The 576716-nt window shown below is 44.2% G+C and overlaps 2 protein-coding genes across 9 annotated transcripts; one reads left to right on the top strand and one right to left on the bottom strand.

Moving 5' to 3' along the window:
* Positions 1-127829: 127829 nt before the first annotated feature.
* ARHGAP12 (Rho GTPase activating protein 12) lies at positions 127830-526968 on the bottom strand. 8 transcript variants are annotated; one of them, XM_078663344.1, is made up of 20 exons: positions 526837-526968; positions 524553-525332; positions 391555-391818; positions 351126-351266; positions 323439-323519; positions 294941-295063; positions 293765-293839; positions 282096-282170; positions 277097-277158; positions 270930-271014; positions 257604-257726; positions 251807-251911; positions 243235-243333; positions 227157-227259; positions 211199-211318; positions 199032-199130; positions 191013-191090; positions 167886-168020; positions 145983-146085; positions 127830-129495 (listed from the first exon to the last, which is right to left on the bottom strand). In XM_078663344.1, the coding sequence occupies exons 2-20, from the start codon at positions 525249-525251 to the stop codon at positions 129321-129323; spliced, it is 2745 nt and encodes a 914-aa protein (XP_078519470.1). In that variant the 5' UTR covers positions 525252-525332; positions 526837-526968; the 3' UTR covers positions 127830-129320. The 8 variants fall into 8 exon arrangements, with proteins under 8 accessions (XP_078519470.1, XP_078519472.1, XP_078519471.1 ...); XM_078663346.1 differs by lacking the exon at positions 257604-257726; XM_078663345.1 differs by lacking the exon at positions 293765-293839.
* Positions 526969-527141: 173 nt separating this feature from the next.
* LOC144785483 (uncharacterized) lies at positions 527142-535966 on the top strand. The gene is made up of 4 exons (XM_078664359.1): positions 527142-527232; positions 531698-531825; positions 533195-533324; positions 534545-535966. Exons 2-4 carry the CDS (start codon positions 531717-531719, stop codon positions 534606-534608), a joined length of 303 nt encoding a protein of 100 aa, XP_078520485.1. The 5' UTR covers positions 527142-527232; positions 531698-531716; the 3' UTR covers positions 534609-535966.
* The last annotated feature ends 40750 nt before the right edge of the window (positions 535967-576716 follow it).

Below are 576716 nucleotides of genomic sequence, written 5' to 3'. Positions count from 1 at the left end.
GCAGTCGGATCCAATCAAGAAAATTAAAGGGGATCCCCATCCGTTCCAGAAGGGCCAAGAGGTAATCCCATTCTAGGGAGTCAAACGCTTTTGTTGCGTCTAGGAAAACGGCAGCTGCCTCGCAGCGAGGGTTAATGTCCTGCAGGACTGCATGAAGGGTGCGCAGGTTGTGTGACGTCGCCCTGTTGGGGTCAAACCCAGCTTGGTCAGGCAAGACCAGACGTTCCATCAGTAAGTTAAGGCGCGTCGCGAGAACTTTCGCCAAGATTTTCACATCAGTATTGAGCAATGACAGAGGCCTATAGGAATCGCAGTGCTCTGGAGGTTTGCCCGGTTTCAGCAGAGATGCTATAAGAGCTTCCCGCATAGTGGTCGGCAAAGTCCCCTCCTCAAGGGCAGAGTAGTAAACGTGTTTCAGTATAGGAGCAAGGAGATGAATATAGGCCTTGTAAAAGTCAATAGGCAGCCCGTCTGACCCAGGTGATTTGCCTGACTTCATAGACATGATGGCGTCTTTTATTTCGTCTAGTTCGAGTTCATGATGCAGAAATTTCTGCTGAGAGGGGCCAATCCATGCAACGGCAGTGTCATCGCGGTAGGACTGCAAGTCAATGGGTGTCAATCTGTGGGAGGCATATAGTGCGGAGTAGTGGTCAGTAAAAATGCGAAGTTGTTCCTGGAGGTCTCTCTGCGGGACCTGGTGCTCGTCCAGTACTGTCGCAACATAGTTATGATATCTCGGGGGTCTGACAGCGAAGGCAAGTGCCCTGCCGGGCCTATCTCCCTCGCCATACAGACGCGCCAAGATTGGTTTCCCAAGGAACCTGCAGTCTTTTTCCGCCACTTCTGCATATTCGTTAAGCTTTTCCCTGAGGAGTGCCTTAGAGGTATGCTCATGTGCGTCGCGAGTCATGTTCCGCTCAAGATCCCGGAGTTCAGTTTCCAGTTTACGCAGCTCGCCGCGAAGGGATTTGAGGACACCCCCCCCTTTGCAATACACCACCCTCTAACAGTAACCTTAAAGGCCTCCCATACCGTTGTGAAATTGGGCACAGACCCAGCATTACGCTAAAAAAAATCCTGTATGTCATGTTCAAGTTCTACCCTGAAGGCCGAGTCAGTGAGGTGTGCGGGATTGAGGCGCCAACTTAGAAATGGGGACACAGCTATGGGTATGCGTAATGTGAGGAGGACTGGTGAGTGATCTGAGAATGTTCTAGCAAGGTGAAGAGCGCCTGTCAGCCAAGGAAGAAGGCCGGCCGATAGGAACACGTAGTCAAGCCACGCCCATTTGGAATGAACAGCAGAGTAATGAGTACCCTGCCTGAGAGAGGGGTGTAGGTGCCTCCATGCATCTATGTAATGGTGGTCTTCGACAAGGGTAGTCAACGTACGTTGGGTATGCGTGCAGTGTAGCGCCTTGGGGTGGGACCTATCTCGGCCCGGTTCCAATGCCGTGTTAAAGTCTCCTCCCAATATGACATGGCGTATGCCCAGTGTTTGAATCTTACCCCACATCGTAAGTAATGCAGTAGTGTCGTCTGTATTGGGGCCATAATAGCAGGCAAATAGGACTGTTTGCGAGTGTAAAGTCCCCCAAACCATGCAATACCTTTCCCCTGAATCAGCCTCGGTCCCAGCTGGTGTAAACCTCACCCCTCTCCGGACAATTATCGTTACACCCCTAGCATAATTTGAATAAGAGGAGAACACCTTGCAGGAGGCCCATCGAGATGCGAACTAGGGGGACCCACCAGGTCTCAAGTGTGTTTCCTGGAGCATTGCAATAGATAACCCCTGCCTGTCGAGATATCCCAAAATTTGCCTCTTTTTCCTCGGGTCGTTCAGCCCACGAACATTCCATGACACCAGCCGAAACTGCTGCGTCGGTTGTGAAGTCGTTAAGTCCCCCATTCCAGCAGTTGGAAACATGTGCAGCATAATAGTAACTCAGTATAGATCATAGCAGAATCAAAATCACAGAAACAAAAAGTCCCTCCCGGCAACCTCCCAGCAGACCAAACCCAATCCCTCATCATCATCCTGACAGTCGTGTCATCAGGGAGTCGGAGTGTCATCCCACCCACATCGGCAACCCCAACAAGCCGTGCACAAGTTCCCCACCCCCCCACCCAATACCAAAACAAAACTAGAACTAAAATCAAAAGTTTGACTACATAAGCCCCTACCCACAGAGGGGGAGAGGAATTAAGGGGTACACCCATTGGGGGTCTGTACTAGGGGCACCGGACCTGCCAACCACCTCCCTTCTTACACCCACAGTCAACCAGGTAACCCCGGTCGGTTGGTGGGACGGAGGTGGGTGATCGAGCACTCAGTAAACACCAGCAAATTTGAAATTAGAGCAAACACCTCACCGGCATATACAGGCATCAGGTCACACAGTAATGCAATCAGGGGTCGTCTGACTCCTAGGGTCCATCCAGCAGTGCATCAGGTTAGTCTTGCTGTGACAACGGAGAATGTGACCTGGAGCGGCGGCGGGCTGATTCTTCCCTGTGCTGTTTCTTCCTACACTGTTTGAGGTAGTCTTCCACCCGTTGCGGAGTTTGAAAGAAGTGTTGCTTGCCGCTATGGGTGATTTTTAGTTTGGCCGGATACAGCATGGCATACGGGATCTCCTGGGTTTGTAGTTTCTTTTTCACCCCTGCGAATTTGCGCCTGGCGTCTTGGACAGAGGGGGTGAAGTCAGGGAAAAAGGATAGCGTTGTATTCTCATAGCGCACATTTCCCAGCTCCCTCGCGCGTCGCAGCACCGCGTCTCGGTCTCTGTAGTTAAGAAATCGCGCTATGATGGGCCTCGGTGGGGCCCCAGGAGGAGGGGGAGCGGCCAAGGACCTGTGGGCTCTCTCAACAATGAGGTGCGGGGAGAAGGATTCCTTACCAAACAGTTCCACTACAAGGGTTTCAACAAATATCTCCATCTTCCCTGTGTTGGTGGACTCCGCAAGGCCCAAAATTCGGACGTTGTTACGGCGAGACCTCGCCTCCAAATCCTCATTCTTGTCCGCTATGATTTTGAGCAGCTTGTCCATTTGAGTGAGGTGCCTATGGGAAGAGGTAGCTCCATCCTCCAACCCCGAAATCCTATCTTCAGCCTCTTTTATACGGGTGTCATGATGTTCCAGCTTGGCCACCACGCTGTCCATGCGAGTATTGATGGTATCGATCTTGGAGTCAATTGTTGAGAGGCTTTGTTTCATGCCCAGCAAAAGTGTTTTCCAGTCCTCCTCCTGAGGGGCCGAGGCCGCAGGGCTGATGCGCCCCCCGGCATCGCCTGGGAAGGTTTCTTGGATTCAAATGGAATTTTCGACTGTCTGGCATCGTTGCGGCCCATGTCTCGCCTCGACGTCCGCGACGCAGCAATGGAGGTGGCCGCTAGCGCACAGGAGGGTACAGGCAGAGGGGGGGAGGTTTTTTTTTGGGCAAAAGCCTGGCAGGAGTGGTAAGGAACACGTTGCAGACTCTTCGATGCCTCCAGGTCCGGACGGGCCGCAGGAGTGTCACCCGTGATGCGTAAGTGGCTGGGCCAGATGGGCACTTAGACTAAACCGGGGGCAAAGGCTCTCTCCCACGTTCCGGAGTCTCCCTCAGCACCCGAGGAGCAAAAGTCTGCGTGCCCCCGGTGGTTCCAGTGCCATAGGCGGATCCAGTGCCTGAGTTGTGACCAGGGCCGCGAACACTGACCTACCGTCCGCAGTCCGAGGGATGGCGGTGCGCCCCAGTAGTGGTCAAGCCCGGTGTGCAGGAATCGGTACGATGGCCACACTGTCGTTGTGGGAAGGGGGGGGGATCAGGCGGCCAAAGAAGGATTAGGCGCGCAGTGGCCGAGGGACGTTATTCGCCGCCTAAATTGCAGCCAAGGCGCCAAGTAGCAGGCCAGGCCTCTCGGCAAGATGGCCGCGTCGACAGCCGTTACAGTGGCCGGAGTTGAGACCGAGCGCACCCCCAGGCTAGAAAGAGCCAGGCGCTGTGCCACAGCGCAGTCCGATCAAAGGGGCAGTGGGTTCTCCAGTGGGGCCCGTAGGAGCAGTGTTATCGCGAATTCCTCCGGTGACAGCCCGGTCCCACCGTCCTATGTGCTCGTCAGGGTACGCTCAGTGTCTTTAGTAAACAGGCGGCGTTCGCCGGGGTCGAGCGAGCGGGGGCACCGGCAACGGCGGTCAGCAGGCTTGGGATGGCGCTCCGCCGGTGGCAGCTCAGTCTCGCCGACCCGCATGCTCGTCAGGGCTCACTCAGTGTCTTTTTTAAATCAAGTGCCGCTTGGCGGGCTCAGGCGAGCGGGGGCACCAGCAACGTCGGTCAGCAGGCTGGGGATGGCGGGCGAGCACTTACTGCAGGCAGGGGGGGGCGATTCGCATCCCTGGCGCGATATGTCCCGGGCAGCAGCGCGACAGCGGAGGAGGCCGCGTGGTTGCACCGTCTGTGGGGGGCGGGGCACTCTCGGCTAGGCCCCGAAGCCGCGGTCTTTCCCAGCCGGCGCACCCCGGGAGCGAGGAGCGGCAGCAGAGCATGAGGCACCGCCCGCGGGATGCGGGGCAATTTTCTGCGAGAGCGCCAGACGGGAGCCGGCAACACCGGAGCGTGTCTCCCTGCCAGGTGAATCCGATTCCGCTGTTTGCAGGGCGGTTTAGCTGGTCAGGATGACCTTCAGGCTCGACCAGCCGAGAGCCTCACTACAGTGCGGCCATCTTGGTCCGGCGCCACCTAGCGCCCCCAACACGTGGCCAGTTATAGCGAAGCTCTTGAACTATCTTGATCGCGACGCAATATTGAACAAGGCCCTGGCCAAGGAACCCCTGCTCTACGACAATGTACACATTCTTATTTTCCCTGACTACACGCGGCAGGTGCAGCAACAGCGACAATCGTTCATGGCGGCGAAGGCCCGACTGAGGGACCTCAAGCTTCCCTATGCCCTCCTGTTTCCTGCCCGCCTACGGGTGGTGTATCACTCCCGCACTCACTTCTTCGACACCCCGTAAGAGGTCTTCAAATGGACAGATGAAACGGTGCGTGTGAGGGCACACACACAGCCTGAAAGAGAGTCGGACTTCTCATCGAGCGAGATGTCCCGGAGAGGCCCCCGGGGGCAGCAGTAGAAGGCAACAGACGGTCACGATCCCGGCGGCGCTCCTTGTCCTGTGGCGCCTCCTCTCGGGGGGGCCCCACTTCTGGGCGACAGACTTTGGAAAACGAATCTATCTGCCTGCAAAGTACTGAAGAGTCCTAGACTGCTGAATGTTCATCGGAGGAGCCCTGATGTGGGCTGGTTTCTCTGTCAGGCTCGTGCTGGCGGGGGACATGCTTAGATGACATGGGCTGTAAGTTGGGGATCCATTGGTCGGGGTGGTCCCCGTCCCCCTGTTGGGGATCGAGGACCAGCCCCGCCGCGGCAGATGCTTCAGTGTTTTTGAGGTATGGGGTGGGGAGTTTGTTGGGTGGGGTTGTTTATGTTCACAGGTCGCACTTCCACTGAGGGTCCGCTGTTCTACACACATACACCGACACATCCTAATGCCTGTTATAGTACTGGATACACTCCCAAATGGCTAGTATGCCCAGTAGAGGACAGGTGACCCCAGGTATTCTCTACATCAGTAGTTCCCAAACTTTTGACTCCTGAGGACCCCCATTGAGTCATCACTGGAAGCCGGGGACACCCAAGCAATTTGTATGAGTTAAATTTCAAATATTAAAACAGTAATTCGAAAAAAATACAAACGTGTGCACACAAAGCAAGTACTCAAAGTACTAAGGATTTTGGGGCCAGATGTACGACCATTTCATTTAGCACCTCGCAATTGGCGACATATTGCGAATGGCAAATTGCGAGTCGCTAAATGAAATGTATAACAGTTTGTGTTTAACACTGTTTGGGATTCCGAATGGGGTCGCAAATTGTGAGGTTCATTAATGTTAATGAGCCTCTTGCAATTTGCGAGCCCATTGGGAATGCCGGGAATGCCAGCCCTCCCAGGGATGGTGGCCTGCTGGGCTCTGCAGGCCACTATGTCTGGGACTGCTTTTAAATAAAGCATTTTTTTTTTTAAATGCAGCCCGTTACCATGCATTTAAAAAAAAAGAAAATTAGTCGTTTTGGTTTCATTATCTAAGGGCAGGCAGATGCCCTTACAAAATAATTTTGCATGCATTTGCAAAGGGGAATGGGTCCCCTGGGGACCCCTTCCCATTTGCGAATGCATTACCATCTACTTGAAGTAGGTGGTAATTGCGACTGTTTTGCGACCGCAAAACATTTGTACATGGTTTTGAGACTCGCTATTTGGAAGGGAATGCCCCTTCCAAATAGCAAGTTGCAAAACCTATTTAGCGAGTCGCAAACAAATTGCGACTCGCGAAATAGGCTATGTACATGGCCCAATAGGTTTTTTCATGCACAAACGGGTTCGCGAACCCGTTCGAGCATATAAAAACGGATCGTACATCTGGCCCTTAGTATTTTATATTGAAGTAATAGCCCCTCTGTCACATTTATTTCTTTTGTTTTATAGCATCTCTCATACCATTGTAGGATGTCAGAGCACTTTACATCACACACATATAGAGACATTGAATCATACATGTAAATCAGTGTGTATATAAAATGTTTAAAGAGTGCTTGGTCTGGAAAAGCACAAACTCAGGATTCAGAACATAACACAGTGACTAGCACTGACTTTAACATTAAAAATGTATTTCCACCCAAATAAATCTTTTTAGCAGCATCAGGATAATGAATGACTGGGAAAAAATACTGCTTTTTAAAATGCATGTTACACGTTCTTTGCAGTAGGCACGTTAACCCTCTGTGCTACATTAGTTAAATCAAAGCTGCCACTGAACAAAACTCTCCTCACGCTCCAGCAGGTACATTAATCACTGGCATTATCTTGACACTTTTATTGTTGCTGGAAAGCTGCTAATTATGCAAGAAACTTTTCTGTACTTTTAAAACTGTTGTCTACTGACCCCCTGGGAATGTGTCATGGACCCCTCGGGGTCCGCGGACCCCAGTTTGGGAAAAACTGCTCTACATGCTTAGTTGGAATGTGCGCGGTGCTCTGGACAAAATCAAATGCGGGCCATACTACATCAGGCCAAACGGGCTGGGGCCGATGTCCTTATGTTACAGGATACACACCTTATGGGTACGAAGGCCCTCTGTTTACAGCAGTATGGGTTTCAATAGGTATTTCACTCTGGCTTTATGAGGGGTTCACGGGGGGTAGTGATCCTGGTGCACCGCAGGGTCCCATACACTCATGTACAACAATGGACTGACACACAGGGGCGCCATTTGTTTATCCAGGGCAAGATTGGGGAAGACCCCCTGGTGTTGGGTAGTATCTATGCTCCCCCTTACTATGTAATCTCGTACCAAGACTTTACCCCGTTGGGCTGATATGCCGGATGTGCTCTCTGTGGTGGGTGGGGACTGGAATGATGTTATGGATCTGGCCAGAGACAGATGGAGGGCTCAGAGAGTAACCGTCCCACGAAACTGAATTCCTTCATGACGGGACTTGACTGGGTTGATGTATGGCGGCGCCTTCACAGTGGAAGCTGGGAATTTACCTACCTCTCGGCGGTCCACGAGTCATTTTCCAGAATTAACTACCTCTTTGTTCCCCGGGCTGCGGTTGGTAGGGTGGTGTCGGTGGAGATTCTGCCCCGAGGCCTTTCGGATCATTCCCCGGTGTCTCTTGAGCGCCATATAGTTAGGTGGAAGCAACCATTTTGGTGACTCCTCTCTGTATGGCATTTACAGAACAATGATTACGGGACACATATAAGTGAAGCCATTGATCACTACTTGACATCTGATGTGGGGTTCTTTTCTAGCGCTAAGATCTTGTGGGAGGCACTGAAACCCACACGGAGGGGTGTAGATATCTCCTGGTGTGCGGCAGTGCATAGGAAGTGCAGAGAGGAACTGACTCAAGCAGAGGCGGACATAGAAGCACTCGAACATGGGAGGCGGGGGCCAGTTTACGAGGCAACTACTGCTGACTCAACAGAATTATGCTGCTATTCTGATGGACGAAGCTCACCAAGCCTGGCTTGCGACGCGTAGAAGGGTCTACCAGTGGGGGGACAAGTCCAGCAAAATGCTGCACCGACTTTGTCAAGGCACCTTCCATTCCCAGGCCCTACCGGGTATTCTGGGCCAGGCGGGGAAGCCGATTACGGATCCCCCGGCCATAGCGGGGAGCTTTGCCGCTTACTATGCGGATCTTTACGCTCCTAAGGAATGCTTGTCCGCTGCCACCATAGGTAAATTCATAGCTGACTGACCACCCAAAACTGTATCAGATGAGGTGAGGGATCAGTTGGAGCTGCCTCTGACAGATGAGGAGTTGGGCACGGCCCTGGGGAAGCTCAGTCCCAGGAAGGCACTGGGACCCAATGGGTTCCCAAGTGAATTCTTCCAGCGCTACTCTGTGCAGTTGGCCCCTCACTATCAGGCGGTTGTGGAGGAGGCTCTGGAGAGGGGCTCGTTCCCCCCAGACTGGAGGCTTGTGGAGGTGGAGGTATTCCATAAGCCCGGCCGACCCCCAGGGCAACATGCCTCGTATCGCCCCATTTCCTTCTTAAATGTGGAGGCGAAAATCCTGCCCAAAGCAGTGGCCAATCACCTTCTACCCCACATCTCTGCCCTTGTACACCCTGATCAGGCTGGGTTCATACCCCAGAGGGTGACCAGACACAACAATAGGCGAGCACACGTGGCGGTGGCAGCTATTTGGCAGTTGGGGCAACCAGCGGCGCTCCTCTTGGCTGACATAGATAGGGCGTTTGACTCCCTGAGCTGGGTATACTTATTTGCATTGCTGTAAAGACTCAACCTTGGCCCGCGCTTTCTCTCCTATCTAACACTCCTATATACAGATCTGACGGCGTCGGTGCAGGTAGCTGGTGCGACCTCATCCACCTTTTCTATCGGTCGGGGCACGCGGCAGGGTTGTCCCCTGTCTCCATATTTGTTCGCCCTAGCCATGGAGCCTTTGGCTGCGTGGGTGCGCATTGATGCGTAGGTCCGGAGTTTTGAGTGGGCTTCGGGCCTGTCCGACAGGATCGCATTATATGCGGATGATGTTCTCTTTTTCCTTACAGCAGTTGACAGGACGGGGCCGCAGCTCCTGCACATCATGCAGATCTTTTGGGAGACATCAAGACTCTATATGAACCCCCACAAATCCACATTATGGGCTCTGGGGATCGGACGAGGATGGACACGTGGATTTCCTCGGTTCAGTTGGCGGTGTGGGGACTGAAATACCTGGGCGGGTTTCTTTCTGACGTGCCTGCAGTCTCCTGGGAGCGTAACTTGGCCCCAGTGCAGGAGCGGATTAGTGCGGACCTCAAGTCCTGGTCCCTTATGCCCATGACATTATATGGTAGATCGGCGATATTCAAGATGTTGGCGCTTCCCCGGCTCCATGCTGCGCTTGGGCAGTTTTTGTGGGATGGGGAAAAGTGCGTGTAGCTCTGCGAACATGCTTCCTGTCCACTTACTGTGGGGGGCTTGCTTCCTCGGACATTCTCTCGTACTACCAGGCCTCGCATCTACTGGTCCTTAATGAGTGGTGGTACGGCGATAGGGGAGACCCGGCATACGCGCTCGAGCAGCAGCTTTTGGGGCACCACTCGCTACATGCAATTCTTTATTCAGCGCCGTTGCAGGCGCACTGCCATCGGCCACACAGGTGGTGTTCCTGATTTGGAGGCAGACATTGCTACAAATGGGATGGTGGAATACCCTGACTCGGGAAACTCCCCTCTGGAATAATGGGCGCCTACCCCAGTTGGCGGCCCTGCAGGATTTCTGGGAATGGGATGACATTGGTATTTCAGTCCTGGGGGATGTTATGAGGGGCCAAACGCTCAAATCTTTCCAAGACCTCCAGAAGGAATTCCTTATGCCACAGTCCCAGTTTTACAGTTATCTTCAATTTCGTCCTGCCCTATCCCCTAGCTTAGATGGTCTGGAGTCTCTCCCCGAATTTAGTCCCAGGAAGCGAAAGTCTTTATAGGGGATCTGAAGGACAGAAAAATGGCCCGGATTTATCAATCCCTGGTTACTCATTGCTCCCCCCACACTTCAGAAGCTTCAGAGGGACTGGGAAGGGGATGTGGGCACGTTGGAGGAGGAGGTCTGGACCGAGGCCTTGGCGGCTCCGCTGGGGGCAGCCATAGCGATGCAACTCCGCTTCGTACAGTTCAAGTATCTACACAGGGTCTATGTTACTCGGATGGGCTTGTGCGGGCGGGGCTGATCGCTTCCCCGGAGTGTTTTCGCTGCAGTTGAGAAGAGGGCACATTCAGTCATACAGTCTGGCAATGCCCTTCCCTGGACTGCTTTTGGAGGGGAGCATTTGCCTGTCTCTCAGAGGTCCTGGGGTGGGAGCTCCACTGTACACCACAGCTGGCCCTGCTTCATGTTATGGAGGGGGTAGGGGGTAATGTCTACAAATGACATCTCATGCAATTGGGTTTCACATTGACGAAAAGGGACATTGCTAAGGCGTGGAAGGCACCACTGGCCCCATCGGTGGCCACATGGAAGAATGGATAAGACGTCTGTATGGGGCTGGAATAACTTATTTTTGTCCCCAGGGGGTGCCCTCGCAAGCACTACAAAATTTGGAAATGGTGGGCGGATTATCGGGGTCTGTGGTTGGACCCGCCAGCTGTAGCAGAGGCTTGTTCATTGGGGTAATTTGCTTGTACATATTTGGTCTGTGGAGATGCTATGTGGGGGGGACCGGGGGTGTATTCTTTCTTTTATACATATATAGGCTGTGGACAGGACTATGCAGACTTTGTGCTATCAAGGGGGAGGGGTGGGGGTGGGAGGGAGTTGGGGGTCTTCTATATTGCCTTTTAATGTTTGTATGTTTCTTTTTGATTTCACCCCAAAAAGTTGACTGCCTTTATATTTGTATGGTTTGATTATGCAGATGTCTCTGGTGTGCAGAGCCCTGCGAGACATGCACAACTTGACAAATAAAATCTGTTTTCCCCCAAAAAATGGCACACCTCCCCAGTTGAGGCGTAACAAGGAGAAATAGCTGTATTTCTCCTAGTTTTTCCCTTTTTCTTTGTGTGCTGCATTCTGCAGCACACATAGAAAGAGGAAAATGCCTCAGGATTGTTTTGTGCAGGAAGGTGCCCCTTCCTGCACTAAAACAATCCTTTCTCCAAAGCAGGCACCCTTTCACCATGGTGCAGTTTGCCTGCGTTGGTGCTAGGCAGCACATTGTGCACCAGTGCAAGGAAAGGACAGGAATGAGCTGATGTGAAAAATAGCTCATTCCTGCCCTTTCACGCAGGTGGCATGCTACAATGCATGAAATATTGCTAAATCTGCCCCAAAGAGCCCAGTTCCTAAAGATTTTACAATGACTTACTCGTGTAGTACTCCTGAATTTGAAAAGTCAGGAGTACTACAAAACTAAGTCACACTCCTCATACACGAATCTTTGCGAATCTAGACCAAATTAATAGCTAATAAATGTCCAATACATGCAACATTTTTTAGATATTTTTTAATAGTATCTCTGTTTGTAATTGACCAACTTTTTCACAAATTTAAATAAGTAAAATATAATTTTTTTTGCCCCTTCATTACTCCGAACACTTATTTGAGAGTTGTGCTTTGAGTGTAATGCACTTTTGGCTTCAAACTAATAGTGTTATTATAAGGGGGACGCTTTGCTAGGGTGCAGAGGTGTACATTCACTATCCTCAAAGAAACAATAAACCCTCAAGAACTGCAAAGATGGCACTTTTTAAGATAATACAAACTCTGTAAGTTATTCCAATTTAAGGGCCTTATTACGAGTTCGGCAGTCCGTGAACTGCCGTACCGGCGATCCAATCGCGGCGAGCTCGGCAGTCCGACCTCCGTATTACGAGATGGTGGATTGCATTTCCAAAGACTGCGGTTGAAGTGCCGACACCAGCAGCCCACCGCCAACCTCTGGAGTCACCGTTAGGGAAAGGCAGCTGCCATAGGGTGGTACTGAGGAGCTCCACCGCCGTCCATATTATGAGTTGGCTTTCTGACAAGCCCACTGCAGTGGTCCGACCGCCAGCTTCGAGTTGGCAGTAACTAAGGATTTGGGATGCATACTCACCCCTCTCCTGTTCTTCCAGGCAGCGTTCGACGTGGATCCCTTTCTTTAGGTCCCCCTTTCACAGCAGCATATTCATCCTGAAGAATCGGACCATGTTTGGGGCGATCTACAGGCAAGTCCTTTTTGTACCTATAACCATTGCTGGACTAGCCACAAATGCGCAGGACTCTGACAACTCTCCCGCTATCCAACGCTTTCCCTACTGTTGCACTCACTGGAGTGGGAATAGTAATTTTTACTCACCCGCAATCCAACAAATTCTTCGAGTGTGAATACTAATGTTATTCCCTTAGCTATGTAATATTTTTAATTTTGTTATATTTAATGTAGTGTAAATTATTAATTAACAAAAAGTATTACTTTAATTATTATATATTATTTATTTTTATATTTAGATAATGTTTATTTATATATATATGCAATATAACAATTAATATTTAATATATATAATTAAGATTAATAATTATTTTATAATATTAATAAGTTATTATTATTATTAAATCGGTTTTGTATAGCGCCAGGTTACCCTGGAGCATCCGTGCGCTTTTGCCAACTACCGAAATCAGAGATAGCAGAAAACGAAGAAAAATTAACAGAAGAGGAGGGTCTTAAGTTGTTTTCGAAAGCGCAGGAGACATGGTTCCGCGCGAAGACCTAGAGGAAGGGCGTTCCAAAGAATGGAAACATTGACCGAAAATCTCCTACCTCCCGATCGGGCCTTTTTTACCCTGGGGACGACCGTCAGATGTTGCTGGTCTGAACGTAACGTTCTGCTCGCTTTGTACGGGATCACCATCTTCTGAAGGACGGGGGGGCCTTTGCCTTGCAAGATTTTGTGTGCGAGGCATAGGGATTTAAATTTCACTCTTTCCCGTATTGGCAACCAGTGTAGTGCCCTCAGTGCTGGTTTAGCAGAGCGGGACATGGGGATGTTGTAGAGCGTTCGTGCTGCCGCATTTTGAACTTGTTGGAGTCTGTTCAAAGTGCTCTCGGGGGCCCCAAGGTAGATCGCGTTGTTAAAGTCCAACCTGGACATAATTAGACCCTGGATCAAGAGCTTTCTCGATAGAAAAGGGATGAGGGGCAGTATCGTACGTACTGATCTAAGGAGACCAAAACAGACACCCGCTAATTTGGATGCCTGGGCTCTGAGGGAGAGATCTCGTTCCATCCAGATGCCCAGGCTCTTGATCTCATCCTTAGGTTCAGGGAGACACCCTAAACAACTAGGCCAGGCTAAGCTGGAAAGGGAGGGGTTTTTAGGTCCCATCACCATGATCTCCGTTTTGGACCCGTTCAGTTTGAGTGCTGAGTCCCCCATCCAGGAGTGGACCTGTGAGAGGCAGGCTTGGAGTATCTGGGAATTCTCCAAGGATTGGGAGAGGGCGAACACCAGTTGGGTGTCGTCGGCATAGCTCACGATCTTGATGTTGAATGGAGCCACCACCTCCTCCAAGGGAGCCATATACACGTTGAATAGTGTAGGACTCAGGGAGGAGCCCTGAGGCACACCGCAATGGAGGTGGGTGGATGCCGATCGTGCGCTTATAAGTAAATATATATATTTAAAAAATGTACATTACATTTATTCTTTTTACATTTTAAGCTTTTTTACATTATTTTAACTGTTTTATTTATTTGTGTTTATTATTTAATTACTTTTATATTATTTTTAATACATTTAAAAAATTCGATATTTTAGTCAACTATATTTTAACTTTCTATATTTTGGAATCAATATTTTAGTACTTACCTGTTTGAAGATAGTCATTCTATATTCTGTCCCTCGATATTTTGGGCAGTCGATATTCGGTCCCTCGATATTTAGTCACTGAACCAATTTTCCACCTTTGCAGCAAGAATTTGGAAACTGTCAGAGCAGTGCACCCACCTTGACGTAAGTTTGACTACAATGGGTCACTCCCAACACCTCGCTATTTCTAGAGACTCAATCTATGAAACACCACCACGAATTGTGTGGTGATAAAGGTATCTCTGCATTACTAGGAATATATTCCACAGATACCAGAGGTAGGATCAGAGGGGACCTCCCTTTTTGGGTTCCGAAGGGTCCTGATGAATGGCGAAGTGACCCGTTTTTATTGGCACGCCTTTAACAGCAGAAACATGTTGACAACTTGGCAGTAAGGAGGGGTGAAGGAATCCTAATTTTCTCCTTTCACTTCCATCCTTCACGTTTTTTAACCTAGCCAGGTGGCCCCGGAATAAAATTGAGAGTGGGTACACATCCGAGCTAATTTTTTTAACTCTCACTGGCTGAACCTTTTCTTTGGTGATCCCAAGAAATGTTATTGTTTGCACTGTCTTCCCCTCCCTTTTGCTCCACCCCAAGCGTTGGTTTTTGCAGAGGTGTTTGTAGCACGCCCTTTGATGAAGCATGTCACAATTTTGTGAGTGAGGGAAGTTTTCTCACAGGGAGCACGTGCCACTGTCTTTATATATCTTTGCATATTTTTTTTTTCCCTACTCCTTTGTGTGCGTTTCATTTTAGCACATGTAGCATGCATATGTGTGCATTCGACACTTGTGCAATCGAAATGTTCACACATGCATTGATAGATATGGAAAACCATTGCCCACTGCCGCAGTCACACTGCGGGCCAAGTGGTTAACTCATAAAGATCACCAGCATTGTGGGCTAATGGCAGCTGAGGATATAATTTTCAGGCAGTTTAATTGCCAAATTCGTAGTCGGACCCTTAGGGGGTCATTAGGATGGTGGGCAATGCCGCCATAGCAATGCCGCCACGGAAAAGCATGTTTCCGCACCCATGATAATATGGCTGGCGGTGTCTGACAGACACTGCCACCGTATTAAACTCTTTTCCGCCCGGTCAACTTGTTGACCGGGCGGAAAAGCGGCGGACGGAAAGACCCCCATAGTAATATGGTGGGGGGAAATATGTGGCGGCGGTGACGGATCTCTGGCGGATCGCCACCGCCATGCGGGCGGTGGCGATCCGCCCGAGATCCTAATGGGCCCCTTAGTCTTTTCTGTGCACATTTTTGTGGATAAAATCTTGACGTGACATTGTCCATACCGACTGGAGCAGGGGCGGCTCCTCCACTAGGGTGGAGGAACGTCGCCCCACTGCACATAAAAGGGTAAAACTACCATTTTATGTTTCTGCTTCTCGCACTCCGAGAAAGCAGAAGTGTTTGGTTGGGGGCGGGTCTGCTCTAGGGCAGGGGAGGAGTGGTTTGCCCACTACTGAGGGCGCTGACGGTTGGGGCCGACCAAACCAGTCATGTGCACTCTGGCCTAAATGGAGAAAATGGCCTCCTCATAGGCGCCTGGCTGGTCGGCTACCCGACCAATTTGGCTTAGGGGAGGGAAGGGAGGCTGCCTGCTTCCTGTTCAGGCAGGACAGCAGGAGAGCAGGTCAGGAGCACGACCCGAGACCTGGAAAGGTAAGTTTATTTTTAAATTAACCCTTCCTGCGTGACACCCACCTCCCCTCCACCACCCTACCCCGCGACTCATGCGGGCCATGACTGGACTGGAAATACACGTCCGTGGGTTGGGGAGTAACAGCAGTTGGAGAGGTTTTTTGCTATTGTACTCTCGGTTAGTATTTTTGCCAGTGTCACAGAGAATACTTTTTCAAGTGTGGTATTTCAGTATGATCACTTTATAGATTCCTACCATGGTCTTTGTGAATGGGCATAAATTTAAGCGTTTTAACAAAGCAATCGTTGTGGTGCCTAAATTTTGAACATCTGAGATAAAACATCAAAAGTATTGCACAGACATACACCAGAAATAAATCTTCCAAGAACAAAAACAATAGATGGCTTAAAGATGAGCTAACTTCAAGAAACAATTCATAGGGAAGCTAATTATTCTGCAACAGATATAAAATACAGAAGACGACTGGTTCCAGATCACCACAACCAACCTTTTTAAAAAGATTGGTTCTTAGTTTTCGCTTTTTCAGACATGTTGTCTCCAAGGTCAGAATTTCTCAATTGCTTTGAACCTCTTAGAGCTTTTCATCAAGTACAGCTGGACGTTAACACCTGTAACTCCTTTTATTTATCTGTGGGGTGAAGGAGAGATCTATAGTAATTTAAGCGCCAAACATGCACATAATTTAGGGGGCACCCGGGGAAATCGATGCAACCCCTGCTTTGCCCCTTGAAACCTTAGCCTCAGATGTGGCAAAGACAGTGGTGCCAAGAGGGAATGTTAACAGTGTTCTGATGAGCCCCATTTTTCACACGTAAAAAACAATCTGTTTAGAAACAAGCTAATAATGTCGCCTTTCGTTCATGGTGGAATGCAGCTTGTTTCCACCACCGACTTGACACTAATTATGTTTCTCCCATTTCCATGGCAATCAAAAGGGATCTCATTTGGCTCCCTATGGCTAATTATTTATCTTTAGTTGCTTCCTCGGCCCCTACCTCTCGCATTAGATCTGATGAGGTACGAAAAACACCTTGATTCCCCCAATGCCTTTCACCATTTTTCTAACCGATTACCATTTATCTTTTATTGGATTATTGTATATTTTCTTTCTTTTCAGATATTGTCTATATTTCCGTTGTTTTTCCTATACGTATGCTTAAATTTTATCTTTTCTGTATTTCATATGCATTTGGCTACTCTTATCACTCCATGTATTTTTTACTGTATAACTGACATGGTTTATCATTTTGACTGTTTTTTCATTTTCTGTTTCCTTTTTGTTCTTTAATAAATTCAAACTTAAAAAAAAAAAAAAAAACAATCTGTTGCCAAGTTTCATTATTGTAACGACATGCAAATGATATGCTTGAACAAATGTATCCCCTCTGTGCTTCTCACTATGTTACAAGGGATCATAAATCAAAATGAGTTAACTAATATTAAGGAATAATTTAAGCCGATAGAATATTCATATTAACATTATGGGAGCCAATTCACAAAAAAATAAAATTACTCCGATTTTAAATCTACAGCCGAGTGTGCTATTACTACTTTTTGCAATTCAGCAATTCCGAGTGGTATTTGCCTGGAAAGCGGCACCTGATGCAGGTTTCTATGCAGACTCCTTCCCAGTTTCCAAGTTTGTAATCTATTGCCACTGTACATCAATCTCCCTGTTAGAGAATCATTCAAAGAGGAAATGGATTCCTTTATGCAGATATACATTTTTTTCCCATGAAGAAACCCTTTCTCTTATACTCCAATTAAATTTGGCAGTGCTCAATTCCCCTTCCCACCCTGGAAAGAGATTTATGCTAGCACTTGGCTGGAGTTAAAATATGACTCTTTACAGGCTGGAAAGGGGAAAGACAGGAGTTTATAAAAACCTGCAAACCTACAATTTTTGGGGCGTTTTCAAACTTCCATGGCAAGCAACACTTTGATATGCCATGGAACACACGGAATTACACCCCTTAGTAGGATTTAAATATCTGCATTGGTAAAATAGCCTATTATTAGGAATAACACACCAGCCTCCTCCCTCACCAGAATTCCACTCATCACCCATCCCGACCTGGCATCCATATGGCTTCAAACTCTGCAACCAAACCCGAATGTTCCCACCAACCACCCCAAATCTGCTGATGTTTCGGTAATCCTCCCAGTGCCTTGCAAATCGGTTCTTTCAGTTTGGCACACCAGTCCATCGCTTATTAACAGGTTGTATTGTTGGGGTTGGGGGTGGGGGGGTCAGGGACGATTCCAGCAGTGTGCAGTTTCCCTCTTGGCCAAAAGCATGGGCACTCCAATGGAATTGCCTAACTCTTCAAGTAAACCCAACAAAGCTGTCCGCTGAGTGAATCCCAGGTTGGTTTAAAGGACCTCAGATTTTTACCACCCTATTTCTTGCCAGTAAGTGATGATACATGGGCAAGATCACACTGTAGGAAAGTGGGTTTCTGTTGCAGTATCCTTGCCCACACACACTTTTTGCCTGAGTTCTGATGCACTTTGACAAAATGTGCACTGGGTTCCTGCTAATCTGGTTCCCAGCACCTGTGTTCATTCACAAAATAGTACCACTGTTTCCACAATTGGCACACCTCTGACACACATAAAAGCCCCTTGAAAAGGTACCAGTGGTACCAAGGGCCTTTTGATCAAAAATGGAGGGTCTCTAATGGCTGCAGCATGCATTGTGCCAACATCAGAGACCCCCTCAACAAACACATACCCACTGCCATTGCAGACTCTGTGTTTTGGTGCAGCTAAAACTAAAGAGTCGACATGGCACACATCCCTGCGTGACATGCCTACAAAACAATGCCTGTGTCATAGGTGAGTCACCCCTCTAGCACTCTAGCAGGCCTTACAGCCATATGGCAGGGTGCACTATACCACAGGCGAGGGCATAGCTGCATGTGCAATAAGTCCCTACAGTGTCTCTATTCCGTTCTCAGACATTGTCACTGCAGTGAAGCCATATTGAGTACATAGGCTGGGAGTTTGTCATTACAAACTCCACAGCTCCATGATGATTTTACTAAATGCTAGAAAGTTTGGTATCAAACATCTCAGCATAATAAACCCACACTGATGTCAGTGTTGGATTTAATATAAAATGCACTCAGATGGTACCTCAGAGGTTCCCCCTGAAAACCTACCCAAACTCTAGTGTGTAGCTTACTGGCCTACACCAGCCTGTTACTCAGACTTTTTTCTGACCGCCGAGGTGGGAACCTTGTGCTTGCGTGGGTCAGAAACAAAGCCTGCTCTGGGTGAAGAAGCTTCTCACCTACCCCCAAGCAGGGACAGCATTCAGGGGGTTGAGCCTCAACAGCTTTCTGCCCTTTGTTATGCTAGCCATGGCCTCTCCAGCTAGTGGAAATGCACGGCCCCTGACCAAGCCCCACTTTTGGTGGCATGGTAGGTGGGTGGGAAAATGAGTCAGCAGGAGAGGTGTGTCCCCTCTCAGCCAGGATCCCCTCTAAGGTGTCCCGAGCTGATGTGACCCCCTCCTTAGAAAATCCTTCATGTTGGAAGTAAGGATTTTAGCCAGTATGATTAGGGGATGCCCCCACCCCCCCAAAGGAATGGGACATGCAAAGGGTGTAGTCACCCTAAAGGTGTGTAGCCCATTTGCTACTACATGCCAGTACCTGTAACACCCCTAAATTAAGTATTTAGGGGCACCCCTGAACTTTGATCCTTGGTTCCCTAGCGATCTAAAGAAGAAGGACTAAAGAGCTGTGCAGCAGAATAGACTCCATACGACAACTGATTTGGCCTCAGCCCTACTGGCCTTTCTTCAGCTTTAAGACCCTGCTCCAAGAAGACAATTCATCCTGAGGGTCCAGCAACATCTAAGGGCCAGATGTGCAAAGCCATTTTCATTTGCGACCTGAAAAAAGCATTTTTAAATGTACACATCCCTATTTGCGATTCAGTAAGCTATTTCCGTATCCCAAATTGGGTTTGCGAGTTGCTATTAGGAAGGGGCATGCCAAGGGCGTTCCTTCCTAATAGCAAGTAACACTTGTATGTAGGAATGTTTTGCGACCTGGAATGCGGTTGCAAAACATTCACAGTTAACATCAACTTCAAGTTGGTGGTAACCCATTAGCAAAGAGTAGGCAGTAGTCCTACAAGCCACTGCCTACTCTAAAAAAAAAAATGAAAAGGAAACTTTTAATTTTTCTTTTTTAAATGCATCTGGGCAGCATTAAAAAAACTGCTGTATTTAAAAAGCAGTCACAGACATGGTAGTCTGCTGACCCCAGCAGGTCACCATCCCTGAGAGTGATAGCTATTCCCAATGGGTCGAAAATTGCGAACTGCCTCATGAATATTGAGGCAGGTCCCTTGTGACCCATTGGGAATCGCAAACAGTGTAAAACACACTGTCATACATAGCTGTTTGGAAGTCTAAGGACATCGGGGCTTAAATCCCTTAGAGGACCGCCTGCTTCCCTGAAGACCAAAAACTCCAGAGGACAGTGGTCTTGTCGACAAAGAAACTAACCCCAAAGATGAATTTGCCCCTTTGGAACCGCGAGTGCTGTCAACTCTGCACTCAACTCCTACAGCCCAAGCGGCCCACTGGTTCAGTAAAGTTTCCACAGTGATCCTGGCCTCCAATCCATTGGTGGCTAACCTCTCCTGGACTCCACGAAGAAGCTAGAAGCCTCAGCAAAAAGGGTCCCCCAGACTGGCTCCGGTGAAGATTTCCTAATGTCTAAAGGCACCCCAGCATTCTCAGCCCTCCAACTTGGGGAGCTAAGCGTACGGAGCCCCATCACTCACCAATATCTCAACTTACCTACCCCATCGTTGGCCACCTTTGTCCAGCCTCCTGGTCCGAGCCTGCAGTCTCTTTGTGAAACTGAGTTCCCCCCATTCACTTGCATTGTGCGCCCGATACTGTATTTGCACCCTGCACCTGTCCTCCCAGATGACGCTGGTGGTGTATGCTTGGTGCTGCCTTGTGGTCCCCTCGGTGCTTGTCTACACCCTCAGGGCTTGTTTCCTGAAACCTCGGGTATTTACCTGCAAACTGCGCCTCTCTAAACACCCATAGTTTCTATAAACTAACATTGGGCCCTCAACACCAACTTTGACCTCTGCACCCGACCGCCACTGGTGGTGCAACCTTAGGGGCTACTTGAACCTTGCCCTGTGTGGGTCCAAACCCTCGAAGTCTTGGGTAGTAAGTTGTGTACTGACCTGTTAATGTGCATAACTGTTTTCCTTCCATAGGATTGCATTGTATTTCTTGCTAATTGCACTAAAGTGTCTATTTTCTACATTACGAAGTTACTATTACTTATTATTGACACCACAGAGTATTTCCAGTACTACTGTAAAGCATTCCTATTTGCTATATGCAGCACATTCCTACTGTACCTGAAAGTATTGCTATTTTTAAACTGGTACAGACCTGTAACTGAGTTCTTCTTGGTTCTAAAATAAAATAAAAGTGTCATTGAGCGTGTGCCTAATTTCTTGACTGTGTGTGCACAACAAGTGCTTAACACTGCTCTATGATACGCATAGCTGCTCGACCACACTACCACAAAAGGGAGCAAGGTATTATCTACTTTAGCCTCTTTAAAGCCTCTGGGGATCCACTGGAATCTGTGCACAATATACTTTACTTTGGATACAGAGCCACTTTCCTACATCACAATATGATAGAACAATGCTGCTAGCTCCCTAAATAGAAAAATGCCCGAACCTGGGAGTGCCCCTACACAGCCGAAGCAGTGGTTAGTATGTGGTGTGGAGGTAGTTAAGTTGTATCAATCAGAGTCTTGCCGAAATGCCCAGGGTTTTAGGCATTATTCAGGCATTCATCCAATCTGCTAAAGCTGAGAATCTATTGGGAGCATTGTGGATCAGTGTCTTATATATTTGTACTGAAGGTATTTATGAAGTTGTGTGTTGGCCAGAGACCATTGATCCTGTAGCTCCTGAAATGACTTTATGGCTCGGCCCGCCCAGATATCACCCAATTGGGAGAAACCAATCCTATCCCATCCCATTAGATGAACCCCTCCAATTGGGCTGTATGGTGGAGACGGGTTCACCTCCAGAGCAAAGTAAGCTGGGTAACCCTCTCACCCACCCCAGCAGCTGATTCGCCAATTATATATTGCGAGGACTACTCTGGTTAGGCCGGCTGGGAGTGACAAATCAGGCCCCCATTTGCATGATGCTATCTAGACTCAGCAGCGTGAGCTCAGTAATGTACGCAGTGTTTCCCCATCCTACAGTGAGACAGTTTTTAATGACTAGCAGCTGGGACGCCCAATAATACATCCCGGGTGAAATTGCAAAAAACACAGTTGATGGACAGAATGTAGAACAATGTCATACATTCACCCCAGTACAAGGATCTGGGCCTAAATCCATTGTTTTTTTGCGCTCCACACCACCCTGGGTTATACACTGGCTATATGCAAATCAGCTCTGACCCTGTGCCTCATGGGAACAGTCCAGTCCGAACTACCAAGCCATGTCTTTCCCAGACCGGAATCAAGCATCCAAGGACCGGTTTCTGGCTATCAGCCTTCATCAGCCTGGATAGCTTGACTCCAGTGGTGTGGAGAGCCTGGGACTCACGTCTGAGCATCCCCAGCACACTCAGGGTGAAATTGCAAAAAAACACAGTTGATGGACAGAATGTAGAACAATGTCATACATTCACCCCAGTACAAGGATCTGGGCCTAAATCCATCTTTTTTTGCACTCCACACCACCCTGGGTTAGACACTGGCTATATGCAAATCAGCTCTGACCCTGTGCCTCATGGGAACAGTCCAGTCCGAACTACCAAGCCATGTCTTTCCCAGACCGGAATGAAGCATCCAAGGACCGGTTTCTGGCTATCAGCCTTCATCAGCCTGGATAGCTTGACTCCAGTGGTGTGGAGAGCCTGGGACTCACGTCTGAGCATCCCCAGCACACTCAGGGTGAAATTGCAAAAAACACAGTTGATGGACAGAATGTAGAACAATGTCATACATTCACCCCAGTACAAGGATCTGGGCCTAAATCCATCGTTTTTTTGCACTCCACACCACCCTGGGTTAGACACTGGCTATATGCAAATCAGCTCTGACCCTGTGCCTCATGGGAACAGTCCAGTCCGAACTACCAAGCCATGTCTTTCCCAGACCGGAATCAAGCATCCAAGGACCGGTTTCTGGCTATCAGCCTTCATCAGCCTGGATAGCTTGACTCCAGTGGTGTGGAGAGCCTGGGAATGGTGATGGATTAAACCCAGATCAGTTGACTGGGGGTGAGTGTTTGATTTGTTCAAACGCTCCGTCCATCATCCCCTTTTGTATCGCTTTGTTCGCCCTAAGTGTGGCAGGGTATACTCAGACGTGAGTCCCTTGTTCACTTGGCCACTGGATTCAAGATAGCCTGGCTGATGAGGATTATGAATCCGAAACCGGTCCCAGGATGCTTGTTTCCAGTCCAGGGAAGACATGGCTTGGCAGTTCGGGCTGGACTGTTCCCATAAGGCACAGGGTCAGACTGATTTGCATATAGCCATGTCTGAACTGGGGTGGCTGAGTGAACTAAAGAATGGTGATGGATTAAACCCAGATCAGTTGACTGGGGGTGAGTGTTTGATTTGTTCAAACGCTCCGTCCATCATCCCCTTTTGTATCGCTTTGTTCGCCCTAAGTGTGGCAGGGTATACTCAGACGTGAGTCCCTTGTTCACTTGGCCACTGGATTCAAGATAGCCTGGCTGATGAGGATTATGAATCCGAAACCGGTCCCAGGATGCTTGTTTCCGGTCCAGGGAAGACATGGCTTGGCAGTTCGGGCTGGACTGTTCCCATAAGGCACAGGGTCAGACTGATTTGCATATAGCCATGTCTGAACTGGGGTGGCTGAGTGAACTAAAGAATGGTGATGGATTAAACCCAGATCAGTTGACTGGGGGTGAGTGTTTGATTTGTTCAAACGCTCCGTCCATCATCCCCTTTTGTATCGCAATAATACATCCCACATGCCAAGACCCCCATCATATGTCGGTTGACAGCACTTATTGAAGGCTATGGGAGGACAGCCCCCTTTCCACAAACAGGAGCGAATCATAGTTATAAGGGATTGGAACCAAACATCCGGGATCTGAAGTAGGAAGTTTTGAAGAGCATATAAGAGGTGGGGGAGGGTCTTCATCTTAAAAATGCCCACCCGGCCATCACCAAGAGTGGGCGCTCAGTCCAGCACCAGGAATCCTCTTTAGTCTTTGCTACCAGTGATTGCAGATTGAGGCTTCAGGCCAGATTCGGCTCCAAGCAAATAAAGGCCCCCAGATATTGGAAGCTGAGCTGTCGCATTGGGATATTTCACCTCAATTGAGCCATCTCGGCACATGGGCTGACTGGCACCATAAGAAACTTCCACCAATTGGGATGCAGACCAGAGCACTCCCCAAAGAGTTCCAGGATGCGTAGTACCCATGGCCTCGACTCTTGTGGTTGTGCTGAGAAGAGTAGCATATCATCAGCATAAAAGGCAATGCAGTCTTCTTCCCAACCGTCCCATTCCCACCCCCAGATCTGGGCATCGCATCGAGCGAGTCTCGCCAGAGGTTCAATAGCCTGCAGCTATTTTGCCCTCAAAACGGAGAGGGGAGCATGGGAAGCCCTGTTTAGTCCCTCTGCCTATAGGGAAGGTGTTAGAAAGCACCCTATTAATGCTAATTTGTACCCTCGGTGCGAAGGACAGCAGCTCTACTAGTCATCGGTAGCAGGGCCTAAAGTCCATCCTGCTCAGCACCGTTTTGAGTTACGACCAATCGACTGTATTGAACACCTTCTCAAAATCTACTAAAAGAAGTGCACTAGACTCCTGTAGTTTGTGCCTGCAAGCCAACGCCAGATGTAGGCACCGAATACAATGCCTGGCACTACGAGTGGGCATAAAACAACTTTAGGCAAGGTGGACGAATGAGGATAGCCTCGCGAGGAGTCGCCGGGCCAGGACCATTACGTAGATCTTAAGCTCTATGTTGATTAAGGAAGTTTGTCTACAGGAGGAACACTGCCCCCACATAGGCCTCTGTACGTTCGGAAAACGGTCAGGGTGGTTCTTCTCATATTAAATTTACATCAATGATTCACCAAAGAAAATTGTTCAAGTTAGTCCATTCAACGTATTTAATTACAGTTTCTAAAGGAATGTTAAACCATGCTCTTTAAATTCAGCGCATACATATTGGTCCATATTTCACCTTCTTTTGAAAACATTCTATTATACAAAGCAAAGAAAAAAGTCCATACTTTTGTTATTCACAGCATTCAATAAGTTCTATTTATGATACATTTTGGTATTTACAGTTCTCTCAGTGATGAGAAAAAAGGGGTATTTATGGGAATGGGAGTGGTTGGATGAGTGGGGGACTGGGTAAAGGTGATGTGACAAACACAGTTTCACAATATATACAATTGAAACTTTACAGCCTAATGTCGGTCGCAAAAGATCCCTATTCTCATAACATATGGGTCATGATTAATCTATTTCTTCTGTCCACATGTGTTCAGGGCATAAGTAGTAGTCTACGTTTCAACCCCAGGAAATGAAGCGTTATTGATTCCTCATGGTAGGGTCTTCATCAGGACAAAAGTTAGTAAAGAGCACCTATGAGATAAGATGAATTGTATTCAGTGTATGCAATATCATAAGGTGAATCAAGGAGTAGGTATCGTCAAATTATACCTACTTGAAAGAGCGGCTGTTGATGGCCGTTCCTGGTGAGCAAAGGGCGTGCTCCTTCAATTTCTGCAATACATTATAATCTATTGTTATATGACGTGACAGGTGTTGTCCTGTGCGAATGATCATAGTAAAGAGGGAACTTACTCGGGCAGGTACCGATAATTCTGTGTATAAACTATTCAGTCTGGGTGTCCTCTGTTTTAATGTTAAAGTTGGTAAACGGTGTCCGTAGATCCTCCGTCATGGGTTGCTGATTAGTCAACCTGAACCAAATGAAGTAAAAAAAGCGATGAGCGAACCTCACCACGGCATCTATAATGGCCCTAGACATTCTTGTCGTATTTAATGTTGTCTACTCATGTTTGCTGTGTGCAAGAGTGGGAACGAGTTTGGGAATGGCAACGTGTTATGCAAAAAGGAATTATTAACAGAAGGAATGAGCTGGCTTCGGCGTGTATTAAAACAGGAAAAGTTATTGGCCCCGTAGTGGTGTATTGGTAACCCTAGGAGCGAATGACCTCACTATGGAAGTAAGGAAGTGGGTCCAGATGTCATAGTATATTTCTTTGTATGAGGTAGAGCTCCCGATTCTATCTCAAGGATGTTAATCGGCCACCAGCGATAAACACTAATGTGAGCGAAGGGCGTTAGAAAGGAGCGTCGATTGGTCACTATTACATAAAAAGGAGGAGAGCGACCTTACCTCCAGCTCCGCTGTCAATCGAATACAGTTCCTTATACAGTTCCTACGATTTTAGTAGGACTGTTTATTAGGTCAACAAAACTTCACAATATAGAGATTGAGTCTGGTCATATCAGTTTATGTTGGTTCGTCTAGCTCACAGTACCGCATCTAAACTCCAAAACCTCTAGAGTTACATATGCTCTCAGGGAAATCATGGAAACAGATCTAACCCTTACATTTGACACTTTTGTTTGCCCAAAGTTTTACAAAGAAGAGAAACTGTAATACCTTTTCAAATGTTTATTGAAAAGATCTAATCCTTGTAAATAAAGTGTGAGCTGCAATTATTAGACAGACAAAACACATCATTGTTATAAGCATTATTAGAATGGTGAAAAACACAAACAATTCAACCATTTAATTGTTTCTAATGTTACTCCTATCTATCAACAATTCTCCTACTCTGAGAGCATAATGAAAGTATCCTTCTGCCAGACACCATACCTTGGTGTAAATTCTCAGGAAGCCGACCTCAGTGCATTAGTGAATGCACGCCTTCTAAATGTGCAAGCCTGCACATATCTCTGCTTGCAAAGCTATTTTTCTTATGTTTGTCAGGGCTTGCGGGGTTCAATCTCATTCATAGCTCGCTGCAGCGTTCATGATAACTCAAGTGCAAAGTGCGTCTCACCAACAATCTTATCGCATGCTGCTGGAGATGTAGAATAACAATTTTGCTTAGTCTGGAAAAGAGTTGTCTCCTACAGGCACATAATAAATCAAGGACATAGTGTTTCAATGTGTGTGTTACTGAAACTAACAGCACAGCCTGCAGAAAAACAATGTCTACCGAAAATGAAGGTGTGCATGACATTGTCTTGTGTTACCAAAAACATATTCAAACCAGCATCTTAAAAAGATGCTAAGTTAGAAGAGAGAACTAAAATGGAGACTAAATGTAATCACTGCAACAGAACCCTCACCCAATCCTGGTGCACTTTAGTCGTGCAAGCCTATGTGGTATTGGTCCTCCATTCAAGTCACTGGTAGGATCTGGGACCACATTGAAATCCCCTGCTATGATCCTAGTCTATGTAGGAATGCAGCCAGTATTGTGTAGAAGGCAGTAAGCGCCTCCGCAGGGGCCTATGGGGGAATATAGACAATGAGGAGGTTGAGCTGCTTTCCTTCTACCCGGCCGTCCACCCAGACATATCTATCCAGAGCATTAGAGTGACCTTTGATAACTATGATGGGGCAAGACCTACGGAGAAGGATGCCCACCCCTTAGAAGGCCCTTGTGAACCCAGAGTGATATACTCAATGGGTGCGGGCCCATTAGGTGGGTTTCCTGTACATTTGTGATCTAACAGACCATTCACATTCCACGAGAGGAGTATGATAGCAGATATGTCGGTCATCAGGTGGATATGTATGATGACAGATACCCAAGAAATAGAGTGGTATCAGGTAGGCAGATGAATGTGTTGCATTTGCCATGTGAGGAACATGTGCGGGCAGGTCTGGCATGTGTACACCCAAATATGCAGGTCTAATAAACCTGAAACATCAACTCAACACTAAACTTGTGTACCAACAACCCACAATTCCCCCACCCCATACTTCCCCCGTAGAAGCATCTGTCACCCATATGGGCCAGTTGAATTATGAACTGTCCTGGGGGAGGCAGCCCCAAGCTCCTCCGACAACTGGTAAAGTACCTTAACTTGCCCTCAGAAGAGGGTCTCCTTGAATGTGGTTACTGAGTGCATTCAATGTGGCTTCCCAAGGGCCCGGAATGTTCTACGGACCCTCCCACCGACCCTCAGTGGCCGGCTACGACCCCTGTCACAATTTACTGGACACGTGCAGGTGGCCAAAAGCTCTCCAGTCCCGTCTCTGTGTCCGAGGTATTCGGGCTTCAGGTACGGTGGCCTGCCACCTCCGGAGCATGTTTCTCTGTTGGGCAGGGTACCCAGTGGCAGTCGTTCAGATGGGGCCCACAATCCCTCCCCGGGGAGCTCCCCTGAGGAGGTCGGCTCAGAACCCTTTTCTCCACCACCCACTCCCATGCCTCCTCTGGGGATTCAACGAGATGTGGCCTGGACTCATGGATCACTTTCAACATCACTGGGAAAATCAGCATTTAGAAAAGATTCATCGCCCACAACTTTTGCGAAGGATCTAAGTTTATCCTGCACCAGCTTGGTATAATCTGGGTCGATCATAATCCTGGACCCCTCGTAAGGCAAGTTCTCAGTCTTACGGGACTCTCAGAGTATTGTGTCCCTGTCTCTGTAGTTCAGAACTCTTGCTATAAGCTGTCTCCGGGAGGTGGCCTAGGGGCCAGCGTTCTATGGGCTCTCTCCAGGACTAACCATTTAGAGCGAGCTTCCGCAGGACTACACAAGCAAATCCAAGAATCCAGGAACTGTACATGATTGTTGCCTTCTACCCCCTTGTGGAACCCCACAAAGCACAGATTGTTGCATCTTCATCTGTTTTTGTGATCTTCCGCCTGTCTCTCAAGGTGTTTAGTGGCCAGCAGAAGCTTGGTAACCGTGGTTTTAAGTGTCAGGACATTGTCTTCCAGGGTTGAGACACATCCCTCAGCCTCTGTGACCCAGAAAGCCATATTGCAGACGTCTTGACAAAGCAGGGTGACATCCATGCGGACCCCCCAATCCGGGTCTTGACCGCCTCTCAGGAGGCTTGGATCGCCTGGAGAATCGCTTTGGAGTCCGGATGGGCAGCCAACCACATGGGCGTCAGTATCGGGCGGGGGTTCCCACAGGGGCATGGGCTGTTGTAGTATATATATATATATATATATCCATCTTGACCTGGGCTCCAGAGCCGTTATGTTTACCCATTGTTTCAACTGGGAAGCTTTATATCCAGGCTGAGACCGATAAATGGAGTCATAACCTCTCCTGGTCTGCTTACCCCATCAATAGTTATAGAGGGGCAGCACAAACAGCCAGCACAATTTTGGGTGCCTTATGGCTAGTCTACGTCACTGGCCCATTTGCTCTGCTTCACTGCGTCTCTACAATGACCTTGTCAGGCCTGTATGGTAATTGGGAGGTCAGCACGAGCAGCTGGACGTGGAGCTAGGGGAATCACTGAGGCTCAGGCCCTTTGTATGAGGACTCCCACCTGACAGACCCCATCGGGGGAAGGGCACTGCCAGACTCCAAGGCTGCAGGGGGCCGCCGATGTGTGTTAGTTCACTCCACCACTAAGCGCAGGGCTCTCGTATAGCACTCACCTCCCGGCAAGCCCCCAGTATCCCTATGCCATGATCAATTAATCAATCATAACATTTGTAAAGCACACAAATCACCCGTGAAGGTCTCAGGGTGCTGGGGGGGAGGAGTGCTGCTACTGCTTGAATAGCCAGGTCTTGAGAAGTCTCCTGAAGGTTAGTAGGTCCTAGGTCTGCCGTAGGAGGATGGGGAGGGTGTTCCAGGTCTTGACGATGAGGTGGGAGAATGATCTGTCGCCGGTGGTTGCTCTTCGGATGCGAGGGACGGTGGTGAGGGCGAGGTCGGCAGAGCGGAGCTGTTGGTTCGGGGTGCAGAAGGCGAGTCGTCTGTTGATGTATGCTGGTCCGGTGTTGTGGAGTGCTTTGCGTGCGTGGGTGAGGAACTTGAAGGTGATCCTCTTGTTGATGGGGAGCCAGTGCAGGTCTCTCAGGTGGGCAGTGATGTGGCTGCGGCAGGGGATGTCAAGGACGAGGCGTGCGGAGGCGCTCTGTATGCGTTAAGAGTCTTTTCTGGAGTTTGGTTGTTGTTCCTTCGAAGAGGGCGTTGCCGTAGTCCATTCTGCTGATGACGAGGGCCTGGGTGACTGTTCTTCTTGTTTCAGTAGAACTTGCGGAGCATGCAGAAGGTGTTGAAGCAGGAGAACGAGACAGTGTTGACTTGCTTGGTCATGGAGAGTGTAGAGTCGAGGATGAATCCCAAGATTTGTGTGTGGTCGGTGGGAGTTGGTGCTGCTCCCAGTGCGGTCGGCCACCAGGAGTCGTCCCAGGCTGAGGGAGTGGAGCAGAGGATGAGGACCTCTGTCTTGTCCAAGTTCAGTTTCAGACGGCTGTTCTTCATCCACTCGGCGACGGCTTTTATTCAGAACTAGGAGGTTCTAGAATCAACACCCACTGGAGCACCAGAGTACTCGAGTTACCTCACCCAGGGAAGCCGGGTGCATAGGTGTCTTCGTGTTGGGTTTCGTCGTCGATTTCAATGGCAATCTGCTGAAAAATGCTGCTGGCGACCAAGTGGAAAGTGTCCGGGTGGATCCAAGGGTGGATCAGAGATGTGAAGAACCTGAAAGCAGAAGGGACTAGTCGGGGTCACTTGCCAGTGACCAGGAGGGCGGTGAGCGGATGCCCGCCGATGTTTGGTGCTTGCAGGTGAAGAAGGTGAAGCGTAACTCTTCAGCCATGAGGACCAGGCGGCGTTGACGACAACCAGATGCTGGATTCAAGCTGTCCCACGAAGGATGTTGAGTGCTGCGGTGTCGGTTTCCGGATTAGACACAACAAGCCTTGGCTACAGCAACCCACGCAGAAAGCAGAGATTGGCTTCGGTGCACACCAGCAAGGTCTGAGGGACTCACCACTTGGTGGGGAGTCAGGGCACGCTGGAGCAACCAGGGAAGCCCAAAGGAAAGTAGAGCTACCTTTGTGGGGACCCACCAGTCGACAGACCAGGGATCGCGAAGGGGCCTCGAGCAGCAATGCTAGAAGCGGGCTCACAGAACACTTGTGGAGTGTAGGCCCACTATCTTCAGTGCAGATGGTGCTCGGGGCTTGGACTACAGGTAGCCCAGTGAACAACTTCGGGAAAGCTCAGGAAGTTGATGAACTTGCAAATGTGCACAGTGTCCAGGAGTTCCGGTTCCACGTCACTTGTGAAGGCTGTGGGAGGCTGTGGGTCTCAGCTTTGCCAGGATCTCGTGTCGCCCTCTGAGAAGTCTGGAAGTCCATGTCCTGAGTCGCAAATCCTTCGGAGTCCGGCGGGAGCTTTGGAAATGCAGACCGGCAAGATGCCTCTTTGGGGCCTGTTTGAACAGGGGAGTCACTCCTTGACCCCAAGGGAGATTCTTCCGTCTTCTAGTCGTGTAGAATGTCGAAGTTCCAGGATATATGTTGCAGAGCTCCTTTCAGGTGTAATCTGAAGTCCTAAGGACTGGGGTCCCTTACTTATACTAAGAAAGGGGGTGGGACATACTCTGGGGACCCACCTATGGAAGGGTTAGGAAAGAGGGGTGGTCACACCCATTTCCTTAGTCCAGTTTCACTCCAGAGCAAGGGCTGAGTGCCTCTCCAACCGGTTTGAACTGGGGTATGCACAGGGACACCAAGTGTGCCCCCAGCACTGTTTGAAAAGCATTTTCTGAATGCACCCACCCAGCCCCAATACACTTAAGCCTGTCTGGGAGGTGGTTACACCTCCCTGTGACAGGAAACCTATTGTCCAGGCCTCCCCTGCCGGAGTTTCGTCCAGCAGCAGGAGGTCAGACTTGTGTCTCTGACTGCAGCACCCATTTTGTGATGCTAGGTTTCTTTCAAACTATTACCGGTTAGGTCAGTGTGTACATGTCTCTCCCTCTAGAAGGGTGAAATTCTACCCCCGCCGCCAGGACTGGTGGGGGGGTAGATTCCAAAGTGTTTGACACCAAACACTACATGTTTCCATGCAGCCATTCCAAAGTAAGCATTTACCGCAATGTTATAATGCACTTAAGAGTACATGGTCTGGCTGCATCACAGAACAGCCTCAGAGAATAGATTCTGAAAGCTGCAGAGGGATCCTGCTCATGCATGGGCACCCTCTCACTCTGCCTTCAGGATTGACAAGGCCTGCCATAAAAGTGACTGATAGGTTTATATGTGTTTGTTATTAAAGGTAGATATAGGTAACCTATATCTTAGTAAGGGGTGAATGCACCACCTTACCCAGGCTGCAGTAGCAGTCCTGTAGTGCCATTTTGGAAGGTTTTCCAGGGGTGGCATAATACATGCTTCAGCCTCTGGTAGGCCTCTGGGGTACCTATGCCCTTAGTACCTAAGGTACCATATACTAGGGACTCACAAGAGTAACCCAGTAACCAATCTGGAGCGTACCTAAAGTACATGCAATCATTTTAGAGCGGATGCAGCTAGGCTGGGGCCCTGAATAGCAGAATCCCAGCCAAACTAAGTCAAAAACCACCAAAACACCAGAAAAAAAGTGGGGGCAACATGCAGTCAGATTCCACCTTCCTACAATGATGCCATTTCCTGGGGTGTCATAGAGGTCAAAGGGTGTGTGTCACTTCTACTACCACTGGCATTTTGATGAATTGCCCTCCATATCGCTAGAGGTTTTGCTTACTGGAAAGAAAGAAAGCTATGGGAGTGGGCCTTCATGCTGTAAGGGTTTCAGTTTCAGACTTGTTAAGGCAGAGGAAATGTTCTTTGACCAATCAGTGTATGTGTATATTTGGATGACTAACCTCGTCACTCTACAGATCAACAAGAATGCGGGTATAGTCTGCATTCATTTCGCTATGGACTTTGTGGTTAACCAATTTGAAATTGTTAATGGTCTGTGAGGAATGATTGTATCAGTGACACCGGCCCATTTTTCAAGTCTTCTGAGGACAGTGTTGAGGTCCACAATGGCATTTGCTACAAAGAGGTCAGGGAGTAGGAGGGGAGTTACTTGTTTGATATCATCAAAAGTGGTAATAATCCTTCTTAAACTGACATGAGTAGATGCTTCTGCTCATTGGCTAATAGAGCCAGGCTGCCTTATCTTTATTGAAACAAGTATAGATTATTTTGCGGGCCCCCTGTGACGATTAGCATAGCGCCTCAGGTCAGCAAAACCACTAGAGATCATTTGCAATCCAGTTTGGTCAGAAGTTTGTCATCGACCATCGTGTTTGTATGTGAGTTCTGACCTCCTGGTCAGGGTAACTGCTCCCCCTCACACAGCTCCACCATTAAGGCACTGCCCCCAGTGCCTTCTGGTGTTCCAGGTATGGTGTTTGAGGTCGCCTCCACCCGCAGGCTCCTGCCTGGACCTCATCCCTGGTGGTCTAGTGGAAGAGCCTGCTCTTCTGCTAATCCACTCTGTGTGTGTCTTTCTCTTTCTGTTTTGCCTATCTCTTGTTATTTGCCTCTTTTGCCTGTTGTGCCTTTCTTTTGCCTTTTTTCTGTCTTTTTCTTTCCCTCTTTGGCTTTGCCTTGTGTCCCCGTGGCTGCTGCCACAGCGGCCCCTCCCCGCCAGCGTGATCCCGCTCCCGCCTGCTCACCTTCTCCCCGACCCCTCCTTAATGCCGGCTGCTGCGCGGCTACGCATTCAAGGCGCACCAAAGGCAAGCCCATCTGCACCCCTCCGCGACCAGCGCCAGGGACTCTGGTCCCCGAGCCCCAGCCTGTATGGCCCTAGCACTTTCCACGCACACAACCTTGGACGCAACAACTGCCAGCTCCCAATGCCGAGCAACTCTCAAGGCCCGTTCTCCTGCCAACACTGCCACCACACCTTCACCCACCTCTGGACCCTGACATCCAACCCCAACCCACCGGAAGCAAATGCACACAAGCCCCTGAGCTGCATCCTCCACAACGTGCGCTCCCTGCACAGACACCCATTAAAAGTTTGGGACCTCCTCAACACTCACACACCTGATGTCACCTTCCTCACAGAGAACTGGACCAATGCCAGCTGCGCACCGGATATAGCAACCGCCATCTCTGACGGATATAAGATCCTGAGGAAAGACTGCCTCAGAGGAGGCCTCACCATCGGTCACAAAATTTCCCTCTGACTAACAACCACCAACTTGGATGACGCCTCACCCCTCATGAAACACATCCACTTCTAGATCCAGCCCAAACTTTATAAATAACCGTAGAACAATGCTCCATGGAACAATCGTCTACAGACTGCCCGACCCCACTCACCAACGCCATCACAGACTACATCGCTCGCCACCTCCATAGACTACTTACTGCTCGGAGACCTGAAGTTCCACCTAGACAACCTCAGCTACCCCAACACCTTCGCCTTCCTAGAGAAACTCACCAACATTGGGCTGAAGCAACTCGTCTCCACCCCCACCCACATGGCAGGAAACAACATTTGCTTCAATCACAATACGGAACCGCTCTGGACGGACCACCACTGCGTCCATTTCTCCTTCTCTAATCCCACCACACACAAGCGCATGCCACACCTCCCCGCAGAAACTGGAACAAAATCACTGAAGAACACGTCACCTCCACCCTCAGCTGCACTCCTCCCCTACCTCAACAGACGCCAACACAGCAGCAAATAGCCTTCAGCAATGGATCGCCAACTGCGCCAACACTCTCGCTCCCCTCCCAAACTCACCAAACGACACAACGCGAATGTCACCTGGCTCACCACGGACCTCCGAGAATCCAAGCACTCTTGCCGATGACTGGAGAAAACATGGTGAAACAGCAAAACCCCAGAAGCATGCTCCGCCTACAAGGCCGCAACCACGACACACCACCAACTCAGCAAATCAACTAAGAGAAACTTCATTCAAGACAGAATCCTCTCCAACACCCACAATTCCAAGGAACTCTTCGCCATCATACAAGAATTCACCAGACCCAACATCGAAACTACTGACGTCCCTGCCTCCCAAGACCTCTGCAACAAACTCAGCTCCTTCTTCCACCACAAAATCAAGACACTCTACGACAACTTCGACAATCAAGACCACGGCACTGACCAACACCCCCCATCAGCTACGCCTTCCAGCCGACCTTCCTCACTTGGACCCTTTCACCACAGAAGACACAGGAAAGACTATGAAAAGCATCCACTCCGGAGCACCCACTGACGCCTGCCCGCCGCACATCTTCCACAGGGCCGCCATCGCACCCGAACTACGACAAACGAACATATGCTCCCTGGAGACAGCCACATTACTGGACAACTGGAAACCTGCTAAAGTCAAACCTCTCCTCAAGAAGCCCTCCGCAGAACCGACAGACCTCAAGAACTTCAGGCCCATCTCTCTTCTACCCTTTGCCACCAAATTCATCGAGAAAGTCGTCAATACCTAGCACGCACACTTCATAGAAACCAACAAGATCCTCGACTCCTCTCAATTCGGATTCCGCAGCAACCACAGCAGTGAGACCGCCCTCATTGCCACCACTGATGACATTGGCACCCTCCTCAACCAAGGCCCCACTGCAGCCCTCCTCCCGCTAGACCTCTCAGCAGCGTTCAACACCACTCTCCCACCACACACTAGCCACCAGACTCCACAACGCTGGCATCCAGGGAACTGCTTTAGACTGGATTCCATCTTTCCTCTCAGGCAGAACACAAATAAGACTCCCGCACTTCTTCTCCAAACCTAGAGAGATCACAGGCAGAGTACCCCAAGGATCCTCCTCAGCCCCATGCTCTTCAACATCTACATGGCCCCTCGCAACCATAGTCAGAAAACACAGACTCAATGTAGTCTCATACACTGACACCCAGCTCATCCTTTCCCTCACCAAAGAATACATCACCAGGCACAGTTTCCACGAATGGATGAAGGACGTTGCATCCTAGATGAGCAGTAGCTGCCTGAAGCTCAACTCAGAGAAATCTGAAGTCCTCATCCTCAGATCCACCCCCTCCGCATGGGACAACACATGTTGGCCTCCTGCCCTCAGAAACCCTCCCCTACAGACCACGCTCACAACCTTGGCATCATACTTGACTCTTCATGCACCATTAACCACCAGATCAATGCTGTGTCCTCCACATACTCTGCAAGACCTTCAAATAGATCCCCCCCAACTCACTCACTCACTCATCACCAGCAGACTTGACTACGGAAACACGCTCTATGCTGGAATCAACAAAACTCTCCTCTGCAAATTCCAGTACGCCGCAGCCAGACTCGTCCTCGACATCCCAAGACATGACCAAATCACCCAACACCTCTGCGACCTCCACTGGCTTCCAGTCGAAAAAAGAATAACCTTCAAACTGCTCACACACACCTACAAAGCCCTCCATAACACCGGACCCCAATACCTCAATGAAAGAATCTCCTTCCACGCCCCCCCAAGAGAAACCTCCTCTCTGCTGACCTAGCCCTAGCCACGGTCCACCGCATTCACAGGGCCGAGCAGGTGGCAGATCCTTCTCCTACATTACGGCCAAGACCTGGAACTAACTCCCCCCTCCGCATCAGACGAAGACCGACACTGCACCTATTCAGAAAGGATCTCAAGACCTGGCTCTTCCAATGACTAGGGTGCTGCTTGAACACCCCCCCCCCCCCCCAGCGCCATGAGACACTCACGGGTGAGTAGCACGCTTCAAGTTTCTTGATTGATTAATTGACATCCCATTAGCTCAAGCTGAAGCATTGTGTCTTGATTTGAGAAGTTTTTGTAAAGATTACAACTTAAGGTAATACAATCGGGTTTATCCTCTTGACAAGTTTCATTCCGCTAGAGGTAAATAATCTGTAAAATCAAAAAAAAAATTGGACATATTTGATTGTAATTTATTGGTTTATAAATTCGTTGTATTTCACATTTACTTGCCAAGTTGCATTTAATGTATTCACAGGAAATAATTCCCTTCTAAAAGATGAATCTGTTGCTCTATATTTGGATTTGTTTTATATATCTTTATATCAATGTGTTATCTAATAACTTATTTTTACAAGTTACTGATTGGAGTTTATATGGTTTTGTTAAGTGAGTCACTATTGCATCAAGTTTAGTAATGCCAGAGATTATTTCATCCTTCTCACAAGGTGAAGCGGATATGTGGCTTAGATGACTGGGATTAATGCTAAGAACCAGATCAAGGAAAGGATAAAATACTGACTTTTAGCTGAGGTGGGCAGAAAACTATGGCACTTTAGCATAACCTCATGTTTATTATAAAGCTGATGTAGCAGGAGGCTACCTGCAGTGTGAGCGTGCGAATAAAGCAGCTGGGTCACTGGTGGCTGCGCAATCGTAAAAAGGGTGAAGGGGACTGGTCCATGTGCTTCTTGATCAGCTTAGACATAGGGCCTGTTGGTGAGGTTACCGAGTTATCCCTAGCAAGATGAGGGTTCACTGATAATATGGGTAGGCAGGGCCTAGTTATTAATGTGCCTGATATGACAGAGAGGCTGGCCATGTTGATAGTGGTGTGGCTGAAGTCTGCCTGTGACAGAATGTTTTGTGAGTTGAAGAGAGACCATTGAGGAGCTGGTGTAAGGTAGTCTCTAGTATTGAAGTCATGCTACACCCACTCTGGTGCTGCCCCGAGGAAGGGCCAACCTGCTGGAGAACTTAGACATGTGTAGAACCTAGACTATTGAAGAAAACGCCTGCGTTACATCCCGCCGGTGCCACTTTTGGGTTAGCATCTTGTGCGAATGAAATGATCTTGAACAGGCAGCAAGATACCACAATCTAATTCACACTCAGGATCTAAGAGAGAGAACCCAGAGGACATTATCACACCCTATCACTGTCTTAAACTCACTACGAGAAACGTTCTCAACTAACAGGAAAAGGGGGTTGTAAGAATTTTTTTTTTCTATTTAAGGACGTGAACCCTCACTCACCCGAAGGTGACATGCTTCATTATGGGGCTCCCTCCTCACACTGGGACCACAAGGTCCCCGGTGTGGGCTACAACTCTCCACCGAAAGAGAAACAGTGGAGAGGAGCTGAGGTGTTTTAAATAGGGAAGCCGATGAAGTGGGTGAATCAGGGGCAGAGTGCAAAAATTAAAAGATAAAGTAATTACAACTGCCTCATGGAACCTAATCATTTTATTCAATGGTGCCCAGGGACAGGATTAAAAAAAAAGAGGACTAGGGGTTGAAAACAAATATACCCGTATTACAAGGTCAACATGTTTCTGCCCTCGGAGTTCATTGGCATTCTTCAGGACCAATCAATAAACAAGTCACTCTGTGATAATGCTAAAACTATTCAGATGATTATACTGGCTGTAAGTTTCATGCCAATAGGCAGGTTATATGTACACCGTCTTCATCTGATAAAGGGATCAAGTTTACCTCTCATCAGCCATAAGGTACCCCACAACAGTCTAGGCTACCATTTGCAGTCTGTGACCTCCTCAGTACGGCGGGGTCCTGGCAAGATACCACAGCCTGGAAAGGAAAACAGGAAGTGGGCCAGACATGCAGGTAGCTATTAGGTTTGTGACCATGATGAGTCTGTCACTGGGTGACTCTTGGCCCTCTTCATAGTTTATCCATAATGGTTTGCACATTTCTATTAGAGACAGTGGCCTGTCTTCTGTCCTATGTTCCTCATTCTACATGAGGGACAGAAAGGTGGCAGGGGAAATATTTATACCTTAATTCTAAAGTTTTCCCACAATAGCTATACGCTACTGAGACTAATAGAAACTGCAACATCAAGGCAGCGGAACAGGAAAGGCAACGGGTATTCTAAAGGCATAACAGTTAAAGCAGCCATTAGATGAGGGACTAATATAGTCTGAGATGCTGGTTGTTGGGACTTAAGTTCCCCCTCAGGACTTAGTAAAGTAGTGCTGTCCAGCTGTGTCTCATCTTTCTGCACTGCCTTGTGTTTTTCTACAGTTTAGCAAAACAATTATGCATGCCCACTGGAGGAGCTTTGTGTCATTTTGTTTTTGTTTCTCATGAGAGACTAGTTCTGATAAAGAAGAGCCAATATGTGCTGTTTTTTGAGTGTGTATGGATTTCGTTCCCTCAGAAAGACTATGTGTTGACTGGTGACGATGGAAGAATGAATCTAGCGCCAAGTAAGGGCCTTTTCATGTGTACACAGTTGAAATGAGTACATTGCCTACTGGCCTTCCTCAGTAAAAAGGTCTTCGCAGTTCAAAAAACGGGGGTCCATTGCTTATTCATGTTTTGGGAAAGGTGAATGAATGTGTATTAAAGAAGTGTGATTCGTCGATGACGTGGTGAATGATGGAGTCTGTTTAGACCCTCACTTGGGTGCAGCACAACACTGTGGTCTTCTTTGCGAGGGATAGCTATGCCCAGCTCAGACACACCAGCCTGCACATGTGCATTTCAGATCCCTGCCCTGAAAATATGCTCCAGGTGGGTGGGGGTGGTCACAAGCCCATTATATATATCCAGTGTGGGCTTAACCTGCCCGAGTGAAATCCACCGATCCCTTTCCCGTTTTGCCCCCATCTCCCAATACAAGGGAACTGATGCTGGGTTGTCTGATCCATCAACTGAAGTCACCTGAACCAGTTCAAAGTGGACAGACTGTGGACATAGAACTTCCGGCCAATAGATCACGGAGGCCTATGTTAACTCTCTCCTCATGGAATTTTTAAATACCAATAACAGGTTTGACCCTTCCCAAATCAGCTTTCGTCCTGACCACAGCACAGTCAGCACTCTTGGCTGTGACTGAACATCTTTGGGAAGCTTTAGACGCCGGCACTAATCCTCCTAGACCTTAGTGCCACGTTTGACACGGTATCTCATGCCATCTTTCTGCGACGCCTGGAGGTGGCAGGAGTTACTGGCTCTGCTTTGCAGTGGCGGCTTCTTTTCTTGCAGATAGGATGTTCCAGGGGATTGCTCGTCCCTTTACCTCCAGCATCCATCCCATAAGTCAGGAGGTACCACAGGGCTTCTCCCTGAGTCCTCTGCTTTTCAATCTCTAGGTTCAACCTTTGGCCGGAGTAGCCAAGAGCAGAGGGCTGAACATGGTCTCCTATGCCGACGACATACAGTTGGTGGTGGCTCTCTCGTGTGACTCTAAGCAGGATGCCCTGAAATTTCAGGGTGATCTTGCGGCAGTCGCCGAGTGGATGACCCCCAACTGTCTCCAGCTGAATGCCAACAAGTTGGATGTATTGTTGGTGTGCAGAGACCACAGTCTATGGAGTGAGCTTTGGTGGCCTAAGAGCCTAGGCACTGCCCCTGTCCCTAAGCAAGCAGTGAAGAATCTAGGGGTCTGGATGGATGCCTCACTTAATTTTCAGACTCAGACAAAAAAAAGTGGCAGATACCTGCTTCGGACTGCTGCGGGGACTCAAACCCATTCTGGGCTTCTTCAATGCCCCTACTAGGCAGATCATCCTCCATGCCCTGATTATGTCACAACTGGACTATGCGAATTCACTGTATTTGGGAGCTAATAGAGAGGCTACAGAGAGTCCAGATGTGGCTGTAAGATCCCTCTTTGGTCTGCGCCGAGTCTGCTCAGTGACAAGCGCCATTCGCTGTTTACACTGGCTACCTGTGGCTAGGCGCATCGAGTTGAAGGCTCTTTGTATAGCCTTTCTATAGCCTTTAAAACTCTGAAACTGCCCTCTCCTAAAATCTTGACTGACCTGCTTTTACCTCATGTCCCCCCTCGCCAGCTCCGTTCTGTGGGACAACATCTGGTGGTGGCTCCTAGAGTTGAGGAGGGTTCGTGCTGGTGGTCGTTCCTTTCAGAGTAGAGCTGCCATCCTCTGTAATTCTTTACCGGCCCATATTCGAGGGTTCACTAACTACCTCGAATTTAGAAAATCTCTAAAAACCTTTCTCCTCCCCACTCCATAGGTCCCGGGCCTTTTATGTTTTGTCACCTCACTGCTGGTTAGCGCCGTGACGCATCTTTGCTGGGGCAGCTGTTGTGCTTAATAAACCTGTTAACATAACATAACACATAACATAACACAGAATCCGGATCCACGATTGGAGGATGACCCTAAACTGTAATATTGCCTGTACTGGAAATCTCAGCCAATACTGGGCTTGTTTACAGTCATTGGGATACGCAGAAGCCTGCACCCAAGTGTAGACAGAGGGCTACCAGACCAGGACTGTAACCTCTGCTTGACTGACATTCTCCATACCTACTGGGGCTTAATGCTGGGAGTCTTCGAGTTGACTTTTAACCTTAACCTGGCCAGAGAGGGAGCACTTACCGGCCTCCATAAGGAGTCAAACTCATCCTGTAAGGAGAAAGCACCTTGCAGTCAAACAGGAACTGTTAGATCTTCACAGCTGAGCTAGCCAGGGAAAAGTAATATCTTGAGACAAGCAGTATAAGGTTGTGAACCTGCAGCTGCGATCTTCACATGGGTGAGCCTGCACCATTTCAAGCCTACAATGTGATGGAAGGGTGCCTTCGAGCTCCACAGAAAGGTACCAGAGGTCTAAGTGGCAGAAGCCCTCGCAGACTAGGCATGTGGAGCAGTGTTACTTGCTGAAGGAATTCAACCCGATTTACCAATCGTTTGAACAATTTTTCTAGCCATATGTTTAAGGAGAGATTTATATTTCAAGATGTGGTCAAATCCAACAATAAGACAATCAGTTGCCTATGTGTGAATGATCCCATCAGGGACTGTAGTGGGTGCCTTAGGTCAACTGTGCACTGTCAACACAGGGAAATCTTCACCAGAACTGGAAGATCCTGAGTTACAACCCACCAGAGAAAAAGGCACACTTTGTGGTACTGAAATTCTGGACCCGTGTCATAAACATCGTCGTATCATGACGATTTTGGTTTCAGCAGACCGAGAATGACGAGTATACTATATACAAGTCTTTTCGTCATATTCGAGTAACGAGATCACCCTGAAATCAAGGATTCCGTTCTGACCCCTCAGGTTCCATTTTGTGTACGGCAGCCATTTTATGGTTGCCCTCACATAGGCCGATGACTAAGGCCGACAGAGTCCCTGGACACGTACACCTTTTGCTGACTCCTGTGTGACCTGGGCAAGCTGACTCCATTGCCTAAAGCCAAACCTGTTCAGCCTGTTTCTTTCCCAGTGGCCAAGCGTGATTAGGGATCAAGCCACAACATGCCATAAACTCTTTATTACACACAACTATGTCTAATCTCACACACCTGCCTCTGCTCCTTTCTTTATGGCCTGCTTTACGATGAGGAGGTGCCCAATTTTATTAGGGGTCCGTCCTATTATCTGATGAAGTGTTGGGCCTTGCCGGGAATTGATTGTGGGCTGGACAAGCTGAAATATGGGCTTGTCATCATGATTCGGCTTTTTCTTTGTCGCGAAAATATGTGAATGGTCAACTGTAAATAAGGAATGTTTGCCTAAAGCATAATATTTGGTATAAAAGGGATGACTAGCTTTGTAAAAGAGAGCAGTCTCCTGAGAACATACACCGTGTTGTACTTCTAGGATGCCTGTTACTGGCTGCAGCCAATAAATCTGATCTTTGACGTCACCAAGAAGTCTCTGCATTTCTGTACTCTGAGACAGGAGAACTCGAAGTCTTTGGGTGTGCTCCCTGGCACCACTGGGTTCTTAAAAACCCAGTACTTCAGTTGGCGCCCAACGTGGGGCGATTTCAGCGGTACCGGTCCAAGCCAGAGGTTCGTGAGGAGCTTCGTGTGAAATTCTGGAGGAAGGCCAACCACTTCATCGACCCCTGTATGTCGTCGTGGTCCGAAAGTCTTTGATGCGAGGTTCCCCGCTTCCCAACGGCTACGAAGGACTGCTGCCGTGACTATCGCCCTGTCTTGGACCCTTTGATGATTTGTAGAGCGAGACGATAGACGAGGCTTCTGGTGACATCATCGATACCTCAGTTAAGTATGAGTGGAGCGTCTCCCAGTCCTTAGTTTTGGTTCTTAGTTTTTGGGTATCCCCTTGGGATCTTTGATTTGGAACTTGCAAGTACCAAAGCCGAGGGACTCGTGTATTCACGAGACTATCGTATTCGATAAATCCTTTGAAGTTTGAAGCTAGACTAGAGAGCGAAGATGCCTGGTCTTAGCAGACTTGGAAATTTGTTTTGTCTTGGTTGTAATAGGGATTCCCGAGTGGAGGGTTCGTGTCCGGCTCCTCCAATTGGAACTCCAACCTATGAGCTCTATGTGAAGCACGGCGTAGGCCCCATCACATATAATGAAGTATGGATCCGATACACCAGGAAAGATGGTGTTCTAAAGTGGCCCCAATATGGTAGTTTTGACACAGGGATATTAGATAATCTAGAGGTTAGACTTTTTAAGAAGAAAGCCCGGCCGGCGATGTTTGACACTTTCCGCCTATGGCGAAAAGAAGCCAAACAGAAAGAAATTAAATTAGCAAGAGGAATAAAAGAGAAAAGGGTATCTCGATAATGCAAGCTGCTATGCAGTATAAAGATAACGAAGAAGAGCAAGCGAGTGAGCAGTTGCACAGGCAACGTAAAATGGTGATTGATAAATGCTACCCAGTTTTGTCACCTCTCCAGCAGGATACAGCAAAGGAACTTGAGAAAGATCCTTTAATGTCGCATTTGTTGAGCTCGCCACCCCCTTATGCGCAGAGTGCTACTGCACCTCCGCAACCTTTAGTTGTGCAAGCTCCGGTTGTTGTGCCTCAGGTTCTTCCACAGCTGCCAGCTCCTCTTCAGTTGGCTCCTACTGCTACGGCACAGCCCCCTCAAGGGCCGCCGACTTTGCTACCTGCTCCGCCTTTACTTCCTACGACTTTACCTACTGTATCGACTACCTCTTCTGATATTCCTTCTGATACTGCCGCTGCGTCTGCCTCTGCGTCTGCCTTGCCTCACTCTGTTTTTCCTCCTGTTCTTTCATCGACTTCTCCTTCTGTTCGTCAGAGAATGACTGATACTGTTGCTAGTCTCCTATCTCCTCTCTTTGGGGCAGCAAGTATGACCCCTGTTTCAACGCGCAAACAGTTGCGTAGTCAACTACCCGACTCTAGAGAGCAGGAAACATTGGATTATTTGGCACATAAATGGGCTACTGACCCCACAAGCTATGAGCTAGAGTCTGTTATGGATGTCTTCCATCAGTGGGAAGCACCAAAGCAGAGATACGTTTGAGAAAATGTGTGCTTTTCTTTGTGAGGATTTGGAGGATAATGATTTGGAGCCCAATCCACCTGAGTTGTGCCGTGTACGATTCGAGTTTGCGAAAGGCACGATTGTGGGTTCCGATGTTGAGAGAGCAGTTGCGACATTGTTGTCCTTTCGGAATGAGGGTATCTCTTGGTCGTTGTTTGAGCCTGATCCCTCTGCTAGGAGAAAAGCGCGACAACATCCAATGAGAGAGGTTCCTCCGGTGTGGAAGGAAGAAGTACCTGCTGGTGCAAATAATAACCCCCCCAGCTATGCCAGCACCTTTTCAGCGTGTTGGGTACATGTTCCATGGAAACGTGCTGAAGTTTTGGCCCTTAAGCAGACTTTACCCGACCCCCGTAAAAATCCTGCAGGGTATTATAAGGAGTTATCACAGACTACAGACTCATGTGTTATGAATTTAGCTGATATAGACATGTTGTTTGGAAATGTTGTTCCACAGCCTTTATGGGGTTTGATTCGTCACATGGATCATGCGCAGGAGTTAGGTGATACCTGGGTTAATATCGCTGCTGCAGATGGTCGACAAATTGGTGGTGCTAAACCTGAGCCTTTAGTTGCAGAACTTCCTGGCAAGATTGTTACTTACATGAAGACTTTAATGCCTGCTATGCGAGTGAATTGGGACAAATTGTCTGCATGTAAGCAGAAGAAAGAGGAAACTGTGTCTGACTTCTTCACTAGGTTTGAGGAAACGTTTATCGACCACAGTGGTCAAGATACGAGTACAGAAGGTGGTCAACGGTTGTTCGTTAACAAGTTAGTACATAATTTGCTTCCTGAGTTGTGTAAGAAATTGAAAGATTCAGAGAGTTCTTGGGCCGTTTCCTCTTCAGCACAGATATTGGCTATGGCGCAGTATTATGAAAATAGAGATAAGGATGAAAAGGATAGAGCAGACAAGAAAACGAAAGAGCTGAAAACGAAGGTTCTTTTACAGCAGGCGTATCCGCCTCGTAGTAACCAGCGTGATTATCAGCAGCCTCAGCAGTTTCAGAGAAACTCGCAAAGGATCGAATATCAACAACGTTTCCCTGTAGGACCCAATCAGTGTTCATATTGTAAGGAAGAGGGTCATTTCAAATACAGTTGCCCTATTTTGTTACAACGTATGAATGGTGCTTCTGGTGCAAGAGGTCGAGGTGTTCAACAAGCACCTAGAGGTAGAGGACGTGGAAATTTCGCCCAGAACGCGCGTTCTTTTCCGCCTCAGAATTCAATGAATAGTTTAGATCAGCAGAATAACGCGTCTGGTAGGACGACTCAGTACTATGCTGATGACTACTATGCAGAAGATGAGAATATGGAAGGTAATGATTGCTAGGACAGCCATAGACAAAGAGAGGGAGTTGTTTCAGTTCCAGTAGATCAGAGTGGACCTTATGTTGAGGTGATTACATCAGGTGTGTCAGAACCTTTTCTGTTGGATACTGGTGCTACAAAGAGTTCTATTATGCACTCTAAACTCCCTGGCACACCTTTGTCTGGCGAGACAAATGTTTCAGTAGGTTTTTCTGGCGCCCCGGTTAGGAACCCGATTTCTAGTCCTATGTCCCTTTCTGTTGGACCTTGTGAATTCGAAGCACCCCTTATTCTGACGACAGGTTGTGGTGAGAACTTGTTAGGATTGGATCTGTTGAAAAGATTGTATGCAACCTTGTATTCTTCTCCTTCAGGAGTACAACTTACACTGGGTAAGAAAGTGGTCTCCCAAATGTATTTGTCGAAGGATAAACTCCCGACAGAATTGTCGTTTCTTCCTGATATTCTTTGGGCTACTGGTCCTAATGATGTGGGTCTTTTGGAAATACCGCCATATGTTGTGACATTGAAAGCCAATGTTAAAATGCCACGCATTCCCCAATACAAGATCTCTAGTGAAGGTGAAAAAGCGTTGCTAGTGATCATTTATGATTTGATTGAAAAAGATGTAATTGAAGAGACAAGAGGCAACGTTTGCAATAGTCCTGTTCTGCCTGTTTTGAAGCGTACTGACCTTTCTCAGCCACCCGTTTACAGATTTGTGATCGATCTTAGAGAGGTGAATAAAATCGTTGTGCCACAATTTCCGGTTGTTCCTGACATCACTGCCCTATTGACTATGATTCCAGCTTCCGCGACTTGGTTCTCGGTGAATGACTTGAAGAATGCTTTCTTCAGCATCCCGATTGCCGAGGAGAGTAGGGATATTTTCGGCTTCAGTTTAGGAGGCCGAAGTTTCCGGTTCAAACGCGCTCCTCAGGGCTACTGTGAAAGTCCATCGATATATATAGTCAGGCTTTAAAAACACAGCTTGATACAATTATTTTACCTGATGGTGCTGCTCTTATTCAGTACGTCGACGATTTACTAGTCGCTGCAGATACTGAGGAGATTTGTAAAGAAGCCACCTTGTCGTTGTTGCGTCATTTGTCTGATCTGCATCATAAAGTGTCCCTTTCTAAATTACAGTACTGTCGACAAGAAGTGACCTACTTAGGTCCTCTCTTATCGAAGGAGGGAAGGAAACTGACCCCAGAAAGAATTCAGGCAATTGTAAAATTGAGTGTGCCAATGACACAGAGAGAAGTGCGTGCTTTCTTGGGTATCACGTCATATTGCAGACAATGGATACCGAATTTTTCTCTGCTGGCCAAACCTTTGGTAGCATTGACTTGTAAAGATACACCGAATCCCCTTCCATGGTCTGAAGATTGTCAGAAAAGTTTTTCCGAATTGCGTGATGCATTGTGTTCGGCTCCTGTGTTGGGTACCCCCGACTACAGTAAGCCTTTTACACTGTATGTCCATACGAAAGAAGGTTGTGCGTTGTCAGTGCTGACAGTCTTTTGGGGACAAGCAGCGTCCATGTGCGTATTTTTCGTCAACTTTAGATCCGGTGGCTAGAGCGTTGTCGAGTTGCTTGAGAGCGACGGCAGCAGCAGCTGTTTCTATTCGACAGTCTGCTCGTTTAGTGATGAATAATATGTTGATTGTAATGGTTCCACATGAAGTGTACACTTTGTTAAACAGGACCAAGACACAGCACTTAACTAGTGCTCGATTGTCAGGTTATGAGTTAACACTGTTAGCGAGTCATGTGCACGTAAAAAGATGCAACACGCTGAATCCAGCTACGTTCTTGCCGATTGTAGCAGAGACAGATGTTTCTGAACAGCATGATTGCTTTCTTAGGACAGAAGAAGAAACGAAAGGGAGAGTAGATCTTAAGGACACTCCTCTTGTGAAGTGTGATGGTACCTTATGGGTGGATGGTTCATGCTTCCGAATGGTGATACGACTGCGGCATATGCTGTTACGACTTTGTATACGATTGTTGAAGCTGCACGTATCCCACATAATTCAGCTCAAGCAGCAGAGTTGATTGCACTTACAAGAGCGTGTGCGTTATCAAAAGGAATGAAAGTGACCATATATACTGACAGCCAGTATGCGTTTGGTGTGGCTCATAGTTTTGGACGATTGTGGAAAGAACGTGGGTTTTTGACTTCGAATGGAGCCAAGATTCAGCATGGTCAGTTGGTGAATGAGCTTCTCGAGTCACTTACTTTGCCGTTGCAAGTTGCGATTGTGAAATGCAGTGCACATAAGAAGGTTGCTGATGATGTTGGTCGCGGCAATGCATTTGCTGATGAAGTCGCGAAAGAAACAGCAAGGGATGTGATGAGTCGAATGTATGTTGCAGGCCCTGCGAGATGGGTTGGTGACATCGGAATGTGTGAAGATACGATTGAGAGTGTGAAGTCTATTCAAGCTGAAGCTACAGATAAAGAGTTGAGTGTGTGGAGAGAGAGTACGGGTAAATTGGATGCAAATGGTTGTTGGGTTGAATTGTCAGAACATCAGCGATGGTTGTTACCCGATGCATATGTGCTTGCAGTGGTTACAATGGCGCATGGAATGGCCCATATCAGTGTGAAAGGAATCTGCAAGTTGTTGGCTCCAGTATGGCAAAATGCTAGAATTCCTAAGTGTGCAGAGAATGTGGTCAAGAATTGCATGGTGTGCTTGAAATACAATCCTGGTAGGGGAACTCCAACTCCAGCTGGTCATTTTGCGCCTCCAACATACCCGTTCAAGGCTTTGCAGCTAGATTTCATCCACATGGAGAGGTGCAACAACTTGAAATACGTACTCGTTGTTTGTGCCTTTTCGAGATGGGTAGAAGCATATCCCCTGAAAGACAATACTGCCCTATCCACAGCTAAAGCCCTTGTCAAAGAGTTTTTCCCTAGGTTTGGCTTGCCGAGAATGGTCTGGAGTGATAATGGGAGTGAATTTGTGGGTCGAGTGATGAAGAGAGTATGTAAAGGGCTAGGCATACGCCAAAGGTTTCACGCTGCAAATCACCCCCAATCAGCTGGACTAGTAGAGTGCTACAATGTCACGTTAAAACTGAAACTGGCCAAAATACAAGCGAGCTCTGGTCTTAAATGGCCTGATGCGTTGCCATTAGCACTTTTATCAACAAGAATGACTGTGCACTCACGAGTGGGACTTAGTCCGTACTAAATTGTGTTCGGCCGCCCGGCCAACATATGGGGAGTGCCTAGGCCGACAAAATTCTGTGAAATTGAACACCCTGTACTGCTTGATTACTTGTATGATTTGACGGCTAAATTGCGTGTTTTACACCAACAGGTTCACGATACTCTGCTTCAGGACTCTGAAGATCCAGGACACGCTATTGATCCTGGTTCGTGGGTGCTGGTCAAAAACTTCCAGCGGACAAAGAATGATCAACCCCGTTGGATCGGCCCCCACCTAGTCCTTTTGTCAACGAGATCAGCCGTGCGAGTGGAAGGGAAGAAGAACTGGATCCACGGCGTATATTGTAAGAGGGTCCCTTTGCCTCTGCCGTACGACCGGTGGGTCCAGGAAGGTATTGCTGACTCTGAGACTGAAACTGTGCCTCGTTTTCTGCCCTTCAGCGATGCACGTGTAAAAGGAACAAATTCTGAACGTGAAAGTGACAATCTTTTGCAAGAAGCCGTGCCACCGTCAATTCGATTGGACACTACCGAGCCTGAACTTTTGTTCCAAGACCAGACATTATCTGGAAAAAGTCGTTATAATCTAAGGCCGAGAACTATGGACAAATAAATATTTTTCTTTGCTATTTTTGAAAGTGCAGCTCTCTCATCTGAGAAACTTTTTTATTTTTGTTTTTCGAACTACCATCCGGGTTCAGCTGTAGGGTTGCGGGCGACACGTCTTTGGAGTGCAAGCCGAAGACACAAGGTCGACGGTTCTGGTTGGTTCTTGGGCGTTTCCCTTGGACTGACAGGCACATTCCTTAGCACGGAACACCCTACCTCCGCGAGCAGCAAGGTTAGAGGATGGAGTTTCATGAGATGGAGAGACCTGCCAAAGAGATGAGCTTTAAAGCCAAAATATGTATAATGATGACCAGGAAACGCTTTTTGATATTATGCATTTTCATGTTGTTTAGTGTAATGATGTTTTTAATAGGATATGTTTTATTCTCTTTTCGAGTGACATTTGCACCAAATGCACAGCCCATGCCTCCTTCTACTGTTTCCTCACATTCTTTTCACTCTTTTCCTGAACATGAATCAGTCAGGAGATTAGAGTTTATCAATAACTCCTTCGTTCAGCTTTTGCACCAACACCAATTAGTAGTGAACACTACTGTTGGGTATGTGGTCTTATGCCTCATACTACTGATAAAGGTATCCCTTATCTGGTCCTGCCTTTCAGCCATAATGGTTCTGTGTGGGCATACAGAGCAATGTTCATCTATGCTCATGAAGCCCACCCCCTACGTTCTGTAAAAGATAATCCAAAGAATAGTGCTCTAGTTAAGGGTATAGTAGATATGATTAGAGAAGCTACTTCCTATGAGACTATCCCGAGAGATGAGACACTAGCGTATATTGGATGGAACGTGACTGGATATGGAGTTACTCTGAGTGAGAACCAGCGAGCAAAGAGATCCTCCCCGATTTGGATTGTACCCCATCAGGGTCACCTATGTCTGCAAGGTAATGGCAAGAATCCCGGAGCTCAGTTAGGGAAGAGTATCTGCACTGAGACATATGTTTTTGCGTCTCAGACTTCCCCTTCGTTCCTAGCAGCTAGGGGTACCTATTTCATCTGTCATGATAGAGCCCACACATGGTTGCCCCCTGACTTCTCGGGCACATGTTTTGTTTCATTCCTGTTGCCTCCCACCTACACAGCTGCGGCAGACTACCACAAGACCAGGGTAGTTAGAGGTGTCTTCAGTAAGGAAGATACTACAGGACAAGAATTGGGAGATTTCGTGAAGGGTTTTCTGCCGTTTTGGGGACCCATGGTTAACAGCAGGAACATAAGGCAATTAACGAGGGTGGTTGAATCCACCGTAGTTGAAACTGCCGGTGCCCTTAGTAACTTGACTGCTGAGCTCCAATCGGATCGTCTTATGACTCTTCAGAACAGAGTTGCGTTAGATGTCATACTTGCAGACCGAGGTGGGGTTTGTAAAGTGATCCGATCAAGTTGCTGTGTTTTCATTCCAGATAATGCTCCAACAGTGTACCAGGCCATTTCCAAACCACATAAGATCTCTGAATCTATTCATGTGGATAACGGAGATTGGTCGTTGATGGGGTGGTTCTGGGAACTGTTATCCGCCTGGGGATGGAAGATTCTGATGGTCATTGGGATGATCTTAGCCATTCTTTTCCTGTTCTGTCTATGCGTACAGTGTGCTTCTGCTATATGTGGCCTCTGTGCTGCATTATGTGTAAGGAACAAAAGGTTAGTGGTGGAGGGTGCACTGCAGAAAGTTGTTAATGGTTGATGGTCAAAGTAGGTAGATTTTAAACAGGTTGGGTGCTCTCGCAGGTGGCGTCTCCGTCTTAGTGGCACCTGTCGAATACTAATAAAGTTGTGCACACAATGGAATGTGTGTGCATCCCTGTAGGTTGAGGCACTCCATGGGGTTCAATGAAGACTTCAAGGTTGGTTGGAAGTTATTTTTATTTTAATTTCTCATTAGGTACTTGCAAATTCGTGATATTGATGGCATATCAGCGCATTATAAACATGGTATTCACATTTGTGGAACTCTGATGCATTTCGGGCTAATCCAGCCCTTTTTCGAGGAGTTACTAAAAAAAGAAGAAGATATGAACGAAACAGTTAGGGAGCTGGGATTACAAGCGATAAAAAAAGTTTTGTTAAAGAGAGCATGCAATGTGCTCGTGATTTAATGAAAACAAGAATCGGGAAGACTGTGCATGACGTGGATTAGTTTGGCGGTGATTAGGAAGTGGTTGGAATGCGATGTGGACGTGGTGAGGGGTGATGATATACGGCGTGAGTCCAGTACTTACGAAGCTCGAAACAGTGTAGCAAGCGGTCGGGCTAAAAGAAAACAATAATATCAAACGCTTAGTAAGAGATTAATCAGACAGTGGATACCTGCAGTAAAACGCGAGGTGGGTCTAGAAAACTTACTTCGTACTGTTAATGTTGGTGCCTTAATGCGGGGTCAATGTTCGGAACTCGAGTTGTGGTAACGTTCTGGAGTGAGAATCACCGCGTTTAGTGAGAGGGATTAGTAATAAAAGATGGACTGAACATGAAAGTCTGTAGAAGGGATACTAAACACAAAGGGTGGACCAAAACGGCAGCCATATTAGTGGGGAAAAGGATGAAATAGAAAGAATGCAGTAGAATTAGAGGGATAAGAAGGATAAAAAGATGCACGGTTGAGCAATACATACGAAGTGTATACAGATGTCCTATCTATAACAATCAAAACATACTAAAGATGTATTTAGAGGTCCTGAGGTTTGGTGATTTTGGTCAGGGTGTCCTGTCTGTTAGTGGCTTCAGTGCGTTTGATCGCATCCTTGAGGATGACTTCAGGATAGCCTCTTTCTACGAATCGATCGTACATTTCAAGTATGATAAATCCAATGTAGCTATCCATTTTCTTGAATTCCATCATACCATCGCCCAATTGAAATTTATTGTTCTAGAAACCATCACTAAAACTGAAGGAAGAGACAATCGCAAATTCCTCTTACAACGAGAAATGGATATATCACCTTCAATCATTGAAGCCGTACGGACTCAACGACCGCACAGAATTTAGCTGTTACCTCTAAATACATCTTTAGTTTCGTTCATATCTTCTTCGTTTTTTAGTAACTCCTCGAAAAAGGGCTGGATTAGCCCGAAATGCATCGGAGTTCCACAAATGTGAATACCATGTTTATAATGCGCTGATATGCCATCAATATCACGAATTTGCAAGCACCTAATGAGAAATTAAAATAAAATAAAAATAACTTCCAACCAACCTTGGAGTCTTCATTGAACCCCATGGAGTGCCTCAACCTACAGGGATGCACACACATTCCATTGTGTGCACAACTTTATTATGTGAAGGAAACCTGTATCGAGAGATGAGCTAAGTAATAGGATGATGCTACAGAAACATCTCAATGATTTTATGAATATAGACCGGGACTCAGATTAGCGTGAGTGTAGGTTAATTGCCTATGTAAGGGCAAAAGGAGGGTCTGTGGTACTGAAATTCTGGACCCGTGTCATAAACATCGGCGTATCATGACGATTTTGGTATCAGCAGACCGAGAATGACGAGTATACTATATACAAGTCTTTTCGTCATATTCGAGTAACGAGATCACCCTGAAATCAAGGATTCCGTTCTGACCCCTCAGGTTCCATTTTGTGTACGGCAGCAATTTTATGGTTGCCCTCACATAGGCCGATGACTAAGGCCGACCGAGTCCCTGGACACGTACACCTTTTGCTGACTCCTGTGTGACCTGGGCAAGCTGACTCCGTTGCCTAAAGCCAAACCTGCTCAGCCTGTTTCTTTCCCAGTGGCCAAGCGAGATTAGGGATCAAGCCACAACATGCCATAAACTCTTTATTACACACAACTATGTCTAATCTCACACACACCTGCCTCTGCTCCTTTCTTTATGGCCTGCTTTACGATGAGGAGGTGCCCAATTTTATTAGGGGTCCGTCCGATTATCTGATGAAAAGTATTGGGCCTTGCCGGGAATTGATTGTGGGCTGGATAAACTGAAATATGGGCTTGTCATCATGATTCGGCTGTTTCTTTGTCGTGAAAATATGTGAATGGTCAACTGTAAATAAGGAATGTTTGCCTAAAGCATAATATTTGGTATAAAAGGGATGACTAGCTTTGTAAAAGAGAGCAGTCTCCTGAGAACATACACCGTGTTGTACTTCTAGGATGCCTGTTACTGGCTGCAGCCAATAAATCTGATCTTTGACATCACCAAGAAGTCTCTGCGTTTCTGTAGTCTGAGACAGGAGAACTCGAAGTTTTTGGGTGTGCTCCCTGGCACCACTGGGTTCTTAAAAACCCAGTACTTCAGTTGGCGCCCAACGTGAGGCGATTTCAGCGGTACCGGTCCAAGCCAGTGGTTCGTGAGGAGCTTCGTGTGAAATTCTGGAGGAAGGCCAACCACTTCATCGACCCCTGTATGTCGGCGTGGTCCGAAAGTCTTTGATGCGAGGTTCCCCGCTTCCCAACGGCTACGAAGGACTGCTGCTGTGACTATCGCCCTGTCTTGGACCCTTTGATGATTTGTAGAGCGAGACGATAGACGAGGCCTCTGGTGACATCATCGATATCTCAGTTAAGTATGAGTGGAGCGTCTCCCAGTCCTTAGTTTTGGTTCTTAGTTTTTGGGTATCCCCTTGGGATCTTTGATTTGGAACTTGCAAGTACCAAAGCCGAGGGACTCGTGTATTCACGAGACTATCGTATTCGATAAATCCTTTGAAGTTTGAAGCTAGACTAGAGAGCGAAGATGCCTGGTCTTAGCAGACTTGGAAATTTGTTTTGTCTTTGTTGTAATAGGGATTCCCGAGTGGAGGACTCGTGTCCGGTTCCTCCAATTGGAACTCCAACCTATGAGCTCTATGTGAAGCACGGCGTAGGGCCCATCACATATAATGAAGTATGGATCCGATACACCAGGAAAGATGGTGTTCTAAAGTGGCCCCAATATGGTAGTTTTGACACAGAGATATTAGATAATCTAGAGGTTACACTTTTTAAGAAGAAAGCCCGGCCGGCGATGTTTGACTCTTTCCGCCTATGGCGAAAAGAAGCCAAACAGAAAGAAATTAAATTAGCAAAGAGGAATAAAAGAGAAAAGGGTATCTCGATAATGCAAGCTGCTATGCAGTATAAAGATAACGAAGAAGAGCAAGCGAGTGAGCAGTTGCACAGGCAACGTAAAATGGTGATTGATAAATGCTACCCAGTTTTGTCACCTCTCCAGCAGGATACAGCAAAGGAACTTGAGAAAGATCCTTTAATGTCGCATTTGTTGAGCTCGCCACCCCCTTATGCGCAGCGTGCTACTGCACCTCCGCAACCTTTAGTTGTGCAAGCTCCGGTTGTTGTGCCTCAGGTTCTTCCACACCTGCCAGCTCCTCTTCAGTTGGCTCCTACTGCTACGGCGCAGCCCCCTCAAGGGCCGCCGACTTTGCTACCTGCTCCGCCTTTACTTCCTACGACTTTACCTACTGTATCGACTACCTCTTCTGATATTCCTTCTGATACTGCCTCTGCGTCTGCCTCTGCGTCTGCCTTGCCTCACTCTGTTTTTCCTCCTGTTCTTTCATCGACTTCTCCTTCTGTTCGTCAGAGAATGACTGATACTGTTGCTAGTCTCCTATCTCCTCTCTTTGGGGCAGCAAGTATGACCCCTGTTTCAACGCGCAAACAGTTGCGTAGTCAACTACCCGACTCTAGAGAGCGGGAAACATTGGATTATTTGGCACATAAATGGGCTACTGACCCCACAAGATATGAGCTAGAGTCTGTTATGGATGTCTTCCATCAGTGGGAAGCACCAAAGCAGAGATACGTTCGAGAAAATGTGTGCTTTTCTTTGTGAGGATTTGGAGGATAATGATTTGGAGCCCAATCCACCTGAGTTGTGCCGTGTACGATTCGAGTTTGCGAAAGGCACGATTGTGGGTTCCGATGTTGAGAGAGCAGTTGCGATATTGTTGTCCTTTCGGAATGAGGGTATCTCTCGGTCGTTGTTTGAGCCTGATCCCTCTGCTAGGAGAAAAGCGCGACAATATCCAATGAGAGAGGTTCCTACGGTGTGGAAGGAAGAAGTACCTGCTGGTGCAAATAATAACCCCCCCAGCTGTGCCAGCACCTTTTCAGCGTGTTTGGGTACATGTTCCATGGAAACGTGCTGAAGTTTTGGCCCTTAAGCAGACATTACCCGACCCCCGTAAAAATCCTGCAAGGTATTATAAGGAGTTATCACAGACTGCAGACTCATGTGTTATGAATTTAGCTGATATAGACATGTTGTTTGGAAATGTTGTTCCACAGCCTTTATGGGGTTTGATTCGTCACACAGATCATGCATAGGAGTTAGGTGATACCTGGGTTAATATCGCTGCTGCAGATGGTCGACAAATTTGTGGTGCTAAACCTGAGCCTTTAGTTGCAGAACTTCCTGGCAAGATTGTTACTTACATGAAGACTTTAATGCCTGCTATGCGAGTGAATTGGGACAAATTGTCTGCATGTAAGCAGACGAAAGAGGAAACCGTGTCTGACTTCTTCACTAGGTTTGAGGAAACGTTAATCGACCACAGTGGTCAAGATATGAGTACAGTAGGTGGTCAACGGTTGCTCGTTGACAAGTTCGTACATAATTTGCTTCCTGAGTTGTGTAAGAAATTGAAAGATTCAGAGAGTCCTTGGGCCATTTCCTCTTCAGCACAGATATTGGCTATGGCGCAGTATTATGAAAATAGAGATAAGGATGAAAAGGATAGAGCAGACAAGAAAACTAAAGAGCTGAAAACGAAGGTTCTTTTACAGCAGGCGTATCCGCCTCGTAGTAACCAGCGTGATTATCAGCAGCCTCAGCAGTTTCAGAGAAACTCGCAAAGGATCGAATATCATCAACAACGTTTCCCTGTAGGACCCAATCAGTGTTCGTATTGTAAGGAAGAGGGTCATTTCAAATACAGTTGCCCTATTTTGTTACAACGTATGAATGGTGCTTCTGGTGCAAGAGGTCGAGGTGTTCAACAAGCACCTAGAGGTAGAGGACGTGGAAATTTCGCCCAGAACGCGCGTTCTTTTCCGCCTCAGAATTCAATGAATAGTTTAGATCAGCAGAATAACGCGTCTGGTAGGACGACTCAGTACTATGCTGATGACTACTATGCAGAAGATGAGAATATGGAAGGTAATGATTGCTAGGACAGCCATAGACAAAGAGAGGGAGATGTTTCAGTTCCAGTAGATCAGAGTGGACCTTATGTTGAGGTGATTACATCAGGTGTGTCAGAACCTTTTCTGTTGGATACTGGTGCTACAAAGAGTTCTATTATGCACTCTAAACTCCCTGGCACACCTTTGTCTGGCGAGAAGAATGTTTCAGTAGGTTTTTCTGGCGCCCCGGTTAGGAACCCGATTTCTAGTCCTATGTCCCTTTCTGTTGGACCTTGTGAATTCGAAGCACCCCTTATTCTGACGACAGGTTGTGGTGAGAACTTGTTAGGATTGGATCTGTTGAAAAGATTGTATGCAACCTTGTATTGTTCTCCTTCAGGAGTACAACTTACACTGGGTAAGAAAGCGGTCTCCCAAATGTATTTGTCGAAGGATAAACTCCCGACAGAATTGTCGTTTCTTCCTGATATTCTTTGGGCTACTGGTCCTAATGATGTGGGTCTTTTGGAAATACCGCCATATGTTGTGACATTGAAAGCCAATGTTAAAATGCCACGCATTCCCCAATACAAGATCTCTAGTGAAGGTGAAAAAGCGTTGCTAGTGATCATTTATGATTTGATTGAAAAAGATGTAATTGAAGAGACAAGAGGCAACGTTTGCAATAGTCCTGTTCTGCCTGTTTTGAAGCATACTGACCTTTCTCAGGCACCCATTTACAGATTTGTGATCGATCTTAGAGAGGTGAATAAAATTGTTGTGCCACAATTTCCGGTTGTTCCTGACATCACTGCCCTATTGACTATGATTCCAGCTTCCGCGACTTGGTTCTCGGTGATTGACTTGAAGAATGCTTTCTTCAGCATCCCGATTGCCGAGGAGAGTAGGGATATTTTCGGCTTCAGTTTAGGAGGCCGAAGTTTCCGGTTCAAACGCGCTCCTCAGGGCTACTGTGAAAGTCCATCGATATATATAGTCAGGCTTTAAAAACACAGCTTGATACAAATTTTTTACCTGATGGTGCTGCTCTTATTCAGTACGTCGACGATTTACTAGTCGCTGCAGATACTGAGGAGATTTGTAAAGAAGCCACCTTGTCGTTGTTGCGTCATTTGTCTGATCTGCATCATAAAGTGTCCCTTTCTAAATTACAGTACTGTCGACAAGAAGTGACCTACTTAGGTCATCTCTTATCGAAGGAGGGAAGGAAACTGACCCCAGAAAGAATTCAGGCAATTGTAAAATTGAGTGTGCCAATGACACAGAGAGATGTGCGTGCTTTCTTGGGTATCACGTCATATTGCAGACAATGGATACCGAATTTTTCTCTGCTGGCCAAACCTTTGGTAGCATTGACTTGTAAAGATACACCAAATCCCCTTCCATGGTCTGAAGATTGTCAGAAAAGTTTTTCCGAATTGCGTGATGCATTGTGTTCGGCTCCTGTGTTGGATACCCCCGACTACAGTAAGCCTTTTACACTGTATGTCCATACGAAAGAAGGTTGTGCGTTGTCAGTGCTGACAGTCTTTTGGGGACAAGCAGCGTCCATGTGCGTATTTTTCGTCAACTTTAGATCCGGTGGCTAGAGCGCTGTCGAGTTGCTTGAGAGCGACGGCAGCAGCAGCTGTTTCTATTCGACAGTCTGCTGGTTTAGTGATGAATAATATGTTGATTGTAATGGTTCCACATGCAGTGGACACTTTGTTAAACAGGACCAAGACACAGCACTTAACTAGTGCTCGATTGTCAGGTTATGAGTTAACACTGTTAGCGAGTCATGTGCACGTAAAAAGATGCAACACGTTGAATCCAGCTACGTTGTTGCCGATTGTAGCAGAGACAGATGTTTCTGAACAGCATGATTGCTTTCTTAGGGCAGAAGAAGAAACGAAAGGGAGAGTAGTTCTTAAGGACACTCCTTTTGTGAAGTGTGATGGTACCTTATGGGTGGATGGTTCATGCTTCCGAATGGTGATACGACTGCGGCATATGCTGTTACGACTTTGTATACGATTGTTGAAGCTGCACGTATCCCACATAATTCAGCTCAAGCAGCAGAGTTGATTGCACTTACAAGAGCGTGTGTGTTATCAAAAGGAATGAAAGTGACCATATATACTGACAGCCAGTATGCGTTTGGTGTGGCTCATAGTTTTGGACGATTGTGGAAAGAACGTGGGTTTTTGACTTCGCATGGAGCCAAGATTCAGCATGGTCAGTTGGTGAATGAGCTTCTCGAGTCACTTACTTTGCCGTTGCAAGTTGCGATTGTGAAATGCAGTGCACATAAGAAGGTTGCTGATGATGTTGGTCGTGGCAATGCATTTGCTGATGAAGTCGCGAAAGAAACAGCAAGGGATGTGATGAGTCGAATGTATGTTGCAGGCCCTGCGAGATGGGTTGGTGACATCGGAATGTGTGAAGATACGATTGAGAGTGTGAAGTCTATTCAAGCTGAAGCTACAGATAAAGAGTTGAGTGTGTGGAGAGAGCGTACGGGTAAATTGGATGCAAATGGTTGTTGGGTTGAATTGTCAGAACATCAGCGATGGTTGTTACCCGATGCATATGTGCTTGCAGTGGTTACAATGGCGCATGGAATGGCCCATATCAGTGTGAAAGGAATCTGCAAGTTGTTGGCTCCAGTATGGCAAAATGCTAGAATTCCTAAGTGTGCAGAGAATGTGGTCAAGAATTGCATGGTGTGCTTGAAATACAATCCTGGTAGGGGAACTCCAACTCCAGCTGGTCATTTTGCGCCTCCAACGTACCCGTTCAAGGCTTTGCAGCTAGATTTCATCCACATGGAGAGGTGCAACAACTTGAAATACGTACTCGTTGTTGTTTGTGCCTTTTCGAGATGGGTAGAAGCATATCCCCTGAAAGACAATACTGCCCTATCCACAGCTAAAGCCCTTGTCAAAGAGTTTTTCCCTAGGTTCGGCTTGCCGAGAATGGTCTGGAGTGATAATGGGAGTGAATTTGTGGGTCGAGTGATGAAGAGAGTATGTAAAGGGCTAGGCATACGCCAAAGGTTTCACGCTGCAAATCACCCCCAATCAGCTGGACTAGTAGAGTGCTACAATGTCACGTTAAAACTGAAACTGGCCAAAATACAAGCGAGCTCTGGTCTTAAATGGCCTGATGCGTTGCCATTAGCACTTTTATCAACAAGAATGACTGTGCACTCACGAGTGGGACTTAGTCCGTACGAAATTGTGTTCGGCCGCCCGGCCAACATATGGGGAGTGCCTAGGCCGACAAAATTCTGTGAAATTGAACACCCTGTACTGCTTGATTACTTGTATGATTTGACGGCTAAATTGCGTGTTTTACACCAACAGGTTCACGATACTCTGCCTCAGGACTCTGAAGATCCAGGACACGCTATTGATCCTGGTTCGTGGGTGCTGGTCAAAAACTTCCAGCGGACAAAGAATGATCAGCCCCCTTGGATCGGCCCCCACCTAGTCCTTTTGTCAACGAGATCAGCCGTGCGAGTGGAAGGGAAGAAGAACTGGATCCACGGCGTATATTGTAAGAGGGTCCCTTTGCCTCTGCCGTACGACCGGTGGGTCCAGGAAGGTATTGCTGACTCTGAGACTGAGACTGTGCCTCGTTTACTGCCCTTCAGCAATGCACGTGTAAAAGGAACAAATTCTGAACGTGAAAGTGACAATCTTTTGCAAGAAGCCGTGCCACCGTCAATTCGATTGGACACTACCGAGCCTGAACTTTTGTTCCAAGACCAGACATTATCTGGAAAAAGTCGTTATAATCTAAGGCCGAGAACTATGGACAAATAAATATTTTTCTTTGCTATTTTTGAAAGTGCAGCTCTCTCATCTGAGAAACTTTTTTATTTTTGTTTTTCGAACTACCATCCGGGTTCAGCTGTAGGGTTGCGGGCGACAAGTCTTTGGAGTGCAAGCCGAAGACACAAGGTCGACGGTTTTGGTTGGTTCTTGGGCGTTTCCCTTGGACTGACAGGCATATTCCTTAGCACGGAACACCCTACCTCCGCGAGCAGCAAGGTTAGAGGATGGAGTTTCATGAGATGGAGAGACCTGCCAAAGAGATGAGCTTTAAAGCCAAAATATGTATAATGATGACCAGGAAACGCTTTTTGATATTATGCATTTTCATGTTGTTTAGTGTAATGATGTTTTAAATAGGATATGTTTTATTCTCTTTTCGAGTGACATTTGCACCAAATGCACAGCCCATGCCTCCTTCTACTGTTTCCTCACATTCTTTTCACTCTTTTCCTGAACATGAATCCGTCAGGAGATTAGAGTTTATCAATAACTCCTTCGTTCAGCTTTTGCACCAACACCAATTAGTAGTGAACACGACTAACTGTTGGGTATGTGGTCTTATGCCTCATACTACTGATAAAGGTATCCCTTATCTGGTCCTGCCTTTCAGCCATAATGGTTCTGTGTGGGCATACAGAGCAATGTTCATCTATGCTCATGAAGCCCACCCCCTACGTTCTGTAAAAGATAATCCAAAGAATAGTGCTCTAGTTAAGGGTATAGTAGATATGATTAGAGAAGCTACTTCCTATGAGACTATCCCGAGAGATGAGACACTAGCGTATATTGGATGGAACGTGACTGGATATGGAGTTACTCTGAGTGAGAACCAGCGAGCAAAGAGATCCTCCCCGATTTGGATTGTACCCCATCAGGGTCACCTATGTCTGCAAGGTAATGGCAAGACTCCCGGAGCTCAGTTAGGGAAGATTATCTGCACTGAGACATATGTTTTTGCGTCTCAGACTTCCCCTTCGTTCCTAGCAGCTAGGGGTACCTATTTCATCTGTCATGATAGAGCCTACACATGGTTGCCCCCTGACTTCTCAGGCACATGTTTTGGTTCGTTCCTGTTGCCTCCCACCTACACAGCTGCGGCAGACTACCACAAGACAAGGGTAGTTAGAGGTGTCTTCAGTAAGGAAGATACTACAGGACAAGAATTGGGAGATTTCGTGAAGGGTTTTCTGCCGTTTTGGGGACCCATGGTTAACAGCAGGAACATAAGGCAATTAACGAGGGTGGTTGAATCCACCGTAGTTGAAACTGCCGGTGCCCTTAGTAACTTGACTGCTGAGCTCCAATCGGATCGTCTTATGACTCTTCAGAACAGAGTTGCGTTAGATGTCATACTTGCAGACCGAGGTGGGGTTTGTAAAGTGATCCGATCAAGTTGCTGTGTTTTCATTCCAGATAATGCTCCAACAGTGTACCAGGCCATTTCCAAACCACATAAGATCTCTGAATCTATTCATGTGGATAACGGAGATTGGTCGTTGATTGGGTGGTTCTGGGAACTGTTATCCGCCTGGGGATGGAAGATTCTGATGGTCATTGGGATGATCTTAGCCATTCTTTTCCTGTTCTGTCTATGCGTACAGTGTGCTCCTGCTATATGTGGCCTCTGTGCTGCATTATGTGTAAGGAACAAAAGGTTAGTGGTGGAGGGTGCACTGCAGAAAGTTGTTAATGGTTGATGGTCAAAGTAGGTAGATTTTAAACAGGTTGGGTGCTCTCGCAGGTGGCGTCTCCGTCTTAGTGGCACCTTTCGAATACTAATAAAGTTGTGCACACAATGGAATGTGTGTGCATCCCTGTAGGTTGAGGCACTCCATGGGGTTCAATGAAGACTCCAAGGTTGGTTGGAAGTTATATTTATTTTATTTTAATTTCTCATTAGGTGCTTGCAAATTCGTGATATTGATGGCATATCAGCGCATTATAAACATGGTATTCACATTTGTGGAACTCCGATGCATTTCGGGCTAATCCAGCCCTTTTTCGAGGAGTTACTAAAAAACGAAGAAGATATGAACGAAACAGTTAGGGAGCTGGGATTACAAGCGATAAAAAAAAGTGTTGTTAAAGAGAGCATGCAATGTGCTCGTGATTTAATGAAAACAAGAAATCGGGAAGACTGTGCATGACGTGGATTAGTTTGGCGGTGATTAGGAAGTGGTTGGAATGCGATGTGGACGTGGTGAGGGGTGATGATATACGGCGTGAGTCCAGTACTTACGAAGCTCGAAACAGTGTAGCAAGTGGTCGGGCTAAAAGAAAACAATAATATCAAACGCTTAGTAAGAGATTAATCAGACAGTGGATACCTGGAGTAAAACGCGAGGTGGGTCTAGAAAACTTACTTCGTACTGTTAATGTTGGTGCCTTAATGCGGGGTCAATGTTCGGAACTCGAGTTGTGGTAACGTTCTGGAGTGAGAATCACCGCGTTTAGTGAGAGGGATTAGTAATAAAAGATGGACTGAACATGAAAGTCTGTAGAAGGGATACTAAACACAAAGGGTGGACCAAAACGGCGGCCATATTAGTGGGGAAAAGGATGAAATAGAAAGAATGCAGTAGAATTAGAGGGATAAGAAGGATAAAAAGATGCACGGTTGAGCAATACATACGAAGTGTATACAGATGTCCTATCTATAACAATCAAAACATACTAAAGATGTATTTAGAGGTCCTGAGGTTTGGTGATTTTGGTCAGGGTGTCCTGTCTGTTAGGGGCTTCAGTGCGTTTGATCGCATCCTTGAGGATGACTTCAGGATAGCCTCTTTCTACGAATCGATCGTACATTTCAAGTATGATAAATCCAATGTAGCTATCCATTTTCTTGAATTCCATCATACCATCGCCCAATTGAAATTTATTGTTCTAGAAACCATCACTAAAACTGAAGGAAGAGACAATCGCAAATTCCTCTTACAACGAGAAATGGAATGGATATATCGCCTTCAATCATTGAAGCCGTACGGACTCAACGACCGCACAGAATTTAGCTGTTACCTCTAAATACATCTTTAGTTTCGTTCATATCTTCTTCGTTTTTTAGTAACTCCTCGAAAAAGGGCTGGATTAGCCCGAAATGCATCGGAGTTCCACAAATGTAAATACCATGTTTATAATGCGCTGATATGCCATCAATATCACGAATTTGCAAGCACCTAATGAGAAATTAAAATAAAATAAAAATAACTTCCAACCAACCTTGGAGTCTTCATTGAACCCCTTGGAGTGCCTCAACCTACAGGGATGCACACACATTCCATTGTGTGCACAACTTTATTATGTGAAGGAAACCTGTATCGAGAGATGAGCTAAGTAATAGGATGATGCTACAGAAACATCTCAATGATTTTATGAATATAGACCGGGACTCAGATTAGCGTGAGTGTAGGTTAATTGCCTATGTAAGGGCAAAAGGAGGGTCTGTGGTACTGAAATTCTGGACCCGTGTCATAAACATCGGCGTATAGTGACGATTTTGGTATCAGCAGACCGAGAATGACGAGTATACTATATACAAGTCTTTTCGTCATATTCGAGTAACGAGATCACCCTGAAATCAAGGATTCCGTTCTGACCCCTCAGGTTCCATTTTGTGTACGGCAGCCATTTTATGGTTGCCCTCACATAGGCCGATGACTAAGGCCGACCGAGTCCCTGGACACGTACACCTTTTGCTGACTCCTGTGTGACCTGGGCAAGCTGACTCCGTTGCCTAAAGCCAAACCTGCTCAGCCTGTTTCTTTCCCAGTGGCCAAGCGAGATTAGGGATCAAGCCACAACATGCCATAAACTCTTTATTACACACAACTATGTCTAATCTCACACACACCTGCCTCTGCTCCTTTCTTTATGGCCTGCTTTACGATGAGGAGGTGCCCAATTTTATTAGGGATCCGTCCGATTATCTGATGAAAAGTGTTGGGCCTTGCCGGGAATTGATTGTGGGCTGGACAAACTGAAATATGGGCTTGTCATCATGATTCGGCTTTTTCTTTGTTGTGAAAATATGTGAATGGTCAACTGTAAATAAGGAATGTCTGCCTAAAGCATAATATTTGGTATAAAAGGGATGACTAGCTTTGTAAAAGAGAGCAGTCTCCTGAGAACATACACCGTGTTGTACTTCTAGGATGCCTGTTACTGGCTGCAGCCAATAAATCTGATCTTTGACGTCACCAAGAAGTCTCTGCGTTTCTGTAGTCTGAGACAGGAGAACTCGAAGTCTTTGGGTGTGCTCCCTGGCACCACTGGGTTCTTAAAAACCCAGTACTTCAGCTTAGGAATAAATGGTGGGACTTAGTATACTTTTTCCAGCTGTCCCATCAAACTGAATAGGGGCCAGTTGGGTCCTCAAAGACCCCCTGACCTCTAGTTGACTGTGTCCAAAATCAGACACCAGTGTCTGGACCTTGGCTTGCGGCTGACCTCAGCATGCCTGGTTTTGGGAGTAGAACTATTTATTTTTCCTTATGTCCACCGATACCCCACGGTTGCCAAGGTGAGAGCTGGGTCCCAGATTCCCTAATCTACATCTCTTGCCCACATTTTATGGCCCTTTCTGGGAGAAAATGTCTTGTAAAATACTAGAGGACTGAGCGCTTCTGACAATCCCCAAGTTGTCCCACCTAAGACCGACAGGATGATATTGGCCACAAGGACAACGTTTTAGGAAATACAACGACTTGAGCTAGGGAGCAAAAATTCTGTTTGGGGTAGTACCAATCCCCAAAGGTGCCATCACATTCTTGTTCCCTTTTGATTGTGTTGTTAACCAGTTATGTTTACCTCTCTATAAATACAACCATTTCCTTTTCAGAGATAAAGCACTGAATGGATATTGATCTTAAGTGTAATTTACTGTGCCATAAAGAACCTCATTTTTTCCCCTCCTTCTCATCTACTACAGTAAACTATGAGCGCTCAACACAGCTGCTTTGAGAGAATACAGAGCCCAAAATGTGCAACTTAATTACATAGATGGAACGCATTAGGACTGTGGCTCTGAGATACACATGGTAAATGAGTACCCTCTCAGGACAGTGCTTAGAAAGTCCTGCCCCGAGGGCGCAACTCAGGGCAAAAACTAGGAATACCACAATGATTGGATCATTAGATTCCAGACCTCAGATAATGGGAAATAAAACTTAATAAGGACAATCGCATTAAAAGAGGGAATCATGTTCCGTTTTTCAGACATGGTATAGAGTAAGTCTGAAATGAAAGCCATGAACATGAAAATTATCTGAAAGGCAAAGGGGCTTAGTCCACATAGCACAAATAAGGACCAGATGGTAGCTGGTATTATAGCTTAACCACTTAGTGGTGAAGAATCTATTGAGTCAGCAACTAGTATTAGCTGAGGTGGGGTCCTAGCCCTGTTCCTCAATAGGGTCTAATTAGAGCGGGCTTGTCAATTGCGGGGCTTTACTGTGGTTACTACCACCCTGCCACAGACCTACCTACAGTGTGTCCATGCCACCAGGCATCCCTGTCCTTAATCAGTCCACCTCTACTTGCCCCGGGGAATTTAGGAAGAAAGAGATGGATTTAGGAGCTAAGGCTCCACTACCGCGAGGGAGTCAACAGCCAAAATAAATACCTTGCTATCCAATTGGAGTGCACCATGGAGGCCCTGAGATACCTGTGGTAAATGGTACCCACAAAGGTTACTGCTCAGTAATCGCCAATTGTGTATTATCTCATTAAAAGTCCTCACAATGGACATTGTGTATTTGATAGCAGGTCCTCGTGCCAGCTCCCTCTGCGACAGTTCTCCTGGCCAGCTTGCCCGCAGTCCACTACCTTTAGCTGCCTGTCCACCTGGTGCCCTCTGTTTGTGCCTCCTCTGCTCACTTCTTCCTCAGTTTTACCTTTTCTGCCCTCTGTTTTGCCTTCTTATGATCGTTTTCTGCCCCATTTTGCTTTTTCTACCTCATTTTTCTGCCCTATTTTACCCTTTTTGCTCGTTTTTCTGCCCTCTATTTGGCATTCTTATTCTGTTTCTCCTTTTCTGATTATTTTTCTGCCCTCTGTTTTGTCTTTTGTGTTTGCTTTTCTGCATTCTGTTCAGCATTTTCCTGCTAGTTTCTTCCTTCTTCCTGCCGAAACCCTCCTCCTGCCACCTAGTGTCCTCCCCTCCCCCAGGATCTAGTTAATGAAGGCCGCAGTGCAACCCCATTTCGTAGGTCCTCGTCACAGCTGCCCCTGTAGTTCTCCTGTCCAGCTTGTCCGCAGTCCCTTTTGCTGCCAGTTTGCCTGCTGCCCTCTGTGACTCCTCTGCTCGTTTCTTGCTCTGTTTTGCCTTTTCAGCTCTATTTTCTGTCCTCTGCTTAAATTTTCTGTCCTCCGTTTACCTTTACTACCCTCTGTTTTGCACTCTTCTGCCCTGTTTTGCCTTTTTCTGCTCTATTTCTGGCCTCCACTTTGTCTTTTCTGCCCTCCATTTTGCCTTTTTCTGCTGTTTTGCCTTTTCTGCCCTCTGTTTTGTCCTCTTCTGCTCTGTTTTCCTGCTCATTTTCTGCTCTCTGCTTGTATTTTCTGCTCAATCGTTTTTCTGCCCTCTCGTTTGCCTTTTTTGGGTAGTTTCTTCCCACGTTTCCCTTCTCCAGTCGTTTCCCGTCTCCTGCCATTTTCCTCCTTCCCGTGCCCTGCCCTCCCCTTAGGACCTACTTAATGGCGGCTGCAGCACAGCCCCATTGAGCAGGTCCAAGTACCAACTTCCCCTGCGACATTTCTCCTTTCTAGCTTGCTGCAGTCCGCTACCCTCTGCTGGCTACCTTCTGTGCTCCGTTTGTGCTTTTTCTGCACATTTTCTGCCTGTTTTGTCTTTTTCTGCCCATACTTCTGCCCTCTGTTTTACCCCTTTTTGTTCTGCTTTGCCTTTTCTGCCCTCTGTTTTGCGTTTTCAGCTTGTTTTTCTGCCCTATTTTAGCCTTTCTCTGTTTATCTGCCTTCTGTTGTGCCCTCTTCTGCTCTGCATTTCCTTTTCCATTTGTTTTTTCTGCATTCTGTCTTGTCTTTTCTGCTAGTTTTTCTGCCCTCTGTTTTGCCCTTTTCTGCTAGTTTCATCCGTCTTCCCACCGTTTCCTCCAGATCGGCTTTTCGACTGAGACCTCGCACCACATCACCCAAAACCCCAGGGGTGACAGTGCCGCAAGTAACAGAGTTCTACAAATCATGATTGATTGAAGTTCTCTGGACACCAATGGAGTCCACAATGGGTGCAGTGGCAAGGGGAGATAGAAGAATCTCCATCTTGGCTGCAGCTGAAGATTCCTGCCTGTCTTGCAGCTTAGGGGCCGAGCAAGGTTTGTGACTATTTTAAAGAGAGATGCTCATCTTTCTAATGAACTCAGTGAGTTCAACAGACAGATCATCATGTACATTACTATTGTTAAGTTCTTCATGCCTGGAACTAGGAGCCAGACAGCACGAAATCCTTGAGACATGCACACCAAGAACTAGAAAGTGCAAAGTGTTGAGCATCATTGCAGAGTCTAGTCTAGTCTGTCAAAGTAGGTTGTTATTTATCTATACTAGTATGAGAGCCTGCATGCCTCTATCGCTCTGGGCCCACTCCCCAAAGTTTGTTCTCCCATTTTTTTTGGGCATAGTGTACCATTTGTCTACTGAGTGAAACTCATCCCCTCCAACTTTTTTCGGTGTTTTTGGCTAATATAGCACATCTAAACTCAAGAGCACTGTAGGAGTAATGCAGATAAAGCAAACAGTTAGTAACAATCTTTAATAGTAATAAAGCAGTAGGTATGAAGAGAAAATTGTATGTAGTGCAGAGAAAAAAGTGTCAACGATAGATAATCAGGTCCCAAAGAAAAACGCAGGTAATATAACCAATGGCAAAGAGAGAAAGAAGCATGTTGCATCCTTCTTGACCCTTCTGTAGCTCAGAAAATAATGGATCTCCAAATCCTACTAACCCGGCTAAAGCTTTAATTGTATTTGATTGTGTTGCCAAAGATCTTGTGGATTGGGTTAGTTTATATCTTGTGTGCCTTCTGACAGGTCTGGGATTTCCCAAAGAAGTATATCCACCCAGAGTTCATATTGGGTCACTGGATATCTGGGTCTTCTTATGCCGCCATATCTAGACTGCATTGGCTCAATCAAAATTCTTATGTGGCGTACTCTAGGGTGAATTGTCAACCCTACTATGATTCAATATGTAGAAATATCATCTATCAACTCCAGAAGTGAGCTGAAAATATTCAGATCCTTGTCCATATGAAGAGGGGGTTGGATAATCAATGCCACATGACCTGCCTGGAACACATAATTTTAAGGATGAAGGAAATTATTCTGTGCCTTAATGGGGAAAAACAGAGGTTGTCATCCTTGGGAGCGATCAAAACAAAAACACTTCACTGTTGTTTGCATCGCAGCCTGCCCAAAACCCATTTCAGAGACCAAAAGTAAATATCCTAGGACTCTTGTTTGATATCAAGATGTTCTTTGCTCACCCACAAAGTATACGAGATAAAAAAAAATCAAATTACCAACTTTTCACGCTTAGAAAAGTTTATCTGCTTCTACAAGCTATCACGTTTTTGAACGTACAAAAGCCGTAATCTAATCAAAACTAGGCTATTCATGCAGGCCTACAAATGTGACATATAGAGAGACTGCAAAGTATCAAGAATCAGGCGGTCAGAATGAGCCTGAATCTAAACCACTGCAAGTACGTCATTCTACCGCTGATGAATTGGCATCCATGCGAGCAAGGGCTCCAGTTCAAAGTACTATGCATCATGCAAAAGGCCTTGCATAAAAGAGGTCTCCGCTAACCCACTACGAGAAATTGAGGTCCGAAAAAGCTGCTTTCCTCTGCCACAGTAATACCAGACAAATTATACATGAAATAAGATCCCTCAAAGCCCTTTGAAAAAATTAGGCCTGCTTCTTACTAAATCAAATGACTACCCTGAGCTCAGGTAAGGAAAAGACTTAGTCTTCAAAAACATATTAAGTACACAAATGAGCCAACAGGATTTACCACCACCCCCACTTTGCAATGTGATCTGGCATCACTCGTTAAAAGAACTGTCATATTGCACCCAAACTTTACATTCAACTGGAATTCTTGATCTGAATTTAATCTTAAATGGTCTGCTTTGTGCACTGAAGTAGAAGCAAAACCACAAAGTTTAGTACTCATGGCACAGGTATCTTTGTATGTCTTCGGGCGAAACTATTAAATAAGCTCCGCCACTGGTTGTATGGACATCTGTTCGTTGACAAGGAGAAATTAAAAGGAGCAATCTTATACATCAAACTCTATGAACAGTAAAGTCATTTTGGGTCTCCACAATAATCAATAAAGAGAGTTGGTGTAAGTTAAAGGGTTTTATTAACAAATACATGGAATTGTTTTATTCAGTAAATATTTATCTTTTAGTTGTAATTATTACAAATTTAAAATAATGCATTAGTCGGCATTTCAAAACAAGATAAAATATCAAGTTAGTTAATATTACAAATAAAACGGATTATACAGTAGGTGTGTTCCATAAAGGAATTTCCCTAATGTAAATTTAGCATAAAAATGTCAATTTCTTAATTTAGTCAAGGGAAAGTTTTGAGTTCTAAAACCTAATAAAGAGTTCTGATGTGAGAATAAAAATTCATAAGCATCAAGCATTTTCACTTAAGCAATAAAGAATTTCTCAAGCTGGAAAGTAGTCTCAGCTATAAATCCACAGACATCTTTAGTAAAGAAAAGGGCTCCATTGGGTATCCCTCCTGAATAGAGATAATCATATGAATCTCAGAATCCAGAGTGGTCCAAACTACTTGAGGAAAACACGCTCATGTAAATTTATTAAAACACATGTTGAAATAATTGGGACATTCCCCTTTCTCAGCATCCAGTCGTATTTCCACAAACCCTTTGGAGCAGATAAACTCCCTAATTTCTCGTAGGCCACAGAAACAAGTCCTTGAAAAGGTACTTTGTCCACATCTTGTGGTTTTGACAGTTCTTTCCATAAGTCATACTTCCTGCAAACACCTCTCCTCCCTGTGAGAACATCACTAGCAGTTGTCTAATACATAACAAATACCTATTTATTAACAGAAGTCTTCTGGAAAGTTACAGCATCTGCAGTGGAAGAAAAATAAATCTTGTGGAAGACAACTATTTAATGTGACAACAGGCCTTTTAACTTTTTGTCATTATTTCATTCATCTAATATACAATAGTCTTTGTGAGGCATTCCTAGCTCTACTCATCTTCTCCTAAGTGTATTAACCCTAATCTACTGCAACCTTGGCCCTAGGGAATTCTTCTTCAGGTCACGAGAAATCTACTCGCTTTTGCGAGTCAGATTTTATCAGGGGGAAGTAATTTTTAGGGCCTACTCACCCGTTCTGGTGAGCTGACAAAGAACAGGTGTTCTGTTCGATCAGAAAGTGAAGAAGCAATACAAATGCCTTTAAATCTTGTTTTAATCTCGTCACATTTACTCTGTGTTCAGAGATAGAGGTCAAAAGTCAGTTTGTCTTCTTACACTTTTCTTTCTCGGACTACAGAGCTCCAGGATTTTGTAATGTGAAATGTCTGATGTGCTGTGCAAAGAGTGTGAAATAAAACCCATTTAAATACATAATATGCGAACTGTACAAATATTTCAAAATATATTTCACAAGTCCTAAAAGCCCATTTTTTGGAATTCTGTGGGATGAAAAAAATATTTTAATAGGACGAAAATCAATAAGAACACTTTACTTGATGTGCAAATGACAAATATGTTTGCTGAAACCCAAATTTCACAGATTATCGTTTATACACTATATAGTTTTATTAGTAACACTGCATGTTAGTGGGAAAGGTTTTAGCCATTGCAATGGGAAATTTGCGGTCTGTGATTGACAGTGGGCTACCACATCATGCTTTAGTAGTTATATTTATGAAAAGTGACTTTTTAAACATGAACTGAGAAATACTTCCGCTCCTGCCCTGATGCGATGCTATTAGTGAACCAAGAGGCAAGTCAGGGATCATATGTACCCAATATATGGGCTAGATTACAATTATACATGGAGCAAATGTGCATGATTAGTAAGCCTTTAATCATACAAAAGACTTTTTTTGTACAGCAGAAATGCCAAATTCACATTTTTAAAGGTGCTCTCAAATATGATAATGAAGAAAAAGGAAGCTCTGTGAAATAAAATATTTGCCTAGGAACACACAATTTGAGACCAAGGTAGAAGTCAATAACATTACAAATAGGTTGAGTAGATTATTCAAGTTACTAGACCTGCAGGTCTAGTAACATTTTTTATGATTTTTAAATCCCTGTTCTTATTTTAGTTGCTGCCTTTTTTAGAAAATAATTGTCTTGTTCATTAGGCAACGTTTTCTGGGTAGGTTGTCCACTCAGGTGCGGAATACCTACGTCTAGGTACTCTTGAGCACTTGGGGCCAGATGTAGGTCGCCAAATACCGGTTGGTAACGGCCGATTTCGGCCGTTACCGACCGGTATTTGGTGTTTGACATGTAGGGGGCCTTATATTTACAGAATCGGTATATTTACCGAGTCGGTAAATTTACCGATTCTGTAAAATACCGAATCGGTAAATCCAGATGTAGGTGGCACTTCAAACAGTGCCACAGGCCATTACCGATTCGTTATTTACCATGTAATACTATTGCAATGTAAATAACGAATTTCTGTGTACATGCACATCTGTGCTTGTACACATGTGCCATGTGGCAACATACATGCCCTAAGGGCATGTATGTGTGTCACATGGCACACAAGCCAGAAACAGGGGTGCAACAGGGTGTCAAAGTGACACCCTGTCCCCCTTGGCAATTCGGTAATTTTACCGATTCGGTAATTACCGAATCAGTAAATACCGAATCCTACAGATTCGGTATTTGTTACCGAATAATTACCTACATTAGATTTACCGAATCATATATACCGAATCGGTAAAATTCGGTATTTATGAATCGGTAAATCCAATTTACCTATATCTAGCCCTTGGATCTTCTTTGTGTTTCTTGATCTTCTTATGTATTACTTATACCACTAGATTCTGCTTCTTTGATGATGGTTTGTGGTATGCGTTCCACTGTCACACTAAATTTCAATTGTCTCTTATTACTTGGCCATTGCTATCTCAATTGTAGGTTTTCCTTCCTCACTCTTGTTGCCTTACCAGGATTGTTCATTTGTTCTAATGGCAACCCAATGGCTCCCTTACCAGTTCACAGGTCTTCGTCTTCAGGACATACTTCCACACCATTTTGTGAAATTTCAGGAACTTGGGCAGGTGAATAATTCTGTTGATTGTCACCCTCTCTGTTGAACATACAGTCAGGGTGTATGGACATAGGAGATCTCGGATTTTGCTCAAATGCACAACTTTATTAAGCGCTCACTCTCCAAGTGTGATTGGCTATCCCAGCACATTTCACAGCAGTGTTGGTGGTTAGAATCACCAGATCGGGTTCCTTCCACCTTGACTCCAAGCAAGATTTTCGAACGTGTGTTTTTTTTAAACAAGTGCCCACTCGCCAGGGTTAAGGTTGTGACACTGCTCCTGGCTCAGAGTGGCAGTGACAGCTCAAATCTGGTGAAAGACAGAAACCAGTAACACAAGAGGGGTACAAAGTTCCCCGGCAAGAGTGTGTGAGACAAGAGTGCGTGCAGCATAGAGGACAAGAGGGAAGGGAAGGGCATTTTCCTTTGTGGAACTAAAACCCTCACACACCTAGCAAGCTAGATGTCATGCTTCATCATATGGGTTCGGCTCCTCGTCAGACTGGCACTGCAATGTCTGACGGGCACCCGTAGCGGGGCTCTTTATCGGAGATCTTTTGTTCCGGCCATATGGTGCGTGTGGGTGAGAGGGCAAGTGAAGGTGTAGTCGTGAAGAAGTGGTGAAAATAAAAAAGGCGGGTCAGTCCATAAGGAATTTTATTAGCGTGGCTGACACCCTTGGTTAAAAAAGTGGGAGGGGAGATATATGCCGAGAAGTGTGCTCAGAAAAATACCTGCGACCCTCTGATCAGGTCAACATGTTTCTTGCTCAGGTTGCAATTCTTCAGGACCTAAGTGCTCAGTACTACACAGTGAATATAAATTAAAAGCTCAATGTACAACCTTGTTCCAGGAGGTCAAAAGGAAGGCAGGCCAACAGGTCCTGCTATTGAGTGGCGACCTATTGGAAAATACAGAAAAATGCGGCGGGAAAATCAATGCATCGTTCTATTTAAAGGTCACAACCGTATAATGCTGGATAAGCACTCTTGTGAGCACACACTCATTGGTTTCAACAATTAAAATCAGAGAAGAGGGCTGGAAGATGGGCGAGAAAGAAAGGAGCTTACCCTAAGTGACTCCCTAAAGCGCCTCGCAGTCTGCTCTCGTGGGACCTGAGCGAATGGTCAGGTACCTGTGGGTATGAAAAAACAAGCAGCGAAGCCGCAGGCTTAGGGACGACTCACAAGTGTATCACTGTGTAGTCGTTGGTTAACAGTGAAGGGTGCTCAGGGGTGTTGGTGACCGTTTTATAATAAGCTGTTTGTCACACCAAGAGTGGCAAAAATTACTGCTGAGTAGCGAGACTGTGGGTACTAGGGGCTGCTCAAAATTCCGATCCCCGCACACACCAAGCGACCTTGTCAAGTCCTTGTCCCCCCAACCGAAAACCCGGCGGGGGTGGAGTCAGGCTCAACCAGTGCCCCATGTACGAATAGGGACCGGCATCCGGCAGTTACCGAGACCCAGGCAATCCACTCTGCAAAATAAGTTAGCACCAACAATCGGCGTGCAAGAGCCAATAAGCCCGGAACAGCCAGCGTCCCCAGCCCGGTACATTGTCAGGCGGAGGAAGGGCTCGAATACAACTAGTAAGACACTTACCGTAAAGATGCACGGTCGCAGCCGTCACAACCTACCCCCACGAGCCTGGTCAGGGCATCAGAGCAGCTGGTAGCCTCCATTGCTCAAACACGCCGTATATGTAATGGTCATGATTCTGCCTCGTCAAGCTCGCGGTGGGAGGGGCAGTGGGCATACGCAACCACGCATGCGTGAGGCGCACACACAGAGTTTCGAACTCGCCCGACCTGTTTGCAATAACCCGTGGTGGACGGTGGCGGCTTTATTGGTAGTGGTTCCAAGGCGGGTTTGGTCTTTAAGAAATATATATATACATGTAGAAGTGATCGCTAATTGTAGCGGGACAGAATGGGGGAGGAACGATTCTGCTAAATCAACGATGATATAGGCAGGTAGGCACTCAATGACCGATAGAGGATATCGAGTTAAGATACAGCTCGAACCCACGGAGCATCCATATTGTAGTGTGTTAGGTCAATACACACGGAGGTGTATGGAGACATGATCAACAGATTCCCCAGTTAATAAAGGATGTGTCATTAGTAGGCTCATAGGGAGGTGCGAGAGATAATCCAGTCTATTGCTGTATGTATAAACAGTGGCCAAGTGATTACAGTTGATTGGCACCCTCAACCTATTATGCACGAATGGGGGCCTTATCTGAGAAGGACTCTAATAAGCCCTATCTGGACAGGTGAGGTAAGTAACTGATCAGATTCATATTTAGCGTGCCAACGACACCCATGGCACTGAATCATTGAGACCCAGGGTGTCCAGTTTGAGACGGTGGACCCATCTTTGTTCGATTCTGAACAAGGCCTGTTGTGAGATGGCAGGGTGGGATTCCAACACAATCCAGCGTATGCTATCCGCATGGTGGCTTTGTTGTGTATAGTGTTCATAGAGTCTGGTGTGTGTCTTAGAGCATCTGATATTGCTTTTGTGCTCCATTATTCTGAGTTTCACTTGTCTCATAGTCATACCGACATAGTACTTATTGCAGGGGCAAATCAGAATGTATATGCATTTTGTGCTGTTGCAATTAGTGTGTGTGTTAAGACGCCACTTGAATGTCTCAGTGAGACTGATCTCTTTGCATGGGTGAGTTTGCGGGCAAAGACAGAAACCCCCACAACTGCATTTGCAGGCAGAGCACTCAGTTGCATAGCATGTCTCGTGAATATCTTGTGGTGATAATCCTGTCCTTCTGTCAGGAGTGCTACAGAGCCTCATCAATACCAATAGCAAAGCATCTGCCCATTTCAGAGCAGTAGATGCAGACTTTGGTCAAATGCGATTTCAATGGCCCATTAGACTGGTCAACTATACCAGAAAGTTCTGGACGGTAGCTACAATGCAGTCTCTGTTGTACTTGAAGTGCAACACACAGCATTCTATGAACTTAGTTGTTAAAATAGTCCCCTCAACCTGACTCCAGAGAAACCGGAAATCGAACCTTGGTATGAGTTCTTGTAACAGCAGTTTGCCTACAGTGAGACTGTCATTTCTCCATGTTGGGTAGGCTTCCACCCATCGGTAAAAAGCTGCACACTATAACCAGAATATATCTCAACCCGTTACAAACAGGCATTTAAATTAAATCCTGCTAAAAGGTCCTCCTATGTGGCTCAACATTACAGGGGTTCTTCTCCCTACATTCATCAGCTGACATGTCACACATCTATTGCAAAAAACACAGTTGATGGACAGAATGTAGAACAATGTCATACATTCACCCCAGTACAAGGATCTGGGCCTAAATCCATCGTTTTTTTGCACTCCACACCAGCCTGGGTTAGACACTGGCTATATGCAAATCAGCTCTGACCCTGTGCCTCATGGGAACAGTCCAGTCCGAACTACCAAGCCATGTCTTTCCCAGACCGGACTCAAGCATCCAAGGACCGGTTTCTGGCTATCAGCCTTCATTCAGCCTGGATAGCTTGACTCCAGTGGTGTGGAGAGCCTGGGACTCACGTCTGAGCATACCCAGCCCACTCGGGGTGAACATTGCAAAAAACACAGTTGATGGACAGAATGTAGAACAATGTCATACATTCACCCCAGTACAAGGATCTGGGCCTAAATCCATCGTTTTTTTGCACTCCACACCACCCTGGGTTAGACACTGGCTATATGCAAATCAGCTCTGACCCTGTGCCTCATGGGAACAGTCCAGTCCGAACTACCAAGCCATGTCTTTCCCAGACCGGAATCAAGCATCCAAGGACCGGTTTCTGGCTATCAGCCTTCATTCAGCCTGGATAGCTTGACTCCAGTGGTGTGGAGAGCCTGGGACTCACGTCTGAGCATACCCAGCCCACTCGGGGTGAAAATTGCAAAAAACACAGATGGACAGAATGTAGAACAATGTCATACATTCACCCCAGTACAATGATCTGGGCCTAAATCCATCGTTTTTTGCACTCCACACCACCCTGGGTTAGACACTGGCTATATGCAAATCAGCTCTGACCCTGTGCCTCATGGGAACAGTCCAGTCCGAAGTACCAAGCCATGTCTTTCCCAGACCGGAATCAAGCATCCAAGGACCAGTTTCTAGCTATCAGCCTTCATTCAGCCTGGATAGCTTGACTCCAGTGGTGTGGAGAGCCTGGGACTCACGTCTGAGCATACCCAGCCCACTCGGGGTGAAAATTGCAAAAAACACAGTTGATGGACAGAATGTAGAACAATGTCATACATTCACCCCAGTACAAGGATCTGGGCCTAAATCCATCGTTTTTTTGCACTCCACACCACCCTGGGTTAGACACTGGCTATATGCAAATCAGCTCTGACCCTGTGCCTCATGGGAACAGTCCAGTCCGAACTACCAAGCCATGTCTTTCCCAGACCGGAATCAAGCATCCAAGGACCGGTTTCTGGCTATCAGCCTTCATCAGCCTGGATAGCTTGACTCCAGTGGTGTGGAGAGCCTGGGACTCACGTCTGTTTTTTATAATCAAGTAATGTGTTTTTAATTTGTGACATTTGTTGCTTTTGTATATTGTAATAGGTGCATTGTATTGATGAATGTCGAATGAATTTTTTTATTGTATTAAGAGAGGAGTACACTCTTTGTCTTTCAGAAAAGGAAAGGGTTTCTGAAATTTAAAATTTGTTTGTGGGTGCCTTATGTTAAGGATAATACCCTGAGTGAGAAATATGATTTTTAATAAAGAACGTATACATACTACATTCTAGTTGGTGAAAAAAATTATTTGTGCATAATATGCTTGTGTCATAGTAAAGTGTCTTATATAATATAAAACTACTCTCCATATAGTTAGTCCAGGGAAATTCCCTCTGACCTTTGTCGATAGTACCCTGTTCCCTGAAACAAGTGGGGTCTTCTCTCTTTTGTTAACTCATGTGTACAGCTTTCTGCTGGAGAGACAGGTTTTAGTGTTAAGTTTTCCTCAAAAACTAACCCACTTGAGTCCAATTTTAATAATGGACCAACTGAAGACCTTTGGCTTCAGTGAAGAACAACTAAATAAAATCCTACGCTCTAATAGGAATGGCAATACCGTAACTGTCATCCCGAATGGGGGAGAAAAGTGGAATCAGTTGGTTAATCTGAAAAAGAAAATTATTCGAACAGAACTTCATGCCGAATTCATGTCACAATATGTAAGAGCTGGCACTATACCAATAGGCCTCCAGATACATAATGAGCCGGGCCTCTTTGTTAATAATGCTAAATTCCTAGAAACATGGACATTCATCTCTAATAGGTGCAGTAGAGATTGGATGCTCTTAATAATAGAAACAGCACAAAGTACCATTCTCATTGAGAGTAGGGAAATTGAGGAATTAGAAAAAACCCTGATAGATACTAATGTAGTGGAAGAAGCCAAAAAAAAAGATAGAAGAAATAAATCAGGACATGAACGGATATTATGAATACCTGAATAATAGGAAAACCCAAAAACTGAGGAAAGATATAAATAAATTCAGCCAAGAGGTAATATATCCCTTTTTAAAAAAAGATTATTATACAGAAAAATCAGAGCAGACATGGGAAAGAGGACCAAGAGTTAGGTTCCAAAATAGGAAACCCAGACATATGAATTTTTCGGGTTCTTCTGAAAGCAGTGGGGGGAGGAAGAAGTACCCCACCGGGAGGATTCTACACACACCCATCCCAATAGAGAGTACGAGGATTTTTTAGATCATCGCCCGCAAAGACCCCAAAGGGGATTCTCAAACAGGGGAAGGGGATCCTATACAAGGAAACCCACTCAGAGAGAACAGGACCAGGATTACCAGAACAACCAGGCTCCTCAAAAATACAAAAGGACAAGAAACAAGGTATATTGGAGCTAGAGACCACACCGATAATCAATTTGTCAGGCAGAAAATTGACTCCAATAGAAGAACAGATACTCAAGATGGGATTTAGTTTTGTCCCCACAGCAGGCATAAATAAATTCCAACTTGAAAAAGATCTGAGATCCTTTTTTAGGAAGATTAGATTACGGAGGTTTTTTGAGAATAGACCTGAAAGAGGACCACCCACGGATTCGGGACTAAGAGCCAAATCCAATTTCACCCCTAGCTTAGGGATGGTTGACAAAAATGTCGATGTCTTTGAGAGTGTCGTAAAAATGGAAATTAGCAAACTATTAGAAAGGAAACAATACCAAGCACATAACATCTCGAAAGAACAAAGAGAAGCACTAGAATCCCTTGCACAAGATACCCTAATCACCATTAACCCAGCAGATAAAGGGGGGGGGGTAGTGGTGTTCAACACCACAGACTATGATGAACGTGTTATGAAACTTTTAGCGAACAAACAACACTATTCCAGGGTCTCCCAAACCAATTTAGACGCCCTGAAGAGAGAGGTAGAACGTGTACTACAGTCCGCCAAAGAGAATGGAGACATTAGTGAGGAAGAATTTAAATTCTTATATAATGACAGTCCGAAAACACCAGCCTTCTATGGACTCCCGAAAGTTCAGAAAAGTATAGAGGATCCACCCTTAAGACCGATTGTGGCCTCGATTGATTCTCTGCTAGAGCCCCTCAGCAAGTATGCCGATAGATTTCTGAAACCTTTAGTCCAGCAACAAAAGTCTTACATAAAAGACACAGCGGATATGATTAGCAAAACAGAAAGATTACATTTTGATGGGGAAAATGAATTTTTAGTGACTCTCGATGTAGAGTCACTATATACTAATATTGCACAAAAAGACACGATTGAAGTAATAAGAAATCTCTTGGAGAACACAGAAATCACTGGTGCTAGTAAAGACTTTATAGTGCAGTGCGTATCCATGGTGTTGTTGAACAATATCTTCCTCTTTAAAAAAGACTTGTACATACAACGTAAAGGAACCAGCATGGGCGCAACTTGCGCTCCAAGTCTGGCATGCATCTATGTTAGCGTTTTTGAAGAGAAGCATATATACAGTAATATGAGTCCTTTCTATGAGAATATCCGAAACTGGACCAGATTCATAGATGATATTTTTTTTATTTGGTCCGGATCAGAAGATACTCTCAAGGAATTTTTACTATGGATAAACCTTGGAGACAATAATTTAAAATTCACAGCTGTATACAACAACAGAAAAGTGGACTTCTTAGATATCAGCATAAAGAATGAAAACAACCAACTTGCAGTAGAACTTTTTAAAAAGGAAACAGACAAAAACACTGTTTTACATTATAATAGCTATCATCCGAACAGGCAGAAGGATAGCATACCTTTTGGGGAATTTCTCCGTCTGAGGAGGAATTGTACCTCGTTGGAAGATTTTTACAAACATGCTGAAATGACAAAACAAAAGTTTAAAGAGAGGGGCTATCACAAAAAACTAATAAATCATTCTCTCAAAAGGGCCCGATACTACAATAGAGATAGTCTACTTGAGAAGAGGGAGAGAGCCCCCATGGGGGAAAAAATTGTCATGATAAGCCAATTCTCAGGCTTGGCAAACCAAATGAAAAATGTGATTAACCGCAATTGGAAGATCTTGAATGATGGATCCGATACTGTCCTGCCTAGACCATTATATGCATATAGAAAAAACAAAAACCTACGATCAACCCTAGTACACACCTACAGGGATGATGTAGTTGAAACACAAAAAACTCTAACAGGAGAAAAAGCAGTTGGAAACCACAAATGTGGGACGTGCAGTGTATGTGATCTTTGTCTAACCACAAAAGAAATCTGCTTAAATTCTGTTAAACATAGCCTGAACACCCTGACAAACTGTTGGAGCAAAAATCTGGTATATTTAATTCTTTGCCCCTGCGGCCTAGGATATATAGGTGAGACAGGCAGGGAGGTAAGGGTGAGAATAGGTGAACACAAATCAGCAGTTAGACTAGGGAAGGAGAATGCCCCGTTAGTGAACCACTGGAAAGAAAAAAATCATAAAGAATCAGATATAAGATGGGTGGTGGTTGAAAAAATTAAAGAACAGACAAGGATGGGGAACACCACAAAGAGAAGGAAACAGCAAGAACAGTGGTTCATGATTAAGTTCAACACCATAAAGTGTGGACTGAATACCAGGGAGGACTGGGATACTTTACTGTAAAAATAATAAAAAATAATAGGATGGTCTAGGCGATTATATAAGGATAAAATCTATACTAGTTGACATAATATATTTCCCTCAGCGGTTTAGACTAAGGAAGGATCTATATGATAGTTTAGAGATCCCAACTTATAGTAGGTAAAACATTGGGCGGGTAACATTCCCTATGAGAAGATCGTTAGTCCCTTATGTGTGTAATTTGACACAACCAGATATAGGTATATGTAAACGGGAAACAATAGTGCTGCAAAAATGCTACCAATACATAACCCGCTGCACTAGATAATCCAGTTACCTCCCATTTATGTGATATATATCAATCTACCCAGACGGGAAAGTTACAGTGTGTGGAAGCTATATGCCCGTTTGGCGGCTGAAAACAACTTAAAGCGAGAGACAATTGTCTAAAACTGCCAAATTTCCTGCACAAAATATATACCATTTATTATAGATGGAAACCGAAGGAGAGTTATTTGCATTTGGATAGTTTAGAGTAGAATAATATACTTAGCTAAAAGCATGAAATAGAGTTAATGACCACCTCAAGATGGCGGCCACGTTTCACTCTAAAACGGACGCAATACGCATGCGCTTTCAGTATACCGGAAAGCGTGAGTAGTGTCTCCTAAACACCCACAGCTGTAATCCATCTAGCATCAGGAAATAGTATATAATGTCCGAGTTGGGGCAAGGAAGAAAGAGAACGAGACGAACCCACGGTGAAGCAAGAGGCGTAATACTCGGAGGTAAGCCCGTAATATGGAGTTTTATCCCCCGGGAGAGGAGACGTAGGTAGTTTAGAAATGAGGTGGTAACCGGAAAACCGTGGGAGTGGGGGCCGTAAAATTCATAAACAGAGGTCTACCACTGGGAAGGAAGTTATATAGGGATTGTACCTAAATAAAGCTAAATAGCAGCTAATGGCCCCTAATGCCTACAAAGAAAAACGGGGTTAATGAGTAATAACGATATCAGGTATATAAAATGATCGACAGTACAAATATCGATCTGCCCACTCGCGGAAAAAATATGTGATTTAAAAATGGGGTGCAACATAATGAGGAAATATTCTGTAATATAGGGTAGTGTATTGAAACCGAAAAGAATAGATCTTAGTTATTTGTTTCAAAGAAATCGTTACAAAATAGTGTATGTTATTCCTCTTACCTAGAACATATCCAGTTCAAAGAAATCCTTGCTGACTAATCGAACAACGTATACCCAAGGTGTCACCGTGGTGACTGCAACGGACACAGGGACCACGGGTAAGGAGATGCGTAACCAGACTCAGGAATAATAAAACAAAATAAATAGCGAGAAACCATTTTAAAACCCACTATTCTTGTCTTGAATTTAGAATCCGGTGTCAAATCACACATGATTACAACGAAGCGTTGAGGGAATCAGTGAGACCCTATGATAAAATCTTGTTTTTAAATAATACGATTTAAAAAAGCGTAAAGGTAAGACGCATATCCTTTGTAATTTCAAGTTCAATGCAAATTACAGTTAAGGAAATTAAAGTATATCTTCTGCCCCTTCCAGTGCCTAAAGGGATACAACTTTTTCATTTGGGGAGATAACCGATTGAGGAGCCCCCATTGGGATAGAATAGGACACATCCCATGATTAAGGATCCTGAAAAAACGAATCATAGTACAGAGGTCAGTAGGGGTCTCCTCCATATTGATCATAATCATGTTAAGAAACTTAAAATTTTAGGGCAATATTGCTAAACTGTTATTGAGCATAGTGAGAGTATGTATATATCAATGACCGATACGTGGAGACAATAGACATTAGATATGTAATAGTATGAAACTGTCATTTGCTGTCACTCATAGAGAGAATATGTAAACTATATTTCGCAGATAGATATTTATATATGCCGATCACTCTAATGCGAGCAATCACAATACAATGGTATTAGGTCACTATTGAACAGTGTAAGAATATGTCTACTTACTATTATCGAACCGAAATATGCTCAATGTACAAGGAAAGCTGTTATCAAATGTATATCGACTAGATTGAAAACAGATGATGAAAAAGTAGAGATTGAATACAATGGACTCCTAGTTAGACTGATTTATAAAAAAAGTATTAGGAAGATGTGCCACTCTAAAAACTATGAAAATGATTAGGAAATACAAAATAATGTACTTACTGATATATATTTTTTTTAATATTTAGAAGGATTCCACCAAATGTGGTGACGATGACCCCAATTATTTATGTCCCGAGGAAGGTGTAACCACATCAAAGGCTAAAACACCGAAACGCGTCGACGCATTTTGTATATAGAATCCAAGCCAAGCCGAGTGGTTTCCATAAATTCGCCAATCTTGGACATTGGAATACTCACACTTATGATAATAAGGCTATTGGATCTGACCATCTGGAACTAATATCGATTGTTCCATTGAAAAGAGGGGTTTTCTGTTTTGTCTGTTTTTTATAATCAAGTAATGTGTTTTTAATTTGTGACATTTGTTGCTTTTGTATATTGTAATAGGTGCATTGTATTGATGAATGTCGAATGAATTTTTTTATTGTATTAAGAGAGGAGTACACTCTTTGTCTTTCAGAAAAGGAAAGGGTTTCTGAAATTTTAAATTTGTTTGTGGGTGCCTTATGTTAAGGATAATACCCTGCTGAGTGAGAAATATGATTTTTAATAAAGAACGTATACATAATACATTCTAGTTAGTGAAAAAAAATCTTTGTGCATAATATGCTTGTGTTATAGTAAAGTCTTATATAACATAAAACTACTCTCCATATAGTTAGTCCTGGGAAATTCTCTCTGACCTTTGTCGATAGTACCCTGTTCCCTGGAACAAGTGGGGTCTTCTCTCTTTTGTTAACACAATTTAAGTTCTTCTCCCTACATTCATCAGCTGACATGTCACACATCTATGACATAGTTCTTCCGCTAAAACTCTGAATCGGGGGATTCAGAACCAGTTCTATCTGAATAATCTCACCATTGCATCGCTTCCGATGTGTGCAGGGTCATAGAAATGTCTTGTCATGGGAAATAACAAGCAATCTGGTAACACAGGTCTTCCATCAGCTGAAACCCAAATGTCACTGGCATCTTTAAGATAGACTGATCTGATCCATCCTTGCTGTTCTGCCTCTGAAACTTCGTCTTGCAGTCCTGATTGCCTCCCATGTTTTAGCTACTGACAAGGTGGTGTCCTCATGAGATTCATTTATATTTTCTCCATTAAATGCACATGCCACAATCACACAATACCAAGCAACTACGTCGGCATATCTGTTTCCAACAGTTACATAATCACTTCTACTCCTGTGGGCTGCACAATTTAATTACTGCAATTTCCTGTGGCAATTGTAATGATTCCAACAATCTCATCTCACATTCCCCATTCCAAATTGGAGATTTGGATGAAGTCCTAATTCTCTCTGTGACCACAACTGTCCAAAATCATGGACCACACCAAAGCCATACTGGCTATCTGATTATATAGTGCCTTGCAATTGTGCTGAAAGATAGCAGGCTCATGTAAGGAAGATCAATTCCGCTACTTGTGCCGCTGTAAAACCTCAAAGCCAGGAGGCTTCCACCACTTCCTGAAATGTACAAACAGCATAAGCTGCTCTTAAAGTCCCCTCAGTGTCTCTCAAACAGTAGTAGTCTACAAAGATTACATAGTCAGGCTCCTCAAGAGGTTCATCCTTAACCCCTTCCCTGCGGGGCTAATTCCCCTGCTGTGCTGGCGGGAGGCGTGGCGCGCGTGCAGTGCTCATGACGAGCTCGACTCGTCATGAAGCACGGTGGCGCTGTGCTCATGACGAGCTCGTCACGACCACGCCCGTTCCAATGGAACGCCCAGCACAGCAGGGGAATTATCCCCGCCTGGGTGCGGCGCAACAGTCATGATGAGCTCAGCTCGTCATGAGCACAGCGCGACTGTGCCTCATGACGAGCTGAGCTCGTCATGAGCACGGAACGGGTTAATATCGGGTTTAGGCTTGGTGCATACATCTGTAACATTGAGAAAGTCATGCACAACCTCTACCCCATCAATTTCATTTTCAGGCAATGGTAACAATGTAGCCAGGTTGAGACTGACATCTTTTTACCACAACTTTCTCTGCAGCAAGAATCAAATGTTCCTATTTTGTACGTCTGCTGTTTGTCAAATATTGGGTCTTAATACGAGTGAGCAAAATCAGAATGAGGGACCATCACTGTAAGAGGATGTCCCATAACTATGCTCTTGCTTCGCTCAATACTGACACCAAGAGTACCCACTTTAAAGCAGCCAGTCAGTCAGTCCTGCGGCAAAAGGGTCAAATGTAGTTGAAAAATATGGCACATATCTTTGAGAGTCTCCATGCAATTGAGTTAGCACAGAGAGCGCAGCCTTCCCTCTCACTGCAAAATAACATGAACATTTTATTGTAATCAGGCATTACCAGTGCTGGGGCACAACAAACTTTCACTTAGCTCTAGGAATGCTTTTGAGCAGTCATTTTCCCATGGTAGTGGATCAGGCACATTCTGGTGCATCGGGCTGGGCCACTAGGGAAACGTTGGGTATTCCCTGTCTACAGTAGCCCACCATTCCCAAAAACATTCTGACCTTTCTCGGTTATTGGGTGACTTCATTTTCAAAATTGCACTGATTCTCTCTTGTGTTACCTTTCTCATTCCCTTTTCAATGGCTTTTCCTAAATACAGGACCACTTTCTGGCAGTAGTATTGAAACTTGCTCATAGACACAGAGGGCCTCATTTATGCGGTTTTGCCATAGGGAAGCGCAGTAGGCCTTCCTGCTGCGCTTCCCTAGGGCAAAAGAAAAGGCAAGGAATGCGCCGTATCTATGAGATACGGCGCATTTCTGTCCTTTTCCCCTGTGCCGGTGCACAATGGGCTGCCTGGGCCAACGTAGGCACCTTTGCACAATGGTGCAAGGGAACCTGCGTTGCAGGAGATGTTTATTTTTGTACAGGAAGGGAAACCTTTCTGTACAGAAATAATCACGAGGCTTTTCCTCTTTCTACGTGTACTGCAGAATGCAGCACACATAGAATAAGGAAAAACAAATGAGAAATAAAGATATTTCTCCCTGTTACGGCTCCCTTAAGCCTCCCCTGGGGAGCCGTAAGCTTTTGGCACTGCCTCAGATTTACGATTTTTCATAAATCTGGGTCAGTGTCAAAAGGCCATGGATGTTGCTGGGAACACCCCCAGCAACACCCATTGCATGCCCCTTTTATGCAGAACACTGCGTAAAAGGGACTGATATTTATTAGGCAGCATTAAGCCCAAAAAAGTGGTTAAGTGCTGCCTGATAAATATCACACAGGCTTCTGCGCTAAGGAACGTCACAAAAAGTGACATTCCGATGGCACAAGAGGCGTAATAAATGAGGCTCTTTGTGTCCATTTTCATCCAAATAATTCAATAGAGCAATCACATCCTATTTACAAGCTTCTTGTTTACTTGATGCCACAAGTAGGTCATCAATGTATTGCACAAGAAACGAGTTACAAGGCATTTGTAAAGTCTTAAGATTCTTTTTCAAGATCGTATTAAAGATCGAAGGGCTCTCTGCATACCCTTGCGAAACCCAGCACCATGCCAAAACTATCTCTGAACACAAAGGAGAGCAGAAATTGACTGTCCTCATGCAATGAAATAGAAAAAAGGGCCTGGCAGAGAGCCACAACAGTAAACTATTCAACATCACTGGGAATTTGAAATACTATTGTAGCTGGATTTGGTACCATGTGACAGCTATACTGTTAATGTTTCGGGGTCCTGTACAATTATATGCTTGCTGCTGGTCTTCTGTAAGGTCATCATCGGGAAACTGCAAGGACTTCCAACTATTTCTCACTAAATTCATTGTTTAGCATTGTTTTAGTTACAGGAGTAAATTCTGCCACGGTTTCAAGCGTAAGATTATATGGTGGTGTTCTCAAACACTGCATTCCGTTATATTGTTATACAGACTGGTTCTACACCTTTGGTTAGGCCAATATTTTTACCTGAAAATCCCATTCTTCTGATTTGTCGGGTTTCTTATAAATCAGGAGGATATCCTCTACCTATTTTACAGGGTACAATCGAACAGTTGTTTATTGCCTTGCCATTTTGAAATTAACATCTTCATCTTGTGTTTGAAACTCAACACCATCCTGTGTACAATATATAGTGCAATTCAATTTGCACAAAATATCTCTTCCTGACAGATCTTGAGTTACACACAACAAATTGGTGATCTTTACATGAGCCTATTTTTAAGGGAACCCTCTCGAAACAGGGTTAGTTATTTGCTTATTTGTAATACCTACAACTTGGATCTTATTTCCCAAGCAGGATAGGTCTTGGACTTCCGCTGTTCTAACAGTGGAACGGGTAGCACCTATATCTACAAGAAACAACACATGACGGTCATTCTCCTCTCCTTCTACAAACAGTCCATCTGGTCTACCTCTAAGGCTACACCAAGTACGTAATCTTCATCCCCCTTCAGGCACTGTCATTATTAATTGTCGGGATCAAAGTTCTTGTTCTCAAACATAGAAAACTGCTGAAATGTGTTCTGACTTTGGAAAGGATTTGAATTTGTTCTTAGTGCTTGATTCATATGAAACTGTGGTACCCATATTTTGTGGGGTCATAGGAGCTTGTGGGACCTGCATCATAGGGACTTTTGACTGAATAGGTGTCTGCATTAGCTGAACTGGTTCTGGAACTGGAACATTTTGCATCTGCAGTATATTCACACCTTGCATTTGTCCATCACCACTTACTAGATTAAGATTCTGGCTGCACTCCCTTTTCAAATCTCTGAGCTTGTTAAAATAGTGACAAGGAGTCCACTTTTTCATTGTTGCAATATCTATCTCTGAATTTGAATCAAACGGAACTCCTCAACCTTTTCTTTGTGAAACACCAACTCTACCTCCGGACATCTGACCTCTATTCTAAAAACCAACCCCTTACTTTCCATCAACATCCCCTACAATCAGCTGATTTTGAAACCTTTTCTGAGCCAGCACGGTTTGCCCCAGGATGAATTTCTCTTTAAGTCCCTTCTGTTTCATCTCTTGTTCATCATTACAGTATTTCGCACATCTCAGGATCTCATCTAGAGGTTTTGTCTGCAAACAAATCACATTCTGCTGTATGTGCATACTGAATTCTGGTCGTAACCCAGGAACAAACTGACACAAAAGTCCCCATATCTCCCTTTTTGGGGTTTTCTTATCCACTCTGCTGTTTGAAAACCTGTAACAGTCATTCATAATAAGCATACACTGACGCTTTAGTTCTTGAGTAGTTCTATTGGTCTTTAACCAATCCATGTCCCAACTTTGCCCTTCAAAAAGGTAATCACCTCATTGTACTATGCCATTACCACATGTGAGGATGCACGAGTACGCACATCTCTTGGGACCTCTGTGCGTGGCCATTGCACATCCATCTTACATTTAGCCCATAAATCACTTGGCACCACAATGTTGAAGAAAATGTTTGGATCTGTTGAAGGAAAGTGCCCTGTTCTGCATGGTTACTCCCACTTTTTGCTTGGCATCAGATGCAACCTGACAATGCGTCCTGGGTCTCTGCCAATCAGGTTACTAGGGCCTGTGATTTTTCCCAAGACTGTACCTTTGTACCCACAATTGGTACATCTCTGGCCACAAGTAAGCTCCATGTAAAAGATACAATGGGCACTGTGACCAGGGAAGTTCTTTAAGGGCTGCAGCACATATTGTGCCACCCTTAGAAGTCCTGTACCTTAACACCCACACTCTGCCATTGCAGGCTGCGTGTTTTGGTGCAGCGAAAAGTGAAGTTGACATGACATGCATCCGTCTGCCATGCCTGCAACCTACTGCCTAAGGCCTAGGTGAGTCCCCCTCTAGCAGGGTGTACTAGCCCTAAGGTGTGGGTGCAGTGGCATGAGCCACGAACCCCTACAGTGCTAAGCCCATTCTTAGACATTGTAAATGTAGTAAAGCCATAAAGATTATGTGGTCTGGGAGGTCATTACGAACTCCACAGCTCCATAATGGCTTTACTAAAAACTGGGAGATTTAGTAGCAAACTTCTCAGCACATTAAACCCACACTGATGCCAATGTGGGATTTAAAGTAAAATGCACTTAGAGGGCCTCTTAGAGATACCCCCTGAAAATCGACCAGCCCTGGTGTGGTTCCTGAATGGCTACCTGTCATTTGCCACCACCAGACAGGTTTCTGGACCCCTGGGTAGAGGGCCTCTGCTCTCTAGGTCCAGAAACAAAGGCCATCCTGGGCAAAGGTGTCATGTCTCCTCCCCCAGAATGGGCTAGGCCTATGAAAGGGTAAGCTTCAAAGGCCTGCCACCTTTGGAAGTTGTCCCTGCCTTTTGCTGCCCCCAGCAACTGGCTCCCACCAGTTCTGGCCCCCACTTCAGGCAAGAGAATCGGCAGGAAAACCAAGGTAGGAAGAGAGGTGTGCCCATCTTTGCCAAGCCCACCCCTCAGGTGGGGAGGCAATGTGAAGCACACATCTCGGTCTCAGTCTAGAAATAGAGAGACAGGCGTTTTCAATAAAAAGTATTTATTGAAGTGTCTTATTTCTTAAGCATAAGAAATGCACTGTTACAATTGAAATGCTAGTTAAGAAGTACAATGCATATAATACGAATAGTATTATAAAATAGTACTGTAAGAGCATGATATGGTTTCTAAGCCATAAACATAGAATACATAAAATGCATAAAATACATACAATGATAAAATAGTGGCTAAAAGTACTCAACTGGTGCTTCTAAAATACGCCTACCCCGGTTTACTTAACCTAAGTCTAGTACGAGGGAGGAGTAAGTGTGGTGTAGCTTAAGTCTAGTAATTTTCTGCCAAGAATCTGTTCTAAGAATTCTCTAAGGGTCTATAATCAGCTCCGTACCTTGGTTTTAGAATGATAGAGGTTTTGTATCCCTCTCTCAGGACTCGATCTCCCAGCAACCCGCAAGGGTAGCCTGGATACACCGGAGCTGGATTTCTCGGCAAGAGAAAAGACAGCGTCTTCTCAGTGCGTCAGTTGGAGGGTCGGCTTCCTTCAGCACTTGCAGCAGCAGGGCGTCGGGCAAGTAGTTAGTCGATCTGCTCCTAAACCACCGTGTGTTTGACTGGGCAAATGTAGGCATATTTATACTTTGAAAGTGCAGAGTTTGACGTAAGATTGGACATAATATCATCACTAGTGCCTCAATTCCATGAAAACTCCAGGAGTTCTTGGATAAATTAGTATTCAAGCAGGGGGGGGAAGTCCCTGACTGCTGAAGGCTGGTTTTTCCAAGAAATCATTGTGGATTCTCGGAGTTTAGTGGAAGTAGCCATGCCGTATTTGGGCTGCACAGGCTAAGACTAAATAAGGAAATGATTCCTATGTCTATATAAGGACTGGGTGAATTATACCTATATATGGGCATGAATCGGGAAAATTACACCAGGGTCCTAGATTCCCACATAACACCCACTCGACGATTATTAAGTTCAATAACACCTAAGCACTGAACATATCTAGAGCAAAGTGTTCACAATCCCACCCCAAAATACAAAAATGCATTTGAATAGGCTTGTTCACATGAAAATGAGTATATACTGTATGCAAAAGTTATAGGCGTCATCTTGAATCAAGCATAAATCATGAGCATATATCCTCTCATTAAATAAAACGAAAGTACATTCATCAAATGATACCTGAAATCTGTCCCATAGCATACGTTTTTAACTGTTGGTTTTCGAGGTTGAAGCCAAATATTGTCCTTTAGGAAGCTCAAACAAAAAATCTTGTTCTCTAAGAATAGTTCTACTTTAAGCAGATTACTCTGTGCCAAAAAGTTCTATTTTGAAAAAAGTTCAACTTAGTGCATTGTTTTGAAAAATGAAGGCCGAATTGCAGAGTTCAGGGAACGCAGTGTGAAACAATCAAAAGTTATTCTCAGGAGTGTCAGGAGAAAACATCAGATTATCTAGGCTCGCAAAGAAACCGTCTACCGTGGTAGGTGAAAGTGGAACCACTTCAGTTAGCAGATCAAAAGTGCAGAAGTGTGGTCATCGCCGTCAGCGTTTGATGCATTAGCAATGTCCGTAGTAGATGGTACCTGTATGCTGTAGTTTCTCGTATCTCACCCTCAGTTAGACTTGCCGGTGAGACCTCAATGAATGCCGTCATCAGAATAGGCAGCCGTTGGGGGCAACACAATGCATGAGCGGTTACTGGACCTAGCAAAGCGCCAAAAACCGATGGCAGTACTGATGGAAGTGTAAGACAAATGTCCAACACGCATTCCTGTCCGCAAAGCAGGCATCGAAGAACAGGTAAGATGCAATCTTGAAGGATTGGTCTGAACAATAGAAACCACGTTGTGTTCAGATCTCTTAAATGAGCTAAGCCAAGAATCTGTGAAATCCTTTCACGATGTCATTGCAAGAAGGCATTGTTCCATGATAGTTTCGGTGTTGCTGGTGACCGGACTTGCCATATCGGAGCAGAAGGAATAAAAATAGAATTCCTGCTACTAGTCCCAAGATGAGAGGCAGGCCGCCGAACACAGAGTGCACGAAATTTGGAAAAATGCCGAGGACTGCTTCAAATGGTGTTAACAGTCCCGAAAAAAATCATCTTAAATACATGTGCGATGCCACTGGTATCAGACATGTTTAAGATTTGACTTAACATTTCTGCAAAATGTACTGGGCAGTTTGTTGATAATAATGCATGTATCTCTGCAGAAGACCTTGCTACTTGCAGATCATACGTTTCTCTAGACGAGGTCAGTGGCACATTTTTTTGTAAAAGAATGGCTTTCATTCTGCATAAAGTATCAATTCGTATAGAAAAGATATTCAGTGAAGGCCATAAAGCCGTCTCCCTTCCTGTCTCACTTTTTGGATACAATACTTGCATACAACAAGTGACCGTGGATGACACAGTTACGAGATAACTTTTCCCTGGCAACATGCCACAACAGCTGTGATCGATGAGCAAAACGTAGCTGCCTGAAAATTGGTACTATCGCTGTGGAGGGGGATCCGTGCAGGTGGCATGAGAGGTTATTTGCAGAACCGTCGCAGGCTCCGTGTAAATTAATACCCTGGCACAGAAGTGTACCACTCAGTGAGTTTTTACAATTCTTACCACTAAGGAATACTTCATGTCCCCTATTCCAACATCTGTGTGTGTATGGTAAAACCCAGGTCGACTTAATGTATTCTTTACCCAACCTTTCATACAGGCCCGCTGGTATATGCTCCAGACAATATTGAAATAGGAAAGACGTCACTGGTATCGTAATGGTGCCATAAATTATCCATTCAATAACAGGCTTCTCAGAAACTGTAATTGTAATCTTTCGAGTTTTTCAATGCTCAGCACCGTATAGTCTGCTCCTCTTTGTGACAAAGAGATTTGTTAATCTGTAAGCTTAAATATAGCAAACAATGACGTGGTATTGATTAGATGCCATGGCACATAGCCTGAACGCAGATTTTGCAACATCCAGCCTAGCAGCATGATAGAACGTAATTGAGACTGGCCATGTTGTAACATTAACAAGTCTTGTTCTATGATGTCAATGGCAGATGACACGATGCTGTCCAAAGAATACATTCTGGAGGACAGAGTCGTTAACCCATTGTCCACTACAGAGAGGCTTTTGTCTAAATTTATACGATCAATTTCTCGTATTCTTTCTGCACTTTCCATTTGCGTCACTTTCCACATTTCGTTGTATGCCGCATATATTCCGGCGTATATGAAAGGTTTTTGCCGTGGTTTGCGAGGCCCCATTAAGCAATCTCGCAAATCATTGCTTTCTTTAAGTAAAGATAAGTGTTGTCTAATTTCCGGAAGTGTAGATTTTTGAAGCCACTCAAGGCACAGCTTCCCTACACTGCAAGTGGTTACTATCCCTGGATGTTGTCTCTGGGAATATCTTGGATCTGGCCTATTCATTTTGAACCCCTGTGTTTTTTCCAGGAATCTATCATGACAGTTATTAGTGTCTGTGGGCCAGATTAACCATTTTTTCCAATCAGGATTAGTTCTGTTCTGTTTTAAAATATATGGTACGTCTACCTCCTCTTCTGTAGCATTATCACTGTCAGATGTGGGTTTAGGTATAGACGGTTTATTTAAATCTTTTATATTAGCTAGGCCAAGACAAGAAGTTTGTTGAACAGTGTCATTTAAAAACATAATTTGTCCTGGTATAATGCAGGCTCTGAACAGGGCTTTTAAACCTTGCACCTGTCAGTCTGTCTTTTGTGCCCCAGACAGTTTTTGTCTCGATGTTGTCTTTCCAAAAGTCATAACCTGATATAAACAGCTGAGCATACAAGTTTGCAGAGTAAATTTGTTTAGTATTGGTCAACATTGTTTTCATGCCTGTCTTATATATATTTTTGAAATAAAACATTTCTGGATTTGTAACATTAAACCCTGTGAAGTATGGAAACTTTTCATAGAACGTCTTTGAGCTGCCTTTAGGCGGCATTGGACAATGTTCCCATTGATTGTAGTGAGACACATTTCTAGGGCTTGCAGATTTATGCAAATAATGGTGACCATAATGATTAAAGCAATACATTTGTTCATAATCTGATGACCCTTCTAAGTAGTCATGTTCTGTAAATGTAGCTGACATTTCGAAATCTTTCATCATATTGTTAACAGTCTCAAAGTCCCAATCATCAGAAAATTTACTGGGTGCGACAAAGTCACTCAAAGAAACCTTAAACTGATGTGAAATCTTCAATAATTGCACCGGACCATAGATGTCATAATCAGTTCTGTCCCATGCTATACCCCCAGGTATAGGAACGGCTGTGATGTTCACTGCTGACAGGCCTCTTCTTTCACAATGAGATGATTTGTAAGGTTTCAGGACAAAGTTGATTTTCTTACTTGCTGTGTCCATAGTACTATATTTTCCATCAATCATCCTTCCCAAGCTTAACACTAGTATGAGCCAGAGCAGGAGGAAAAATATACCCAATCCAATCCAAAATTCAACCCATGGTGAAACCAGATATGTTTTTTCCAGTAGATGAAGGAGGTCTGTTACTTTTTCCCTGAAGTTTTTCTTTGCTGGCTTATCCTCAGGTTCACTGGGAAACTCAGAAAAGTTATCGAAGTTGATAAAGTACCCAGAAGCGGTTCTGTCAATTGTTGGGATTGCATCAGGATTACTTGAAATCTGGAGCCGTTTCTTGTCTCGCCATGTTTGTATAGTCAGATGTCACATCATTGTAGACAGGCGTGTCTTGACGAACTGTTATTTGGGTTTCCAGAGGTACAAGTTCCATTGCTTTGTTGCATTGTCCTTCTTTTCTTACTGCAGGTTTATCAAAAGTGATAAGTCTTTCAGTTTGAACCTCTTGGATTGTAGCAAGATTCGGTCGTCTGCTACTTCTCGGGAGTCCACTGGGCCTACTAATTATCGGCCACATGTTGTTGTTTGACCAGGTCGATGGATACAACTCTGTTCTCCCGTTTACCAGCAAGGGGCGGTAGTACTACTGATCTTGTTCCTTGGATTACCAAGACAAGTACTGCTTTTCTGTAAGAAGGCCCAAATTCCTTCTTCACCGCGATTTTCTCCCTGACAAGATCCCCAATCTTTGGAATCCAGACAGGCCTTGCTGGGACAGGTGCTTTTTCTTCAGTGGGCATTTGCTTCTGTATTGTATTACTCAGACTTCTTCTCGTTTCATTTAAGTCCTGTAAAACAGTCAAACGATCCTTGACATCAAAGGGTTTTTGTTCCACCACTGAAGTCTGACAATCGAGGTCTTCGATTATCATTCTAGTACCAAACATTAGTTCATACGAAGTGACTCCACCCAGAGAATTTCTTGGCAGATTGTTAAGACTACGTTGGACACTTATTAGATGTTTGACCCACCCATCACCCGAACCTTAGCTGTTATGAATTGCTTTATGTCACGGTTTTTTCTTTCCACTACCGCATTACCCTCAGGATGGAAGGGACTAGAAAACCGCAATGAAACGCCCAAGTTAGCCATGGCCTCCTTGTAAGCTCGAGAGCTAAACGCAGGACCCTGGTCAGAATGTAGCGTGCCGATTGCGTATGTGCCGATAAAGACTCGCAAATCCTTTATAACAGTTCTGGCGTCAGCCGAGCGCTGGGGCCACATCCAAATAAATCTTGTCCTAGTAGTTATGGGACTGCATTCGTCCATTATGACGTTTGCAGGTAGATAGTCTAATGCTGTCTAGTAATGGTATCTGAACTGGGCTGGCTACTCTGTAGACAGGTAACTGGGGCTTTCGCTGCTGCGATTTCTGTTGCAGTTAGGGCAATAAGTTGAAAAATTGTACACATCAACTCCCAGTCCCGGCCACCAGTACATCTTTTCTAATTCTATTAGAGATTTCAAGATCCCTTGATGTCTCAGACCCTCTCCCATATGTGCTTCGTGTACCAAAGCAGCTCTCCGATTCCTGTTTGGAATTACTCTGTCCCCCCACTCCAGGGATCAGAGCAAAAGGAACGGAGTTTGCATCAATTATGTATGTATTTGTGAGTGGATAGTTTAGAGGTAACGCTGCATAGCTGCCTTCTATTGAGGCTTTTACTGCTAGTAACGTTTCACCGTCTATTACTCTTTTCGAACGAGTGATTGTAGCTATGGAAGCCGTTTGCACAGCTGCCTTCGCGGCTTCATCAGCCAATGAATTCCCTGCAACGTCAACGCCATCACGCTGATGACTCAGTGTATGAATCACATGACTCTTTTGTAGTTCTTTCTGTAATAGAACTACTTGTTCCCAAAGCGTTTTATGCTTAATTGTGCCACCTTTTGAATTTTTGAAACCGTTTCAAACCCAGTTCTGCAAGTTTTTGTTGTAAGATTCAACGCAGAAATACTAATAGCACACTATTAGTGTGGGGAATTTGCGATCGGTATTTTCAAGAGCCATCTTGAAAGCCTGTAGTTCAGCTCGCTGAGCTGTACAGTCTCCGAGTGATTGAGTTTTAGTGACCATAGGTCTGAATTTACCTTCGCGCCAACGACCTTTAACGATCGCGCACGCAGCACTATAAGCTTGTTTACCCCCAATTGCGGGCTGTGCTGATCCGTCTGTATATATTATACAGCCGTAATGTTCTAGAAGCAGAATTTCGGTCGGCAGAGGACATTCGTACTCGTATTGTAGGAATTCTTGTGTTTTTAAGTAGGGGTCAAACACGTATTCAACGTCTGTTGCAGCAAGAGAGTTAACCCATTGTATCCCTCTTGGATGTAAAGCTTTAGCATTTGGAATGCTCGCTTTCGTCACTGCCTCTAAGGCAGGTACAGGTGTAACGATCATTATGCGTTTACCCTGCGCGAGAGCTCTCTTTTGCTACTGCAGTTTGAACCGCTGTCAGAATTTTTTTCTGTTGAAGTGAACTTCATTTCAGCTTGTGTGTACAAGTGTGATTTAAATGTTATTGGTACCTTTTCTCCTTCATTAAAGGTCAGGTATGTGAATCTGCATTTCCCTGGGATGACACGGATAACGAGATTGCGCGCATTGTTGCGTCTATCTAATTGTGTTTTTGCTAACATGTCTGTTTGTACTGAACGCAAAATTTCTGTATGTTTCGGAGTCCAATTTGTTGGTTTGAAATCAGGTTTGATTAGTTCGTAGAGAGGTTTAACCCTTTCTGCGTAATATAGAACATAAGTTCTTCCGAAATTCAGGAAACCTAGAATTGACTACGTTTTTCAGCGTTTTTGGAGGTTGGAGCAGCGCACATTTCTCAAGAAAGTTTGCTGACAGGCTTTTGCCTTCACTTGACAACTCGTATCCTAAGAATAAGACGTTGAGGTGGGCAATTCGTGATTTCTTAAAATTGTATTTGTACCCTTCAGAAGCGAACCCAAGTATTATGGTGTTCACTCTTTTCAAGTGCACGTCCAAGTCATCATCTGTAAGATAGATGTCATCGACATAAGATAATGCCTCATCGTCGTACATTTGTAGTATTTCAGTTACTCTCGCTGAAAATAACCCTGGACTATTCTTGAATCCCTGGGGGAGACGGCAAAATTGTCGCTGTGTCCCCAAGATTGAGATAGCGGTCAAGTGCCTACTTTCCGGTGCAATATTTTGACAGAAAAATCCATTTGAAATGTCTAATGTGGTTTTATATTTTTTGCGCACAATGTTATTCATCAGTGCTGCACTATGTGAATTTTGTACTGCAAAAGTTTTGCAACAAGAGTTTAGGTGTCTGTAATCCAAAACTAGACGATATGAATTGTCTGGCTTGGAGACAGGAAACAAAGGATTGTTCATAGATGAGGTGCGTGTTTCAATCACCCCTTGATATTCAAGTTGATCTAAGATCTCCCGGACTTGTTTTTTAGCTTCTTGCTTGACTGGATACTACCTCTGAGCAGTAGGTTGATTTTTTAACTGGATTTTGTGGTGAGGAGAATCCTCATCCCATCCTACGTGATTTTTATATAATGCTGGAGCCTGAGCTACTGCCCATTTCCTGGCATATGTATATTTTTTATGAATTGGAATGTGATGTGAGAAGGCTGGCATAATTATCTCTTCGCCGTGTGAGCACTCCCTAACAACTGCAGGTGGCCAGTCGCTTTCAGCCAGAAGTATGTCATAATCCTTGGAAAGCTTGTCCCAAAAGAGACCTTTTATTTTTCTAGTTATGTACCCCTCCATCTGGAGTGTTACTTCCTATAACTTGTGGGGTACACTAACCCTGGTGTCGGCAGTTTCAACTTGAATGCATTCATTCAAGTCCACTGTCTCCAGATGATCCTTCAGGATCTTGCAAACTATGGTTACTTCTGCTGTGCTGTCTAGCATTGTCTGAGCCCATTGCCCGTTCTTGAGTTGTGTCCTCAGAATCCTCTGCATGTCTGATCTTTACACTTGCTACCTTCTTTTTGGAAAATTGAGCTTTTTTACTTTGGTGAACGGGTTCTTTGTCTTTAGACTTGACGTGTTCTTCTTTCTGTTCTGACCGTCCTCTTCTTTCCTGTTTCTGCAGTGAAGTCTGAAAGGTACGAGAGGAACGTGTATCATTATCTTGACATCTATCAGGTTTTCTTAAAGTATCCCTATTTCTGAGGTTGTACCTCTTTTCAGAGGATTCCCGTTGGGGAGACCTACCTCCTTGTTGAGGAGATCTTCCTCTGGACTGGGAATGCTTCTCTCTAGCAAGCGTTTGTTTAGTGTTCTCCCACTTCTTTTTAGGAGTAGTGAGATTATTTTTAATAAAAGTTTTTTCAGGATTCTCTTTTAGTTGTGGTTTTAGTGGTTTCCCACCCAAACTATCTCTACCTAGTTCTTCATAGGATTTTTCAATAATTCTGGCAAGCTCATAAGGTTGCTCAGTAATGTCTGTTTCTTTTAATTTCTGGCGGATTGCCACTGATGCTGCTTCACCTCTAATGTTGGCTAATAGTATAGCCGAGACCTGTTTGAAATCTTTCAGTAATTTCATACCTAGATTTAAAGCCGGTTCTGGACCGTATTAATTTTGAATCTGTTTTAGAACATCCGGAATTACCGCCATGGACGGAACCCCATGTGTTTTTGTGTAGATTGAAGCAAAGACTGTGCCCCAAGTGTCACAATCCTCTACCTGTAGTGCAATCCCCATAGGTAAACAGATTGTCAGAATCTGTGTTTCTCATGAGGCGTACTATCAGGAAATTCTGCCTCTATTTGAGTAATTCTTTGTGCTAACCAGAACGGAATTTGTTCTAGTTTTGCAGGTAGTTTACCAATGACTGACTGTATAGTCTGTGGTGTTATTTTGTTTGTGTTCCCCTGGTGAGGGGTGTGCTGTGGAATTCTTACAGCTGGTTGGACTGTTAATGTCCGCATGACATATTGAACCAATTGTCTATGTATTTTAATTAACTGTTTTAGCTGAGCTAACAATTCTGCATCTGACATCCTTTCAATGTCTTGATGTGGTGTATAGCTGGCTAGTACCGGCCATGTTGCTCCTGGTCTACCTAGTGGACCGAGCCTGGTAATGTGATTTTCATGTTTTAGGGCGCCTTTAAACCAGAGCTGATGCTCTTGGTAAGTTAATGGAATTTCAATGTCCTCGAAAGGAACGTATTCCGCTGGAGGTTCCTCGGCTTTGTAGAAGTGGAACTCACGTGTTCCTGCATTTGCTGCTGGAAACTGAATCCATGAATAGAATACCTCTGTCTGCCGATATTCATGTGCCTCTATGACAAAGATTACTCTGCCACCTCTTGCTGATACTCCATTGTTTATTAGTTTGTAAGTTATACCTTTCCTTATATTTACCGGGAGTAGTATAGCATCCGTATCATTTTCTATGATATTAGCGTCATCTAAGACCGCTTGAGCTGCTGCTGCACCTCTTTCTAATCCTGTATCACTATCCGGCATTTTAGTCGGCTGAGTTTGCAGAACGCGTTTCAAGGAAACAAATATTAGGTGCACAATATTTTTAAACACTGTAGCCTTCAACGTTGAACAAACCAAAAACTAATACATAGGATTTTCGTCCTACTCAGTTTTGGCGGATATTATCCTTTCACCCACTCCAGACGTCTTTTGGAGTTTTTACGGGAAAAAGGGGTCTGTGTGAAAAGCACGACTGAGTTACTCTAGTATCTAGCGTTAAATTATCGCCTTACCAAACGTTGGGCGCCATGTAGTGTAGTTCCTATATTCCCAATAGGCTCTGCGCATTGGAATAATATATCCTGCAGCTTAGACGTAGGTCTTAAGTCGACTAGGTCTATGCTGAATATATTAGACTTAATTGTGAGTGCCAGCTAGCTCAGAGGTCACTAAAAACTTTCTCGAATAAACAAGAAGAGATTAGTCTCCGACAACCATATAACATGACACCTTTGTTTCCCCAGAATGAAACGTATCTCTAGAGTCGCAGAAACAATAGATGGCTATTTCACTCAGTCAGATGTGCATGCTTCGTTTCACCAGAGTTGCTTAGAAATAGAGAGACGGGCGTTTTCAATAAAAAGTATTTATTGAACAGTCTTATTTCTTAAGCATAAGAAATGCACTGCTACAATTGAAATGCTAGTTAAGAAGTACAATGCATATAATACGAATAGTATTATAAAATAGTACTGTAAGAGCATGATATGGTTTCTAAGCCATAAACATAGAATACATAAAATGCATAAAATACATACAGTGATAAAATAGTGGCTAAAAGTACTCAACTGGTGCTTCTAAAATACGCCTACCCCGGTGTACCTAACCTAAGTCTAGTACGAGGGAGGAGTAAGTGTGGTGTAGCTTAAGTCTAGTAATTTTCTGCCAAGAATCTGTTCCAAGAATTCTCTAAGGGTCCAATCAGCTCCGTACCTTGGTTTTAGAATGATAGAGGTCTTGTATCCCTCTCTCAGGACTCGATCTCCCAGCAACCCGCAAGGGTAGCCTGGATACACCGGAGCTGGATTTCTCGGCAAGAGAAAAGACAGCGTCTTCGCAGTGCGTCAGTTGGCGGGTCGGCTTCCTTCGGCACTTGCAGCAGCAGGGCGTCGGGCAAGTAGTTAGTCGATCTGCTCCTAAACCACCGTGTGTTTGACTGGGCAAATGTAGGCATATTTATACTTTGAAATTGCCGCGTTTGATGTAAGATTGGACATAATATCGTCACTAGTGCCTCAATTCCTTGAAAACTCCAGGAGTTCTTGGATAAATTAGTATTCAAGCAGGGGGAATCCCTGACTGCTGAAGGCTGTTTTTTCCAAGAAATCGTGGATTCTCGGAGTTTAGTGGAAGTAGCCATGCCGTATTTGGGTTGCACAGGCTAAGACTAAATAAGGCAATGATTCCTATGCCTATATAAGGACTGGGTGAATTATACCTATATATGGGCATGAATCGGGAAAATTACACCAGGGTCCTAGATTCCCACATAACAAGCTGTGCTGACCCAGGAAGAAGAGGACACCAACTGTTTTGGCCACCCCAGCCCTACCGGCCTGTCCAAACTACAACCTCCTTACAGTAAGAACCCCGGCAAGTCCAGCAGCCAGAAAACCCCAGAGCTCGGAGGACCTGACCTGTAACCCTCTTACAGACTGTCTCCAGTGAGCACCAGATTTGCTCAAGTACAGACTAACCCACAGAATCAAGATTCTGGCGACTCTGCACCACTCTGGATCCGACGTCCACAGCCTTGTGTACAGGCATTCCCCAAGAACCCAACTTACCTCCCCAGCCGGTAATCGTCTTCATTAAGTCTCTCTGCGCAAGACTGCAGCAACTTCGCCCAACCAATGGTCTCCATTGACACGCACAGGGTCCCAGACGGCCTACCTGCACCCTGCACCCGGCCGCCCTGCCCCAGTGTCACTGGTGTTGCAACTTGAGTGCCCATCTAGACCTTGGGAAACCTTGGTCCTAACCCCTACAACTCCCTCTCACAAGTCATGTACACTTTTCTCCCATAGGAACCCATGTTCAGAGATTTTGGGCATAAAATGTTCTGTGTTGAACTGATGCTTGTATAGTGAAAAGAAAACTAAACAGTAAATGTATGAAATGTTTTACGTACCTTGTATTGTGAGATCCTAAGATGTAGTATCTAGGCATACCACCCCCAGTACTCAAAGTAATCCAAAAGTAACTAAACACAAATCTAAGAGTAATTACTGTGTCATTTAAACGGTTCCCAAAGCATATACAAACCTGTAACGATTGCAACTTCAATTACAACTGCATTTCCTTGAACAGTCTTGCATTTGAGTTTATTTTGCCTAACTGTGCCAAATCCTGCTTGCTTCTAAAATGAAGCATAAGTATACCTTTTTTTATACTTTCCTAATTGGTCTGGATTCTCTCTCTGAGTGTGTGTAATCAGTCCTTGATTGAGTGAATACAATAAAAGCTTAAAACCTATGGATAAGCCTAACTGCTCGCCCACACTACCACAAAGAGAGCTGTTAGTACTTACCTAAGCCTCTGCTATACCTCTGGGGACTCTCTTGACTCATTTCACACTATACCTGATTTTGCTACAGTATATACAGAGCCAGCTTCCTACATCTGTCCACAGAACCTTTGGAATTTTTACAAACCTGTCAACTGATTTACACCACTGTGCAGGATTCTCTCTCAATTTTTGCAAGTTGTAAATGTCGCAAGATCTCTTCTGCTCCATGGTAAATGAACATACCTCCCATCCGGTATCTCCCTCATAGAGAAAGTTAAAGTCTCATCTTCATGGGAGGGTACTGGTAGTGGCTTACCATTTACCTCTGTAATGTCTGATTCTTTTTCTTTCCTTGTTTCTTTGCCCACTCTCTGAACTTTCAAAATCGCCCCATTTCCAAACGCACTTCAACAATTCAGCAATGTGTAATCTCATTCCTGAGGATCGCATGGCCACAATTGCTTCATCAATCTGTGCCCTACAGCTTTTCTATAAATGATTAGTGTTAGTGAGGCCTTCCACATATTTACCTGTCAATTCATCATGTGTGGCAGCTGCACGTCTTGTGATTTTCTTACTCGGGTATATCAGCTCATTCTCCTGATAATGATCCTCTTGCAACTGCACCTTCGATTTGGTACATCTAGGGGTCTCGCCCTTTCTTGACTAGTAGAAGGCCCTTTATTGGCAGGAGTTTCCGCAAACCATAGGGGAAAAATTCCATCATCAAATGGTCCTCTACCTGTGCAATGAGGGTTGTAAAGCAATTCCTCTCCCTGCTCTTCATGATTAGACATTCTGTGGTGAGGTGCAGGCAATAATTTGTGAGTTTTTGCGACGTTGGGATTAACCCTGTAGTGGCTACTTCTCCTACAGCTCCTGGAACAACAGAATTCGGGGCAATATGGATTGGTGCAGTTGCAACAGGAATTGCTAATGTGTGAGCTGATACACCTTGTAACAGTGGTGTAGGAACAGTCACAATTGAACTGTAACAGCTGAAGCAAATACAGTAGTAGCTGCTTTAGCCGGTGCAGCTGTAGTCGAGAGTATTGGAGGTGATCCCCCAATATGAATTATATTCAGGTGAACAGGGACTGTAACCGCTGTACCACTAGTGGTTGTTAACCTGATGTTGGAGCCGCATACTGTGAATATGAGAATAACAAAGCATCTAATATGTTGTCACCCGAATCAATATCAGTTTTCCTTGCGGTTTCTTAGTCTTCATTTACCGGCTTTCGTTTTTTTTGTGCTTTTCTGTTATTATTGCTGGGTACATTCTAGCTCCCTCAACTGCACATTTACCTTACTTACTTTTCTTCATCTTTGGTATGAGCTGCTTGCTCCCAAACATTGAATGTTTCATACTGTGTTGGTCTAGGAGGTGGCTTAATCTCATAGTTATCCTTTAAATTGTCATTAACCTTTAAATCAAAGGTACCATATTTTGGAAACCTTACATGTATGAAGCCCTGCATTTGTTGCTCACCTTCAAGGGCAGAGACTAGCACAACACCGCTCATTAAATGTCTAAGGACTTTAAAGCCTTTCATGATTACAGAAATTCAATAATAAATGAACAAATATAGATTCAATTAATTGCAATGTTTTTGTTTAATTCCCTAGCTCAGTACAAATCAATATTCGCTTCCAATCTGAAAACAATTTTCTTTTTCATGAGCCTATCACAATAGAGCACTTGATGATTCACCAACCAACCCCAGCGCGACACTTTGTATCAATTGATCTATCTCAGCGAGATACAGTGCAACATAATTCTCACTCCTCAAGCGCCTTTAGACCCTTCCGGGTGAGTAGCGTGCTATACAAGTGATATGATTGATTGATTGATTGACTCCTCGCAGCAGTTCACCCTCCTTTACAATTTTCTTGTACACTAAATTCCACAACTTTAATCAAGTACAATAAACAAAGATCTCTTGTCTGCTCCACTAAAGAATTCAAAGAAGTTCATTCACACCATAAAAAGTCAGAAATAACTCCTTCTGACTTCCCCACATAGATACACAGATAAAGTCTTGAACAGCAGGAAAGGACCCTGACTAATATAGTTTCTTCTTTGCGCAATAGGTTTCACTATCACCAATCACTATTACTACAATCACAACAATCTGTTATAGTCCCGATCTAAATTGTGCGGTTAATGGTACCTCACAATCCAACACCACAAAACCTCAGCAAACAAATAATACCACAAATTCTTATTTATCTATTTTATCTTACCTTATCTTGCACTACTCTGAGCCGGATAACAACTTTAACTGACTGCTCAACATCAAATGCATAGGCACAACTAAACCATAAACTTTACCAAAACACAAGACACATAACTTCAATACAATAATATAACCTCAACAAAGACAATTGTGATGCACAACCCTACTGATAGACCTCCATCACTGCAACCACCTTCGAATCTGTGATATCCTTCTGTTTTCAAGTTCTGGCTTTGGACTGAATGGACATGGGCAATTCTAAACTTTGGCAATTACTCAATTTCTAGCTCCTTTTCTCCTTCGACTTAAACCATTACTCTGCTACCACTTGATGGCACAGGGATCTTTGTATCTCAGAGTTTGGATGTAATCATTAAATAACCCCGCCACTGTTCGTATGGACCTTTGTTTGTAGACAAGGAGAAAAAAAAAGGAGCAATCTTATACGTGAACAGTTGAGCCAATCTACAATATTTAATAAGCGAGTTGGTGCGATTTAAATGGCTTTTATTAACAATTCTAATAAAATGTACTTGTTAATTTATTCAGTTAATATGAATCTTTTAGTCATCCTTATTACAAATTCAAATAATCCATTAGTCAGTATTTCAAAACAAGATACATTTTCAAGTCAGCAAATATTACAAATAAAATAGAAATAATACAGCAAGCGTGTTCCATAAGGGAATTTCCCTAATCCTACAAGTACAGAATGGCAGTTTCCAAATTCAGTCATAAAAAAGGTGTCCATTCAGAAACTCCAAAGAGTTCTGATGAGGGAATAAAAATACATAAGCCTCAAACCTTTGCATTGGCGCAATAAAGAATTCCTCGAGCTGGAAAGTATTCTCAGCTATAAAGCAGCAGACCTCTTTTGAAAAGAAAAAGGGCTCAATTGGGGATTGCTCTTAAAGAGAGGTAACACTACGAATCTCAGAAAGAGTCCAGAGTGCTCCAAACTACTGTAGTAACATGCTAATCTAAATTTTTTCAATGCCATGTTGAAACAATTGACGCATTTCCCTTTCTCTGCATCCAATCTGATTTCAACAAACTCCTGGGAGCAGGTAAACTCCATACAAACCAGGTGGGGGAGGGTCTATGGGATAGTTTAATGACCCAAACAATACTAGTATCCCTATAACCATAAGCACAAGATAGTAAGGGGTCAAGACAGGAGTTCAATCTGAATTAGATCTCTACAACAATGATTAGAACGGACAAGGAAAAAGGAAAAGGAACAATTAGTGTGTAGACTAGATCACACCCAGGGTCTCCTGTTACTCAAAAAGGATTCCCATCAGTCACCACTCGGATCCGCCCTTCATCATCTGGGATCCATCACCCTCTGAGTTACAGATGTATCGACCCACAGTGGATTGGCGGATGTCAAGAAGCCTAATCCTACTTGTGGCGTACACTAAGAGGGGAGCTTAAAGAGTGTGGTGGTAACCGGAAGCAGTGCTAAACAAGTGCTGAAAAGTGGAGTGCACAGTGAGATAATGAAAAGTAATAGTTATAAAATTAGGTAGAGACGAAAAAGAAATTTATTATGGTTCGTTTCTTTCCTAAATCTTAAAAGAGATAAGTGCGTAGTGGTCTAAACAAATAACCACAGTTGGAAAAAAAGGTCGACATGTTTCTGCAGACTTATAAGATCCACATAGTATCTGGCTGCTTCCTCAGGACCAAGAAGACGCTACTGCTTAAACAAAAAATAAAAAATAAGTGGGAAAATGAAGTACTGAATAGACATCACCTGAAATGTGGCGATACCATCCTTCTCCTTACTGTTTCAGTTCATATGCCAAGAGTAGATCCATTCGTAATAAAATATATGTAGAGAAAAAAACAGAACACACAACGTTTTGAGTGCAACACACAATGTTAATGCACATTATTCAGACACAAATTAATCATGATCATTGCTTGCCAGATGTGGTCGCCTTTATATGCATGTGACACATCTCTATATATAACGTAACAAGTTTATATTTACTCACTTACCTAACTAGCAGGAGAGAAAAGCCCACCTCACCTGGCTACAGCGCAGGTAAAGCGGGGCACCGCTCTAAAGTAGCAAAAAACACAAATGAAATGAAAGGGAAATATTAGGACATAAGACTCATCACGCTATTCCAGCAGTATGCCCTGGACTCAAATTAATGTTTAGTCTTTTCTCAATACATAACAGGTCATGTAGTGATCTCTACAATCACCACCGATAGTTGTTTAGAGATGTTATGCAGTTGTTATGACAGTGGAGGGAAGGATTGCCTCTGATGGTTCTTATTAGCGTTATGTACACTAGACAAACCATAGAGGTTTGTATAGCTGACGACCAATAAGGAATCATACCCCGCGGGTATTCAAATTGACAAAGTACTAGGCAACCATAGAAAGAAAGTGCTGCCCTCAAGCCTTCAAGGAATGACAATGTCAGCCAGCGAGAGATCACACCCCACAGGTATACCGTTTCACAAGGCATGGCACACGAATAGTCAGGGAACAATTACAGACCTCAAAGCTCCCTGAACAGAACGAGTGGACAGATAGTGTCATACCGTCTCTCCATCGTGACTCTAAGTCAGTTTATGGCGGAGACGAAAAAGAAAAAGAAAATAAGAAGCAGAAAAAGACACGCAATACGCGAGCTTACCTGTCCGTCGGTACCCCGGGCGTCCCTCTGGGCTGACGTGGGAGGTACGACGCGGCGCTCGGCGTGTAGATTTTATTTTGGTCGCAGGCAGTGAGCGCTGTATTCCAATGACGTCAGTCTAAGTGCGCTCAGCAAGGACTTATGGGGATTGAAGTTCTCTCTCAATGCGCTCAGCCACTGCAATATGCGTGAGCAGATCGAGTCAATTGCAACATGGACAGCGCGCGTTGCATTTTGATTACGTCAGAAAGCGCACGCTATATAGGGGATACTGGGAAATGCAGTTCTGTCCCAGACGACTCCTGAAATTTGATTGATCGTAAGCAACAGATGCACATAGGACTCAGTCAAAGAGAAATATTTATTAAATATATATTCTCTATTAGGAGTGCTCTGCTTGTTCTTTTGTGCCTAATCTTGATACTGATGATACACCCAGAGAGTGATTTATGTGATTGGAGTGTATCATGTGCTGAAAAAGGGGGGCACATACGGTTCGCGCTACATTTTGATGACGTCAGAATGAGTGCGCTATACCGGGGGTGCTGGGAAATGAAGTTCTATCCCAGTTCACTCATCAGTTTTGATTGATCATGGGCAATAAATGCACATAGCGCTCAGTCAAAGGAAAGAATGTAATGAAAATATATGCTGTTGAGAGTGCTCCATAATTTCGGGCATAGGCTCACTGCTTGAGCCTTTATCTACCTTTGTAGACCATTTTTTGCAACCTTTTGTTTTGGAGATGCCAACTTATCTAAAAGATACCAAAGCAGTGCTTAGAATCCTTCCCGATGTCAGTTACGACATTGAACAAGACCTCTTAGTCTCGTTCGATGTGGAAAGCCTCTACACTTCTATACCTCAAACTGAAACTCTAGAGGTAATAGAGAGTCTTCTTGAAACTCAAGATCTGAATTCCATCACACCAGTCAGGCTGATTATGAACTTAGCGACCCTGGCTATGACGGAATTTTTTTTTGCTTTTGAGGACTCTCTGTATCTACAGATTAGCGGGACCAGCAGTGGCAGCGTTTTTGCCCCGAGCCTCGCTAATTTGTATGTGCATAATTTTGAGCAACATGTGCTCACTTTGACCAATCCATATAAGAACAATGTGCGTTTATGGAAATGTTACATTGATGATGTGTTGGTGGTATGGCGTGGCACGGTCGAGGACTTGAACATTTTCCATGGGTGGCTAAATGAACTAAACCCCTTCTTGAAATTTACCATGGAATATAGCGCACATGAGCTATCCTTCCTAGATCTGTTGATCACAGTTACCCCGGCTGGTCTGCACACTGAAATATATCGCAAACCAACAGCACGGAACTCCCTTTTGAGTTATCAGAGTTTCCATCCCAAAGCACTTCTTAACAATTTGCCTTATGGACAATTTCTTCGAATTCAACGAAATTGTTCTACTAGACCTGCATTCGAAGTACATGCTTTGGGCCTAGAGAACCAGCTGATTGAAAAGCAGTACCCGAAGAAACTCGTTAGAGCAGCTAAAAAGCGTGCACTAAATAACAACAGGGAGGGCCTTCTAGAGCTTTTGCCTCCGAAACCAACACTGAAAAGAATCACTTATGTCAATACTTTTAGCACGAAGTCCAACCTAATACAAAAAATAGTGAAGAAGCACTGGGCTATTCTCAATACCGGGGGAGACACAGCCACCTTACCCCCTCCTCTTTTTGCCTTTAAACGGGGACGCAATGTGAAAGACCAGTTAGTCCACACGAGACCCAAGACCATGAATCCTCGTACCGTAGGAACCCTTTGGGACATGCCAGCTGTCACTGGACACCACCCCTGTGGCAATTGTGTGGTTTGTCCGTTAACTAAAAAGTCAACACAGATTGATATTGGTACAAGTCGTCCCTGGGAGCAGCGGCGATTCACAAATTGCAATAGTCAAAATGTCATCTATTTGATCACATGCCCCTGCAGAATGCAATATGTAGGGATGACTACACGCAAAGTGAAGTTGAGAATCTGAGCACAAGAGCTCGATTCGTTGCTGTAAACAGGCTACAAGATTAACAACCCACTACATAGAGGTTGGCCATTTACCTACTGAATTAAGTTGGACAATTATTGAACAACCCCTGATTCCATCGCACATCACTGACATTAGTGGTTTTCTCTTCGCGAAAGAGCAGAAATGGGTGTATAAACTCCGATCAGATCAAGTGGGCCTCAACGAGGCAATCCCATGGATGGCACTATGATAGAAGATATTCGATTCAAGTTGCCCACGTTCTGTTTGTCGTTGTTTAGTCTGAACTGGATGTGCCCCTGTGTAGCGCATGGTACACTCTAAACACACAAATCACTTTTTTGGTGTAGTATTAGTACCAAATATTTAGACCCGGTACTAAAGAATAAGCCGAGCACTCTCAACAGCATATATTTTCATTACATTCTTTCCTTTGACTGAGCGCTATGCGCATTTATTGCCCATGATCAATCAAAACTGATGAGTGAACTGGGATAGAACTTCATTTCCCAGCACCCCCGGTATAGCGCACTCATTCTGACGTCATCAAAATGTAGCGCGAACCGTATGTGCCCCCCTTTTTCAGCACATGATACACTCCAATCACATAAATCACTCTCTGGGTGTATCATCAGTATCAAGTATCAAGATTAGGCACAAAAGAACAAGCAGAGCACTCCTAATAGAGAATATATATTTAATAAATATTTCTCTTTGACTGAGTCCTATGTGCATCTGTTGCTTACGATCAATCAAATTTCAGGAGTCGTCTGGGACAGAACTGCATTTCCCAGTATCCCCTGTATAGCGCGCGCTTTCTGACGTAATCAAAACGCAACGTGCGCTGTCCATGTTGCAATTGACTCGATCTGCTCACGCATATTGCAGTGGCTGAGCGCATTGAGAGAGAACTTCAATCCCCATAAGTCCTTGCTGAGCGCACTTAGACTGACGTCATTGGAATACAGTGCTCACTGCCTGCGACCAAAATAAAATCTACACGCCGAGCGCCGCGTCGGTACCTCCCACGTCAGCCCAGAGGGACGCCCGGGGTACCGACGGACAGGTAAGCTCACGTATTGCGTGTCTTTTTCTGCTTCTTATTTTCTTTTTCTTTTTCGTCTCCGCCATAAACTGACTTAGAGTCACGATGGAGAGACGGTATGACACTATCTGTCCACTCGTTCTGTTCAGGGAGCTTTGAGGTCTGTAATTGTTCCCTGACTATTCGTGTGCCATGCCTTGTGAAACGGTATACCTGTGGGGTGTGATCTCTCGCTGGCTGACATTGTCATTCCTTGAAGGCTTGAGGGCAGCACTTTCTTTCTATGGTTGCCTAGTACTTTGTCAATTTGAATACCCGCGGGGTATGATTCCTTATTGGTCGTCAGCTATACAAACCTCTATGGTTTGTCTAGTGTACATAACGCTAATAAGAACCACCAGAGGCAATCCTTCCCTCCACTGTCATAACAACTGCATAACATCTCTAAACAACTATCGGTGGTGATTGTAGAGATCACTACATGACCTGTTATGTATTGAGAAAAGACTAAACATTAATTTGAGTCCAGGGCATACTGCTGGAATAGCGTGATGAGTCTTATGTCCTAATATTTCCCTTTCATTTCATTTGTGTTTTTTGCTACTTTAGAGCGGTGCCCCGCTTTACCTGCGCTGTAGCCAGGTGAGGTGGGCTTTTCTCTCCTGCTAGTTAGGTAAGTGAGTAAATATAAACTTGTTACGTTATATATAGAGATGTGTCACATGCATATAAAGGCGACCACATCTGGCAAGCAATGATCATGATTAATTTGTGTCTGAATAATGTGCATTAACATTGTGTGTTGCACTCAAAACGTTGTGTGTTCTCTGTTTTTTTCTCTACATATATTTTATTACGAATGGATCTACTCTTGGCATATGAACTGAAACAGTAAGGAGAAGGATGGTATCGCCACATTTCAGGTGATATCTATTCAGTACTTCATTTTCCCACTTATTTTTTATTTTTTGTTTAAGCAGTAGCGTCTTCTTGGTCCTGAGGAAGCAGCCAGATACTATGTGGATCTTATAAGTCTGCAGAAACATGTCGACCTTTTTTCCAACTGTGGTTATTTGTTTAGACCACTACGCACTTATCTCTTTTAAGATTTAGGAAAGAAACGAACCATAATAAATTTCTTTTTCGTCTCTTTACCTAATTTTATAACTATTACTTTTCATTATCTCACTGTGCACTCCACTTTTCAGCACTTGTTTAGCACTGCTTCCGGTTACCACCACACTCATTAAGCTCCCCTCTTAGTGTACGCCACAAGTAGGATTAGGCTTCTTGACATCCGCCAATCCACTGTGGGTCCATACATCTGTAACTCAGAGGGTGATGGATCCCAGATGATGAAGGGCGGATCCGAGTGGTGACTGATGGGAATCCTTTTTGAGTAACAGGAGACCCTGGGTGTGATCTAGTCTACACACTAATTGTTCCTTTTCCTTTTTCCTTGTCCGTTCTAATCATTGTTGTAGAGAGCTAATTCAGATTGAACTCCTGTCTTGACCCCTTACTATCCAGCAGGTAAACTCCCCCATTTCTCACAATCATTCACAGAAACAAGCCCTTGAAAAGATACTTCGTCCTCTTCTTGCGGTTGACAATTCTTCCCATAAGTCATACTTCCTGCCATCTCCTCTCCTCCTGGTGAGAACTTCACTATCAGTTGTCTAATACATAACAACTGCCTATTCACTAACTAACAGAAGGCTTCTGGAAAGTTACAGCATCTGCAGTGGAAGAGAAAAACATCTTATGCACCAAAAAAAATCATATGAAAACAGGCCTTTAAACCTTAGCATATAAATCAACATTAGTATGGCATCAGTAGTTAGGCTATCTTAACTCAGTACATTATGGGCCAGATTTAGGTGGCTAAATACCAGTCGGTAACGCTGAAATTCGTTAAATTTCTGCGTTATTTGGCCATGTGCGATGTAGGTGACTTTAAAACCACATGCAAAATAGGGAATCACAAAATAGCGATTCCTTATTTTGCTCTTGCATTTAAGGAATCAAAAATGCCGATTCCTTAAATGCAATGTACGTAGCACTAAAAATAGTGCACCTCAGCCTTAAGGAATCGCTATTTACCACCACCTTCAAGCTGGTGGTAAGTAGTGATTTCCTTACAAAAAGCACTTTTTTGCTTTTTTTAATGTTCCATGTGGCACATGTGCCCTTAGGGCATGTATGTGCGCCACATGTGCACACATGCACATTTCAGGGGTGCAACAGGGTGTCCTTTGAACACCCTGGCACCCTTGAAATACCTCACGCTATTAACAATTCGGTAATACCGAATCGCTAATAGTGAATCTCTTCCCATTCATTCCTATGGGCCTCCTAGCCCATAGGAATGAATGGCTAGGTATTCCTTAATAACGAATCGGAATTACCGATTCGTTATTAAGGAATGTTAAGGAATCGCTAATAATTTAGCGATTCCTACCTACATTCCATTTAGCGAGTCCTTAATAGCGATTCGGTAATAATCGCTATTAAGGACTCGCTAAATGGAAGTTACCTACATCTGGCCCTGAGTTACTTAATTTGTATGCGCGCAATGCCCCAGTATGATTACCTACTGCAGAAATTGTATTTATTGTACGTGTTATTTTGCATAGACCATTGCAATTTCTATGTAAATGAGTTTTTGTCTGCAATATGAGGATATTCACTCTAACAGTACTATACCAAGCTATTTAAATAAATAAATAAATAATAGTGCCATCATATGAGTTTCCAAAGTCGGAGAAAGAGGGAAACCTGAGTGGGCAGGCTAATAAACCAATGAACGGAGAAAGAGGGAAAATAGACAATTGGAAATGGCTTGTCCTGGAAGCTGAAGGGATTCCATTAGGTTGGTTCTGAATATCTGAAAGGAGTAAGCAAGTCAAATTTGTGCGAGAAAGATCATTCCATATTCAGTGAGCATTGCCAGAGAACGTTTTAACCTTTTGGATGGAAATAGATGGTGGAAGGTTTCTGCCAGTGCAGCGTGCCAAATTCAGAAATCGAAATTCTGTTCCTGAGAGCAATCATCCAAACCTTAGCAACCATCAAAAATCCTGCCTCTTTCCAACGTAACCACCTGGACAGCCGCACCTGCTTCATATTCATCCTTTTACTGTTTTAGTAATCAAAAGTTTGAAATATGCTTTGGGTGTTTGTAATGGGTTACTTTAAATAAACATTGGCAAAGCCAATAGGTCTCGCCTGTGCAAGAGCTATTGGCTTTAGTAATGTGTTTTTAGCCATGCTGTACACCAGCACATCTGCTGTTTAGCATGGCTAAACGTTCGCAGCGTAGAGGAGAGTTGCGTGGAGTGGCATACAGTGCCTCGAGTATTGGAGTGGCATAGTGTGTTGTTGAGTAGAGTGGTGTAGAGAGGACTGATTTAGTATTGCCGAGTATAGTGGTGTAGACTGCAGTGGCGAAAAAGAGCAGAGGCATAGAAGTCAGCAGCGTAGAATAGAGTGGTGCATAGTAGATTGCTGTGTCGTATAGTGCAGTGGTGTAGAGAAGAGTGCAGTGCCATAGAGTGCAGTGGTGTAGAGTGGAGTTATGCAGAGTATAGTGGCATAGAGTGCATTGGTATAGAGTTCAGTATTACAGACTAGAGTGCATTGACAGACTGCAGTAGTGCAGAGTAGTGTGGTGTAGAGTGCAGTGTTACAGAGTAAGTGCAGTGGCATAGAGTACAGTGATACATAAGAGTGGAATGGGGCAGAGTACGTTGACAGAATGCAATAGTACAGAGTAGAGTGGCATAGTGCAGTGTGCAGAGTAAAGTGGTGTAGAGTGCAGTGTTGCAGAATAGAGTGCAGTGGCATAGGGAGCGGTGAAACAGTGGAATGGGGGTAGAGTATGTTGACAGAATGCAGTAGTGTAGAGTAGAATGACATACAGTGCTGTGGCATAGAGTGCAGAGGCGCAGAGTGCAGTGCCATACAATTCAACAGCGTATAACGTAGCATTGTGGAATGCAGTGGCGTAGATGAGTGGGCCATAGTAGACTGCAGTGGTGCAGATTAGATTGGCATAAAGTGCAGCGGCTCAGAGCGGCGTGGAGTAATGCACAATGCAATGGCATAGAGTGCAGTGATGTAGACTAGAGTGGTGTAAAGTGCATCACTTTATAGTGCAGTAGTGCAGAGTGGAGTGTCGCAGAGTAGTGTCGTGGAGTGTCGCAGAGTAGTGTCGTAGAGGGCAGAGTCTTAGAGTGCACAGGCGCAGAGTGCAGTGACTGAGTCCCGTGATGCAGAGTAGATTAGAGTGGTGTACATTGAATTGGCGTAGAGTGCAGAAGAGTAGATTGGTATGGAGTAGAGGGCATTGGCGTAGAGTGTATTGGCATAGATTACAGTTATGAAGAGTGGTGTAGAGTGGAGTTGTGCAGAGTGGAGTTTTCTAGGGTACAGTGGTGCAGAGAAGAGCAGAGTGGCATAGAAAGCAGTGGCGTTCAGTAGAGTGTCATACAGTGCAGTGTAGAGTTTCTAAAACTGCAGAGGCGCAGAGTGGTGCAGAGTAAAATGCTGTGGCGCAGAGTGGTATAGAGTGCTGTGGCACAGAGTAGAATGATATATAGTAGAGTGCAGTGGCATAGAGCAGAGTGATGCAGAGAAGAGCGCAGTAGCGTAGAGGGGTACAAAGTAGAGTGTAGTGGCGTGGAGTACAAATGGGGGGTGGTAGGGCAAAGAAACTACATGGCTGGGGATATGGGAGACAGACTGAAAACAAAAGCACCTAAATGAAGTGCTTGAACAAAAAAGAAAAAGTAGCTCTAAAACCAGGAGCAGTTGTTAGACACAAGTACTTGGTTCTTGCTCCAGAGGAAGGCCAAACACAAGAAGACAGGACTCTCGCATGATGTGAAAAACAAGGACACAGAAATGAGGGCGACATTGATGCTAACAAATGGTAAGTTATGGGCTGTCTGTAAGCCCACTGTGTGTAAACATGTCTTGCATTCACTGCGTATGCACGGTCTAGGCGAAACCTAAGGTAATTGACCAGCTACACAACATTACCAGCCAATTGCTCGTGCTTGAATACATTCCCATTGAGTTTAAATAAATATGGTTTCACCCCTGCTTAACAAAGAATTACTGGCCACGTCATCAGAGAAGCCATGATGAACCAACCCCAACTTTAAATCAGGCCATATTCTGGCTCTTAAAAGCACAGACTTTATTATTTTCCAAACAGGATAACTAATAGATGACTAAGACAGGGTGCTGGTTGACCCAATTCCAACTTTTAATATGCTGAACCACACCATTCTTGCCACCCATCACCATTAAGAGTTCGGGATCAGGTCATTGACTTGCTAAAGTTGCTTTTATTGTGGAGAATGCAAGCTACTTTAATCCATTCCTTTCAGCATTGCCATTTAAGTTTTTTGCAGGGTTAAGGATTAATCTCCTACTTTATAAAACGTACTTAGGAACTGTAACTCTTAACTGATGGGTGCAATTTCTACCACTATGGTGATCACCAGTCTTTCACAATCAAAAGAAGCTCCCTTTTGTGCAACCTTACTTCTGTACAAACCTCAATATTTTCTGCCCTAGGCTCAATTAGGATGCACTAAACAATAATATGCAGTGAAGGCTTTAACTATAAAAAGGACATTTACAACTCTATCTCCATTTTATAAAGTCAGTCAGTTTAGGGAAATGCAGTTTTTACATCAAATGATATGTGCAAATTAAAAACATGCAAAGATTAAAAAATACATTTCTTGCAGTTCATCATGCTCTATTACATTTAAAGTCATTGGCACTCCATATCATTGTTCTCATTTCAACAATGCAAACGATGTAAAGCAACTCAAAACTATTTTTTTAATCTTTCTCTCATTTCAATGGTGCAGACAATGAAAAGCAACTCAGCATATCATTTGATGTACAAAATGCAGATTTTCACTGCATTTTCTTAAAAACATAAATGACTGACTTTTTATAAAGTGGAGACAGAGTTGTAAATGTTTTGATTGTAAAAGCATTCACTGCATGTTGTTGTTTAGCTCATCTTTAATTGAGCCTAGGGCAGAAAAGAATTGGGGTACATACAGAAGTAAGGTGCACCTAACCGTAGATTCCTACTGGCAGGTAATGCCGTGCGACTCCATATCGATGTCATTCCAGAAATGACAAATTGACCCATATATTCGCGCCACCATGTGCGCTGACAAGTGTTTCTGTTGGGAACTCTCCTGCACCATCAAAAGTGGAGCTCATTGCTGAAATGAACAAGCCTGTGTAGAGATTCCTAGATTATATTTATTTTTACACGGAAAAGACCTTACCACAGAACAGGGAAGTGGGAGGGGTTGAAGAATCTGTTGTTTAGAGTTTCAACCATAAAGAGTGTTACTGACGGTAAGAAACTTGTAGAACAACTTAGTTACATTTGGTAACGCATTATCTGGTAGAGAGACTATCTAGCTGCAGATTCGTTCCCTTTGAATTTCCCAGTCGTCAGGCTGGATCCGGAAACATTTGCTTGAGCAATACCCCTTGCACATGCAGTCGGGTGGCCCAATTCGGCTCCGCGCAACGTCGTCTGTATACGTCGCGGTCACCTATATCGGTCCCACCCAGGCGCGTTGATGTCCGTACGTTTTTCACGCCAGAAGCGCAGAGCCACAAAGTAACTGACGTAGTCATGTGCAAAACTAGGGCCCTGAAAAGGGGAGTAAACCTAGTCCAAGCAAAATCAGTCCACAAAGCGGGGAGGCATGGGTGGGGCTGTAAGGAACTGCAGCCAGATAGTCTCTACCATATAAAGCGTTACCAAAGGTAAGTAACTTGTGATAGAGACTTCTAGCAGAAGATTACCCAAGCCATACGATTACGGCTGTGGGTTGCGGCCCAATACCTTACACTAGAAAGTCTTGCAGGACTTAACGGGCAAAATGCCAAACCCCTCGGACCTAACTGTCCAGGCAGTAGTGCTTGGCAAACGTGTGCAAGGATGCCCACATTTCTGCCTGACAGATGTCCAGGACTGGGACAATCAGAGCCAAGGCCGTAGTCACAGCCTTTCGCCCCGAAGAATGGGCCCTTAATCCCTCACAGGGGTAACATCTTAGCTAGGGCATAGCCTATCTTAATGCAGAGAATAACCCAGCAAGAAATGGTCCTTTTCTGCATGTAGTTGATCGTCCACTGGAACTCTTTTGTGTGGTCAAGATAGAACGACAACGCTCTTTTTGGGTCCAGACAGTGAAGATGCTCCTCTTCCTTAGAGGGATGCGGGGAAGCAAAGAGAGTGGGCAGTGTGATGGATTGACCCACAACCTTTGGCAAAAATGAAGCATCACATTTTCTGGGAGAGACATCATCAAGATAGCCCCTGCAGCTCACTCACCCTTCAGGCATATGTAATCCCCACCAGAAAGGCTGTCTTGATGGTAAGCAACCGGAGGCGACATTTGTGCAAAGGCTTGGAGGAAGCACACAAGAAAAGTGAGGACCAAATTAAGGTCCCACTACATAACAAACAGTGTGGGTGGAACAAGTGCGCCAGCCCCTTAAAAACCTATTTACAAATGGAGACCTCAAGATTGAGGGTTGGTCTGGCAGCCGCAAAAAGGCAGATGGAGCAGAAAGATAACCCTTGAGGGTACCCAACGTAGAGCCCGGCTGGGCAAGGGTTAGAATGAATAGAAGAACAGTAGAAAGAGGGTCAATTGACCTTTCTGCCCAGTATAATACAAATTTCTGCCACCAGCAGGCGTATAGTCTTAGTGGTTGGCCGCCTGGCCACCAAGATAACATTGCATACTTCGGGAGGAAGGTCAAAAAGCATCAACTGTCGCCGCTCAATGTACACACATGGAGGTGCAGAGTTGGCGGATTCGGGTGGAGAACCGCCCCTGCTTCGGCAACAGAAGATCCTCTCGAAAGGGCAGCCTGATTGGAGAATCAATGCTCATTTTCAGAAGCTCTGCGTACCAGACTCTCCTTGCCCAGTCTGTAACCACAAAAATGACTCAGGCCCAGTCACTCCTGATCTTCTTCAGTCCCGTGGGCAGGAGTGGTATGGGTGGAAAGGAGTACAGCAGGCATGAGCTCCACTCACGACGAAAGGCATCGCCGAACGATAGCCACCTTAGAAAGTCGAGCGCGCAGTATTGCTGACACAGCGCGTTCTCTTTGGAGGTGGGCAGTTCTAAACAAGGATCTCCCAGTGCTGAAAGAGACCGTGCACCACCTCCGACTGAAGACACCATTCGTGATCCCCTAGGCATCGACGTCCGAGTTTGTCTGCCCTGACATTCAGAGAACATGCCAGGTGTTAAACCACCAGGGTTCTGCCCTGGTGTTCCAGGCAAGTCCAGATGCACAGGGAGTATAAAAAAGGGCCCACAACCCCATCCCACCCTATTTGTTGCAGTACCTCATGGCAGTGGTGTTGTCCATGAACACCTGAACTACCTACTTCTTGACGGAGGGAAGAAATGCCTTCAATGCCAATCCAATCGCTCGAAGCTCCAACAAATTGAAGTGTCATCTGATCACCACCTCTCCCAGATGGCTGCCCCATCCCAGTAGTGACACATCTGTCAGAACTGTGGGATCTGGTTAGGGAAGGGAGAGGGGTCTGCCGAAAACCCAATTGCAGATCTCTATCAGTTCCTTCCGCGATCTGGACCATGTTGGTGAGATTTCCTCAATGCTGTGCCAACTGGAACTTCAGGTCCCACTGCAGAGCCCGTATATGCCACCTGGCATGCTTTAACAACAGGATGCAGGAGGCCATAGGCCCAACAGCCTCAGAGTTAGTCTCACCAAAATCCAGGATAGAGGCTCAAACATTTGAATCATAACCTGAGCATCCTGTAGGATAGGCCTGAACCTGCACTGTGTCCAGAACAGCCCTAATGAAAGGGAGCGTCTGAAAAGGAGTCAGGTGTGACTTTGGTACTTTTATAGAGAACCCCAGCGCATGCAGGAAGTCTGCGGAAGTCTGAAGGTGGGAGATGACATCCTGGAGTCCTTAAAGCTCTCAAGAGCGTGGTCTGCCTTGTTGCCAAATAAGCAACTGCCATCAAAGGGCATGTTCAAAAGTGTAGCTTGGACATCACCCGAAAAGCCAGAGGACCTAAACCAGGCGTAGCGTCTCGGGGCTACTGACATTGAAATCGTCCTGCCTAGTGAGTCGGTGGTGTCCAGCCCACTCTTTATGCGTCTCTCCCTTCGGCAACTGCATAGGAGAGCACGGCCCGGGCCTCCTCTGGGCACTGTGGCAGCACCTGTGCGACAGTCTCCCACACCGAGTGGGAGTAACGGCCCAAGAGACATGCCGTGTTCACCGAAAGCAGTCCTAAGCTGAAGGAAGAAATCATATTCCCAAGGTGGTCCAGCTTCTTGGATTCCCTATCAGGCGGTGCGGTAGGGACGTTGAGGATTGGACCACCAAGCTCTCAGGGGTGGGGTGTTCGGAGAGGAAAATGGCGTCAACCAGGGCTGGGTGGTGGTGTCGGCAATCATCCTATCCACAGGAGCCCCTGTGTTGGGCTTGGACCAAGTGTCCAAAAGGATGTCCGTGAGGGCCTCATTGAACGGCAGCAGAAGCTCAGAGGAGGCTGCCGGTTGAAGCAACTCGATCAGGAGGTTAGTCCTAACCACCACCGTAGGAAGCTCAAGATTTAAGGCCTCAGCCGCCCTATGCAGCACCGCTGCATATGATGCACCCTCTTCCGTAGCCACGGTAGGGGGAGATAGGATGCCAAGTTCTGGGGAGGTGTCCAGAACATTGGCCTCACCCAGCTCCTCTCTCCAGTCCTGTTCTTCCAACTGGTCTGCTAGAGGGTACACAGACCCCTCCCAGTCCTCCTCACCCAACTCTGGTAGCCACTCAGGGCGATAGGGAACACCAGAGGAGAACAGTGGTACAAAAGTACCGGCCGGAGCCAGTCCAGACGTCAGTTAACGCCAGTTCGACTCAGTGTCGACATCTAGGGGGAGGCTGGGGGTCGACGTCGGCTGGGGACACAACTGGCATCCGAGGTGTCGCCACTGGATTCGGTACTGGAGGTGTCACGAGGTCGACCGGTGCTGATCCGGATCCAGGCCTAGATCCCTGGGGGCCTTGAAGCGCCGAAACCGCCGGCATTGAAGCCCTAGAGCCCCAAGCCGAGTTCGTGGGGCCCAAAGGTGTGCCAGTGGAGTCGGGACGCCCGAAGTTTGAGTGGAGGACTTCGTAAAAACTACGAAGTTGGGCTGGGGTTGCCACGGCTCCTCCTAAAGGAGGAAAGCTCGGGTCGACCCAGCAGGCTCCGCGGGCAGAGCAGGATGACTACCTTCCTCAACCCACGTCGCATCGGCCGACGGACGGGGAGAACGCGTAAATCGACGATTCTTCTTAGCCTTCTTTTTGTGCTTTGATTTACCCGAAGACTATTTATTTATTGAGAACGTTTACTATAGCGCAAACATGACCATCGAGGGTATCAGAGCACTTTACAGTTTATACATCAAGAGGGATACAAGCAGTCAAAACAGAACCAACAAAGCGAAAAATTCAGTCTAGTAAAGCTAGGCATTCTTGGGGGCCCTGGCAGCTGGGCCACAAATCTGCAACTGTAACCTCAATATCCAACGGAGTAACTTGAGTGGTGGTGATGGCTCAGTGACCGGTCCCGCGACCTCCCTCTCAAGCGGCGCAGAGCGGACTGCCGGGCCTCGAGAAGCTTTCGGGACCACTACCACAAAGACTTCGGGTTCATGGCCCGGCAGTGGGGTTGCACTCCAAACACCAAAGGCACACAAGGTGCGAGTCAGTTACCAACATCAATTTGCGACGGGAGTCACAAGCCTTGAAGCTGGTTCGAGGACGGGACATCCCTGTATGCACCAGGAGTCAAACGACTCGAAAAGAGGTTGCAAAAAGAGAGTCAAAAAGTGACTTGAGGTACCACACTCTCTCTGGATCTGCGCTGGCTGGCGCGGAAAAAGAAAGAACTGACATCAGCTTGCAAGGGCGGCGTCTCAGTAGATACTGCAACATCATTCCGGTGACCACGAAGCCAACGATTAACGAGGAGTCGACTGATGCCACCTACCGACGGGCAGGGGCACTGCTGAAGAAAAATTCTCCGGATCCAGTCTGACGCCTGGGGGTAGTTCGAAGGTGAGGAATCCATAAATAATTGTCTCTTTCAGATTGTTGCGGCAGTAACTTCATAAATGTGTGCAGTGGTAGCAGCTTTGGTTGTAGTCGACTGAGCCCATAGGCCTTCTGTGTGCTGCTTCTCAGCCGATGCGTAGCAGATCTTAATGTAGACGACTATCCATCGAGAGATTGTCTTTCCAGAGAACCCCACAAAGAGAAGACCATTCACTCACTGTTCTTTGGGACACTCTATACAAAAGCTGCGTGCTCTCTTGGGGTCCAAACAATGGCGTCTCTTGTACTCTTTCTAGGGGTAAGGCGGAGCAAATGTCAGAAGAGTGATGGCTTGTCCAACATGACGAGAGGGCCCCAGCTTCGGCAGGAATAGCGCTCGAATCCTGAGCCCAAATTGTTCAGGAACAAGGTGGTATAAAGAGGCTGAAACGAGCGAGCGGCCTGACGTTCACTCACGCAGAATGCAGATATCACCACCAGGAAGAATGTTTTTAAGGTGAGTAGGAGCAAACAACAAATGTGTTTTTGTTCAAGGGATACACTTTGGAAAAGTGACTACATTCAGGTCTCACTATGGCTTTGCAAAGGGTGTTGATAGAAACATATGCTACAAATCTTTTATAGAACATCATAACTGCTGAGTTGAACAAGGATGACTGGTCTGGCAAATGTGAAAAAAGCCCTAAAGAGCCAAAAAGGAACCTTTAACTGTGCCCAGAGTAAAGCCTTGCTGGTCCAAAAACAGTGAACAACAACACATCCAGCAGTTTTGCCTACAATGGACTAAGTGCCAGCTACCACACCACAACAACACAAATTTCATGGGAGGGCGATCAAACTAACTCAACTGCTAAAAGGGTAAAATTGCGGTGGGACGGTTAGCCTGAAGCCAAAAAGTCCAGAGAATGAGCCATAGCAGAGCTTTAAATCACTCTAGGGCCTAGTCTGCCTTTTCGCCAAACAGGTGGGAGTCATCAAAAGGCATATCACATGGTGTTGAGGGGAAACCTTCTGGCAGTAACCTGACTGGGGTGCCCTGCCAAATTTTGGGGCCCGAAGGCATGCCGTAGGGAGCCTTAGCTGCCAAAAATGTGCAGCATAGCCTCTGGAAATCAGTTGATGTGCTGCGACAATGCCGATGACGGGAGCGACACCAAAATGGTGATGCCTTCATATCCTTCCCTGGAGAGTTAACATTGGCAGCCTTAAAAACCTGAACCAGGGGCAAACAATACTAGAATCCTAACAAGCGTCCAAGTTAACACAATACGTGCATCAAATTTTAAATAAAAAATCTAAAAACCAAAAGAAAACATAATATGAAAAATTATACCAATGAAGGCACAGAAAGGAAAAAGAAAAAAAGAAAATCCATGTTTAAATATATACAATTCATAGAATGTTTTTATTAACAATGATAAATAATTCAATCTTAAAACATACAAGACAAAAGGCGCACAACACAATACACAAAGACCTATAAACAGTGCAATGCGTAAACAGACAAGTGGCTGAGGAAAAAAGGTTTACAAAAATCAGAAGTTCAGGACAAAACTGAAAACCAAAGCAAACCATGCATCCGCTTCAATTTCGGCCACATATGTGCGTTGACGGCGTTTCGACCATAGTGAAACTAAATGGTCATCATCAGGACAAAAGGTAATTATATGAGCGTCCGTACCAGTTTCAATAAAACATTTATTGTTAAAGTAGACCCAACCGAAGGTGCAGCGATCGTATGGAGTCCGTCGTTATCTGTAAATGGTATACAACATTCTGTGGCAAGTCCACCTACAACAGCCAGTCGACGAGGTAGGGAAAACTCTTATCCCCAACCTTCACAGATGTTCCACGACCACAGCAATCACTTTTGTGACCACTCAATGGATGCTGGAGAGGTCGAATGGGAGCACTCCAAATTAGAAATCCTCCTGGCCAACTTAGAACTGCAGGTAACATCTGTGGGACTGCACGACAAACATATGAAAATATGCATCCTGTAAGTCCAAGAACACCATCCAGTGCCCCAAATGCCTGAGAAGCCAAGTTCTGAGCTGGCGTGAGCACTTTAAATTTCAGAGGCTTCTGTCCTTTGCGGCAGAAGGTAATAAATAGTAACAGCCCTTTCCTCTTACAGAGTCTGGCACACTCTTGATAGTGCACGTGCACTTCCTGTAGCAGAGTGGAGAGGTGCTCCTCTGAAAGTAAATCAGAAAGGGGGGGATTTGGTGGAGCAAAAAAGAAAAAGGGTAGAGCACAGTCATGCTGAACAATTGTATGACCCATCGGTCGGACATGATGGATCCCCATCATGGGAGGAAATACTGAATACTGCCCCCCAGGATGGGTGTGTGCTGGTAAGGAAAAACGAAGGAGGCTTGGTGGATGTTGCCAACGGGGGAGGGGAGTGAGAGGACTGATGCCCCTGCTGGCCTGTGCATTGCCTGCCAGACCCCAAGTCCTAAAGAGCACTGGGGTGACTGCTGGAGTAGTTGGGACTATTGTCTCTGTCTATATACTAGCCCCCAGAATAGCTTCTGGAATTCCCGAACTGATGTTGGTACTACATGACAGCAGTCAGAAGGCCCAGGGAGCTCGCCATGGCTCCACTGTCCTTAATCTTTGCCAGAGCATAATCTGCTTTTTTGCCACACAGATTTGAGCCATTGAAGGGCATATCCATGACAGAGGCATGTACTTCTTCAGAAAATCCTGTGGAGCACATCCACACAAGGTGTTAGAAAGAAACACTAGTTCCATCTGATCAGGATGAATCATTTGAGCCAGAGAGGTACTGTGGTCTTCGGAAACCACAGGCATTATCTCACTGGTCATGTGCCAGAAGGCATGCATATAGAGTCCCGACCCAACAGACAGCATTTACTGATCTCTATGCCAGGCTAGCTGAGGAGAATTTTGTTTATCAAATGCCTCAATCGTTTTGAACTTCCTATCTGGAGGATTCTGGGGAATAAATTGGAGTTCCCATTACTGGTTAAAGCCTGAACCACCAGGTTCTCTGGAGTAGGCTATTTAGTGAAAAGAATACGGGTTGCCAGGCACAGTCTGTTTTGCCTGGTCACCTGCCTAGTCACTTGTGGGCAAGAACAAGGCTTTGATTGAGTAAGCATCAAGGTATCCGCGAAAACCTTGTTAAATGGATGAATGACTCAGATGTGGCTAGTTCAGGCTATGAAGTATCTGGAAGAGCATTAGTCTTAACCATAAAGGAGCCTCTGCTGGTGCATCTGTCCTGGTAGAGGCATTGGTACAGAGTCTGGCTTTATGATGACCAGTTGCACTTTAGTACCTTAACAGCACAACATTAGACCAGAACAGTCAGTTCTTGATCAAGCCGGAACCTCTACTGGTGTCGATGAGTAACGACCCATCTCAAGTCCTGAGCCCGAGTAGACGTATGTACCACAGTCAATACGGGACCCAAAAATAGTACAAAAGGAGTCAGATGCAATGGAAAAGGCCCCGCGGGCAGCAACCTGACTGAAAACCCTTGCGGCTTCTTGGAGCCCAAAACTGCGCCAGAAGGAGTGGCAGTGTGTTGAAAATCTGCAGCATGGGCTCTTTGAAGGCATTGATCTGCTGCGTATAGCTGATGGCCTGACATCAGTTTCTTACACTCACGGCATGGTTTGAAAACTGTAGTTTTAGGAAAGGACATTGCTCCCTAGCACACTAGATTTTGTTTTAGGAGTCGTCAGAAGACTGTTGATTTTTAGGAGCATAACTCCAGATCCACAGCATAGGAGCAGTAAGAAAGGATCTGATATCAGCATGCAGGGGTGGCACTTATTTGCGACTAGAGTTAGTCAATTCAGAGGTAGGGCAGGGCCCGTGGCGCCATCGAGCAATGTGCAGGAGTACTGGAAGAAACATTTAGAGATTCAGTCTGGCACCGGAGGAGTATTCTAAGGTGAAGAGTCTGCAGTTAGAGATATTCCTCAGAATATGGCTTACGCTTCAAGTAAGCAAGGTCGACATTTATGCAAATGAAAATCTTTGTGCAGGGCTCGATATCCTGAACAGTGCCAGTTTATGTTATCCATTACCAGATATGTATTCTGGAACTGGGTAGATGAAACTGCAGGCTGGAAGGAGAAAGTGAAAGGGGAAATAGAACCTTCTTTTTGCAAAGGGATAAATAATCTTTTAATAGTCTTATCCCTTTCAGGTTTTTAGCGTTTAGCCGCCATTGACGATGTTTTAAAGCGGTCAGACTAAAGATTAATTGCAAAAGCAGTTAGTTGGCCATTAAGCCATAGATTAAGTATTGGAGGTTATTTTATGACTGGATAATAGCAGAGTTGTCAATCAGTGTAACTGTGTTAACTCAGAGGTAAACACAAATGGCCTGTGCAAGTGGTTACAGTGAAACACCCCTCACAAGAGCACCCTGAAGTGTGAAGGACATTTTTTAAACCTAAAAATCACGTATTGAAATGAATGACAAAAACAATGTCATATGGTTACAATCTGCGCCACAACACCTTTACATCTGCAATTATACAGATAAATAAGAGAAATATTTAAGCACACCAACTGAGGGTAAAATTAACACAAGAGCTGCATAAGTATTACAAAGCAACGCAAAATGCACACGTAAATAATTTGCGACATTTCAAATATCTTTGAATACATCATCCTTGTACCTAGGACTGCATTACATTCTTCAGGAGGCTTGTACTAGCAATTCACTGACCTGGTCCTCAATTTGAAACGTTTTGCTCCTCTAATTACCACATACAATTTCCTGGAACTACTAAGCCTTTAGTAAATAGTGCATCTCAAAAGAGAAGAAAATCACTCATTGTCCACACAAGTTGTTGAGTAGAAAAGAAGTCTATGTTTATTCAACACAATCATATTGTCATGGTTCTCTTAGGCAGATGCATATACAATTCTTTAATATCCATCTGGATCCCACTGGACCCTTACGCACTGTGTTCTTCTAAGCCCAGGAAAATACTATAGGTCTCCTTCAGCAACGTTATCCTAGGCAAAAATGTATTTTGACATTCTCAATAGGCAAGTGTTCACTCCAGAGTGTGATGCTGTACACTTCTTGAGGGAGATAATTGTGAGGATTCTGGTAAGCCCAAACAGTACTACTGTATGAAACCCACTGCACTTTGGCTAATTAATATTAGCACCTATCAGGATATATATAGTTAGTCACAAAATGCATCAGTCTACATCTGCCGCAATTTGGATTTCAGAACATTCAGTAAGCATGGCATATTGTCACTTGAACAGCCTTTATTTGATCTTGGTGTGCTCCAAATGTCCTGTGAATGTACGTAAAGGTAGCCACACCCCTTTAGTCTTAAATAAAAAATGTTTTAAAGGCAAAACACTCGTCCCCAGTCATTCAAAAAGGGTAATCCAGCAAAGGCTTCAGCAGTAACGGGTGCATTCAATTATACTTTTTCAAAGTAATGTTGGCTCTGCTACTGAACATCACACCCATACATTTCAGAGAGGTAGAACAGACACACCAACATCAGTAATGAAAGACAGACCCCAACCACAAAACTGGTGATGAAATCTTAATTTCACATTTTAGTAAATACATCCTCAATTCTCTGCACTTATTTGAACCATCTGATATTCCCATCTGTTATTTAACGCACCCACAGATTAGACTCCCTTGCAGGAAAAAACAATTTGACTTGGAATAGGCAATGCCCCTTTCAAAGTTGGCATGAAGAATGGATAACGTCCTAGTTGCACTCCTCTGGATATGAAAGTGGGCATTCATACCACCAGCAAACACATGTAGTTGTGTGTCATCTAGCAACTGAGAAGACAAGTGGAACATCTGAGAAGACAAGTGGCGCATGAAAATAATAAGGAGCCTTGGCAGCCCATCTCTTGGTGATCGGATTTAACAATTTTGAAAGGTGTAGAATTGCTAAAGAAAATAAACACCACTGACCACAAGCAAATAACAGAATCCGCACTATTCCACCTGAATCCGGTTGAGTCATCTAAGACATCTCTCCATCCCCTCATCCTAGAGTGGCATCTATGGCAATGAAATAGTGGACACAGGAATGGCTTGACTTAGCCAAGCTAGTTTAAGGGAAGTGGCCCATGGTAACATGCCAGTTTAATGAGCAAAGTGTTGATGTTTCCAAAGGCCTTTTAGACACAAACGTGAATGGAACTGGTCAATGATGTTCCTTCTTAGAGCAAAACTTCTTTGCATTAGTGCAGCAAAGGAAATCGATAAAGATTATGGTGTGGACTAAGTTTACAAAGACTGGTTCGTTCCCAAGATTCAATCAAGATAACAGACAGCAGTACACTGGCCTGTTTCATTTTGGCTTACTTAAAGGGCCAAGCCCACCAGCTCGGTAGTCCATCAGATTTGATTTTGCTCTCTCGCTCGCACACAGCACATATGAAATGCATACCAACACATTAGAATGTATCAATCCTCTTAATGGACAATCACACACATTCAATAAAAATCTAAACACACATACAACCCACCTTTTAATCAAACGCTCAATGTAATTCTGAAGGGAAATAATGGATCCAACCACGATTGCGTATGAGTACACATTTTCTTATAATCTAATAGTAACCCAAAATGAACCAAATACTCTTGGTTGCCAGCTCTTATTCTGCTTAAGCGTTCTCTGGAATGCCCTTGCTTCAAAGATGACAGCAGAGGTAAGGCTTAGTATGTTCCCATCGATCCTTCCTTACATAGTATCTTCACAGTGAGCTTGCTTTTCCCACCATAATGCCCAATAGGATTAGTATCTTAAAATTAATTTCTCATAGAGGAGATTAAGAGATGTGCTCCTTAGTAGCGTAAACTCTGATATCTACACCTGTGATTTATCCTCATAAAGGCTAGGGTTCTACTTCGGATGCGTATGTGAAAAACCATATAGACTGGGCTCTAGGTACTACACACCTCCCTCAAGGAGTGGGAGTCACCAGCCAGGCTGAAGAAAGGGGCTTCCAGAGCTAAAGCACATAGTGGCAACTGCATGCAACAAAACTGTAACAGCATGCGGGTTTTCTAACAGACAAATTACAAGTATTAATAAACTATAAGACATTTGGTGATATGTGTATTTCTGACCTGGAAAAAGAGTTCAGGCAACCACATTTCAATCAGATCGCCTACACAGTGGCTTCATTATTCTACCAGGTACTCTCGTCCATTTGCATTTTCGATATCTAATGAAAATTACACTTTAAACAAAAGTTGCAACACCTTTTTGATTTTTAAGAGGAACATTGAAATCTTAGGTGGTGTTTGGTTGAGGACAGATAGGAGAGCAAATCATTAATTAAAAATCCAAAATATGTACTTTTTATTCTGATTTTACATAACATGTGTCATGTCCAGAAGTTAATCTAGAAAAATACATAAAAAAATGTCAGCAGACCATGCTCCTGTAACAAAATCTTCCAGTCCATTTGTTTTAATATATATTTTACAAATCGGTTTACATTATTAATGTAAAGAAATCTCCAACCAGTCTGTTTTTCTCGTCTCTTTAAAAGATTCATCAATCCACACATTGTTTTCTGTCGGTCACTCATTAATGCTGTAATTTGTAATACAACACACATGCCATGGATTTTTCTCGAACATACTTTGTACATATTAAATAACTTCAAGGGCTTATTTCGTAGTGCATTAAGCATTCAACTATACTAAGCCCATAAAGAGTTTTCCAGTACCATTTGCATTGCAAAAAATATGGTTTGCTAGCAAATGAAACAATTAAAACAAAAGTGCACAGAGTTAGTTTCCCCAAAAAATAAAACCCTGTTATCTGTGGAAGCCCCACAGATAACAGAAGGCTTAGCTATAGTTAGTCTGCCCATGATTAGAAATGTATGACAGGAAGATAAATTTAGTCTATACAACAACGTGACTATATACAAAAGCCAAAGGCCTCTGGCCCTCCTAGCATGTATTTACACCAACAAAAATGATTTACAATCACAGGATAATACCAAGAGTACAATACAATATTAGTTCATATTGTCAGTTTTTAATTCAGATAGGTGGCTGCAATTTGGTAAAGTACAGCTGATAGGTTGATATAAATTTAATTACTGACTGCATATGTAATAAAAAAGCAGCTTGACACAGAGCAACTCTCCTCTGAAGGAAACACTTGTGATTTCAGTATTTGAAAAATAATACTAGATTGTTGCTCATATGAAGCAACTAAAAATACCACGAAAAGAGGCTGTGCAATTTAGTGAGAACAGCAAACCTCAACTGAGCACTTGGATTACTGTAAACCAAACTGACCACTGTTAAGTACCAGCTGAAGTCTGTCACTGCATGCAGGAAAACAGCACAAACAATGCCAACAGGGCTGTACCTGTTTAAAAACAAAACTGATAATTCCACAAGAAATGCCCTCAAAAAGATCACCAAGATTGCAGCCTACAAAACAGCAAGAGTAACTTTGGAAGAAAAAAGCAATAGCGAATTGTTATTCACAGCATGAGGTTAATCATTAGTTGCATCTCTCTCACCAAGAAATCCAGTGTAATTACTAGAACCGAGCTCTGGTGCTCAAAATGCAGTCCAATGCAAATTATGAAATATTCACAAAAAGTAATTCAACAAGATCAGGTCGAATACCTTGAAAAGATAGCTACTATAACAAGGGCCAAACACCTCTCCCTCCTCTCAAAAAGTGCAACATCACTGATTTGCTGCTTGGTCCACAAATTAAATTAGCCGTGTACACAATTATTCGTCATCTCATTGACTGGCATAAACTCCACCATGCACATCTTTTCTATCGGAAATTTCAGCTTCCAAAAATTGTTTTAAATTCCAGTAGAATTAATTCCACAATCTGGTTCTGATAAACGGTGTGGATTGCAATGTTTCCAGTCTCTTGTTCAGGCTTTAACAAAGTTGGACCAAATACTATTGCCAGGCTTTGATAGTTCATCCGGTTCTTTTCGCCAGTTTCTACAACTCTAGAAAGAAGGAAAGAAGTAAAGATTTGAGTTTTTAGACTATTTAGTGCGAGTTAAAATATTTATCTTAAATGCCACCACATACATTGAATAGGTTTAATAGGATAGGAAAGACATTCAATAGGTTTAATAGGGTAGGAGTCAACCCTATCAACATATTTAGGTATTTAACAAACTAGATTTTCATTCTACGTCTGTCACTGCATAACATGGCACGAAACCATAAGAAAAGAAGTTACACTATAAACAGAATAACATTTTTTAACGGGAAGACACCTGGCAGCAACCTGCATCAAACATTTGAAAGATTATGCATATGGTAGCAAAAGAGCTCTTATCAAACTGGACAGGTAAGGATCTCCCCTTCCACACCCTGTACCTCTACAGTGTGTCAATGGTTAGGAACTGGGACTAAAATCCTTAAGATTTGTCCGACTTCAGTGTCTCAGGCAATCCAGGTTTGCTTCACTGTGGCATTCACTTTCTACCAGAACAGCGAGTGCCTCGGACACTAGTTACTGCTGAGTTACTAAAGCACTCATTTCAGGGTATAATGGATAAAGATCCAGTTGAAGAACATTCAAAAAAGTAATCCTAAACTCATATGAGAGAATGAGTCTAGGAACGTCCTTCATTTACTAAATTTACAAAGCACAAATGAAACTGCAACAGTATATGACTACATTTTACTCTGGGCAAAAATCACCACATATACATGAAGAAAGGAACTCATCTTACAATAATGCTGTAAAAAATAAAACGTAGGTAGCCGCGATAGCATCAGTTTAAGCAGGATGGAGATTAAGTACCATTGGGCAATAATTTTATAATCTAGTTTCTTAAATGGTGTACCTGAAAGAGGAATACAGGTTGCGCCCACAGTACATCACAAGCAATTTGGTAAGAATCTTCCATAACGCCTCCCCCAGCATATAAGTAGAGATTCAATCATTATGTCAATCACAATATCGAATACACTTTTAGGAAGGAAAATGCTACTTACCAGTATGCATCTGTTCTTGGCTGGTAGAGTTGCAGATTCGTACACTTTTGCAATAGATCGCCGCCTGGTGTTGGGCTCGGATGATTGCAGGTTGTCTTCTTGGAAGAAGTCTTTGTAGTTACGAGATAGGTGACTCCTCCCTTGGACAATACTGCGCATGGTCATCGACTCCATCCTCAGATTGTTTTTCGCCATGATGGGAAATGATGGAGTTAATAGAAGTAAAGAGAAAGGATGTCCATGCGTGTGCATCTAAATAAGATGAGAACTGGAATGGATACAAGTCCCGGGGAGGCCTGCGGAAGGGCATGTACGAATCTGCAGCTCTACATGCCAAGAACAGATGCATACTGGTAAGTAGCATTTTCCGTTCGAGGCATATGAGCTGCAGATCGTACACTTTTGCATCGATTGTGTAGCAGTGTCTCCCCTTGCGGTGGTCGCTTGTATCCGTTGCAGTATTTTGAAACAGTGTTCTAAGGACAGCTTGGCCCACTGCAGTTTGCTGTTTGGCCTGCACATCAACACAATAGTGTTTAGTGAAGGTGTGTAGTGTAGACCATGTTGCTGCCTTGCATATGTCCTCTAGTGGTATATTTCCTAAGAAAGCCATAGAGGCTCCTAGTTTGCGAGTGGAGTGTGCTCTAGGAGGAACTGTTAGTGTACGTTTAGCTTTTTGATAGCATATTTGTATACACTTTACAATCCACCTGGCGATTCCCCCCTTAGAGATGGGGTTGCCTTTGTGTGGGGGAGAGAAAGATACAAATAATTGTTTTGTCTTTCTTAATGATTTAGTCCCATCTGTGTAGTATAACAGGGCTCTTCTAACATCTAAGGTGTGTAAGGCCCTTTCTGCCACAGAGTGTGGGTTTTGGAAAAACACAGGCAGTTCTACCGATTGGTTAAGATGAAAAGGAGTAATAACCTTTGGCAGAAATTTTGGATTAGGACTAAGAACCACTTTATTAGGATGTATTTGAAAAAATGGTTCTTGTATTGTGAATGCTTGTATTTCACTAACTCTTCTGAGAGAGGTGATGGCAACAAGGAAAGCAGTTTTCCAAGTTAAGAATTGCAATTCACACTTGTGTAAAGGCTCGAATGGGGGTCCCATAAGTCTTGTAAGGACAATGTTTAGGTTCCATACCAGAGCAGGTGGTAACCTGGGTGGGATTATTAGTTTTAATCCTTCCATGAATACTTTTATTGCAGGTACTCTGAAGAGAGATAGATGTTGCCTATTCTGTAAATAGGCTGCAATAGCTGCCAAATGCAGGCGTATGGAAGAATAAGCCAAATTAGACCTTTGTAGATGTAAAAGGTAACAAATGATATTTTGGATGGAAGCATCCAGTGGATCAATGCGATTATTTTTACAATATATTGCAAATCTTTTCCACTTAGCGGCATAACACGTTCTGGTAGTGGGTCTTCTAGCTTCTTTAATTATGTTCATACAGTCTGGTGGCAGGTTTAAGTAACCAAACTCTAAGACTTCAGGAGCCAGATCGCCAAATTCAGTTGGCTTGGTTGTGGGTGTCTTATTTCTCCATGGTTCTGTTTTAACAGGGACGGTGTGAGCTTTAACTTTTGATGTGGAACCACTGAGAGATCTAGTAGTGTGGTGAACCACGGCTGGCATGCCCATGTGGGAGCTACTAGTATTAGTTTGAGAGACTGTTGTCGGAGCTTGCGCACTACTAGTGGAATGAGTGGGAGAGGCAGAAAAGCATACACAAATCTGCCTGACCAATCCATCCATATCGCATTCCCTTGCGACTGTGGAAACCTGGCGGCGAAGGTTGGGCATTTTGCGTTTTCATGGGTGGCAAACAGATCTATCTGTGGATGCCCCCACATTTGGAAGAATGGTTGAAGCACCTGTGGATGTATTTCCCATTTGTGAATCTGTTGTGACTGTCGGCTCAATAGATCTGCTATCTGATTGTGAATTCCTGGAAGGTGTTCTACTGTCAGATGTATGTTTTGAGGAATGACTCATCTCCAAATGTTCTGCGCGAGCTGGGACAGTTGTAGAGAGTGTCCCCCCCCTGTTTTTGTACATAGTACATGGCTGTCATATTGTCCGTCCGGATTAAGACAGCTTTGTTTTTACTTGCACTTGAAACGTTTTGAGTGCTAGGAAGATTGCTAGCAGCTCTAGATGGTTGATATGGAACATTTTTTGTTGGTTGTTCCATTGGCCTTGTGTGGTATATTGTAAGAGATGGGCTCCCCATCCTGTGAGGGATACGTCTGTTGTGAGCACTATCTGTGGAACAGGCTCTAGGAACGGCCATCCTCTTGTCAAGTTTTTGATGTTCCACCATTGCAGAGAGCGATATGTACGGTCGTCTACCAACACCAGGTCTGTGAGCTGACCTTGAGTCTGATTCCACTGTCGTGCTAGACATTCCTGTAACGGACGCATTTGCAGTCTTGCATGTGGGACTATGATGATGCAAGATGCCATCATGCCTATAAGTCTAATGAACACTCTGGCTTGAAGAGACTGCTGGTGTTGAAAAATGGAGACTAAGGTCTGAATGCTCTGTATCCTGGCTGGACTGGGATACGCTAGAGCTGTAGATAAGTTTATGGTAGCTCCTAGATATTGATGAACGTGCAAAGGCTCTAGGTGCTACTTGGTGTAGTTTATGGTAAACCCTAAGTCATGCAGTGTTTTAATTGTCTGCTTTGTGTGTTGGACACATTGACTGAATGGTTTTGCTTTTATGAGCCAATCGTCTAGGTAAGGGAAGACATGTATCTGTTGTCTTCTGAGATGTGCTGCTACTACTGCTAAGCACTTTGTGAACACTTGTGGTGCTGTTGTGACCCCGAATGGAAGGACTTTGAATTGATAGTGCTGTCCTTGTATGAAAAACCTTAAATACTTCCTGTGAGCAGGATGTATGGGAATGTGAAAGTAGGCGTCCTTTAGGTCTAGTGTTGAAAGAAAATTGCCTTGTTGTAGTAGTGGGAGTACTTGTTGTAAAGTGATCATGTGAAAATGATCTGATTGTATGTAATGGCTGAGGGGCCGGAGGTCGAGAATTGGCCGTAGTGTCCCGTCCTTCTTGAGGATTAGAAAGTACAGGGAGTACACTCATGTTCCCTGTTCTTCTAAAGGAACTAATTGAATAGCATCCTTTTGTAGAAGTGCTAGAACTTCCTGTTGAAGCAGAGTTATATGGTCTGTAGACATTGGACGCTGCCTGGGTGATATATTTCGGAGGGTTGCTTTGAGTTCTAGTCAAGTCAAGTCAAGATTTGTATAGCGCACTACTCACCCAGAGGGTCTCAAGGTGCTTGAGGGAGGGGGTGTACGTTACTTATCGAATACCCAAGTTTTAAGTTGTTTTCTGAAGGAGAGGTGGTTCTGTGTGAGGCGGAGGTGGGTGGGGAGAGAATTCCAGGTTTTGGCCGCTAAGTAGGAGAAGGATCTTCCCCCCATGGTGGATCTTTGGATGCGAGGAATCGCGGCGAGGGCTTGATTGGACGATCGTAGTTGGCGGGAGGGGGTGTAAAAGTTCAGGCGCGTGTTGAGGTATTCGGGTCCTAGGTCGTAAAGGGATTTGTGTGCGTGGGTGAGGAGACGGAACGTTATTCTCTTGTTGACGGGGAGCCAGTGGAGGTCTTTCAGGTGATCGGAAATGTGAGCCTGGCGGGGGATGTCTAGGATGAGTCTGGCTGAGGCGTTCTGGATGCGTTGGAGTTTTTTCTGTAGTTTGGCTGTGGTTCCGGCGTAAAGGGTGTTTCCGTAGTCCAATCGGCTAGTGACCAGTGCATGGGTGACCGTCTTTCTTGTTTCGGTGGGGATCCAGCGGAAGATTTTTTTGAGCATACGTAGGATGTTGAAGCATGATGATGAGACGGCGTTGACTTGTTTGGTCATCGAGAGGGAGGAGTCCAGGATGAAGCCCAGGTTACGTGCGTGGTCCGTTGGTTTGGGTGCGTTTCCCAGGGCAGGTGGCCACCATGAGTCAAGCGGAGGGGGATGATCCTAAGATGAGGACTTCCATTTTGTCCGAGTTTAGTTTTAAACGGCTGTTCTTCATCCACTCGGCCACTTTTTCATCCCATCGTGTAGGTTGGTTTTGGCGGAGTTTGGGTCTTTGGTGAGGGAGAGGATCAGCTGGGTGTCGTCTGCGTAGGAGATGATGTTGAGGTTGTGTTGGCGCGCGATGGATGCCAGGGGACTCATGTATACGTTGAAGAGGGTGGGACTGAGTGATGATCCTTGTGGAACGCCGCAGATGACTTCAGTGGCTTCCGATTTGAAAGGGGGGAGGCGGACTCTCTGGATTCTTCCGGCGAGGAACGAGATGATCCAGTTCAATGCTTTTCCTCGTATTCCGACGTTGCTGAGGCGTTGTATAAGGGTGCTATGACAGACTGTGTCAAAGGCTGCGGAGAGGTCAAGTAAGATGAGGGCAGCTGTTTCTCCGTTGTCCAGTAGAGTTCGAATGTCATCTGTTGCTGCGATGAGGGCGGTCTCGGTGCTGTGTTTGGCTCGGAAGCCGGACTGTGATGGGTTGAGGGAGCCGTTGGATTCGAGGAAGGCGGCGAGCTGACTGTTGACGGTTTTCTCAATGACTTTGGCAGGGAATGGGAGGAGCGAAATGGGGTGGTAGTTCTTAAGTTCAGTGGGGTATGCTGTGGGTTTCTTCAGGAGGGCGCGGAGTTCGGCATGTTTCCAGCTTTCCGGGAAGGTAGCGGAGTTGAGGGAGCAGTTGATGACATCTCGGAGATGGGGTGCGATAATGGAGACTGCTTTGTTGAAAATGTGGTGGGGACATGGGTCGGTTGGCGATCCTGAGTGGATGGAGTTCATCAAGCGGATGGTGTCTTCAGTGGTGATTGGGTTCCAGGCGCAAAGGTTGTTGGAGGGGGGTTTTGGTTCGGAGGCGGGTGGGGTGGACTGGTCGCCAAAGCTGTTATGTATGTTAGCGATTTTGTTGTGGAAGAACGAGGCTAGAGAGTCGCAGAGGTCTTGAGAGGGAGTGATGTCGTTGGTGCTGGCGGTGGGGTTGGTAAACTCTTTGACGATCTTAAATAGTTCCTTGCTGTTGTGGGCGTTGTTGTCGAGTCGATCCTTGAATGCTGATTTCTTGGTGGATCGGATTAGTTGGTGGTGTTTGCGGGTGGCGTTCTTGAAGGTGGCCAAGTTGTCGGTGGTTGGGTTTTTTCGCCAGGCTTTCTCGAGGGTGCGACAGATCTTCTTGGATTTCTTAAGGTCATCATTGAACCAGTGGTCTTTTTTGCTACCTTGCTTGATTTGATGGTTTTTCAAGGGTGCTAATTCGTCGGCGCTGTGGGTGATCCATTGTGTGAGGTTGATGGCTGCTTGGTTTGGGTCCAATGATTTGGCAGGAGGGTTTTGGTGAAGCGATGTGAAGAGCTGGTCGGTGGTAATTTTGTTCCAGTTTCTGCGGGGAATTGGTTGTGGGTGGTTGTGGGTCGTGGTCTTTTTGTAGTTGAAGTGAACGCAGCTGTGGTCCGTCCAATGGAGTCCTGTGGCGTGGTTGAAGGAGATGTGCTTGCTGGAGGAGAAGATTGGGTCGAGCGTGTGCCCGGCATAGTGGGTGGGGGTGTCTACAAGTTGTTTGAGTCAGAGATTGGCGAGGTTGTCCAGAAGGGTGGTGGTGTTGCTGTCGTTTTTTTTTTCCAGGTGGAAGTTGAGGTCTCCCAGTAGAATGTAGTCCTCGGAGGGGAGGGCGTGTGGGCTGATGAAGTCGGTGATGTCTTCGCTGAATTGTGTGCGGGGGTCCTGGTGGCCTGTAGATGAGGGTGCCTCTGAGTGTGGTCTTGGGGTCGGTGTGTATCTGGAAGTGAAGGTGTTCGGCGGCTGCGAGGTTATCGTCGGAACTGGTCGCGATGCGGATGGTGTTCTTATGGACGATGGCGATGCCTCCTCCTGTTGGGTTGATGTGGTCCTTTCGTATGATCTTGTAGCCGTCTGGGATGGCTATGGCGATGTCGGGCGCTGATGAGGCGTTCATCCAGGTTTCTGTAAGAAAGGCGACGTCCGGCGATGTGGTGTCTAGTAGGTTCCATAGTTCAGTTGCGTGTTTGTGACCCGAGCGGGTGTTGAGCAGGATACACTTCAGGTGGTTAGTTACGTAGATCTGTTTGGAGTTTGTGGGTTTGGTGTGGTTCCTGATGCAGTCGAACTTGCAGGAGTGGCAGGTGAAGGGTCCATGGGTATATCCTGGGGTGGCTAGATAGCAGTCTGGGAGACGTCCGGGGTTGAGTGCAGCGAGGGTTGCGGCGTCATACGTTATGTGGGTTGAGTGGATTTTGCGGGAGCCAAGGGGTTTGGCGCTGGGTGCGGTCCAGGCGTGGACGGGCGTAGACGGGCTTACCGTTGGCGCGCATAGAGCGCGTCCGCTGCGCGTGAACGCTGCGCGCAAATGCATTAGTCATAAGTGGATAGTGGAGGGGGCGGAGCGAGGAAGGAGCAGCTGGGAGGCGGGAGCGGGGTGGAGAGACGGGCTATGAGGCACAACAACAACAAAATGGCAGCAAAAACAAAAGCGAAACAGGGCGAGACTGGGGCACAGTCTGTGGTGTCTCCAAGATATGGGCAGAGGCCCAATCGGGCACAAATGACTTAAAAAGCAATGCGAGCAGTGTAATACAATGTAGCTCCACGATACCAGGCAGCTCCAAATGACAATGCAGGCAATGAGAGCAATGCAAAAACAATACAGCGCTACGATATCACAAACAATCACAAAAAAATCACAAATAATAATGCCAGCAATGCGAGCGATGCGCAAATCACCTATCAGCAGCAGTGATCGGAATTAGCGTATTAGCGCTACGATACCAAGAGCCAGGGAGCGACCGCTTCTGAGCGAGTCAGGAGGGTCACAGTTCTAGGCAGTAGCCATGTTGGATAATTTGTCTCACCCACCTGTCTGTTGTGATGGAATTCCAGACAGGTAGGAACTGTGATAATCTGCCCCCCACAGAAGTGGAATGCTGTAGGGGAGGCAGGGGGAAGTCACTGTTTGGGAGTGGAAGAGGAGCGGTTGTTATTGTTACCTCTACCTCTTCCCTTATTATTATTGCCTCTGTATCCTCCTCTAAAGTAGCCTTTGTTGGAGGAGGTCTGTGTGTGTGTTTTGAAAGATGGTCGTATCTGTGCTGGTTTGCTTAGAGCCTCCTATATAAAAGGAGCGGCAAATAGAACTTCTAGTCTGTGCGGATTGTAATGCACCCATAGACTTAGCTGTGTCCGTGTCTTTTTTCATCTTTTCCAGTGTAGTGTCTACTTCCGGCCCGAACAATTGGTTTTGATTGAAGGGCTGGTTCAAGATGGTAGTCTGAACCTCCGTCTTAAACCCTGAAATGCGTAACCACGCATGTCGTCTGAGTATAACACTAGTATTGACTGCTCTGGATGCTGTGTCAGCTACATCTAGTGCACATTTAATTGAGGCATTAGATATTAATTTGCCTTCTTGAATGAGCTCTGTTGCCTGATCTTTGTATTGATCTGGGAGGTGCTCTAGCAGTTTTTCTAATTGGTCGTAGTGAGCCCTGTCATAGCGTGAGGGCAGGGCTTGTGTATTTACTATGCGCCATATATTTGTAGCCTGCGCAGGTGGGGGCGTGTCACCAGAAGTCTGGGAATTAGCCCTTTTCCGTGCATTGGACACTACTAAAGAGTCTAGTGGCAGATGTCCCTTAATATAGACTGGATCAAATGGTGCTGGTCTATATTTCTTTTCTATTCTTGGATTTAACACTCTACAACGTACCGGGTCTTTAAATACTTCTGGAGCATGTTTACTGACTCCTTTGATCATGGGTAGTATTTGCGTAGACCTTTGCGACTGCTCCAATGTATCAAGTAAAAAATCCTCATCAATAGCATCAGAGTGCATTGAAACCCCCTGGTAAAGGGCAGCTCTATTTAAGAGATGATTAAACCCAATACCATCTTCTCGAGGGGAAGGTTTTGTTGGGTAGGATTGAGGATCAGGAATGTCAGGCACATTGTTTGGTGGGAAGTCATATAAATCATCCTCTCTAGGATATGTATCTGCATTGATATCCTCATCTACAGGGTATGCATTTGGCTCTGTTATGTCATTCCCTCCACCTAGATCATACTCCTCATCAGTGTGGTGTGATGATGCAGGAGATTGAACAGGAGAAACTGCAGGGGAAATGTAAGGAGGGATAGGAGAGGAAGAAGGTGAAGGAGAGGAAGGGTGCATTGGAGAAGTTGCACAATCTTTCTTTTTGGCAGGAACCACAGGTAGAAGTGGTGTGTCTGCTGGTCTCTTGCAAGGAATAGCTTCCACATGTCCAGTTTTTGGGTTGCTATAGACTCTCTTTTGTTTAGGATCTGGTCTAAACAGTTCTTCTTCCTCCGCAACCTTCTTCGGCGTCGACTTTTTCGGTGCCGATAGGGGTTGTTCTGTGTTTTTTGCTGTAGGAGGCGTTGCAGAGTGCTGACCGTTGCCTTTGGCTTGGGTAGTGTCTGTTGTGCAGGGGTAAGAGTACTTACGGGTTGACGAGATGGGATCGAGTCATCTGAGTCCTCTGCCTCTGATATGATCTGGAGATCAGGCGAGTCTTCCTCGGCGGCGAGTGGAGCCTCGTCTTCGGAGATGTCCTCGCCCTTGGAGAGGTCTTCTTCGACGATCTCCTCCTCAAAGATGGCCTCCAGTGCTGGGGCCGTTCTCCTCATCTCGTGTCGACGTGCCCTCCGAACCCGAATGGTCTTCTTCGATCGGAAGGATGCACAAGCTGCGCAGGTCGACTCGTCGTGATCCGGCGATAGACAGAGGTTGCAGACCTCGTGATGGTCGCTATGAGGGAATTTTGCTTGACATACCGGGCATCTCTTGAATGGAGTTCTGTCCATGAGGAGTAGGCCGTACGGCGCCGAAAGGCCCAACGGCCCGCGTCGACGCACCGGAATGTAGCTGGTGATGTCGAAAAGTCTATTCGATGTTGAAAATGTTTTATAAAGTCTTTACGCTTCGAAGTTGCTGAAAAAGTATTTTCTAGCCGGAGCGGAAAACTTTCACCCGAACCCAGTGGCAGAAAAAAACAATCTGAGGATGGAGTCGATGACCATGCGCAGTATTGTCCAAGGGAAGAGTCACCTATCTCGTGACTACAAAGACTTCTTCCAAGAAGACAACAACCTGCAATCATCCGAGCCCAACACCAGGTGGCGATCTATTGCAAAAGTGTACGATCTGCAGCTCATATGCCTCAAATATCAATTTATCAATTTGTGAATGAGCCTTCGGAAGTTTCAATGGTTTGAATGTACCAATAGCCTAGTAGCCACCAGGGTAATGAAATATACACAATAATCAAGCACACAGCCCAATATAATAAAGCTTCTTTCTTTGGAACCATGTTAAGGGTTTGTATATAATGCTAAGATCTAAGTTTTTCATTAACCACTTGGCTGCTAAGGGGTTTTCCCCTCCTGTGCTGGAGATTTATGTTTCCCATTATACATGACGAGTTGACCTTGTCATGAGCACAGATCCAGTGTGCCTCATGACGAGTTCACCTTGTCATTAGCATGCAAGTGGTTAATAGGGCTCGATTTAGAGACTATCACTAGTCCTTTACAACCAAGAACTATGGTCAGTAAAATTCTCTACTGTACTGGACTCTGAGCTAAACGGTATCGCCCAAAAAAGAAGCAGTACCTGCACCTCTAAAAGAAAAAGATAAAAACCCTCTTGAAGTTGGAAAGAGAAACCTGGTGCATATTTTAATATACAAAGTACTTTCATAATGAGGGCGCACATATAAGGAAAAATACTTCCTCCAATATGGGAGATGTAGCTTGACCTCGTTTTGGGAGCCAGTTATGCTTTTCATACTACAAGTCAGGGTCAACTTTTTGATATTAAAAATAGGCTTGAGAAGAATTTAGATATGGCTTGAAGATGGGCACTAGAAATTGAGCTGACATGTCGACCAAGCCTTGAAAACTTGGACTGAAAAATACCATTAGAGCATAGGGTGGCTCAATAAAAACCTGAAAGAGTTTCAATATAGGTAAGTACCCCTTGTGCCATGGTTAACCCCACTTTTTGCCTGACTCCGATGTATATTTGACTGAATGTGCACTGGGTTCCTGCTAGCCAGATTCCTAGTGCCTGTGTTTTTTTCAAAAGCTGTACCTTTGTTTCCACGATTGGCACTCCTCTGGCTCACATATAAGTCCCTTGTAAAAGGTACCAGTAGTACCAAGGGACTTGTGATGGAACTGGGTCGCTAACGACTGCAGCATGTATTGCGCAACCCTAAGAGACCCCTCACCAAACACAAGCATACTGCCCCTGCAGCCTGCGTGTTTTGGTGCATATAAAAGTGAAGAGTCGACCTGGCACACAGGGATGTCTGCCAGCAGGCCTTACAGCCCTAATGCAGGGTGCACTATACCTCATGTGAGGGCATAACTGAATGAGCAGATATGTTCCTATAGTGTAAGTCAATTCTTAGACATGATAAGTGCACAGTGAAGCCATACAGAGTCCGTGGGCTGGGCGATTGTCACTACGAGCTCACAGATCCATGATGGCTTCACCGCATCCCAAGATGTTTGGTACTAGGCATCTCAGATTAATGATCTCACACTGATGTCAGTGTTGGATTCATTAATAAATGCACTCAGAGGGCACCTCCGAAGCGCCCCCAGCAAACCTACCAACCCACTAGTGTGTGCCTGACTGATCTGTACCAGCCTGCCACCTCTAGACATTTTTCTCACCCCCTGAGGTGGGAGCCTTTTGCTCTCATTCGTCAGAAACAAAGCCTGCTCGCGATGAAGGTACTTCACACCTACCCCCCAAGCAGGAACAGCATTGAAAGGCGGTGAGCCTCAAAGGCTTCCCGTTATTTGCCATGCTGATCAGGGCCTCTCCAGGTACTGGAGATGCCAGGCCCCCTGACTAAGCCTCACTTCTGGCTGCAAGATCGGCAGGAAACTTAGTGAGCAGGAGGGCTGTGTCTTCCCAGCCGGGGCCACCCCTAAGGTTCCCCGAGCTGAAGTGACCCCCTCCTTTTAAAATCCTTCATATTATTTTAGAGGATTCTAGCCAATAGGGTTAGGGGTATGCCCCCTCCCCAGAGGGAGTGGACATACAAAGGATGTAGGCACCCTAAACGCAAATAGCCCATTGACTACTATCTTCTAACCCCTGTAACTCCCCAAAATTGAGTATTTAGGGGCACCCTTGAACCTTAATCCTCAGATTACCGACGACTTAAGTAGAAGAGGACAAAGAAAAGCCGTGCAGGAGAGAAGACTGAGGACATCAACTGCCTTGGCTCCAGCTCTACTGGCCTGTCTGCAGCCATCAAAGACCCTGCTAAAAAAGGGCGACTCGAACCACAGTCCAACAAATTCCAGAGCCCTGGGAGGACTACCTGCCTTCTAAAAAGATTCCTAATCTCCTGTGGACAGTGGACCTGTCCAGAAGAAAACCAACTTTTAAGACTAAGTGCTCTGCCTGCAGAACCGTGAAACAGACTCCCTAAACACCGGACACCCAAGGCCTGAGTTCCGGTGGCCCATCGGCCCAACAAAGCTTCCCCAGCAATTTAGAGCCAGAGTCCACTGTGGGTTGACCCCTGCCAGAATGCACATCGATGCCTGCAGCCTCTGCACAATAACTCCTTCTTCCCCCACCTGTGACCTGCGCCGGTAAGCTGATTTCCAATGCCACCTTGCACCCGGAGCCCCCTGGCCTTAGGGAGATCAACCAACGGTGTCCTGACGCCCCAGCACATAGCAACTTACCTGTGCAGCTGTAGATTTCTTCTGTCCTGCCTCCTGGCCTGAGCCTGCAGTATTTTTCCAACTTCGAGATTCTCCATTTGTTTGCATTGAGTGCCCAAAGCGGTTTGCACTCTGCACCCAGCCGCTTAGGGTGCAAGTTTGGTGCTGCCTTGTGGCCCCCGTGCTTACCTTAAACTCCCTCCCTCACCCCGAGACTGGGTTACCGCACTACTTACCTGTAAGTGGTACTACTTTGATTGCCCCCTTTCTCCATTGGATAACATTGGCACCAAATCCCGAATTTGACCACCAGACCCGGCCACCCCAGTGCTGCTAGAGGTGCAGTGAGGTCACTTTCCTGAACCTTGCCTGGTACAGATTTCCTCATCCAAAAGCTCAGTATCATTACTTATCGTTTACTTACCTGCATATTGCTGATTGTGTTTCCTCCCATAGGATAACATTGTATTGATTGAAACATACACTAAGTTTGCACTTTTTACATAGAAAAACAGTGATTTTGCAAAACATTTTACTACAACAAAGTATCTTTGGTTCTATAAAATAAATATACTAAAAGTAATATTTTTACAAACCATTGGTCTCGGATGTAGTCAGTGAGTGTGCGTAATCATTTCTGGTCTGTGTATACAACAAAAGCTTAGCTCTGCCCTCTGATAAGCCTAACTGCTTGTCCACACTACCACACAAGAGAGCATTAGTATTATCTACTTTAGCTACTGTAAAGCCTCTGGGGATCTACTGGACTCTGTGCACACTATTCCTTACTTTGGTAAAGAATATACTGAGCCAGCTTCCTAGACACGAGTCACGAGGGCCTGAAAATAGGCAGTTTTACAGAAACTTCAAGAAAAAGACCTCAAGTATTCCTGGACCACTTAAGAATAGCAACAGAAGGCATGCTAATTAACAAAAGAGAAGAATGAGTGCTGATCTCTTACCATGCTTTTCATCATACAGACTTTCTCTAAAAGCCATAGGGAAAGTGGAATCAGAAAGACCTCACAATTAGTTCCTCCTATACATATCGCAATTTGAGTAACACACGCTAGGAGTCACTGATGTTCTTCCTCTCAAAATAAGGAGAGAATTGTTTCCTGCTCTAAACCTAAGAGTGAGGTGTGATCGCAATTAATTGACTTAGCTTGTAGTACATTTCAAAAGTGGACACCTTGAGAACTTAGACCATGCAAGGATGCAATCTTTTGGGGAAATGAACAGAAACCCGAAAGTATGGCACACAATTACAATAAATAAAACTGTGCTATATATCTACATTGTTAGTGATCAACTGGGAGGGAGGAGGAATAAAGTGTCCACTTATTTCCCCTGGGTAAGAATTCAGTTATCAGGAAAGGAAATTGGACACTTGTTACAATTCGAAACCATTGGTTAGAAAACACCCTCAAAAAATCAATGTTATTTGGAAATGCGGTATATATTCTTCATCCGCCCCCACATTGATATTGTGGCATTTATCATTGGATGTTGCAGTCGTGCTCAATGCCAGCCTCATCCAGAGGCACCTCTGGTATAGAATACAGTGTCCAGAGATTGAGGGAAGCCCCCAAAGAAAAAGTGCAAAAAATTGTTTTAAAAAAGAGAACGTCACCGTGATACTTTAATAGAGGGTGAGATTCTATTGAAGTAAAATACTGGTATACTTGAAAAGGATCGAGTTACTAGATCCGATAGTATTACTGGAATAAGCTTGTCGACATGTTTCAGCTCCCCTTGGCCCAGCCGGGTCTATGGAGCTTTCGTCAGGACTAACATACAAAAGGGTATATATACTCACACAACTTGTGTAGTACTTTTAAGTGTCCACTTTTTGGCACTTAATTATCAAACGTGTTCTCAGTGATCTTTACACAGAGAGCGTATTGCCTCGTCAGGGGGTTGCCACTTATTAAAGCGCAGAGCCGCGTGGTATGAAGTGCTGTCGCTTGTGCGGACTCTGCCCCTGGTCCAGTCTTCAATAGAATCTCACCCTCTAATAAAGTATCACGGTGACGTTCTCTTTTTTAAAACAATTTTTTGCACTTTTTCTTTGGGGGCATCCCTCAATCTCTGGACACTGCATTCTATACCAGAGGTGCCTCTGGATGAGGCTGGCATTGAGCACGACTGCAACATCCAATGATAAATGCCACAATATCAATGTGGGGCGGATGAAGAATATATACCACATTTCCAAATAACATTTTTGAGGGTGTTTTCTAACCAATGGTTTAGAATTGTAACAAGTGTCCAATTTCCTTTCCTGATAACTGAATATATCTACATTGGACATTGCATTATGAAGATGTAACCCACGCCCAAAATCTGAAGTTAGACTGCTCTCTGAAATCAAGGCAAATGCAACATTAATCAAGAAAACACTTTAATCCAAAACAGACTAAACATTATATGGGAGGGTCTGAAAGTGAGTAACTCAAGCCAATGATACTGTTGGCATGGAACACCAACGGAAGCAAGGTATGTGTCACTGGCGTAACGAAAAGCGAGGGGGCCTCCCTGCACGGTACTTAGGGGGGGCCCCTCCGGGCTCAATCAGGAGCTCTCTGGCCACAGTGCAGTGCCGGGGGGGCCCTTGGAGCTAGAGGGCCCCCCCCGCACCGTGGGGGCTGCGTGGGCCTGTGTTACGCCCCTGGTGTGTGCAGTAGGGATTAGAGCAACTGTGGCAGCCCCAAAGAGCAAAAGATATTCTTCTACAAAATGGAATATGAGAGCTTAGCAGACCAATACTATGAGAGTAACAATGTGTTTTTATCACACAAGTACACATATGGAAAGTAAGAAATCATTACAAGATGTCTGCAGCGTGCATCTTTCTGTACTCTTCTATTAGAGCTGTTTAAATAACATCGTATAAAAGTTTTATCACTCTGCAGTTGGCAGTTCTTGTATTAAAACATATGTTTTTCTTGTAACAGTCTATTTGGAACACCATAAGGCGCCTCTAATTAAGAAATTTACTCCACTGCGCTACTGCAATATTTAATCGCAGGTGAGTCGTGACATCACAAAGCCTCTACCATCATCAATAGCACTGTGAAAAAAAGGACTCTGAGGGGGAATACGTAACTGCCCCTTAAACAATTGAAGGTGTTCACACCGCTTTTATCTAAACTGTCCATCCCGAAAATCCAGTCATTAAGTGCCCACTGTAAAGTGTTTCTTCTCTGAACTGCTAGTGTTCACCGCAGGGGAGCAGGAATCTTTGTCTGTGTAACCCGCAAGTAGCAACTTTGATGCATGCGTTTGCAATAAAATACAAGCTGCTTATGTATGTAATTATTTTCACACCTCAGATACCATATTTATTATAAATTATCTGCAATTATGATCTCTGCTTAGAAAGAGTAAGCAAAAAGGATTTGATGGGGGTTCCATTAGAGCGAGGGTGATGCAACGACCATATTTTACAAGGAATAAAATACCCCCTACCTAAAACAAATTTTTTAATGGATTTTGTAATTATCTCAGTTCCGTATAGAGGAACTGAGCCTTCGAACACGTTCATTCCTTTGATAACAATCTCTTACCAATATGTATGAGACAAGGCAAATTGTTTAATCAATAAATCATACACGTAAAGAATGTTAATTTTCAAACAGCATCAAAAACACCATGAGACACTGATAATACATGATTCTTGTACAGCAAACGCAAACTACTTACTTTTTGAGATGTCTGAAAAGCACCTGCATGGTATCCTGGTTGGGCTTTGGCAACTGTTTGATTAAATCTTTCACAGCATTGACACGGTGCTTAGCATCTTGTTCTAAAAAGGAGATGGCAAACAGAATACTCGGATTAGTACATACTGTTTATACTCCATGCTATCAGGTTTCTAACATTTGAATCAGATGTAAAAAGTCTTTCAACTAAAAATTCAAATCTATATTTTGCTTATGCCTATGCAGTTGCAGTAAATTACTCCAAAAGGAGTGCATATATTATATGATCAGAGGATTGAAAAGGCCTGCCAAGGAACAAATACGGGTTATATTACGTCTGAAACACACACCTATTGAGCAACGGAAAGCCGGATATATGCAAGGCTGTAAGAATGACTCAGTCAGAGGACAGCACTGTTAATCAATAAAGAAACTGTCATGATATAATGGACCTTTCACATAGAACAATGTCCTCTTTAGTCGAGATGAACAAGTTGTATCTGGTACAGACATAGTCTAGCTGTAAAATCCTTAACTTGTGAATTCTCCCCAGGCGTCAGACTGGATCAGGAAAAAAATTCTCAGCAGTACCTCTGCATGCCCGGGGGTGGCACTGCATGGCTCCGTTCGACGTCAGCTCCGGATAAGACGTCAGTGGAGCCATACAAGTCCCCTTCAGCACACGGACGTCAGCTTCTTCTGTTAAACTTTCCGCGCGGAACGCATTGACACATCGAAACTGGCTATGGTCAGGTCTGGGGTTCAACAACAAACGAAAAAGGGGGAAAAAGCTAAACCAATCTCAAAATCAATCAATCAATCAATCAGGAAATTTGTATAGTGCGCTACTCACCCGGAGGGGTATCAAGGCGCTTGGGGGAGAGGGGTCCGCTACTGCTCGAACAGCCAGGTCTTGAGTTGCTTCCTGAAGGAGAGGTGGTCCTGGGTGAGACGGAGGTGGATGGGGAGGGAGTTCCAAGTCTTGGCTGCCAGGTAGGAGAAGGATCTTCCTCCCATGGTGGCTCTTCGAATGCGTGGAACGACGGCGAGGGCGTGACTGGTCGATCGTAGCTGGCGGGTGGGAGTGTAGAAGGTCAGGCGTTTGTTGAGGTAACTGGGGCCTGAGTCGTGGAGGGCCTTGTGTGCATGGGCGAGAAGACGGGACGTGATTCTCTTGCTGACGGGGAGCCAGTGCAGGTCTCTCAGGTGTCGGGAGATGTGGCTGTGTCGGGGGATGTCCAGGATGCGTCGTGCGGAGGCGTTCTGGATGCGTTGGAGTCTTTTCTGCAGTTTGGCTGTGGTAACGGTGTAGAGGGTGTTTCCGTAGTCCAGTCGGCTGGTGACGAGTGCCCGGGTGACCGTCTTCCTGGTTTCGGTGGGGATCCATCGGAAGATCTTTCGGAGCATGCGTAGGATGTTGAAACACGATGATGAGACGGCGTTGACCAGTCTGGTCATCGAGAGGGAGGAGTCCAGGATGAAGCCCAGGTTGCGTGCGTGGTCCATTGGTTTGGGTGGCGCTGCCCAGGGCAGGGGGCCACCAGGAGTCGTCCCAGGCAGAGGGTGATGATCCAAGGATGAGGACTTCCGTCTTGTCTGAGGTCAGTTTCAGGCAGCTGTTCCTCATCCACTCGGCTACGTTTTTCAACCCTTCGTGTAGGTTGGTTCTGGCGGTGGTGGGGTTGTTTGTGAGGGAGAGGATCAGCTGAGTGTCGTCGGCGTAGGAGATGATGTTGAGGTTGTGTTGGCGTGCGATGGCTGCGAGGGGGCTCATGTAGCCGTTGAAGAGGGTGGGGCTGAGTGATGATCCTTGTGGTACGCCGCAGATGACTTCGGTGGCCTCGGATCTGAACGGGGGAGGCGGACTCTCTGGGTTCTTTCGGCGAGGAACGAGATGATCCACTCCAGTGCCTTCTCTTGGATTCCGATATTGCTGAGGCGTTGTACTAGGGTGCGGTGGCAGACAGTATCGAACGCTGCGGAGAGGTCCAGGAGGACGAGGGCCGCTGTTTCCCCGTTGTCAAGCAGGGTTCGGATGTTGTCAGTGGCTGCGATGAGGGCGGTCTCGGTGCTGTGGTTGGCTCGAAGCCGGACTGTGAGTGGTCGAGGGATCCGTTCGTCTCGAGGAAGGCGGCAAGCTGTTTGTTGACGGTCTTCTCGATGACTTTGGCAGGAAACGGGAGGAGCGAGATGGGGCGGTAGTTCTTGAACAATAGGTCCAGGAGGACCTACTGACTGAGATAAAAGATCGGCCACACCTCAGTGGGAGAAGATAATGGAGAGAGAGACCTTTCGTTTTAAAGGTGGCAACAATCACAACAAAAAACCCAAGCCAGTAACATGCACCCTCCGGCATAGTGGTACTGAAGTACAGACGCCCATTGTAACCCAACTCCAAGGAAGATAAGCATGGATCCAATTAAACAAAAGGCTAATTGGCCCCATTGGAACCTGGATGCATGACCACTAGAAGGGGCAGAGGACTCTGCAATGTATACAATAGAGGACTGAGCCACCGGGTCGACTAGGCAGATGATGGCATAAATCTTAGATGAAAAAGTGCCCACTAGATGAGCCAAAGCAAACCACTAAGTGGAAAGAAAAACTAAGATATTAAGAAAGGTGTGAATGGACCCATCCAAGCACAACAAAATGAACTAATTCCTCCACCGCCAGAAGGGAAAGCAAGACCAAGGTCCAAAACGAAGAACAGATGTACCCGGGAAGGTAAACAGAGTCTGAGGAAAAAGAGGCGAAATCCTACACAAAATAACCTGATAACAGTCGGAATGCCTTATGTGAACCCAAGTACACTAAAACTGGTTATGAAAGAAAACATACGACTCCTGCCCTGATAAGGGCTACAGAAGAAGGGCCACCAGACGCAAACCCCCTTTACCCTAGCAGGGACAGGGCCCTAGAAAACGAGGTATATACAAAACGAGGAAGGAGTTCTATCATGGAGAACCAATCCGGTGTCATTTTCTCCCTTTTGAATTTTTTTTTAGTAATTATTTATTTCTTTTTGTTATATCAGGAGACTGAAAAGGATGGATACCAGGCCGCCGAAAAGCCAGTGTAACAAAACCTATCCAAAGAGCATAAATGTACATATGAAAAACTGAACACCGTCCTAGCAATATACCTATACACGTAATGGTTACAGCAGCCCGATAATACATGGCAAGCACTCAAGGCACGCTGAGAATGCCGCGAGAACCAGCAACAGAAGGTGAAAAAAGGGGGGAGGGGAGAATGCCCCTCCAAGAACAAAGCGGGGCTAGAACACAAGACAACATTTCTTGCTAGAAGAATCTCAACAGGCATGTACTCCCCAAGGGGAAAACATGAAAGAGTGCACTTATTCAAAAACGCGTACCAATACCTAAACCTAGGAAGTCAACAAGAAGGTATGACTGAGTATTCCAGAGACTCCCAACGGGATATTCAGGGGAAAGACTCACACAAGACAGATAAGGAAAGCAATCCCCATTGGAAGGAACATGATATACATATAGAACACAGGTTCATACAAGGACCGCTCAACAGCCGTGAGGCAAGGAGAACAGATCACACAACGGCTGGGAGGCAAGGATAACAGGTCACACAACGACCATGAGGGAAGGATAACAGATCACGCAATCGCTGTGAGTTTTATGACTCAAGCTTCACGTAGCGCAGCCGGGGTACATAGAAAGTTAGAGCATTGATGCATGGTCAAGATTCAGTTAGTCCACTGATCTTATACTTTTGCGAAGGCCCCTAACTCATATAAGAGGCCTTCTCCACCGTAAGCCGTTGCTGGGTTTACTGTTCCTGACAAGTGACCACACCCCCTTGTTCCGATCGAGTTCCTCGCTGTATTGCATCCTGCTGTGGGTCCTCGACTCCCTGTCGAGATTCTCTTTGGGGACATCGTCTGAATTTTCCCCAGGTATCCCGCTGCTACCTTTGGTTCCCCTCCGGGTGAGACTGGCATATGCGTTGCTGCTCCGCTCCTTCTCCTTCGGAGCTGGTCAGCAAGCCACGGCGCCATTTACCTTCAGCCTCAGCCTAAAGACGTGCGCGTTGCTGCTCTGCCCCACTCCTACCATTGAGCCGGGCTGCATGAGGCGTTTTGAGAATTTCCTAGTTTTCCCTGATACCTTACTCACGTACGCGTTGCTGCTCCGCTCGTTTGCTGATACTGAGCCTGCCAGCACGCTACGCTGTGGGATTCCTTCCAGCAGTGCATTGTTGTTACGGCCTAAGTCCGTATGCGTTGCTGCTCCGCTCAACTCTTATTGTGGAGCCGGCCAGCACGCTGCGATGTAAAGGTGCTATAGACTGCTTCCGACACCTTATGCCTCCTTTGGGCTTCCACTCTCAAAAAACCCTGGAGTCACACATTAGCCCTGTATGTGTGTGGATCTGAGTGTCATTTCTTCGTCCCTTAAGTGCCCATTTTCCCACTAGTCAACACAGACTTCTCTCATTAGGCAGATAAGTGATTTCAACTACTGCCTGTGATTTTCCAAGAGTGACCGGGACGTTCCAGCTGGTAAGTGAACTGTGTTTAACTGAAATTGACATGCATTAATGTTCTAAGATAAGTTATTAGTTATTTGAGGATAGCCAGTAAGACCAGTTTGTATTTTTGTTTCCAGCACTCTGTATATCTTGTTGCACACTACAACGTTTCCTGTTTCTACATCTGGGGACGAGTGGTGGTCACTATGATTTATTCCCCTCACTTTTGGGGAACCATTGCCTGTGAGTGAGTTACTATATATTCCTCCGGGAGTTGTTGTCAAGAAGTTTTGGGAACAGCAGCTTCGCTCCCGTGGAACCTCGCTTGGATCAGGCTGGGACTCAGCCATCAGATCTGACAGTGAGGTGGAGTAGAAGGCAAACAGGAAAACATATGCCGTTACACAATCGAATGCCAACCAGACCGACCCTGCTGAGCGTCCGCAGCAGTGAGGACGGTCAAATACTTGGGGTATGCCGTATATTTCCCAACATCAGAGGAATTTGAACCCCTGGGTTGGGGGTACCTGTACCACCAGAGGCACAAAGCGGCACCATTGAATCCCAAAGCTTAGGTACAGCAAGTTTTCACGAAAATCGCCAATCCTACCTCTAGCCAGGAGAGGTGGCATACGGCAATACTGGTGTGTGCGACCAAATCCACAAGGTGGAAACAGCCAACAGGGAAAGATCGATCAATTGGAGGGCGACGTTTAGCCTGATGTAATACTGAAAAATCTCCTCAAGAAACCACATTGTCATTGTAACAATCGAAGAGTAGAAAGAAACAACTCCAAAGGTGTGGAGAGCAAAAATGTGTACCATTGATATGTGATAGAACCCCTAAGGGAAAATAAGAGGCTACCAAAAAGACTGCAACCAAGAAATAAGGTTTCCAACGTAATAACAGGACATAATGACACGTCCTGAGCCAAAGTCAAGGAACAGAAGAAAGGGCAATAAGCCCAAATGACCAATATCACATACTGGTAAAGTAAATCACGGAATAAGGGACACACACAACAGGCAAATCCCAAGAACGCCACTGGCCAGTAGAGTAAGGCCCTATGCAGGGTCTCAAGACAGGCAGCTAGTCAGCAGCTCCAGAAGACCAGGGTGGAGACCGTGATCTGGCGACTGATGCAGGGGAAAAGGGAGGAGGAGCAAACTAAGGATCTGGCTCTCCAGGACTAGCCCGAAACCTACATAAGGCCCCATCTGCTTGGGCTCCAAAAAGATGAACCCCAACAATTGGCATGCCAAGCAAGGCTGACTGGACAGCTTCTGAAAATCCAGGCACCCGAAGCCAGGTGTGCCAGCGCAATGCCACAGCAGACCAATAGAATCAGTGGAGTATATTCCACACCTGATGAGCAGTTTGACTGCTTGGCGAACATCTAACATCAACTGGTTAAACTCGCCTTTGTTAGCCCTTGGGAACAGAGGTAAAAGTTGTACAAAGGAGTCCCTCAATGCATGGAGAAAGTGTCCGAGGATGCAAATCGTGTTGGTGGAGCGTAAAACTGCACTAGAGGAGGAAAAAGGAAAATGCTACTTACCAGTATGCATCTGTTCTTGGCATGTAGAGCTGCAGATTTCTATACTTTGCATTAGATCGCCACCTGGTGTTTGGCTCGGATGATTGCATGTTGTTGTCGTCTTGAAAGAAGTCTTTGTAGTCACGAGATAGGTGACTCCTCCCTAGGACGATAGTGCGCATGGGCATTGGCTCCATCCTTAGATTGTTTTTCGCCATGATGGGAAATGATGGAGTTAGTAGAAAGAAAGAATGTCCATACGGGTATATCTAATTAAGATAAAACTGGAACAGATACAGGTCCCGGGGAGGCAGGAGGGCGTGTAAATATCTGCCGCTCTACATGCCAAGAACAGATGCATACTGGTAAGTAGCATTTTACGTTTGAGGCATATGAGCTGCAGATTCTACACTTTGCATTGATTGTGCAGCAGTGTCTCCCCTAGCGGTGGTCACCTGTATCCGTTGCAGTAGTTTGAAAGAGTTTTGAGGCTTGGCCTACTGCAGCTTGCTGCTTGGCTAGCACATCAACACAATAGTGTTTAGTGAAGGTGTGTGTTGTAGACCATGTTGCTGCCTTGCAGATGTCTTCTGGGGGAATGTTACCTAAGAAAGCCATGGAGGCTCCTAGTTTGCGTGTGGAGTGCGCTCTAGGAGGAACTGTTAATGTGTGTTTTGCCTTGTGATAGCATATTTGCATACATTTAACAATCCACCTTGCAATTCCTGATTTAGAAATGGGGTTGCCTTTATGTGGTGGAGAGAAAACTCCAAATAGTTGCTTTGTTTTGCAAAACGATTTGGTCCTATCGATGCAATAGAGAAGAGCTCTTTTGACATCTTGTGTGTGTAGAGCTCTCTCTGCTACAGAGTCTGGGTTTTGAAAAACACTGGTAACTTTACAGATTGGTTTAGATGAAAAGGAGTAATTACTTTAGGAAGGAATTTAGGATTAGTCCTTAGAACCACTTTGTTACGGTGCAATTGTAAGAATGGTTCTTGTATATTTATTTATTTATTTATTTATTTATATGTCCTTTATTTCGATAAAATATCATAAAAGGTGCAGATAAAAATAAAACATTTCATTTTACATAATCCATTGTAGGTAGCTGTATGGATAAGTATCTATTAGAGGGAGTACATGTTATATTAAAAATAAGTGGATAAAAACAGATAAAATCAATTTCCATAAAATCAGCAGTAATTTCCAATTGATTTTGCATCTTTTTACATTTTATACAAAAAACTATAACTTGTCGTGTGTCAGTTGTTAAGATTCTTTCTGCAACTCTATACATCCTAACACCAATATTCAAACAAAGAGGTTTGATCCATTTTTTCCTGGCTGCCAAATATGCAGGACAGAAAAATAGTATGTGTGCATTGTCCTCCTTCATACCTTCACTACACATACCACAATTATCATTGCCGTTTGTACTCGACTTTTTAACATCAGTGATCCATATCTAAGCTTTAGGTATAGTGTTTTTGCTAAGGGAGGATTTACTTCATTCAAAAAGGGTTAGAAACAAGGCTCTATTTTGAACAGGTAACATTCTTTTGTCAAGGAGCCATTAGATAGATCACTAGTTCTCCTTTCATTCATATAAGCCCAAAAGGAGCTTTTTAGAATCCTTTTTGAGCATGAGGTTAGTGCAGTTGGATTTGTCCAAAAATGGGCTAGTCCAACCCTCTCCAACCATGCTCTGATATGGGCATACCATGTGATGCGGCTAAAAGCATCCAGATCTTTTAACTCCACTAGAGCTATTCTATAATGTATCAGCTCAGGTATGGTCCATAGCCTAACCCATAACATTAGCGGTCTTAATATGGCATGGTGATCTGTCCGCTTCATATTTAAGTCAAGAAGCATTGGTATTATTGGGGTATGTACTGGTAATTTTAGGAGTGCTCTATAAAATTCATTCTCCTTGACCTCGAAAGATTTTTTGCAGAGGGGTCCCCACAGCTCGGCCCCATATAATGCTGCCGATTGTGCTTTAGCCCGATAAACTTCGAGTGCCGGTAGCACAGCTTTGTTTCAGCTGTCCCTATGCCTTTTTAGTATGGGGCGACTATTCTGTGTTAGCACTAGCTTACTTTTTTCTATTTGTGATTTCCACAGCATTTTGGAGTCAAAGGATACACCCAAATATATAAAAGTTTTAACATGTTCCAGCTTTTGATTATCTAAAACCAAATTTCCCTTAAAGGAACTGTGTGGATTTATTGCCATATACTTGGTTTTGCTGGTGTTTATCTCGAGGCCCTTTGTGTTACAGTATGAGTGGAAAGTATTAAGTAGTGTTTGCAACCCTCTTGACGTTTGGGATATCAGGATGGTATCATCTGAAAATAGCAAGGAAGACACAATTTCGCCCCCTATTTTTGGTGAATCATTTTTACACTTGCCTAGGAAGGCGGGCATATCATTAACAAACAGGGAAAAAAGAGTTGGGGCAAGGACACAGCCCTGGCGAACCCCCCTTTGTATTGGTATCTCTTTGGTGAGTTCGCCATCTGGACCCCACCTCACTTTCGCGAAATTGTTATGATGGAGTCTTTGTACCTGCTCCAAAATATTTTTTGGTAAACCCTGTTTGGCAAGCGCCTTCCATAACAAGTGTCTGGGGATGAGGTCAAATGCGGCCCTAAGATCAACGAATGCCACATACAAATGGCCCCTTTGCAAATTTACGTATTTCCAGCTTAGGCAAAAGAACCTGAATAGCTGATCTATAGTGCTAACTCTTGCTCTGAAGCCCGCTTGGTATTTGCTAAGGACATCTCCTTCATCAATCCATTCGTTGATCCGATTTAAAAGGTGCCTGGCATACATTTTTTGCTGTATGTCTATTAAGCTTATCGGGCGATAGTTCGCGGGATCGCTCCTGTCGCCCTTTTTAAAAATACAGATGATTACCGCTCCCCTCCAAGTATCAGGCATGCTAGCACCCGCAGCTATATGATTACACAGATGGTTAAGATATGGTCCCCAAATTTTGACATCGTGCTTGAACAAGTCTCCTGGAATGGAGTCGAGTCCCGGGGCTTTGTCAGATTTTACACAATTAATGGCTGTGTCTGTTTCCTTAAGGGTGAATTTTAAGATAGGCTCAAGTGAGTTTGGAGATGTTGCATATAGGTTTGTGAAGTGATCAACCCAAGTCTCTTCTTCCAAAAAAACATCTCTAGTACACTTCGCTTCCCTATTCTTGTTTGCAACAATTTTCCAGAAGCGAAAAGAATCCTTGCTCTTTACTGCGGTCAGCATGTCTGCCCATATTGCCTCGTCCCAGATCTTCTTAGCAGTCTTGAGTGTTGTTTTATACTTCTGCCGTGTTTCCCTCACCTTGGAGCTATGGCATTTAGTTTTTTTTTTTTTTAAAAAACTTTATTGAAGGAAGGAATAGTGGTTCATCAGTTACATACATTCCAGTGGGCGATCCCATATAGCATTTCAATTTAACATTTCTAAAAGTGACGCGCGATGTTTCGTAACATGAACTGCGGTGCCTGTATTGCTCAGGTACATTACATACATCATTTGTGAGTTGCACCGTGCAGGATTGAGTTCCCTGATAACCCCTCCCTCCCTCCAGTGTCAGTGATGGCGAAGTCTTTTTTTCATTGAACAGTGTGAACAAACTTCCCAACTTACCCCCCTGAAACATGTGTCATCGCAACCTAGTTCACCTACCCACGTGGTACAGTAGTCAGTGCCTCTCCACGCACCGTGGCGCGTGGCCGGGCCAGCGCCGCTATAGTAGCATTGTCTTGGTCACGAGGCAGCATCCCGTGACCGTTCGGTTACTCCTCCTCCCCCTCCGAATCTGAGTCCTCCCCTTCCGGCAAGGGTTCACAGATGTCCCCTCTGTACTTGTTCCATGCCGCCCAGACTTTGTTCCATTTCCGGGGCGCCGCTCGGAGCACGTATACAGCTCTTTCTGTCACCATGAGAATGTCCATGTTTTTGGCCCACCTACTAGCGGTGGGTACTTCCGGCGCCCCCCACTTCTGCGCTATGTCCCGTTTAGCCACTGTCATAGCCAACGAAGCCCAAATTAGTTTGTACCTGCCCAGATCATTGGGGTCCCAGATGTTCAGAAGGCATTTACGTGGTTCCGGCAATATGGACAGTTTAAGGGCCTGGGAGAGTGAGCGGAGTACCCGCCTCCAGAACTCACAAATGTGCGGGCATTCCCATAGTGTGTGTATCAGTGTCCCTTCCTCCCCGCAGCCTCTCAAGCAAAAGGGGTGTAGTGCCCTCCCAATTTTGTGCAGCAGCGGCCTGGTGTAGTAGACGCGGTGTAGGATTTTAAGTTGTACTAGCCTGAGTTTACTCGAGATCCCAACCTCCTTCGGGGAGGCCAGCGCTTCATTCCATTCGAATTCGTCAGTTCCACCTAGCTCCCCTTCCCATTTTTCTTTAAGTTTTAGTGTCGGGTCTTGGAGGTTGTTTAGCAGTTTTTTATAGGTAAGGGAGGTGGCGCTCTGGAGCATGTATTCTGTCAGCAGCCTATCCTCCAGCGGGGAGGAATCCGGCAGGGTGGTGCCTGCAGGGATTGCTTGCAGTAATGCGTGTCTGATTTGGACATATCTAAACGTCTCTGTGGGTCCTAGACTGTATTGGTGTTGTAGGTGCGTGAATGGTAGCACTGAGTCAGTATCCCACAAGTCTCCCACTGTAGATATGCCTATGGAGTCCCATCGCTCAAACCCCTTACAGCCTCTCAGGTTTCCCAATGCCTTTGTGTCCCATAAGGGCGTCATTTTAGTGATCCGACCTGTCCAACCCAGACGGGCCTGTGCCACGTGCCACAATGTCGCCGTATGTTTGGTCGGGCCAACCAGTGTTTTTAGTTGGGATTTGTTATAAAGTACAGACAGCATACCCTCCGTCCCAAGTTGGGACCAGTCCGCCCGATAGGCCGGGTCGTTTCTTGGGGCGTGGATCCAGTAGTTCACAATTTTGAGCTGGGCCGCCCAGTAATATAGCTGGATGTTGGGGAGCGCTATGCCCCCTTCGTACCAGCTTTTCACTAGTTTGTCGTATGCTATACGCGCCGGGCCAGCATTCCATAGCAGGACCGTGACCAGCGCCACGATCTGTTTAAAGTATCGCGGCGGTACCAAATACGGAGTATTTTCGAGGACATAAAGGAGTCGCGGGAGGGCCATCATCTTGTAGAGAGCCGCTCTGCCCAGAAGGGTCAGGGGCAGGGTTGCCCAATATTTAACATCGGCTCGCAGGCGATCTATGGGTGGCTTCAGGTTGTTGACAAAAAACTCCGCTTCCCCACCTGCTATGACAATGCCTAAGTATTTGAAAGAGGCCGACGTCGTCAGCAATGGACAGTTCGCCTGCAATGTCGGAGCCGGGCCCTTCAACGTGAATATCGTGGATTTCGACCAGTTGAGAGTGTAGCCCGACGCGCGCCCATGCGCGTCACAAAGGTCAAGCAGAGCTGGGATGCCTGTATCAGGTGCGGACATGTAGATAAGCATGTCGTCTGCATATAGCGAGACTTTGTCCTCCCATCCTTCCTCCCACGTGATGCCTGTGAACAGTGACGTGGTTCTGATCTGGATGGCTAGAGGCTCAAGCACCAGTGCGAAGAGCAGGGGGGACAGGGGGCAGCCCTGTCTAGTCCCCCTGCTCAGTGGGAAGCTTGGTGATATGTGGCCGTTGGCCACCACCTGTGCCACGGGTTTCGCATAAAGTAGCCGTATCCATTGTATGTATTTCGGCCCAAACCCCATACGTTCCAGTACCACGAAGAGATACTCCCACTCCACCAGATCGAATGCCATTTTGGCGTCGAGAGAGAGAATCACCGCCTGCTCCGCAAGGAGGTGCGCTCTGGCTAGTACTCCATGGACCCTTCTAAGATTCATCGCAGTGCTCCGGCGGGGCATAAAGCCCGACTGGTCAGGGTGGATCAGGGTACTGAGGTGGGGTAGCAATCGGGCAGCCAGCAGTTTAGCCAGTATCTTGGCTTCGATGTTCAGTAACGATATCGGGCGGTATGCGTTGCATTCTGTCGGGGGTTTCCCTGGCTTGGGTATCGCCACGATCGTGGCCGTGCGCTGATCTAGCGGTAGTTCTAGCTTGTCCCTGCTTTCCAAGAACATGGCCAGCAATGGGGTACTGAGGTCTGGAGCCATGGACTTGTACCATTCCACCGGTATCCCGTTAGGGCCCAGAGCTTTCCCGGATTGCAACGCCTGGATTGCCAGCTGGATTTCCTCTCCCGTTGGGTCCAGTTCTAGGGTGTCCCTATCTTCCTGAGAAATGCTGGGGATGGTAAGGTCTGTGAGTGTCGCCGTCGCCATTTGTCTAGTGACTCTCCGTTCTGGTGTGTACACTGCCCGATAGTGTCGTGCTAGTTCGCAAACTATTTCTTCTGGGTGTACCAGTGTTCGCCCCTCCTCTGTGTTGAGCTTCTGAATGCCTCTAGCCCCAGTCCCTCTCCTGTCCAGCCACGCAAGCATACGGCCCGCTTTGTCGCCTACGTCGTAAATTCTATGTCTAGTGTTCGCGATATAACCCTTTTCGGTCGTTTTGAGGTGCGCCAGGTGTTGTTGTTGCCTAATCATGAGGGTGTGCGTCGTGGATGGGGACGGGTCCGACATATGTGCATGGTTGGCCAATTCGAGCGCCAGCTCCAGGTCTGTGAGGACCTTTCGTGAGTCTCGTTTGTGTCCCGTAATTGCTGCAATGGCCGCCCCCCTGAGGACTGTTTTGTACGCCTCCCATAGGGTTGAGGGTGATTCCACTGAGCCCGTGTTTTCAGCAAAGTACTGCGTGGTTACCAGTTGAAGCCTTTTTCTAATCTTGGGGATTTTCAGAAAGTTGGGGTAGATAGGGTAAATTCGGGCCTTCCGTGTACCCCCAGCGGCGAGTGTTAGGACAACCGGAGAATGATCTGAGATACCCCTGGGTAGTGTGTCCACCCTGTCCACCATGTCCAGTCCCAGTCCCAGTGCCATGAAGTAGTCTATGCGAGAAAGGCTATTGTGTACCACTGAATAATAGGTGTATGTAGTGGTCTCGGCGTTCAGCTGTCGCCAGAGATCCACGAGGCCCAGGGCTTCCGCAAAGTCCGACAGTGGAGCCGTACCGCGTGGCCGGGTTCTAGAGGGAAAGGTGTCCACTATCGGGTCCATGACTGCATTGAAGTCCCCCCCAACAATTGTTGCGCCATCAGGGAGATCTAGAAGGAATTTGCCCAGTGCCGGAAGGGCCACAGAGTGTAGGGCTGGGGGAATATATACTGATACTACATTTAGAGCCCTGCCCTCCCACTGCCCATGTATCGCGGCAAAGCGACCCTGGTCATCTTCCACCCGGCGTGTTACTATAAAGGGGGATGACTTTCTCATCAGTATGCCCGTTCCCCTGGAGCCAGATGTGAAGTCGGCATGCACAGCCATCGTGTAGCCTCTCCTGTCTAGGGCCTTGCAGGTGGACCCTGTGAGGTGGGTTTCCTGTAGGAGTATTATATCTGGGTTTTGCCGTTTTATGGCCTGTAGGACCAAGCCTCTCTTAATTTTGTCCCCCAGGCCCCGGACATTCCATGTCAGTATGCGTAGTGGGGGAACCTTCCCGGCCGTGGAGGAGCCCTCGGCGGGCGTGCGATTAAGCGGCCTGGCCATTAAGGAGATGAGGGAATGTTGCACACGACGTGTGCTGTGGCGGAGCCCATGCGCCGGTGTGTGTCGTGCTGTGGAGGAGACATACTGATGTCGAGGTAATAGCACATTGTAGGTGGTGAGCGATGACTACAAACAAAATTAAACAGTTCAACTCGAAAACTTCGATCCCATCCCCCCTCCCTGCTACCCTGCTCCACGGACAATCCCCCGCCCGCTTCCCCAACTGTGCAGAGTGCTTTTGCCCTCCCCCATACATCTTACTTGCTCGTGGGGTTGGTGAGTCCCCTTCGGGCACTGCCTGCGCCCACCCTACTCAGCTTTGTCCGAGCCACGGCATCCGCGGCCCACACAGTCTCGAAGGCAATGTAGTACAGTGTCATACCGGAGCCGATTGCCCAGAGTCCAAAGGGTCTCTCTCAAGGTCCGATTCTATTTCCTCTCCGCCTCTCTGCAGCGGCTGCTGGGAAGACTGGCTGGGCGGCGACCTCTCAGGACGATGTCGCGGTCGGTCACGCTGTGAGCGGTGTCTCTGCCCCGCAGGTCTCCAGCCTTCCAGCCATTCCTGCGCTACCTCTGGTGTGTCGAAGAACCAAGTCTTTCCCTCCGCCACTATCCGCAGTTTAGCAGGGAACATCATGGAGTATGGCAGTTCTCTGTCACGTAGCGCTTTCTTAACCTCCGTGAAGGATTTGCGTCGTCTGGCCACTTCCGCCGTATAATCCGGGAAAAAGGCTAGGGTTGCATTTTGAATCCGTACTGGCGTTGAGTTCCTTGCTGCCTGTAAAATTGCGTCTCTATCTCTGAAGTTGAAGAGCCGGGCCAGTACTGGCCGTGGTGCTGCCCCCGTCTTGGGAGGGCCTCCCGGCACCCTATGCGCCCTCTCCACCGAGAAGAAGTGAGATAGACCTTTGGGTTGGAGCTTGCTTTTGATAAGGTCCTCTATATAAAGGTCCATTGCCCCTTTCCCCTCCGTTTCTGGAAGCCCAAGGATACGGACGTTGTTGCGTCGCGAACGCCCTTCCTGGTCGTCCAGCTTGTCGTGCAGGAGCTTGGTCACTTTCTGCATCCTTTCCATGGCCACTTGGAGCTCCGAAGTGTCTTCCACCAGTGACTTAGTGACCACTTCCACCTGCGACACCCTCTCCGCCATTTTGTGAAAGTCAGCTCGCAGCAGGGAGACTTCCGAGGATATGGCGCCCACCGTGGTTTTCACCTCCGAGAGTGTTTTCATGATATCCTCCAGCGTTATTTTGGTAGGTTTCTCTGCATCCTGGGCTTGTCCCGAAGATGGGCGCCCCGTGGTCTGTTGTTGACTCTGGTGGCCATAGGCGAATTTGTCCAGTTTGGCCTGCGTAGACCCACTCCTGAGGCCTTTACCCGCCATAGTGTTAAGATTTGCCAGGTTCGAGGCTTCGCCGTGCGTCGGAGTGAACCGTTGGAGTCGGGAACAGCAGGTCGGTGGGTGGGTGGTGGACTGAGTGTTCTTGTCTGCTGACCGCTGAGCCCCAGTGGCCGTTTGCGTGGGTGCCGGGAAAGTGCCTGTCGGTTCCGAGTTGGTGCCCCTGGTGGTTTTCTCCTGGGCTGGGGCGGTTACTGCGACCTCTCCCTACGTTTGCAGTGTCGCTCCGCCCTACACGGCCACCACAGATGATTTGGGGTCCGAGCACTGTCAGCCGCCCCCCTCACAGGCCGCCGGGTTACTGCCTCTGCGTTGGCGTCGTTAGTTGTGGTCGGCAAAATGCAGACCTTCTCTGTGCTCCCGCGCAGGTGGCCGGAGCGGCGTCGTCCCCCCGGGGTACCGGCGTTCTGGACCGTAAGTATGCAGCGGTAGCAGTGTCTGCTGTTACCTCCCAGGTGCGCGGGGGCTGCTGGTGGCCGCCGAGGCGTTCCCGGCCCGCTAGGCCTTCGCGGGGGGGGGGGCGGGGGGTTGTACCAGGATGAGGGCGCCGTGTCGTGCGGCCAGGGCACCAACCTGTGTGTCGCTGCAGTCCCGTTTGGTGGTGGCGGCAGTCCGCGCGCCTGCGGATGGTGTTTGCAAGGGTGTTAGGCTAGCTTGGGACCGCCCGGCTGGCGTCCGGGTGTGTTCACTCCTTCCGGCCGGCTCGGCCGCGCTTCCGCCCGGGCTCGGGTGTCACGAAAGGCCGGTGGTGCTCTTCTGGCTACAGGCCCCAATTTGCCAGTCGATGTAACTCGGGCTCCGGTGCTCTGATCTGTTCCAACGTTGGACCGGTGACACCGCTGAAGCTCGGGACTCGAACGCCGCCGCTTCAGGCGCGCTAGTTAGCGGATTTGTGTGCCGGATAGATTAAAGGCTGCAATGCCCTCGGGAGCTCTCACTTCAAGCGGCCGCCATGTTCGGCTGCTAGCCACGCCCCCATGGCATTTAGTTTTAATTGCTATTACTAGCTCAGTTTTGGCACAACGGCAAGCTTTGTCGTACCAAGGTTTCCCCATTATCTTTTTATTCTTATTTGCAGAATCTGGTCTAAGTAGCTTAGTTATTAGTGGGGTTATTTCTAGTATAAACCTTTTGTGTAGTTCTAAGAATTGGTTCTCCTCGAATTCTATTTCTGCTACTATATAAGTAGTGAAGGTGTTTGCAAAAGTGTTGTAGTTTTTTGCAAGTTTCGTGTTGTTGTCCAATGTGTGTGTCCATTTAACGGCACGACGATTATTAGTCACAGTTATGTTATCACTAATATCTAGAGCAGGAGATTTATAATCCAGAGTACTAGATATAATCTCTTTTTAGTGTTAATTTGAGTGGCCGGTGGTCACTTTCTACCCTTTTCTTGACTTTGAAGTCTACTACATATTGCCATAGGTCAAGAGACAGGACTACATAGTCTATCTTACTTTCCATGTCCTTCTTAAAGAATGTGAGAACATGCTCTTAGCCCATGCGTGGTCATTAGACTTGTTATTTGAAGCGCCAAGGATGTGCATGCAACCTGCTTCACGCTAGATAACTCAGGGATCTCATTTACCACGCCCTCATCCACATGGATACAGTCCAACCCTTTTATTGGTTCATACTCACAGTTGAAATCTCCCCCTAAGATTAAGCCTGTGCCTGTAGGTATTTTACTTATGATCTGCTCCAATTGGGCAAATACCTGTGATTCCTTAGACGTCAGACCAGGGCGATTGTAAATGTTATAAATATTCAAGACTCTGTTGTCGTTGGTCACTATTTGTATGCCTAGTATATCAAGGGAGTTTGTCTCTACTTGTTTTATAGTACCATTAATGGTGACTTTTGTCCAGATCAATAGGCCCCCTGATGGCCTGCCTTTTTTGGACGCAATTGCACCGATACAGAAGGTTTTATATCCTGATCGGTGGATCATTTTGGTGGCCCAGGTTTCCTGTAATTAACATATGTCGATTTTTTCGACATATTCATTCCACCCCGGGTCTTTTGTGTTCTTTATCATACCTGCAATGTTCCACGAGATTATTTTTAAACTTGCACTATCTTTTACATAGTCACGTGGTCCTTTAGTCCCACTTGGGATAGTGGCCAAGGCATTTGTAGACGCGGCATCTCCGCGACCATTACAACCAGTTTGTTCCCTATTGCTATTTATAACTTCAGATGATTTGGAATTTGACCCTGTGTCTTCTCCTCCCTTCTCCTTCGGTGGGCTTTTCTGTATAAGTGGCGGGGGCAGTCAATCCACCCCATCTAGCTGTGACAGCTCCTGAAATCTATTTTGTGTCACTATTGAAAATGCCATGCTATTGCTATTACCTCTTGCCCCAAAACAGTCATTTGGGGGCTGCTGGGATAGGTTTCTATAAAACTATCCTAGTGGTCTAAGTGTGATACCCTGATCATTTTGGGGTAGAGAGGCAGCTCTTAGCAGTGCAGTATTGGCAAGGTGTTGGTTTCTGAAATTAATAATAACACAGTCGCCATTAATGTTCTTGTGAGATCTACCTATCCAGGAGACTCTTCTAGTGGTTAGGATCTGGTGTGATAGGGCCACTGGATACCCACACTCTTGATTAAGCCATGACACAGTTTTATTTTTCAGAGAGTCGTGGGATTCTGACTTGCTTGGGTGACCGGTCACTCTTACTGGTGGGACATTAGTTAAGACTGCCACAAACGGTGCACATTCTGGTGGTAAGTCTGGTTTTGAGGTAACCGGGCAGATATCACTTGCAACTACTACACCTTGTTTTTTCTCTGAGCCAGTTACTTGTAATGGGTTTTTGCGCGCTGGTTCTTGTATAGTGAAAGCTTGAATCTCACTAACTCTTCTAAGAGAGGTAATAGCAATGAGGAAAGCTGTTTTCCATGTGAGAAATTGCAGTTCACATTTGTGTAAAGGTTCAAAAGGGGGTCCCATGAGCCTGGTAAGAACAATGTTTAGGTTCCACTCTGGAGAGGGTGGTAACCTAGGAGGAATAATTCTTTTTAGTCCTTCCATAAAAGCTTTTATTGTTAATACTCTAAACAACGACATATGTTGTCTGTTTTGTAGATATGCAGCAACGGCTGCAAGATGTAAGCGTATAGATGAGTATGCTAGATTACATCTCTGCAAGTAGAGAAGGTAACAGATAATATTTTGGATGGAAGCATCCAAAGGATCAATTTGATTATTAGTGCAGTAAATGGCAAATCTTTTCCATTTCGCAGCATAGCAAGCTCTAGTAGTAGGTCTTCTGGCTTCTTTAATGATATTCATACAGTCTGGTGGCAGGTTAAGGTAACCAAACTCTAAGACTTCAGGAGCCAGATTACTAGATTCAGTTGACTTGGATGCCTGATGTCTCCATGGTTCTGCGTTAGCATGGATGGTGTCAGAGACAGTTTTTGGTGTGGAACTAGAGTGTTCTAGCAGTGTGGTGAACCACGGTTGGCGTGCCCATGTGGGAGCTACCAGGATCAGTTTGAGAGACTGTTGTCTGAGCTTGCGTACCGCTAGTGGTATTAGTGGGAATGGCGGAAAAGCGTACGCAAATCTGCCTGACCTGTTCTTCCATATTGCATTGTACTTGGACAACGGGTGTGGAAACCTGGCGGCGAAGGTTAGGCATTTTGCGTTTTCGTGCGTGGCAAACAGGTCTATGTCTGGATGACCCCACTTGTGAAAGAATGGTTGAAGAACTTGCAGATGTAGTTCCCATTTGTGAATCTGTTGTGTCTGTCGACTTAACAGATCGGCTATCTGATTGTGAACTCCTGGAAGGTGTTCTGCAAGCAGATATATCTTTTGTGGAATGGCCCATCTCCAAATGTTTTGTGCGAGGTAGGACATCTGCAGGGAATGTGTGCCTCCTTGTTTTTGTATGTAGTACATGGCTGTCATGTTGTCCGTCCAGATTAAGACAGATTTGTTCTGTATGTGCATTTGGAAGGACTTCAGTGCTAGGAAAATTGCCAGCAACTCTAGGTGATTAATGTGAAACACCTTTTGTTGAGCGGTCCATCTTTCCTGAGTTGTGTGGTGGAGCAGATGTGCTCCCCATCCTATCAGGGATGCGTCTGTTGTCAGTACTATCTGTGGAACTGGCTCTAGGAACGGCCGCCCTTTGGACAAGTTTTTCGTGTTCCACCACTGCAGAGAGTGATGTGTGTGGCTGTCCACCAACACCAGGTCTGTTAGTTGTCCTTGTGCCTGATTCCACTGATGTGCTAGACATTCCTGTAATGGGCGCATTTGCAGTCTTGCATATGGTACAATACAAATGCAAGAAGCCATCACGCCTATTAGTTGCATGACCACTCTGGCTGGGAGAGAGTGATGGTTTTGAAACCTTGTAACTAAGGCTTGAATGCTTTATATCCTGCTGGACTGGGATAAGCTAGGGCTGTATTGGTGTTTATGGTAGCCCCAAGGAATTGAGGTACATGAGAGGGCTGGAGATGTGACTTGGTGTAGTTGATTGTAAACCCCAAGTCGTGCAGTGTTTGAATTGTCTGAGATGTGTGTTGGACACACTGATTGAATGTCTTGGCTTTTATGAGCCAATCGTCTAAGTATGGGAAGACGTGGATATGTTGTCTTCCGAGATGTGCTGCTACTACTGCTAGGCACTTTGTAAACACTCATGGTGCGGTTGTGACCCCGAATGGAAGGACTTTGAACTGATAGTGTTGTCCTTCTAGTACAAATCTGAGATACTTCCTGTGAGAAGGATGTATGGGAATGTGAAAGTAGGCGTCCTTGCGGTCTAGTGTGGTTAGGAAATTGCCTAGTTGCAACAATGGGAGCACTTGTTGTAAAGTGATCATGTGAAAATGATCTGATTGTATAAACAGATTGAGAGGCCTTAGGTCTAGAATTGGTCTTAGTGTTCCGTTCTTTTTGGGTATTATGAAATAGAGTGAGTAAACCCTTGTTCCTTGATGTTTCAACGGAACTAGCTCTATTGCATCTTTTTGCAGCAATGAGAGAACTTCTTGTTGGAGCAGCGTTAGATGTTCTGTGGACATTGGACGCTGTCTGGGTGGTATATGTGGAGGGGTAGCTGTAAGCTCTAGGCAGTAACCATACTGGATAATTTGTCTTACCCACTTGTCTGTTGTGATGGAATTCCAGACAGGTAGGAACTGTGTTAATCTCCCCCCTACAGGAGTGGTAAGCTGTTGGGGGAGCTGAAGGAAGTCACTGTTTAGTGGTGGAAGAGGATCGATTGTTGTTATTACCTCAACCTCTTCCCTTAGTGTTATTATCTCTGTAACCTCCTCTAAAATATCCTCTATTGGAGGATGTTTGCGTATTGTTTTTAAAGGAAGTTGAATTGTCTGCTCCAGTTTGTTTGGAGCCTCCTCTATAAAAGGAGCGACAAAAGGAGCCTCTTGGTTGAGTGGACTGCAAAGCTCCCATAGATTTTGCAGTATCGGTGTATTTTTTCAAGTGCTACGTCTACCTCTGGACCTAAGGAGGACGCTAGTATTTATTGCTCTAGGCACAATCAAAGTATAGCTATATGGCAGCTGGTATGGACACGCCGTGTGCACAAGAAACAGGGAGGAACCACAAGAGTTCGTTCTTGGCTTTATGGTACGTCTCAAGAAAAACAAAATCCCGAAAATGGATCATTCAGTAATCATTTATTGTAAGAACGAAAATTCACTCAACCAAGAAAAGGCAACCAACACAGAAAGGTTGGACTGTAATTAATATTGGTTGTTTCGTAGTATAAAAAAAACAAGTTTGTTAACTGGAAACACAAGTTAAAATAGAAAATGTCATGATTCATTGACAATACTTTTCAGTTGGTTACGTTTCACACAGATCCATCAAGTAGGGGATTGGAGGCTTGGGTGTGGAATGGTGGTAATGGGGAAGGAGGAAGTCTAAAAATGTGTTTTCATTCGAGCTCCCCCTGAAATGTTTGCCATGTACTACAGCTAGAAATATTAAACCGAATTACACCCAACTCTCCACTAAAGAAGAAATGTAGTCAAAAATATGCTTAATAAATGGTTTGGTGGAACATTTTCAGTACTTTTGGGAAAATAATATCACACAATCATGCTGAGTGGGCTTCACAGAATTATCTTGTTGGCTGACAATGTGATCATGAAACTCACTGGCTTTTGTCAATCAAATTTGAACATTCAGAGACACTTTATTCGTTGAAGAAGAGCTTGGATTTTTGTCATCTGGAGTGATGTCACAGGTTAGGTCATTCGAAATGCCCTCAGCGATGGCATGGCAACCTCATCCGTTATGGGTTGCTTATATTATATCACGGTTTTTCTTTGTGACTTGCTGAGGTTTTTATTAAAAAAATATAGATCTAATAAACGTTTAGGATTTTCCTGAAACACAACTTAACGTTAACGTTTTTTCAGTGAAAAACTAGACAAGTATAGGATTATAGTACGTGTAACTTAACAATTTTTTTGTGGTGCCAACGTGACCAGCCTCTAAGCTTGTTTGCGTATTCATTCAGGAATGATTAGTATTTCACAGCAGGAAATACATCTTAATCATCACAGTGGTCAACTACCTACGCCACTTATGACCTAGAGGTGACCTGCTCTCTTGTTAATAATAACGTGCACACACATTTTAATCAATCAAGGCCCTTACTGCATTCATTATACTTTTTCCAGTTAGTCTTCCACAACCTTAGGCTGATTACTTAATATATGCAGAGTTCTACTGAAATGTTTCCCTTAGTTAATATTACAATAATCACGGATTTATATTTTCAGGAACTTACTGATTGCATTGACAAAGTCATTAAAGTGGTTAAAGGTGAAGAGTGGTTCAGGCAGCTCTCGAAAAAACATCTTCAGTGCTCCAGTGATGACATGGATATCCTCCCACTTGCTATCATTAAAATCCAGCTTTTCATCTGGAAAATAAGAAAAAGAACACTGAACAATGAAAATACCCAGCAATCTAAACATAGTGCTGCATCAGACTGCCCAAAATGACTTTTATAGGGATTAAAGGTACTTGTTAAGGAAGATAAGAAAATATCAAATCCCTTAGATACTCCAAAGTGAGATAGAGGCAGTGGTGTAACACAAGATGATGATGGAACCCCTCTGCCCCCCCCCCCATCATCATCAGAATGTCGTTAGGGGCCTGAGACCCACATACCAGACATTCAAAGTCTTTAGACTGCTTGGAGGGCTGGCCTGCCCCACTGGGGCAGCTGTGGTACGTTTTACGCCACTGGATGAAAGTATTGTACAGTGTTGGAGGGATTCCCTGTTACCACAATTCGTGGCATAATGGAGTGCTAAATCATTTCATTCAGAGTTTGAGGAGTAGATTCTGGTAAATTTCAAATGTCCTAGTTTATGTGTTGCAGACAAAACCGAGCTGCAATTAATAACTGATTGTTTATCCATCCATCTATTCAGGCATGCATGTTTCCATGCATTAATGCATTGCTATGTAGATGTGATAACCATATTGAATAAGTTACTTACCTCCATAAACTCCTTATCTGGTAGAGACAAGATCCAGCTGCAGATTCCTTACCTTTGAATGATCCCCAGGCGTCAGACTGGACCTGGAATTGTTTTTTATAGCAGTACCTCTGGGCGTTGGTAGAGGGCGTCAAGTGACTCTGCAACACTGTTGCCTAGCGGATGAGACATAGAGTCCATATAGGCCCTTCCATGACGAGTGAAGTCAGTTTCTTTCGCAACTACTTTCCGTGCTAAAACTCGGAGCCACGTATAGCAACTGCTAAGGAAACAGTATGCCCAAAAAGAATCATCTTTTTGAAGAACGTACATTTATTATATTTTTCCACGCAATGAAAGGCATGAGAGTGCATAGAAAGGATCTGGAAAGAAAAAGGAGAATCAGTTCGCAGAGCAGAGCGGATTGGTGGGTCGGTAAGGTATCTGCAGCTAGATCTTGTCTGGCCTACCAGATAAGGCATTGCCGAAGGTAAGTAACTTATTCATCTGATAGAGAAGTCTAGCCGCAGATTCCTTATTTTGAATGAGATAACCAAACAATACCAGGAGGGTCTGTGATATTCTACGAAAGATCCCTGACTAGGCTATCCCGTCTGCATAAGAAAAAGAGAAAGAGACCGGCTGCGAGGAAGGGAGGAGTGGATGAAGGCATCCCACCAGAAACATCATGGGAAAAGACACCATGGCAGAAGAATAAAGACGAGTGGGAAAGAACACTCCATATAAACATAATATTACATCCCGCCCCCTCAATGTCAACTGGGCCAAGAGAACGGGGCAGGAGGCCAAGGACAATAGCTGCAACTACTGAGTCAAAGCTCCTAGACAAATAAGCAAGTGATGCAAAGAGCACCAACCAATAATTTAAGAAAAGCATTGCGAGCAATAACAGCAATTCTGGCCATAGACCAGGCATGGGCAGAGGAAACACAGAGAGAATGAACCTCTCTGGGACTATCCAACGTAGAATCCTCAGGGGCGGGGGTGGTGTAGAGAGTGCAAGGCAACAAACATGTGGAGGTCTCTCCAGGGCACGTGGAAAAGTGCAAATGAAGCAAAAACACACTCTGCCCTAAGATAGGTAGGAGAACATGACTTACTATAGAGATATTTAATAAAAGGTTTAAAATATATAGGTATGAATATATATATATATATATATATATATATATATATATATATATATATATATATTCATACCTATACCATACATATATGTAGACATACACACACAGACACATACACAAACATATACAGAAATTGATACTGTATAATAAAATGTGCATAAAAAGAGCACATATAAATGGTCACTACTTCGTCATTGGCTGAAGATGGGACAACGGTGAGCTGGCAAATTTCCACATGGCCCCGTATAAAATGAAGGGGGTGTTCGGGGTGGAAATCACACACCCCAGAAAACAAAGTAAGCAGACAGAAAACAACAAACACTACCGACTGAATGGTTATAATCAAGCAGTCGAGAGAAATTGAAAAGAAACAGAAGGGGAAAAGCAACCCCCCTACAATGGAGAAATAAAGACTATGATGGAGGACTGTAAAAAAGGGTTGAGTTGAACAAGGCCAACACAGGAGAGGCATTGTCAGATAACTAATCTCCATCTTAAAAGAAAGAATAGCAGACCGAGAAGGGACCTGGCTGAAGCAGCGGACAAAAACGGAGAAAATAGTATGGAAAAACCAGCGCCACAAGTGAAGATCCAAACCAAAGAACCAGTGTAATGAACTGAAGTAACAGATGGAGTAGCAGTGCCTACAGCCAAACAAGCCTGGAGACCAGAAGCAAAAGGGAAAGTTGCTTGCAAGGGACAACCTGTGCCCGGCCAACAAACCATGTAACATCATGAGTGAGGATACTGAAGTTTCCCAAAATCGTATTTGGCATGCTGATTAGCACAAGAGAGAACAAACCCCCAGGGGGTTTGAACAGTATTTACCCTCACAAGGAGTGAAGGAGACTCCCCGGATTAGAATCCCAAGGGATCACCAACATCCGTACGAACCAACCCAGAGTAAAAGGTCAAGGAACCCAAGTCCGAGAAGACACAGAAGATGAAAAATAGCCATAAACCCCCAAAAAGGGGTATACGGCATATCTGAAGAACAGCTAAGCCAGTAACGAAATGTCGGGGTTGACATCAGAGGCGTTATGGAAATGTCTCTAACAAGCGCAAAAAAACATTGTTCAAAAGTAAAATGCAACAGCAGCTGCACGCAAGCCAGAAGCAGATTAAAACAGGCCATGCAGAGGCATAAAAAAGAAAGGGTCGGCAGAGTAGGCCACCCATGCCATGATACAGACAAGGTATGCCCATAAGGAACCTAAGAGAAAAAAGAGAAAGGGCAAGAGCCCATATTGCCTGTGCATAGCAAGAACTAGCACAAAAAGTGCTAATACCTTAACCCCTACCATGCTCATGACGTGCTCAGCTCATCATGAGTCACGGTGGCCATGTGCTCATGACGAGCGGAGCTCGTCATAACGGTCACAGCGCTCGCACGCGGGGCTAATACCCCCGCTGTGCTGGACGTTCCGTAGAAACGGGTGTGGCCGTGACGAGCTTAGTTCGTCATGAGCACACGGCCACCATGGCTCATGACGAGCTCAGCTCGTCACGAGCACGGGAGCGCTGTGCGCCCCCCTCCCCCCAGCACAGCGGGGAATCAGCCCCGCAGGCAAGGGGTTAAGAGAGAAAAGAAGAAACACCACCTAGGTCAGGACCAGACAATGCACCCTGGGCCAAGAACCATGCTCCTTCCCTTGCGTATGCTAGGAAAGAAGTGCACCAAATAGAGTGGAAGGAAAGAATCCCTAGCTAGTATGGAGAAACATTCAACAAATGTAGGGGGAGGGGACAGGCCAGAAGAACCTCAATGGACCATCTAGTCTACTATCGTGTTACTATTGTGTTAAACATATGGAGGAATACCTGTAAGGCATACAGACAAAGTACCCTGGAGGACAGGAAACACGGCAACAGTCCGCACGCACAATACCATGAAAATACCCCTATCAGAACTTGGGTAAAAAGCAAAAGAACACAGGGCAGCCACCAGTGTGTAAACCAAACAGGGCCAAAAAATAAGACACGCCCCCCCAAAAAAATGGCGACAACAACCTGTCCTCGACAGGGTAAGAATGCAAGAAAAGAAAACTAGAAGCCAATTGGAGGTGAGAAGTAAAAAGAAGAAATCAATGGGCACCGTCCTATACTGGCTCACACAGAAAATAAATCAAGGAGACCATCCCTGGCAAAAGCTGCAGGGGGCCAGATTCTAACTGCGCCACCAGGAGACACGTGATCTTACGACACAGTGTCTTATGTGCTATATGGTTGCAGGTATGCAGTAGCTGGCAGCCATTAGGTAATAGTGGACTTTCTCTACCATGTGTGTCTCTTACATGTTGATTGTCCAGAGGGTTGTGGCTCTAGCAAGTCCTATGCTGGGGACTAACCTTTTTTTTCCGCTGTGTTTGTTTTTAAATATCACTACAGGTCCTGTGAACTTACCAAAGTAAAGACTGAAAACAGAACCCCAATCTCGCCCTGATGAAGTTGCTGAAATGTATGGCAATGAAACATGTCGGCATAGAGTAAATATATATGGTAGACTACGAACCATTTTTAACTGGGATATCTTGCAGCATCAGAATAAAGCAGTTTTTCTGGCAAGTGTCTCCCCTTTTTAACAGTGGTGGCCGATCGTCGTTGGCTATCACAGGGGTTCTAGGTGCACACGCACTTTAGTTTCACTTTCACTTCATATGAGGGAACTTAGAGGTTTTTTATTTGGGCACCACATTCTCTTAGTCAGGGAATCACTATTTGTAATTTCTTTTCATTCTTTACTCACATAAAGAGAGAGTGGCCGATGATAAGTGGGTAAACTGGCAATTGTCTGTCAGGAACTCCCTCGGGTGGTGTTACCGTGAGGCACTCTCTCTTTGTTCACTTTATTTCTTATTTCTAATCTCAAGAGTGGACTAGACCTGGGTGTATTTTTTATGAAAACATTTTAAGGAGACACATTACAACAATCTTAGTCACCTTAAATATTTTGTAAATGACACAGTACCTAAATTAAGAGGACGAGGCAATCGAGAAGTAATACTATGAAGATTGGAGTCACAAAAAAATCCTAATGAGCTCAATACCAGCGAAGATCTGTACACGTACCTGCAGCAGTTGGTTTATAACTCTTTCTCAATATCTTTACTCAAAGATGCATCCCTAATCATTATGCTAGTCCTGTTTCTCTATGGGGTTCTCCTCTAAAATAGGATACTTGTAATAAACCTCTGGTGTTTGAAGTGAAAAATCATGGGGTTTTAAGAAAATTAATCGGAGACAGCAGTAGTATTTTCATTTATTTTACTTTATTTTTAAGATTCTTTAGTTGACACTACTTAAGCATTTAGTCACTTTAGAGGATTTAAGTTTGGCTGTAACTGAGGCAAGACATAGGTCACAAGCATGGAGTTCATCAACGGATTGGGCTGCCAGAGAAGATCTAATTAGTTTATAAGACACAACAAGGCAACACTTATGATATGATTACTAACAATTAATTAATAAATGGCACCCAATTGAAGTGCACTACAGGCATTATGCACTTTATACTGCAGTTTTTGCACAAGTGTATTACTGGGCTTAAAAACCTAAAGTAATTAGGGTGATAGACTGCATTGAATGAAATAATTATGCCTATATTGCGCAAATGGGTAATTCTGCACATTAGGGACTTATTATTTGGTGCTGCTATGATTTTCACCATTAAGGAGATTTGTTTTTAACAAGAATGCCCCACCAACCTCTTCCAATATAGGTGTTGGCTGTTTAGTAATTACATATACACCCTATATATGTTTTATAACTTGACAACAAGGTCTTATGTGGAAAAAAAAAAGAATAGAATTGTGACTAATTTGTTGAGATATTGCAACACCATGTTTACAGCTAACACATGACCCTTGTTGTTTTTGGTTTGAAAACCTTTTTTCTATATTTATGAAAGTAGCAAAAACGGTGTCACTTTATAACTGGTGTAAATCTTGCAGAATGTCTTGTGATCAAGGCAAGGTTTGGCCGAAACGCGTCATGACTGATATGTGAATAATAAAATAATAGCACCATAATTCTGGGCCTGTACCCAGAAGTCTCCTTTGGGGGGGGGACTGACGCAACGGGTATTCAAGCATATATACATATATGTATATACACACATCTATACACACACACATTCACTGAAAAAAACATAGGTAACAGGGACATTATAGTTAGGCTCAAATTTCACTTGTACAAAAATTCATTAGTTATAGTTACCTGAGATAACTATAACTAATGCCCCTGCAATGCACCTGCTTATGATCTCACATATTACATCACGCATGACATGGTCAGTGACATCACTGATGACATCACTGATTACCTCACTAATGACATCAGTTTATGATTGTTAAACACATACACTAAGCTACTACAAAAGTTAAATTAGTATACTAGGTGTACTACTAATGAGTGATCCTACTTCTAACTCACTATGTGAGTGGCTGTGTCGTGGGTGTGTGGGTGGCTGTATAGGAGTATGAGTTGGCTGTATAGGTGTATGAGTGGCTGTATGAGGGGGTGTGTGAGTAGCTGTGTGGGTGTAACTATACCTGCTTAACTTTTACTGGTTTTGTAGGAGTGAAATCTTCTCTCAACTAGAACGTCCCTGTAACCTTTGGGTTTTTCAGTTTATTCCTAAGATTTTTTTTAAAAAATGTTATTTGCCAACTATAATGTCCTTGTAACCTTTGTATTTTTTTTTTTTAGGGAATTTCTATGTTTTACTAATGTTTTCCAAATATAATATCCCGGTCACCTTTGTTTTTTTCAAGTGAATTTCTATGATTTTTAAAAAATTATATTTCCTAACTGTAACCTTTGAAAATCAGTGTATGAGTGCAGGAGTGTCTCAGTAGGTGTGTGAGTGCGTGAGTGTCGGAGTGGGTGCGTGAGTGAGTACCTGATTGGGTCTATGAGTGGATGCATGACTGAGTAGGTCTGTAACTGGGTGCATTAGTCTGACTGGGTCTGTGAGTGGGAGCATGAAAGTCTGCCTGTGTCTGAGTCAATGTAGGAGTGTCTGGGTGGGTGTAGGAGTATGAATGCATGTCTATGAGTGGGTGCATGAGTGTGTGTCGGTGGGTGCATGACTGTCTGTCGGTGGGTGCATGACTGTCTGTCGGTGGGTGCATGACTGTCTGTCGGTGGGTGCATGAGTGTCTGTCCGTGGGTGCATGAGTGTCTGTCCGTGGGTGCATGAGTGTCTGTCCGTGGGTGCATGAGTGTCTGTCCGTGGGTGCATGAGTGTCTGTCCGTGGGTGCATGAGTGTCTGTCCGTGGGTGCATGAGTGTCTGTCCGTGGGTGCATGAGTGTCTGTCCGTGGGTGCATGAGTGTCTGTCCGTGGGTGCATGAGTGTCTGTCCGTGGGTGCATGAGTGTCTGTCCGTGGGTGCATGAGTGTCTGTCCGTGGGTGCATGAGTGTCTGTCCGTGGGTGCATGAGTGTCTGTCCGTGGGTGCATGAGTGTCTGTCCGTGGGTGCATGAGTGTCTGTCCGTGGGTGCATGAGTGTCTGTCCGTGGGTGCATGAGTGTCTGTCCGTGGGTGCATGAGTGTCTGTCCGTGGGTGCATGAGTGTCTGTCCGTGGGTGCATGAGTGTCTGTCCGTGGGTGCATGAGTGTCTGTCCGTGGGTGCATGAGTGTCTGTCCGTGGGTGCATGAGTGTCTGTCCGTGGGTGCATGAGTGTCTGTCCGTGGGTGCATGAGTGTCTGTCCGTGGGTGCATGAGTGTCTGTCCGTGGGTGCATGAGTGTCTGTCGGTGGGTGCATGAGTGTCTGTCGGTGGGTGCATGAGTGTCTGTCCGTGGGTGCATGAGTGTCTGTCCGTGGGTGCATGAGTGTCTGTCCGTGGGTGCATGAGTGTCTGTCCGTGGGTGCATGAGTGTCTGTCCGTGGGTGCATGAGTGAGTGGGTCTATGAGTGGCTGTGAGAGTCTGAATCGGAGTGGGTGTGTGAATCAGAGTGGGTGTGTGAATCAGAGTGGGTGTGTGAATCAGAGTGGGTGTGTGAATCAGAGTGGGTGTGTGAATCAGAGTGGGTGTGTGAATCAGAGTGGGTGTGTGAATCAGAGTGGGTGTGTGAATCAGAGTGGGTGTGTGAATCAGAGTGGGTGTGTGAATCAGAGTGGGTGTGTGAATCAGAGTGGGTGTGTGAATCAGAGTGGGTGTGTGAATCAGAGTGGGTGTGTGAATCAGAGTGGGTGTGTGAATCAGAGTGGGTGTGTGAATCAGAGTGGGTGCGTGAATCAGAGTGGGTGCGTGAATCAGAGTGGGTGCGTGAATCAGAGTGGGTGCGTGAATCAGAGTGGGTGCGTGAATCAGAGTGGGTGCGTGAATCAGAGTGGGTGCGTGAATCAGAGTGGGTGCGTGAATCAGAGTGGGTGCGTGAATCAGAGTGGGTGCGTGAATCAGAGTGGGTGCGTGAATCAGAGTGGGTGCGTGAATCAGAGTGGGTGCGTGAATCAGAGTGGGTGCGTGAATCAGAGTGGGTGCGTGAATCAGAGTGGGTGCCTGAGTGTCTGTAAGACAATTTGAGAGGGTGTCTGGGTGCATGAGTGAGTGGGTCTGGGATTGGGTGTGAGTCAGTGAGTGTATGGGACTATGAGTGGGGGCGACATGAGTGTCTGAGTGGGTCTGTCAGTGGGTGCGTAACTGAGTGGGTCAGTGAGTGAGTCTGGGTAGCTCTGAGTGAGTCTGGGAGTGGCTGCATGAGTCTCTGAATGTGTCTGAGTGAATGCATTAGTGTCTGAATTGGTCTATAAACGTTTTTTTCTCAGCAATATCCACAAATTGGTTGTGACGTTACACAGGGGGCTGTGCTGCTGGTCGCAAGAATTCACGAAAATCGGATACGGGGATAAAAAACGTTCACGAACTATTATACACACGAAGGGTCCTCAAACAGCCCAATATTAAAGCCATGGGTTCGCATCACATCCAACCTGACCCCTTAAACTACTTTCTGTCATGTTGCTTGAGCCCCAGGGCCTGTTCCGATGAACTAAAATGGAGGCCGTGACTATCTGCTCAGGTTGTAGCCAGCCAATCACTGCAATCAATCAATTAAGACATTTGTAAAGTGTGCTACTCACCCGTGAGGGTCTCAAGGCGCACGGGGGGGGGGGCGGGGGGGCTGCTACTGCTCGAATAGCCAGGTCTTCAGTAGTCTTCTGATGCTTAGCAGGTCCTGGGTCTGCCGTAGGAGGGTGGGGAGAGTGTTCCAGGTCTTGGCGGCGAGTTGAGAGACCGATCTGCCACCGAAGGTCGCTCTTCGGATGCGGGGGACGGTGGCGAGGTCATCGGAGAAGAGCTGTCTGCTGGGGGTGTAGAAGGCGAGTCGTCTGTTGAGGAATGCTGGTCCGGTGTTGTGGAGTGCCTTGTGTGCGTGGGTGAGGATCTTGAAGGTGATCCTCTTGTTGACGGGAAGCCAGTGCAAGTCTCTCAGGTATGGTGTGATGTGACTGCGGCGGGGGAGTCGAGGATCAGGCGTGCGGAGGCGTTCTAAATGCGTTGTAGTCGTTTCAGGAGCTTGGCCGAGGCTCCTGCGTAGAGGGCGTTTCCGTAGTCCAACCTGCTGCTGACGAGGGCCTGGGTGACCGTTCTTGTTTCGGTGGGGATCCACCTGTAGATCTTGCAGAGCATGCGAAGGGTGTTTAAGCAGGAGGACGAGATGGCGTTGAGCTGCTTTGTCATGGAGAGGATGGAGTCGAGGATGAACCCCAGGTTGCGTGCGTGGTTGGTGGGTGCCAATGCTGCTCCCAGTGCAGTCGGTCATCAGGGGTCGTCCCAGAACGAGGATGAGGACCACCGTCTTTTCCGAGTTCAGTTTCAGACGACTGTCCTTCATCCACTCAGTGACAGCTTTCATTCCTTCGTGGAGGTTGGTTTTGGCAGTGAGGGGATCCTCGGTGAGGGAGAGGATTAGCTGGGTGTCATCGGTGCAGGAGATGATTTTGAGGTCGTGTAGTCTGGCAACGTGGGCGAGAGGTGCCATGTAGATGTTGAACAGTGTCGGGCTGAGGGATGAGCCCTGGGGTACGCCGCAGATCTTGGTGGCTTCGGTGTGGAAGGGGGAGGCGGATGCTCTGGGTTCTGCCGGAGAGGAAGGAGGTGGTCCAGTCCAGAGCCTTGTCTTGGATTCCAGCGTTGTGGAGGCGTGTGTGTAGGGTGCGGTGGCAGACAGTGTCGAAGGCGGCCGACTGGTCCAGGAGGATATGGGGCCGCGGTTTCGCCGTTATCCAGCAGGGCCCCGATGTCATAGGTGGCGGCGATGAGGGCAGTTTCGGGCCTGTGGTTGCTGCGGAACCCAGACTGGGACGGTTCCAGGATACTGTTCACCTCTAGGTAGCGGGTCAGTTGTCTGTTAACGGTCTTCTCCGGGAACGGGAGCAGGGAGATGGGTCGGAGGTTCTTGAGGTCCTTAGGGTCAGCTTTGTTTTTTTTTAAGTCAGGCGTTGATCTCGGCGTCCTTCCAGCTCTCCGGGAAGGTCGTGGTCTCGAAGGTGATGTTGATGGCTTTCCGGAGGTGGGGTTCGATGGTGGTGCTGGCTTTGTTGAAGATGTGATGTGGGCAGGGGTCTGATGGAGAGCTGGAGTGGATGGTGTTCATGAATTTGATGGTGTTGTCGTAGTTTTGTGTCGGTCCAGGAGAGCAAGGGGTCGGTGAGGATGGAGGACATGGGGGCGGAGGTCTCAGTGGCTGTTGGGGCGGTTGTGACGTTGAAGCTTCCGTGGATGTCTGCGATCTTGCGATGGAAGAAGGTGGAAAGGCCGTCGCATAGGTCTTGTGAGGGTGGGATGTCATTGGTGCTGGAGCTGGGGTTGGAGAGATCCTTCACGATGTTGAAGAGCTCTTTGCTGTTGTGTGCGTTATTGTCTAGGCGGTCTTTGAAGGAGACCCTTTTGGCGGATCTGATTAGGTGATGGTGTCTGCGGGTGGTGGTCTTGTGAGCTGCGTAACTGTCTGGTGTCTGTTCCCGGCGGTGTCGGGGTCGGCGGGTGGGCCTCCGGGCGAGGGTGGTAGTTAGCTGGTCTTCGGTGACTTTGCTCCAGCGGCGGCGAGGGATCTGTTGGGTGCGGTGGTGTCTGGTGGGTTTCCGGAAGGTGAAGTAGATGCAGTGATGGTCGGTCCAATGGTGTTCAGTGGTGTGGCTGAAGGAGACATGGGTGCTAGCGGAGAAGATGGGGTCGAGCGTGTGGCCGGCAGAGTGGGTGGGTGTTGTGATGAGCTGTCTGAGTCCGAGGTTGGCGAGGTTGTCAATCAAGGTGGTGGAGTTGGTGTCGTTGTTCGAGGTGGAAGTTCAGGTCCTTGAAGAGGATGTAGTCTGTGGAGGCGAGGGTGTGAGTACTGACAAAGTCTGCGATGGAGTCGCTGAACTGTGGCCGGGGTGTCTGCAGGTGAGGGTTCCTCAGAGGGTGGTGTTGGGATTGGTGTGGATCTGGAAGTGTAGGTGTTCGGCAGTGCTGAGGGTGTCGTCGGTGCTAGTCGAGACTCATAGTGTTCCTGTGGACGATGGCAATTCCTACTCCAGTTCAGTTTCTGCGGTCCCTGCTGGTGGTCTTGTAGCAGATAACAGAGGGAAAAAAGTAATAGAGAAGCAGATAAAATACAGGAGGCACAATAATGAGGGTGACAGCAGCTGCGAACTTGCAGCAGGCTGAGACACGAACACACAGGTGGTGCTGTGCGGCGTGGGGAGCATCCTACCCTGAAAACAGGGTCACGGGTCACTCCCTTTGGCGTGCCCATTTGCGATTAATCGTAAAATCATCGCAAATTAGCCTTGATTGTACATATACAAATTTTAATTTACTTACATTTTCCAGAAACTACTGAACAGATTCACACCAAATGACTGAACGCGTAAACTGCGAACCAAAAGCAACCTTTCGGCCAAATTCAGTGCAATTCCGCCGAGCAGTTCGGCTGTAGACCGGTTCAACACTCCTATGGGAATTAACATGAGAAACACTTTTTTTTTTTTTTAACCTCTGCCCCATTTTTTTGGCCCCTGCTTGGCAGATCACCTCGAAACTTTCCATGCAGAACAAGAATCACCAGGGCACTTTGGGGCAAATGTTTGTTAAGATTCATCAAACAGCGCAAAAGATAAAGCAGAGTTTTAAAAAGCTTATCCTATGAAAGCATAGTCCTAACTATACCTACTGGCGACCGACAGCAGGTGATCTATATATCACATTTTACTTATCCATAGCCTTCTGTTCGTAGCTTGTAATGAGGCAGATTCACAAACGGAGTACTCCGGCCATCTAGTGTTGGGTGTAGGCCCTGGATGTTTGCAACTTATTCGATTCTGAAGATGTTTGAGTCACAAGAACTGTTGACGTCTCCCTGAGTTCAGAATGCACCAGAACAAGGGCTCCACCTCAGATTGTTTTCCATTAAGTGGATGAGTAGTGTGTGTGTAAAGTGTAGTTTTGAAGACTGAGCATGCTATGTACAATAAAGTGAATAAATAAAAAACAGTACATCGAAGACAGTAATAATTGCTATCTTCCGGGGAGAAGGGTGGGTGAATGTGAATCAGCAGCACTACACGCTACGAACAAGATGGTTAGAGGGCAAGTAACATTTTCAGTTCGTAGCATGTTTGGTAACTGATACACATGCTAAGACTATAAAGAAGTTGCTCTCAAAAGCAGAATCTGACTAGCAGGTGATGCAAGTGTTTAAAATAATGTTCTTAGTACAGCTTGTCCAACTAAGGTTTGTTGGCATGCTAAAACGTCTACACAGTAGTGCTTGGTAAAGGTGTGTAGCGTTGTCTAAGTACCAGCCTTGCAGATAGCCTTGAGAAAGAGGTTACCTAAAAAATCAAATGTGGCTTTTTTACGTGTATTGTGTGCTTTTGGAGTCACAGGGAGAGTTTGTTTGGTTTTTGCATAGTAGGTCTGGATACATTTAACTATCCACCTGGCAATACCAGCGTTAGAGATGGCATACCCCTGTCGGGTTTGGCGAAGGCTAGGAAAAGTTGCCTGAACTTTTTTAATTGTTTAGTTCCATCAAAGCAATACACGAGTGCCCTCTTAACACCTAGAGAATGAAGTGCCCTTCCCTCTATAGACTCTGGTTGTGGGGAAAAAGAAGGGTAGCTCAATAGTTTGGATCACGTGGAACAATTATACAAACTTAGGAAGAAATTTAGGGTTGGTACAAAGAAATATAGTTTCCTTAATGAACCTGAAAGAATGGTTCCCGTATTGTAAGAGCTTGGAACTCAACAATACTTTTGAGGGAGGTGACTGCTCCTAGGAAGGCCACTTTTCAAGATAAGAATTATAAGTCACACGAGTGCCAAAACGTATCAGAGAGGTGCAGGAGTTGTCTTTCATGGAGGGGCTAAAGAGGGCAATTCCTTCAAATTTCTTACAGGAACCCTAAAAATAGATAATGCTGTCTGTTGAAGGTACACTGCAACGGCAGTCAATCAATCAGATATTTGTGGAGCGCGCTACTCACCCGTTAGGGTCTCAAGGCGCTGGGGGGTGGGGGTGAGCTGCTACTGCTCGAAGAGCCAGGTCTTGAGGTGCTTCCTGAAGCTGAGGTGGTCCTGAATCAGTCGTAGGTGGGTGGGGAGGGAGTTCCAGGTCTTTGCTGCCAGGTAGGAGAACGACCTTTCTCCGGTGGTGGCTCTGCGGATCCGTGGGATGGTGGCGAGGGCGAGGTTGGCTGAGCGGAGCTGTAAAACGTGAGTCGAATGTTGAGGTATTCCGGGCCCAGATTGTGGAGTGCTTTGTGAGCGTGGGTGAGCAGTCTGAACGTGATTCTCTTGCTGACGGGGAGCCAGTGGAGATTTCTCAGGTAGGATGAGATGTGGCTGTGTTGGGGGATGTTGAGGATGCGTCGTGCGGAGGCGTTCTGTATGCACTTGCGACGGTTCTGGAGTTTGGTGGTTGTCCCAGCATAGAGGGCGTTCCCGTAGTCCAGTCGGCTGGTGACGAGGGCCTGGTTGGCTGTTCGTTCTTCTGGTTTCAGTGGGGATCCATCGGAAAATCTTCCAGAGCATGCGCAGGGTGTTGAAGCATGAGGAAGAGACGGCGTTGACTTGTTTGGTCATTGTGAGCAAGGAGTCCAGGATGGAGTGTAGGATGAAGCCCAGGTTGCGTGCGTGGTCTGTGGGTGTCGGTGCGGAGCCCAGTGCCGAGGGCCACCAGGAATCGTCCCATGCTGAGGGGGTTTGTCCGAGGATGAGGACCTCCGTCTTGTCTGAGTTGAGCTTGAGACGGCTGTGCTTCATCCAGTCAAATACCTCTTTCATTCCTTCCTGGAAGTTCGATTTGGCGGTGGCTGGGTCCTTGGTGAGGGAGAGTATCAGCTGGGTGTCGTCGGCGTAGGAGATGATGTTGATGTTGTATTTTCGTGTAATGGTGGCGAGGGGGCTCATGTAGATGTTGAAGAGTGTTGGGCTGAGAGAGGATCCTTGGGTTACGCCGCAGAGGATTTAGTTTGCCGAGGATCGGAAGGGGGGGGGGGGGGGGGGGGGGACTCTCTGGGTTCTGCCGGTGAGGAACGAGGTGATCCATTCCAGAACCTTCCCCTGGATGCCCGTGTTGTAGAGGCGGTGTGCTAGGGTGCGGTGGCATACGGTGTCAAAGGCTGTGGAGAGGTCCAGGAGGATGAGGGCGGCTGTTTCTTCGTTGTCCATCAAGGTTCTGATGTCGTCAGTGGCTGCGATGAGGGCGGTCTCGGTGCTGTGATTTGCTCGAAATCCGGACTGAGAGGGGTCGAGCAAGTTGTTGTCCTCAAGGAAGGCGGTCAGCTGTTTGTTGACGATCTTCTCGATGACTTTGGCTGGGAAGGGGAGGAGCGAGATGGGCCGGAAGTTCTTGAGGTCCCTGGGGTCTGCGGTGGGTTTTTTCAGTAGTGCGTTGATCTCAGCGTGCTTCCAGCTCTTCGGGAAGGTGGCTGATGTGAAGGAGCTGTTAATGACGTTCCGTAGGTGGGGTGCGATGACTGTGTCGGCCTTGTTGAAGATGTGATGGGGCCCGGGTCTGCGGGGGAGCCGGAGTGGATGGTGTTCATGATGTGGATGGTGTCTTCACTGCTGATGGGGGTCCAGGAGTTGATGGTGGTGGTGGGGGTCGTTGGGCTATTATGCGGGGGTGGCGGTTGGGGTCCAAAGCTGTCGTGTATGTCTGTGATCTTGCGATGGAAGAACGTGGCGAGGGAGTTGCAGAGGTCTTGCGAAGGGGTGATGTCATTGCTGCTGGCGTCAGGGTTCAAAAACTCTTTGATGATGCTGAAGAGTTCCTTGCTGTTGTGGGTGTTGTTGTCTAGTCGTTCCTTGAGCGATGTCCTCTTGGTATTCTGGATCTGCTGGTGGTATTCGCGGGTGGCGGTTTTGAGGGCTGTCCTGTTCTCCGTTGTCCGTTCTTTGCGCCAGGTCTTTGAGGGTGCGGCAGGATTTCTTTGCGACTTTGAGGGCGTCTGTGAACCATGAGGGTTTTCTGGCGGTGGTCTTGCTGTGGGTGTTTTTAGTGGAGCGAGGACGTCGGCGCAGTTTGTGATCCAGTGTGCGAGGTTGAGTGCTGCGGTGTTGGCGTCAGGTGTGTTGGTGTCGGCGGGTGGGTTCTGGCCCAGCGATGCGGTAAGCTGGTCCGTGGTGACTTTGCTCCAGCATCTGTGGAGACTCCGAAGCGTGTGGTGGTGAGATGTGGTCCTTTTGAATGTGAAGTGTACGCAGCTGTGGTCGGTCCAGTGCAGTCCTGTGGCGTGGTTGAAAGCAATGAGATTGCTGGCTGAGAAGATGGTGTCGAGGGTGTGGCCGGCGAGGTGAGTGGGGGAATCCACTAGTTGCTTGAGTCCGAGACTGGTGAGGTTGTCGAGCAGTGTGGCGGTGGTGTTGTCGTTTTTGTTTTCTAGGTGAAAGTTCAGGTCACCCAGGAGGATGTAGTCTGGTGAAGTTAGGGCGTGCGGGCTGATGAGGTCGGCGACGGTTTCTCTGAATTGTGCGCGCGGGCCCGGGGGTCTGTAGATGAGAGTTCCTCTGAGGGTGGTCTGGGGGTCGGTGTGGATCTGGAAGTGTAGGTGTTCGGTGGTGGACATGGTGTCTTCGGTGTTGGTTGTGACGCTGATGGTGTTCTTGTAGATGATGGCGATTCCTCCTCCGGTTTTGTTGATGCGGTCCCTCCTGGTGATTTTGTAGCCGTCTGGGATGGCGATGTCGGGGGCTGAGGAGGCGTTCATCCAGGTTTCGGTGAGGAAGGCGACGTCAGGTGCTGTTGTGTCGAGGAGGTCCCAGAGGTCGATGGCGTGCTTGTGTACGGAGCGGGTGTTGAGGAGGATGCACTTGTTGGTGCTGGGTTTGGCGGGCGTGGAGCGGTTATGGAGGCAGGTAAATTTGCAGGCTTGGAAGGTGAAGGGTCCGTGGGTGCGCCTGGGGGTGGCTTGGTAGCAGGCGGGCGGTCGTCCGGAGTTGAGTGCGGTGAGGGCGGCAGCGTCGTATCTTAGTCGGTTGGTCTGGGTCCGGCGGGGACCAGGGGTTCTGGCGCTGGGCGCGGTCTAGGCGTGGACGGGCATAGACAGGCTTGCCTTTGGCGCGCCCGCTGCACTTTCGTGTGTCAAGTGCAAGTGTATGGAAACCTAAGCGAGACCTGCCTTCTAGAGGAGTAGAAGGCAGGCAACAAGATCCTGCATAGGGATAGTAAACATATCTAATTGTTTAGAAATACAGCCGTGCATGAATCTTTTCAACTTAGCTGTATAGCAGGCAAGAGTAGGGATTTTCTGGCCTCAGGTAAATAGTCATACATTACTCTGGGAGGTTAACCCAGGTATCAGATTGCGAGCTTGGGATGTTTGGGATGTGGATATACGAACTAACCTTGACGCTGGGTGAGAAGGTCCGGCCTGATTGGGAGCTTCGTGGGGACTGATTGACATCTTTAGGAGCACTGAGTACCAGGGCTATCATGCCAGGTTAGCACTACTAGGATGAGGTTCATATGCACGTCTTCTATTCCTTACCACATATGGGAGGAGGTGAAAAGGAGGAAAAGCATAGGCAAATATTCTTGACCATTTCATCCACTGTATATTGACAATGGACAGTGGGTGCAGATATTGGACGACCAAGCTTTAGTATGTTGCACTTTTGGAAGTGGCACACGGTTCTAATGTTTGGAGTAACTCGTGTTGGAAGTATCTGTGGAAGACTTGTGGTTTGACTTCCTATTCGATAACTTCTTGATGGGCCCTGCTGAGCAGATCTTCTCTGTCGCTATCCACTCCCTGGAGATGCACTGCTAACAGGGGATTGTTGTGATTGGCTGTCCAATGCCAGATCTCTTGTGCGAAAAAGCAGATGGAAGTGGGTCCCTGTCTGCTTCTGGATGTATAACAAAGGTCAGGTAGTCTGTTTTTAGGAGTATCATTTTCCCTCTTAGAAGTGGGAGAAAGACTCTGAGGCTGGTCTGATGGCTAAGTGCTCCTGGTAGTTGATGATAGAGCCCTTGTGCAGAGGGGTTCAGGTATTTTGAATTGTCACGTGGTGTATGTGAGCCCCCGCCAGAGGCATCGGTGGTGATGGTCACCTGCAGAAGGAGGCCTAAGCAGGGACTGCTGAGTAACAGGTTGTTGCTGTTTCACTGAAGGGGACAATACTTGGCCATGGTTGTTACCAACACTAGATCCTCCTAAAGCCCTTCCACGTGTGCCCACTGTCAAGAGACGCACTCTGGTAGTAAGTGCATGTGTAAACTGGAGTGTGGTACAATTGCTATGACAAAACCCATTATTCCCAACAGTTTCATTACAGTGCAAACAGTGATGGGACTGGGTGCCTAAAAAAGAAACAGCAGCTATTGGAATGCCATCACCCTCTGTTGGTTGAGATATGCTTTTCCAGTTTCTGCATTTAGAATGGAACAGAGGAAAGGCTGAATTTGTTGGAGTTGAAGATGCAATCTTTATTAACCCCTTCCATGCTCATGACGAGCTCAGCTCGTCATGCAGTACACTGCTCCTGTGCTCATGACGAGCTCAGCTCGTCATGAACAATGGGATTCAAAAAAGATCAGCACCAAGGATGAATTGCCTTAGCACTGATGTGGTTAACTGATGGTGAAACCTAGGCTGAGAAGAGAAATACTGCTAGCTGAGTGAATGCTAGGTATTGAGGCTGCTCTTTATCAGCTAGTTGTCTGAATATGGAAACCTAAATGACATTCCTGCAGAGATGGACTGCTGCTATCACCAGACACTTTGTAAACATCCATGGAGCAGAAGTAACTCTGAAAGGTAACACCTTGAATTGATAGTGTTTTCCATTTGCCGCAAAGGTAGGTGTACAGGGATGTGAAGACACAGGTCTTTCAGATCCAGCACCTACATGAAGACCCTTTGGCGGAGAAGCAGGATGACATCTTGTAAAATGATCATGTGAAACTTTTTGAAAGACATGAACCTCTTCAATGGCTGGAGGTTGAGGATCTGTCAGAGTGAACCATCCTTTTTCGGAATGAGAAAATAAAGGGAGTACACCCCTGCCTCGCATTGGTGTACTGATACTGATTCTGTGGTGCCCTCATGCCCAGAGCACCTATACCTCTTCCTCCAGAAGATGGTCTAGACTCAGTATGTGATGGGAGATTGGGCTGTTGAGATTGGGGGGGGGGGCATAGGGTGAAATTTGAGGCAGTACCCTTCCCTCACAATGGAGAGCACCAACTGTTCTGATATAATGCTTTAACAGGAAGTGACTTCCCCTGGCAGGTGTAGTGGGATTGGAGGGCAAGGGAAGAAGAGTCACTGTTTTGTAGTAGAGGAGCCCATTGCAGCACTACCTCTATATTTTCCCTGCTCATTCCCTCTGTATGTGCCCCAGTAAAAGCATTTGGACTTTTGGGTGTACTGGAACGCCAACTGGTACTGCTGATAGTGGGTCTTTGCCCGAGCCCCCTTACTTGTTTCCGTCCCTGGTATGCTGCTTTCGAAAAGCAAGCTTGGGACGGCGATTGTAGGCCACCCATAGACTCTGCTATGTCTGCAACTTTTCTGATTTTATCAACCATCTGGTCGACATGAGGGCTTAAGAGATGCTTGTCTTTAAAAGGCACATTCAAGAGATCTTGTTGCACCTCAGCCTTAAACTCTGACAGCCTAAGGGAGGAGTGCCTACGAAGAGGGATTCTAGTGTTGATCCCTCTATCTGCTGTGTTTTCTGCATTGAGGAAACTTTAAATATTAGTATTGTTAATCATTTTGCCCTCAGCGACTAGCTCTTGTCCTCTTTTGAGGTGACCCACGAGCAGGTGCTTTAGAAGCCCCAACACCTTCTCTTCCCAGAGATAGTGATCGTACCTGAAGAGCAGGCGCACCACCTTGGCAAATCGCTAATGTGTGGCTGCCTCAAGTGCCACCTGCTTCCCTGCAATGCCAAGCTTTATGAACTCATCATCAGGGGAAGGAGTATCCCTGTGGAAGTACAGAATCTCTTCCGGGCCAGGTGCACTACCAGGGAATCCGGAGAGTGTGTCTACGAATATAAGCTGGACATTCTGAGGCAGACCTATATTTCTGTTCTATCCAGTGAGTCACCACCCTGGCCTTAACTAGATCCTTGAAAGTGTTACTGGCAAACTTTAATATGCCCTTTAGCATGGGAAGATAGCAAACGGTCCGCTCTAGTTTGAAAAATGTTTCCACAAGGAATTAGCCCTTATCCTACATAGTATGGAACTGGACATTATGATGTTGAGCAGTCCACTGTATTATTGCAAGATACACAGTATTCTCATCCGATGCCTTGGCAGGATATGGCTCGAAATCAGGGTCATTCTTTGGGTTCACTATATAAACTGCCTCAGGCATCATCTCTCTCCTGAGGCCTCAAGGGCTCCTCATAGAGGTCCCTTGGGTAGCAAGGACTATTGGACTGTCTGGTGGAGGGGAGTGTGGAGGAAAAGGAGGTGGTGGTGTGATGGATAGCGGCATAGAGGGTGTAGGGCTGATAGCTGCATGTTAACCACTTTTGGGGATTGATGATGTAAGAGAAGAGGACAAAGGTTCTTTCTCAAATACATGGCATCTCTGTTAGCGAAGGTGGATGGGCTCTGGAGCCTGAGGTCTTGCCCGTATGTTGCAGGTGTCCTGGTGAATAAACAGTTTCTTCTGTTTTTCCTCCTGGACATCTGCAGCAGTTGTAAAATAGACCATTTTGAAGTGTCTCACCATGGTGCTAGAGGGGACTTTGGCACCAAATTCTGTGTCTGATGATGGTGGCTCAGAGTGGCGTTTGTCAACAGCTTGGGGCTGAACAGGTGATAGCTTCGGCACCAAGTGAGGTTTTAGTTCCTAGGCACAGAGGGGGCGACAGAGCGGGTTTGGGTTTACTGGAAGTGCGGCCGGCTTTGCTCGACTTCGAACCAAACTTTAGATTCCTGGGCATACTGGCTGGAGGTATGAAACCTGAAAGTTTAGGTCTTTTTCAGCTGGACGTTAGGCTCAATACCAGACTCTGGGGCAGGCTTTTTCCCAGTAACTCTTAGTGCTGCATCTTATGCATCTCCCTCCAGTGACTAGGTATTTTTTGCAGCTGAAGGCGAGGCAGGCTTTGAGAGGAAGTCTTTACATGCTCTGGGGAGACAGAGGCTGCAGGGCGCATCTTTGTCAGTCCAGAGGTAGTCTGTGATGCAATTACGAAAGAAATGGAATGCATATCATAACGCAATCCTATTTGCGTTCTTGAGGAAAGCCTAGCCCAACCCTAGAGAAGGAAAGTCAAGGCCATAATGCATCAAGGTGTTTAAAATGTACAAAGGAAGTGAACTACAGCTAGAGTATTTCAGGATTTGACCAGGACAACTATGTGTTTACACATCTTACTGCTTTCTGTCTGACTTGTGGCGGCATAGGTGGACCTCAAAGCAGCTCCTGATCCACTTTACTGAACTTAACCCATACCCAAGATCTGTTATGAACCCAGGACACTCAACACACATGCAAACATTTAGTATTAGCCAGGGTCACTGGAATGATGTGATTCTGGGGCCACCGCAACTTCCGCATACTTATGGGTTGCTGCATTTGCCATAATCCTTCATCTGCTGCATAATCCACAGATGTTTAAAAAAATAGTTTCGTACTCAAACAGATCAAAAGTTACTAAACATGTGGTGATGTGTACCTGTGCAGTGTAAACCCCTGTGCAAAAGTTGACTAGTCATCTTTAAGTTGCTTATTGCTTTATGTTGGTAAACCAGTACTAACGAGGTGAAATATTTGCCCAGAGTTAACATGAGTAAAAATGTCAGAAAAATTAAGCAATACTATGACAAAATGTGCCAAAATATGCTGCATAATTTGCCCTTTTTAATGCATAACAGTTAACCCTGCAGCATAATTTGGTCTTCCTCTTCCCCATAATTCAAATGGCACTGGTGTTAGCATAGGTATTATATGGCGCCAGATCAAGTTAATTTCCAGATAATCAAGGCAGCTTTGCTCACTAGCCCCAAACACACAATATACTCAGGAGAAGGTTAATCTTGTTTCAATAGGAAATGAGAGGAGACTGAGATGAAATCAGACCATAACCCCATAATCAACCATACTCGGAGATGTATAACACTTCATCCCATTAAGGTAGCCTTCACGTTAGTGGAGGAGCTGCAAGAAGGAGGAACAGAGTTGTGGTAGCAGGAGATATGCATTGGAAAGGAGCCTACTGCACACAAAGGATGATGGTCGCCAAAGACAAGAGTCCATGCATTTCATTTGCGCCAAACCTCTGCAAAAACCGAATTGTATCATGCTAATTAACATGAAATAAAGCACTCTGAACATCGACTTAGAGACTGCATTACACGACCACATTCTCAGACGAAACAATGGAGAGTATTTCTGGTATTCTCAAGGGTTATACCTCTGGGGATAATCTCTCAGAAGGAAGACCTTTTTTGAGCAAGAGGATGACTGGGACTCCCGAGCTATATAATACGCCAAAGCAGATATGATAGAGGCAGCCAAACAGGAACGGAGCAAGGCTAAAATACCCTTTTTCTAAGAATGGCTGGGCAGGTCGTTTCCAGGCGAATGCGATTGGGAGGATAGAAGTCCTCAAGAGGTCCCATAAAGAGATAAAAAACATTTAAAAACATACAAAATAATCCCAGAATTACACAGCAATAATTATGGAGTATCAAGGCAAAAATAAAGATATTGAAAATTATTAGAGTTCTGATGTTTGGAGCTATGTCAGCTACGTTGGAATGGGTTGAGGGCAGGATGGAAAAAAACAGGTTTCACAGACAGAGGTTTGTAATCCACCAATGCAAATGTTCAGGTACCAAGGATCTTCAGGTAGCTGAAAACAGTCCACTTACTAAGAAATAGGGTAAAACGCATTAAGCATAATGATGATGGTGTTGCTTGGCTTAGGAGATAGCTGCAGAAAAAAAGAGTTTAAAGCAAAGAGGAAGACATGTTTCTCTTTCCTAAAATTAGTACTAAGACTTAAACACAAGGGTGGCCCATATAGTGGTCAATGTAGAATGCATGTTATCAGAAGAAATCTTTATCGTTCATGCAAGTGGAGACTGTAGGTTCATTTACAACGAAAATGAGAACCAATGCTGCTTAGATGTTGCTTGTTAAGTATGAGGGGGTGGTGAGAAGGGGACAGGACATAAGCCTGATTCTGAGATCACACTGCTTGCAATTGATGGCTTGTGAGGTTGGGGAAGAAGCAGCTTAGTAGGTTGCCTTGGAACTACTATAATATTCCATTTTAGAATTGTAGTCATGGTTCGGTTTCTCTTGTGTTTTCCCAACGAGCCGCGCTTGAAGGGTTTGAAAACAGCACGGTGATGATTAATTAATTTTTGGTATGGAAAATGGGCAGTTACCACTTTGTATTGAGATAGGACTAATGTGTAGAGTTTGCCTTTTTGAAAAGCATTCATCAATTTACACATGTTGGTAAAAAGACAGATATTAAAGACATCCATGGCAAAGGTATATTTTGTTGCTAAGCTTTGTGACAAGTAACCAATGAATTCATTAAAGCTACTACATTGACAAGTAGATTTAAAATGAAATACTCTATGAATTACCTATCACTGCAGGAAATTCATATGTTGGTGAGTACATTTATCCTTGGCTCCAAATAAGTTTAAATGCCACAATCTAATCTAAAGTAACACATCTACAAGGAGCAACAAGACAAAGGGAGTGTATCAGCATTAAGTATGAGCTGTCCAAATCGCCTCAAATCTCCAGAATCCTTAAAACAAATGCAATGAGCATTATGTACTTACCATGGTTCACAGCAAATCGCAGCTTCTGTATCACTGCAAGGTTGCCACTGACTCTGTATAAACCATCTACTGCTAATCCTGAAAAAGTGATAAAAAAGGTATTTAGAAACAGATTTCAGTTTCCAAGAAGAACTGACAAACCCATATAGTCTGACTATTTATCTGCCTATGACACCCCGAACTGTATCCCGGACATTTGTGAATTATTTTCTTGTTTATGTAATCATCTATTCTACTGAGCCATTCACAACGTTTTAAGGAAATTATATTTTGAAGAATAATCCTGTGCTTTTTCTTCCAGTTCCATATTGTTAACTCAAATTATCGGACCATCCAGTTTTGAAAAAATCTCCCCAGTTATCCCACTATTTTACCATGCTGTCTTCACTGCTCCAACTTAGGCTTTGAAAATCAACTGGCATATTGGACAAAAGCGGAGGTAGTTTGTGTAAGCACTGAACCGACAGAGAGAACTCTCGGCATTGTCATCTCCTATCCCCGCATGGATTGCTAATCCTCTTCCACATGTGCATGCCAAACCTCTTCCACATGTCCACACTAGCCAAAAGCATCAGTAGCTTTAACACCACATTTTACATTGGCATCTACTCTCGAAGAGAATGATAAAACCACACTGAGACCACACCCATGCAAATCACTGAATACAGACCTTGAGACACTAAAACAACGTTAAGCTATTTTGAATGGCTCTGAACAGGCTAGCAGCTAGGGGCGCCGCCGCACTATGTGGGAAAGATAGCACCTGGCCTCGTTAGGCCCCCTGTGCAGCATGTCAGAAGTGCAGAGTGCCAGGACACCAGAGTTGCGCGATTAAACCAAACAAACACACGATCACACGCACACTCTTGCATGAATAAACAGACAAACGCTGCGCACATGCTTCATTTCTAACAAACCAAGCCCCATTTTCTTTCTTTTCCTACATGGGGAAAAATGTAACTACCATGGGGAGGTTGGCAGGCTAGACACTGCAAAGATTTATGACATCAGAGTCTGACAGGGGAACATGTTTTTGCTAGCAGAGGGTGGCTAAAAAAATTAAAAATGATTATCAGGTCTTTATACATGGATACCGTTTGAATGATCTGAAGAATAACAGGCGTCAAGCAGAGCTATGCGAAAATAATCCGGATGGCAAATAACCTATAACGGTGAAATGAAAACCAATAAATCATACCATCTGACTTGCAGAAATTTCAGGCGACTGTGCTACAAGGCGAAATAAAAAATGCAGCCACTCGAAACACTGAAAGGAATATGGCATTGTTATGAAACCGCTGTCACGTGCCACGCTATTTAATTGTAGGCAACTTTAAGCCGAGCTGTCTCACGAATGATTAAAATGTTAGCATTATGTACGTGCTGATTGACAAGCATTTTGTTATTGCAATACATTTTAGCAAAAGCCAAGTCAGTTGTTTTTAACTAGCTAGCACCCGCCACAAGTTCGACAATAATACAAAGTTTACATTTGCATTCAAGCACACGGTCTCCAGATGGCATGCTGAAACGTATATTTGAGTCTCAAAGATCTCATAATAAAAAAGTAGAGGTGTAGATTTTTGAACATGCCCATGGCCCTGTAAGTGAAAAGTTACTAAACAGATGCATTGCTTCATTTTAATCTGTTTACAAAATAATATTGATATGGAAATGTCCTCCAAAGAAAAGCAAGGATATTTTTTTCATTCATTTTGTTCTTCCGTAAAAATAGTAAAAAATTCCGTAAAAAATGATAGTTATTGCTCAACCAATTCTGAATCAGGCTGTAAAGAGTATGTTATCAGATAATTAGCATTGTGATATATGAATGGTGCAACAAACAAAATGGGTCCAAAAAGAAATATTACGGTAGGTGTGAAAGCATTTCATAAAGCAATAATGTGACTGGCACAAGGTGGCACCCATGTATCAGGTCAAAGTGCTGACTCAATCCACTGCCACTTTTTAGGTCAATGAAGGTCAATGAGGGGGAAATGACAGAAAAAGTGCAAGAAAGAGTGGAGGAAAGACACAGAGGACACAGGAGAGTGAAAGGGGGAGATTGAGATGAGGGTTAAAAACGGAGGGAAGACATAGAAGGAGAGTGAAGGGGGAGCTTGAAATGAGGGGGAAACAGAAAAAGTGCAAGAAAGAGTGGAGGAAAGACACAGGAGAGTGAAAGGGGGAGCTTGAAATGAGGGGGAAACGACAAAGTGGAGGAAAGACCCAGAAGGAAAGTGAAGGGGGGAGATAGAAGTGAGGAAAAAATGAGTGAAAAAGGAGAGAAAAACGGAGCAAGAGAATGGAGACAGAGGTCCACTGGACCACCAGGGATGAGGCGCAGGTGAAACCTGCAGGTGGGAGAGGGCCTCCAAACCCAACACTCAAAAGTGCTGGGGAAAGGCCTCACTTAATGGGGGAGCTGGGATGGAGAGCAATTTCACTGACAATGAGTCAGTGATCATACCCCCACATCTGTAGATCCACCAATGCTCTCGGCTACTGCATTTATTTGTTACAACTAGCAGCCAGACACGCCTTTCATGTGTAAAAGTTTGAAAATAATTAGACCAGTGGGTTCTGCCAATATTTATCAGTCTTTGGCATGGTCCAGCAGGTAAAATTAAAATCCTGAATAAAACATAACAAAAGAAACTTGCTGCATTGAGGATAGAAAAACAAAAAGGATTGCTATGACCACAAAATGCATGTATGAAGTACAGAGTATTAATCTGTGCGCTGTGGAGAATTAAAATGATCCCTCCTTCATTCCAGTGCGCAAACTCCATAATAAAAGGTGAAATGCCAATGGCATGAGGTGGGAGAGTGGGCCACCATGTCAAGTCAACCCAACAAATACGTGAACCACTGCAATATTTAAGTACATCCTGTATCTCGCCCTGCCTAATATGCATTTATAAAAAATATTTTTTGTGTTTACTTTCTAAATGGAAAAAGTGCTGTAGATGTGCACTCCAGGTCTTGCCAATATGCTACTCGTCACCTTTAATTTAAAGAAAAGGTGAAAAATCATCTGTCCAGTGTACCAAAATTTTGCGATGTGATGCTATTTGGGTACTAGTTGATGTGCTTACAACACCTCTGAGAATGACTAATGGTCTGCTGGTAGTTTGTGAATAGCTAGCTAGCAGCTGCTATCATTTTTATCCCTAATACCTTCACTGCATCCCAATTAATTTAAGGAAGCCAATAGGAAGAATTCCCGAGGTCTTGCTTACATCCCCCCACCGGTAAAAAAAATGGTGGGGAGCCACGGCCAACTGCCAATTAGTTCAAGGGAGCCACAGGTTAAAAAAGTTTGGGAACCACTGGGCTAGCTCATCAAACAAGGCTCGGACTTTCAAGTTCCCTACCATCAGCTAGAGGTGAGCCTCAGCTCATTCAGTCTCATAACCTGGCCTAGAAACAGAACTGGGGAAATCATAAAAAAGAAGACTATTTAGATGTGAATAGAGACAGACAAAACTTGTTCCATTTGCTAACATTTAAGGGGACAATTTGCGTTAAAAAACCTGGTTGTTAGCTAGTTTCAAGTGTATTTTTATTATGTATAGTTACTAAAAACCATTGCACTACTGTGAACTTATCAGGATAGAAAATCGTTATGGTTCGACAATAAAATCATTAATACTAATGATAAAAAAAATACTGTGCGGTGCTAACATACAAATATATAAAAAACTGATAAAACCATTCAATGGGTGACATTAAAATGTGACAGTAAGACCAAGAGCCCTAAAGAATATGCAGTGCAGTGCTACATGGCTGTACTAATAATGGTTAATGTGGCCTGTGATGTGCATAATTTGTGTATGACAATAAGGCCAGACAGCCACATGGCAGTGTGCAAAAAGTGCGTACATATCAGGAAGAGGCTCCTAGTGGATGAGCAGTAGCTAGGAGTTTACCCATTTTGGGGGCTCTTTTTTAAGTTGTTGAAATTGCGTTTAAGGAAGCAGCTTCTGGTTGGCATGTCAGGTTCTTCATTGTCCGCTTGGGGCTAGAGTGGTTTGTGCGCTCCTGTGATGTTGTTCATTTTCTGTTCGGCCAGTGTGAGGAATTTGACCACTCTGCAGTTCAGTTATGTGGCCCCTGAGTCGAAACAAGCCAGCAATGCTTGCCTCCTAGTGCGGGTTCCTAGCTCCTTGAGAGGAGTCTTTAGCAGCGTTGTCCTCTCTTGCTGCAACGCCATGCATGTGCAGATTAGGTGCAAAATATCTCCTGGGCCTGTGTCACTTAGGCTGCAAGTGCTTGATAAACATGCCCTCTGCCATTGTGGAAGGTTCTTGGCACACAGAAGAATACCCAGGCGGTACTTTAAAAACTTTATTTTGAGAGTTTTAGGGTAACCCTGATTGAAGTAATTTCGCAGTGCAGATGATTTGTAAGATTTCAAGGTCATCCAGGCACGAGAACTGGCCGAGAACAGAGCCTTATCCTCCAGCAGTGAAATTTGTTTTACCGACTTCCCTTGTTGTTAGCTGTGCACTGAAGTAGCTGAGAGTTGGAATTCAAATCTTTTCATATAACTTGAGGGTTAAAGCATTCATCATTTTTACAGCCTATCTATAGTTTGCTTCCAATCTCAAGCCAAGGTGTGGAATACAGTAGTGAAGAAAATACTCCAGTAGCAAATTAACCAATCAGTTTTGCAGTGATTGTATTTACTTGTCATAAGTATCTTATCTAACTTGCTGAAGGGGATAAACAATTAAATATTCGTAAGAAATATTTTGGTTTAAACAGTCCATGACAGTCGGGTCTTAGGTCTGCTGGTGCGTCTGTTTTTTTGTTCAGATGTATCTAATAACAACATTAAACTGATAGTGTATTTACTACTAGATTACCTAAAAGTTGCAGGTCTATCATTAACCCATTAGCACCCTTACATTCCTCAGATTTCTCCAATACCTTATTACAATTAGGCCTGGGCGGTGAACTTTATCCGTTCGCAGAGTTTGCAGAGTTTTCTGCACTCCATGGAGCTCACGGAGTGCAGAAACTGCTTCGCGATGTGCAGCTGAGGTTTTCCCCCGCTCCGATCGCAAACGGTAAGTTCACGATCGTGAATGGTAAGTTCGCAAGCTGCCGCTCGGGTAGAATTTCTACCCGAGCGGCAGGAATACCAGCTCAAACTGCAGTTCGCACGGCACTCTGCCACTCTCGGAACTCGCAGAGTTTTTTTGTAACTTCGCGGAGTTCCGTGTAGCAAAACTCCACAAACTAAGCCCAGGCCTGATTACATTGTCTTAAAACTGAATTCAGGAAATAATGTAAAACATGGACCTCATTTTTATTTAGGCATACACTAAACAAGACACAAATACAATCACATTTCTGCACATCAACATAGATCCACAAAGACACACATACAACAACTACTTTACACTTGAACTTATACTTCCGGTCTTATTTTTGTGAGCTTAAAATCTCAGAGCAGCTTACTACTCTTTCAAACCACTAAGAATACAGTAGATACCACAAAAAATGCCACATACAGGTTTCCTATAACACAACATTTTTAAACATATATACGCATCCCACCCCCAAAAAAATAAAATACCTACACACCATAAAATATACAGAAGAACAAAGAAATATTACACAATTTCTCTCAATACATAGACCAGGTGCACTAACCTAAAGATCACTTACAAAGACTACCCCACAAACAAAAGCCTACAGAACCTGGACAGGATATAAAATCTGACAAGTGAGACACCGCAATGAGAATATTGAGCATTATTACCTATTCCACTATACCCAAGTGACTTGCAGCACATCTTTTCAAGCCATTAAGTTTTCAAATGTTACTGCTGATAAAGTTAAAATCCCATCAGTCATACACCTCAGAATATTGAGCGACATCAAAGTTGATAATGAATTAGTTACAGAAGTCAACTGCTCAGTACTTTTTGTCAGTATTTATTTTCTTCTAAATTTGGATTTAGAAACCAAATCACAATACTGCATGTGAAATCATCAGGAACAAACATTATTTGTAAATATCTATTTCTTAAATCAACCTATCACCAAAGGCCTAGAAGTAAAATGTCAATGCCAACCTTTATAAAAAAGCTTACTACTACTTTACCCAATTCTGTCATGCCTATTCAACTGACTTTTTTTTTTTTTGGTAGAATTTTATATAGCGCGAACTAGACCAGAACCGAATCAGGTATCAGAGCGCTTTACATAGCACAAGTTACGTTTTTTTGTTGTTGTTTTTTTTACATGAGGACACACACTTTCATTTTTTTTTTTAGGCACGGGGAGATTAAGTGATTTGCCCAGAATCACAGGAGGTTTTGGCGTCGTACCGAGACTCGAACCCAGATCCCCAGGTCCGAGGTCGAGCGCCTTAGCCGTTAGGCCAACTCCTCTCCCCTAAGAGGACTTAGCCTAGTTTTCCAATTAAGCTTTACTGGTTTTCTTACACATACCTATGGCAGAATTCTGAGATGTCTCTTTGTCAGAAAAACTTGAATTAAAAAAATCTCAGGCAGATTAATTCAAACAGCCTTCCACCACAACGTTCAAGGCTGAGATACAGCATCAGACAGTTTAAGAAAGCATTGACTGGATTGCATATTCCTTTTTCATTTTCTTTGTGTGAATATGTCAGTGCATTGATTCTGTCTGACTACTGAATGCTAAATTGATAATGCTTTAGTAAATAATAAAATAGGCCTTTAGGCCACGCAAACAAGAGGGTCCTAAACTTCAACTACTATCCTATGGTATTGGTGTCATCTTGTTATTTCGAGATGCAGTTCTATCCTGGAAAGTGTGTGCCAGATCAGTGATGTGCACGTGTTCTAGACTGGAATGTGGTGTATAATACTGGCCATTTTACAGGGGACAGTTGCTTTGTTGTTTGTCTGTGGCTGGAGTGGTGTGATTAAATAAATATTTGAGACGGCCACTAATGTGCCTCCTTGTATATACGATACTACAAAACAAATGCCTCAACTTGTTTTGGCTTGATCATCCTCTGGGAAAATAAAGGAATTACTTGCAGAAACATCAAATTCCCTTAAGTGAACAAGTTAGTAGAAAGTCAGTGATAAAAAACGAAAAATTATCTTTGCTCATTAAAAAAAAAGTCAAATATATGACTTGTATGCCAACATCTGTACATTGAGATTGATGCTGTGTTAAACAGAAATTCAAATTTCAATTTTTACACCGAAAAGAGCTGGACATGTATATTGAAGCAAAAGAGTATACTTGAAAACAGTCAGGATTCGATTGGGAGAAAAAAACCGACACAGACCACAGGTAGACAGACGGAACATGCTCAAATATATCTAACATGCCCTATGTCATTTCTTAGGGTTTTTAAAGAAATTACAGCATTGTCTCACAGATGTGAATGGTAAATTAAACGAAGAAAACATAAAAATCACATTCATAATAGCAGATCAGTAAGGTAATTAAAATCTTAAGAAACTGAACTAATCTATGCTTTCTTCAATGTACGTAGGAATTTGATTTTTACAATAAAAGCACTTAATTTGGTAAGTAAATATACATTTTAATTAAAAATGCTAGGAGAAAAAGCCAGTCCTGTGAAAAATGAAAAGGACCTAACCAGTTTTTAGTAGGAATTCTGATCTGTGTGTGGAAGTCTCAGACATAATGGGAGGACGGAGTGGGCTTGCACATCAAATAAGGAAATCCGTGATGATTCCATTTTTTCATTTTAATTTTGAAAACTTGTCTACGCGGACAATCAACTCTTCATTTATCATTGCAAGATAGATAGATGAGGATACTGGAAAACTTGGTTTCAGAGCCTAATTTCATTACATTGCTTTGTACAAAACCAATATCTAATCAACTCTGACAAAAATGTAATGCCATCTGCAGGTTTCCAAGCCACACACCATACATCAACCAAGACCTTGATCCACTATTTAATCAAGAAGGGCTCTTTAAGTGTTTAGAGTACCTCCGATTTTTAGATGGTGAAAATAAGTGAAATTCATTTACCATGCTCTTCTACATGACTGATGCACTGCGTCACAAATTTCGGTACAGTGGTGTTTTCCCTCTGACACAGACTGATTAAACTGCAACCAAAGACTTGATCTGGAATTGAAAATAACCACATACTCAATTATAACAAATTATTATAATCAATAAACGTCTATTTGCTAACTTGATGAGAGTACCTGACATCTAGGAAAGAAATGAAAATCAATTTTCCCATCAATAATCGATCTTTTATTAACACCTTGAGATTCACTGATTTTGGAGTGTATTTGAGAGCAGCTGAACGATTTGCACATTATATCATGTATGATTGATTAATTCAGTATGGCATGGACCATGCTTTAAGATGCAGTTCAGTAACTTACACAGAATATTTTTAATGTGACCAGAATATCTCAGTGAAGTCTCTTTACAAAGGAAAGTTGAGGTGTTGGGGCAGGTTGAGGTTGGTTTACAGAGACCAGAGTGTGATGGTAAATGGGGGTGAGCATGCATCATACATTTCACAGCTTGCCTTTACACATTTTCTAATAACTCAAATTTAGATTTCCGCCTAGAATATAGGAGATACAGTTACATGTGGAATCGTATGATTACTAGCCCAAGGACCTAAACTAAGAATAAAATCCCAGCCACGAGGCTCCTAGGTCAGCCTTTACTGCATGATGAAGTTCACTAGAACGAAGGACTTAGCAAGGTTTCTAACAAACATGTTGCAAGATATTAAACTGTCAACATACAAATCAGCTGTACGTATGGCTCCCAGAACATCTGCTTCACACAGGGCAACAGAAATGGTGTTTGCTGCTTTGATGAATTCCTTCATGGGAACTGGTCTTAAAACAAACATGTTGCCCCTTAGTGCTGGTAGAATTAACCTTCCAGTGCCCCCACTTACCTTGGAGCTCCCAACAAAGGCCAACACCAGGAAAATATATATTATTGTGATACAATCATAGGTCTTTCAACATGCAGAATGTAGAAGATAAGTTCATGAAAAACAGTATAAGTACTACGAGCTAAACTAGGGAAAATTATTTCTTGAACAGGTCACTCTTGAGGCGGTTTATGAGCTACAAAAGAAGGGTCACAAAGAGAACCTTAAAATATGAAAACGGCGGAAAACTGCACTTACAGCTGCTTGTACATGTGACGTGTCACAACATTTAAGTTTCATACTTAAAGTCATGGGATCTTATGTTAAAACACAGAAGCGCCCAGGGAGATTCAATAGACCTAATGAAAGGGCCTGACTTGCAAAGGTAAACTTACTCTTTTGTATAAGTTTACGATTTTTTGCAATTCAGAAAGTAATTTTACGAGTTTATCTTTACAACTGCGTATTTTTTTATGTGCGGAGTTGCAAAAAATCCTATACTTACACAAAACTAAGTTTAACCTTGTGAACCACACCCTATCTCTGTAGAGGTTGCTCCTGTACAGGGAGAACACAAGTGACTGTGTCCACGAGCCATTTAATGGCAGGAAGGGCCTATACAAAGCCCTGATATGGTTCATTTTTACAGTATCATACGGTCTTATACCCAGTACAGAAGAATAATTAACCAACAATGACAAGTGAACAAACTAGTAGATAGACTTGTTAATAAATGTGCATTGGTATAGTTGGTAGACTAGATTACATAAACCTTTGTAATAGCCAATATGAAGGTGTTTGCAAATCTGAGATATTTGCTATAATGTTCTGGGCTGGCAGAGGGCCTAGTAAGTAGGCCGCTAAGTAAACTGGCAGCTAAGATCTTACAATTAAGGACTAAAATCTACTATGGATTGTGGAATTATCTAACCACCTCTACATTTTTGTTGCTTTTTGACATATCGTAGACCGGGACGGCCGTCTGAAAATGAGCCCATCTGCATAGGAGTACAACCGTCAAGGGGATTCGTGGTGAGGAATTTTTTCTACTTGTGCAGAAAATATAATGGTGCTGATTGAATCAACCGTTTTACTTCCCGGTTGAGGCGGCGGCGGTGCGCCATCTTGGGTGTGGGCTGGGGCTGCGCTCTAGTAGCGCCGGCTTCACGCCCTCCTCTCCACCTATAATATGTGTGTAGGGAGCAGACGGCGCAGCGGGCTGGCGCAGCGGGCGCGCCGGACGCGCGCCGAAGCCGCGCCAAAGCCAAGCCCGTCTGCGCCCGTCCGCGGCCGACCGGGGCCAGGGGCCCTGACCCCTACATCTCTGGCGTGCCGCGGGAAGTCCTACACAAGTAAGAGGCTGCGAGACCTCTGCCCCCCTCCACTCACGGCCTGCTGCCACCTGATGGAGCCACTTGACCTGGGTCCATGTCCACATTGTACATTCAATGGGAGGTGTTTATCGCCGGTTGTCCCTGACCCTAAAGCGATTATTGTTAATGGGGGGCTCCTAAACTGTAGATCCTTCAGTAAACATTCCCTCCAACTGTGGGATCTCTTACAAGATGAGGCCCTGAATTTATTATTTTTAACAGAAACCTGGTTGGGAGAACATTCGGATCCAGACATAGTGAATACAATTCCGCCAGGTTACACCCTCCATAGACTCGATAGAGAAAAGGGAAGGGGAGGTGGTATTGCCATCATTGTCAAACACCCTTTTGAGTGTGCTTTAAAACCAGTAAAAATTGATAACAGCGAAGCCGGTGAATTTAACATCAAGTTGACCCAACACAAGGCAATTTCGGGCATCCTAATATACAGACCTCCTGGTTCTCTGGGCAACTTCCGAAGTAGCTTATTGGAAGGGGTCACTCAGACTGCGATCAAACACAATAAAGTATTGGTGTTGGGGGATCTGAATTTACATCTAGAGGATCCTCTACAGAAGGAGGCAGAGGATGTCCGTCTAGTTCTACAAGAATTACAACTGGACTTGCTAAGTGTTGCTGCCACACATGAGAGGAGTCATTGTTTGGACCCCATCTTCGCCAGTTGGGACATGATAAAGGCACTTACCCCCTGTCAGCTCCCTTGGACCGACCACTTCTTGGTCCCTTTCCAATGTTCTTACCAGCCATATAGGGCCGCTGAGAATGGGATTAAGAATGTCATGAGACGTAAATGGAGACAATATTCTCAAGAGAACTTCATATGCGCCATCCAGAAAGCGCAACCACCGCTTGCCACGAACAGTGATCAGGCCAATAATGAATTTAATCAGCTTGTGACTGTCACCCTGGATGAGATAGTTCCCATGAGTAAGGGTAAAACCAGAGAAGGTAGACAACGCACTGCCCCGTGGTTTACTCCGGAACTCCAGCAAATCAAGTCTAATTGTAAAAAACTTGAAAGGAGCTGGAGAAGGAACCCGAGCGAACTGGGTAAAAACAATTATAGCTTAGCACACAGAAGCTATCAGTACGCGGTGCGTAGAGCTAAAGCCAAATATTTCCAGACACGCATTGAGGCCGCCAAGAGCTCCTCACGCGAACTGTTCAAAATATACAAGGAAATATCATTAGTCTCCAGCTCTAACACCCCCCTAAGGGCTACCGTGGAGGGGTGCAATAGAGTTGCTAACTTCTTCTCCAACAAAGTCAAAACCATTTATGCCTCCTTCACCCGACAACCAGGAAAGGGCACAGACTTTAGAGCAGGCGGTTCGCCGATGGCTCCTGACTCGTCGTTGCAAACTTTCGAGGTACCTGCCGCTGACAGGCTAATAAAGATCTGTCGCAGCGTGAAGTCCGGTTCCCCCAACGACCCGGCACCGGCCTGGGTCATCTCAGAGGGTCTTGTAGCCCTGGAACCATAAATCAGACATGTCTTACAGACCTCCTTTTCCACTCAACGAGTCCCGGAGGAGTGGAAAAAGGCCATAGTACTGCCAATAAGGAAAAAAACGAATGTAAGCATCGAGGTGCTGGAAAACCTCCGACCTATTTCCTTATTGCCATATGTGGCGAAAGTTGCTGAGAAGGTGGTCAACGCTCAGCTCATTGAGCACCTGGAGAGCGGGAACCTACTTCATCCCTCACAATCTGGATTTAGGGCAGGCTACTCAACTGAGACAGCCCTCCTACGTGCTACTGAGACTTTAAGAGCAGGGGCGGATGCAGGACATACAATGGCCCTGATCATGCTCGACCTCAGCGCGGCTTTTGACACCGTAGCGCATTCCATCCTGCTACGGTGTCTGAATGAAGCTGGGGTCGCTGGTCCCGCGCTGTACTGGTTACAATCGTTTCTCACAGAAAGATGTTTCCAGGTACAGCAAGGGACATGTCGTTCGGTAGAGATGCCACTAGACCAGGGAGTGCCGCAGGGCTCAGCTCTGAGCCCTACTCTTTTTAATCTTTACATGGCCTCCCTGGCGAAGGTGGTACAATCATTCGGGGTGGAATTGGTATCATATGCCGACGACACCCAGTTGTTGATTTCTCTATCGCAGAACATCACCAACACCCCCACCAACTTTAAGTCCTGTATGCAGGCGCTAGCTGAGTGGATGGACTCCCACTGCCTAAAACTCAATGGCTCTAAGACAGAGGTGCTGGTAGTGGGGGGAAAAAGCAAAAGCTGGTCAGCCGAGTGGTGGCCTTCGTGTCTTGGCCCTACTCCTGTACCGTGTGAAGAGGCTAAGAATCTAGGAGTTTGGATCAACCCCTCCCTCTCCTGTGATGGCCACATAAGGCGTCTTGTGGGCAAATGTTTTGGAGTATTGAAGACCCTAAACAAAACCTTAGACCTCCTACCCATAGCGGCCAGAAGGACACTGACGCAGGCATTGGTGACCTCTCGGATGGACTATGGAAACATCTTGTTCCTAGGGTCCAACGAGGGCTTCCTTGGTCGCCTGCAAGTTATCCAGAATTCCGCCGCTAGACTGGTGCTAAGAAGACCCAGGAGAGCAAATTCTCAGAAGGCTCTGGATGCGCTTCACTGGCTGCCTGTGAAGAAACGCGTGCTGTTCAAATGCCTCCTCTTCTGTCACCGAATTGTCTGGGGCAGGTCGCCTGCCTACCTTAGGGACTTAGTCAGCCGCTACGAACCAACAAGGACCCTACGGTCGGTGGGTACCGGGCTGCTGACAATTCCTAGGATAAGGAAGGCCAGAATGGGTGGACGATCTTTTGCTTTCCAAGCAGCTCAACATTGGAACAAAACTCCCTCCTGCTCTGAGACTGGAGAGCAGTGAAGCGATGTTTAGGTCAAAGCTAAAAACACAACTTTACACTGAGTAGGGACACAGGCTCATAGTGGTGATCGTTTAGGAGCGCTTAGCGCGGGGACACGCCGAGATGGCGTTACTGGGCGCTTTATAAGCTCTTTTATTATTATTATTATTATTAAATATTATGGTTGTGTAATGTGATATTTCCAGCTGTGATGTATAATCCTGCTCCAGAACAACGTCATACAACATTTTTACATGTAACAAAAAGTTAAGGAATAACATAGCAAGCAAAACATAGGATCACAGGTATATAGGACTGTAATATAGGAGTACTGTGTAGGTCAAAAATGTAATGTGGCACTCAAACTATGTGAACACATGACTAGGAATTTGTTGGTACCCCAGATTACCACTCCGACACTTGTCTATACTTCACAGTATAGAGATGCACATCCCCTACCTCTAGGAAAGGTAATGCCTATTATAGACGTGAAAAACTGAAAAGTATGAAGTTGCTTTAAAGGCGACACAAACTTTTGCCTGTGAACAAAAACGCTTAGGTGTTACAACTGCACCAAGAAGATTAGCTCAGGGATAGCTCATGAAAGAAAATCCGCTAAGAAATAATACGTGTGTAGAAGCTATAGTATATACATGTTACAGACTCAAAGGTTAAGTGAACTGTGATCCATCCACATCACAAAACAAAACAAAACACGGCATAAAGATTTCCCAAATATCCTGAAAAATTTCCAAGGAAAAAATTAGATCTATGTTGAGAAGCTGATGAAAAATTGCCAGGGTGCAGAAATTGCCAAACTAAACACCTTAGAATGTATGATTTTTTGGAAATGGTATTGCTCTATCTACACCAATGAGTGACTGCATTGCAGATGTTTTGAGAACCAAGCTGTAGCCTTGCAGAGATGAGCATAATGGGCACTGTGAATAAACAAAGAGTCTTGCTTAATTAGTACCCACTGCTTCTGAAAAGTGTTTTTTCGTTCCATTTGAAAAGCATACCACTGGATTAAAGGGTACTAAATTCCTGCTGAATTCTATGAATGGTGTCTAGAGAAAGTGAAAGAGGACTCAAATGAAGGACACAGTTTCTTAGATATCGTATTTATTTTCAAAGGAAGTGATGAAATGATGAAATGATTAAATGAAATGATTACGCACTTGTATAGCGCACGACTACCCGTAGGCATCTCGGCGCTTGTACGAATACCGCCGAGGAACCCTTCCTGGCCTTTCCCTGTGAGGAGCCCCCTCCTGGGCACCCCCAAGGTGAAGTCAGGCATCTTCAGTGTTGTTGGGGCCGTTGTAAAGATTAAGCAAGCTATTGCCCAGAGGTGCAGAGTGGGACTCATGATTAGAATAGGCACCGAGGCGAGAATTATCAGGTCCGAGGAAATTGAGCCCGAGACCCGCCGAGGCGGGAATTGAACCCTGGTCCCAGCCAGACTACTGCATCAGGGTCTGCCGCTCTAACCATTGAGCCACACTTCTCTACTAGTCAGTGTGTAGGATGAATTAGTAGCAAAACAATAAGGTCTTCCTGTCTAAAAGGTACCACAAATATTATGGCAAGATTGCAGAGGTTGATGAAGAACCCCTGGGGAAAGAGAGAGGGTGGGTGGAAGAAAAAAGGGAGCAAGGAGGAGGTATGCTAAAGCGTAGCAGAGGATGACAGAGTGCAGGGAAAAGAGGCAGGGGCGTGCACAGGGGAAGTAGGGACAGCATGTCAGAACAGAACTAGACTAGTCTGAGCCAGCGGGAGCATACAGAGTGATACAGATATAAAGTAGTGCCTCAAGTATATTAATGCAACCACTGAAGTGGAGGTGGAAGCATACAACCAAACAGCAAATCTCATTAGGACAGAGATGACTTCTACACAGGGTTAGAGATGTGATCAGCAAAGTGTCTAGGCAGTGGCTGAAATTGGCTAGTTGAAGTAAGCCAATGATTGAAAGGGGTGGACCTTAAGCCCACTTTCTGTATACTGATAGCAATAGGTTAGTTTGTTAGCTGTGCTGTCAAAACCCAGGACTAAAAAGAAGGATGACCCTTTGTGATTGTCTCAATGAGCCATCTTTTGTGAGAAAGGTTTGCCAGAGGAGGCCAGGAATCCTGCTGCACTGAATTTATTGAAGATGGAACTGTGATGGTTGTATGAACCCCTATTCTTTTACAAGGCCACTAAATTATTAGATAGGTTATACATGAGGATTGTGCGATTGTAAAGGTAATCAAAACCCTTCAGAGAACAAAAACATATCAGCAAGTGGTGACTGGCCCTTATGGATGCTGTGGCTTAGCCCTCCTTGTTTTTTTTCAGCCCATTTATTACTACCTTAATAGTGAATATTTAGAAACCAATTACTATTAGTATAATAAAAATAAAAGCAGAACTAAACAAGGGTCAAGAAGCAAGTAGTGTCAGTGAATTGGTCAGATGGTTGGTGCAGGCAAAGCAGGCACCTTTGCATTTTATCAAAAAGACTGTCCAAGGCTTGCGTAGTGCCTTCCCAGGATTCAGGGGTCTAATGCGCCCAGGTGCCACCCCATTTGTGACACATATCAGGTTGTATCTGCTAGGGTAGCCCCAGGTGCTTTAGGCGTTAGCTAAGGTGTGCCCGAGGGCAATACATCAATTATGCTGTCATCTAACCCTCTCGTTGCAGGGTGTAGTGGTTTCAGGAATCTCATTAGCCCCACCGCGCCCTATGATGAATTGCCAGAGGTTGTCATGGCTTACCACAGGGGCTGACTACTACTTCTATCCACCTTGGCCCTGGGTATTATTGGCAACTGTTCATTCACTCAGGATGTCGTTTGCGCTCGTATGACAGGAGTCATGCTGATCAGGATTGCAGCTGTAACGTGTGCCAACCTTTTGTAACGCCATCTTAAATCCACAGCCAATCCTGTCCCCCACGGGAAACCCAAAAGATGTGACAGAATGCCCCAGCTAAATGGTGGGTTACAGCTGAATTTGAGAATCGACTACAGGATTCGTGGATCCCAGGATTCAAAGTTCTACAGTATGATTTGAGGATCTACTCTAGGATTCGAGGATCTCAGTGTCTAAAAAAACAATAGCAGGGCATGGCCAAGTGCTTGGCTTTTCACTCTTCATCTGGGTTCCTCTGTTTGGGTTCTGCTCTTCACCGTAGTTCTCGGCTCTCCAGCTGAGACATTCTTAAAGGTTAATGCAAAGTTCATCTTCTCAGGCGTTTTCTGCTTGTGGCACATCTTGGAACTTCTTCTACAGCATCACTTCAAAGAATTTCCTCACATCCTTGGAACTCTTCAAGGAATTTCCTAGCATCCAGAGGAACTCTTCGACCTCTTTTCCAGCACTGTGTTCAGAGACATCCAGTACGTAATTAGCTTGAGAGTTAGATTTATTTGCTGGGTTAATGAAACGACTATTGGATTCTTGAACTTCCCCTTGCAAGTACATACAGGATGCTTGTTCCCAGTACTGGCTTGGCACTTCGGGCTGGACTGTTCCCAAGAGGAACAGGGTCAAGACAGTTTTGCATATGGCTGGGTCTGAACTGGGGTGGCGAAGTGAGCTAAAGAACAATGAAGGATTCAACCCATATCGAATAGTGACTGGGGGAGAGTGTCTAAAAAGTTTGTGGTCCGTCCATCATCTTGTGTTTGCTTGTTCGTCCTAAGTTGCCAGGGTATGCCCAGACGTGGGTCCCTTGCTCACTTTGCTACGGGATTCAAGCTAGCCTGGCTGATGAGGGGTGTTACCTCCAAACCGGTCCCAGGATGCTTGTTTCTGGTCCAGGGAAGACCTGGCATGGCAGTTCAGCTGGACTGTTCCCATGAGGAACAGTGTCAAGACTGATATGCACATGGCTGGGTCTTAACTGGGGTGACGAAGTGAGCAAAAGAACGATGACGGATTCAACCCATATCTAATAGTGACTAGGGGTGTCTGAAACGTACTGAGCAATTGCTAAGTTGAGAGCTTACTCTCATGCACCCTTTGCTAGAGTGATTATCTGATATCTTTCCAGCTTCTATAAAATGTTACCATTCATGTGAAATCAATGTAAAAGAAGAAACGACATGCAACTGAAACAGCTGTAAGAGCAGAGAGTAACATTAGTCTCCTGCTTTATTTAGAGCTGTCACTAAGAGATTGCAGAACATCTGTGAGCGATTCTATTTGTTGAGAAGAGCTGTGTAACTAGAGCCCACATCTGTTGTGTGCCTGCTCTAACAACCATAATCACCTTTGCTGTCAGCATTAAGCATAATCGATAAGGAATTAGACTGGTGGGTTCCACATCATTCCTGCAGCAACATTTGGATCTACAGGGTACATTTAATTTGAGTCTAACAGAGGAGAAAAAGCAAAAGGCTGAAGCTCAAGCAAGCACAGTGCATCAGTATGGCACATTTACTGCACCTGCTTCAGCTTTCAGTTTCCTGGTTCAGTGAATGAAGTGGAAGGGAGCTATGACAGCCCCAAATTTTAATGGAGCACTAGGCAGGAGGACCTGATGCAGGCTCAAACGGACCACGGAAAGCAAGCAAAAAGAAAATCTCTCAAATTTTGTGTGCAAATGAACATGTTAGTGTGAAAGTAAGTGAGAGACAAGGGGAGAGCAAGAGTTGCAGTTAGTGTAACTGAGTGACACTGAGTGAGTCATCTGAAGACTAAATGAAACTAAGAGAATATAGTAGTGCAAGTGTGTGTGTGTGTGTGTGTGTGTGTGTGTGTGTGTGTGTGTGTGTGTGTGTGTGTGTGTGTGTGTGTGTGTGTGTGTGTGTGTGTGTGTGTGTGTGTGTGTGTGTGTGTGTGTGTGTGTGTGTGTGTGTGTGTGTGTGTGTGTGTGTGTGTGTGTGTGTGTGTGTGTGTGTGTGTGTGTGTGTGTGTGTGTGCGCGCGCGAGAGGGAGTCATTCTCGCAAGTGTGCAGCTGGCTCTAGCATACAGGGGGTAATTCATGGCCTACAAGACACCAATGGCAACATGCTGGCACCTGCATGTCGGTGATGATTCTTGAAATAAAAGGCACTCTTGGCAAAATGCTGGTGATGCCACAATAAAGGTAATTTTTTGCTGGTATGCTGGAGTAAAGTCCTAAAGATACAAACATGGTATGTGGAAAGCATTCATAACAAATGCTGAGATTGTCATACTGACGTTGATTACCATGTGGGAACCCACTGAACATTTGGAAAAACAGTGGTCAACTCCTATGGAGAGTCAGGCTTCATTGGGTTGCACTATTTGACCCCCCCTTTAGTTTTCTTTTGGGGATGTAAACTCCTTCAAGTAAACTGAAGATGTAATTTATTCCTGTATTTATTATTTTGAACACCAAAAACTAAAACCAAATAATTTCTTTTTACAATACATTATGCCAATTAGCAGTTGCTGGAATTTGGTGTCAGCTCGATAGATTGCAGCCAGAATGAATCCAAAATGCAACAGAGTGCCCTACACAGACAGAAAAAAACTATGCCACCTGATCTTAGGATGCTAGCCTATTAAAGCTGATGAGTTGTAGAAAGCATTTACACTTCAATTCATTTTCCCATTTGTTTTCAGTGTAACATATGCGCAATAAACAGTGTTCCTGGGCTTGGGATGATTGAATCCCTTGTTCAGGTCAGCACTGCCTTCTCCGCCTTCCAGGACTGCACCTGTTGAAACAAAACCAACCAAGCTCATCCCAGAAGAGGCAGAGATGCACTGTGGTCACGGCCAGCACAGATGATCATGGGTAAGCACTGTATGCCAAACCGCAAACAGTGAAAGGGTGATGATATGTTATGGTGACTTCTGGTATGCAGATTCCAAGTGGAGGTGGCATACAAGGGGATTCACTCCTACCACTGAGGGACAGTGAAGGAAGCAGCGCCTATATAGAAGAATCAACCAAGTCACTGCCTTACTGGATTTGTCTTTTTTTAATTACCAATACAAAAAAAGACATTTCAGCTGAGACTGCTGGGATTGCACATCAACTAATAGGTATAAAATAATAGAGAATGTGTGTGTTACTTAATCATGTGTAGCCTGCTGCTGGATAACCTATTGTAGCCAGTTGGGACTCACCAAAATGGTGGAAGACACAAAAAACGCTGGAATCAAGAAGACGATTTTCGGGTAACACAGAGATCAGTTAATTATTTTATTACTAAAAAAAAGGAAAACAAACTATTATGCTTCTTGGAAATCGGATATACATTGTAAAGCTAGCTTTTATTCTAAATACATCGTAAATACAATTCCCTTCTGACCACGTTTAAATCTCATAAGGCAGCAGACACATATTTCAACACTTTATCATGGTTGTAAAAAATAAAATCACATTGTATTAGTAGCCCTGACATAATGAAAGTCTGAAAACCAGAATATTTCTTGGTCTGTGCATGTCACCATAAATAACCCACCACTCAATGTCGAATGAAGAAAAGCCCAATGTTTTCCAGGTGAAATGCACTACCGTGTGTAAATCATAAAGAATATTGCAAAGGGACTATCACAGCATACAGATAAGCTATGAAGACTGGTGGGTGTAGACAGTGGCCACCATTATTTCCAGCATGAAAACAATCCACCTGCCCCGCCTGTCCGCGACTACGTGTACCTTACGACCTTTCAGTGATCTAATATGAAGAGACCCCTTCATACTACTTCAGAATAGCTGTTACCATTCTCTCTCTATTTTTTTTTTAACTCCAATCTATCCTAGTTACACTTCCTTGCTTCCTACGCCCGTCAGATTCTAAATATTCTATTCTTCCTATTACACTAACTTCCTTGTAGGGTTGACCCATAGTTATCACACTTGCATGATTTCTTCTCGGTGGTCCAGGCTTCTAAGAAAATATTCAGTCAAGTCTGCATGCCGTGCTAAATGATGGGCAGCTTCCACATTAGAGCGAATAAGGTTCCTATTCACAAATACATGGCACTGATACCACTTGCATTAACATTCACATTTTAGGTTTTTTGCGCCATCCATCCATCATTCAATACAAGGTAAGTTGGGCATGCTACTTGCCTTTAATGTAGCCCTTTTCACGGACGGCTTGCAACGTTGGTCGCCGCGTGAGAAACTTTTTTAGTTTTGTTTTTGTCTTCTTTTGTTCTGTCGAGTCAATACTCGGGGAGGTTTTAATAGCTATGGAAAAACAGAAATTTCAAATATATATGATAACTGCTGATATAAATCATTCACTACTGCAGAGTGTTTTTTTAAGTACTAACATTTTTGATTAAACGCGTTTTCCATAAAATGTTCTGTTCACTCTCATGCAACACATTTTCATGAAATGCAAAAGTATATTCGGATTGAGACAGTCAACAAAGTTATTAGAGACTTTAGCAAACAAAATTATCAGCGTTCAAAATGGGAGAGGATGTGGCGTTACGGCCTGATCTATGAACTTTGGAACTAAGAAAACAGGTTCAACTCTCGGCGTCTGCTCAACATGTGGTAATCCTGGGATAATCACTTCGGGCCAGAGGCACAATATGCAATTCGGTAACTTGTCACTGAATCGCTTTTGTATTTGCGATTCGGTATTTGGAAGGGCCGTGTTTAGGGCATCCCTTGCAAATACTGAATCGGTAAGGTACCTATTAGTTTTGCAACCGAATTCCTGATGCAAAACAGTAGGACTTTACCACCAGTTTAAAACTTGCGGTAACCCATTCGCAAAGTGGAAGGTTTGGGACCCCTTCTCCTTTGAGAATGTAAATAAACATTTTAAGAACAGGCAACCACTGCCTACTCTTTAGAAATTAAACTGCAAAGCTTAATTTTTTCTTTTAAATACATCCTTTAAGGAAAACGGGGTGCATAAAAAAAAATTGTGACCTACCTCATTAATAATCATGAGGGGCACGGCTTGAACGAGGTGAAAGAATACGGCGTGAACCTGCAGCTCTGCTCCATGGAAACGAATCAGCCTTTAAATCGACGCCAATGCGTCACAAATTGGGACCAGAATGAAGAAAAATGACATCGCACTGAGGTAGTGCATCTGAAGATATCATCATCTTGGCGCCAACCTTCACTTCAAGCCCGGATGTCGGCCTCGACTGCGGGTCGCCATAATGCTATGCAACTACCAACAGTCAGTGGAGACCCATCAATGTGCGAACCCAGCAAGCTGCTCATAACGCGGAAATTCAAAAACACAACACCAAGTAACCCTCATACGTCTTAGCACAGCATCTGTTTAACACACGCCCGCAGAATAATATCGGAGTATTAGTGGACCACTACTGTAGGGGACTAAGGCCCCAAGTGCCCTCTAAAATGGAGGTGAATTAGGCACGCATAAACTGGGGGAATTATTTGAACATTCTGTGGCCACCCCCTACAATATTACTTGTGATTCACCCACGTAATGAGCTGGAGGACGCCTGCGAAATTCTCAGCAGTCACCAGCGTGGGATTGGTAACGCGGGCACTCGGGCAATGCCCAAGGGGGCGGTATCTGAATTTCAGCAGTAGGCTGCTTTTTTTAGCAGCCTGGGGGCCGATTTGGTTGGTTTCTGCGTTTTTTGAATACCGCCAGCAGCCAGTGGGTGCCTGAGTGGCCTTTTTGGAGGCAGATGGGTGTCCATTACCTCCCTTTTATCAACCGGCAGAGGTGACACTCCCTTTCTCTCGCTGGGCCGGCCCATTAATGTGTGCATTTTGAGGGGGGGGAGGGGGGGGGGGAGGTGGTTGCGGGCAGAGGGCCTGAACAAAAGTGACCTCACTTGTTTTCAGGTGAGTTTCACCAGTGTTTTCTTAATGCCCCCCCTCCCCCCCACCACCTTTTTTATACAATTTCGCCGAAGGCAGTGTTTTGTGGAGAGGCAATATGCAAATGTGGGCCACTTTTTTTTTTAGCATGCCCAGGCAGATTTTTAATCCCAATCCAACCCTGGCAGTCACCCCGTTTTCAGCAGTTATTAGACTAAGTTAAGACTTACAGCAGCAATCAAAATGGCAGGCCCCACCCATACCCACTGTGCGCTCAACAGTTCGTTGTCAGATGATCCAAATCACACCACATATCAGGCTAAGTAAAGTAAAGTAAATCCACATTTGTAAAGCGCACAATCACCCGTAAGGGTCTCTAGGCGCTGGGGGCCGTCAGGAAGATTAAGCAAGCTATTGCCCAGAGTCACATGGTGCTGGGCTAATCTGCCGCCGGTGCTGGGGATCGAACCGTGATCCCCAGATTCCGGAGTCAGTCGCCCTGGCCGCGGCGCCACACCTCTTCCTAATAATTGCTGAACGCTGTTTCAGGCCAATAACTGCCAAACAGGGGATGACTACTAATTCAAGACTCATAGCAGCAATCAAAATGGTGGCCCCCACCTATGTTCTGCTATCTGCTCTGAGGCTCTGTGCCACGAAAACTGGCTATGCACTACAAAAACTACAGTTTAATAACACCTATAGCTTCCCCTCACTAACGCTCAATAGTTCTTCGTCAATTCCGCCAAACTGCATCGCCTTTCACTAATAGCGTATGCAGCTCCAGTGGTCTGTGGCACAAAATATTCTCAACTGCATCACAACTCGACCAAAATAGCGACCCCGTCCATCTCCTGCTTTACGCGCCAAAGCGCAAACTCTTACTAAGTGTCATAAAGCTGCGATCAAACAGCTGCCTAGCGCTTCACATCACTAGCGCTCATCAGTTCCTTTATCACTCCAGTGTGCTTGCGTAAACAGAGCTTGTATTTTACGAGGGAAGGCCCTGAGCGTGGTCCCTGGACTCGTAGGATAATAGCCGAGTGGCTCCCAAGGTGGGGGGCTTAATCTATTAATCAGTTAACACACCGACATCTGCATCCACAGTCTGGTGCTGCAGTCTGCCTCCGCCCAACTCTGTCCCTTAAACTAGAGAATGCAAAAGAGGCTCCATAAAACTGAAAGACCCTACGAACACAATATACAGCCTGGGACATCAACATGAGCTAACAATGTTCACAGTGCGGTGCTTGATAAACCTACTCCACATATAAGTTACTGTTATGATGCTTTAATGACACAGGTAACATGCGACTGGAGTGACTAGGCTGCTAATCAGCTTATCTTATTATGCCTTTCTAATTCTTCACCTCAAGGCTTGCTCTCAAATAAGCCTTGATCATAGTATTGTCAGCCTGACCAAGACCTAACTCTAGAGCTAAAAGTAGCTTTGGAACATATGACACACCAGAATCTAATAGGTCGCTCAAGCTACTACTGACTACTTTCAAGCAAAATGGCAGAAAAGGAATCTAAAACTAGATTAAAAAGAGTCAAAGCAGACCCGCCAAATACTGACTCAACAGTCAAAACAAAATATGACATTAACTCCACAATGGAGATGATCCTTAAAAAATTGGCAAATGTTTATGATCTCGCCACAACCAAGAAGGACAACACAGATACAGATGCAGTGCAGAACAAGATATGTGCTATCCGCTCAGACATCAAACAAATCAACACAAGTATTGCAGATAGAGTAGAATCAGCAATCTGGAAGATTCTGAGACCAAATCATGCAAACCTATCTCGACCCTTAATAGCACAACCCAACCTCCAGTCAGAAAACTTGTGGCTAAAGACAAACATATGGGAGAATCTTCGCATCTTCGGCATCCCCGAAGGTGATTAAGATGCAGCTGGATCACGCAGCATATTCCTGAAGAAGTCTTCTTAAAAAATAAAGGACATCATTTTTGAAAAATACCTTGTAATTTAAAGACTGGACTGTGTACCTACAAAGAAACACCCTAACAATACCCATCCGCGCCCAACTGTATGTAAACCACTTCGCTACCAGCATGTGGAAAATATTATTGCATTCATTAGGAAACATAGCCACATACAAGGTTTTCATCTCACAGGACTACTGCAAGTCTACGGTTAAAACCAGGAAGGGCTTCCTGGCCTTACGGCCCAGGTTCAAAGCAATCAATTCTCTTTTTTGACCTGCCCTGCGAAATACCGGGTGACATACAAGAGACCTCGCGCACCTTCAATAGGAAAGAAGATGCAGATACGGATACATCAACACACAAGACTGGATGCGCTAGGAGAAAGCATTTACGCTTGCTTTGGAACAGTGTTCACCAAAAAATAACTCTCAAACAGCTTTGCCTGACGTACCTTTCCTCACATGATCATCACCTTAACTCTGATCCTTATCTTTCATAGTAGCAAATGAGCCTAAGCTTGAGCCCTTTACCATAGTGTATGTGATTTATAACGCTATCATCCTAATATGGGTGTACAGTGGTTTTTATAATTAGATATTACCTCCACCTACTTCATGCTTTAGGTTTCAAATACAGCTCATGCTACTTCTCATGCGGTATACTTAGACTATGTTTAGACTGCCATCGTTGATGGTCCCTCAAGACTTGTTAATCATTTGTTGAGTCTCTGTATAGGTTGACACACTTTTGTACGTTCAGTTTATTTAATTGTTATGCAGTTTCTCAAGCGAGGTTATCACTACTAAACAACGTCATAACCAAGCAAAAATCATCAGTTCCCACCACGCATAAAGCAGGCAAACACGTCAGCATTATAGACATGTAGGCATTCCTTACTGATTGATATTGATCTATCATTTCCATGGAGGAGCGTTTTCTCCTCTCGCAATTCCTTTTGTATACTTTGGAAGGGGGAGGGAGGGATATTGTTTTACAGTTTAGTGTTTTTCTGTTTATCTTCGTTTGTATCAACACTAGGAAGAAATGGTATGCACTAAAGAGAGTGAGTATCCTTCCCTCAACACGAAGATACACACATTATGATCAGGGTATTGTGTCAGTTCGTACCAAAGTCATGGAGGTCTAATACTACTCTGTCTTCAATCCTAGACACTATCAAACTATAGTTGATACACAAGGCCTTTCGTGTTAAACTGCCTATAGTTGGCTATTCACAACTCTGAGCAAACCGCTAATTCCTACCCAAAAAACACCCTATTATAAAACTTAACCCATGAATAATACTCCATAGAATATTAAGATAATGTCTTTAAATGTGAAAGGGATCAACCACCCAATAAAAAAATAAAAAAATCATTGCTTATTTATATAAACTCAATGACCATGTAATTCTTCTTCAAAAAATCAAGATCGACTCTAAACACATCACTTCTCTTCAGAATAACCAATTTTCTGATGTAGCATGCTCCACTGCTGTTAGTAAAAAAAAAAACAACGTCCTGACCCTGATCATTAGGAAATCAGGTAGAAATATGGTGCCTAATTTTTCAGGCAAACAGAGTACATGGATCATATCCAAACTCTCTAAAAACTACAAGTTCTTTGTGGTCAATGTTTATGTGCCAACAGCAGATGACCCATCCTTTTGAACTGACTTGTTGACTCAACTCAGAATGATCCCAGAATCCTCAACTGTTTAACCTGCCAGTGGATCCTACAATACATAGAAACTCACAGTTCTCATACCGTCCTAGCAAAAGCCATAACATTTCTGAAGAATAGATTGTTCAGTGATAATACACACACATTCTGCTATGTACTAGAAAACTCAAAACTCTCAAAAACCCCGACAGTTACAATCATACTCGACGAGGAAAAAGCATTCGACAAAGTTGTTTTGAACTATTTAAAAATTGGTACTGGAGAAGTTCAACCTAAGTGAGTCCCTTATTCAAATAATAATTTAACTATACCACAACCTGACAGCTAGGGTAATAGCGGAGGGCTTCATATAGAATAAATTTCCCTTGAAACAAGACAAGGGTACTTCCCTTTTGCTGCCTCTATTCCTCTTAGCTTTAGAATGCTTTTTACACCGCCTTCGTGGAAATAAAAGGAATATCAGGGGTATCATTTGGTAAACATAACATAAAATTAGATGAATACGTAGATGATATGTTCATTACCACCGAGGGCGGTCCCTCTTCTAGTTCCACGTTAATTACATCAACCCAAGAATTTGCGGAGATCTCAGGCTGCACTCTCAATAGGGACAAATCCAAAGATAAACTGCTTAATAATATAGGAAATAAGGATATCCTTGGTGACTCAGGCCTCGCATGGCAAACAGGCTGTATTAAATATTTCTTATGGCACAAGATAAGTAGCAAGAGTAGCACTAAAAAAACAGACTTTTGAAAGGTAAAAGTGGCACAGGACTCCCTAACGAACAAGTTACTTACCTTCGGTAACGATATATCTGTAAGAAACAGTAGTTAGTATTAGATTCCTTACCTTAGAATATCCCCAGGCGTCAGTCTGGATCCGGAAACTTTTGCGTAGCAGTACCCCTGCGCGTCGGTAGGCGTCGTCTGCAGGCGTCCCCTGCGGCTCCGCGTCGTCGGCGCCGTGCGCCGTGATGACGTCGCTGGAGTATATAGACGCCGCCTCCGCGCGCTGACGTCAGTTCTTTGCACACAGCTTTTCCGCGCCAGAACACGCAGAGCCATGTGAGAACTAACACTGGTGCCATTTGAAACTAGGGCCCTGAAAGGGATGACCTTAACCCTAGGTATCAGTTCGCAGAACGGGGAGGACGGGTGGGGCGGTAAGGAATCTAATACTAACTACTGTTTCTTACAGATATATCGTTACCGAAGGTAAGTAACTTGTTCATCTGAAAGAAACAGGTTAGTATTAGATTCCTTACCTTAGAATAGATACCCCAGCAATACCAACCCCGGTGGTGGGTCTGCGAACCAATACAAACCTACACCAGAAAGTCCTGGAGGACCGAACGGCCAAAGAAGCCATCCCTCCGGACTTGACTGTCCAGGCAGTAGTGCCTCGCAAAGGTGTGCAGCGAGGCCCACGTAGCCGCCTGGCAAATGTCCTGCAAAGGGACTCCCCGGCCCAGGGCAGTAGTAGCGGCCGTGGCCCGAGTGGAATGGGCCCTCAGCCCAACAGGAGGCTCCTTCCGAGCCAAAGAGTAGCATGCTTTGATGCACAGGACGACCCACCGAGAGATGGTTCGTTTCTGTACCGCCCTTCCCTTCTTCTCACCCACGTAGCCAACAAACAGTTGGTCATCCACCCGGAACTGGCGTGTGCGATCCATGTAAAATGAAAGCGCACGTTTTGGGTCCAGACGATGGAGCCGCTCTTCATCCTTTGAAGGATGCGGAGGCGGGAAGAAGGAGGGTAAGGTGATGGACTGCCCGATGTGAAAAGCAGAAACTACTTTGGGCAGGAAAGAAGGCCTAGTCCTAAGAACCACCTTGTCAGGATGGACGGACAAGAAAGGAGGTTTAACAGAAAGAGCCTGGAGCTCACTCACTCTCCTGGCAGAGGTGATGGCAACCAGGAAGGCCGTCTTTAAAGTGAGAAGACGGAGAGGACAGGAATGAAGCGGCTCAAAGGGAGCGCACATCAAGAACGTCAGAACGAGGTTCAAGTCCCACTGAGGCATCACGAACGGAACAGGAGGATACATGTGCGTGATGCCTTTCAAGAATCTCAGTACAATAGGGGACTTGAATAAGGATGGCTGATCAGGTAGCCTTAAGAAGGCGGAAAGGGCAGAAAGGGCAGAAAGGTAGCCCTTGATAGTGCCCAGAGCAGAGCCCTGCTGGGCAAGAGAAAGAAGGAAGAGGAGAACCTCGGAAAGAGGGGCAGAAAGGGGATCCACAGCCTTTGCTGTGCACCATGCCACAAATCTTTTCCACCGGCAGGCGTATACCGACTTAGTGGAGGGACGCCTGGCTGCCAGAATCACATCACAGACTTCAGGAGGCAAGTCGAATGGCCTCAACTGTCGCCGCTCAATCTCCACGCATGGAGGTGGAGGCTGGACAGGTTCGGGTGGAGGACCGTCCCCTGCTGCTGCGACAGAAGGTCCTCCTGAAGGGGCAGGCGGATCGAGGGACCGACTGACATGCTGAGTAGCTCGGGATACCAGTATCTTCGAGCCCAGTCCGGAGCCACAAGGATAACTTGGGCCCGGTCGCGCCTGATCTTCTTCAGCACTCTGGGCAGAAGTGGTATAGGCGGAAAGGCGTACAACAGACCGCAGCTCCACTCGCGCCGAAAGGCGTCGCCGAGCGAGTGCCGTCTTGGAAACTCCAACGCGCAGAACTGATGACATTGCGCGTTCTCTTCTGTGGCGAATAGATCTAACCAAGGCTCTCCCCATTGCTGAAAGAGGCCGTTCGCCACGTCCGAGTTCAGACGCCATTCGTGATCCACCGAGCACCGACGGCTGAGTTCGTCCGCCCTGGCGTTCAGAGAACCTGCCAGGTGTTGAACCGTCAGAGTCACGCCCTGACGTTCCAGCCATTGCCAGAGGCGCAGAGCCTCCTGGCAAAGGGTCCACGACCCCACACCGCCCTGTTTGTTGCAGTACCACATGGCGGTGGTGTTGTCCGTGAACACCTGCACTACACTCCCGTTGACAAAGGGGAGGAATGCCTTCAGTGCTAGGCGAATCGCCCGCAGCTCCAACATGTTGATATGGAGCCGGGACTCCGCCGGAGACCAGATGCCTCTGATCTCCGCCTCTCCCAAGTGGCCACCCCAGCCCTGGAGGGACGCGTCCGTCACAACCACGTGCTCCGGTTGGGGAAGGGAGAGGGATCTGCCTCTGACCCAATCGCGGTCCGTAAGCCACCACTGCAACTGTCTCGCAGTGCCCTCCGAGATCAGGACATGGTCGGACAGGTTGCCCTGATGCTGGGCCCACTGAAACTTCAGGTCCCACTGCAGAGCCCGCATCCGCCACCTGGCGTGATGCACCAGAAGGATGCAGGAGGCCATCAGCCCCAGAAGCCGCAGCGTCAACCTGACCGAAATCCGGGACAACGGCTGAAAGATGGGAATCAGAGCCTGAATATCCCGGACCCGCCGTTCCGGAGGATAAACCCGAAACTGCGCCGAGTCAAGAACCGCTCCGATGAAAAGGAGCTTTTGAGAGGGACACAGGTGTGATTTCGGCACATTGATGGAAAACCCCAGCTCGTGCAGGAGGTCTGCCGCCATCTGAAGGTGGTGGCCGACTGTTTGGGGCGAGCCCGCCTTCAACAACCAGTCGTCGAGGTAGGGGAAGACTGAAACCCCTAACCGGCGCAGATGAGCTGCGACCACCGCCATCACTTTCGTGAACACCCGTGGGGCGCTGGTAAGGCCGAATGGGAGCACGATAAACTAAAAGTGCTCGTGGCCTACCGTGAACCGCAGGTAACGCCGGTGGGCCGGCAGGACGGGGATGTGAAAATACGCATCCTGCAAGTCCAACGCTACCATCCAGTCTTGAGGGTCTAGAGCAGCCAAGATCTGAGCCAAAGTCAACATCTTGAACTTCTCCTTCCGGAGGAAGCCGTTGACGTCCCGTAGGTCCAAGATAGGACGAAGGCCCCCTTTGTCCTTCTTGGGCACCAGAAAGTAGTGGGAGTAGCAACCACACCCTACTTCTGGCCCAGGAACGCGCTCGATGGCCCCCTTGGCCAAGAGGGCCGTAACTTCCTCCTGCAGAAGTGTCAAGTGGTCCCCCGACACACGGTGGTTCTGCGGTGGCATGGCTGGAGGAGTGGACTCGAAGGGGAGGGAGTAGCCCCTTCGGACGAGCTGCAGCACCCACCTGTCCGATGTAATCGTGCGCCAGTGGGAGTGGTGATGACGAACCCTGCCACCCACTGGCGTCACATGGGCCCGAAAGCTCGGACTAGGAAGATTTGGAGGCTGCAGCGGGGGGAGGTGTGGACTGACCTCGCCGCTGCCCTCTACCGCCACCACGGCGGAAACCACGGCCGCCACCGCACTGGGGAGCGTTCTGCGGCGCGTGGCTGGCAGCACGCGTGGGACCGCCCCTTCCTTGGCCACGAAAGGGGCGAAACGAACCCTGCGGCTGGCGCTGGGTCGAAAGACCCAAGGACTTGGCCGTGACCCTGGAGTCCTTGAAGCGCTCAAGCGCGTTGTCCGCCTTGTCACCGAACAGGCGACTGCCATCGAAAGGCATGTCCATGAGGGCAGTCTGGACATCCGGCGAGAAGTTGGCGGATCTCAGCCAAGCATGGCGACGAATCGCCACCGTCGTGGACATAGCCCGTCCCAGCGAGTCGGTCGTGTCAAGACCACACCTAATCGAATACCTCGCCGCGTCCCGGCCTTCAACCAAGGCCTGGTTGAGCTTGTCCCGCACCTCCTGCGGGCACTGCGGCAGACACTCCGCGACCGTGTCCCACAGAGAGTGGGTGTAGCGGCCCAAGAGGCATGCGGTATTACAAGACCGCAGTCCAGCACTCAAAGACGAAAAGACCTTCTTGCCAAATTGGTCATATCGCTTCGATTCCCGATCGGGCGGAGCCGACGGGAATGCGGACTGGGAAGTGGAGGCCTGGATCACCAGACTCTCCGGGGGGGATGGGTGGAAAGGAAGGCAGGGTCGTCCGAACACGGACGGTGACGCCTGGCAACGTTCCGGTCAACCGGTGCACCGGAAGCGGGCCTGGACCAGGTGCCCAAAAGGACATCCGTCAGGGCCTCATTAAATGGCAGCAGAGGCTCCTGTGGGCACGACTGCGGCTTAAATACTTCGGTGAGGATGTTAGGTTTCACCTTAGCGACGGGGAGCTCAAGGCGCAAAGCCTTGGCAGCCCTCATCAGGACCACCGAATAGGCAGCCCCCGCCTCCGACGCCACAGGGGAAGGAGAGACAAACCCAGGGTTGGGCGACTCGTCCAGACCACTGGCCTCACCTAAGTCACCTACCCAGTCCACGTCATACTGGCAGGCTCGTGACAAAGGGTCCTCAGACCCCTCCCAACCCTCTCCATATTCGTCCTCATCGCCATAGGACGAGTCGACGATGTAAACCGGCTCCTCGGAGCCAATGGGCCCCAACGGCGTCGGACGACGTCGGTCCGACTCCGCGTCAGGAGTCAGAGAGGGATCGGGGGTGGCGCCGCGCGGCGCCGGCGCCCCGACGCCGGCCGGAACCGACGGCGGAGTCACGGCGCCGCGCGGAGGCGGCACCACGGGTTGCCCCAACGGAATCGGCGCCGGGGAGGCCGGAGGACCAGCCGGCGACGACCCTGAAGGGCCCATCGGCGCCGGGGCCGGAGCCGCCGGCGGCGCCGGGGCCGGAGCACTCGGCGGCGTCGGGGCAGGTGCACCCAAACCGCTCGGGCTCCCAGACGGGACCGACGGGCCCGCAGGCACCGTAGGCCCCGCCGGAGGAGACATCGCCCTCATAGCCATGAGGAACGCCTCAATCTCCTCGCGCGACGCGCCTTCCCCAGGGACCGACGGGTATGGGGCAGACGGCGTCGGCGACCCACGCGAGGCCGCGGGGGTGGGGCCACCCGAACCCCCGGCCGCATCACGCGGGCGTCGGGGGGAGTCGGGGGTACGATGATGACGCCCCGACCTCTTGTGACGCTTACCTGATGAACCGGAGGAATGGTGGCGACTCCCGGAGCGCTCATGGCGGCTCCGCGATCGCTCCCTCGACCGCTCCCTCGACCTCCGACCGGACCGGGACCGCTCTCGACGCGGGGCCGACACTCGGAGTTCGAGCAGCTTGCGGGACCGCCCCCGTCTAGCTTTACCTGTCAAGGCCCGGCAGTCGACGCAAGACTCGACGTCGTGGTCCGCGCCCAGACACCGGAGGCAGAGTCGATGGTGGTCGGTGACCGACATCATTCGGTCGCACCCGTCGCAACTCTTAAACCCGGGCATCCTACCGGCACCTTGAAGAAGAGTGAAAGTTAACAAAACTAGATCAAAAGACCGGAGTACTGCTCTTCGGATCTGCGCTAACTGGCGCGGAAAAAAGAAGAACTGACGTCAGCGCGCGGAGGCGGCGTCTATATACTCCAGCGACGTCATCACGGCGCACGACGCCGACGACGCGGAGCCGCAGGGGACGCCTGCAGACGACGCCTACCGACGCGCAGGGGTACTGCTACGCAAAAGTTTCCGGATCCAGACTGACGCCTGGGGATATTCTAAGGTAAGGAATCTAATACTAACCTGTTTCTTTCAGATTTTAGGAACTACCAAACTGAGTATTTATTCAAACAAGGCACTAACTGGTTTCTTAAAGATGCAGATTATAAACTTGTCTGTGTACATTTGGAAAAATCAATCCTAAACAACAAACTTATTAGCACAAACCTAACAATGCACAACTCCCATCTTCTATACTTCAAATATATCATGGATAATACCAAGAGACTACCACTCGAAAATACAGATTTTTTAATTCTAACCTGTCATCCATTTGGCTCATTCCCAAAATTAAACTTGGTCAACCCGTTCTATGGTCCAAATGGACAGAAAAAGGGATAAACCTGGTCAAAGACATCTTTCATGATAACCTTCCCCTTCTCTGTGTTTCATTCTTGCTTCAGATTAGATAACCTGTAGTTTTACAAATTCTTGAGATTAAACTACCAGATATCAAAAGGAACATCGCTAAAAAGTAACCCCTCACTCCCGACTCATCAAAAATGTGTACAAAGGGGGACATATTGTATCCAAGGTGTACAAGTTACTCCTATCTAAATCCCACAGAACCAAAACTCCTAATGAGCAGAAATGGGAAGCACAGCCATCTAAAAGTAACCTACTGTTTGACTGGGAATATATATATCTATATATATATATTTATGTAGTTCCTTTTAACTCTGTATAAATATCATGCTTGTGTGTTTTTATATGTGATTTTACATGGAATTTGTGTGATTCACTAGTATTTTTTGGTTTTATTTCAGGGAATGTGTTTTCGATACAACACTGATACAATACTGCTGCATTGCCATATTGAATATTCAGGAGATTGAAAATAACACTGAAAATTCATGCCCACTTGGGCAAAATTGGGTGCTGATTACTACAAACAACAACAAAGTTTTGATGGTTATTTAGTCGTATATTCATTTATAAGATGTGTTCCTTTAAAAACTAGATCGGAATGAAAAGCGCTTTAGCCCACTTGGGCAGTACGTGAAAATCTATGATTGTATTTGTAGATTGTATATATGATAAGCGGTTTCCAACTAATTGGGGCACAAATAGATCTTATAAAGAAAATGCTGAATAACTTTATTGACACCATTATGAACACTGAGTGTTCAAGCTGGAACATCAACCGTAATTAATTTGTTTTGAAAACCAGTTAGAATTAAGTGGTTTAAATCTCCCTTTGAATTAAGTACGATATCATTGCACAAAATGAAATTGTATAGACACATTCTGTCTACTCGGCGCAATGTTAATGAGAACGGTAGTCTGTGGTTTATGTTATTCAATCACATGTTTTGTTTATTTAAACCAATGGAATGCACACAACTTGACTCGTGAGCAAGGGAGGTTTCCCGAAACGCGTCGAGTTACTTCTTTGTTGCCTTTCGCCGAATAAACTCACTTGATGCATTTTGAGTTCGTGCTTTTCATACTGGCCTTGTGACACAAGGAATCGAGTGTGGATTCTGATTTAAGGACTCGCCACTCAGCATAAACCGCTGTCGTTAAGTGGAGGAGTCATGGCGCCGTTCAGCGTCTGCAGAACTCTCTCTCTCTCTCTCTCTCTTCTCCCCCCCCCCCCCATGGTGTTGTCCAAGTAGCGGGTAGCACCCGAGCCTGCGTGCGCCTTTCCCAAAGCGTTAGTTGGTATGGGCAGTTGCGTGTTTGAAATAGGCCCGACGCGTTTCGGAAATTTATTTTCCTCATCAGGGGCCAGCAGTAAAGTGCACGACGTCTACCATCTCCCTATATGAAAACACACATTGTGCTTGTGGGAGATGTAGTCCATATATCCTGGATGGATGCACTTTCAAATTAATGCTCGTTCCAAAGGCTCTACCATGAGCCCCAAACATCACTCCTGTCCTCATCCATCGCGCAGCTCCACATACGAGACTCCTTGGATAGCGAGTCTCGTGGCCCCCGTTTCTTCGGGGTGGTGCAACCCAGCGGCAGGACCGCTGCTAATGTATTACGCTCCATGGGGTTGTCCAAGTAGCGGGTAGCACCCGAGCCTGCGTGCGCCTTCCCCAAAGCGATAGTTGGTATGGGCAGTTGCGTGTTTGAAATAGGCCCGACGCGTTTCGGAAATTTATTTTCCTCATCAGGGGCCAGCAGTAAAGTGCACGACGTCTACCATCTCCCTATATGAAAACACACATTGTGCTTGTGGGAGATGTAGTCCATATATCCTAGATGGATGCACTTTCAAATTACTGCTCGTTCCAAAGGCTCTACCATGAGCCCCAAACATCACTCCTGTCCTCATCCTTCGCGCAGCTCCACATACGAGACTCCTTGGATAGCGAGTCTCGTGGCCCCTGTTTCTTTTGGGTGGTGCAACCCAGCGGCAGGACCGCCGCTAATGTATTACGCTCCATGGGGTTGTCCAAGTAGTGGGTAGCACCCAAGCCTGACTACATCTCCCACAAGCACAATGTGTGTTTTTATACAGGGAGATGGTAGACGTCATGCACTTTACTGCTGGTCCCTGATGAGGAAAATAAATTTCCGAAACGCGTCGGGCCTATTTCAAACACGCAACTGCCCATACCAACTAACGCTTTGGGGAAGGCGCACGCAGGCTCGGGTGCTACCTGCTACTTGGACAACCCCATGGAGCGATAGATATAGATATATAGATATATAGATATATAGATATAGATATATAACCACCCTCTCAAATAAGATATCACCAATGCACTCTCAAACCAAATACGTGTTCATCGATAGATACTATTGGACACTAGAAAGGCTCCATAAACGTAATCTTGCCCAAGGCTCTAAATGTTGGAACTGTAATGACCAAGTAGGTGGCCTGGCTCACATGCCCTTTTACGGTCCCACCCTCCAGACTTACTGGGATAACATCTTTGCATTTATCAAAACACTTTACATATTACTACCACACACAAATTCTCATATATATTTCATGGACTGCTAGGTCCTCAAAAAATGAGCCAGACGGGGGATCTACCATAGCTAATTTTAACTCTTGCCTGCAAGCTCATTCTCACCATATGGAAGAACTTCACCATAATTTTATTACACATGTGGCGCGAATGGCTCACATTCCTAAGAGGTGCGGACATCTCTCTACAGCGCACCACTTGGCACCAGTCCCACAGACTCATGTGGAACTCACTTGATGTCTCCACAATCCACTTTGAACCTCCATAAACCCAAACACCTCTTACTGATGCCAGACTTATATATCCTTAGACAAACATGACCCCGGCTGCCCCATACCTACGGCCTCCACTAGCCAAACTCAATTAATATAAATACCTGATCCTTATTCACTTGCCACTGGTAATGACCACACCGAATAGTCCTAGTGTTGACTGTTTGTTCTGCTGTGCATATAAATAACATGAAGATGGTTCCCTAAGCAAAATCAATAGATCTCACCTAAGGTTTACTTATCCAATTGCGTACAATACTGTCCAAATTTGTCAATTCATGTTCAGCATGTTTTCCATTTTAAATGTGACATTACTAATGTGAACATTGTGCAGTCTGTACCCCACCCTTCTTGCATTCTGTACCCATTTTCACTGTGCCTCTCCAGATTGACTGTACCAATGACATGCAATTAACGCCAAGCACCACCTATTGCCTTCTATTCGTTTTCTTACTGTCCCTGTTTGGATTACGCATATAAAAGTTAATAAAAAATAGTTTAATTCCAAAAGTAATACCGAATTTCTAATTGTGATTCGGAGAGGAACACAATTAGGAAATCAGTACTTTTAATGTTAGTACATTTAGCCCTTATACTCCCTGTGCATAACAAATAAAGATGACCTTGGGTCATGTAACTGGTGCTCATGTAAAGCGCTCCAATAACTTCAGGCCGAGTTTGCGCGATAAAAAAACACAAAATGCTAGATGGTGGTCTGACTAGTGGTTGTAAAATAGTAAAATGGTCATCATAACTAAGGCTTATACTAATTTGCAGTTTACAAAGGGCCAGCTTCCTGAGAAAACTAAAAGTAAGGATAAAACAACATGTTGTTCGAGTCAGACTCCAATAAGACACTTACATCTGGATTTTTTTGAGATTCGGTGGTCTTTTTCTTTATCCTGCTTTTCTACACCTGGAGAATCTGGAACTTCATCTTCAATCCCTTCGTCAGACTCCACTGTCTGTATCATTAAAGAAAAACATTAATTCTGAGTTACTGATATAAGGCTAACATCAAATTGTGACATGTGGGAAAAATACATTTGGAGAGTAGTAAAAGCCATTGTTTTGAATGCGATTTTTATTTTCTTTCAGTTCAGACCCAATATAACAACACTGTAAAACAAAGTTGATTGGTAAAGGAAGAAATAGCTAGGCTTTGCATGTAGTACTTTGTTCAATCTCTCTCTTACTTCTTGCATGAACCGCACAGCAAAGCACCTTTGAGTTTACACCTCACCCTGATCTGTTCTTCAATTTAATAATGGTAAAAGAATTTCAAGACCAGAGCCATGGCATTGACACAGCAGATCCATCCCTCTCCCAGAACTTGGCTTCATGTAGCCCCTCCTCTAAAAATACTTTTGCATAATCCTAAAATGTTCCTGCAACTTCAGCATAAACCCTGTCCTTCCTCCCAAGATGTCCTTTGTCCCAAGCCTTCAACTATAGCCTCACAAAGGACAGTGTTGATTCACATACACTTCAAGGACAGTGTGAAGAGAGCTGCTGGGAAGGGTTGAGCGGTGGAGAGGGGGATTTCACCATCATAATAGCAGATTATCATCTACAAAGGAATCTACAGAAGCCTCCACCTACGACAAACCCACAGCAGTCAAAGAGATCTCTCTGTGGCCTAGCTGGACATACTGTGAAAAGAAAAAGAAATCTGGGTCCTCACAGACCATGAAATCACCAAACTCAATCAATCCCTGCTTCACCCCAACCTTCTTTATTGCAACGAAATTCTTAGACCTCTTCCCTCTTCAACACCAATCTCACAATCAAAATCTCAGTTGAGAATCTCGGATATTCCTCAGGTGCTGGTAAGGCTCATTTATTATATAATTCCAGTCCTAGAAGGTTTAGTATTCACCAAATATCATAAATTAGCATTCAAAGGTTGCAAATTTGCATCCCAGAGCAATGTTGGCGGCTGATGTCGTGATCGTGCAGGTGAAGGCAAAATGGGGAATACTTTCATCACGCCTCTTCTGTTGAGAGGTCTATCTTAATTACCTGCAAATAAGGCCCTTTTGTGTTTCTCTACACTATTAATCATCAGTTCATTGTTAGGTAAAGCCCGACTGTCCTGTAGTTAGGATTGTGTTTATCGAATGCCCCATTTTAAATAAAGCCATCAGTGTCTACTTCAAACAGCATTTTCATTCCAAGCAGGACTTGTGAAGGTCTGGAGCATACTCCAACACAGATGAAGAGATTGACAAAAAAAACAACACACCGAGAGAGAGAGCACAACAGACAAGTAGAAACAATAATTAATACACAATCATTCTAACTGGGTGAGCCTAGCATACAACACTTAGCCACAGAAAAAATTAAAGACAGACAGCTAAAGTAAAATCTGTCGAGACCTACATACAGACAGTGAGGAAGAAAGGGTTAGAGAGACAGACAGAGACTTGGTCACAGAGAAAGAGATCCACGTAATTACCCAGAAATAATCAGACTAGAGAGGACATAAGAATCCCTGTAGGATAGTGGATTATGTGTTGTGGTTGCGACATGTCACCATGTAATAATGGCGCACTCTTTACAGTGAAGTTTCTTTAGGAAACCCTGTAGCTCAGTCCTGGGTAGCTGTGGCTCAGAGCAGTCAGGCTTAATCAAAGTAAGTGTAAAGCATTTAGAAGTACCAAAACAATAGGCAAGTAAACAACACGACGAAATATATGACACAAACAAAAAAAAAAGAGTGTATTTTTAGCTTCAAATAAACATTAAACCAACAAAAATCTTTTGAGGGGAACCAGAGAAATGATTTTTCAAAGGTAAAGAAGATACTTGAATGTTAATCTTTCAGATACAATAAATTGATGCAAGGGGTTAGTAGTCAACGGGCTAAAACGCCTCTTAGAATCCTCTTGGACTTGCCACAACAGGCTGGGGTCTTGTAGTATCTTCATATTAGTTAGATTGGTTGGGTAGAATGTAGAATGTGCGACACTGTAGAATGTAATGATGCTAGTGTGGAATGCTTCCTGATGAGTTCCGAGTTGTTTCTCAGAGGAGCAGCAGCACCTTTGTTGTACGCTTTTACTTATTCTAATAAAGAAGACTTCCTACCAATTTGTGAATGAGAAGTTACTACAGATTTGGCGACGACGGGATTCACCTTCGTGGGATTCAAGCAGTGCCATTTTCTTTCTATTTGTTCCAGTTTATTTAACGTTGGAGGGAAGATTTGAGGCACGTTGTGTGATTACAGCCTTACGAATTTGCGGATCTGCACAAACCTGTGTTGGACTTCCTCCTTGGGTGAGCGTTTTTTTTTTTTTTATTCCCCTTGGATTCTTCGGGTCCCTCGTATTGGGTCCGTAACGTACGCGGAGTGGGTTTCTCCGTTGGTCGTGGCACGCAAGGCCAACGGAAAGGCCCGCTTATGTGTGGATTTGAGGTATTTGAATAGCCAAATTCTGGTTGATCAATATCCACTTCCCCGTATTGACGAAATGTTGTCTTTGACCAGGAAGGCTAAGTGGTTTTCCACCTTAGACCTATCGGCGGCATATCACCAAATTGTCCTTGATCTTGACTAGACACTTGACGTCATTTTGCACCCCATTTGGTTGCTTTCGTTTCAAGCGTATGCTGTTTGGGCTAGCCTCAGCGGCGGTTGTTTTTCAACGTCTGATGTCAAGATTGTTTGGTCATATGCAGGAAGTAATTTTCTTCCAGGACGACATTTTGATAATGGGTAAGAGTAAGGCTCATCATGATTCTTTGCTCAGGTAGGTTCTCAGAATCCTTTCTGATAATGGCTTGGTTGCGGAATTAAGCAAATGTAAATTCTCCGAAAAATCTGTCACTTACTTAGGGCATGAGATTTGTTAAGGAGGTATTAAACCCAAAGCAAAATGGGTTGAGGCTATAGTTAATTCCCCAGAACCTAAGTCAAAGGATGATCTTAGAACGTTTTTGGGTTTGGCGGAATTTTACTCGAAGTTCGTCAATCAGTTTTCACACAAGACTTATGAGATGCGTGTTTTAATTAAAGATAAGTCACATTTTGTGTGGAGTGAAGGTTGTAAGAAAGCTTTTCGTGAGATTAAGCTAGCTATAGCCATTGCTCCTGTATTACAAGGGTTTGACCCTGCGGCTCAAACTTTTCTCACCACTGATGCAAGTGGTACAGGTTTGGGCACTGTTCTGTCGCAGTTGTCTGAGCAGGGAGTGAAGGTGGTCATTGCATTTGCTTCTCGCTCCTTGTCACCGTGCGAGGAGAAATATTCTGTTATTGAGCGAGAGACCTTAGCCTGCGTGTGGGCGATGGAGCATTTTCGCAAGTTTATTTGGGGCAAACAATTCACTGTCCGTTCGGATCATAAGCCTTTAACCAAGCTTTTGACCACGGAGGGTTTATCGAGGGCATCGGCTAGAATTGCGAGATTGTCCATGAGACTTCAAGATTTTGTTTATACCATTGAGTATGTTCCTGGAGTCAGGAAAGTTATTGCGGATTTCCTTAGCAGGTTCTCGTTACCGCTTAGGGAGATTGATCTCAATTCTTGGAATGATTGTTGCGTGGCTGGTGTATTCTCTGACTCTCAGGGTTTGTTGAAGCATGATTGGGAGAGTGAATGTGCTAAAGATGTTGTTTTGAAGGGGGTTAGAGAGAGTATCACCAATGGCTGGCACACACGCTTAAAATCTGATCCTCAGTTCAAGCCCTTTTGGGAGGTGAGAGATGAATTAAGCCTGGATGACAATTTTGTGTGTCGTGGTGAGAAGCTTATTCCACCCAGGGGTGTCCGCTCTAAAATCATTGCTTTTGGTCATGAAGGGCATCCAGGTATTTCGAGGACAAAGAGAAACATTAAGGCATTGTAATGGTGGCCTGGGCTTGACTTAGAAATTGAAAGATCTGTTAGAGATTGTATTAGTTGTGAGTGTTCTGATAAGAGTGAGAAGACATTCAATCCCCCCATGTCGTCTTTAGGTTGTCCCAAGTTGCCATGGGAGGATATTGCTTTGGATATAATGGGTCCCGTGTTGTGGCAAGACGATTCTCTCAAGTATATTTTGGTGTTAGTGGATTTGTTTTCGAGGTGGGTAGAACTTAAAGTGGAGAATGTTAACACTAACACTGTAATTAAATTTTTGGATGAATGTTTTATTAGAGAGGGTTTGCCTGCCTCTATCTTAACAGATAATGGGGTTCAGTTCAAATCTGATGCTATGAAGGGATTCATGGAAGCTACAGGTGTTAAACAGAGATTTTCAGCTTTGTATCATCCTCAAGGGAACTTAGTTGTTGAGCGAGTTAACAGGGTGATTAAAGGGACTTTACAGTTGGCCAGCAAAGGAAGGAAAGACTGGCGCTCTGAATTAGATAAAATGTTATGGTCTTATAGGATAACGGTGCATGATACGTGTGGTGAAAGCCCTTTTGGTCTGTTGAGAGGCAGATTTGCTTATTGCAAAATGAACCCAGTTTGGATGGGCAGGAGTAGAAAAGATGTGTGGGACTCGAAGAGTGTCAGAGAAAATATTTCTAGGGCTCAGGACAAGAACAAAGTGTATTATGATAAGAAACATGGTACTAAAGAGGCGAGTGTTGAGGTTGTTCAATCGGTTAGGGTTAAATCCTCAAAGAAAATTAGCAAACTTCAATCCCGTTTCTCAGATCCTAAGACAGTTACCAAAGTTATGCGCAACACGGTTATGTTAGATGATGGTACCATTCATCACATGAGTAAGATTGCGTTGGCTAGGTGTTCACTGTTGAAAACCAATTTGAAGGAGGAGGGTGGGGGTGATTTCTGGTGGTTGAATCCAGTCGTGTCTTCTAGTTCGACCTCTTTTCAACCTAATACTGCTCCTACTCAGGAGAATGTCGTGGTGGAAGATAGTATTCAGGGTAGCATTCCTGAGGGAGCAACTGAGGTTGATGGGTGTGTTGATGTGAATACAAATCCCATTCCTCTGGACTCTATTCCTGGTAATTTTGTTAGTGTGCCTAATGGTGAACAACACGTTTATACTAGGAGTGGAAGGAAAGTAACTACTCCAAAGTTTTTAGAAGAATATGTATGCAAGTAGGACTCATTTTTACAGGTTTTTTTTATTGTGATGTTCTTTATCTTTTTGTTTTTAATAAAGAAGGGGGATGTGTAGTATCTTTATATTAGTTAGATTGGTTGGGTAGAATGTAGAATGTGTGACACTGTAGAATGTAATGATGCTAGTGTGGAATGCTTCCTGATGAGATCTGAGTTGTTTCTCAGAGGAGCAGCAGCACCTTTGTTGTACGCTTTTACTTATTCTAATAAAGAAGAGTTCCTACCAATTTGTGAATGAGAAGTTACTACAGGTCTGTCACAGGGATCACTCAATTCCAGTTGGCCAGGTTAACTGCTGTAGTCAACAGTCTTAGGACCCTCAGTGTACTTTTCTCCTTTGAAGAGGTTTAGCCAAGAAGTGGTCCCGATAATGGTGATGAAGGACAATGAAGATGCTCAAGAGATGTAGTGACTTTTCCTGGGGCCACAAACTTCAGTGGTCTGCTCCAGCCTCAGGACTCTGTGTCCATATTAGCTGCATGGGAGTATGTGCAGGTCAAACTGCCACTGGTCAACTAGCCTCCCGGCTACAGCAGGTTCAGTGGCTGCCTACAGGTGAACAAATCCTTTTCTTTGGGGGACTTTGACTTCGGCTATGGTTCTCACGGACTTGGGGACACCTCGAGGCAGCCAGTAGACAGTTTGTCGTCCAGCAGTGGGCTGGCATTCTAGGCAATTGGCCTTTTGATGGGTACAGCTTCCTTTAGCTGCTGGTGGCCCAGAAGCTCAACAAGAGACTTGCAATCTAGCCCTTGGGGGTTACTTCTGTCATCCTTGGAGTTGTAGAGCTCATTTCCACGAGTGGCCTCAGTTCTTTAAGCAGGTCCTTTGGTGCAGTCCAGTCTTTAGTTCAGCCTCTTTTTGTCTGGCCCAGGGAGCAGCAAAGCTGTCCTTCTTCTGGTCCAGTAGTGATCAGAGGACTTTAAGTCTGGGGTGCCACTTTTATGCCATCTTCTTGTATGTTGGAGGGGAGGGCTCACTAGCCAATTGGGCAATAGTTCTCAAGGCAACCTGTCACACTTAACATTGCTTCCTGGGGGTTTGGCAACCAATATATCCCAGAGAACCGTTCTCTTCCCTAAGGCAAGATGACACAAGCCTTCTACCCCTTTGAGGAGCCCTGGGCACACCTCTAGGATGTACCCAGCAAAATGAACCACTCCTCCTGGAAAACTGGCTCTGCAACAGGTTTTCCCCCACCAGAGGAGTTGCCAGCCTGTCTATCTACACAAAGGAACATGCAGGTGAAGGTGTGAACAACATTTGCTTCACTGAGGGAGTAGCCTCTTTGAAGCTGGGTCATCTGTGGCCACCGCCCAGTAGTCATCTTGCTAGAGAAGTCACACCTCCTCCCTTCAGCAATTCTCTTTTTCCCCGGTTCCTGGGAGCACTTCGCACTTTCTAGCAGGGGGAGGAGAATATTGTCTCAGGTGACAACTCCTACAGACAAGACTGGAAAAGCTAGCAAAGGTTTGGGCTACAAAGTAGTGACGTCTTAAGTCGCCTTCCTATGAAATGTTACCTTAATCCGACCTCAGCGATGAATTGGGTTTAATATAATTATTTATTTGATACCCTGGAGTAATACCTTTGGGGGCCCCAAATGTATGTAAGTGCCTAGCTCGGTGACTTGTGAAAGTCCATTTTAGCTAATGGGACCACCGGTTTTACTACAGTGAAAAATCTAATTTTGTGATGACACTGTCAGAACATGTTAAACACAAAAGGAACAAAGCCTTCTTTAAAATCTTAATCACCTGCCTGATGGACTACTCAGGCCTTTCCCATGGTTAGGGCTTATTGTACATTAAAATGGAAGGTTTTGACCTGGCAAAAGGGTTTATTGTGCCAAGTCATGTTGGCCGTTTTAAAACTTCCCAGGTAGATGGCAAAGGCAGGCCTAAAGACATGTTTACACACGGTCACTGCCATGGTGGCACAAATAAGTGTTGCAGTCCGCTAGTGACATTTAAATTACTAGCCATGGGTACTTCTTGTGCCATAGACTAGGGACTCACAAGTAAGTTAAATGTGCAAATCAGGTATTAAGCACATTGTGCACATACATTGGGGGGGGGGGGTCACAGTACCTGCATTGGGGCATGGACAACAGGGCCCAGTCCACTACAGTTAAAAACAAGCAGCACCAGTCCAAAAATGTGGCGCATGACCACACAAAAAGAGGTCCTTTCCTACAAAACCCTACTGAGGCAAATCATGAACAGAGAAACTTAACATGAGACGTGAAGACACAGCCACCTAGAGTGACGTGAAGAATGACAGACAGAAAAATTGAAAATATTTACATCCACAGAAACCAAGAAAGTTAACTAGACTATGAAACACAAATAAAACAGCAGACACAGTACAATGGGTGGGTGAGGGGAAAATGAGAGTTTTCAAGAGAAAGAAACATAGAAAAAGAGACTGATTGATTACTGTACTTTTAGGAACAGACAGACATAGGTTAACAGATACTTTCAAGATTGACACTGAGACTGAGTTGGGGAGTATTATGAAATCAAGTAACTCTTCCTCACTCAAAAAAAGGGACTTCAGACACAAAAAAGTAATAGATTGACGAAAAGAAACAAATACACTAGGGGTAGCAGGCCTGGGGTGTGTTAAAGTCTATAGCTCTTTTTCAAATTTCATGAACATTTTGCTAAATTACTTGCACTTTAGGAGCAAGATGTGGCTTGCCGGTCAGTGACATTTCACGTGATGGCACACCTCAAGCCTAAAAAAAAAAGTTTTGTAAAGTTACCCAAGGTACCAGCAGGAGACTGGTTCAAGAATAAAATGTGCATCAGTGAGGCTTTTTCTGCGCAGACCTCTATCCCGTGGGTGAAATGTACACCGAAGTGAGTAATGTGAAACTTCAAATAATTTAGCAAATTTCACTGACTGGTGAAATTCTAACATTTCAATGGTTTATTTTACATTTCACACAGGCCTACACAGAAGGCAGAACGCCACTGACAAACAAGAACGTGAAACATGCACTTAGGGACAGATAATCTGAGACATACTGAGAAGCCATAGAAAGAGAAAGCAGGACACAGACAACGTAAAATTCACAATGAAAGACACAGACAATGAGAGAGAGAGACAGCAACGCATAATGGGACATGGAGAGACAGAAACAGAAAGATATGTGGGGGGGGGGGGGGGGGCAATAGACAAATGGGGGACCCAAGAGATAGAAGCTACTCCTATTGAACATCTTCATGAGCAGGTAATTTTAAAATTAGGGCATACTGCCTTTCGGAAAAGGTGACATTTTAGAAAGACTATTAACTCACCTGAATGTCATGCATCAATTGACAGGCTAAAGTACTGATCTGCAATTTGGCTGGTCTTGCTTGCCTTTGCGTGTGACATCACACACGAACAATAGCCAAGTGATTTGAATGCACCCCAAAAGGCACTTTTGATGCCACAGTGGCCAACTTTACACCCTCCTATTCATGTACAGACTTGGCTACAAAGAATCCAGACTCAAGCTGCCAAACTCTGTCTCAATATTAGAAAACAAAACCATGTAAAGCCAGCATCAAACACTGCCAACTAGATCACAGCAGGATAAAAAATGGTGTTCAAAGTACTGTGGGCAGTTCACAAGACCTATTAGGCAGAGGCTGGGGATATGTACAAAAACTGCCCCCTTTCTACAACCATCCAAATACCTCACTCAACCTCTGGATCCGATTAGGATATCTGAAACATGGAACTATAGTTGCCTTGGAATTCAAGGCCCAGATTCCGAAACAAGCTGTACCCCAGTTATCTGTGGTTAAGCAAACTCTTGAAAACAAAGCTTTTCGTATGACTATTCAAATAAAGTTAATCAAGGGGCGCACCACAAGAATACCAGCCAATGTTTCCTTGCCTCCAACCAGTCTAGAAACCTTTCATAGTTACTTTTCACCATTCTGCTCTCATCTACCATAATGCTTGAAGTGTTCTACAGTGCCCTGCAAGAGACAAGAGAATCAACAAAATACCATCACCGTAATGTGTTGACATGACTCAAAATATGTGATGTACACTTGCGAATCCCCAAAGCCAGTTAAGGTCCTCTCCATTGCTTATGTGCAAGAGGAAAAAGCAAGAGTACAGAAATCCTCCTTTGCTGCTGCTTAGCACATAAGTACAAAGACTTTAAGCTTGGACTTTACAATAACTGCAAGACTTAAAATGATTTGTATTATTCTTCACAATACGAAACAAAATTTTAAAAAAGGGAAACTGCAGTAAACAATAGATATTTCCCAGCAGAAAACTAAAGGGGTTCCAATAAATGTATCGACCATTAATTTACAATATTTTCAATACTTTAACTGCATAGTGGCCTAAACTGCATTACATCATGAACGGAGTCAAATCAAATCAAATTTCCTTTATTCGGTTTTTAGGAATACAAAAACCATAAAAGTTCATTATTAAAAATACTGTTAAAACACAAGAACAATTACATTTTTGATTAATAATAAATACGTTTAAAAACATGGTTGATATTTACAGAATAATGATGATACCAGCCCAAAAGTGCGAAAATGCAAGCTCAAAGTGGATAAAGCATAAATATTACACAAAGTGCAGGAAAATATCATAAAATATGTTATACAGTAATTACTTCAGTGCTCTTGTTCTAGGTTTGGTCTATGTTGTATACAGAGTTTCAAGAATCTAGCCATATTCTTTGCAAAACACTGATTCCAAATATAGATTTGCCAGGATAGCTGGGCGACATTGTCGCAGACCCAGGATTTTTAGTATTGGTGTTACCCACTGCTACCTTGATTCCTGGTAAAATCTACAAAACATGACCACATGGAGTGTAGACTGTGTAGACACTCCACACTTGTTGCCATTCTGTCCATGTGACGACCAGTCGTTAACTTTAGGAAATGTGACCAGGCGATGGAATGTGTTCATTCTAAGCAGGGTGAGCACCAGCCTATCATATCCATTCAATTTAAAGGTCAAATAGGGCTGCATGGTCAGGGTAGTTTGTACTAATAGAATATGTTACACTGTACTTTTAGATGACTCCATGGTCACCCGCAGTTCTTCCATATGTACCAAACACAATTTCTTGAATTTTTTCCTGGGAATCTCAGTTATCAGTGGGGGGTTGTGGTAATATCTTATCAGGCCATGGTCGGACAAGACGTTTTTAACATACAAGAGCCAATGTATTTTATCTGAGTTTTCTAAAGAAGCCCCTGGTTGAAAACTAGTTTCGAGGATGACCAAATTCGATACCACAGAAGGATCGATTGAAGTTTCACCAGGTCTGTAATATATGGCAGGCCCAGTTCCGTGTGGCAGCTAAAAGTAGAGGTGCCACGCGGAACCGATAGAAGGAACCACAAAAAGCAGTTCTCTACCTTTTGGAGGGCATCCACTCTTCCACAACCCCACACCTCAGGTCCATACATCGCCGCGCTAACACATTTGTCTTGATATATTTGTATAATTTCTACCGGTGATCTTTTACCCAGCCTATGTGCAAAGTTAACTAATATGCTAGTGGCCCGGATAAACAGCAGTTTCCTAGCCTCTATTGCCTGTCTCCAGGAACACTTGTTGTCAATTAGAATTCCAAGATAGGGATGCGCGGTAGAAGTTTCCAACTTAGTATGTTCTATGTAAACACTCAACGTTTTCTGGTTTCTTACACCAGAGGTCATGACAAAAGTTTTTTTAATGTTAACCCTTAGATACTACAACTATATGACTAATTTAGATCTATCAACAGCCTGTTGGAGTTCGAGGGGGGTTCGCGCTAAAATCACAGCATCATCCGCGTATAGTAGCGCGGGGATTGGTAGTTTTTTCACGCAGGGTAGGTCCTGGCACCGCATCAACATTGCCTGTTTTATCCCATTTGTGTAGAGCGAAAAAAGAAAGGGGACTAGGACACATCCCTGCCTAACCCCTCTCTCTACTCTGAAGGAGGCCGTGAGTTCACCTCCTGTTCCAAATCTAACTCTAGCCGTAGCATTCGAATACTGTTCTTGGAAGAAATTTAGTATGGCGGAGTCTATTCCCAGGTCACCCAGGACCTTCCACAGTTTAGAATGGTTTACGCAGTCAAAAGCTGCTGACAGATCTACATAAGCCATGTACAGACTCTCTCTCCCCCCCCCTTTGCATTTGTATATTTGGCCATCAATAGAGCCAGATTAAGGGCTTGTTCCGTAGTGCCCATGCCTTCCCTAAACCCAAATTGAAGGTCGGACAGGATGTTTTTGTCCTCTGACCATTGATTTAAACGATCAAGAATAATACGTCCCGCTACCTTACCCAAGCAATCTAACAAGGATATGACACGATAGCAGGAAGGACTCTGGCAATCTCTTTTTTTGAATATCGGCAACAGGATTGATTAAGACCATGACTCAATGAGGCCCACTGCACAAGAGGCTTCCAAGACCTTTGTAAGAATTGGAATCCAAAGGTCCATATTAAACTTGAACAAATCCACAGGGACCCCATCGGGGCCTGGCGCCTTGCCCCCTTTGCTGGCCTTTAGGGCATTCCCTACTTGTAATGTTAAAGGCAATAGGGAAGGGTGTGGGACAAACAGCGGAAATTGCCCTATCTCTTTCTCCTAGTGGAATTACTTCCTTGGCATTTATTTCAAATATTTGGGAGAAGTGAATTAACCATAATGATTCATCCATGGCTACTTCTATCTTGGGTGTCTCCCTATCTTCGGATAAAAAAGGAGTTTTAACAATTTTCCAGAAGGCCGCACTGTCCTTTTCAGTGCAGCTTTTGTGTAACTGTTATCATGCCTCATTTTTAGTTCGACTTTCCTTGTTTTTATGGCCTTGTTGTACGCTTTTCTAAGGAGCGCTATTACTTTTTTATCCCTTTTTACTTTGCGTAGGGAGAGTTTTAAGACAGAGTATGCCTTTGTGCAAGTTCATTTAAACCACCACTTGGGCTTTCCAGTATTTTTCTGTTGTATGGACAAAGCATCTTTTATTGTACTTGTTATAACCTCAAAATCAGTTAAAATCTCTTGATGAGACGAAAAATCATCCAGACAAGTCTTTATTGATTCAAGGGAATTTTTTACCACCACCGTTGTTATTCGTAGTGGCTCAACTTTGTCCCACTTAACCGAATACCCAGTTAGCTTATCTAAGGTCAAGTTATCTTGTCAGAGTGTTCTAGACCGATTTTTCTTTCTTTGGGTGCTAGAATAATGTAACTTAACACTGTTTGGGTAATGGTCGCTGGTAGCATTGGTGTGAGTCTTAAAATTTAGAATGCGGGATGCAGCATTTCTAGATGCAAATATGAAGTCAATTATAGTACTAGCTCCCCTGCCATTAAAAGTACGTGTCATCGGGACCTGGGGTACCACTAAATCATTGGCCAAACTAAGTTCCAGGATAAATAATGTTTCATTTAAACAATTCCCAGTTATTGTATGCGGTAAGCGTGTTAGATTATTCCCGTTCTCGTCTATCAAACCACAGGTTAAGCCGTTGTTATGCACGCACGGGGATAAATTAAAGTCACCGCCCCATATTATTGAAACATTTTTGGTGTTCTTATACTTAAAATCCAACAAAATGTTTCGGATCTCTTTTAGTACAGAGATCAACTGGGCATTGTGAATATTGTTATAGAAATTAACCAAGACGTAAATATCATATTTACTGAATCCAAGGGTAATTATTTGACAATTCGGCTCCCGTTTAAGGGGGGCTATTTCTTTGAAATCTAGGAGGTTTGATATAAACGTTATCAAACCGCCTTTGGCTCTCCCCGATATAGAAGGGGTAGCAGGAGAGAAATAGGTCTTGTAACCCTTAAGGTGCACAGCAGAAGTGATCCAGGTCTCCTGTAAACAGAGCACCTTGAATTTATTGGCGAATCTGAGCCATGCGTCGTTGGCTAGTTTGGTTCGGAGCCCTGCCACGTTCCAAAAAACGATGCCGAGCCCAGACTCGCCCGAGTTTTCCTTCTTAGCCAAACCCTGGTAAATGGTGCTTCCAGGAAATGTGATGTTAACCGATTGAATCACCTCCCCCGGACCCACCTGATCTTGTTGAGCATGGCTGCATGGAATCAGAGCAATACTCTTATCCAGACGGCGATTCTGAGGGTTCTGGGATTCAGAACTAGTTAACACAGTAGGGGGTTGCAAGTTATCTTTTAAGGGAGATGTCATAGGGGAGGAACAAAAATCACTCCCTACTTTATATTTACCTTGTTGAGCGTATTTTATTTTGCTCAATCAATCAATTTCCTCCAGACCAGAAAGAGCATTGTACCTGTTAATTGTTTGAACATTATACCAGTATCCTTGAGTGGAATCGTTCGTATAGGTGTTAATATTAAAGTTAGTGTTGTTGTCATTCTCAACCCTAGTGCAAGGGGAATAGAAGAAACCAAGTGGCAGAACATTAATCTCATCCATAACTAGTGAGTTCTTACGTTCTACCCAAAGTATATTCTTCACTAGTGCTGGGGTTTTAAATGTAAGAACTATGCAATCTCCGGGAAACCTTTTACCATGGGATCCGACCCGCTGTACCCTTCTTACGATTATAAACTCAGTGAAGAGTTGGTGGGTTGGTCCCGTCCTCCCACCTAACCAGTGGAGTGATTTATTTCTTAGTGAATCCCAGTTTTCTTTTTCAAGTGGAACTTTATTTGGCACATTTGTCAAAACAACTACGTCGGGAGTTGCCTCCGGTGGTTAAGTGTAGGTGCTGATGTGTTGGATGTTTATTTGATTGGTATCCTAAAGAGATAGGTCCTGGGATTGGATTACACTGTGATTGATGTACAGAGAGATTGGATCTATTAATGTTTCCTATAGTTCTAGTAGCCTTATACCCATTCTCTGACTCTGACAGTTCTGGAGTTGCACGATGTCGTCTGTGGGTGAGAATCATTACCCATCTTATTTGAGCTGTTTAAAGGATTGGGCGGCTTCACCGCGTTTATTTTTCTAGGGTTTATGTCAGTACTATGTAGTTGGCTAGTAGGTATGTTGTTATCTGTTGACACAAGGCCCAGGTCGGGAGATATCGAGTCTCTATCATTAATATGAGCGATGTTTCTTGGAATAGATTTTTCAATAAGGGTTAATCTCTCTCCCAGTTGGTCTAATCTAACTCTCAAATGAAGGTCCAGTCTTTCTACAAAGGTCGTTAGATTCCTCAATTCAACAGAGTTAATACCACTTTTTTTATTATCATCTTCCTTCCCCTTGTAGGAACCTTTTTTAGTCCCCGCTCTCTTTTTCCCTTGTTGGCCCTGTTTTATAGCTGTGAGCGGAGTGGACTTCAGTTGTTTTTTTGTACCCTCACCCAAACTCTGTTCACCCATTTTTTTTCTCCCGTGGAACCGGGTTCTTTTGGGGAGGTTGCATCGAGGACACTGAGTCACTCGATACAATCTCCTTAGACAGATGATGGACACACCCGTTTAGAGCTGGCTTTGACTTCAGGCTTCAGCCCAAAGGATCTGGTACTTTGGGTTGTTCAAGCACTGAGGCAGAGCCTGCCTCCAATGATTCCACCGCGGATGAGATCTGTTTATCTAATGCACCCATGGCCCCTGTGAGATAGCTTAGTAAAGTTTATTGTGTGCCACTCGGTGCTCATGCTACATCTCCTGTCTTAGGGCTAGGCATCTTCCTTTAACCCATGGCTGTAATAGAAACGACTCAATGAGCATAAACAATAGTCTATAAGCTAAGCATACGCAGTACGTTTCTGATGGATAGTGAAGATTATAGTTAAGAACCTAAGGCAAACTACACCACTCAGCGTTTAGTCAGCAAAATTCAATAAGTAGGCACAGTTACAATGTGTCCGAAGTCTTTTACAAAGGAGAAGATTGCTCCTTACTGTCAGTTCTCCATGCAGGTAGTCCCGCTCAAGGGTTTAGAGGGTGGGCCCAGCCCAGCCTCATCCGGGCACAGACGGGCAAGGACAGGCCCACCCTTGGCCCGGGCTTCTTCCAGCGCGCCCACGCGCGTCCCGCGGAGCAGGAGCCCCAGAGTCCTTTTCTGTGCCTCCTGGCGCTTGGGAGCAGCGTGGGCGGCGTGCGCGCCGCGGGTGGTGCTGGGACTTAGAGTCCCCAGAGGCCGCGATCTCGTGCAGGTGGTGACGGCAGCAAACAGTCCCCCAACGGGCAGGGCAGAACAAAGGCTGAGGCAGGGACACAGCGAGCACAGGTCAATGCGTAGAAACAGCCCGCTTTCACTAACGGGTCAAATTCGATCTCAATAGTTTATTATTTTTGTGCCCCTTTTCTGAGTTTGGCGGATGATACTGCGTCAAAATTTTATGGATATCAGGTGCGCTGTTTTACAAGTGACACAGGCTACAATACACTTGTTAGGGGTATCCACCACATTTGTGACAGAGTGACCCGTTCAGCAAACTCTGAATAAGGCCCTTTGACTCAAAGTGAAGTAGAATTAAATGACATCTTTCTTAATTATTTCAAGACTTAAGTTTTTTCATTGACGATGAATACAGTACATTTTGAAGCCATTGACATTCCCTCAAATAAAAAGCAATCAAATTAACACTGAAAAGGACCCTACAAACCTTTGCTACTGTATTTCGCCTGCTAATGGGATTTTCTAATTATATCTTACCAACTAATTAGTGCTGTTTAGCGTCAAAACATAACCATGTACGAACAAAAGAGAAGATGAGAAATATCAATTTATAATTTAAGACCAGCAACTTTCAAAACAATATGCACTTTCCATGCTGAAAAAAGGCAAACAATTTATAAAACACGCCTTATCTTTATATACAGTAGTAACAACTCTCAAAGAGGCTTGTGTATTTGACATACCTGATTACCAATTGTCTGTGAAAGTGCATCATGCCATTCCTGGATTAATATTTCACTGTCGGATTGAATTAGCAGCTCTGTTCCGTTTCTGGTTTTAAGCTAAAAAAATAAATGAAAGTGTTTCTAAAAATATTAATTAGCGCTAACATTAGTCTCTTGACACACATTAAACTGGCACCCTAGACCTGTTTAAAATATGTTGTATGAACAATGAGTCTTAATTGGATCTCCTGCATGAAAAGGCTGCTGGAACACCATAAATTTTAATCAGGGGTCCCCAACCTTTTCTGTAGTGAGAGCTACTTCTGATCAGTGAAAATCATTGGGAAAAATGTGCAAGTTGCTTGGCCTTCAGTAGCTCAAAGAGACCCCCACCTTTGTTTACTTTCAGTCTAATTTCCGTGTAGCCAGATTCTATGTTTGAACCAAACATTTAGAATTCCCTTCACTTTCAATTTCTCTTTTTTAAAACGTTGGCTGTTTTTTTCTCTCTTAGAAATAGCAGCGTCTACCAGACTCCATGCCTGCCAAGTATTACACATTAGGTGTGACGCTCACGCATTTCAGTGCGGTGTTCCGCATCACCGCACTGAAATGCATTGTCACGCATTTAATGCCACTCCGAAACTCTGGCTAGGCAGGGTGCCAGCGCGCGCCACCGGCGCCTCTGCACCTGTGTGCCGGCTCTCAGGGCTGCTCAGAGACGTTCTGCCAGCAGCTGCTGGGCTCAGTAATTTAATAGTTAACTGTTCGCTATCAGCTCCGGAGTTGCTGAGAGTGCCTACAATGTTACAATTCTGCTGGGGAGCCAGCCTGCCGTGCCTGGCTGTATATTTCCTGCAGCGCACGCGGTTTTGGACTGACGTCGGTGCTGGGTCTGCCCTCAGCAGTGGTTGCTACTTGCTTTGGCACACCATCGGGGGCCCGGAATTATAATCCGGATATGAATGTAGTGCCTCCTCAGGTCCTGGAGGAAGAGAAAGTATGGTAAAGTGGGACAGAAGCGGCATAGACTCAATCTGAGTCGTCGAGTCATCGGTGCGTTGCTGACTGTCTGCGGTGCTCAGCCCACAATAAACCCCCCCGGCGGCGTTCACTTTGCCAAATACCGAAACCAGAGTGACCGAATAATTTCTGTCACTGTCTGACGACTCACCGACAGGACACTGAGGGCCGCCGCGCATCAGAGGCATCGCCGGTGATTGTGGGCGCAAAAAGTAGTGTGGCCGGGCGGGGGACAAGTCAGTGAGTCTCTGCACTCAGTGTCTCGGAGAAGAAGACTGCTGCAGAGTGCATCATGCAGTGTGCTGCAGCTGCTGCAGCTGCTGCGCGGCTGCCCCACAGACAGGGACGACGACGCAGAGACAGCAGTCTGAACTCGTCTAGTTGATTACTTACTTTGGCCAACTTACTCCCTGAGTGCCAGGCAGTATAACTGAACACAGAAAGCACCTTGCAGCTAGGATCCTCATGGAGAAGCCCGGGCCTCTCACTTCCCTCTGCTAGCTCTTTGCTCTGACAGTACTACGGAAGAATCAGCCGAGTCATACCGTACGTACAGAGAGCCTTGTCATACAGAAGATAGTGGGCGGGAGCACTGCGCATCAAACAGAAAGGTAGGTGCAAACTAGAATATGCACTGAGGGAGCGGTCACAAACGGATTCTTTTTTGGTTTAATCAATTCTTTTGAACTTCGTTATAGTAACATTTTTTTGTGTAGATCGTGTATTCAGATTAAATGCAAGTTGAAGGCAGTTACACAAAAGTCATTTCACAATGCTTACCACTGTGTTAAACTGAAGCCGGCCAGCTTCCATGAAATGCCTCATAATAATCAACACATTTCATTCATCATTGTCAAAGTGAAATGTGGCCTTCTGTACAAAACTTTGTCTATGAACATTATTATTGTCTTTTATATTCACATGCCTTTAGGGCACTTCTAACTATTACAGACGCCCTGCCTACTCGACGTGCTTCACTTTGTTTCAAACACCGGCACAACGTGTTTCAGGTTTTAACTATTTTGCCTGGGTATCTCCAAGATGAGGTACTACTGTCCGGAAAGGGTATAATATGTAAACAGAAAAAAAATGAAAAATCCAGTCCTGCTTTATTTCTGCTTCAAGAAAGACTTTTGTTTAGCAATCTGTTGTTTCCTTCCTTAATGGTGAGTGAAGTGCTTTGATTGGGAACGATGCAAACTTGCGCAGGAATCCAAGCTACACAGTGAAAAGGTACTCCATAATGGTTTCTTTTTCTAACTTTAAAACTGCCCATGCTCTCCTAGTATGACGCACTACCGAAATTATTATAATTTATTTTATTATTTATTATGAGTTTTATAACGCTCCTGGTTACCCTTGGGCATCCCCGCGCTCATCCAGAGAAATACGCCAAACAAAAGACACAAGAAATTAGGCAGGGAACAGGTAAGTTTTTAACCGTTTACGAAACCGCAGGGTGCTCGTTTCCAAGCGCAAGTGCAGGGGGAGGGAATTCCACAATGTAGCCACATTTATGGAAAATCTTCTGCCACCGGTTCTTGCCTTCCTCACCCTCGCGGTGAGGAAGGCAAGACCAAGGCTCCTTCAGGAACTAATTTTTGCTATGCACATATCTGCCAAGTATGTCCATGCCATCCGAGACTCCTTCTGAGAGTTATGCCTTTTTAGCTTACAGCAGATTGTATTCTAGGACTTGTGATTTTAGTTAAACCAGTGCAATTATGTGCTTAAAATACCAACATAGCAAGTGTTGAACCCCCTGAACAATTTTTAGCTATGGTTCTTTAACATGACATGGGCTTGTTTGGCTAAAAGAGGCAGAGAGCCTCATTATAGCTGCCAAGGTTTAAAATTGCTATGTGTGACATTTTCATAAATTCGGTGTAATTATGAGTGACATTTCAATGAATATGAGTGACACTTTCGCGGGCAAAATCAAGTCACAATCCAAGGTGAAGAAGTCCGGGCGAAGTTTAACTTTTATCCAAATGGGAAATCTGGTAGCCTATAAGCGGTATGTACATAGCTGCCAAGTTTTCAGACTGCTTATGTGTGAGATTTTCATGGTATGTGTACTGCTGAATGGCATTCTACTGTCCAATGAGCGACAAAATCAGTGACACTTTCTCACCAATGGAAATAAGTCATGAAGTCCATATTGAGAGCTTAATATTACAAATTACCACGTTTTGGGCAATGAGTGGCACGAACATGAGAATATTGTGCATTTTAACACCAGTAAAAGCCAATCAGAAGTAGCCTGACCCACTCAGTGCATCATAACTGCATCAACAGGAGCAGAAACTGTGACCGGATCAGACACAGCCAGGGCCGCCCAGTGTGGTGGAACTCTGCACACTTCCAGCAGATCTACCCCTGCTCAATGCACTCTAACCCATCAGAGCCATTCCAGGCAACTGAATTCCATTTTAGCTCCATATTTATCCACCATAACTTGTGTCGCCCTGCCCAGTCCATTCTAGACCATTTAACCCACAGAACCATCCTGGCTCTGCCCAGTATGACCCAGTCAGCCGTGCCCAGTGCATGCAAACACCTGATCCATGCAAAGTAGTCAGTGTTTCTGGCCCCTTACAGCAACAAGAACCAGCCAGTAGCGTTGCTACCTGGCTGTTCTTTTTTATGTGGCCGACTAGTACCTTAATGTCCCAGCACAAAAACCACCCAGCTGGCATTTTCTCCTTTATTCAGTGCACATTTAAAACAGGAAACATACGAGTAAAGCACTTTCAATGTGTTGCAGCGCTGCTTTTGCGGTCAGTGACTAATAAAGTAAAGAAGTAAAAGGCAGAAAAGCAGTGTTAACAAGCATTGGCATAGCCGATAGGTCTCGCATGTGGGACCTTATAAGTGTTTAGCCATGCAACAGTTGGTGTTGTTGCACCAAGGATATTCTGCTGCATAACTAAATACTTATAGGGTCCAAAAAGCGAGACCTATTGGCTATGCCAATGCTTGTTACCCTTTTTCCCATTACGATTTCTCCATTTTACCAAGACCCTATGACATTTGCTCTTAACCCCTCTTCATGGGAAGTTCTGCTTTGATATATTTTTGAACGGTTGAGCTGACTTTAATGCTGAAGCTTTAAAGCTTTCTTTCACTCTCTTGAACTATATAACTCTTTATGGGTTCTTACTGACTCCTTTCTCCCATGTTCCCCTTGCTCCGTCTGATTTGTAATCAGTCCCTCACTGATGGAGTGGTGCCGTCTCAGTGGAAGCAGGCATTGGTGACACCCCTGCTTAAGAAGCCCTCCCTCGAGCCAGAGTGTCCTAAAAATGTTAGACCTATTTCCCTCCTACCTTTTCCTGCTAAAATAGTAGAACGGGTGGTGAGTGGCACGCTGTCCAAATATATATAGAACAAGCTAAGCTTCTGGAGGAGGAGCAGTTTGGGTTTCGGCCGGCACATGGCACCGAGACGGCCTTGGTGACCGTGATGGACCAACTTCGGGGGCGGGCAGACAGGGGTCAGGCAGCTGTACTTATTCTGTCTGCCGCCTTCGATACGGTTAACCACGAAATCCTACTGAGACGATTGAAAGAGGTGGGAGTGACGGGCTGCGCTCTCAGGTGGTTCCGTTCTTTTCTGTCAGGTAGGCAGCAGGCAGTGACCCTCTCTCCCTACCAATCTGTTTTTACTAGTGTCTCGCATGGCGTGCCACAGGGCTCGGCCATTAGCCCTATTCTTTTTAATATTTTCATGAGACCCCTAATGGCGCGGTCATCAAGCGTTATAACATTAAGATCGTTAATTACGCGGATGATATGCAATTAATTGTCTCCCTGGAGGGAGCACAGTCAAATTCTTTAGAGGGGTGTCACAGTTGCCTGCGGGACACGACTCTGTGGCTGAGGGATAACTCGCTACAATTTAATGTATCTAAAACGGAGGTGCTATACTGTGCCATGGGAAGGATCCCCTCCGTGTTGCCTAGTAACTTTTGGCCCTCAGATTCCCTAATTTTGGCCAGCCTGTCAAGACAGTTCGCAACCTGGGTGTAACATTTGATTGTAATCTTACCTTGGAGGCACATGTCACGAAAGTGGTGGGTTGCTGCCTGGCCATCATTCGCTCTCTACGTTAGATCTTTCCGTTGCTCCCCCCTTTGGCGCATTCACTGATAACACGGAGTACCGTACTTAGCCGAGTTGACTACTGTAATGCCCTGCTCCTTGAATCTCCAAAGTTTCTATTGGACAGGCTGCAGAGGCTGCAGTCAACTGCAGCTAAGCTGGTACTAGGCTGGTCGAGACGGTCCTCCGCTTCATTGGCCCTGGCGGAGTTGCACTGGCTCCCCGTGAATCAAAGAATCAAGTTCAAATCACTTTGCCTAGTATTTAAGGCCCTGCATGGAATGGATCCTACCTCTCTTCAACGCAAATTTGAGTGGTACGTTCCTGCCCGAACTTTGCGTTAATCTGGGGCTAAACTGATAAAAATTCCCAGATTCAAAAAAGTTAGAGCAGGGGGTAGATCCTTTGGGATCGCTGATGCAAAGCTCTGGAACACCTTACCTTTCGAGCTGAGACAAATCAGTGACCTCCTTCCATTTAGAAGGAATTTAAAAACATGGCTATTTCCCAAGACTTAGGGGTTGGCTACAGTAAGGTCCCACGGAGGTTGCCAGGCTGAGTTACTAGCGCAATGATGCCTGTTAGGTAATAGTGCGCTTTAGAAATGCAAAAATTCCTAGAATATGGATTCTTTCCTTTAAGGAGTGTGCTTAATGAATTGTATTGCAAATGATTGCTTACTGATTGATTATTGACTTCTACTAAGATTCTAATGACTAAGATTGATGAAATTAACCTATTACCAAATATAGATGATTTACTAAAATATTGATTATTAAAAACCCTTTTACTCTTACCAAATCCTCTCTATTGACTGACATTAAACTAATGATTGTGATCATAATGTATGTGATGTTCAGCTCTCCTCTTTTCTAAAACAACTCCAAAGATCCATTGTCATGGATAGCAAGAACAGGAATTAGCCCCCGTGATGATAAACCAAGATACTATAGAAAGTGTAAACTGATTTCCGGCCCAGCAGATGGCAAGGTTGACTTGGAAGTTGATGTTAAGTAAATGGTTAACTTCCAGTTATTTGAGGTTTTATCTTCATTCACCTATCAACATTAACTAAACTTTGGCTAAAGTTTTTTTCCATTAAATTGAGTTGCTTTTTCTGGTTCAAGGCCTTATTCATAAGTGTCAATAGCCTCTTTTTTTAATGAGGATCAATGCCCCTTTGGTATTTATGAGCTTAAAGTCCCCGTGCATTAATAAGCACGAATGTCCCCAGGCAGTAATCACGATTAAGGATTCCATGCTGTGATTATTAATAGGCCTAGTCAGTAAAAAAATGAATGGGGCATGGAAGCATCTTACTCCTTTCGGATGGCCTATAAGCTGCATTCCGCCCTCCGTTTTGGAGGCAAAAGGATCCAAAACTACAGGTTTTTTTTGCGTCATGGTGGCATCAGAACATGCCAAATTTACTGTGCCTACACTGAAGTTGTAAAGCACTTTTGGACAGGCTTACTGCACACCCTTTCCCTTTCAGCCACTGAAGCCCAATGGCAATGCATTCACCATGATGCCAGGTGTAGTCATGCGTCCCTTCCCAGTTTCCCTTGAAACTTTCCATGGTTGCAGTCAGTCAAACCTTACTTTCCCATGGCCAAACTCACCCACCATGCAGTGCCCATCCCAGAAAGTGTTTTCAGCTGGGATGCTGTTGTGGCCTTGTGGTGTGAGGGAAGGCCACATCGGTGGTGCTTGTGCTGTAGCAATCAGCACGAAGTAAAGAGAAACATCTGTAAAGGAAAATAAGGACTATATGTTGCACAGACTGGAATCCTGATGAGGTAAGAGCGCTGGAGGTGGGTGGGCAAATATGAGCGTTCTGTAAACTGTTCCACTTTACTTTACTGTATGTTGCTGTCCTACAAATCCTTCAGCCTAGCCCCTCAAGGCTCAATAAAGGGCACCTATGATTATTAAGCACTAATATCCCCAACCTGCAAGACATTTTAAGGGCTCAATGAATTTGTGCGCTTGAACGGGTACGGGCCTTAATGACCTTGTAGTGAAACATCAATGGTCAATACATAATCATTATCATACATAATCATTGCCCTTCAATGAAGTTTTGTAATAAACATTTCTTCTTCTTCAGTGTACACAATACTTCCATTCTCTAAATCGTGCTGTTCAACTCAAGAAAAAAGTAGATGGGGTGTATCAACTAAACCTTTGTAACATTTGTTACACACCAAAAAAACATCTCATAACCATATTTCTGGATTTTGGATGCTGGCATTCCACTCCACAGTCCTACTTCAATTATTGTGGATGGTGACATTTACGCAATTATTTGCAATGTACCTATTCACCCTCATATTTTGAATGTATTTATTCAAACAGGTACTTCAAAGTAACAGAGCACGGAGTTTGAAAGATTAATGACCATATATACTAATAGTACAGTCAATATCAGACATTGTCTCTACACGATCATTTGTCCATGTATCTTAATTTACATGGACATCAGCATACACCCATTAAAGTTACACGTTCTGGGACATATCAGAGCCATTAAAAATGTTGAGCCTAACTTTTCAGAAATGATAATTTATCTTTTTGTTCTTCAACAACTTTAGCAAATCAAAAAGTGCACAATACCACCAAGGTTACATAATAATTAGAAGACCACACAGCACTCGTATCTAAATGCCATCACCAGGAGGCACATAAGTAAGCAATTTATTTTGCAATATCTGAAAAAAATGAAATTCCGAAGGTTCAAGAGGGAACCAGTGGTCTGAGACCGACTATGCGGAAGGGGTGGGAAAGCAAAACTATTAGGAAAAAGTGATCGCCATTTAAATATTTTTGCCTCACCCCTTTCTTCCTGTAAGCTTACAGTAAGCCCATAGAGGAGCAGAAGAAGGAGCCATAGACCTCTGGAACAATCTCAAGAATTAGGAAACTATAGCAGGTCTGTTAGAAATCTTCAGCGGCCTTGTCGTCTGTTCAGCATGTGACCCTTTGTCAGCTTGACTAGGTAACAGAGCAACACTTGAAGACCCAACCTCAAAAGGTTGTGATGCAGCAGCTGCTGTTTTCTAGGTTGCTAGGGCCTGCTGAAATCAGGAAAGAATAACACCTCTTCCAGCATGATAGTCTTCTACCTTATTGCTGCTCTTAGAACGAGCAATCTAGCTGCACTAGGAACAACAGTGATCTTTTAACAGGGCTCACCAGCTGCACAGGAAGTGTACCTAGCTCCTTGCAATCTCTGCTTGGGCCCCCAGTGAGAAATCTCACCACTTTCATGACACCAATAATATAAGGGGATCTCCAACAAGTACCTTGGATTCCGGAAGTTTCAGGCCTACCATCTTTGGTTCATCATCCGTTGGAAAAAGTGGGAATACATAGATTCAAGGACCTTGCAAAATCCAACAACCCTTAACATTTTGCTTATATTAGTCTTAAATGTAAAAAAAAATGGGTGCAAGCAAACTTACTTCGATAACATTCTTTTTGCTGGATTTGTCCTTTGACGCCCAGTCAACTGTCGCCCCCTTTAGGTCTACTGTGAACTCTAATTTGGACTGATTGCCACCAAATTTCTAAAACGAAGAAGACACAGCTTTTAATGTTTAAAAGAATACATTACCAACATAGTTTAAACATAATTCCCACTGCTTGAGAGGCACTGCATAATACACTTTCAAGAGAAAAGTAATATTTGGGAAAGTTTTCTAGGAATTAACCCTCAGGTGGGGAGGGGGGGCAGGCAGTCCACAACATTTACTTTTCAAAAATACAATTACACTGCTATTTCCAGTCTTAATATTTGACAGGGAAATACGGAATTATCACACCTGTTGAACAGAGAGTATGAATACACCACACAGTGCACAGGGTTAATTCAATGAAGAGAGAAAAAGTCCTTAAAAATTCCCTGTTAGTTTATCGAGCAATTAGTCACATTGTTAGGTTTGTTTTTGTTTAATTCATGCTCATTCAATTAATCTAATTTACTGATAATTAGGTTTAGACCCATTAAAGAAACCAAAAGACAAAAACAGGCCTGCTAATGTTTTATATGTTCTCTTAAAATCTTACTGATAACACAAGTCAGCATTTGGCTTTTCTTGCAATGCAAAGTGCAATCCACATCTCAATTTGTAACTAATTCAAAAAGGAAGAAACACAAAAACATTGGAAAAGCTATGTAGTATCTATGTATGTAGCTGCTCGTTATGAATGCATAACCTTATGGACCCTCGGCACTGTCAGGCGAAACTTCCATGTGGAAAGTACTTTAAATCTGGTGTCAGTTGGGTTCTATCCATGTGCCACCAGCAGCTCGTCTTGATCTATGCTGAAATAAAACTAATCTTGAATATTACCTTTTGTCTGCTGCCTCCTTGAACTAACACAGTCTAGCCTGCATTTTGAGACCTGGCTAACACCCAAAAAATGCAGTGAAAAGTAAAAACAAAATTACAAAATAAAACTTGTTTTTAGTGTACAATTTATCTATGAGATAAGGAACTTAATTATCCAGTCTACTATGGAATCGTAAAATAGTCCCTTCTTTCTTTGTAATGCATGGGATCCACAGGAGGCAGAATGCTAAACAAAACAACTAATAACATGAAGTGAGAAAGAAATACTCTGGGTGGAGCGAGTCCACTCTACGTATATTGTAAAGGATTTGTGATAACAGGTCAAAGAAGGATTTAGTAACAAGCCTGACTCAAAAGCTGGCTAGGGCTGTTGATAGCAGCAAATACCAAATTCATACTTTTGATCATACTATTTGCTTCAAGTTGAGGAGTAGTGGCCAGGCGGGTGAAGGTGCGGACTACTGAACTGAGGAATTAAGTTCGAATCCAGTTTCAACATCCTGTGTTTCTGGGTAAATTACTTCATCTCCCAAGGACTAAAAAAGAAAAAACGTGGAGTATAATCTAGGTTTTTCTGTAAAGTGCTCCAATACTTTAGGGCCACGTCGGCACTATATAAAACAGTAAAACGAACAAAAAAATAAAGTCAGTCCCCGACCAAGCACAGGCTTCTTCTAATAAATGGTCTCAATGTGTTTAGATGAAAAGCGATAATTATGTTCTACATGTTTTTCCCGCAATTTATAATCTGCAGTAGATTTTAAAGCCGGAGTTTGACCAAAGCCAAAAGTAACAATATGATTTAACAAACGTTAATAAACTTTCAATGTGTTTAAATAATCATTCTGTTCATCTTAATTAATTGAACTAATCTTCTTAAGGTGGCTCTTGCTAGTTATTTCAAACACCCAAAAGTCTGGTCTTCCAAATTTACAGTCATACTTGATAAATTTGCGTGAGCGATAACAAAATTAATCTGTCACAGAATGGAGGATGCTGGTTTGTAAATTAAAATTCACAGTTTTACACGGGAAACAAACCTAGCTCAGATGAATTTTATAAATATTAGAAGAGGGATGGCTCTTTCTTAACACTGCTTTAATTACATTCAGGATCAACAGTTTAGAGTCTTGGGGAGTCAGTTAGTGCATAGTAGTTAATTGTTCAATACTTTATTCACTTCCAGGAAAATTAATAATTACTTCAGTCTTCAGTGTTTATTAAAATAGATAGACTTCAAGTAGATGGAAAAAACCCAAGCGAAGACGTATTTGGTAGTTTCTCTGTGGCGTAAATGTTCTCAATTGTAAGATGTCTAGAAACAATTATGTTCCAGGTTGCGGACTGTAATATTTCTCATGCAAGGTTAGATTTGAACCATAAAAGGTTCAAGGTAAAATATTTGATTAGTGTGATTATATAATTGTGGCTCCAAGCAGTAAAAAACTCAATTTGAACGAGCTGATGTTACCATGCCTGCCTATAATCCGGCCGTCTACCTTGCACACAGTTCTCACAAATTATGTCATTTGAAATGTCATGAGCGTTATAAATGCTACTATTTCACATGATATAAGTGATATGAAAGGGTAAAAGCAGTGCATCATAAAGGTGAAAGTTATAGTTAAAGTAGTGTAGCTCGCGAATTGCTAACACTGTGTACGGAGGGGAGTGAGTGACAGTAATTTGAAGTTGCTTCTTAAATAATAAATTTAAGGTAGAATTATAGAACTTTAGAATAACTAATGTTTGTGTAGTTTAAGTTTGGTTTGTATAGAAAGAATGAATAGTTTTTCTAACTATAAATATGCTTTAACCTTTAGTTTCTTCATTCAATTTGTATTTTTTTTTATTAACTTTTGTTTGTAACATACCAAAGTATATCCACTACCTTTTTCTTTCTATACTACTTGGAATGGTGTAAAGTACAATGGAGTAGAATGACATTGAGTAGAGTGGGGGGGGGCAGAGCAAAGTGGAGTAGAGCAAAGTGGCATACAGTGCAGTGGCGTAGAGTGGAACAGAGTAGAGTACAGTGGGGTAGAGTGCAGTTGCATACAGCAGAGTGGTGCAGAGTACAGCAGACTGGCCCAGAGTGAATTGGGGTAGAGGGAATTGGAGTATAGTGAAGCGGCGAACATTAGAGTGCCATAAAGTACAGTGGCGTAAAGTGCAGTTGGTTAGAGTACAGTGGTGCACAGTACAGTACATAGAGTGCAGTGGTGTCTAGCAGAGAAGTGCACAGTACAGTGGAGAGAAGTGGGGTTGATTGAAATGGGGCAGAATGAAGTGGAGTAGAGTTGGATGCAATAGAGTGGCAAAGAGTGAATTGGGATGCTGTGAAGTCGGTTACATTGAAGGGGGTACATAAGAGTGGCATAAAGTGGAGTAGATTGGAATGGAGGAAGGGAAGAGTGGCTTAGAGTGAAGTGGGGTACAGTGAAGTGGGGTAGAGTAGAGTGGCATACAGTACAGTGGTATGGAGTGGGTTAAAGTGTTGTACAGTGGAGTAGAGAGCAGAAGAGTGGAATGCAGTGTCAGAACAGGGTGTTATACAGAGGATTAGAGTGGAGTGGCGTAGAGTGTCTTGTGAAAGTGACGTATTGTACAGTGTCTTACAGAGGAGAGGCGTAGAGAGTTGTGCCATACAGTGTAATGCCGTACAGTGATGTGACTTAGAGTCTCGTGGAATAAAGTGTGGTAGTGTACAGTGGAGCGACAGAGTGGCAAACAGTAGAGTAGTGTCAGAGTGAAGAAGCGTAGAATAGTGTACAGTAGCTTGGAGTGGCATATAGTGGCATGGAGCAGAGTGTATTGGCGTGGCGTGGAGTGGCGTGGCGTAGAGTGGAGTGGTGTGTTGTACAGTGGAGTAAAGAGACATACAGTGAAGGGGCATAGGGTAGAGTATTGTGGAGTGCCGTAGAGTGTAGTGGTGTGTTGTGTCGTGTTTTAGAGTAGAGTGGCATGTCAAGGTAGGGTGTCGTTTAGTTTGTTAGAGCGGAGGGGCGTAGATTGGAGGGGTATAGAATGAAGTGGGATGTCAGAGTGGGGTGCACTGGCATGTCATGGAGTGGGGTAGAGTGGAGTGACGTGTGTAGATGCGAGTGACGTGGAATGCAGTGGACTGTCTTGGAGTGGAGTGGCATGTTGTATAGTTGAGGGGTGCGGGGTATAGTGAACTGGAATGTCGTAGGATGGTGTGGAGGGTCAGACTGGCATGTGGTAGAGTGGAGTGGTGTCAGATTAGATTGGACTGTCAAAGAGTGGAGTGCGGTGTCATACAGAGAAGAAAAGTGTTGCGTCATACATCGTTGTTTATGTTGGGTAAATGGCTCATTGGATTTAGAAGAAATTTTTCAGCGATATAGATAATGGGCTGTAAAAGGGTATTTTTTGGTAGTAGGTGTAAATTGGTTCATTAGTTTTAAAATTATACGGCCTGATTCACAAAGGTAAACTTACACTTTTGTGCAAGTTTACAACAGTTTGCTATTCAGAAAGGTATTTAATGGGTACTATCTTTACAATTACGGAGTCTCCGTACATTAAAAGACAGGACTTTGTGAATCAGGCCGATACGGTTCAAAAACGTAGTGATATATTGTGCCTTGCTATACCGCACTAACTTTACGGTACATCACAATGACAAAATTGAATATCATTGGGTAATGAAGGCCCTTACAGAATTAAAACTCCGCCATATTGTTTAGACCACACTTAGTTTGTGGTCTGTGCTTTAAGTGTAAACAAAGTGTACTACTGTTTTATAAGTGCACTAGCTTACCCGTCGCACGTTGCTGCGATCTCAAAAGAAAGTAAATTTAAGGAAACTTGTTATGATAACATTCAATTTACATTGTGTCATTTTTATTGAAACTTATTCATTTTAATATGGAAAACATTTCAAAGTGTTGTTTTAATTCTGTTTTTTTAATTCGAGTGCTTGTGGAAACACGATATTTTTTGTTTTTCCGTCTGGGGCGTAGACGAATAAATCAGGTTTTCCGACGCGTGAGCTGGCGAAATACAGTTATCCATGTGAGAAGCACGGATTCTCCAAATCTACTCCACACACTTGCAGCGATTGTCCTTGTGCTTTGTTGATGGTCAGTGCAAAAGCGAGTCGCACCGGAAAGTGTAAACGTTTAGTATTGGAAAGATTATGAGGGCCCTGGGGGGCCGATATTTAACAATTTTTTTTTGCCAGAAACCTTCGCGGGACTGTACTCAACAACTTCCCAAAGTTTCATGCCGATCGGATGAATGGTGTAGTAATGCATAAAGGACAAACGGACATACTTTGGTTTTTATATATATATAGATAGATAGAGAGGGATGAGTCAGATTATATAAGTGTGTGAAGGTACGTAAAAGTAGGTAATTTATGTTAGCTAAAGTTTAAATGTACAAAATAAAATAAAGATGTACAAAATTAGAAATACACTGTACTAGACTATATTTCCTCCTGAAAACCGAGAACACAGACTAATTGTGGTATAAACAATATTTTGACCGTACAAAATGAAAAGGCAGCCATATTGTTTGGACTAAACTTAGTCTGTGTTTTGTGTTTTAAGGGGTACATGCATCGCTGTACTGATGCATGCAGACAAAAATGTGAACCATAAAACCAACAAGCAGCATAACCGATTAGAAGAGCAACATTCAAGATATGAAAATAAACCCACACAATACACAATTTTCAGACTGCTTCGTGATTAAACGTACAAAAAAATTTAGCAGTAGCTTTAAAAAAAAAAAAAGAAGTTAGTGGCCATTTAATTTTTCACATCATTGGGATAAACAGTAACATCTGGTACATAGGTTATGCTCACAAATTAATGTATCATGTTAATGGCAATACAAATAATGAAGGCGACATGGGACATGCAACACTAACACATACAGAGACCGCTGAAGCAGGACCAGAGTTTACATAGGTGACAGCAGACCGAGGGCTGAGAGAATTTTTCCACGTGGCAAGCAGCGAAAGGAGGAGCTCAGGAATTGAGCAGCGTGTGCAGAATGACTTGATGGGAAAAGGGAAGAAAAGTGATATCACAAAACAAAGTAATGGCTAGTTATGCACATGAGAAATCAACTACCAGGTTTGCGAAAAGACATTCTGAAAACAATGCCACTGATTAAGGCAGTCTTTTGTGTACAGAATGAAAAATAATGAAGCAAAATTAACCTAATTGCCCATGGCTACCTAGTTAAGCCACAGCAGTGTGTACAACTGCGGCTTTCTTAAAAAACAAACATATGATAATCAATATACCACTACACAGCTTTACACACACTGTATATATTAATACATAAGATGTTCAAAATGTAAATGAACAAAATATCGATTAGAATTAATTTGATTCGGTCAACAAAAACTTTCTTTTATTAAATGAAACAATGCAGCATTGAGGGATAGCAAACATATGTTTACTATTCGTTAAATACATGATCCCCATAAGTAATGAGCAGAGACTGTGATACTTGGAAGCAAAAAATGTTTTAAAAAAAAAAAAAATCTAAAGAAAAAGGCAGTTGAAGTCTGGGAAGTAGTGACTTAGATCTGTGGTTGGTGTGCGGCATAGCGAAGATCAACACGTTTAACAGTTAATGACTTTCATTGGTAAAATCTTAGAAGGGTTCAGGATGCACAACAGGAGAGGGTACCAGACCTGCCAGCTTTTAATTTTTTTCACTGTGTATAGGAGGCGGGGCCTTGGAGAGCAACCTCGTGAAGGGAGCCGATATGGTGCAACAGTTTTGGCAGTCTGAGGTACAGACATAAGCAGCAAATCTTTATATGAAAATGGTGCATTTCTATGTTAAAATTGCATTAGAATTCATGGTGTGGAAATAAGCCAGAAGGGGGAAAAAAAAGCACAGCCAGTTATCACGCTCGTCTGAAATATTTTTGATAAATCATGCACACGTTTTGAGGCAAGGAAAAAAAAGCGGAGCGCAAAAGACAGTATCTTGAATTTTTCACTCCAACTATTTCAATGTAAGATGCAGGTTAAATTGGATCGTGGCCAACTCTCCGGAGCAGGCTGCTTTTTCCACAGCCTATGATAATGCAATAAGTATTTACAACTGTGCACCGAACTTTGCTGCAAGTTTTATACACATATTCAGATATGACTTTGCAGAGATCACCACAGTTTGACGAGATCACCATAGTTTGCAGCGATGCCAGGACATTGTGTTTTTTTAGGGCATATAGAGATTCCATCTTCCTAAATTGGGACATTAGTGTGCAGAATATTTCTGATATCTTCAGTTAGTTCTTACAATCTAGTAACTTATTTTCAACAAAGAACACAAGGGCAGTGGTCTCCACAAACATTGTTAAACCCGTCAGCCTTAGGGTGGTCTTCCCACAAACGTGTTCGGAATAAGCAGTAGTGATCACTGGGGGCTAAAAATGGCATAGCAGCAGTACCAGTATCCAGGAAGCGGGTAATCCAGATGGAAGTAGATTTTCCAAAATGCCTAATAACAAGGACAGATGAGGAATATATAAACTAACTGACGCAGTACCAAATCCTTAAAGAGATGGACCTTGATATGGCCGTAGTGCCATCAATCTTGGTATGGTATTCAAAAACCACAGTGAAGGACGTTAATCGTCTGGTACCAGTAAAACGGCTATGCAATAAGAAAGTAAAAAAGGTTTTTCCTTGCCAACCTTCTAAGCAGCAGTGGTTTCATAAGGAATACGTATATGCTAGGAAGGAGTTAGGAAAAGCAGGAGGGTTGAGGCGCTCCAAGGACCCCATAATTGCAAACAAGGCCTAAAATTGTAAGAAAAGGGAGTAGGAGGTCCTGATTAGGACAAAGAAGCAGGCCTTACGATTGGGACCTTATGGTTAATAATCTACAGGAAAAGGATATGAGGATGTTCTGGAAGTTAGTCCAGAGGTGAAATGGTAATGTGCCCACCCCCCCTTCCCAGCAAGATGTATTGTGCCAGAAACTGACTGGGTATCCTTTTTAAGAAATATTTATAAGTCCGCGGATATAACTGCGAGGGAGAGCTGGCCGAAACTGGGGGATGAAGCCTTTTGAGTGCTTTTCTGCTCAATTCAGAACCAGAACCAAGTTGATAACCTCCCTAAATTTAACTAAAGCAGCAGGACCGGATAATCTTCCAGCAATTGTGGTGAAGTTTAACCCAATATGGTGGACAACGTTTTTGTAAAGAGTTTTTATAGCTATAACTAAGACTGGTACATTTTCCTCCAGCAGGAAGGGTACAATAATTAAACCAATATATTAAAAAGGTGAGATGAATGTACCAGGCAACTATCGTTGATAAGCCTGATGGATGTAGGTGAAAATTGTATTTTAAGGTTATTCTCAGTTCACTGAAGAATTGGATTGAGGGTAACAGAATTGTCTCAATGGAACAGGGGTGTTTTAAGCCATGGCATTCAATTATAGACCATTGCTTCAGCTTGTGGGCCTTTGGGGCAGAAGGCCAAGGAAACAACTGGCAGGCATATGCATCAAAGTAAATACCGGTCGCAAATGGGCAGATTCTCAGAATCTGCCCCTTTGAGACCGGTATTTTTGCATTTGGGATGCATCATCCCAAATGCAAAGCTCGCAATTTAAGGAATCTCTAAATTGAGATTCCTTAAATTGAGATTGCATTTAAGGAATCCCAAATTGAGATTCCTTAAATGCAATGCATGAAAGTTAAAAAAATAGCGAATTCGCTAATAGGAGTAGCAAATTACCATGAAGTTGAACTTCATGGTACTTTGCTAAAACTTTGAAAAATTTTAATAGCGATTCCTACATGCATAGGCTTTTGCTATTTCTAAATAGCGATTCCTTAAAAATCGCTATTTAGGAATACAAAAGTCTACGTTGATGCATCCGCCAGTGGGAGTTTATTCTGTTTTGTTGATTTTAGCTCCGCTTAAGATTTGGTAGACCGTAGTATACTCTGGGCTAAATTAAGATAGCAGGGTATCCGCCAATGTTTATGGGTGATCCTGCAAAAATTGCACTCTGAAAATTGGGCCCAAGTGGAGCTTGATTTGGAAGGGGCCCTTTCAGGTAGAATACCTCTAGGAAATGGATTATGGCAGGGTTGTGTCTTGGCCCCCACATTGTTCTCTCTGTTCCTAGCTGACGTGTTGTGTCTACTCTATGCAGATGATTTGACAATCTTGGATATGACCCAAGCAGGCTTACAGAGAAAGATGATTAGGTTAATAATTATTGTGTGGTTAATAACTTGAAAGTGAATTGGAAAAAAACAAAAATAATCCCCTCTAGGAAAAAAATCAAACCATGTAAGTGGCTGCTAGGTAATAGTAGGAATTAGGAGGTATTGTTCTATAAGTACCTTGGTATGACGTTCACAAGACAGCTGAGCTGGGCCCTACATAAATAATTGGTAAAAATGCGGGCCGCAGTAACAATAGGGGGCTTTGTCCATTTTAAGAAAACCTTTGCTTGCCCTTCCTGATCTACCCTTTTGACAGCCTACAATGCAATGGTCCCTAATCAATGTCTTTACGGGTCTGGCGTATTGCCCCAAAGTATAGAGGGAAGTTGGGAGGGATGTGAAAACAAGTGTTTGAAAAAATGGTTAGCTCTCCCAAAATGTGTTTCCCAGCACAATATGTTTTCCTACATGCCGTGTAAATCTTTCCGCACTACTGTTGCCGGCCTGATTACACGCATATTGGTCTGCACTTGGACTTGTCCACTTGGTTCCATGCTGGTGACCCTTATATTTAGAACTACATGCATTCATCTTTTTCGCTTAAATAAGTTTTTCTCGGTCATAACATGCAGATATACTCTTTGTTTGTAATATGGCCAGGCAATGTTAGGCGCCTAGTCATTTTGTTCAAATTAAATAAATGCGTGGCATAATTAACTAAGCTGCATTCGGGCCACAAACATTCGCTTTTTGTATCGACAGGGGCTTATCAAGGAACCCATTTTTGGCACACACTACGGTGAAACTACACAGTATCCTCCAGGGTAAGATTCTTGGTAACGGATTTTTGGACCAACACAACTGATCGCCTTGAGTAGATCAATGTTTTGGAGTACATGTACAGCCAGATGCGAAACGCGACATATCTCTTCGTCTCTCTCAGACATCTATTTATTATGTAATGAAGTATCCACTTTCAAAGAGTAGACATCTTTTTACAGGGCATTTAGAATAATTTAATTATAGTAATTGTTTGACAGTGATTGAGCCTTAGCTACATTTGTTAACTTCAACTTAATTGCGAGTTTGGCTCAGCATGCTTTCCAATGGCCATATAACTATTTAAGTCCACTGACTAGCATTTTCTGCAGGTTTGTAATACTTGGTATTTGTAATTTCTTCTTTTTACAATCTGTTCTGTGCACCTTGGAACTGCTTCTTATGCTTTTGCGAAGCTTTGTTGCACACACTAGACTGGGCATTTCTTGCTTCAGTCCATGGTTCTTTGCAGTTTACATGCGAGTCTTAGTAATTATTTCGTTTCATGAGTACATATGAGAGAGCTTTCAATTCTGTTAACTCAGAAAGCTGAGGCGCTTGACTATAGTTTTAATAAACCCCAATTCCTCTTAAATTAAATATGTTTATTCTGTTTAATAATGTATGTTTTAATGTAGACCTGTACAACAAAAATGGGGTGACCCTGTGTCCCTCAGAACCTGGGTATAAATTAGTAAACAAGAAGTGGTTCTGTCGGGCATGAGTCAATTTCTTTTCAGTACACTTAATGTCATAAGCATCCTATTAATACAAATTCTCAACCACCTGAATAGAGCAACTTTACAAATAATAGAGGCCTTGACTCAAAAGTAGTGTCTACTGTTTATGTTGACAAAGGCCCTGCACACATAAATGAGAAGGATCAACCAACAGAGCCATTAGTTTCAACATTTTCGTCTGGTCTAAACTCTCCCCCCCTTCTGTATAAAAGTTCTTATCACTGTATATATATTGTACACTTGTGGAGCACTGAGCACATATGTCACACTGTTCACAATTGTACATACTGTATCATCTCTTGGCAACCTAGATCTACTACATATGTGAATATTGATGGATGATTTGAATCTGTTACAACATACACAGTAGACACTACTTTTGAGTCACGGCCTCTAATATTTGTAAAGTTGCTCTATTCAGGTGGTTGAGAATTTGTATTAATAGGATGCGTATGACATTAAGTGTACAGAAAATAAATGGACTTATACCCAAGCATAGTTCGGCTGGGCATAATTTGCGGAGCATAGTTTGTGGAGTTTTGCTATGCGGAACTCCGCGAAGTTACAAAAAACTCAGCGAAGTTCCGCAAGTGACGACGTACAATGCAAACTGCAGTTTGTGCTGGTATCCCTGCCGCATGGGTAGAAATTCTACCCGAGCAGCAGCTCACGCTTGCGAGCTTACCATTCGTGATTGCGAGTGGGGAAAAAACATAGCTGCACATCGCAAAGCAGAGTTTTCTGCACTCCCTGAGCTCCACGGAGTGCAGAAAACTCTGCGAACGTAGCACAGTTCACCACCTAGGCCTATTTTAAAGATAAGTGTCTAAACATTAACAAAATTGACAGGAAAAGTACACAACACTGTCGCTGAGGTCTGGACAGCAGGGCTCAGTGCACTCTCAAAGTTGTACAAACCAGCAGATAGTCCAAAATGGGGCAAAAAGATGGGGGGAAACCTGAAAAAAGCCTGTTTTCTCAAACTGTGTTTAAGCCTAAAGACAAGTATTTTGTACTTAGTAGGCAAAGAGAATGGTGTTGGCCACTCTCTATGAACAATCATAGGAGTAGATTTGCACTGTGATAATGCTTAAAAGACTGCTTAGAGGGGTGCATGTTGTTTTGCAAATCTAATTTGGTGCACATTTATAATTTTTTGACTACGTGCATGAAGAATGCTTTGTGAAAAAACGTATGCTTAATACAATAAGCCTGAGTTGGTTATGGCGAAAAACAAAAGGTAAAGGTAATATACTTAACAGGTTCTTTAGGAACAGATATGTCAGATGTTGCAAGCCTGAGCGGATTATAATGACAAGTTTCTCCAAAGGCAGTAAGGTGGATTTTTTTTATTGTGAAAAATATGTGTTGAAGCCTTTATGGGTGGATTGTTGTTAATTGTGTTAAAGCCTGTAGACCGGTATTTTGTTAAATGGACACGCACAGATTACTGTAGACGACAAGGACTTTGCTACTGATTTCTGCATCTACAAGTATAAGAGATAGCAGATTTGCATTGTGAGGTTCCTTGTTGGGCCCTTTGTTTGTCAACCTTAATTTAGAACAGAGCTATAACTTTGACAGTAATTCTGATGGTTGCACTATGAGAATGGATATGCTCCAAGTAGGTCTGAGTTGGGTATGGTAACATGTTAAAGATAAACGCTATAAACTTGATTGGGTTGCAGGCAAAAGTTATGTCGGGGTCAAATGGTCTGATCTGTGTATTACGAAAACTTGAGACAAAAAATGCAGGCCTCACTTATGTAATGTTAATGGTAACAAGCTCTCAAGGATTTATTATTATTAAACACCTTACATCTGCCCTCATGGTGTATTACAGTCAATGGGATCAGAGACAAAGACTATGAGGGGGCGGGCGCAGAAAGGTGGCATAGAGTCAGTGCGCCGCTTGAGTGTAGACCACTGGGTGTTGAACTCCTCAGACCCCCCCCCCCCTTTTGCAAGCAGGTGCACCCACCTGCACAGGAATTAATTTCCACTCTTGAAAAGTAGGCGGGTGCTACCCGCACAGTGAAAGACGGAGCAGCTGCTTCAAGTAGCTGCTCCGTCTTTCATTAATGTGCTGCCACAGGGTCTTGAGGTCTCACCTGTCCTAGGGGCAGTGCATTATCAGGGAGCATTCGCTCCATTTGCGTCCAGTGCACCAATTTGAAGGTGTGCTGCAGACAACCCCCCACCCCCACACACCCCCTGACTGGCATAACAAAACTTGGGGGGGGCTCTGCAAGGTACATGGAGAGGACCCCTCCAGAATCACTCAGGAGCTCTCGGCCAGAGGGGGGCCCTGAAGCTTGGGGGACCCCCGCACCATGGTGGCTGCGGGGGCCTGTGTTATGCCACTGCCCCCCCCCCCCTTTCATCTGTATCGGGCCCCAGATTTCTACTACTGGCAGCCTATCTTACTGCAGCTTCTAAAGCAGCATAGAATGCAGGTTAGTTGTTCTTTATTTTTAGCACTTAGCCTTCATTCAGCACGAGGTAAGGAGTTTTTGCTCATTAACACAACATAATTCTGAAAAAAATACATTATCTTTTTCTAAAAATAGGAGTGCGCATATTGCCAAGCGTGCATGGCAGGCTTTAGAGAAACTAATACTGCCCATTCATATGAAAGTATACACAGAAAAAAAGTAAATAACAGGGTGCTTCATTATATCATACAGCTCTGCAGACACATCGACTAAAATAGATCTAGCACATCTGTGTGTTCACACAAATCATAAGACAGAAGGCGCAATACTCCAGATATGTGAAGTGTGCCAAAAGTTAAGCAGGTTTATTCAAATCTGTGAAGAGGAATGCTTGCTGTTTCTTAACTATGGAAGATCTCAACCTAGGTCACCCTTAGCAAAAACACAAGCATCTGAATGAAAGCATGGTGAACAATCTGAAATGTTAAATAAAAAGATTTCCTTCCCTAAACACCACAAAACCTTAAAAAGAGAGCCAGCAAAGCAAAAGGGCAGAGTTCCAAAACTAAAAGTAAATGGCAGCAATCCAGCAGTGGAAGAAGCCTTGAGATCAAAAGTCAACCCATAAACCCAGAACAAAGCATGGCTGTAAAAAGTACATCTCTTGATTATTCAATTCAGTCCTAGAACCTTTTAAACAAACACTGATCCTTTGATAATTTTTAAATGGTGCAGTCTGGTTTTCTTTTTGAAGTAGACAATCTGCAGCATAGAACTCTAGAGTGAGAAGAGTAGTTAAGAGTGAGGTCTTCAATGATGTAATGAACAATTCCATAACGTATATTCTGGCGGAGAAAAACTGGAAACAGATGCCAGGAAAAACTGTCATTAAATTGTGAGCACAGAAAATTTTAATTACCAGGTCATATTTTTCAGTGAAGTCTTTATGAGACGAACAAATTACTTATCTTCAGTAACCCCTTTTATGGTAGAGACTATTTAACTGCAGGTTTCTCACCTTATGAATTTACCCAGGTGCTAAACTGGATCCAAAAGTTTGCTAGCAATTCACTCGGACAGCTCTGAATCAAATCCGCTCCACCCTGGCCATTTGTCATCAGGGACCAAATCACGCCGGCAGTTTCTTTCTGATCCTTTCCGCATGTGTTGGATACAGAGCCTTCAAAATCAGAGTATGGCAGTGAGAAGATTTTCATATTTGGAATCTTATTCATTCATTGAATGAAGGCAATCCACAGAATGGAAAGGATGGGAGGATCGGTGAGGAATATGCAATTGGACAGTCTCTACCAGAAAATGAGTTGCCACAGTTAAGTACCATGTCCTTCTTATAGCGCCGTCTAATTGGAGATTACTCACCCGGTGAATAGATATCAAAGCAGTATCTCTTTCAGATAGTGGGTCTGTGGAATGGTTCATACCAGGAAATCCTGCAGTAATGAACAGGCACATTGCCCATCCCGTCGGACCTGGTTATCCAGGTAGTAATGCTTCATGAATGTGTTGCGAGACACCCACATAGCTGACTGGTAGGTGTCCAGTACCAAACGCCACACCTTCACTCTGGTGGAATGAGAGCGCAATCCTGAAGGGGTTGCTTTTTAAGCAGCCCACAGTAGATCTTGATGCAACCCAATCCTTCGTGAGATGGTTCTCTTTTGCACTATTTTCACATTTTTGCTCTAGAAAAACTGATTAATAGCCGATCATCCTGTTGGTATCCTCTGGTCCAGTCTATATAGAAACTAAGGGCCCTCTTAGGGCATAGCTACGTTTGTCAAGAATGCTGCTTTTGTCTGGAGGACCACTTTGTCTAGGAAGAATTAATTGTATGGCGGTGCTACAGACTAAACCTGCAGCTACTCTGACTCAACTTGAAGATATGAGTAACGCTGTCTTGTTGGTTAGGAGATGGAGGGGGCAGCTGTGCATAGCTGCCAAAGGAGTGCACATCAGGAAAGTGAGGACCATGTTAAGCTCCTAAGGCATCAGAGGAATGGTGTTGGCGGAAAGAGATGGTTCAGCTCCTTCAATAAAACGCATTGCAACCAGTGACTTGAAGAGGGAGGGCTGATCCGGCAAATGTAAAGAGGCCATGAAGGCCGAAAGATACCCTTTAACTGTCACTACAGCAAGAAGCTTTAGCTAAAGAAAGACAGAGCATTAGAACATAAGATAACTTTGCATTCAAGGTTTGAATGTAGTGAGAGGAACACCAGACAACAAACTTCTCTCAGCGTCTCGCATAAACTGTTTTGGTGGATGGATGTCTGGCTGCCAAAAGGACTCCAACCATTTCAGAAGGCTGTTCAAAGGTCAGTCACTGCTGCCCTTCAATCTCCAAACATGGAAGTGTAGGTTGTGCAGGCCTGGGTGCAAGATCCTTGCCTGCTGTTGAAACAGAAGGTCCTTCTAACGTGGCAGCCGGATTAGAGGACAGGTGCTCATGGCCATAAGTTATGGGTATCACACTCTCCTTGCCCAGTATGGGGCCAGTGGGATGACTAGGGCCGAGTTTTTCCTGATCCTTTTCAACACTGGGCAGGAATGTTGCGTCCTCGCCTCTTTCCTCTTCTCTACACTAATGAAGTGGAAGCCACACTGTTAGTGTCTACAATGGATATTTTAAACATAAATGCTGCTCCACTTCCCATCCTCCTTTACGTAGATGATGCGGTCTTAATTGCAAGAACAGGTAGAGCACTGCAGACCCTAATTGATCCCTATACTAGCTTCATGATACAAATGTACCTCAGACTTAATGAGGCAAAAACAGACATATTAGTGGCAGGCCATCAGCTAAAGGAACGTCCATCATTCCACATAGAAGCACGCAGGCTGGAGGTAGTCTATACCTTTCCATATTTGGGGAAAGTTTTGACCAAAACCTAACATGTAATAGCATGGTAGCAAACAGAGGCCTCTCCTTTAAAAAAGAATAAGGGCCATTGTCACCTTTTATTAAAAAAAAACTGGGCTCTAAACTAATCCCAGAAATTCTGAAGGTGTACAAGGCCAAAGCAGTATCAGTGGCCACTTATGGGGCAAGGATTTGGGGAATGTTCAATGTTGATTCTCTGCAGTGTATTGAGTATGGATTTTACAAAACACTATTCCCCCTTCCGCGGACATGTTCCAACCACAACTGCCGCACTGAATTGGGGGCCCCAGTTATCTGTGACGTGATTCGTTTAGCTCCAATTATATTGTGGCATTCTCTCAGGAGGAGAGGCTGTAAAATTAAACCAAAACACCCTGAATGATTGTCTAAAGCTGGATCACGCTGATCAAATTAAATGGCTTCATTATGTAAAAACCACCTTAGGGACACTGGGCTGTTCGGAACTTAACAAAAATCCAACCAGTTGTAGGTTGATAACTAAAGCGAAGCTGAAGGAAGCCTTCTGCTTGAAAGCTATGCAGAAAGTAGGTAGGCCCATCATCTGAAATATTCAGTGAATCTTTACCAATTGTCCCCCTCCATCCCCTTGGATATGCATTCCTATTTGGCACAGGTTCCCAATTTACAACACTGTTTCATTTTAGTAAGGTTCCGACTAAAAAGCATTCCTTTGATGCTGGGTTACCCGGGTAGCAGGTACTCTTTACATGACTTACTCCCATTCCAATATGATGGTTCGTCCTCACAATCAGATTTACACCTGTTTTTTTTCTGTAAATTCTATGACGAACCAAGGAGAAAATTAATTTTGCCTCTTGTACAGCGACATAATTTTAGACAGTGCAGAGAAGCACTTAATTTTATCCAAATGCTGGGGATCAGTTTGTGTGCTATTGTATTGCATTGTTTTTGTCTTCAGCCTTTAGGCTGAGGAGAACCCAGCCCACACTTGTCCTCTTAGAGAACAGCAAAAGTTGATGACATGTTTTTAAAACTTTTTTTATGGATTCTGTTTTTAATTATATCAGTTTCCATTGTTTTTATATGGAAAGTATCTTTATGATAAATTTGTGTATGATGAAACTGATTATACTTCTACACTTTATACGCAATTGAAAGATTGCGAAATAAAGGAATTTAATTGATTGACTAATGTCTCACTCAATTTGAAGAAAATCTCTACTTGCCTATACAGAGGGAGGCAGGATACTGGTTTTGTCTAGGTGCCGACCAGGACATCCGTCAGGACCTCATTAAATGGTACCAAAGGTTCTTGGCTAGTATGAAAAGGATTCAGAACCTCAGTTAGTACATTTGATTTTACCTCAGAGCCACGTAGAGCGAGATCTAAAACCTCTGCTTCCCGTCTGATCACCCTGGTGAAAGAGGTGGATTCTTTCATTGGCATAGCTGGAGTCGGAGACAAGAGGCTAATAGATGTGGGTGTATACAGACCACTGGCATCCTGAAGGTCAAACAGATTACCCTCATTTTAGTGTTCTTGGTAATCATCATAGTCCCAGTCATAATAGGGGAGAGACAGAAGGGACCAGTTCTGAGTGAACGTATTGTCGAGATCTAGGTGGGACAAGATGGGTCTCCGAATCGATAAAAAAATCTTTTCAGTTTTGGATAAACGTGCCGAAGTCGATGCCCACAACCGTGGTGTCGGGTGCAGCACCAAGAGCAGCGACAGGTGTAGCACCATGGGTGGAGTGTGCGTGCCACAAGGGCCAGAGTAGGCAGAATTCTGCTTGAGGAAGGGGTTAGCCTCAAATCGACTAGCACAGTCTGGGACAGATTCATTAACCGTAACCTGACTGGAGACTCTGTCAGATCCTTTGGGCCTGAAAACACACCAGAAGGACCCAGAGGGGTACCAACAATGGTGTCTAAGGCCTGTTTTAGCTCCTATAGCTGTTGTGGCATTGCTGAAGGTTACACAAAGTCAGGGCCAGTGGGACCAGAGCTGGGGTCCGTTCCAATGTGGGGAACAGAGTGAGGCCTAGGGGTGCCCAGAGCATTATAAGACTCAGATTGGTGTGAATGACGGGCCAATGGAGACGTCTGCTTTGATTTCATGTGTCTTAGCCTTCTTTCGAGGAGTCTTTATCAGAAATATCAATTAAGACAGTGCTCAGCCAAAATGTTCTTTATGTTAAAGATTAAGCAATCTAAACTCCTAAAGGCATTCAAGCCTTTATAAACAGGCAAAGTTTAGCTAGCATTCAAATCAACTGATATTCTGTTTCTCCTCCAAGTATTTTCTTGCTTAATACAATATTCAACATAGAGTAAAACCTGCCAAAGTTCGAATGGATACTTAATTTTGGCGAGTGCTTAACTATCCCGAAGCAATTTGTCGATTCTATCCCGAAGCAATTTGTCGATTGTTCAGGATTTTACATTGCAGTAAGTCATATTTACAGGGCATTTCAGAAACCAGTGTCACATTCAATGATATGCATGTGCAGATTTTGTGACATTTTATCTTTGCAGAAGCAGCACAAGCACATACAGCCTGTTCAGTATCTTACTGCAAAGTATAGCAATTGTACATAACATTTGGCACAGCCAATGTGTACAACTTCTTAATTCTCACTCTAATGCTGCATGTTCGGTATGTTAATTTTATATGGTGCCATCCTGCTTCTGTGTATTTTGTCCTATAAATGTACATGCCAGTCAAATCTATAAACTATTATTACCTGCCCCCTCTATTTTCTTAGTGCTCTTTTAAATTATGTCCTTATAAAAATGGTTATATTTAATGGTGGTGGACACGTGATCCGCAACCTCTCAATTTCCTGTACATAAATTCCACCCCATTTAAATGGAATGATAAAGAGAAAGAATAATTGGGAATAATTATACACTTTCTGAAATGCTGGAAAAACAATGGGACCAGAACCACATGGCTCTAAAGAGATTTTTAAAAAGTTCTACTACTAGCAGCAAAACATGGGCGAAGGGGGTGGGGGGGGGGGGGGGGAAGGGGGGGGGAAGGGGGGGGACGGGGTGGTTGGGAGTGAAAGTCCAGGTTAAAACACCTGGCGACAAACTATAGTTATTACTACAGTCTGCTAAAATCACAGGCACATGTATATTCTACAACGACTAAAATGCTTACCCAAGCAGTTCCACCACTCCCTTGTGTTTTAGGAAACAGTAAAGATGAGCCTTGTAACACTGTCCATGAAGAGGTCCAGTTCTTCCTAGAATACACATTGCAAGTTACATTCAATTACAAGTGATGTAGTAAAAAAACACAATTAAAACTTAGGTTGCAATGGGCCCCTCACCCTCCTAGGCCTCAGTCCTACTGCACCTGCTATACCATTGATACAATAAATGAATTACTATCCCTTTGACAAGATGCTGTGTTTTGGCTTTAAAAAGGACAAAACACAAGTGAAATACACCATGTTTTGATTCTAAAAGTTCCAGATATTTGGATAGCAGGTTGCAAAGCACATAGTTGAGCTAATATTTTAAATACAAACACTTTAGAGGTTGTGGCACATATTCCTGGCCTCAAACGTTCCAACACAGTAGCTTAGACCACACACAAGATGTGTGATTTGACAGGGGAGCTGTCGCCAGGCCTTTTGTGAACATGATATAGAAAGCTTGAAGAAGCAGTAGTGAGAGATCGGTTTGGCTCTGCCCCCATGTTGACCTTCCTTCATATTTCATGTGGCAAAAAAGGTGCTTTCCCTTAAAAGGGCTGCTCGAATTGCATACATTATGCTCAATAACAAGCAATTGATCAATGATGTAGGACTGATTGGTTCATTGGGAAAATTTAAATTCGATGCCAAAAGTCTAACATGTCTAATATGGAAAGTAATGGAAGACAAAAACAGCTTGATTTGTTTATAGAAAAATCATGTGTTAACACCAAGAGGCCTTTAAGGGTGAATTGGTATTGCGATGTGGCAAAATGTGTAGACAGGAACATTGTTACATGGAATTTCACGGGTTATTGTATAGGTAGGGTTTTTTATGTTGGTTCCTTCATTTGATGAAACCTGGAGGCATAGGACTTGAACTGATAATCCTTGCTGCACCCAGTTGTGCAAGGTGTTGATACATATTTGTAATAGAATGTATAGTATTGGGCTACATGTGTATTAAAGTATTTTTTTTAATCTGGCTTGGCATGTGTAACGGTCTACCAGGCTCTTGAAATAAAAATACATACATACAGATCATACATAGAGTGGGTATGGGCCGCCGTTTTTAGCTACAGGTCTGTTTGAGTGTCATTCTCATTCTGCTTCCACACAAAGATATATAGCAAGGGGTAATGGATCAGCCCACTTTAGCCACTGGCTGTGCTGCCCTCTGAGTGACAGCGTTTCACCTGATAACACACACATCCGCCTGGAAATGTGTGCTTCAGTGCCTATGCTTGTAGGCCTGTACCTTAATTTCCATTTAGCTCTTTTATAGAATCCCTTCAGTTTCTTTTTTCTCCTTTTTTATTTATTTGTAATTGTTTATGATTGTTTGGCAGTACCGCAAAGAGTGCGGATAGGCTGCTTGCTGCACATTAATCTGCAGTGCACCACAGCATAATGAATGCCCAAGCGAGGGCATGGCCAAGAGGCAGGGTGCACCATTGGTGGGGCTACCGGCTGGTGCACCAGTTATCTACCTCATCCATTGCCATCCTCATTCCTGTAGCAGTGTGGTTTGGCAGGGAACTTCTGTACACAAATGGGGGACTTTGTGGGGGGCGTCTTAATGGCTTCCTGACCGGCAATGCCTACCTGCCCACCACCTGTCTCGAAGAAGAGGTGAGCAAGGTCAGCCCCTGAATGGGCCTGGTGGTTAGAGCTCAAGGAGAATGCAAACATCCCTTGAAAGTGCCTTCTGAGACTAGCGGATGCATAGTAAGCCCCTCCCGCTGACAACGTGTGAATGGACTAACTTGGCTCCCATCGTCCCGAAGAAGACATTCTGAGCGGATGAGCCAAGTGACCAGCTCCTATCCGCCCATCTTCTGCAGGAGGTGACAACAAGCAGGAGCAGTGAGAACCAGTGAGGGGTTGTGAAAACGGGGATGCCTCCCTATTCCATGGTCATTAGCCCTCCATGGAGGCCCCATACCTTGATACCTTCATCAAGCTGCCGGTCCCAGAGCTCCTTCCTACTTTCTTGGCGAGGTGGCCATGACCCGTGTCTAGTAGGACAGTAACCTGAGCCACACATTACTCTTCAAGCCATCAGAATCAATTCAAATAACAGCAGGTCATGGCATATTTTCCCAAGGACTCATGGGCTCACACAGTGCAAGCTATTGACTAATGACTGGTGCTTGGACCCCACTTCTTATTTTCACCCCAAAAAGAGACAGCAACCCCTTATGCAAATTAGCTATTAATGTCCAAGACGCCAGCTACGCTGTTAGCGCGTGTGGTAGGTGGCACCAGGCCAGAATAATGTCGATCTAGCTCAGTTTATGAGACCTTTCAAATAATTGTGGCCCAATCTTCTCCTGCCCTAAGCCTCACAACTGATATGAAATCCAGTGAGAAAACCCACGATGTCCACAATCCAAGCCCTGGAGGTACTAAGGATTTCCCCAGCCTGATTCAGTCGAAGTAACAAAAAAAACTGATCTCATCCGATGGCACTGCTGTTCCACCGTGGAGACGAGCACAATCTGTCCTATCCACCAGTGCTCTCGTGGTTGCTGGGCCACACCATCAAACGCCTTGCCAAGTCAGACTGTTCATACTGCTTCCCCTTATTTTCTTACACAAAAAGAGATGCAAGCAGGTCCAGCCCGGGCTGACTGCAGTTCTTCCTTTCACTATTGTGTCTCTCCTCCTGCTAGTAATCCTTTATTCAGTCAGCCTGTACTTACCACACAGACCACGTCACAACCAGCTTTAACAGTGGCCTTGATCGCCATGGGCAGATCAATAAAGACTAAGCCTGGCACCCAACCGTTGGAAGATGGCGATGGCCTCTCTGCACCTGACCCCCCTACAACAAGCACAGACGAGCAAGATGCAATCCTGGAATCCTGCAGTAAGTAGTCTTGTGGCCTAATGGGACCTTTAATTTCAACGTATGGCCACACGAGGCCTTGTAATGCAATGTTAGTGCTATGTTATTTGACCATGATTCCATGCTAGGGAAGTAGAACAGCAAATGCGAGGCTCTCTGCAAGGACATTCAGTTGTAGGAGAGGCTCAGAGGTGACAGATGCTCCCAGTCATGGGTGTGTTGCATATCGGAAATAAAAGCCCACAGAGTGTGAGAGAGAGAGTGAGAGTGAGAGAGTGTGAGTGTGAGTGTGAGTGTGAGTGTGAGTGTGAGTGTGTGTGTTTACCGCTTATTGCATATTGCAAAGAGCGAAACTCATCACACACATCCAACCTGTTTTGGCTGTTTTCTTTGGTCCCGCTTTCATCAGCGATATTCCACAAATGGCCCGTCATGGTGAGAGGAGTTCCATGTGAAGTTTGCCACCAAAGAGAGTTTCATGCTCCTTACATCCATCTACGGGGCACTGCAGGTATTTAATGAAAGCGGTTCAGTGCCGCTGCCTCTCACATGCGCACCGTAGGGACTTAAACAAGTTTTAAGCTAGTCGTGCGAACACCCGCAGAGAAGTCATTTTAGCAGCAGACTAGGTTTCCAGGGCAACGTGCTTCACATGATATCTCTTTTTAGATATTCAGGCTGATTTCTGAAGCGCACCTACCTGTCACGCAAAGGACACAATTATACACCGCTCGTCTTTTTGATGCTTATAGCAGTTTGGGATCAGCATTAATAAGTGCTTTTGGTTTGGTCTGCTTTTGCTAGCACAAAGTATTGTTGGATTCACCTTGTTTATGCGCACAAACTGCTCCTTGACTCATTATGACACAGATCAGCACAGCGCTCCTGTGACATTACCTATTTTACAGTGAACTCCAGCCCTTCAATATAACAGTTATTCTGCTTTTTTGTGGATGGCTGGCCATTTGCGCCCTGTCTTGAATCATATTCATTATGGCGACAAAGATGGAATTAGACATTCCTCTGCCATGTAGTGGTTTCAGTTCTTCTTTGGGAAAAGATGGGGTAGAACCCAAAGATTCCTCCACGACCCAATTGAGCATAGCACAACTGCAAGGAAACCCTTCACTGCTCACTTGATTACAGCAGACCAGGAGGGTAGATTAGTTCTGGTGAAGTGAATGTTGGACAGAGTGCCAGTACTACTAGGTAGTAACTATGCTCCAAATACAGAACTGAACCTTTTCCTTACATATCCTTACACGCCTAATGGAGCGACTACCAAAATGGGTCCACGTTACATGGATCCTCGGTGGGGACTTCTGGTCTTAGACATTGTACTAGATAGGCCACACCCTCCCCTTCCACAGGAGCACACAAGATACAATGCTACGGCCCCCATTGCAATGGCTTACCTAATGGTCTCTGATAGAGGTCTGGAGACACCATAATCTAGGTGTTAGGCTCTACTCCCTTTACTCCTTGCCGCAAGACTTGTATGTGTGACTAGACTGGATAGTCTGCTCTTCCCAATGTTATCCTTAGTGGACCACCTGGGTAGGAACGTCTTCAACCATAATCCACTAAGGTCAAACCTGGTCTGGGGCACAGCCCATCCAGCATTCCCTCCTGGCAATTACTAACTGCTATCCTGGAAGCCACGGCCTTCCTAGGCACACTCCTAGAAACAATGCAAGAATACTTTTGGGAAAATTGAGGGTTCCACCTTCTCCCCAACTACTAAGTGCAAAGTCTTCAAGGTGGATGCTTGTCGGTCCAAGGGTAGGAGAGGTTGGCTGGACATAAGATCCTATGTCCAAATGGAAAGACAAAAGAAGGCCCCACCCTTTGAGGCTCACTTCAAGTTGCCTGCCAGAAAGTAGCAGCTTTTGTCAACGTTGTATTGCAAGGTCTGGGATGCCCCGTTTGAACGTTTTAAAGAGTAATTAAAAAATGCCACACTACAGCCATTGATTTCTCTAAGTCTTCTTTTGATCCCCAGTGACTCAATTGATCCAGGGCTCCTGCAGTGGTCATACCCTGGCCTTGAGACAAGTGATGACGTTATTAGTCTCTATCTAACTTCCCAGTGAATTTCATCACGGACACCAACCACATCAAAATAATAATTCCTTCTACCTCCTTCCATACAAAGACATTGCCCCACACTGGTATATCAGCTATTCTAGCCAGCCCCTCCGCTATCTGTAATCCTCGCTATTCCGAAGATGTGCCTAATACTCATTGTTTCTATCCCTACTTGATTCCTGACCAATGTTTTAGTTTCCTTTTTTGAAGTTAAAAGTACGCAGTCACAACATCTAAACTGTCGCCTCCCTTTTTCCTAGATTTGATCAAGTCTGCAGCAGATATAGATTACTTGTTTATACATTTTAACACTACTGGTCCTTTGTAGATGCCTACATTACCTCTTATGCTTCTAAAAGCTGCCATGCTATTAAGCCATATCCCTCATTAATCTGTAGGTGATACTATGTACTCATCCTACAGTGAACAGTGACACACATGAACTTTTTCAAATGCTAATAAAAACTGATTGGGAAAAAATATAATGCACATTCACTGCTTTTAAACCAAGTGGCTACCTCGGAATGTCATTGTCTATAGTGTACTATTGTTTTACTGTTTCAAATTGGCAGACACATTGTTTCCAAACATGTGGCCATGCTGAAACTTTAAACAATGACACACTAAGCACAATGCTATTCTAAGGCAGCCACCCACTTCTGTTTGGCTTTTAACCTATTCTTTATTCCAAGCACGTCAGCCACGCTTTAGTTTTTTAATTTAATGTGTATCTGCTTGTTTAGGTTTTTTTTCTATGAATGGGTGCGTGGTAGAATGCAAGCATGAGCCAGTGCGTGGATGAATGGTTGCATGAGAGCAAGGGTGAGTGGCAAGAGTATGTAGCATGAGTTATGTGTCAAACATTACAGATAGATACTCAGATCATGGTCATAAACAGTGTACCAAAAACGAAAAGCATTTAGTCTACAACTAGCTTCCAGAATTAATTACATGTTTCTCCGACAGGACCATGGATGACTAGAGCAACACCCCAAATAAAAAAAACAGATGCATGGAAATGAAACTTATCTGAAGATTGAATCTAAAAATGCATTTTCCCTGTTGCCATCAGCATAAGTAATTTGCTAGCAAGCGTAACTTTACACTTTCAAAAACAACCAGTAAATGGGGTAACAGTATATTTGATATCCTTAAATATTAGTCAAGTTAATCTGAAGCTCGACTTACCTAACCTTTTTCCCATTCTCTGTAATTTTTGTAACATTTAATACACCGTACTTCTCGTGATCCTGAAAAAAAAGCAAAGAACATCTTGACATAATGCCCCCAATTCTCAGTCTTCCAACAGAGGCGAAGCAAGGCATCGACTGAACAACATTGAACAAACCAACATCCAATCTGTGCGGCAACATCACACTCAAGGTCGAAATTTTCAGATAAAATGCCATGTCTTATTCCTTCCTCTTCCAAAATGCGTCAGAAGTGAATGATTCCTTGCAACTTCTGCAAACTCCGCTTCCTACAATGTTAGATTATCTTCTGTATTTATGGCTCTGAGACTTAACTAACAGAGGTCCTGCCACTACTGATCATGTATGTCACAGCTCATCAAGCAATGGATGAGGAAGGGAAACTAATACCTGTTAGGATGCTCTATATTAAATGTAGATCTTCTTCTAGTTGCATGCAGGACTCAAAAAAGGTCATACTAATGGGGACAGGTCACTTTATTTTAAGGCTGGTGCTGTAGTGCTGGAGGGAGGGAGGGAGGCTAACAAAGTCTTGGGATGGGCAGGCACCCAAACGGGCAGGACGCCGCTCTGGTTTGGTGATCAGTTAGCCGAGGTGTCGAGACTAACTGGCTTTAAGGGTTGGAGGCTCATCGGGATTGACTACCTGGGCGATGTATGGAAGGGGAGCGCTCCCAGATCCTTTGCATACCTTAAAAAAGAATACCAACTGCACGACTCCCAACACTATCACTACCTGCGCCTTACACATGCCCTGCGATCACACATTTACACTGACTCTTCACTCCCAGAATACTCTCCCTCAGAGGACAAACTCCTTCTTGACCCAATCCCAGAGAAACCCACATCTACCATCTACCGCAAGTTCATAAATAACATGCCCGACCCCCTGACGACCCTGCGTGAAAGATGGGAGGGGGACATCGGAAGCCTGCAGGATGAAGATTTGCAAGATGCCCTGCAAAGCCCCCGCGAAATTGCGATTCGTATAAGGTTCCGCCTTGTGCAACTAAAAATCTTGCATCAGGTTTACTACCCGCGCACCCACCTGTTCTCTTGGGGGGGATCCGGTCTCCCTTGTGTGCGATGGGCTGTCAGAGGGAGAGTACCTTTTTCCACATACTGTGGGAATGCCAGTATATAGTGCCCTTTCGGTCCAGAGTAGCACAAACGATGACGACAGTAGTGGGATCGCCGGTCCCGGTGGATCCGAGGTGGTTACTACTAATGATCAAAGGAGCCACGGACTGGTCCAGATATAACGAGATTTGGTTAGCAACAGCTGCGTGGTGGCAAAACGAAATATAGCCAGTAACAGGGGGGGCGCAGGCACCCCCTCAGTGGGATCAATGGATAAGGGACCTGGATTGGTGCCAGAGGGCAGAGGAGACTATCTATAAGTCAACAGGATGTGTGAAGAAATGGAGGAAGGTATGGGGCCCCTGGAGCAGATATCGGGCTGAGCGGGCTGGGGTGGGATAGTGTGGATTGTAGTGATTAGCCCATTCCACTACCAGTTTGTCCTCAAAAGTACAATGTAATGCTGATTTTCTGTATGTCTTTTGATCACAGCTGTGTATTGTATGAGGCCTTGAGCAAAGTTAATAAAAAGATTTTTTTTTTAATCCTTTTAGTCAAGGATGAGTCCATGTATGATTCACCTACACTAGAACCTACAGGCAGAACGTAACTTGGGTGCAACTGGCACTCATTTCTGGGGACTTGCAGAATTCTTTCCTCATTAGTTATTTCCTGAGAGCAAGAGAAGGAAAAACACAAACGGGAAAGAAGGAGAACAGAAGGATGAAAAGCCTGTCACAAAGGGAGAAAGCAGGAACCTGCAAAAGTGATCTAAAGGTGGCAGTAACTGTCTGGTAGCGGATTAAAGAGGCCTGCAGTGGATTCAGGAAGATTCAACCTTTGAATTTGGTGCAGCTACAGGTAATAGTGCTGCCCAGGGACTTCTGAAAAGATCTACTGGCACTCATTCTCTTAAAAACGAAGCATTGCCTGCAGTTCGGCATTCAATCGCTAGAGCAGAAACAGTACTCTTCTTTTCCTTACAGCTGAACTACTGGCAAATGCACACATTTTTGGCAGTGCTCAACCAATCCCAGAAAAGAATATGAACAGACTTGTGTACTGCTCGCCCACTAAAGTCTGAAATGTGAAGAGCCGCAGAGCAGATAAAGAAGATATGCACAGGTCTGTCCTAATCTCACATATCAACTATTTGTGTGCTTGTCTGAGCAACTGCACATCCATGGTTGAGATAGCAGTTAGTGCAGGAGGGTGCTGCCAAAAAAAGGGTTTTTTCCAAGGCTTAGGGCGAGTAATTGGCTGGCCCTGAAGCAAGTTGAGCCCAGTCTCCAGGGCTTCCATCTTGCTCTCCTTGTTCACCCCTTCATACAGTCAGTTAATGAGGGTGTTGTCTGGGAGGAACAGAGCATGAGCTAGTATTTACTACCTGTGTGATTACCTGGGCTTTTGCTGCCAGCCTCCACCCATCTGCAGCTGCCACATGGCAAGTCAGTCCCCTACCTTTCCCTGTAGCCCTGTTTCCCAGTGTCCATGCTGCATCTTTTCATTGCCACATAAGGCACAAAGCTAGAGCCAACAGCCCTCAATGTTCTGGCTCCTGATGAAGCCTAGAACCACAAGGCTATTAACACCAGAAGAGAACTTACTGCAAACTGCTGAGCTACTGAAGTCAAGTTGGTAGGTGGCATGGGGAAAGAAGACCGTGTAGATGTGTGAATGTGTGCACAAGTACAGGTGAATGTATGGTGTGTGCCTACTTATGTGTATAGCTGGTGGGTAGCAGGCTGGCAGTGGTACTCAATGGCATGATTTAGAACCTCTAGTCCCCCATATGCCAAGTGAGGCTGTTCCTACAGCTCTTCAAAAGAACTTGAATAGCAAACAAACATGGTATCCATGCTTCACAGAGGATCCAAGCCTTTAGACAGATAATACTTCTTTCCATGCCTGCAGAAGTGTGGTTTCTAGTTCAATATCAAAGCCCTCTTGCAGTTGGCTTCAGACATTGCATCAGGGTAATCCAGAAGCAACTATACTCCTAGTCACACAAGAAGAAAAAATCTCAGTCCACAGATATTTAGGTCTCTTAATCTGTTAATCCAGATCTTTTTTGGTGGTCGTCACTCCAGTATATTTATCCCATGTTCCCACTCTTCTGACTTTTTGGCAATGGTGTAGGGCTTTCTCTGTGTAGGATCACTAGAGACCCTGAGAGTTTGGTAGTATAAGGACAACAAACCTATGCCCTTTGCCCTTGAAGTCTGTGGATGAAGGCTTTGCCCTTATGATCTTCCAAGGACACTGGCTCTGGTGTAATATCAAAGCACAACAGGCGCATTGGCAGTCAACTGTTTTAAATCTTTCAGACAGCTGAACGGGAGGAGGAAATAGTCTAAAACACAACTCCTTGTTGCTGAACGACTGAAGAATGCAGAAGGTGAAAAATAATTACACCTCACCTGTGCCATGAACCTCTAAACAGCCTAGAAGTGATTAAAATATCAGCAGCCCTCGACTAGAAGGAAAGGCCTCAGTCCAAGAGAAGCTGCAGCCAGAAGTAGGGGGCTGCAGCCAGTAAGAAGCAAGGAACTTCAGCCAAGAAATCCGATGTGCATGAGCAGCTACAAAGCACAGCGAAGTGGTGGAAGTTCAAAAAGGAAAAAGGAATATGGGAATTTCGAAGATTAAAAGACTGCTGTGAGCTCATTAGAAGATCCATGTGTTGCAATCGCAGTTAACTGAAAAGTGGTTGGGAAAAGAAAGAAATTCAGAGGGTAGCACGAGGGAAGTAAAGGTCCCCGTAGGGTCCCCAAAGGACCCTATGATCAGCCCAGCTCTCCTACGCCGTGGTCCCACACATCAGGAAGTCCAGATCGGGAGGCCGCTCCTTCTCCTTCCTCGTGGCCAGAGCCTGGAACGCCCTACCGCTCCACGTCAGACAGACATCACTCCCCATCTTCACTAGCAGCCTCAAAACATTGCTCTTCGATAGACCTCCTCCTTGATGGACTGTAACCTGCACCTCCCCTCCCCCAGCGCCTTGAGACCCTTACGGGTGAGTAGTCGCGCTCAACAAACCCATGATTGATTGATTGATTGATTGATTGAAGTAATGGACATCAGAAATGGGAAAGGCTTGCAAACAATAGAAGGAAGGAACCTCAATACAGGTTTAGATAGAAATGCTAACCAAGCAATGTAGTGAAGCGGCAGTTATTCGCACCCCAGCCTACCACCCTTTCTGCTTTTAATATTATGCATTTGGGAACTACCAGAACTTGGACCAGAGAGGAGACACTGCAGAGAGTTATAAAGGTTATCTACGATTGCTTCTTTGTTTGTAATCCATGCACAATTTCCTGTTATTAAAGGTACCTAGTTTGAAAAAAGGCCCAGTGCAATTGTGATTAATTATGTTAAAAGCACCCCACTTTACAAACCTTTTACCTCACACATATTTACCATTTGAAACCCAGAAGAAGCATGCAAAAACATAGAACAAACATTTTACAAAAAGCTAGGACTACAAATTATAGCATTAACAAAATAGCGACCTTTCAAAAAAAAAAAAAAAGTGAACTGTACCTTATTCCACTATTAAGCAGCTACCCCCATATGTGGTTAGGTTGGAGTTTGACTAGTAAATTAACACAATCCTAAAATATTTGGGAAGAGAGTTTAAATGGATTTGGGAATAAAATACAGGTAAACATGTTGTTGGACTTTTAGAGAGATATTCATGTAAGGTAGAGTTTTCAGCAGTTTTGCGAGTTTTTGTTTTTCCAAAATATGTTTTAGAAAACTTCTTCATATGAAACCACCCACGTATCTAGTCGACTTGAAAAGTCATTTCATAGTCTACCAAAAGGATTCAAGAGACAGATGCATTTTGTTTATGGTAAAACTCAACAATAAAAAAGAACCAAAGATTTTACTGTGGAGTGATGCTTTGGCGAGGAAGGAGAGGTTTCATTTTCTGGAAAAGTAGTCTTCGAAGAGGTTGGCGATTCCTGAAAAGACAAAAATACGCTCTGAACAAATGCATGTATTTTAGGTACCATTAAATGCACATAAGTGTCCGGTGCCCATGTGGATATATCAACCTTTCCCACGGAGATTGCAAGGACACATCTAGAACACGTGTGTGCTCGGTCTGTCTAACTTACTTTAAAAACACTCCTTACACTATATCATTCACATAGAGCCCAATGGAAATAGTTTTAAAACCCTAACCCACAAACAGACCATGACAAAAACCTGATGGCCTAATCTAATACAATCAATCGGTTGAGGTGTCTGTCAAATGTTTACAGACCTCTTATGTAAGTTCCTCTCTTAAAACATTTTAAAATCCTACCAGGTGGAAAGACTTTTGGACTGCTCAAGAGAGTAAAAGTAAACCCATGTATGTATGCATCTCTTGCGCAATATGAATATTTTCATGAGGAATCTCAGGTTATGTTACAAAGGGGAGGCAGGTTTATTAAGATACTAAAAGTTCCATAACTTGCCGGAAATATAGATGAATATTTAAGAGCTCCCGAAAGCGGTTGAGCCCATACTAGTGGTACTACTGTCCTACCAGGGTAAGAGGAAACGCCAGTGATGAAACATGGCACTATTTGGTGGGGGAGGTGTTTTTTCTTAATATTTTTAATATTCCCGTAGGATAGGGCACATAATATAGTCAAGAACAAATACGTTGGGATTTTGTATTCTTTTGATGGTGTTATTTTAGCACAAGCTTCCAACAGTCTCAAAATGCTAGTAAATGTTTTTGAAAGTTTTATGGATGATCTCGGAGTTGATAAAACTCTAACCAAATCTTATGTCATGCCCTGTCGCCCGAATATTTCCATTATTAATACTGTTCTAGGCAGCATTGCCCATTTAGGAGTAATATTTGACAATCAGTTGACTTGGTCACCATGTGTTACAGCAAGGAGCAATATGGTCTGCCAATAAATCGGTGCAGCAGTCAATCTTGCCTCTAATCTAGGCAGCCAACCAGCTGCCACGAGCTAAGAACTATATAGAGCTGAGTGAGTTCCTATTGCCAAATTTGGAGCTGATGTTATGTGCTAAAGTAAAACTGTCGGCCTACATTTATTGGAGAACAGATTTTGCCGCCTACTGTCATTAACCTTGGTCGGTCATCTCTACTTCTGCCATAAGGAGCTTGACTTAACATACTTAGGCACTGCGATCAAACTGGTCCCCCTTTTACTCTGTGATTCTATTTGGATTAATCACAATGCTACACTCAAAGTGTTTTCTTAGACTGGCAGCAAGTGGAAGCTATCTGAAAATTATGTGGCTGCACTATATAAACGCGATAAATAAATTGGAAAGGCCTTCTTTATTCCTGAACCCTGGATTAATGGGAAACCAGATAAGACTAGGTAAAGAATTCCTGGCTGGAATGTAGACTTTTGGACAGTCTTTAGAACTGTAAGACAATGTACTATCCTCACAGAGTCCTATCTCTGATCTTTCCGCAATTCCTAGATTCAGACTAGGCACCATTCGTCAACTTCTGTGCAATATCGCAATGAGTCAGTCTGCCTACGCCCACCTAACGAAGAATCTGCACAATCTCAATTGCAGTTTATGTTCTTCTGTACATTTTATTACCACCTCTCTAAAAGATTTGTAATTCCTGCTATTGGAAATAACGAATTAAAGAGATGTAGATCTGCATTGTGGTTTTCACAATTGCTGCCCGAGCAGGACATTCAAATAGACGATGTATTATTTTTAAAATACGTGAAGTGTGTATGTAACTCTTTCATGTTTTAAAATCTTTGTTATACATTTGTTATACAGATGACTTTTATGATTATATTTTTATAATTGAATAAAGGATTTATTGATAGACCATATCACATCTCACCAAACATTCAAACAAGGCTATCACAGTTCTATCCATCGGAAAACCTTTCCAATGAGAGAGGGATTTATAGACTTAAGAGCCTTGACAAAGTCCAGAACAACAACATACTAACATCAAATCTATTTATGTGTATTACTCAATTATGGGCATAAAAACAAAACCATTATCAGGTGTCGAAAACTTAGCCTAAAATCACCATTGTTGGTAATATTTTCGTGTCTAATGTCCGATTTCTCAAAGTTGCCTAAAATCAATCTGATTTTGCGAAATATCTAACAACGTAATCTAACATTTTTCGCCTTTTTTTTTTAAAGTACTTCATTGGTATCCTCTTTCCCCAGGAAAGGGTGGCCATCACGACATGTCAACTGCCTAGCTTAAAGGGCTTTCAAGCATTGCAAACATCTTCAATTTTGGATTAACAAAATTGCTTTTATCCGTCACTGGTCATGCCATAAAACAGCTTTCCCTGGTATTGGTCCCACTGAGACTTCCGATCGCACTGCAGAGCCAGCACATGCCACCTGCCTAAGAGGTTACAAGAATGCATGAGGCCAAGAAGCTTACGAACTTCTCTCGCCGAGACAAAGGCTGAAACATCAGGATTATAGCCCAAATATTATAAACTTGTGGTAGAGGAAAGGCCCTGAAAATCACCATGCCCAAGACACCACCCATAAAAGCAGCTGTTTGCAGAGGCTGCTCCTCCATTTGAGCAGAGGAGCATCGCCCCACAAGCCCCAATGATGAAAAATCAAACAGTAATAAAGTTGGTTTAGTACCGTTTTATTTTTTAGCGACCCATCCCAATCTGTCAGGACGTGGCACGGCCATCACTGCTGAGTGGCAGCAGCAGCAGGGAGCTGTGTGCTTTAAAATATGCATGTTTGGCTGGCCGCCTTGGGACAGCCAACCAGACATGCGCATTTTAAAGTGCTCTAACCCAGCTGTCTTAAAACAACTGGGTTAGAGAAAGCGCAGGCCTCCAGTGCTCTTAAGAGCGCTGGAAGAGTTGCTCTAGCCAATCCTGGTGCTGCTTTCATGCTGTGAAAGCAGTGCCAGGATTGGGTAGTGCAGTTCCCAGCATCAGGAGCTTCCCGGTATTCACCTGAGGGAAGAGAACGTCATGCTGCGGAGGTAAGTGAATTTTGTTTTGTTTTTTTGTGCCCCGGCCTCACCACCCTAGGTGCCAGACGCCACTGACTGTTTGGAAAGGAGTCAGAAAAGGACAAGGGTGCCTGCAGTGGGGGTAGGGAGGCCTGGCATGGTTTAAATGCCAACCCTCTGGAGTGACATGGAGGAACGAACTGGATGATGAAACTGTCTGGTAGCAGTGTAAAGTCCCAAGGAGTGGTACTTTGGCTTTACTTTCCTAAAAGTATTCAAGGGCAGAATCAGCCATTTTGCCTAAAAGGCAGGATCCATCAAAAGGCATATCCATATAGGGTGCCTGCACATCTCCACAAAAGCCGGCAGGAAAAGCAAGCTTGCGCCAGGGGCAAGCCTGAGGAATAACAGGAAATACAAGGCAACATACAACTTACAATATAAAGTTAAACTAAACGGTGGTAGAATCTGAACAAGATAAATGAAAAAAGACTAAACAGTGGGCAAGAATGCAATACAAAACTATAACAAGTAGACCGCAAACAAAGTGAATGAGAGCTAAACAGAGGGGAACAGTACAAATGTAAACAGAATTTAGCAAAATAATCTAACCAATTTAACAAAATTAAGCCAGAGAGGCAGCAACGCAGCAAGGTGGAGCAGACACGAAGGCATCTGGACACTGGTCTTGACTAGTAGGGAAGATCAAGGACTAGACAAAGTGCCCATGAGTGTGTCAGTTAGGGCTTCACTGAATGGACCGGACAACTTTGACCATGAAGAGGACCTGTAGCAACCTCAGCTGGGATCTATGCAAGATCTGCGACTTCTTTCAATGTTTGGAGACGTACAGCTTTGCTTCACAGTTCCAGATCACCAAACGGTGCATGGCGTCACATTATTTGCACAACTTAAAGTCCAGCCCCCAATCCTAAACACCAAAAGGCACACTTCGTGTTGGCCAACTACCTACAGTTATGGCGTGAAGCCCATAGTCTTCTGTGGGGACCAAGTTCCCTTGCATGCTAGATTTCAATTGGGAAAAAACAGTCAACTGATGAAAAAAGAGCAGAGCTCCAGATCAGCGTTCGCAGGCAGGAAAGAAAGGAACTGACATCAGCACACAGGGGCTGGAGCTCACATGAGGATCTGCTTTGTCACTTCTGGGGCAGAATGAGGCCAATGCAGAACTCCTAAACACATTCTTCCAACTCTTACATAGCGGTACGTTTTTCTGTGCTGCTCAATGTCACAAAGGGCCTTATAACAAAGTTCCTGATATCACCGAGTCACCCCTCAGAAAGATCCTGATATAAGTGACATTGATAACTGGGAGGAAGTGTCGATAGAAATAACAGGGATAGCATGTGGGAACCAGAGGGTCACCTTGGAAATGAGCAATGACTGGAGAAATCAGTAATTTGATTTCCAGTTCTACCCAGTATTTATCCCTCAACTCACCCACTGCTTTCTTACATCGGTCAGAAACCCTAAATGTATGTCAACTACAGATACGAGTTTGGGGGTTAAGAAAAGGCTAGCATTAAGGAGCTGTAAGGGACGTTTAGGGTTCAGAGAAGGATATTATCAAGAGGTAGTAAGTTTTTTTTAAGGTACATGGATGGGCAAACCTAAGTGGTAGTTACAGGGTTTTTAGGGTTCAAGGAAGGGTAGTATTAAGGGGTAGTTTAGGGTTCAGAATGGATGTCATTAAGGGGGTTATTGGGCTCAGGGAAGAGGTAGAGTTAACGTGTAGCAAGGGGTTTTAAGAGTTCCGTGAAGGGCAGCATTAAGGGGTAGGAAGTAGTCTGTAAGATTCAAGGAAGGCTAGTGATAACGGTAGCAAGAACCTTTAGGGTTCAGGGATAGGGACAGTGAAGGGGGGGGATGTACATTTCAGAGGAAGGTAGAGTGAAGTAGTAGAAAAAGATCTTAAGGGTTGTGGGAAGGTTAGCATTAAGGGGTAGTAAAGGTTTTTAACAGTCATATCGAGTTACATTTATGGGGTAGCAAAGGAGTCTTGGGATGCAGGGGAAGGTAGCATTATGGTGTAACAAGGGGTTTTTAGGGTTCAGGGAAGGGTAGCATTAATGGTAGCACAGGGTTTTTAGGGTAGAATAGCATATGGGGTAGTAAGGATTTTTTAGGTTTCAGGGAAAAGCAGCATTAAGGAGCAGTAAAAGTCTTTAGGTTACAGGGATGCGTTGTATTAAGAGGTAGTGAAGTTTCATAGGTTTCAGAGAAGGGAAGTTTAAGGCATAGTAAGAGGGTTTTGAGGTTAGGGAAGGGTTAAGAGGTTGCAAGTAGTTTATAGGGTTCAGGGAAGGGTAGCATAAAGGGGCAGTACAAGTTTTAGGATTCAGGTAACAGTAATTAAATATTTCAATATATTAAATTAGTAAATTAATTTAAAAAATATTACATTTGAAGTTTATTCAATGTAATATTAGTGATGTATTTCAAGTTAAACTTTATAATTAAATACACTTTTTGAAGTTAAAAACCTTAAAGTCCCTCCAACTCATAAATATTAAAACTAGGAATTAGGGGGGGAAAAACATTTCTCTCAAGGAATACTATGTTAAGATGTCTCAGAAGATGATGGAAAATAAAAGAGGAGGTGGGTGGGACTACAATACACCAATTCTTTCATCCAGACTGCCTTTCTCCCATCTCTGCTGCTGCGAGAGAAAAATAAACACCATAATAATCTCACTTTCTAAGAGACACATAGCATTACAATGCCATGTGTTTGACCTAAAGGTAAAGGTCTGTTGTAACACAATAGCTAGACTTGATGAAGAGCTCTGGTTCACGCAAATGAATAAACCAATGATTTTGCTCTTGAATGGTGAGTACTTTATTCAGTCGCAGCACACAACTTCAGGCCAAACAAAACATGAACTCCTATACAACCAACATGTGGGTGGAGCCAAACACCCTATCTGTAGAACTACTGAAAGCACATTTTTTAGGTGATCACATATGGTCCGGTGACATCTTCACTGTCAAGCAAGTCTTAAAAAGAATGAATCTCCCTTTGAAATTCCAACAGTCCTGGACTATCTTACGCACATATGTCCCAGTCACAATAGCAACTGAAAACAGACTATACTCTTACTACGATTTGGTGTCATAGCTGCGTTGGAACTGAAGAGGCTGACTGATATTCTGGGACTTACAACATCTTTGCTGACACAAAAGTGTTTGGAAATTTGGTTAGAAATCCATTTAAAAACACGGTGTATAAATGATATCATGGGAAGGAGAGCAAGAGTTTCGAAGCTAAGTCGTATTGCAATAACTATATAGTGAACATAGGACTTGGCAAAATACAGAACTGTGTAGTACGGCATTGTCTGTTGGGGTACGTAAATGTTGTATGGTTTTTCACTGTAGCCAAGTACTAGTTCTAGGTGTGTTTGGAAGATGGCTAACGAAAAGAGCACAGATTAAGTAAAATGCCTGGACAGGAAGGGAAGGGAAAGCAATGACCTACATATGTATGTGGAAAATGAAGGCCTAAAAACTGAACGTATGAATCGGAATTTTTAAGCAATACAAAAGAATACTAGGTGTTTGTATAGAGGTGAGCGAATTTATAGCCAGTTTATATTCTACATTAGATTAAAAGTATAATCCAAACATATGAATTGTATTTTATATTTCAATTCTTCATATAGTTTGCTAATATGGCTTGGTTGTTATAAATTCAAAAATAATATCGCAATGTAAAGAAACAAAGAAAGAATGTAAATAATAAATAAAATGTATGTACGTTCTTCCACTTGAAGCAATTAATGAGTCAGTGACAATAAATACACAGTTGTTGCTTGGTCAGTGTTCATTTTATCCTTAATCACGGAAAGGGAGACAATATGAATACTGTGAGGAGGTGGATGAAAAGGAGCATGCTGGGAGAGTAGGACAGAGTTAGGCAAAGAACAAATTAGGAGCTATTGGGCCAGCACGAAAGAACTACCGCTGAATTTATATATACAGCAGGAGTGGGACTACCTGTTTATTGTGGATGTATTCAGAACAGAGAAGTCCATGGATGGAACGAGTGGGAAAAATCATGGCAAAACAAATTAGGATGGGACATTCTGCTTGGTTACTGTGAAAGGTGTTAATTGCTAAAAAATATTTTTGAACAGCAGAAAAATCACCAATTACAACAAGCATTTGCAATGCAATAGGTCTCGTATTAGGAAAGTTAGAGCTATTGGTATTGTAAATGACACATTTTTTATTTAGATTTTGTTTTTGAAAATAGCGAAATTAATAGCTTTGTCATTTACAATGGCAATAACAAATTTCATAACTCATGAGGGTAAAAAACAGACAGAAATTTGTTTTTTTGGTTATACAGCAGTGTGAGTAATTGGAAATATTCCCAATAGTGTCAAGAGAGACCTTCAGGGAGGAGAACTAGTCTCCCATAAAGCCTTCCAATCCAAAACGTTTTAGACCAATCACTAACGTTCACATGTGACCAAATTGTCAAACAAAAACCAGCAGTACAGCAAATTCAATCTTCTGTGGAAGCCAACCTTTTCAAATCCATTCTAATTGCGCACAAGGACAACTTGAGCAAAGTGTTGATCACTGCTGCGTGAGCATGCTTTGCTATTACCATGCAGGACTGGCTTTAGCGCTGGCGACGCCTGGTTGTGACAATCTTTTTGGGGACCCTCCCCACCCTACACACTCCCCCTTAATTCCTCCTCGGATTCTCTCACTACTACCTTGCAGAAGTGCCCCTCGTCTCTCCATTGCCCCTCACTGAAATGCATTTCGTTTGTTTTAAAGCACTGGTAAAGGCTGGCTTTACTGATCCACTCAGCTATCCACATAAAATACACATTTGTTTGTTGCAGCAGGCATATTAACCCTCTGCGCTACTTTTTTACTTTTATTTTTGCAAAATACTCCTTCTCAAGGTAGTGTAAGGTGTAAAACTACCACTAGACAAAACTCTGATCTTTATCTCTAACAGGAACATTAACCACAAGAGTTATCTCGACATCCGCCTGAAAGCTCGAGGCCCAAAGAACTCTGGAGTAAGTGCTTTATATATTCGGTTATTGCTTAAAGCCTGCCTGATTACCATGAGATCAATGGTTTTACATGAACATTGTAATACCATGACGAAGGTGGACGGCGGCACAAATAAGATGTGAATATCTGCTTTCTAGCCCAGCTTAATTGTCCAACCATGGTGGCCAGGTTTTCGTACTAATTAAGGATAGTGAACAAGAACGATCAGATTCATACTTTAACATGCAAATTAAGTATCTAGGAACTTTTCTTTTAAATTACAAATCCTGATAGGGAGCCGCCCTATCATGAGGAGTGCTATTGTTCCCTCTAGAAATGACTAAGGCAATGGATTCAATTAAAGCATTTCCGTCTCCCTCCAACGGGGCCTTCAATTAGAAAGCATGAGAGATTCTCAACTAATTTCAAAATCGAAGCTATTTCACATGGGTTGTCAATCGTGCACTAGGGAAATGTGTGAAATCCAAAACTCTCTGTGTAACAGTGATTCTTAATTTCCTTCAGATTAATGAAGTCCCTTTAATCTTGCCTTTTTAACTAGTTGCCAAATCTTCTGTTCGGAGTTCCAGATTCCAAAAGAAAATAATCACTTACTTTTTTTAAATGAATTCCACCTTCCATTTCCTACAGAAGAATTTACAAACTACTAGCATCTGCACATTAGGTACCACCTAGAAACATGTAGTTTTATCCAGCACCCTCTTTGGTACTGATGTGCACAATTTGGTGCCTACAAGTCTCTTCAGTGGTACAAGATGCGCTACAGAAATGAAACTGCACAAAACATATAGAAAGGTGTACCAAAGCATTAAATGCAAAGTGCCTAAAATAAATCTGAAATCTAGAAAACTAGAGAAAAAAAGATCAATCAACCCCTCACATTCTAGGGTGGACTCTCCAGAGAAGATTCAAGAGAAGCTTAGTTCAATGAAAATCTATTGAAAATAACTCCACAAAATAAAAAAATAAAAAACGTTAAGATGCTGCAACACCCATGCAAAGGTGACGTTGGTCAATGATCCAATACAGCAGAATAGAATGGGGATGAAAAACATGTATGTAAGCTACTGTTAGTTTAAATTATTCTGTCATGCTTCATTCAACTGACAGTTTTCATATGTGATTGTGCCCTGTAAGCCTTATCATTTTTTTCTAATGTTATTACGTCAGTGCAACTGAACTCAGGGAAAAAAAACGATTAAAGTGTTTACATTCTCTCTCACTCCCCAAGGTTAAACTTACTGATGAATAAGATAGAACCTCTTCAGAGTAATTATTAGCTGGGATTGAATCCAGAGATTAATACAGGGAAGCCTATTGGCTCAAAGCATAGAAGGCTATCAAGTTATTCAAGTTTACATTAGACAATTTGAATTCCAGAAGTTTAAATTAACCAGTCTCCGGCTAGGAGAATCAATAGCCGTTGCAAAATTCGAAATGAGACATGCATACCACATCCATGTTTTCCAAAATTAGCAACCCAAAGTGCAATTACACATTCTAGAGATTGGTTTCCTCTACTGTGCCTAATTAGATGGATACAGTTGATAAATCACTTTTCAACAAGGTGTATAAATAAATCGAGAGACATTAGCGTCCAAATTAAGATTTTTAGGAAAATCTTGAGAAATGATTTAAAACCGACTGGTTCAACCAGATGTGAGTGCTTTAACCAGTGCTGTTCAGTATACTATGAATTTTTGTTAATTTAGTTGTCCTTGCACTTCTGGATACTCAGCTGTTATTTGTGAGTTCAAGATCGTTGGCGTGTATGTAGGTTCAGGATTTAAAATGCAGCTACTTGCCAGTTAGTTTCAAGCGCGCGCTGGCAACGGACTGGCAGGCTTTATTCTTTGGAAATAAAGTATACTTCAACTTACAACTATTCTGTCATTTGGTCATCTTTGTGCCACATTGTGGCAGCTTACTAACCGGTTTTATTGTTCAGAAGAGGTTCCCTTAAATAAAATGAATACCATGGTCTTATTTTCTCACGTTTTACATCAAAACCAAACTTCTGCCAATGAGAAAAGTACTTTTCTCATATCAATCTCTGCTGCAATTGAATAGACAGTGATATGTGTTGTGGGGTGACGCAGTAAAAGAATTGGCTTTTATCCTCTAGTGGAAATGCTCCGTTTTGATACACCCACTTCCCTTCTATTTTACAACTCAGCTACGAGTATTGATTTTGTGAAAACCTACAGAAGAAGGCTACTGGAATAGCGTACTCCCAAGTTTTACGGACTAGGCTTAAAAGACACCTTTAAAAATGGCTATTGGGTTTTAAGTGCACAGAGAGCATTTTCTTTGGCTCAGAAAAATGTGCTTGCTTGTAGGTAGCTCAGAATCACTTGTCTTTCCTCACAGAGCAAAAAAAAACTCCAGAGTTGTGCATCCTAAAACTAAACGACACTGCAAAATCCACACAAACCCTTGTAAGAGAAAAACCATCTCCAGCATCATCAGAACCTTAAGACTACCCCCTAGAACTCCAAATCCTCAACTGGCACTAGGAAGGGCAGCAACACTGCAGGGGATAGGTGCATTAGACAGTTCCTCTGTATTCATTTTCAGAAAATGATGAAACATTGGCAAAATTATAATAATTGTGATTTGTTTTTGTGAAAGATATACAAGGGCAGCATAAAGGAATCACTCTTTCAGTAACCAACATCTTAGACATGCGGCAGGTTTCCCTCACCAGATCGCTAGCACAACCACCAGGGAAGGTTGTTAATCATAAATCAGAAGCAGTTGGCTTCTCCAGCCAATTACCAGACAACAGTAATAATTGAGGACTTTGAGGTAAAGCCGTCACTGTCGGAGAGATAGTGGGTCATAACCAGCAACCTTCATGTTCTTTCATTAACTCTCCTTTCAGCAATTACCATCAGTAGAACAGATGATACATAAATGTTAAATTAAATAATTAATTCTGTACTCAGAAACTTATGGGGGGAAAATAGGCAACATGCATACATTTTTAAATAGCTATGTACTTCTTGTTATGAATTTTAAACATGTGGGCCTACACTTGTGAATTGGTTAGGTTTTATATTTCTAGCCATCCCATGATTCACTCCTAAATGTTAAACAATAAGATTCAGTTAAAGAAAACAGAACTCGCTATAGCTAAACAGAACTCTATAGGCAGAGATCAGCCGCAGCTGTTTTTAGGGACTCAACTGTTAGGATTTGTAATCTATTGTAATAAATAGAGGCTAGATCAGATTCTCTCGTGGGCTAGAACATTTACATTTTACAATATACCATATTCCACAATGATGTCCACTAAGATGTACAACAAAAACAGTAGTTTAGTGGCTTGATACATAATGGAAAATTCATTTCTCAAAATATCCCAGTCCATTATTATTTTCTGTATTCACCATCTCAGGGAGGAACGTTTGTAGACTGTCTCATAAGATTAGGAGGTGGGTATCATGAAAATGGTTGCTTTACATAATAATTTTGATTATAATTATAACATATTGTTGGTGTTGTAATATCAACAGTAAGAATCATGTTTGGGATACTAACTTGTTCTGGGTATGTAGGAGGCAAACACCCAGGGTTAGGCGAAGCAAAGGAATTCCGCAAGTGCTTGGTGGAAAACTGTAAAATTAAAACTCTAATTCAGTTAATTTATTCTACTGTTATCAGGTTTAACAATAGTAGATAACTAGAATTGATTTACAGCTAAATAAAAGGCAACTGGGATTAAGTCAATTTTAACTGAACATTTAACATAGAAAAATGTGCAAAAGTGAAGTCTTTACATAAGATTGTATGTCCTTCCTGCTCAGTGATAATAATTTCTTAATTTCTAGTCAAGTACTATCATAATGTACAGAAAAGTGAAGATTAGAAATACAGGTTTATTTATTTAGTTACAAAAATTAAGAAAACACTTTTAGAAGAACAATAACTTTATTAGGAAAATACTAGTTTGCCCGACCTGAAAACGAGCATTAGAAATTTTTGAATCAAGAGTCGGCATTGAAAGGATTCCCACCACAGTACAGAGGAACTATATGAGGTTATATCTAGCTTTCACACTAACAGCATATAAGGCACAGTACAGGTCAATAACCTTAAAGTTCAGGACACAAACACATTCAGCTTTTCTGGACTGTGTTACCAAGTACACCTTTCCACTGAAAAGAAGAATCTTTCTGGTGTGTAGTTTTACAGACTATAAGTGGTCCGGTCTGCTCACAAACTTGCCATAGTGGCACCCAATTTCTCAATAGAGTCAGCTCAACAGGTGCTAAATCGTTAACTAGCAAGCCAGCAACGTTAAAGCTGATTTATGAAGAACTATAAATAGTGGGTAAGCCAATATACTAGTGACATTTTAATTCAAGTCAACAAAATTATGTTACTTGTATCATTCTCATACAAAAGTCAGCCTATTTCAAAATAACTATACTTATTCCAAAGGTTATAACTCTATAAAAACCCATATAATTCAAATATATCCATTAACAGTGAAGGGCTTACACAATATTGTACTAGTTTCACGTGTTTAAACAGCCCAATAGTAAAATTCCTGCAATAATACAACCTCATGCTTTACTTGGGAATGTGAACCTTCAGTGATCCTCCTCATTCCCTAAATAATGGTAAAAACATTCTACTTTGATTTCAAGTAAAATAAAAAGATTTTCTCAAAGTCAGAAGTCTAATCAACCTTTTCAGAAATATTATTCATACCTTGTCATTTGTATCCAAAACATATGTGCTATGCCTCCACTTTGACACAACTAATGGGTCTTGTAATTTTCTATCCAGACTCCTACTTTTAATTATTTCTCTTGGCTGGTGCACCGTGTTGTACTAAAGAGATAAAAAGTTCATTAAAAGAGGGAAAGTAAGCAAGAAATTATTGCAAATTTCCAAGATAAAACAAGTGTATTGAACCCACAACGCTATTGTTTTTATAAGACTGATCACAAAACATTTACACTGGAAATAGACATTCAAATGTATGTGCATTAAAATAAAAAATGTGTTAACAGTAAGTGCCCACAGGTTGTAATGTCAGCAAATGTATGTACCAAAGCAATGCAAGAAAACAAGGACTTCAAAAGAATCACATTCTTTGACTAGATTACCAAGAAATTGTTTCCTCAATGCTGTACTACTGAAGCTTGAAACAGCATTGAAAGAGTTTACACACTAAGCTCCTTGAACTACACACATAAAGCCTGCTCCAAACTGTGTTCTTCTCTAAATTCTACTGCTCACTACGTTTGCTCTACATTTGACTTTCTTATCCCTATTCCTTCCTGAAGCAATCTCAATCCAGCTCTTCCATCATACCCAGTCAAGTCATTCACTAATTCATCACCTTGTCTACAGGTCAAATAATTCTTAATACATTTTATATATCTTTCGAAACATTCTCTAGATATTTGCTATTTTATTACTACTCATCAAAATAAGACACTTTTTCAGTCTAAAGCATGGCACAATAGCTCTGATCTGAGCTAGCAGTTCCTTGCGTCTATTCCATGCTGATCATTGATCGTCACTTCAAACCTGATGATGGACTTGCCATCATTTACACTTCAATTTTCTCCTGCAAATTTATTAACAGCCCGTGTGTTTTTCATGGGGAAATTCTTCGGTTCACTGTTAAATTCAGCCTTATCTTGTCCCTTTCCAGTGCTCTTATTTATTGTCCTCCATGCTCTATGGCAAATTTTAGCACTTCTACAAATGATTTCTTATCCTTCAGCTTAAAAGTGGACAACTTCACTACAAGTGTCAATCTCAATAATCATTTAGATAAAACTCTGTTCCAAGACTCTGTATTCCGTACAGCTGCCCTGTAGGCCTAGGGTCTCTTCCAGATCATTTCATCCCTTACACATCTTATTGGGCATATTCTTTACCCTGTTTTAAAATAAAATGATCTCACATATGTCATCTTAACCATCCCTACTCACCTTGTCTGACTTTTTTGCAGTTCCTCTTTCTTTCTCTTCCTGTTTGCTGCCCCTATTCCCATCCTCTGCACTGGCACACATAGTAAAAAATGAAATGGATCTAAGTTAATCTCTGCTTTTCGTACGGAGACTATGAAAAAGGTGATGTTCTGCAGTCATCAATATGGTTTCTCACTCTGTGATAATCTCCAACTTCCATCATATAGGGATCGGTCATTCAACTCTTAAATGGTTCTACTCTCTATCAGCCAGGACCCAATCTGCATCTTTTTCCTCCTTTATAATGGTCGATAAAACAATTACCTATGGAGTCCCTCAAAATTCTGCACTCTGCTCTACTCTGTTTAACATTTACCTTACTCCAGAAGCTTCCCTTGTCCATTCCTTTGAATTTACAATGTTCTCCTAAACTGAAACTCAAATGGTTATCTCCATCTTTGATTATGTTCCAGCTGTCCAAGAAAAATTCAATGGATGTATGTCAAATGTAGCCAAGTGAATGGAACAAAATTACTTCAAACTAAACTGTGATAACACAGATGTCATTTAGACATTACCAATCCTGTGGTGCCAGCCATTAGGGTAGGCAGTTGCCTTGATACTATGGGGACAAGATTAGTAGCCTTCACTCCAATGTCAAGCAAGATTTTGCACACCAGTCTTGGAATGGGTGTCAGCCAAACGGACACAGTGTGAAGGGATCATCTAGTCAGATATTCATGATTTGTATACTCTTGCTATGTAAGCGATTGGATAAAAATATAATTGTATGAAGTTTTGATATATAGCATGTCTCAGTCGCGGAACTATTTGTTTACAGGATGTGGAATAAAATTAATGAGCATGCCATATGGAAAAGTATTTCATAGCACTTCTTAGCCTGTATAGACGCCATGTCAAGCATTTAATCATCTCAACATAAGGAGTAGTGCTTTGTTCCTGTAAAATATAAAAAACACAATTCTTTTGCAGATTTCAGCCTTGACCATGTGTTCCAAGCGTGTTAATATTAACACCTTCAACGCTCATGACGAGCTAACCCCCGCGGCGAAGGGGTTAAAATATTCCCACTGGGAGCAAACTGCTTAATATCTGAAATAGGTGCAGGATGCTTCATAAAATCAGTTTGCACATGTCTACTTCTACCACTCTTTTGAGGTCCACTCAAAGGGCAAAATTATCTTCATGGTGACGGATTAAAAAAAAAAAAAGAGAGAGAGAGTGCATCATATGAGGCTGTGCACTTTTTTCTGCGCAGGTTTGCATCCTCACCAGTTCTCTTCTGTTCCAAAGAATTAACCTTCCTGCTTTTGAGCAGTCGATATGCAAAAGTTTGGCGAGAGTGCTGGTAGCGGGAGAGAGGATACCCACTTTAGGTAATACTCACTATGAAGGTAACTTTCTTCTACTTATACATCATCGCCCTCACATTTCTCAAAATGTGGGTAGAGTTCACAACAAACATAATACAAATGGAGATGGAGGAGACCACATCAAGCAGTTTAGGAGTAAGCAATTTATTTCTCAGAACCACAGGACCAAACTGTGCATCATTTCAGAAGAAAAACGCAAGAGCAAATTGTCTGCAGAATATAACCAAAATAGCCTTGTATACCTTTCAGAGAGGCACATGTAACACAATTAAGCAGTCTTAATACAGGTGACGTGTCCTCCGTCACAGAACAGAGGATCCGTCTAATGCAAATTATGGATGTGCAAGATAAAGTGCCCACTCTATCTAGAAATTATCCCATGAAAAGACCAAGTGGAGCCCTGCCTCAAAAAGTATGAAGGATGTACAGCTGAGGCTCTATCTAGAGAAAAGCACTAAGCAACAGATGGCTCAAATGTGTAGTATACAGCCAAGAATGGAAGGGGAGGCAGTACAAATTACAAGAGTAAGTTCTTTTTGAGGTGAAATGCAACGAAGGTGGGAAATGTCTGCCATATTTAACAGCCAGATGAAAAACCACATCCTTTAAAATAGCAAAGGGCTCGAAGGTGACTTAACAATAGAATCTAAGGTAACTGCCACTGATTATAGGAGTTTAGGAGCTCAGAGAGTTTGTGTGTTACTCTGGTCTGGACCGGAAACAAATACAAACTAAACACAGGATACCCAATTGTCAAACAGGTGAAGTAAGCCAGATGAATACTGTTTGACGACAGACACAAAATGTGACATTCCTTGTAATAGGCTCAAAAGCAGTATTCCTTATTTTTATTAATTTTCCTTTTGTAGCCAAATAGTTTTCTTATTCAGGACATACAGGCCCTAACCCAAATGGGTGGATTGCCTCATCATCAGGTCATTTTTCATGTTGGCTGAGGAGTGCAATATTCAAAGGGCTCCATAAAACGATCATTTTGGAGATCTTTTCTGTGATCATAGGACACCTGCAATTCTTGAGTCTTAGGATCATTTTAGATCAGTAAGAATAATAATGGCACATGTTAAGCGCATGGCTACTTCTAAAGAAGTGTCCTCGCGCTAGGAAGAGGATTACAAAAGAAGAGTTGCAAACAAACTAGAAAAGTTTAACTGGATCAAAAAAGCATTGTTTTCAATGTTTTTCTACAAATCATATCGGAGGAGGCAAACTGAAGTTCCGAAGTTAGTGAGTTTCAGATTTTATGAGGAAGTTGAGTATAAGAAAAACCACCAATTCTGTCTTTTTAAAATCTAGGAACGACCTAAGATTTCTAGCTGGAGCATAGGGAGTCACTATAGATTGTAAGTAGGCAGGACCTTGGCAGGAAAGAGCCTTGTAGCAATAACAGAGCCTTGAAAGTGATTCTCTGTTTCAACAGCAGCCAGTGCAATTTCTTGAATGTGGCACTAATAGAGACACGTCGCCGAGCTGCATCATTCTGCGTCTGTTGGAGCCTATTCAATCACGATTGGGTAACACCCAGGTAAAGAACACTGCAGTAGTCCAATCTGGATATAACCAGAGCTTGGAATACGGTTTTCTGGGTGGAATCAGGAAGGAGGTGAAGAATTTCTTTCAAAGATTTTAGCATCCCAAAACACTTTCCTGCAAGGGCATTGATCTGGGTTTCAAAGGAAAGATTATCAAACCAGATGCCCAGGTTCTTAGCGAGCTGACGACTGAAATGGTTTTTGTGACACCTGAAAAGTGTGTCTGTGCAGAAATGAAATCAACCAATGCAGTAATTTGCTACTAATGGCACTGTTCGACCCACTTGACCAAAATATTGTGGGATACAGTATCAAACGCAGCGCTGAGGCCGAGCAGAAGAATGGCCGCAGTATTGCCTTCATCCATAACCTACCATGCAGATTCAAAGGCAAGCAGCAAGGCTGACTTAGTGCTATAAGAAGGGCGAAATCCTGATTAAGTTTTATGTAGGAGCTTATCATCTCCAGAAAGTTGTCTATTTATGTGCTCTTCTATTAGCTTACCAAAAAAAGACAACTGTGATATGGGCCGGCAATTTTTGGGAACCACCATGGCGTGTTTCCTATGTTGGGGAGCACAACCAGAGGACAGAGATTCATTTGATTTGAAATTTAAAAAGGGCATCAAGGCACTGTAGATCACTCCCCGGAAGAGGCTTACTAGTAATCCTAGCTCCAGAAGGAACATTACACGTAGAATAGCCATGTCTTAAGAGCCTTCCTAAAGGTCAGGAGCTGAGGGATGGCCCTTATATTGAGAGGAAGGAGATCCCAGAGTTTGCTCGTGGCTGTAGAACATGTTTTTTAAACTTGTAGGACATGGAAGATGAATCGCCTTATGTACATGCAGAAAGATTTACAGCTAATGCGCTTATTAATAGGCAGCCAATGCAGGGTTTCTAGTCCACTGCCAGCAGACTGCCTTCTGGGAATGTCCAGAACAAGTCTCGCCAATGCATTTAGCACCACCTGGAGTTTATGCTGCGTGTTCTTGTTCGAATCCAGGTACGGCGAGTTACAGTATTCAAGTCTGGACATTACTAGGACAAGGGCTACCTGCTTATGTGCTGTCCGCTGGATAAGTGGAAAGATTTACTTGAGCATCCTTATAATACAGGTGAAGGTGGAAATAGTATGGTTTATTTGGACATTAAATGTAAGTTCAGTGTCCATCAATACTCTAAGGTTCTTAGCCTTCTTACCCAGAGTAGGACAGATTCCTAAGGAATGTGGCCAGCAGTTACTATTCCAACTTGATGTCCCTGGGCCGAATATCATAACTTCCGTCTTGTCTCCATTGAGTTTCAAATAGTTACATGACATCTATTCTGCCACTTTAGACATGCAGACAAAGAGGTTCTCTGCTATCTAGCATGAGCCCTTGGGGATCGACACCATGATCTGAGTGTCGTCTGCATACAACACTACCTCTAATCCACAGGAATGGATAACAGCCACTTAGGGTGCCACAAAGTTTGCAAAGCGTAGGGTTCAACAATGAGCTGCTGCACTCCTCTAGGTAAGAAAAAGGCCTATGACTGAAAGTGCTGTAAATTCACCCTTTGGGATCTTTCCCGGAGGAAAGGTGACAGGAGGGCTAATGCTTGATGAGAGATGCCAGGACCTGGAGTCTGTCCAGCAGCAGTGTAGTCGAGATGGTATGAAATGTAACAGACAGATCCAGGAGTATCAGCACCACCCCTTGTCCTTCATCCACTGTGCGCATAACATAGTCGGTTGCTCATATTAGGGCAGTTTCTGTCCCATTCGTTTCCTAAAGCCAAACTGGGAGTCATTAAGTCAAAGACGCTGAAGGAACAATAATCTTGCAGCCCATTTCCAAGATGGTGGGAGAAATTAAATCCACAGGAGAGCAAGATTTGATGATGGAGCAGAGGGAAGTCAATTCCTAAGGCGATTGTTGGTCGACCCTACTGGTTGACGGGTCAAACCACATCTCCAACTGTGGAAGACACCTAGCTTCTATAGGAAAGGAAGTTTCCATAATCTCTACTTTTTTAGCAAACAATAAATCTAGTGCATAGCAACTATCTCAGAGAGCAGAGAAGGTGTGATAGAAGATAATGACGTAAGGGTTTTTACTATCTGAAATATTTCAAGCAAAGGGTTGTTAGTAGCTAAGAACTTCTGTGAATAGTATTTTCGCTGAGATTGAGAAATAAACTGATGGTATTATTTTAACGTTGTCTTATAATCCACCATAATAACAAGGGTCATACTTTTTGTGCCAAATGCCCTCAAGCCACTTAGAATTATTTTTAGAAACAAAGACTTAATTAACCGTTAAGCAGCCCTGCTGAGGGCTTTTGTCTCCAAGCTGCTAGTTTGATCTGGTCAAGAGCTTCTCTTAGCCAGCTGTTCAGTTGAGTACTGGCTTCATTTACATTGTGATCCAAGCTCAGACTGTATTTTTCAGGCCATGATTGAGCCTCACCGGATTCACTTTAGACCACTTCTGAGCCCAACTGGTGGCGAGGTAGAGATCTTGGGCATCCTATCGCAAAATAAATTTATAGAGATGGGTAGGTGGTATGACCACACCAGTAGAACAGGCATGCAAGTTCCAATTTTCCCCATGTTAGTAAAGACGGGGTTGGGACTATGACCCAGTCTGTGTGTGGGGGTAGATACTTGCTGGCGAAGATTAGTCTGGAGGCTTTTCAGATCCGAGAGAAACAGATAAAGGAAAATAATATTTAACAATATCCTTCGTACCCCTGTGGTTAAAGGATCAACACCCTTACACCCACCAAAAGAAAACACAGCAAATCATGCAAGATAGCCACAGAGCTTGAAAGGAGGGATCGCACACACAAGAACATTTGTGGATTTCCAAAGAAGACAAGCGACAAATCTTACACAAGCAAGGAAGTTGGGCATAGCCTAGCTGCGAGTCAGAAAGGCCCATGGTGAGCAATACCCTGGGGTCCTGATAGCCACACTCTGCAGCAAAAAAGTAAAATGCTACAAACCAGTATGTATCTGTTCTTGGCATGTAGAGCTGCAGATTCACACACTATGCATAGATCGCAATCTGGTGTTGGGCCCGGATGTTTGCAGTTTGTTATTGTCTTGGAACAAGTCTTTGGAAGTCACGAGATAGGAGACTCCTCCTCTGGACAATAGTGCGCATGGGCATCGACTCCATCTTCAGATTGTTTTTTCGCCAAGAAGGGAAATGATGGAGTTTTGTGAGAAACAGAAATATGTCCATGTATGTTGTATCTAATTAAGATATTACTGGAACAGATAAAGGTAGCCGCGGTGGGCGTGTGCGAATCTGCAGCTCTACATGCCAAGAACAGACGCATACTGGTAAGTAGCATTTTACGTTCGAGGCATATGAGCTGCAGATCACACACTATGCATAGATTGCATAGCAGTACTGTCTCTTAGCGGCGACCAACACTTATCTGTTGTAGTAGTCTGAAATAGTGTTTTGAGTTCAGCCTAGCCCACACTAGCTTGTTGTTTTGCTTGCACATCAACAAAATAGTGTTTTGTGAATGTTTGCGGTGTAGACTATGTAGCTGCTTTGTAGATATCATCTAAGGGAATGTTCCCTAAAAATGCCATGGAAGCCCCTATTTTGCGGGTAGAATGGGCTTTAGGGGGAATAGAAAGTGTAAGTTTTGCTTTGTGATAGCAAATTTGTATAAATTTAACAATGCACCTTGCAATTCCAGACCTTGATATGGGATTGACTTTATGTGGTGGTGAAAAGGAAGCAAAAAGCTGTTTTGTGAAAAGGTTTTGTTCTGTTAATATCGTAAAAAAGTGCTCTTTTTACGTCTAGTGTATGAAGAGTTCTTTCTACTACTGTTTGTCGTTGCAATAAGAAGACTGGCAACTGTACAGATTGGTTGAGATGGAAGGGAGAAATAACTTTAGGAAGGGATGGAGTTGTAAAAATGGTTCTTCAATAGTTAGTGCAAGTAGCTCACCGACTCTTCTGAGAGAAGTGATGGCTACAAGGAAAGCGACTTTCCATGTAAGAAATTGTAGCTCACATTTATGTAGAGGTTCGAATAGAGGACCCATTAACCTAGTGAGGACGATGTTTAGATTCCAAACTGGAGAGGGTGGTAGCCTGGGAGGAATTATTCTTTTGAGGCCTTCCATAAATGCTTTAATGGCAGTAAGCTGCTATGGCAGCGAGATGTAATCAAATTGATGTATATGCTAGCGCACATGTTCGAAGATGCAGCAGGTAACATATGATGTGTTGAATGGACGCATCTAGAGTATTGATTGTGTTATTGGTACAGTATATCACAAATATTTTCCACTTGGCTGCATAGCAGGCTCTAGTGGTGAGACTCCAAGCCTCTTTGATAACATTCATACAATCAGGTGGAAGATTGAGGTAACCGAATACTTCAGGAGCCAGATCGCTAGGTTGAGCTGTGCTGGATCTGGATGTCTGATCTCTCCATGGTTTTGTGTTAAGAGTTGTGGGGGGAGGTGTAGTTTTGGTGCAGGACTACTGATAGTTCCAGCAATGTTGTGTACCATGGCTGTCCATGGCTGTCTGGACCATATTAGAGCAATGAGGACCCGTGTTAGTGACTGTTGTTGCAGCTTGCGTACCACTCATGGAATGAGTGGGACAGGCGGAAAAACATACGCAAATCTGCCTGACCAATTCATCCATATCGCATTGCCTTTGGACAATGGGTGTGGATATCTGGTGGCGAAGCTTGGGCATTTTGTGTTTGAATGCGTGGCAAAGAGATCTATCTCGGGCTGGTACCACATTTGGAAGAACGGTTGAAGGACTTGTAGATGAAGTTTCCACTTGTGAATCTGTTGTGTCTGATGACTTAACAGATCTGACATCTGATTCTGTATTCCTGAAAGATGTTTGGCTAAATGGAATAGGTTTTGAGGAATAGCCCATCTCCATATGCTCTGTGCTAGTTGAGAGAGCTGCAGAGAGTGCGTCCCCCCCTTGTTTTTAGAGGAATTGAGGTTTACACTTGACCACCAAGCACAATGATAAAACCACCAAAGAGTGCAATTGATACCCTGCAAGAAAAAGTAGCAACACTTTATAAAATAGTCACAATACTGCATGAGGCTGTGAAAAGTGATTTCCTGGAAATTAAGAGGCTGCACTCTAAACAGTCCAGGGGGCCAGAGGAAGTAGCACTCAAAATGAACCACCAAATCAATATGGAAAGAAGACTGGATATGATGGAAACTCTCAAAGTTAAATATATCAGGATACTTGGTGTCTCAAAAGAAACAGGTAGAAGACCTACAAGCTTCAAAATGTCCTGTTTTTCAGAGACTTGGACGATCCTTAAGAGATCTGAGGTTCCATAGAATTCTGAACCTGTGTTTTAAATGTCATGGTTCCGTTACGATTTTAGTAACGATGAACCGTAACTAATGAGTTCGGCAAGTACGAGTGTTTTCGCCATGTTACACACAAGGATTCACTATGTATTTGAAGATTCCGTTCTGAACCTTGGTTTCCATTTTGTGCAAGGCCGCCATTTTGTGGTTGCCCTCACATAGGCCGATGACTCTCGCTGAATGAGTCTTGAAGACCCGTGCCCTTTTGCTGGGGTTTGTGCCGACTCCTGTTTGACCTGAGTGAACTGACCCTGTTGCCTGAAGCTGACCTTGTTAAACCAGTTCTTGCCCGCTAGCTGATCAAGACTAGGATCAAAGCACAGGACATCGTAAAGTTTTACTACACACAAATATGCCTTATCCTACTCTCACCTGTTTCTGTTTCTTTCTTTATGGTCTATTTATGATTGGGTTGTGGCCTTTTTTATTATGGGTTTGTTCGACCTGTTTAAAGAAGAATGTTGGGTTTGACCGATGATCGATCATGGGCTGGGCAACTGAAAAGTGGGTTTTACCGTCATGCGATACCTTTGGTGTGGATGCATGTGATTGGACAGTTTGTAAATGATAGAGATTTGTCTGGAATGTGATTTTTGGCATGAGAAGGGATGACTTGCTTTGTAAAATTGAGCAGTCTCCTGGGAACTCCTACCGTGATGATTTCTAGGACTTCTGTTACTGGCTGCAGTCAATAAATTCGATCTTTGACCCCACCAAGAAGAGTCCCGTGTCTCTGTATTCTAAGACAGGTGAACCCGAAGACTTTGGGCGTGCCCCTGGCGCCGCCGGGTCCTAAATAACCCGGTTCTTCAGATCAGTGTGTGCAATTAGGTTTCCAGCAGAGGACATGGAAAATCCCTCTGCATATAGGGACATCAAGCCCCACAGTCATCCCGATCCTACATTTGGAAGACCCGAAAGGTTCAATCTTTGAGAGTGCAGGATGAAGAGAAAGCCAGAAATTGTTCTTGCGGCTAAAAGACTCTGAAGCCAGAAAGATAAGAAGAAAGATATTCAATCTTGTAAGAAAATTGATTATGATTATGGATGGGTGACTATCCACTTCAAGAAATAATCACAACCTTTGTCATGGTGAACCATCAAAGTCACAAGATTAACGTGAGCTCAACTCCCTGGCAGCTATGAGACAGAGCAGACAGGCTTACATGGGAAATGTGTAATGTATTTATGCAGAACCAAAATGCAGAGCAATACAAATCTGTTAGACCTGTCAGCCCTTTGGGTAGTCCCTCCTACTTATTTATTTATTTTTGTCCCCTTTCTGCCTCCTAACCTTTGTTTTTTATGTCCACTGGAATTTTTAGGTGTTGTCCAAGGGGTTAGGTACTCCTTGACCCTATAGTTTTTTTCCTGTCCTAGGTGCCATTTCTGACTGAAACCACAGGATCCACAAAATGGTGGCTTCCAACTGCCACCTGCCTGGCAATCTCAGGATTCAGGTCCATAGGACAGTATGAGGGCTTCCAGAACCTTCTGGACTCCTCTGGACACTCTAGGGTCAGCCTATAAAAGGCGGAATGTTGGGCAGCCATTTTGTGTCGTGAGGAGAGTAGTGTAGTTAGTTGGAGTACAGGCTGTGAGGGGAGGAGGTTGGCGAAGTGGAGAGTTTGATTGCCTCACGGGGCTGCTCTTTCTACTTGCTGACGCTATCCCTCACTTATTGATCTGACCCAGCAAGCATAACTATCTCTCATACCCCTGATTTCGAAAAGGGAGTGTCAACCCTCAGGAGTATATTGGGACATGGACTGAAGAGGGTCAGGTGAGGGCAGCTGTGACTGCCACCTTCTTTTGAAACCTGAACCCCCCCCCCCCCCAGCGAAAGTAGACCCTAGCTGTCATCCAGCCCCCTGGCGCGACCTGCAGCTTCGTGAACTGCCTGAGATTGTTCCCCCCCCCCCCACTGGGCCAGGAACGTACTTGATTAGGATAGCTGTCAGCTGATCCTGGGTTCCTCGCACTTGGGCGGCTCCGTGCGGCAGATCTGTGGAAGCTCGTGAAGAGAGGGACGCTGCGCTGTGTTAGCGGTTCTGTCAGCGCCCTCGGTAAGGAGCTCACAGGGGTGAAGCGGTAGCTGCTGGAGTGAGCCGGCGGAAGAAGAGGGAGTGAAACGCCGCCCAGAGAGTGCATCGTGGCGTCGGAAGGGGAGGGGTGAAGTTGACAGAGGCCGGGCTCGATCAAGATCCTTTCCGGGTGAAACCGGATAGGGGAGGATCTCGGGAGGGCCAAGGAGAGTTTACTGAAGCTGAAAAAGGGAGAAGATTTTGGAAGCGCCGAGGAGACATTACAACAGACCCTGCCAGGTAGTCAGATGGGAACCGGCTTCGGGGTTGGTCCGTCTCACAGTAAAATCCGCATCAACTGTAGATCGAGGCCAGACAAAGGAAACCGAATCCTGGGCCAGAGGGCCTGGCAAGACTGCAGAAGAAGTAAGCTGGGAGAGTAGATTGGAGGGGAGGGAAGGTCGACGAGAGTTCCTACCCTTTGACAGCAATTTCAGCCCAGACTAAGGGAAACTACTGCAGGCTTTGGGTGATTGAACTTGCTGAACTACGCCCCAGACAGAAGTCTCTGATTAATGGACTTGTTGTGAGACAAATCTACAACCTGGGAAGGGTCTCTTTTAGACTATAGCGAAGGGAGCTTCCAGCTGATGAGTCGGGGTAACAAAGCTGGTCCATGAATAGGTCCTGACTGATTGAGGAGAGAAATTTTGTGCAGGTTATTCAGGGTCTAGAAGATTCAATGTGTTGTCCTGTCAAACTAATGTGGTTGTAGAGCGAATCAAAACGCTTCATGAAATAGTTGTTTAACCTGCTTGTTTCTATTTAGCTATATAGCTGCTGGAATCCATATAACCAAGTGTATCTACTGTGGAACTGTCTGCTGAACCCCTATATCTTCCTGTTTAAAAAGACAAAGAGTTATTAAGTGTAATGTGCATTCTGATTACTCCATAAAGAAGCACCAATCTTGCCGCTTACTTAATATAAACTGTGAAGTTGTTGCTGAGCTTTTATCTTTTTGGAGAATAAGTGTATCACCAAATGCAAGGTATTGTTGAGTTTTAATTGATGCAAAGAGACAGATGGAGAAATACTTGATGTGATTAGTGACAAAACAGACTGATGGAATAAGAGAACACAAAAGAACTCTTATAAAAGTGAACCGTATTTTTCTTAACTGGTGTATTGTTATTTTTGAATGGATGGACACTGAGTTACTGTAGGGTGTGACGCAAGCTTAACACTTTTGCCTTTGGGTTAGACCTTCCTACTCTGTGTCAGGCTACCCTATGTGGTCTGGTGACCCCAGGTCCAACAAAATCCCAAACCGAATTAGAAAAGTGTAATAAACAAAATTTAAATGACAAAAATTCAATGACTTGCACCTGAAATATGAATTTTAAAAATAGAAGTAGGAATAACACCAAAAAGCATAAAGCACCAAGACAGTCACTGATTGTGGTAGACCGGATTCTAGGCTCAAGTTGAGGCTGATCATGATGGCGCGCAGTTGGGATACATCAACCAGGTTCATCCTTATCAACAATTTTACCTTCTAGCTTGGTCCTTTAAGTCCCAATCCACCTCAAAAGTAAACTTTTCAAGCCCCTCAGGGTAGGCATTTAGAAACGCACACAGAATCAGGCAAAGGCCAACAAGTGTCTAGTCTAGGTCTAGTTGCCATTGGTCAGCTAGGCAGTAGCAGTAATGTCCTCTTATAGCTTGTTGAATCCTTGTAGCTTGAACAGGAAGTCAGCTTTATGAACCTTAGAGTCACCTTCTTTGTCCTGTGTACAAAAGGGAGCATATCTAGTCCTTAAGGGCTCTTGACAGGTCACAGACATCGGATCCAGTCTTCTGTCTTCCACTAGTCAATCAGTGTTCTATACTTGATGCCTGAAGATGCCACATTCATGCCTTAATGACTCCTAGGCACGCCCTAACCAATGGGGTAAAAGTTCTTGCGGCCAACCCTCCCCACATTGGGCATTTTAAAGATGGCAATAGTCTTTAGCCACACGAGTGTGAGGGAGTGAGTGTTTGAGTGTCCTATGGTAATCCTACTGTCCTCCCACATCAAATGCTAATCTCCAGCTTGAAGCACCCACTTTAGCCACAATAAACCCAGAGACAGATGTCTTATAGGACAAAGTATGGTCCTTAAGCAACTAGACAATGGATATACAAGAACTACCCTGGCATCCTGTTCTCTCCCTTTCAAGTGTTACATGTAGCCCAGCAGATTTGTCAAACAAGATACTACCCTGTACGGTTAAAAGGAGGCCCAACGACCCCACTCCGAATATTCTGTGAGGTTCATAGGATCCATCTCTGCCTATTTAAGTCAGCCTTTTGTTTGCTCCTGGAGACATTTCACACCTATTCTAAGGCTAATTAGTGGCTGTGAGAAGGCAGAGAAATATGCTAAGCCTTCTGAGGGTTTAGGCAGATAGAGTAACTTTTTAAGTTACTTTTCCTTACTATTTATTAAAAATCCAACTTCACCATAGGATTGGATTTTAATCAGTATTAACAAGCATTGGCATAGCCAATAGGTCCAGCCTTTGGGACCTTATAAGTGTTTAGTTATCCAGCACAATATCCTTGGTGGTGGACGTGGGGGTGGTGATGGACGTGGCGGTGGACGTGGCGGTGGAGGACGTGGCGGTGGAGGACGTGGCGGTGGTGGACGTGGCGGTGGTGGACGTGGCGGTGGTGGACGTGGCGGTGGTGGACGTGGCGGTGGTGGACGTGGCGGTGGTGGACGTGGCGGTGGACGACGTGGTGGACATAGTGGTGGACGTGGTGGACATAGTGGTGGTGGTGGACATAGTGGTGGTGGTGGACATAGTGGTGGTGGTGGACATAGTGGTGGTGGTGGACATAGTGGTGGTGGTGGACATAGTGGTGGTGGTGGACATAGTGGTGGTGGTGGACATAGTGGTGGTGGTGGACATAGTGGTGGTGGTGGACATGGTGGTGGTGGTGGACATGGTGGTGGTGGTGGACATGGTGGTGGACATGGTGGTGGTGGTGGACATGGTGGACATGGTGGTGGACATGGTGGTGGTGGTGGACATGGTGGTGGTGGTGGACATGGTGGTGGTGGTGGACATGGTGGTGGTGGAGGAGGACATGGTGGTGGAGGAGGACATGGTGGTGGTGGAGGAGGACATGGTGGTGGTGGAGGAGGACATGGTGGTGGTGGAGGAGGACATGGTGGTGGTGGAGGACATGGTGGACGTGGTGGATGTGTTTGTGGTGGACGTGGTGGTGATGGTGGTGAACGTGGTGGTGAACGTGGTGATGGTGGTGAACGTGGTGGTGGTGGTGAACGTGGTGGTGGTGGTGAACGTGGTGGTGGTGAACGTGGTGGTGGACGTGGCGGTGGACGACGTGGTGGACATAGTGGTGGACGTGGTGGACATAGTGGTGGTGGTGGACATAGTGGTGGTGGTGGACATAGTGGTGGTGGTGGACATAGTGGTGGTGGTGGACATAGTGGTGGTGGTGGACAGTGGTGGTGGACATGGTGGTGGTGGTGGACATGGTGGTGGTGGTGGACATGGTGGTGGTGGTGGACATGGTGGTGGTGGTGGACATGGTGGTGGTGGTGGACATGGTGGTGGTGGTGGACATGGTGGTGGTGGTGGACATGGTGGTGGACATGGTGGTGGTGGTGGACATGGTGGACATGGTGGTGGACATGGTGGTGGTGGTGGACATGGTGGTGGTGGTGGACATGGTGGTGGTGGTGGACATGGTGGTGGTGGAGGAGGACATGGTGGTGGTGGAGGAGGACATGGTGGTGGTGGAGGAGGACATGGTGGTGGTGGAGGAGGACATGGTGGTGGTGGAGGAGGACATGGTGGTAGTGGAGGAGGACATGGTGGTGGTGGAGGACATGGTGGACGTGGTGGATGTGTTTGTGGTGGACGTGGTGGATGTGTTTGTGGTGGACGTGGTGGTGATGGTGGTGGACGTGGTGGTGATGGTGGTGGACGTGGTGGTGATGGTGGTGAACGTGGTGGTGGTGGTGAACGTGGTGGTGGTGGTGAACGTGGTGGTGGACGTGGTGGTGGTGGCCGTGGTGGACGTGGTGGTGGTGGACGTGGTGGTGGACGTGGTGGTGGACGTGGTGGAGGTTGTGGTGGACGTGGTGGAGGTTGTGGTGGTGATGGTGGACGTGGTGGGGGTGGATATGGTGGTGGTGGATGTGGTGCCTTTGGATGTGGTGGTGGTGGATGTGGTGGTGGACGTGGTGGTGGTGGTGGTGGATGTGGTGAACGTGGTGGTGGACGTGGTGGTGGTGGTGGTGGATGTGGTGAACGTGGTGGTGGATGTGGTGAACGTGGTGGTGGATGTGGTTAACGTGGTGGTGGATGTGGTTAACGTGGAGGTGGATGTGGTTAACGTGGTGGTGGATGTGGTTAACGTGGTGTTGGTTGCCGTGGAGGTGAATGTGGTGGCCGTGGAGGTGAATGTGGTGGTGGTGGTGGACGTGGTGGTGGTGGTGGCCTTGGAGGTGAATGTGGTGGTGGTGGTGGACGTGGAAGTGGTGGACGTGGTGGTGGTGGACGTGGTGGTGGTGGACGTGGAAGTGGTGGACGTGGTGGAGGTGGACGTGGTGGAGGTGGTGGTGGTGGAGGTGGTGGTGGTGGACGTGGTGGTGGTGGTGGACGTGGTGGTGGTGGTGGACGTGGTGGTGGTGGTGGACGTGGTGGTGGTGGACGTGGTGGTGGACGTGGTGGTGGTGGTGGACGTGGTGGTGGTGGTGGACGTGGTGGTGGTGGTGGACGTGGTGGTGGTGGTGGACGTGGTGGTGGTGGTGGACGTGGTGGTGGTGGTGGACGTGGTGGTGATGGACGTGGTGGTGATGGACGTGGTGGTGATGGACGTGGTGGTGATGGACGTGGTGGTGATGGACGTGGTGGTGATGGACGTGGTGGTGATGGACGTGGTGGTGATGGACGTGGTGGTGATGGACGTGGTGGTGATGGACGTGGTGGTGATGGACGTGGTGGTGATGGACGTGGTGGTGATGGACGTGGTGGTGATGGACGTGGTGGTGGTGGACGTGGTGGTGGTGGGGGTGGTGGACGTGGTGGAAGTGGTGGTGGTGGTGGACATGGTGGTGGTGGTGGACATGGTGGTGGTGGAGGAGGACATGGTGGTGGTGGAGGAGGACATGGTGGTGGTGGAGGAGGACATGGTGGTGGTGGAGGAGGACATGGTGGTGGTGGAGGAGGACATGGTGGTGGTGGAGGAGGACATGGTGGTGGTGGAGGAGGACATGGTGGTGGTGGAGGAGGACATGGTGGTGGTGGAGGAGGACATGGTGGTGGTGGAGGAGGACATGGTGGTGGTGGTGGACGTGGTGGTGGACGTGGTGGTGGTGGTGGACGTGGTGGTGATGGACGTGGTGGTGATGGACGTGGTGGTGATGGACGTGGTGGTGATGGACGTGGTGGTGATGGACGTGGTGGTGATGGACGTGGTGGTGATGGACGTGGTGGTGATGGACGTGGTGGTGATGGACGTGGTGGTGATGGACGTGGTGGTGGTGGACGTGGTGGTGGTGGACGTGGTGGTGGTGGACGTGGTGGTGGTGGACGTGGTGGTGGTGGACATGGTCATGGTGATGGAAGTGGAGGTGGTGGTGGGGACGTGGTGGTGGACGTGGTGGACATGGTGGTTGAGGGTGTCGGTGAGACGTGGAAGTGGGGTGGGTATGATTTCCCGCCCCTTTTCCATTTTGAGGTGCTTTGTTTTGTTTGGAAGGCGGGAGTCCGCCTCCCTTTAAAATGCGGCGCTGTGATGTATTGTATTGTATTGTAATTGCATTTATATAGTGCTTACTACCCCTGACGAGGCGTCGAAGCGCTTTTTCGGCGAGTAGCACGCTACTCCGGGACCCATAGAGGATTAGTGTTGAATTAGTATAGTGAAACATGCAAGTACATTTTAAGTGGTGGAGTCTGCAACTCAGGGAACATTACGGAGTGTGGGGACTTTTCGAAGGGATGGGGCTGGCATCTCATCATTTATGGGCTTTTGGGATGATGCAGGGCACTTGAATAATGGACTCCCAATTGAGGCAGTGAGTCTGAGCTCTCCTCGCAACAGCGGCGCTTAAGGCTCAGATCAATTACATCCTCTATTAATAAAAAGCATGTGTGGTAGCGATTGAAGGTGGATTTTTTTTATACTTGTATCAACAAGAGAGGAAGGGAACGGAACAAACACTCCTACTCCCCTCGAGAGAAATCATGAAATCAACAAAAGAGTGTATTAACAATAAAGGAAAAAGAAGCGCAAGCATGTATCAACATTCACGGTAGAGATTACCTGTGAGAGAAACCAATTTAGGTCATTCGGAAGGCACTCACTCACCAACCTAGTTGTTGACATGCCTCATCATCGGGCCCACCAGGAGTGGCCGAATGCCACCCTAGTGTGCTGTAACGCCAGTTTACTGTGGAGCTGGTTAAGTGATTGGTGAAGGGGGAGATAAGTGAATTAAAAATGTCCAAACTGTGTCAAAAGATAATTTATTAGTTTTGCCAATTGGACATGAATAAAAACAAAGGTGTAGGATAAAGGACCAAAATTAAAAGTCCAGTTTTATCCCTGAGGTGTGGTCAACATGTTTCTGCCTATGTGTGAGCAGTTAGTCAGGCTTTCGTCAGAACCAATGGAGTGTAGTGGTGAACCCCGGCGGTATGGGCGCGCTAAGGCCCACCCTGACCAAGGGTAACTAGTGTTAAAAAGGTATTTAAAACATTGTGTGTAGATTCCTTCAAAATGGGGCGGAACCGAGTTTATTAGGAGGTGCAAACAGTCAATGCACCATGGGTCTCAGGAGCGGGGTGGCAGCGGTTTGGCACACCGCCCTGGACGCTAGGCACCCGTTTGGAACCTGCGTGTTCTCGGTGGCCATAAATTCAAGACTTCAACTCATTCAACTCAAAATACTGCACCGAACCTACTATGATAAGGATAGGAGGCACAGGATGGGAGGGGCAGAGTCGCCACTTTTCATGATGTGCACCACCACTTAAAGTGATTTCTATCATAGATCTGGGCGTGTCCCACACTCCTACCATACTGGACGCAGGTGACTGGACTATTAGGAACGGTCCCAGGGTTAATTCTGCCAATGGAGCCCAAATCTATGATACTGGGGATCCCTAGAGAGGTGGACATAACTAAAACGCAGTTGATTTGTGCCTCCTTGGGGTTGGTGGTAACTAAAAGGGACATTGCCAGGAGATGGGGGGAGGCCGACAAATCAACCATTCAGGTGTGGACGAGAGGAATGGACATGTACATGATCGCCGAATAGGTCACATATCTTAGCATAGGTTGCCCCAAAAATGTTCACAAGATCTGGGACTCTTGGAGAAAACATTTTGGGTTGGATGTGGGAGATGACACGCAACAGTCCATCAGACACACCGCACAAGAGACTCAGACGTAGGGGACAGAGCTCAACACTTTTAAAAATGACTCCTTCCAATTTTCAGACTGTTCCCTGGTTCAGGACGCAACCACATAATCATGACGACAGTTACCTCTGGCATACCCTGTTTTATATTGATCAAGGGAAGGGGAAATGGCCTTGCTGATAACGATCCTATCTGTAATGGCATGAGATCTAATTTCATTATTGTGCCATTTAAGCAATCTTTTGTGCGGATTGTTCAGTTGAATAAAATAAAAAAATATTTTTTTTTTAAAAGTAAAGAGTACCAAGTCACAGCATCAGTTTACAAAGCAAAAAAAAAAAAAGAAACTCCCAAAACAATGTGAAACGGTCTTGCACTTGCGAGAGTTTGAGCTTTTGTCATTGTAAATAACGTACGAGTTACTTACCTTCGGTAACCATGTATCTGGTAGAGACGTTGTCTACCCGCAGATTCCTTAACTTAGAATTATCCCCATGCATCAGACTGGATCCGGAAAATTTTTGCAGCAGCACCTCTGCGCGCAGGAGGACGGCGCCACGCGACCCCGCCCGGACGTCGTCCACGGACGTGATGACAGCGAGGTCATGCAAGTCCCTCCCGGAGCGCTGATGTCAGTTTTCTTCGGAGAAACGTTTCCACAGCACAACGCGGAGCCACCAAAAAAACTGTGAAAGTATGGGAACAGTGTGCGAATTAGTAAAAAATTCGTAAAACAAACAAATCGGATAGTGCATAACACCATCATAAAGGACAGTATCAGACACTGTCTACTTACAAACCAAGAAGTAAAGGCAGAGCATCGCTCTGAGAAACAACCCCGCAAAGCGAAGCGTGGACCCTCCCCAGAGGCTGAGCAACAAGAGAAGAATATTTCGACAGACAAAAGGCAGACTGTTATTACAACGTAGGACTGTGTCGGCCAACAAGGGCGGAGCACAGGAAGAACAACAATCTAATGCGAGAAGGCATTACCAGAATGGCACTTCCCCTATAGTAATGGAAGGCCGAAGCACAGCCCAGCAGATACCAAAGAAGACATCTGTAGAGGAGACAAAAGCCCTAAGTCAATGGAGGAGGTGGGAGGGAGGGAAAGCAACAGGAGAAGACCCCACACTGGAAGGACCAGAGTGGAGGAATGCTGAGAAAGGGAAGAAGAATCTCCCGGTGAAGGCGAAGCAAAAAGCACCGCTCTACAGGAAGAGAAGCCACCTGGTGGGAGGCGGCTGCATATGTCAATTCTTAAGAGGGTCACACCAATTTGAGCACCCTGGATGAAGACCAGTGCCAACTGAAAGGTGAAGCCCACCTGGCAAGGTTCTCACAGGGAGAATGGATGGGCTTTAAGGAATCTGCGGCTAGACAATGTCTCTACCAGATACATTGTTACCGAAGGTAAGTAACTTGTACACCTGATAGAGACATCTATCTGCAGATTCCTTAACTTAGAATAGACACCACAGTCATACCCCAAGAGGGAGGTGGATCTGCGACAGAACAGAAAGTGCCCGATAGCACTGAGCTGGCAACAGAGTGACTGATTATGGGGAAAGCTGTGGCAGTGCAGCCAGTCAGCAAACCAAGCAGCTCGGAAGAGCAAAATACAACGGGAGACAAGGTATCACAAGGCATTTTGATGACCAAGGGGAGAATGCACCCACGGGAGACAGACGCAGGGCGCAGCACCTGGGACGACCTTCATTAGAGGAGCTGTCCCGCAGGCACACCAGACACAGATTAGGGTGACACCCAAAGGAAAAAGACACATCGAAGGGTGTGGCAAAAGAGGCACCCAAGGTGCCCATAGGAACTGTGAAGAACACGCATAGCTGTTGAGAACAACATCAGATCTCCAGACCACCACCTCTGACCAGGAGGGGAAATGCACCCCCCACAGACGAGAAGGACTGTGCAGTACATGAACCGGACAGACAAGACCCCCAAGAAAAGAGTATCCAGAAGCAGAGGCCCACCCTAGGAACCCTTATTGGCGAAGATGCAGGAAAAGGCACCGAACTGCACTATAAACGCGCTAAGAAAAAACACTGCCGTGCAGAACGATGGCAAGCTTGAGTACAAGGTACCCAACTGATCCACAAAAAACGGGGATATAGGACCAGACCTCGCATAAGTAAAGAGAGGTGGAGGTGTGTAAAAAGGGATAACCATCGGAGGTGGTGGTGATATATATATATATATATATATATATATATATATATATATATATATATATATATATATATATCGCTGCACACTTCTCGTATCCCATACGGTATCCGAAAAAGAATGGCCGGCACGCTGGTATCCAGTTGCAAAATTTTTAATCACCAAACCCCCCTCACCCCTTACAGACGCGTTTCGCCTTCACAGGCTTCGTCAGTGTAACGTTACTGTGCAGTTAAAATCACCATTTTAAAGCCATTGGTTCACTACACCCTCCATGAACATAAAAGAGGGACATATTTTTTGACTACATTTTGGTCGTCATTTTGTAGTGTGCAAATAACATTATTTTGCCTGCTATATCATGGTGATCACGTGAAAGTGCATAGTGCCCATTAAAAACAAGTAACATTATTAAGATAAATCATTACTACTTTTCATTCAATCAATTTTCGCAGTAAAGATAGTTTGGACAACAATTGATTTTTTTTTAAACAATTCATTTCTCAAAGTGTCCATATTACGTTATTAAGCCCTGAATGGGCGGTTTTATCAACAGCGCAAATCAAAAAGACAAAATAAACAAGGCATTGGACGTCATTGGGGAAGTAGAGCTGTTACCCAGTTCAGTTTCATTATCTACTACATATCCCCCATGTATGACACCATACTGATTACAAATGAACCCACAGTTCTTCATTATTATTTAAACCCCAAGGACTAATGGTTTTCAAATTAATGATGTGTTTGGACTCTAAGATGCGTAGGGACTTTTCCCTGTCACCCCCCCGTTCTAATTTGGGGGCCTGGTCCATGCAATAGAAACTTAGTTTCTCCCACTTGCTTTGATGGTGTTGGGCAAAGTGGCGGGCTACTGGATATGCTTTATCGTTGTTGGTAATGGCCCGCATGTGCTCGAGAATCCTAAGTTTGGCAGGTTTGATGGTGCTACCAATATATCGTAATTTGCATGGACAGGTTAGACAATACACAGTGTACTCCGAGTTGCAATTAAGCAACTGCTTTATTTTTAAGTTGGGTTTGTTATCACCTGTGCGATTTGGGTATTCAGATGTCTTTTCACTAAATTTGCATGCCTTGCATTTTAAACAGGGGAAGAAACCAACCGATTTTGAAATTTTGATGGGTTTAGCCAGTGATTTAAAATGGCTGTGGACCAAATGATCTGCCAAAGACGGACATCTTCTATACGTTATTAAAGGCCTCTTCGGCAGATTATTCTTGAGGACTTTGTCAGCAGTCAGTAAGTGCCAGTGTTTTTGAAAGATATTAGTTATTTCACCTGATTTAGTATTAAATTCCGTTATCATACGGATTTCGTCAGGTGCCTCTGTTTTTAATTTTGGAACTAGGAGATCCCTCCTGTTTGCTTTAGAGGCTTTATCACTGGCTTGGAGAAGGATATTGCTGTTATATCCTCTACATTCAAATCTGTTTTTGGCTTCAGTAGCAGCATGCACATAGTCTTGATTAAGAGAGCAATTTCTCTTAAGGCGTAGAAATTCGCCATACGGTACATTTTTTATAAGACTTTTTGGGTGATAGGATTTGGCATGCAGGACCGCATTGCCCGCGGTAGGTTTTCTATACAGGCGGGTATGCAAGATGTTATTATGCACAAATACTTCCAGGTTTAAATAGTTAATGCAATTTGTGCTAATAGTACTGGTAAACTTTAGATTGAGCGTATTTTCATTGAGTTTGATGATATACTCTTCTGCTGATTGACGATCACCCTGCCAGATTATAAAGAGGTCGTCAATATACCTCGTCCACATAAGTATTTTATCGGTCCATTGTCGATTGGAGTCACTCCAAGCCTCGTGCTTCTCTCACCAACCTACGAATAAATTCGCATAGCTGGGGGAGAAGCACAAGCCCATTGAAGTACCTCTTCTCTGATTGTATAAGGTCCCATCAAATAAAAAAATATTGTTATACAAACAAAATCTGATCATGGACAAAATCATTGTATTATGGCTACTGAAATGTTCAGGTTTGGTGTCTAAAAACCATTTAACGGCACACAATCCTTGTTCGTGGTTAATGCAGGTGTATAAATTCACCACATCTAGTGTGATTAGCAACATTCCAGAATCCCAAGTGACATTGTCCATGACATTTGAAAAGTCTTGAGTGTCTTTCAAATAAGATGGAAGGCTCCTTTCTAATGGGGACAAATAAGAGTCTACAAATCTGGAAGTATTTTCGAGAAGGCTTCCTATGGAGGACACTATTGGGCGACCTGGAGGTCTTTTTGCATGTTTGTGCACCTTTGGTAGGTGGTAAAACGTTGGTAATATTGGCGCTTCACATTTCAAAAAGAGGTATTCGTCCATTGTCAACATTCCCTCCTTTTGCCAATTTTCTAACATGCTGTGAAAAGTTAAAATGCTTTTGTTGTACTCAGTTCTTTGTATCGGAGTATAACAATCTTTGTCTTTTAACTGTCTGTGGGCTTCTGTTAAGTAATGTTCCCGGTCAAATATCACGATGTTACCTCCTTTATCAGAAGGTTTGATTTCAATTGTAGTGTCCTCTTTCAATGATCTGATTGCTTGCCATTCTCTTTTCGTTATGTTTGATCTTTTGTTATTTATTTTGTTCTTTGTTCCAGATGCCATTTTATCTAGATCCTCTAAAACTGCTTCATTGAAAAGATCTATTGCATCGTAATTGGTGATGGGCAATTTTTTTGATTTGTTTTTCAAGTGACTCGGGTCACGTTTCTGTACAATGTTACTCTGCGATAAGATCTCCCCAGTCGGTGAGTTCGACATTAGTTCTTGAGTCGGTGTCAAAAGGACGTCTGCCAATTCATCGCACGTCTGAATTTCATTTAGGTTTTCAATGGAAACTTCAAGGTTAGGTGCTGCACTCTCATTAGTGGGATTCTGAAGAAAGATCTTTTTAAACTTCAGTTTTCTAGTGTATTTGAATAAATCGATCCGTGTTTTAACTGGATCAAAGTCACTAGCCGGACAAAAGGTTAACCCTTTCTTAAGGATGGAGGTCTCATCATCCTTTAAAGTTCTTTTTGAAAGGTTGATAACATTTTCTTGTTCGTCCATTATCTCCTGCGGTTCAGCCCGCTCCTGGTTACTCTTGGAGATGCCGCCGCTTGTTGGCCCCCACCTCTTGCTCCTCTTGCCCCTCCTCGTCCTCCTCTTTGTTTTTGTTGAGGTGCTGGTGGATGATTTCTCTGTTGGGGGCGGAGACGGGTTTCCTTGATTACCTTGAACTCGTCGAAAAAAGGATCGTTAGTTGCCACGGTTCTTTCCGTTCTTTCAGTTTGTTCGCCTTCTGAGACTTCTGATTCCTCAGTTTCCTCATCAGTGGGTGTCACATTTGCCTGTGCCATGCGTTTTCTTGTGGCATCGAACTTCTTGGCGAATGTGAGAATCCTACCTGTGAGGTAATCTTGTTCATCTCTGAGGAATTTTGCTTGTTTGCGTTTGCGGATGGTTAATTCATATTTCTTAATCCTTTGGTTCATGGTATCTTTTAGTTCTTCTTTTTCTTTGGAATCTTTTTCTTTCGCAATTTTTTCTTCAAGATCAGCTATTTCTTTGAGACATTTGTCTCTGTCGCTCGACGCATATTTTATTAGCATTCGCACCATTCCTTTAGCCGAATCTGCAGTGTACTCTGCCCAATCTCTGAGTAATGCTGGGTCCGGATTCTCGTATGATGGAACGGTGTATATGCGTAATCCCCTTGGGATTCTTCCACAGTCAATGTACCTCTCCAGTGAGGTGGCCTCCCACCACTTTCGAATTTCTCTTTCTTGTGTCTTTTCCAATTTAGAAAATAGTGTTTTTAACACACCTCCGGTGGCAATTGTCGTTGTTGTTTTACTTGGCTGTGTTTGTCTAGTAGCGGAGCTTCTGAACATAAAATTAGCGGCCGATTCCCTTTCTCCTGAGATACCATCTTCATTAGACATTTTAATTGATTTCCACTGTTTTTACTGCGTTAAGAAGTTGACAAGGGGGTGGTGACTGTGTCACTGTGGTTTGGGGTTAACTTTTTTCGGAACCTTAGGGAATGAGGCTAAGCGTGATATTCAAAACATTCAGGTTGGCGTTCACTCACCAAGCTCGCCGTCCGTTCTAGGTCGTCGTCAGCTTCCGCTGGCGTCTCACCCGTCTTCGTCCGGCAGACCAGTTCGTTCACGCTGTCGTGTGGAGTTCAGCCTGTAAGCCGCTGCACTTTTTCCGATGTAATCACGATATCCTTGCTTATATTTCCTCGGGGCCAACGGTCATATTAGTTTGAGGCACGGTTCCAAATCACCGCCGTCGCTCCACTGCTTCCCGGGTGCCAGAGACGCCAGCGTTGGTGAGACGCTCCAATATCGCTGCACACTTCTCGTATCCCATACGGTATCCGAAAAAGAATGGCCGGCACGCTGGTATCCAGTTGCAAAATTTGTAATCACCAAACCCCCCTCACCCCTTACAGACGCATTTTGCCTTCACAGGCTTCGTCAGTGTAACGTTACTGTGCAGTTAAAATCACCATTTTAAAGCCATTGGTTCACTACACCCTCCATGAACATAAAAGAGGGACATATTTTTTGACTACATTTTGGTCGCCATTTTGTAGTGTGCAAATAACATTATTTTGCCTGCTATATCATGGTGATCACGTGAAAGTGCATAGTGCCCATTAAAAACAAGTAACATTATTAAGATAAATCATTACTACTTTTCATTCAATCAATTTTCGCAGTAAAGATAGTTTGGACAACAATTGAGTCTTTTTTAAACAATTCATTTCTCAAAGTGTCCATTTTACGTTATTAAGCCCTGAATGGGCGGTTTTATCAACAGCGCAAATCAAAAAGACAAAATAAACAAGGCATTGGATGTCATTGGGGAAGTAGAGCTGTTACCCAGTTCAGTTTCATTATCTACTACATATCCCCCATGTATGACACCATACTGATTACAAATGAACCCACAGTTCTTCATTATTATTTAAACCCCAAGGAGTAATGGTTTTCAAATTAATGATGTGTTTGGACTCTAAGATGTGTAGGGACTTTTCCCTGTCACCCCCCCGTTCTAATTTGGGGGCCTGGTCCATGCAATAGAAACTTAGTTTCTCCCACTTGCTTTGATGCTGTTGGGCAAAGTGGCGGGCTACTGGATATGCTTTATCGTTGTTGGTAATGGCCCGCATGTGCTCGAGAATCCTAAGTTTGGCAGGTTTGATGGCGCTACCAATATATCGTAATTTGCATGGACAGGTTAGACAATACACAGTGTACTCCGAGTTGCAATTAAGCAACTGCTTTATTTAAAAAAATATATATATATATATATATATCTATCTATCTATCTCAAAAGGGGCGAGCCACGAGACCACGCAGCTGCGGGGCTATAACCCACCTAATGCCACCGTGGCAGGAGGCAGCCTCATTATGAAGCGTGTTGAAATACATTTAAAAGAGTAGTACAAGGAAAAACCTCTAGAAGAAGAGAATGAGCCACACACGCAAGGCTCAAGCAAGGCGAGACCTGTGGCGTGTAGGAGGCAGTGTCAGAAGGCACAACACTGAAAACCATCTGAATGGTAAGATAGTCAGTAGACGGGGAGAGCCCAAAGGGAACTCCACGCCTGCCTGGCACAGAGCGGTGCTACACAATAGCATACAGGTACCCCACCTGGAGTACATCACACCCCCAAGAAAAATAGGGGAACACTTCTTAGGGTAAACCACATTCACAGAACACAAACAACCTGTGGATCACCGCCACAGTAGGCTTACTGCCAGCCCAAAAACACATAGCCCAACTGGTGGACGCTAAATGAAAGGGTAACCACCCCAGGATATGACAACCTGAGACCGCTAAGTACAGACCTATGGGGGAGGTCGAAAGCTCGCAGGGAGGCGCTGAAATGCTGAATCGGCGTGGGTATCAAACAAAAGGACCCCATCAAAGGGCAGGTCAACAAGTCGTTCCCGGATATTCTCCGGGAAGACGCCATACCGCAACCAAGAACGGTATCGTAGTGCAACCGAACCAGCCACAGCTCGGCCTAAGGAATCAGAGGTATCCAGGGCCGAGAGGATAGTAAATTCTGCCAGATCAAGGCTGTCAGGGATAAGATGGAGGAGGTCAACACATGCTCCCTCAGAGCTGGAAGATAGAAGAGACTCGGCAGCGACCCACAGGGCAGATGTAGCCCGAGCCAAGACACACTGTATTGAGTGAGCGAAGAGCTGCGCTACTGGAGGCGAAAATATTACGACCCGACGACTCCAGCCATCTGGACTCATGGGAGGGAGGAAGCAGCATCTGAGGCAAGGAAGGAAAAGCAGCTTGCAGAACAAACCCCATAACGTCTGGATGAACAAATAAGCAAACTGGATCGTTTGGAGCCGGGCGGTGGCGGTGCATGATAGAACGAGTCATCGGATCACCGGACGCCAGCCGAACATTTAAACTGAACTGCATTTACCAAGATGCTAAGGGGCAAACTGTGCTGGGAGGAGAAGCAGTGTACTCCCACCCCACCTTCTACATAAATAAAGGCATCGGCATTTACAATGCCAATAGCTCAAACTGTCATAAATGCAAGACATATTGCATTGCAAATGCTGGTTTTGCTCCTGCATTGGGGGTAGTACTTTGCATGATACTTTCTCTTAATTCCTTCGAACCTCCTTTTATGCCCCAACATCTACTTCTCCACATCCGGCTATCAGTGGTCCGCAGTAGTGGGTCGGTGACAGAGGTTTTTTCTTTTTTCATTTTGTGGAGTTTTATATAGCGCGAACTAGACCCGAAGGTTTCAATGCACTTTACATGGGCACCAGTTACATTATAGACGAACACATTCATTTTTGTTAGGCACAGGGAGATTGAGTGATTTGCCCAGAATCACAGAATGTTGAGCGTCCCTGCCAAGAGTCTTACCTGGTTCCCCATTTTCTAGGTCGACCGCCCTAGTCGTTAGGCCACATTCTCTCCCCATCAACGACTCTCTTGTCACAGGACTGGTCAGGTGCAGAGGAAGATAAGAAAAAGTGAGAGTACCAATGGCTCTCATAAGGGTATAATGGAGATCGACATTTGATGGCACTACAAATGTATTATTGAGCACAACTCCAGGTCATCGATTAACCTGTAGAGGTTAACCGGAGATGCAAGAAAACACAGTTATATGGACATTTGAAATAAAATCCTTTTACCAAAGAAGTTTGCATAATTGTTCTTCACACAGGGTATGTTGTTCTACTTCCGTACATTTTCAAATATTGCTCACCTTTGGCAATTCCCACTCTGATCGAGAGCCATCTGCGTTGTAATAATATGATCTACCTTGTTCATCAACATGCTTTATCCACTGTTAACACAAGAGATGATATATGTTAGCAGCTTACAAACATCGATCATGATATAATTTATTTAATCATAAATGCAACACCATTGTCAATAAGTGCACCAAATTACAAGCTATAAAAGGAATAGTACCTTTTACACAGTTTATGGCATCCAGTAGTAAATAATGCTGTCATGCAAAAAGACATGCACATCACTTGTCTTCAAATGTCAAGCTAACCATATAGACAACACACTGCAGGCATGCATACTTTGTTAGTGTACAGAATAACAACAAAAAGACATGCGGACAAATTGAATTTACATTTTATGGAAATAGAATGAAAATGTGGCAGTAGAAGTATGCTTATTTTCTTACTCATAACACAGTTGACCTGTTAAAGAAGCATGTACCGTATACAATGCCTGGTCCCACAAAATGCTTTTCACTTGGTCATGCTTCTACTGATCGCCTAAGGTGGCACTACCAAAACTCAAGGTTTGAAATCTAATGGCATCATGGCTTTTCCAGATTCTGTTTCAACAAGATAAAAACTCCACTCGTAGGCCTTCAACTGATTAACTCAATAACACCATGAAACAACGCTGGGGAGAAAATCACAAATCCACTGACAGTTATTGGAGAGGCCTTGTGATCATCAATTAACCCCCTCCATGCTCATGACGAAACGGTTCCGTCATGAGCGTCGGTTGGCCTGTGCTCATGACGGAACCGTTCCGTCATGAGCCCGTTGGCTCATTAGAACGCTCAGCACAGCGCGAAAATTCACGCCGCGCTGAAGCGGTTAAGGCACCTGGTGTTGCACTGCAATGGACTGTGTAACTGGTGAGCAAATAAACTATATTTCTTCAAAAAGCACAGAAAAAAGTAAAGGCTCTTGGTTGAGCCATAATCAAGATGGCTGCAGAAGCTTTGACTTACTGGAAAAATATATATTTTATGTATACCTCATACCAGTCTCATTAGCCTAGCCAACAACTGTTATACAGCTGGAAAATCTGGACTAAACACCAAGAGGGCTCAATTTTGTTAAAAGGTTTATGTATGATGTAAACAGCGATGCTATAGAGTGGCCAATCAGCCCAACTAATCTCTCCTTTGTTAGACATGTAGCGAAGAAGCATGGTGGTGTAGGTCAATGGCATTGAGATGTTATGTTATGTTATTTGGATTTTTTAAGCGCACAGCTGCCCCAGCTAAGGGGCGTCCCGGCGATGAAGATGGAACAGGCAGTATAAGGGTGCAGCAGGCTACAGAAAAGAGAAGAAGATCTCTGTGAAACACAGGAATTGGAGAGGGGACTTTGGTTCCTCAAGTTGAGGAAGCACAGAAACCGCCATAGAGCATCTGGCTACTCGATAATTGACAACCACGTCTGTGGGCTCAGGGGAATCCAACCCCTTACTACTTATCTGCCTGGAGATCAAGCTCCATGCTCCTTCAGTCTTCAAAATGGCAGCAACTCAATGGAATGGACTGCTGTCACAAGCTAGTAGCACAGCAGAACACTACTATTCCTGGATAAAATAAGAGGCCAGGTTTTTGCAATGGTCACTGTGCAAACCTGGAACAATTTCCCAATGACCATTTGCCCAAAAAGATGCATGTTTAGTAAAACTATGAAAAACCTGTTAGTTCTCTCTGTAGTTACGGTCTTGGTTTTTTAGGTTCCCTTGCACCAGTACACACTATACTTTAGTAATCATGCCTCGTATGAATTTTAAATGAAATCAAATCACTGCCCAACCTCTATTCATAAAACAAAACCTACTCTGGAGTCTATAGATCTTACAAATTACTATCCCATTTCTTTGCTGCCTTACATCTTGAAACTCAGCGAAAGCATCCCTTTACAGATTCAAGACTTTATTGAACAGAATCAACATTTATATGACCTTTAAGCACTATTTAGACAGGTCTGCAGTACTGAACAGTATCAAGGACAGTATATAAGCCCGCCAGTTACCTCCTTTCTTTCAGCTAGGTCACAATCAATTCATCATAGCTGTTTTTACTTCCATTCTAAACCCTCTCTTGGGTCGTTCAAAGGGGGATATAATATCTGCCTTGCTGTTCAATCTTTACTTGAAACCCCTGGCTAATTTTTTGTATACCTTTGAATGTAAGTCTACTTTTATGCCATTGATACTCAGTTCATCGTTGGGATGCGTCAGAGCCACTCAAATCGACGGATGTTGCACTGGTATTCGAAGTCAGACAAAGATGGGTGAAATCACATTTCCTGGAAATAAACCCAAGTAAGACCGAACTCCTTCCCATTACTAAAAAGATTAATAGTTGGGGTCCATTTCTTTGGCCCGCATCCCTTGGAGTCTACCCAAACACAGTATCTGTGGATCATAATCTGGCTATTATTCTCAACTCAAAAGTTTTCATTTGAACCACAGATCTCTGCAGTCACGAAGCAACATTTATTTCAGCTTAAAAAGATTTAAAGGATTTGCCTTTTCTCTCAATTTCTCATAGAATAATCATTACCAATGCCTTCACTTAGTCTAGATTAGATTATGGTCAGGCTTGTTTCCAACTTAATAAGGTTTCACCATGTCTCCCAGCATTGCTTCCAACTCCACATGTTACCCATCAACATTTGCAATAACTTTGAAGTTGTTTGCGTAGTAAAATAGGTCCTCTACTTTTTCTTTTCTGAAATGAAAAAAAAATACATTACTACTCCACCACTGAAAACATCTCCCAACCTACTTCTCTCTGCTCCTACGTGTAAATGCCATAAATGGGGTGGAAGATCACTCCAGGTTCTGGTATCTTCTCTTTGGAACTGAATACCACTTTCCATTTGATCCAAGTCTGTTCTCTACAGGTTCTGTACGTTGCTCATATGAGCAATGACACGCACCACATTCTTTTGCACTCTTTTTGCTTTCAGTTCTAGGACTTCTTAGTGCCAAGAGACTATCTTAAAGTGTTAGAGGGCTTTATAAGAAAATCTAAAAAATAAAAGAAAAATAAAAAGTGGGACCCTTATCTGCCTAGGATCTCCTAGACATTTTGGTATCATTTGCACTAGCGTGTGCTCTTAGTCACCCTAACTCTGTGCTCCGCTAACCAAGTCATTCAAAATATTCTTGGGACTAAGGCTACTTTAAATACTAAATGGCAACATTTGTAAAAGTACTGTCTAATGCTCTTGCCCCTAAAAGCTTGGGACACAAATGGATTATGTGTCTAAATTATAGCTATAGAACCATTGCAGACTGCAGAATTGTATCCAGGTGATGCTACTATTGTAAGACCATGACAGCATTAGTACATGACACGGAGATCAAATAGACAGCCAACATGATTGTTTAAACCCTATGTGAAATGGATTTATTCTGTAAAATATACGGACATCTCTCTTTACTGTTACTGAAAATTAAGCATAAAATTAAAATATAAATCTAACTGCTTTCAATGCGGCTTTTCAACTCGTTCCTTGATACTGGGGAGGTAACTTCCTCCATGTCGGAGGTGGCGATTACAGTCATTCTTAAGCCTGGGAAGGATCCGAAAGAATGTGAATCCTATCGGCCGATTTCCCTCCTAAACATCGATGCAAAACTCTTTGCGAGCATCCTCGCGGCGCGTCTTAGCCCCCTGATGGATGGTATCATTGATCCAGACCAATCCGTATTTATTCCAACGCGGCAGGGAGGGGACAATAACAATAAGGGAAACACGGTATGAAAAGCATATAACAAAGTTAAAAAACAAACAATTACAAAATCAAGGAGGGATGAAACAGAAGTTGAAGCAATATAATACAGGTAATATAGGTAGAGTGGAATTACAGGAAGAGGGCCATATATTACAGAGACAAATATGGTATAGTGAAAAGAGATCAGGAGTCAGGCACAGGATTAGGATCCCCAGTAGTAGTTATGGAGGTGGGTTTTGAGGTCTTTTTTTAAGCTGGCGTACGAGGGGTTACAGCGCAGGTTTTTCGGAAGGGTATTCCAGATAGTAGGGGCATTGCCAGAGAAGGAGCGAGATTGTGTGGTTTTCTTTTTATGCAGAGGAGGGATTAGAAGGAGGGCGTTTGTGCTTCTCAGAGGACGAGTGGTACCAGCGATAAGGAGTTTCTTGGATAGGTACTGCGGAGTGTTTTGGTGGAGTGCTTTATGAGTAATGCATGCCGTTTTGTAAGTTGATCTCCCTTCCATAGGGAGCCATTTAAGCGATTTGAGAGCTGGGGAGATATGATCGAAGCGTTTGCAGTCTGATGAGCCTGGCTGCAAGGTTGGGCACAGCTTTAATAGGAGCAAGGTGGACCTTGGGGATTCCGCAGAGGATGGCGTTGCCATAGTCAATACGTGAAAGAACCAGTGATTGAACTGCAAGCTTAAAATCATCGATGGTAAGAATGGTTTGACTTTCTTGAGGTGACGGAGAGTGAAGAGGGCTCCTTTGGCAGAGTTTTTGATGTGAACGTTAAGGGTGAGGGTTTTGTCGATAGTAATGCCAAGAGATTTGACGGAGTTGGACAGTGTGAGTGAGCAGTCGAGTGCTTTAAGGTCTGAGAGCCATGATCGAATGGGGAGATGGTTCTTTTTAGGGGCGAAGAGGAGGATTTCAGTTTTATTTGGGTTTAGTTTGAGATGATTTGACTGGAACCAGGATTGAATCTTGTGAAGGGAGTTGTTCATGTGTAAGATGTTAGCGTGAGTTTTAATCTTGTAATAGATTTGGGTGTCATCAGCGTAAAGGTGGTAGTTGATGCCTGCTTGTTTAAGAATGAGAGTGAGGGGTTCCATAAAGAGGTTAAAGAGGGAGGGAGAGAGGATAGAACCTTGGGGGACTCCAAGGGAGACAGGAGAGAGGTTAGAGAGACAATTTTAAATTGCTGAGTTCAGTGTTGAAGTTATGAGGTAAACCATTTGAGGGCGGTGTTGTTAAGGCCGAAACGGGTCATAGGAAAAATTGAGTAAGGCTGAATGGTTGACTGTATCGAACGCTGCGGAGAGATCAAGGAGGATAAGAAGGCAGGTCTCGCCATTATCAAGTGATTGATGGATGTCATCAATGACATTGAGCCTTGCCGTTTCGGTGCTGCAGCCTCTCCTGAAGCCAGACTGAAGGGGATCAAATAGGTTACAGTTTTCGATGTGTTTGTCAAGTTGTAGTAGGAAAAATTTTCAAGGACCTTTGAGAGAAGGGGGAGGTTGGTGATAGGGCGGAGATTGTTTAGGTCATTTGGGTCCGCATTTGGATTTTTAATTATGGGCGAGATTTGAAGGGAGGTGGGGACAAGGCCCGTGGAGAGAGAGGTGTTGATAATTTTTGTCCAGAATGGGGCGATGATGTGTTTAAGGGTGGGGACAAGATTGGAGGGTACAGGGTCTTTTGTGTGGGAGGACGGTTTAAGGTTGCTAATTATTTTGAGGACTTCCAGCTCTGTGACGGGGAGGAAATTGAGCAAGGATGCATTGTTCTTTAGTTGTGAGTTAGGGGGGTTGGTACCCGGTAAAGTGGTAGGAGGGAGGCCAGTGGAGTGGTGGGGGGGGGGTGTAGAGAAGAGGGAGGGTGAGAGGGGTCGTAAGGGAGCGGGTTGGAGGGTGGTTTAGTGGGAGGGAAGGATTGATCAATTTTGGCAATTTTGTCCGAGAAGAAATGGGCAATTTCATCGTATCTGGCCGAGGAGGCTGTCATATTAGGAAGTGCTGGGGAGGTTTGATTACGAATTATATTGAAGAGTTCCCTAGGTCTGTTTTTGGCACGATCTAGTTGAGTGCGGAAGAAGGATGCCTTTTGCTTAAAGATGTGTTTTTTGTACGTGGATCTAGCACGTTTAAGTTGAGCCAGATGGGAGGGAGAAGGCTGGTGTCTCCAGGTTCTATCAGCTAGTCTGAGTGCCCGTCTTTCATTATTTAACTCAGTATTAAACCAAGAGTTTGAGGGGGTGTTTCTTTGGTTTTTGAGTTTAGGCGGGGCCAGTTCGTCAAGAATACCAGTGACAGCATTATTGAAGAATTAAGTGAGCTCATTTGCTATGTGAGTCGGGAATGAGAAGGAGTTGAGCTTGGAGTTTAGATTGGAGAGCGTCTGGGGGGATACCTTTTAGGTTCCTTGTTAATTTCTTAGGTCTGTTAACTTTAGAAGCGTGGAGGCTTGCCGAGGTATCTATGTTGAACAGTATAAGGTGGTGGTCAGACCAGTCAATGGGGATGATATTGGTCACGGATGTCAGATCGTCATTAGACAGAATGACGTCAAGTATGGAACCTTTGGCTTGAGTTGGGGATAAGCAAAGTTGTTTGAGTTCACTGATCTCAAGGAGAATAGTGAAGAGGGAGATAGTGGGGTCATTAGTATCGTTCCAATGGAGGTTAAGATCCCCAAGAAAGATATTTTTTGAGTTAGATAATGCAGATTTCGTCAGGAGCTCAGATAAGTCCTCAATGAAGGGCTGTGGTGGACCCGGGGGCGATGGATGTTGTGTAGGCGGATTGGGAGGAAGTTTTGAGTTGATAGTTCCGCTTCCATGTATTCGCAAGGAAGAGTAGCCTGGGTTAGTAACAAGGGATAGCTGGAAATCATTTTTGAAGGTAATGGCGAGACCACCCCCCACTCTGATTGGTCTGTCTTTTCTAAGAATAGAGTAACCAGGAGGGGAGAGTCGGTCGAGTATGCTCACCGAGTGGTCATTTAGCCAGGTTTCTGTTAGGAATGCGATAACAATGGATTTACTCAGGATTGTTTCCAAAATTTTCATGGCGTGTAAAACAGCAGATCGGCAGTTGACAAGCATGCACTTCAGTGGTGTGGGGTTTTATAAGGAGGGTGGGCATGAGAGGATCAACGTGAGTTGGGGTGGTGGTCTGGGGAAAGAGGGGGAGGAAGGGGTTCTATTAGTACCCATAATAAAAGGGATAGGGGCGTGGGGGAGTGGCGGGTTTGTGGTTGGTACATTAGGAAGGTAGGAGTTGTATAGGTCGGCAATGTCAGATGGGGAGAGCTGGTTAGAGGTGCAGCGAGGTCTGTGTGTATCGCGGCGGAGAGGGAGTGATCTCCAACTGAGGTGTGTAGTATGAGGGATTTTTGGGGGGGCGTTTATGGTGGGGGAGGGTTTTGGTGCTGAGGAAAATGAAATCTTTCCTGAGTCGGGTCAGTTCAGTAGTTACATTAAAAAGGTCACGTTCAATGTTTTGTAGGCTATGAGCAATTAAGGAGAGGTGAGATGTCAAGGAGGCGCGGTCTGAGTTGTTTGCGGAGGGTAGATTAGTGTGTGAGGGGGGAGATGGGTAGGAGACGTGTGGTGGAAGGCAATGGGGCTGGGAATTTTCAGAGGTTCGGTAGTCAAATTAGATCGGTCAAGTTTGGTGTTATGTAGGTTCGGAGGCATATGATTCCAGGGAGGGATAGAGGGGGCGTCGGAGAAAAAAGGAATATGGTCTGGGGAAAGGGGGTGGTCTTGAATAGTTGCAGAAGGTGGCATGTGAGGAGTGAGGGGTGACGGAGCTGTTAAGTGTCAGTGGATGGGTTAGGTCGTTTGGGAGGCTTAGAGTTTCCGGTGCAGCGGGTGACTGAGGGGAGAGGGCGGTGGAGTACGTGAGTTGTTGGGCCAGGGGGAGGGCATTTGGCGGGTCGAGGGGAGGTAGGGTCGTGGGAGGGGAGTGGTAAGTGGGTGATAGGGAGTGGGTAGGTGAGGAGTGAGGGGTCACTGATCTGTTAAGTGTCAGTGGAGGGGTTAGGGTGTTTGGGGGGCATATAGTTTCCGGTGAAGCAGGTGATTGAGGGGAGGGGCGGAGGGGTACGTGAGTGGTTGGGCCAGGGGGAGGGCGTTCGCGGGTCGAGGGGAGGTGGGGTCGTTGGAGGGGAGTGGTAGGTGGGTGATTGGGAGTGGGGGCTATCATTACTCAAGGAGGAGTCCGAAGAGAGGGAGTTCATGGGGGTAGGGGGAGAGAGGGAGATAAGAGGGGGATGTGAGGGATGTGATTGAGGATGGGGATGTCATTATCAGTAGAGAGGTCCCAGGAGGGAGATAGTGAAGTCCATTGTTGGGTGACAGTGTTAGTTGGGTGGTTAAGAGTGGAGGTGGAGCAAGGGGGGGAGGGGGAGGGGGAGGTGTTAGGTAGGGGTGCTATTCATTTGGGGAGGTAGAGTGTTAGGTGCCGAGTGGTCGAGGAGGAGGGACATGGTGCTGAAGTGGAGTTCGAAGATGGAAAGATGGGATGCCATGGCTTGTATGAGGAGGTTACCGGTTTTGTAGATGGAGATATTAACATCACCATGAAAGGCTGGGAAGGGAGTGGTGGATGTTTTGGTTCCATGTGGAATTTTTGGTTATTTTAGAGATTGGGAGGTGTTGAAGGAAGATGCTCTTCCATTTGGAGGGGCGTTTGGAGTAAAAGATGTAGTTGGTGATAATGGGGGAGGTGAGGCTGATGTAGTTGTCAACAATGAGTGTTTCTGGGGTACGGATAAGGAGTTTAGGTTTGAAGTTTTTTCTAGCATGTTTGGAGAGACTGGGGGGGTAAAGAATGGTCCAGGAGTTAGGGCCATGTTTGGCGAGAGTAGGGTCCAGGGTTTGGTGGACGGTGGTGTGGGGAGGCATGATTGGGAGGATGAGGGAGGAGAACAGAATGAAGACAAGGAAGTTAAGGAGATGAGGGTAGTGGGGGAGGGGGTTTGGAAATCCAAAGAATGGGGGGGGGCACTGGGGGAGCAAAGGTAGAGCGGGATCAGGAAGTAGGGTAAGCAAGCGAGGAATTAGAAACCAAAAACTGGGAGGGGGTGCTGGGAGAGAGAAAATAGAAGCAGGAACGGTAAGTAGTGCAAGCAAGGGAGGGGTTAAAGAAATCAGGCGTAAATTAGAGAGCAAAAACAGATTACATCGCTAAAATGGAGCCAATAACAGTTAAAATAACACGATAAATATGCTGATAATAATAGTGGCGAAAAATAAGGGGGTAGATTTAAACAAATGAGGAATATTGAAATCAGAGTTAGATGGGACCGCAATAACAAATATGCTGAATAATAATAGTGGCGAAATATAGGGGGGTAGATTTAAACAAATGAGGAAAATTGAAATCAGAGGTAGATTGGACCGCAATAACAGGTGAACATCGGTAATATGGAGTAAAATTAAATAGGTAACAAACACGAATAAAAACAAACACAATAAATGTGATGATTAAAAATAGGGGCAGGAATAAGAAGGTGGGGTAAACAAAGGGGAAATAAAAGTCAGGAGCAGATTAGATAATAAAAAACAGGTTAACATCGCTAGCATGGAGCAAATTAAATAGGTAAATAAGTAAATAAACATGATGGGGAGTCATTCTAAGATGGCCGCCGCCTTTGGAAAGGAGCCATTATAGAGATTAATGCAGTCCTAGGTCTATCACTATGGACAGTGAATAGCCTGGTGTAGTCTTGTTTCCCTTTTGATGTTTTTTAGTCCACTTTCAGTTGTTACACCTAGGGTTGTTGTTAGTCTCTGGACAAAAGTGACCCATGGCCGTCGGAGGACCCCTCGCCCTTGTAAATTAAGTGGTCGGCCATTTTGCTAGCATATGACCCAAGTATTATGCCAGCCAAGCTAGTGCGCCGTGGTCAAAAAGACACCAGTTACACTACAAACAGAGAGATTGAAAAAGTACCATTTAAATGATCCATGAAGACGCCGCTGGAATCATTGTGTACATGGTCTGGTCGCATTGATGGCACATCAGCCAACCCTAGTGCTCCGCACACAATTCCTTACTGAACTGCCAATTGTCTGCCGAGAACTGTGCATGATGACTCGTGGGCAAGAGAATCTGCAGCATCCTCAGGAGTAGGCTGGAGGCAGCTCTCACTATAACGAGAATGATCGGGCATTTATAGAAAACAATCAGTCGGCGCTAGAAGGGCGGGGGAGGTGCAACCTGCGATGTTCGCAGCACCCCCGGTGGCCTCAGATTATCTGCTTTCGTGGGGAGACTCTGTTCACGGCAACTGTCGTTTCCAGGGAGGGCGCCGCATACACTGGGTTCCACTGCCACTGGGGAGCCAGGACCGGGAGGCATGCTGACTCAACCCCACTCCACTTTGCGGTATCTGGTGATAGAACTTCTTGAACTCGGGAAGGTGGAGGGGTTTAAAGTGAACTTCTCGAAGTCGCAGATGTTTAATATTTCAATCCCTGAAAATGAGGTCTAGGATCTCCAGCAGGACTTTGCCTTTCAGTGGGTGCACTCCGATATTACATATCTAGGTATTCGATTGACTTCTATTGCTAAAACAGTTTCCCTCAATTATAGATTATTGGTGGACCAAACTGCCAAAGCGCTCCCCGACTGGTCTCGTCTCAACTTGGCCTGGTACGGGAGGTTAGCGGCAGTGAAGAGGACTGTGCTGCCGCGTATTCTCTATCTGTTTCAGATGCTCCCATTGAGTCCGCCGCCGGGCGTCCTCCGGAAATTGCAAGGGCTTCTTAATAAGTTCCTGTGGAGCAACAAGAGACCGAGGCTCACGCTGGCACTTATCACCGCGCCGAAGGCAGTGGGAGGGATGGGCTTCCCCCTGTTGAGTGCTCATCATTAAGCTACTTGTCTCCGCTATATTACAGAGTGGAATAGGCCCTTGTCCAGTAAACACTGGAACTTTATGGATCTGACAGTGGCTGGCTGCAATATTTGGCGGGAACTTTGGCTTCCGCGCAAACACAGAGCATGACTAAGAGACCTCGCTGCTCATTTGAACCAAGCGCTGAAAGAAAGAACACGCAGTACAGGTCTGATTAAGAGACCACACTGCTTCTAGGAGACGATCGCTGCACACCACCACTGCTACGGTGAAGCTCCTTTTTAAAATTGTTGCACTTCCTTTTTATATGTCACAGCAACGCTAGTTTTTTAAAATTGCTGCTATTCAGGGCACTTCCGGCAATGCGGGCATGTAGCGGTCTAGTCGACCGACGCCCAGACGCTTAAAAGGATTGGCTGATGCAGTACAGATCTGACTAAGAGACCTCGCTGCTCATTCGAACCAAGCGCTGAAAGAAAGAACACGCAGTACAGGTCTGATTAAGAGACCACACTGCTTCTAGGAGACAATCGCTGCACACCACCACTGCTACGGTGAAGCTCCTTTTTAAAATTGTTGCACTTCCTTTTTATATGTCACAGCGGCGCTAGTTTTAAAAAAATGCTGCTATTCAGGACATACTGCCTTACAAACCTCACCTGATGCTTGGCACTCTGCACTTCACCCGCAAGTCCTGCTAGCTCTGCCCGAACACCCCGGTCCGTCACGGCAAGTGCCGATTGAACGGTGGGTGTAGACGGGCTAGAGCTGACTGACTTCCTGCTGGGGCACTTCCGGCGCTGCGGGCGTGTAGCGGTCTAGTCGACCGACGCCCAGACGCTTAAAAGCAATGTCAGGGCGGATGCGCAGCGGACGCGCCGACGGCGCGCCAAAGGCAAGCCCGTCTGCGCCCGTCCGCGCCTGTACCGGGCCCAGGGCCGAAACCCCTGCTCCTTCCAAATCAGACCCAACTATCATCAGATTTTCACGGGAGGAGCTACTTGCCCTCAGGCCAACAATAACCTGCCCCATACTACTATGTCTGCCAGACACCAAAGCATGTCCTAGCTGCAAACTATCTCTGAACCCATCCGGAAGAGAAGGGTCGATTACCAGTGGTTCTCTGCCCAAGAGTTTGCCCCCCAAAGTTTTCAGGGCAGGTCTAATCAACACACGATCACTTGTCAAACATAATTCCAAGACTAGGGAACTTATAGAAACCCAAAACGTCGATATCCTTTTTATTACCGAGACATGGGCAGACGAAGCATCCAACATTGACCTAGGACTAGCAATCCCGGAGGGTTACTCCATAATTAGAGCAGACAGGAAAGGGAAACGTGGGGGGGTGGGGGGGGCTGGCCATTATTCATCGTAGTGCCCTAAGGACTAAAGGCCAAAATGAGGGCAGCAATCCTGACTGTGAGATGCTGCTTTTTCAAGTAAACTTAACCAACAATGACACGTTTAGGGGCCTACTCATCTATAGACCCCCTCTGACACAACTAATAAGCCCTTTCTTGGAGTCAGGTGTGAATAACCCGGACTCTACCGTCCTGGGTGACTTCAACCTGCACCTAGAAAAGAGCAAGGACATAGGTACATTAACCTAGACATGACACAGATCGTAACCCAAAATACATATGAAGCGGACCATACGCTAGATGGGATTTTCACATCTAACAAGAAGATCTCACTATTAGAAATCCTTCCGGTAACATGGTCAGACCATAAGTTAATAATATTTGCTATAAAAACGAGAAAATCGCTAGCAGAAGCAGCCCACCCGGTATTCACACTTGCGCCCCCAATTGGTCAAAAATCAACCCCACGCTTCTAGAGGAACATCTGACAGAATCTATTCCACAACTTGACAAAGATTGTAATACAGCCTCAAACCAAATTTCCAGCTGGATAAGAGCTGCCATAAAAATAGCAGCTCCAAGCATTAAAAACACAGCAAGAAGGAAATCGCCCTCCCAACCGTGGTTCACACATGCACTAAAAACACAAAAGGAAACATGTAGGAAATGTGAAAGGATATGGAGGACGAATTATGAGTCCGAACCACGAGAGAAATATAAATCCTCACTGGCTACCTATAAAAAATTGATATTAACAGAAAAAAGTAAATACGTCACACAAAAAATAGAGGAAGCGAAAAACTCGAGTAAAGAACTCTTTACCATAGTAAAAGAATTAACAAAAAATGACAACTCTGCGCCTGCCGAAATCAGCACAGAGTTTTGCAATATCCTGGGCCAGTTCTTCGTAGACAAAGTAGGCAGTGTCTATGAGTCCTTCAAAACTACATGCACCAACAGGGAAACGAATGACCACCTTATATAACAGACAATGGCACACCCCTTCCAATTTTACCCTCCGTCCACCGACCAGATTCTTCAGGTTGTTAGGCAAACAAAGTCAGGAGGCGCCTCCGATCCATGCCCACCTAAGATAATGCACCTTTTTCCCCGAACTATTAAGTGAACAATTAGCATTGCTCTTCAAAGAAATAATTAAAACTAACCACTTCCCGGAAACTTGGAATACAGCATCAGTTTTCCCACTACTAAAGAAATCCACTCTAGACCCACAAGAACCGGGCAGCTACAGACCCATAGCAAGAATAGCTTTTCCGGCGAAAGTTCTGGAGAAATTACTGAACAGGCAGCTGTCCCAATTTCTCAATGAGAACAACTCGCTAGACCATTCACAATTTGGCTTTCGAGAAGGGCATGGAACTGAAACAGCCTTGCTGACGGCCACAGAGGAACTGAGGTATATACAGGATGCCGGGGGAAAGGCCGCCTTGATTTTATTAGATCTCTCAGCGGCTTTTGACACGGTAAACCACGATATCCTACTCTGCCGCCTCAGAGATGCAGGAGTGCATGAGTCTGCTCAAACTCTAATAGCCTCCTACCTGTCAAATAGGACTTTCACGGTGGAACAGGGAGAGGCAAAATCCAAACCTTTCAGCTCCCCATGCGGCGTTCCACAGGGGTCGTCACTAAGTCCTACTTTATTCAATCTATATGTGGCACCTCTGGCGGCAATAATAAGGAACTACGGCTTTACCCCAGTCTCTTACGCCGATGACACACAAATTGTGGTGTCTATCTCAAATAACATTAAAGAGACGGCAGAGAAATTTAAGAAATGCATGCAACACATTTCTCAATGGATGCAGGGCAACTGCTTGAAATTAAATGGAAGTAAAAGTGAAGTCATGCTGATGGGGACTGACTTGCAAGCATGGTCACAGGAATGGTGGCCGGATGACCTGGGCCAACGTCCTCCTGGGAGTCCTCCTGGACGATAAGCTCACATATGAGGCACAAACAAACAAGCTAGCATCCTCCATCTGGTACATTCTCAAAACATTTAGAAAACACCTACCTTACATTCCACAAGACTCACGCAAGACAGTGGTCACTGCACTAGCGCTGTTTAGGTTGGACTTTGAAAACGCGCTTTATGCAGGGATTCAGGCAAAGCAACTGGCAACACTACAACGTGTACAAAATGCAGCAGCCAGGCTTGTGTTAGATATCCCAAAGTTTGAACCAGTAGCGCACAGATTAATTGGTCTTCACTGGCTGCCAATTGGCAAAAGAGTTACATTCAAATCCCTCTGTCTGACATACAAGGCACTCCATGGAACTGGCTGTCAGTTCCTGAAAAATCATTTGAAATGGTATGAGCCTTCCAGATCCTTGAGATCCAGCCATCAGAAAATGATTCAGGTACCTAGATTCAATCAGGTTCGATGGGGTGGGAGAAGTTTCAGGCTGCAGGCAGCCAGGATTTGGAACTTGCTCCCAATGTCAATCAAAAACAGCCCCTCCTTGCTCTCTTTTAGAAAAGAGATAAAAACTTGGTTGTTCACTGCAAGTTTTTAAACCTCAAACAGAAGCTAGCTGGTCTATTATGTCACACAGCACCAAGACGTCCATGGGCAATCGTGCGCTCTATAAATCCCAAAATCAAATCAAATCAAAATCAAATCATGTGGCCTCTATTCGTCACATGTTAACTCGCCGACCCTTAAGGCGTGGGATCAGTTGGCTCTGCGCAGGGGCTGGACCACGTTTCCCTCCCCTATGACTCCAGTTGTAGATAATCCTGAGTTTCCGCTGGGGTGTGCATCCGTTTTTTTTCATCGCTGGAGAGAGGAAGGTTGTAAGAGTCGGCTCCCTATTTGAACTGGATGGCTTGATCCCCTTCTCCCAATTGCGCAAGGAATATTTTAACTTACCGGAGTCAGACGCTTTTCACTACTCGCAGCTCGCACATTGGGTGACCCAGCCTGGCAACTTCGCCCTGATGTCCCGCCCCTTAACCACTTTCGAAAAATGGCTAGTTTGCAAGAAGGATGACTGTAAGCGCATATCTGAACTGTACGCAATGATCCTTACCCGCCCTACGAAGCAGCGCACGAAGGCACAGGTGCAGTGGGAGACTGAGCTGGGGCGTCCACTGACGCCCAAAGAATGGGAACATGTTTACTAAAGAGCACATCACACGGCCTCTAATACCGCGGGTGCGGAATCAGCCTATAAGATAGCCGCTTATTGGTACCATAAGCCGGCGCGCATCAAGTCTTGGGATAGCACGAAGTCAGATGCAAATACAACAGTTGATGGACAGAATACAGAGCAATGTCATACATTCACCCCAGTACAGAGATCTGGGCCTAAATCCATCGTTTTTTTGCTCACCATGCCATTCCAGTTTGAACCCAGCCATATGCAAATCAGTCTTTACCCAGTGCCCCATGGGAACAGTCCAGCCCGAACTGCCAAGCCAGGTCCTCCCTGGACTGGAAACAAGCATCCTAGGAACGGTTTCGGGCTTTCAGCCCTAATCAGCCAGGATAGCTCGATTCCAGTGGCATGGAGAGCACGGGACTCACGTCTGAGCATACCCGTCCCACTCGGGGTGACAAATACAACAAAAAAAAAACAATTGATGGACAAAATGCAGACCAATGTCATACATTCACCCCAGTACAGAGATCTGGGCCTAAATTCATCGGCTCTGCTGGCGGGGGTGTGCCCTTCCTGGCAGCCTGGTACACCGGTTATGGCATTGCCCGAAACTGGTGCGATATTGGACTGAGGTTCTTGATGACATTGATGAAGCGTTCCAAATTACACTGCCCCGGACCCCTGAGCACACACTGCTGGGACTCCCCCACCCCAAATTCTTCCTATTGCGCTCGCTGAGGGGTAGACAGATTGCGTTAGCATTGCTTGCGGCGCGACGGGTCCTTTTAGCACAGTGGGGCTCCTCGGATGCCCCTAATGCTCGTGACTGGATCCGGAGACTTTGGCATATCCTAGCAATGGAGCGCCTTTCGCTTAGTATGGATGGGAAGGGAGCGGAGTACGTGAAGCTATGGGGACCATTCCTGCAGCTCCTCTCCAAGGAGCTGAGGGAGGTCACCTGTCCAAAATACCTACAAATACTACACCTTATTCCACTGGAACCAGTTGGGGCCACAACCATAGTGTGAACTACTTTGCGAGGTAGCTGATGGCCATGGGAGGTTTGGGCGGGAGGGAAGAGACTGATGTAGAGGAGGTGGGAAGGGGGGGGGGGGTTTGGGGGTGGAAGGGGTGGGTGTTTGTTTGTTTTCTTGTGCCTTTTTTATTTCCATAAAAATGGTATCTTAGTGATCGTTTGCCATGAACACTATGGATTGAAACTCTTCTATGCGGGGTCGCCATCCGGGCTGTAGGCCTATACGCTGTGTTTTGACCATACTGCAACGCTCTGCCAGCCAGTGGATGTAGGCAGATGAGCTGTGTTTTTGACCTGATACCATGTAATAAAAATGATTGATTCTAAATCTAACTGCTTATATCGTTGATCAGCAATTGAAAATTTGCATTTTAATAATTCTATTTTCTCAGTAAAGTGGAAGCTTGGGCAGTGGCATAACGCAAAATGATGCAGCCCACGGCAGAAGGTGCGGAGGCGGTACCTGAGTCTCCCACATTTAAGAGATATTTATTGATCTTGGGCTCGGGGGGTGCCTGAAGATTTTGGGGTCCATTAAAGGGTTGGCCCACAGGCTGGGGGCTTCTGGGGCCTGCGTTATGCCCGAGCTTGGGGCAAGTGTTCAGGCATAAACAGATTCAAACACGCCACAGTTATTCAAAGAATGTGGTTAGTTTTGCTAAACAGGTCGTAACTTCCTCACAGGCAGACTTAAAGGGAACTACAGTAATATTGAACATTACTCCATAAAGTTCTTACGTTGTGGCCTTTTCCAGACGTAGTGATATTTTTTTAAATGTCTCAATATATTTTAGACTGAGACCGTATTACAAGATCTGGCATCTTTATCGAATTGAGAAGGAGTGGTTTAGGGAATAAAAATTCGAAAAAAAATGATATATTGAAAACAAAAACATGGCTGAGGAGTTTCACCTTGATTACCCTGTAACACGTGTGCTATGCAAGGATGACAAAATACATCCTTCTGGGATAAGTTAGTTCCAAGACTCTGTAAACTAATTGCTATTGTCACTGATCGAAAAAGGAAATGAATGACACAGCACTACTAGCTGTGAATAGGTTGGGATATTCAGAACAGATAAATGTGATGCTGTTCGAAATCCTCGAGCCCATACAGCCATCTGTAATGCTATAACATGGAAATTATGTAAAGGTTATTTGCCATTTTTTCAGGCTACCAATGGGTTGAATGCTGTACAAAAGGGAATGCTAATAGGTCTCATATGGCTGAGCGATACAAATCCCTTTGTGGGATTGACGTGAATCATGAACATACAAAGAGCGATTGGATTGAGTTTACACTAATAAGGCCGAAGTCTTCGATACCATTCATATACCTATTAATCGGAAATGCTTGTTAAACAGTCATTAAAGAGTTACTATAAAGGATTTACACTTAATTAATGTGTTAGTGTTAGAAGCATCGTACCTGATGGAAGATATTTGCTCATCTCGAAGAAAGTATAAAGAACGGATTTGTGGAGAAGCTATAAAGGCCGGAAACGAACAAAAGTAAAAAAAAAAAAAAATAAGACTGCCAGACAGATGTTACGAAGAGCTGTCCAGAATTTAAAAAAAAAAGAGACCAGGTTTGTTTTTGTAATTCATAAGTTCTGGACATAAGGGAACTTTAAGATAAAGTAAAGTGAAATTTAAAAGGAGCCCCTTTCAACTCTCCTAGGCTGTTATTTGAGGAGGAAAGGATATTAAAGGCATTGCAGTATGGGGAATAATTTAGAAAGTAGACCTTTTATAAAAATACAAAAGAACATATTCCTGTTTAATTGCAAATTGTTCAGTATTATTTGAATTAATGAGCGTACTCCACTCTTAGGCTGGGAAACAGATACGGATTTAGGATTTCTTTTTCTGTCAATCTTTGTTTCCACGTTACTTAATGAAATGCAAAATATGGACAGATTTACGTAGGGAAAGCAACCGAAGTGTGAAAATCAATTGTAGAAAAAAGCAGCACGTTAATTCACACAAATAGCGTGAACAATTTGGCCAGTGACATTTTTGCTGTTGTTTCACAAGTCCTGAAGAAGGTGTGTGTGTGTGTTGGGGAGGCAAGTGTGTGATTCAAAGCAGAAGCAATCAACTGCGTCCACCTCGGTCTGGGTCCTCGGTACACATACTCTGGTGTTACTTGTTGGAATGGCTTTCTAACAGTTCAGACAACTGTCTTCAAACACCTAACACAATAGACAGAGAGCGAAAGAGGACAAAGAGTGAAGAAGCAGCTATACCTGCCTCTATTTGGTGGCCGAACACTAGGCAGCCCAGAGATGTGTAATCTCATTCCCTCGGAGGAAAAGGAGGTTACCATTATGGGCCATGCGCTCCTCTCACCAACCCCACCCCAAAGCCATGTCACCAGAGGCAAATCAAATATGTCAAGCAAGGGCACAAGTGTGAGTGGAAAATAGAAATAAATGTTGGGATGTCCTGCAAAGCCTCGGACTTCTCACCATGGGTGCCGTTATTTATTCAGTTATGCTTGAGGCGGTTACAGGACGATGGCGTGGTACGAGACAGCCTTGCAACTAGCCAATTAACTTGGCACACAGCTCACATATTGGCTAGTTTAACATCTGTGTGAGAGATATTTCTGGAATTCAGGATTGCACAAGCCATAACCTACAAGGACAAGCTATCTGAATCCCTCCGTTACCTCCTTTAAATCCCATGTATGTCCAAATAACCAACTTCGTTATTAGTACCATATCAGTTCCCAACAGCACCTTTTAGAGTCATTTCTGTATTCCCAGTCCACCACAATAACACATCGGTCATGCAATCCAAACATCATAATCGAGAACAGGAGGGGTGGCCAGCTGCCAAACATGGCAGACTTGGGTTCCAAGATCTCACTGGAAACTACACGTTTCGGGACAGGCCATCCGTGCATCTGACTGGATGATACAGAAAGAGATGAGAAAAACTCTGCACCTACATTTAAGAAGAAATATGGATTTGTGTATGTTGTGAAGCTGGCATCTAGATCTGGACTCAGTATCTTAGGGGTGCAGGCTCATATGGCGAATTGAGGAGATGAGCTAGGCATACTATATCAGAGAGACGATCAAAGCATCCATTTCTCACTGACAAACGGGTTAGGAGGCGAACCAACTGGAGGCAAAGTGATAACCTGAAGGGTGTCACATCGAACAGGCAGATGGTGGAGGTGAACCATGCATATTACAGTAACATGGGCCCGGGATAGGTGGTCTCTTTTACTGCATTATTGGCCTACCACTTGTCAATCTGTCACCATCATCAAGAAAGCTTTATTGAGTTATAAAGGAAAAAGCATAAAAGCATGCATCATAGCAAACACATAAAAAGAATAAAATCATTCAATGATTAAAAACAATAAAATACCTCAGATAGCCAACGGTTCATACAATAAAATACAACAGAATCAATCCCTCATTGAATCCCTTGATCCCACAGCCACTTTTAAAAAACTGGCAACATGAAAATTGATATCTACAGAGAGCAATTGCAAAAATAAAAGAGCTGGCTGTGCCCGTTTAAAACCACTTTCATGAAGAAGGGGAATTAAAATAGGCCTTCCTCAGGACCCCATAGTATTTATAAAAAAACGTAAAATGTATGGTATCCTGCAGCAAGCTAGGGTTAAAAATGTATGCCACCCGAGGAAAGGCCAATAGCTGGGACGAGTTCAGCCTAAATCTAGTTGACAGAAATCGTGCTTGGTTTGAGGTTACCACTATATGGTAGATCTCTATAAATAGGTTAGCTTTCAACAATAAATAATAGCGCCCGTGACCTTCTGAAGAGCCTCAGATTCTCTTGCTAACGTTTTATGCCATAGAAAATTATACTTTACCGAACCACCATCTGACCGTACAATTTTATCGGGAGGAGTAAAAGATTCCACTCTACCTAGATTATAAAACTCCCCTTCTATATATTTGAGCCAGAGAATTTGCCATGCAAAATCAAGGGTACGCAATCTTGCAATATCTCCCTATTCTGTTGTGCTCCTTTAGACCACAAATTAACCCAACATAACAGGGGAGGAAGGGCAAGGGTGTCCCAATTTTTCATGCACTATACTAGAAGGGGTACTTTGAGGAACACAGAGCAAACATCGTAAACACTTGTTTTTAACTACCTGAAGGGGGTCATGGTTAGCATAACCCCAGATGTCAGACCCATATGTGCTGTAGAAACAGTTTTAACTCTGTAAGCTTGCCTAACAAAAACGTGCCTAACAAAATGAATGTGTCCTTGTGTAACGCAACTGGTGCTCATGTAAAGTCCTCTGATACCGGATACCTTCGGGTCAAGTCCGAGCTATATAAAACTCAGTAAAAATAAATCAAATAAAGCACTAACTGGATTCCTCCCCAGTCTAAAGGCAAATTTCCAAACCGCAACATTAGAGAGACAACTTTTCAGTTGTCAGCTTTGTCAATCATAGATTAGCATAAAATAAAACACCTTCCTGACTTACTTAAATTTTTTGGTTTTTTCTTTCCTCACGATTATTTTAATTTGACTTTTGTTCCCAGTATTTCACCTTGCTCAGGAGAGCCTGAACCAGGTGCTAGGGGTTGCTGGACCCCGGTTTGAATTTGTTTCTTTGCCCAATCATGTTAAATATCTAGCGCTGAGTCGCGCTTCAGTCCTTAGACACACCTCGGCAATGCCCGAAGCCGGCCTTGAAATTCAACTGCAGAGCACATTCGCAATGCTAGCGTGCCAAATGCAAGCCTGTCTGCAGCCGGACTGCGGCTTGCACTAGGAATACTGGCCAAATTCATGTGCAATACTTTTAATCTGACTCATAATAATGATGTCTGCCCTTACAACCACTAGTCCTACTCTCTTGAACTAGCACTAGGTGGACCCCATCGGGAAGGGAGTGCTTCCACTCCTATGCTCTCTTTGAATACTTAGTTGAACTGTATATTACTGAACACACAATAGTCCATAAAACACAAACTCAAGCTTTTTGATTATCTGGACTCATATGCCCCAAAAATCACATTTTCTAATGGAAACCTAGACAGACAAGTTCTCCAACCTGTACTTAGCACCTGGACTACCTCAAAGCTATGTTATCTTAAGGCTGGATTAAGAGGGAAAACGGAGAGGTGGACTTGCAATAATTTACAGGGGTAGTCCTGAAATCATTTGCGAACCTTTCACAATAATATGATGTTAAGTGCTCTTGTTTAAATGCAAATTGAACCATAATGCCACGTTTTATGGCATATTGATTTACCAACAACCTGCCCCTAGAAAAAATTCCTTGCGTATGATTTCTCGGAGACACATATACAATACCCCAACTATACTACATTAGGGGATTTTAATTGTCATCCGGATGATGTGGCCAATAAAGAACCCAAAGTGCCAAATAGATCATTTGTGCAACGTTAACTTAAAACCATTGGTGAAATCTCCTACCCATATCGCGGATCATATTCCTGATGCAATTTTCTCTAATCATTCGGACTTACAGTTTGAGGACATTCTTCCAGTCAATTCTTCTGATCATATGGTTGTAAGGTTTAGCATCCTCACTATACAGAAAATCGTTAGTGACCAATATGGAACAAGTCAAATCTTTTCGGACCTGGAGTAAAGTTGACAGGAAAGAACGGTCTAAGGCTTTAGACTCCTCTCAATATATATTAACTGTCGACTTCAACGGGGGGACGGCTAGGTTTTCCAACTGGATCAATGAGGCTGCAAATAAACTGGCCCCCTTTCAGAGTGGTCAAAAAACCATAGAACACGCCCAACAGCTCATTGGTGTTTACCCAAGCTTAGGAAACTAAAAAGAAACTGCCAAAGACAGGAGAAAGTATGGAGGAGCAATTACTCCTTAGCAGAAAAGATAAAATATAAGCTTCTCTTTTTGGAACACAAAGTAGAGATCAAAGCGGAAAAAACTAAAAACTTTACAGACAAAATCCAATCGAAAAGTAATTCCTTTTGAGAACTTTTCAAAACAGTTCAAATGTTTTCTTGTCTGCCTACTGCTAAAACCTTAATACCTACTCAAAATTTTTGGGTTAACCTAGCATACTTTAAACATTTTTAAGTCAAAGCAATTTACAAGGATTTTAATGTTGCCAAAAGCAATGATGCTCCACATCCAGGAGTTGCCTCCATCAACATTATACATGCGGCACTTTGCAACCTCACGATAGAGAAACTGATCAATTTGATAAAGCTCAACAAGTCCCCATCAGATCCATGCGCTGACAAAGTCCTACAAGAGATAGCAGTTACAGTAGCATTCCCTTACTATACTATTGTATAATATCATCAATGAAAGATGCTTCCCCTCAAAGTGGAAAAAAGCATCTATTCACCTGCTGCTCAATAAAGCATCACCATTCCCAAAGGAAAATAAAAATTACTGTTCTACTTCCCGGCTCCCTCTGTCAGCTAAAATCTTAGAGAGGCACCTGAATAGTGTGCTGCATTCCTGGAACAAAATGAGACTTTGGATGGAGCACAATTTGGCTTCCGGAAAGCATAAAGTACTGAATCTGCACTGGTGGTAGCCACAGAGGAGATCTGTGACACATGGATAATGGTGGAAGGAATGCGGGGGTCCTTCTGGACCTATCCGCAGCTTTAGGCACAGTAGGCCACAAGATCCTGAAATTGCGCCTAGAGGAGATGGGTATTGGAGACCTAGCTCTCAATTTTCTATGCTCTTTTCTTAGAAATGGAGTGCAATCAGTCTCCTTAGGCGATTTCAACTGGAAACCCTTTCCATTACTCTGCGGGGTTCCACAGGGGTCTTCGCTAAGTCCCACATTGTTAAATTTTTACGTGGCTCCACTTACTGAACCACTTAGATCTTTCGTTTTTTCTACAATCTCTTACACAGATGACACGCAAATAGTAGTGTTGATTACCAGCAGCGTAGAGGACGGATCTCTTTGCTTTAATAACTGCATGAGAGCCATTGTTGACTGGATGAACAACCGGTGTCTTAAACTGAACTCAGATGACACGTCTTCTTGGAATACATCCTGATGGCCTTCGACTCTTGGCCCTTTGCACACACCGAGCTCCAAAGTGAAAAATCTGGGAGTCATCTTTGATTTGAAACTCACTTTCTCTGGCCAGACTAACATGTTCATTTCCTCCTGTTTTTATCTAGTAAAAATATTGAAGACAATTCTGCCTTACTGCTTGTATGACCTTGAGAAAACAGTCAATGTATCCCTGGTACTATGGGGGTTGGACTACTACAATGCCCTATATTTGGGCATGCAGCAAGGCTGAAGCATGCTGCTTTATGCCTGCTTAAAAAAATAAAAATAAAAAAAATAAAGAAATTTGAATCTGCCTCCAAGCCAATGGTGGGGCTACATTGGCTCTTCATCAAAAAGAGGGTGGCTTTTAAAGCGGTCTGTACTGCACATACACCTCTCTAACCCATAGGTCCAGAATACCCTAAGAAACAATTCTCCTGGTACTCCCCTAGATGGTGTCTGGGGTCATCTGCTTCTAAAATGATGTTGGTCCATAAAATCAACAAAGCCACTGGGGAGGCAGAAGTCTGGTCCACTCCACTTCCCGGATATGGAACCAAATGCCATGGCACTTGAGATGCCAACCTAATCGGTTAATTTTTAGAAAGCATTAAAAAAAATATATATATTCTCCTCATTCCTGTAGTTATTCTAAATTAGGTTTCCTCTGCAAAACTGTCCTTGTGGATGCTAGTGCCAAGACACCTATGGGCATTCGTTGGTTGAACTCTACAAATTTAAAATCAAATCAAACCAAATACGGGAAGGCTTTAACCTGCATGAGAGCACGAGACCCTATATTAAATATTAGTGTTTTTGTGTTTCTTGGACCGACTACTATAACATGCGACTTACTGATCTTCGTGCTAAGATCCAGCTCATCTATGAATCCCACACATGCATTTCTAAGTGCTTGCAGTCCCAGTGCCGTTTTTGCTATTAAAACGGCATAGTCTGCATAAAGCAGAATGGGTAGAGGCCATCCATTTACCTGTGGACAATCTGTTTCCTCCTCCACTGAACTTGCGCAAGTTTATTTATATATAATGTAAATAAAAAAGGAGCCATAATGTAAATAAAAAAGGAGCCATAATGCACCCTTGCCTAACACCCTGCATAATTTTAAGGCTCTCTGTGCAAAGGGGATTGGAACTGCATCCTTGGTATTATCATGAAGGTCCCTTAGAAAATAAACTATATTCCGATCGACCCCCATATCCAGAATAATCCTCCAAAGTTTATCACGATTAACCTGGTCAAAACCTGAGGTTAAGTTCATGAAGGCCAACTGGATTGAGCCCTTAAGGACCACTGTATACTTATTCAAAATCAAATAGTAGTTTCAACATTGATCAACAGTTGATCTTCCCGGTCTAAAACCGCATTGGAGGTCATCAAGAATATTGAGCTCCTCCGAGCACTGCAGTAGTCTATCCAATAGGACACTCCCCAAAACCTTGACTACAGAATCAAGAAGGGAGATTGGTCTGTAATAAGACTGACTATCCCTATTCCCCTTCTGGAAAACTGGTATTATAACAGCAGAAGCCCATGAAATAGGAGAACCTTCCTTAACAGCAGCATTCAAAACACTGGTCAAAATGGGGGCCCAAGTATGCACATTACTACAATATAAATCAGCGGGAATTCCATCGGCACCCGACGCTTTATTTATGGGCAGACCCAGAATACCCTTCTGAACTTCTTCCATAGTAAATACAAGATGGCAGAACCCTACTAGCGGCTTACCTGCCACATTGCTCATTAGGTCTGATCCCGCATTATATACCTCGCTAATGTTTGAAATCGCCATATCTACTGCAATATGATGCACTAGAGCAGGGGCATCAACTTGCGCAAAAAAGGAAGAATAATGATGCCCCAGATTTTGGCGCTATTTCTTAGCCATCCTGAGTCAAGCAAATTCTCCCATGTTGTGTCCCTAATCTAATGTTTGTACCGCTTTACCTCAGATTTATAAGTACGGTGCCTTTGAGACACCAAAATAGCATCTCTCTAAGAGACCACAAGGACACATTTAAGCGCTCTTAAAGCAAGTGCACAGCTATTATCACACCATTTTAGGACTGTAGGAACTCTAGTGCCAGCAGAACAAGTAAAGGATTCTGCAACTACACTGAATGTGGGAGAATGCATCTAGGATCTTACGAGGACCCAGCGACCCACTAAAACAGATGACAAGCTCCTGCAAGCATTTGGTAAAAAGGCAAAGAATAAGATGATCGGGAGAGATCTGTGACAATCATAGCCATTTTCCCTGAATGGTAAGTTTCTGAGCTCCTCTAGGCCTTCAAGATTTCTGTTTTGATGTCTAGCACCATCTAAGGGAAATACAATTAGGGTTATGATCACTACGGCGGTTGTAATCTATGTCAACCATTAGAATTTGAGAAAAAATGACAGGCAAGACAAAAAATGAAGTCCATGAATGTGGCGCACCCCCTAACTGTAAAGGTCGGGCCCACCTCACCTCTAGTAGAGTATACAATTTAGTCCAAGGTGAAGACCATGTTACTCTTGCTAAGAATCAAATTCAACAAGTTCCCTTGAGGACTACGATCAAAATGCAGGCCCTCTGGTGGAAAACAATGACAAGGTTTGTAAGGCAGAATACGAGGATCCTCCCACAGATGGCAATAAAAATCACCCACCAATATAACATCAGTGCCCACCCAGCTAGAGCCCTTCAGAGAACCACGAAATAAATCAAAAATATGTATATTACTAAAGTCCTGCAAGGAGATCTTAGCTTTAAAATAATTCAAATGTATAGTAGTTGAGCTCCAGCAAAAAACAATAACAAAGCTTGCAAGTTAGGGGAGCTGGTATCAAGAACCTCCACAGTATCTTTAACTGATAGATAAATAAAAACAATCAAGTCGCCCATCGCCTTTCCCTTTTGAGATCCCATAGCTGGAATGGAACAAGACTTAAAACTCTCCAAATGGCAACTAGATATGGCCCACGTCTCTTAAAGGCATATTACCCCAAACTGTTTTACATATTTCACCCAGCCTGGATCAATAAGCTTAGTACCAAGACCAACTATATTCCAACTAATCAGTTTAAACATATTTATTATCAAATGAGTGCTAGCATCCCCAAAAGAAATATTTAGAATTGTGGGGGATTTGAGTTAGAGTTACACTGAGTCAGTCAATCGCATAAGTCCAGGGATCCAAGAGGCAAACATTTGTTTGAAGAGTCCAGCGTGAAAGGGACCACTTGCCCCATGTCTGACTCCCGGGATGCAGGGAAGACACTGGGCCAAAGTTACGTGGGGCTACGGGCTGTAGAAGTACCCTAATATCAAAGCACAAACAGATGATTTTAAAAGCAGGTTGACAGAGTCAAGAACACGTAATGCCATGTCAGCCCTAGAATAGTTAATGATCACACAGTCCCCCCCCCCCCCCAAAGAAATGTGGTCCACTTTCAATCCAGTGCACTCGCCGGACCATGTTGATCCAAGCAGCGGAGTGCAACCCCAGAGTTGTATGAACCCCCACCCCAGCCAATGCATCGTTTTTTTTTTTTAAATTGTGTGAAATTTCCACCTGAATTACAGTTAAGGTACATTACCCAGTACCACAACATAGTGAGTGGGTCGCCTCTGCGGATAGACTGATATTGGCTTTAAACAGGTTAGCATCATCATTAAAATTATTTAAGTCACCCTGATGTGGCGCAGGGCTCTCCCGATGTAAAGGTTGGAGATCTCTGGCATTCATGCAGTTTATAACAGGAGGCCTAACTACTTCTTTAACGGAAGTCTGTTGTTGGCCACATGTTAAAGTTAAAACAAAATCAGCATCAGATTTTAGGAGTACTTTTGGCGCTTGAGTAGATCATACACAGACTCTGGGGTGCAGGGCCGCCTGACCTCATGGGAAGCCCCACACATGGTTGTGATAAAGGATTTAAGGGTTTGGATAAGGCAGCTCCTGCTTGATCTTTGACCAGCTGCTCAGGGAATCTAGCAGTTTACAGAATGCTCTGGATGGGTTTTATAAAAAAACAACTATCTGCCACTATCCTGCTAGGTTTTCATTGGAGCCTCAATGCCATTTTCGAAATGTTCATGTATCAAAACAGCAAATTTACTGTTGTTTTGTTTGTTCACAAAACACATTCGCTTTGTTCCTTGACAGATTATGAAATAATCTGCACAATTAAACATTTGCGAAGAGACTGAGAAAGTGTTCAGTTAATCTGCAATGTCATGTAATATTTACATTGGTTTTCATACACAGTCAACGTAATGCACTTGAAACTTTGTCCATAAAGTCATGCTGTGTACACTGTGAATAAAAATCAACAACAAAGTCATGCGATAAATCAGTCAACACAAAATAGCTTTACTACAAAACAGAGTTAGTAGAGCAAAGGGTTTTAATTTGCAAACGTACAGTTCAATCTAACATTCAATATTCTCACACAGATGCAAGATTCCATGAAATAATAGTGCTGAAAAGAAAGGAGAAAGTACCTTTTCATTAGTATGTTCACTGATATATAAGGTTTGGCCATGTTGATCCAACTCTTCAGACCAACCCTTTGGAGGAGAACCATACTGACTATCTGAATGGCTGTCACAAGTGATGTGGCAGTTCTCTTCTGATGAAAGGTGCTATAAGTAGTCAGAAACATATGAAGATCAGAGTATGAAAAGGTTAAGAAGAAGAAAAAGAAAAATCTCTAGACTACAGATCAAAGATCGCACAATACAAGTTGAACAATCAATGAATGCAAGTTTGATAACTAGGAGACTTCCAGGAAGCTCGTGAGAAATGCAGGTTTCTGTCAAGCAATACATTTGTGTGCATCATAAAACTATTGTTTCTGGATGACGTATGCACTTGCAACACATAGCAGGGTGAAAGCAGTAACTTCAGTTATGCCCTCTCATAGACCGCATATCTGGTGTTTAACATTTTTACTTTAGCAGATAAGCATGTATGGGCATGGACGGGAGTACGTAATGGAGGTATATGTGAAAAAAGCATATGGAGGTCAAACACTAACATACACAACTGGCAACAGTGATTTGCTGCGAGGACTCTTCTTACTCCTAGCTTTACAACCACTGTGTTCCATTAGCCTAACGGAAAGCACAGCTGATCAGCAGTACCTTAGTATTCTGGATAACAAAGAGGTTTGAGACACACTTATACACTGACCTTCATCCCTGCTCAGCATAATGATTTTCATTTAGACAGGCAAAGGTAGATAGTATTCGGTAGCACCCTTTCTTATAGATACTCCACCCGCTGATTCCTAATCTTCAGAGTAACCCACAGGTGCCACACTGGATCTACAGTGCGCGGATGTCAGTTTCTTGTCTTTGACCTTTCTGCATCCTCAGACAAAGAGCGTAAAACAATTTTTGATCACGGTGTGATGATCTCGAACATGAGACCTTTTTAAGTGTGAATTAGAAACCAGTCCACAGAACAGGGAGGTGGGAGGGCAGTGAGGAGTAAACCAGAACGAGCATTATTGAAGGTAACTAACGTCTTCTACTGGGGGACATGGACATTTGAGAGAAGCCAGTAGGTTTTGAATTGCCTTCGGGTGAATTAAGGCGCATTGGTCACATGACCGAATTGTGACTGGAGCCCAGGTACCAAAGGTACAACCTGTGGGGGGTCCATGACTAACATGTGCTTGTGGTCCTCTTTGGATGGCTTATAGCCGGTCAACTTCAGGGCGGGACATAGTTCCCTAGCTCACCGTCTTGGTAGAATTTCCAAACTATTGAAAGGCCAACAGAGTTGGAAGTGACACTCTAGATACGAGTTGAGCTTGCAGGAAGAAACTAACTTCTGTCAGTGCGCAGAGGTGGCACTTTTATGCGGTACTGGTCCATCACTTCTGCAGTGGCATGGTGCCAGCATAGAGTTACACGGTGACATATACCAGCACTTGAGTGCACTGCTGACATTTTTTTCCCAGTTAAAGCCTGGTCACTTGGGTATATTCTAAAGGCGAGGACTCGGTCATTAGATGTATCCTTAAGAAATCAAGGATATGAGGGAAGAAAAAAGCCCCTTTCAACAAATTTGGAAGGAAGTGGACAAATCACTCAGTGTTCAAATAGATATGGGAGTTCTATGTACTATGATGCAGTAACCTGGATTTCTGATTGGCCATGCTGATAGGAGAACAAGGCTCTATTGAAAGGTATGAGAGTCAGCATGCCATAGGGTGAATCATTCTTTATATTGCAATATACTAGAGCCTCACTGTTATGCTCAATTCCACACTAATCACCCTTACTAAATGTTATTGTTATCCATCTCTTTGCGCACAGCATGTTGCTATGCCCATCATTAATAAGTTGAACCACAAAAGGGGTTTGGCCCATTGACGGGAACCAGGTAGGGCCCAAGATACAATATACACAAGAATACCCGGTATCCCACTTTTCGATATAACGGTAACTACACTAAATTCTTTTGTTGGTTAGGCTATCATCATCAGCCTTTTACTTTTTAATTTTTTCAAAAATTTCACATAGAAAAACTCATTAATTCACAGAGCCACATACAATTTCTACAACCTAAACAAAAATTCAAACAATTACATACATTACAACAAAAATGAATTAAACATCAAACATATACAGTGTACATCAATTGTTAGATAGCTTCAAATTTCAATGTGCAAGTACCACTAAACATCTTGATTAACAAAACAAAAGTACCTATGATCTGCCTATTTGTAAGGTACTAAAAACAACCCAATTTGTTGTGAATGTTAATATACACTTTTTCTTGAATCAATATACAGAATTTGATTTTTCTGCACTTCCATATGTCAGAGCCTGCCGACGCGTTTCCAGCACCGTATAACCTCTTCACGGGCTTTCATCAGGGCTTCTTACTAATGATAAACTTGATGATCTATGAAGCAAATGAAATTCCAATTAACTACTCTGTACACACCTCCTTATCCTTCTCAGCTATCACCCGTGTTTTTAAAAAAATCCTACCTTTTTGAAGCGTCTTAATCTATTGGACTTTCTGGGCAGATTACCATTTCCGCGGCAACCTGAAAATTAAAAAATCCTACAATGACTTCTCAAATCCATCATGCAGAGAGTGAATCCGTTAACTGTCGACTGCCAGGTATAGCCTACCTTAAATAACAGCTTGTTGCAACCAGCGGTAAACTTCTACGTTATTTCTATAACCAATGGGGGGGCGCTGTAAAAACACAAACCAAACCACATATTTGTGGGTCTATTCCCAAAAAGGCTTCTTTTTTTCATAAACCCCAATGCTGTAGGTAATGTCCTACCTTAGCTAGTTAACTCAAAATTCATGGACCCCACTGCCGCCTTCCTGCGGTCGGTCCTAGTTTAGATGGAAATATTGGGCATAGAAATTAATCTTTACGGACGTGAGCAACTTGTTGATTATGGCACCGTTATATTACAGAACGGCATTGAAGAATCACGGGGAAGCAAAACAATAAATGCGCACAGCGGAATAAAAGTACGGGGAGAGGCGCGAGGATCATCTCACACTATCCAAAGGTGAGGGCACGCCAGGTGCTTAATTGGGATGATATCAACAAACGAATAGGAGTAAAGATTAATTTCTATGCCCAATATTTCCATCTAAACTAGGACCGACCGCAGGAAGACGGCAGTGGGGTCCATGAATTTTGAGTTAACAAGCTAAGGTAGGACATTTCCTACAGCATTGGGGTTTATGAAAAAAAGAAGCCTTTTTGGGAATAGACCCACAAATATGTGGTTTGGTTTGTGTTTTTACAGCGCCCCCATTGGTTATAGAAATAACGTAGAAGTTTACCGCTGGTTGCAACAAGCTGTTATTTAAGGTAGGCAATACCTGGCAGTCGACAGTTAACGGATTCACTCTCTGCATGATGGATTTGAGAAGTCATTGTAGGATTTTTTAATTTTCAGGTTGCCGCGGAAATGGTAATCTGCCCAGAAAGTCCAATAGATTAAGACGCTTCAAAAAGGTAGGATTTTTTTAAAAACACGGGTGATAGCTGAGAAGGATAAGGAGGTGTGTACAGAGTAGTTAATTGGAATTTCATTTGCTTCATAGATCATCAAGTTTATCATTAGTAAGAAGCCCTGATGAAAGCCCGTGAAGAGGTTATGCGGTGCTGGAAACGCGTCGGCAGGCTCTGACATATGGAAGTGCAAAAAAATCAAATTCTGTATATTGATTCAAGAAAAAGTGTATATTAACATTCACAACAAATTGGGTTGTTTTTAGTACCTTACAAATAGGCAGATCATAGGTACTTTTGTTTTGTGAATCAAGATGTTGAGTGGTACTTGCACATTGAAATTTGAAGCTATCTAACAATTGATGTACACTGTATATGTTTGATGTTTAATTCATTTTTGTTGTAATGTATGTAATTGTTTGAATTTTTGTTTAGGTTGTAGAAATTGTATGTGGCTCTGTGAATTAATGAGTTTTTCTATGTGAAATTTTTGAAAAAATTAAAAAGTAAAAGGCTGAAAATGATAGCCTAACCAACAAAAATATTTAGTGTGATTACCGTTATATCGAAAAGTGGGATACCGGGTATTCTTGTGTACATCATTAATAAGTGGCACTAAGACAGCAATTCTAATTGTGATATGGTGTATATTTTGTACACGTTACAAGAATTAAAATTCTCTACTTTTTTGTTATCAATAAAAACTTTATAAATAAAAAATAAAAATGCTATTGTGTCACTGGTCTAGTTCAGCATCCTTTTATTCTGCTCAAATCATGAACAGACTTTCAACCAAACAATGTGTCTTCAGTTCACAGAAATAAGTTGTGGCCTCTCCGACTAATACAAAAGAACCAATGTTCGAAAGGGCAAATAGTGGCCTCAACAGACCGATATTCCAACTTTCAATCTCAAATTTAGCTTAATATCCACTAAGATAATAAAAGCCCTGCTGATTGTGCTGGTGCAAAAAAAAACTATCGTGTTGCAGGTTTAATGCTAACATTACCCATCAAGAGCTTGCGCCAGAACTCCCAAGTTAAAAATATGACAGCAAATCAAAGAAAAGCCTTCAGATAAGTGATCCATAAATCCTCATTTTGGATTACATTTTTCACAAAACTGGACCATAATATGTTCGTGTAACTCAGAGCAGCACAGAGGGAAAGCAGCTATTGATAACTTGACTGCAACAGCTACTGTGAAACAAGCATTTGCAATGCAATAGGTCTCGCAGCATTCAAGTTTGAGTTATTGGCATTGTATATGACAATGTGTTGCATGAATTCTTTTCCAAACTCTGTATTGGCTGGTGGTGTTTGTGCCCGGTGAAAGCGTGCACTGACGGATGGTGGTGTTTGTGCCCGGTGAAAGCGTGCACGAACAACTTATGGCGTCTGTGCCTGGTGAAAGTGTGCACTGACGGCTGGTGGTGTTTGTGCCTGGTGAAAGGGTGCACTGGTGGCTGGTGGTGTTTGTGCCCGGTGAAAGCGTGCACTGACGGCTGTTGGTGTTTGTGCCTGGTGAAAGGGTGCACTGGCGGCTGTTTGTGTTTGTGCTCGGTGAAAGCGTGCACTGACGGCTGGTGGTGTTTGTGCCTGGTGAAAGCGTGCACTGATGACTTATGGTGTCTGTGCCTGTTGAAAGTGTGTACTGACGGCCGGTGGTGGGTATGCCTGATGAAACCATGTACTGATGGCTAGTGGTGTGTGTGTGCCTGTTGAAAGTGTGCACTGATGGCTGATGGTGTGTGTGCATGGTGGAAAAGCGTGCACTGACATGTTTAGAAGTAAAGTGCGCCATACTGCGATTGCTACAATAGTTAATTGTGGATGTGCTAACCATTGATGCGTGCACTGATGGCTGGTGGTGTGTGTGTGCTTGTAGAAAATGTGCACTGATGGCTAATGGTGTGTGTGCCTGGTGGAAGTGTGCACTGCCAGCTAGTGGCGTGTGTGCCCGGTGAAAGCGTGCATTGACGGCTGATGGGGTGTGCCTGGTGAAAGTGTGCACTGACGGTTGGTGGTGTGTGTGTGCGCCTGGTGAAAGCGTGCACCGACGTCTGGTTCTGTGTGCGTGTGGTGGAAGCGTGCATTGATCGCTGGTGTTGTTTAAATAGCAACATACTTGGGTCCAGCATAAAGAGCACTCTTTTTAAACAGGCATTAAGAGTGAGACAGCACACAATGATCCAATGGTAATTACTAGTTGAAGGCAAATCGCATATAGAACATTAGGAACACTGCAATTCTTTACATTGATTCAGACGGTCCTTGCTGCATTCAGGACATTATCAAAAATCAGTGTGTTTCGTGAGAAGTAATACCTTACATCCTAAACAGCTGTTTTAACAGAATGTTCCCGACTTTAAAAAGAGAGATGACTAAAACATTGGCAGGGAGGCAGCATCCTGAATTTAGGTTGTATGAATGTTACTTTATTGTTTGACTGAAAGAAAAAAGTTCAACTATAATAAACTCCTAGCCAACGCTGCAACACCATTCTGCCAGCTAAGCAAGCCGAGTAAGAAGGGATGTGCGGACTTCACCCGAAGGTGTCAGAGCGAATTCACAATAGAAACAGAACTGATACATGAGAACATTACTAGTGAACAAAATACAAAGGCAAACGTTACATTACATGAGGCAAAAGTGACAATGATAACAAACCGTGCCTTACACAGTGTGTAAGGCACTTTTTGTTATCTTAGTCTAAGCCCGCCTGATTCTATGAAATGGCGGCGGGACGCGGGACAGGCCTTTATCCTTTTCTTTCACTTTCCGTTCCGCACTTCCGCCGCCGCGTATGCGCGTGCCGCGTGCGTGGGGGGCGTGGGCAGCAGGGCTGGCTGCTGCTGAGTGGTGGTGAGCAATGCCAGGCAGCCCCAGGGCACGCACAACATCATGCGGGCCAATAAGCAGTAAGCCCCTGTGCGTGGCATATGGGGCGCGGCAGGCGGCGCGCATAGCCAAAGAAGAAGACAAGAGAAGAACAACGAAAACTACGAACTTAACTGCCTTCCAAGTCCAAGACAAAGCAGCCAGGCGGCCAGGCCCGCCCACGCTGAGCTGCCCTGTCCGATTTCCGAATCCGAGTCCGAAGACCAAAGTAAGTCACTCAGAGTCTGTCACTCCGTCTCCGTCACCGACCGGCGGGGCAGGGCTGCTGCTGGCTGCCTGCCTCCAGGCCTGCTGCGTGCACTAATTAGTTGCTTTCCTGTCGCGCATTTGCCTGCTTCTTATTTATGTCCCAACTTGTCACTCGTGTTTGTCCCTCCTATAGAACATGCTTTCTCGCTTCTGTACTTCTTTGCTCCCGGGGCCGCACTCAGTGTTGCTCTCTGTTCTTGCCTGTGTGCCGCTTCCCTCCATATTGGGTTCGCCCTTGCACTCAACCAGCCCCCCAACCCCTGTTGCTTCCTCGCCTGCTCCATTTGCCCTCGGCTGCTGCTGAAGCAAGCAAGCAGGCAAGCCTATATTATAATAGTTACAGTGCGCAACGCACGCCAGGGACGGATGGTAACGGGCCCCGGCCTATAAACATTAATTATGGTGCCGTGGTGCGCACGCCCTACCGGCCTGGCCTGAGCCTTTTTAAAATTAATTAAATAGTTGGTAGTGGTACGCACTGGAGCCGGGCCGGGTCTTCATAATTAAAATGGTGCACGGGAGTGGCGGCGCGCAGAGTAGTGCTATTTTTATTTTGTATAGTGGTCATTTTCCTGCAGTTTTGCTCTTTTAGACTACTGTAAATAAAATGCGCTTTTATCAGCCAACGTAACGGTGTTCAATGCATTGGTCTTGTTAAGATGAATAGCTAAAATACTAGATTGTTATTCCATCATGTTTTTAAATGTTCAGCATCACATGCTTACTTTCGTGAGCTTTCTATGTACTTATGACATATGCATCATCGTTATAGTTGCTTCAGTCAAGGAAAAAATGCGTGTCTCTGCATCAGATGTTTGGTGATTAGCAGCTGTCCTAAGCAGGTGTTACAAAAGGAACCTTACATTATTAATCTAGTATGTTTGCACTCCGGAATTTTTCAAGCTAGCTCAGTTGGTTGATGCACCTGTTACAATGATGCAACTGCAACCTAATGGCCACTAGTTTGGAATCAAAGCAAGTTCGGCTCAGCATTTCATCCTTCTCATGCTGAGAAGATGAGCACCATGCCTCGAAATTGTTTGAACACCTTCTGGGGCCTAATCCATTTTTAAAATAAAACGTGTTCTAGCATCACTTCGTAATGGACATACACAGGTGATATTCACGTGGCTCCTTGCTCGTAGTGGGGAGTAGAATCAGGCCAAGCCCCTCTCCTGTGATAACAAAAACAACACTCGCAGGCAACAAAATACACATAAATGAGAGAGCTGGACCAAAAGCAGCAGAGTGCGGATCATCCTTCTCTTGCTCTGTCAGGGTAAGCTGCTGTCTGCTGAGCTACAAATGGGATCACATCTGAAAAGAACCCACCCGAGAGAGGAAGTGTAAACAAACACAGCGCGGTGTAATTTAGATTGATTATTGCAGTGGATTCTCGTGGATCGAAGCGCTCTCTTGTAGTGGGCTCAGGTGCACCAATTATCCCTAGACACCTGCGACTGACCTCTGTCTTTTGGGGTCATGAGACGATGAGAGAGAGGCAATGTGACCTGTCATCACTCAAAGATCTCTAAGCAGTTGCAAGACCTGGCATCCTTGACGTGTTTTCCTCTGTCTTTTTGCTCTACCACCTGTATTTTTGATGTTATGCTGGACTTCTTTTTTGCTGTTTTATGTACTCCGTACACTTTACCACTGCTAATCAGTGCTCAAGTGCAAATGCTACCTCTGTCATTTTTAATTCTGCTGGGTTCTCCATAATTTGCATATTTGATTTACTGGTAAGTCCCTAGTAAAGTGCACTGTGTGTGCCCAAGGCCTGTAAATCAAATGCATCTAGTGCGCCTGCAGCAGTGATTGTGCCAACCATATAAGCACCCCTGTAAACGTGTCTCCAGCCTACCATTGCAGTGCCTTTGAGTACAGTTTTAAACTGCCAAGTCGACCTGGCAAGTGCAGTCTCTTGCCAGGCCCTAAGCCTCCCTTTTACTACATGTTGGACACCCCTAAGGTAGGCCCAAGACACTCCCAGGGGCAGGGTGCAGTGTATGTTAAAGGTGGGACATGTGTAGGTATGTATTACATGTCATGATAGTGAAATACTGCTAATTTCGTTCTTCACTATTGTCAGGACTAGCTCGCCAATAGGATATTATTGGAGCTGCCTTGTATGTTTGCTGACTGGGAACACATTTTAAACCTAGATTGAGGACAGATTCCTCATCCCTTGTCAATACTTTCGTGGATAAATTGACTACTGTCGATGGTGGGATTTCTATTATTTGTAAAAGTTTCTGCGCGCGGGGCGCTGTAGAGTGCGGGGCGCTGTAGAGTGCGGGGCGCTGCGTTGCACTGTAGAGTGCGGGACGCTGCGGTGCGCTGTAGAGTGCGGGGCGCTGTAGAGTGCGGGGCACTGCGGGGCGCTGTAGAGTGCGGGGCGCTGTAGAGTGCAGGGCGCTGTAGAGTGCGCTGTAGAGTGCGGGGCGCTGTAGAGTGCGGGGCGCTGTAGAGTGCGGGGCGCTGTAGAGTGCGTGGCGCTGTAGAGTGCGGGGCGCTGCGGGGCGCTGTAGAGCGCGGGGCGCTGTAGAGTGCATGGCGCTGCGGGGCGCTGAGAGCGTGGTGCGCTGTAGAGTGTGTGCGCTGTAGAGCGCAGGGCGCTGTAGAGTGCGGGGCGCTGTAGAGTATGGGGCGCTGCGGTGCGCTGTAGAGTGCGGTGAGCTGCGGGGCGCTGTAGAGTGCGGGGCGCTGTAGAGTGCGGGGCGCTGTAGAGTGCGGGGCGCTGTAGAGTGCAGGGCGCTGCGGGGCGCTGTAGAGTGCAGGGCGCTGCGGGGCGCTGTAGAGTGCAGGGCGCTGCGTGGCGCTGTGGAGTGCGTGGCGCTGTAGAATGCGGGGCGCTGTAGAGTGCGGGCGCTGTAGAGTGCGGGGCGCTGTAGAGTGCGGGGCGCAGTGCGTGGCGCTGTGGAGTGCGGGGCGCTGTAGAGTGCGGGGCGCTGTAGAGTGCGGGGCGCTGTAGAGTGCGTGGCGCTGTAGAGTGCGGGGCGCTGTAGAGTGCGGGCGCTGTAGAGTGCGGGGCGCTGTAGAGTGCGGGGCGCTGTAGAGTGCGGGGCGCTGTAGAGTGCGGGGCGCTGTAGAGTGTGGGGCGCTGTAGAGTGTGGGGCGCTGTAGAGTGTGGGGCGCTGTAGAGTGCGGGGCGCTGTAGAGTGCGGGGCGCTGTAGAGTGCGGGGCGCTGTAGAGTGCGCTGTAGAGTGCGGTGCGCTGTAGAGTGCGCTGTAGAGTGCGGTGCGCTGTAGAGTGCGGTGCGCTGTAGAGTGCGGGGCGCTGTAGAGTGCGGGCGCTGTGGGGCGCTGTAGAGTGCAGGGCGCTGCAGAGCGTGGGGCGCTGTAGAGTGCGGGGCGCTGTAGAGTGCTGTAGAGTGCATTGCGCTGTAGAGCGCGTTGCGCTGTAGAGCGCGTTGCGCTGTAGAGTGCGGGGCGCTGTAGAGTATGGGGCGCTGCGGTGCGCTGTAGAGTGCGCTGCGGGCGCTGTAGAGTGCAGTGCGCTGTAGAGCACGGTGTAGAGTGCGGAGCGCTGTAGAGTGCGGAGCGCTGTAGAGTGCGGGGCGCTGTAGAGTGCGGGGCGCTGTAGAGTGCGGGGCGCTGTAGAGTGCGGGGCGCTGTAGAGCGCTGTCGAGTGCGGGGCGCTGTAGAATGCGGGGCGCTGTCGAGTGCGAGGCGCTGTAGAGTGCGGGGCGCTGTAGAGTGCGGGGCGCTGTAGAGTGCGGGGCGCTGTAGAGTGCGGGGCGCTGTAGAGTGCGGGGCGCTGCGGGGCGCTGTAGAGTGCGGGGCGCTGTCGAGCCCGGGGCGCTGTAGAGTGCAGGGCGCTGCGGGGCGCTGTAGAGTGCGGGGCGCTGTAGAGTGCGGGGCGCTGTAGAGTGCGGTGCGCTGTAGAGTGCGGGGCGCTGTAGAGTGCGGGGCGCTGTAGAGTGCGGGGCGCTGTAGAGTGCGGGGCGCTGTAGAATGCGGGGCGCTGCAGGGCGCTGTAGAGTGCAGGGCGATGTAGAGTGCGGGGCGCTGTAGAGTGCTGTAGAGTGCGTTGCGCTGTAGAGTGTGTAGCGCTGAAGAGCGCGTTGCCCTGTAGAGTGCGGGGCGCTGTAGAGTATGGGGCGCTGTGGTGCGCTGTAGGCTGCGGTGCGGGCGCTGTAGAGTGCAGTGCGCTGTAGAGCGCGGTGTAGAGTGCGGAGCGCTGTAGAGTGCGGGGCGCTGTAGAGTGCGGGGCGCTGTAGAGTGCGGGGCGCTGTAGAGTGCGGGGCGCTGTAGAGCGCTGTCGAGTGCGGGGCGCTGTAGAATGCGGGGCGCTGTAGAATGCGGGGCGCTGTAGAGTGCGGGGCGCTGTAGAGTGCGGGGCGCTGTAGAGTGCGGGGCGCTGTAGAGTGTGGGGCGCTGTAGAGCACGGGGCGTTGTAGAGCGCGGGGCGCTGTCGAGCCCGGGGCGCTGTAGAGTGCAGGGCGCTGCGGGGCGCTGTAGTGCGTGGGGCGCTGTAGAGCGCGGGGCGCTGTAGAGTGCGGGGTGCTGTAGAGTGCTCCACTCTGCACTCTGAAGCTCCACTCTGAAGCTCAGCTCCACTCCGAAGCTCCACTCCGAATCTGCACTCTGAATCTGCACTCTGAATCTGCACTCTGAAGCTCCACTCTGAAGCTCCACTCTGAAGCTCCACTCTGAAGCTCCACTCTGAAGCTCCACTCTGAAGCTCCACTCTGAAGCTCCACTCTCCACTCTGAATCTCCACTCTGAATCTCCACTCTCCACTCTGAAGCTCCACTCTGAAGCTCCACTCTGAAGCTCCACTCTGAAGCTCCACTCCACTCTGAAGCTCCACTCCACTCTGAAGCTCCACTCCGAATCTGCACTCTGCACTCTGAATCTGCACTCTGAAGCTCCACTCTGAAGCTCCACTCCGAATCTGCACTCTGCACTCTGAATCTGCACTCTGAAGCTCCACTCTGAAGCTCCACTCTGCACTCTGAAGCTCCACTCTGAAGCTCCACTCTGAAGCTCCACTCTGAAGCTCCACTCTGAAGCTCCACTCTGAAGCTCCACTCTGAAGCTCCACTCTGAAGCTCCACTCTGCACTCTGAAGCTCCACTCTGAAGCTCCACTCTGCACTCTGAAGCTCCACTCTGAAGCTCCACTCTGCACTCTGAAGCTCCACTCTGAAGCTCCACTCTGCACTCTGAAGCTCCACTCTGAAGCTCCACTCTGCACTCTGAAGCTCCACTCTGAAGCTCCACTCTGCACTCTGAAGCTCCACTCTGAAGCTCCACTCTGCACTCTGAAGCTCCACTCTGAAGCTCCACTCCACTCTGAAGCTCCACTCTGAAGCTCCACTCCACTCTGAAGCTCCACTCTGAAGCTCCACTCTGAAGCTCCACTCTGAAGCTCCACTCTGAAGCTCCACTCTGAAGCTCCACTCTGAAGCTCCACTCTGAAGCTCCACTCTGAAGCTCCACTCTGAAGCTCCACTCTGAAGCTCCACTCTGCACTCTGAAGCTCCGCTCTGAAGCTCCACTCTGAAGCTCCACTCTGAAGCTCCACTCTGAAGCTCCACTCTGAAGCTCCACTCTGAAGCTCCACTCTGAAGCTCCACTCTGAAGCTCCACTCTGAAGCTCCACTCTGAAGCTCCACTCTGAAGCTCCACTCTGCACTCTGAAGCTCCACTCTGAAGCTCCACTCTGCACTCTGAAGCTCCACTCTGAAGCTCCACTCTGCACTCTGAAGCTCCACTCTGAAGCTCAGCTCCACTCCGAAGCTCCACTCCGAAGCTCCACTCCACTCTGAAGCTCCACTCTGAAGCTCCACTCTGAAGCTCCACTCTGAAGCTCCACTCTGAAGCTCCACTCTGAAGCTCCACTCTGAAGCTCCACTCTGAAGCTCCACTCTGAAGCTCCACTCTCCACTCTGAATCTCCACTCTGAATCTCCACTCTCCACTCTGAAGCTCCACTCTGAAGCTCCACTCTGAAGCTCCACTCCACTCTGAAGCTCCACTCCGAATCTGCACTCTGCACTCCGAAGCTCCACTCTGAAGCTCCACTCTGAAGCTCCACTCTGAAGCTCCACTCTGAAGCTCCACTCTGAAGCTCCACTCTGCACTCTGAAGCTCCACTCTGAAGCTCCACTCTGAAGCTCCACTCTGAAGCTCCACTCTGAAGCTCCACTCTGAAGCTCCACTCTGAAGCTCCACTCTGAAGCTCCACTCTGAAGCTCCACTCTGAAGCTCCACTCTGCACTCTGAAGCTCCACTCTGCACTCTGAAGCTCCACTCTGCACTCTGAAGCTCCACTCTGAAGCTCCACTCTGAAGCTCCACTCTGAAGCTCCACTCTGAAGCTCCACTCTGAAGCTCCACTCTGCACTCTGAAGCTCCACTCTGCACTCTGAAGCTCCACTCTGCACTCTGAAGCTCCACTCTGAAGCTCCACTCTGAAGCTCCACTCTGAAGCTCCACTCTGAAGCTCCACTCTGAAGCTCCACTCTGAAGCTCCACTCTGAAGCTCCACTCTGAAGCTCCACTCTGAAGCTCCACTCTGAAGCTCCACTCTGAAGCTCCACTCTGCACTCTGAAGCTCCACTCTGCACTCTGAAGCTCCACTCTGAAGCTCCACTCTGAAGCTCCACTCTGAAGCTCCACTCTGAAGCTCCACTCTGAAGCTCCACTCTGAAGCTCCACTCTGAAGCTCCACTCTGCACTCTGAAGCTCCACTCTGAAGCTCCACTCTGAAGCTCCACTCTGAAGCTCCACTCTGAAGCTCCACTCTGAAGCTCCACTCTGCACTCTGAAGCTCCACTCTGAAGCTCCACTCTGAAGCTCCACTCTGAAGCTCCACTCTGCACTCTGAAGCTCCACTCTGAAGCTCCACTCTGCACTCTGAAGCTCCACTCTGAAGCTCCACTCGGAAGCTCCACTCGGAAGCTCCACTCGGAAGCTCCACTCGGAAGCTCCACTCGGAAGGGGCAAAGATCGGAGCATCACGGAACTAAAACAAATATAAACAAGGGCTGTGAGTTACTCTGCGCATGCGCGGGGGCAAGCCTGTTCATTCCAAGCCAGCCTCAGCCAGCCTCGGGAAAAACGAAAGTAATAAAAAAGCGAAACTGACACTGCCACTGCAGACAATGCTGCGCGCTCCCGAGGTGAAATCCGGCACTGAAAACGCTCGTAACACTTTGGTGTCCACTCTCCTAAAAACGGATCACATTAGTTGTCGAGCTGACAGCATTCATGCTTCGCATGAATGCTAACGTCAGCTCGACCTAAAAAGTGAAAAGCGAAGTGAATCAGAGAGTTGGAGAGGAGAGGGTTTGCATGTCCTAAGTAGTCCAGGATTTTTCCTTTCTCTGCAAAATCATGCAGTTATTTGCTAGAGAAAAAGAGTCCATGAACAATGTTCCGAGACAATCTGCAAAAACAAAATCACCATAACATCGAAAATGAGAAATTAAAAAGCTGCAGAGCAAAACCTAATTTTCTTAAGAATGGATTCACACCAAGATTCCATGAAGTCGCAGAAAAACTGTGGAAAAGAAACATGCATCAGCCCAAACCACCATTACTGCTCCGGCTGATAAACAGCAAACCTTAGGAAGCAATAAAACATAGAAAAGTAAGCAACATGTCTACCTTTTCAACAAAAACTGCTAGAGTTTTGGCCTTGTAAAGTAGCTGTTACTGTGCTCTGTGAGAGTCAATCATTAAGTTAATAGATTATCTTTCTAAAGACATGTTTTGAATGAGTACATCAGTGATTTGGCTAACCTATGGTGGTTGGCTGCTCATTGATAACCCATGGGACTTTCCTTCGAAGAAAATATCAACTGTGATTGAATGATCTTACATCAGAAGCACTATATAAGATACTTAGCTTTAAATCCTGTTGATATAGAAGATTAGCTTCACAATTTTAAAGTTAAAGCTGAAACATTAAAATCTCATTACAAGACAAGGAGGCTACATTATGCATTAATCCTTTAATGCCAACTCACAACAGCTGCTTACATCACAAAGGAATAACAAAGAACTAGAGGACATCACGCCATCAATATAAGCCATGAGCAGGAGTAGAGCTGCCTCTTTTAAATGCGGCTCACAACAGATAAGTACACTCTAACTTCTTAGCTACCATCATTGTGAATTATCTTCTTGCAATATCTTATTATGCCTTGCTGATGTTTTCTTGGATTTATTGTGTTGTACATTAACGATATATTTCGCCTTTTGACTATGGTCGCTGTTTCCACAAGCTTGACCTAACCCTCGACTTCCAATTTATGGTTGTCGATCCCTCATGACCCCCCCCCCCCCCCTTTTCATTTGCGTTGGGAGGTTGCTGGGGTTGTCAGGGTTGTTTCGACATTGTTTCGGCATTGTGTAATCCCGTAAGGTGCAAGGTTATCTTGCTCCATAGATTAACATGGGGGATGCTGGCTACAATGGCTACCAGCATTTCTTCCCATAGGAACAAGATAGGACATAAGAGTCTAGTATCCCTGAACTCAGAATTTAATAACACATCTTTTAGGAAAGGTTGTTTTTAAATCCTGTGTTTGAGAACAGCACTTTTAGAAAGTTGCTGTTCTCTTGTCTGACCCTTCTGTGTGCCTTGGCCTGTTTGTGTATTGACTGCCTGGTTTGAGAGTGACAGGGGCTGGGGATTCCCCAGGAGGCTGGCTGAGTCAGCCCTAGGCTGAATGACTGCATTTGCAACCTGAGTGGTGGGAGGAGTTGGCACCTGGGCCTGAATAGGGCTGTGCCTGCCTGCCTTCCACAGTGCTGGCTCCACCTCCTGCTGGGCGGCCGACGACCCTGCCCCTCACTCTGAAAGGAAAGAAGAAGCCAGGCAAACAAAGTGCTCAAGCAACACCCAGAACTGGTTCAGACCAGGCTCAGGGCCCACTTGCACAAAGAGAACAAAGACTTTTAGGGGTATAAGTACAGGACCCATGACAATAGAAAATTAGATCATCCTGTAATCAAGAAGGAACCTCTGTCAAGGAGAAAGCTGAATCTGAAGAAGGAAGACTGTCCTGCTGTTGCTCTGCTGGACTGACCTGTTGCTTTGCTGCCAATGAGAGGGAAAGGACTTTGCTGTTATGCTGTGTCCCCGGTCTTGAAGGAATCTCCAAGGACCTGAGAAGAGCTGGCTCCCTGTTCTGAAGTCCCAGGAACAAAAGGACTTCACCTTCCAGCTTCCCTGAACTCTGCTGAGAGAGTTCTGTCCTTTTCAGAGTGCTTGATCCAGTTGTGGGGCCTCTGGAAGTTGTACCTGTGCTGGGAAGCTTAAAACTAAGCTTGAGAGACTTTTGCAATTGAAAAGTTATCGATTCGCTCGCTGCGGAGCGCATCCCCGACAGTGCGAGGAAATTCCCGCCGCTACGAAGGCCGAGATAGTCGCAGCGCCTGTTGCCACTGCCAGAGCCGTTGCATCCTTCGTTTGCGGGACGCACCAGACCGGTGCGGGAAAGTCCAACATCGCTGCGAGTGTCCTCGCAGAGCCGGTCGTCGCTGGGTGAGATCGCCGCACCGCTTGCTTGCGGACCGCATCACGTCGCTGCGAGTGTCGTCGCAGAAACCATTGTGTCGAGGAGCTGCGAGAGAGATCACCGCTGGTCCGCGCATCATCGCCCCGGAGATCGTCGCAACTCCAGAGATCGTCGCATCGTGCCTTTGGCCTTCCTCCCCATACAGACCGGATTCGTCACAACACGCCCGCTGCTGCAGCGGGGCTGTCGCAAACGCCTCCCCAGGGTCTCAGGAGCAACGCATCGCTTGTTTTCCACCGCACCAGCTTCTGCTTTTGGAACTTTGTTGCAACTAAAAGGTACTGTGAGTAAACGTGAAGCAACTGTGAACTTTTCACGCATCTGTGGTTTATTTTATCACAACCTGAAGAACTTTATCGCAAACCTTAAGAACTCTTTTGAAACCATATTCTTGAACTGTGTATGTTGGATTTTTGTCGTTTTGGTCTTGTGTAGTTTAGATTAAATACATTTATTTTTCTAAACTGTTGTGGAGTCAGTTTGTGGTGTTTTCACTGCGTTACTGTGAGTGTTGGTACAAATACTTTACACATTGCCTCTGGTTAGCCTAGACTGCTCGTGCCAAGCTACCTAGAGGGTGAGCAGGGGTTATCTCAGAGGGTTTCCTCATTACCCTGACTAGAAGCAAGGGTCCCTATTTGGACAGTGGTACCTACCCCTGCCAACTAGAGACCCCCAGTTCTAACACTGTAAAAAAAACTTTTTGAAAAAACATTTGTTTGGCAAATTGACAAACATTCTTTTTTGGTAAAAGCGCCCGCGCTTTCACTTTAATAGCGCCCACGGGCCTTTTGTTAGACACGCTCGGCCTAAAGAAAGGGGCATGGCCTCTATTCATGTGAAAGTGCGGCATGGGGTGCTTGTAAACAACAAGCATTTGCAATGCATTAGGTCTTGCATTTTCGAAACATCGACCTATTTGTATTATAAAGGACAATGCCTTTTATTATAGCAGATTTTTCAAACACATAAATAAAATGCATTGCCATTTACAATGCCAATAGCTCATAATCCCGCAATTGCGAGACCTATTGCATTGCAAATGCTTGTTTTAATCTACAAATGGACAGACCGCTTCCTTGGAGACATGCCCCTGGGGAAGATGGTGAAATGTGAGGTTTTTTTTTATACAGAAAAAAAAAAGATCACCACTACAATTAGTGCAGCAAGTTCTATGGCACTGGGACCAGGTGTGTGAGCAGCCTCCAAAAAACAATTATTATTTTGTTACTACGAAAATGAAGAGCGGGAGCCCATTTTCCTTTTTAGCACTAGAGCCCAGGTCACCATTGTTGCATAGGGAACACAGATCAAGCAACAGGGTGCAGAGATAAATTTTTTGTTTATAGGTCCCAGTGTACACCTATTGTGCCAGTGTTGCTTTAAGCCTGTCCTTCAATTCTCCCCTACATTTGTGTCGTTGCTGGGAAGAGAAACATTAATTTAGGCCTCAGATCGATGGCAGAAAGTGGAATAGGGAGAGATGGGAGCCCATGTTTGTAGCAAACAGAGGTAGCGTGCTTCATAAAGAAGTAGCTATCAGTAGTGAAGTACGCGCAGCAGCACTGGTGCCCATGGGCCAGAGGTGCTCACTGCATCACAATTATGACTATCTTTCTTTTAATTAAAGGGCCTGGTGGCTCATGCTGCTACTTGCTAGCATTACAAGTGAGTGCACTCTTACTGCAGAGAGTGAGGCAATGATTGGGAGCTCATTTTTTCTGAGTGAGAAAGATAGGCCATTTCAAGATCAGAGTGATGGCCAGGCATGGTGGGGAACTGGAGAAAGACCGAGGAATAGCCTGTTACTCAGTGCCGGAGCTACCACTAGCACAGAAGGTGGCGTTGCATTTGGGCCCAGGAGTTCAAAGGACTCAACACCCCAATCATGAGAAGCAATGCTTATTTTTTTAAATCAATTTGTTTTTATTTGATTCATTTTGCTCTTCTAGAGGTCTCACATTTAGTGTGGATTAAGAGCAACGCAAAAAAGGTTCATCTGAAATTATCTCATGTGCCCTGCCCCCCTGTACTCATTCCTGCCCCTCCAACTCCCTCAAGTACTTGCCATAATGTTTTGGAACAAGTCTGACTTCAAAACATTTTCCTTAGAAGGGCTCACAGCAAAAGGGTTTTAAGACCTCTGATCTGAGATAAAAAGAAATTGGAAACAAACTTTGGGCAAACACAAATGCTTTTTTTAGGGGGACAGAAAAAATACCAGCGATATTCCATTATAAAATGGAGAGGTTTTTACTAAATATAGGGAACAGCGTTCTTGTAGACTTAGTTGAATTGAGTGGGCGTACTAGCCAAGTCCACGCTTTAACATTTTCATTTGATTTGAATGAGAAAGTTTAACACAGAGGACATCCTACTATTCGCTCTACCTGCAGGATCTACTGTTATTTTAGAGTATCCAGTATGGATATCATGCAGGAGTTACACTGAGGAGGCAGGCTATCTTATGGAAGTTTGAATCCTCCAAATGTTACGACTGATCTCTGGGAGAAATCTACCAAAGTCGCACTTAGCTAAACGGAGGTCCTCATTTTTAGATCTCACCTAGGCAGCGCGTGCACTTTCTCTATGAGACATTCTGTATCTCCTATGTGGGCTTTCAGCACACCCATCACTTTTAATTTGTTCATTTATGTGCCTTTCGCAGTTCATTTAATTTCTGTGGTTAACTGTCCACATTTGTCCCTCTTTTCGGTGCGTTTCGGCCCATGGCCACTGGCACAGGTATATGTATTATTTTTCTTGTGTGAATTTCTGTTAGTTTGTTGCACTATTTTTTTCGTTTGCTTTGGGTCAAGTTCTCAGATTATTGTTTTTTTCTTCTTTAACAAAACGCACTGAATCAGACGTATTTGGGTCATGCGTTTTGAGTGGCAGGCGTCTGATAAAAGCAGGAATACATATCAACAATATTCCACAGCACAATAGGGAAGTACAGGCTGGCTACCTGGAACGTACGGGGACTTGGCGCCATACAGAAGAGACATAGTATACATGCATTTTTACTCCGTCACCGTGCGCAAATAGTGTTCCTGCAGGAATCCCACTTAACACTGTCCGAGGCACACACACTGAGGAGGAAATGGAGGGGAACTGTATTCTCTACGTCATACTCTGCTTTTTCTAGGGGGCTACCATATAGGTGCGACACGGTACTCCCTTTGTGGAAATAGAGAGGAAGGTGGACGACCAGGGGAGATATATACTGGTGAAAGGTACACTGGACGGCACACTACTGGTTCTGGGCAGCATTTATGCCCCGAACTTTGCCCAAGATACATTCCTTGCAAAAGTAGGCTGGGCTTTGACTGACTGGGTGGACATCCCCTGGATCCTGGTAGGAGACTGGAACTTGGTCTTAGATGTTGATTTGGATAGGTCGCATCCCCCCCTTCAGACGACTGGTATACACAGACTGACGGAATCTTTCGGGACCTGGCTCCAGGGATGGGGACTGACAGACGTGTGGCGAACCCTGCATCCGACACACAGAGAATACTCTTATTATATCTCGGTACATGCCCTACATACTCGATTAGACAGATTCTTGTGTACCAGCTCTTTGCTGTTCAAATGTGCTTCCTCTGAATATTTAGCTAAAACCTTCTCTGATCACAGACCGCTGACACTCGATCTGCAGTGGGGGAGGGTGCCGTCCCCGGTGCCCCCCTTGAGGCTTAACCCATTACTACTGGAGGACGGTCCCTTCCGCGCATCCCTATCGGAAACATTAGACAATTACTTTCGAGAGAACTGGGACTCTGCGACTTCGAATTTAACGGTATGGGATGCTATGAAGGTTGTGATGAGAGGAGCTGCCGTAGGTCAGCTGGTGGGTGCTAGGCAGGAAATTCACAGGAAACTTTGCGAGGTTGAAGACCGCTTGAAAGACTTGGAGACGGCGGTGGGCGTAGACCCTAGGCGCAGAGAGGAATTGCAAACATGCAATGTAGAGCATGCAGAGTTCCTGGAAACATTACGAGTTATTGATCACAAAGAATATTTAAGATGCCAGCAGGCGGAATCAGACAGATCGGGAGCTCTATAGGCTAGACTGGTACGGGATAGTCCAGAAGTCCCAGTAATTACACAAATTAGAAATGGGGCGGGGGAGGTGCTGTCCACACAGTCGGCCATTAATGATGCATTTAGAGTCCACCTGAGACTACTATATGCTCCTCCCCCCACGGAGGACAGGGATGAGATGTTAGAATTTCTGAGAGACTTACCCTTCTCAGTCCTGACCTGAGATGAGCAGGCAGGAAATCTGAATAGCCATCCGTTCCCTTAATCGAGGTAAAACTCCCGGCATGGACGGGCTACCAGTAGAATTTTATCAAACGTACTCTACAACTCTAGTACCCATCTTGGAGAATATTTATAAGACATCCTACGAGGTCGGTCACCTACCTGCCTCATCAATGCAAGCCTCAGTTATATCCATACCAAAACCTGGCAGGGACGCCCTTGACCTGACTAATTATAGGCCCCTCTCAAAGCTCCCCACAGAGTATCAAATACTTAGTAAAGCCATAGCCCTACGAATACAGACCCACCTCCCTGCCCTAATACATCCGGATCAATGTGGGTTTCTTCCGGGGAGGAGTACTTCCCAAAACACAAGGAGGCTCCACGCCCTCATTTCTGCCACGCCGCTGGACCTACCTCAGGCCGGCTGTGTCACATTGGATCTCCGACAGGCCTTTGACTCTCTGTCATGGACATTTATGTTCGAGGTCCTATGGCGGTTCAGCTTCCCCGACTCCTTAATAAAATGGATTTGATTACTGTATACGAGCCCGACGGCCAGAGCGCGAACTGGTAGGCACATCTCAAATAGTTACGATATCCACAGAGGCACCCGGCAGGGTTGCCCACTATCGCCTCTGTTGTTTGTTTTGACACTGGAGCCCCTAGCGATAGCCCTCCGAGCCCGGATGGACAGGATAGGCATCTCCATTGGGGGGGGACACATAACCTGATATCGATCTACGCCGAAGATATCTTACTGTACTTCCAAGACCTGGATGGGAACCACTCTGCCTTGGCAACCATCTTTGACCGTTTTAAGACCGTGTCAGGCCTGGCTATCAACCCGACGAAATCGGTGGGCTTTTACTTCCGTGAAGGGCAGCGACCCTCCCACATACAATTCGGTGACTGCCAGATCCCAATAGCACAGACTACATTCAAGTACTTGGGCATTAACGTTTAAAGACGACCGGAAGACCAGATCGAAGGCAATGTCTGGAGGGCCATTAACAGCCTCCGTAGTAGTGTAAACTTTTGGACGTCCTTACCACTGTCCGTCATGGGTAGGATAGCAGTCTCTAAAATGGTCATGCTCTCCCGTATATTGTATTATTTTGTAAATCTGCCGGTTCTCCTCCCACAACACATATTTACTACACTAAATATGATCCGGATTACCCTCATTTGGGGCTCTTGGCGGCGGAGGATAAGTCTTAAGAAACTACAATTGAGCACCAGACAGGGAGGACTTGGAGTACCAGATCTGCGTGGTTACTAGTACGCAAGTCAATTACAATGGCTATCACGCTGGGTGGCGGGTTGGAACCTCCACGAAATGACGTCACACAGGACCAGTTGGCGCGCGGGGAGTTGCACTCCCTCCTATTACCCTAGGCCAGGATCCCTCGGGGCTGCCATCCTCTTCTACCTACCGCCCTAATGTGTTGGCGTAAGGCACTGGCGTACACGTCGGGATTAACACCTTAAGCAGATAATATTCCCCTGTTAGGGTTTCCAACGCCGCAGGGGCGCCTGACACAATGTAGGCTACAATCTTGGACGGAGGCGGGAGTTGACAGAGTGGGCGACCTGTTTGGAAACAACACATTGCTGGACCACGCTTCTTTCGTACAGTCGACAGGGACCCCCCCCCGCGATTGTACTTCCTACACGCCATGGTGACGCACTGTTCGGCATACAAGGGCCACACAGCACAGTAAACCGGAGCAACATGAACTGGTGCACCTCCGCCATTACATGGGGACAGGGGGACACTTAGTGCGATGGCTGTACGCTGGGATTAGGGAACACGCTGCTCTACCCCTTACCACACTCAGAGACACCTGGGCCCTAGACACAGGAGAGGCTATGACAGACAGGGCCTGGAAAATTGGCCTTGAACATCCCAGAAGGGTGTCCAGGAATGTCAAATTCAAATTTATACAGGCTATGGTGCTGCATAGGGCACATCTTACACCCCAAAGGCTCCATAGGATGTTCCCTACTTCTTCCCACTGTTGCCCCCGATGTCAGACAGAGGAGGCCGGCCTTCTCCACATGATGTGGTCATGTCCTCGCCTGCGCACCTATTGGGGGAAGGTCCACCATATACTACACACTGTTACAGCCATACAGGTACCAGAAGAGGCGCTGCCTTGTCTGATAGGGCACAGGAAACGATCCAAGAAGCATAAAGCCCAGCTGAAGCTCTTGGACTTGGCATTGTTGTTGGCAGTTAGAGTCATAACTATGAGGTGGAAGTCGGCCGGACCCCCAGCTGTAGAGACGTGGCGATCTGATTTGCTGAAATGGGGCAGGGCAGAAGGTGTAGATCTGCGTAGAGAAGAGGAGAAAGGGCTACGAAAACACCCAATCGTGCAGGACTGGGAGCGGATGCTGCTGGAGATAGAGGAAATAGACGTGACGCCCTCACAGGCGGATACCTCATAACCGAGTATGATAGGCAGAGTTTGGTGGAAATGCGAAAGGAGACCTTGTCCAAGAGGTACACAGGTTAGTCAGCAGACTGAGAACACATTTCTTTAAGCGTTTTTACTTCCCGGGCCTTTGTGCCGATGGTCACAGAGCCCAACAGATGGAGAAGCCAGGAGACGTACGGGGAGGGGTGGGATTTTGGGGGGATGGGGTTTGGTTATGAGTGGATTATATGATATTAACGCTGTACAAATGCTGATGTAATATGTAATACTCACAGACGCTTTGATTTGCTTAGGACCTGAGCGGGATACCATGACAGCTAATTGAGGTTTAACGGGACAAAACGAGAAAAGACTGTAAGTGGATAATAATGTATAACTGTAATCTGATGCAGTCACGAATAAAGAGTTAAAAAAAAATAATAATATTCCACAGCCCTCACTCCCCCCAGCAGCCACTGAATCTTTTAATCTCTATGTCATCTCCAGCCATCATAATTTCACTAGTTCTTCTTCCCCGTTGACCCACACTGTGAATTTCTGTGGGAAGTTGAGGAGCCCTTCACTGGGGTGAAGTTTGTAGTGTTACCCCCACTTCAAAAAGAGGTTCTGCTCCTGGCACTACCGTCCAGAAAAGGCAATGCAGTGTGCCTCAGCTCATGAGTCAACAACATTTCTCCCAGTCCCAGGATGCTGGTTTAGGTAGGACCTGGCCTGGCAGATCAAGGCTGATTTGCAGATAGCTGGGTTTAAACTGGAATGGTGTGGCGTGCAAAAACCAATGGTTTTAAGCTAGATCTGTGACTGGGGGTGAATGTTTGATTAATTCAGCATTCAGTTTTATCATCTGTTCTTTTTGCAATCGTCGCCCTAACTGGGAAGGGTATGCCCAGACGTGGGTCCCGTGCTCGCTACGGCGCCAGATTCAAGCTAGCCTGGCTGATGAGGGGTGTTACCATGAAACCGGTCCCAGGATGCTGGTTTCTGGTCTAGGGAGGACCTGGCCTGCCAGTTTGGGCTGGACTATTCCCATGCGGAACAGGGTCAAGACTGATTTGCATAGGGCTGGGTCTAAATTGGAATGGGGTGCAAAAAGAAACGATGGCTTTAACCCAGATCTGTGACTGGGGGTGAATGTCGGATTAATTCAGCATTCCGTCCATCATCTGTCCTTTTTGCAATATTCTTTATATGAAGCAGGTCTTAAGTATAGTGTACTAAGTCACAAGGTTTTATACTTTGGTCATTCACATGCACCACTGTGTTGTCAATGAGGTGATTACGAAGGGTACAGTATAACCACAGACCGAAATAATGGATGAAAGGTTGGGTGGTTGTGTAGACAGCAACCCCAAGTCCCCTTTTCTGAATATAGTCTAACCTCTCACACAGATGCCGAAGGACATTCGGAGGGACAGAGGCCAAAGATGCAGGAGTAGCCCTCAAGAGAGGGGGGGTATGTTCAGACACGTTATTACAGTTTCGGATGCCGGTGCATTCCTATCATCCCCCAGCCTTCAATTCCTCAAGTACAGCATCCTTCCTGAAGCTGCCAAAAGATTTCTATTGCCTCCAGAAAATCACTGACACCCCAAACACCCTCCAAAACATCAAGAACATTCCTCCCTCCAGCAGATTTTTACCCCCACCACAGAACATTACTAACTTTACCAGATACCATACAGGCAATTCTACATACTCTACTTTAGTCCACATCTAAACTGAGGGCGACAGAAAATTACTTATTTTAAGCAACTTCATTTTTAAACGAGATCCATAAGTAACCCTCGCTCTCATAAAAGAAACTATTTAAAAAAGTCTGGACAGAAACTAACCCTGTCTGCCTATTACTATGGTTTTTTCGGGTTAAACCTGGTATATTTAACAGTCCTGCCAAGCGTCACGCAACAGGTGTGACACTCACGCATTTCAGTGCGGTGATCCGCATCACCGCACTGAAATGCAATGTCACACATTTTAATGCCACTCTGACGTGCGCACTGCCGGGGCCTCTGTGCACCTGTGCGCCGGCTCTTCTGCTCCCTGCAAACTTGCCAGCAGCTTTGGCTCAGTTAACAAACAGTTAACTATTAAAGATGTTCGTCGGCTCAGCTCTGGCTGAGACTGCTACAATGTTATAAATCTTCCGCCCAGCTGGCGCTGCATCCTGCCCAAGTCGCGGCTGTCAGTTACTGACTGATACTGCTGATTCAGACCCGTGGGCGGGTCATGCCCTCAGCAGTGGTGGCTACTACTGGCTGTGGCACCGTGGGGGTGGGTTATCCGGATATTGTGACCCCGTGACGAGTCGTCACGTCCGCAAGAGGAAGTGGCGATTTGACAGAAACGGCGGGGGACTCAACCTTAGAGAGTCGAGTCCTGGTGCGATGCTGTCTGCCGGCGAAAATACCCGGCTGAAGGCTTAACTGGCCGCCAGCATCGATGGGCCACAGGCAGTGACAGACTCACTCACTTGTTGGCCGCAGCCGCTGCATTCATGAGAGGCAGCTGGTGGCATGATCGCAGGCAGCCTGTTAGTCTGGCCTAAGTCCGAGACAGACACTGCATGCAGTGTGTCAGTGTGTGCTTTGCGGCCGGCCGCTGGTCCCCGAGCGGCTCACTGCTGCGGCCGGGCCGCTGGACGACCGGGACGCAGACAGAGACACAACAGTCGGAAGTACTGCGAAGTTCAAGTAAGTACTTTACTTCGGCCGGCCACGCTGACGCCAAGCAGCCTTCTGCCACTTATTTAGTGTAAGTGCGGTAATTGATTGTTGTCACACAGTGCCGCCAGCGCACGCACTGGTAATTTCAACACACGTAGTTAAAAGCTGCACGCAGGGCTGCTGTTTCTCGTCATCCTTGTGAGCCCGGTTCATCTGCAAGATTTGAATTCACAGTAATCTGCAGGCCACAGGGCTGTTCTGTATCCTCACCTCACAAGTAAGTGACAATGTCAATGTGAGACAGTGCAGCAGAGTGTTAATCCACTCCACAAATTTGATTGTTAGCGCCATCCACTGCCTGCAAGTCGTCGGTGTCTGGAATGGAGTGTGATTTCTTTTTTACATGGTTCATGTAAAACAGAAAATGAGACTCTAGTCCAGACACCGACGACCTGCAAGAGCTAGCTGATCACCCTGCCGCTAAAAAGCTTTTTTAGCTGTATTGAGGACAGATGAGATGACCCCCCCTCAGTGTAATCGGCATATTGGACTGTAGTGTCAGTGAGGGGGAACAGGAAGCCCAATCAGTTGCGGCGAGGGTGTTAAATTCTAGTCCCCAGGTCTCTAGTCCTGCCTTGGTGTGGCAAACCCTTTTGTGATCTGGGCTCAGGGGCCTACTGGTGCACAGGGCCTCCCATGCACCCTCCTCCGGAGGCAGCCTCCCCTATTTCAGTTCACAGGCTGCACTCCCAAGGCCCGCGTCACCTACTCAGTCGGGCCGCTTCAGCAATACACTAAAAAGCTAATTTGTGGAACAATCGGCGGCACTGAGTCTCACAGTTCACGCTACAGGATCATGTACACAATATGCACGTGTGATGGGAGTTGGGATGATGCAGCAGGTTCATGCACTTCCAAGAATGTTTGTATACACCATGTGATGATGTTTCTTACACAGTATCTGTCTGGAATGTGCCAGAGCAGTCTTATAAACCAGAGTACAGGACGTTTATAATCAAATTGTTACAGGATGTGCACCTATTTACATGTGTATGTGCTTACAACGAGCAAGAGCCTTCTGCCGTTGCATTTCCATATATGTACAGGAATGTGAGTAGTATGTGCAAGGGCTTTGACTTACAGCTGGTGCCTTTGTTTATAAAAATGAGTACATAATGTGTACTGACGTTTGTATTTGCAATTGTTTACATGTATGCTTAAAAAACGGCTAGGGCAGGGTCTGCTATGGTTGTACGTGTTCGCAAAGACTGTAAAGATTATTTGTAAGGAGCAAGACCAAAGTGGTCATAATGACAATTATTTCTATAAAGTGTGCACAGGTCTGTGTGCACGTCTTCCTGTTTACACGTTCGCAATCTGCAAGGGCATTTGAATGCAGTGCATGCGCATACATTGACTTGACAGTACACTGTCTTCACGTAAAGCAGTCAGAAAATGAGACTCCAGTAGAGAGGATTCTACGACCTTCCATATATCGTCTTTTTGGAATGTGTTCCCATTTACAGTACAGTCAGGTTACAGGAGGGAGCACTAGGGTTAATGTGCTTCATTTCTGGTGCTCTGCAGCAGTTTCAGGAGGTTCGTGGAGTTTTTTGTTGCTCAAATGGCTGTAATTTCTGATATTTACAAGTTTCCCTCGTCTTCAGTGCATGATTTTTGCTCGCGAGAAAGTGTCACTCATAGTCGTTGAAATGTCACTCATAATTTCACTGAATTTATAAAAATGTCACATATGGCAATTGAAATCTTGGCAGCTATGATTTAATTAACACACCGATTCCCTTTTATTACTATGTATTAGTTTGTCTTCAACTCATTACTGTATCTAATAGACTAGTTGTGGGAAATGTTTTGTGTTCTGCAGCCAGCGTATTTATAGTCAAATGTGTATTGTTTCCTAAGGTGACCCATCCTAGTTGTAAACTTACTTAACTTATCCACACCCCTCCCCTTTTGTTCTCTCAGGTCTCACACTCACCTCTTTTTTTGTTTTTTAACCCATCCACCTCCCCGTTCTGGTTTCTTCTCCCCTCCCACCTGCACTATTGTCCCCGTTTCTTCTCAATGTGTCTTTGCACAACGCTGCTGTCAGAGTGGGTTGTTTTTAGCAATTTATTTTTTCAGGTACCACACTCCAATGCTTTCTTTCCATTGGAATATTATTTCATTCAGAGGCGCTCAGATGTCTGTGAAGCCGGTGCAGTGGACGCTCGGTACTCTACAAATTTAGTAACACTAACATTTTTCGTCTCAGGCCAGGGAGGTAAAGCCATATTTGTGGAGTACTGCCAAGCCGCTTGTTTCGTATGGACTTCGCCACAGTTAAAACAAGCAGCAGAAATATTTTAAAACAAAATATATATACAAAGAGGCATGCATTAATTCATAAAAATAGCGACTTTTATTTGGAAAGGTGCGTCTTGGTAAACTTTGTTAATCCTCAAACATTTTTAGTAGCACTTTTTATAAAAATGACCTAATTGACTGGACTTCTTCCTCCATCAAGGAAGTTTTCACGCCAAGCTAGAAGTTGGACTCGAGCCAAGGCTCAAGCCCTCATTGGCTTGTATTCCCCAACACAGACGTAGGTGTGATAAAGGTGAGTGACAGATCGGAGGCATTTCTTGTTTATGGTCACATATACTACATTTGTGAGGTAAATCATCCTGCATAATCATGTGCAGTGTTTTGAGTTTTCTTTCTTTGCCAGTTCCATTTGTCTCTCTTGTACTCCCTTTCTTCCCTCTTCCTCCAAGTCACAGCAATCTCAACCTAAAAAGCACTAGGAAGCACCTAGCGCTTGTCGCTTGAAAGCCCTTTTTAAAATCCTCAGGTTATCTACACCCGCCAGTCCCCTATCCCCTGGTTAGCAACCAACACCTGATTGCCAAAGCCAATAGCTCACCCATGGGCGAGACCTATTGGCTTTGCGAATACTTGTCAAATATTAGTGAGAATACAGTGAGTGAGAGGAATTGAACTCTTGAGACATTAAATATTGGACCTGGCAGGAATCTCACTTACTGGATGTCCTCAGAGGTGAGGATGCTTGGTGAAGAATGTATATAATTTTTGATCTCATGAGAGGTGAATATTTATCTGGAAATATATAATGAAAGCAAGTGTATTGGTGCGAACATGCATTAGATCCTCTATATTAGGAGTAGAACTATTACAAAAGGGTTGAAAATGTTTAAATTGATACACATTCGTAGCGAGTGGCTTCAGTTCAGCTGGAGAAAATAGGTGCGCTAATGGGAGGTGGCTCCAGCAAGTTAGCTAATACATTTGAGTTTTCTTGACTCTTTCTGGGGTAGCACTGCCAACCAGGCTAGACGTTTTGCAGCAAGGGACTCTGTGTCCCAGTCACCATTGTGCCAAGAGGCGCCAGCGTCCCTTCAAGGGAGGAGGAGAAGGATACAACCTCTTACAGTGCCTAATAGCATGTTGCGGGCTCCTGTTGCCTGGTGAGCACCGCCAAGCAGGCCAGAAGCAAGGGACTGTGTATCCCAGTCAACATTGCGCCTGGAGCCACCAGAATCCGCACGAGGAAGGAGAAGGACAAACCACCTTAACAGCCCTTGATAGCGCATTGCGGGCTCCAGCTGCACTGGACGCACGCAGGTCGCGCCCAGACCAAGGCAAGTCCCTTCCTGCGCCTGGAGGGGGCTGGGCCATCGCCCTTCGTTTTTCTCTTGGAGGCTGTGCAGCAATTCTATCACGAACTCTGGGATACTGGGCTTCAGGGAAAGGACTTTTTGATTTGGTGCCCTGTTTTAATTAACCCTGTCAATACATAAGCCCAATCCCCCAGTAAAATAATAGCAGAACCATGGGCAAGCGAAAACTGCATGTAGAAAGGAGAATGCCAATAAACCCTCTAATGAGATCATTGGATCTGATGTCCTTAATGACAGCTATAATGCTCCTGCTGCAAAAAGGAAAATGGTACAACAAACGCTTTGCAGCCACAAGACCTCCTACACATAACATGAGAAAACAGAACTTACCTGGGTCCAAGGAGGAGGGGTGTAGCATCACTTAACTGGGATATTATTTTGGAGAAATTCAAACCAGTTATGGGCCAGTGCATTGCCCCTTTGGGGGACAAATTGAAAAACTTTAAGATGACTGTTCATTCATTAGTAAAGAACTCTGGTGCAATTAAAGGTAATCCTCCTGCCAATAAAACCCAGCAAACTGACATGGGAAAGAGAAATATAGAAGAACAGGAACATTTGCACAAAAGCACTGATCCCCACCACCCGCTTATTCCTCAATTGCTGCTAATATCAATGCACGTTTCCATATTCCCATCAGCAATGGAACGACAACAATACTGAGTGAGGGGTGTGAAAATGGGAGTAGCAGGGAGAAGCAGGGATCATGTAGAAGGAACAAGGGGTATTGACGAGGTCCCTAATAATATGCCCACTCTAAACTTCCACCTGCTTGTTGTCTGTACGTTGCCATAATGACAAGGGTTCCAGCATTAAACCCAAACACTGAGGAAACCACTCCCCAGTTGAAAAACAAAGTCTGCCACTGGCTGAGGAAAAACACTAACTTTATTAGGGATTTTAATGATATTCGGTTTATCAGGAGAGTTGGATGGGTTGGCCTTCCTAGAAAACATCTGGGGGAGAATTGTGTGGTGACGAACTGTGAATATCCTGAAATATCAAGGTGATTGTTTAAAACCTTTAATAGGCAGCCCTCATTGGAGGAGGGCGTAAACATTGTGACACTGAAGCCCTCATTGGAGGAGGGCATAAACATTGTGACACTTGTTTTTATTTTTATAGGCATGTGCAATCCAAACCCATAGCTGATCCTACAGTACCCTTAAGAGAAGTAGAGAAACCTTCGATCCCCATCCACCACAGATTTATTCCACTGACCAGTCTGAAGAACGATTGACTTGCTGATCGCCCTCTAAAACAAATGTGTCAAGAGCAGTCCCTGCTCGAACAAGAATCCTTATCTAATGCCTAACTCAGCATCCCCTATTAAAACTCTTTATCTGGAACATAGCGGGTATCAGATCTAAGCTACTGGACCTGGAGTTGATTAACCTTGTAACACAATATGACGTGATAATGTTAGAGGAAACTCGGGCGAAGGACCTTATTTTTGTGGATGGGTTTGAATGTTTTTGCGTACCTGCTAACGCAATTACAGGGCAGAGAGCACAAGGTGGGTTAGTTGTCATGGTTCAAATAACTACGCCTATTTGGGTTATCCCCATACCTTTAACACATAGGGGGATTGAGGTACTGTGGATAGTGGTGTCCAGTAATTTTACCTTTTTTCTGATAACCTTTTATAATTTAGTGAATAACACTGGTTGCCAGATTGGGAGTCTTTTTCATGTGCTGTCCATTCTAGAGACTAGATACCTCTACAAACATATATGTTTTAACGTGGTTCTGAGAGGGGATTTTACCGCCAAGCTAGGTCAGAATTCTCTTGATCTAGCTAGATCCCTTAAGGCAAGGTGATGCTTTTTTTTTACCCATCTGCAGTGAATGAAAGAAGTTAATCAATGCTCTTGGCCATAATGACCTCTTCAATGATGGGAACATCGTGGGGCAACCATTTGACCAAAAACCAACATTTGGGGGTTGAGGGAGTCAGTTATTGATTTATCGTGAGGTCCATAGGACAAACGGTACAGACAGGGGGTGCATTGGACACCTGTTTCAGTGACCACAACGCTATTGTAGTGAACATCTTAATATCAGCAGGTGCAAATTGTAAAATTAATCCTGGTTTAACCAATTCGAACACCAAAGACAAAGACCAGAGAATTAAATGGTGTTCTATCTCTATTTTTGTTTTGTTTAATTCTCTCATTAAAGTAAGCTTGAGTCTGATTTTTGACCCCTTGCTTACATCCAAAGCCCACGAAAAGGTGTTCTGCAGGCCTTTCGGTCCTTAAGCCATTCTGCTAAGCAGATTATGTATGGTCTTTGTGGTACTAAGAGAACTACAAAAACTGGCTGGTTCGATGACAAATGTAGTGCCGCTAACTAGCGACTAAGAGAGGTGTTAAATATCCAGCCTAGAAATCAAAGGGATATCTCAATAGCTAGATAACTGTACAGGGGGCTATTAAGGACAGGAAGCAAGTTCAGAAAGAGGAAGCCTGGGACCGACTGATACACACCTGGAACTCGGGTGATGCCAAAGGTTTTTGGGAGATGGTCAAGGGGAAACAGTGGTCCCCTAGTTTATCTGAAGACTTGGGCACAAATGTAATGCCTGTACAAGGGGTCACACATTTTAAAACAATCTATTCTTCAGGAGCAGGGGGTCAATACGAAAGAGCGGAACAGCTCCAATTAGGTTTTATTTTTGAGTAGGAGGAAGTAACCCACCCGATCCAGGCAATTCCTTCCAACAAGGCTCCCGGATCCGATGGGGTCCCTTTATAACTCTGTACGGGTAACACCCTCTTCTAGGCTCCTCTTAACTAATGTTTTAAAGGCAGCCGCAATAGAGGGTATTCCTAGGTCTTTGAGAGAAGCTACCGTTGTACCTGTCTTTAAGCAATCAAACAGACAGGACCCCTGTTGCTACAGGCCCATCTCCCTATTAAGCTCTACAATTAAAGTGGTGGGAAGAATAATTCTGATAGAATAGATGACTGGGCCCATCTTAACATTCTTAGACCTGCTGATAAGGAAATACGTTGGGGCACAAAAAAGGACAATATATTTAGCGTTTATGGACCGGAGTAATGCTTTTGACCGGGTCAACAGGTGGAAGTTTTTGATCGATCTAGGAATGCCCAAGGCATTAACTGATTTTATACAAGCACTCCACATTGATATTACTGCTTCTGCTAGCTATGGTCAGGAAAGGGAATGCACAGATTCCTTTAACCTATCCCAAGGCGTCAGACAGAGCTGTGTCCTGGCACCCCTCTTATTCTTGCTATATATAAACTGGCTGAACAACATTTTGGCAATTAACGGGAAAGACATGCCCAAAGTTAAGTAATCTTTTGTTCCTCCTGTTATATGCTGAAGATGCAGTATTGCTCTCTCATGCCTCGAATGGTCTTAGGGGCTTAGTGGACCTGTTTATTAAGTTTATGGACGAGATTGATCTTGATACTAACATCGCCAAAATCCATTATATGGTTTGTGGAAGCAGCTTTCCAAAAGCCAGACCATCAACTTTCAAAGGGAAGATTATCTCAGTTGTGAGCTCATTTTCCTATTTAGGCATTACCTGGCCAAAGGAAGTCAGTGTTTCAATCAAGCATGTGGTGCTCTTTTTAGGTTCTCCTCCAGGATCGGCAGCAAACCAATAGGTCCACTGTTGCAAATATATAGAATAAAACGTCTTCCAGTTCTTACCAATGGTAGCGCAATCTGAGAGTATCGAAATAGTCTGAGATTACGAAGGGAGGAGAATCGCTTCTGTAGGAAATTGCTTGCAGTGGGCCCTGCAAGCCCTAGACTTTTTGTACATGAAGTGCTTAACTTGGGGTACGTTGAAGACTACATAAAATTGCTCCTATGGATCACAGTGTGGAGTGGGAAACACAGTTTTAAGTAGGACCGTGACCCAAGACTGTCTGAACTGTGAATATGGTTATAAAATCTCATGGCTGGCTTACATCAAAAATCATGCTCAGTCACTGGGTGCTCAGAATAGTACCATGCCCCCCAGCTGATAACAACAAATGATAAAATAAAGATCACAGAGATGTTTTTAAGGGGGTTATAATGCAAAGGAGGAATTCTGCACAGGGTAAGCCAATTTTGAGTGCCAGTATGATTGTCAAAACTACTGCTGGCCTTGACCCTTATCTCTCACTAGTTAAAAGCCAGTGGGAGGCATCTTTCCTAATTAAGTTACACCTGGAAGCTGTTCGGTATATGCAGTGCTTTGCACCTGAACATCACGATCCTGACACGCCGCTGTGATGGGAGTTGGCCACAACTCTTAGAACATCTTATTTTATTCTGTAAGCCTTTTTATTTCTATAGGCGAAAACACTTGTTACCCATACTTAGATCGAGGGGCTATTATCACTACAGACCAGTTTTTGTATTAGTTCGCTGAACCTGCTGTCATAACTGCCGTGGATTCTTTTTGAAAAATGCTCTGTATCTGAATAATGCACTGAATTTGTCAAATGTGTTTTAATCTAAGCAGGGAATAGTAACCTGAATTTAAACGGACTAGATGTTTTAATCATTTTTAACTGCTTTAGTTCTTAACCATTTCTAACCTATTTATGATTGGCAATTACACTTTTTTTCGGTGATTTTACTTCAGCACATTGAACTTTTATGATTGGACAACAGAATAAAGGTTTTGAACTGAATTCAGCCCTTGTTGGTAATCTTATGATGGTTCTTATACCCATTTTCCCAGTCCTCTTTGTCCTCCCCATGTGTTGTTCCACTTCAGTTGTTAAATTGATATATGAAGCCTCAAAGAAAGGAAAGACTTCTTGGAATTGTGTGCTGTGTGCTGCCTTTGTTCCTCTTGTTCTGTTACTGACAGTTTTTCGATTTTCCTTCAAAGTAGATGATATAACAGGGGATTCGGACTTTGAGAAGAGAGATTAGGCAACCCAGATTGTCACAACTGAAATACAGATATTTCTATTAGCTCCTACATTGTTAGATCAAAGATGTTAGATGTAGGCCAGGCAATCCTGATTGAGTGGCTTTGTGGAGCATGAATTTAGAAATTAAAATAGTTTGGTTCCCCCATCTGCTTCTAGATCATCACTGTATTTGTGTGGCTCCTTCACATGCTTTCCTTTTTGTTTCTCTACCAATTTTAGAATGGAGACGGTTTCAGGTAAATATAATATGTTTGTGAGCAATCTTCATACTGAGGCAGATTGGTGTGACAAGTATTAAATGGGGTTGGCTTGTTCTATTTAGGAATTCGGTATGCAGCAGATAGCAATGTTTCTGTTTATTTTGATTTCAATATAAAGCCTGCTAGGCCACTCCTAAAGACTTTGTTTGACGCGTCAATTAGCCCTTTGTGCAAAAGTGGGAATTTGTTGCATGTTAAACCAAGAAACTTGTCAGAGGGAGCTGTTTGAGAGTGGATAGCCAAAATGATATTAATGCTGATTAAGTAAAGAATTATGGTCAAAAGTAAGATGTAGTGAGGCTTCAGTAGTGTAAGAATTTATAGAAATTATTACCACACATGCTGCAGAAGCAACAGGATTATTGCTTGGCATTTCAGAGGAAAGATTTTTTTTTGTGTGGGATAGCTGCAAGATCCTTGAAGTAACTCTGAGAGAAGGCAGAATTGCCTTTAGGTCTTGTGTTAATGTCCTTCTATCCTGTTGAAAACAATGGAGATGGGGAGTGTGAAGAAGACAGTGTAAGGAATGACTGATTGCACTGGGATAACTATAAAATTTACTTTGCTCATATTTGAAAACAATTGTTCCAGGTCTTAAAACATGTTTGGGAGGAGAGATTGAACTCAAGTCAAAAGTTGCAATCTAAAATAAAGAAAATTCATAGGCAACAAGAAAAAATGTAAAGACAAGGAAAAGTAGAAGAGAAATCAAAACCTAAGGCTTCCCTCCCCCACTTAATACGTAAATCGCACTGCCTCCTCTTACTAGTAAACACAACATAGGCGGAGTAAGATAAAACATAAATAAAAGCAGGGCTGAGAGTAACAATTGTCATATATGTGGGTACTAATCCAGTCAGAGAAATCAATTTGCCAGACTCACACAGCCTGGAGCCAGCCATCCACCCCAGTTGAGATAGGAAATCTCTACTGCTCCCAATTGAGTTGCAAGCCAAATTCAGAACAGACTGCCTCACCCACAAAGCCCTGCACACAGGCAAACCGGAATACCTGGCTGCCAAACTCAAAAGGGCCGGCCAGTCCAGGAACCTCAGGAGCTCCAACACTCTGCTACTCATCCCACTGAAAACTCGCACGCACAAAAAAAAACGCAAAATAGTTTGCCGGAAATCCCCCAAAATCTGGAACTCCGCCCCCACCCCTCCACATCAGAATGATCCCCTCATGTCCACAATTCAAAAATCTGCTGAAAGTCCTCTTCCTCGACCGCTCTCGAGTGAACTGATAGGAGCCAAGGATGCACCCTAGCCGGCACTCCATCTAACTTTTATTTTTGACTGGTGACACGGACTTTGATCTAGAAAACTTTGTGGACACTCATCCTGCGTGAACAAAAACTTTTTGGAGGCAAGTCTAGTTTGACCTGCACCCTCCATGCTCCTCCGTGCGACTGCGCCTTTGTTCGCCCTAGACCTGGCTCGATCCCCATGTTGTACTATATATACTCTGTACTGCCTATTTGCACATAATTTACTTGGCGTGAAGCGCTCGGATACCCTTGGGTCCAGCTAGCGCTATATAAAACTCCTAAAATATAAAATAAATAAATAAAATAAATACTGCACGCAAGTGTTGGCACCCAGCTATCTAGACAACAAAATCCACATGGTGAGCTTCTGCACCTACAGAAGGACTGATAGAAGGAGATGGATGGACAGGCAGCAAGAGCACTCTAATCTCAGGTGTTTCACAAATACAATACAAAGAATAGCTTGTGAATAGTGTGTGGCCCAAGATTGTGAATCACTGTTGCAGCAAGAGTACAGCAAGTATGTGGACTAATAGTTGCACTGTGTAACAATGATGTCCACAACTCAAGGGAAGTATGGAAACAAAGGAGCCCTGTGCCCAGGACCCAACACCATAAGGCGAAGCCCAAAACCAAACACCAATGAGGGTCCTAGCCTCAGCAAACACCTACTACGGTTTTCCTGGTAAATGTTTTCTCTGTATCAGTAAGGTTATGGACATCCAAATAGGAAGGAAAATCATTTCCATACAGACGCAGGGACATAAGCAGCCATGTAAAATGGTTTTATTCATTTGGAATGCCTCTATATGGGCAACACATGACAATCCTAGCAGCACTGCCCACGGCACCAAGATCATAATATCAGTAAATGAGTTTGTCCCCCTCGCCACTTGATTTTTCATTCATATAGCAGCTTTAAATATATTTTGGAAATTCAACCATTTTTCTCCAAACATCAGTATATGGGTTCTGAAAATAAAAAATGTTCTGTCATGTAAACACTTTTCAATTCTCGGATGTACATAGCAATCAACCAAAGCACAAGCTTTAAATTTAGTGGACAGGGCTGCATATAGGAAAGTACTGTGCTGTGTACAGGCAGCTGGGGAGCTATCAGTAGCTCACAAGCTACTCGTTGGAGAACTGTGTTCTAGACAAATCAGATCGAAAAACAAACCACGCTAAAGAACCTATTAAAAGATTTTACGGAAGGCTTTACACTAACTTACATATAGTATATTGAGCACCCAGCTGTGAGTAACTACACTCACATCGTGCATGCATAGGATATGTACTCATATAGACTCTTACCTGTAAACATTTGTTTGGCTGTCTAGGGCCAGGCAACCCTCCATTAAACCATTTAGCGTGTCACACCAAGACACAATCCATATTCGCACTGACTTACAGTTGCAAAAAGCACCCACGGGGTACTGAAAGCTGAACATGTTCCACTGTAAGCTGCATTCAGGTAGACCCCTGAAGGCTTTCCTACACACCCACCAGAGGAAAGCAAAGGCACAGTAACCCCCCCACAAATCTATGGTTGGCATAGAAAGACTCCTTGAGAGGGGAAGTAATGTGGGGTGCTACTTTGAGAAGAAAAAAAAAGATTAACACACAGCAGGGTCTACTTGAAAGGAGTAGAAATGGCCTGAACAAATAGAATACAGTTCACTCCTGAACCCCATTAAGATGCCTTCCCATGCGAAGTACGAGCTGAACCCACGCAAAAAAAGCTCAATTCAACCTGCACCAGCACCACTATGAGAGAAAGTGAGCCACCTTTTAGTCCTTCAGCTGTTACATCAAGAAGCGATACATAAGAGCCCAGCAATAAAAAACAGGATTTCTAGAGTGCGTCACTGTATCCCCATTTCCAACAACTTTTAGAGAACTTTACAACTCATTATATATGTCTGATAGTAGAACATCCGAGGCACAAGAAGAACCGTTGCCCCTCTCCAAATGAAGACACTATCCTCTAAGCTAAATCAATCACTAGAAGCTCAGATTACACAGAAGGAAACAGAGCTGGCAATTGACACTATGACCATGGGCAAAGAGCCAAGATTAGAAGGATTCCGCTTGGAGTTTAATAAGGAAACAATTGTCCCTCTTCTACATCAGTTATGTGCAGACATTACACAAAGCACACAACCCTTTCATGAATTTAATACTGCAAAAACCTCTCTATTCTAAAGCCGGATGAGGATCAGCTGTAATGCGGGAGTTACAGATCTCACTGATTAATGCATGTTTAAGATTTTCTCAAGTGCTAGCAAATCGTTTAAAGCAAGCCCTACTGCCTTTAAATCACCCAGATCAGGTAGGGCTTGTCCCACACCACTCTGCAGCTCACTTGAGGTTCGTAGTTCATCTGCTACGGCAAGTACAAAATAAGAACCAGAAGATAGAAACCTCATTTGACACGCAGAATGCATTCAATGGGGTTGAGTGGGCATATTTATTCAGAGTGCTGAAATGTGTGGGAATCCAAGACCGCTTTGTTTCAGTCAAGTGGTCAAGCCCTCCCGCTGTAGTGGTGTGTTTTATATCTCTTATTGGATATAAAAAGAGCAGCAGCGATTCAGCACAGTAAAGATATTAAAGGTATGCTAACTTCGGGTGGGGAGCACAAAGCACTTTTATAAAAAAGATTATATCTTGATGACTTTGTCACACCTGAAGAACAGAATTACTGTCCTCATAAAACTTCTCAGACTTATCAGTCTTTTCCGGTTAGCATGTCAAATGGGACAAGTGCAAGGCACTACCAATGACACGAGTTACACCTGTGGCATGACTAGGACATTCCCAACTTAGATGAAAAGAGACCAATCTGAAATACCTAGAGATCTATCTAAGGAGGGTGCTAGAGAATGTAATGAAGGAGAACTTAAATCTGTTATAAAACAAGATCCAAAGCTACATAAGCAGGTGGCCTCTTGTTTCTTCTTGTTGGGTAAGGTCCAAACAATAAAAATTAATTGTATGCTGCTGTGGATGAATTATGTCTTTGCTAAGATACCACTCCGAGTTCCCGCAAACATGATAAATACAATAAATAAGTTGTTTTAAACATTTCTGCGGCAAGACAAAAAAACCTACACTTAAATTACCTAAACTACACACATCCACGGAACGTGGAGGTCTCAGATTACAGTCTAGCAGGCTATCCTTTCAATCGGCTCGGTGTTATAAGCTCCCCTTGAATCACCGAAATAGGTCAAAATTGTAAATGTTATACTAAGTAAAATGCTAGTTTACGATTGGCATACACTCAGGACTTCCTAAAGTATGAAAAGACTAATACGATTCTGCACGCAACAGCAAAAGCATCAATTAAAGCACATAAAAGAATAAAAATAAATAGTAAAATACACAGAGGTGCCTAGCTATGAGGCAACAGGTAAAAAAGTAGGGAACCAATGTTGGCCAGATAAGGAGTCAAAAAGGGATCTTCAAAATAGACCATATAATAAGTGGGGACAGACTTAAAACATATGCTGAATTGCAATAAGATTTCAGTCTCATTCCAGCACAGTTTTGGACCTATTGGCACCAGAAGGAGTGCATGAGAAACCTTTGTGTCTCTGCCCTATAACCCTCCAAGACTCCCAGATTCTAAAATATCTTACTAACTGGGGCACATTTAAAGAGGCAGTCTCCAGAATCTATAAAATAATAACAGATCTCATGCTCTTGAGACCTATGGTGAAGGAGCTGCAGGGGTCCTGGACTGGATTATGGACAGGAGGACTACCTTGACATATTTCAGTCACATGATAAAATCTTATGAAAAGCCTCACTGAAGTTCAGTTATTAGTCTTCTTCATAGTCTACACACATCCTCTAAGAGACTGGGAGCAACAGGTCTTTGTAACAATACAAGACGTTAGAGATTCCCTTTTGTAGAATGCAACATAGTGCATATAATATGGGAATGCTCATCACTGCACAGATATTGACAAGAGGTATGGAGCATAATTACACGTCTAAAAATGGCCAATTCGCTAAATATTAGGGCAGCGCTCCTACATGATGATTCTCCATACTATAAAATCATCCGACAAAGGCTTGCAAAGGCAATCAAAATGGCCAAAACCTGCATATTAAGTTTGTGGAATTTAGATAAATGTCTGACGGCTGAGACTTGGCTACAGGAGATGCACTGTGTGGCATCATATGAGCAGATTATCTAACAGCTGAATGACTAGAATCAATTCAAGGAAGTTTGGGGAGACTTTTGGACAAATCGGACCACTAGGTGATAAACTCCTGCGGGGTTTTTATATGCCATGCAGGAAAAGTGGGTTGGGTGAGACTATCTGCTCTTAGTAAAGGTGTGTTCACTGTATTTAGCTTTGGTTTTATTCTTTTTCTATTATTTTCCTGTTCTCCTTTTGCCATTTTTAGACATACCTGTTGTAGAATCTCTTTAAAAGTTGGTTTAGGGATAATAAAACTCTTTCAATAGGTAAAAATGGGCCAGTCACAATCTTAATGTATAAAGGGTTATAAAAGACATATACTGCAAGATGGTAAACGGGGCCAGATGTAGGGCACATAGACTGCATGTTAGATTGAAGCAGCTGAAGTAATCCTCCCCTTTAGCCTTAGAATTCTGACAAATTATCTAGAAAAAAATGGTCATTATGTATTAATTACAGTAAAAATGATTAACAGAAAATAAATACATTTTAAAAGGCCAGTACCTCATTGTCGCCTGGGATCTGAGAATCTCCTTTGTACGCAACCGAATCACGGGTACATCGTGGAGGTTTCCACGTTCTTTCCTGTGTTTTTCTGTTGTAGTAATACGCTCGTCCGGTATTATCTTTGTGCGTTTCCCATTCTCCGAATACTTGAATTGGTGAACCATTCGGCGCAGGGGGGAGAGTGGACTGGGAGATTTTTAAGTCTTGTAAATTGGCATACACTGGTGAATCCGGTCGCTTAGGTGCTGGTGGGGTTGTACTCTACATGAAAAGGGACAGAAATAAACTACATTAGGTTTTAAGAAGACTGTGCAAATGCTATTTTCAGTAACACTAAAAACAAAATAACACTTAAAAATTAGCAAAAAAATGTATAGTCAGGCTTTTCCGCCTATTTACATACGTATGTGAATGCTTGAGACAATAACATAAATAGGAACATGATAAACACCATGTGCTCCTAAAGTTGAGAGATATGTCAATTTCGCACAACAAGCACCCTGCTGGAAGATTTCCAGTCTTTGCATAAACTTGTATTGCACCCCTCCCGCTATAACGATTGAAGATTCGTAAGACCAAACTTCAAATTATTAGCAATACAACAGTGTGAATGGTAATTTATTAGAAGACTCAACTTGCTAAAAGTAGGTGCCAGTCCTTCTACAATGCTCTCAGAAGTACTTGTTAAATAAAAAGAAACACCGTCTAAGAAAAACAAATTAGAGTATAGTTTAGCTGCACTTGCATGCTTTGTTTTTAATGGAATCTGTGTTCTTTTACCAGATGACCAACATGAGAAAGAGGCTGGGGACAACCACAGCAAACACGTAACCAGAAAAGGTCAGTGTATAGATTGTTTATTTGTGGATAAGTCCAAATGGATCAATGTTAGAAAATGATACTGTTGATTAATGCATCTACCTGGCCTAAGGAAGACCTAGGATAAAGACATTGCACGGAAAGTGTGTGACGGAACATACAGCACAGAAAGTGAACAAGACCAAAAATATGTAACGTCAATGGCATAGAACTAGGAACTGGCACCCTTTCATGAAAGATGGGTTAACACTTGAGTTATTGACCACTATAGAAAATAGGAAAGTCCTAGAAACCAATTCAAGTCTCAAACTGAAAATGATTTACTGACATCAGGACTTTGCCCTGAAGATAAGTATTGCAGACCAATCCCTTGACCAGATGACTAAATAATAAACTAATTAAAAAGACAGACTATAATTCTAAAAGCCTGTAAAGCAATGACAAGGGGAAAAGAGCTGGGAATTAAGCTGTAGGCTCTTTTATCAATCTTTGATTCAGAGGGGAGGAAGGGATCATGTGTTTTCCCTAGTCATACACACCTTGTGGGGGTCATACCAAGATGTATATCACATTAAATGTTACTCTATGTTCTGTTCAAGGGGAGTGGTGGTAATAAGGTCGATGGCACAGACGTACCTTGTTATAATGACAACTTCTGCAAGCTGGGATGTGGAAATGTGTGAATTACATACATGTCTAAAAAAAAAAAAGGTACAAAATCAAGGTAGGCCCACGCCATCCACGGGGGGGGGCATGCAGATCATATGAAATCAAGCCACCAGTCTGTCACTCTAAGAATGGAAGGAGTCCGTGATGCATTTCTGAGGCGGCAACATCACCAACATTTTTGCGCAGTAAAGGAGAAACAACTGGTAAATGTTGCAGCAAAGTCCTCACATGTCCTTTCTTAAAGGAAAGACTGTAGATCTGGCTCAGTATTGCTCAATCCTATTTACTTCTCTAAACTGTTAAGTCTTTATCACATTTCTTTACTAATTCTTAAAGGGCTTTAAAGTAAAAGCAGTCTGTAAATATGTCATATTTAGAGAAATATTTTAAGATACCAAGCAAGCTATTTTCCTTTATTTAAATACAGGGTTTAGAGTTCCCAAATAGGATGCATACAATGTGTTTTGCTTAGAATCAAAGAGTATAACTATTGTTTTCAAAATATGCATCTGAAATTAAGTTTTATTCAGTGAAGAAATGGCACAATACGTTAAGGTACAAATATCTAAATCTGCAAAAGTAACCTTAACTTGGAATGATGAAGGGATAGAACCCGATTCTTTAAGTGTGACTGCATTGAAAACCGACTGTAGAAAACCAATGTCCATACATTTAAAAAATGCATATCTTGCAAGTGTGATCTGAGCCCATGGAAGATGTCTGGTAGGAGTTCTCAGCTCAGGCCGATAGAGAGACCTGCGGATTATTTCTATGGATTTAAGCCCTCTATAATAAAAGCAATTTCCAGGCTGCGTGCATGAAATGCCCTGGGACTAAGTTACATCAAAAGTGAGGCTGATTTAGACTGGGAAATGTTCAGTGTGTTACACATGCACTAGGTCTCCATTCAAAATGGAGGCCTGCTAGGACTCGGTACAGACATCTGAACCCCGGAAAGTTTCAGGGGGCGGGTGGCGAGGTAGTACTGCACAGAATTTAATCCTGCTAAGGAAAGTGAGAGGGCTAAAACTGCAGATCACGTATATGCTCTACTCTCACATACTCTTAATGTAGAGTTACAGCCCCATAAAGCCAATATAGGACAGGCAATCTTTTGGGGATGTTTCTTGTGCGCTTGCTGTGTCCTCACTGGGCACCCGTGGCCCAAACTCTGCTGTAAGTGGCACATTTGTAAACAAATAAACAAGATACCTATACTCACAGCATTTAGCGGAGGTCTTTTTAAACTGACCTTAATAATAGCACAAGGATCCATCGACCAAATCTTAGTCCATAAGAGCTTTCCAAAACCAAATCGTTCAACTGTATATGTGCCTTGGTAAACACTTATTTTGATTGATGATGGACCTCAGGTTTGCAGGTACTGATGAAGTTTAGAAAAGAACAATGCAGGATGTGTACACATTAGCATCATTAGCGGCAAATTTGTATACAAATAAACAAGATACCTATACTCAAGGCATTGGTTGAAGATTCTTCGAGGAGAGGTCTTTTCAACCGGACCTTAATAATTGTAGAAGGATCCTGTGGCCGAATCATATCCCAACATAGCCCAAATTAATTCGATTTAGAGTCTTCTAAGCAAGGGATAGGACTGGAGGATTAATGATTTAACCCAGGTTGAACGCATACAACATCATCCGATTTTACTTATTTGTCATGGTGCTATGCTAATTGGTGTCTGATTCTGCAATGTTAAGCTACTGTTCTTGGCCAAGATCTTGTTAAATAAGTACATTCAGCAGTCCAATGCCACCAAACGTGACAAAGTCAAATATGTCAGCAGAACAGATCTGCTGTGTTGACTTATTGGAGATCGTATTTATAGACCAGAAGACAAAAGGATTAGAGTCCTGAAGTACTTCTGTATTGACTTTTGAATCAATAATTACAACTCAATAGTGACACATCAATGTGACAGCCTTGTCACTCAAGCCTTCTCAATTTGGGCTCCTTCTAACCAGTTCTTCAAAGTTACTCGTGGCTCAAATTCATAAACTTTTAATAGACTCCTATTATTTCCTAAAGAATAAACAAAACTGCATCAAGCTCTACGATGGTGGACAAAAAAGTACACAAACAGAAAGACCTGAAGGCAATACAAAACAGCCCTCAGGCTACTAAAACAAGACCCACTCACAATGGACTCTCCTATCAAGAATAAGCAAGATGTTACCACCAACACAAGCATGGACTTACTATTACAATGCTTGGCTGCCCTCCATGACTTATGCAGAGCACTAAAACTAACACAGACCTATATTACTGGCAGCAATTATGGTTTTAAGAAAAATTGTATACATCTCTCCTCTGGGATAGGTAAAGCAGAATCAGGAATAAGAAGACTGGAGAATGAAAACGTAAAACTTAAGAAACAAGTGGATATCTCTTCAAAGTAAATGATCACGCTCTCAAGAGAAATAATGGACCTTGAAAGAAAAAAAAACTGGAGGGGAAATGTGCACATTTTTCTCCAGCTGTGCAGTAAGGCCAGAGTTGATGACTTCTATGCTTACTTTCTAGAATAATGCATCCTACAACCATTAGCAATAACTTTTGGCATACTATTTCAAACAGAAAGAGCTCATTGAGTTCCAACAAGATCTTTTCCATCATCCAAATCACTAAGACCAATAATTTTCAGACCCCTTAGATACCAACATGCAGAAAGAATACTTAAACATACTAAGAGTTAGATCGGTTTGGAAAAACACCAGGATAGGAATTTGACAATACTTTGCAAAAGGGAATGTTTTTCGACAAAAAGACTTTCTAGCTCTCAGAAATGACATGAAACTACTGAATATCTCTTTTGCTGGACCACACAAATTGAGACTAACACAAAGATAAGCCCTTTTCTTTGACGATCTGTGGATTTGCACACATTTCCAATGAACAGCAAATAGATGTCCATAAAAATCCTGCAGGCACTCTAGCATGCAGTCCCTGCCCCACTTTAAATTAAGACAAGGAAAGATCTTTCACACCAAATCATGGATTTACTTTGCTTCTTGAGTAGTGCATATAATACCATATTCAACAGACTTCATTACCAGGATTTCTCCAGGCAGAATTGGTCTACACTGGACCTATACCCACAAAAGTCAAACCTCTCCAATCGCAACCTGACAAAAGCAATGGCAATCTTGCTGCCAAGTAATCCTGTCACAAACGCCTGAATATCCTGATCACCTAGAGCATTTGCACACTGGTAGCAAAACCTGGTACAGCCTTTCCTCTCGCTCGCAGACTCTTCGTGCTCTATTGACCTTAGTTATCTTTATCCTTCTATAGCTACCTTATCCTTAGGAGATGCAATTGATATTGCTTTGCTAAACTGGCCTGATTGGACCCGCCCTGTCTAGCTCAGGGGTTTTTATTTCAAGGCAGATACCGCAGGGTGTTCGTATTCTACTGCTTCATTTAAAAGATTAGTCTAGATAAGAAAATAAGAATCTTAAATTAAAGAGCAACTCCAGATGTACAGACAGTGGGCATGTAACAACACTTCTTAAAGCAAGTGGAGGTCGACCTTCTGAAAATCCTTGTGGCCACAAGGTAAACCCAGATATCCAACCCCCCTTTCTTGATGAACACCATGTGGTTGAAGTGGGCAGGATCCAATGGGAAGGACATTCCTAATCTTTTTTTATTTAGCAGACACAGTTCCCATACTTTTTGTTAAAAAAACAACCGTCCCTGGACGGTTAATGCCAACCTGTGGATGCCTCTGGTTGAAAGGTCTCCTTTACTCCGAAGCCAAGGAAAAGGCACCCAGGGAAAGAATTAACAAGCCTTCACACCAGGGCGCCCATTACCCTAAAGAAATGTTAATGCATGCAGTTGATAAACAGCTAATCTAAAGGCTGCTTGGGAGCTAGTATGTTGCTTTAATTAGTGGGAGTCATTTGAAGCTTTGTAGTGACAAAGATGTATTTTGGAAGTGGTAATATATGGGTGTTAGACTTACAAAAAAGGTTTGCACTAGGTAGTCTTATTGCATATTATTAACTATATATATTATATAGATTTTTTAAAGCAACTTCTTTTATCTTATACCTTAAATTCATTTGCACATTTTTCAACATCCCATCCTATAAATAAGTTGGGTAAGGATTTCAAAATAGGACTTGCATATTAACAGTGCTCTCAGTTGCAACCTGGGACCCCCAGCACTATAAATACATATGTCACTATTCATCACTACGCCAACCAGGATTTAGTTCTGGGACTGTCAAAAATAGACATCTGCAGTGATCACTATAACCAACTGAGGTCCATAAGGTATAAGAGTGCATTTCCCACTGATTACTTTAACTTGCATTCACTTTTCATATAAGGTGTGTGTTACATTTTATATTTAATACTGACAAAATAGTTACAGATCATGGTGTTCTTTTTGGCCACTTCTCTGGCCCCACATTCAGTGACCCTGCCCCCCCCCCCATACTTTGCACTTAGTATCAGTTTCCATACGTTTATGCACTCCAACCTCTGTGCACGCCACTCCGGTTTTCACAAAAAAACACATCGACACACCTGCACTGGTCATGTTAAAATTGGTGACAGCTTGCCTGGCACAGGACTCGGTATCAACGATGTTATAGCATGACACATGTACTACCTCACTCAAGAATTCCAATGGAAGGTCCAATTACTTCACCAAATCTAATCAGGTTCAAATAAGGACTGCTCACAATTCCATCTCATATTTATATGGAAACCCACACAATCCTGCAGGACTACTGATGTGGAAATAATCAGATTTTTTACAAAAATATATCCAGAAGGGATTTTATTTATTTATTTTATTTTGAAAGTTTTATATAGCGCGAACAAGATCTTTGCAGAGAACAGAGCGCTTTACACAGGCAAGTGGGGGGTAGGGGAACAAGAGGGCATAGTAGGGAGGTAGATCATCAAGTTCATGTACATAGCAAAAATATTACGTATAGTACAGGTATGAGGTAGCATGGCATAGTTGGAGCGTAGGTCATCAGAACGATGTAAATAATACAGAAATAAAAGTCAAAACACACGTGCATAGGAATATAAAGGCTATATCATAATAAAATACTGGTAATACTGTTCGACGCAATGTCAATCAAACGAATTGTTCAAGTGTATTTAGCCATAAGGATATTTTTGACTTCTTTCTTAAAAAGAAGGGAGGAGGAGATGAGCCTCGTTTGAGGAGGAAGTGCGTTCCAGATCCTGGGCGCCATACCAGAGAAGGAGCGTTTGTAAGTTTTTTCCTTCCGGAATCTTCGCGGTTTCAGCAGAAGATTGTTTGTGCTCCTGGTAGTTCTGGACCCGCCGGAAATTGTCAACTTATGAGTGAGGTAGCTGGGTGATTTCAGGTGTATAGCCTTGTGCGTCATGCAGGCAATTTTCAGCTGTATTCTGGCTTCAAGGGGCAGCCAGTTCAAGGCTTTGAAGTCAGGGGAGATATACGAATGTTTTTTTGATCCAGTGATGAGAGTTGCTGCCGCATTTAGTGACGCTCTGAGGGGTGCAGTTGTCGTAAGGGGGAGGCCGCAGAGGGCCACGCTGCCGTAGTCTATGCGAGGGATGACTAGTGCCTGTACTGCTGTTTGGAAGTCTTTTGCTGGGAGGAAGGGTTTCAGTTTCCTCAAGGTATTTATTTGGAAGTTCGCCCCCTTAGTAGCCTTGCTGATATGCTGCTGCATGTTGAGGTTGGTGTCAAGTGTTATGCCAAAGGATTTTGCGGAGTCCACGATGGTCGGTTGGACATTGAGTGCTGTTAGGTGCTTAAGCCATGTTTGTGCGGAAGATATTTTCGTGGGAGGTGAGATAAGGAGGAACTCAGTCTTCATAGCGTTGAGTTTGAGGTGGTTATCGGCCAGCCAAGATTGGGTGCTTCTGATCGTTGAATTCAGACTCAGGATGTCTTTGGGGGATTGTAACTTGAGATATATTTGAGTGTCATCGGCGTACATGTGAAAGTGTACATTAGATGCTTGTAGCAGGGTAGTGAGAGGTTCCATAACTAGGTTGAACAAAGTAGGGGATAACTCCTATTAAAATCGGTTTTTGTTAAGTTCCCTATCCTTTTTTAATCACCACTTATTGGTTTTGCACTGCACTTTCCCATCATATCAACATCATGTGGTAGTACCGAGTGATTGTGGGTCGCTACCCCGAACTGGCTATCAGGGTATGCTGGTCTCAATGATCAAGAGATACAATACCCGATAAGGATTACCAAATGAGAATATTGATCCATACAAGACTTTTGATGGGAATCCTTAACTAGGGGTGACTTACGCTTACTGGTGCTTCACTTTTGGTGATATGGTCTGGTAGATCAACTGTGTTTGTCCTGATGTACAATTGACATGGGTACAAAAATATAGAATCACTATTGGATTTCTAAAATAGACCCCTAAGTTTGTTGTTTATTAGTTTAGTTCCAATGGGGGATAATACTTAGGCTTGGTCTCTAAACATCCCTCGAGCCCTGTGATAGTGCTTGGTTTTTCCAAAGTAGGGGATAGGCAGGATCCTTGAGGGACACCTAACGATACCGGTACTGGTGAAGACATCAGGTTTTTGCTCTTGAATTTTTGAGACCTGTTGTGTAGAAAGGAAGTGAACCAGCAAAGCACAGTCCCAGAGAAGCCCATTCTTGTCTTTAGGAGTTCGAGTAAGTTCTCATGTTTCACTGTGTCAAATGCTGAAGAGAGATCAAGAAGGATGAGGAGGCAGGTATTATTTTGATCTAAGATTGTGGCTAAATGTACTCCCGGAGATTACTAAAGAAAACCAAAAAGCATGTTCTCACAGTGAATAAATGATCTAAATTCAATAGCTGGAACCTTCGATCACTCCCCTATAATCGTGTAACTAGTTTATTCAGACCTCTGATCCAGAGTAAAATTGGGTCTCCATTTTTCAACTACTTCCATTGAGAATATTACAAAGCTGCTCACTTTCTAACGGTTTCATATTTACCATTTAACTCCTACTGTTTATTATTCAGCGACAGTGTTGAAGTTGTGAGACATTTGCACTGCTAACTCGTTGGAAGCAGCTACGTTCAAGCACACGTAACTTGTTCATAAATCTATTTGTAAATCCACGCCTTCTATTTGCTGAATACGATTTCTATACCTCAAAAGACAATGTATTCTCAGATCTACAAATAACATGTCTCTCCCTACTGTCTTTAAACGTTTACACCATGAAAGGCAGGCTTTTTAAATATGGGAGTTTGGCAACAGAACACTTTGCGAACGTGTATTAGGTTAGAATCTTTGCTGGCACATTTGAGAAAATCATTAAGTGCCTACTTTTTTGTAGCTCTAAAGTTTTTCTGGTCCAAACAGCAGAGTACCAGGAGATGTTAACTGTATAGACTTTAAGAAATACAACAGAGGGCCCAAGGGGCATAACACATTAGAGGGGCTGGGAACAGCAATGGCCAAAAGAGATGTCGCTAGACTATGGAATTCTCTAACGGCTGAGTCATTCATTCGCCGCTTGGCTTAAGGACATGGGCTGGTGTGGCAAAATGGAGAAAACAATATACATTGCAAGGGGCTGCCCAGGTAAATTTGAGGCCATACGGAGGAAATGGTGGATATACCATGGCTTACAGAGCTAGAGTTGAACTGATTTTGTCCGAACACTGGTACGCACTGGGTGAAAAGGGGCTGCATGGCACTATGTACGCAAAGTATGTCCAAGAAAGAGCAAATGTATTTAGAAAGTTGTTTTAACCTCTAAGAATTTTTTTATATAAAATAAAAAGAAATACACAAAATTAAATGAGTTTGTGACAGATATAGGCATATAACCAACATGAATAGTACTTCTGCATGCTCCCTGTATGAAAACTAAAATTACAAGTTTACTTAAAGGTGTAATCCAAGTTCATATTCTAACTTCACAGTGCCCCTTTCTACGGTTATTTTTGTTTCGTTTTGTATTTGAGTTGATTAATCTCTCGTTTCCCTTGTAAATACTTAAGTAACATTGATACTCTACATTTACGCCAGGGTTTTGTTTATAAGCTATTATTCCAGTCTTCCTGTGTCACCCACAATCAACATCCCTGCTTTTACCTTTGAGCACAGTGAAAACACTCCTGCACTAATCACTTAATAAGATTACTGGTTGTGTATTCTAGACCCACTTTTTCTATGCAAAAGGTAACCACTAGATGTCAGTCCCACTCTATTCCACAGAAACAGGAGGGCCGCTTATGGATACAATTAAAGTCGAAATATTCGGCACGTAAACGCAAATCACTGTTTAATTCTATTAAAACAGTCACGATGTTGTCCTAAGTATGATGTTAAATAGAATCGACGAAACCAAGATGATTAGCGTTTTACAGATACGGAATACTTCTGGGAAAGATCTTCTACCAAATGCCATTCAGATAGAAGTCGATGTATTTATTATCTTTTTAAAATGTTTATTCTTATTTCTGTTCAACATCAAGTAGATGAATTCAAACGATGCAGTTAGGGATCACCAAAAAATAACAATAACTCAACTAGTAAAACAGGAAATGTGTGCGCTCAGGTAAGGCAAACAATCATTACATTAAGCGGTTGCAAACTAAAGTGTTAGTATTGTGTGCTGAAAAAATATGTAAGAAAGTTAGTAAGAACAGATGGTGGCACAGAAAATGTGAATACGCAAAGCACAAAAAAAAAGGCACGTCTGGCACAAAAATAAAGACAGGGCCACATCCTAGCACAAAAAAAACCAAAAATATTTCATGGTACAAAAAAAAAAAAAAAAAAGTAAAAAAAAAAAACCCATCTCCTGGGCCTTGCCACCGTTCCAATCACCCCTAACACCCCACCACCCCCCCCCCCCCCAAACAAAAAACGACATTTGCACCTGCTTGAAAGGCTGCATGAATATGTAATGCATGGGAGGCTACCAGAAATCTACAATGGACTACATTATGAAGAAGTTGGTAATCACAATAGTCAGAAATTCAGAACCCTTAAGCAAAGTTCTTTAAAGTAGGTCGTAATTTGATATTAACAAGCCTTGACAAAGCCAATAGTTCCATTTTTGGGACCTATTAGCTTCGCCAATGCCTTTCGGTAATGCTGTATAGCATTAGCAAGATGCTGTGACTGTTACTATTGCCTGTTATGCCGACTGGCATGTAGGGCAGCAACCAACAACCTTCACTTCTGTTTACCTTCACTTCTGTTTCCACAGTTCACCTCAGGATGTTCGTTGGCCTGCCACGCTTCTGTTTGCCTTCTAAGGTCCAGTGGAGAGCTGTGATTGTGATGGAGTCTTGTTCTCTTCTGATAGTGTATCCTATCCTTCTCCATCTTCTCATAATGGTGTTGTCCATGCACCGGCTTGCATTAGGGGAGTAGTTCCTGGTTGGAAAAGGTCCACAGCCAGAAAATGTGTTAGATTCTTTTCAGGATACTGGTATGGAAGGCTGACAGTTTGGTGATGTCGGTATTCATCATCAGCCAGCATTCTGATCCATACAAGAGTGTGGACAGAACACAGCTTTGGTCAAGTCTCGTTTTAGTTGTGCTTCTGCACCGAGATGACCACACATTTTTCAAGATCAGACTGAACAAGGCCGGGAATGCCTTCAGGATGCTGATGTCACTGCCTGCCCTCCAGCATGTCGGATAGTACAGCCTAGGTAGGGGAACTCTTCAGTCATGCTCATCTATTCTCCATCCACAGTGACTGCTGAAGCATTTGGGATGTTGACTGGCATGACTTCTGATTTCTTCATGCGGATACCATGAAATATGCCAAATAGAAAAAAATTTGATGATGCGGCCACATCACTTTGTAGGCATACGCATTTGTGAAGTGTGCGTATGCATGGGTCATTACGCCTGCACATGCCCAGAAATTATGCACGCGCCATTTAATTTTTTTTAAAATGATTAACGATCTCAGAGCCATTTGTAAATACAAATAATTTGAATGAAATAGAAGTAGCACAAAAGCATTTTTAAGGCGGAGTGAAGGAGCAATTTGCTCCCTAGTCCACTCCCACGCCCTCCCCCGTTCCCCCTCCCCCCCCCCCCCCACGACCCCACCTCTCCAAAAAAAAAAAAACAAGACTGCTGGGGTGCGGGCAACATAAGAGCAGAAGGGAGAAGCAACATGGAGTGGGGCAGAGGAGAGAAAAAGTAGCACAAGACTGAGCAACAAGGGAGTAGAACACGAGTGAAAAAACACCGAGCACAAGGAGAGCTTGGTAGGAGAAGCACACAGAGCTTGTTGTTACACAAGGGAGACAGCAACACTGATCATAGGAGGTGGGTATTTGGCATGGGGAAAAGCACACGAAGAAGAGCTGGAAAACACACACACTCATGGAGTGCTTAAACAAAAAGAAAAAAGTAGTTCTGTAAAAGTGAGCAGAGGAAGTCAAGAGATGGTACTGAGGCTACGCTCCAGGGGAGGGACAAAAGCATGTGGCCAAGAAAAACCATAAAAAGAAGCAAGCAAATGAGCCAGACAATAAAGCCAACCAATTGTAAGCAATGGACGGACTGAAGTCCCACTGTTAGTTAATGGGTACGTTCACATTAGCTCTTTTCCAACTGGACACCTTTGCTGTCTGACCGGCTCGACAAAAAAAGGGGAATTACAAATCTTAATTTGTAAGATTTCTTGCCTCTAACATAACCAGTGTTAAGCTCCCTAAAATAGACATCTTTTAATTTTTACAACATAAGACGACGAGGCAAATGACAGAATAACTGTTTTAGCTCCCAAGAAATCTCAGGTGTCATGTCTGGCTAGAAAGAACTGTCCTGTATCAAAATGTGTTCTTCCTGTCAGAGAAGAGGACGACATGCCAGGTAATTTGGGAACGCTGTAGCGACATTTGTTCTTCTCGTCTTAAAAACAAAGTCTTTTAGCACCTATGTCTATGGTGAGTAGGAGTTCCTAACCAATCCCCAACCTGTAATGCTGGTTGCAAATCTATATGTGAAAGTGGCTACAACAGTGGCCTAAACTGCCTCCTTCAGGATCCAATAAACTAAACTCAGAGGTCAAACAACTTGCTCACTTAGGAAATTCCAAAGATTTGAGGGCCAATCTAGCCACTGGAAAAATGTCAAACAGTCTATTTAACTAAAAACGTGCTGACTTATCTGGAGAACGGCAGATCAGTAAAACATCAAATCTTAAGTATTCTTTTGAAAACATCCAAATGAATTACATTATATGTGGTTTAATTCAAAGTAGCAATTTTGACAGCATTTCTTAGTTGTACCACTTCGATTTAAAAAGGCAAATAAAGTTTAATGTTGGCTTCTTAAATGTGCTAATTATGAAGAGCAGGTTACAAATGTCAAAGGTGTAGCTAGCGTTTTCAAAAGAGACAAAGGACTGAGACAGTGGGATGACAGAACGCTAGATTCCTCTTAGAGATGAAAAAGAAAGTATACAAATAGCAAACAAACCTCAGGGTTTAAAACAAAATACAACCTGTGTATTTGAAAAGCGCACGTTCCCACCCTGTGGCATCTTGGCGCTGAATAACAGGTGTCTATTGTCACCCAACTCAATAGTACTCATTTATCAAGCGGGGAAGGATGAAAGACTGACTAGACCCGCCGGGGTTTGAGCCTGCTGCCACGAGGTCAACAACAGGGTTCTTACGTGAATACATTAATGCTTCAAGCCACCAGACCCGGTCCAGATGCATTTACCAGTGAAATTGGAAAACACCAAACATTTTGGAAAAAAACTTGTGCATAACATATTTGCAAATTAAGAGTTTACCCAAAATTGAAGACATTCGCTTTTCCCATTTGAAGTGGGGCTAAACAGTGTAGCAAGACTAGCATAGCGAGAAAGAAATCCTTGGACACGATCCTGCCCAAACGTCAGTGTTCTCATTCTCATTTGGAGCCGCTCTTCCTCACTCGGAAAAGGAATCCACGCGAAAGAATGCTTCAGCAATATACCTTCTGACTCAGCACATCTCCTAGCTCAACTAAGCAAAAGTTACACCACATTACCTCACTAGAGCTGCTCGGAAGGCAGGTGCCAATTCACAGCTCAGTGACCCAGAGTAAGGAACACCCCACCTGGAGGCGTCTGCTATAAAGAAACTCACCCAGACTCTATCAAGCAACTGAACTTCTAACCTTGTTCATAAACCATTGAGTAAGCAAGCAATATGGCGTCTAGTTTGCACCGCTGAGTTCTACCTTCACTCCCTCGCACTAACACAGCCAGAGGCGACTTTAAACCTCTGGATTTCGCAACAATCTTTGAAGATGTTGGGATTTCTGTAAACGCTGAGAATTGAAACTAAATAATTAAAAAAGAGCAACGGTTTACTAGGTTATCAGTGGAGGAGAGGAGGTTGCCAGAACAGTATTTGTAAGAAAGCTGGGAAAGGCAGTTAGGACAATGTTTTATCGTAATCTCGTCACTTAAAAAGATTTAAGCAATTAGTTAGAAACACTCAGTGGTCAATGTAAAAGATACTATCCATGTTAAATGTAACAAACCCCAGGCCCATTCATAACTGTGGGGTAAGTTTTGTTAAGGCTTTCCCTAAAAATAACATCTCACGTTACTCCAAAGGAACCATGCAGTCTGACGGAGGAGGAGGAGGTGGTGGTGGGGGGGGGGGCCTCGGTGGGTAGGACACCCAAAAGCCAACACTATCGGCTTGGATCTTCATGCTCCGATCAATGTCTAGGTCTTAGGCCTCTGAACTTATGTTATTCATCCATATGCCAATACCAATCTTTCAAATTAACGAAGGGGTAGCTTTCTCCGGATTTGTGCAGAGAGAAAAGAACCGACGTCAGCGCGCTAGTGTGAGGCCTATATAGACACTGCGCACATTACTTCCGGAGCGGACGATGCCGACAATGCCACATGGAGCTGATCGGAGCTACCTACCTGCGCGCAGGGGTACTGCTCACGGAAAAAAATCTGCATCAAGTCTGATGCCTGGGGATAATTCTAAGGTAAGGACTCTGCGGCTAGAAGTCTCCATCAGATACTGCAAACATAGGAGTAAAAATGCATCGAACACATCAATGGTCCTCGTGGCCTTTTTAGTAGAACATCAGATGTGCAAAGATGCACCCAACGCCACATAAGGAATACTGAAGTTTCTTTTGGCAATTGCAGTGAATAGCTGATGGCCTTACCTGGCCTCATGCATACTCCTAAGAAAATGTTCTGGCTTATTAGTCCTCAGGATCACTGAAGCAGGATCTAAAAATAACAAGTAGTGCAGAACAGCGTGTTCCAAGTCTTGTCAAAAGGTATGAAAGAAAAGAACTGAAGATGAAGAACAGATGTCTATGGGTATCCCTAGAGGGAAATTTGCTCCGAACAAGTTCTGTGATTTGGATCTGAAAACGTTGGCCATGGTCACAAGGTAGCAGTATTCTGAACAAGTTGAGAATTAGACAATGAATATAAAATAAGCGTCTTGTTCCAGAAATTATTTATCATTAGCACAGACACTTCTACTCCAAATAATTTATGTAGTTAATTATTAATAAAGAATATAGTCTACATAGAATCCGAACTTCAAAATAAATTAATTCTTTGATGAAGATAACACCTTAAAATAATGCATCGACTTCAGACATCTGGGTTTAACCAGTACGACACTAGAGATCAATGCAGTGTACACTCGGCTCGGGGACAGCTAAACCAGTAATGGAAGGGCCTTTTGAGGTTTACCATGAAATACTTTACCTTTTACATGGACGACAGACTAAATACAATCCAGATATTGTTAAGCAAGGTATCAAACTGCCTCCTCTATGAAGTGTTAGGATGAGTTTACGCTTGTGTTAAAGTCACAGCATTTGTGTAAGGTAACTGTCCGAACAGCCATGTGACAGTTCACAAGAGGAAGTTTGACTACAGAAGCTGCCTTTTTGGCCGGACAGGAGGCAAACAAGGTGTTAGGGGGCAGAGGAAGAAGTTAACACGATACCTCCTCCAGGAGGGTGAAATGTTGCATGAACTGAGAAACTAATACCTTTTTGAACGACTCTGGTCGGACTGGCTGACTGCGTGCAAGGAAGAGTATGAATAAAACATTCTAGTCTTTAAAGCCAATGGAATAAAGAGCTGGTCACATAGCAGCACCCGCAGGTGCTGCAAGGGAGGAATTCCTGAATGGTCTTATTAAGCCGCCTAGGGGTTGCAAGGACCCGATCACATCCTCAAGGGAGGAACCCTGGAATTCCAGGACCACCAGCCTGAGAAGGAGGACCGGACTAGAGGCAACCCTAAGACTGGACTGCAGGCCGAGTTAGTTCCTTCCTACCAGTACTGCCCTACAAACATTGTAGGCACCTTACACTTCCTAGTTAGGGAGTACAGACACAATCTGAAATCTAAGCGGACTTGAGAGAGACTTTAAAGATAAACATTCCCACAACGGAACACAAGATCATGTGTTTGATCAGGTGTTCCCTCAAGGTTTACTAAGTTGCTATCCAGGATACTGCAGAACGATTACCAGGGACAGCCCTGCCAAGGATGGAAGCGGAAATGTTATGCTTCTAGCATAAAATGTCTAGTGAGTGTGTGTGAGGCACCAGGGCTCACTCAGAGAGTGAAGGGAAAAATGAGTGTACATACTCAGAATCAGCTGCAGCCCGTGCAGTTAAGAGGGGTGGGGCCGGATTGGGGAGGGAATTCGACAGACAAATATGAGGGGGAAATTAAATAAATAATTAATTTTCCCTCGTCATCATTTGTAGAAATCCCCTCCCCCAACCGGGCCCCACCGCCCTTAACGGCACATGCCGCGGCTGCTCAGAATGTGTTTTATAACGGACCTTACAGAGAGCTGTGGTTTAATTTTCTAGATATTCCAACATGGTACAATTGCTTGATTCGCAGAGACAAAAAGTATGGCACCCAGACAAATGATGGGGTTATACGGGGCGTGAAGGGTCTTCTGGGCCCGTAACCAAAAAAACGAAGCACTTGATAACATGCCTACTTCCATAGAGGTAAAAAAGCGGTACACTTTTCACTGGAAGTAAGCTCTGTTGTGTAAACATGATCTGAAAACCTCTCATAGTTACACAAATGATATAACCTTTGTTAGAAAAAACAATGAGTTCAAATATTTTCTGAACACAGATGAACATAAAACATTCCCAGAATGCCTGAAATACTGGAGTATCTTTGTGGCACTACCTACCTATTGACACAGTGACACAAACCACACCTAAGTTTACCCTGGCTGCATGTCCACAGAGAAGTGCAAACAATGCTAGATCTCACTGCTTTACCTTGCCACTCACAGTGACACATGGATCATTAAGGTTACCTTTTTTAGTTATATGTCTGTATTCTACAAAACGGATAATTTCACGTTCCTGTCTAAGTGAGAAGACCTTTCTGTAATGCACTGACCAGAGCTCTGTGCTCATCAGCTTCAGAACTCCCAACGTCTAGATAGGGAGTTGGTGGAAAGTTCCAACAAATCATGAAATGACAATTTACCTAATCCCAAAGTCCTGACTCAACTGCCACTGTAGGTCTACTGGAAATTTTGAACAGAAGAACCAGTCACATAAAAATTGACAAGAACAAGGAGGGAAATATAATGAAGAATATAGTGACAAACTAAAAACAAAATTGAAATCTTAATTTCTTTATCAAGAAATTTGAAAATAATTGGTTTGAGGCATCAAACAAAATAATTTAGAAAAAGAGTTTGGCACTGCACTCCATTTTTTGATTTCTTAGTTAAGTTAAGCTATTGTGAGGGTTTGATGGTATAGCTGGAGAGCGCTGTAGAGCAGCCAAGGATCCTTTTTTCAGTCCAGTAATTTCTTTATTCCCCTCACTCACCTAAAGCTGGCAGGACCTGTGCAAGAACGTATATTAAGAATTACCTTGGCAGCTCCCTACATCCCTGTCTGCAGTCTCCTCATGCTGGTCCTAGAAGATGTTTGACTGCATGCTCTTCAAGCTTCTCCCAGGCTCTTTGCGCCTTAACAGCTGTTTTCCTGTGGATTACCACCCACTGGTAGATAAGCTAGGGGGATAGAATTAGTGTAGTATAGCAGATATCTGTAATGTGCCTTCTGAAGATTATGGAACAGAGTTGTAGAGATGTGTGAACAAAGGCATGCACCAGCATTTTATAATTTCAGAATGCATGATCCCTGAATACATTTTTTTTTAAATCAATTGTCAATTGTGTCAAGCAAGCCTCAGACAGAATCCACTATTCTTTATGTTCAAGTCCATATGGCACAAATGTATGTCAGCCTTCACTCACTGCATTCTACCAATCCAAGATTTCCTACTATGCTATGACCGTTTAAATCCTTTATGAATGTTTTCTGGAACTGTTCTATCAATCACAAACTTGTAGAACCAGTTTCCCTTGCCCCTCTACAGTAGGAATGCCTTTTTCAGGAAGACCATGAAAAGGCTACTCAAAGACCTTACCCTGCAATATACATGTGCTGTGCTCTACGCTGCACAATCTGAAAGTTTAATTTTATGATTGCATTACTGGACTTTTTAGAGGGCTATTGCTGCCAGTCAAGTTACATATAGTTAGCCCATGATGAGGGATGAAACTAGAGTAAAGCTCAGCCATCTCATTCATAAGTCACCCTAGAATTTCCATAAATGTTAGTGTAACATGTGTGATGGAAGCAGCAGGGGTTTAAAAAATGACTTTTTATGGCTTACTTTACAAAAAGTTATAGTGAACTATGTGCTCGTGTCTGGTATATTGGCAGTGTAATATAGCAAGTATCTTGAGAAAACCCACACTGCAACAGAAAATGCACAGGAAGTCGCATTTTTATTGGTTAGTGGAGTAATCTTACATCACAAGCTTCAAAGTTGTGAAAAGTGGGACTTTACTGCCAGCTAAGAACATTATTAGTAAGCCTTATCATTCTGCTGCATGCTGTAATAATCAAATGGGACCCTGAGCTTGCCCGAATGGCCTTGTTCCTTTAGCAACACCAGGATTTACCCAGTTAACCTACTTATTGGTCAGTACAATGAAATTCAAACTAACATTAACAAAGTTGCCACACTGAGAATAAAAAAAAATGTATAGCTAAAGAATGGTTTTCTACTTAACACAACGAGGAACCAAAGAATGCAAGATCCTCTGAACATTTATAACAAAATTAACCACTCAAAAATGTTTTAACACTGCCAACCAAGCACCTATCAATCAAGTAGGTTCCGATTTGACATTTTTCACCTCCTCCTTGCCCTCCCAGGGTTCAGAATAGGTAAACAATCTTCTCAACCTGTGGCTGCAATGGAAAATCTCCACAGGACATGGTGCATTTTATAATGTTTTGCCCACTTTATGATTCCTCCGAAAAATCTTTTTAATTCCCATTTTAAAAAAGGCCAATTTTAGGCAGGTATGGCCTGCTATCATCTTTTTACAAATGTTGACTGGTAATACTGTCTTTTATATGCTTAACTTTTTAAAATCTGCGATCAGGCTTATGGCGAGCTGTGATTAACTAGCCTGCTCTCCAATATTAACCCTGGCATTACGCACTTTATTTTGTTCCACTTGCCTCTAGAACTAACAATTTGATCTTGCACATGGTCCTATTGTATCATCTAGAATGATTTGTCCATCAGGTACCATCCGTGTGTTTGTAGAATCTTGTTAACTGCAAGAAAATGTTTTTTTAATTTACAAATATTTTATTTTTAAACAGGGTATGTCCTCGTGTGGACCTTATGGATCATATTTTTTTATCCTGTACTTTTATGGTTTCATCACATGAAAGTTTGAATTGATTGATTGAACCAAGCCCCTAACCTTTGCCTTCTACCATCATTTTGGACCAGATAGCTAAAAGTTAGCAATTTGATATTTTTTCACAAAAAAAGGGAATATAATCAAGCTTGACCTCACAGTGCGGCTTGTGACATTTGAAAATGATGGGGAGTAAACGTTTGGTGTGACTTATGTAGTGAGCAATGCAAGCAAGCTTAATAGAAAAACATGGGGTCCAGACAGTGCATTTTAAAGCAAATATAGTGACAAAGCAAGGCTTATAAAGCAGTGAGAACGTATAGTCTGGCAATATTAAACATAAAAAATGCCCTATATTTTACTGCATTAATATGTACAAGTTACTTTAATATGCAAATTATATAACGCGATCACTTAAGCTGTGTGTGCTTGCCCAGTGTCTTGCACTGCATGCGGCATTAATTTTAGAAGAAAATGCTCTAACCAGGCTTCAGGAAGGACCCACAGCTGCTGACTGCAATCAGTCGTATAGAAATATGTGAAGACAGGTCTTTAAGTGGGATGAAAATTGTGGGGGCACTCTAAAAGGGAATGTGTAAAATAAATTTCTGCGATTCCCATAGTGTGCTACCCGACCGTTATTTTGGTTTCTCTAAGATTTAATTGCATCCAAATATATAACACAACTGACCTACGCCTAAAACCTGGCAGTAAGATTGACTTTGTCAATGATTGTTACTGTTTAAGATAAAGGAGTAACAACAAGGGTTTGTTATAAATAATTAACCTTGAAAATGTTTAAATTCTGAAATTTCAACAGTATTGAGGCCTGTGGAAGGAGTTTTGGCCTTCAGTTAAATACGCTTTATTTTTAGATATGTATGCCCTTTTTCTCTGCACATCTCCTCCATCTGCAACCACTTCTCTTTCCTCTTCAGCACCCTCTTTTCACTCTTCCCCGAATGCACTTCCTCTCATCTCCCTCACTTCACCACTTACACTGCACTCCCTCCCTCCAATTTTAGCAATGTATATCCCTTTGCTTTTGTCCTGTAACCATTTTGCCATCTGTGCACTCCCTTCACACCGTTTCCCACAGCATTGCAATTGTAACTGGAATACATGACTATTGTTCTGTGATATCTGCAGAGGGGTCAACCCACTGACAGGCACTTTGCTTCGGTTTCAGAGTCGGACCTCTCAATCAAAGCCCCTCATAAACAGACAGGGCTCGAAGAATGCACACAAAAAACCCAGAAACACAACATGATTAAATGAGTAAACTCTTGAGGAAGGCAAGCTGAAGTAAAATGTGAATTAGGAGAGGAACTAAATTGCTGATATGAATTGCTTAACATTTTTAACACACATTGTTCATAAATCAATCCATATTTTTGCCATTATTGCTTTTAGGGGCATGAAGATAGGATCAGTTTTAATGTCATACCGCAGATAACAGTCTACTGTAAGCACATATCTCTTGCTTTGCGCTGGACTCTGATATTTGGATCAACTTTGCAAGGCAATAAAAACCCTGGCTTGCTTGTTTTTTGGATCAATTTCACAGGGAAACAAAAACAGCGGCTCCTCCTCTAACAGGGTCAGCAATGTGCAGCCAGGGCATGGAGTGAGGGGGGAGTTTAACGTGGCGAGGGGAGCAGCAAAATATACAAAACAGAAGATTAGCATTAAAACGCCTACCATTACCGAGAACAAGGCACCAAAACACACATGCTTGCATCCATTCCTAGTGTGACAAATAGGAAAGGGTGAGATCTATGCCTGTGAATGATGGACAGCTGCTCTCACGCAGGGAAAGAGACCCCAACGCCCACAACCACGATGCTGAAAGCATCACTGGCCTATTGTGGATACTTCTATCAAGTTGGTGCCCTCACACACCCCGAAGGATGTCATGCTTCATCATATGGACCTGCTCCTCATGGGGCAGGCGCTGCAATGCCCAACAGGCACCCGCGAAGGGGCTCTTCAGCAGAGATCTTTTTGGTGAAGCCGTTTGGTGCATGGGGGTGTGTGGAAAGAGTAGTGTAGTGGGTGCAGAGCTGTGCTTTAAAATAGGTTTAGATTATTAAAAAAAAATCTGAGAAAACAATGAAACCCTTTAATTTTAATGCAAGATAACATTCTGCATCAGATGTAAAAACTGCATCTAAAAAATGTTTGTTCAGTTTACTACGTGATGCTACATTACACCGAGTCATCAGAATGCTCAAAGATAATAAATTGTGCTTTAAGTGATCAAACCCATCATAAATATAAACCACGTAAACATCAGCAAAACAAACCGCCAAAAACAGTCAGCACGAGTGAGGCGTATACTCTATAGAATCAACATCCTTCCAAGCTACTATAGCAATCCCTCATCTATTTAAACTGCCCTGTTCCAACTCTGCTCTTCTCCAATATCCACATCCCAGGCCAGAGAAGTGGCCCATTAGTTTATTTTTTCCCCTATGATAAGCCTGCAACAGAAAAGGAAACAAGTAACAAATACATAGAGCTTTACCTAGTCACTACTTTGGAATAGGTCTAGGTTATTGACATCAGCAGTGACGTTCTTTAAGGAAGGGCACTGCTGTGCTGCTATCTGAGCTGAAGAGTGACTTCAAAAGTGAAAAATATACCTCTTTTCTATGAGCGGTCATCTGCAAATAAAGTATGGTTTTTACATAACATGAACGAACTATCTTGGCATACAATTGAAAAATATATGTAATTTTCCTTTTTATATTTTTAACACACTCAAAAATCCATCTATCAGGAATGAAAAGTATTATTTTACTCCTTAAAAGAACCCATTTTATTTGCAGCTTCCGAAGCTCTTGCCCACACCACTCTTACCAAGACATTAAAAGGGCGATATTGTTTTTAGTCCAGGGCGTTATTAATGATGCTGATCCCACTGTGACAGTCGCTATTAGTTTCTCAACCTCTCTTCTTTCTGGGTCATGTCGAACCAGATTTGTCACACTTCAGCAGGCTTACCCCCTCGCACTAGTAAGCATGAGGGGGAGAAGAGAGCCTTTGAAAATCTGCATCTCTTATGCACCTAATACCAGGAAGGTAAACTGAGTAAACATTGTCACAAGGTCATTCTCAATCTCCCCCACACGAAGGACCCAACGGGAGCTGTCCATCAGTTTTTTTTTTTTAACAATGGTCAACTTAGTCTTTTGAAATTACCTTACAACATAAAGAAACCATAGTAGGATGGCTGACGAAAAAAGAAACCTATACATACATATTCAATAACCAAAACATGCCCATGGTGCCTTTGTGGAAAGTAGTAAATCTGTTGACAGAAAGCGGTCAGGGTTTAAGATTTAAAAACACAAACATGAAATAATGTAAAGTGTTACCAAAATCTACTGTCTAGCAGCCTTTGTCGGACAGTCCAAAGACAAGCATTGGCAAAGTCAATAGGTCGTGGCAATGACCGAGCCATTGACCTTGTCAATGTGAGTGTCTTTTAGCCGTGCTGTGTAACAGCTCATCTGCTGTTCAGAATGGCTGAAAGTTCCTGAGGGCCCAGAATCACGGGGATGTTGAGCTGACTCCAAATCGCTTCACCCTGCCCATGTTGAGGTTATTGTCCCGCCCCTCCTAACACAAACAAGCATTTCCAATGCAATAGGTCTCGCATTAGGAAAGTTTGAGCTATTGGTATTGTACATGACACATTTTTTATTTATGTGTTGGTTTTGAAAATAGCGAAATGAATAGCTTTGTCATTTACAATGCCAATAGTTATAACTTTCGCAAATGTGACACCTATAGCATTTGTAATGCAATATGTGTTGTATTTACATGACTTAGATGTATTGTTAATACACATAACAATGGCTTTTATTTTTTTTATAATTAATACTTAAAAAAAAGTTATTGTATTTTATAATGGCACTAGCGTAAGTTTTTGTAATTAACTTTTGTGAAGATTATGTTCAGTGTATTTTATTGAGACGAAAACCCAAGAACAGAAGTGAAATATTAACATCTTTTTGTGGGCTTGAAAAAAGTACAGACGGACAGGAGGACGGTGTTGCAGCTGCTGAGATGGGGTTCAGGAGCATAGGGTGTGGTGTAACAGGACAGTGGGGGGATGGTGGGGTTTGGGGGGATGTGAGGCTTAGGTTCGGAGCTGCCGTCTTTGGAGGGGGTGGGGTTGGGTTTGGGTCTAGGTGTGGTTTATCGTCCTGGGGCTCATGTGGAAGGGTGCAAGGGGGGACGACACCATGTTTAGGCAGCCTGGGGAGGAGGCAGCGAGGAGTTTTCATTGCTGAGTTAGGGGGAGCGCTGCATTTCTGCTGTTTTGCCACTGGAGGTTCGTGGTTAGGATGGAGGAGACGGATTGGGGGTTGGGACGGAGGCGCACCTGGGTGTGCGGTGGGGGAGGGGCAATAAGTTGGACAGCTGGGGAGGAGATAGCAAGGGGTCTGGCGGCAGGACGGATGGGGAGGCGATGCTGTAGACAGAGGGGACCGTTGCGGCAGGGGGGGGAGGGGGTAGTCATCATGCCAATGCCTTTATCCTTCAGAGGCCAGTTGGGTACAGTGTCTCCGGGCACTCGAGAGACATGCAGGCGCTGTCTGGGAGGGGTGAAGGGGGTATTGCAAGGGAGGATGTGGGGAGGGCTGAGGGTGATGGGTGCAGGTATTGCCGAGCAGATTGTCACCTTCAGAGGTGGCATGGATGGAGTGACCTGGGTTAACCGGGCAGAGGGTGTGCGGTTTCACGGGGCGGAGGGGTGTGGGGCTCCAATTTGGATGAGTGAGGGAGTGTCGCAATGCTCGGGAGCAAGGGGGGGGACCTGTAAGGTGATTGTGTCCCGGACAGCGGGAGGTTGAATGGCGGTATAGGAATGCTGGCTGGGGGGGGGGGGGGGGGGGTTGTCGGGGAGCACGTAGGGGTGGAAGAAGCAGGTAACAGTGGGCAGGGTCTCAGTGGAGGGGACGAGCCTTCTGGGATAGGCTGGTAAATCAAAATAGCAAACACTTACACGCTGACTAGGGTTAGAAGGTGGAAAAAGCGCGCCAGGGGCAGCAATTTACGTAGCTGAGGTAGAGATAGCAAAGGGTCTGATTACAGGGTAAAGGAGGGAGGGGACTGGGTTGGGGGGATGAGGTCGTCCAGGAGAAGGACTGTCTCAGATAAAGATATCTGGGCGTGCGGTAGTTATTAAGGAGCTTTTATCGGGGGTCAATGGGTGGGGCAGAATCAAGACAAGAACCGCATGTGGGGGAAGCAAGGTGGGGTCAGGGAGCCTGAAGCAAGAGGGAGGGTACAGTGGAAGTCATGCGGAGGAGCGGCAGCCTTTGAAGTCTGATGCGAGGCACAGACAAATGGGGCAGTGGGGAAGAGCCTATCGGGGAGAGCACTCCGAAGTGAACTCGAGCGGCCATATGGAGAGGGAGGGGGTGGGATGCCTGGTGAGTTTAATGCCCGTGGCAACAGAGGGAGAGCGCGGCGCGCGCGCACAAAGTCTCTGGGAGCAAATGGAAGCTCTTAAAACAAGCTTGGAGAATATGTAGGAGCGAGAATTGATTAGCATAATATGATTATGTCACAGGGGGCGATGGCACACAAAATTTTACATTAATGGCAAGAGAAGGAGGGGCATCAATGAAATGATTAAATCAAGGCAAGTTTAAAATACCGTCAAAGATGTAATAAAAGTAAACTTACTGCTTACAAAAATAGTGGAGAAACATAACCTGAGTAAATGTTGGCCTGGGCAAGGGTGCTGCTCATCAGGGACGTAACTACCATTGGTACAGCTGGGGCAGTGGCACCAGGGTCCAGAGCCCTGAGGAGCTAACCCAAACCCAGATAATTGCTGTTTTACAACACGAACAGCAGTCAAAGGGGTGTTGTTTGCCTGTCTTGTATCAGGGGGCATGGCATCCTCGCCACACTACTGCCGCCGAGGTGCCGCCTGGACTCTGGTGCATGTCACTGCATATGATTCACTTATGGCAGTTGTTATTGAAGGTCGCCAAAGTTCATGTTTAAAAACATTTTCTCAGATGTCCATGTAGAGGCAAATTGTGTTATCTTAAAGTGAAACAAAGCATTCAGAAGTAACAGATATGATCCAGGGCATTGCTGGAGCCACGTGTTAGGCCGAGTCTCTCTCACCGGGAGCGGACTGGTTGCAGTGTGCAGGGGCCGCGGCAGAGAAGTTATACTGTCCTCCCTTCCCCGCCACCCTCGGTCGAGCTGCATCAGTTCCGACAACTCAAGCCCCTTGTCCTGAGCGACAGCTGCCCATGACGTCGAGCCTGGAAACGTCCCGAAAGAGCACGTTTACCAAAAGTCATAGCCCACTCTGATTGGTTGTAATATTAGCCTTTACACTGAGTAATGAGCCCTTCTGCCTGCCAACATGCTGTATTCAGTTTCATTGCGACTGTATTTCAAGGGTTCTTTGTGTGTTGCAATGACTTTCTCGGCGTGACAGCTGATTCTTAGCCCAGTTTACGTGATTCTCATGCACAATGCGTTAGGCTTGGTCTCTGCAAAATTATTTCTAACTGCTCGTGGTCAGTAAACATATCTACCATGTTTGTGTGTTTCAACGTATTCACGGTATGTGTAACAGAAACAATGACCCTCGAAAAAGGAGAGCGACTCAGTGGGGAGCCTTTTGGTTAGCGGTACTGGTGGGAAACGGGAGCCGAGGGCCAGCCAACCGAGCAAATCGCAAGCTTTAATCTGCGTACTAAACTAGCATACATACCGGGCTTTGAATAGTGGTGACCTATGACCCGGCAGCATTGTAGTGGACTGGCTTGGATCATTTTAAGGAAGGCTGTCTTTGTGGCAATGCTAACTTCGGTTCTCGTCGCTTGAAAGACACTTGCACGTTTTATGTTATTTACAGTACGGGTGGTACTTCAAGCCCCACTGTGTGTTTTGTGGAGTACGAAGATGTTTTCGGAGCATCACTGATGAGAGGCTAAACTGCGGAGCTAAAGGCAACGCCGCTTAATGATCTGCCACAGTCACGTGATCGCTGGGTTTTCTCTGTGATCATTAACAGCTGCTTATCAGACAAAGGCACCGCTGACGAGCTTTTGAAAACACCAACGAGGGAAACATTGAAAGAAACATCGCTGCGATCCCTACCACCGTTCACATGCATTGGAGGGATGAGATTCTTTTTCTTTTTTCATATATTTATATTCGGGAAGACTACAAAGAAATATAGCATTTGTGAAAAGTAGGCATGAAAATCGTTAGGCCGTAGATCAGGTATTTACAAACAAAAAAGGGACACTGCTCGGTGCTGTTGGTTAAAACAAACAAACTCTCGGCATTGCGTGGCGGGAGGGGGCGGGGGGAACGTCGAGTCGGAACAAAAAACAAGTGAAAGCGGGATGTAAGTAGGGGGGAGGAGAAGTCTGGGCAGGCAGGATGACTCAGGGGAGGGGGCGGAGCGGGGCAGAGCGGCATGTGGGTGTGAAGAAGCCGGGCCTTTGAAGTGAAGCTAAGCTTCACTTCAAAGGTGTCGGAGGAATGCGGGCGGCTGTGCACGCGCTTTTAAGCTCAATGCACATGCGCAATGAGCTTAAAAGTCACGGGCACTGCAAGGAATCGCCACGATTCCTTGCAAGTTAGATAAAGAGTCGATGAGCCCCTATAGTCTCGCTTGCTCGATGCGCATGCGCATCGACAGGCGAGACCTAAAAAGCACTATGCTGTCGCCTGTGCTGGCCGCATCATAGCGCTTTTTTCAATTACTTTCAGCCATGTTGAACAGCAGATGTGCTGCTATAAAACATGGCTAAAAGACATTCACATTGATGAGGCCAATAGCTCAGGCATTGCCGAGATCTATTGGCTTTGCCAATGCTTGCTCGGTGTTGCTGAACAAATGCGGAAGTGATAGTGAGAAACAGTTGAGGCGCTTTGAAGTGTAACGAGGATGTGGCATAACGTCTAGAGCTGCCAACAAGGGAACTGGGGAACCAGGTTTGAATCTTGGGGTCTGCTGAACAATTTGTAATTCTGGGCAAATCACTTACGCTTTCCCTGCCTACGATAATGAATGTGTAGTATTCTCATGTTATGCTGTAATGTTCCCTTTCACCTTGTCCCTAGATGCTCAGCCAGTGTGAGGGTTCCATGTAGAATGTTAACGTGAGTGACATGATTGGAATGTTTGGATGACTGGTGTGTGTGTTGTTAGTTGGAAGATAGAAGATGGAAGATGGGCTGCACAGCTAGCTGGCTGCTCCTGTTGGGGCCTACTGTAACTTCTACTTAAGGACTTAATAAATTACATGAAACTCAACTCGGCTACGTCTACTATGTGTCCTGAACACATGGGGCCAGACCACTACAGAATGTTTCATTATGTTATGTAAGTGGTGAGCACTTAAAGCGCTCCAATTCCATTGGCTTGTGTTAGCTCTACGAAAAGACGGAGGACGAAGCGAGCACTCCAATATTACTGGATCATGCAATATAAACAAGTGCTGTTCGTGTTTTAACAATTGTTTTTTTGTTTATGTACATATGCACTCATTTTAGTGGTATTTGTGTATGTGTACAAGGGAGACAGCCTGAAAACACAAGTACTTCTATGGAGTGCTTGAAAACAAAGAAAAAAATAGCTCTTCAAACTGGGAGCAGTGCAGGGAGACATGTACTTGGTCCATGCGCTATGGGAGAGCCAAACACAAGAGAGGGCATGACGCCCACATGCCATGATGATCGGCATCAAAGAAAATGAGAGTGACGCGCAGTGCTTAAAATGGAAAAATAAAAGTGCAGGTACTCTGTACCAGAGTACCTGCTTGTTTCTGAGAAGTGCTGGTACTCTCCAATTAAAAGTATTACATTTCTATTCAGAAGTGCCGGTTCTGTCCCTCTCAAAATTAAAAAGTGCCAGTACTGCGTACCGGACACTACCAGCCCATTTAAAGCACTGGCGATGATACAGTATAACAATGCTAGGAGACAGGCGTCCAGCAAGCCCACAGATATAACACAGCAAGACTCTTTGAGACAGCATATGCGCGAGAGAGCGAGAGCGAGAGCGAGAGAGCGAGAGCGAGAGAGCGCGCGAGAGCGCGCGAGAGCGAGAGAGAAAGAATATGGTATGTAGGGAGACCTTGTTGAATAAGGAGCCATGCTTCTGACGCGATTTCACAACGGGTAAGTACTGTCACATTTAATTGGTTTGCCATCTGGTAAATGTACCATGTATGGGACACATGTTAAACTGTTGTGAGGATGTGCGTAAGGAGGACGGGAAGAGAGCGGGTCAATCAAAAGTCACCAGAGAACTAACTGTGCGGTCACTAACACTACCCAAATCCAATTCTTTCAATTGTTCTCGAAAACAAACCCGTTTACAGGGTCCAGCAGCTGAGATGGCGGAAACTACAATAACATTCGGTTTGTGATGAGGCAGCGCATGCAGTAAAATGTTGCTCACAGTTCACTAGAACACCCCTGCACACAGACACACACCATGCTCCCCTCCATTTCAGTGTCGATTCATATTACACGATAGTCAGCGTTTGAAATCTCACAACGAATGGTGATGACCCTATGAGAACTATTCATTCACAGGCAACTTCCAGCACAAATATAATCAAAGCATTCTCTCCAATAGGGGTAGAAACGTTCTACAAATGTGCATGAAAATGTACTGTAAAGAAGCGCTGCGCTAATCGTGAGGGGGAGGCGCTAACCGAGCGGGACGAGACGGCGCTAATCACAAGGGGGGTGGGGGGGGACGAGACAGCGCTAATCCGGTCGGACGAGACAATGACAATCAGGTGAACATACACTTTAAGAGACTCCAAAGGCTGATAGGATACAGAAAAGGCTGATAGGATACAGGGAACCCGCGTCCTCGGGTACATGGGGTCATAACTGTTGACAAACAGAAAATGAGCCTGCTGGATTACGTAATAACGTTCACACGTGACACCAAGGGCACATTGTCAAGTCGTAAGCTTTACTTTACCAATTACTGCACTCTGATGGTTTAGGGTAATTGGTACCATTAACGAGCATCCAAACTTAAAGTAGCAGAAAATATTCTTTTTTTATTACAAACGATTGATATGGCACAAATGTACAGTTCCAGCGGTAACGAGGTCCTCTTTTCACGGGTACTTTAGACTTCTTTACAATCAGAGGCAAATGGAGATGAAGTGACCGCCAGGTTCCGAGGCTCTCGACTTAGCCCTGGACCACACCTGTTCCCCATGAGTTCCTCAAAGCATCGTTGCTAACATGGAGTCACCTGGTAAACAATATTTTGGAATGGGTTTGATTACTACCACAACAGATAAATCAATAAAACGACTTCATAAATCCCAGTTATCCACTCTTAAACACAATCTGGGGGTATATTGTTTTTTTTTTTTTTTTTTTGCACTGCCCAGTTTTGATGGTTGTCCGTTTGCCAAGAGTATGGCTGCCATTCCATGCTCGCTGAAGAGCCTGTTGGAGTCACATACAAGTGGTAGAAATCTAATAAACGGCGAACGTGTTGGCAGCCGCAAGAAAAACAGCAATCTTCTTGTTATTAAGTACTTATTAGCACTGTGGCCCAGATTCGTGTTTACAAGCACATGGCGTAATACTGACAGCTTGTTTCCTTTGTTCCCTGATTAAATCGCAGCAGATGGGACCCCAGTGCACAGATCTGACACGGCACTCGAGTGCATGGTGCAAAGGAAAGCCCATATTAAGGCACTAAAACATGTTTGACCCAAACTGAACTTTCCTCCCAAGCGAAGGAAATATGCAATTTGTTACTAACATCTTTCCAGTTAAAATGTCGGTCTCTTCCCAATCCACCCGATTTAGAAATCAATATATTTTAGGATTTCATACATATTAGAATAAAAGGTTTCATAGAAAATGAATATTAAACATCATTAATAAATGTATGCATTCTGTACAGGAACAAAGCATCCCCAACAAGTCAAACATTCATACCCCAGAGCTACGATGCCAAGCTTGTCAAGTCATCTATTCTTTCACTGTCACGTCAGGCTGATGGTTCAGTTGCCTGCATATAAGTTATTGTTAGACATGCGTCCTTCTCAACGGAGAACGCAGTAGAGACAGCAACTGGACAGACATTTCAATTGGGCAACATATCTACCGGAGCCATCTTCTGAACTACTACCAACTCCCAGACCCACCTCCAGTGAGGTCCCTCTGGTCTCCACGGCCACTCCGGCTGCTCTTATTCATGACACGTAGTCTCTAGATTCTAGAACTCCTAGGCCTCTTTAGCATCTTTTTTTTTTTCAGTTCAGAAAGATTTTATTGATAATCATAAAATCGAAAACGTACAGAGTAAGGATAAATAAGCACAAGGATAATGATACAATAAATAGTGAAACATAAGCACTGAAAAGGAAAATGAAATGCATTCATAACCAGCAAAATTAAATTACATAAAAATTAAAGATACCTGGTAAACGTAACAATGGTGAAAACTTATGCTAAGAAAATAGATACAGTAACTAAGGAACTGCATCTTTAACAATGCCAAACTGGCTTTCGCACACTACCGCAACTTCTAACACTCCTTCTCTTACTATTATCAGCATCCAAATCTTAAGATGAGTTGACACAACAAGGAACTCATGTCTTCATTAGAAGCCCGGGATGGATGACTTTCCAAGAGCAGATAATTATCAAATTAATGATTAGATGGAAGTTTTTACTGAAATATGGGCTCCCTTCATGGATACTTACCACTAGGAGTCTATCTCCCTGGCTCAGGTATTCTATGGGTGTTGGTGTCTCAGGAAATATTGCATATCTATAAGATTCTGACCAATACGGTGGTGCCAGAGCCACGAGGGGGCAAGCTTTAGTCCTATAGGGGAGCATTTCTGGGCAATCGAGGGTCCCGACGTGCTGTGGAGGAAACGGCCAGCCCTACAGTCCTGCCGTGAGGGGAACGGCCACCGGGGAACAATGCGAGCACCGGGGACTACATCCCCCAGCAGCCCCGGCATTCCTGTGACGCTCCCGCTGCGCCTGCTGCCTCCGTAAGACCACAGAGGGTCGAGCGGCCAGTGGGGAGCATTTCTGGGCAATCGAGGGTCCCCGACGTGCCGTGAAGGAAACGGCCAGCCCTACAGTCCTGCCGTGAGGGAAACGGCCACCGGGGAACAACGCGAGCACCGGGGACTCCATCCCCCAGCAGCCCCGGCATTCCTGTGACGCTCCCGCTGCGCCTGCTGCCTCCATAAGACCACGGAGGGTCGAGCGGCCAGTGGGGAGCATTTCTGGGCAATCGAGGGTCCCGACGTGCCGTGAAGGAAACGGCCAGTCCTAGAGTCCTGCCGTGAGGGGAACGGCCACCGGGGAACAACGCGAGCACCGGGGACTACATCCCCCAGCAGCCCGGGCATTCCTGTGGCGCTCCCGCTGTGCCTGCTGCCTCCATAAGACCACGGAGGGTCGAGCGGCCAGTGGGGAGCATTTCTGGGCAATCGAGGATCCCGACGCGCCGTGAAGGAAACGGCCAGCCCTACAGTCCTGCCGTGAGGGGAACGGCCACCGGGGAACAACGCGAGCACCGGGGACAACATCCCCCAGCAGCCCCGGCATTCCTGTGACGCTCCCGCTGTGCCTGCTGCCTCCATAAGACCACGGAGGGTCGAGCGGCCAGTGGGGAGCATTTCTGGGCAATCGAGAGTCCCGACGCGCCGTGAAGGAAACGGCCAGCCCTACAGTCCTGCCGTGAGGGGAACGGCCACCGGGGAACAACGCGAGCACCGGGGACTACATCCCCCAGCAGCCCCGGCATTCCTGTGACGCTCCCGCTGCGCCTGCTGCCTCCATAAGACCACGGTGAGTCTCCCGCCTCGCGGGACGCGCGCGGGCGGCGCCGGGCAAAGGGCGGGCCCTCAGAGGCCATTGGAGGCCGGGACGGGCTATGGACCGTGGCTCTGCCATATGAACACTAGATTCACGCGAGACTTTGTATTTTTGTTTCTTTTATCAAGTTTAATAAGTATCTTATAATACATAAGATTCATTGGCATAAAGTGCTGCAACTGCTGGGTGTCTGTACTAATATCTCAGATTGCTAACCTCACTGAGTGTAAACCCTTGTGTAATGTCCAGAGCCAAACTAGACAAGTTAACTCCTGGGTTGGTCACCATGGATAATTATCTGGTCAAAAAGGTGAATCAAGTTAATAATGAACGTAGGGCCTCTTTAGGCCTCAGTAACCCTCCTCTATTACCTGAAAACATGCCTATCTTAGTGACAGAAGCAACAGAGGTAGCAACAGAAGGTAATCCAAACCCTAGCAATGAGGGCGTGTTTGTTGCTGTGGCACAGGTCCACGCGGAAACGCATTTAGATTTACCTAACACCTCTACTGAAGAAATACTTCAGGCCCCACCAACACCGAGACCAGTAAGAATGTGCAGAAAGACACAGGCTAAAGGAGAGAGAAAATCTAGCAAAAAAAGAGCAGAAACCATCCAGTCGAATGTCAATGGCAGTCGAATGTCAATGGCTCTGTTATAGGTGAAGGTAATTCTGAGGGCATCAATGAAGGAGGTCCAATCTTAAATACCAAGCAATTTGAGTTATTGATTAGCACTATAGTGAGTAAGATGGAGGAGAAAATTATAGAACTAGTTAATCCTCTGCAAACAGATTGGACGCTGTGGCCGCTGAAGTAGATCGGCTGGGTGGACTGTTGTCGGTACATCTGGTCCCCGCTCCTGCTCTGGCTACCAATTCCAATAATACTGATAAGGGTAAGGGAGGCAGAGTTGTGAATGCACAGCAACCTTGTCGCCAAGGCACTGCTGGTGCTAATATTGTCTCTAAACCACCACCAGTAACTCAACATAATAAACAGCCTCCAGTAGCACCAGCTGCCCTACAGAATAAACAGCCCCCTGCAGCACTTGGCTGCAGGTCTGCCTCCAACCCACCAATTAAAAATAGGCATATTAGCCTTCCACCTGACTGCGTAACTTATGTGGCAGTCCTGACTAATGTGCCACCTTTTGTAGAGCATACCACCTTACCTTATGGGGAGTCCCAAGAATCACTAAAAAATAAAACAGTGGCATGGTTAAACAAAAACTGTGGATTCCCTCTTCAGTACTATGACCAGATCATTTCGACAGAAAGGGTTGACTGGGTTGGCCCATCACGTAAGACAATGAGTGGGGATTGTGTGGTTATTAATTTTAAACATCCCCAACACGTCGCAACAGTCCTATTAAGAGAATCTTCGCTAGTGTACGATGCTAATAGTGTCTGTGTGCGCCCACTCGGTTATTTTTACGCACCTGCAAAAGTCCCACAAGAACCTCGAAGATTTAGATTAGGGTCCCAAAGTCAGGCACCTGCATTAGCTGCCCCATACATGTATAATACTGCCAGTCATGGTATGAAAGGTTTCCATATGGATGCTCAGAACAGCTACGCGGTGACCAAGGGTATGAATGGGTTTAATGTCCCAACACAGAATAGATATGAAGCGTTCTCGGGCTTGGAGGCGTGTGATTGACGCGAGGAGTCCGGGGACCAGAGTAATGTATCCATACCTGTGGCGGGTCATACAGAGGTATCCCAGCCCAAAACATACAAAAATAGTGTCATTTGTTGGAACATCGCGGGTCTGGCTACTAAGATGTCAGATGGTAACTGGATTGAGTATATAAAACAATTCCAGATCATTTGTCTACAAGAGACTTGGTTAGTGGAGTGCGATCTTTTTATTGAAGGGTATAAGGCTTTTTATGTACCTGCAACAGCAGCTAGTAGGGGTAGACCAAAAGGGGGTTTAGTCACGTTTATTTCTGTAACATTGTCTTGTACAATACGCAGAGTTGTAACAGGTAATTCTGGTATACTAGGCCTAGTCTTAGCTGGAGAAAACTGTTTAGCTGGTCTGGTTAATTTTTATAATTTTGCAAATTTATGCACAGCTCCAAGCCAACTTAAAGTATTAAATGACTTTATTAGTACTTCAATGAAGGAATGCTTACATAACTTAATGATCATGGGTGATTTTAACGTTCACCCCTGTGGCGACCCTCTGATGAAAAATTTGTTGGAAATGCATTGTGATCGGTATGAGGGTTTGCACTTGGAACACACTGTGGAGGGAGAACTTTTTAATGATTTGTTAAATGACCATGATCTAACCCCGACAGTGGCTCTGCATGATCCAAAAAAGCGTTTTGTAATTCCAACTTTTAAGGGCCATGGGAAAGGAACGTTTATTGATTATGTATTGCTTACTCTGCCTATGCAGGCTTTTGTGGATTCCTTTGTCATTGAAACCAGTGAATTCAGCGATCACAATCCGCTCACTGTCCATCTCAGGGGACCCTGGGTGGCCAAAGAAAGTTGTAATTTTAGTGTGGGTACGGTATGTGCAACGGACGGGAGACGCCGCCTCAAATGGTCCATGTGTACCCCTGATCTCTTATATAAAAACATCAAAGACACTTGTAGTGACGAAATTAAGAGCTGCACTGATGAGGGCTCTGATCCAATCCAGGTCCTAACCGCATTTCAATGCCTCTCAGATAAAGTTTCTGTTGACAGCACCAGCTAAGAAGAGCAGGAGAGGGGGACCTAGGTGGTTCAACCAGGACTGTTCCAAAGCTGCGCGCAATTTAAGAACTGCCTTGGCAGCCAGACCTAGAATTAAGGAGACAGTCCAAGGGTGTCGTAAAGAGTACAAACTAATCGTTGCCACCCGTAAAGATTTTCTAAGAAATGAAGCTTGGAATGAGATTCTGGACCCCCATACGTTAAGCAATAGCTCCAGATTCTGGGCGGTAGTTAAGAAACCTTTTTTGGTCCAGGACCCAGGAGATGGGCTGGAGTGCGTTATAACAAAGGAGGAGTGGGAAGCTCACTTCAAGCAACTATATTGCTGTACGCTGAATAACACTATGAATCCCCTCCCCGATAACGGGGGAGGATTCATAAGGTTTGACAGAGGCGAGGTTACTGTTGGGATAGAGGGGCTCACAGCTAGGAAAGAGCCCGGACCCGACGGGATTCCCCCTGACCTATATAAATCTGACCCGAACTTTTGGGCACCGATTCTTGAGGCAGTTATCAATGCGGCTGCCACAGCTGGCTGTCCACCATCCTGGGGGGTCTCTATCGTCCCGGTCTTTAAGAAGGGGGATAAGGACAGTCCACTCTGCTACAGGCCCATCTCCCTAATTGATTCCATGGTCAAAATAGTGGGGAGAATTATACTACAGAGACTTTCAGATTGGGTAATGGACAACAACATCATGTCCATTTCTCAGTATGGTTTCTGTAGTGGTAGATCGACTATAACGCAGTGCATTAATCTCTTTTTAATCCTTAATAAATACACCATTGCCCAAAAAGGTACTGTCCATCTTGCCTTCATGGACTTATCCTCTGCTTTTGATTGTGTGAACAGAGGAAAGCTCTGGCAGTCCATGAGGGAGAAGGGTGTAGACAGTGGGATTGTTAATTTTTTGGTGGATCTACATAGTAGTACTAGTGCCAATGTAAGGTATTCCCAAGATCTGTGCACTACTGATAATTTTTCTATAGGCAAGGGAGTTCGCCAAGGCTGTATCTTGGCCCCCTTTCTTTTAAATTTTTATATAAATGAATTAGACAGCGTTCTGCAGGATGTAAAGGCTGACTGTCCCCAGAGTCGGTAGGCGAAGTATTGCTGTACTTTTATATGCAGATGATGCGGTTTTAATCTCCAGAACGGAGTTGGGTCTCCAAGCCTTGCTTAACGCTTTTAAATTATTTATGACAGACAGAGACCTACTGGTCAACAATTCTAAATCATTTATTATGCAAGTTGGTAATCGCCCAAAAAGGAATTACACATTTAAATTAGATAATGTAGTGATTCCACTGTCAAATACATTTTCATATTTGGGTGTCCTCTTTGACTCCAAACTAACCTGGGGACCCCAACTTGCCAAAAAGAGATGTGATGTGACCAGGGTCAATGCCTCTATTTTTAACTTTGCCTCAAAACTGGGGGAAAAACCCACCCATGCAATGATGAAACTTTACGATGCAAAATCAGTGGCAACTGCAGTCTACGGCAGTGAATTATGGGGGTATGTGGCTGGCGAACAATTCCAGATCACAGAAAATGCCTTTATGAAGCGCCTCCTGTGTGTCCCGGCTGGCACGTCTAACTTTGCAGTTCACGAGGAGTTGGGGGCGGAATATTTGAGCGATATCTTCTCCTTACGCCCGTTGACCTGCTGGCTAAATCTGTGGCTGAATCAAGAGATTCCGCTGACACACCTGATTGTAAATGATTTACTGTCCCAAGATAATGCAATGGGCATTTCCTGGTTAAAATATTTGAAAGCATACTTTGTTGGTCTGGGCCGCCCAGACTTATTTGAATACCCAAACAGAATTGTTAAGGGGGATGTTGAGCTTATTAAACGAGCATTCCTTCTGGACAGGAGGACCCAGAGGGAAGGGGTAGAGTTACAGAAAACAAGTGTAAGAAAATATGTTATGGTTAAAACTTGTTTAACAATGGAGCCCTACTTACTTGGCACATGGAGTGCCCACGAGAAGTTCTTGTTAACAAGGTTTAGGTTAAACCTGTTTCAACATCTGCTAACCAGACCAAAGAAAGACTCTTTTAGTAAAATCCCAGCACCCTGTGGCTGCGACGGAAAGTCTCCACAGGATATGCTGCATTTTATGTTTTTATGTGGTTTTTATGAATACCCGCGAAAACGCTACCTGATTGTTCTTTTAAAGAAACTTCATTTTAAACAGATACGACCAGCCTTGTTATACTTACAACTACTGAATACCAACTGTATTCTTCAAGCGACTGAATTTTTAAAATTGTCTTTAAGACTACGTAATTGCCTGGATCAATGAATTGTACTGTAATAATGTACTAGACCACCAATGAATTATTGTATGAACGGTATTATATCACTGTACTTGCACTTTACCCATGATGATTATGCCTTTATCTTATTTCAATTAATTGTGTTTTATGACTTGTGTACTCTTATGGTTGAATCAACCGAAATAAAGTCTCTATTGAATTGAATAGTCCTATTTAACTTCTGTGACTCTTCTCCACTGCAATGAGTAGGGCAGATCAGCTTTGTAAGATACATCTATTGTTTAAGTTATATACTGCATAGCTGTACTATTACCTTATTGTGCATTAATAACAGATTAGTTATTGGTCTTTTACTCAATCTCCATTTATCACCATTCTTCCTGCTTCCTCTCCCCCTTTGCTCCTCACGTGACTAACCGTAATCCTTGCCCAGCACTGCTTATACAGATTATGGTTTTTGTCATTAGGATGAGACCGGCAGGGGAGGTCGTAAGAATTGCTTATAATGTGCAGTTGGCATCATTTTAGTTGCCTTTACCTTTAACAAAAAATCTGTTCTTATTTATGATGGGGTTGAATGCTGATGACCATATGTTGAGCTATCTATGCATATCCTTAGTAAATAATTATTCTGGATAAAATATGAGCCCAGAGCAACACTGCAAGCAACATCAAGTAGCCTTAACAATCAAGCATGGAAAATTTCCCGACATTCTCTAAGTGACAAAGTTTAATGCACTACAACGAAATAAATCACCTTCTCCTACCTTAGGAAGGAAGGGGCTCAAAGGAAGTACAAAGAGAAAAATGGTAAATTTAACTTGACAACTCAACCTGCACACTCGAGCTCTTTTAAAAAGTGTTAAGTCTACATCCGTATGATCTTGAACTGAATTACTGACCACACATGGCACAGTCCACCTGCTCTCCTACACTTGATGTACAAAATGATTGCCCTGAGGCCCTGACCTAGTCAGTAACACCAAGCGAAGTGATAGCATCTATACGTGACATGGTCATTTGTGAGGAAGGACGACAAAGCTGAGGAAGACCGGTTAGCTTGGGCATCCATGATAACAGATCTTCAGAAAGAACAGTGACGGACCACAGAACAAAACAATGTGGGGACACCAACCAGGAAGTCGACCCAAGTGGACGTCAGGGCTGACATGCACCGCCACCCAAATAACATAGTTATGACCGAGCTACTTGTAAACATAGTAAGTGGATCTGAGTCACCTGGAAGAAAGGGGAAGGAAGGGGGGGGGCTGTTTATGGTTTGATGTTTTTTTCTTTATTTCCATAATGTGGGGCGTAACATGTTGGCAATATATGAAGTGATATTATACAATGTCTTAAGATTTCGCCAGCTGAACTTATATGGCCACGAAACAGGACTATGTATAAGCCAGAGCACGTCATGTGTTCAATACTATATATTATGAATACAAGTCATGATGTGATGTGTATACAATTCTAAATGCCAATAAAAAAAATATTTTTTTTTAAAGTTACACGGTCACTTGGAAAACTCCAAGTTCTGATAGTTTGACAATAGAATTTTATCGTGCATTTGCAGGTTAGATTGACTCCTTCAATGTCGAGGCCAGCATTGATGTGGCAGGTACTGGCCTGGCGATGTGGCAGGTACTGGCCTGGCCCTGGTGCAGTAAATGGCGTCAGAGAAGACCCCACCACTCAAACAGAGGGGGCCCCTGGTTAGGATAAAGCTAGAGATCAACAGGGGAAGAACGCAATTTATTCAAAAGAGGGGGTTCTCTACCTGTATAATTCTATATGTGCATAAAGTCACAAATATGATTAACATAAACAGTGCATTGTAGGGTAACCACAGCAGGAAAAAGGAGTATCAAAAGGCATTTACTTAAATTCGATAGAAAATACACATGAACATGATTTCAATATATCTGTCCAAACACATTCCACAGGCACATTAACGAAATGGGTGCGTTAATAGGAAGTGATGATCGAGATGTGCAGACGCTGTGCCTTAACAGCAGCAAAGCACTGGATGGATGTCAAAGGGAGGCCGGTCCAAACATACAGATGCAACACCATCAATAGGTTGCTTATGTTGAAATGCAGACTTCTGTTGTCGGCTCCTGAATGGGGGTCCATATGGTGATGTGGAGAGCGTGGCTGGGCTGATGGGGACTGCAGTCATCAGCACTTATCGAAATAGATAATTTAGGCGAAATTGAGCCGCTGTTGGTAAAATCGGCAGGTTCAATCTATCCAAAGAGAGATTCCTGGCAGGGTACATGTCAGGAATGAGAGGGGCAATAAGTCCCAGCTGATAGGTTACAGAGGAGACTGTGGGCTCATATAACCTGCTCCGCGCTCGAGGGGTCTGAAATAAGCTCAGATAAGTGACATGATAGCCACTGTCACTCAAAATAGAAAGCAGGGGGGTCTCAGCTGTGGACCAGCGGGGGAGAATGGAGCGTGGTAGAACCTGCTTCGCGTTCGGGTGGTCAGGAATCAGATCAAAAAGGCCGCATGATGGCCAGGCCAGGATAAAGAATCCACTCCTTCAATTTGAGGCAAGCATTGATGTAGCAGGTACTAGCCTTGCCATGGTGCAGGAACTGGAGTCAGAGAAGACCCCCCTCAGCAGAGACAAAAGGCACAGACAGCGTTGAGGACGGATCGGCTGACAGTAACCTGAGTGGAGGCTTCCTCGCATAGTTGGAGACCCAAGGCATGTGACAGGGAGCCGGCATGTTGCCAAATATGAGCAGCTTGGCTTCTCTGAAAGCCTCGATCTGCTACAACGTTGCTGATGGATCCAGAAACAGGGGTGCATTGGGACAAGATGGGGGATCCCTCTTCGACTTCTTACTTTTCTTTTTCTTGATTTTACCTAACAACTTTGATTGTGTGGCGGATCGGTCATGAGAAAGGCCTCGAGAGTGGCAGTGGGTCTGCGCCCTTGACTAGAATCAAGACCCATACATACCTTCTGCTGATGTTCAGCGATGTAGAGCTTGGCTTCACAGTTACGGATCTCCTTAGGATTCATGCGAGCAAAGAACTTGCAGGCCTTGGAGTCATGAGATGATCCTATACATCAGAGACAGATCTTGTCAGGATCCGTCACAGACCTCTACTTGTGACAGTATTTACAATGCTTAAACACTGTGGTTTTAGATGGAGACATTCTCTCATACAATGAAGCTAAATTTGACCAAAATATCATCACAGATAAGGGAAAAAGCTAAGAAGTGAGCTCCTGATACAAATCTGAAGGCGTTGAATTAATAAACTGATATCAGCGCACAGGGGCAGTACATATAGGTGGCTCTGGCTCCACTTTCAGAGTGGGAGGGAGTCGTGCAGAGCTGCACAATGCCACCGGCTAGTGCACTGGACCAATGTTGAGAAAAATCTCTGGAACCAGGATGGAGTCTGGGAGTATTCAAAAGGTGAGGAATCTACAGTTAGAAGTATCAATAAGAAACATTTTTCACGTCCCAGGACTCCAACTTGAACCTCTGAATGATCAGCTAACCTCAAAGCACTGTAACTTCACGAGTACAAATCTGTAATACAGCCAATAAAAAACAAATCTGCTTTCAAGAAAAGTGAATGTTAAAACGGAGGCCAAAACGCACAAGTTTACCAATATTAGGCTTCAATATGGATCACTGGGGACCAAAAGAGATCTTCAATATTAATCAAATATGGCCACCATATATAGATATATACCACCATAGTGTAATCACCCTACTGGCATAAAAAACATTCAGCTACTAGAAACTGAAGAAAAATCAACTGAAATAAAAAATAGCAAGCAGCAGATGTCTGAAGGCAAAAGAGAAAGCGCTGCCTCCGGCAACTATTGAACAGATGGCAAAAACATCCAGCAGGCGCTCTCTATAATTCACTCCTCTTGAAACCACTGTGAGTAATACATCCGAATGTTTCACTGCATTGTAGGCATAAGACGTTGCCTAATAATGAAAATCAGCTCTGCAAAGTAAATCTGTGCAAAATAAACCGTTACAAAGCACCTTCACACAATGTATTCCTAATACAAACCAGATATGCGGAATGTACAATGAATTTAGACATATAAATGGCAAACATCAGATGATGGCGTTTAAACCATCGCCTTGGTTTAGAATCCTAGGAGAAGGGAAGTGAAAAAGGTTTACGCTGACAAAACAAAAAAACTGCTTATTTTCACACAACATTTAGTACTATTTTTGAGTAGCTGGAAGAATATTTAAAGTATGCTAGGGTTGAAGGTTCCTGTGGCCTAACCGTATACACATGTTTAGTAATTTCTGGTTGTTATGTAGAGCAGGCCGGCAAACAATCCAACGAGACGACGTGAGGCTAAAATAAGTAACATGTAGATTACCAGGGGACAAACAGCCATTGAAGGCCAGGACATCATCCAAGAAGCAAGGATTGTCGTGCACTCCACCCAGAGGCAAGAGCGCCCACATCACACATTCTAAGAACGTCTACAAAACAATCCTATACAGGAAGTAGCAGGCAATGTTAAGAATACAAACAGCATGTCTTTGAGATTATAAAATTCTATACGAACCTCTTTTTAGTATTAGTATGTGACATAACACAATGTCAATTGGCTTCTACTTCAAAATACTGAATGCTGGGGAATTATTTTATTTATTATGTTCCTTTTGGTATTAAAGCTACTACTATGCTAACACAGAGTTGGCATTTTAGGGGCTGGCATGTTTGCCTAAATAGTTGGGATGGTGTCGTTGTCCAATCATACACGCTACGGTAGTTCAAAGCTGGGCAATGTGCATGCCAATCCATTTGATTATGGAACTGATAAAAGCCTTCAGCTACATACACCACATCACACTCCACCAACCGTAACTCCTCAAGCAGAAAGAGACTTTTGCCCGTCACAAAGTGAAAGTAGGCGAACACAACAGTGCTAGCAGGCCGTACTAACGGCAATAGAAGTGATAGGAAGATCTATCTCTTGACATATCATATAAGTGTTTCTAAAGTAAACTTGATTGGTAGAAGGGGGCACGAGGGCAATTCAATTAAGGTTTGAAAGCTGCAATTCAGAGGGAAAGGCATCACTTGATTATGTACTGCTCTGCTTGGGAAGGTCTTTAAGCAAGCACGTCTCTGAGTTGGTGAACAGAGGCTCTGGCACATTTTATTTTGACAAGGTGGAACTTCAGCTGTAGGAGGAAGTAACTATTGCAGAGTGTCCTTCCAGAGACAGAAAACTCAGCATGAAGCTGACGGATACATCACATATCCTTATGCCACCAATGGACTCCAGGACTGCTGCCATAGTAATACATCAATGCTTAAATATTATTTGGTCTAAAGGTGGTGCAATGATACATTTTATGCTAATGACAGGCTACAATCATAGGACAGTCTTTGCCTCAGATGAAAAGTAAACAAGGGTACACTGTTACTAATTTAGTGCTTCGACTGTTAAATACTGTGGCCGGAAGTGATGCTATGAATACTGTCACCTACACAATGAAGGGTAAGGACAGAGTTTGGTTTTGCTCTCTCATCTTCAGGCCAATGTCTCACCTTGCCCCCAAAGTGCTTGGCATCTGGAACCTTCTACCATACATGCTTAACCGTTCCCTGTGCAATGGAAAACGGAACAGTTTCTCAAATTATACAATGCTCGCTCAGAGCCTTTTTTATGTGAAAATCCTCCTTGTGCTGTCGACATTGACGCTGCACATTTTCAAGTGTTGAGAATTTGGTTTCCCTGTCAATGGAATGTATAGTGTGCAGGTTGAACCTCTGCCTGTCTCATGGTGGTTTAATTTGTTGAGGGGCTCGTATCATAGTGAGGGCTCCCTGGTGTGAAATACTGGCCTTCATTAACCAGCTTACTATTGGCATCCTTTTAGCTCATCCGTCAACCCGCATTACAATTTTCCCACTCATCTTTTATTCATCTTCTCTTCTACAAACTTCTCGATCCCTACCTTGTCCTTAACTCCACTGAAGAAGGAATATATTATGTAACGTGTAGTGTGGGGGCACATGTAATAACAAAAGACAGGTGTGACATGATGTTATTCATAAAATATTATCTCACAGGAGCATAATTTGTACCAGGTTAGACACAACTCCTCCATGGAGACATTATTTCCCTCCTAAAAGCACCAACATCGAATCACATTACCATCCACTTAAAAAGTTAATTTAGCTCCCCGTCACTGTGTTTTTAAAATATAGAACGCTATAACGTGTTGCATGCTAGTCATAATAAACTAATGTTTTGTTTCAAATCTGTTGGAACATGGCTGCCACATACAAAACCAATTTTTTATAATATAAAAATGCTTCATTGGTAAGCAAGAAGGTCTGAGAACACTTACTAAGTAAACTATGTAAAGAGGCTGGCCCGGCCCTCTCCCCTGCGAACAAGATACTATGAGCGGCACACAGCAAATAAAGCTTGTATCAGTAGCAAGGCCACAGCTGCGGAGTAGGCCCCGTGTAGGCCGTCTCTTCCTAGTTTCAGTTTGTTGCATTCGATAAACGTTACTTTTCAACAAACAGTATGTAGAACTGGTAATTGTTGGCCTTTTCATTTCTGATCAGCACATTCCCACAGCCGTATTCAGAAACCCATAAAAATATATATCTGCATTCTTCAAATTGATTTGCTTGAAATCAGCCTTTCTGTGCGAAAAGTTAAAGATACGAATAAGTCAGATTTGGTCAGGGCCTGATTTAGCGTTGGTGGCGCCCAGTGCGACAATCACTTTTGGCGCCCCCATGTCCCATGACCGCCTCCTCGGATTCTCTCACTACCACATGCAAACGTGCCCTTGATCTCTCCTATCATAAGATATTGTAAATACAGCGCCCCCCTCAAGTCCCAGCACCCCCTCCACAAGTCAGCGCATAGTGCGGCCGCACCAGTCGCACTGCCCTAAAGCCGGCTCTGCATTTGGTGCCCCATTCTGAATCCATTCCGAAGGGAGGCTTTTGGATTCAACATTTACCGATTGTAAGTAAATGCATAATGCACAAACAATACAATGGCGCTTGCAACAACCCCCCTAAGACAGACACTATTCTATGGGTTAATAGTAACCTACGTGCAGCAGCGCGAGGAACAGTGCACACCCCGGACTACTGTGAAGTGCTTAGTACGTCTCTACTTGGCCAGAGCAGCTGCCGCAGGTGAAGAAACGTCTCAACTGAAACAAGAACACCACACTACTGGGACTTCAGCGTCTAAGCTTCTAGGGTCAGCCCTTCGAGTGTTTCCAACGGTGATAAAATGGAGAGCAACAAAACCCTTCTCCACTTCGCCTACACTGACAAGGGGGACAACAACCCATGAAAAGCATGTGCAATGCAATAGGTCTTGCATTAGGAAAGTGTGAGCAATTGGTATTGTAAATGACAATTTTTTTTAATATGTGTTGGTTTGAAAATATATAAATTATTAGCGTTGTTATTCACAAAGCCAATAGCTTACACTTTCCTAATGCGAGTCCTATTGGCTATGGCAATGCTTGTTGGTAGCAAGCAAGGACAGGGCTGTTGTGGTGCTGAGTGATGATGTGGTTTGGCTGAGTGATGTGGTGGTGTCCCCGAGTGATGTGGTGGTGTCCCCGAGTGATGTGGTGGTGTCCCCGAGTGATGTGGTGGTGTCCCCGAGTGATGTGGTGGTGTCCCCGAGTGATGTGGTGGTGTCCCCGAGTGATGTGGTGGTGTCCCCTCACACACCCTCAGCCTAACACACCCTCACCCTAACCACCCTCACCCTAACACACTCACCCTCACCACCCTCACCCTCACCACCCTCACCCTCACCACCCTCACCCTAACACACTCACCCTCACCACCCTCACCCTGTCTCCCTCACCACCCTCACCCTGTCTCCCTCACCCACCCTCACCCACCCTCACAACCCCACAAACTCTCACCCTGACACACCACATCACTCAGTAACACCGCCACATCACTCAGGGACACCGCCACATCACTCGGGGACACCGCCACATCACTCGGGGACACCGCCACATCACTCGGGGACACCAGAGTGAGGGGGAGTGAGGGTGATGGGGTGTGAGGGGGTGTGAGGGTCCGAAGTAAATGTTGGCAGGGCAGACATCATAAGACAGAGAGAAAAGACTACAAGGTGAATGCGTTGGTCAGTTTCAGAATCAGGAGGGGCAGAGTCCGCACTGTCTGCGAGGGATCAACCTGTCTAGAGGCAAAGCATAGCGGATGTAGCATTGCAGCTAGCAAGTCGACTGTCTTCAAGCTGTGTCCCTAGAGAGATGGCAACACAGCAACAGCATTTGCGGAGCAAGGCTACTGTAAACAAGCACAGTAGGTTTTCACTTGTCCAGAAACAAACTCTCGGCATTGCTGGGGAGGGAGCGGGAGCGCATTCCTTTGAAGTCTGATGAGGGGGCGGGAGAGCGGCAGCCTTTGAAGTCTGATGCCGAGGCACAGACAAATGGTGGTGTGTTATGTGGCTGGCGATGGTGTGCACGCGCATAGATCACATGAACTCCGCAGCTGTTTTGGTAGACTTTTCTTTTCCGCTTACTATAATCTCGCCGGAGCAATGCGCAAGAGCATTGGCTCAGGCTAGACCTAAAAAACGTTGTGTTGCGTCAGCAGTGCAGCCTTTGCCTGCCAGTACCTTTGTTTTAATATAAAACTCAACACTCCTGTTCAGACACATAAATGCTCCCGAATTGACAGTACTGTGATAAAGGCACGTTTTGGGAGAACTGCCCAAGACAGATTAATGAGCAACTACGCCAGTCTTCACTTGCGAGATTACTTCCCACTGAGTAAATTACTACTTTAGTATTAACGGTTTAAAGATGTGACATACTGTCAAGATAAGGATAAAGCAGTAAAGACCGTAGAGATTACACTAAAGCAGAAAAAACACAGCTGTTGTACTGAAACGAAAAATGAAAACTATTTTCTAGGACATAAAATACCAAAAAAGAAAACAAAAAAACAATAACAGTCCGCTTCTTTTTTAGGTCTTGTAAAACTTTTCTTTTCAAAAACCATGCAAGAACTGAGCGTGTAAATTGTGACTTAAAAACGTGTCACACTTTTTAGAAAAGAAACGTTTTTGAGCAATTACCAATATGCAACCCTTACTTGTAGAATTCCAATTACTACTACTGAAATATAATTGGATTTAAAAATGAGGAGAAACAAGAACCTATGGCTCCATTTTTGTATTCATGCTTTTTTTGTTCGATTGCCAAGAGGCACACATAACTGATCTGCACAGAAAGTATTGGCAGTAAGATTTTAATTCACTTGAAGATAGATAGACCGACACTTGTATCTTTAGCTTAACTAGAGCATTCTTAAATAAAGCATTGGCAAAGCCAACAAGTCTGGCTTGCACTGTGCGAAGAACTCAGAGCATTCCTCGGGGATAGCCACCTCCTTCGAAGAGTGCTGGCAGAGCACAGCTAGAAGCCGTGAGCCTTCAGTGGGACTGAAGAAGCGGTTGCTGCTGCTCACCAATTTGTGCTGTGTGCAACTACTTTACCACATCACCAAAGCCTTAATACAAAATCAATGGCACAGTGTAACTATCAATTATTGATCATATTAGTGCTTGCAAGAGACAGCTAAAATTGTCTTTAGTCCGAAGCTACAAACAACCCGCCTCAAAGCATCACTTCAGAGGCTACTAGTCAGATCTTTGGCCACAATTCTGATCAGTTTCAAGCTTTTACTTATAAATAGTTGCAAGTACCCATCTTGTGTCCCTCTCCAATGTGTCTGTGTCCTACCATGAACAACAAGCACTGGCTGAGCCAGTAGATTTCCCCCTTTATAATGCGAGTTCCGAGCTGTTGGCTTTTCAAAATACTGGAGGAAAGGCAAAGCCATACCTTACATTATTTCAAAACTGTATATTTAATTCAATATTTGCAATCTTTATAAATGTCATGGTTTATTTTTCAAATGCTTTCACTCAGGAAACTAGGATTAAAAAAAAAAAAAGAATAAGGAAGTGTCAGACTGTAAAGGGAAACACTTGCCAACTTACTTTCCACAGGACCCAGCCATTTAGTCTTCTGCGGGCAGCCCAATGAGAAGATTTACCAGTCTCCAGAAAAAGTGTCATGCTAAGTACACCTTCTGCCTCAGGTGTCAACTGAACAAGTGGAGCAGATGGCCCTCACGCCATAGCCATAACAGCCTTTTTGTGACAACACTTGTGCTTTCATGCAACATATGGAATGCAGGAGATAAAACAAAAACAACCTTTAAATTCCGCTCTTCAGCCACACCCCCAGAAGGAGGCTGTGCTTTTACAGGTAAAAAGCACATGAGGGAGAGAGCTAGAAAACAAAGCGCTGGATGAAAAAGGGTTGCTATGAAAGAGCATGCAATTTGGAATGTGGCTTCTTGGATAACACTTTTTTAAGGAAGCCAACAGATCCTATAAACTATTTCAGTCCCTTGTGCAAAGGCAACAGACTGGCGGCGTTTACTGTACTATTTCACAATGTATCATAGGTTAAGGAACAGTGAATGCACATTCTCCAAAGCAGCAGAATGCATAGGAGACTTGTGTTTTTCTCTTCAAATGTATTTTCTGATGACACCATGTTCCGGCCTGTGCAAACCCATTCGGCAGTTGAAGCAAGCTTCGTTTCTTAATAAATAATATATTATTTTGATGTTTGGAAAAAGCCATAGAGCAAGAGAAAGATTATATTTATTGCCCAAAACAGTTAACAGCATGGTCTTTTTTGCCTAAACGCTTAAGTTTCCAAGAACTGTTAAACAAATATTTTCATGATCCTCTTTTTTCTGTTTTAGAGAAGTTCTCGTGTCACACTGGCTGCTGTGCACCACAGGACGTGTTTACTTAAACCTAAAGTAAGAACATATGTTTGAGTTGAAGTATGCCGAAGAGCATCAGTTCAACAAACTTGAAATCTGCACAAATCCTCAGGAACCCATCATATACATGCATTTAATCAAAATCACAAATTTGTTCATCAAACATCATTCTGTGCTTAAAGGTATGAATCTGGTGGGAGAAGCAACATTTGTCACACTGCACTAGTCCATCTGTTGGAATAAAGGACACCCTGCATAAAGGTTAGAATTGGAGTGACTGAAGGGAAATGACAAGAGTTTAAATCATTGGCTATGACTAGAGAACAATGATAAAAAAGCAACAACTATGTGAGTTAAGCTGCTCTTCTAAAGCCTGTCAACTTCATCAACAGAAAGGAGTAGTCTGTCAGCAGGAATGATGTGCTAGGACTTTTGAAGCTACTTGTACTGTATTCTAACATTTAGATAGCCCTTACTACCCCCTATATGGGGCAGTGCAGTGCTTATCAACATGGGCAGCGTGCTATGTCGTGTAGGGTGTGTAGTTGGAAGGGCGCGGTCTCTGTTGTTGATCTTATGTGGAAAGTTATTCCTAATAGTGCGTGATGACCGCTAAAGTGCAGTTATCGTGAAGTGCGATTATCAAGTTACAGGATGCAGATGTGAGCGACAGACACACAGTCTATGGTTTTCAGTTAACTGGCCGCTTTGAGCAGCTCTGCAGGTCCCTTCCTGGTATTTCTGATGATCACAGCTTACTAAAGATGTGGGTTGTCCCTTCTGAGATATTTTGTTAAAAGGTTGATGGGCCTTCTTGATAAGAAACCAACTTCAAGCTTTTAATGTAGGCAAGAGAAATATTGTGTATTCAAAATCGCTTTGCAAATTCAGATGCATAATGTCGATTATTAAAAAAAGTAATGTACCGAGTTGTGTTTCTCACTATTTTTCCTGCCATTACACACCTAAACGCAGGGACCTTAGACAAGACAAAAGGACAGCTCGTCCCACTGAGACCAGCCTCTCTAAAAGTAGTATGCAAGTCATCCGCTAATGCTCTTAGGCACTTCGTCAGGGGCATGACGTACCATATGTTTGAAATCAGATTAGTGGATATTTATAATCCAAAAGTGCACTCGTGGATACGGAAAAGTTGCCAGTATTATGGGCATTTTGCATTCATTAATGCAGAATAGCGGAAGGAATATCCAGGAAGTCATTTATACACGGGAAGGAATGAGGTGTCCTTTCTTTGGTCCTTCCACACTAAGTTCGGAGGTAGTTTCTCCACTGTGGAAGCACATACTGTGAGAGATTGGGTTAAGTTTCATTCCGAGCGGGAAAGGAAGACCCACAGGTTTAATAGAGGGGGGACGGCAGACGAAGGAGTTCTCTACAGAGAAAAATATATTTAGTATGTCATTTATTGGAGACAGGTGGAGTTTTCAATAGGGTTAATTTGATTCGAGGACAGAGGATTGTAAACACAGAGGTCACAAAACGGTGATGCTCCACCAATGGGATCAGTCTAAAAAGATGGACTGTTGGCGGTCATGCTCTAGACACGAAAAAAGGGAGACCAACAGCTCAAACGGAACCAATTCAAACACAAGAATACCATCTTGAAGATTCAAAAATAGGCAACACCAAAATGTAAAAGTCACAGGTAAAGGATACTGTGACAAATTAATGGCAATCAAGATTGAAGGAGTTGGAAATAGCGTAAAAGACAAGCATGTATAATAATGAGTTTTTTTTAAATAATTTACTTTTGCAGATTTCTAAGCAATGTAAACAACTGGGGTAATGTTACTAATGAGATTTCCGGTTGGCTAAGGCTTGCGCCAAAGCCAGGCAGAAACCACCACTCTAGTCAGGGCAAGGGAGTTACACGCCAAAGATAACCCCTGCTCACCCTCTAGGTAACGTGACACGAGCAGTAAGGCTAATCCTGGAGGCAATGTAAGTTAAGTATTTGCGCACGCACCCCCAGCAACAACATCCCAGGCCCCCCACAAAAGGAACTCCACACAAGGTTATATATAAAAATAGCCTAGTATTATACCAAACACATTAGATAATAAACACACCCTTTACAATGTGCCATAGGCACGGGCAGAATTTACAGGGGATTTAATATACATAGGACAGGGCCACATGGACCACTGTCAGGAATAAGCACTTGGTAGAAATAATACTTTGTAGAAATAGCACTTAGAACATATAATAACTGTAGCACCAAATAGCAAATGTAGCACACAACCAGTAACCACTGGTAAAAGGTAAGTACCACCTACGCAATCCTAAACACCTTAGGCAAATATCACGCAGGGAACCAGGGACTCACTAGCATAACTATACTAGGAAACCCAACCTCCTAAGCATAAAAACACATTCAAAGGTATAGGCCAGAAGCTTTAAACATGATGCATAAAAACACATTAGGGTCCAGGTTGCGCCACTGCGCAAAAACCTAAACGTAGCAGCAGCCCACTACTTGCTGGGCAGCTGGGGGACAATAGCAAGGGGCCTAAACGCTGCAGCTGGCACTAAGTGCCACGCAGCTGGGGAAGGCCAAGGTAGGGACGAGGGAGTGCGACTCACTCCTGAGTCCAGAGAACAAGTCCCTAGAAAGCAAAACCTAAACGGTGCAGCTGCCCACTACTTGCTGGGAAGTTGGGAATCAGCAAACTGCACCATGGGCTCTCACTGGCCCTAGGAACAAAACTGCCACACGTGGGAGCCTTCTAGGCTCGGAGATCAACTGTCCCCAGGGAGCACACTGGCTCCATCAGTACTGAGGCCCCTTGAAGGGAAAGAACTGGCCCTTGGGCAATAAAGTAACTCCTTAAAACTCCAGCGTTTTTCCCAAATTCAGGCTTATGCACTGTATTCCTGGGCTTGGGCCGGATAGCTAGTGCTGGACCTGGAGAAGGTCATCGATTCACAGCAATGGCCATTTTTATTTGCAACACTACATCAATACAGTCTCCGAGCACGTGATCCCATACGCGGCTGCGCTTCCCCTTCTAGGCACACCCAGACATAGTGGCATTACGTCTGGGGCGGATCTTACCACCTGGCATGATTCGTTACTGGCCCTGCTGATACGAGCATGGGGCGATCTGTCAACTTAACCGCAATCAGACTTAGTAGTATAGTATTTCCTGGTTATGGGAACTGGCAGTCACATTGTGCACTGGTTAACTGCATCGATACCAACACACACAACGCCTCCACTGACAGGCTTACGAGCCAAATGGGAGGAATACTAGGATTATCCTTGGACAGATTAGAGTGGACATCAATTTTGGCAGGACCCACACACATCCCACGGAATGCGAAATTCCAGCTCATACAATTTTATATCATACCCAAGCATACCTAACACCTGTCAAAATGAATCGATATTTTCATCGGACAGACGCTACTTGCCCCCGATGAGCGATGGTTGGGGCGGATCTGCCCATTATGTTATGGCATTGCCCTGCTTCACACACCTTTTGGCAGGATATCACACCCTGATTATCCTCCTACACGGGACATCCAGCATTACACACATGGGAGGCGTGTGTGCTGGGTCAGTTTCCCAGACCCAAGAGAGACAGGGTCACCGCCAGATTGCTCGACGTGGGCTTAATAACTGCTAAGCAGCTTATTACGCGCTGGTCGAAGACCCCATGTACTCAAATTAAGGCCTGAATACAATCATTCCTTGTGAGGGCGCAGGCGGAGAGTGCAGCACTATAAAGAGAGTATACCTCAGGGCTGTGCAAATGCCCAGTGAGACAAGTTGGGACGCAATACTAGCGGATTTCCAGCTATCGACACAGACATCTGAGGAGGACACACATGACTGAGGCAAGGGCAGGAGACTAGGGAGTGCGAAGATTACCCAACTATTGCCAAGGCATTAGGAACTAGTATCGATGCATTACGGACGGCGGATGTATGGGTGCAGGGAGCCACTCGGACATCTACGATTAAATAAGAAAGTCGGAGTTGCGGACTGTGGGAGGAGGGAATGACAAACTTGTGTATCATTATGTCTGTAGAATCAAGTTGGTCTCGCTGGTTGACGTTGAAGTTTTTCTTTTCACATAATCAAGAATCTTGTAATGTACACTGGGCCAAGCTGTTGTCTTTGATGTCTGCACAGTATATATGTAAAATGCCGGGATGACCCGGGCGATAAGGGGGCAATTGCCTTCGGTAATCCAGGCACCACAATGAAATCATTTGTCGAATTCCATATAGGAGATGTATACCTTTTGTAATCCGAAGCAGTTGATTAATTGCCTACTGGACGGTCATGCGAGCTGTTAATGTAAGAGAACCACAAAAATGCAATAAAGAGATTTTTTAAAAAAGTACTTGTTTGAAATCAGATCCCACAAATAAAGTGATTGGGGTGAACAGAGAAGGTTCTAAATAATAGCTGTGAAGTGACGGTGCAGTGCTCAAAGCACACACTGTGAAAATAACAAAAGTGAAATTCAGAAATGTCCTGCATTCCTTTGAATCAAGTTAACAGATAACATTGAAAACGGACAGCGTTTCAATGAACCTCCCAGTCTGTACATCTGTCTGAGAAGTAGTAGATTACAAACTGATGTCTATGCCCAATAAAGCATTCAAACTGAGTTCCTCTAGCAGATACTAATAACTAAAGAATCTCATGCAATGGCACAACATGTTGTAAAAATAAAAATGAACGAGAAAGTGGGACCATTTGTAGTCCTTTCATTTGGAAGAAATAAGCCATCACGGTCAAATGGTGAACAACTACAAAGAGTAGGTTACACCCTTTTCTAACAATTGTGGAAGTTCCTAACAATAATACTAGCCATGGTGTGTGTGTGTGTGGTCCTAGTAGTGTAGCTGGTTTTGCCCGGAGCACAACATTTTCCATTTCTGGACATACCTCTGTACATTGTTGGTCAAAAGACTGCTACCTCCCATATTGCTTGATCAGTAGTTTTGTTTTCTTTTCACCATGATAATAAGCCAAAGTGGCACAGGGACCCAACAGTAAGGCACACTTTTGTACATTTTCTGCTCCGAATACGTGAAACCATTGTACTCTTAACGGTTAGATGCTACTTCTGCCTTTTGACTGTCATCTGTTTCACAGCTTTTCTGAACTTGAGCAAGTATGTTGGGTGATTGAGCGCATCCTGTTAAACATTCAGGTCCTAAAAAAAAAAAAAAAAAAAGTGATATCATGGGGTGCATTTCTAGAATAAAAAATCCTGGATATGATAATTGAGACAAGGTATCCACTTTGTCTGGTCTGTAAATTATCAAAGAGACAATCAGCAAAAAAGTCTGTTTATCACTGAGGTCATGCAGCTAGCACACTCAATGTGACTCATGGTGACGACAATGCACACAACGTAAAGGTAGTAGTCACTCATCAAATGGGGTCCTACTGGAAAGCAGCTCTTTGTTAGATAGAGAGTAATTTACTTCAGCTGGGCTACATTTGCATGATAAATGGCTGTCGTATGGAGCCGTCCAATATCCGTAATTCTTAGAAGTAGATAACTAACAAAAGCAGCCTCAGATACAGGAGCCTCAACAACAAACGGAAAATCAGAGTTTGGATACCACAGCACCAGTTCAGTCTTATGCTTCACTTTAATTGATAGCAGATTTCCTATTCAATAAACGAACAGAAAGCTTTGCAGCCAAAAGTACTAGTCCTAGTGTTAACGTTTATTCATGCTCAGGCACTCCTTTCAAAACGTACACTGCAAAATACAGCACATCCCAAAAAGAGCACTCCTGTCGACAACCAGACATTAGGAATAACATCATTATTAGAAAACAGACTAACAGAGTTCCTGCCTCCATACTCTTCTCTTGTTGTTACCCTCCGCACAGCCCCGGCTACTCATTGTTCTTAGTGACCTTTGACAAGTTCAAGCAATGAGTACAAATTCCCATTTTAGCATTCCATATGGCAATGGAGTCCAATCTTTGATTGGTTTTCAGCTTTTCTATCAGGTTGATTTTTTTCTCAGATGTGGACCACTAAGTTCACACCACATGTGATGACAGGACAACAGCTCCAGAAGTCCATCCAGTCTATTGTATTATTAACGTACAGCCGTACACAGAACCGGTTAGTGAAATGATGTTCACAAGTTGGGCATTCTAATCCACCATTCAAAGAAGAAACCATTGCTTGGCTAAAAGTGTTCTTGGCTGGATATGTCCTACACCTAGGATACCGACTTGGGGCTTGGACAAATTAAGGAACAAGCATTTACAAAAAATAAATGTCTGCCACCTCCTAAGTACCTCTTATTCAAGTAAGGCTCACCTATTGCTACACACTTAGCATTTTCCTCAGTCTTATGTCCCCTGAACATTCATGGATTTTATTCTTGGTTTATCCCTCCACTTTAATATGCACACAACCAAGCTTGAGTCCTTATCAACTTTCTGTTGGGAGACAAATGGTTTTATTGATCTTCGAAACAGAATTCTAGTGTGCTGGCCAAGCTAGAGGGGTGTCCAGCCTGTCTCTATTTTAGCTCATCTTAAAAACAGACATACTTAATGTTGCCAGGAAGATGGATTTAAAAAACGTGTTTAACTTACAAAGACTGCTTTTCCACCTTCAAGTCAATTGTGCACAATGCAGGAAGACACTCAAGGTTTTTGTTCTTTTCTAGCTGACGTACCAGTAGGAGAAGCCCCAGGTGGACTGCAAACTTTCACTGCAGTTCTAAAAGGCTACAGTTCCTACAGAAAAGCTTTCTTGGTGCCCCTTTCGCTTTTCCAGCTTACATGACCACCCTGCCTAGCATTCATACTTAAAGCATGGCCTTAAAATAATATTTTTCTGTCTGGGTTTCCTTATACGTTGTGCCTAAATCCACAACAGTCTATTTAATTTAATTTTGTTTTTCTACAGTCTGCGGGTTAGAAAACCTGTTCATATTTTTGGTATCATGTATGGAAATTGGATTCACATGCCTTTTTGCGTTTGATCTTCGTGGTTCTTATTTACAGAATTGTTTCTATTATTTGTACAGCAACCACTTAACTTAATTTGAGAGAGTGTTTTAAACAGGTCAACATAGAAAAGAAAATAACCTGCACAAATTAATTCAAAATTCAGTACAGAATCGTGACCCTATGCTTTTCTAAAGTAAAATCACATGACATGGGTGTGCTGTATTTAGATACATCAAGCCAAAGATGTGTGATTTTGACTTCTTAAAAGCCAGAATTGTGAGTTTTGATGTCCAACTTCAGTCAGGAGGAAATGTATGGTTGCAACTAAGTGAATATCCATGTGTAATTGAAATAATTATCTCCCATATGCCTTCAGTGTCTAAATCAAGAAATAACACATGTGCAACTTACATCTGTAAAACAGATGCCTCCGTTGGATATGAAAGTTCTATTTAACGATGTACATTAAAAAAGAAAAAAACTGCCCTGCCTGCAAGCAGAAAATACTGCAGCGCCAAGTACAGGCTGAAGATCAGGTACAAATGTTTAGGAGAACATTTCTGAACTCGCGCTCACTCAATAATTCAGCATGACATTGAACTCAATTTGTTTATTCAATTTAAGCTTCAAGTCTGGATTCAAGCATGTCATACTGTAGCTATACATGCTCACAGGTAGTTCTGGGTGCATGTGCTTGCTTGCAGTCAGCATTTAATACTGTAAGGAAGAGGTGTGGCGCCGCGGCTAGGGCGACTGACTCCGGAATCCGGGGATCCCGGTTCGATCCCCGGCACCGGCAGCAGATTAGCCCAGCACCATGTAACTCTGGGCAATAGCCTGACGGCCCCCAGCGCCAAGAAACCCTTACGGGTGACTGCGCTTTACAAATGTGGATTATTATTATTACCTTATCCTTCAGAGAACACCTTCTACTGACAAATATCTACAAAAATGTTTCTTTTACAACTGCCGAACAAATCCAGTCCAGCAAGAGCACCAAAGTGACAGTCAATGATAAACAAAACGTATTATCTGTTGAGTGAAGTTTATCTGCAACTTATGTTCTAATGTTGATTTAGCCAAAGTAGATGTTGTTAAGGCCTGGATAGCTTATAACTTGTTGTGTGATATATTAGTCACATAAATGCAGGTTGCAATTGAAACATTGTCTTTTCCAATATCAAGATATACAAACAAGATGCCCTAATTTTCATTCATTTTTTAAGTAGCTAAAAATGTCAATTCTACGCCCTAAAGCAAAACACTACTAGTGCTCTATATCACTGACAAAGCCGCTGAGCACTGTTTGAACATGTACTGCATTGCCTCGAGGCGTTTACTCCCATATTTCAGATCCCTACAGAAAGCGGATGAAAAGTTGTTGGTTTGTCACGTACAATATTTGATTTTTAAGTCATTAGGAATCAGCAGAGTTCATAGAGAACGCAAACATCGGTTAGAAACGAAATAAAATAAGCCCTGGAAAAGCCAATGGGGCTGGCTTATGTTTCGAGTAAAACTTTTTTAAAAAGCCTCCTGAAGCGTAGAAACAAAACAAAAACTACTGTTTTCGGTATATAGAGAATCTATGAGAAAGAATTCAATGTCTGCAGAACCAGAGTACTTTTGTGCAGTCAAACAGTCTCCAATGCATTATTACAATGCAAGCACTCCAGAGGAGGGAGAAGAATACACAAAACAGCAAATTGCATAAGGCGAGAGAAAAATACTCCCCTGGGCCAAGCCAAAGTCTACAATGTATATTTCAAAGAATTGTTAAAACTAAGAAACATACAGTTGTCCCATCAAGCCAGACCTAGAAAAAGAAGGAATGGGTGAAGGGGTAGACCTATAGCACACTTTTAGCATTGTACACAAGAGGTCTTGGGGTTTCAACACACCGAAAAAAAGCAGCTGCTACTCATCTGCTTATTTTACTGTAAACAAATAGGGCCTCAATGTCCTTCGACATCTTGAGTACAGAATCGATTGGTCCTGGTAGGAGAAAGAAACAAAGGCGTGCGTCTTTCAGAACAGATTAGAGCACCGTATCTATGAAGGCACCTAATGTCAATTGTCGCCCCATCAGCCAGGCCTGGAATTCTAGCCAACAGCTCTTCAGAATGTAAAGTACCCTTGACTTAAACAACAGGATAGCGCAGTCACCAAATGAAATTGTGTCTAGGCAGACGCATCCTTCTACCCTTCTGAGGTTGGTAAACGGAGTACCATAGACCAGGTAAAAGTAGCGCCTGTTAATTCCAGCACCTAGCAAACGTGCCGTATTAAGTGCTATATTAAAAAATACGTTATTACAAAGTAAGTCTTGTCACATCATTACATTATTCTACACTTGTTGAGGGAGACTTGCTATTCCTGGTGTAACGAGTTACCAAAACGTAATTTTCTAATAGATACATCAGTATACGAAAACGTTTAAAGAAAGCATGAGCCTTTACATTGATCCCTTTTTATTGTTGTCTCTTTATATGGTAATGTCCATTAGCTATTGCCCTTCTTGCAGGCTGTTATATGCTTTGTAATTTGCGGACCTTCTGGTCATCAGTCTTTCTTGTACTTTAGTTGCCCGTGTTGTGCCTATGAACTAATCTACTACATTCAAAGTGCTCATAAAACACTAAACCCTAAACAAAGAAACCTGAAGGGAAGGAAAATGAACAGCATTTGCTTTAAAATACTAGAGCTCAAAGAGACGGGCACAAGGAATACTCTAAATCCAATACACTATTCCCAGTAGCATTAGCGATGTTTGAAGGTGGGATTTTTTTGTTGCCACAATTGCCTTTTTGTACAAAAACTAGGACAACTAGAGAAAGGTAAGGTTATTACGCGAGTTGGGCTTTTGCATGAAAAGCAGGACGATATTGATGCGCCACCCGTTCTGTGCCCCCCACAACATTTTGGTTGACGACATCATTTTACGTACCTTCTTTCCCTCTCGAGTGCTCCGTCAAGAAAAAGCTAAGCAAGACAAACATCTTTGGACAAAATTGTTACTATGATGACACGTTTTCACTGTATTCACAAAAGAGAATTTTGAGTGGCACTCAACACTTGCAAGAGAAAAACTACACTTAGATCAAGGAGAACGAGGAACAGCTTTAAACTACATGAAGACCAATGAGGGAGACTACATAAAACTTTACTTGTATAACAACTTTCCATGCCCCTAAAAAAAATACCTGCAATGAAGTTTACACTATCCTTTTCTGCTAAGACGTCTACTATGTCTAAGTCTCCAGAAATGCCTGGAGACATCTTCTCTTCCCATTCAGGAGCCAACACACAATCCTGTGCCATACTATGCACAACGTGTGTTTACATTCTATAGGACGCATTGACACCGGGGTACTAATCCAGGTCTGTGTGCAGAAATGTATGTACATGCATAATGCGCTAAAGATGTACGAGGCTATACACACACACACACACACACACACACACACGTACACAAAGGTAAAGCAAATAGGTTTGGCTCCACGAGGAAATATTTGGTAATAATTGGGCTGCGTGTTTCCCCCATCTAACTCAGAGAAAATACAATAATTAAGTAACATCTTGGAATGCAACAACAAGGAAGCTGGGAGTAGAACCGCTTTCCTGAACAGAGTTAAGCGTACCCTCAAAAATAAGAAATGTGTCAACAAAAGGCATTAGAAGATTAAGTTTGCATTGCAAGTGGTAAATTGAAATGTCGCATTCAGAGCAAAATAAAATATTGTAGCCACTTTGGGCACATTTGTATTCTATCTCTAAAAAAGACTGTGTGCAGGTCTTCACTTTGTGATGGAAAAAAAAAGTTGTAAATCCACAAACGTGATAGGACCACAAAAACAAATTCATGTTCAAGGGCGATAAAGGACTAGCACTCAGGTAACACAGTTAAAGACATCTTCAAATCAGCCCTAAGACAACCAGCAGTTTACATAACACCAAGCACACAACTCTTGCAGAACGCATCAACACCAGCACTAACCGCAGCAAGGAATTAAATATTCACCAAAGATTTCACCCCGCATCCAGTAACATCAATCTCCCACAAGATCTTTCCAACAAGCTTTCAGAAATCTTCTGTAACAAAATCCCCTCAATATACAGCAACTTCGACCCTCAACTGGACCCAGTCACAGTCACAACCCAACTTCCAATCACGGCCCAAAAATGAAACCTAACCTGTGACCCGCTGCCACCATCATCGAAACTGCTGCTACCATGAAGCCCATCCACTTGGGGGACACATCTGACCTTTGCCCCCACTGTCTGCAGTTCACAACAATGATCATCCGAGACGTAAATAAATTCAGCACTGTGCCCACACTCCAAATTCATCTCTGTGCCCCACAAATTGGAATTTTCTTATTCTATTTTTTATTTATGTGCAAAGTTTTATATAGCGCTGGCTAGAACCAGAGATATCAGAGCGCTTTACATAAGAATCAGCGAGTTCCAAGTTACATAATTACATAGCCAAGTATTGACATAGGAGACAAAATCCTGAGATTACACAATAATATGAGTTATTAGCGCGTACACACTTCTTCAGGAGAGTGAAAGGTAGAGGGGGCATGGTAAACCGGAGTAAGGAATGCAGGTGGAAGACACAACGGGAAGACGAGAAAAACAATGTCCGATGTCCTGCTGCGTAAGTGACAGATGAGGGGTGAACCAGAGCCAAAATCCTCTATAGCTGCATAGGACAACTCCACCGGGTATCAGCCAAGGTTGCTCGGGCACCGCGGTAAGTACAGATAATTATAGTATCAGTCCAGGGGGCGTCGTCAAAGTTCCATCGAGAGCACCAGCCACTGAGTTACTGGGAAGCGCCGTCTGCCTCATCCTCCAGCTCAGGAGTGGTGAGAGGAGGGGTGGAAGGGACAGTTGCAAAGTCTGCAGATCTTCCCTACTGCAAGGCATTAATTACACAGGAGGCCATTAGACACACGGGCATCAAGTGAATTGTTGATTTGGCTGTCTGGGCTCCCACTAGCATGATGGAGCACGAGCTGTGAGGGACTACCGCACAGGTAAGAACTGAACACCACATGTGGAAGTCGCCATCTTGTGATCAGTCTGCACTCAGTTGTAATCGGTTGCATTTGCCAGTACAGATCATTGATGAGTTACTGGGCAGTTGTATATTGTAGTAGTCGAAGTTACAATTATAACAGGGCAGGGGCCTCAAACGCAGAACGCTGGTAAGTTGGTGCACCGCCTTACACATAGCACATATAGCAGCGAGAAAAGATCAGACGTGATTGGGGAAATTAACCGCCGCCATTTTAGGGACAGGCAGTATCGCAGTGCCCAACACCGTGTATGTAAGTGACAAGCAGCGGACCAAAAAACAATGTGTACCTTGAGCAGAGGGGTGTGAACGGCTTCCCTCATAAGCTGTTTGGTAAGGGCGTGGGAGAACCAAATATACCCTTGGAGGCTTGGGCTGAAATAACGGTATAGGTAAAGATGCCTGCAAGGGATTTTGTTTGGACAGTACAATTCTTTCCAAATATTCTACAGATTCAACACTAGATACTTTAATTATCTATGTCTCAATCATCAAATTGGGCAATTATTGCACAAACTAATGGATCAGAAACAAAGAGCAAACAACGGGATATCTTTTGAAAAAATATATTTTCTTTTTATGAAAAATGTATAGGGTACATTCAACATGAGGGTTGATAGCAAATGCAAACAAATGAAAAAAGGTACATCTTAATCACACCTTAATTTCATAAGTAAAAATCCTCTCCTAATAAAATCATAAAGGTGACCAATATTTCCACTGAATGATACAGTCACTTGACGTAGATTAATACATAAGGAGGTGGATAAACTAGTCTACGTTTCGGTATTCTGTCATGCACATGTTCAGGACAAAATTAATCTGTATTACAACAATGACCCTTCCAAAATTTCACCGATTGAAACCTTGACACGGTCGCAGAGACTTCCAGTGTGGGTGCTTCCAATTACACTCCGTTGTCTTCAAATAACAACACTTTCAGAGTGTAGACTTCATTTCAGTCTCTTTAGAAATCAGATTTCGTCCTAATATTCATCAGGTAGTGATTCTAAGTAAATTTGTTTGGTGCAGCTGAAAAGAGCTTCTGGCAACAATCCCTTCAGTACGAAATTTGCGTGTCCTGAAGATGGTCTGAAGGATACGCATGACAGAAGACCGAAACGTCGACTAGTTTATCCAACTCCTTATGTATTAATCTACATCAAGTGACTGTATCATTCAGTGGAAATATTGGTCACCTTAATGATTTTATTAGGAGAGGATTTTTACTTATGAAATTGAGGTGTACCTTTTTTCATTTGTTTGCATTTGCTATCAACCCTAGTGTTGAATGTACCCTATACATTTTGCATAAAAAGAATATTTTTTTAAAAGATATCCCGTTGTTTGCTCTTTGTTTCTAATCCATTCGTTGGTGCAATAATTGCCCAATTTGGTGATTGAGACATAGATAATTAAAGTATCTAGTGTTGAATCTGTAGAATTATTGGAAAGAATTGTACTGTCCAAACAAAATCCCTTGCAGGCATCTTTACCTATACCTTTACCCTCATAAGCAGCAGCCTCTCAGTAAAGGCAATATAAGTACTCCTAGGCTGGAAGTGCCGCGATCGGTGAGCCCGACATTTTGAAGCCGATGCCGGCCATCCCTTCTCTTCTACGGATTTCACAAAGTGAATAGAAAAGGTCTCCATTCATCACTGCACGGTAACTGAATTGTACGCGCTGCTATTAAAAATCCACAATATGCGTTAAAAAATATCAAAATCTGTAAATATGAATCTCCTCTGCCATGGGCCGCACTGGTCATCCTAAACCGCCGCCATCTTGATGGCAGGCACGGATGATGATGATTGCCTCCACTGTGCCTCCTGGGGGAGGAGGGGTGGTCCTCTCTGCAGTTTTCACCTCCCTCGCACTGCGTTTCTTGCCATCGTTGTCACTCTCCAGTGTGTGTTTATTGAGCCCAGCAATTCACTTTCTGCTGCCAGCTTTGAGGGAGCAGGGCATCTCCATTCCCCGCAATTCGGTCGCACAGCTTACCGGCCATTCCCTCACCTCACCGGAGGCCACGTCTGTGATGCCGGAGAGGAGGTCTTGCTTCCGCTAGTCTTCTCGAGGCGTCCCGCTCCTGTTCACTGTATCACAAGTCGCCGCAGCCTCAGGAATGCTTTCTCGTGCGCGACTCCAGTTATATTAAACAAGCTCAGCCGGGTCCGTCCCAAGATGGCGCCCAGCACTCTGTAGAAGCTCTGCAACTTTCTCAGCCCACGTCTGGCTCAGGATCGCCGCATCGGGACTACCGTCAGACTCAGCAGGGTCCTCCGCTGTTCCGTTGCCTGTCCTGAGTATTTCAGGGTCTGGGGATACCCGGATAACCTCGGATATTGAAGGCCCGGTGGCAGCTCAGGCAGACACGAATAGTCTGCCATGCGGCCAAGCCATCTTGTTTTAAATTCATGGGAGGCGGGGATTACATTGGCAAACTCTCCAAGGCCCATATTTTATTACCACCTTGTGCTTTTCTCTCATGTACCCTGCTCATGTTAACTTAACTCCCTCCACACCAAAAAAAAATACTGTCAGCTTTTAAAGGTTTTGCAGTGGACTTAAAGTCTCCACACTGCTGGTCTTTGGTTGGCTTGGTTGTCACCCATTTGCTTGCTTTTTATTTGATGGCTTGCCTTTTCCATCTCGTTTTTTCCCTCACCTGGCACAAGCATTCAGACACATCTGCATGTTAGTGGAATGACGCGGCTGCCATTGTGCCTTTTTTTACATTTAATTTTGACAATGCTGCACAGCGTTACAGCGCTTAACAGAACTGCGCAAAACAACTGACAACGCCAATAGGTGCCAAAGGCAACCCTTTTGGCTTTGCCAATGCTTGTTTTGTGTGGTTTCTAGAAGCCACTTACGCTAATGGGGCCATCAGTCATTTAAACTGAAGTATCATATGTTGTTTGCGACCCACTGCAAAACCATGGACCATGCACCCATTCCTCCAAAGGAAGGCCTTGCAAATGACGGCACATAGCCAGGCCTAAAAATCAACAAATACCGATTCAGCCCACCAGTCTATGGGGGCAATTTTCAGCTGCAGAAATTGAAAGAAAAATACATTTTTATCACGTTTGTTAAAATGCATACCTGAAATTAGTGTTTCAACAATGAATTGGAAAAGGTGCCTTTCTTTAGGCTACATTCTAAATTCATTATCTTAATAATGTTTTTTACACAATTCACTCAAGTAATTGACCTTATTTCTTATTGCGGAGTCTCCGAAAAGCGTTAACTAGAAAAAGAAAGCAAAAGTTTTATTCCAGTGCTTCTCAAAAAAAGAATTACTCACCCATGTTCCTGTATACCACACAACTATACTATTATACTGCCGTGTATTACTTTAAAATTGTATTTTACTTCATGCTATAATAATTTTTGCTAAACAGCACACAGCACCTAGTATTTTTACAGCTACAAAAAATGATTAGGTGTCAGCCAGGTATCTTCTCAAATTCATTTTTTAAGGCCGGGAGGCAAAACTTTTGAAAAACTGAAGGTATTTTCAATACATTATATAGCATTTCCTTATGGTCCATGTGCAGATTTGAAGGCTGCACTTACTTTAGAAATACAAAAAGGTTTCCGAGGAATAGAACAATATTTACAGACTGAAAAGTACTTTAAATGCTAGTCTACCTTATGAAAGGTTGTTTATTTTCCCTTCAGTGAAGCGGAACCAACTACAGAGATTTCAGCCTCCAACTGCTGGTCTCTGAACACATAATTCAGACCATTTATATTGTCGTCATAAAGGATATACTGGATTTATTTTTAACGGAAACGCCCTCAGAGCGCGAAATTAACAGAACATAGGCACATTAGGGGCTAAGAGCACCAGAACTTTGACCTCGGATTTATGTAGTACTGCGTGTAATTTACTACCCAGTACTTAGGCAAGTTTATTATTTTTTTTTAATCTGGTTGTACAGTTGCAATAGGCATAATGTCTCGCATAATTCGAACCTGTATTTTCATAGCATGGAGATTACAACATTTAAATCAGAACTCGGGTCGGTGGGGAGGGCTGGCTCACGTCACGAGCCTCGTGCCCTGCTTACAGATTCAGGCCTCCCCTCCACGCGCCTCAGGAGAGGGCACGTGCTTGCTGTTCTAATGTGCACTGGCGTCGTTAACGTAATTAGGCAGCCGCTCGTTCACCTACCTCAGTCATGAGAGAGACTGTGTTGCAGTACACAGTACTTAAAGGGCTCATGCACGGGAATGATTCCAATTACAATCCCCATCCCTAATTTAGTCACAGGACTGAAATGGAAACCTCACCACTCTGGCACTGGAGCAGAGGGCCATTCCTGTCTCATCAGCACTGTGCATTCCAGGACACACTGTTCTGCTAGGACAGGACCGCTGCACGATATTCTGAGGTGCACGTCACCTGCCGCATCCCCTTGTAAATGCGGGCGATGCCGCAAGATGTGCGCCAAATGCACTGTACCCTTTGAGCGGAAAAGCTATACAGAGAATTGTGAAAAATGCACATTATCTATATACACGAGAACATTTTGTGAATTTCACCATTTATATATCATTCAAAGCAAATGTTTAAAATGCAACCGTGTGTGTGTAAATATCTCAATTTTCCTTTCCGCAAGAGTGCAAGAACAGAAAAGACAGGTTCCTTTTGATTGCCCATTTCACAGGTTTTAGTTCTTAATCTCCGGTTTACTTCAAAACATGGTTTGCCAAGTAGTTTGGGATGGACAGTTTCCATGAGGTGTAGGGTCAATTCTGATTTGCATAACGCAGGCCTCTGTTTAGAGTAGCAAGGTTGGTAAAAACAATGGGCTTGAATGCTCCAGAATTGTCAGTGGTTAGAATTTTTGTCATTATGGTTGATGTGTTATGGGTTAATTGTACTAAACTAGTGTTGGCAAAGCCAATATGTCTTTAGTATTTGAGAGTTGTTGGCATTGCCAATGTAATTTATTCACGTGGCTGCTGTGCAATGTGGCTACAAATGCGAAGAATAAAACCGCTGACATTACCAAAGCTGGTTTCTTTTTCCTGGTGTGTGTGTGTGTGTGTGTGTGTTGGGGGGGGGGGGGGATGGCATGCAACAACGGGACAGAGGCAGAGGCACTGCAAGTATATGACACAGCCGCACTATCAGTGTTGTTGTCTTTTTCAGGAGGGGAAGCTGGATGGAGGGGGGGGGGGGGGGAAGCTGGATGGAGGGGGGGGGAAGCTGGATGGAGGGGTGGCAAGCAGGATGGAGGGGAGACAAGTAACAATGATGAGGGGAGCGTGGGACAAGGGCCCAACAAAGGCAGCATGAGGGCGGGAGGGGGCAAGCAACGACAACTGGCAGATGGGTGCAAACAACAATGACGAGAGGTCAAGCAACAACAAGAGGGGGGATGGAGGAAAGCACAGGGGGAGGGAGGGAAGCACATTGACGAGAGGGGAGCAAACAACAACATTTCAAAAGGGTGCAAGTAGAGAGAACGATGTAGCAACAATGAGGGGAGAAAGCAACAACAAAAATAGCTTAATCCAAGTGTGAACAGCGGAAGCACACCAATAAAGCAATTAATCAGTACTTGGTCTATGCTCCATGGAAGGTACAACAGTCAACATGAAAGTGAAATCGGCACAGGCTGACTAATGAGAAGGAAAGACATGAGCTGGACGATGAAGCTAACCAATGGTTAGTAATGGGTGGGCTGTACGTTTTTTTTAAAGCTAACAAAAGGTCTCAAAAGCGACATCGCATGCAGTTTCAGGCGAGACCTAAAAAGGGACCTTCAGTTTAACCAAAAACTGATCCCCACTTCCGACCATCCTTTCATTAACACCTTAGCTGCTTTGGAACGTCCAGCTCCAGTGCTGAACGTTCCATTGCGCAGGTGCAGTTGGAACGTCCAACGGCAGCACTCCCGAGGTAGTGGTGCCGTCGGCCGTTGGTATAGGCGCAGCACTTAAGAGGTTAAATAAACAAGCTTCATTATCCTTGGATTTCTCCAGAATGAGGTACCACTTACCTATGGATTTATAAATAAAAGGTGCAACAAAACAATGTGTGTGCCACAAAAAGTCAATAAATCCATTTTGGCAGAGTTTTTTTACAGTTGGATTATCAACATTGTTTTTATAGCTAACGCTTCATAGAAGTTTTCAAATTCATATACAAGCTAATTTTAACTACATTTTGACTGTGCCAACTTGCTGCTTAGGATTGGTTAAAAAGGCATAGCGAGACATTGCCATATTGAGTTATAGGAGGGTCCTGAAGGGATTTTTGTGGATGTGACTCAACTGGGATAACAAAGGTGTGAGAAATGTGAGACACGAAGAGAATGAAATCTTCTGAATGTCTTCGTAATGAGGTCTCTCAAGATTTTCCGACATTATAGATGCATACAGCTGAAAAATGCCCTCCCGAAGGCACGTTCATTATGGAATGAAGGATCTTGTCAGTGTCACAATCACTGGCAAACAATGTCCCAGATACATTATAGTGTGACAAGTGGCTGGGCAATTTGGGAATTCTGGATGAAGACTAGGCTAACGCCAAGATTTAACCCAAATAAGTACTGAATAGGACTGTGTTTAGGTAGCTGCAACTGAAGATGCTAAAAAAGACAGTTGGCCAGTTTGGGGATTTTTGCTAATAGTTTCTGCCTAAGAGGTTGTGGGGCTGAGAAGACCTTCCTCCACAATCTGTGGCTGTATCCAGTCATACAAGAATTCTGTGAAGAGGTTAAAAAATGTTTGTGAAGTTCAGGGCCTCCCTATCAAGATCAATACTAAGATTGCATTGTTCATAGTATGGGGTGCTAAAACCCTGCAACATTTCTGTGATGTGTCCAATGGCTACTAGGCAGTGTAGAGCCCGGGTGTGGGGCCATTCTTTCCTCCAAAATACAGTAACCTGGCCACCAATATGAGCTGGTGTATGAAGGCAGAAATCAAAGTATATGCTAATCATAAACGTCCAAGAAACGTTAGCATTACTGACTGCCCCCCCCCGCATGTTTTCAGAGACTAGCCTGATCTCTGTAGGCCCCTTGACATTGAGGGTGGGATAGATAGGGATAATACTGGTTCAGACCCCAGTTTCAATCCATTGTGATATGGTTCATGGGACATTCTACTGTGCCACTGGTTATAGAAGTAAGAATATTTTGTTTTCACATCCTGAGTCAATCAAAATGATAATATGCCTATGTAAGGGGTTTGAGATGACCTTCAACTGAACATTTCAGAGTTTGTAAGAACTTTAAATGGGGAGAAGAAAAAAAATCAATACAAAAAAAATTAAAACATGAAAGTGCGACTTTTACAAATCCTTTTCTTTGCCAGAATGAAGGGATATATTCTCCGGTCTTGGACTTAAACAGAGGGTATTTTTAGGCTATAGGTACATGCAGAACAATGTATAAAGTGTGATATAAAACACACAGATAATGTAATAATGTTAACTGCCATTAAGGACGTATTGCAAAGGAGATAAAGTGCTGTGAGCAATGGTTTAGGCAATACACCTTTTCTACATGATCAGCCTGTATTTTTCGCCTGGTTGCTGGACACTATATTTCTGCTGGTGTTAAACCTCCGTGCACTAGCTGAAAAAATATTTAAACAGCCGTTTTTAATAGTTATCAGAAATCCAATTCAATGGTGAAATCAGGTTTTTAATAAATATTGTTTTTTAAGTAATTTTTAGAAAGTTACACATTTCCCGCCTGAAGTTTCGGGAGCCTAATCTACATGTGCTCTCAAACTTCCCCCAATCAGGGATTAGCATTTGAATAGATATGAAAAAGGTGTCAAATGCTTTCCAGGAGCAAAGAATAGGCCAACCTGAATGGGCAGCAAGCACTCCTCTGAACCGCACAAAAGATGCAGGGTGGAGACAGACAAGATGGCAGGACATTTTTTGTGTATTCACTGTCTGGTTGTGATGAACCTTGCTTTATCCTACCACACTTCTGTCTTGGAGTTTATGGAGGAGAGGTGCAGTTGCTGCTGCAAACTAGATTTTAGTTTTAGATGTGGTAAGACACTAGGATTACCACAGTATACTCCCCACCCACACACACACCCCTAGCCCTCAGAGCCTTAGTTAAGTTTGGCCGAAGACTCTCGTCATCTTGAAAATCTCCAAAGTAGGTAGGGTTGGCCAGGGAAATTTTGATCACATTGGTTATTGTGGCACCGCCCGGCATCCACTTCAGAACACTTTCTGGAGCCGAGGGAGAACAAAAGAGGATTTGACCTTCCTATTGTGAACAGAGTGAAGCCCTGAAGGACTGGACCTAGTCCCTCTTGTACAAGGACAAAGACGTGGACTCAGAGGATGATATGGCTAAACTGCTGTTTCAGCTACAGGTATGCAAGCTACAAGAGGCATTTCCTTCAACTGCCCAGCAGCCACTGGTCATCGACTGAACCCTGATGTTGGTCTCTGCCCGACACCTTGTGAGTCTACAAGAGCCTCCCCTGAGTTCCTCGGGGGCTTTAAAAGTGTACTCCTGTAGTGGAGTAGGACTTAAAGGACTAGGGGCCCAATTTGACTCACAGCAGGCGGCCTTACATTCCGCCATGGGCACAGATGTTGCTTCCAAAATGCTGCTGGTTTCTGCTGCGCACCAGATCGAAGGGCAACAAGCGGAGTCAGCAACCTCCACGTAAACATCCTTTTGCCCTTTCCCTTGTATGGTACGCTTCGTAAAGAAACTGCAGTCAATTGAATATTAGATCAGCTCCAAATGTATTTGCATACTACCGAAATTACCACCAGACTCGTTTTGGCTGTCCTGCTGCCTTGCTTATGGATACTGAGGTGTCATTATGCATGTGTATTTACAAAAAAGGGGTGAAAATCCTCCTAATAGAGTGTGTGTGTGTTTACACACGCACACAGAACCCCCCGCCCCAAAATGAAATTTTGCAGAACCAGTAGTAAAATGGAATGTGGGAAATAAACCCTAAAAATATACCAAACCTGCCATCTGAGAGTCCAAACACTAACATTTGTGATGGTGTGCAGTTAAGACCAGGTGGCAGTTCTGCACATCACAGAAGGGACTTGGACTGATGATGTTGTAAAATATGAATTAACAACTTCTAGCTAGAAGCAGCTCCGAGGTCATATCCTAGCATTAGGAGCCACATCCGAAATCCCAGCTTAAGCCAATACAGAGTCATCTCGGGAGGTTTCATGGTCGCTGGGTGTTTTTAGCAAAATGCTACAAAATATTGAGAGAATGTTCTAAAGGACTATTGTCCACTTCAAATGAGTGCAGACTCTTTCCAAAACGTATCTTATAAACTTTATTTCGAAACGCTCCCTTAGAAGGCCCATCAGACGCTTTGCAAAGAGAATACGAATAAATAACAGTAGTAGTGTTCATCAGATTTAAAGGGTAAAGGGGGATATACATCAGGAAAGAAAAGCAAACAGGCACATAAAGAGTTTAACAGTAGCAATTGGACCCGAAGGAAGAGAGTGAAACTGCACTGTCGCAAAGCATGAAGGTAAGGTTTTAGGAAAAATGTGCATGAGAAACTCCAAGTAAGAGAGCAGTGGGTAATAAAATCCAACCTAAGAGAAGATGTGGTGGAAAAACAGAACCGATGATAAAGGACAAGAAATTTACACACAGAGAGAATGAAAGAGAGCGAGAGTGTGAGGACAGACAGACCGATGAGAGAGATTAGAAAGAGGCAGAGATGAGAGACACAAAGAGGAACAGGCGAGAAAGGTAGAGGGAAGAGACAGGTGAGAAAGAATGACAGTAGAGAGAGAGAGTACAGAGGAGACAGAGGTGCAACAGACAGAGGAAGACGGAGAGGAGAGGAGAGGAAACAAGAAGCGATTGAAGGGAGCGGAGTAAATGCAAGGGAAGATACAGAGACAAATGAGTGGGGAAAAAGGGAACACACCAAAGCAAAAGTAGATATCCCTGAGCAAGGCTGTGAAAAGGAGCCTGACTCAACTGGGCAGAGGGCCAGAGGCAGGCACTTCACCATGGACCCCACCACCATTTTAAGGATAGATAATCAGCTGCATCTTCCACAACATATAGGGGCCAAGAGCATTCAAGAAGGAAAATGTCACCTTAGCCCCATGTACCTAACCCCCCCCCCCCCCCAAAACCCCTAAGAAAAAGAGCTAAAAGTATCGCCGAGGAGACTAGCTCATGATCCTACCAATGGCGGCTTATTGGTGGACCGCGCTTGCAGAACCAAGTGCAAGCAGCTCCTTTAGCTGTAGTTTGTGGGTCAAAATGAATTAAAATAGAAAGCTACGAGCACACCATGCAGCAGTAAAGTTGTGTTCAATGAAATGTATGTCTTGATCGAATCATCTGTGTTTCAACAATCATACAGGCTGCACTTAAACCCAATCTGTGTGTGCAGCACGCGCCTGACAGTGACTGAACTTCAGACTTGTCAGGACACATTGCCTTTCACAGTTAGGTTATTTTAGCTTGCAGGGGAGCTCACATGCCATTCTAAACACTTCCCTCTTACTCATGCTAAAGGTATCTATTTTCAAAGGGAAAATACGACACAGTACGGTTTAGGCTCCGAATCAGAAGTTCAAAATGAAGCTTTGGCCACAACAAAAAAACTTTTACATCTGCAGTTACTGTTTTAAGTATGGACATGCTGCATAAGATTGAAATGTAGCTGCAGAACTACAGTAAACACTGCAAATGAATCTATGTCATGTGTATTTAGAATTTAGAGGGCGTCTTGTTTAGAACCACCACAGAAAACTAGACTACGCTCGGTAAACTGGAAATGGCCCAAGAGGGGAGCGTGTCCTTTACTTAGATTCGAAATAGGAGAAACATCAATAACCATTTTAGCTCTTTCATCTCAATTAAATAGGGGACAGCCTGTGGTTGACTGTTACAGCAATAACGTTCAGGAGAGGCTTCTGGAATGCAAAAACAGTATTTAAAGACATCCAAACTGATTGATGCTAATAAAAAGTAGAGCAATCCAATGAGGTTAAAGACAGCGATAGTAGCCCCTTTGAGTACGTGAAGAAAGTTTTCCTACAGACACAAAGCTGCGAAGAGTTTTTTATTTGTCTGAACAAGAGCTGGGGGAAGCCCTTGGAAGACCAGAGGGTTTAAACAGATAGGGCGGGTTTAGCTGAGGGTCACAAGGGCATGTGGCTAGTGCAAAGAATTGTTGAGCTGGGGAGGAAATATGGCAAACCTGGTGTTTGTGAACATGTGCAAGAATAGAAATCAATGACCTTTCAAGTGGGAAACTGGTGGAGTACAGAAGGGTAAGAAGTGTGGGGTTAATCATCCAGGAAGGCTTGAAGGGGAGCCTGAGCGCCCCGACTGATTTGGCTGATACGGAGTTTAAAGAGTCATCGTTGAGGTGTAAGTTGAATCAGGGTTCACTGCGGAAAAGGAGTTTCCCAGTCTAGTCTAGTGCTGTGCGCCTGTGACGGTCTAGTTGAAAGATGCATGGGTCCTGGTTTAATTGGAATTCAGGCCCTCGTGTGAGTAACTGTTCTCAGAATGTCCGCAAAATAGACAGGTTTTTTTTTAGGAAAAATAAGGGGGAAAAACCCTTACAACACTGGTTCCATCAGAAGTGGGATCTTTCCTTTGAAATACGTGCCTGTACTTGTTTTTATATTTTGGGGTATTTCCCTTCTGCCAGGCTTCCATAGTTTTTTTGTAATTTATTTTCCCATATTGCACCTTTCTGATATCACTTCATTAAGTGTGTTGCATTCACTCAGACAATATTCTGAATTGGATGCATTCTAGGGGCTCACTATACGTTTAATATTGAATTACAAAATTACCCTTCAGTTAATCACTTGAAAGATATCTTTTTGTTTGCTAATGCAACTACATTTGGATGACAATTGTAAGAACAGGATGTGATGCGAACAAGTAAGATACCAAATGTAAGTATATCGGGAGAGAGGGAGTTGGGAAGCATGAGGGGGGGGGGGGTTAATTCAACCAAATTTGAGGTATTTTCTACTGACAGATTAATTGCTGCCATGTTCATCTAAGCCGTGCTGCTACCTCTTCTTCGATGACTAGCTCATGTGAATGACCAATGGAGGGGGCCGGGTTTCTGGTCGCTTGTGGAAATCTTTCGTCTTGATCACGCCCTCAACAAGAATAAAATCATTTGCAACAGATGCGTTTGCTGCCTTATCACAGCCATTCGGATCATAACCTTTGCCCTCGAACTGCCAAACATATTTTAAACTATAGACTTGAGAGTGCACTCACTCCTTGGTATGAACTTTTTTTTTTAAATACATGTCTCGGCTGAGTTACAGCGATCCAGCAAAGCCAACACCCCTTAAACAAATACCTTCTGCAAGTTCCTGACCTGCACACTCTACACACTAAAGCCGTGTGTCTGATGTCATAAACGCCAGCGAGATTTCTGCATTTTAAATCCACAAAACATGGTGCTGTAAAGAAATGCCAGTGAATTAAAATGTTCGACATAATAGTGCAGAAGACAGAGTTTGTTTTCTCACAAACACAAATAGTATTTTAGCAAAACATCGTTAAAATAGGTCTCACTCTTAAGAAAAAATCTTAGCAAACGGCTTACAAAATATAACAAGCTATGACAAAGCTGTTAGATCAGTCTATAATGTGCAAACCCATGCGAGACAGCATGTTTGTATGTCAGCATTAGAATGTGGCAGCGTATTAACGCGAGACCTATTGGGTTTCCCAAGTGAGAGCATAAAGACAAAAGGAGTAACAATTATGGAATTAAAGAGGATACCTGGACCCTAAACATGGAAAGCTGCTGCAGGTGGTAAAAACCAGCAGTTTTCAGGAAACTGCCCAAGACCCGGTGGAACTCTGCAAGGTCGGCACAGCCCATCACATGGTTACTGCCTACCAGACGGTATTTGAATGAGTAATAGCCATATAAATGTGGCCAGCCTCTTGTCTCTACTGATAAGAGGCATTTTACCATTACAGCCCCCTTCAAATGCTGGCACGTTAGAGAGGCAAGTGCCCAAATCAACCAGCCAGAGTAGTGCATTGACCCAGATCTGTCCATTGGACAGATTCTGATGTAGTGAGCAGAAGAGAAAACCTCACTTGACTTAAGCAAAGACAGCCTTGGCACCTGACACTATCCTGCCGGGACAGAATCAAAGAAGCTTCCATATGCACTTCTCAGGGTCTGACATGTTGCAGATGGGCACCTTTACCATGAAAAGAGAGGAGGAGGAGAAGGGGGGGGGGGGGGGGTGTGTGTGTGTGTGTCTGTCTGTCTGTCTGTCTGTCTGTCTGTCTGTCTGTCTGTCTGTCTGTCTGTCTGTGTCTTTGTGGTATGTGCATTTGAGAGTTCTCCGGTGGGTACGTGTTTGCACCCATGTAAGTCAGTATGTAATGCGTCAGAAAGTGCAAAATCAGGTACATCATGTGACAGGCTCTCTGGGAAGTGCAACAGAGCATATTTGATGAAACAGACTGTAGCACAAGGGCCACAGTAAAAACGAAATCGATTCAAACTGGCCAGAGACAGGCTGGGGAGGTACAATACCGAGCAAGCAAGGGAAAGATCGGAGGCCATGTAGAACTGAGTGAGAGCAATAAACCAAAGTCGGAAGCCTGATTAAGCCAGGAGTTTCCATCTGCTGTCAAGTTGTACTTTAGGGGCAGGTTGTCACGAGCAGCACCGCAGCAGGAATGGTAAACTCTGTAAAAAAGAATCAGACTACTTGGCAAGGAATTGGCAGGTTTCCATACAACTGAGGAGGTGCATGAACGTTCCCCCAACCCTCCAGTTCTAGCTCTGGTGCAGTATCGAGGCCCTCCTTCCTTCGTCTTTACTGGTCTGAAAAGCAGATGTTTTTCCACAATGTGCTTTTGGAATCTGCCCCCCCCCCCCAGGTGTTTCCAGTCTGTGCAAGAGTCCCTCAGGCATCCTACCACATCAGCAGAACAGGGGAGTGAAGGAGCAGCCAGGAGAAAGGGCGGCAGGACAACAGAGGGAAGGGGCGTGAAAGATGAACTAAACATTGGGTTCTGCCATAATGGTGCTTGTATAGCGCCTGTTCAGACAGTAGGCTGCTTCAAAGGGTTGTGAGAACACGAAAGCTAAGGAAGGGAGGAGAGTAGAAGCAATAGAAAAGGGAACCAGAAACGTGAGGCAAGATAAGGTTAGGGAAAAAGGACAGAAGAAGGGGAAGAAGAGACAAGAAGAGGAGTTGGATTATAAGCGAGATGGTTGAACTAATCCAGAAATTCTAGCATGTCGGGGCTTGCAAAGTACTTAAGCCGGCTTGCGCTGCTTCAAAGCTCTACAATAGGAGACGCAAGGAGCGGGCAGGGCAAAGTGAAGCAGGAACAAGAAGCTTGAATGGAGGAGACAGCAGATTCGTCTGAATCATTTTGCATCTCAAGCTATTAAAATTATCTTTGACAGTCTCCATTTTGAGATCAGCTAAGGCGTGCTCTCTACATGTGCACAGTTCACCTGCTGCATGTGAAAATAGGAATTTCCAGCATGGTAGGTTGTGACTCGGATCCATTACATGGCAGTTCAGAATCCTAGCTCCTTGACACCAGCTGCCCACCAGCCGGCGCAAGAGTATGGTAAGGCACGGAGGTGGAGCAGATGGCACAGGGGCCACTGTACTCCTGCATGGGTGACCTCACTTGTACAACAATGCTCTGTGATGCGGGTTCCGTGGTCACTGCCTTCTGGACAACAAAAGGAAGATGACAGTGACAGATGTACGGGCAGGGTGGGCATGGTTTAAAGGCACACCAAAGTTGCTGTTGCAGCCTTTGTGTGGACATTGTTGCTACTGGAGGGTCAGTGGCATGACAAAAGTAGGGTTGGGTGTTGGCTTTCTATTAGTGGCACAACGCACACTACCACGTCCCGTGCAAGAGAGCGAATAGCGGTCTGCTGTGGTGGTAAATTTGATAGTGAAATGACAGTCCCGCTCATTTAGGATTAGATGCTAAACTGCCATAAGATAACTGCTTGTGAGATAGAGAGATTAACCCGCAACTGAGAGACAATAGGAGATGGATGCGGACCCTTTGTGCAACTCTTACTCCAATGACATCTATTACTCGCTCCCAATCACTGCACCCTCCATTGCAATGTAATGATTCCCCAAGCACTAGAATATGCCCATGTCAGCAGTGATTCACAGTGTTTCACTGCACAGAATATTGTAAAACCAGGTGAATTCCACCTGCACCTAGTTCCACTCTAGCTGCAGCTCATCACTGACATGGATTATCAACACCACAGTGCACTGCATTTCAGTACAGTGGCGTGGGGGCGGGGAGATTAAACTAACAGCATAATAGTAAGGTAGAGTTTCCCCTTTGCTCACTGCATCGTTACGTTTGAATGCAGCAGCCACAGTAAATGAAGAGAAACGCTTCATTAGCTAATGGGATTTCAATACAAGCCCTCTTTTGTCTGAAGGGCCTAATTTCTGCCCAATCAAATGCTACACTCAAGATAAACAGCTTTTGGACAGAGCTAAGCCCCCTCTCTCAATGCTTCTTAAAGCTCCTTTTCAGTTGATCATAGAAGGTCAAGCGACAGCTGCTTTGTCAAGCCAGACCTAATAAAAGGGAACCTCATAAAAAAACAATAGGTATTTGGACAGGGGATTTCCGCTCCAGTCATATTTGAGAAAACCCTCAAAGTAAATCCCTGGAAAAGCTATATCCAAACAGTAAGCATCAAATTAGAGTCCTCAATTCCAGACCAAAACTTTAAAACATTAATTGTAAGCACATTCGTTGCGCACCAGCTGTCCAGAAAACTAAGAAGTGAAGTTGCGGGCAATGCAGTTTCTGGAGCAGAGAAGAGTCAGGGTGGTTGGCAAGAGATGAGTAATAGGAGTTGATAAACGCCCTCAAACACATTCCAGTTGCAAAACCTGCTTCCAAATAAAGTCAGCTCACCAAAGCATGCATGAGTTTACACTGTAATCCACAGAAACACAACATTACTGTGAAGAAATTGTGGATCTAGAACAGGTGCTTGTCACAACCATCTACCTGCTAGCCAAGATAACTCAAAATTAGATCGACGCACCATGAGCTTCATGGCTCATAAAATGACGCTAAGCAACATTCATGCTGGTTTGTAATAGAAAGTAACAATTAAACAGAGGGTACTGGAACTGGACCAGGAATCATTAGTCGTATCTACAGACATACAATGATGTGTCCGTGACCACAAAGAATTCTGGTGTAAAACGATAAACAATTTACATTTTTTAAAGTATCTAACATGAGGACATAAAATCGACAACATTATCACGGACATTTCAAATAACATCACCAATTAAAAGATTTGTAAAATGTGGACGGTCTTTAAAAAGTCTCTATAATAATACTGTATGTCGAAAACGGTTATTTAATATGAAACCTCAATGGCGGTTAGCAGTACCTCAACCCAAATAGACCGGACGGGTCGCCCTTCAGGTTACATACAAAAAGATAACAAGCATTGGCATAGCAAATAGGTCTCGCTTTTGGGACCTTATAAGTATTCAGTTATGCAGCACAACAGCCTTGGTTCAACAACATCAACTGTTGCATGGCTAAACACTTATAAGGTCCCAAAGGCGAGACGTATTGGCTATGCCAATGCGTGTTTTGTTGCTGTACCAGAGCTGTAAGATCAGTTTTTGGACATTATTCTGCAGTATCACACCCACTTATATAGATACCGCAACGTGCATTTTTTTCTGGGTGCAGCATTGCTTCCTGCGGAATTTTGCACCTTGAAATAGGGGATAATGTGGTAATGCAGCAGGTTTGCCCATTTCGAGTTGAAAAGTTGTGTGGGGCTCTTCCACACAAATTGCATCAGGTTTTCTTGTCAAAATTTGTGCTGAGTAAACTTGTGACATTTTTGTAGCACTTTTTATCCCGCGACTGACGCAAACTGACATTTGCTCCAGAATGGAGAATACCTCTTGCCTTCGATGGGGGATTTAAAATCGCTGCCAGTGAAGCCAACTTTCAAGAATCTGTTTATGCTGAAGGTTTGATTGTTTAAATTTAGATAGTGAGACTGCTTTTCTTCCTTCCAAGGTAGATGTGAAGCGAATCATGAAGGCTTGTAATGCCCTAGTCAAGTAAACTTACACTGTGTTGTGTGCACTTTAGGACAGGAGTTTCTAGAGAACTGGTCTTGCTTAAAGCATACAAATGTAGGAAGGATAATTGTGCATCTCAGAAGTGCTGCATTTCGGGATTTTAAAAGTGCTTTTGATGTGGTGTACGGACTTTGACTGACAAATATAACCGCATACGGTTTTGACCTAGGTCTGACATAGATAGTGCGTCTACTTCATCTTGGTACTCAGGAGAGGAGCAGGAGGTATTTTCAATCATCCAATGGAAGTCGGAGTGAGGGGCAGAGTGCAAATTAAATATGAAAGGCGAATTAAAATTAACTCATGGGAGACAAAGTTAACTTTAATGGTGTCCCCGATGTTTGGAGCAAAAAGGGGTATAGATATTCCCTATTGAGTTAAATCAGTTTTTTGCTCATATTTTTCAATCATCCAGTTACCTTTTTGTGAGTATAGTGTACAGTGGAGTGGTACAGTGTTTGATGATTACTCCAAACAACCCCTTTAGTGTGATAAAAAACTTAAACACAAGTGCCATATATGTGGCCCATGCATCATAGACCATCCATCTCAGGGGATCACAGCCGACTGCAGAGGGGCTAAGGCTAAACCTCCCTGTGCTTCTGTCTCACAGTAGTTCATCTCAAGTTGTGTGTTGCTTTGGTCAGCTTGTACTCTGCTGTCATAGGACCCAACGCACGGACATGTGTGCTGTGGTCTACCAGATTGTATTTGTAGCTTCCACAGCCACCATCAGCACGGTAACCTCTCACTCAGTTTATACCTTGACTGTCATGACCACGGGAGGGATGGGGGTTATATAATAGTAAGGGCGTACTGTCCCGGTTTGTTCTGCGGTGCTCTTTAAACTAGATGTGCTGGGTGCTGACAGGGACAGGTGCTCTATTACTGATGGTACACTGCATTTTGCAACTGCTCTGGAAGCCGTGCATTGGTGAAACTGACCAGCTGATGGAAGCAGTTGGTTCTGCCTTTCACAGTGCAAGCGATATCCGGCTTGTACTTTGTTTAATTTATGGCGAAAAGTTTAGGCGTTCTACATTGCCTTATCTGTTCGAACAGTGGACTAATGAATCAGTGCAGAATTCTGTTTGACCTCGTGGTAACAGGTTCAAAACGCGGCAGGTCCAATCAGCCTTTCACTCTTTTCCGGGTCCATAAAATTAATATTCATTACTGCGTTGGGTAAGCATACACATCTGGTATTTTGCGCCAAGCTACCCTTCAAGATCAAGATAGTTAATTACAAACACGTTATTTTTTTGACAGATTTTAACATTTGGTTAAATATTTCCTCTCATGGTGTCCTGGTACGTGGCAAGTATTTTACTTTATTAACGTATTATAATAATCTAGTTATTCTTCCTCTCCCCGGAAATGAGCGACTGTCTTAGATCTCACTCGTCGGTTCCCGGCAGCAGAGGTGCGAGAGCAGATGGCTTCCTTTTGGATAGCAGATGAGACCACCTTCTCGGTTCTGGTACGACTATGTTTACAAAGATGCCGACGTATATCTGAAGAAGCTACCAGGTGGTCTGAGAGGACACGCAGTATGAAGAGAAGGCCTGCGTTTTTTTAACCTATGCCCCCTAAAAGAGGATTGCAGCACTGTAATTGAATGGCAGAATAGCTAGGCGCTCCGATCGGTATTTCAGAAATGAGACCGCGTATACTACAACTCCCAGCGTTCAGCGGGCATGAAAAGCAGGCTTGTGTTGAAGGTAAGAGCCCCAAAGGAGTAACTGCAGCACTTTGGACAGGGGGTGGAATAGGGACGCGCTTCGATCGTCATTGTGGCAATGTGACCGTGTAGTTCGCATGAATGAAAATCAGCCATACCCCCTGCTCATATTCCCACAAGAAACTTCGCTATGTGTCCAAGGCGTTTTAGTATCATTAACATCGTACACTTCAGCTAGTGCTTTTCAATTAGATTAAAATTGGGTATTTTCCTTGCAGAATACGTGAACCGAGGGGCACATGAATAAAACACTTTTAGGCTTCTGCGGGCCATCATAATAATAAACAAGCATTGGCCGCGCGGCAGTAAAGCCGCGCAGCAGTGAAAGTGGCAGCAGGGGGAGGGGGCTTGGGCGATTTACTTTCGGGAGCGTGCGACCATATGGCGCCACCATATGGCGCCGCGCGTTCCCGAAAGTAAATCGCCAAGATGTGCACTTCTTTGCTGAAAAAGCTCCGCCGATGGCATTAGGTCCCCTCCTATGCAACGCATGCGCGTTGCGTAGGACGAGACCTAAAAAGGGCTCATGCATTTTGTCCTTAGTGACCCAGCAGGACAAACTAATCCAAGGACGAGTTCAAATAGTCAACTCGGAGGTATCTAGATCAAAGTGCCAGGCCAGAACTGCCTTAACCTAGGTTAACACCGTTTTTGCGAAAAATCATTGAATTTGATTTTGTACATCTATTTAAGACGTGCATTGAACTGTTGAACATGGTTATTTAGACCACATGTATAATGCGAAAGGTGTTCTTGCTACCACCCAACACTGTATAAAATAGTTGGTAGTTAATGTTGCCAAAAAATCAATTGACAAAAAATCGATGTATCATCAAAAAAATTCTGATCCTTTTTTGATAAACTGTTGTTATCATTCAAATCTCCTGTGACTGTCATAAATTAAGTGTTCATGGATATGACACAATTGAATATTGAAGGTATTGTATAAATGATTCCTTTAGGGACCCTCTTTTTCTATTGTTATTAACCTAGGTTAGGCAACAGAACATACATAGCAGGAATGATCTGATTCACTTGTGTTTGCAACTCTGGTTGGTACCAGTGAGAACTGTTCAAGATCCAGGGCTTGTGGAGCCACAAAAAAGCAAGCACTGGCAATGCCAATAGGTCTAGCTTTAAAGGAATGTTGCATAGTAATGTGAAGCATTACAAGTAAATAGTATGCATTTGCATAGAAGCCAAGAACTGTAGAAAAATATTGGAGTAGGTTAAAAGGTCAAGCGGTCGTTGCAATGCCAAGCCATGACCAATATGCAAGTAGGTGAATGACAGCATTCCTCCCATCAGTGCTTCTGCCAGAGAAAAACAGCCTCCATTATCTACTTCTGTAAGACATGTTGATAGCATTTAAATGTCATGTGTGTGCGTCTGAAAGTTTAAGCTTAGGTAGCTAGATAAACAAAACAAGCATTGGCATAGCCAATAGGTCTCGCTTTTGGGACCTTATAAGTATTTAGTTATGCAGCACAATATCCTTGGTGCAACAACATCAACTGCTGCATGGCTAAACACTTATAAGGTCCCAAAGGCGAGACCTATTGGCTATGCCAATGCTTGTTTATTGAAGCTCCTTAACGTTTACTGAACATGGCACAGAGAAGGCTTAAGAAAATAGTGAGATACAGGGGGAGATATAAGATATATATAAAATATATAATTAAGATATACAAGATATATAATTAGAATAAGAGTGTGTGACAAAGAGAAAGAGACAAAAAAAGAAGGAGAGCACGCATGAAAGAGAGAGAGTTATGGGTTGACGCATGCATGGATGAGTGGGTAGATAGATGGGTGGGTGGTTTACTGGCTAGCTGGCTAATGGGATGGAATGGTTCAGTAAGTGGATGGGTAGTAGAATGAGGAGATAAAAACCGAGGCAAAGAAAGAGGAAGAGTATGAGGATGGTTTTAACATTTGTGCCATAGCAACTTTTCGTTTGTAATCCGGCCCTTAACCTGGCTCACCAAATAATTTTTAGTCAAGTTTGCGCTGAGAACATATAGATGACAAAACTGTTATAGGGAGCGCAGTTAGATGTCCATATAGCTGGTTACAATACATGCTTATTAACTGTTTGGCGTGTTTGCTGAGCGCACGAACTACTGTGGGCTGTTTTGTTTGCTTACACTAACAGCACATTGAGTACAACACTGTAAAGGGAACTCAGTTAAACGTCCATATAGTTTGCTACAATATAGGATTACTAACTTTTTTTTTTGCTGAGCGCACCAAGTGATGCAGAGTGTGTAGGTGTTATAAGCAAGCACCAATGTAAAGGGCAGGGGAGCTGGAAACCGAAGCAATGCATCGAACGAAATGGCAAAGTAAAGCAAGCTTCTGTGTAAGTCTGGTGGCTGGGTCCATAAGTATACAAATAATAGCGGCAAACACACAGCAGTCTTTAAGAACTTAATTGCTATATAGTATGAATAACGCAGTGGTATAATGGAGATGTGGGAGGGTTGTAGCTAAAAGGAAAATAAAAACTTAGCCACAGAAGCAACGCTAATGTGTTGATGCAGAGGCATGGATCACTAAGAATGCGGTCTGAGAAATGCCGTTGCGAAAACGAAATGTAAAACACGCCAAAAGCAAAGCAGTTGCTACAGCGAAAGAGCTGTAGCTAAAACCAAAATATAGCCTCGAAAAAATCACCTTCTGTGGAAAGCAAAGCTGTAGCTGCAGTATTTCGCAAAATTAAGCCACCATTAACAAGCAAGCAGCAAGCACTAACGTAAAGGGCAGGGGTGATCGTACAACGGTGGTGGGGGGAGGGCTGTAGCTAAAATGTAAACAAGAGACGGCCTGGCGCCGTCAAAGTGAAAGTACGGCTGGCCGTCGGCAGTGAATAAATTAGGGAGGAGAAATGCCTGAGTGCGCGAAATGATCCCTTTGAAGTGAAGCTGCTGGCGGCAGATGGCTGTCTTTCCTGTGCACGCGCTTTTCTATGTCAATGCGCATGCGCATTGAGCTCCTTTTCACGGGCACTGCATGGAATCGCCCGATCTCGGTAAGCTTTGTTTAAGCGCCTATATATCTCGCTCCCGCTCAATGCGCATGCGCATTGAGATAGGTCGCTCGACCTAAAAACGGCTACTAGAGGGAAAGCACTTTTGTAGTGGAAGCACACAACTTCTGCTCATTCAAAGTGTGTACAGAGGCTCCCAACATATGGGCGGAGTCAAAACCTCTCTCTAGTGATTATCACATAATTGTCTGGAGAACGCTACGCTGTCAAGCTACACCATAATGATCACAGGTTCTAGAGGGCAAGCTTTTTTTGTAGAAGCACACAACTTATGCCCTATCAAAACGTGTACTCCTGGCTCCCAAAATACGGGTGGAGTCAAATCCCCTCTCTAGAGATGATCAGTTAACTGTCTGGCGATAGCTGCGCTGTCAAACAAGAGCTTAATGACATCTCAACTTTCTGCTCATGTTCAATTATTTCTTTAGGGATCAGACACCAGAGATGCCTATTCTTCAACACCATTAACATTTTAATGACATACCTGCAAGAAAATCATGACAAACTCATGTGAAAAGGTTTAGACTGCAAATGTTAAGCACAAACCAAGAAAGTAAACCTTTTTAAATCAATACCTGCTCTTTTATCAAAACAAGTGAATTATATATAAGAAATGAACCGGAGAAAGGCAGAAAAGGTATAGATATTAAGAAAACATTATGATGTGGAAGAATTCTTGCATATTGCCTCCGCTAGATAAAAAAAATGGTGTGAACTAAGATTTGGCAAGCAGACTGGTGGGGACAGAGGCTGGACTCAGAGGGATGGCATGCACGCAGACGTTTAATTTACATTTTGTGCTTAAACACTTAACAGATGAACAGATGTACCACCTTTGTTAAAGGAATGATGCCGAAAAACTGCACAGCACTTTTAATTGCACACATCCTATGACCTTGAAGCTCTGCTGCTCCAGAGTCGCCATCCATTAGACAATTTTAGATCAGACTCATTGCCATTCGTGTGACTAATACGTCTCAGGGGCAAAAATACACCAGGTCTATTTCAGGCAACTCTGCCTGCCAAAAAAACAATACATGTACATGACACATTTTATCATTTGAGGATACTGTAGCCTTTCTTCTCTACTTTTAGACAAAGCTGGTTCAAGTGTAATTACATTAGGCACGTTTATTCTTTTCTTTTTAGTTTCTAGGTTTCAAAGATGCTTTGATGACTTTGGTTCATCACCTATAAGGATATGTGGCCAATTGGCCAGGAGATCGATCGGCACTTCCCAAGGAGTGATTGTCAGGGGCATACCATGATCAAAAGGACGGCCTTTGCCCCACCAACAGAACAAAGGCAAAGTGCTACCTAATCCTCACCCGGACTAAATCATGCAGAGTGAATGAACCGTGCAAGTAGTTTATTTAAAAACAAGTTGGTGCTACTGTGGAAGGACCTTAGAACAGGAAGTAAAGTACTCTTTCCAATTGAGTTAAAAACAGTGGGGACTGTTCAGGGCAACAACTACGAAACCTAGATATTTAGGCCTCAAACCACAAGGCTAAGGGAACGCCACTAGCATACCCAAATGAGGAAATTGCAGAATTTACAAGGGGAAATAATCACGTTACTCTATTGATTTTGTCTTTTGACGTTTATTTACTCAAAATTAGTATTCCACGCATAGGGTAAATGCAAGTAAATCTGCTCACACATGACAGTGCTTCTGACCCTTGTGAGGATGAGACACATGCAACAGTTGAACACCCACAAACGTTAATACCCAAGATTAAACCTGTGGATTGTTGGAAGCACATTTACAGTTTTCTCGTGGATCATCCTCTATGTAAATTCGGCCCTATAGTTTAATATTTGCCATGGTTCGATCATCTGACTGATTTCAATAATAGTGATGGATGGTTCACAAAACAAACCTCACGTCAGAGTGCTTAACAACTGCTCTGAGGAAAAAAAAACAATTTCAAAATCAAACCGTTTCCTTAAATGAAGAGAGTTTACCTCCGTGTTTCTTTAAAAAAGATTGAAGGTTTAACTAAAAGGCACACTGTTTAGGGAACACAACCCAGAAAAAGTCCCTCAGAGACATTTCAGCTTCTTCCATTTTACTTTGTGCATGATGGGGGATACCATAATACTGGCCCCACTCTCCATGCCTTCAATGGACAGGGCCCACAAACAGAACAGTGGCTGGGACAACAGCGCAGCCATGATAATTCCGGCACTAGTTAAGTCATTCATGCACAATTATTGCCTACATAAATGCTCGTGAGCAGAGAATAAGCAATAACTGCTACAAAAGAGAGGAACATTTGATCACACCTGTGACTACTCAGCAGAAAATGAGGCATCCATTCTGAAAACCCTAAATCTGCTGGGTAACAGTTCTCCGGCGTCTCGAAGTGTTTCATCAATTCTCTCTGCTATTTAACATCTACACACCCTTCCTCATGCACTGGAACTACAGTCAACGTTTCTATTAACTCAAACTCTGGCGCTTAGCTCTAGAAATAAGTAATTATTTAGGCTTGTTTACACACAGCCTAAAGAGCCAAATTACTTCGGCTGAGGTCCACCCTCCACTGATCAACAGCAAAGATCAAGGAGCCTCCAGGGCAAGTGTTAAGTGTCTCAATATCACACCCAATCCTCCACCCCTAAACTGGAAGTCACTCAACCTTCCACAGACCGCTCAAGCACTTACCGTTCTTCCACTCCACAACAAGGTCTGAAATGGACGACTCATGATCCTGGGGCATGGGTCCTGTTAAACTGGCAACAGAACATACTACACATCTTTCTCATTCAACAAGACAGTGTGCTACTGCCCATTATGTGCTGAAACAACATTTTACTTGCTAGGTTTAGCTTATTTCAAGGAGTAAAAGGACAAAGGTCAAAAGAATCCCTTAGCTTAGGGGGAACTTAATTAAAACAAATACAACTCTGACAACAGCTGGATCGTTTTGCTATTGTGGGAGTTTGTTTTTTTATCCATTTCAATGCAGAAGCAAAAGCAAGTGCTTATCATAGTTAAAGGGTCACAATACATTAATACAAAGAACATTTATGTATATTTCTATTTTATAATGCACCACATGAGTAAGAGTGATGTGGGTTAGGAAGAACGTTCGGACAGAGCTTACTTGGGTGAAGATGCCTTTTAGGAGCTGTTTGAAAGGAAAGTAAACGAGGTAAAGTCCAAATATCTTTTGAGATTGTGCACCAAATAATAAACTCGACATGGGAGCATTAGCATCTGCAGTAAGGTGAGTGAAAGGTTTTTATTCCAACTTTAAAAAACAAAAAAGTGCAACAATGAGCAAATGCATCACAAAACCCCACATGTTCTGCATCTGCAACAGAGTGTCTAGTGGTATTTCATCAAGCCTCTGGTAAGCTTCTTCTCCCCTGCATGACAAATGAAGACACCAATGGGTTGCCGGAAATAATGGTTCAGTTGAGATGAAAGGGAAATCAATAGAACCCTTTTCTGCCGTCATCATCAACAGTTCTGGGACACAATCGCCTGAAAGAGCAGATTATTGATGACACAAAGCCCATCCTTTCTCAGTTTCCAGGTAGCTAAACCGTTACCATGATATTAGTCATGGTGTCTCCACCCAATAAACTGTATACTAAAGAAAGTTTGTTAATTCACACAAACTGTGGAAAAAATGGTGCAACTGCTTGTAAAGAGTCTGCATAACAGACAAACTACCAGCACATACATCCACATATACTATGCTAATTTGGCAGCTGTTGGGATTCCAGGAATGTGGGAGGTGAGGGAGCACAAAGTAAATATTAATTTCTGCTCAGTTAAGAAAGCCTATACTCCAACAAGGTGGCACTATAATAGGTCAAGATTAAGAGGCCATTATTTCACTTGAACATTGAGAAACGGCCCATGGACAGGATAAGTAAGTTAAGACCTTGAGGGTTATTTGCCATTCATCAATGACTCAATTCAGTGAACAGGACTGCTTTTATTCCCTGGAGACAGAAGAGTATTCATTCCACATTCAAAATACATAAACCACAAAAATCCTCAAAGGCATTAGAGTGCTTTCCGATTCATGAAGAAAAAAAAAAGTCCATGCATGAAAATTTTAAATACAACAAAAAGAAAATAGTTAATTAATTAACACCCACGAACAAATTGTAAAGACGCAGAAATTAAACATTTTGATTTATTTGTGAATATAAGCCATGATGATGCAAGACTCACGAAATTGGAAGACCATACCAGAAACTACAGTTGCAAACTGAAATGGCCAAATTAAGGTTGTTAAAATTTTCAACCAGATCAATGTCCAAATCTCCAACAGCTTTCTTTCGGTTGTAACAATTATATTCGCATGGAATGCTTTTTGGTAGGTGAACGCTTTAAATACAATACAACCAAAGTAAAAAAAAAAACATGTCTGAACCACAAACCAGGAGATAAGCATATGAAACATTGTACATATGCTTCTTTCACCAATAACTGACCAAGCAGCAAAATAAAAATAAAATAACTGTCATGAGAGTATGCATAATCAGTGCACGAAAAATTAAAATACCTCATAATTATGAAAAAAAAGCACTGGCAAAGTTAATTGGCCTCACTTGTCAATTTTGAGCAAGTAACACGATCAGCATGCCAAGGAAGTACAACCCTTCAAATGAATGGCAGCTGCCCCCCTCCCTTCACTGGTCCTGGGCTTATGATCACATTTGGTTGTTCTGGAGAGGAATGCCACGCCCTCTCTTTCCAAGAGCTACAAATCCCTCACCCACTCCTCAACAAGCAGAAACAAGCAGTATTTCAACCGCTTCGGCTGCTCCTTTGGGCTGCATGCAGAATTCTGCAGAGGTTGCATTAATCCTGTCGAACTACTTTGTTGCTCACGGTACGAACAAAAAACATTCCTATAGGGCACATCACCTCAGAATTTCCTGTACCGCCCTTTACCTGACCGCAGATTGTGCTCTGACGGCAAGGAAGTGGTACTCCCAACAATCCTTACACAGCTGTACTGTCAGTTAGTGCAATCAGCCATCTGAAGCAGTTACCTCATTCCTGGCCCCATCCACTGGCTGGTAAAACACAATTAGCTGCTGCTAGCTGCCACCACCCACTGCAGCAGCACGTGGTGTGCATGTGGAGAAAGGCGGAGTACGAGGCCAGAGTTATTGATCAGTCCAGGGGAGAGGGCAAGAAACGAGAGGGAGTTAATGCACTCTAGGACTGATGCACTTGCCATAAACGGATATGCAACACACTTAAAACCCTTACTGATCGTAGTCCTACTGAACCGCCAACATAGTACCCAAACATGCATCCTCCAGTGTGAACATTCAAACAAATCCCGGCTTCCCAACTTTAAAGCGTATATTCGTGGTTTAACCACTGTACACCCACTCTACATCAACCAACACACTCAGCATGCATGCATTCCTACTGGGCATGCCTGCTCTCAGTTGCGCAAGCCTCCTTTTAAAGGACTTCTTGCCCCAGTCATAGTTTCTTCAATCTGGTCTGCCACAAATTTCTGTTTAACACCACCATCACCAAACCCTACGAGTACACAACTGAATTTCAAGTTTGCATTGTCGAATTGTGCATGCATGTCAATCCCCAAATTAACAAAGCCTGCACCCACCTTTGCGTGTAAGATCTCGGTTTCACACCTCTGCTGCTTCCCAACTGAGTAGGTCTACTCCAGCATGTGCAGATCTGCATCCCCTTTCTTCAGCATGCTTATCCCCTACCATACAAGCCTGCATCACTCTCAAGCTTCAGGTTTCTGTACTGCTCAAATGCATCTGCTTAAGCATGAGAGTGTCTCTATAACATAGACCTGCATCTTCACCACACACTGCAGCCCCCCTGCGTCAGCCGCCTGTTCTCACATTGAGCATTCTTCTACAAGCTCTTAACGCTGCAACACTGATTCTCCACCATTGTCCATGCTGCTTCTTCTTGTTTTGCAGTTTCGTCTGGGCTCCAACACTCACCTCACAGTGGCAGTGCTGGTCAGTGATACTTGAGAACCCAGAAAGTCTGGATCTGGTTGAGTTCCATGGCAGGAATAGTGGTAGTGGGGAGAGGTGCTCTTCTGACCAGCACATGGGTAAGTGCTTGGGTTAGGTGTGACTGATACAGCCACGGTGCACCTCACGGACTCTGCTCTTTCATGCTCCTGTATCACCTGGGTCTTTTCCTTAATTGTCTGTAGTGTACCAAATGTTCTCTAGGGTGGCAACTCGAGGGCGGCAGGAGAGATACAAAGAGTGGGAAGGCGAAATTCAAGGTTGAGCATGCACTCACACATTGCTACTTTACGTTTTTTGTGGATTTTGCCCATCAGAGCAGCAAGGAAAGGTGGTGGTGGTCGTCAGTTGCATGCTGCTAGGCTCTGCTTGAGAGTAGCCGCCCACAGTAACAGCAAAGGGAAAAGGTGGTACGGTCACCTTTAGGCTGTTGGAGTTCACCACCCCTTGCCTACATTCAGAGTCACGTCGTGGCAATGTGAGCCACATCTGCCGCCCAAGCCACACGCAATTTAAGGGGATCTTCGTCTTCTTCATCTCACAGCACTGCATCGCCATCTTGAAACCCTTCGCCCAAGACTTTGCTTCCAACCCTTTACAGACTGCAATAGCCCTTGTGTCACAGTGCGTTACACAGGGTGTGAGAGTAGAAGGGATGAGTGAGAGAGGGAAGGAAGCATCAGGGAGTGAGATAAGAGCATCTTCTAGGGGTTGGAGGAGCAGAGGAATAAAGAAACACATGGAGTGCTTAAAGTCAAAGAATTAAGTAGTTCCTGAATTCATGCTACATCACCAATGGGAGGTTATACCACAGCCAAGCAAAACTTAAAGAACTATGCTCCAGGGAAGGGACAAACACAGAAGAGAGGAAGGCCAACAATAAAAAGGAGGGAACGGAGATCAACCTGAAAGCCATCTGATCAAGAGCAAGGGTTGACTGTCGCAGACAGCATTCTGACCAATACTCGACAGACAGCTGGAGCAGTCTATAGCAAGACAAAAGGGGATGATGGACGGAGCATTTGAACAAATCAAACACTCACCCCCAGTCACCTGATCTGGGTTTAATCCATCACCATTCTTTAGTTCACTCAGCCACCCCAGTTCAGACATGGCTATATGCAAATCAGTCTGACCCTGTGCCTCATGGGAACAGTTCAGCCCAAACTGCCAAGCCATGTCTTCCCTGGACCGGAAACAAGCAGTCTATAGCAAGACCTCAAAAAGTGTCGAATCAGAACGCTACTCACAAATCGGAGGTAGAAATGAAGAGGTTTAATTGATTACCTAGAGAGATTATAGTTGCACTGAGCAGTCTGTGTCCACTGAGCAATATAGGATTCACAATAAAAGAGTGAAAAAGAAAGCTAATTAACTTAGTGCTGGACATTGTGAGAAGAGGGTCATCTACTTACAAATCAAAGAGACCAGATGTGATTGGTATGGCAGAATACAGTCTCTCTGGAGCTGAAGACTCCCAGGAACCTAAAGAAGGAAATAGTGTTACACTGCTACTGAGGCATTTACATACACAATGAAGTGTTTCTGGCCTATTGAGTAAATTAAATTCATAATTCGGCACATAATCCATCAACTCTATGTAAAGATTATATGCCAGAGGAGAGGAGAAGAATCCTTGGAATAAACCATGCAACATTAGTTAGAGTTTTGGGTGGCATGGTGGAATGGAAAGGAGGATCAGTCAAAGGTAATTTCTATATCGCTTTTGGAAGGAAATCGCTAACCGGCCCATTCACGAAGTCCAAAGGGGAGAGAAGAATAGAAATCAATCTCTCCTAGTAGATCATGGGTAATGGCTGTATGAGGTTCAGACATACCAATCCAGCAGTCATACAGAGAAGAGCAGGCACGTCAGTTGATAACCAACTTCTGAAGAGCAACAGGTTAGATAGTGCGGCCTGGCAGAAACCAACATTGGTATTTCCACAAGAGGTCATGCTAGTTGGTATGGAGTCAAATAAAACTATCTTCGATTGCTCCATTACTTTTTAAATATTGGGAAGACTTGTGACTGATAGGGCAACATTCAAATCTGTACTATCCAGTCGATTAGACATGGTTATCACAATCCGCATCATGACGTTTGTGATAATGATGAATTGCTTCTTAGTGTGAACAGAACTGTTCAAAAGGACTGCTTCTATACTACAATCCTTCCAATAACTTGTGGCTTTTAAATTGTTCCCCTGTGAAGAACCAGCGGTTTGCCCAATAAAAGAACTACATAAGAAAGTGGTGTCAACAGTTTTACAAAAATATAGAAGAAACAATGGTTTACAAATATGCTTGTACACGCAGATCAGATAAATATTCTTCGCACAAGAATAACTTAGGTTCTTGATTGCGGGTAGAACCGACACGTAATTAGACATTACTCAACACAACTGCGGATTTAAAATAAAAGCATGGCAGCCCTAGAGTCTCTTTCCAAAACAAGCAATATCTTAGTAAAGTCATGGGTCCTGAGTTTGTGGTTATTCTTTCACAAATACCAAATTCAGAGGTTGCAAAATAAACTGATGAAAGCAGAATGCCTAAACACAAAAAAAGACTTTTTGGTGATTGGAATTTAACCTACTACTACAGTACGAGGCAACTCTACAGCGCATGGAATGAAGTTCCTAGAAATAGGTTTAAAGCTGTAGAGGACGAAACCAGCATGTTACCTTTTTCAGAACCATTGAAAACGAACACCGGGCAGGAACCAATACATACAGAAGACCCTCGTTCTGTGCAATCCCACAATCATCCATCCAACCTGCTGATATATTTGTCAACAAAAGCCACTCAGATGATGGACGGAATGCAGAGCAAATCAAAAATGTACCCCCAGTCATTAGATTTGGGTTAAATCCAGTTCTTTTGCTTACCATGCCACCCCAGTTTAGACCCAGCCATATGCAAATCAGTCGCCACCCTGTGCCTCATGGGAACAGTCCAGCCCGAACTGCCAAGCCTGGGCCTCCCTGGACAGGAAACAAGCTTCAAGGGACCGGCTTCGGAGCATCAACCCCTTTCATCAGCCAGGTTAGCCTGAATCCAGTGGCAAAATGAGCAAGGGACTCTCGTCTGGGCATACCTTAGGGCGAACAAAGCAAACGCAAGGAGATGTACGGAGATTTGTCAGCCACATGCTCTGCTTCACCGCTAGAGAGGGGTTTTTCTTGCAAAAGTGATATTCATTTAGCGTACTAAATTTTTTATTATGGGCATAACGTTCTTTGAGTTCTCTGATGACAGGTAGGTTTGTCACTCAAAACATAGCTCATCGGAGGGGAGCCCTGACTGACATGTTTTAAAAAAAGGAGAATATTATAATAATAATAATAATAAATATATCTATATATCTATATCTTTTTTTTTTTTTTTTTTACACATTTGAATTAATATTCACAACAATAAAAGAGATTGCTCTTTTAAAGAGGGGCTGTTTCCTTGCTGTGCAGCAGAGCTTGTTACGGACAATTCTGTTAGCAGTTTGGAAGGATTCTGCTGTTTCCGACAAGTGTTTGCTCACCAGGAATCACAGTTCAATTACAATTGGGTACTGTGCACATTTGGCCCCGGCATGCCAAGCGTCCTCGGGCAGTTGACAACCCAACTGCCAATAGCGGCCTTTAAGGTGGCCAATCTGCAAATCATTCAGATGCTCCTGTCTCCTATGGTGCACCTTTGTACCCCACAGCCCTGCAAGGGGCTCTAGTAGGACTGCACCTGAAGGGCCCTCCTTCAGCACCAAATGACACCTTGGACATATTCCAGGGCCCTTACTGATGCTATTTCAGACTTTCACCACATGCTACTCCCTTTTGTGCCAACGCCAATGATGACTCCCTACAAGGACGCTGGTCACTGTCAAGATGTTGCGAGTAGCGTAGAGAGTCTAGACTAACCAGGGTCACTAGTTCAATGTGGCTCACCGGATCCACAGTCTCCCCCTCCTTTGCGTACTCCTGTGTCAAGTGCATTTGTGGACTAGTCCAGATCGTGAGGGTTCCGACTAGACACCCAACTACCTAGTGTGAAGAGCTGCTGTAGTGACAGTCGAAAAGTCTCAATGCCAACTCAGTAGCATGCTTGCCTCCGTACCAGTTCTTCAGCATTGTAGCCCACAAAGTGCCATGATGAGAATTTTGGATGGTGGATGCCACTGATTTACCCAATGATTGTGCTCTCACAAATTAATGTATATTCTGCATTGAGCAAGACATCAATCGAGCCCAATCAAAGAGGTCGAAATATCTAGGCATTGGATATAAACAGCGCCCTGAAGAGCAGCTGCTACCATGGTGGTTCACTTTGGAATAGATTTTTGGGATTTTGGCAACTGATGTTTCAATCTATTTCTTGTTAAAGACATGGTGCAATCATACGGGACAACATTACGTGTTATTCATTTTCAAAAGAAGAGACTTAAAAAGAACAGACTGACTAAAATACTAAAACAGATATTGAACTGAAAAGGTTGTCAAACCGTCAAGGAGTGAGGCCATATAGTGTGCAATTGTATGAGATTAATGTTTGTTTCTGTAAGTGTTCACCTTTGCTTAAAGCTTGACATGCAATTGTCTGCATGTTTTTAAAGTTGATAACCATGGTCAAGCAATGTGTTAGCAAAGATGTATAAATGAATTTGGTTCAACTCAAAACTTTGACGTGTGCGAGTATTGTTAACATAAATAATTCTGTTATAAATCCTTAACTAGTGAGGGTCATTTTTTTTAACACACACTGCATACACCAGCCCCAGACCAGATTTTGGTCTCTAGCCCTAAACAGTTGATGGCCTGCTCTGTGCCAATTTTGGAATACGAGATTACAAAAGTGCAACCAGTGAGTATGCAACAAAAGATTAACCCTCTGCCTCAATGTCAGAACTATCAGAGTCTAGAGACCTTATTTTAATCAGACTTGGATGAAGTTTAGGATATTGAAAATGTTCCCCATGAAAGGGACAATGATGATGAGATTTAACAACGTGCTTCTCCCTCAGTATTCTGGTGGCAAGCTATACATGGATTCACAGAATGCGAGTGAGCTATATACATCTCTAGAGACCTAGCTGGACTTGCCACCTGGCCAATCTGTGAAAGAAAGTGCCGCTTTCGCAGTAGTTGTGAAAAGGGCAAGATTTACAGTTGACCACTGTTTAAATGAAGGCAAATGAGAACTTGTATCCAGGTCCCATCTTGCAAGTCTTTACTGCTATTCAGCGAGGTCCTCAAGGACACGTGGTATAAACTATGTGGTTACCCTCCAGTCAACTGACCTGCTGCAAGGCGACTCAGACCATCCACCTCCCCACCCCCAGTGATCCCAAGTTTCTGACCAGGCATCCTACACCTGAAAGTCTGGTGGTGGTACAGATGTCAACAAGTAAAGTCACTCTCAAAGCCTTTCCGACCAACCGTCAGAATAGCGAGTCAAAACGGATTGATGACTTCAGAAAAATTATATTCTACTTGGCAACTTTAGCTATATGATCCGCAAACTAAGTGCACCATCTGGGTAGATATACCCATGCTTTAGGAGACAGGATAGGTGAGATACTGCTAGGTGTGCTGGAAGACCTCAGATCCTCACTTGCTAAAACAATCAATACATGATATCCAGGACATTGCGAAGTTAGTCTTGCGTGCTGGTTTAGACACAATAAACTGTTTTGGCGCAGCTATTGGCATGTGTTGCATGCTTAGAAGGCACACCTCAATGAGATCAACTGGGTTTTCAGAAGATGTACAGGCATTCTTGATGGACATGCCCTTTGATGACTCCAGATTGTTTGGAGACCAGGCTGATTCTACGTTCAAACAATTTAAGGACACTCAAGACACAGAAGACTCCATGGGACTCCTACCTCCCACCAAGCAGTTCCACCAATAGTGTATAAAATGTAGGGGTTATGTCATACCTTACAGATGCCAGTCCTCCCAACCTGTGCAGCAACAACAGAACATGTCCTTTCTAGGAAGAAGTTGTGGAGGCAGCCTAGGGGTTTGCACCAGCTGGGACACCTCTCGTCTATCACTTCCTCCCCATTCTACAGCAGCTACCAAGCCACTTTAACTTGCTCTTACATGCCCACACTCATGTTTCTGCTATGCCTCATGTCTATACTGTATCTCCACCCAAAGAATGCTTTTTTGAGGAAGGACAAATTCAAAAATCTCACTCCGACACAGATTATTTCTGCTTTTGGATCCAGAACGCTGATGGTGTCCATGGACTGGCAGACGATGTATTTTCAGATACGCTTGCTCTAGTCTCAGCAGCATGGTCTGGGTTGATGGTGGGATCGGAACACATCCAATTTGTTGCACTTCCCTATGGCCATATGTTTCATTGTGAGCCACCTCCAGAAGACGGCTGAACTCCTGACATCTTAGAGGTTTGCATCAATGAACCAGAGTCCCACCTGAGCCTTATGCATATTATTTCCTTGATTGGGACTGTCCCACACATGGTGGCATTTAAGGCCTTTCCACCGCCACAGTGAGTCCCTGGATATTCAGGATATGATGTGGATGTTTCAATCACAATCTTAGGTCTCAGATAGGACAGCTCAGATGCTTCCTAGCCCTGAGCAGCCTCCTAGTCCCGAAAGCCAGATAGCGTATATGGAAACTGCAGTGGAACCTCAGGCTTCAGTGGGCTAGGTATGAGGGCTCCTTCTCTGACTCCATCTACATCTCTTGAGACAGCTCAGGATCTTCTGTGGTGGCAGACAAAAACTAACTTCTCCTGCAGCAAACCACTCTCCCTTCCCCTCCCATACTTCACAGTTGTGACAAGGGCACTGCTAGGTTGGGCTGGTCCTAAATGCATTCCAACCATATATAAAAAGGTGTAGGTCATCACGAACAACACGACTGAAATATGGTACTGCAAAAAGCAGGCCATAGAGGGGTCCTGGATCCTGTACCACGACTGTCTAGCAGGATCTCTGAATACCTGGGAACACTAGCTGAGCAGGAGTCAGCTGAAGATGGAATGCACCATTGCAGTGCACATCATTTGGACAGTGTAAAACAATTAAACCTGATTTCCCACACCCCGAGGAGCTCTGGACACTGGAAAAGCACGCTCTAATCCCATTTTCCCTTTTATATACTTTGAAAACTAAGTTCCTTTATGGAAGAAAAACACTTCAAATAACTTCACCTGGAGAAGTCGAATCTGGCAGCAAGAAACCTTAAAATAAATTTCAAGCCAGATAAAACTAGCATCACAAAATGACAAATTTTCAAAGATAGTTAGGAAGTCTAAAGAATCTGACACTTTTCTTTGACATACACTAGCCCTTCCTATTATTTCCAAATTTAGACTGCTGCTTAACTCTGGTAAAAGCGCGCTGCATTTGGATACAAAAGCTTGCTGCGTTTGGATACAAAGACTTATCTAGTTCACAGACTGTGTCAAAAGCTACAGTAAGTATTTGGTTAGGGTGAAAAAGTTGCATAAACCCACAAACCTTCAAGGCGAGTTGACATGGTAACATCAAAAGTGCAACCATATTTATAAAAGGCTAAAGGAAAAAAAATGAGAGTCCAGCCATACTATTTAGTATACTTTGAACACTCCTTTTGGCCAAGTCATAACATTATGTGTGAAGGTTACCTTCACAGTAAACAAATGCTAGATTTAGCCAGAGTTTTACTTGTGATCTGGGTCCAAGTTGATCTTGGAGTAGTTTGGATGTGAGGTTCAGGGAAGGTGGATAGGTTTCGTAGTTGAAGTCAATTGATACTATATGTTGCTCTGTCTGGGGGCTTCAATTCTCAGTCACATAACTGAACAAAACGTGTTAAAGAAATATTCTGAAAATGATACTTCAGCTTTATGACCAAGTGCAGAGTATTCCAGATCTTTGGGCCCTGTTCTCCTAGCACTTTGTAACCATTGTCTTAGACTTTTGGTCTTTACCAACAGGCATTCTGAGCCTTAGTTGACAAGAGATTAATGTTGAATAAAAAGTGGCCAGCTTCTACTTGTATCCTAAAATCTTTTCCAGAACACAGTCTGTATGGAACAACAAACATGGTCTTTGCTACTACCGGAGTTAGTTAAGCACTTTTATGAAAGACTAGCAGCCCGTCCCGGCGTTGTCCGGGGATGAACTATAGCAGCATTTGAAAGTGGGTAATGCTGACGTTTAAATGGCTGAAGTGGCACAATAGTTATGCATCTATAAGGGATTTTTATGCGTTGTTTAACATTGATCTTGCACGTCGTCTTTTACCTGTCTTGTGAAGTTGGTAATTTCTGTGCAATTGGTTTGTCCGCTTGTGCATGCAGTGTTAGGAAGATCGTTCGTGATATGTGCCTCCTCAGCTGTAACGTTTTTGATGATCCTTCGTGATATGTGCGTCATCAGCGGTAACGCTTGCAGCTTGTGGGTGCTGTGGAGTGGGTTGGTTATAGAATCCCCAAGAGCGTTCTGTCCGACGTTAATCCGTGTACTCTGACAGTGCAGTACGTGGCAGCGTGCTTGCGAGGGCTGCGCGTGTGTGATCCCCACTGATAGGCTGACTGCCTTGAGGCCCCGCCTGAGCACCGGACTAAATTGAAATTGTTAAGTGTGTGAAATGCCGCCTGAATGCGAAGCACCGTGAATGCGGCTCCCCGCTGGTAGGCTGACTGCCTTGAGGCCCCGCCTGAGCCCCAGACTAAATTGAAATCGTTAAGTGTGTGAAATGCCGCCTGAATGCGAAGCTCCGTGAATGCGGCGCACATGGTTGTAAATGCGAAGCTCCGTGAATGCGGCGCACATTGGTGTTTGGCGACGCCCCTGTCAGAACGGTTAGGCCCAAAAGCGAGTACTGTGAAGGTTAGCAGTAATGCTGCGTGAATGGCGCGCCCCGTGAATGGCGCGCCCATTTTTTCTTTGGGCCAGGCCCCTCCGACAATGCCGACGCCCACAAGGGACTACTTTACCCCTAAGGTTCTTTTACCTTCGTAATGTATATGGTGGGCAGATGTACAGCCTATGTCCATCTGCTGCAACTGCCCTTTCCAATGCTGTATTGGGTGTTGTGATTGGTGCTGTACTTCTTGAGCTTACCCGCCTCAAAGGTTTCGGCTCTCTCTTTATAATAGTAGTATAGATATAGATTTGATGTAGTGAGTTTCTTCCAATTGAGACCCAATTTTGCTCCTTGGTTTTGCATTCTTCATTGGCTGACTATGACAAAATGTATTTCCATGCAGTCTGATGACGTTTTTACGATCAAATTCTGTAGTTTACAAAGGACAGTGGCAAACGCACAACCTTCATAGTCAAAGGCAAGAAACTATGATCATTAATACCTAAAAAAAACATGGGGGCACACAAAACTTATTTTTACTTATAAATCAAAAAGGTATATTAATTCCTATTAAGGATAAGGCTTGAAGCATTGATGGACCTCAGCTATCACGGAGGTGGAGGAAGGGGTCAGACACTTAGCTGCCTGAGTCTTATTATGGGATCCCTCAACAAGATTCATGGCTGGATGAGCGTTTATGGTCTGCACTGCTTAAATGGATTTTTTAAATTGTCATACAGAAATTCTAGCAAGTTCCTTAGATCTAATTAAAAATCCCCTTCTACTATGTATATGTACAACTGGTCAGCTGTTAAGCCCCTTCTGTAAAAACAGTAACCTTGAATATGCACAAAAAGAACAGACTAGAGTTACAAATGTGACTGGTGAGAAATGAGAGTATATGGAGGCTAAAATACAAGTGCGGTTAAATGGAACCATGGGGAAAGAGTACAGAAGAATGCATACTCACGGAGGCTACCATGCAAGATATTTGGAACGAGGTTAAACAAGACATTCTCAAACTGGCTAAAAATATCTATTGAATGGCTAGCCAAAAGAGAAGCTCAAATTTTGAATCGCAACCAATTTGGAAATCTGTAGGTCAGCTTCATATTCAATCTGCTTTGATAACTAGATGGGACATGTTTGAATTTTAAAATAAAGAGTTCAGATTAAGGACCAACTTTTGGTGCCCTATGAAGGTCAGTTATATCAAACATTCATTGAAAAGCTTTTCAACTTGCAAGAGTTGGACAACAAGAGAAGCAACACTGTATCCGGTCAAGTTATATCTGCAGTGTAGCAAAAACAGGCTGTTGATTATACAGGGCCTGTAGATTTGCTACTATCCACAACAGCACCCTTAAGAGCCTCCCTGAACGCTGCCGCGAGACTCATTACTGGCTCAAGAAAATATTCGCATATAACCCCAGACTTAAAGTCTCTGAAATGGCTGCCTTTTGAAGCCAGAATACAACTAAAAATTGCAGTTATGACACACGCGGCCGTGCACCACAATGCACCCAACTACCTCGCTCAAAAGTTATCTATATCAGGAGGTTCTAGAGCCAACAGAAGTACAAAAAATCTACTCATGAAACCTTCTAGATTTCGGAAAGAGAAAACATACAAGCGCTCCTTCTCAGGAATGGCTCCCAGGATCTGGAATGCGCTCCCTCCTGAAACTAGGCTTATCTCCTCCACTGCACTCTTCAAGAAAGAGGTGAAAACCATCCTTCTGGCCAAGATCTCCTGAACCTAATAGGTGCTGGATCAGAGACTCTGCACTGCTTTGTATCACTGTTCACCTGTCCTTTGGCACTATATTTCTACCTGATGGGTACACTCCCACCCTACTCTCTTACTACAGACCAATATATGATACACTCTGTTTTACTGATTCGCTCTCCTGATACTACTTGTTTACCTGATTGTATATTGATATGTCCTATGTATGTTATTATTATTACTGTTGACCTGATTGTATATTGATATGTTCTATGTATGTTATTATTATCCTACCATGTTAGCGACTATTATACTGCTCCCATTCTCTCTGTTATTTCCTATTGCCCCTACCCTGTCCTTGTAAAGCGCTCTGATATCTGTAAGGATCTTGTTCGCGCTATATAAAACTTTGAATAAATAAATAAATAAATATGGTGGAGCCTTTCTAAAAAAGATTTACAGTTGAGTTTGTAAATCTTGATAACATAAACAAAGCCATAGCATCATTTAATAAAGTGCTTAGAAAGAACGGTATCCAATTTGAGATGGCGATAGACAATAGTGTGAAATTACAGTTGAATTGGCTCACTTCTATGAAGCGAGTGGTTCTGAACACAAATAGAGTCCACACACGAACTGTCCAGTGGAGTAAACGAAAACAATGAAAATGCACTGCCTGCAACAAGCTTTTTGAAGTGGTATGGAGTAGCACAATGTTTTTCAAGGAATAGTGTATTTGATTATGAGCTACCAGCATCTGATCACTTTCGGAATAAAGTAGGGCAAAAAGTCGGTTTCTAGCTAATTCCGAGGTTGATGGCAAAGAATGGAAAAACAAGTAGTGTGGGTGATGGTGGTAACATTGGTTTGAAGGTTAAAAAGTTAAGTATAACATGCCTTGTCAAGACAAACATAGTATGCAGCAGTGAAATTAGAACCGGAGGGTTGGGGGATTTAAGAACACCACTTGCAAATATAGTGCTGTAAGTGCAGAGCTCCTTCCACGCGGAGAAAAACCCAGCGTAGTATGTGTTAGCGAGCAAACTAACTTGGAACATTCAGTGTGCCACACTGTTACAAAGAAAAGAATAAAAGGACTATTAAGTAGGGCCTAACTTCAACTATTTCTAATCACGTATCAAAGCCCTACAGAGTGACAACTGTACGGTACTTTGCTGGAAAAAACTCGACGCATCTCGGTCATTGGGTAGCCTTGGCTACTTCAAGTAACCTTGAGTTTCCATAGGCAGCCGTGCTTAGTGCTTCAGTCCTATTCAATGCCAGTCATCTCCACGACAAGTCATGGCTCGTCCCTCTGCAGCATTAGCCTTCCTGAACTGCAAGACCACCACCATACACCAGAGGACCACCTCTAAGCACTTCTTCCAAAACACACCAATGAGCTCAGAAAAGAAAAACCACTGGGTTTGCAAACATTGGGAGAAATAGGAGCTGCTTATAGGACCCTTTTCCAGAGCATTCTTCACACTGAAGTACTACTCTGCTAATACAATAATGGAACACTGCTGTGTAAAACAACATTAAACGTACCTATTTAATTTAATTTAATATTTCAGTACTTACAAAGCAATGTTAGAAAAGTTACATTTTGCAGGTGCTGTTAATGTTGTTTACACGGCAGTGTTCCATTATTGTACAATCTTAGTCTATTAGCACCTATCAAGGACACACCCTTAGTTCTCTTAGAAAATGTATTGTGCTACTTGTTCAATGTCTTTTGTAACGTGCAACACAACACCAGTTTCACACAGTACACACCTGGTACAGTTTCCCTAGAATTTTCAATAATAATGACATGCAAAGCCATTCAAACGCTACAAGTACGGTGGAGTGGAAAAGGAAAATAAAGCCTAAACTTAGGTTTCTTTCAGGTGCCCTGCCCAAAACCCCATCCAATATGCTAGCCTGCCCTATTTTAGGATCCTCTATTGTTAACTGGAGGTGCACAATCTCTCACCGACTACCACACTCCCATCTTAGTTCAAGTTCAAGAAGTCTTTATTCGATTAGTTCATCATAAAAGACATAAAAAATACAATATACATATAACAGTTAAAACCAGTATTAAATCATTGACAAGCTAATCAGCTTCTTGTGCAAATATACAAAACTCGTGTACAACCATACATCAACAGGTTACTGGAAACTAGGCAGTCACCATCTGATTATTTTTAATGAGCCTGCTTCGAAGCACCCAGGCCCACCCGAGGAATTTAGCAACCCCCACAACAATAAGGGGATCCAGGTTGGTTTTTAGCAATCTAGTTGCTTCCGCAGCCAATCTGGTTCCTAGCTGCCTACATACTGGTCTTAGCCATTTGGCTCTGGGGGCAGAGTATAAAGGGCACACATACAAAAAATGGTTCAGGCTTTCCCCAATACCTTGGCAATTAGGACATAAACCCGACCTTTCTGTTCCCCATTTTTTAGTGAATTCCCCTATGGGAAGTGAACCGCATCTGAATTGGAAAAATAGTTTGCGATCCAAGGGTTTAGTTATAGTGTCCCAATACCCCTCTAACTTGGGTGTGTCCTTGTGTACAATGAACAGTCCAGTAAGACTGCTCGGGTTCGTTTCCAAATACATATTGTGGGTCACCCTATCCCAATAGCATTTTTTAAGATCCTTTTTGGAGGGGAAATTGGCTGACTCAGGCGAGGACCACAGATCGCCATAACCCAAAGCTAATAAAGTAGTCTTAAGGTCCCTAAACCATCCAATATTTGAGGCACCAGAGCTGTTCTTAACCTCCAGGCATGCTTCAGCATAATGATGGAGTTCTGGCGTTGTCCACAAACGGCGCCAGAATGTTAAAGGACGGAGTCTTGCTTGATCCACCACCGAATGACACCCTAGGTCGTAAAGAAGGGGGGTTATTGGGGTTGACTGTGGCAGACCTGTGGACAATCTTAAGAATTTGTTTTGTGCAAATTTTAATGGATCCAAATTACTACCGCCCCATAGTTCCGCACCATACAGGATTGCTGAAAGAACTTTACCACCATAGATCTTAATAAGCGGAGACATTGGCCTCGTAAAAGACCCTTTATGTTCTTTAATCAGTGCTCTGCCCAGCTGTTGATGTTTCATGGTCATGAGCTCAATCTGGTGGGTCCAACTCAAGGTGTCGCTGAAAGTGACACCCAGGTAGGTGAAATGCTTTGTTTGTTCCAGGGGGGTATCCCCCATGGAAACCCTGGCATTTGTTTACGCCCCCTTAAGACCATAAATTTGGTCTTGGAGACGTTCACCTCCAGCTCATGATCGCTGCAGAAACTCTCGAACCTTGACAGTGCGCTCTGCAACCCCTGTCTGGTTCGTGAAATCAGGAGAGTATCATCAGCGAACATGAGCAGGGGGATTCTCATGCCAGCCAAACTTGGGGCATCCGTGGGAAAGTTGTCGTAGTACTTGGTAACTCTATTAATATATAGAGAAAACAAGGTGGGTGCCAGAACACAACCTTGCCTGACACCTTTGGCCACTGGAAAGTTCTCTGTCACCTCACCCGGTTTACCCCATCGCACAAATGCAAATGTCTGTGCGTGAAGGTTCGCTATAAGACGCACCAAAATGGGAGGCATGCCCATATCTAATAGGCAATTCCAAAGCCCAGCCCTCGGGACAAGGTCGAACGCAGACCGAAGGTCCACGAAGGCCGCATATAGGTTGCCTTTGCCCAAGGTGACCATCTTCCAATACAGAAGCATGAAGCGAAACGCCTGATCCAGGGTACTCACATGGGGTCTGAACCCAGCTTGGAGAGGAGTAAGAATGTTAAATTCCTCTATCCAAGCCTGGACCCTTGACAAAACCAGACGGGTTATGATCTTCTGGACTGCGTCAATCAGACTGATCGGCCGGTAGTTTGAAGGAACCGACCGATCACCCTTCTTAAAGATAGGCAGTATTTCGGCGCCTGCCCAAGAGTCAGGAACCCTGGCACCCATAACCAGCGCATTTATCAAACGCACTAGGTACGGTACCCATAAGTCTTGATCTTGTTGGAAAAGGTCCGCCGGAATACAGTCCGGACCGGGCGCTTTACCCCTGGGGATGGCATTCAGGACTGATTCTACTTCTTTGGCCGAGAACACAAGTGTATCAATAGTAATTGGCCATCTAATGGAATCTTGCGTAATGCCGTGACAACTAAATTGTTCCTCAAAATAAGACACCCATTTCTGTTGTTCAATGGATGCAGGACTTGGGCGGTCATCCTGAGACTGACCCCACCTAAGGAGGTGCCAGAACTGTTGTAGGTTCCTAGAGCCACAGGCCTCGGCTAATAAGCTCCAGCGCTCGTCGTCCCATGCAGCTTTAGCCCGACGTTTGGCTACATTATACGCCTTCCTACTAGTTTTTATTAGGGCTGGGTTCTTTAATTTTAAGGCCTTAAACAAAGACGACTGGGACTCTCGACAAGCTTCATTGAACCAGTTTGCGGGTTTCTTAACCTTCCCCCTACCATTGTTAACAACGAATTTAACAAACAGAGTTTTTAGGGATAGAAACAAGCTAGCGTGAATGTCTGTGATTTTTGAGATCGTCATTTCCTGGTTTTCACACTTATCAATTTCCATTAAGGAGTTTGATACCAGGGTTCTGATCTTTACGCGTGCTTCCACATCAACAGAAACCTTTGGCCAGCGCACCCTCCTCATGTCATTTGATAGTACCACGGCATCTTGTACAGGATAAGGCTGACGTTCGATCGGCCCTGCAAAGCTAAAGTCCTTCAGTTCCGCTATGAGTGGTTCATGGTCACTTTCTGGTCAGGGCTTCACTATCATGTCCAGAACTAAGTGCCACATTTTAATGTCAACTAGGATATAATCAATGCGACTGCTATGTCTGCCATTGAAAAAAAGTGTAGTTACCCATCCTGTCTGAGCTTACGCGTCCATTTAGGGCACGCAGCCCCCAGTTTAGGCAGAGACCTTTAGTAAATGTGGCTGCTTGGGACCACTTAGTGATCGGGGGTAGCTCGAGTTGGGGAATCCCCCAGGTTAGATCCTCTGCCTCGGTTAATAACCCATCCTCATTACCTAAGGGTTCAAAACAGGTATTGAAATCACCCATGACAACCACATGACCAGTTATTGAGTGGCACCCAGGAAGTCATCCAAGCAAGTGAGGGTGGTCGACACTCTGCCACCCGCAATACCTCTTGCATATACATTGATCAACAGTATGTTCAGCCCACTATTTGTTTTCATACTAATTATCAATATATCGGGGCAGTCAATAGGAACTTCCTTAACAGAAACACCTGCAACCTGGCGAACCCAAATAGTGAGACCTCCCATGGCCCTTCCTCTTTGGCCTCTAACTGCTAGTTTGTTAAAGTTCAGGAAGCCTGGAAAATAAACTGATTGGGTCGCCCAGGTCTCCTGAAACGACCAAACATCCCCTTGTCGAATAAAATCAGCCCAATCAGGAATACAAATACAAGAATCAATTCCTGCAACGTTCCAACAACCCATGGTGGTGCCCTTTTCACATTCTTGATCACACATTTTTGAAACAGCAATTGGGTAGGGTTCATTAGACCGAAGAGAGGATTCTACATGGCCCGATGCATCTATAACCTGATCTTCCATTAGCAGACACAATGACCCAGCCTGGGCAGTAGACCCAGGGCTTGCGCCTACACTGATAACTTCAATGGAAGACAGGGGGGGGTGGGTACCAAAGCTGGTATATCTGGCTCTCCTCTATAAACACTACAACCCTCCCAAAATTGAAGAAATTGGTCTTCCGGACTTTCGGCGACATTTGAGAGGATACCCAGGACATCACCCCCCCTCAAACACTCAGTGTTAGGTTCATCAACCCTTGTCGACAGTGCTGGTCAATCATTAGTCGACAACCATGATAGAGGATCATATAGATTTCTCAGAGGAATATTCCAAAGCTCTTTAGGCTGGGTAAACCTATTGGGATAGAGGTGTGCTGGGAAGAGACTTGGGGGCTGTTGTATCTGTGTAAAGGCAGGTGTTGTAGGAACAGGTGGGTACAGGGACTTATTGGGGAGTTGTAGATCCAGTGTAACTGGTGGACCTCTGGGCTTGGTATTAATCATAGCCCAACCCGGCGTCTGTACAGGACAATTATAGCTGGATTGAATATAAGAACGATACTGCGCCTCAGGATTAAATTGGAATCCATGAAAATTAGGAGTAAAATTGGTCCATTTGAGGAGGCTTTTGGTGTTTTTGTTGTTGTTAGCAGGAGGTTGATCTGATGGATTGATCAGGGTTTCGGGGTAAAAATAGGTCAGATTCCTCGTAGAGATCCCTCCCTCATTACTTCCCACATACCAATCAGAGAGATGGGATACAACTTTATGGTCCCTAAAGTTAATAATTACTATATCCCCCTCTATATCCTTGGGACGAACTCCTACCCACCGACATCTTCTGACTGTAACAATATCCCCATTAAGATGAGAGGGAAGGGGTCTATTTGTTTTCAGCCAAAAGATGACTTTGTTTTTTAAGCTTTCGTTATTTTCCCTATCCCCTTCCGCAACTGGTGGCACACCCGTCATAACAATAACATAATTCGTAGAATCTGGGGGCAGATCTACATTTTTCTTGTGGGGAAGGGGTCTGTTAATTTTGCCAGTGGGGTTAGCGATTTTACCCATCCCGTTCCTTGTCTGTGGCACTACTCCCTTTGCAGGTGGTTTATTGACTACCGCCCTAGGATTTGCTTTGGCACTACTGGCCGCTGTAGGGGGTTTAGGAGCCAGGGCCAAAGCTTTATTTGATGTAGTGACAGTATCATGGTTGGCTGCACTTTTAGTTTGTTTGCTAATGGAACTGGTTATATTGCCTACACCCTGGGATGAACCAGAAGGTTTATTAAGTGGACCCTTGGCTTTGTCCAAGCTAGGGGAGTGTGTAGGCTCAATGATCGCCAGCAGGCGATCCAATTTGTCACCCATTGTCCTAACACGCTCCAGCACAGGTAGCATAAATGATTTAATAAGCTTCTCTATGTTAGCATAGGACACCTCATTAACCCCTTCGCTAACTAACTCCGGGGTTACCGGGACCTGTATATCTGAAGACAGTGGAGCTACATTAGATGGAAACACCAACTCAGTATTTAATTTGGATAGAGTTGGTGAAAGTAGCTGGCCACTGTGACCTTTCCTTTTTACCCCACCCTTCCTCCTTCTTTTCCTCGGTGGGGAATGCACAACCCTTTTGGCCTCGTCAGGCTTAGATCTACTATTACATATACTCTTTGGCGGTATACACTTGCCTGGAACTGTACAAACCAATGCAAAGTTGGGCAACTCAGGACAGGGTTCCAAATCAATAATATTGATAGAGGGGATATTTGTTTCCACAAAACTAGAGTGATCAACCGGCGGGCAGACTAAGTGATCACCGCTGATAACACTGACACAGGGCGGGGAAATAATTGGAAACCTAAATATTCTAGGGGTTTGGCTAATGTCAGTAGCATCGACCTCAATAGAGCTCAACCCTTGTACAGCCATTTCATGAGTGGAATTTAAAACGGTCTGTGAAGGCAGTGAGATTTTCTTTAACTGCTCAATTGATCGTCGACGCTCTGCTCTTCTCTCTGCTAAGAGTAGGTCCATATCTACCTCTTTAGTAGATTTTAAAAAAAATTTATCTAATGGACCAAGAACAGAGGTGCCTACACCTGGGGGGGCAGAATGACTCGTAACTAAGTCTGACCTGTTGGACTTTCACAACCCAATAATACAAACTTAATATTCTACCAGTGAAACAAAAAAGAAAAAGAAAAAGAAGAAAATACAATGAAGTGATCAGAGACACAGAACGCCAAAACAAGATGAAAATGACTTGGCCCAGCCCGGCCTCCTTCGGCCCCTGACGGCCACAGACGGTCCCGCCCTTGTCCCGGGCTTCTCCCGGTCGCTCCCGCACGCTCGCGCTTAGCGGGTAATGGCCCTCCCTTAAATGGGTTGTCCGTAGGATTGCAGATGGGGCGTGGTGGCCAGGGAGAGCAGCCAGGTGACGGGAGGCGCGGTCAGCAGAGGCTTCTGGTCAATTAAGTCCTGCCCCGCACGCTCGCAGCCCTGGACCTACCCACGCTGCAGTACAGGCACCCCTGTGGCTCCGGTGCGCAGCGGGACCCGCGAAGCGGGTTCCGCAAGCAGTGGCAGAAAGTAAGGGGACCAACAGAGTCCTCAACCCTCACAAACGGTCGGCAGTAAAAAACAGGATTCCAACGACGTGCAGTCCTCACAGTCTTTTGTAGAATGCAGGCGGGGCGTGGTGGCCAGGGAGAGCAGCCAGGTGACGGGAGGCGCGGTCAGCAGAGGCTTCTGGTCAATTAAGTCCTGCCCCGCACGCTCGCAGCCCTGGACCTACCCACGCTGCAGTACAGGCACCCCTGTGGCTCCGGTGCGCAGCGGGACCCGCGAAGCGGGTTCCGCAAGCAGTGGCAGAAAGTAAGGGGACCAACAGAGTCCTCAACCCTCACAAACGGTCGGCAGTAAAAAACAGGATTCCAACGACGTGCAGTCCTCACAGTCTTTTGTAGAATGCAGACGGGGCGTGGTGGCCAGGGAGAGCAGCCAGGTGACGGGAGGCGCGGTCAGCAGAGGCTTCTGGTCAATTAAGTCCTGCCCCGCACGCTCGCAGCCCTGGACCTACCCACGCTGCAGTACAGGCACCCCTGTGGCTCCGGTGCGCAGCGGGACCCGCGAAGCGGGTTCCGCAAGCAGTGGCAGAAAGTAAGGGGACCAACAGAGTCATCAACCCTCACAAACGGTCGGCAGTAAAAAACAGGATTCCAACGACGTGCAGTCCTCACAGTCTTTTGTAGAATGCAGGCGGGGCGTGGTGGCCAGGGAGAGCAGCCAGGTGACGGGAGGCGCGGTCAGCAGAGGCTTCTGGTCAATTAAGTCCTGCCCCGCACGCTCGCAGCCCTGGACCTACCCACGCTGCAGTACAGGCACCCCTGTGGCTCCGGTGCGCAGCGGGACCCGCGAAGCGGGTTCCGCAAGCAGTGGCAGAAAGTAAGGGGACCAACAGAGTCCTCAACCCTCACAAACGGTCGGCAGTAAAAAACAGGATTCCAACGACGTGCAGTCCTCACAGTCTTTTGTAGAATGCAGGCGGGGCGTGGTGGCCAGGGAGAGCAGCCAGGTGACGGGAGGCGCGGTCAGCAGAGGCTTCTGGTCAATTAAGTCCTGCCCCGCACGCTCGCAGCCCTGGACCTACCCACGCTGCAGTACAGGCACCCCTGTGGCTCCGGTGCGCAGCGGGACCCGCGAAGCGGGTTCCGCAAGCAGTGGCAGAAAGTAAGGGGACCAACAGAGTCCTCAACCCTCACAAACGGTCGGCAGTAAAAAACAGGATTCCAACGACGTGCAGTCCTCACAGTCTTTTGTAGAATGCAGGCGGGGCGTGGTGGCCAGGGAGAGCAGCCAGGTGACGGGAGGCGCGGTCAGCAGAGGCTTCTGGTCAATTAAGTCCTGCCCCGCACGCTCGCAGCCCTGGACCTACCCACGCTGCAGTACAGGCACCCCTGTGGCTCCGGTGCGCAGCGGGACCCGCGAAGCGGGTTCCGCAAGCAGTGGCAGAAAGTAAGGGGACCAACAGAGTCCTCAACCCTCACAAACGGTCGGCAGTAAAAAACAGGATTCCAACAACGTGCAGTCCTCACAGTCTTTTGTAGAATGCAGGCGGGGCGTGGTGGCCAGGGAGAGCAGCCAGGTGACGGGAGGCGCGGTCAGCAGAGGCTTCTGGTCAATTAAGTCCTGCCCCGCACGCTCGCAGCCCTGGACCTACCCACGCTGCAGTACAGGCACCCCTGTGGCTCCGGTGCGCAGCGGGACCCGCGAAGCGGGTTCCGCAAGCAGTGGCAGAAAGTAAGGGGACCAACAGAATCCTCAACCCTCACAAACGGTCGGCAGTAAAAAACAGGATTCCAACGACGTGCAGTCCTCACAGTCTTTTGTAGAATGCAGGCGGGGCGTGGTGGCCAGGGAGAGCAGCCAGGTGACGGGAGGCGCGGTCAGCAGAAGCTTCTGGTCAATGAAGTCCTGCCCCGCACGCTCGCAGCCCTGGACCTACCCACGCTGCAGTACAGGCACCTCTGTGGCTCCGGTGCGCAGCGGGACCCGCGAAGCGGGTTCCGCAAGCAGTGGCAGAAAGTAAGGGGACCAACAGAGTCCTCAACCCTCACAAACGGTCGGCAGTAAAAAACAGGATTCCAACGACGTGCAGTCCTCACAGTCTTTTGTAGAATGCAGGCGGGGCGTGGTGGCCAGGGAGAGCAGCCAGGTGACGGGAGGCGCGGTCAGCAGAGGCTTCTGGTCAATGAAGTCCTGCCCCGCACGCTCGCAGCCCTGGACCTACCCACGCTGCAGTACAGGCACCCCTGTGGCTCCGGTGCGCAGCGGGACCCGCGAAGCGGGTTCCGCAAGCAGTGGCAGAAAGTAAGGGGACCAACAGAGTCCTCAACCCTCACAAACGGTCGGCAGTAAAAAACAGGATTCCAACGACGTGCAGTCCTCACAGTCTTTTGTAGAATGCAGGCGGGGCGTGGTGGCCAGGGAGAGCAGCCAGGTGACGGGAGGCGCGGTCAGCAGAGGCTTCTGGTCAATTAAGTCCTGCCCCGCACGCTCGCAGCCCTGGACCTACCCACGCTGCAGTACAGGCACCCCTGTGGCTCCGGTGCGCAGCGGGACCCGCGAAGCGGGTTCCGCAAGCAGTGGCAGAAAGTAAGGGGACCAACAGAGTCCTCAACCCTCACAAACGGTCGGCAGTAAAAAACAGGATTCCAACGACGTGCAGTCCTCACAGTCTTTTGTAGAATGCAGGCGGGGCGTGGTGGCCAGGGAGAGCAGCCAGGTGACGGGAGGCGCGGTCAGCAGAGGCTTCTGGTCAATGAAGTCCTGCCCCGCACGCTCGCAGCCCTGGATCTACCCACGCTGCAGTACAGGCACCCCTGTGGCTCCGGTGCGCAGCGGGACCCGCGAAGCGGGTTCCGCAAGCAGTGGCAGAAAGTAAGGGGACCAACAGAGTCCTCAACCCTCACAAACGGTCGGCAGTAAAAAACAGGATTCCAACGACGTGCAGTCCCCACAGTCTTTTGTAGAATGCAGGCGGGGTGTGGTGGCCAGGGAGAGCAGCCAGGTGACGGGAGGCGCGGTCAGCAGAGGCTTCTGGTCAATGAAGTCCTGCCCCGCACGCTCGCAGCCCTGGACCTACCCACGCTGCAGTACAGGCACCCCTGTGGCTCCGGTGCGCAGCGGGACCCGCGAAGCGGGTTCCGCAAGCAGTGGCAGAAAGTAAGGGGACCAACAGAGTCCTCAACCCTCACAAACGGTCGGCAGTAAAAAACAGGATTCCAACGACGTGCAGTCCTCACAGTCTTTTGTAGAATGCAGGCGGGGCGTGGTGGCCAGGGAGAGCAGCCAGGTGACGGGAGGCGCGGTCAGCAGAGGCTTCTGGTCAATGAAGTCCTGCCCCGCACGCTCGCAGCCCTGGACCTACCCACGCTGCAGTACAGGCACCCCTGTGGCTCCGGTGCGCAGCGGGACCCGCGAAGCGGGTTCCGCAAGCAGTGGCAGAAAGTAAGGGGACCAACAGAGTCCTCAACCCTCACAAACGGTCGGCAGTAAAAAACAGGATTCCAACGACGTGCAGTCCTCACAGTCTTTTGTAGAATGCAGGCGGGGCGTGGTGGCCAGGGAGAGCAGCCAGGTGACGGGAGGCGCGGTCAGCAGAGGCTTCTGGTCAATGAAGTCCTGCCCCGCACGCTCGCAGCCCTGGACCTACCCACGCTGCAGTACAGGCACCCCTGTGGCTCCGGTGCGCAGCGGGACCCGCGAAGCGGGTTCCGCAAGCAGTGGCAGAAAGTAAGGGGACCAACAGAGTCCTCAACCCTCACAAACGGTCGGCAGTAAAAAACAGGATAAAGAACTAAGTTTACATAGCCCCTGTCGCCAAACAGAGAACAAGGGGTGACCTGTACAATGGCTACCAACAATAAACACCAAATTTCCCCTACAGCTGAATACCACAAAGGACAATCATGAAAATCCAAAAAGCTCATCTGTAGCACCAGTCCAGCTGCTTTGTTGACCACAGGTCCAAGCCAACTAAATTAAAATACAAAACAGAAGGATTAAATAGGACGACAGAAAATAAAAGACTGCCATTCTCTCTATGCTAATTTACTGCAGCACCCGATAATGTGTTCCACCAACTCGAAGTGTTCTACGGAGTGTTAGACCTTTTGAGCCGCTATGATGTACAGACCAGCACGTGTTTTGCATAAATGTGTCAGGCGGTTTCTTAAATTAAACAATGCAACAGGGTGCAGCCCATGCAGAGAAATGCACTGTTCAGTAATTCGGAGTATCAGATGTTCATGTTGGACACACCCATAGTTAAAAGGCAACCTTTCTATTGTACTACCCATTCAGTGATGTTTGTAATATGAAACATAAAACTCATTTCAAACAATACAAACCAGTCACTCTTCCCCAAGATCCTGCATCTCTTTTGACGATATTGTTATAAGTAGGCAGACAATCACATTCGACAGATTTCTAAACTCTTAAGAAGGCACTAACACATCTGAGGATTAATGAAATTAAACCGACTCGATCAGTATCGGCTAACACACTCTTCAAACTCTTAAACACGTCAGTTTCTTCCACAGGAGTAGCAGTGCACCATCACTCTTCACGTCATCTGCTCCGTGGATCGCTGTGCCTTCTATTTTAGTAACACAACAGGCACCAATTAAATTGTTTGCTCAAGTGCACTAGCTCACGTTTGTGGGGGCATACACATGAATTGGTAAATTTAAATGTATATATAAGTTCATTTACAATGCCTACCTGTTTAAAATTTGGGTTTTTGGATCTTAACTTTGAAGGTATATTCTTGGTGTGTTACAGATAGCGTCCTGGTAATAAGGATGGCAATTTCTACCTGGCATAGCTCTCAGGGCATACATGCGCATTTCTATCTTTTTTTTTCATCATTGTTAGTTTTCGTTTTTGCATCTAGTTATCTGCATTAGCTGTTTACAGTCCATAACAACATAATGTACTTCTACCATTATTACCCAACTTTTTTTAAATGTATTTTTTATAACTGTGCAACAATGTGAATTACTATGTCCCACCACTTTTCTTGTTTGTAAAATATTTCTGTTTGAAAAGTTATAGCCAGTAAATAAATAATCTAACAATCTGATGCTCTACATATTGCATAGACACTCATGAATTCTTATTCACAGTCATAATCTGCAAAACACTTTGCCCAAATCTCATGAATTTGTTGCACGAGTTATATCGTGGCTAATAACGAATACAAATATTTGGATGCATGTTATTTCTAACCGCGTCGAGAACATAGAAAAATCTACATCAACAAGCTGCAGTAGCTTTTGGCAACCCTTCAGACATCGCACAAACAGAAGCCTATTTTTGTCACTTCGAAATGAGCATGACAAATACATTCCATTACAAAACTTCAGATATGATTAAATAAAGCCTAAAGCCCTTTAAATTGGCCAGTTAAGTACACAAACCTTAGCACGCATCCCTACCATGAAGACCATAACACATGCCCGCCAAAATACCTCACATATGATGCGAAAGATGGCATCACTGGTGACATTACAAATCTTCTTAGCACTGACATGATGGATGAGGTCACTATGATACAGTACAGTTTCTTTGTTTGGAGTGGTGCATTTTAATAATGTTAAGTTGTACAGGTTTGTTATTTATTGGTGCGGTTGTAAGCAGTGCATTTTGTGGCAGACCTACGGTTTTTATTTTGTAACCTTAACAGCACTTTAACTGTGTTTTTGTAAACACATGGTAAGGTACTATGGGCAGATGAAACCATAACTTCCTCCAACTAGGTTTCTTCAGTTAATTTATGGGTGTTTTGTTATGTAGTAAATCCATCTTAGATCACAATACCCCCAGTGCCTTTTGCTGTGTGCAGCAAGGGTTAACTCCTGAGCTTTTAGTCAAGCCCTGAAAAACCTTCATAGGGTGGACACCCACGTAGTGCACTGCCCTGGGCTATGCGAAGCAGGAGCTGACCGCATGGCATAACCTCTGCAGGGGGCCAACCCTACTGTGTAAGGTGGCCAAAGGCTGTGTGCAGTAGGGGTTGACAGCCTGGCGAGGGTGGATCACAAGCCAGATCAAAACTCTCCACAGACTATCAACCTCTCCTATGGCCAGTCCAGTCTTGTACTCCACAGGGAGCACTTTGCAGTCTTGGTCACGCAGATTTGTACCCTGAATGTTTTTTTTCCTTTAATTTCCTTTTCAGGATTTGAGAAAAAAAATATTTAGTACAACATAATATACCAGACGTATCTTCAAAATCGTGGATCTGAAATAACAGGAAATCAGGGAAGTGGAATTTTATAAAAATCAGCTTGTCTAAGAGACTGAATGATTGAGAAAACTACCTGTCGTGTATAAAAATCCACTTGTACAATTTGGTGCCATGCATTGAGGTGACAAATTATAGCCACGTTCACTTGAGATCATAGCTTTGATAATACCCTAATTGTGTCAGGGTTAGAATTTTGGAAAGGCTCTGTTTATGCCACATTTCTATCAGACTTCGAACACACCAGAGCACTAAATGTCAAATCTTTGAACAATCACAGGCCTGTTTATGAAAGGACTCTGTTTAGGCCAGCTTCTTTATTACAGTAGGTCAAATTTAGACAATGTTACTATGTAGGATGCTGGATTTTGTTTGCACCCAACACCAAGGTTACTTATAAGGAGCAACAAAACCGGTCACGATCTCGCCTCCTCCCTCTTGACCACATTTTGAAATTTAGGAGCAAAGCCTTTCATCTCACTGTGCCCCACCTTGCTTGTTTGTGAGCCTACACCCAGTACTAGATCAATGACTGGTTTACATTTTACAACTAAATGAATTTAGCAATGTCTTGTCAGAGTCAAAATGTTACAGGCTCGATTCACAACCTCATCAGGCATAGAAGTTCAGCCATGGCATGCAAAAGTCGGTTTTACGCTCATAAAAGAATTTACTAGCATAAAGATTTTGGTGGGAGATAATCTACACACAGGTACATGAAGTTGCCAGGCTATAGGTATTCACCAACTACTCCCCAGGACCTTTCCACTGTGGAAAGGGTTCAAAATGTACTCCCGAGAAGAACAGGCTTAAAACGGTTTATCTTTTTTCAATCTGAACTTGTGGTTAGACTATATATTAATTCAAGTAATAAAGATATGAATAAATGTCAGATATTAGACATGCCATACAAAAGACAAAATCAGCCCACATGCACGCTTACATAATATAGGTAACTTTCTAGCAATGCACTTTGACAGCTAAGGGCTTGAAAAGTATGCATCCCGGACCAACGCTGTTGGTGTTCACTTATCTATCAAATGGCGATGGGGGTTCCCATAAATACAGCCAACTGAGTGATAACAATTTTAAATTCGTCATGTATCTAGGGAAGGACAATATTTGAAGCAAAACAGAACTGTAAACTGCGATCTTGTTAAGCGGAATTAATAGTGGCAAAATGGCACTCTGAAAATAAAGGATTAAAGGTTTGTGTAGCCAAATCTTCCCGACACTTCATTGCAATAATATCTAAGGAGAACAGCTGTAAATAATCACAATGAGGGATACAATACTCTTTTCTAATTTCAGACACTACAATGATGGCAGTGCTCTCCATCTCGTCTGCAGGAATTAAAGCAAGCTTTTTCTAGTGCAGTCCATAACATGTCCCCCTCAATAGTCAAAAGTACATTAACTTACCAAAATGTGGAATCCACACATACAGAGCTACTTGTAAAGAAAGAAAAAGACCCAGTACTTTAAGGCCAAATAATCGGATTTATGCAATCCTTGAGTCACAGGTTTAGATCCCTGCAAGAATGCAGGGCCCAGTGAAAACCAACTGCACGTGAACAGAAACAAAACCGTCCTCCAAATCCTGTATTACCACAATGTCGCTCCTGTGGATCTCACAAGAAACCAGCCATGCAGGGGGATCTGATCTGTGCACATACATTTACAATTTGGATCTAAGCATTTAGCTCTCCTTTACTAACAAGAACTTTCTGTTTGCAAAGCTCTTTGAAATCCGAGCAAAAGGTACAAGCAAAATGCAAGTAGATCACTATTACAAGCGTGCAAGTGTTCAAGCTGGACATAAAATAAAGAAAGATGTTTCTTAACTAAACAGATTCTTTAAAGGTCTCCAATACAAGGAACCACACTTAAATAGGACACCAGGTTCATCATTTAGTTAAAGCACAGAAAGATCTCGCCTAGAGGCTGTGGAAATGCATAAATAGATACCAAACACCAGAAGGGCAACACACAGCAGAGATGGAAAACTTTTTGCAGGAGACTAGTCCATTAGGTCTGAAATTTACCCACTTAAGCAAGTTACTGGAAACTAATGAATATATTCCTCGGACGCCACTATGAGGACACTGCAATGCGTTGGGCAAGTGTCCTTTAACTGGGGGTGCAGTGGCAAGACACCAGTGGAATATTAAAACAGAAGGGACCGTATGCAAGAGGCAATGCCACTAGAAAACACCACAAAGGAGGATGACATCATGCGAAAAGCATTGCAATCTCAGATGATGAACATACAAAGTGTCAGTGTGTAACACCCATTGTGCTTCAATCTTCCTGGATGGGAGCTGCTGGCTTCCTTTAGTCACACTTTCACAAGGGCGAAGAAAAAAGTGTATGCAAAAGTGCTTTATTACTGAAAAAGGGAAATTAGTTAATAGTACAGTTTTTAATTGTGCTACGGAATAACGCAGTGCACCTCTAAAATGACATTTCAATCCGAGACTGGCTACCACCTTAAGGAAAAAAATATATATTGCCCAATAATTAACATACACATAATTCCACTGCTTATCACACAGTCTATAAATCAACTACAATATAAAACAAAAGATTATCAAAATGATTTCCAACTGTATTTAAGCTGAATGAAACGAATCGATGTAAATTCCAGATTCCTTTTAATAACTAAAAATGAATGGGAAATGTCACAGAAATAAAAGACTTGAATTGGTCTTGCTTCGTGCGTGCAAGCCTAGAACTTCATGTTCTGGCTACACACTGAGGGCAAGAAAGACGGCTTTCTAAAAGCATTCATTTCTCACAGCTGATTCCTGCCAAACAATGAACATTATTGAGAGAATTATAAAAAATAAAAGGGGCTGCTGCAAAGCCGAAGGCTGTCACTTGTATTACTGCCCTGTCTGCAAGCGTGGCAACGATGACATCATTAATACCACTCACTTAACCCTCCCGCCCACAGCAATGTCAAATATTTTAATGGTCTTTAATTGGATTAAACATATGCACAGGGGCGGGGAAATTACCTCACCGTTTAAAAATAAAACGCCACTAAGGATCGCCATGGGTAATCCTCTGCAATAGTGTTGAGGATATGAAACAACTGAATGGCGGCCATGTAATATATAAACCGGTTTTAAAACTTTTTCAAATGTAATCTAGGACATAATCGTTTAAACGTCAGCTGGTACCTCTGCACAAGGAAAGCTAAAGGACATAAATTGTTGGCAGCCCCCCCACCTCCTTCTTCCAAACCGGGAGAGAATTGCTATGCTTGTTACGTCATCCGTCACAAGCAAACAGCGTTTGTGAATATTACTGCGACAGGATTATTTTTATGCAAATTGATTTATAAACTAAAGTTCTAAGTGTTCAACTTAATCAACTATTCTATTCAGAGCCTAGCTGTTGTACAGTCGGTTTTCATGAGCCAAGTACAGTTTTCTCATGTAAAATGTGAAAAACGTTTCTTTTGTTTTGGAGGAAAGCGGATTAAAAATAGCTTTCTCTGTGGGTTCCTCATTCAGCTAACGCTGTGGCCTGCCGCCACATCGAGTTATTGATACCACAAGGAAGTGGAGTGGAAGGTGGCCCGAAACCCAACCTCGACACGACATAAATAAAAACCAAAGATATTTTGGTTTGCCATTGAGACGTACTTCTCCCATCCTTCCAGCTCAACAGGTTCTTTAAAGAAGTAAAACATTCTAAAAGTTTGCTAAGCATACAGCTGGATTAAACTAGTTAATACATTTTTAGCTATTTTGACAATTGGTTTAAGTCAAACAGAAGACTTAAAAATTAAGTCCACAGTAATTTAATATTGTTGCTCTTGACAAGATTGCCCAAAGCTTGTAGTTTCTACCACCATCAATTTATAATTTGATAATCTCATTTAGCATGTCAATCTATCACAAAGGGCCAGATGCACTAAAATACAGGTTGCAAAATAGCGCACTGATCTTTCGTGACCTGCCTTTTATTTTACTGTGTGACCGCCATGAAAAGTATGGCGTTGAGAAAACAAAGGCAGCCCTACAGGGGCCCCTTGGGCCTCTGCACCATGGGGTGCGTGCAGGGGGGGCACATGATGTGCCCCACTGTGTGCATCAGAGATGTGGAATTCCTATAGCCCGATGCTCAGGACATATTGCTTGGGGCCAAGGGCAACAGGTTTTCAGGTGTATTTTGTCCTTGGGACAAGTAGGCCCAGTCCCCTGCAGCACAAACCATGTGGCTGCTAGTATGCAGTACCACATTATGGATCAGGGAAGGGCACGTTCGGCAGTTAAGATAATATTTTTTCTCCATATGTTAATGCTGTTCAAACTTGTATTTATGGTTCATTAATTGAAAGCCTTTATTATTAGGGTGAGCGCTCCAAGTAAATTATTTAAGCTCCGACTGCACTCTGACAATGGTTCCAGAATAAAAATGTGTACACACGTTTTTAAAGTTTAGCAATATGAGGCTAAGTATAATGCTCCCAGAATGCGCTCTAATTTGATGCAGATATATGTAGAAGCTTGAAAGCAAGATTGACGATTCTTTGCTTTCAAAATAAAATGTTCATTAAAAAAAAATGAAGGCTGGAAAACAACATTTAGCTTAACTACTGTAAAATTTCGAGTACCATTTATTTGCAGCATCATTGAGTAACATGTATTGATGCATGCTAGTATTTCCCAAAAATATTCATAATGGGAAATCAGTGTCAGCAGTTTCAATAGGATAATGGAAAACAAAAAAAACAAGCGTTGGCAAAGCCAGTAGGTCTGAAATTGGTGGTAGGGTTTTTAGTTTGGTCAACGAGCGAATTGTTTTGGCATGGTTTTTGTAAAACCTTATCGGTGCGGGAGCTGCCGGGCCCTCACCATTATAACATACATTTGCAAAAGCAAAAATTGTTTTTGGTCTCAAAAAACACACACTGCCACAGTAGTTACTGGCACTGAACAAAACTACTTTGTGTGCCGATATGCTCCTTGTGAAAGAGCAGAATGCGGTCACTCACAGTGAAAACAGCAGATACAGAGAGAGAGAGAGAGTTTTAATAAAACGCAAAAGGTCATGGTCAACGCCAGACCAAGTTAGGGGCCCAATTATTAAAGAAAGTCTCAAAAGTTCACCCATGGTATATGTCCTTGCATTAAGTGCAGCTATACAGTTTGTGAATTCCCAAGAATTTACAGAAGTAGGACAAGAAATAGTACTCCTAGAAAATATTTGTGAACTGCATTTTAGCAAATCTGCATGTGTAGATTTGTTCAAGCGAAAATCAGAGCGTTTGCAAGTTCACTTTCCCTCCAACCACTTTTTTCCAAATCTGGAAGAAGGTTTAAGTCTGCCATTGTCAGGAGTACATTTCCAACATTTCTCAGTATGGGAAAAGATTAGATAAGAGTTGTTAAAACATGCAAGTTAGTAGGTTTGCACAGACTCAAAAGGGCATTCTAACCCTGGAACTATTGCTTACCACTACCTTCAGCCCCAGTATGTAGATCTGCGGAAACGTGGCAACATAAGGGGATTGCAAGTATTCAAACACTATTATGGTATGAGCCCTGGCATAATCAGAGAGGCTATATCAGAGCTCTTATATTATGAGATTGGTGCCATAATTTGTCGTCGCACTACAAGGAACCAAAGGGACAAGTGGATTTTATTACAGGACAAGTAGATTTATGAAGCAACCTGCCCCATGGACAAGTAGATATTTTTTTAAATTCCACACCCCTGGTGCATGCACCCCCAGTTCCTGCATGGCATGGACTTGAAAGTCCATGCCTTGCAGGAACTGACATGGACGCGCCCATTGCAGTGCCTTTTTCAAAAGCACCTCAGGCCTGATTAAAAATAAGTTGTATTCTAGCGGGCGGTCTTTAATGGCTTTGGCAGTCTCAGAGCGGGGCGGCAGCAGGTGGCTCCGCTCAGAGACCACAAAAGTCAAAGGCACTACATTTCACTTTTGCTTCTGAAGAAAGACAGTGAACACGTTTAAAAAGGACGGAATGTATAGTCTTGTAATGAGGTAACCAGCTGGATTTTATACTTTGTGGGTTATTCAGTTGGCATTTCTGCAAACTGGTGTTTATTGAGGACTGAAACAGTTGCTTTTGACTAGACTTTCTAAAGTAGCATTATAAAACTCATGTGATATGTGTGAGGGTTTTCTATAGGAGTCTCGATGAAAAGGGGTTTTTAGGGTATTAAAGTGACTTAAAAACTCAGGCTAAAAGCGGTTTTGGAGAAGGGGTAAAGTGATTAATATATATGAGCGCAGGGGACTGAGTTATTGGCAGATGGCAAGTCTTAGGAGTAATTTGAGGTAAATTAAGTACAAGCCCACTTCTCCGGTTTTATAGGCTGATTAGGTCTGCATATACTACAGCTAAGTTTTACTTTCATTCAATATCTTTATTCGGTATTTATAAACACCATAAAAGTACAATTTAAAAATGACATTATAATAAACTTTTACACAATTCCATAACAGACCAGTAAGACCCCATTCTCTATCCACTTTACATCATTTATCTTCGCAGGTCTCTTTTTCAGCAAATCCCTCTTGTCTCTCTGAGTTTGACTGACATTCTTAGGAAGCCCGTGATGGAAAGTAGGGTCAGCGGATCCTGCGCCAATTGTAAGAATAGGAGGGCCACCTTGGCATGTTTAAATTTGTTTTTTCTCAATAAACAAACTAAAAACCGGCGCCTGGGCAATGAATACAAGGGGCATGATAATACAAAATGAAGGGTATCCTGCGGAGATCGTTGATCGCATCCGCAGGGGCCCTTTGGCTCAACTAGAGTAGTAAAACCTGCCGGCACGGCTAATAAATAATGTAAAAGGTTAAGCCTAAAACGTGTTATTAAAAACCTATCTTGAGCGTTGTATATAAGGGTGAGATATGGTTCCATTTTATTGCTGGACCTCACTAGGTTGTAATCTCTGATCGACTGTTTCTTCACCTCCTTCTCTTCTCTTATTTGGGTATTGTACGTGAGTAACTTCCTCTTCACGCTGCCCATTTCCAGACCTGTAATTCCGGATGGATTTAGGAACAAGTCTTTACAGCCAATTTTTTCAAAGGTCCCCTTTAGGTATTTCAGCCATGGAATGTTCAGGCCCCTGTCTCTAGCAAGACAGTCCATGATTATTGATCTGGACAGTGATGCCTCTGGATTAGTCCAGATCTTTAACCATGCTATCAGTGGCCTGGCCTGAAGCCTATCCTTAATAAACACAGCCTCCCCCAATTCCGCATGAGCAATAAGGGAGGGGACACACTTGGGATTTTGAGGAGTTTTCTCATAAACGTATTCAATCCCCCAGAGTTCAGCCCCATATGCAGCTTCAGAATAACAAATTGAGTTATATAATTTCATCACTTCGGCTGGTGACCAACGTCCTAATCTACGTCCGAAATTCATTAATGCCCCTGTACTTGACAGTAACTTATTGCAGCGCTCAGTTACCAATGGTTTAAAATTTAAGTGCCCATCAAATAAGATTCCCAGGTATGAGAATGAATGTACTTTTTCCAGTTTGTGTTCGCCTATTCTATAATTAAAACTTGTCCTAGACTTTGTGCCCAACTCCATTATGTATGACTTGGTAAGGTTGGCTGACAGCTCTAACTTAGTCATAAAGTCCACAAATCCATCTAATAAATCGCTGTAGACCTAAAGGAGTGCGTGCCAACAATACCGCATCATCTGCATAAAGCAGATCTGGGATTGCCCATCTCTCTATTCTAGGAGTCCACATTTAGGCTTACTAGGGCTCGTTCGAGTCCATTGATGTATAGGGAAAACAAAAAAGGCGCCAAGATGCATCCCTGCCGCATACCACTAGTACAGGTAAAAGATTCGGTGCAACTGCCCTCTAAATTATATCTAACTTTAGCCGAGGTATTCCAATGTAGGGCCTTCATAATATTGATCAATTGTTGATCGGCCCCCAAAGCGTTCAGTACGTCCCATAACTTTTCCCTACTGACACAGTCGAACGCTGCAGTGAGGTCCATAAATGCTAAATAGACCGGCTCATTACTGGCGATTGTATATTTTGCCACCAGTAAATATAAATTTAGGCACTGGTCTGTGGTGGATCTTTTAGCCCTGAATCCATACTGCAGGTCTGAAATTATTTGGTGTTCCTCAGCCCAAGTCATCAGACGATCTAAAACGCGTCCCAAGACTTTAGCTGTGACATCTATGAGAGAGATAGGGCGGTAGCACTGTGGGTTATCTCTATTCCCCTTTTTGAAAATTGGCTCAATAATCGCTGATGACCACGAACGTGGGAGCCCAGTGACTATGGCAACATTTAATATTCTTGTGAGGATTGGTGCCCATAGATCCAACTGGCTTAGATAAAGGTCAGGGGGAATCCCATCAGGGCCTGGCGCTTTGTTTTTGGTGAGGCCCAGAATACCAGCAGTGATCTCTTCCAACGAGAATTCAAGTGTTACATTCTCCCTGCCTTCCTCTAGGTTCATTATTTCATGATGCCCCCGATTGTATAGCCCTTTTAAGTGCACCACCCATTGTTCCGGGAGGATATTACAAGCTATCTGCGTGCTGTTCCCCTCTTAGAAGCAAGGGTTATTAATTATCTTCCAGAATCTGTTCATATCATTTCTTTCAGCCGCTTCTCTCAGATCCTCCCAGGTCTGTGACTGGAGGGCGCCCTTCCTTTGCTTTACTGCCTTCTTCTAATTGACTCTACATTGTACCACCCTGTTTTTATCCCTCTGGTTGCATCTTAGGGCTGCTTGTAATTTTCTCAGTGCAACAGAGCACTCTTTGTCAAACCACCTGGGACAATCTTTCGGCTTACTCTGCCCTATTGTTCTTAATAGGCTATCGATCAGTCGGGCCATATCCTCGAATGACTCCACTAACTGTGAGACCTACTACTGCAGTGTCCAGACAGTCCTCTAAGAGTTGCTTCCCCTCTGTTACTAGCGATCTATAAAATTTGTCCCCATCAATACGTGACCATTTTAATCGCCTGCCCTGGTCCGTGACTGTTTCTATGTTAGACCTTGTTCCCTTTGTTATCAACCTCTTTCTTTCGAGGTCTATAAGGGACAACACCAGAGGGTTATGATCGCTGAAACCACTCAAAACAATCGAAAATCTCAGAGCACACCTCTTTAGCAACTGAGACACTAAAATAAAAATAAAATCTATAAAGGGACTACAGCCCCTCCATTTAAAGGTTGGGGTGACTGAGATATTACACTCCACCACCAATAAATCCATTGTGTGCTCAAGCTTATGGCTTTCCATCATTGTTGACAACGCCTTGCCTTCCACTGTGTGTTCAAAATGTGGTCCCTCCTCTAGGATACATGAGTTCCAAGATTCTTTGATTGGTAGTAGCTTGGGGCATAAATGACAGTTAACGTCCCCGGCTAATATGAACAATGGTTCCATTTGTATCTGCTGCTGCCCTAATCTTACTTAATCCGTCATCAAGTTCTGTCATTTTGATACATCCTGAGTTATAAAAATTCACCGGGATTAGGTTAAAGTTCCTACTTTTGAAACCAAGACCTAACATATTATCTGAGTGCCAGCTTAGCTCAGTCCATCTCCCTTCCAGGGACAAATCTACAAACGTTAGAAGCCCCCCCTCGCTCTTCCAGCCACTGATTTTTTTCCGGGGATGCTAAACGATTTGTACCGCACTAAGTGCAAATTGGAGTGATCAGCTTCCCAGGTTTCTTGGAAGCTAAATTTTACTTGATCAGAGCACCGGCATAGATCTTTGGTTCACCTGCAAAAGAGGGGTCAGAAAGACACATGACTTTCAGGCAATGTACCAGGAGCAACTTAACAAGGAGAAGTGAACATGGGAAAAGCTTGGACACGGGCATGTGACTGCAGTGGGATCACAGGAAATTCAAAGGAGGGACTTGCTCTCATCACTTCAATTGAAATGATTTGAACCATGGGAGTGAAGACTTTGGGATCTCACCACAAAGGCAATGCATTTAAAGGGGATGCAGTGGATGACCGCATTAAAAACGCTGAGAAGGATAATCATGGGAAGGGGGCCCGCATCTGCCTTGACAACTACCCTGGTCTTACAACTGTCCAAAGTATCAGGATTAGTGCATGTTATATATAGTCTACATTTAAATCCCGGTATATTTTGCATACAACTTAATGATGAAAACATTTTGCATCTGGTAACAATACACTCACTTTAACAATGAAAACGCTGCTACTCATCATATACAAATCTATGCTGCTACTCAGCTTATTTTACCATATATACATTGTGAAGGTTTTAAATGTTTAAAAAAAAAAAAACAACAAAACACACACTTCTTCTAAACAAAACCTAAATCAGATTAATTATTTACCAGATCAGTTTCCACAAATCTTAGAAACACTTCTGCTCCCCTCAACAAAAAGCTGACCGAGTAGTTCGCACAGTGAAATAACAGAATATATTTGGAAAACAACCTTTACAACGTAATCAAAACAACACAATACATTTACATCGCTGTTTTTACAACGCAAGTAGTTACAACGACTTGCGCTAGATGGCGCTCTATACTAAGGAATAGTGTGATTTACTATTCCAACACCTTCCCTACTGTTACGTGGGATGGGGTTGGAATTGTAAATCACCCCTTGCCAAAGCACTTCCTCTCCCCTTTTTGGGGAAGGATCCAGTATGTGGGCCTTGGAGTCTGAGACCCCTCTGAGAGAGTCCACTGTGTAAAGGGAGCCTCTTGCAACAGAGATAGGGAAGTGATACAACTTCCCCTGGGATCACAGCTTACTGGACTTTGGAAGTTGCTTTGACTCGTCTACCGGTTTGTGTCCCAGTCACCCTCCCCTCCTCTTTCCCGCTTTCATTATCTGTCTACTTCCCCTGCTCCGACCCCCCTCCCCTGAATCTCTCCCCTTGCCTACTTTTCCCCTTACGTATGTGTACTTATTGTTTATCTCGACCTTACAAGTAACTATGTTGCCATGCTCTAATAACGGTGTAACCTTTGTAACGATTTAACCTGTAACGATGATCTGATTCTCATGTAAAGTGCTCCAATACCTCCGGGTCTAGCCAGCGCTATATAAAACCTTTCAAATAAATAAATAAACAAATAAATAAACAAATAAATAAATAAATAAGTCCCGCGTCCTCCAGCGCAAGTCGTTGTAAGGACTTGCGTTGTAAAATCAGCAATGTAATGTACCGCAATTTAAATGATCGCGTTGTATCGTCATACATCCAATGTATTTTCCTCAGGAGGATAAAGCTGTCCCAACGTATTGCCCCAATCTGCATGTCAGTATGGTTGTGAAATCTAAAAATTACGTCCCTCCTCAACGGCAGTATGAAATTTACAGGCATCATCCACTAAAATTTCACTAGCTACTGGAGCGAGGAATGCTCCAGTTCCATATCTTATGCTTGTATACCAATGCCTCACAAACAATTAGATCTCTCACACAAACATAAGAATAGTTGTGACCAACCCAGCACCCTTCTATGGGTTCCAACATGCAATACCATGACTGAGTACATGACCCACTGAACATACTTGTACTGACATATGGCAATGTCACAAAATGGGCCACCACTAGACGGTGTTCCATTGTAGGAAAACCCTAAACTACCCAGAAGCATGATCCACTGAACTCTTTGGCATAGGTGCTGGAAAAGATCATAACATCCAACTCACTAATACACAGTCAGTCTAGGTAAACCCAGAACTTGCAGGCAACATGCTGCCTTCAGAGCTGTTGTTTAGCACTTGTAGGGCATGTAAGTAGCACATGAGTGCTTTATTAGAAGCTCATAACAGACCACAACACAGACCTATTAGGTTAATTAGATCAGAAATGATACCACGCTGCACAAGCATATTATAAACGCTCTGGACGGGAATAGAGATGCTTTGCCACCCATGTTCCCAAGACTAGACAAACTTCAATTTCATCAAATGCCAACCCAGGAGAGGGCTTGTGGGGAGAGGAGAATGAGAGAGAGAGAATCATTTGCCTGTATAGGTCTGTAATATGTTTAGAAATTACAGGCTTATATAACATGAAAAGGAAGAATAATGTTTGGTGAGCAGAAAAAAAAAACTTTTCGTCTTTAACACCAGTCTGATACATTACTATTTTGCTAGGGATTTAAAAAGTACTCTGATGAAACTCTTTTTGTAAAGATTTAAAATGCATGGCCTCATTGTACTTTTTTTAAGTCTGAACTTTGACAGCTTTAATTTCATGGCCAGACTATTATTTTTCTGAAACATTAATCCATAACATATAGAGAGTCTTTTGGAAAGCGGGCTTCATCGATTGGTCTGTTAAACTGTCAATCACATTTTCAGGTTGCCCATCACAGCATGGGGTAATCAGTCTGCCAAGTGACCACTGCCATTGGCTCCCTTCACTTTGAATGATGACTGCGCTTAGAGACCCCTGTGGTTATAACGCGCCATACAAATTAAATAAATAAATAAATAAAAAGTTTGTGCACATTGTTCAAATGTCTAAAAATAAATGTTCCTATCAATGACTAAGTTGGTTCAAAGTATGCTTAATTTTGTTATTTTAACTTTAAGTACCAGTTATTTATTTTGCTTGCACTTCGGGTGCCAGATAGATGGCGATTTTCTTTCCATCTTCTTTTTATAGTCGCTGTTTCAAAAGATTTTATTAACATTGCAGCACTGTAGCTGCCTGCAATAGGAGTGCTTGGTTAGCTCATGATTTAACCTGGTCATCTTCACAAACTATTAATAATAATACCCAAGGCACAACTTTGGTTTAAAAGAATAACTAGTAAAACAGCCACAAGTGACTGTTTCATAAATGTAACATTTTTATTGCAAGCATAGGGCAAACACGGTTATGGCACATGGTTTTTTCCAGGCAAGTCATGTTTTTTTTTTAATTTAGTACCAAGGAAGAGAAACTTACAAGCTGCCGAAAATCTGCATTATATCATCACCATGTCGCTATCCTACACTAGAGCACCTTAAACCATGGGAGATGCAGAAAAGCACAACCACAGCACTTTACAGCTACTGCTTTGTCGGTCCTTATATAAGGACATAAACAACTTGCTTTTTGATAAGCGCCAAAATTGCATATATTGATCTAGTAATATCTTGGTGGACTATGCAAATAAGATCTTAGTTTCTCATAGCGCTTGGATATAGTGTAGAGCTAACTCCAAGAAGCTGTAGAGTGTGTTACATTTTATTTTATAGTCGCAGGAGAACGTGAACATGAATTTCTGCAAAGTATTTTTAAGGGACATTTGAGAACAGATTACAGAAACCTGCCTGTGACGGGAAGTGGACAGAGAACGTGATTGGTGCAGCACTATGAAGCGTGCAGTGCAGTTACATTGTGCAACTTTAAATAGAAACTCCTAGGTACAAAAGCGGTTAGGCTGATCCAGGTATTCAGATTTGAATTATCGCATCTTGTCTACTAGATCACATTATCACCAGGTCATAAAGCGGCACCATCATACATGGAAAAAAATAACAAGCATTTACAATGCAATAGGTCTCGCAGCATTAAAGTTTGAGTTATTGGCATTGTGTATGACAATGCGTTGCATAACTTTTTTTAGCAAACTTTGAATTGGTGAGCAGTCAAAGTGTGTGCAAGAGTATGCTGTTCTTGAAAGCAGTGTGGTACAGAGTGCAGGAATTTGGATGACCAGAGCAATGTGGATGATGCACCTCACGCACGGGGCCGACGCAGTTATTATTCACACAGCTCTGATGATGCACCTCACGCACGGGCTCACAGTGGTTATTCACACAGCTCTGATGATGCACCTCACGCACGGGGCTGACGCAGTTTTTATTTACACAGCTCTGATGATGCACCTCACGCACGGGTTCACAGCTGTTATTATTCACACAGCTCTGATGATGTACCTCACGCACGGGGCTGACGCAGTTTTTATTTACACAGCTCTGATGATGCACCTCAGGCATGGGCTCACAGCTGTTATTATTCACACAGCTCTGATGATGCACCTCACGCACTGGGCTGACGCAGTTATTATTCACACAGCTCAGATGATGCACCTCAGGCACAGGGCTGACAGTTATTCACACAGCTCTGATGATGCACCTCACTCACGGGGCTGACGGAGTTATTATTCACACAGCTCTGATGATGCACCTCAGGCACGGGTTCACAGCTGTTATTATTCACACAGCTCTGATGATGCACCTCCGGCACGGGTTCACAGCGGCTATTATTCACACAGCTCTGATGATGCACCTCACGCACGGGCTCACAGCTGGTATTATTCACACAGCTCTGATGATGCACCTCAGGCACGGGCACACCATTCAAAAGTTTTGAAAACAAACCAAACATGCATTACAGCCATCCTTTAAAACAATGTTAATCAAAGCAATGCCACCTTTAAGATTAAATCAGGAACTCCTGTCATTGGAAATCATGTCTCTAAACTCAGAGGGACATCCTACACTTGGATTCTGAATAAAATGTCACTTTCTGCATTCAGTATTTCAGGATTTGCTTTCCAAATAAAATGCTTACAAAGGCAGAGGCATAATATTTAACTTAAATTCCTGTGTGTTGCGATTCGACAATCAGTGTGGAGGTCCCCTGACATATACATATAACCTGTGCTGAACATTACTTTACTTTACCGTGATAAGATACGAAAGCAGAGCGACAGAGCTGCTGAACAGGAGAGCGAGCCCTTCTTAAAATGGCCAATGACTGCAATATGTGCGCGCGCACTCGAAAACGAAACCTAGCGTGGGGGCGGGACTTCCGTCTTGTGCGCGAAGTCCGCGCCCACGGAGTTCCTGGTCCGAGGAGCAGTGGTGACGCGGGGCTCCCATGCCTGAGGGAGAGCCCCGCGGAGGCGACAGAACACCGGATTGGCGGTAAGTGGGCCTTGGGGGGCGCTCGTGTGTGTGTGTGTGTGTGTGTGCGTGTGCGTGTGTGCACGTGTGTGTGTATGTATGTGTGCGACGGCGGGGGTGTCTCTGTATGTGTGCGTGTATGTGCGCTCCTGTGTGTGTGCCTCTGTGTGCGATGGCGGGGGGGGGAGTGTCTCTGTGTGCATGCGTGTATGTGCGCTCGTGTGTGTGTGTGCGCATGCGTGCAGGGGGAGGTGTGCCTGTGTATGTTTGCGCTTCCCAGGAGACAGCCACGGCGAGCGCGGCGTGTGCCAGTTTCAAATCGCCTCCAAGGCGATGCGCGCGGCCAGGATTGTCTCCTGGGAAGCAGACACGGCGACAATAGGTTCTCGGCGAGAACGCGCTTCCGCGCGCTTAGGCGAGACCTAAAAACGACAAGTCTGAGATGACCCCCAAGCAGAAACGGCAAGTAGAAAAGTACCTTTATGCTTTTCTGATGTTGAAACTTCCTGGAATCTTGCAAAAATGTAGGAGTATAAACACAGGGCATTTTTACAGCACCCAGTGTGAACGAACAGCTCTCTCCACCGACAACAGGCCTAAATCAGTAATCTCCAACTTAATGGTACTAGTTTAATCGATTTCATAAGGAAGGAAAGCCGAGTCAGCCCTTCTGGAACTGAATCCGTAATTTTCTGTCTCCACCAAGATGGCTGAAGCAGGTTGATTAACCAACTGATCTCCCCACTAAACAGGCTTCTAGTAGCAAGAGAATACATAATTAGGAAAAACAGCAAGGGCGACCAAAGCTATATAAAGCTTAACAGCATTCTGCTTGAACTTTAAAAAAAATAACATGACATTCTAAGACAAACTAAAAGTACGTCTACGACCGATCGAAATGTGTGAAAAGAAAGTAGAGCGTGTCAAAAAGCCAAGAAAAAAGTATCCATTAGGAATAACTACATCAACAACACAGAAAGCTTATTGGGTCTTGCAAGGGAAAGGAAAGCTCTATGTAATGGCAATACAATACTGTTGGTGTTGCAATACTGCTTTGAATTAGATTGAAGGTATCGTCCCAATTATAATCAACATTTATGGTAATCTTCTCCATCAGAACTCGTTTTTTAGTTTTTTTTAAGTAAGTAAAATGACACAACACGATAGGCGTGGAGAGGTGATCTTAAGTGGTCCTTTACAGTTCCCCAATCATGTTACTCTGCACTTCAACTCATCTTTCCACACCCATTGGTCCCAGTCTTACAACAACAGATGCTGTTCTGACCTTCGCCAATAAAGCAGATTTCTAGTTCCAGGGGTCTTGCTATGCAGGAGCTGCAGTCGCTAACAGCCCTGCTGCATCCTGCTTCCTTGCATCACCCAATCACTAAAAACAGATCTCGCCGCTTACATAAATGAAGGACAGTCCATCAGGGTGGCAACAGAAATCAGCACAGCTGTCAGAATACACAACAATCAACACCAAAGATGTGACGTCAGAGACCAGTAGTGTGCCAGAGCATTTGGTAATTTCCAGATAGGTCGCTTATTGTCTTTAAGTTCTGCTAGGGCTGGGATAGAATCATCACTCATACTACATGCAGAGTGTCATAAGAGGCGCAGTCCTAAACCTACCGTCCGTTTCAGCCTTGCTGGAAATGTTTAGTTTATGAACGAGTCTAATTATCACGTAATCTAAAATCATCCAGACGTCGGGATTATGAATGCCCAAGTTTTTAATTAGCTATCATTTAACCAGTTTGTCTGTGCCAGAAATGTTGGCAAAGAATGAATGTGAAGCACAGATAGGTGCATTCATTTAACAACATTACTCAGTGTGGTCAAGATTGAGAAGTAAATATTCAAACCCTGGTCTCCTGCTTCCACTGTCGAGAACTTAGCCACCAGACCGTTTCTTTATTAGAACCAACAACCCCTACCAATGGTCTATTAGACTAGTATTGGTTGGAACGTTAAGTGGACTTAAAAGGCCATCCATACCCTTACAAACTGGACAAACAGAAACACCAAACATGGTTGTCAAGATCTACTCTCAGAAGGTGAAAAGCACGGTTTAGGATTTTTTTTTTTTTTTTAACATGGCAATAGACTTTTCAAAATGAATCTAATATTTATTTGATACAGTAGCAACTTACAACCATCTGTTGGGAAGTTAAAAAGAAGCTTCTTGAAACTGCTTGCCAATTTAAAAGCACCAGGCAAAGAATGGTACAGATTTGGGCCTCTGCATATAATGACTCAGAGCAGAGAAAGGAAAATGTGCCAACATCTTAAGAGATATTTCCAGGGGACTGGCACATTCAATAAATAACATGATGTAGCGTGTTAAACAGCTCAGTGTTTTCATCCACGTGCTGCTGAAATCTGTGCGTGATCGGCATGTCGCAGCTTCAAATGCCAGCAGGGCAGAATTTGCCTACTGCAGTTCTCACGTAGTTTTACAGACCCAAAAAAAAAAAACCAAGGCATTTTTTGGGTTTGATGGACAGGCTACACAATCAAAAACATGTTGAATTTATAGTACTTATAGACAGACCATATATAAAGACACACCAATTCAAAACAGTTATTTTCTAGTGTTCCGTCCTGTATGTTTCCCATTTTTAACAAAATATAGTGTATGTGAATAAACTGTCTAGATTTACTTTTATTATAGTGTTTTCACTAGTTTTTTATATCGTTTTTACATTGTTTATATTGCTTCCTTGTTGTTAACCGTTTTGAATTGGTGTGTCTTTATATATGGTCTGTCTATAAGAACTAGTCTTTCTATGGTAATTCGCCCAAAGGGACTTATATTTTGACTTGTTGTCAATTGTGGAACCCTATCCCTTTGGCTTTGGGGTCCCTCTCTCTTTTATTAGAGAATTTATAGTCCACCTGATTACAAGTGCATCACAGTCAAAGTCAGCAGAACCTCAAGTATGGTGGGTAGCAATCCACCATATTTTCAGAATACCCATCCGTAAAACTCCAAATAAGTTCCTTTTATCATCAAGCATTACTAAAATGCACGGTTCCAGGCAAAATATCAGCATTTCTACATTAATGACCACGACAAGAACACGTTATTTTACCTTAAACCTTACATTTTAGAGTGACAACTACAAATAGATGTGTGGGCGCCGAGTTTTGTTTTTAATAAAAATGTTATACCACCAACAGACGAAAATAATTTAAACTGCAACTGCCGATCAAGCGGTCTGGTGCAGAGCTGAATAATCTAAATAAATATTTAGGTAAAGCAGAGTATCGCCAGGCATCCTTCCAAGTTCGGAGAAATGTAGATGAGTTGACACTGGCCATTCATTCAATGTGTTCAAATTACTCTGGAGTTCAAGCAGAAGGCAAACTGCATATTACAAGCATAATGCAAGCACTTAAAGCGAACAGGAATATTAACAATGCATGGCCTCTAAAGAGAGGCAAAGTGAAGGGAATCTGGGAAGGAATCAATCAGCATACCGATGCATAAAATCTGCAGCCGCCTGCTATTCCAAGGACGAGTTTCCAATTGTGCTGGAGACATTAATCACATTAAAGTGTCCAATGAAGGATGCGACTTCTGCTATGATGCGGAGAACACCAAGGCAAAACCAGTCAAGAAGTTTGGAAATTCGACTGGTTGGAAAACTTCAAAGAATGAATCACAATTAAACACAAATTAAAGTATTATGGATTTGTTATCTGGCAATGTTGGTCCACGAAATAAAAGGAATATGACCCATGAAATCAACTGGAGATGCCGTTTGACAATTGTGTCAGAGCACGGAGTACACTTCTGAAGGGTTAAAAAGCCAAATTAGGAAATACGTGGTTTTACAATGTCTGTGCTCTCATAAGCCCATTGACACACACCACTTTGTAAAAGTTTGAGCCAGTTACTAATTTGTAGACTTAATCAGTGACCACTTGTACATTTTTGTAAGTCTATTTTGTCAGGTCTTTGAAAATTGAACCTGTGGATTCAACACCTCCGCCACCTCCCCCCCTACTCCCCGCCAGTACAGAACTATAATAAAAATACTAAGAAAGCAAGTTAATTATAGGTATGACAAGATTTAAATGACATCTTTAAAAATCCATACTGGAAAATAAATTATTCGGAATGTTAGAGAACGACTTAGAGAAAATACAACAGTGACAACCAGCTTCACCTTGCGGATTTTTTCAGCATAATATTCAACAACAAAAAAGAAGCGCTCGCCATATCCAGCTAAACTTCGTATCAATTGCAGAAAATTGAAAACACACACTACCTCAAGCACCCCATGAACACTGCTTAAACTTGGTTACACCATGGTAGGAATAAATCGACAACATTCTTTAAGTACACATTTAACGGTTAGGAGCTAGGACAGTAGAAGTGAGCACCCAATGGCTGAAAAGGGTGCAACTGGTGGGTTATGTTAACATTCTGAATATCTACTAGAGGGAACATTGCTTCTTAGGACTGTTACAAACCACTGTGTGCATTGGTTTGAACACTTCAATAGAGACATGAAAACTACCACAATTTAGGATCCCTCACAAGGGCAGGTTTTGAATCTCAAGAAAGTCAACCCTCATTATGGAATTCATGATTACATTCTCACACTTCCTTCTTACAAGAACGAAAAAGGCCCAATGCTGGGTTATGGTACAAAAAGATAAAGGGACATAGTAAAGTACCTCAGTTTCTCCATAACACAATCTAATCAGAAGTACAATCAGCATAATTTAAAAAACGAGAATAGATTACTGGGAAAAATACAATAAAAGGTCACTGTGCATTCCACATACCCATTCATAAACAGGGATGTGCATATTAGAGTTTAAAATGGAAGGACCAAAGCTAGTGCCCATAACAGTTACAGCAGTGAGCGTGGAAAATCTACCACATGCAGTCAATCCATATGTCCCCTTTGGAGTGTAGATTGAAAAAGCAAAGAGGAATAGGGGAGACTTATTAAAATAATCTATATTTAGACATTTACAACAACGGAAATCCAAAAGATGCTTACAGTCTATTGTTGTTCTGATCCAAGCACATGAAGCAACTGAGTAAACAATAAAAAGATAACAACTGTAATCTTACCTGCAGCTGTTCTGTTGAACTGCTGCTGAGCTCATCACCAGATTCTGAATCTTGATGGATTTTTTCTGATCCTTCTCCAGCTGAGTCACATGATGGTTCATTCGAGAAACTGGTCTTCTCTACCTCAATGAACTCAGGAAGTGGGAAGTGTGCCACTGAAGGGCTCCGATTGGTCGTCTTGGGTGAGTGTAAGTCATTAGTCAGTTTCCCATTATTTTGGACCAGGTCCAGACTCAGGCCTCGTGTCTGGCCTGGGCTAGTATTGGGGCCTAAATTCTGGCCGGGACTAGTGTTCAGCCCAAAATTCTGATTGGCATCACGAACCAGATTGGAGGTTTGATTAGAAGAGGACTTTCCAAAACTTGAGAGCTCTGGTGGCTTGTTCACATTTTCAGTCGATCGCTGTAGTCCTGGCATTAGTTTCATAGTGTTGCTTGATATTAAGCCAATCTGTTTTGGAGGGGGCATTAGTGCTTTGCGCACTACTTCTTTAACATACTGCGCTGGCACATAGAAAGGTTTTGAATTTTCATCCTTTTTCACCTGCCACCAGTCATCATTAGTCTTTTTCATCAAAATGTACTTTTCACCCTCTTTTATAACAATCTTTTTTCCTTTTGAGTCATACTCGTAATCGTATTCAACTTCGATGTACACAGGAAATGCTGTGGTCTTTCCAGCTTTGTCAGCCATTGTCATTTAAAAAAAAAAGTGCTTCACCTTTTCTTGAAGGGCAACGTTAGCAGCATTCTGGCTCTGGCTTCCGTTTTCCCAGGAAAGCTAAGTAAAGACAAAAGTAACATTTGTCACACATATACACACATATTTCCACTTAATGGCGAGGGAGCGGGGCATAAAGACAGTGCCAAAAATAAACACATAAAACTGACTGGAAGAGAAACAAAGAATAAGCATTTAACATGATTAGAAAACATGTTAGTGCAAGCATAGCAATATGTTTTTTTAAACATAAAACCCTCCTTGAAATCAGTAAACAAAGCCTAATAGTCTAAAACAGCACTCTTTCAGAAAGGAGAAAGAGTGGGAAAATATACTGTGTATTGTATTACCACATTTTCACCATTACATCTCAAAGGGTTACTATGTATTATTCCATATAAAATGAAGTAGGAAGAGGGCCGGAGATAAAAGATTAAGGTAGTAACACTGTGAAACGTAAGCACAGCTAATTCACAATACATCCCCAGTTTTGCTTGAGTTACCGATTTTATGCACTGGAGCTCTAAATCCGGATTAATTCCATACTTCCTGATTGCATCAACGTTTTAGTGCATTGTAGTATTTCTAACGAGTTTAACGTCCCACTCTTAATGAAAGACACAACACGAATATAATTGCATTCTGTAGGATCACATACTTGGATTACAATCAGATCCAGTACAATTATTTCTACCTATTTTTATGTGATAGCTCGTATTCTAATGGAAATGTCGTTGTCTGAGAATGTCAATGACACAGGACTGTCGGCAATTTAACAGACGTAGGGGCAAGCAATGCGAATGTCACGTTTCCACGCATCTCTCTCATCGTCACCTTGAATCTCTTAATTAAATCAAAAACACTAGCCATCAAATGATGTAAGTGTCACCAGTACATATTATCAAACACTGGACATCAACTCAGTGCTTCCTTAAAACAGTTCACATTGTACGAAACGTATATAAAAATGGCAAGTGTCGTCTTTTTTTTTTTTTAGTGTACATCAAGGTAAAAGGGGCGCGGTTATTGCCATAACAATAAACTGCTTAAAGAGAAGGTCCCTTAATGCATGATAAAGCTTTTTCTAAGAAGCATCTTTACGTAAATTGTAGCAGCCCACTACAATGGCTTTTAGTCCAACAATTGGCGGTTTTCTTAGATGAAAAAACGAAACAGTATCACACTACCATGTTTCAATAGAAAATTCAGGTGTGTCAGATGTTGTTAAATCCGGTGGAGCCTCGCTGTAACTTTGGCAGATTTAGAACACACATAATAGGACTGAAAAGACTGGCTTTTTTTCTGAACTTAAAAGCACGAGCTAAACTAACTAGTCTCCAACTAAGTCACCTACCCTCCGAAAAAATATAATGAATTAGTTTTTAGCAGTAAAATAGAAGAAACTATGTTATATTCCCCGAGCAAAACTGCATCTTGCTGTGATTCGGAATCTCGGACTACCCCGAAGCCACCAAACTACGCGTGTGAGCAGTGTCCAGTCTTCAAGACTAAAATAATTACATCAAAGCTTTTAGTTCTGGTAAAACCATAGATCGCTACTTACGCTGATCGTCCATGAATTCAGCCTCCTGTATGTTGCCCGTAGCAGTCAGATCTTTTAACGGATGTCATTTGGCCGTAATGTTAGAACTTCCGTGTTGAATAACAACCAATCCCACAACTGAACATATTCTGGAAGTCGCCTGGGAGTAGGCGGTGCTGATAATATTTAAGGTGACCTAGGATTTGAGCATTGAGAGGCACCTCAGCCAATCCTAGTGCGCCGTACAAAAGAACGAAGTGCTGATTGGCCTTGGAGCCACACGAGCTTGTGTCCGATCCCTCCTCTTGTTAGTCGACCGGTGCCACCCTTCTTCGAAGTTCGTAGTGTATTTAGTGCTGCATCTGAAGTCAGTCACGCAAGAGGTGGTGGTGGCTTGTCTGGTGCTAGGCAGACCAGGTAGCTTCTACCGCCGCCTCTTGCTATTATGTATAGGGAGGCAGGGGATAGAGGGAAGGGAGCGTGAAGTAGGGCACCTGGCTGGACCCTGTAGCGATTTGTTCGCGTCTGACAACCGGACAGGTCCTTTTGGTCTTTTGTTCAGGTCGGATGTGAATGCCTCTGGTTAAAACATTCGTAGAGACGTTTTCATACAACTGTTGTTGATTTCTCTTATAACAGGACTGTATTCTGTATGGAATCTTGTATTCTAGATCACTTTGTTAGTTACATCATACTGCTAATGGACTGCTGTTCAGTAGATGACGAATCTGCACTCAAGATATCTAGTTTTTATGACACAGAATAACTCCACCAAAGGTGTAGGCGTTTCCAATTACTACCATTGTTAGCTCCAGTATCCTAGTGTCTGATGATAGTAAATGGTTTACTTTAATGGCATCGACCATCGCAAACTCTGCTTTCAATTCATCATCATCATCGATTTAAATTTTAGAACATGCTTTTGCTGTGCAATTTCGTCCTGTTACATCACATGGAATTTCATCGATGTGAATTTCCTTAGGGTTTTTCCGTTTTCTCAAGTCAATTAATCGGAATTTTGAAGCGCGCTACTCGCCAAGGAAGGGAGGGTCTTTAGGCATTTAGGGAAGAGAGGGGGGTAGGGTGCAGCTCTGTTCAGTCGAATAGCCAGGTCTTGAGGGCTGTTTTCCTGAAGATGTGAAAGTGGGGGCGCTTCTAATGTCTGGAGCTTGTACCAAGTCTTTGCCGCGATGTAGGAGAAGGTTCTTACACCCGTTCTTGCTCTGCTGATGCGTGGGGCTAGGGTGAGGATGGCGGATTGGAGGTTTCTCTTGGGTACTTGGAAGGCGAGTCTTTCGTTGAGATATTGGGGTCTGGTGTTGTGGAGGCATTTGTAGGTGTGGGTGAGCATCTTGAAAGTTACTCTCTTCTCGACAGGGAGCCAAGTGGAGGTTTCGCAGGTGTTGTGTGATGTGTTTGTGTCGAGGGATGCAGAGGACGAGTCAGTCTGCAGTGTTCTGAATGGTCAGGAGTTTGCGGAGCAGAGACTTGTTGATCCCTCACAAAGGAAAGTACACATTTTCTCAAAAACGTACCTCTGTTTTGGTGCTTCCCACTGACGGAAGACATCCATAACAGATTCTAGCTCATATCTTATCAGGTCGGTAACCCATTTATGTGCCAAATAATTCAATGTTTCCTTCTCCCTAGAATCAGGCAGTTGGCTACGTAACTGTTTACGCTCTGATGGCGTGGGGTGCAATGAGGTCGGCTATGTTAGTGGTGAACGCGGTTCGAGGTCCGGGAGGTCTGTAGGTGAGGGTGCCTCCTAGGGTTGTTCTCGGGCTGGTCTATATCTAGAAATGGAAGTGTTCAGTGATGGGCAGGCAGTTGTTCGTGCTGGAGGTGGTGAGTCTGAGGGCGCTCTTGTCCGCGATGGCAAGTCCTCCTCCCGGGTGGTTGAAGCGGTCCTTCCTCTGGATCTTATATCCATCAGGGATGGCGGTGGCGATGTGGGCGGAGGTGGAGTTGGTCCAGGTTTCTGTAAAGAAGGTGACTTCTGGTGCAAGGGTGTCGATGAGGTCCCAGATCTCAACAGCGTGTCTGTGCAGGGAGTGCCCACAGGGCTTCTGGGGTGTTGGCGTCCGGCGTGGGGGCGACGGACGTGGGGAGGCAGAAGGTGATGAAGGTTTGGCGGCAATGACGGAAGGAGAACTGGCCGTGGGTGGAGTTCGGCATAGACAGCTGGCAGTTGGGTTGAATGTGAGGAGACCAGCTGAGTCGTAGCAGTGGGTGGTCGGAGACCCAGCGTCCCTGGCACTGGTCGTGGACGGGCGTAGACTGGCTTGCCTTTGGCACGCCAGCGGGGCGCAGCTGCATAGCTGCCGCCATTAAATAGTGAAGTACTGGGTTTTTCGGAACCCAGCGGTGCCAGGGGTACACCCTAAGACTTCAGGTCCTTCCTGCATAGACTACAGAAACACAGAGTCTTCTAGGTGAAGTCAAAGATCGAATTTATTGGCTGCAACCAAGTAACAGGTATCCTAGAAGTACAACACGGTGTATATTCTCAGGAGACTGCTCAATCTTACAAAGCCATATTATGCTTCAGGCAAACATTCTTTAGTTTACAGTTGACCATTCACATATTTTCACTACAAAGAAAAAGCAGAGTCATGATGACAAGCCCATATTTCAGTTTGTCCAGCCCACAATCAATTATCTGGCAAGGCCCAGTATTTTCATCAGATATCGACGGACCCCCAATATAAACGGGCACCTCCTCCTCGTAAAGCAGGTCATAAAGTAGGAAACAGGGACAGGTGTGTGCAAGATTAGGCGTGGTTTGTGTGTGATGAAAGGTTTATGGCATGTTGTGCCTTGATACTATCTCGTTCGGCCACTGGGAGAGGAACTGACCAAACAGGTTTGGCCTTGGGCAGTGGAGTCAGCTTGCCCAGGTCACAGAGAAGTCAGCAAAGGTGTACGTGTCCTTCAGAATCGTGTTTAGCCTTAGTCATTGGCCTATGTGAGGGCAACTCACAAAATGGCTGCCGTACACAAAATGGAACCTGAGGGTTCAGGACGAAAACTACGTTTTCAAGGTGAAATCGTCACTTGAATATGACGAAATTGCTTGTGCATAGTATAGTAGCCATTCTCGGTCTTCTGATATCAAAATCGTCATGATACGATGATGTTTATAACACGGGTCCAGAATTTTAAGTACTACAATAGGGAAAGGGGGGAAGGAAGCACAGCTGGGAGGCGGGAGCGAGAAACAGCAGGGGGGAGGGGCCGCAGGGGCAGTAGCCACAGGAAAAGTACGGCAAAAACGGGCCTGGAGGACAAGAGCACAGGTACAATCATTTTGGTGCCATAAACAGGATTCGAAGTGGAAAGGACAGAAGGTTTGGCAGAAAAACAATAATGGATAAAGCAGGTTCCTAGATACCAAATGAAATACCAGGATGGGAATTAGTTCCATATAGTCAGCTTGCTCATAAGAGGTCGCATTATACTGGGTTGAGTGAGAATTGGAGTGCCCCAAAGGTACTGCAGTGTTGCATGAGCAGGCGGTGCAGGCCCCAGTGGACAATACAAAGGTGTTACAGGAGTCCCCTGTGAAGTGGGGTGAGCCGTTTGCAGCATTGTCTACAGAAGACAAGAGACATGTATGGTTTACTGATGGCTCAGCCAGATATGTGGAGGCTAAGAGGCATTAGAAAGTGTTGTCGTACAATCCTGTGACCAAGAAATTGTTAACTACTACCTTAGAGGGAAAGAGTAGCCAGTTTGCAGAACTGTATGTTGTGTATGAGGCTTTGAAGCAAGAATTACCTGGAAAGTGTTTTATTTACACAGACTCATGGTCTACTGTTAATGGGTTAGCTTCCTGGCTTCCCACATGGCATGCCCATAACTGGATGATACATTCATAAGAGGTGTGGGGTAAAGAGTTGTGGCAAGAAATCTGGGAAATGTTACAGCAAAGCACAGTTACTGTATATCACAAAGATGCCCACTGCCCAACAGACTCATTAGAACGGTAGTGTAATTCTTGTGCAGATAAAAAAAACACAAAATTCAGGATGCTGAGGTGGTGACGCAGGATTCTGGTTTGGTGGGAATGCCTAAGTGGGCACACCAAAAATGTGGAGACCTGGGAGAGAAAGCAACAAATAGGTGAGCAGACAATAGAGGGATGCAAATTCCCTTAGATTTGATAAAAACTGCGATTATGCTATGTCCCATTTGTCAGCATACACAACATAGACCAGTCCTACAGGTGGTGAGAGGTCAGCTAGGTAGGGGAAAGCTGCCAGGACAGATATGGCAGATCGACTACATTGGGCCAATGCCAATTAGTTGGGGTTGTCAGTATGCATGTACAGTGGTGGATACTAACTCTGGCTATTTGATAGCCTTTCTGTGTAAGTACGCCACTCAGCAGAATACTTTGAAAACACTGAATCTACTTATTTTTTTATTATGGTATTCCATTGCAGATCCAAAGTGACAGTGCTTCTCATTTTAAAGGCAAATTGGTGCAGGATTATTGTGCACAACATCGAGTGGCTAGATCATATTCCTTACTACCCACAGGCTGCGGGCCTGATTGAGAGAATGAATGGAACCCGGAGATCGAGTTGCTCGGATTATCATCATGCCAGATTTTGGAGGAATTGTTAGGAGGGAGAGGGCCCCAGCCCTTCATACTGTACGAGGAAAGGAAGGGTTCAGCTCCACTGAGAAAATCCCAGGATCCAAATTATGGGTCTAATCCCCCAATATTCCTCCTGAACCTGCTGAAATCATAGCTACAGGAAAAGACAACATCATAGTTGTAATGAGACCTGGAGTGGAGAAATGGGAACATGTGCTTGCTAATAAATGCTATTTGCGAGACTGAATAATACTTGTTTGTTCTCTGTTCTTCTAGATCACAGCAAGGCGTGTTTATGTCTGTATTGCAGTGTTTGGATTGTGTTCGGACATGTCCGGAGGGGACCAGAAGGGTCCATGGATTTCCACAACCAAGAGACTCAACCACCAGTCGTGATGACAAAGGTAATTTCAGAACCACAGTCTTTAGACAATTGAAATGTGTCTCTAAAATAGCGAGAATGTAAAGCTGAATTAAAATGAAACAACATAAGTCCTAATCGTGTTAAGGCATATGGTCCACCAGTCAGGTTCGCTGGAATGTAGGTGTACAGTGTATTGCCACACAAAAAGAGCCAAGGGATGGCTCTTTTTGTGTGGCAATACACTGTACACCTACATTCTAGCGAACCTGACTGTGATTCTGAAATTACCTTATTATCCAAAACTGAATATATTAGTTTAGCTACATCCATAGTAGGCGTTCCTGCATTAACTATGTATGCTACTAGGATAATAAACAAGCTTGCATGTTTAATGATGAAAAATATAAATGAAACTTCTACTGCTTGAGCTGAATTGGTATTGGATGTTCAGGGAACAAGAAAAGCTGCTTTACAAAGTAGGGCTGCTATTAACTATTTGCTTTTAACCCCTTCCATGCTGATGCCGGCCCCCAGACGTCATGCACTACGGGGCTCGCATGCTGATGACGGCTGGGGGCCGTCATAACTCCGCACGCTCTCGATTCTGCCGCACAGGCGCAGAATCGCGGCCGCATGGAAGGGGTTAAAACATAACCATGGCTGTGCAGATTTTGAAGGATTGTGTTATTTCAATTTGTCTGACCATTCCACGTTCATCCATTCGCATCTTAATGCGTTGCATTGATTAGTCAAGGAAATAAAGCAAGATATGGACACGGGGTGGTGGGATTGGTTATTTGGATGGTTGCCTGATTTTGGGCAACTTAGTTATATTTTAAGTGTCATTTTCATTATAACATGTATTTTGATATCTATTTGTTGCTGTATGCATTGTGTGCCTAACTTTATAGCCTTGCTTCGTCCTAGAGCTATACCTTTTACACCTATGAGTTATGCTAATTATTAGTTAATGGTCATGGGGTGGAGTGTAATTGTACAGGCAGTTACACATTGTAAGATCGTATATTGACCTCGGACTCCCTTTTACTTAAACTATATTTTGTGAGCATGGTTTCATCTTGTGTCTGTCTGATCCGGCCTTTCAGCTGTTAACACAAGCAGGCCCAGGCTACTTGTGCACACTCTGATTGTTTATATTTCTCACTTCACCGAACAAGAGAGATAAGCTGCTAGAACAGACGGTATGGGATGTATACAGTGTCCAAGGATGAGAATGTGAAGAATTCTGCCTCAGCTCTCATCAGAGCCTGGCCAGCTCGGCTGAGTTAGCTCAACACAGAGAGTGTAGCCAGCACCTGCAATGCAGATGAAGGGAGGGGAAGTTTCTAAAAATCTCTCTCCGTGTTGGTAAAGAGTTTAAAGATGAAGACATCTTGGTGCTTTGACAGGAATACTCCTGGGAGCAGGCATGCTGCCCAGGGCTTTTTGTGCCCGGTTGAGACCTCCCTGCTTGAGACTGCCAATGGGTTCCCCAGTCGTGATGACAAGGATGATGATGCTAAACAGACAGCCGGTGAAGTATTACAAGTTCTAATTATTCATTCTTGTGTCCATGCAGTTATCTTTCTATGTATTTATTTGTGTATATATACACTCACTATATGCATTTTATCGCCATTTGATATATGGGAACTTGCTACAATAAATATTCCACTGTACTTGGCAAATGAGTGTTTAGCTTTGTTTATGTTGTATTTTGGTATCCTAAAGTGTGTAGAGTCCTATTTTAAAGAGTGTTCACATTGTGTCCTGGTGTTTTCAAGTCTTGCTCCGGTGTTCTGAACAAAATGCAAGGCACCAGGGTACAACCTTTCAAAGGTCCAGCCCCTGCTCATCCTCCACAAGCACAACCACCATACCATTGCACCTGCAGAGTTTGCCAGGGTTGGTGCTGCTTGTTCAAGCACTTGCAAGAGCCTTTTATGTTTCTGGCCTCTCTGCTTAGATTACTCTCCAGGTATGCAATACTTTCCGATACTCACCAAAAACCCATCTTGTCTGATTTTAGTAATTGTACCACCTTGTTCATATTTTCCTTATTTGTCCAGTTCGAAGCAAAAAAAAATCTGAATCAGTTGCTGTGGATCACCCATCTGATCTCAATGTCATCCTGCTCTTTAATTGTCTTTGTCTGGTAGTCTGGGCTCCCAGTTCTGAGATAAATGTTGATTCCCCGACACGTACTCTACTGCTGTGAGACTACAAACAAATTGTGGATACCTCATATCGGAATAGGTGTGAGACTGTCGCCCACACCATCTGCTCTGCCTCATTACGTTTTTTAGGTTTAACATCTAGTGGAGAGTGACGTGCGGCAGATGTTTTTGTTTGTTCAACCTGTCTAAACTAGCAGAAGGTGAAAAAGATAGTTATCTTGGTAATCTCCTAAACTGTTTGCCTTGGGGTTTAAAGCGTTTAGAAAACGAATAAAAATTGTCTTGTTGATTTCTCTCTAAGAAAGAGTGGGAATTTGTTGGTAAAGATGATGCCTTTGACTCATGCTCAAGGGCATCAATATACTATTGAACTAATAACTGTAAATGTGCAACTGTAAAGAAGCATACCTGGAGGCAGTCACATGCAAAGCACAGCGAATAAATAGTGCCATATAGAAAATAGTAAATAAATGCACTGATAAAGTAGTGGGGTATTGCATCTCCTCGGGCATGTCTGTAAAAATGACTTTTTCTCCTGAATGTTTGTGCTAAATTTGAACTCTTTGTCCTGATGTTTTACAGTCCTGTCCAGAATTTGCCTCCATGCCAGGTGGTCACTCCACTGGAAATGCTGGAAGTCTTCTAACACCCTCGACTGGTCGCATAGGCCTGCAAAGCCACCCACCAAGGAATCTGCTGCAGAGCCCCTCTCCTGCCCACTGAGGTCACATTAAGAGATATTGTACTTTGAAGGCAATTGCTTTCTACATACCCCCAGTTACTTGTAAATCCTGAATCCTCAAACAAGAGCATGATGACCTCCTTTAGAAGCGAATAATGGATCCAATGCAGCTTAACAGTAGTTAGTTACATTTCTTTATGGTATAAACAATCCACCATTAGTATGGTCCCACGTTCCAGTAATCCCCTTCCAGCTGACACATATTTCATAATACACTCTAACATAGTAAACCCCACACATCCAGAAATTAATGCCTCTACAATTAATGCATACAAGTCGAAAAGTGTATCTGGCACCCTTATGATATGTGTAAGAAACCTATCCATGTAAAAGAAGAAATTATAATGCATCTTGTTTGTACTAGCTAAGACAATTCTGTACAAAAATAAAGTGTAATACGCATGGGCATATATGTGGGAATAAGTTACAAAATGTAGGAAAATAAAGGAAAAAGAATGAGAATAATATAAATGAAGAACATGGCCCAAAGCGTAAGTGAAATTCACTTCAACATAAAATCTTCCACCCAGATAGTTTTCTTTTCTCATTAACCCTCACCTTTACTCACCCGTGACTTACCCTCACTTTTCTCACCATGCCCAGCTTTACCAGTAACATCTGATCTGAGATTTTAAACACTCTGGTCATGCTCCAAATTCCCCATTGTCAGATGACACTATATTTCTCCTTCCTTGGGCACAATAATTGTTCTTTCATACCCAGCCTAGGTTTCGACACACCCAGTCTCCATAAAGCCACACATTTTCCAGACACACTACTTATCATCATACCTAATTACATATTTTTAGTAGCATTGCACAGTCTTATCATTCAACTCCTGGTCTACAATAGAGCCACCATCCATCCTCCCTTTCAACCATGGAGGAAAAAATGTAAATCTTGTCACCCTTCCTCTTAAAGACCCTAAAGGCAATGTGCCTGTAACAGCAGTCGGACTTGTGAGTATACGTGCTCTTACTAACCATTACATTAAAATTACTGGTACATATTTCTCTGCACACATACTTTATTCTATGTATTGAGCCTAATTTCTTTAAAAAAAAGATCATGTATTTTTCAGCACACTCATATTGAAGAGACAGAAAAAGCATTTGGCATATTCTTAAAGCACCTTTTTGTGTATAAACATTGTTCATTTTTTTAAACTAATGTATTAAAAAGAAACAATCCTTAACACCTGATATTTAGATAGACAATATCTTAAATATTCACATTAGTTGGAGAATTCAAAATACATCTTTATCTCAACAACAGCTGGTGTTCTACTGTTTTCTTCTTACTATACAGTATGATGAATGTTGTGTTTGAAACTATATTGGCTGTTTTGTGTCTCCTTAACGCTGGTTTATTATGAAAGACTAATAGTTGTGTAACATTATATTCCCTATTTTGAAACCTTGTTTGCATTATATAGTGTGGGAAATGAGTTCTGCTCTCAAGGGGTTACACACACATTTTTATAAGAATTACTTCAAAATAGCATTACTTGTGTGTTAGGTCCTGTAGACCCCAATTACACTGACTAATATCCCAAGTACAACATATTCCTTGACCAATGCCTAAATGTTGGTTCAAACACAATCAGTGTTGCCCCATAGGAGGGAGAGCTGGTGACTAAGGTCAAAATATTCCATTAACTTGAGTGATGATCATTAATAATCAGTTGTCACTTGCTTATGGGACAAAGTTCATTGAGGTCTTCCTCAAGGCCAGGGTAGTTTTTTAATCTGTCTGTGGCCCATTTTTAAAGTTCAAGATAAGTCACTTCATGATGATGGCTCAGGAATAGGTTTATCATTTCTGGAAGGCGTGGGTCGGTTGCATCAGACCTTCATGTTTAGTTGCGGTTTTGTCTCATGGGTGTCCTCTGTGGTGTCTTCTTATGTAAATAAAAGAAGAAGAACTTATGAATCTAAAGAGTAGCTTTATTTAAGCCTCAGCCACAGGAGAAAATCTTCAACTGCTCTCCAGGACAGAGATGCATTCCAGAATCTCGTAGGAGATTGGAACACAAACATTTAGAACTCTAATCTATTAAAGGTACAGATACTAACATTAAATACATAGCAACATCACACATCTCCCTCCTAAAGAGAGTTTAAACAACAATGATAACAATGTATACTATAGATATCCAAATAATAGAGAGATATGCATCTATGGTAAATAGTCTCTTAAATACATAGGAGGTCTACGTATTCTTTGACTCCTAAAAGAAGATGAGGACAAATTTGCACCATTGACAAAACTGGAAGACGCAGAATGTACTCTTTGTCTTCCACACAAAGAGTCATGTACCGGGATTCTTGACTTGACCACAACCACTCTGCTATTGTTCCAAATTCTCCCATCTTCTGTTTTAATGGCATTTCTAAATACTTTCACTACTGCTCTCACCTCAGTATATTTTGACCAAGATCTACACCCAACAGGAGCTTTTATTCGAACAAGATCACCCACTAGTATTTTCTGTACACTCACAGCATTTCTTTTATCAAAATACATCTTTCTTTCTTCTAACTTCCTCTCTTCCTTCTTGCGCCACTCACCAATTCCATTATCCACCATACCCTTGTTGAGATCCATCCAACCAGGACACAACCAAGTGTTGGGAGCCCTCCCTTTGAACAACACAAATGGAGACTTCCCAGTTGTTGAGTGGGGTGCAAAGCGATATGCAGTTATTCTTTCTTGTAAAACTGTTTTCCAATTTAGATTAGATGACCTTGCCAATTGTATAGCCTCCTTCAAAGTTTTATTAACTCTCTCAACTGCACCATTAGTCTCGGGATGATACAAAGAACACTTTTTATGTAGTATACCAGACTTCTTCATATATTCTTCAAAATACTTACAATAAAATTGTAGTCCATTATCAGAAAGAAGACTATTAGGAAAACTCTCTTTCTTAAAAATAGCATCAAGAAATGTTATTACCTCTTCCGAAGTAATCTCTCTAACAGCACACACATCTATCCACCTAGAGTACAAATCCATCAAGACTAATAAATAAGGGGTATCACTAACACCTGACAAAGGACCAACTATATCAATAGCTACTTCATCCCAAGGATGACTTGGCAAAACTCTCTTAACCATGGGCATCTGCTTAGTTTTCAATATTTTATCACTGGCACAGCATTCTGGGCAATCCCTCACTAACCTCTCAATCTCCAAATCCATGCCAGGCCACTAAAACTGCAAGCGTAGAATTTCTTTAGTTTTGACAATATCAAGATGACCAGAATGGGCATGAGACAAAAGTTTCTTCCTAATACCCAGAGGCGGTACCATCTTTGTACCTCGAGTTAAGAATCCAGAATTTGTAGAAAGCTTATCAGAAACTAAAGTCCATGGTTTCTCTAAACGAGAATTACTACCTAAAGACAACATCACCCTTTTTATCTCTTCATCCTTCTCAAGTTCATCTCTCCATTCTTTCTCCTCAATGGCTCCTTCTGTAATCTCACATACATTTATGAAATCATCAGAACAACCACATTCATCTTCTTCTACAAAATTCTCCTTACCCACCATTCTTGAGAGACAATCAGCAGATTTGTTAGAAATTCCTGGAATATAATCAACAGAAAAATCAAACTCCTGTAAGGATACAATCCATTTCCTAATTCTTGAGGAGATTGCATCTAAACCCTTTTTATCAAAGACCTCCTTCAACGGTTTATGATCTGAAAGAACAGACACCTTTGTCCCCCAAATCAGGTTCTTCAATTTCCTTAAAGCCCAATAGATGGCTAGAGCCTCCTTCTCTATTACAGAATAGTTTACTTCTGAACCTCTCAAACACCTAGAAGAGCAACAAATCAAAGAATCCTTTCCATTTCTTTTCTGCATCAAAACAGCACCGAGACCTTTTTCACTCGCATCAGTGAACAACACAGTAGGTAACCCTGGTATAAATTTCTGAAGAGAAGGAGCCTTATTCAATTCGGATTTAATATCATCAAATTCCTTCTTGCACCCTTCAGTCCATATATACTCCACATTTCTCGCTGTCAACTTCCTTAATGACTGAGTTTTATTTGCAAAATTACAAATAAATTTGCCATAAAACTCCACCATACCAAGGAAGGAAATCAATTCCTCCTTATTCACAGGCTCTTTAACCTTATTAATAGTCTCCACTAATTCCTTTTTCGGAAAAATCCCTCGATCAGTTATTCTATGACCCAAGTAATTTACTTCTTTCACACCAAATTTACACTTGCTTCTTTTAAGTGTCATACCCGCATCTTCTAAGCGTCTGAGAGCAGCACATACTCGACCATAGTGTTCATCCATACTGTTGCCATAAATAAGTAAGTCATCCTGATAGCACCTGACACCTGGTAATCCTTTTAAAATTCTAGCCATAATTCTCTGGAAAACGGAAGCCGCAGATACAAGGCCAAATGGCATCCTTTTATATCTGTATGTGCCCATAGGAGTGATGAAAGCTGTTAAGTCTTGGGAACACTCATCCAACACAACCTGGTGATAGGCTGATGCCAAGTCTAAGGTGGTAAAAAATCTAGCACCTTCTAATGTACTCACCATCTCATCTATGTTTGGAAGGGGGAACCTATCAACTACCACTTCTTTGTTTAGCGCTCTGAGATCAACACAGAGTCTAATTTCACCAGTTGGTTTCTTAACCACCACCACAGGAGCTAACCACTCAGTCGCTTCCACTTGTTCAATCACACCATTCTTCAACAACTTTTCAATCTCCTCTTTCACCTTCTCTTGCTCCATTAACGGTATTCTTCTCACTTTTGCTACGATGGGAATGGCTCCTACTCTCAATCTGATACGATGCTTGTAACCCTTTAAACACCCTAAACCTTCTCTAAATACGTTAGGAAACTTATTTGTTAAATCTTCACACAGGTCCTTTCCTATAACCTTCATATCCACGGTATCTATCTGATTAATTTGAACTTGTGGATTGGCATTAGGATTCAAAGTTACACCAAGTTGACCTTGATGTACCCAACCCAATAAGGTATCTCCTTTTTTTGTAACATACATTTTTCCTACAATGGTCCTAATCCCAAGTTCTATATCAGCCATGAAACAACCAACCATTTTAATCGGACTGTCTGAATACCCAAGTGGTTTCACATCTGATCTCATCATTCTCACTTTACCAGCAAAATGCATTTTAAATAATTCTTCATCTATCAAAGTTATACGAGAGCATGAATCAAATTTGAAGTTAATCATAACATTTCCTACTTTTACATCATGTTTTGGATGATCAGATACTTCACATTTTATCTCAAATGTAATGGTTCTAACTTGAGGTTGAGATTGACTCCAACGTCTCCTTGTCAATTCAGGTCTAAATACTTTTGTTCTACAACATTTTCCATAATGCCCTCTCTTCCCACATACATTACACGTAATCTTTAATGCAGGACAAATTGGAGAGTTGGCTAAGTGACCTAATTGACCACATCTGAAACATGAAAATCTGTTACTCTGTTGTGTAAAATTGTTCTGATTTGCTGAACCTGATGCCAAATTCTCTTTTCCAGAACCAGTTTGAGTCTCATTTGTTTCATTCTTCTTAACTTGACAAACAATTTCTTCAACTTTCGTTTCTTCTTTTTTTTCGTTCAAGGACCCTTTATCTTTTCCTTTTTTTAACTCACCAACACACTTTGTCATATGTTCTACCTGCTTTGCTATGGCCAATACTTCTTCAAGCGGTGGCTCATCTTTTAACCACAGTTCCTTTCTAATCTCATCATGTGCGCACCTAAGTACAAACTGATCTCTTATTCTTTCATCAAGGGTTAAACCAAAGTTACAACAGGACGCTAGCTTTCTCAATGAAGAAACATAATCTTCCACAGTCTCATCTCCTTTTTGCTCTCTTAACCCAAAATGGTAACGCTCCATTATGGTACTGATCCTCGGGAGATAATGTTTATCAAGTTGAGCAATTGCAATTTCATATTCATTTAAATTGCGTTGTTCTCCAGCAGATAGATCAGGAAGATGTTCTAGCACATCCTGTCCTTCCCCTCCCAAACAATGGAGAAGAAGAGAAAGCTTCTTTTCTGCGCTTAAGTTAGTTCCACATACCCTAGCATAGTTTGCAAAAAAAAATTTCCATTTTTTCCACTTAATGTTTGGTTCTCCAGGGGTATTTAAAAAGAACGCAGGCTGGGTTACATTTTGCATCTTTCCACTATATATGTATTTTCCTTTTTATTTTATTGAGGCTTTTAATGTATTTTCCTTTTTATTTTATTGAGGCTTTTAATAGTGTGAAACCTTTTACTTATGATAAATAAATGTAATTCTTGTATGTCAGTACCTCTTGTAATGATTGAGATGGAAATCCCTCTTTGTGATGTCAAAAGAACCTTCAAATTATGCAGAATAATTGATAAGAATGCTCTTCAACGTGAACATTCCTTTAATGTTCAGGATCTCTTGAATTCAGACAATCACCATACGTAGAATCCATTAAGAAAGGGCAGAACAGAAGTAGAATGCCAGTAGACTTCACGTTCTTTCCTTTCCTGGTACACGCACAGACAGCATCAGCACAAGTCAGGCTTCAGCGCGAGTGAGGCAGATCCAGCGCGAGCAATGACAGCTTTAGCGTGAGCAAAGCCTCAGCGCGAGTAAAGCTTCAGCGCGAGCAAAGAATGCCGCGTGCCTTTTAAAACAGAGCGCGAGGGGAATACGTTGCTCTTCCCAAATATCTCCGCTCCCTTATTCTTAATTAAATTATATTTTTTAAGTGATCCGCCCGCCAAACTCCTCACCGCATTTATCTTTGAAACCAATACTGCCGCTGGGAAGTCTCCGCTTCCTTTCTTATTTCCTTTATAAACACAGCCGCTGGAGGAGTGCGCAAATCATCTTTCTTTTCTTTATTCTCGTGTTGAGGCAAAGTCCTGTGGTGTCTTCTTATGTAAATAAAAGAAGAAGAACTTATGAATCTAAAGAGTAGCTTTATTTAAGCCTCAGCCACAGGAGAAAATCTTCAACTGCTCTCCAGGACAGAGATGCATTCCAGAATCTCGTAGGAGATTGGAACACAAACATTTAGAACTCTAATCTATTAAAGGTACAGATACTAACATTAAATACATAGCAACATCACATCCTCCTTACACGGCGCTGCACAAGCAGCACCTCACCAGTCTGGATTATCTGGGATAGTGCTGTGTTGGTTGTTATGTAAGTAGTACGGTGAACATGTATTCAGTGCAGTAAGGCAGAAGGATAGATTGGAAAATGTAGCATAGGTTGCAATATTTTAGAATTTTTACCTGAAAACGATGGTGTATATTGACCAACTTTAGTTGAATTGATTGTTACATCTTGTATGGCAAATAAATTAGAGAGGAAGTGTGTGAGCAATGGGACTTGTTTCATAGGTTGATGGAGCAAACCCTGTGACTGAACACAACGTTCAAACCAGTCTCCCAGAAAACATCTCCTTGATGAGCTAAATTGATGGAATGCAATTGTTGAATTGTTGAGTCAGCCTCCACAATCATGGGACAGCAGACTATCTTGAACAGCTGGGGTGCCATGTCAGCTCCAATCGCCAGACACAGAACAGCGACTGTAGAGCTGAACAGTGTGTCCAGACCACGGTATCTTGAGTGCAGCAACAACTCTCCAGCTGTGACAGATATTCCAGCGAGACACTTATTGCAGCACTCCTGCACTTCTAACGGAATGGATACCTGATGTCAGATAAAGAAAAACACTGCAAGATATGACAAACTCTTTGATATCCCCAGGAGGCTAAGCGTGTGCAAGCAGCTCTGCGAGCTCCACTGGCTTCCTGTCGCCCAAAGAGTGCGCTTCAAGGCCCTGGTACTGGCCCACAAAGCTTTACATGGCCCGTGCCCATCCTACTTAAGGGCCAGATTTGCGTTCTACCAGCCAGCACGTCAGTTGCGCTCAGCCACCCTCAAACATGTGGTGATTCCTAAGTTCAAGAGGGTTCGTCTAGGTGGCCAATCTCTAGCGGTCAGAGCTGCCTCCTTGTGGAACAACTTACCGTACGCTCTGAGGCACACGCCGAACCTGACTAGTTTAAAAAAACTTCTCAAAACTCATCTATTTCAGCAAGCGTTCTAGCTACACTGTTCTCAGCTGATACTATGTCTCTCTTCCGCGCCAGGACAGTCTTGACTAACAGTGCGCGTTACAAATCAATATATAACATAACATAACAAACTAATACGCCAAAGCTAAAATCTGTACCTGGGGCTGCCGTAGAAGTTTGTCACCAAATATGAAGTAGTCAAAATACAAAGAGAGGCAGCAGACAATACAGTAAGTAGTGAATAGTTTATTCTTTAAGAAAAGCCCACGCATGTGTGTTGCCAGCATGCTTTGCAAATTAATTTAGCTCGCAGGAACCTTTAACTCAAGTCTGACGTAAACACAGCAATAGGAATTCTGAAGTAAAACTCAAAGCGCCACACTGCATGAGACAACAAGACAACATCTCAAGATGATGATGATAATGATAATGATATTTATAAAGCGCACAAATACCAACAATGGTGTCTTGGCGCTAGACGCAGCCACAATAACAAAACAAAAAGTGTAGGAAAGGAAAAAGTGACACAGTGTATAACACATTTCTCTCAGCAAAGCTGGCGGAAATACTCTCTCTCCCAGCAACAGGTGACTCCCACTTGCATTCAGGACTTCTCCTATGCTCCAAAATGTCAACACCCAATGTATTCCTGGATGACCAACCTATCACCCTTTTTCTTTTTTTTTTAACATGTCATTTTCAGGCAGTGTTTTATTGAACTATTCTTCACATATAGCTGTTTCCTTCAGCCTCATGACTTACTCTTCACACTCCTCACTCTGGTCTTCACTCTCTGGACTCCCTAAGGGCAATTGTGACTAGAAGTTTGCAACTCTACCCCGCATCTCTGCAACATGCTCAACCTGAAATAATTTTCCCTTATCCCACCTAGAAATCCTTGGTGAATTCAAACTTTTAGATTGGACCATTTACTCCAGAATTTTGTGTGCTGACTATCACAAAAATAACCCTATAAAAATAATTGTAAATGTTGATCTCCCAGCTGCATGCAACCACCTCCTTCTCTCCCTATCTCTAACTCTCTCTGAATAGTTCACCTCGGATCATCACAGTGCTCTGGAACTAAAACACAATAACTTGTCTTTGTCAATCTGCCGTAAAACCACCCCAAACCCACTGAAACCTGCACGAGCTGGTGCTATCATCTTCTTTGTCACATCAAACCTACTAAACGTTGTGACATTAGAAATCTCATTCTTAATAACACCATTGGCTTACTGATATTCCTCCGTCCACTTCAACCCCACCCATTTCTTCATTAATTTTTGCAGACGACTAACAACACTTGCAAAAATTCATCACAGACCTGGAGTAATACTCTGCAAAGCCCAACATTGATTGTTCCTCCTCTTTAGTTTAAGTAACTAACTTTTTTGATACTGCCTCTACCAAGTTCACTCTTGATTTTATCCCCTCTGCACTTATGGTGTATCCCAAATATTCTAATGTGCATTCTCAGAGCTGACATTTCTCTGCCTTTACGGTAAAGTCACACTCATCCAGACTTCCCAGAACGTTCTTGAACACTGCAGTATATACCACTGTATACTAAACTATAATCTGGGAAGAACATTACATGTGGGAAGAACATTACATTTTCCGTGCCAGTCAACAAATTCTTCATGTCTTGCTGAAAAAGTGTTTCTTCCTGCATCACCTGATGGAAGGCTGATGATGACTCTATAATTCTCAAAGCACTTGCACATTCCACTACAGACAAGGCTGCTGAGAGTACATTGACACAATGGATGCTAGTGATTGCTACGTATGTATGCAAATACCTGCATCAGTTGCTGAAGGTGTTACTTATCATAGTCTACCGTTAACATGTGGAATTTCTTGCAGTGGGATTAGCTTAGCTTGTATTGAGGCAAGATGGCGACCGCTAGGCTAGCGGTGTGAGTTACTCTCTCCCCTACTCCTGACTTGGAGAAAGGAAAGGAATGGAATGGCAGTAAAGGAGAAAAGAAAGGAATGACAGAAACCGTGTAACCATCGGTTATTGCGATTTTGATTTGGCTTTGACTTTTATCTGAAAACGGACTGCTCAACGCTTACTACAAAATAATTCTTCTGAGTTGGGTGTCCTCACCGTTATTCTTCCGACTGCTTGATTCACGGCATTTCATCTTTCCCGGCTGCCGTTGAAGATTTTCTCCGCGTCTCCAGCATTGTGCTGAGAGACTAATTAACAGCCGATGCAGCTGTTCCTCCTGCTTTGTTTTTGGCAGTTTCCCCGGCACGCACACCGACCCTGGCGTTCTCTACCCCGGCGTCTCGGTCAATCGTTTTTGAGTATATTCTCCCGTTTCACTGCAATGCCGCCAAAGAACGCCAACGCTAACGCCCAGGTGAGGCTCCCTAACACTAGGAGCGGTAAATTGAAACCTGCAGCAACCGACGTAGATGGAGCTGAAGGAATGGCTGCCACTGGCTCAGCACGGGGTACTCCAAAAACCGGTGAATTGGCAACCGCTTCATTAACAAAAAAGGGAGGAGAGCATTCTAGCAAAAATTTAGCACAAACTTTGCCTGTTCTTTTTGAAAAGCAAGCGGCTAGAAATGCTTCTGTGCAGCGCTCACCTGTAATTTCACCAGCAATTTCGTCGGCTCATTCTCAACCTGAATTAGAACACTCTTCTCAGATAGGCTGTGTGAATAATGCATTATTGTCAGCTTTAGAGGGCTCAGAAGGTCCAGCTGGGCCTCTTCAAGCTACTGGGGAGACTGGGGATAATGAATCTGGAACTGAAACTATTTCAGAAACAGTCCCAGTTCAAATTTTTGAACCAGAGTCCAGGCCAGAATCTGATCCATCAACAAGTGGTATTCTGGGACATGTAGTGCCTGTCGAGCTCAATGGTGTTGTTGGAACTGAAATTCCCTCCAAAAACTTTACTATATCTGAGGGGAATTTAACTAATCCTACTAATCCAACGCTAGAACCCAGCGAACCTAGTGAACCTAATGAAATCTCTAACCAATATACCATACAGGAGGCTAACGAGAAATTCTTCTCTATGTCTGATCTAACATCTGATGAGAACTTGGACAAAGACTGGGCTGATTATCCTGTAGAAGATAGCAGTTTGGAAGAAGAAGATGAAGGGGCCAGTGAGATCTCGCCTGGCTCAACTATCACAGTCAAGAAACACCGGTTGAGAAAATCATCGGCTTCTAGGAATAAATCTAGCAGTTTAGATGACCATCAACCAAGACAATTATGCTCCGCAAATGAACAAGTATTTTCCGAAAGAACTGACTCTAATTCTTGTCCGGAGGTGACTCTTTCTATGATATATCAAACCATGCTGGCACATCGGTCTGATACTAAAATGGAGATCGCGCGTGCCCAAGCAACCTGTCAAAAGGTAAAAAATGCTGTTCGCCATGTCACTAAAATATGCACTGATATGTCGGCAAGGGTTTTAGAGGCTGAAACCAGAATATCCGCCCTAGAAGATGAGGTTGCTGCTAAAAAAATCAAGTCAAAGCACAACGAGATGATATCAGCTTTAAACTCACTGAGCTTTAAAATCAATCATGGAGTAATAATTTATGAGTTTTAGGGGTACCAGAAAATCTAGGTTCACCAGATGTTCGGAAATGTGTTTGTGAACTCTTCTCTACAGCGTTTCCTGAACTCACTTCCTGGGACTGGTTCGTGGTAATCGAACGTGCTCATCGCTTTCCTTTTTCTATCAAATCAAAATCAAAAGAATGAGATTACCCGTGTGCGATTTTGGTCAGATTTAATAACTTTTTGGCTAGAGAAGCTGTCTTTGATTTAGCTAGACCTGATAAAAAACTTTCCGCCAAAGGATGCAGCTTTTTCGTTAGACCCGATTTTTGTCAGGCAACTGTGTCCAAACGATGGCATCTTAGGCAGCTGATCGCTGGATTTCAAGAAAAGGGTGCTATAGTCTATCTTCAGAATCCAGCCAAACTTAAAGTTACAGTGAAAGGTCAAACAAGATTTTTTGTATCGGAAATTGTTGCTAAAGAATACCTAGCCTCTTTATGATTTTGATTACATGCAAGAAATGTATAGCTTCATTTCTAGTGTAACGAAGTATGATGATACTTAAACTGTTGGCTGGTTTAGGCTGTAAACTCTTCCCTTTTCTTTTCCTTTTTTTTTCCTTCTTTCTTAAAGTCATTTGGGAGGCGGGGGGGAAGGCACTCGGTGTTCCCAGGTACTGCCTGACCCTGTGCCTCATAAAGTGGGTTGGGGGTGTGGGTGGGGAAGAAGGGTGGGTGGGGATGGTGTGCGGGGGTGGTGGTGGGGGTGTAAATCAACAACAGTCGGAACTGGGCAAAATCTGTATAGTATGGCACCTACTTGGTAAATTTTTTTTTTCTAGATGGTCTAGATTGTCCTATCAAAGGTTTTGATTACAGTAAAACAAAGAGATTCTTACTGAATAAACCAACACATGGCAGGAACAGGAAATGCCTGGACCTTGGTGATAATTCGCCGATCTTAAAACTTTATTTTCTCTGATGGGTAGGGAAATTAGAATTTGTACCTTTAATGTTAATAGTCTCAATGATGGCAAAAAAAGAGGAATTTTGGCCAAAATTATATATTTGTTACAAATCGATATTCTTTGTCTTCAAGAAACGCATGTTTCTTGGGAAAAAAGAGACCTTTTAAAGAATCTGGGATTAGATTTATTAATTTGCTCTAAACAGACAGGAATTAAACGAGGAGTAGCCATACTTATGAGGCGGAATTTAGGTATTGCCCTTAAGACATCAGCTGATAAGTGGGGCAGGTGGGCCTCGGCCGAAATTTTAGTATCTCAGAACAAGATTATGATTTATTCTGTCTATAGCCCTAATCTGGACGATTCTGAGCTGTTTAATTCTTTAAATCAGGAGCTTGCATTATGTAATATTCCTATTATCTTTAGCGGTGATTTAAATATTCATATGGAAGCTAGCTTCAATATTAGAAAAAAAGAAAGATACATAGGCCTCAAACCACGGACGTTTAAAGCCCTGAGGTCCCTGGTAATAGATAATGGCCTTTTGGATGCCTGGCATACTTTACATTCCGCGGTTCCTGGTTATAGTTTTTGTTCTGCCCCACATAGGAAATTTGTCCGCCTTGATTATTTTTTTCTATCCCAGTTCTTCTCTGATAAAAAAAAAATACAAGTTCTTCCTAAACTGTTATCAGATCATAACCCTGTTCTTTTAAATCTCAACCTGCCATTTATTGGGTTACACCCGCAATCAACTTGGTCGTTTCAGAGGAACCTGTTATCACAACAAGATTATATACTTTTCATGACGAATATCATTCAAGAATTTTTTCAGATTAATAATGAGACGGCATCAATCCCAATAGTCTGGGATACATTTAAATCTATTATTAGAGGAGAAACCCTAAAATATTCGAATTTTCAACAGAAAAGTAATCGTGATAAATTTAAAAAAGACTGTGATACGGTTTTAAAAGCAGAAATACAACTAGCTGAAAACATTAAAATTAATAAAAATATAGAAGAATCTCAAATTGATTTATCTATTAAACGTAGTTTAGTTTATTCTCATATTGCTGATCAGGTAGCTTTATGGTTTTCTCAATGTCGGACAGAAGGTTATGAGCTGAGTGAACAAACCGGGAAAGTTCTGGCCCAAAGGCTTCGTCAGCGCGCAATGACTAATGAGATTTTTAAAATTCTTGATCTCAATGGAGAAGCGAAAACTTCTAAGGGGGGTATACTGGTAGCATTTAATGAATTCTATAAAATATTATATCAACAAGCTGATCAACCATTAGATTCAGATATAAAACAATACTTGGAAGAGATTCATAAAACTGACTTGTCGATAGAACAGAAAGAGATACTCAGTGCCCCAGTTACCTGGGAAGAAATTAAAACAGCTATTGTTGGCTTAGCTGCCGGTAAAGCAATGGGACCGGATCAAGTTCCTCTAGAATTTTATCGTGTCTTTATGAAAGTCTTGAAGCCAGAATTGATTAAGATTTTTCAGTCTGCTTTTGCGGGCTACCCACCAGCCACATGGTCACTTGCCACAATAGTTATCTTTAAAAAGAAAGGTAAAAACAGTGAAGAGTTAGGTTCATATAGACCTATTTCTCTCTTAACGGCTGACAGTAAAATCTTTTCTAAGATTCTAGCTAATAGATTAAATACATTAATGCCATCACTTGTTTCTATTAGGCAACACGGTTTCATTTTCAAAAGAGATACTACTGATCATGTAAAAAAAATAATAGCTCTGTTGGACTGGGCACAGGCCTCGGAATCTCCTGTTGCGGTGGCCCTATTTGACGCAGAAAAAGCGTTCGACAGGGTCACCTGGGGGTTCCTATGGTCGGTATTGGTCTGGATGGGATTCCCACACTCATATATGAACGCAATAAAAGCTCTTTACTTTCACCCAAAAGCTGTTATTAGGATAACAGATACTCATTCGGAAGGATTTCCGATTACGAGGGGGACAAGGCAAGGTTGTCCCTGCTCCCCCCTATTGTTTGCCCTATATTTAGAACCTCATCTCCGTTAATTACTTATTGCAGCTGACATTACTCCTGTAATAATCGGTAAGAACCATTTCAAAGTATTTGCCTATGCAGACGATGTCGCTATTACGACCACAGATATAAGACGGGCACTCCCAAAAAAATTTGTTTAGCTGAAGAATTTGGAGTACTTTCCGGCTACAAATTAAATATAACCAAAACTCACTCACTTCACTCTGAATGGGGGCGACCTAATGAAATAGCTTTTGTTCCAGAAGCCCAATATCTCGGGATAACTATATCTTCCAGGATTGATGATATTATACGTCTGAATGTTGAGCCCGTCTTAAAATCTTCGAATAAGGTTCTAGAAAGGTTAAATAATTTACACTTCTCTTTGTACGGCCGTGTCAATATTATTAAAATGCTAATCTTTCCAAAATGTTTATATTTATTTCGAACAATACCTCTTTTGTTTTCCTCATTTTATTTTACTAAAATCGATAGAATGGTATCTAGGTTCCTCTGGGGCTATCACCGTTCCAGGCGTGCCTTAAAATGGTGCACTTTGCCAAGAATAAAAGGCGGTTGGGGAGTTCCTAATTTCCGGTTGTATTATTGGCTTATCTTCTTAAGACATATGGGTATATTACTTTTTAGGGATGTCATCATTGAAGAATCAGCATATCCGTCAGTCTACGAATTACTGCTAGGTGAAGAAGTAACCCAATGTTTAGTAAAAATCATAGAACCCAGTTATTATAAAAAAACTAAATTCAAAATTGTAATAGCGGCATTTGCCGTCTGGCGGCAAATAAAGAAAAAAATAGTATGTTTAATGGATATCCATTATTACTCTCCTGTTTTAAACAATTATATGTTACCAGCAGTTTTTCATGACCAAATTATTAAAAGATGGTATCACTCTGGAATTTACGTACTAGGAGACTTATTCCAAGGTACTCAACTTGCCTCATTCTCTGATTTTCAAATTAGATATGGTTTACCCAAAAATGATTTTTTTAAATACCTTCAGATACGGAGTTTTTTAGAATCTAAAGGCCTTCTAGATCATAGCTGTATGAGCAAAAATTCTATTTTAGAAACTAGCAGGAAAGTAAATAAAATTGGCTAGTTTATGTTACTGCTATTAATCAAATTGAAGACGATCTTTTGCTAGTAGAGAGCAAATGGCAAAGGAAACTCGAACTCGAGAATGTTGATATGGGAAGATCTATCGAATTATCAATTAAGATTCTTTTTAATGGCTCACTTCAAAGCCAACATTATATGTCAATCTTTGACATTTATTATTCCCCTATTAAAATAGCGAAATGGAAAACAGGCAATGGAGATAGATGTAACCGATGTGATGAGATTGGTGCTGATTCAATTCACATGTTCTTCAAATGTATGAAACTTTCCCGTTTTATTGCTGATATAGAATCTTTCATAAATAATAGCTTAGGGATTGTTGTAAATCTAACTCCTGAATTAGTTATTTTATGCATTCAAACGGATCACATCGGAATCAGATCTACAGCCGCAGAAGCCTTTTTGTTTATTTGCTTGTCAGTCTTCCATTTCTGTATTACTTCTCGATGGATTGACACTGAGCCCCCAGTTTTTCACCAATGGCAATTTAAAATGCTCTCTATTTATCAATTAGAAATTGCAATGCATAAACTTAAAGGGACTAAAAAAAGGACACAAGGACAAAAAATATGGGATCGATATCTAAATGGATCTAATATGATTTAATTATTTTATGTGATGTCATTTGCTCTCTAGGAAGTATTATACAACATGTGATGCTTTTCTGTTACTTCAATCATTTATTTATTTATTTTTTTCTTCTGTGACTCTGATATGTATTTTTCTCATTGTCCGGCTGATTGTTGAAATAAAAGCTAAATAAATATATTTTTTTAAAAAGGAATTTCTTACAGTGTATTAACTAGTTATTTTTATGGTATGGATCATTTCCACTATTACTATTCAAATGAAGATCTGATATTTTTTTGCACTTCCTGTACTAAAAAACGTAAATCATGGCGTAGCCTTAGGCATTATGTCTTCTCCTACTCTAACAAGTATGGTCACATCTCCTTGTATTAATTTTCATACAGCTTTGAGAAATGTCATTGTTATTCAATTTCATATGTCACAAATGTTTTCTGCAAAGCCCAGGAAATACAAATCTCCCACAATTCTGAAGTTGGCCAATCAATTCAATGTAATTTCTTTTATTCGATCCATTTCATAAAAAGTACAAGTTGAAAAATACAGAAACATTAAAAACGTATTGGGCTGAATTAGGTCCTATAATAATTCCTCTTAAATAAGACTTAACATAGGCCTGTATATGCAGCACAATGCTCTGGTAATTCATAGGCTTTGTACAATTAAAAATCAGGTAAAGATAAAAACAAGTTCAGCAATCACAACCAATGACGTAGTCAACCAATTTCAGCATGGCTTTACACCAACCGACCAATCACAGCATGACAAACTGTGATATCAATCTTGCTCCTTGCAGCTGCTCACCCTCCTAAACAAAACCTGGTAGCAGAGCAGTGTTTTTTCCAGTGACGTGAAGAATTTGGGGTGCCCAAAATAGATTTCCCCTGTCCAGCCAAAAAGCCCAAAAACCTATGCTTCGGTAGAGTTTTGAGGCAGAGGAACTCATTTTAACAACAAAGTCCTGAAAATGTTATGTGCAACATTATAAGTTGAGCAGAAGCTCCATTGCAGTTACCGTCCAGAGGCTTCTGGACTCCTGGAGCAGATTAATAGCACATTGAAACAAAGATTGGCGAAGGTGTGTGCTTCAACATCTTTGAAGTTGCCCAATCTATAGCCACTTGTGTAGATGAGTCTGAGGAGTACACCAGACAGCATAACAGGATTGTCACCCCAGGAAGTCTTTATGGCCGAGTGCAGAGACAGCCAGTTGTTCTTGCAAACGCTGTTGTCGACATTACAGATGAATTAATATTGGACTATTAGGTTTGGCTGATGTGGTGCGGTCTGGGTATCACCGGGTCAGAGAGGCTGCCCTTGTGACTAAACAGGAGCAGTTCCATGATCTCAGTCCTGGTGACTGGGTAATGGTAAATAAGCATGTACAGGAGTGGTACTTGGAACCACGTTGGTGAAGGCCTTACCAGGTGATCCTGGTCACCAACACTGCTGTAAAGTGCGGAGGTCTTCCAAATTGGGTTTACGCCATCCACACTAGCAGAGTACCATATCCCCTTTATGATGCAACAGCACCTGTTCCTGATGGTCTGGTGGTTACAGTGAGACAGAGGGAACAGTTAATGAAGCTGCTGGGGACCAGCAAGCAGATGGGGCAGCACTAGTTTGGCCTAAGGGGTCTGGGAGAGTCAACTACTGTCGGTACCAAAGGGTCTCAGTCAGTAGAGGTGACTACGAGAGACTGATCCTAAGAAGAGCGCGCAGGGACCAACTAGCTAAATATTATCATACTCACCTGGGCCCATATAACATTCACACTTAGAACTAGCAGTTCTGCCTTACTAATTACTCATTTTAATCACCCTATCAGTACTTTAAGTCCTTTCAGGACTTATACCTGTAAACTATGACTTACCAATCCTTGTCACCTTTAAGTCCTGGGGATCGAAAAGGGAGTTCGTTTTTAAACAGGCAGTATTTAAACACATTTACCTTTCCTGTAATAACCACAGACTCGGGAAAGTTTTAAAAGCTTTATCTATGAAAGATTTTCTGAGTCAAAATGAAAAAGCCACAATCTCGTGGCTATGAATTTTACAAGCAAGAATATTACCAGTAGGACATAAAGTTTGTAAGAAATCCACAGTAACAACTTTAAACATTGGTACCTGGGAAAGGTGAGAAAAGGAAATAGCACAAGGACATACCACATGGATTATATTTACCTAGAATGGTGCAATGACCAATCCTGGTCACGGGCTGGGACAAAAAGACCAAGGCCAGGCTCCCGACTAATCAGGTGCCCACAGGACAAAACAGGTGCAGATCAGGACAGGTGACCTCCTCTAAGTGCAACGCCAGCGTCACACCCCTCTCTCTAGGAAAGCCAATTAGTACCCCAATTGGGTCATTGATTCTTCTGACAGAGTGCTCCGCCAGCACCTCTGCTCTCGATCCCCTATTGAGTGCGTTGGGTCAGTGACAGATCAGCTATTCGGACAAGTCGGACAATTTCTCTATCTAAACCTACCTTAGTTATACCATTTCGAGGGCAATGTACCACCCATAAATTTATTTTGCAAATCTATGTGTTCCCCATCAGTGATTGGTTGGAAAGACGAGGAGTGGTCATCACACCATACTAAAATGAGATCATCTAAATTGACTGATATTGATTAAGTCTCCACCCACATTTTATTGTTCCCATGACTTTATTCCGCCCAACAATATTGGCACACAAATTATATACATTGTATTTATTTGAGTCTTCTTGCTTCCTCTTTAGAGGTCAGTAGAGCAGGTTCCCAGGAACATCGTGGGTAAGAAGGGTGTTGGCAGCCATTCAATGCCAATGCTTCAGAAATTTCGGAGTCTGAGTGCGCATGTGCAGCTTTGTCCAAGATGGAGAATGAGTCAGTATTCAGGTCCAAGTACGAGCTAACAGCAAAATCAAAGAAAAATCACATTAAAATACAAAAATAAACGAGTGCACTGTGTACCACTTATCTCTACTCTAGCCCCATTACTTTATTTTAACTTTTGCATTAATGGTTTAGCAGAACGAACAAACTTAGTACAAGCTGCAGCATAAGCGTTTAGCATGTATGATTTCAAAGTGGCCATTTTGGCACTAATGCGCCGAAGCAAGAAATTCCCTCCGAAGCAGAAACAATTCACACCACGTAGATGTGACGGACACATGCGTAGTACAGTTCCCGCATTTTCGGTGGCCATTTTAAACATTCAAGTTAATGTTAGTAAAATCACATAGGCGAGCTTCCCCTAGATACTAGAAATGTTGTTTAATGCAAATATTAGTTAATGAAACTTGTTGGTTAATATATTACAGGTTATTTTGAGAGGGCTGAATACAAGCAAGTTTCGGTATATATGAAACCTTGCTCCATCAATCCCCTCTTTGATGATATTTTATATCACAAATTAAGGAACCAGATGCCAACTTCAACATTCTCCCAGTTCAATTTCTTCAATTACTTTGGGAGTTCTTTTTCCACTCTCATTCTGGAAAACTTTCATTCTTTTGTATATATCCCCTTTTAGTTCTTCCATTTGAATCTCATCTAATTTTCTTTTCTTCTTTTTCTCATTTACTGTACATCTTTTTCTATTTCTGCAGCATTTGCACCAAATCATTATCACCGAAATTATTAGTGCTATTCCCATTATTGGCATCAGTACTTTTCCTAAAATACTTCTACTTACATTAGAAATCCAATCAACAATAGAAGAGAGACCATCAGTTAGTCTCTTCCATGCAATATCAACTTCCAGTGGTTTCAGTTCTTCTTCCAAATTAGTAATGTTCCTTACATACCTTCTAATTTCAACACTTTTATCTGGTATGTAGGTGCAACAATATTGCGCTTTCCACTCCGTCCTCTTTTGCTAATAATATGTCAAGAGCAAGTCGATTTTGTAAAACCACTCATCTGATCGCAACCAATTCGGTATTGATCAATAAGAATCCTCCAGCAGTGTCAGTCGATAAGCGATCCACCACTGTAGACAATTTACATATTCTGTGAGTATTCAAAATCACTCCCACTGAAGGTATCAATGCACTAAATATATCACCTACAATTTCTGCAAAACTAGCTCTTTTATATCGGGTTAGTTAATTTTCGTGTTCATTGCTTCCAGTGATTCTTTTTACATGGTACACTTTTGGGAATACTATTCCAAAATAGAAACTCCCAGACCAATGATCAGGCAGCTTGAAGTAAGCTTTGTTCCCACAAATGTAATAGACTCCAGGAAATACTGAATCAGTTCCCCCGTTTAGTCCCCAACACCCAATTATGAGGACATTGTGTTCACATTCACTGGAACCGATGAACACATTGTTATACTCAGTTTTCATTCTATGGAGACAGATTTTCCCCATCTTTTCAAAGTCCAAAGACATAGCAGCATAAGGTTTGCCAGTTGCCATACATTTCTCCCTTTCAGCCCATTTGGATATCTGGGGTTTCGGTTCAGTGGCTTTCTTTTGGAAATCCTGTCTCCTTTTCTCTACTAAATTTAAAAATATGTTCTCTTCTTCGTGTAGTTTACATGTTAAATTGTCTTTGTGTGCATCAGCTATATCTATTGTTTCCATAGTTAGAAAATATTCACCCATAAATTGTGAATCTTTGCTACTAAGGACAGGATTCATTCTTCTACAGATAGGAATTGCCGAGAAAATGACATCTATGTTAGAATAATAATACTGTAATCTTTCAGTTTTATAAAACAGGCTAGTTAATATGCTACAGGAAATACCACAGGTTAGGGGTAAATGGTGGTAAGTAACAACCTTCAGCTACTGAAGTGGGTAATTTCATACAAACATAGCAAACACTAATCTGCATAGTCTCTACATAATGTACTAATAGACTAGCAAATAAATTCATATCAGTTTTGTTTCTGTTTCTAAAGTGATGTAATTGTGTCTCATCTGGTGCTTCTAAGTCTACTATATCTTGTTTGTGGTGCGCTATCTTTCCGTGTATACTATATTTTTTTTAAATATATTTTTATTGAGTCAACAGGCAGCACATTATCAACTTAATATCACGTGCAATAATAACTGGTATGCATTTCAATATACATTGTCAAAAACAGGATTACCCGATGCTCAATTTTTTACCCCCCTGTCCCCCCCTAGTTCCCCCATCCCCCTCTACCCCCAACCCCCCCTGTCAGTGTGCCCACGAGTGGCTCTGTGCTACAAAGCGCCTGCAGTCCTGGATTCCACAAAACTTAACCCAAAGCAATGCGAGATAACAGCATCAGTAGTCTCAATAGATAGTGGATTCCATCTGGTTGTTCACATGTGCTCCGAGTCTCCCTCCTAAACTTTCAATATTTCTGAATATGTCATGTAGTGCCTAGCTCCTCCCTATATGCGCTCAAGTGTCCCCATCTAAAACATTCCCCTCTGCGTTCCCGGGATCCCCTGCTCTGGTCCTCACTCCCTGATCTACAACTGCCTGCACCTCGTCTCCTTCGTCCAGCTCAACCGGGGATTGGAGTTCCGTCACTAACGCTCCCCAGGCCCTCGCAACTTCCAGCGCCTTGTCATTAGGGGACCGCCTGGCCAGCTGGAGCCGAAGTGTCACCTCACTCCCCGCCCAGTGCTGAAAACTCGCCTTCCACCTCCCAAAGCTAGGACCTGTCCTCGTCTTCCAGTGCATGGTAAGCTCCCTTTTCGCCATAATTAAACCTAAATCATAAAATGTGCTTGTGACTGTAGTGTTGGGGGTGTGCGGAAACCACAACAAAAGGCAGGTTGCCATCTCAGCTTCCAGCTCGCGCGCCGTCACTCGGTTCAGACATCCACCCAATAAGAGCCTAACCCCACACAGGACCAGAACATGTGACCAAAATCAGCGTCTTCTGCATTGCACCGAGGGCACAGCGATTGAGTTCCCCCAAAATACTGCTGGATTTTGACCGGGGTTAAGTAGGCCCTGTGGCCAAATCTTTCCGTGTATACTAGTGTCACTTTGCTTAGCAGCCATCAAATACGGTATTGCTATTATCAGCCCTGGCCATACTACAAGTACTATCAATACATTACATATGCATATCCTACAACATGTCTTTGTACAACTTATTTTTGAGTTTCTAGTAACTCTTTTATCAGCCATTTTTGACTAAGGAAGTTTAACCCCTCTTAGAGATTTTTCACAGAATACACCTGTGTTTTATCTCAAGTTGGCCTCACTTCTTCAATATCTTGATCAGCAATGAATTCTTCATCACTGTCATCACTGATTTCCAGATTTTCGAAATCTTCAAGGATGATGTATGTCCATTCAGGGCCTATGAATTTATTGTTCAACTTTTTCAGGCGTGGACTTCTCATCAGGTTCGGGTATCCGTTTAGTATGACTTGCCTGGATCCAGTTGGAGATTCCCTTGCACTTTACAGCTGTGGTGGTGACTGGTATCACTTGCTCTGGCTTTCCCCACCTCGGTGCTATGCAAGATTCCCTGGTGTGATTTTTTTTATCACTACCCAATCTCCTGGGTTCAAATCATGTGCTGGAGTTGAATGTCTGGCTTCAGAGTCTTCCCCAACCTGGTGAGAGATAAAACGCACTTGGTCAGCCAACTATTTGCTGTACTCCAACACTAAATCATTAGATATAGTTAATAGCTTGCCTCATTGCCCTTCCCATGAGTATCTCATGGGGACTCAAGCCTGTTTTCTTGTCTGGAATGCTTCTGAGTCCCATCAGAACAAGAGGTAAAGCATCAGGCCATCTTAATTGGGTAGATTCACACATCTTTCCCAATCTAGCTTTAATTGTACCATTCAATTGTTCTACCACTCCAGAAGCCTCTGGGCGGTATGCACAGTACAGTTTCTGCTCAATTTTGAATGTTTCACAGATCAGACTCATTATTTCATTTTTAAAATGTCTTCCTCTGTCTGACTCAATCGTTACTGGAAAACCGAACCTAGGAATGAGTTCTCTTAAAAAGAGTTTAGATACAGTTAAGCTATCATTCCTGCGGGTAGGGTATGCCTCCACCCATTTTGAAAATAGGCAATGACCAAGATATACTTCAGTCCTCGACAAGCAGGTAACTAAATGAAGTCAATTTGTAATCTTATAAAAGGACCTTCTGCTTTCCCGATTTTCCCAGGGCACACTACCGTTTTCCTACCAGGGTTTAATCGCTGACATGTTATGCATCTCTGGCAAAGACTCTCTGCTATGTTCCTGAACTTCGCATTGAACCAATCCCTTCTAAACAACCTCACCATTGCATCTCTCCCTATGTGTGTGTCCTCATGGTACATTCTGGCCATTGGTGCAAGCATACAGTCAGGTAACACTGGTCTCCCATCCAGGTAGACTATTATGCCATCTTCAGGTCCTGCCTGACACCCTATTTTCTGTGAGACTTCCTTTTCATTGGTCTCTGCTTCACCTTGTAAATCGCTCACTTCCTCCCATGTATTCACACCACTCAATAGCATAAGTTGGCACATGTTTCCACATGCTTCAATTTTCTTGTTTATTGCCATTTTATACTTGGCACAATGTTGGGCCACTTGGTCAGCATATTGGTTACCGGCTGTCACTCTGTCAGTTCCAGATTGGTGAGCAGCACACTTCACCACAGCCAATTCTTTAGGTAATTTAATTGCTTCAAGTAATTCCTTTACATATTGTCCATTTTTGATAGGAGTTCCTGAAGAAGTCATGCACTACCTTTGCACCCATAGCTGGCCAAAGTCATGCACAACCCCGTAACCATACCGTCTATCAGTGTAAATGGTTACTTTCCGAATGTTTCCAAATTTTGCACGCTTTTATTAAAGCAATCAATTCGGCTACTTGTCTCCTGGTAAATAGGATACTTCGACTATATTCAATAATGTGCATACAGCAAAAGCAGCGCTTAGTCCTCCTTCCTCATGGCACATGCATGAACCATCTACAAACAGCTCATGTTCTGGGTCTTTTAAAGGTTCTTCCTGTATGTCTGCACGAGGTTTAGTACTGAATTCAGTTAAATCGATAAAATCATGTTCGACTTACTCTCTCACTTCTTCAAAGTGAGAATCTGGCAATAAGGTCGCTGGATTTAGAATAGTGCATCTCACTAGTGTCACATTTTCTGAACCAATGATAATTCTTTCATATCTAGTCATCCGACTAGGTGTTAGGTGCTGAGTACGTGTTCTGGTTAACAGAATCAAAACTGAATGTTGAACATGCACGGTTACAGGATGTCCCATGACAATGGATTCACTTTGCTCAAGATTCATGCATGTTGCAGCTACTGCTTTTAGACAACCTGGCAATGCAGATGCCACTGGGTCCAATGTTGCAGAAAAATATGCTACAGGTCGTCGCATTAATCCATGGGTCTGAGTTAGAACTGAAAGAGCACAATTGTCTCTTGTGTTACAGAACAACGCAAACTCTTTTGAATAATCTGGCATCCCCAATGCTGGAGCTTCACATAGACTGTTACGCAGTTTCAAGAAAGCAGTCATGCTTTCATCGTCCCATTCGACTGGGTCCTTTGCTTGTTTCTTTGTCATGTGAATAAATGGCTTTGCAAGTACTGCAAATCCCACAATCCACTGCCTGCAGTAACCTACAACTCCGAGAAACATTCTGATTTCTTTCTGAGTTTGGGGTAGTTCCATGTTTTGAATTATTTTGATTCTTTCAGATGTCACTCTTCTGACCCCTCTTTCTATCTGGTGTCCCAGATACTTGACTGAGGTTGTACAGTATTGCAATTTCTCTGGGGACACTTTATGTTCACCTTTTGCTAAATGGCTCAGCAACACAATGGAATCAATCACACAGTCATTTCGTGTTCTCGATGCCAACAATAGGTCATCGATATACTGCACCAAGACAGATTTTCCGGGCAGCACCAATGATTCAATGCACTTTTTCAAAATCTGATTAAAGATGGATGGACTTTCCGTGTACCCCGGAGAAACACAATTCCAAATGTAAACATGCTCGCCAAACTTGAACGAAAATAAAAACCTGCTATCTGGATGCAGTGGGATGGAAAAGAAGGCATGGCATAAATCAATTACAGTGAAACATCCTGCTCCCCAGGGTATTTGGTACAGAATTACAGTTGGATTTGGTACTACTGGGCAACATGGAGCGACAATTTTATTAATTTTACGGAGGTCTTGGACCACCCTGCACTTTTCGTTTGGTTTCTTTATGCCAATTATAGGTGAATTACAAGGACTGCTCATTATTTCTTCTAGAATGCTTTGTTCAACTAAACGCCCTATTACTTGTGCAACTCCTGTTTTTATTTCGGGACTTATTTTGTACTGCCGAATATTTGGGTAAACTGCAACTTCTTTTACTGTCACTTTTATGGGATCGACATCTGCCATTAGGCCTACTTCTTTACCTGTAAAATCCAATACATCAGGATTCACAAACATTTTTAGTTCTCCTGGTAAGTCTTCTAGGCACATCTTTTTTACTTCTGTTTCTTATCTGGCTAGCATAATTTTATACACTCCATCTTCATCTGGAGTCTGAATTTCAACACCATTTGCTGTACAAAAGATTGTGCAGTTCATTTTGTACAGGAGATCCCTTACTAGCAAGTTTACAGGGCTAGAATCGCACACTACAAATTTGTGCATTTCTCGGACGTTACTAATACAGACTTCCATAGGTTCTGTGACAGAGGTCCTAACTTGTATATTAGAAACGCCCACTACTTTGATCACTTCTCCCAAGAGGGGTAGTGTGAGAAAGTGCCATCTTTCTTGCCCTGGTATGCCCCCACTTTTTTCTGAACTGCTAATGTACTTTGACTGAGTGTGCCCTGGGTTCCTGCCAACCAGGTACCCAGGGCCTGTGTATAATGTTGTATAATTTGTAATAAAAACGATCTTGAAGATTATCAGGTTAAGCAGAGTGGGTTTATTAAAAACCTCATCCAAGAACAGCCACAAGTAACTGACAAAAGCTAGAATGTCTAAAGCAAGTACATTCTCAGAATTAAGAATGTAGGGAAAGCATGACATGTCTTAAAGGGAGAGGAAGAAAGAGAACGCAGGGAAATGAGAGGACATCACACATCTCCCTTTCTTTATAAAAAAGTAAGAGCAAATAGGTTAAACAATACACACATTAGGAAAACAAGCTAAACATAATCTTTCAGGTAGCACGGTGCCCTACGAATTCTTTGACTTCTCTTACATGTGGGCGAAAACCTGTCAAATGTAAAGTTGGAAGGAAGATACAAATTATTACACGAACCATTATCTTTATGGGAAGAGTTGTGAGATAAATTGGGATTAACAACTACAACCCGACTCTTATTCCAGATTCTTCCATCATCGGTTTTAACAGCATTCCTGAAAATCTTGATAACAGCTCTAACATCAGTATATTTAGACCACGGTCTTCGTCCAACCGGGGTCTTTACTTTTACAAAATCACCCACTTTGACATCTTGAAAGTTTACACTTTTCTTTTTGTCAAAGTACGTTTTACGTGCAGACTGCTTGAGCAGCTCTCTTGCCCTCCAATCCCCTAAGTCATTATCCACCAACCCTTTGTTCAAACACATCCACCCAGGACATAATAAAGTATTAGGAATCCTCCCTTTGAACAGTTCAAACGGTGACCTCCCAGTAGAGGAATGAGGGACAAAACGATAGGTATTAATCCTGTCTTGAAGAGTGCTTTTCCAATTTAAACCTGAAGCACGAGCAAGTTGAATTGATTCTTTCAGCGTCTTATTGACCCTCTCTACGGCACCATTGGTCTCGGGGTGGTATAGAGAACATTTTTTATGAGTAACTCCACATTTCCTTAGAAAATCACTAAAAACAGAGGAACAGAACTGGGGGCCATTGTCCGATAGCAAACTGTTTGGAAAACCTTCCTTATAGAACAGGGGCTCTAAGAACCTAATGATGGAATCAGAGGTAATTTCTCTGACTGCAGAAACCTCAATCCACCTCGAGTAGAGATCGATTAACACAATGAGGTAAGGAGTATCAGAAACACCAGATAAAGGACCCAGAATATCAATGGCAACCTCATCCCATGGATGACCAGGTAAAGCTCTCACAACCATGGGCATCTGTTTTGTTTTTAAAATCTTATCACTAGAGCAACACTCAGGACATTCTCTGACCATCCTCTCAATTTCAAGGTCCATGCCGGGCCACCAAAATTGCATTCGCAGAAACTCTTTGGTCTTCACTATCCCCAAATGACCACAATGGGCCAGAGTCAACAACTTTCCTCTTAAAGAGGATGGAGGAACAAGTTTAGTACCACGAGTTAACAGACCATCATTTACTGAGAGCTCATCTGAAACCAAGGACCAAGGTTTAGACAGACGAGATTTGTTCATTAAAGAAAGAACAACATTAGATATTTCTTCATCTTTGCCTAACTCCAACCTCCATTCATTTTCATCGATTGCACCATCAGTAACTTCACACACATTAGTATACTCATCAGGTTCACCAAAATCATCCTGATCCACATTTTCACTGTTAACTAATCTAGATAAACAATCAGCTGACTTGTTAGCTATCCCAGGTATATACTGCACTTCAAACTCAAATTCCTGCAGAGACACAATCCACTTCCTAATTCTTGAGGAAATGGCATCAAGACCTTTCTTCGAAAAAACTTCCCTCAAAGGCTTATGATCAGACAACACGCACACACTCGTTCCCCAAATGAGATTCTTGAACTTCCTTAAAGCCCAGAAAATAGCAAGTGATTCCTTCTCTATTACAGAGTAATTAAACTCTGATCCTTTTAGACAACGAGAGGAACAACAAATCAAACAATCCTTTCCATTTCTCTTCTGAACCAAAACGGCACCCAGTCCTTTATCACTAGCATCAGTAAACATAACTGTGGGCAACCCAGGAACAAACGCATGAAGAGAAGGAGCTTTACCTAACTCCTTCTTGATGCTCTCAAATTCAGCCTTACATTCACAAGACCAGTTGAACACAACACTTTTAGTAGTCAATTTCCTTAAATTATGGGTTTTGTTTGCAAAATTGGGGATGAATTTACCATAAAATTCTACCATACCCAAAAATGAGAGAAGTTCATCTTTAGAAGTAGGATCTTTAACTTTATCAATAGATTCCACAAGTTCTTTCTTAGGAAAGACACCATCACCAGTGATGCAATGACCCAAATAGTTTACCTCCTGAACCCTAAATTTGCATTTAGATCTTTTTAAAGTCATACCAGCACCATCCAACCGTTTTAACACATCAGACACACGACAATCATGCTCAAGAACATTGCTTCCATAAATTAACAAATCATCCTGATAGCACTTAACACCTGATAAACCCCTTAATATCTTTGTCATGATTCTCTGAAAGACAGAGGCCGCCGAGACAAGACCAAAAGGCATTCTCTTAAATTTAAACGTTCCCATAGGAGTAATGAAGGCAGTTAGATCTTGAGAATAACTATCTAGTTCTACTTGATGGTACGCGGAAGCTAAATCGAGAGTGGTAAAATATTTTGCTCCCTCCAAAGTGCTGACAATCTCATCTATATTAGGAAGGGGAAACCTATCAACAACAACCTCCTTATTTAGAGCCCTTAGGTCAATGCAAAGACGAATTTCGCCTTCCCTAAAAACTGTGTTGAAACTAAAACCCAATTGTCATCTCTGGCCACCTATCAGCCCCTAGTAAATGGTACCCAGGACGTTTGTGAAGGGATATGGGTCCATTGTGGCTCCCCTCACAGAACTCACATCCAATAAAATGCCCAAGAAAGTAAACTGGACTGTTAGCTGCCACCCTGAAAGAAGCAATGAGCTCAGCACCCATTCTAAAAGCATCAGACTACTCCAAGCAGTTCATAGTGCAGACTGATGCCTCAGAGCTGGGGATAGGAGCAGTCCTCTCCCAGATCAATGAGGAAGGCCAAGACCAACCTGTTGTTTTTATAAGCAGGAGGCTACTCCCCAGAGAGCAGCGTTGGAGTGCCATTGAGAGGGAGGCCTTTGCTGTGGTTTGGTCCCTGAAGAAGCTGAGGCCCTACTTGTTTGGAACTCACTTCCTGGTTCAAACTGACCACAGACCTCTCAGATGGCTAATGCAGATGAAAGGGGAAAATCCAAAACTATTGAGATGGTCCATCTCCTTCCAGGGTATGGACTTTGAAGTGGAACACAGACCAGGGACTGCCCATTCCAATGCAGATGGACTTTCCAGGCTCTTCCACTTAGACAATGAAGACTCCCTAGGGCAAGGTTAGTCTCATCACCTTTCGTTTGGGGGTGGGGGGGGGGGGTTGTTTGAGAAAGTGCCATCTTTTTTTCCCTGGTATCCCCCCACTTTTTTTCTGAACTGCTGATGTACTTTGACTGAGTGTGCCCTGGGTTCCTGCCAACCAGGTACCCAGGGCCTGTGTTCCTTCCCTAGAAACTGTGTTGAAACTAAAACCCAATTGGCATCTCTGGCCACCTATCAGCCCCTACTAAATGGTACCCAGGGCATGGTGACCAGAGAAGACCCTTGAGGACTGCAGCACTTATTGTGCCACCCTCAGGGGCCCTGTACCCTGACACCCACACAATGCCTTTGCAGGCTGAGTGTCTAAGTACAAAACTAAACAAAGAGTCGACATGGCACATCCCTGTGTGCCATGCCCACATAATCCACTGCTCGGGCATACTTCAGTCACCCCTCTAGCTGGGTGCCCTATGTCAGAGTTGTGGGCACAGGTACACGAGCCCTGTGTCCCTACAGTACCCCGGGCCATTCCTGGTCACTGTAAGTGCAGTGATGCCATTAAGAGTATATGGTGCTGGGAGGTTGTCATTACGAACTCAACAGCACCATAATGGCTACACTGAAGACTGACAAGTTTGGTACCAAACTTCTCAGCACATTAAATCCGCACTGATGCCAGTGTGGGATTTAATGTAAAATCCACCAGAGAGCATCTTAGAGAGGCCAGCTGAAAACCTAACCTACAATCCACGTCTGGGTTGAGTGGCTGCACAGGCTGCCACACAGCAGACATGTTGCTGGACCCCTTGGTGGAGAGGCCCCCGCTCTCCTGGGCCTGCAACAATGCACATCCTGGGCGAGGTGCTAGGTCTCCTCCCCCAGGATGGGCAGGGGAAGTTTCAAAGTTATGCCGCCTCTGTGAGCTTCTCCAGACCATTTCCTGTACCCAGCAACTGTCCCCCACCAGTTCTTACCCCCACTCTCGCGGGAAGACTGGCGGGAAAAACTACATCAGGAAGGGGGGGTGCCAGCCTGTGCCAACCCCACCCCTCAGGTAGGGGAGACGAGGTGAGGCACGACCCCGGGCTCCGGCCATCTTGAGGATGGGGAGCCCTGCCCAATCACAGCTAGGCTCCTGCCCCCCTCTCACAGGAGAGGAGCAGGCTAGGGGGTGCACCCATCCCAGGACAGGGACCTATTGGTCCCTGCCCTTGCCCTACGTGTAACGCCCCTAAATTCAGTATTTAGGGGCTCCCTGAACCATCCTTCCTCAGATCCTGAAAAGAAAAGAAAGAAGACTAAGAGGAAGAGGATCCGCCGTGCAGCTGCTAATAACAGGACGACAACAACTGACTCCCATCAGCAGAGGCTCTGCTGCAACAACCCCCTGGTGCCAGCCAGGAAGCTCCGGACCAGCCCACTCGGCACCCGCCGAGCCCGGCACATGCCCGAGTGATCCAAGACCACGGGGACGTCCCCCCGGTGACTGGGACCCGAGGTCCAGTGCCTAAAGACCTTCCTCGACGAACCATATGACGCCTACAGACTCAGAACCAGGTGCCCCCCCAACCGCGACCAGCTGAGGGTAAGCTTTTCTGACACCCAAAGACACCCCTGTACCAGGCGCCCTTCAGCCCCCTGTGCCTCCCCTTGGGGTACCTACCTGTGGTCCAAGATCGCAACTTACCTCTTGACGTGCTGGTCGCCCCTGGAGGATCTCCGCCCCCGAGCCTGCAGCCTTTGTTCTCTTTTCCATTGGATAGCATTGAGCGCCCGACGGCTCAAAAGCACCCTGCACCCAGCCGCCTGAGTACCGCTGGCTGTGCCACCTTTGTCCTATCCTGCTTCCCCCTTTGTCCTAAGCAAGTGACCAGGAGCCCAGCTCCCACAGCCGCGTGGCCTGCTAGCCAGCAGCCACCAACCGGAGGCCCCCTGTCCCCCGTTGGATAACATTGGGCCTAACTACCTCTGCACCCGACCGCCCCTGCACCGCTGAGGGTGAACCAACTGTACCTACCTGACACTGGGAGACCCCTGAGTCTATGCCCAGAACCACAACCTCACAAGTCGAGTACTCACCAGGAAACCGGTAACTCACTTACCTGCCATTGAATAACATTGACTGGTTTGACTCGAAAAATCTTCTAAATATCTACTTTTGAAAACGTAAAATATTCATATAAAATCATCCGAATTCCAAAATATTCACCTGTGATCAGGAGAGGAGCCAGTACTGTACCCTGTAGCCCAGGACTGAACCGCAAAAGTAATCCCTAGTGGGGTTACTAGTAACTTGTATTTTCTCCATAGGAACCCATTGTCTGCTTTTCTATGAAATTTCTTTTGTCTACTTTTGAAAACTAGAAATATTCTTTAAAAATCATATGAAATACTGAAACGTAATTACTTACCTGTTTTGAGTTGAGACCCCAGTGCTGGCCCCAGGAGCCCAGTACTGGATTACAAAAGTAACGAGATCGTACTTTGCCTGCAACCTGAATTTTCTCCCATTGGATAACATTGCCAGATTTCTGTTGAAAAGTTTCTGTGAACTTTTAAAATAGCTTTTTATTCCTGAAAAATCACTACAATACCTAAAACGTTTTTGCTACAACTGTTTTCAGCTTAGACCCCAGGACTGAACCTAGGAGCCAGTCCTGGAATTACCAAAGTAATCAACTGTGTTTATATAAGGAAATCACTTGAGCTCAATGCTAAATTGTGTGTAGAATTGTGTTGCCTACTGCAACCCCTGTACCTTTTGTATTTACAAAGTTTATTGCCTTTCTGCAAAGTATTCGTCTGAGACCTCTCATATTGAGAACATTATATTTTGATACCTGTTGGTTCTAGAAATAAAACAACTATATCTTTTTATATAAAAACAATTGGCCTGGAGTTCAGTCTTTGAGTGTGTGAAGCCTTTTGCTGACTGAGTGTGTACAACAAATGCTTTACACTGTCCTCTGGTACTGCCTTACTGCTCGACCAAGCTACCACTTTAGAGAGTAAGGTCACACCTGGCTTTAACCTCTGTTATACCTCTGGGGTTTGTGGACTCTATACACACTGTACCTTATTCTGGTCCAGTATATATAGAGCCACTTTCTCACAGGTAGGTTTGGGATGTCTGCTGTTCTCACACTAGAACGGGTAGCACCATTGTCCAACAAAAAGGTAACATTATTTCCCTCCACTTTCCCTTCAATGTAAGGACCCGACTGATCTACCGGTAAGGATGCGCCAAGTATGCAATCCTCTCCCCCCCCCCCCTCTCAGGCACCGTCAGTACGTATCATCTTCAAAAAATGTGTCCTGCAAAAGAAACTGTGGTGTTACCGTATTTTTCTTACCACTACCCTCCCGAAATCCGGTGTCCACACTGTATTTGGGTTGACTCACAAAATCTGGCATAGGGGCTTGAGGTAACTGATTCTGTATTACCTGTTGCGGCTGTCTCATTTACACCTCATTCTGCATCTGTGGATTAAAATTTTGATTTTGGACATTATTATTCTGTATTAATTTACACTCGTTTCTCCAATGTCCCAATTTTCCGCACCCATGACAAGGAATTTTTTTCTTTGCCTCTTCTTTAGTCATTTTCCCTCTCGGTTTGCCCCCACTTCCTTCACCTTGGCCTTCCCCTTTTTTCTGATTATTTGCTTGCTGACTTAATTTTAGTTCCTGTTGTTCTGCCATTTTTACTTGAGCCCACATTACCTTTTCTTCTAACTTCTTTTGTTTATTATCAATTTCATCCTCACAGTATTTTGCATACTTGAGAATTTCGTCGACCGGCTTTGCTTGCCAACACAGTTTATGTTCTCTAATTGTTTGGGAAATTTCAGGTTTTAGTCCGGACACAAAAGGATAAATAAAATGTGTCATGTCTTTATTATCAATGGTTTTTAAACCACTGTACTGTTTGAATACCTGCAACAGGCGTTCATAATATGCATGTACTGATTCATCTTTATTTTGGGTAGTTCTGTCTATTTTAGTCCAATCGGTTTCTTTTGGAGGAATCTTTCCCTTTAAGTAAGATATCACCTGATTGTACTTCTTCATGACATCATCTGATGGGGCTCCTGTCTTTGCGTCTCTAGGGTATTCGTCATTTGGCCAGTCTACTGTAATTTTACACTTGGTCCACAAATCAGCTGGAATCACAATGTCAAATAAACCATCTAAATCTTTTCAAAGCTTCCAACTTGTCGGTACCGTTCGACAGGTTTTTCTCTAAGCTTTGGGAAATCATTAGTAAATGATAAAATATCCTGTCGGGACCATGGGACATGTACATAACCTCCTCCTGGCACTTCTCTCATTGGACACAACTTTTCGACTTTTTCTGCTTCTTTTAGTAAATACTCAGAAGACGTTTTATTTGCCTGTGCCTCTTCCTTTTCTTTGTCCTTCTTACTTTCTATTTGTCTATATATCCCCATTTTTGCAATAACGACAATAATTCTTTTATCTGTAATTTAGAACCTGACACATTCATGTTTTCCAAATCTTTGTCAGAAAATGTTGCTCTATATGGTTTCTGTAATACCTTTGATTTGCCAATGTCAATTTCCATTTCTAAAGCCAAATTCATTAACTTTTCATGTTGTATTTTTGTATTTCGAGTGATACTTCTACATATAAACAATAGTTCATCTTCATCAAATGAATTCAGTCTGTCCAGTCCCACATTTCCTGCTACCATTTCTTCTAATTCCACCCTCAATTTCAATATGTCCAATACCTTTGTCTGTGATTTTGGCTTCTCTATGTTTCAGGTCCATCGATCTAATTCTTCTGGGCTTACTACAGTTGCATGCCTCGTTCCTTAGGATGTTTCAATCTGTACCTCTTTTGAACACAAGGGTGTAATTTTCCTGATCGAGTCAGTTACTGGTTCTCGTATAGGTAAATCCATTAGGGAGATTACAGACTCACATTCACTCGCTTGATCATCAACTATTAGGGTTTCTTTTCTAGGCTGTATTATGGGTGTAGTAAGAACGGGAGCTTTAAGATTAGCTTGCTAATCTCCATATAAAGGAACTACAGGACCTATTGTTACAGGTATTGTCAGGGCTTCAGGACTTGTATTTAATTGGGAAATGTTCTGAATTAATTCAGTACGCTGTTTATTTAAAGCTTCCTTTTCTCTCTCTTGAAGTACCTTTTCTAATGAGGTTTCATGTATAACCTGCGGAACTAAAGGTGGTTGCAAAAACGGAGCACTAGGAGTAACTCTATGGGTTTCTTCTTGGTAAGGTGGCGGATTTTTCATTAACAAGTCATCTAAATAGTCATCATCCGAATCACCACTAGTCATTACATTTTTAGTTTTCTTGTTTTCTCTGTACTTTCACTTCCTGTCAGTTCTTCTGTGGTAAAAACAGGATATAATCATTCTACTAGCATAGATTGTCTCCACCTTTTCATTTGCTTATCTCTTGTCTCTTTTGGAAATTTTCTGGACCTGTCTCGCTCAAACGCTTCTGTGTCCCACTCTTCTAGAGCTTCATATTTTGTTAATCTTGGTTTGGGATCTAGCTTATTCATACAGCTTCTTAAGTTATACGAAATTCTACCATTGAAAGTACCATGTTCTGGGAAAGCAAAAATACCGTCTTCCTTGGTGTACTCTATCCAGTTTTCTAACCACACACATGTGTGGTAGCCCCTTTCTACCATCATGTATGATGTGGGCGTATTAGGTGGTGGAATAATAATGCCTTCTCTAGTTTTAATAACTTTGTCTTTCTTAAAATAATTCTTTATTCTCTTGAAAAGCGACATCTTTCTCTTTTCTCCGTGCATGATATAAGGTCTTCCTCTAATTTGTTGTTCTCTAGCAAATCCTGAATATTTTCTATCAGGGCAGTTTCCAATAAATGCTGGATCTAAATGCCACATATACCACTATTTAATTTTGTACGAAATGTCAATAAATTCAATTAATATAGTTTGTTTACTTTGCAGAAATATTTCTTCAACATCAGTGCGTTTCTCAATTTAAATAACCAATAAGGCTTTGACTTACAAGCAGTGTTAACCAATGACTGCGCAACTTTTCTTGTGATGTGAATCTCACTCTCTGCACTCACCTCTCCTTTACAATTTTCTCATGGCTACACAGCCATTATTTCTACCAATCACAGCTCAGCTCTCTATGATGTCAGTGCAGCACCCGCGACTGACTCCCTCCTTTGCAAGGTAATACGACAATTCAATTTCTTTCAAAAATCAATTATACATTTCATTAATTGACAACATGAAAACATTCGCTACTGTGCCTGATTGACTAAATTCAAAAGAAAAGAAAATCTCTTTCACAACGAGTATACCTTTTTCCGTCTACCTTTCATACACTGCGAGTAAAACAACCTTCCTTTTACTCTTCACTTAAGCAAAAAGAACTTGCTACTCCTTCAGAATTACCCTTTCTAGGTGATACAAGACCAAAGTTTCACCAGCGAACTCCTTTGCTACCAATCAATCTCACTTTTATACTAGAAAATTATACCCTAACTAGTGCTTCAAGTTTTACCTAACTTTACGCACTTATTCCTCAAGGCAAGTAACGTCAAAGCAGTGTGGTTTCTATTTACCACCCGCTTTCCTTAGCCCTGGATATTCCAGACATTATTTAACAACACGACCGGATATTGGTTAGTACATATAATCAACAATCAATATTTGATACACAACTAACTACCTATTTTAACTAATCCTTAACCATCATACTGCTACCAGAAAACTACACTGATAGAGCGCGCAGGGACCAACTAGCTCAATATTATCATACTCACATGGGCCCATATAACATTCACACTTTGAACTAGCAGTCCTGCCTAACTAATTACTAATTTTAATCACCCTATCAGTACTTTAAGTCCTTTCAGGACTTATACCTGTAAACTATGACTTACCAATCCTTGTCACCTTTACTATAAGTCCTGGAGATCGAAAAGGGAGTACGTTTTTAAACAGGCAGTATTTAAACACATTTACCTTTCCTGTAATAACCACAGACTCGGGAAAGTTTTAAAAGCTTTATCTATGAAAGATTTTCTGAGTCAAAATGAAAAAGCCACAATCTTGTGACTATGAATTTTACAAGCAAGAATATAGCCAGTAGGACATAAAGTTTGTAAGAAATCACAGTAACACCTTTAAACATTGGTAGCTGGGAAAGGTGAGAAAAGGAAATAGCACAAGGACATACCACATGGATTATATTTACCTAGAATGGTGCAATAACCAATCCTGGTCACGGGCTGGGACAAAAAGACCAAGGCCAGGCTCCCGGCTAATCAGGTGCCCATGGGACAAGACAGGTGCAGATCAAGACAGGTGACCTCCTCTAAGTGCAACGCCAGCGTCACACCCCTCTCTCTAGGAAAGCCAATTAGTACCCCGATTGGGTCATCGATTCTTCTGACAGAGTGCTCCGCCAGCACCTCTGCTCTCGATTGCCTATTGAGCGCGTTGGGTCAGTGACAGGTCAGCTATTCGGACAAGTCGGACAATTTCTCTATCTAAACCTACCTTAGTTATACCATGTTGAGGGTTATGTACCACCCCTAAATGTTGCAAATCTATGTGTTCCTCTTCAGTGATTGGTTGGAAAGATTAGGAGAGGTCATCACACCATACTAAAATGAGATCATCTCAATTGACTGGTATTGAATAAGTCTCCACCCACAATTTATTTTTCCCATGACTTTATTCCGCCCAACAATATTGACACACAAATTATATACATTATGTGTATTTGAGTCTTCTTGCTTCCTCTTTAGTGGTCAGTAGAGCAGGTTCCCAGGAACATCGTGGGTAAGAAGGGTGTTGGCAGCCATTCAATGCCAATGCTTCAGCAATTTCAGAGTCTAAGTGCGCATGTGCAGTTTTGTCCAAGATGGAGAATGAGTCAGTATTCAGGCCCAAGTACAATCTAACAGCAAAATCAAAGAAAAAACACATTAGAATACAAAAATAAATGAATGCACTGTATACCACTTATCTCTACTCTAACCCCATTACTTTATTTTAACTTTTGCATTAATGGTTAAGCAGAACGAACAAACTTAGTACAAGCTGCAGCATAAGCGTTAACATGTGAGATTTCAAAGCGGCCATTTTGACACTAGTGCGCAGAAGCGAGAAATTCCCTCCAAAGCAGAAATATGTCACACCACGTAGATGTGGCGGACGCATGCATAGTACAGTTTCCGCCTTTTCGGCGGCCATTTTAAGACATTCGAGTTAATGTTAGTAAAAGCAGATAGGCGAACTTCCCCTAGATACTAGAAATGTTGTGTAAGGCAAATATTAGATAACGAAACATGTTGGTTAATATATTACAGGTTATTTAGAGAGGGCTGAATACAAGCAAGTTTCAGTTGCTCCATCACTAACAAAGGGCCTAGTGCAGCAAGAAAGCGAGTTGTACCCAGAGACTGTTGGCCTAAAGAAGTGAAATACTAAGACGTAGCCCAACTGTAGGACAAGTGCAAGTACCATGAACAATTTCTGAAAGCCCAGATCAGTACGCAGAGAGAGAGTGATGATGGGCAAACAGCTGTAAGGAGATCTAAAAGAGCTAAAATACCCAGCCAAAAGTACTAGTCTCCTGAATGGACTTATCTGGCAACAAATGATTGGGTTCAGGAGCTTTGTGCCTTTTACTTTAACAATAGGAGTACTCCTGAACCTCCTTGAAACAAACTTTGTTGTAGATTTGGATTTCTGTAGTAGTAGTAGTAGCACAATGAGTGAAGACAGTGTTTTTTTCCTTCTTTTTTAGTGCAGTGAGCGTGGTTGACCCTTTGATATAGTGATGCAGGGCTGGTCCACTATGGAATTAATGAATATTTATGCCTTTTATGTTGCAAACAGTTATAAATTGTAATTCTCCAACATATTTTAATCACATAATGAGATCTAAAAATGGTAGGGGAAATTTTACTTTATGTATTTGTATCACCTGGGGGATAAGATCCTTTTTGGTAATTGGTTTTATTGTTATATTGCTCTTATACGTTTTATTCATGTTTTATATTGCTTTTATGGCTTTGCGCTGAAATAAAGCTTATTATCTTCTACATTTGAATTTCAATATTGATGTACTACTTGAATGAAGGACACAATTTATACTAAATATACTCATCAATGAAGCTGATCTCCGTACATTCCCATACTGAACAGAACAATTGAACTGTAACTTGGTATTTTTGGTGCTGAACTTTGTTGAACTGCTCAAACCACATGCTGTTATTTAAAAGCTTTTTAGTTAAACTGTCTGAATTGGGAGAAGCCATGAAGCCTAACACAGAAATATCTCTTAGATGCAAACGTAGGTAAACAGGATTATTTTCTGTTATTCCTTAATATTAGTTGCATCGCTTATTATTTTAAACATGCCACATTATGTATCCGTAGAAGATCCTAAGCTTACAACTTATTTCAAAACTGCCAAAACTAATCGCACTGATTCTAATGCTTTGAATGACACCACTTTACATCTTGATTTTTCAAAAACTGATTGTTCCTTAAATGTTTCACTATGTCTTACTAAATGAAAACATTGACTCAATGGCTGCTAGTGATTGCTACGTATGTATGCAGTTACCTTCCTCAGTTGCTGAAGGTATTACCTATCATAGTCTACCATTAACATATAGAATTTCTTGCAGTGTATTAACTGGTTTGTTTTATAATATGAATCATTTGCAGTATTACTATTCAAAATGAAGATCTGATCTTTTCTGAACTTCCTGTACTAAACAAATAAAATGCACATCCTGAAGATGCACTATTTGAAACTATGGTCTATCTATTTAGACCAACAGAATTCTTGAATGTGGTATATGCACATAGAAATACTATAACATGTAAATTAGGGAGATCTCAAAAGAAATTAATCTTTGTAGTAGGAGGTAGATGAGGTAATACGCCAATCATAACTACTGCACCCCCTAAAGTAACTCTTTGGAATTTACGAGAAGTAGAACATAAAATAGTAGAAGGAAGGGCTACATTCGCTTTAGACTGTCAACATAAAGGAAAACTTTGTGTAAATATAGAAAAAGGTCAAATATTAGCACAAAATGTGTAGGTTTTAGTGAATGTGAACATATTTAGGAGAAATGGAGAAGATATTTTGAAGGAGTCAATCCTATCTTTCCTGGAGTGTATTATATTTGTAGAAAGGATGGTATGGAGGTTGAAATGTGGAAATCATTAAAAAAAAGTTTTTTATCATGTGAAACAAATTGAAGGATAATTAAAAGAAGAGAACGGTAGAATGCAGAGAGGTGTGAGTGCAAGTGACATAGTGGGTAATATTTTTGGAACTTTAATACCTTCTGTAGGAGTAGTATTAAACTGACATAAAATTGGCGTTCTACTATAGTTGATAAATTAGCCACAAGTACAGCTAGAGGATTTTCTGTTGGAACTCATGGTGTGTGAGTTGGTGAGAACTTGACTTCTTGACTTAATCAATGGAGAGCAATAGAGTAAATAAGCTCTTTGTCAACTAACCTGTGAGGACGGAATGGAAGTCGTTTCTCATGAGCAACAAATCAAAATATGTTGGAGTATCAATCTTGTATATGGTGAAGGGAAGAATAGTCACATGACAGTCAGACAATCGTATGGTGTCAACTGATGTCATAAATGGATGATTTGAAGTATAAAAAGGGACTTTCCAAGGAGGGGGTTGGCTTCTTCTTTTTAGCAGATTGATTAGAATCCTTCTCGACGGACTGCCTGATTACCTTTCCATGCCCTTGCCTTTTTCCCTTTGCTGATGAACTTCACTTCTGGACGATTTGGAGCCGTCTGGTGAGAAACCAGACCTGAACTTTCCTGATTGTTGCTCCACTCCCCTTGCCCATACCCATGGACTTTTCCTTAGTGGACTCTAAATTGATCCATTTGGCCAAGCTAAGAGAACTCTTTTGAACCATCCTCCTGCCTTTGTTGGTGGTAGGAACCTCTAACCTGAACCATCCTCTTTATGGCTACATTTATTTATAAATTGATTCACTTTGACTAAATGTGTGGTTTTATACTACAAGCTGTAAGACTCATGACAGCACAGCTTAAAATGTTACTTATATGTATTGATTTTGGATCTCTAATACAATAACCAAATTATCTAAAATTGTCTGAGTCTTTTATTGTGTTTTAATGTTCTTTTCGTAGAAACTGTGCTTAAAAAATATTGATTTCTAATGCATGATAGGGAGAGCCATAGATTATTTTCAGAACATCAGGTTCTTGTGCGCTTATTCTGTGTAGCCACAGCAGAGCTGCTGGTTTGTATAATTCTTGTTAGATTGAACTTATGTAGAAGGTTGGGTCTTCCAATTACAATACTCTGTTTCTATAGCATGGTTCTGAGAGTAGTGTACTTAAATCTGCTCTCTAATTTGGGAGATGGCTACCAATTAATGGTCCTCATTGGGTGGCCAATAGTTAAACACCCTGATTTCTCACCCCTCACTATGATGAAGGAAGGTCCCTCTGAAGACCAATGCCTCTGTGGGTGAAGTATGCGGATGCGGTACTCCGGCACGCCGCAGATTATGACAGACGGTCCTCCATATTTGGGCGAGGGGCAGGCGGCGCACAGGAAGTGAAGCGTGCTGCCCCCGCCATCTCCTGATTGCTGTAGACGGCGGTTACCCGGAAGTTAAACAAGTGCTTCCGGGGCCTTGAGGCTGAATGGCCACAGCCGCTTTAAAAGGGGCCTTTCGCCGCTCCACAGCCAGCAGAAGAGCAAGACTGTCTCCAGGACGGAGACCTTTTCCAGAGTTTTCCCCCTCTTTTTTTCTCCCACCCCCCACCTTCTTTGTTTGTTTCCTGTGCAGGTCAAGGAGGAATTAATGGACAGCATCATAGAGCTGCCGGATCGGATCCTTCGAGACTGATGCCTGCCCCCACCAGTGTTGCCCTTCTACAGCTGGGAGCCACGCTGGCTGAGTGTATACTCGCCGGCCTGCACGATTGATGTTGCAGTGGTGACTCCAGCTAGGTTGGTGAAGGCACACTGGTTCTACTGTGGGCCCTACTGCCCAAATATGAGGTGAAGGGAAAAGGGGGGCCTGTTTTTGTGGGCTAGAGAAGTGGTTTTGTGGCATCAAAGAACTAATCTGATTTGGGGGGTTAGTGGTAGCTAGTACAGGGTGGTGATTCTCTGGTGCAGAGGATAGCAGTTGCTGTTATGCTGTGGGGCAGTACTGTGCTGGCTTATTGTGGTTATCCTGATTGCTGAGGCTAGTGGTGAGCCGGGGTGAACAGGTACACAGAGAGCAAAAGGGGCAGCAGTGTTGTCTTGCTATGGAACAAGGTGGTTGTAGCTAGGCGTGCAGTACTAATTCAATCAATCAATCAATCATATCATTTGTAAAG

The sequence above is a fragment of the Lissotriton helveticus genome, chromosome 10 (assembly GCF_964261635.1).
Source record: "Lissotriton helveticus chromosome 10, aLisHel1.1, whole genome shotgun sequence".
Classification (NCBI taxonomy): Eukaryota; Metazoa; Chordata; class Amphibia; order Caudata; family Salamandridae; genus Lissotriton; species Lissotriton helveticus.
Note: the sequence above shows the minus strand (reverse complement) of the source record. Positions and strands in the feature narration are given on the sequence as shown.

Excerpts from the sequence above, each read along its gene's own strand:
- ARHGAP12 (XM_078663344.1), bottom strand. The coding sequence starts at position 525,251 with ATGACAATGGCTGACAAAGCTGGAAAGACCACAGCATTTCCTGTGTAC. Across the intron at positions 295,064-323,438 it reads CAGAGTGGGAATTGCCAAAG|TACAACACGGTGCACCAGCC; the intron begins GTGAGCAATATT and ends TTATCTCTTTAG. Across the intron at positions 191,091-199,031 it reads CAGTCATGTAGAAGAGCATG|GATTAGCAGTAGATGGTTTA; the intron begins GTAAATGAATTT and ends TCACTTTTTCAG.
- LOC144785483 (XM_078664359.1), top strand. The coding sequence starts at position 531,717 with ATGTCTGTATTGCAGTGTTTGGATTGTGTTCGGACATGTCCGGAGGGG. Across the intron at positions 531,826-533,194 it reads CACCAGTCGTGATGACAAAG|GAATACTCCTGGGAGCAGGC; the intron begins GTAATTTCAGAA and ends GTGCTTTGACAG. Across the intron at positions 533,325-534,544 it reads CTAAACAGACAGCCGGTGAA|TCCTGTCCAGAATTTGCCTC; the intron begins GTATTACAAGTT and ends GATGTTTTACAG.